Source organism: Physella acuta, unplaced genomic scaffold, assembly GCF_028476545.2.
Source record: "Physella acuta isolate Inbredline_101_S28 unplaced genomic scaffold, ASM2847654v3 ptg000714l, whole genome shotgun sequence".
NCBI classification, from domain to species: domain Eukaryota; kingdom Metazoa; phylum Mollusca; class Gastropoda; family Physidae; genus Physella; species Physella acuta.
In genome coordinates, this window is record NW_026732232.1 from 3366 (window position 1) to 501301 (window position 497936).

The 497936-nt window shown below is 38.8% G+C and overlaps 17 protein-coding genes and 1 non-coding gene across 38 annotated transcripts; 11 read left to right on the forward strand and 7 right to left on the reverse strand.

Annotated features, from left to right (window-relative positions):
• The first annotated feature begins 4776 nt into the window (after window positions 1–4776).
• On the forward strand, window positions 4777–31398 carry LOC131949773 (TRIO and F-actin-binding protein-like). The gene is made up of 4 exons (XM_059311720.1): window positions 4777–4838; window positions 21274–23034; window positions 28256–28422; window positions 31151–31398. Exons 1-4 carry the CDS (start codon window positions 4777–4779, stop codon window positions 31396–31398), a joined length of 2238 nt encoding a protein of 745 aa, XP_059167703.1.
• Window positions 31399–50358: 18960 nt separating this feature from the next.
• On the reverse strand, window positions 50359–50934 carry LOC131949774 (splicing factor 3A subunit 2-like). The gene has a single exon (XM_059311721.1). The coding sequence runs from the start codon at window positions 50932–50934 to the stop codon at window positions 50359–50361; it is 576 nt and encodes a 191-aa protein (XP_059167704.1).
• Window positions 50935–54366: 3432 nt separating this feature from the next.
• Window positions 54367–126833, forward strand: LOC131949812 (uncharacterized). 3 transcript variants are annotated; one of them, XM_059311798.1, is made up of 7 exons: window positions 54367–54411; window positions 97630–97782; window positions 121406–121620; window positions 122773–122985; window positions 123286–123412; window positions 125361–125483; window positions 126398–126833. In XM_059311798.1, the coding sequence occupies exons 2-7, from the start codon at window positions 97777–97779 to the stop codon at window positions 126794–126796; spliced, it is 1083 nt and encodes a 360-aa protein (XP_059167781.1). In that variant the 5' UTR covers window positions 54367–54411; window positions 97630–97776; the 3' UTR covers window positions 126797–126833. The 3 variants fall into 3 exon arrangements, with proteins under 3 accessions (XP_059167781.1, XP_059167780.1, XP_059167779.1); XM_059311797.1 differs by lacking the exon at window positions 54367–54411 and adding an exon at window positions 81115–81185; XM_059311796.1 differs by lacking the exon at window positions 54367–54411 and adding an exon at window positions 94907–94991.
• A 2413-nt stretch (window positions 126834–129246) lies between these two features.
• On the reverse strand, window positions 129247–144093 carry LOC131949809 (outer dynein arm-docking complex subunit 4). 2 transcript variants are annotated; one of them, XM_059311791.1, is made up of 15 exons: window positions 143507–144093; window positions 139938–140069; window positions 139620–139773; window positions 138389–138450; window positions 137152–137314; window positions 136266–136354; window positions 135989–136103; window positions 135363–135570; window positions 134038–134124; window positions 132622–132818; window positions 131961–132029; window positions 130940–131061; window positions 130353–130524; window positions 129571–129598; window positions 129247–129359 (listed from the first exon to the last, which is right to left on the reverse strand). In XM_059311791.1, the coding sequence occupies exons 1-15, from the start codon at window positions 143633–143635 to the stop codon at window positions 129338–129340; spliced, it is 1749 nt and encodes a 582-aa protein (XP_059167774.1). In that variant the 5' UTR covers window positions 143636–144093; the 3' UTR covers window positions 129247–129337. The 2 variants fall into 2 exon arrangements, with proteins under 2 accessions (XP_059167774.1, XP_059167775.1); XM_059311792.1 differs by lacking the exon at window positions 143507–144093 and adding an exon at window positions 140655–141019.
• Window positions 144094–156206: 12113 nt separating this feature from the next.
• Window positions 156207–205704, forward strand: LOC131949788 (protocadherin Fat 4). Its single transcript, XM_059311739.1, has 69 exons — window positions 156207–156508; window positions 157644–157869; window positions 158299–158498; window positions 159527–159640; window positions 160068–160187; window positions 164627–164723; window positions 164998–165139; window positions 165566–165746; window positions 165878–165975; window positions 167000–167146; window positions 168638–168713; window positions 170810–170901; window positions 172747–172866; window positions 173355–173448; window positions 174163–174301; window positions 174601–174715; window positions 174998–175112; window positions 175391–175636; window positions 175726–175871; window positions 176057–176153; window positions 176529–176651; window positions 177483–177674; window positions 177764–177936; window positions 178170–178391; window positions 178567–178732; window positions 179030–179190; window positions 179563–179723; window positions 180083–180189; window positions 180463–180573; window positions 180710–180861; window positions 181115–181289; window positions 181532–181715; window positions 181941–182043; window positions 182796–183024; window positions 183284–183440; window positions 184076–184234; window positions 185029–185248; window positions 185409–185469; window positions 185601–185741; window positions 185892–186056; window positions 186234–186404; window positions 186499–186618; window positions 186861–186997; window positions 187315–187510; window positions 187613–187758; window positions 188195–188407; window positions 188759–188971; window positions 189077–189152; window positions 189273–189476; window positions 189566–189790; window positions 191362–191577; window positions 191715–191945; window positions 194181–194507; window positions 194622–194746; window positions 195771–196010; window positions 196093–196154; window positions 196349–196634; window positions 197824–198201; window positions 198696–198947; window positions 199051–199220; window positions 199332–199492; window positions 199744–199912; window positions 200021–200179; window positions 200332–200480; window positions 200834–201011; window positions 203607–203710; window positions 203963–204033; window positions 204171–204321; window positions 204445–205704. Exons 1-69 carry the CDS (start codon window positions 156439–156441, stop codon window positions 204501–204503), a joined length of 10986 nt encoding a protein of 3661 aa, XP_059167722.1. The 5' UTR covers window positions 156207–156438; the 3' UTR covers window positions 204504–205704.
• A 21768-nt stretch (window positions 205705–227472) lies between these two features.
• Window positions 227473–235963, forward strand: LOC131949775 (protocadherin Fat 1-like). Its single transcript, XM_059311722.1, has 17 exons — window positions 227473–227509; window positions 227796–227990; window positions 228428–228535; window positions 228856–229050; window positions 229488–229595; window positions 229916–230110; window positions 230548–230655; window positions 230976–231170; window positions 231608–231715; window positions 232036–232230; window positions 232668–232775; window positions 233096–233290; window positions 233728–233835; window positions 234156–234350; window positions 234788–234895; window positions 235216–235410; window positions 235848–235963. Exons 1-17 carry the CDS (start codon window positions 227473–227475, stop codon window positions 235961–235963), a joined length of 2469 nt encoding a protein of 822 aa, XP_059167705.1.
• A 1050-nt stretch (window positions 235964–237013) lies between these two features.
• LOC131949776 (protocadherin Fat 1-like) lies at window positions 237014–254944 on the forward strand. Its single transcript, XM_059311724.1, has 12 exons — window positions 237014–237050; window positions 237337–237531; window positions 237930–238073; window positions 238394–238588; window positions 246718–246831; window positions 247052–247171; window positions 248418–248514; window positions 248790–248931; window positions 249299–249479; window positions 249624–249721; window positions 250708–250854; window positions 254822–254944. The coding sequence occupies exons 1-12, from the start codon at window positions 237014–237016 to the stop codon at window positions 254942–254944; spliced, it is 1593 nt and encodes a 530-aa protein (XP_059167707.1).
• Window positions 254945–267828: 12884 nt separating this feature from the next.
• LOC131949777 (cadherin-23-like) lies at window positions 267829–295345 on the forward strand. The gene is made up of 54 exons (XM_059311725.1): window positions 267829–267861; window positions 267980–268094; window positions 268527–268772; window positions 268862–269007; window positions 269191–269287; window positions 269605–269727; window positions 270141–270332; window positions 270422–270594; window positions 270832–271053; window positions 271229–271394; window positions 271692–271852; window positions 272299–272459; window positions 272835–272941; window positions 273211–273321; window positions 273459–273610; window positions 273864–274038; window positions 274290–274473; window positions 274699–274801; window positions 275554–275782; window positions 276042–276198; window positions 276883–277041; window positions 277818–278037; window positions 278201–278261; window positions 278392–278532; window positions 278688–278852; window positions 279029–279199; window positions 279294–279413; window positions 279660–279796; window positions 280115–280310; window positions 280413–280558; window positions 280997–281209; window positions 281564–281776; window positions 282128–282203; window positions 282324–282527; window positions 282617–282841; window positions 284277–284492; window positions 284629–284859; window positions 285064–285390; window positions 285508–285632; window positions 286661–286900; window positions 286982–287043; window positions 287237–287522; window positions 288699–289076; window positions 289632–289883; window positions 289987–290156; window positions 290271–290431; window positions 291714–291882; window positions 291991–292149; window positions 292303–292451; window positions 292749–292926; window positions 293245–293348; window positions 293584–293660; window positions 294509–294659; window positions 295093–295345. The coding sequence occupies exons 1-54, from the start codon at window positions 267829–267831 to the stop codon at window positions 295149–295151; spliced, it is 8994 nt and encodes a 2997-aa protein (XP_059167708.1). The 3' UTR covers window positions 295152–295345.
• A 3191-nt stretch (window positions 295346–298536) lies between these two features.
• On the forward strand, window positions 298537–334467 carry LOC131949789 (protocadherin Fat 1). 2 transcript variants are annotated; one of them, XM_059311740.1, is made up of 29 exons: window positions 298537–298680; window positions 315529–315648; window positions 315890–316026; window positions 316350–316545; window positions 316648–316793; window positions 317231–317443; window positions 317794–318006; window positions 318194–318269; window positions 318390–318593; window positions 318683–318907; window positions 320344–320559; window positions 320697–320927; window positions 321130–321456; window positions 321572–321696; window positions 322243–322482; window positions 322691–322752; window positions 324683–324968; window positions 325092–325469; window positions 329622–329873; window positions 329977–330146; window positions 330261–330421; window positions 330587–330755; window positions 330963–331121; window positions 331274–331422; window positions 331598–331775; window positions 332223–332320; window positions 332616–332665; window positions 333007–333163; window positions 333901–334467. In XM_059311740.1, exons 1-29 carry the CDS (start codon window positions 298599–298601, stop codon window positions 333957–333959), a joined length of 5079 nt encoding a protein of 1692 aa, XP_059167723.1. In that variant the 5' UTR covers window positions 298537–298598; the 3' UTR covers window positions 333960–334467. The 2 variants fall into 2 exon arrangements, 1 of the variants encoding a protein (XP_059167723.1); XR_009388200.1 differs by lacking the exon at window positions 332616–332665.
• A 68-nt stretch (window positions 334468–334535) lies between these two features.
• LOC131949810 (ER membrane protein complex subunit 3-like) lies at window positions 334536–340993 on the reverse strand. Its single transcript, XM_059311794.1, has 6 exons — window positions 340822–340993; window positions 338142–338293; window positions 336978–337082; window positions 336706–336787; window positions 335964–336043; window positions 334536–335150 (listed from the first exon to the last, which is right to left on the reverse strand). The coding sequence occupies exons 1-6, from the start codon at window positions 340968–340970 to the stop codon at window positions 334951–334953; spliced, it is 768 nt and encodes a 255-aa protein (XP_059167777.1). The 5' UTR covers window positions 340971–340993; the 3' UTR covers window positions 334536–334950.
• Window positions 340994–342819: 1826 nt separating this feature from the next.
• LOC131949792 (TBC1 domain family member 22B) lies at window positions 342820–352997 on the forward strand. 2 transcript variants are annotated; one of them, XM_059311746.1, is made up of 11 exons: window positions 342820–343094; window positions 346362–346415; window positions 346562–346794; window positions 347024–347230; window positions 347372–347442; window positions 347574–347702; window positions 349458–349523; window positions 351399–351519; window positions 351681–351863; window positions 352094–352317; window positions 352421–352997. In XM_059311746.1, the coding sequence occupies exons 1-11, from the start codon at window positions 343018–343020 to the stop codon at window positions 352553–352555; spliced, it is 1500 nt and encodes a 499-aa protein (XP_059167729.1). In that variant the 5' UTR covers window positions 342820–343017; the 3' UTR covers window positions 352556–352997. The 2 variants fall into 2 exon arrangements, with proteins under 2 accessions (XP_059167729.1, XP_059167728.1); XM_059311745.1 differs by lacking the exon at window positions 349458–349523 and adding an exon at window positions 350222–350287.
• A 1493-nt stretch (window positions 352998–354490) lies between these two features.
• LOC131949790 (glucose-6-phosphate 1-dehydrogenase) lies at window positions 354491–369214 on the reverse strand. 4 transcript variants are annotated; one of them, XM_059311744.1, is made up of 13 exons: window positions 363902–364019; window positions 363422–363745; window positions 362839–362876; window positions 362306–362414; window positions 361976–362184; window positions 361683–361844; window positions 361269–361394; window positions 361068–361161; window positions 360841–360967; window positions 360661–360750; window positions 360327–360535; window positions 359900–360069; window positions 354491–356164 (listed from the first exon to the last, which is right to left on the reverse strand). In XM_059311744.1, the coding sequence occupies exons 2-13, from the start codon at window positions 363695–363697 to the stop codon at window positions 356071–356073; spliced, it is 1704 nt and encodes a 567-aa protein (XP_059167727.1). In that variant the 5' UTR covers window positions 363698–363745; window positions 363902–364019; the 3' UTR covers window positions 354491–356070. The 4 variants fall into 4 exon arrangements, with proteins under 4 accessions (XP_059167727.1, XP_059167725.1, XP_059167724.1 ...); XM_059311742.1 differs by lacking the exons at window positions 354491–356164; window positions 363902–364019 and adding exons at window positions 357057–358609; window positions 369062–369214; XM_059311741.1 differs by lacking the exon at window positions 354491–356164 and adding an exon at window positions 357057–358609 and having other exon boundaries at window positions 363902–364020.
• Window positions 369215–370983: 1769 nt separating this feature from the next.
• Window positions 370984–384342, reverse strand: LOC131949793 (protein DENND6A). Of its 3 annotated transcripts, XM_059311747.1 has the most exons (21): window positions 384177–384342; window positions 383231–383269; window positions 382967–383009; window positions 382433–382542; window positions 382144–382224; window positions 381855–381960; window positions 381689–381768; window positions 380877–380939; window positions 379776–379831; window positions 379576–379636; window positions 379261–379322; window positions 378754–378849; window positions 378568–378662; window positions 377934–378002; window positions 376791–376855; window positions 376591–376680; window positions 376394–376447; window positions 375104–375213; window positions 374890–374992; window positions 374624–374698; window positions 370984–374525 (listed from the first exon to the last, which is right to left on the reverse strand). In XM_059311747.1, the coding sequence occupies exons 1-21, from the start codon at window positions 384333–384335 to the stop codon at window positions 374406–374408; spliced, it is 1737 nt and encodes a 578-aa protein (XP_059167730.1). In that variant the 5' UTR covers window positions 384336–384342; the 3' UTR covers window positions 370984–374405. The 3 variants fall into 3 exon arrangements, with proteins under 3 accessions (XP_059167730.1, XP_059167731.1, XP_059167732.1); XM_059311748.1 differs by lacking the exon at window positions 380877–380939; XM_059311749.1 differs by lacking the exon at window positions 377934–378002.
• A 201-nt stretch (window positions 384343–384543) lies between these two features.
• Window positions 384544–437383, forward strand: LOC131949769 (sarcolemmal membrane-associated protein). 9 transcript variants are annotated; one of them, XM_059311709.1, is made up of 31 exons: window positions 384544–384605; window positions 387348–387473; window positions 387581–387799; window positions 396702–396858; window positions 400417–400483; window positions 408446–408524; window positions 409261–409356; window positions 415766–415837; window positions 416090–416167; window positions 416297–416497; window positions 418520–418630; window positions 419243–419300; window positions 419431–419490; window positions 419566–419640; window positions 419740–419781; window positions 420569–420631; window positions 420836–420898; window positions 421892–421957; window positions 424678–424740; window positions 426012–426329; window positions 426465–426527; window positions 426642–426767; window positions 426896–426958; window positions 427450–427512; window positions 428458–428520; window positions 428861–428923; window positions 429604–429693; window positions 433485–433557; window positions 433643–434114; window positions 434627–434761; window positions 434843–437383. In XM_059311709.1, exons 3-31 carry the CDS (start codon window positions 387611–387613, stop codon window positions 434939–434941), a joined length of 3168 nt encoding a protein of 1055 aa, XP_059167692.1. In that variant the 5' UTR covers window positions 384544–384605; window positions 387348–387473; window positions 387581–387610; the 3' UTR covers window positions 434942–437383. The 9 variants fall into 9 exon arrangements, with proteins under 9 accessions (XP_059167692.1, XP_059167691.1, XP_059167690.1 ...); XM_059311708.1 differs by having other exon boundaries at window positions 384550–384605; window positions 387353–387473; XM_059311707.1 differs by lacking the exon at window positions 387348–387473 and having other exon boundaries at window positions 384550–384605.
• Window positions 437384–437434: 51 nt separating this feature from the next.
• Window positions 437435–444426, reverse strand: LOC131949771 (splicing factor 45). Of its 3 annotated transcripts, none has more exons than XM_059311718.1 (13): window positions 444346–444426; window positions 440824–440949; window positions 440506–440579; window positions 440263–440355; window positions 439631–439917; window positions 439281–439387; window positions 438991–439053; window positions 438813–438855; window positions 438580–438731; window positions 438074–438132; window positions 437839–437937; window positions 437674–437746; window positions 437435–437568 (listed from the first exon to the last, which is right to left on the reverse strand). In XM_059311718.1, exons 2-13 carry the CDS (start codon window positions 440894–440896, stop codon window positions 437462–437464), a joined length of 1230 nt encoding a protein of 409 aa, XP_059167701.1. In that variant the 5' UTR covers window positions 440897–440949; window positions 444346–444426; the 3' UTR covers window positions 437435–437461. The 3 variants fall into 3 exon arrangements, with proteins under 3 accessions (XP_059167701.1, XP_059167700.1, XP_059167702.1); XM_059311717.1 differs by having other exon boundaries at window positions 444246–444360; XM_059311719.1 differs by lacking the exon at window positions 444346–444426 and adding an exon at window positions 441502–441555.
• A 228-nt stretch (window positions 444427–444654) lies between these two features.
• On the forward strand, window positions 444655–444726 carry Trnae-uuc (transfer RNA glutamic acid (anticodon UUC)). Its single transcript has one exon. It is a non-coding gene; the product is annotated as a tRNA-Glu (tRNA).
• A 2180-nt stretch (window positions 444727–446906) lies between these two features.
• LOC131949778 (uncharacterized) lies at window positions 446907–464377 on the reverse strand. The gene is made up of 17 exons (XM_059311726.1): window positions 464247–464377; window positions 463716–463789; window positions 463067–463265; window positions 462403–462556; window positions 461957–462174; window positions 461063–461212; window positions 460732–460846; window positions 460508–460614; window positions 459901–460093; window positions 459186–459443; window positions 458823–459009; window positions 458389–458515; window positions 455199–455306; window positions 455008–455066; window positions 450949–451117; window positions 450674–450832; window positions 446907–450540 (listed from the first exon to the last, which is right to left on the reverse strand). The coding sequence occupies exons 3-17, from the start codon at window positions 463247–463249 to the stop codon at window positions 447454–447456; spliced, it is 5274 nt and encodes a 1757-aa protein (XP_059167709.1). The 5' UTR covers window positions 463250–463265; window positions 463716–463789; window positions 464247–464377; the 3' UTR covers window positions 446907–447453.
• Window positions 464378–474976: 10599 nt separating this feature from the next.
• LOC131949800 (uncharacterized) lies at window positions 474977–491202 on the forward strand. Its single transcript, XM_059311762.1, has 18 exons — window positions 474977–475030; window positions 475953–476035; window positions 476778–476892; window positions 477261–477335; window positions 477797–477885; window positions 480402–480475; window positions 480849–480925; window positions 481244–481327; window positions 483457–483527; window positions 483837–483923; window positions 484670–484730; window positions 485050–485135; window positions 485258–485399; window positions 486225–486273; window positions 487238–487335; window positions 489741–489815; window positions 490363–490497; window positions 490733–491202. The coding sequence occupies exons 3-18, from the start codon at window positions 476809–476811 to the stop codon at window positions 490868–490870; spliced, it is 1425 nt and encodes a 474-aa protein (XP_059167745.1). The 5' UTR covers window positions 474977–475030; window positions 475953–476035; window positions 476778–476808; the 3' UTR covers window positions 490871–491202.
• The last annotated feature ends 6734 nt before the right edge of the window (window positions 491203–497936 follow it).

The window sequence follows — 497936 nt, forward strand, 5'->3', positions numbered from 1 at the left end:
TAGCCTATATGTCCTTAAAAAAACATAAAAAAACTAACTTAAACAGTTTTGTAAAAATAACACAACATTTTGCTTGTTTACATTTTAAAAATAAAGAAAAAAAAAACCAGAAGCAACTATTTTTTTTTCGATAATTTAATAAAAATAATTTTAAAATTCGAATACATTTTTTATTTTAAACTGCAGTTATTCTCCCTTTCTGTTGGTTCCGTCTGGAGTAGGCTCCCCCTGCGACTTTTACTGATTGGTTATTTCATTTGAAATGTTCAGTCGTGCGTGCATGACGAAGATGTCTTCAAGACACAGTTGTAGCCCTTTGTCCTTGTCGGTCGAAAAAATATTGCACAAAGTAATCTTCCTCTTTTGGATGCGTTGGTTGATTCTTCGGGTGGGGAGGGTTGTGTGTTGGCAGGGAGGGGGTGCTAGAGGAGGGGGGGGGGGGGGCTAATATTGAACTTGTGATTGATCACGTGTCTGCTTTCTATTTTTAACCGGACCAAAAGTGACAGGATTTTTCCCGCCGCACCAAGACGAGGCCGTGACGTCAGCACCCGGCGACTGCGCGGTGTTTTAATTATGGAAATTCTCGTCTGAGGCCGGGCGGGGACAACCCGGGGGGCCCTCACATTACGTCCGATAGTTGTGTCCCCTGGCCCCCACACTCTTTAGTTATAATCGTCACCCTCCGAGAGTCATGTGAAATTATCTCCCTTAAAAGCCATTTATAACAGACTCCTCAGTTTTAATAGTCTCCCATTTTAGTTTTTTTTTTAAATTGTCTCCCCTGTCAAAGCCACTTAACTCACGTGTGTGAGTGTGTGTGTATGTGTGCGTGTGTGTATGAGTGTTCAAGTAGGCCTATATATTAACAAGTAAACCTTTTTTCCTATCAAAAGAAACTCACACGGCATTTTTAAATACAATAAACAAATGTTGGGAACTACTTAAAAAAAACTAGCATTCGGTGTAGAGTTTAAAAATGTAATGTGGTGGTTTCTACAGGGGCGGAACTACAGTGCCGCCAGACCCCGCAATGCGGGGGGGCCCACGCCATTTAGGGGCCCACGGCCGACCATAAAAAAAAAATTGTTATAGTTAAAAAAAAAAAATGTTCTTGCATTTTTGACTTAATGTTTGTTTTGTAAAAAGATTATCGTAGCTGCGGTTGGATTATCTTTATTCTATAGACACCACCCCACGCTCATTTTACCTTCGTTTTTAAACCACTGTGAAAGCCGAGTTCTCTTTCTCCTACAATCGAACTCATCAAAGATAAGCAAACGTTCAAACCACTTCCATGACTTATTTCCCTTTTTTAAATAATCAAATAGTGATGCTCATAGCCTCTTTTTAATAGATTTGTACTAAACAAATTAAAAAGCAATTACTTCTCTTTATTATTATTTGTTTATAAATTACTTACTAAAGAATGACACTGTATAAAAAGAAAATGTATTTAGGATAAATAAAATAAACACAAAAAATCATAAAAATAAACATGACACGAGACACCATTATTTACAGAAAGCTTTCATGTTTTATATTCTTTTGACCGATATGTTGTTAGTGGACATAGGGCAAAGATAATTTAAAACTGATGTTCACAAAACAGACTAATGCACTTACACTCATGACATGATGTTGTAATTTGTTTCAATAATAAAAAAAACCCACGTATTTCTCATAACACGGTCAGGCCAGCATGAATAAGTATCCTATGTTCGTATGTTGTGTTTGAGTATATATATATTATATATATATATATATATATATATATATATATATATATATATATATATATACATATATAGGCCTATATATTTATATGGGGGGGGGGCTAAAAAAATTTTTTGCGGGGTGGCCCCTTTTTTCTAGTTCCGCCACTGGGTTTCTAGCCCCTTCTTAAATATCTCCCCCCCCCCCCCCCCCTTTCTAGTCTTTCCATTTGCACGTGCATCAAGTTGTGTCAAGTGATAGCCCCCCCCCCTCCCCCCCCATTACGTAGACGGTGTTTTGTTTGTGGAGCAAGGGTCGTGACCTCTGGGGCGACCGGTGTGAATGGAAATCTCGCTCTGGTCTCGCGTGATCCTCTGGTCTCGCGTGATCCTCGCCCTGGTCTCGCGTGATCCTCGCTCTGGTCTCGCGTGATCCTCCCTCTGGTCTCGCGTGATCCTCGTTCTGGTCTCGCGTGATCCTCGCTCTGGTCTCGCGTGATCCTCGCTCTGGTCTCGCGTGATCCTCGCTCTGGTCTCGCGTGATCCTCGCTCTGGTCTCGCGTGATCCTCGCTCTGGTCTCGCGTGATCCTTGCTCTGGTCTAACATACTTGACTGCCAACGGTTACACTATATGAGCCGACACTCAAATGGTATGTGGTGGTTTAACTGTTTATCTCTCGGTTTAACTGGGGAACTCTCGGTTTAACTTGTGATATCCTCTTCAAGTAAAAACGCCTGGTTTAACGTATGACATGTTAAACGTTTAGCATGGCTCGTTGTTAAACTTGTCTGCGGGTCATATGTCTTGTTATATATTTATTTAATGCCCCCCCCCCCCCCACTCCTTCTACAGGTAAATTAGACTATTAAATGTGTGTATGTGTTTGTATGTGTTCGTTATAAAATACTAATTATAAAATCTTGTTAGTGACAAAAAACCTAATTTAATTAAGATATTAAGTTTCCTGTAATTAAATCCCCGCTGCTTGCATAGACTAATTAACAACATATTTGGCTTCAAGCTTTGAAACCAAATCATCTGAAAATTTAAAAAAACAAACAGAAAGGTTTGCAATTTTTTTTTTTCTATATTCAATTAAAAAATAAGCAGCGCATTAAAAAGTGATTGAAAAAGTCAGTTCGATCATTTTATTTGTGGGAGGGTGTTGTGACAGTGGGAGGGTGTTGTGACAGTGGGGGTGGGGGTGGGAGGGAGGGTGTTGTGACAGTGGGAGGGTGTTGTGACAGTGGTGGTGGGGGTGGGAGGGTGTTGTGACAGTGGGAGGGTGTTGTGACAGTGGGAGGGTGTTGTGACAGTGGGAGGGTGTTGTGACAGTGGGAGGGTGGGAGGGTGTTGCGACAGTTGGAAGGTGTTGTGACAGTGGGAGGTCGACAGTGGGAGGGTGTTGTGACAGTGGGAGGGTGTTGTGACAGTAGGAGGATGTTGTGACAGTGGGAGGGTGTTGTGACAGTCAGAGGGTGGGAGGGTGTTGTGACAGTGGGTGGGTGTTGTGACAGTGGGAGGGTGACAGTGGGAGGGTGGGAGGGTGTTGTGACAGTGGGAGGGTGTTGTGACAGTGGGAGGGTGTTGTGACAGTGGGAGGGTGGGAGGGTGTTGTGACAGTGGGAGGGTGTTGTGACAGTGGGAGGGTGGGAGGGTGTTGTGACAGTGGGAGGGTGTTGTGACAGTGGGAGGGTGTTGTGACAGTGGGAGGGTGTTGTGACAGTGGAAGGGTGACAGTAGGAGGGTGTTGTGACAGTGGGAGGGTGTTGTGACAGTGGGAGGGTGTTGTGACAGTGGGGGTGGGGGTGGGAATTTGTTGTGACAGTTGGAGGGTGTTCTGACAGTGGGAGGGTGTTGTGACAGTGGGAGGGTGTTGTGACAGTGGGAGGGTGGGAGGGTGTTGTGACAGTGGGAGGGTGGGAGGGTGTTGTGACAGTTGGAGGGTGTTGTGACAGTGGGGGTGGGGGTGGGAGGGAGGGTGTTGTGACAGTGGGTGGGTGTTGTGACAGTGGGAGGGTGTTGTGACAGTGGTGGTGGGGGTGGGAGGGTGTTGTGACAGTGGGAGGGTGTTGTGACAGTGGGAGGGTGTTGTGACAGTGGGAGGGTGTTGTGACAGTGGGAGGGTGACAGTGGGAGGGTGTTGTGACAGTGGGAGGGTGTTGTGACAGTGGGAGGGTGACAGTGGGAGGGTGTTGTGACAGTGGGTGGGTGTTGTGACAGTGGGAGGGTGTTGTGACAGTGGGAGGGTGTTGTGACAGTGGTGGTGGGGGTGGGAGGGTGTTGTGACAGTGGGAGGGTGTTGTGACAGTGGGAGGGTGTTGACAGTGGGAGGGTGTTGTGACAGTGGGAGGGTGACAGTAGGAGGGTGTTGTGAGAGTGGGAGGGTGTTGTGACAGTGGAAGGTGTTGTGACAGTGGGAGGGTGTTGTGACAGTGGGAGGGTGTTTTGACAGTGGTGGTGGGAGGGTGTTGTGACAGTGGGAGGGTGACAGTAGGAGGGTGTTGTGAGAGTGGGAGGGTGTTGTGACAGTGGGAGGGTGTTGTGACAGTGGAAGGTGTTGTGACAGTGGGAAGGTGTTGTGACACTGGGGGGGGGGGTGTTTTTTTTAAAGTTATGTTTTCTCGGTAAGAGTGTTACAAGTTGAATGCCATTTCTTTGCAATGTTTGTTTACATTGGTGAAGAATTGGTTTAAAAATTACAGCATGTTTTGAGAAAGCGGGTCAATAGGTCACCAATATGGCGGCCGATGACCCTTGAAATTCCCAGGACTGCAGTTGTGACAGTGCCAGTGACTGGTGAGTGAAAGCTGAGCGCGCGCACTAAAAGCTCTGAGATTCCAGGTCTGATAGCATGTCTTGTGTGAGCATGTCTTGTGTGAGCATGTCTTGTGTGAGCATGTCTTGTGTGAGCATGTCTTGTGTGAGCAGGTCACGTGGGAGGGTCACGTGGGAGGGTCACGTGGGAGCCTTGACTTGAGTAAACATGCAGCGTGGCACGGCTGATAGAATGTGCGGGCACGTGACGGTAGGCGTGTGCAGCCTGCAAGCAGTTCTCAATGCTAGCCTGCAATAAGGCAGCCTGCAGGCAGGTTGTCAGCAGTGGTCTGCAGGCAGGGATGTCAGTTGAAACCTGCCTGTTTTATTTGGCAGCTTTGCAAAAATTTTGAGGGGAGTTCAACTCCCATGTACACTGTAAAAAAAAAAAAGCAAAAACGAAGACTATCAAAAATAAAATTTGTAAAATTTTACTGTTTAATTATTCTTTCTCCCCCTCCCCCCCCCCCCTCTTACCTTTCTTTCCCCTCTCATTCTCCCATCCCATAATGTCTAATTAACTTTCTGCTGACCACATCAAACATCAGCCACGTCTAATGACGTCACAACACCCCCCACCCACACACACACACAAACACTTCAGACGTAAAACGATACTTATGCACTGACAATTAGTCCAGTAATTACCCAACCCCTCGTACCTATCAATTAATTAATTGATTAATCAAACGAAATTACTTGCTGAAAGACTATCTTTTCCAAGTGTGAGTTTCATGAGCCCACTTTAAAGACCCCGATCCCTTTCCCACGTGGGGTTCAGGGCAGTGAAAATGTTGTGAGTAGATCGTTCACACACTGAGGCTGGGGTTCAGGGCAATGAAAATGTTGTCAGTAGATCGTTCACACACTGAGGCTGGGGTTCAGGGCAATGAAAATGTTGTGAGTAGATCGTTCACACACTGAGGCTGGGGTTCAGGGCAGTGAAAATGTTGTGAGTAGATCGTTCACACACTGAGACTGGGGTTCAGGGCAGTGAAAATGTTGTGAGTAGATCGTTCACACACTGAGACTGGGGTTCAGGGCAATGAAAATGTTGTGAGTAGATCGTTCACACACTGAGGCTGGGGTTCAGGGCAGTGAAAATGTTGTGAGTAGATCGTTCACACACTGAGGCTGGGGTTCAGGGCAGTGAAAATGTTGTGAGTAGATCGTTCACACACTGAGGCTGGGGTTCAGGGCAGTGAAAATGTTGTGAGTAGATCGTTCACACACTGAGACTGGGGTTCAGGTCAGTGAAAATGTTGTGAGTAGATCGTTCACACACTGAGGCTGGGGTTCAGGGCAGTGAAAATGTTGTGAGTAGATCGTTCACACACTGAGGCTGGGGTTCAGGGCAGTGAAAATGTTGTGAGTAGATCGTTCACACACTGAGGCTGGGGTTCAGGGCAATGAAAATGTTGTGAGTAGATCGTTCACACACTGAGGCTGGGGTTCAGGGCAGTGAAAATGTTGTCAGTAGATCGTTCACACACTGAGGCTGGGGTTCAGGGCAATGAAAATGTTGTGAGTAGATCGTTCACACACTGAGGCTGGGGTTCAGGGCAATGAAAATGTTGTGAGTAGATCGTTCACACACTGAGGCTGGGGTTCAGGTCAGTGAAAATGTTGTGAGTAGATCGTTCACACACTGAGGCTGGGGTTCAGGTCAGTGAAAATGTTGTGAGTAGATCGTTCACACACTGAGGCTGGGGTTCAGGGCAATGAAAATGTTGTCAGTTATAAGAAGGTCAATGTCACGGAGCTTACGTCACAAAGCACAACACGGAGCTACTGACATACGTGTATACATCTGTTGACATACAATATGCTTATGCCATACGTGTATACATCTGTTGACATACAATATGCTTATGCCATACGTGTATACATCTGTTGACATACAATATGCTTATGACGTGTATACATCTGTTGACATACAATACCCCCTGACATACGTGTATACACGTGTGTATTCTGAGAACTGTCGTCCACATTAAGAGAACGTGTCATTAGAATATTCTCGGCTCCGGGTAATTAGAGCCATGACGTCATACAGCTTCAGGTTAACACTCACGAGCTAAACAATTAATTAGTGAAATGCAAAACTAATCAAATCTATCTTCTGATTACATCTGAACGGTGCTCACATCAAATCTATCTTCTGATAGCATCTGAACAATGCACACATCAAATCTATCTTCTGATAACGATGCACACATCAAATCTATCTTCTGATAGCATCTGAACAATGCACACATCAAATCTATCTTCTGATAACGATGCACACATCAAATCTATCTTCTGATAGCATCTGAACGATGCACACATCAAATCTATCTTCTGATAACGATGCACACATCAAATTTATCTTCTGATAACGATGCACACATCAAATTTATCTTCTGATAACATCTGAACGATGCACACATCAAATCTATCTTCTGATAACGATGCACACATCAAATTTATCTTCTGATAACATCTGAACGATGCACACATCAAATCTATCTTCTGATAACGATGCACACATCAAATTTATCTTCTGATAACATCTGAACGACGCACACATCAAATCTATCTTCTGATCAATACAATGCAATAATGTACACCACATAGCATAAACATTACCAAATACTTGGTTTGGTCTTTCCCTTCCACCCCACCCCACCGATACCCCACCCCACCCCACCGATACCCCACCCCACCCCACCGATACCCCACCCCACCCCACCGATACCCCACCCCACCCCACCGATACCCCACCCCACCCCACCGATACCCCACCCCACCCCACCGATACCCCACCCCACCCCACCGATACCCCACCCCACCCCACCGATACCCCACCGATACCCCACCCCACCGATACCCCACCCCACCGATACCCCACCGATACCCCACCCCACCGATACCCCACCGATACCCCACCGATACCCCACCGATACCCCACCGATACCCCACCCCCTCCACCCCTCCACTACCCTACCAACTGGAGATATCGGAAATATTTTTCAATCAAACACCAGAGACTAGGACTGAAAATGATGTATGAAAGTTTTTTATGGATGTAAAATATGACATGATAAATGTTTACTTGCTACACACCGACCAATGTCAAGGTTGATTGGCTAGGATGGCTGAGTTGCGTGTAGCAGCACAGTACGATACACATCTGAGAATACAACAACAGCTCACAGTGTCTGTTTGTTTGTTTCTGGCTCGGGGGAGAAATCTTGTCATTCAATTTTGACCCAGTTCTAATGGAGCGATTTCGTTCTAACTTTCTAGGTACGCTATTCTGTTATAAGAATGAAAGGATATCTATTTTTTATCCAATTAGACATTAGGCTCGTCATTAAAAATTAATCAAAGATAACTGTATTAATTATAAAGGGGAGACAACGAGATAAAATACAAACAGTAAACAGTCACGTGATGAGGACTGTCAAGTGTGAACTGTTTTCACGGCTGGCTGGTTTCTCGCACTGACGCCGTCCACTACCTAACTAGGGGCAGGTAACTCATTTGTATTAATCACAAACAACTGGTCGGTTTTAACGCGAAAATGTTAAGTCGTAGCCTTTGTAATGGCAACTTCATTTCGAAGGAATGACTAGATAGTGGGAAAATAATACAAATATAAAAAGCGTTTTAAATAACATGCTTTTTAGTGCACTGAAAATAAGAAAATAAAACTAATTTGCTTTGGTCGCAAAAATATGTAAGAAATCTCATGGGAGATCAAAGCTTTTATTAAAGAAAGCAAATTAGTTTTATTTTCTTAATTTTATTGCATTTTATAGAGATTTTTATATTTGTTTTATATAATACACGATCATAACACAAGTGATCTAAGAGCCTTAATACTTATTAAGTACACAGATCAGTCACGCGTGACCAGCACCCAACGACCAAATGACTGCAAGTAGATGGTCGCCTTCTCCTCTATCAAGTATTTCAGTTCAGCTGGGCGCTGAACACGAGACTTGGGACACATCAACACGAGACTTGGACGAGAGTTGGGACACAAGTATTTTCATCGTGGTGAGTAGATGGTGGTGAGTAGATGGTGGTGAGTAGATAGTGGTGAGTAGATGGTGGTGGTGAGTAGATGGTGGTGAGTAGATGATGGTGGTGAGTAGATGGTGGTGAGTAGATGGTGGTGAGTAGATGGTGGTGGTGAGTAGATGGTGGTGAGTAGATGATGGTGGTGAGTAGATGGTGGTGAGTAGATGGTGGTGAGTAGATGGTGGTGGTGAGTAGATGATGGTGGTGAGTAGATGGTGGTGAGTAGATGGTGGTGAGTAGATGGTGGTGGTGAGTAGATGGTGGTGGTGAGAAGATGGTGGTGGTGAGTAGATGGTGGTGGTGAGTAGATGATGGTGGTGAGTAGATGGTGGTGAGTAGATGGTGGTGAGTAGATGGTGGTGGTGAGTAGATGGTGGTGAGTAGATGATGGTGGTGAGTAGATGGTGGTGAGTAGATGGTGGTGAGTAGATGGTGGTGAGTAGATGGTGGTGAGTAGATGGTGGTGAGTAGATGGTGGTGAGTAGATGGTGGTGAGTAGATGGTGGTGGTGAGTAGATGGTGGTGAGTAGATGGTGGTGAGTAGATGGTGGTGAGTAGATGGTGGTGAGTAGATGGTGGTGGTGAGTAGATGGTGGTGAGTAGATGGTGGTGGTGAGTAGATGGTGGTGAGTAGATGGTGGTGAGTAGATGGTGGTGAGTAGATGGTGGTGGTGAGTAGATGGTGGTGGTGAGTAGATGGTGGTGAGTAGATGGTGGTGGTGAGTAGATGGTGGTGAGTAGATGGTGGTGAGTAGATGGTGGTGGTGAGTAGATGGTGGTGAGTAGATGGTGGTGGTGAGTAGATGGTGGTGAGTAGATGGTGGTGGTGAGTAGATGGTGGTGAGTAGATGGTGGTGAGTAGATGGTGGTGGTGAGTAGATGGTGGTGGTGAGTAGATGGTGGTGAGCAGATGATGGTGGTGAGTAGATGGTGGTGAGTAGATGGTGGTGAGTAGATGGTGGTGAGTAGATGGTGGTGAGTAGATGGTGGTGGTGAGTAGATGGTGGTGGTGAGTAGATGGTGGTGAGTAGATGGTGGTGGTGAGTAGATGGTGGTGAGTAGATGGTGGTGAGTAGATGGTGGTGAGTAGATGGTGGTGAGTAGATGGTGGTGGTGAGTAGATGGTGGTGAGTAGATGGTTGTGAGTAGATGGTGGTGAGTAGATGGTGGTGAGTAGATGGTGGTGAGTAGATGGTGGTGAGTAGATGGTGGTGGTGAGTAGATGGTGGTGAGTAGATGGTGGTGGTGAGTAGATGGTGGTGAGTAGATGGTGGTGGTGAGTAGATGGTGGTGAGTAGATGGTGGTGAGTAGATGGTGGTGAATAGATGGTGGTGAGTAGATGGTGGTGAGTAGATGGTGGTGAGTAGATGGTGGTGAGTAGATGGTGGTGAGTAGATGGTGGTGAGTAGATGGTGGTGGTGAGTAGATGGTGGTGAGTAGATGGTGGTGGTGAGTAGATGGTGGTGAGTAGATGGTGGTGAGTAGATGGTGGTGAGTAGATGGTGGTGAGTAGATGGTGGTGGTGAGTAGATGGTGGTGAGTAGATGGTGGTGGTGAGTAGATGGTGGTGAGTAGATGGTGGTGAGTAGATGGTGGTGGTGAGTAGATGGTGGTGAGTAGATGGTGGTGGTGAGTAGATGGTGGTGAGTAGATGGTGGTGGTGAGTAGATGGTGGTGAGTAGATGGTGGTGGTGAGTAGATGGTGGTGAGTAGATGGTTGTGAGTAGATGGTGGTGAGTACAGCAAGCGATTCTACTTGATTCAAAACATTGAATGTGAGTACATCAACCAATTGTTACTGGGGGGGGGGGGTAGTTAAGTAGATGTCAGTCCGTAACGCCTGTCTCTCGCATGTCGACTTGGATGGGGGGGGGGGGGGCTTTGTTGCCCGGGGTAGGGGAGGAAGGACAGAAGAACGGCATCTGCTTATTGCAGCGACCTTGTCTGCCACGCCCACCTTTTACACTAATGTCGTCTTCATTTCTCCCGTTGTTAATTAATTAAAGTGATGAAATGTGTCAGGATCTCAACAGTTGAGTGTCAAGCCCCTCCCCCACCCGCCCCCTACCTCACCCAAAAATAAATCAAAAGTACAATTTTAAAATACATGACGTGGGTAAAGCCAGGATAACTTGATATGATCATGAGCCTCGTTTTGACTCCATGATTGTCATGTACAGTCACGTGACTGTATGTGGTATGTTAATTACCACTCGTTGGGTCTGTAATGGTGGGCTATTTATAGATGAGGAAAACAGAAGAGTAGCTGGCAGCTAGATGAGTCAATGATGTAGGGGAGCCAGGAACGAAACCCGCCCGCACCTGGGGGTTGCTTAAAAGAATGGACAGATCAGTTGGTTCTACTGGCTAGTTCATACATCATACATCCTTGTGACGCCTGGAGTCAGCTGATGACGCAGGGGGTCGGTAGATGACGGGGGGGGGGGGGGAGTCAGTAGATTTCACACTTTGTTGTGCCTTAGCAGTATATGGGTTCCCCAAGATATTTGTGGTGTATTACGTCGTGTCTGTGTCCTACGTCGTGTCGGGGGACTGCCCTACGTCGTGTCGGTGGATTGCTTTACGTCGTGTCAGTGGACTGCTTTACGTCGTGTCTGTAGTCTGTTCTACGTCGTGTCGGTGGACTGCTTTACGTCGTGTCTGTTTCCTACGTCGTGTCGGTGGACTGCCCTACGTCGTGTCGGTGGACTGCCCTACGTCGTGTCAGTGGACTGCCCTACGTCGTGTCGGTGGACTGCTTTACGTCGTGTCGGTGGACTGCCCTACGTCGTGTCGGTGGACCTCCCCCTCCCCCAACCATGTAAACAAACGACAGGCAAAGAAAATATTTACCCCAGGTCTGAACGCCATTGTTGACTGATGCAGTTTGTCTGCGCTAAGTGCACGCTTTAAAAAAAAACGTCCAGAAATCATTTATTCCCCTCAATATCAACATACTCCATTTAAAAAACTTGCCCAGATTTTAAACTTCTGGCAATTAGTTCCTCTGCTACCCGACTTTAGCATTTAATTTTTTTTTCTCACTGTTTAAACTTGTCTCAAATTTCAAATGTTTTGACTTCAGTGCTCCTTATCTCAGTTGAGTTGAGAATATCTTCCTATAAAATCTGACTCCCGGCTTTAAAAGAAATTTTCTGAGACAAAAAACACAAAATTGAAGGAGGCAAATTGTTTTGGGCATCCAATCACCATTTTGATTTTCATTCAATCACTTCCGTTTTTTTGAGCCCACCTGCCAGATTTTTTTCCTTGTGCGGGTGTAGTTGCCAGATTTATGGGTCTGGTTTACCCATGGCATGCCAGGTTGGGATGGTGATCTCCGATCGTGTCCAGTTCACTGGCAGACCTTAAGGCAACAACAGATGGCTTTCTCGACGGCTTATACAAAGTGGACCGGTAGTTTCCGGCTAACTCGAGGCTCGACCGGCAGATGATAAAACAGTGAGATACTAGAATGTACTAGAACTTATTTAGTGGGGGAGATGGTGGGGTGAGATGGCGTTACGCTCTATTAGATGTTATCGGGATTCTTTTTAAAAAGTTACTTTTACACATTGTTTACGTTATACCAAAGTGACTGACAAGAATAGATCACGTGTTTACATGAGTCACGTGTCACGTGGAAGTGATGGATCACGTTCCCAGATTATCCTACTGTTGTTTATTCACGATATCTGACTTATACTGCAATCAGCTGTCCGACTGTCTTTACTGGCATGTACTGAGCTGTCCGACTGTCTTTACTGACATGTACTGAGCTGTCCGACTGTCTTTACTGACATGTAATTAGCTGTCCGACTGTCTTTATTGACATGTAATTAGCTGTCCGACTGTCTTTACTGACATGTAATTAGCTGTCCGACTGTCTTTACTGACATGTACTGAGCTGTCCGACTGTCTTTACTGACATGTACTGAGCTGTCCGACTGTCTTTACTGACATGTACTGAGCTGTCCGACTGTCTTTACTGACATGTACTGAGCTGTCCGACTGTCTTTACTGGCATGTACTGAGCTGTCCGGCTGTCTTTACTGACATGTACTGAGCTGTCCGACTGTTTTTACTGACATGTACTGAGCTGTCCGACTGTCTTTACTGACATGTACTGAGCTGTCCGACTGTCTTTACTGACATGTACTGAGCTGTCCGACTGTCTTTACTGACATGTACTGAGCTGTCCGACTGTCTTTACTGACATGTAATTAGCTGTCCGACTGTCTTTACTGACATGTACTGAGCTGTCCGACTGTCTTTACTGACATGTACTGAGCTGTCCAGCGTCAGGACAGCCATCGCCTCAGGGAGGATTTCGTTGTATTCCACCTGACCATATGTATATGTATTCCACCTGACCATATGTATATGTATTCCACCTGACCATATGTGTATGTATTCCACCTGATAATATGTGTATGTATTCCACCTGAGAATAACCCTGAGAGACCAGTGATCTGTGTGCAGCCATTTAACAGACTGACCTTTGACCTGTCTCTAGACAACATCTATAAAAACGTGAAAGTCTCCTTCTCGTTGCTGCGTGCTCAGAAAAAAACAACGGCTCTAAACCTGGCTCTAAACCTGGCTCTAAACCTGTCTACAGAAGGCAGTAACTGCCACCACTTCGCGCTGTTGATGGTAACCCAATCCCTAACCTCCCCCGCCCCCCCCCCCACCCTCCTCTTTTAGCCACTCAACTATTGATACCCCACCCTCCTCATTTAGCCACTCAACTATTGATACCCCACCCTCCTCATTTAGCCACTCAACTATTGATACCCCACCCTCCTCATTTAGCCACTCAACTATTGATACCCCACCCTCCTCATTTAGCCACTCAACTATTGATACCCCACCCTCCTCATTTAGCCACTCAACTATTGATACCCCATCCTCCTCATTTAGCCACTCAACTATTGATACCCCACCCTCCTCATTTAGCCACTCAACTATTGATACCCCACCCTCCTCATTTAGCCACTCACCTATTGATACCCCACCCTCCTCATTTAGCCACTCAACTATTGATACCCCACCCTCCTCATTTAGCCACTCAACTATTGATACCCCACCCTCCTCATTTAGCCACTCAACTATTGATACCCCACCCTCCTCATTTAGCCACTCAACTATTGATACCCCACCCTCCTCATTTAGCCACTCAACTATTGATACCCCACCCTCCTCATTTAGCCACTCAACTATTGATACCCCACCCTCCTCATTTAGCCACTCAACTATTGATACCCCACCCTCCTCATTTAGCCACTCAACTATTGATACCCCACCCTCCTCATTTAGCCACTCAACTATTGATACCCCACCCTCCTCTTTTAGCCACTCAACTATTGATACCCCACCCTCCTCATTTAGCCACTCAACTATTGATACCCCACCCTCGTCATTTAGCCACTCAACTATTGATACCCCACCCTCCTCATTTAGCCACTCAACTATTGATACCCCACCCTCCCCATTTAGCCACTCAACTATTGATACCCCACCCTCCTCATTTAGCCACTCAACTATTGATACCCCACCCTCCTCATTTAGCCACTCAACTATTGATACCCCACCCTCCTCATTTAGCCACTCAACTATTGATACCCCACCCTCCTCATTTAGCCACTCAACTATTGATACCCCTCCCTCCTCATTTAGCCACTCAACTATTGATACCCCACCCTCCTCATTTAGCCACTCAACTATTGATACCCCACCCTCCTCATTTAGCCACTCAACTATTGATACCCCACCCTCCTCATTTAGCCACTCAACTATTGATACCCCACCCTCCTCATTTAGCAACTCAACTATTGATACCCCACCCTCCTCATTTAGCCACTCAACTATTGATACCCCACCCTCCTCATTTAGCCACTCAACTATTGATACCCCACCCTCCTCATTTAGCCACTCAACTATTGATACCCCACCCTCCTCATTTAGCCACTCAACTATTGATACCCCACCCTCCTCATTTAGCCACTCAACTACTGATACCCCACCCTCCTTATTTAGCCACTCAACTATTGATACCCCACCCTCCTCTTTTAGCCACTCACCTATTGATACCACACCCTCCTCATTTAGCCACTCTACTATTGATACCCCACCCTCCTCATTTAGCCACTCAACTATTGATACCCCACCCTCCTCATTTAGCCACTCAACTATTGATACCCCACCCTCCTCATTTAGCCACTCAACTATTGATACCCCACCCTCCTCATTTAGCCACTCAACTATTGATACCCCACCCTCCTCATTTAGCCACTCAACTATTGATACCCCACCCTCCTCATTTAGCCACTCAACTATTGATACCCCACCCTCCTCATTTAGCCACTCAACTATTGATACCCCACCCTCCTCATTTAGCCACTCAACTATTGATACCCCACCCTCCTCATTTAGCCACTCAACTATTGATACCCCACCCTCCTCATTTAGCCACTCAACTATTGATACCCCACCCTCCTCATTTAGCCACTCAACTATTGATACCCCACCCTCCTCATTTAGCCACTCAACTATTGATACCCCACCCTCCTCATTTAGCCACTCAACTATTGATACCCCACCCTCCTCATTTAGCCACTCAACTATTGATACCCCACCCTCCTCATTTAGCCACTCAACTATTGATACCCCACCCTCCTCATTTAGCCACTCACCTATTGATACCCCACCCTCCTCATTTAGCCACTCAACTATTGATACCCCACCCTCCTCATTTAGCCACTCAACTATTGATACCCCACCCTCCTCATTTAGCCACTCAACTATTGATACCCCACCCTCCTCATTTAGCCACTCAACTATTGATACCCCACCCTCCTCTTTTAGCCACTCACCTATTGATACCACACCCTCCTCATTTAGCCACTCTACTATTGATACCCCACCCTCCTCATTTAGCCACTCAACTATTGATACCCCACCCTCCTCATTTAGCCACTCAACTATTGATACCCCACCCTCCTCATTTAGCCACTCAACTATTGATACCCCACCCTCCTCATTTAGCCACTCAACTATTGATACCCCACCCTCCTCATTTAGCCACTCAACTATTGATACCCCACCCTCCTCATTTAGCCACTCAACTATTGATACCCCACCCTCCTCATTTAGCCACTCAACTATTGATACCCCACCCTCCTCATTTAGCCACTCAACTATTGATACCCCACCCTCCTCATTTAGCCACTCAACTATTGATACCCCACCCTCCTCTTTTAGCCACTCAACTATTGATACCCCACCCTCCTCATTTAGCCACTCAACTATTGATACCCCACCCTCGTCATTTAGCCACTCAACTATTGATACCCCACCCTCCTCATTTAGCAACTCAACTATTGATACCCCACCCTCCTCATTTAGCCACTCAACTATTGATACCCCACCCTCCTCATTTAGCCACTCAACTATTGATACCCCACCCTCCTCATTTAGCCACTCAACTATTGATACCCCACCCTCCTCATTTAGCCACTCAACTATTGATACCCCACCCTCCTTATTTAGCCACTCAACTATTGATACCCCACCCTCCTCTTTTAGCCACTCACCTATTGATACCACACCCTCCTCATTTAGCCACTCTACTATTGATACCCCACCCTCCTCATTTAGCCACTCAACTATTGATACCCCACCCTCCTCATTTAGCCACTCAACTATTGATACCCCACCCTCCTCATTTAGCCACTCAACTATTGATACCCCACCCTCCTCATTTAGCCACTCAACTATTGATACCCCACCCTCCTCATTTAGCCACTCAACTATTGATACCCCACCCTCCTCATTTAGCCACTCAACTATTGATACCCCACCCTCCTCATTTAGCCACTCAACTATTGATACCCCACCCTCCTCATTTAGCCACTCAACTATTGATACCCCACCCTCCTCATTTAGCCACTCAACTATTGATACCCCACCCTCCTCATTTAGCCACTCAACTATTGATACCCCACCCTCCTCATTTAGCCACTCAACTATTGATACCCCACCCTCCTCATTTAGCCACTCAACTATTGATACCCCACCCTCCTCATTTAGCCACTCAACTATTGATACCCCACCCTCCTCATTTAGCCACTCAACTATTGATACCCCACCCTCCTCATTTAGCCACTCAACTATTGATACCCCACCCTCCTCATTTAGCCACTCAACTATTGATACCCCACCCTCCTCATTTAGCCACTCAACTATTGATACCCCACCCTCCTCATTTAGCCACTCAACTATTGATACCCCACCCTCCTCATTTAGCCACTCAACTATTGATACCCCATCCTCCTCATTTAGCCACTCAACTATTGATACCCCACCCTCCTCATTTAGCCACTCAACTATTGATACCCCACCCTCCTCATTTAGCCACTCAACTATTGATACCCCACCCTCCTCATTTAGCCACTCAACTATTGATACCCCACCCTCCTCATTTAGCCACTCAACTATTGATACCCCACCCTCCTCATTTAGCCACTCAACTATTGATACCCCACCCTCCTCATTTAGCCACTCAACTATTGATACCCCATCCTCCTCATTTAGCCACTCAACTATTGATACCCCACCCTCCTCATTTAGCCACTCAACTATTGATACCCCACCCTCCTCATTTAGCCACTCAACTATTGATACCCCACCCTCCTCATTTAGCCACTCAACTATTGATACCCCACCCTCCTCATTTAGCCACTCAACTATTGATACCCCACCCTCCTCATTTAGCCACTCAACTATTGATACCCCACCCTCCTCATTTAGCCACTCAACTATTGATACCCCACCCTCCTCATTTAGCCACTCAACTATTGATACCCCACCCTCCTCATTTAGCCACTCAACTATTGATACCCCACCCTCCTCATTTAGCCACTCAACTATTGATACCCCATCCTCCTCATTTAGCCACTCAACTATTGATACCCCACCCTCCTCATTTAGCCACTCAACTATTGATACCCCACCCTCCTCATTTAGCCACTCAACTATTGATACCCCACCCTCCTCATTTAGCCACTCAACTATTGATACCCCACCCTCCTCATTTAGCCAATGACTCTATGGGAGTCACGTGACTCGTTGTGTCACCGGTGATGTATGGGGCTGCTGCAATGGTGACACGAGCAAGTGGTGAGACCTATGGATCTATTTGGTGACTTGATCTATTTGGTGATCTATTCGGTAACTTGTTGCCTACCTAGAATTCAATGGTTGGCAAATGCATGTGCATGTCTTTGATCTTTGAAGATCAATTGTTCCAAGATCAATTGTGTATTCCTAAAAGTTCATTGTGTATGATATATGTGATCGCAGTATCCTATTAGCCGTACACGATGATCCATCATGAGAAATGTGACTTCCGGTGGCGCATTATGTGAGACAAGCAATTCAATCCAGGGCGCGAGTAATTCCCCTCATGGCGCCCTAATTGCCATCACAGGGGCGCCTAATTGCCATCACTGGGGCGCCGGCTCCCTTAGATATATGAAGCCCTGCTTCACAAGATATGCTCCCCGCACTCGTCGTTACAAAACTGGACGGTCTCAATTTGATGAGTTAACTCAGAGAATTTGTGACAGTCTCTACCTGTGACAGTGTTACCTGTGACAGTGTTACCTGTGACAGTGTTACCTGTGACAGTGTTACCTGTGACAGTGCTACCTGTGACAGTGCTACCTGCCCCAACCAGCCTGCACGGGTAGCTACATCAACCACTGGTCTTGTCGGATATGAAGGTCAAGGTCATAGTGAAATATGACTTTCTGTGGCGGGGCAATATTTCTGTGATATCCATTAATTGTCAGGGAGTCGTGGTTTGCGGGGGAGGGGAGGGGAAGGGGTAAGGATGGGGAGGGACCCGGTTCCAATACGATAGTGACGTCACGGTGAGTCACTGGCAAGGTGCTCGTAAATTAGGACAATTCCAATACTGTCGGATGGGGTGGGGGGGGGGGGCGAGCTCAATATTCTTTTAGCGACAGTTGGGCTGGGGTCAAGTTGTAGGCCGCACCGTGCCAGGCATATGGGCCTCGGTGGAATTTGATCGAGGGGGGGGGGGGAGGGGCGGGGCGGGGGAAAATGAAGAAAAAACATCAGGGGTGTGGGGATCATAACTGGAAAACAGTGAATGTGTGTGTGGGGAAGGGGTCATAACTGAAACATGGATAGCACCGTGTTAGTGGAACCAGAAGAGGCGACAGCACAGAGTTGTTCCGCTCTACATTTCAATTTTCCAGTTCTGTTGATGGTTCTCTAACAAGGTAGTTCATACTTCTAACGTCTAATCTTCACGTAACACGATGCTCGCAGAAGGCCAGAATTCATTCAACTGTAAACATTTGTTTACACTGTCTCAAATATAACTGTAAAATCACCTTTATGTGTGTATGCGTGTGAGTATTTGTGTGTTTTTATATGCGTGTGAGAGAGAATCTGAGGATAGAGACACTCCCCGCCCCCCCCCCCCTCCGCTACCCACTTCCAATTTTCTACAGTATTTGGCTAGTGACGACCATGTCGCCTATTGTCCACTCTTGTCCAGTCTACTACAATATGCTTCCCCCCCCCCCCCCCCCCACGGACACACTAATCGTGACATGTTTATGTGTCACGTGTAAATCACGTGACGATCACGTCAGTTGACGGCCGTGTCTCTAAATGGCCCACGAGTTATTGGCCTTGGCCGTCTTCTCGTGGTAACATATGGCCGTTTGATTACATATGGCAGATGTAATGACGATGGATGTAATTGTAATGGCACATGCGTGAATGATATATGTAACTGTAACGGGACATGTAAGAGTGATGTACTGGCACATGTTTGAGGAACATGTATGTATACATTATGGGCAGGCGAAGACATACATCTGTTACTGACAACATACATTCTGATTTGAGGGGGGGGGGGGAGCCATTATGTTTGTCTGTAGCTGCTGGCTTGGTGGTTCTATCTCCCCTCATGTCTGTATGGCGTGTATTGTAGGTTCTATCTCCCCTCATGTCTGTATAGCGCGTATGGCAGATTCTTGAAAGTGTTCATTTGGCAGGTGGATTCAACTGATTTTTAATGAAGTGAATATGTGGTAAATTTTATGACAATATGTGATACATTTTATGACAATATGCGATACATTTTATGACAATAACTACACACAAACCATTACATCACCCTCCCAGTTACATCAGCAGTCTTACAACTGAACAATGACGTCACAGTCACCCAGTTTACCGAGTTGGTTAATGACAATTATTAAACGTCACATGCTAATGAGAGCAATTAAACTGTTTGCTAGAATTAACTTAATGTCTAGCCAGGAGCAGACAACTATCGATCACATTGCAAACTATTTCATATGTATAGAAGACACGTCATTTCTTTATACCAAGGTGTGCTGTTCTCAAGGTCCCAGGACTAAATGTTCTAGACAAAATATCTTCCATAAAAAAATTATTTTAGACAAAATAATTTCCAAAAATATTTTTGACAAAATATCTTAGACAAAATAATTTCGACAAATATTTTTGACATAATATCTTAAAAAATATCTTACACGAAATATCTTAAACAAAGTATGTTGAATCTTAGACAAAATATCTTCTTTTGACATAATATCTTGTAGGGAGTGCATATAAGTGAGTTGGGTTGAGGGTGGGGTAGTGGTGAGTGCAAATGAGGGCTCGATATGTATCATGTTAGGGACGGGGGGGGGGGGGGGGGACGGAGGAGAATGGGGAATTATCACGGTTTTGTAATCATAATCATCCCTAACACACACCACACACCACACACCACACACCACACACCACACACCACACACCACACACTAAGACACTTATACGTCATCCATTTTTTGAGGTAGATCCCCTCACATTAACCGCCCCCCCCCCCCCCACAAACACACACCACGATCACATTCTATGCTACATGCAGTAACATATACACATTGCGTCATCTCACACACCCCACACATTGAGACCCACTCATTATGCCACCCACAGATACCGCTACTCCTCACAATATGAGACACACTGGAAACTTACACCCCCACACTATGACCCCCCCCCCCCCCCCACACACACACCCACAGGACTCAAGTGGTCAAGACAAACGGCCAGAGTGCCACCCCCCCCCCCTCTCCTAACACCCCTTAAAATCACCCGGCCCGCGGTGATGGCCGATTAGCTGGTCAGCCGTTCGATGAATCGATCCCTGAGCAGACGTGGCCGTCAAGGGGGGTAAAGCCAGGTGCGAGACCCGAGGAAATAATGGCCGTCTGTGTCACGTGATCGCCAATTGTCTCCCCTTGACTCGCCAAACAAACAGCTCACGTCGATTTATTTGTCTTGTGTAACTGATTGCCGTTCTATTGGAAGGTCACTTGAAGGTCATCTAAAGGTCAAGTACATTCCAGACGTCGACTTACGGTACTTAGTTCTGTTGAGGAAAAAGATCATTGTTTAATGGAACGGGTTCGAATCCGAACCAGAAGACCATTTTTTTTTGGACAATAAATCAGAAAAGCGGCTACGGTAAAAATGAAAACAGATTCTAAATTAATTAATTGCTTGATTGGTGGACGGCGTTAACTAACGAACCTAGAATAATTTTGACACGCACTAGGAAAGATGAACTTAGAAGATCTTTGACACGCACTAAGAAAGATGAACCTAGATATTTGACACGCACTAAGAAAGATGAACCTAGAAGATCTTTGACACGCATTAAGAAAGATGAACCTAGAAGATCTTTGACACGCATTAAGAAAGATGAACCTAGAAGATCTTTGACACGCATTAAGAAAGATGAACCTAGAAGATCTTTGACACGCTCTAGGAAAGATGAACCTAGAAGATCTTTGACACGCTCTAGGAAAGATGAACCTAGAAGATCTTTGACACGCTCTAGGAAAGATGAACCTAGATCTTTGACACGCACTAGGAAAGATGAACTTAGAAGATCTTTGACACGCACTAAGAAAGATGAACATAGAAGATCTTTGACACGCACTAAGAAAGATGAACCTAGAAGATCTTTGACACGCATTAAGAAAGATGAACCTAGAAGATCTTTGACACGCATTAAGAAAGATGAACCTAGAAGATCTTTGACACGCATTAAGAAAGATGAACCTAGAAGATCTTTGACACGCTCTAGGAAAGATGAAACTAGAAGATCTTTGACACGCACTAGGAAAGATGAACCTAGAAGATCTTTGAAACGCACTAGGAAAGATGAACCTAGAAGATCTTTGACACGCTCTAGGAAAGATGAACCTAGAAGATCTTTGACACGCTCTAGGAAAGATGAACCTAGAAGATCTTTGACACGCACTAGGAAAGATGAACCTAGAAGATCTTTGACACGCACTAGGAAAGATGAAGCTAGAAGATCTTTGACACGCATTAAGAAAGATGAACCTAGAAGATCTTTGACACGCTCTAGGAAAGATGAACCTAGAAGATCTTTGACACGCACTAGGAAAGATGAACCTAGAAGATCTTTGACACGCACTAGGAAAGATGAACCTAGAAGATCTTTGACACGCTCTAGGAAAGATGAACCTAGAAGATCTTTGACACGCTCTAGGAAAGATGAACCTAGAAGATCTTTGACACGCTCTAGGAAAGATGAACCTAGAAGATCTTGGACACGCACTAGGACAGATGAACCTAGATATTTAACACGCACTAAGAAAGATGAACCTAGAAGATCTTTGATACGCTCTAGGAAAGATGAACCTAGAAGATCTTTGACACGCACTAGGAAAGATGAACCTAGAAGATCTTTGACACGCTCTAGGAAAGATGAACCTAGAAGATCTTGGACACGCACTAGGACAGATGAACCTAGAAGATCTTTGACACGCATTAAGAAAGATGAACCTAGAAGATCTTTGACACGCTCTAGGAAAGATGAACCTAGAAGATCTTTGACACGCACTAGGAAAGATGAACCTAGAAGATCTTTGACACGCACTAGGAAAGATGAACCTAGAAGATCTTTGACACGCTCTAAGAAAGATGAACCTAGAAGATCTTTGACACGCACTAGGAAAGATGAACCTAGAAGATCTTTGACACGCTCTAGGAAAGATGAACCTAGAAGATCTTGGACACGCACTAGGACAGATGAACCTAGATATTTAACACGCACTAAGAAAGATGAACCTAGAAGATCTTTGATACGCTCTAGGAAAGATGAACCTAGAAGATCTTTGACACGCACTAGGAAAGATGAACCTAGAAGATCTTTGACACGCTCTAGGAAAGATGAACCTAGAAGATCTTGGACACGCACTAGGACAGATGAACCTTCATCTTTGACACGCACTAGGAAAGATAAACCTAGAAAAGTAATAACAATTAAGCTGAGTTGGTGGAGGTATGGCATTTTGATAGGGCCAAAATATTTAGGGCCTTCAAACCAGGTAGTTGTCCGCTGTGAATCTTTGGGTGATAGCACTAGTAGCACCAGATTGTGACAGTAGCACCAGTAGCACTACATTGTGACACTAGCACCAGTAGCACCAGATTGTGACACTAGCATCAGTAGCACCAGATTGTGACACTAGGATATCACCAGTAGCACCAGATTGTGACACTAGCACCAGTAGCACCAGATTGTGACACTAGCACTAGTAGCACAAGATTGTGACACTAGCACCAGTAGCACCAGATTGTGACACTAGCACCAGTAGCACCAGATTGTGACACTAGCACCAGTAGCACCAGATTGTGACACCAGCACCAGTAGCACCAGATTGTGACACTAGCACCAGTAGCACCAGATTGTAACAATAGCACCAGTAGCACCAGATTGTGACACTAGGATAGCACTAGTAGCACCAGATTGTGACACTAGGATAGCACCAGTAGCACCAGATTGTGACACTAGGATAGCACCAGTAGCACCAGATTCTGACACTAGGATATCACCAGTAGCACCAGATTGTGACACTAGCACCAGTAGCACCAGATTGTGACACTAGGATAGCACCAGTAGCACCAGATTGTGACACTAGCACTAGTAGCACCAGATTGTGACACTAGGATAGCACTAGTAGCACCAGATTGTGACACTAGGATAGCACCAGTAGCACCAGATTGTGACACTAGGATAGCACTAGTAGCACCAGAATTCGACGAAGTCAGTTTTACTGCTGTGGTGTCGGCCACGTTAATCACGTGATATTTTGTTCAAACGTTGTATGTGTTTGTATATATGTGTGTGTGTGTGTATGTGGTATTTTACCACAAGTTATAGAGGAAAACAGATCGTGATATACGCCAATGTTTTAAAACCACCTAACATGTGGCGAATAAATTCTTCCATTTTTATTGCAATTAGCGAGGATTATCTTTCCCTGGGAATATTTTTATCCCAGTGAGGAATTCAATTTGTCGTCTGCGGGCGGCCTACTGAGGGCACAGTTAAATAAACAAGGTCTGGATGTGTGGGGATTAACGGCCCACGACCAACTGGCCATGATGGCCCGCGACCAACTGGCCATGATGGCCCATAAAGCAGTGGACGAAGCGCGCGAGTTTACGAGCCATCAAACGGCCAACAGAAACCGTTACGTCTGCCGGGTCTCCTGCGTCATTCAAGGCCGGCACCTTGCCGGTCGTAAAGTTGCCGGCAACGGTCAGTTAGTGCTTCTATGCCGGTATAAATCATGGGGAGATGACCGGGAGATCATAGAACTGTCCTGACAGTTACGTGCTGTAAACCGGACGGACAGGCCCGTATGTCCGTCCCCCACCTGGTGTGGAGAATCCCAGTTTTGTCCGCCTGTGACGTCATTTCCGTGGTTGAATGATCGCGTCCGTCGGTTACTGAAAGTGACCATTAATCCGGCTGGGAGAGGCAATTAAAGAGACCAACACGGGGAACATACGGGCAGCGAGGTCCCCCCCCCCCCACACACACACACGGGGAACATACGGGCAGCGAGGTCCCCCCCCCCCTCCCCCCTCACACACACACACACACAACGGGAAACATTGGGGCAACAAGGTGAGTTATGTCCCTTGACAGCCACTACAAGGTGAAGGTCACAAGTGACATGTTTAAAACATTCCCACGTGTACAGCTCTGGTCATTTAATGTCCAAGCCACGTCACATGTCTGAGTGACGTATTGCAAGATTTAATGAGAGCCTGGCCAACAGTTTAACCATTATAGGACTAGAACTTACAACATTCCGTACATGCAAAGGCCGGTAACTCTAGGTTTAAATGCCAGTGTGTGAAAGGGGAGGCAGTCACAGACTTGAAGGTTCATGAACAGATGCATTCTAATGGCATTTTGTTTAAGAAAAGCTTGGGATTGTTATCGAGAAATATTAATTTGCAACTGATACAGATCTAAACATTATCAAGCAAATGAAGCACATTCTTTTAACTGGGGCTTATATAATAAATATAAAGCTAATTACATTTGTTATTGACGTGTTTTGTACTACATTAACAGTCAGTAGTCACGTGTTTAGCAGACATTTGGTACCTAGTTGAATGTCCAGTATTAGTGAATGCCGCCGACAAGTTGAGGGGTGTACATGGAGAATATCAATTGGAAGAGATTGTTTAAAAATGTATCGGACCATGTTTCTTGATCAACTTGTGGCCATCCAGTAGCTGGCCTGTTCTGGGCCATCTTGTACAAGGCCAACCGATTGCCCAGTTTGACCAAGCACCTAATTTTTCTAGCTAATTTTTTTCTAGTTTTGTTCTATGTTTGTTCTACTTTTGTTCTAGCTTTGTTCTAGTTGTATTCTAGATGTCTTCTATCTGTGCTCTAAGTGTTCTATGTTTGTTCTATGTTTGTTCTAATTGTATTATAAATGTCTTCTATCTGTTCTCTAAGTGTTCTATGTTTATTCCATGTTTGTTCTAGTTGTATTCTAAATGTCTTCTATCTGTGCCCTAAGTGTTCTATGTTTGTTCTAGACCATGTACCCGATAAGACTCAGCCCCACCCCACGCGACCCCAGAGATTACTTTGGTTCCAGTCAAATAAAAAACTACCTCAGACGTTTAGCAAAAGTATTATCTCGATGTAGACAAAGGAGGCAACTCTGTAGTAGAGTACAGGCCCTTTGTTTGATCCAACTTATAAACGAAACCAATTCTTGTTTCCGGTTACAGTCACTTCCGCATTAGGAACCCGGCGAGGATAAACTGGAAATAAATGTTTATTTTTCCTCCCGCGTATTTGGGCTTATCAATCTCTCCAGGACAAACACCTCGCTCGCCGGATGGTTTGTTCTTTCATTCAACCGTTTGTAATCTAGACCATCTCCCCACACACCACTCACACCCACTCACACCCACACACACACCCACACTCACACCCACACACACCACACACCGTCATGTAAACCTCGGCTGCTTATTTCTCTAGGTCCCCGCGACTTGAAATAACTTCTGTGTGTGTGTGTGTGTGTCTGTGTGTGTCTGTGTGTGTGTGTGTGTGTGTGTGTGTGTCTGTGTGTGTGTGTGTGTGTGTGCCTAACCTTTCCGCCCGGTCCCGGGGGACGGGCCGGCCATGTTTCTGGGACCCCCATCGATTCCAGCAGTGTGGCTCTACCCTGGCGAGAAACGCCGAGACTTGCGGCCGTTCAACAACGTAACAGCCGCCGGTTTAAGGGGTATAATGACGTCATTATGTAACCGTGACTGTTTGGTTTAGAGAGTAGCCAGAAATAGCCAGGATGTATCAAGTGGGAGAAACACAAAGACTGGATTTGTTTGTGTTCAAATAGAAAGGAAACAATGGTGGCCAGGTACACAGTACACAAAGGGTACACATTATGACCAGGTACACAGTACACAAAGGGTATACATTATGGCCAGGTACACAGTACACAAAGGGTATACATTATGGCCAGGTACACAGTACACAAAGGGTATACATTATGGCCAGGTACACAGTACACAAAGGGTATACATTATGGCCAGGTACACAGTACACACAGGGTATACATTATGGCCAGGTACACAGTACACAAAGGGTATACATTATGGCCAGGTACACAGTACACAAAGGGTATACATTATGGCCAGGTACACAGTACACAAAGGGTATACATTATGGCCAGGTACACAGTACACAAAGGGTATACATTATGGCCAGGTACTCAGTACACAAAGGGTATACATTATGGCCAGGTACACAGTACACAAAGGGTATACATTATGGCCAGGTACTCAGTACACAAAGGGTATACATTATGGCCAGGTACACAGTACACAAGGGGTATACATTATGGCCAGGTACACAGTACACAAAGGGTATACATTATGGCCAGGTACACAGTACACAAAGGGTATACATTATGGCCAGGTACACAGTACACACAGGGTATACATTATGGCAAGGTACACAGTACACACAAGAGATAAGCCAACAAGATGGAAGGTGGGGTTGGTTGGTGGGTGAGGGGATGATTTCATCTACCGGAAAGAATATAGGATTGTGGGATTGTGAGTATATGTGTTGTGTGTACAATGACTCACCCAACACTTAAAACCACGACGTTAAAGCCACTATAAAGCTATCGACCCCACCACTATAACCCATGTTTGTTTACACAGAACATTTGAAGGCGGAAGTCTTGTGCTTGTTCAGAAAATTCTAAAACAATTGGACGGAGTTGAGATTTATTTATTGGTGTATTTGAGGCTTTAATCAAAGCTTTTCGGGTTGACTAAAAGTTGGTGGGCCGCTTACTTGGTGGGCCGCTTACTTGGTGGGCCGCTTACTTGGTGGGCCGCTTACTTGGTGGGCCACTTACTTGGTTGGCCACTGAGTGGGCTAGCCAGTTGGTGGTTGACTAAGTTGTCCACCATATTTGTGAGCATCTCACGTCATGTCCCCCCCCCCCCCCCACACACACCTTAACTTCCTGCAGCCCTCCCCATGTTGATGTAGAAACCAGGTTCACAAAGTGTTATTTTAAATGTAAGCCAAACTATTTCACACATATCTGAATCAAAGCTTTGATGATAAACAAAGATAGTCAATGTAAGAGACGTGTGTAGGGTACCACGTGATATAATGTAAGCCTACGTGATGTAAGGAAGGTGTAAGATAAAAAAAAACAGGAGATGACGTAGTTTGTAGCATCTCAGTTCCCCATCACATTCATATCTTTACAGACAATGTAATGTTTGTGTACAGAAATATTTTGGGTGCTGTAACATTAATGTATCTGGTAGAGATCTGGGTCATTATCTGGTAGAAAGCTGGGTCATTATCTGGTAGAGATCTGGGTCATTATCTGGGTCATTAATATATCTTGGGTCATAATGTACCTGGTAGATATATGTGCCATTAATGTATCTGGACATCTAAAGCCATGGCTCAGAAATTACATAACCCACACGAACGCTGCCAGCGATAATCTCTAAGACTAAAGGTCAAGGTGAGTAAAAAGCATCGGGTAAACAATAGTTATAGGTTGTAGCAGACGGCACACGAGAATCTGCCGGCATATCCGATAAGCCGGCAGGCCGGCATACACGGCAAGCCGGCAAACAGGCGTAACTTTTATCCTGTGACTTCTATCCTGTGACTTTTATCCTGTGACTTTTATCCTAAGACTCGAGACTGTGGGCACAACGTCACAGCTGAAGGTGCTATTGAGATCTGCTGATGCTGTTGTGACGCCCTGTGACTCGATCAACTGTGACTCTCTCTTTCCTGACTCCGCTGCCCCCACCACTGGACAGACCAAGACTGTGGCCAATCTATTATCACCTGTCACAGGTGTTATCTGCCTGATGTTATTTAGACCTGTCACAGGTCTAATCTGACTGATATAATTTTGACCTGTTTGACTTTAAAAAAACGTGTCAAATCTGACTTATGTAATTTTGACCTGCTTGACTTATAAGACAAGTCTGATCTGACTGATGTAATTTGTGATAGGAACGATTTATTTCCAAACTTATAATTCCCCGTGTGATGGACGGAGCAATCGATACACACATTCAATCAAACAAGGTTCGATTATGGAGCAGATTTCAAATGTAAATCTTTTATTAAATACAAAAAAAAGGAGGCGGTATATAATTAAATTGGGGGTGTTTTTATGTTTTAATTTTAAGTTGGATTCCCGCGATATGGAGGGGTGGGGGTGAGGGGGGTGTCCTCCATCCTACATCTCATTAAATCCAACTCATCCGCACTTCTTAAAACTCGATCCTGTCTCTCCCAGGGGACGCTACCCTGCCAATAGTTGGGGGAGGGGAGGGTGGGGTGATTTATTCTAGCATCGTCTCTTTTGCCTTCCCTTTCTCAAGAATAATTTCTCCATCAATACAAGACATGGGGTGAAGGAGCCGCCCTAACCCCCCCCCCCCCCCACACACACACACTAGCTAGAGCCTGGGCCATGTACATAAACAGGAGTGGCTAGCCATTTTGTGACGTTTACGAGAAAATATACCCTCGTAATTTCATCTTCTTCCTCGCTTAGCGTGGGTATACAGCCGGCCTGGTCAGGGGCATTAATCCAGACAGATGTAATTGGGATATTTCTGCTTGGTGCTAGACGCGAGTCATCATTAAATAGACGCAAGTCATCATTAACTAGACGCAAGTCATTATTAAATAGACGCAAGTCATCATTAACTAGACGCAAGTCATTATTAAATAGACGCAAGTCATCATTAACTAGACGCAAGTCATTATTAAATAGACGCAAGTCATCATTAAATAGACGCAAGTCATCATTAACTAGACGCAAGTCATCATTAACTAGACGCAAGTCATCATTAACTAGACGCAAGTCATCATTAAATAGACGCAAGTCATCATTAACTAGACGCAAGTCATTATTAAATAGACGCAAGTCATCATTAACTAGACGCAAGTCATTATTAAATAGACGCAAGTCATCATTAAATAGACGCAAGTCATCATTAACTAGACGCAAGTCATCATTAACTAGACGCAAGTCATCATTAACTAGACGCAAGTCATCATTAACTAGACGCAAGTCATCATTAAATAGACGCAAGTCATCATTAAATAGACGCAAGTCATCATTAAATAGACGCAAGTCATCATTAACTAAATCCGAGAAAATATTAATTAGGCGTTAATCTAAATTAACATGAATGAGGTCATTAAAAACTAGACGCAAATCATTATTATCTAGACGCGAGTCATTATTATTTAGATGCGAGTCATTATGACTTAGATGAGAGTCATTATCAAAACGACCAGATTTATTTGTGAGACTGTTGTTTCTCTACTCTCGAACAAACTTACTGCAACAAACCATTGATGACGTCATATAACCGGAAGCGGAGAGTTCTATCGTCGTCCCCCCCCCCCCCAGTGAAATTGGAATTGTCAGAAAGCTGGAATATTTGTTTGCGTCCCGACTTTCTTCATGCTGTGGCTAGATCTAAAACGGCTGACCTTTGAACCCCAATCATTTATAAGACCCGGGCAGAGTTATCTAAACTAGCAGGGGAAATGGAGAATTTACAGGGAGGTAAGAAAAACGGGGAATCATTTGATTTTTAATCTCGTTTTATTGATGGGATTTACGATAGGCGATAGATATCACTTTACTCACGATAATGATATTAGATGCGCCAAGAACACTCGACTGACTGGAGGGGTAAATGCATCCAATATATATGTATTTTATTCTCTACGGTACCGCTGGTTACATCTACTTCAACACTTAACCTTTGCCCTAACCCTTACGGTTCAAAGTTCATCAAGGTGGAATTTGCTATTTAATGGTGAGGTGTTTGATATAAGTTCGTGTCATAATTACATTTGTTGAGTGATCCGTCTGATAATACATTTGTTGAGTGATCCGTCTGATAATACATTTGTTGAGTGATCCGTCTGATAATACATTTGTTGAGTGATCCGTCTGATAATACATTTGTTGAGTGATCCGTCTGATAATACATTTGTTGAGTGACCCGTCTGATTATACAGTAGTTGAGTGACCCGTCTGATAATACATTCGTTGAGTGATCCGTGCCATAATTACAGTTTTGGTGCCCCGAAAGCTTCTAGCTCCATTATCAGGCCGAATCAAAAGGACGTCCCTGAGTTCATCCAGCTCTAATTGGTACCTGACTCAGGTCGGGAGAACTTAAGTCGCATAAAAACTAACCGTACAATCCATGCATATGTGTAGATCAGGTAACAGGCAAACTCTACTTCATCTGCCGTTTGGATCGTAATGGCAAAGGTCAAGATAATTTTAAACCCAATAGCAATTAATCTAAATGTGATGTCTTTGTTCTGAAGCTTGAGAGACTGATGCTGTAATCGGTTCAAGTGTTTGTGTTGGCGATATGCCCTAAACACCCAATGAACCCGTCTATTCGTAAGTCTAAATGTGTTTATCTTTACTGTTATCTAACTCTAGAGATCAGAGTTAAAAATATCTCGGCTCTACATACACAAGATGTTGACGAATGTTCTAAAAACAATTTGAAAAAATCCCATTTGTCCACAGAGAAAGCTCTGCTGGGTGTAACAGTGCCTGTCTTGTGTGGGCTATCTCGGCGATTATTTGACGGAGGAACACTGGTTCCTTTCTGTGCCAGCCTCTCCCAGGCCAGGGTTCCCCGCTGCAGACACTGGCACTGGTTTGACGAGCTTGTGCCTATCAGATCCGTATCAGCACGGGGAGGTCGAGGTCTGCTTGCTATTTTAAGGCGGGCGGCCCGGCCAGGGAACAGGGCTTTTATTAAGTTGCTTTGACGAAAGTGATACATCTGTGGCGGGTATCTGGGGGACAACTCACGCTCAATGATAGGGGCTTGCAGCTTAGCTGCTGCAGAATAGTGGTCGTATTGTTTTCCTCACCCTGCGTCCCACGGAGGTGCTGGGGCGGGGTGGGGGAGGGGGAGGGGGTAGGCAGACAGGAAATCAATTCCAGAAAAATTTTAAGTTGTGTGAATGCGTGTGGGGTGTGTGAGTGTATATGTATATGTGTGTGTTTGTGATCTAAATTCAAGTTTAAACGTGTGAGAAAGTTTCAGATGAAGCCAAATCTAGGTCAGGGGTTGGGGAGGGGGGGGGGGGGCGTAGAGAGAAGGCGTGGTTGTTGTGACGCATTATTTTGATAATTTTTCTGTTTTGCAAATTATGTTTAAATTTTATCTTTATATTCAACATGTTTTTTTTTTTGTATTACCGTTGTGTAGGGAGGTTAAGGGGGGTTAAGGCTGCTCCAAAAATCTGGAATGTCAGATTTTTAACTCGTGACTCAGGACTGTATTAATTTTTTTAACTCGTGACTCATGACCCGAGTGACCAATGCACGTGATGGTCAGATAGAAAACATGGCTGAGAGTGAGCAGCTCAATGGGCCATTTGACCCGAGAAAACGGAGCAGATTGGCACACGATACGGACTCCAACAAGCCGTAGATAAACTCAGGGCTCAAGATAGGCTCACTAAAGATGGCTCAAGATGGCTCACTAAAGATGGCTCAAGATGGCCCTGAAATGATGGGTTGCGCGTGTCCGCAGTGACTGACCACGTGACCTGAGACTTTATGAATATTTGATGTGAAAGGCATATGAGCGTGATGGGCATTGGATGAAATGGCACCAGGATGTACTCGGCAGATTGTAGGACATTTCGATGCTAATCAGGACATAGGTTTATGCTGGTAGGACCATTGGCGACACTAGAGGGGGGGGGGCTTATAGAGGGGGAGGGGAGTTGTATGACTTCATTAGAGGGGGAGGGGGGGTGTATGAATTCATAATACGGGGGTAGTTTGTGTTGTATGACTTCATTAAAAATCACGTTTGATTATTGACTTTACAAAAGTGACTCTTAAGTTGGGCTGATTAGGTGGGCTGATTAGGTGGGCTGGTTAGGGGGGCTGGTTAGGTAGGCTGGTTAGGTGGGCTGATTAGTTGGGCTGATTAGGTGGGCTGATTAGGTTTTCAGATTGACTTAATTATTTATACTTGCTCTTGACTTAAGTACTTATATTGAAACTTGACTTAATCAACGCACTTGGAAATAAATACGTTTGCAAACAAACATAAAACAAGTTTAGCTCATCAATTCTCCTGATATTCATGTCAATCTAGCTTTAATAAAAGGCCAAACTCCCTCCCCCCTCCTGTAATGAGATGAAGATGCAGCACTTCCTGTTTACCTCGCTGTATCTCTCCACATGATTGGGTGGGGGGGGGGGATCACTCTGAGAATGATGAAAATGACTTATGTCCCCGAGTGTCAGCCCGAGGGTGGGGCGGCCCCTATCTTAATTAAATCTACATCCTCCTTACGTCATCATTCCCGACCTGTGTCCATAAACCCCGCGTCTGTCATGTTGCCGGCTGGGTAATCTTGTCGCGGCTGGGGGCAGCTTGACCAGCGGTCAGTGCGCTAGCAGGACGGCTCAACGGGCCGCACACGTCTCTCACTCCTGATCGAACTGCGGCTCATTGGGCCGCACACACCCCTCAAACTCTAGCACAACGTGCGGCTCAAAGGGCCGCACACATCGTTCGCCGTGGCTCGTAATTAAACGTTGGAAAATCCACTTCTCGATGTAATTGCCTTCAAGAATATTCTCTTTGCATAGCAATTTCTCACATAGCTTTTAGACGGGCCAGTATAATTAGAAGCAATGAATGGAAAGAGCCGCCCGCCCCTCCCGTAAAGAGGTAGTGGCACCCCCCCCCCCCTCCCCCCCTCCCCACCCCTAGCTTGTTTGCTCCTGGGCACAAAAACCACGAATTGCAAGAAAATTGGCGCGAAACCGTTTTAAAATCACTTTATTTTGCGTGAGTGTTACCCAGGCTCGATAGCCACCGCCCCACCCCCAGCCACCGCTCCCCCCACCCTTAGCTTTTCCCACCCCACCCTTCTCAGAGCCCCCAAGGGATAAATATAGAAAATGACAAGAACGGGAGGATTCGTCAAATTAGAGATGAGCATTTGGGCCCGTCTAATTGTTTCAAGAGAAATGTTCTCATTAGCATAAGGGCGGTGCCACCGTCAGGTCGCTGTCTGACTGTCTGTGACAGATAAAACATAACTGACTAAAACATGGAGCTGACTGTGACAGATAAAACATAACTGACTAAAACATGGAGCTGACTGTGACAGATAAAACATAACTGACTAAAACATGGAGCTGACTGTGACAAATGGAACATGACTGACTAAAACATGGAGCTGACTGTGACAGATGGAACATGACTGACTAAAACATGGAGCTGACTGTGACAAATGGAACATGACTGACTAAATCATGGAACTGACTGACCGTCTAAGACAGATCAAATCTGACTGACAACAACATGAAGTTTGAATGTATAGTATAATATGTTGTGTGGGTGGTGTTGGTGTGTGTTTATGTGGGTGTTGGTGTGTGTTTATGTGGGTGTTGGTGTGTGTTTATGTGGGTGTTGGTGTGTGTTTATGTGGGTGTTGGTGTGTGTTTATGTGGGTGTTGGTGTGTGTTTATGTGGATGTTGGTGTGTGTTTATGTGGGTGTTGGTGTGTGTTTATGTGGGTGTTGGTGTGTGTTTATGTGGATGTTGGTGTGTGTTTATGTGGGTGTTGGTGTGTGTTTATGTGGGTGTTGGTGTGTGTTTATGTGGATGTTGGTGTGTGTTTATGTGGGTGTCGGTGTGTGTGTTTATGTGGGTGTCGATGTGTATTTATGTTGATGTTGTGTGTGTTTATGTGGGTGTTGGTGTGTGTTTATGTGGATGTTAGTGTGTGTTTATATGGGTGTTGGTGTATGTTTATGTGGGTGTCGGTGTGTATTTATGTTGATGTTGTGTGTGTTTATGTGGGTGTTGGTGTGTGTTTATGTGGGTGTCGATGTGTATTTATGTTGATGTTGTGTGTGTTTATGTGGGTGTTGGTGTGTGTTTATGTGGATGTTAGTGTGTGTTTATATGGGTGTTGGTGTATGTTTATGTGGGTGTCGGTGTGTGTTTATGTGGGTGTCGGTGTGTGTTTATGTGGGTGATGGTGTGTGTTTATGTGGGTGTTGGTGTGTGTTTATGTGGGTGTTGGTGTGTGTTTATGTGTGTGTTGCTGTGTGTTTATGTGGGTGTCGGTGTGTGTTTATGTGGGTGATGGTGTGTGTTTATGTGGATGTTGATGTGTGTTTATGTGGATGTCGGTGTGTGTTTATGTGGGTGATGGTGTGTGTATATGTGGGTGTTAGTGTGTGTATATGTGCACGTGTGTCTTTCGCCCACTGGTGTATGTGAGTGTCTGAAACACATCAACAAAATTATTGTTTTGTATGACTGCACCATGTTATATATGACTGCACCAGTTTATATGACTGCACCGGTTTCTGCACCGTTCACATTTGCGCGTCAAGTTAACCCCATTACCGCCCAGCGAGCGCCATTATTCTTACTTTAACACTCCAACTCCCGACGCTGTCGATGTTTTATTACTTACATCTTAACCCTCTACTGGCATTACACAGTGTTTTATTACCTACAGCTAATCAGCTCAATCGTTTAAGCTCACAGCTCAGGGGCCGCCATCAAAAGATGAAGCGACCTAACAAGACCTACGTCTGACACGGGTGTGTCCAACACAGCCCTTAACCCCTGGACACCCGGCATTAGCTGCGGTTGGTGTCATGGGTACCATAAGCCCAGAAAACGATCATATTTTATAATCACGTGACAGAAACGCTTTGGGACACTGTAGTTTCGTACCTCTAGGCGAGCTCAAATATGAAATTAATTTTATCAACTGGAGGGGGGGGGGGGGGGGGACACGACTCAATGGCAAAAAGCTGCCAGTGGCGCGGCACGCTTATCGGAGTTTCCCGTTCAACTTTGCGCGCTGATTCGATTTTCCCGAAACAGTTTGGTACTATTTGTGACATCGCTTTCAAACATTGCCATATTTGCATTTTAATGGATTGATGCGGCGTTTAGGACGTGACTGAGATGTCAAACTCGGGACAAAAATTTGCTGGAAATCTTTTAATGGAAAACTCCAGAAATCAAACGGCTTTCTTGTCATTATTCAATCAGTCCTTGGTGGTTTTACGTGTAACTTAATCAGGTGTGGGGAGGGTGTGGCTTAGGGCGCGGTCTATTACTGGTCAAATATTTGTCTCAATATTGATAACTATAATATGTATGGGATGGGTGGGGGAGGGATAAATAGTGCTTTGTGGGTAGGGGTGAGTTGGTACAACGCAGAGTTGAACACGATGTTGTTAACATATATACACATATGACGCTAACGTTAAAACGTTTCTTTGAAATATTGACTGCTCTGGTTCGAAACCACCTAAAGTAAATGATAAAGTGCCACCCCCACCCCCCGCCCCCCACCCCGGAAAGATGCCAGAATGAAACACTGCATGTATGGGGTACATATGGGGGGTGGTGGGGTGTGGTACACGAGGGGAGTGGGGTGGTGTACAGGGGGGGGAGCGGTGTCTTCCCGTCTTGCTTGTTTTATTTCCTGTTGTCCCTTATCGCCTATGATTTATTTCTGTCTGAGCGAGGTGCGGGGAGACTTTCAGAGCTCAAGCTCCGGAGCTGAAATTTATTGGCGTCCACGAGTCCAGGAAATGGTAGTGGACATTAGTCTAGTGGTGTCCACTCGCAATTTCCTCCTGCAAACACAGCAGAAACAGCGGCTCATTAAGGCGGTGACAGCATGATGTACTCGCGCCCCCTAGCGGCCGCCGGCAGCCTAGCGCCCCCTAGCGGTGGCCACACCAACAGACAAAGGCCCGACTCAGGCCGGGGAGAGACGAGTGTTTGTCCTCAATATTTTGACCAGCGCTAAAAGATGCTTACAAGAGCGCTTAGAATTATTCCTTTGTCAGGAGCCCATTATTTCTTTAGAGACAAAGAGAAGACGATCGGACGTTTGGGGAAGGGGGGTGGGGGAGGGGGGGGGAGCTCACAGACCCACTGATATGACAACCGGCATACCGGGACGTATAAGAACCGGTTAGGTGGGGGTCTCGAGAGCCGGCAGCCGGAGTATATCTACCTGCAGCCTAAAGCTGTAGTGATTGGCCACAGCTTGGGGGGGAGGGGGGGGGGGGCAAACATTGTTAGTACCGGGTCAGAGGAGCAGACGATTTCACCTCAAGGGCCGGGTGCTCTCCCTTGATGGGGCTCACCCTGCGTCCACACACCCCACACACCCATAGACTGTCACCTCATCATGTGACCATACCACCCACACACCGTCACCCCACAGACCCCACACACCCATAGACTGTCACCTCAGCATGTGACCATACCATCCACACACCGTCACCCCACACAGACCACCATCCCACACCCATACCGCCACCCCACACACATAAAACCCACACACACAAACACATGACACACATATACCACCGCCCACCACATAGACAGAACTAATTATGATCTAATTAATTTCAAAATTTCTAATTAAAAGGCTAATGACAGATAATTACATTCGGACATTGGTGTCATTAGGAGTGTTTGTGTTGGCGGGGTGAAGTGGACAGGGTAGTGTAGGCAGGGTGTCAGTAGTCATGGTGTCATGGTGTCAGTAGGCAGTGTGTCAGTATGTCAGCACGCAGTGTGTCAGCATGCAGGGTGTCAGTACCTGATCAACATATCGGCTGTCTGACCACCATGTCTGACGGCCACCCCCCCCCCCTCTAAAAAATCTGCAGCGCGATGAATCAACATGGCGCCGTGAAATTATGCCAGTCCTGACACAATAGCAGGACACAATCAAAGAAAAAAAATGGCGGCATTAATAACAAAAGGCCCCCACGTGACTGTAATAAAGCACGCGGATAAAAATCTGGAATTCTCTGACATAAAACAACGAGATCTCCCCACACTATGCGGTATAAAACAACGAGATCTCCCCACACTATGCGGTATAAAAACAATGATCACTCCCTGCTACGGCGCGCTAAGGAAACATAAACTGGACGTTCTTGAATAAATTAAACAACTCACCCTTTTTCTGACGTCATTTTACACAGGAGGGTATGTGGGGGTGTAACTGGGAGCACCCCAGTACACTCCAGGGGTGTGTAGATGTAGTTTACAGCGCCCCATAGAGGGGTGGGTAGATGTAGTTTAATGCGATTGTAGGAAAAAAAGTCACAGGAAAAAATAAACCGGGAGTGATCTCCCCTAAACTTTCTCGAATATTCTTATATAAAATAACAGGGGATGGGAACTCGGGCTATAGACATGATTTTAATCCATTTTAAATACTTAAAGTTTTAAAAATAGAATAAAATCTCGTAGACAAATTAATTGCACACCAAGTGAACGTGAAATAAAAAAGCGCTTAATAGTGCGCAATATTATTATTACTTTTAAAATTTACATTAGTTTTTTGAGAAATCGGAAGTAGCGTAAAGTACTACTTCCAGTCAACGGAAATGACTCAAAATTTGACAGAAGGTAGAGAATTAGATCTTTTACTTACGTATGAAATTTCATTTATCTATCTGAAATAGTACTCAAGTTATAGGCTTTTGAAAAATTCAAAGTAGGAAAAGTACCACTTCCGGTTATCGGAAATCGCTCAAAAGTTGATACGGATCTACGATTTTGATTAAATACTTATATATGAAATTTCATCAACCTAGCTGTAACGGTACTCAAGTTATCGTGTTTACACACTGACACACACACACACAGACACACAGACATACGGACAAGATTGCAAAATTATGTTTTTCCGTATCAGTGAGATGCAAAACGTCGAGATTTGCAAAAATCTCGATTTTTTTTTTTTGCACGATTACAAGACTTTCTCTATACTTCGTATATACGAGAAAGTAAAAACACAGGAAAAAAAAACACAGAAAAAAAGTCACAGGAAAAAAAGTCACAGGAAAAAAAGTCACAAATATATATTTGCATGATATTTGTTAATACTTGTATGTATTAAATATTTAGAGAGTGCAACTTAGCTTAGGATTAATTAAATGTGATGTAAATTTAGAGAGTGCAAATTAGCTTAGGATTAATTAAATGTGATGTAATGTGTCTAGGCTGTATAGGAATTTTTATAATTCATCTAAAAATATTTATTATGAAGTATGTAGATTGTAATTATTTTAAACTTAAGATTAGTAGCATTTAATAGAATGCTCCAAAGTCCACGTTTTCATCGTGTTTTTTTTAAATACCAATATTAAATTACCGTGAAATGGTAAGTTCATCTGACTTGCTGCCCTCAACTCATGGCAACAATAGTTATGATTAGTTCAACCACCTTTACTACCCACATTTATCACGCTCATGACATAACAAAACTTAAGATCAAAACAGAAAGCCGACAAGGTTCAAAGGCTGTCGATGACGCATAACGTCAACAACACAAAATATGTTCGGACAATGCCTACTGCGGAGAGGCCGACCAAAGAATAGCCTACGGAAAATGTGCCTAAATGTCTTTTATAATTAACTTTTCTACCGCGTATTTAACTAAATACATAACAAATGTTGAGATTGATGTGTTAATTATCTTAGAGTATTTTTACTTACAATTGTTATAAATCATAATGCTTTTAACCTCCATAAATAATTTATGCTATCAAAAAATACAACCCACAACAATGAACATACAAAATTTTACAATTCTTAACAAATTAATAAAAATATTTCTAAAAAGATTTTTGTGACTTTTTTTCTGTGACTTTATTTCTGTGACTTTTTTTCCGATAAAATTTTTCCACTGTGACTTTTTTTCTGTGACTTTTTTTCCTAGCAAAAACTGTGACTTTTTTCTGTGTTTTTTTTTTCCTGTGACTTTTTTTCCGTTTACCTTTAATGCGCCCCTAGAGGGGTGGGTAGATGTAGTTTACAGCGCCCCTAGAGGGGTGGGTAGATGTAGTTTACAGCGCCCCATACAGGGGTGGGTAGATGTAGTTTACAGCGCCCCATACAGGGGTGGGTAGATGTAGTTTACAGCGCCCCATACAGGGGTGTGTAGATGTGGTTTACAGCGCCCCATAGAGGTTGCAGAGCGAGGTGTAGGGTTAAGCACGGATGCTGCATATGTGACACCAGTTTCATGTTTTAGTGATAGCCACGTCGGAAAGTTTCCTACAGCTGAACTGTCGGAAAGTTTGTGTTTCTCGTTACTAATGGGCTTTACTAAATGACAGGGGGGGGGGGGGGCGGGAGGCGTGAATCATTGGTGCGGGCCCTAAGTAGGGGGAGGGGGGGGGGGCTCACGGTCTGGAAAGACAAAAGAAAGTTCGTGTGATCGTTGAATGATCACGTGACAAGCATCTGACAGCCGGATATTACGTGACAAGATACGCCCCGATGATGTAAACAAGCACGTGATGTGTGGCCGGACCACGTGACCGGCTCAAATAATGGACCAACACTTCCCGGGAGGGGCGCGTCCGGCAGACGACTGGGGAGAATTCCGGAAATAGTGCCGGCACTGCAAGTCTTGTGGCAGTGTGGGTTGTGTGAGAGCTACGTCATTGACAGACTTTTAGGCGGTGTGGGCCAGATTGTGTGACGTCATTGACAGACTTTTAGGCGGTGTGGGCCAGATTGTGTGACGTCATTGACAGACTTTTAGGCGGTGTGGGCCAGATTGTGTGACGTCATTGACAGACTTTTAGGCGGTGTGGGCCAGATTGTGTGACGTCATTGACAGACTTTTAGGCGGTGTGGGCCAGATTGTGTGACGTCATTGACAGACTTTTAGGCGGTGTGGGCCAGATTGTGTGACGTCATTGACAGACTTTTAGGCGCTGTGGGCCAGATTGTGTGACGTCATTGACAGACTTTTAGGCGGTGTGGGCCAGATTGTGTGACGTCATTGACAGAATTTTAGGCGGTGTGGGCCAGATTGTGTGACGTCATTGACAGACTTTTAGGCGGTGTGGGCCAGATTGTGTGACGTCATTGACAGAATTTTAGGCGGTGTGGGCCAGATTGTGTGACGTCATTGACAGACTTTTAGGCGGTGTGGGCCAGATTGTGTGACGTCATTGACAGACTTTTAGGCGGTGTGGGCCAGATTGTGTGACGTCATTGACAGACTTTTAGGCGGTGGGGGTTGTGTGAGAGCTACGTCATTGACAGACTTTTAGGCGCTCTGGGTCAGATTGTGTGACGTCATTGACAGACTTTTAGGCGATGTGGGCCAGATTTAGTTGCAGTGCATCACGTGACCAAGTACTTATCTGGCCACGTGATTGGTCCAATTACTGCCAACCCCCCCTCCCCCCTCATGTCAGCTCAACTTAGGCAGACGTCAGTAGAACAGTACTCGATTCCTAGAATAGTACTCGATTCTTATCTCTTTAAATAACGAACACGACCACACACAGAAATATCCATAGCTTCCAACTAGCGCATGTTTGTTGGAGTCATTTGTTGGATACATTTGTTGGATACATTTGTTGGATACATTTGTTAGATACATTTGTTCTAAACATGTGTTCGATACATGCAATTAAACCAATCTCTTTAATGTGCTCATTAATTAAGTCATACTTGATGATTTTGCCTTAACTATGAACAAAAACGGCATTTGAAGCAACTGGGATGGAATTTAGACGTATTGATACAACAATCCTCCAACTATTATAATAATATTTTAAAGCAATGAAATAAGTAAAAAAAAACAAAAAAACTACGAACATTTTCAGAAAGCGTTGGTCGCTAAACTGTTTCAAACCTTCCAAGTTTAGCCCAACGATTGTTTCTATTTTTAGCTAAAAACTGTGCAACATCCCAGCGCATGTAATTAGTATGATTATAAAAGTTTGAGTATTTGTTTAATTAATGAACGAATGGCCTGACACCCAGGCGCCAGACTTTCGTAGAAACCTAATCCTGCTTGGCCACAGGGTCATCACGCATAAATTAATTACCGGCCACCAATCACAGCTCTGAGTTCCATCATCATTAAGGTCTGGACCAAACTCTGGCACCAAGTTCTTGTCCCGACATTTGCATATTTGGTCACTCGTCTCTCACCGCCCCACCCCCGGGGAGGGTTGCTCATACAGCCCGCCATTTGTCCACGTCCACGGCCTTGACAGCATATCATAGCACGGCCTTGACACCATATCATAGCACGGCCTTTACACCATATCATAGCACGGCCTTGACACCATATCATAGCACGGCCTTTACACCATATCATAGCACACATGCACGCGCCATTTGTATGCTCGCGACATTTGTATTCTCGCGACATTTGTATGCTAATACACGAGGGTAGGCTGTGGACGGGGGGACGGGGGGGGGGGCTCTTGAGTACCGCCCGTATCACCCAAGACATTGGGGATAGTTCTAGGGATAAAAATATTATCCTAGTGGTTTGGTGATCTAGGGATAAAAATATCCTAGTGGTCTGTGGTCTAGGGATAAAAATATTATCCTGGTGGCTTGATGGTCGAGTGATAAAAATATTATCCTAAAAGATTAATCAGTTAAAATCTGTTTGAACCTATGTGCTATAAATAGAGCTTGTAAGTAGGTCACTACCTTCTCGTCTTCTTACTTGCCAGCTAGTATTATAAAACCAAATTTAATATTTTTTTATTAAATTGGGAAAAAATATAATAGAAAAGTTACTTCCGCTATTGATAAGTTATTTAAAAATCGTAAACAAATATCACAATTTAAAGTAGGCTATATTTTTCTTTAAGCTAGCCTACATATTGTAGTATATCACTTTAAATTGTGATATTTTTAAAAAGAAGCCTACAGTTTGTTCTCACTTATTTGATAATTGTTGCACGTGGGTACCCTTGGTATTTTAAAATTTTAAAGCAAGGCCTAGAAACCAATAGCCGCCATGTTGTTTTTTGTTTTGTTAATTATCGATGTGAATCATGTTTAGAACAATTAATTTAGTTCGAAAATCAATCTCTCCCTGGCTAACGAGATTTCGAATTTCAAATAAGAAAGAACGACACTTACAAGTCCTACCAAAATCGCATTTCGAACCTGCCAAACATGAAATTTAAATAATAAAGTTTGCCCTGCCTACAATATGCAGTTTCAGACATCTGCAACAAACAAAAGGTCAACAAAATAACTTAAAATTCTTCTCCGTGCAATTTGAAATAACGTTGCCAAAATGTGCGTCAAACAAACGCCTCTACCAAAATGTGCGTCATTCAAACGCCTCTACCAAAATGTGCGTCAAACAAACGCCTCTACCAAAATGTGCGTCATTCAAACGCCTCTACCAAAATGTGCGTCAAACAAACGCCTCTACCAAAATGTGCATCATACAAACGTCTCTACCAAAATGTGCGTCATGCAAACGCCGCTACCAAATTGTGCGTCATACAAACGCCTCTAACAAAATGTGCGTCATTCAAACGCCGCTACCAAAATGTGCGTCATACAAACGCCGCTACCAAAAACTTTCAGATTAAAAGCAATCAATAACAAGCCTACCCATCTCCTAGAAATATAAATGTTATTTTTAGAGTTGACATGTGACATCCCACGTGATAAATCTATTAATATCTCAGCTTCCCGCCCTCACCCCTCACCCCCCGAGGCGGACAGATGCGAGATATTAAAGAATCGTTCTACAATAAAGTAACAGTTACTCAAGTATCGATACTACTATGGTCAGTTTCATGTTGCGTTAAATCGACATGAAAATATCGAACCATAGATTGTTCGATACTCAACTCATTTATCTAGAACAAACAGCTACTGGACCTCAAAGTTTTTAAAACCTGCGACTTGCAAACGTTTCTACAAGCTACCAACTTTTAATAGTCTGCTTCTTGTTTGAGATCTATAGCACCAATGATTTTATGTCGCACTCTTTGTTTTGTTTAATAAAACAGTCAATATTTGTTTCGATTTATGATTGCAATGTTTTGGGTGTACCCGCAGATATAAATAAAACGGTTGCAATGTTTTGGGTGTACCCGCAGATATAAATAAAACGGTTGCAATGTTTTGGGTGTACCCGCAGATATAAATAAAACGGTTGCAATGTTTTGGGTGTACCCGCAGATATAAATAAAACGGTTGCAATGTTTTGGGTTTACCCGCAGATATAAATAAAGCGATTGCAATGTTTTGGGTTTACCCGCAGATATAAATAAAACGGTTCTATGATGGAGATGAAATGTGTTGGAAAGATGTGGATAGTATTGGGTCAAAGAGTCAACGTCCGTCAATCGGACACAGTGATATTAGGTCAACTTGATTGGTCAACTTGACTGATCAACAAACAGCCTGCATAATTTGTTAGACCAGATACACCCCCCCCCCCCACGTAGAACCAAGTGTAGAGATGTTGTGTACTGGGTCTGTAGACGCTGTCTGCTGTCACGTGACTAGCACTTGAGCCCGTTAATTAGTTCACTCATTAATTACTATTGGCCATTCAATGCATCTAGTAACTCATCACGTGTGTCTAGCAAGCATGTGTACATAGTTCTTTAACACAGCGTTCACACTTGCGACAAGTACACATGTTGCAACAAGTATCCTATACATGTTGCGACATGTACACTATACATGTTGCGACAACTATACTATACATGTTGCGAAATATACACTGTACATGTTGCGACAAGTATACTATACATGTTGCGACAAGTATACTATACATGTTGCGACATGTATACTATACATGTTGCGACAAGTATACTATACATGTTGCGACAAGTATACTATACATGTTGCGACAAGTATACTATACATATCTAGAAAAAAACACTTCGCCATAGGTTAATTTTATCAGAACATGTATAAGGGATGGGGGGGGGGGGGCTTCTCGCTTATGCAAATAGTATACATATATAATATACATCACTCCTACATAGCTGACCTGCAATATAGCCTGATCCAGCAACACAATCGTTGTGTCCTACAGCCATACCCTTACAGCAGAATGTTACCCTACAGCCATACCCTTACAGCAGAATGTTACCCTTAAGCCATACCCTTACAGCAGAACGTTACCCTACAGCCATACCCTTACAGCAGAATGTTACCCTACAGCCATACCCTTACAGCAGAATGTTACCCTTAAGCCATACCCTTACAGCAGAACGTTACCCTACAGCCATACCCTTACAGCAGAATGTTACCCTACAGCCATACCCTACAGCAGAATGTTACCCTACAGCCATACCCTACAGCAGAATGTTACCCTACAGCCATACCCTTACAGCAGAATGTTACCCTACAGCCATACCCTACAGCAGAATGTTACCCTACAGCCATACCCTACAGCAGAATGTTACCCTACAGCCATACCCTTACAGCAGAATGTTACCCTACAGCCATACCCTTACAGCAGAATGTTACCCTACAGCCATACCCTTACAGCAGAATGTTACCCTACAGCCATACCCTACAGCCATACCCTACAGCCATACCCTACAGCCATACCCTACAGCCATACCCTACAGCCATACCCTACAGCCATACCCTTACAGAAGAATGTTACCCTACAGCCATACCCTTACAGCAGAATGTTACCCTACAGCCATACCCTACAGCCATACCCTATAGCCATACCCTACAGCCATACCCTTACAGCAGAATGTTACCCCGAGGGTTTGGTTTATTGTTCGGATGAGGGCTAAGATGGTGATGAGGGGTGATGTGATGGTGATGAGGGCTAAGATGGTGATGAGGGCTAAGATGGCGATGAGGGCTAAGATGGTGATGAGGGGTGATGTGACGGTGATGAGGGCTAAGATTGCGATGAGGGATGATGCTCATAAAAACAGTTCAAAAGGGCGCCAGTTGTGTCAGGCTCCCCAAACTTTACAAAACATTGAATCGCACCCCCCCCCCCCCCCCACCCAAGGCAGAAAGACGGTTCAAATCCTGTCAGATTAAATCATATTCAACAAACACGTCTCTGCACGCGCATGTTTGTTCATCAAATTGGCCGGCCACCCTCCACATTGGCCGGCCACCCTCCACATTGGCCCCTGGTCAGTAATTAAACAGAGAAACAAAGGTTGTCCATTAGGCGTGCTATCCATTACAGCCTCCCCCCCCCCAATCTAGCATTCAGTGTCCCCCCCCCCCCCCCACTAACTTTTAGCCCCCCCGCATGAGCGTAGTGAACACGCACTCTCTCATTCCCCAATTTGCTTAACAATTAAACGTCATTAGCAGGCCGGCAGTGGTCTAGTTTTTACTAATTTGAAATCATGAAAGAAAAACAAGAGGTCTGGGTTGGTCCAGGGGCGGGGGCAGGAAGGAAGTGGATCCAGGGGCCGCTACCCTGCTGGAGACAGGGGAGGTGACTGCGGGAAGACAACTAATTGGGGTCTTAATGACAGATGAAATTTGAAAGAATCAATGCTTTATGAAACTAGGACACGGTGGTTGGATGGAGTGGGCTGCTTTTTTAGCTGAGCCTGGGGCGAAAGTATGGGTGGGGTTGGGCTGGGGGGGGGGGGGGGGAGGGGTGGACATGACATGATATTTACATCTAACACACCGTTGGTGGGAGAACATGCATCATCACGTGGGCTGTTTACTGTGCATTTGGATTTATGTTGGTTTGGTGCTAATCACAGTACAAACAAGTCCCAGGAGCTAAAAGTACGAAACAAGTCACGGGAGCTAAAAGTACGAAACAAGTCCCAGGAGCTAAACAAATCCCGTTATACAACTCGACTTTACTGTAAGGCAGGCAGGCGGAGCCTGTAGAAAGAGGGCGGGGGGGGGGGGTAATTGGTACCTAAGCTGGTGCCCAGTGTTTCTTCCAGACTTTTTTCTCCGGGGGTGCACTTGAAATTTTCGGGGGGGGGGGGGGGGGGCGGACACTGTCAAAAGTATATATTTCCTATATACATTCCATTTCGTTCGGGGGGCGGTAGACTTTCTTCGCCCACCCCCCCCCCCCCCGAAGAGATGCGTGGAAGAAACTCTGCAGGTGCCTGGGTTGTCCGGTGGCTTTGTAAGACCTTAATCATAGCTCTTTGACAGGAGATGAACTCTACTTTACCTGCTTCCAAGACTTGAATATTACAAATTAAATTTTAAAAAAAACATGTTGAATAAAATACAATGGAATTGGAGAATGAGGGGATGAGGGGGGGGGAGTGGGGGGTGAGGGGGTGGGGTGACCTTATTGTATATTTCATCCCAGACTGATCTCAAACAGAACAAAAGCTTTTTTATCGACGGTGATAAACGTTTGTTGTAGGTCGATGTATTTATTGACCAATCACAAGTCTTGTTACATTACAACAAAGGCCATGTTTTCAAATATAGGAAGCCTTTCAAGTGGCTTTTGTTCTTATGTCTGTCTGTGTGTCGGTGTCATCTATGTGTGTGCCATGACGCATGTGTTTTATGTGTTGGTGACCTTCATATGTGACAATAAAACATTTCTTTCAGTGACGTCACGTATCTGGGTGGTCAGGTATTGCCCACCTGTGTGTTCACGTGACGGCTATATTTAGAACAACAGGACCGAATAATCTTGTTCACTTAAGCTATCAGAATATACACCATGTCGAGATGTGTACAGGTCAACACACTGACCAGATGTGTAAAGGTCAACACACTGACCAGATGTGTACAGGTCAACACACTGACCAGATGTTTACAGGTCAACACACTGACCAGATGTGTACAGGTCAACACACTGACCAGATGTGTAAAGGTCAACACACTGACCAGATGTTTACAGGTCAACACACTGACCAGATGTGTAAAGGTCAACACACTGACCAGATGTTTACAGGTCAACACACTGACCAGATGTGTAAAGGTCAACACACTGACCAGATGTGTACAGGTCAACACACTGACCAGATGTGTAAAGGTCAACACACTGACCAGATGTGTACAGGTCAACACACTGACCAGATGTGTAAAGGTCAACACACTGACCAGATGTTTACAGGTCAACACACTGACCAGATGTTTACAGGTCAACACACTGACCAGATGAGTAAAGGTCAACACACTGACCAGATGTTTACAGGTCAACACACTGACCAGATGTGTACAGGTCAACACACTGACCAGATGTGTAAAGGTCAACACACTGACCAGATGTTTACAGATCAACACACTGACCAGATGTGTAAAGGTCAACACACTGACCAGATGTGTACAGGTCAACAAAATATATGTGTACGTGACAACGAACGAAAACAAGAAACAGATATGTGTACATATCGACCAATGTATTCGCCCTGACCTCTTACAGCATGTAATTGAAATGTAAGATTCTCTGCTTCTAATCGCTTCTAGAATCGTGTAAAAATTGGGAGGTTTTTCTAAAGTAAATTGCCCAAAGGAATTTCAACATTGGCGTGTAAATTAATGCAATCGAACTGCGGCTCAAATATTTTTGGGGCGTCATTTGGTGCAAAATAATAAAATGTTTTTTTTTATTTACCACAAGATGGCTATTAACTGACACAAACGAATGTTTTCTATTTTTTGTTCATTTACAGCGGACACATATGTATTCTGTATGTTATCTTTTTAAAGCTAGATTTCTGTATACTGACATATTCTACTGACTGCATCACTGCTGGACATATATATATGTATGCTATTTGGTTCTGTATTTATCGGTTTCAGTAATTAGATTTAGGAACGACGCACCCCTACAATAATGTTGATGGAATTATTGTCAGGCCAACAACTGTACCAGCTGACTGGCTCTGTTTTACGGGCCATGTGAGCCGAGGGCCATAAAACGGGCATCCAAAAAGGGGAGTGAAGCATGTTTGAATGTAAACAAGGCCCCAGTGAGTGACTTCTCCTGACGGTAATGTGGCCCGGGGGAGCGGCCTGATGGCGGGTGATCCCCCCCTTAACGCCGCCTGTAATGAGCGAGGTTATTTAGTACACGTCTGCAGGCCCCCCGCACAAAGGCCTGCACTTTTATTTCAGGCGCCATAAAAACTAACACGTCATCGTATGTCATCGTCTGCTCAACAATGATAATTGGATGATGATTAAATATGATCTTATGACCTGCAGTTGCTGACCAATGGTTCTTCCCTTTTTAACTTCTACTTCTTTTAGAAATTGTGCGTGTGTGTGTGTGGGGGGGGGGGGTGATTTTTTATTGAATTTGTTTAAGCCTGCCTACGATAATTATCCTTGGCCTTGTGATGTCAATGCTATGGTCAATATTTGTTTAGCCAAACATTTCTAATATAAAAAACCCCACTGGACGCTTGATGTCAAGTCTAGTGGACAATGGTCAGCTGACAGCATAGCACGTATCTAATTTATGGTGCCAAATGTCACACTTCTGTCTTAACGTGGACAAAATTATAGGAGAACATAAGTGACACAACACAAAATACACGGTACACAAGTTTAAACAAGTGTACATTAGTGTACACAAACCCAGTGCACCAGAGTACGTACACGAGAGAAAGTGGCCAACAAAATGTATCCAGACCCTCTTCTCTCGGCCATCATTTTGTTGGCCACAAGTCGCTCAACATAGCGTCAGCATCTGGGGGAAGACGGTAGATAATTTATCTGAGAAGAAAGGGCAGATAACACGAGACAAAGAGCAGATAATTTAGCGCGAGAAATGCCGTGTGGCCGAGTGCAATAAACACGTGGACCTCTGAGAGAGCCACGCTTGACTGATTGTTTGGGTAAACACGTCACGCTCTGTTTGTGTGCCGGACACGGGGACCAGGGGGGGGGGGGCTGTACCCTCAACACGGGGTCAGTCCTGATTCATTTGGGGGGGGGGGTCAGACCTGATTCATGGGGGGGGGGGGCATGAAGTCCTTTTTATATTAATTCATTTGCACTAATGTGGTAGACATCACTAAACTGTAAGACATCACCAACGTTCACACATCATACGCTGCTTGACTTCAAATAAAAGACGGACACACCGACGGACACACAGACTGGCTGACAGCACATCAGACATTTACCCCCCCCCCCCCCCCACCCAACACAGCATGAGACGCAGGTCGGACACAATTGAAATCACCGGTTGTATAATCTCCGGGGTCGATGACCTCGAGGGCTGATAAAAACTGCACGGACCGAACCAAATGTGGACATCAAACATCCAGGTCAGCTGGTGCTCATGTTTTTAAAATGGCGGGGTTCAGCTCGCTTCCTGTCACGTGTGCTTTATGGGCAGGTGAAATTCTAATTCTTTTAATGGAATTGTTTCAGGGTTTTTAACGTGCATTTTTTAGTTGCTCGAATTAATGTGTGTCATTAGATTGTACTCACAGTAACTGCACGATCATCAACTTACTTCCTCATTCCTGCCTCCTACCCCATTAGGTGGTCCATCATGCCTACCCTATTCTTTGGCATCCCATGCCCTTCTCCCTTATTCTCTGGTCACTCCTGCCTCCCGCCCCTCAATCTGTGGTCACTCCTGCCCCCCTACCCACCCCCATACATCAGGTAAACATCGGGTCAGTTGTGTTAGGTCTCCTGTCTGCTACAGATAAACAATGGAGAGTGACATGGTCAACACGCATGCGCGGTGAACCGCTATGTACTTTGGGTTTGTGGGTAGTGTTAGCCTGTAGTAGGCTGTTTCAAACACATTAGCTCCGTTTACACGAGTGTAAATCATCACTTGTTGGCACAGTTTACGCTGGTGTAAATTGTGACCCGTCGGATTCGAACCCAGACCTCGTCTGTCAGTGTACTGTAAACGTGTGGTGATCTGTTAGGTGACTGGTCGAGTCGCTTGACCAGTGCCATCGCTAGTACAGGGTTGGTGTACTTACATGTAGGCCACAGGGGGCAGTGGGTGGCCACAGGGGGGCAGTGGGTGACCACAGGGGGCAGTGGGTGACCACAGGGGGCAGTGGGTGGCCACAGGGGGCAGTGGGTGACCACTGGGGGCAGTGGGTGACCACAGGGTGCAGTGGGTGACCACAGGGGGCAGTGGGTGACCACAGGGGGCAGTGGGTGACCACAGGGGGCAGTGGGTGACCACAGGGGGCAGTGGGTGGCCACAGGGGGCAGTGGGTGACCACAGGGGGCAGTGGGTGACCACAGGGGGCAGTGGGTGACCACAGGGGGCAGTGGGTGACCACAGGGGGCAGTGGGTGACCACAGGGGGCAGTGGGTGACCACAGGGGGCAGTGGGTGGCCACAGGGGGCAGTGGGTGACCACAGGGGGCAGTGGGTGACCACAGGGGGCAGTGGGTGACCACAGGGGGCAGTGGGTGGCCACAGGGGGCAGTGGGTGACCACAGGGGGCAGTGGGTGACCACAGGGGGCAGTGGGTGACCACAGGGGGCAGTGGGTGGCCACTGGGGGCGGTGGGTGGCCACAGTTCTGAAGATGATTGCATCCCTATTTATCGAGCGTTTAATGTCATCGGCCACATTCAGGGACACAGTAAGGTGTATTTTTTTGTGAGGGAGTGTGGGGGTTGTGTGGGCACTGCATGTTCGGTAGGTGTGAGTGTTGGGAGATCCCCTTCCCCCCCCCCCCTTCCCCCGCCCGTGGGGTGTGTGAGATGTGTAAGACATTTTTTGAGCTGAGTAAACTAGCATTAGTTCCCTGACGGGGAAATACTCTGAGATTGTGTGCAACTATGGCTAATCAAATTCGGATGTTCATTTTTTAAAATAATTGGAATGCCCGGTAGCAACCTAAAAAACATGACGCCCGAGGTTTGACGGGAATGGTCGGCCTCACCGTGGCTGGCACTGAGGACACCCGCACATAATTACACGGCTAACCTCATCCTGGGCCGGCAGATTCCGGCCATAGATCATGCCGGGCCCTCCCACGCCCGGGGGTGTGTATTACAGCGGATTATTCCAACGGCGACGAGGGATTAGCAAGGCGTGGCACCGAGACCTGTACGGGCCCTGTAATCACGTGACGTCGACTTTGTTATGAAGTACCGCGTCACGCCCCGACAGCTTTGTTGTCGGACTCCGACAGTGTCGCATAACAAATCACGTGACGATGCCTTGAGACACATCAGCTTGTCAGGCTGTTGTTTAGGGCTGGGCATCGACAGGGCATCGACAGGGCATTGACTGGCTGGGTCAATGACCTCATGTCCAAGCTAGGATACGTGACGCCATAGCCTTGATACGTCACTAGCCACGCCGTTTGATGACATCACACAGACACGCCGACAAGACACGAGGACCGCTACACCAACGACTGAAGTGAAGGGGGAGGGTGTGTGACGTCACTTCCTGTAAACTGTCGCTGTGATTTTGGTCTAACAAATGTCCGACAAGATCGAGGCAGACACAGGGTCAAGCGATCAGTTGGGCCGTGGTGCCAGAAGTCTGGCAGCAACGATGAGAGATGGACTTGCATTTTCTGGGGGGGGGGGGGGGTGTAAATGTAGTCACTGAGAGGTTCGTCATGTCACGTGACTCCCCCCGATAATGACGTAACGGTTCTGATTAAATTTCCAGCGGGTCAGGCCGTGATTTAAAAGGTCTCGTACTAATCCAGCGGCCGAGAGTTGAACGAGAAAAATGTGATACATTGCCGTGATTGCGTGTACACAAGGCGGAAGTGACGTAAAAAATGGCCGGCGATTGTTAAAATAATCGACTTTAATCTGTAATGTCATCTTTATTAATGGTCGGCAAAAATGGTCGGCAAAAATGGTCGTTTATTATGTCAGGCTGGTGCCATCTCGATTGTAGGAAAAAAAAGTCACAGGAAAAAAAACAGGAAAAAAATCACAGAAAAAAAGTCACAGGAAAAAAAGTCACAGGAAAAAAGTCACAGGAATAAAAGTCACAAATATAAATTTGCATGTAATTTGTTAATACTTGTATGTATTAATTAAATATTCAGAGAGTGCAATTTAACTTAGGATTAATAAAATGTAATGTAATGTGTGTAGGTTGTATACGCACAGTAACTTTTATAATTCATCCAAAAATATTTAGTATGTAGATTGATTATGTTAAGCATAATATAAATAACATTTAATAGAATGCTCCAAAGTCCACGGTTTTCATCGTTCTGGTGTCTGTTACTGTGATGGGTAAAGTTTGATGTTTGTCTGATGTTTGTCTGATGTTAGTCTGATGTTTGTCTGATGTTTGTCTGATGTTAGTCTGATGTTTGTCTGATGTTTGTCTGATGTTTGTCTGATGTTTGTCTGATGTTTGTCTGATGTTTGTCTGATGTTTGTCTGATGTTTGTCTGATGTTTGTCTGATGTTTGTCTGATGTTTGTCTGATGTTTGTCTGATGTTTGTCTGATGTTTGTCTGATGTTTGTCTGATGTTTGTCTGATGTTTGTCTAATGTTTGTCTGATGTTTGTCTGATGTTTGTCTGATGTTTGTCTGATGTTTGTCTAATGTTTGTCTGATGTCTGATGTTTGTATGATGTTTGTCTGATGTTTGTCTGATGTTTGTCTGATGTTTGTCTGATGTTTATTGTATGATGGGTGTCGAGTTGAGGTCACTACCAGATAAGTCTCACATCACCGCGACTACCAACATCCTCACCCTACCAAGACTAGCTACCAACATCCTCACCCTACCAAGACTAGCTACCAACATCATCAACCTACCATGACTAACGACCAACATCCGCTGGACTAAATTTAGCCGACTTAATACTTGCGGTATGACGACATTACCGCCATCATTCTCGTCACTTGTGACGTCACGTCCAAAATCTGATGACCTTTCTCAAAATGTAAGAAGCTCTCAATAAGAAACACGGCGAGCTATGATCTCCCCCCTCCCCTCGCCACCCCCCTCTTCCTGTCTGAGTAGCCGACTCTGTCAGCTACGCCCGCAGCAAGTGAGGGACCTTATTAGGGGCGGCCCTGTGTTCAAGGGCTCTCGTCTTGTTCTCCGGGGTGTCGCTTTGTCTGTTGGAGGGCTCCATTGTTCGGGGTAGTAACGAGCCGCACTAATGGCCCAGTCGGCTCTTGTATTCTAATGACTGGCTCATGGCCCAGTTGGCTCTTCTTTTCTAATGACTGGCTCATGGCCCAGTTGACTCTTCTTTTCTAATGACTGGCTCATGGCCCAGCTAATGACTGGCTCATGGCCCATCTAGTCAGTGGCTCATGGCCCAGTTGGCTCTTGTATTCTAATGACTGGCTCATGGCCCAGTCGGCTCTTGTATTCTAATGACTGGCTCATGGCCCAGTCGGCTCTTGTATTCTAATGACTGGCTCATGGCCCAGTCGGCTCTTGTATTCTAATGACTGGCTCATGGCCCAGTCGGCTCTTGTGTTCTAATGACTGGCTCATGGCCCAGTTAATGACTGGCTCATGGCCCAGTTAATGACTGGCTCATGGCCCAGTTAATGACTGGCTCATGGCCCAGTTAATGACTGGCTCATGGCCCAGTTAATGACTGGCTCATGGCCCAGTCGGCTCTTGTGTTCTAATGAGTGGCTCGTGGCTCTCCATGTAGGACCCAGACTTACTTCAGCCATCGGCGTCTCCCAAGTCCGGAGGCTGTGGGGCACGACGTCAGGTCACCTACTGGTCGATAGAAATGGGGGGTGGGGGGTGCTGGTGGGGGGGGGCTGTAGATGACACACTGTTTTTTTTTTTTTGTTTACAAATACGAGCCTTGTATTTCACAGTGAACTGTCGTCTGCCTACAAGTTGGTGCTAAAATATCTTAACTCAATCATAACAATTGTTGATACATCGACATCCTTCAACTTGTTCGATTAGTGCACCTTAACCCACACTGCAAACTTATCATTATCAACCTAATTATATTAAACTAGTTACTAGATACATAGGTAATCATTGCTGAATGACTGCGATGGGATAGGCTTTAGGGTGAAGCGATCACTCGATCAGTCAGGTGAGATGATGTTAACATAAGTAAATCAGTCAGGTGAGGTGATGTTAACATAAGTAAATCAGTCAGGTGAGATAGATCTAGTGTTAACATAAGTTTACAAATCTCACACGGGATAATATACGTATGTTAGCGACATAGAGTCGGCTCAATATTTATCGTACACTTTTTTTGTTAATGTATTGTTTCTTAAAACTTAAGTATCCATTTGTATTTTATATTAACCCTATCTAAAATGTTTAAATCTAGAGGTAAATTTTCTAAGTCACTATAGTAATAAAATAACATGACCGTCGACCGGATGGTAGTTCATGAAATATCTTGAATACACCCTAACGACCCGCGCTGTTGAGATTCTGTCCAGAGAGAAGATGTTGTCTTTTTCTTGCCTGAACTACATTTAATTACCAAACATTTGTTTTTCTAAAGGCTTTTATGCTCGTGCTGTTTTAGAATTCCATGTTTTTCGTCTATCACTAGTAACTAGGTCAACTAGTAACTAGGTCAGCTAAACAAATTCACGTGACCTCCTTTTTTTTGGAATTATTTGTAAAAGCATTGTCAAAGTCATCAGATACGTCTTTGGCAAGGTCAAGGTGAGCGATAGTGGAAAGTGTAAGACAGAGGACAGGTCTATGATTTGATTTTTTTAAAACTAAAAAAAAATTATTTGGTGATGTTAAGTAAAGGTTAATCCATGCTGCATCTATTGACCGAAGGTCCTGAATGGCGTAATATTGGTGGGTGGGTGGGTGGGGGGGGGGGGGGGAGACGACGACACAGGTGCTTGGTTGAAGTAATGTATGTGGAAGAGTAGTGGCGTGAGGTGGGGGTGGTAGAATGCTCTAGATATGCTCAGCTGATGACATGGTGCAAACCATATTTTCCCCCATCTTGTCCCTAAATTCAGAACTTGCATGTAACCTATCTTTAACTTTAGAAAAGTGACAGCCCAAAAGTTGTCACCATTCAGTCACAGATTGTAACCTTTCCATCCGGGTCACCACGTGACAGAGCCTCAGCAACACCAAACGCTGGCGTCGGACTTGTAGGTTTTTTACAACATTCAATTCAATCTAAATAAACCCATCATTTACTGACATTCTATTTCGCTCTACAAAAAAACGGCCAATATATTTTGTGAATATTTTTCCTCTACCAAGGGAAATAAATGCAGCGGAGACACCAGTTACATATAGTGGTCCAGTTATTTTTATCGCATACATTTCTAAAGGCAGAAAATTCAATTTCAGGGGATGTAATCGTGTGGCAGTCTTCAAGGGGAGATAATTGCGACGATTGCGCAGGGTCACGGGGTCAAATTAGGTGTGTTGTGAGCGAGACATTCGCTGGGCAGAGTTCGAGGGGAGAAAACCCAGTGAATAGATGTCGTGGACATTGATCCAGAGTTATCGCTCGCTGCTCGCCGTGATGGGGCCGGCTAGGTCAGGTTGACCGTCTTATTAGCGGCATTAGTTGGTCGTAGTGTCCAGTCACTTAAATATGACCTAACACTGACATATTCCTCCACTTGACCAGTCCCTGACATATCTAAATCTGACCAGTCCCTGACATTTCTAAACCTGACCAGTCCCTGACATATCTAAATCTGACCAGTCCCTGACATTTCTAAACCTGACCAGTCCCTGACATATCTAAATCTGACCAGTCCCTGACATTTCTAAACCTGACCAGTCCCTGACATATCTAAATCTGACCAGTCCCTGACATTTCTAAGACTGACCAGTCCCTGACATATCTCTACCGTCTCACCTGACGGATGCCGGCCATCTCAAGATGCGCCCCCTGCTCTCCCCGCCCGTCTCAAATAGCGCGAGATTTCTCGTGTTTGTCTCCAAGTTTGCACCGGACGTCCTAACCTGTCGGTATTTGTCGGCCCGTGGAGGGGAGGGCGAGGTGGGCACGATCCTGTGTTTGTGCCGTGTGTTTGTGTTTGGGTGTTTGTTTGTGTACAGAGCGAGGCCGCCCGGTCTGTGTGTGGACATGCCGGGGTTAATTAGAGAAATATTTGACATCGGAATGCTTTGAGCCTCTGTGACCACTGGGCAATAACATTTTTTAAACCGATTCAGATGCCTTTGTAGTCTTTTGTACCGTTTTCTGTTGTACTGGCACTTTTGTATCGTGTTCTCTTGTACTGGGACTTTTGTACCGTGTTCTGTTGTACTGGGACTTTTGTACCGTGTTCTGTTGTACTGGCACTTTTGTACCGTGCTCTCTAGTACTGGCACTTTTGTACCGTGTTCTCTTGTACTGGGACTTTTGTACCGTGTTCTCTTGTAATGGGACTTTTGTACCGTGCTCTCTTGTACTGGTAATTTTGTACCGTGTTCTCTTGTACTGGGACTTTTGTACCGTGTTCTCTTGTACTAGAAGTTGAAGAACGTAAACTGAAATTAACTTTAGAATACAAAATCTGCCAGGTTTAATGGTTTGAACATTACGGATTTAAAAAAAAAACTCGTACATTGCCGGGAAAACAATTACTTTTGATTTTAAAATAGTTTTAGTTTTTGTAAAGAGAAATGTTTTTTCGGCGTTAAACATGGCTTAGTTTGAAAAAAAAAAGTGGATTGGCTAAAGTTTTCGCCAGAAGAAACAGTGTGTCAGTGAACCAATAAACGGCGGGGACATCAAGGCAACTATGACATCAATTATTCACCTAATCAAGGCCGTCAACTCTTCTCAGAGAACACTATTTTATGGTCATTACGATCTTCTAATTCCCGAGTCCCCCCCCCTCCCCACCCCTTTATTCCCCCTCCTCAGTCTTATCGGAATGGTCTTTTAAATGACTTTAAGGATCAAACTACCGACCTAAAAAGGTTTTTGTAATTGAGCCAGATCATGCTACCCACCCCCTTTACCCAATCATGTATCCCACAATCTTATAGTTTATGTTTGTCAAAAAAAAAACGGATACAATATGAAACAAATTAATTTGTTCTGTCCAAATATTTTTTTTCTTCTTAGAAACAAATTTGAAAAATGAGACCCGCTGTAATGTTAGCGAAATTGTTTTTTATCTTTATAAATTTGGTCTTAAAAAATCTAATTATCTGGCCAGTTTAGTAGGAGATAGGAAATCTAAGAGGAGTTATCGTTGCTGTTATAGGAAAATGGCGGCTACCGATCAAGTCAAAGATGGGGTAGGGTGTACGTTTATGTGACGTCTAGAATTGATAGAAGGCTTGGCGTTTCTTTGGATTGTCTAGAATTCTGAATAGGGTCCGCGTTTATTTGAAATGTAAATAGAAAGTGATCATTATTTAAACGGTTTTATGTAAATTAGCGGCGAGGTGGAAGAGGGGTGGGGGGGGGGGGGGGTCGACCTGACGTGCCGGCCTTCAGTTAACCTCCCCGGTCATATATTCACGGCTAAGTCTCATTTTGTTCCGTTTCCCTGCCGGCTTCATTACCGGCTCTAATTTAAGCTATTATTTACGCGCGCCGTAAAGCCAGCGGGAAATTGATTTTTAAAACCTCATTCCATAACGTGACCAATTTTCTTCCTAACTGAAGGAAAAAATCTTTTCTTCCTACTTCCGCAATATATAACCACGCCCCGTCCGTCATGCGCACCGCGGGGAAGCAATAAAACTCCGTGGGGCGGTCTCAGTAATATAGGGCTGGGTCAGTTACACTGGTCCATCTACAACATCCGTATGTTCATCTACTTCTACTACAACTGTATGTCCATTTACGACAATCATATATCCATTTACTATATACGTATGTCCATTTACATTATATATATGTTAATTTACACCATACATATGTCCATTTACTACATCCGTATGTCCATTTACGGCAGTCGTATATCCATTTACGGCATCCGTATGTCCATTTACACCATACATATATCCATTTACACCATACATATATCCATTTACACGATACATATCACTCTTTACACCATTCCTATGTTCTTTTATAGCAGTATTACACACACACAAACACTTAACATAAACACATCTATATTAACAATAGATGGCACGTTTTAAACATTCGTAAATTTAAAAAAAATAGATGTTCATTTCAATTAGTTACAAACATTTCTTCCGTCTAGTATATGGTCATCAAATCCAGACCCTTCCCATCAGTCCTTAGTAGGTATGTGACGTCATCAAGGAAAGACCCCCCCCCTCCCCACCGTTTGGCCAGGTCACAAGAATTAGAGCAGCAGTTTTTACATTTAACCTTAAAGTGGGTCAGGCTATAGGATCAATCAGTGAGTCCAGTTTCATCAGGGCAGACGACAAAGTAAGTAGTTACTTCACTTACTGTAGACCCCGACTAAAGTAGCGCATAACATTGTATTTGGCAGTCTCTGTCTGAACCCCCCCTCCCTCTCCCCACCATCACAAAACATTGTCATTGGCAGTCTATATTATACAATACACAAGAGCAGACAATCGCGTAGCGAACCCACCCAACATGTCCGCCTTTGTTGTAGTCCAACAACCCAAACATCACCATTAAAGGGAGGTTAAGACAGCGAGTTTTCACAATCTACAATCTTGTGGCCATGTCAACACACACACACACACACACACATCTACCATCTTGTGGCCATGTCAACACACACACACACACATCTACCATCCTGTGGCCATGTCAACATACACATACACACACACACAATACCACTCGGCACCTCATCAACAACCTGCCCCACCCGCCACCAAGACGTGAAACCAGCATTAAGCTAACAATCGGCAGACGAGAGGGGAATTGCGGGATGTCTCGTAAATCTGCACGAGCAGACGACATCAAAGGCAGCAGAAGTGGGGTTAAGAATGTCGGGATCCGACACCGACGGTACTGCCTCTGACTTCTGCCGCCTTTCATCTCCCACCCCGCCCTCCCCTAGGTAGGCAATACGAGAAAGTCACCGTTTAATGTTTCTAATTATAGACCAGGACAAATCAATGGCCGCTTGTTGGGCTGATACTTGTGGGATAATGATGTGCTATTAATAGCCTGGATTTATGACGCCGTGTCACGTGACGCTGTGAGTAAATCACGTGATCAAAAGACGGGCGTGACTAGCGGTTCTCAACACATCGTGGTCATCCTACCCCAGGTCACGTGTTTATTGCCTCGTTCTCGCGTGGTGTCTCCACATCAGCCTCGATTTCGCAACTTTCTATTAAAACCGCACGTCGACATTTTTTTCCTCTTAGCATTTTAATTTCAAATTTATATTTCAAGCTGGCGCGGTGGATGATGCAGGTAATGGATCGGCTAAACCTGCCCAGCTAGGATAAACCTGACCAACTAGGCTAAACCTGACCAAATAGGCTAACCTGCCCAGCTAGGCTAAACCTGTCCAGCTAGGCTAAACCTGCCCGGCTAGGCTAAACCTGACCAACTAGGCTAAACCTGCCCGGCTACGCTAAACCTGTCCAGCTAGGCTAAACCTGCCCGGCTAGGCTAAACCTACCCAGCTAGGCTAAACCTACCCAGCTAGGCTAAACCTGTCCAGCTAGGCTAAACCTGCCCGGCTAGGCTAAACCTGTCCAGCTAGGCTAAACCTGCCCGGCTAGGCTAAACCTGCCCGGCTAGGCTAAACCTGCCCAGCTAGGCTAAACCTGCCCAGCTAGGCTAAACCTACCCAGCTAGGCTAAACCTACCCAGCTAGGAAAACTAAACTGTTTATCCAGTCTCTTGTTTATATTTGTACCCACACATTTCTACCCACACAATTGTACCCACACATTTGTACCCACACATTTGTACCCACACATTTGTTGTATCTGGGGATCATCAGCAAACTCACCACATATACACACACACCATGCTAACACACACCACACACACGTAACTTCCGTAAAATACCAACTTCCTGTACAGGGAATGCTGTCCACAAAGTAGCTAAAATACTAATCATTTTTTTTTATTTATTTAATTACACCATATATTCACTAACACACAGCGTCGATAGACAATACACATTTGGCTCTCACACACCTACACACCTACCCACCCACCCACACGCCTTGACTCACATCTCGTCTAGCGTCTCGCCCACGTGACCACGCCAACTTTATCCGCTGTTGGGGGGATGGGGTGGGGTAGGGGGTGAGCCGGATGTCGTCCCCCCCCACCCCAACCAGTGGAATCCGCTATTTGGTTACATTAAAGACAACATTCCGTGTTTTGTTACTGCCGGACAGAGAGGAAATCAATCAACGCGTCACTTCCGGTGTAAAATTAGAAACGGAAATAAAGGCAACAGTCAACAATGGCAGAAGTTCTGGGCCGCGCGTGGGTCTAAAAATAATCCGATTGTTTGGTGCCGCAATGCAATCAAATAAACCGGGGGGGGGGGGGGGACAGGAAATGCTAACTAGTGAGGTGACATTGGCAGGACACTGGCGCGCATGCGCATCTGATCTGCCCTCCCGTGGGTCAAGTAGAATGTACACATTGTTTGTTTACCACGTGCTTGCTCAATGAATTAGACACGAGGCCTCGAATTATCGCCCCTTTGTCAAGTTCAGTCGAGGATTTGTTCTTTCCACGGCCACGCTGCTGACCATTGTCCCTTTGTCGCTACATTCATGTCGGGTTGTCGCTACATTTATGTCGGGTTGTCACAACAGTTATGTCGGGTTGTCGCTGCATGGCCAACTTTGACCGATGGCCAAGATGAATATGAAGGCCACTAAACAACGTTCTCACAGTGACGTCATATAGACACAGTACACACTGACGGACACACAATCACACAATGGATACCCACTGTAAATAACACGTGACCAATCAGGTGTTGACCTACACAATTTTAGACACGCTGTAACAAATGTGATTGCATGAAACATGGAGTGTTGTGGATGTGGGGGTTGGAGAGTGTGGGGGTTGGGGAGTGTGTGGGTTCGGTGTGGGTTGGGTATCGTACTCGACATGTTGTGCACATCAGTTAACTAACATAAAGTGCCCCCCCCCCCCCACACACACACAAGGCTCTTGACTTGACGAAATTAACAATTTACCAAATAACAAAATCAAATACCCCGTCCCCCCTCCCCTCCCCCTTGAGTTGCCGGCCCTGGACAGAAGGGAGTTAATAAGCAGATTGGATTACACGACAAGGGAGGCGACACCAGATTTCTAAGACAGGTTCAATCCAATTAAGTTTACACCACACACTTTTTAATCAAGGCGGCGCTTCATTATTTCACCAACTTCCTGTCCGATGGGCGGGGGGGGGGCTCACAGCCTGTCCGGTGGGGGCCCCTCACAGATATTCAAGGAAAAATACAATCCGCTTTGATTTGATTTATTTAATTACTCAACCCCGAACTGATTGGCGAAATACTTTCTTAAACTTGAATTTGATTGGCCAATTTAATAAAGGCACTGGCCACTCATTGACGCTGTCTCTTGTTGGACCTTTTCACGGGTCAGTGATTTCTTCAAATCTCATCCTAGCGTCGCTAGATCGATCAATTCCTTTACACGGCCCCAAGATGGACACTATGGGGCATCTTCCCATTTTATTGAGTCATCCAAAATTTGACGAAAATTTTTTTTGGCCTAAAGATGGATTGAGCTCAAGATGGCCGGGGCCACCATAAAGATGGCCGGGTTCTCACGATAGGCTTGTCTCCCCCTGATGGGGGCGGGCATTGGAACAGCTCATGCGCACATTTTTAATTGCGATTTAAGGAATCTGTAACAAAGGCTGGGGGGGGGGGGGGGGTGTGAGCCGCATTAAGTCGTGAGCCGCATTAAGTCGTGAGCCGCATTACACCATTAAGTCGTGTTAGAGCCCTGAGCCGCGGGCCAGCAAGAGCCACTTGACACTGAGACACGAGATTCTAGCGGCTCCACGCGCTGCAAGATATAAACAACACAGGCTATAATCATCCCATTCTAATTAGCCGGGGTCAGCTTAATTACGGTGGGCTCACTAACAAGATTTTTAATTAAAACTGATTTGCGCGGGGTGATCAAGGGTTTATAAAGCTGTCAAAAATGTTTTCATGCAATAAAAACTTTCACGCAGACGACGGGAAATTACGGTGAAGAGGGCAGCGAGGAAAGATAATGGCAGGGTGTACGGACCATGGGAGGTGTACGGACCATGGGAGGTGTACGGACCATGGGAGGTGTACGGTCCGTGGGAGGTGTACGGACCGTGGGAGGTGTACGGTCCGTGGGAGGTGTACGGACCAAGGGAGGTGTACGGTCCGTGGGAGGTGTACGGACCGTGGGAGGTGTACGGACCATGGGAGGTGTACGGACCGTGGGAGGTGTAGGGACCATGGGAGGTGTACGGACCATGGGAGGTGTACGGACCATGGGAGGTGTACGGACCGTGGGAGGTGTAGGGACCATGGGAGGTGTACGGACCATGGGAGGTGTACGGACCGTGGGAGGTGAAGGGACCATGGGAGGTGTACGGACCATGGGAGGTGTACGGACTATGGGAGGTGTACGGACCATGGGAGGTGTACGGACTATGGGAGGTGTACGGACTGTGGGAGGTGTACGGACCGTGGGAGGTGTACGGTCCGTGGGAGGGACCCTATAATAGCCGCGACGATCATGGGCATATTTACAATGCTCATTATACCCCTCTAATAACAAACACCCCCCCCCCCCCCTCCATACTGTCACGTCAAAATCTTGAGATTTACTGTCTTGTCTCAGTTACTTACACATAGCTTGTGGCTGGTCACTCTATCAAAGTCTGGTGTCTAGAATAAAATAGGTCTGTTAGGTCAAGGTCAGCCGAATAGGGAGAGGTGGGGGGGGGGGGGGAACAAAAGCTTTGAGCGGACGTCAACAGCAGAGCCAATAAACTTTGGCCAAAGTGACGTCAGGGTCAGCTTGACGGTTTCGTTTAATTAATTATGGCCGTCCACTTCATCGGGCCTTGGGGCTGTCTACAGCCGGCTGTCCACACACACGTGGTCAACAGCCGGCTGTCCACTGACCACACTATCTCCTCATATGCCGCGGTCATTGAAACTACTTCCTCTGCCCCTGTGACTTGGACACGAAAGGGAAAAGATGATGACGATGAAGGTTAACATATAGACCGGATATCAAAGGCCGATGACGTCTACATATAGACCACATTTAAACGGTCAATGACGTCATATAGATCACACATATCGAGTCTGCCCAGAGATTCACATAGCTTTCACTCATCGCCCCAATAGCCGTCCCATCCATAGACCCAATAGCCGTTCCATCCATAGACCCAATAGCCGTCCCATCCATAGACCCAATAGCCGTTCCATCCATAGACCCAATAGCCGTCCCATCCATAGACCCAATAGCCGTCCCATCCATAGACCCAATAGCCGTTCCATCCATAGACTGGTGCAATAGCCGTCCCATCCATAGACCCAATAGCCGTACCATCCATAGACCCAATAGCCGTCCCATCCATAGACTGGTGCAATAGCCGTCCCACCATGCTCAGCTCGCTACCCTACATCAACGTCCTATCTTGTAGTTCTGATCAGATCAAACGTTGTGTGCCCTAGTACAAACACGGAACAAAATTCTCTGAACTTTTTGTTTTAAAATCCTGGCACGACCTCGTCGAATTCATCCACTTCCGCTTCCTGTCCGTCTGTCGTCTGCTCGTCGTCTGGTCAACACTCGGGGCAGTAATTAAAAAAGGGATTGGATGAAGACGTCATCGTATCACGTGACTTGTCTGGGGGTATGACTGGCCAGTCTGCTAATAAAGATAATGGCTAGAGGGGTGACGTCAGACGCTGACCAGTTGACCCATGGCAGTGACCCGTGTCAGGGACCCGTGTCAGACGCTGACCAGTTGACCCATGGCAGTGACCCGTGTCAGGCAGTGATCATCTGACCCATGGCAATGACCCGTGTCAGGCAGAGATCATCTGACCCATGGCAATGACCCGTGTCAGGCAGTGACCAGCTGACCCGCGTCAGGTTTCTGTACTGTACTAAAACAACCAACTGACATGACACCCAACTGTTAAAACCTGACATGACACCCAACTGTTAAAACCTGACATGACATCAAACACCAACAGACTTTCAGGTCTGAATCTGGAACTTTCTGTAGCAGCCCCCCGGAAGTGACGCAATGACCCCGCATTTCCCGTCTTATTGACTGTGAATTATGACGCCATTACCGACGACGTCATCCAAAGCTTGTGCTTGCTGAGGAATTATTTACACGCAATAACCCAGAAACTATAAATAAATCATCGTCATGGCGGACGGGCGGGGCTACCTCCCAACACCTGCTACCGGGTAGCCTTAGGGGCGGGACTTGACTATTCTGGTTTTGATTAAACGCACGTGGGAACGACAGGCCGTCACGCTATCATTAGAGGACGCCATCTTTTGTCTTCTATAGACGCCATCTTTTGTCTGCTATAGACGCCATCTTTTGTCTGCTATAGACGCCATCTTTTGTCTGCTATAGACACCATCTTTTGTCTGCTATAGACACCATCTTTTGTCTGCTGTAGACGCCATCTTTTGTCTGCTATAGGCGCCATCTTTTGTCTGCTATAGGCGCCATCTTTTGTCTGCTATAGACACCATCTTTTGTCTGCTATAGACACCATCTTTTGTCTGCTGTAGACGCCATCTTTTGTCTGCTATAGACCGCATCTTTTGTCTGCTATAGGCGCCATCTTTTGTCTGCTATAGACACCATCTTTTGTCTGCTATAGACCCCATCTTGTGTCTGCTATAGGCACCATCTTTTGTCTGCTATAGACACAATCTTTTGTGTGCTATAGGCGCCATCTTGTTTTATTTGATGCTGATGAAAGTTGTAACAATATAAACATTTTTTTTGCAAACAAAAATATAAATATCCGTGTTAAATTTTGTTTTTACAGCCGGTTTCTTTTTCTAATCAACAAAAATTTTATTTTAAAAATACCGGCAGTCCAAACTTATTGAAAAAAATGTCTATATCTATATACGCTTCCATCATCTCAATCAAATGTATGCACATTTTTGTTTTGTATTTAAGGGGTTAGGCTCCGGATTAAAAAAAAAAAACTTTAATAATAACACTAAAGAGTAAAAAAAAAAAATTCTCTACAACTTTTAAAAAATCGTGGGAAAATCTAGGTAACTATGACAATTGCGGCCATCTTGAAACAAGTTAATAAAAAGTCTAGTGACAATTTAAGCGCAATTTCCTTAATTAATTTTTTTGTGACCGAACAAAAGGTTATTTTTGAAAACTTTCTTCGGCAATATTGTTCTAAATTATGGCAGGAATCGATTGGTAAATGTTTCAAGTCGCTAAGTGGTCTGGTTGCCGAGATATGGAGCAAAAACAGCATTTTTTCGAGGTTTTTTGGCTTTTCCGGGAAATCCAGGAAGGAATTCCGGGAATTTTTTTGGCCCACAATCATCCTCGGAACTTGCTTAACATATTTGCTTTGGAACTAGTCCTCGATATTGCTTCGTTGAGGAGGAGATACGACTTAAAGCTGCGGACACACATCCATCAAGAATGAATTAACAATCGCAATTGTCAGTATGGAAATTGCGCTAAAAAGAACCTCTTCGTAGGATTTCCAATATTCATAAAGTATTATATATAAAGCCCAACAAAGAATGAATTCGTTAGCTTCTACCACATTTTGGGGTACTCAGCTAGAAATTTAAGTGTATATCTTCAAAAGTAATTTATTATAAATTTTCAATTTGTGGGTCCGATAAAATCACTAAATTAAATGCCCAGAAATTCCCCCAAATTCATGTGTATGTACCTTAAAAAAAGATGTGGAGAAAAAACGGTTTCCTAACGAGTATTAAAATTTTTTTTTTACCGGAGCCTACCTGCCTACCCTCTTCATGGTAGTTCTCTCAAAAGATGTTCTCGAACTGTTTTATTTATCCTAAAGAACTGAAGATTTGGTTACTTCCGCCTCAACTAGCGAAATCGGTCATTCAAAGGGACACAATCGAATACATTAATTAACAGGAGTTACTCATATGAAATGCCCATGTTGAAAGAAGTGCACAATATATGTAGCTATGATGTACAGCTATACTGTACCCACACTGTACCCACACTGTACCCACACTATACCCACACTGTACCCACACTGTACCCACACTGTACCCACACTGTACCCACACTGTACCCACACTGTACCCACACTGTACCCACACTGTACCCACACTGTACCCATACTGTACCCAAACTGTACCCACACTGTACCCACACTGTACCCACACTATACTCACACTGTACCCACACTGTACCCACACTGTACCCACACTACTCACACTGTACCCACACTGTACCCACACTGTACCCACACTGTACCCACACTGTACACACACTGTACCCACACTGTACTTGTACCCACACTGTACCCACACTATACTTGTACCCACACTGTACCCACACTGTACCCACACTGTACCCACACTATACTCACATTGTACTCACACTGTACCTACACCGTACCCACACTGTACCCACACTGTACCCACACTGTACCCACACTGTACCCTCACTGTACTCACACTGTACCCACACTGTACCCACACTGTACCCACACTGTAACCACACTGTACCCACACTGTACCCACACTGTACCCACACTACCCACACTGTACCCACACTGTACCCACACTGTACCCACACTACCCACACTGTTCCCACACTGTACTCACACTGTACCCACACTGTACCCACACTGTACTCACACTGTACCCACACTGTACCCACACTACCCACACTGTACCCACACTGTACCCACACTGTACCCACACTGTAGCCACATTGTACTCACACTGTACCCACACCGTACACACACTACCCACACTGTACCCACACTGTACCCACACTGTACCCACACTGTACCCACACTACCCACACTGTACCCACACTGTACTCACACTGTACCCACACTACCCACACTGTTCCCGCACTGTACCCACACTGTACCCACACTACCCACACTGTTCCCACACTGTACTCACACTGTACCCACACTGTACCCACACTGTACTCACACTGTACCAACACTGTACCCACACTGTACCCACACCGTACCAATACTGTACCCACACTGTACTCACACTGTACCCACACTGTACCCACACTACCCACACTGTACCCACACTGTACCCACACTGTACCCACACTGTACCCACACTGTACCCACACTGTACCCACACTGTACCCACACTGTACCCACACTGTACCCACACTGTACCCACACTGTACCCACACTACCCACACTGTACCCACACTGTCCCCACACTACCCACACTGTACCCACACTGTACCCACACTGTACTCACACTGTACTCACACTGTACTCACTCTGTACTCACAACTCAGACTGTACCCACACTGTACCCACACCGTACCCACACTACCCACACTGTACCCACACTGTACCCACACTGTACCCACACTACCCACACTGTACCCACACTGTACCCACACTGTACCCACACTGTACCTACACTGTACCCACACTACCCACACTGTACCCACACTGTACCCACACTGTACCCACACTGTACCCACACTACCCACACTGTACCCACACTGTACCCACACTACCCACACTGTACCCACACTGTACCCACACTGTACCCACACTGTACCCACACTGTACTCACACTGTACCCACACTGTACCCACACTGTACCCACACTGTACCCACACTGTACCCACACTGTACTCACACTGTACCCACACTGTACCCACACTGTACCCACACTGTACCCACACTGTACCCACACTGTACCCACACTGTACCCACACTGTACCCACACTGTACCCACACTGTACCCACACTGTACCCACACTGTACCCACACTGTACCCACACTGTACCCACACTGTACCCACACTATACCCACACTGTAACCACACTGTACCCACACTGTACCCACACTGTACCCACACTGTACCCACACCGTACCCACACTACCCACACTGTACCCACACTGTACCCACACTGTACCCACACTGTACCCACACTGTAACCACACTGTACCCACACTGTACCCACACTGCACCCACACTGCACCCACACTGTACCCACACTGTACCCACACTGTACCCACACTGTACCCACACTGTACCCACACTGTACCCACACTGTACCCACACTGTACCCACACTGTACCCACACTGTACCCACACTGTACCCACACTGTACCCACACTGTACCCACACTGTACCCACACTGTACCCACACTGTACCCACACCGTACCCACACTACCCACACTGTACCCACACTGTACCCACACTGTACCCACACTGTACCCACACTGTACCCACACTGTACCCACACTGTACCCACACTGTACCCACACTGTACCCACACTGTACCCACACTGTACCCACACTGTACCCACACTGTACCCACACTGTACCCACACTGTACCCACACTGTACCCACACTGTACCCACACTGTACCCACACTGTACCCACACTGTACCCACACTGTACCCACACTGTACCCACACTGTACCCACACTGTACCCACACTGTACCCACACTGTACCCACACTGTACCCACACTGTACCCACACTGTACTCACACTGTACTCACAACTCAGACTGTACCCACACTGTACCCACACCGTACCCACACTACCCACACTGTACTCACACTGTACTCACACTGTACCCACACTGTACCCACACTGTACCCACACTGTACACACACTGTACCCACACTGTACTCACACTGTACCCACACTGTACCCACAGTGTACCCACACTGTACCCACACTGTACTCACACTGTACTCACACTGTACTTACAACTCAGACTGTACCCACACTGTACCCACACCGTACCCACACTACCCACACTGTACTCACACTGTACTCACACTGTACCCACACTGTACCCACACTGTACTCACACTGTACTCACACTTACTCACACTGTACCCACACTGTACCCACACTGTACTCACACTGTACTCACACTTACTCAGACTGTACCCACACTGTACTCACACTGTACCTACACTTACTCACACTGTACCCACACTGTACCCACACTGTACCCACACTGTACTCACACTGTACTCACACTTACTCACACTGTACCCACACTGTACTCACACAAACAGTGGACATGTCTGGAGTCCCTTGAGAGAAAATCATTTGTTAAATCAATATCATAAATGTTGGCCCAGCAGGGCTGTGTCAGGGGTGGACTGGCCCGCCGGCCCACCATGAAAAAACTGGTGGCCAACCAGTCCAGTACAGCTAACATCGACCTCTCAAAACATTCCAGACATTACATCAAGTGGACATCTTAGTGAGAGTTATGTATCAATTCTCAAAGCATGTTTTAAATAAACGCTTACACAATTTGGTACTGTTTGACTTGTGATTTGCTTCTTAACTGCTTGAGTGTTCTGCGATTTACTACTCCATCCATTTTATAAGCTAACAAAAAACCTTGGTCAAATACAGTCACTAAATGAACGTGTAACAGTTATTGCCGCTGGTAATTCAAGGGAACCAATTTAAGTGGTCAAGGGGAAACAACCGGATCAAAATGATCGTTAGTGCAAAAACGCAGTACCGTCCCTTGTATTTTCGAGTATTAAAATGTCTCACGCGTAAAGCCATCTTATTTAATCTCCTACCAGACTTATTTCCTCAAATTACTTCATAAAATTAAAAAAAAATCATTTGTAAAAATTTTTCGTCTCAGATTATCGGCAAGTGAGAACTGATATAGATTTACAAAAATTATATTGATTTCTGAAGTATACTTTAAATCAGAATCCATTAGATTGTGTAGACTATCGTCCCCACTTAACTTTTAAAAAGATTACTTCATAAAATATTTGGTAATTTTTTTTTAAACGTGCTTGCCCCGAAGTTTTCCAATATTGTATTACTATGTTCCTAAACAATCAAAACAAAAATGTGTGCATATACAAATAATTCGAACAATTAAAAAACCCTGCTCTTATATTTTATAACCATGCACATTGGATAACGAATTGATGTGCTATTTTGTTTACACGAGTAGGGGAGGAGAATCATACCCGCTTGAATTACATGATATTTCCGCGGTTGTTTCCCTTTGACTGTAAGTGCAACGAAGATATTTGGGAGGCGAAAAAAATTATCTTTTAGTTAACATCACAATTTAATGCCAGACAATAAAAGTTGTCTTCCAAAATTTTATTGCAAATCGAAGAAAGTCTACAACTGTATTAAAACAATGCATAGAATTTTTAAAACCATTTTAAAAATAAACACAAACGGGAGGTAATAAATGAGTAAACAGCACGCCATCAAATATTTGGCTATTTATAATTATTTTTTAAAATGTTTTTACTTTATTCTCTCTTAACTCTCTCCCCCCCCCCTCTCTCTCTCTTTGTGTGTGTGTGTGTGTCTGTGTGTCTGTGTAAATTTGTAAATTTGAACGACCTTTTCTAACATAAATTCGTCTTACTGTTTCTTAAAAAAAAACAAAAAACGATCACTTGATCACCGTTTCAGTTAGGTGGACTGAGTTCCTACAAAAATATTAGTTCGATACGTATTGTTCAACTTTCAACTTTTTGGCTATTTCCATTTTTTAAATTTCTGTTTTCTCTAAAGCCCTCTAAAGCCCTCAGATTTTGAGTTTATATCATGTTCTAAAAAAACTTTAGAGAAAACTTTCTCTCAAACTGACCATTTCCATAGCCCCATTCCACTGAAAGTACCATCCCAACACTGATGTACCATCCCGACCCTTACTATGATGTACAAATACACAAGAACGTTTAGGGGAGCTCACTCTCACATTTAATTTAAATTAAAATGTTTTTAAATGTGAAAGTTTGTTTACACACACACCTACAACATGCCACAGGCAACAAACTGGGCAACAAACTGGGCAACAAACTGGGCAACATGACATAATATAGATCTCACAGCTTCTACAGATGACCCTGACTGAAGGTCAAGGTCTTATGGTAACGTTTCTGGCCATATGTTGGGTTAGTGCTGGACATTATCTGATCATGTTGGGTTAGTGCTGGACATTGTCTGGGACATTATCTGACCATGTCGGGTTAGTGCTGGACATTATCTGACCATGTTGGGTTAGTGCTGGACATTATCTGACCATGTCGGGTTAGTGCTGGACATTATCTGGGACATTATCTGATCATGTTGGGTTAGTGCTGGACATTATCTGACCATGTCGGGTTAGTGCTGGACATTATCTGGGACAATATCTGATCATGTTGGGTTAGTGCTGGACATTATCTGACCATGTCGGGTTAGTGCTGGACATTATCTGGGACATTATCTGATCATGTTGGGTTAGTGCTGGACATTATCTGACCATGTCGGGTTAGTGCTGGACATTATCTGGGACAATATCTGATCATGTTGGGTTAGTGCTGGACATTATCTGACCATGTCGGGTTAGTGCTGGACATTATCTGGGACAATATCTGATCATGTTGGGTTAGTGCTGGACATTATCTGACCATGTCGGGTTAGTGCTGGACATTATCTGGGACAATATCTGATCATGTCGGGTTAGTGCTGGACATTATCTGGGACATTATCTGACCATGTCGGGTTAGTGCTGGACATTATCTGGGACATTATCTGATCATGTTGGGTTAGTGCTGGACATTATCTGACCATGTCGGGTTAGTGCTGGACATTATCTGGGACATTATCTGATCATGTTGGGTTAGTGCTGGACATTATCTGACCATGTCGGGTTAGTGCTGGACATTATCTGGGACAATATCTGATCATGTTGGGTTAGTGCTGGACATTATCTGATCATGTTGGGTTAGTGCTGGACATTAGCTGATCATTTCGTAACTGTATTGAGCGAGTCATAAAAGTTGCTGGCCCTGGGTTTGGTGGCCCTGTGTTTGGTGGCCCTGTGTTTGGTGGCCCTGTGTTTGGTGGCCCTGTGTTTGGTGGCCCTGTGTTTGGTGGCCCTGTGTTTGGTGGCCCAGTGTTTGGTGACCCTGTGTTTACTGGCCCAGTGTTTGGTGGCCCTGTGTTTGGTGGCCCTGTGTTTGGTGGCCCAGTGTTTGGTGGCCCTGTGTTTGGTGGCCCTGTGTTTGGTGGCCCTGTGTTTGGTGGCCCTGTGTTTGGTGGCCCAGTGTTTGGTGACCCTGTGTTTACTGGCCCAGTGTTTGGTGGCCCTGTGTTTGGTGGCCCTGTGTTTGGTGGCCCAGTGTTTGGTGGCCCTGTGTTTGGTGGCCCTGTGTTTGGTGGCCCTGTGTTTGGTGGCCCTGTGTTTGGTGGCCCTGTGTTTGGTGGCCCTGTGTTTGGTGGCCCTGTGTTTGGTGGCCCTATGGTGGCCTTGTGTTTGGTGGCCCTGTGTTTGGTGGCCCTGCCTCAGCTCCAAGTAGTGACGTCACCAAGGATTATGGACTTGTTGCAGTTGATAATGGGGTGGGATGAGGGGGTTAAAGAGATTGTGGACATTTTGTAGAGTGATTGTCGGTGCAATTGTCATTTTTTTGTCGGTGTAATTGTCGTTTTTTTGTCGGTGTAATTGTCATTTTTTTGTCGGTGTAATTGTCATTTTTTTTAATATAATGTTTAATAGGGTGTGGTGTAGAAAAATCTGAGCACCCACTGCCTTATAACAGAAATCATTAACCGTTTAGCAGAAGTTTGGCAGACATTTGGCAGACGTTTGGCAGACGTTTGGCAGACGTTTGACCAAGGCACCGTGGCATGTGCCACCAAACGGATTAGCTGCACCAGACGATGTATCGCCTGCAAACACCGGCAGTACCCAGGCAGGTCTGGCATCGATTTTTTCTTTCTGCCTTGGTCAACATGGCGTCGCGTCCGTCAGATAATCGATTACACAAAAGTATACCCACTAGAATCGATACGGGCGGAAGTTTTGGCGTTTCGGGCGACAAAACGTTGAGTGATATACAAGTATCACGTGATCTTCTATGTGATATACACGTATCATGTGATCTCTTGTGTGATGTTCATCACGTGATGCCCGTATGTGATGCATACAGCGCTGATTGTCTTCTTATCTCCGGTGTACGACATCAACATCATGATGACATCTGGATGTTGAGTGATGTCACTAAATCTTCACATCACTCTCAATTTCCGCGACGTGAGGAAAAATGTCTGCCCCAACACCCATGCTGTCTGCCCCAACACCCATGCTGTCTGCCCCAACCAACACCCATGCTGTCTGCCCCAACAATCACCCATGCTGTCTGCCCCAACCAACACCCATGCTGTCTGCCCCAACACCCATGCTGTCTGCCCCAACCAACACCCATGCTGTCTGCCCGAACCAACACCCATGCTGTCTGACCCAACACCCATGCTGTCTGCCCCAACCAACACCCATGATGTCTGCCCCAACAATCACCCATGCTGTCTGCCCCAACCAACACCCATGCTGTCTGCCCCAACACCCATGCTGTCTGCCCCAACCAACACCCATGCTGTCTGCCCGAACCAACACCCATGCTGTCTGACCCAACACCCATGCTGTCTGCCCCAACCAACACCCATGATGTCTGCCCCAACCAACACCCACGCTGTCTGCCCCAACCAACACCCAAGCTGTCTGCCCCAACCTACACCCATACTGTCTGCCCCAACACCCATGCTGTCTGCCCCAACCTACACCCATCCTGTCTGCCCCAACCAAAACCCATGCTGTCTGCCCCAACACCCATGCTGTCTGCCCCAACCAACACCCATGCTGTCTGCCCCAACCAACACCCATGCTGTCTGCCCCAACACCCATGCTGTCTGCCCCAACACCCATGCTGTCTGCCCCAACCAACACCCATGCTGTCTGCCCCAACCAACACCCATGCTGTCTGCCCCAACACCCATGCTGTCTGCCCCAACCAACACCCATGCTGTCTGACCCAACACCCATGCTGTCTGCCCCAACCAACACCCATGCTGTCTGCCCCAACACCCATGCTGTCTGCCCCAACACCCATGCTGTCTGCCCCAACCTACACCCATGCTGTCTGCCCCAACCAACACCCATGCTGTCTGCCCCAAAACCCATGCTGTCTGCCCCAACCAACACCCATGCTGTCTGCCCCAACACCCATGCTGTCTGCCCCAACCTACACCCATGCTGTCTGCCCCAACCAACACCCATACTGTCTGCCCCAACCTACACCCATGCTGTCTGCCGCAACACCCATGCTATCTGCCCCAACCAACACCCATGCTGTCTGCCCCAACCAACACCCATGCTGTCTGCCCCAACCAACACCCATGCTGTCTGCCCCAACCAACACCCATGCTGTCTGCCCCAACACCCATGCTGTCTGCCCCAACCAACACCCATGCTGTCTGTCCCAACCAACACCCATGCTGTCTGTCCCAACCAACACACATGCTGTCTGCCCCCAACACACATGCTGTCTGCCCCCAACACACATGTTGTCTGCCCCAACCAACACCCATGCTGTCTGCCCCCAACACACATGCTGTCTGCCCCCAACACACATGTTAGGTCCATTTAGCCACAAATTGAAAACCTCTTTTATTAACTTAATTACCAGCTAATCAATAAACACAAGTCATTACCGGCACGACAACCCAACCATGATGGTAAAATCATGGCAAATTACATCCTTTGATTACATTCATTGATTACATTTATTGATTACATCAAATCAAACACATGAAAATCGTATATCATTAAACTTTGAGTTAACAATAGACTAAATGGGTTCAACAAAATGTCCTCTAACGGAATATATAAGCAGGACAGCGATAGCCACTGCTGCTGTCTAAGGCTATGTGTAGCATTAGCTAGGTTTTTGGCAACAGGTAGCACTGTTTGTTGACGTTGGAAAATGTACAGCTCTTGTCTTTTGCTTTAAATCTAGCGCCATCTTTGTCTGTTCGACGCCCGAGAGCACTGCGCGTGTTTAATGTGTGTGAACGTTCCTGTTGGAACTTTTGATTTAATGTGTGAACGTTCCTGTTGGAACTTTTGATTTAATGTGTGTGAACGTTCCTGTTCTAACTTTTGATTTAATGTGTGTGAACTTCCCTGTTCTAACTTTTGATTTAATGTGTGTGAACGTTCCTGTTCGAACTTTTGATTTAATGTGTGTGAACGTTCATGTTTGACACATTTGATTTAATGTGTGTGAACGTTCCTGTTGGAACTTTTGATTTAATGTGTGTGAAGGTTCCTGTTGGAACTTTTGATTTAATGTGTGTGAACGTTCATGTTTGACACATTTGATTTAATGTGTGTGAACGTTCCTGTTGGAACTTTTGATTTAATGTGTGTGAAGGTTCCTGTTGGAACTTTTGATTTAATGTGTGTGAACTTTCCTGTTGGAACTTTTGATTTAATGTGTGTGAACGTTCCTGTTCTAACTTTTGATTTAATGTGTGTGAACTTCCCTGTTCTAACTTTTGATTTAATGTGTGTGAACGTTCCTGTTCGAACTTTTGATTTAATGTGTGTGAACTTTCCTGTTGGAACTTTTGATTTAATGTGTGTGAACGTTCATGTTTGACACATTTGATTTAATGTGTGTGAACGTTCCTGTTGGAACTTTTGATTTAATGTGTGTGAAGGTTCCTGTTGGAACTTTTGATTTAATGTGTGTGAACGTTCCTGTTGGAACTTTTGATTTAATGTGTGTGAAGGTTCCTGTTGGAACTTTTGATTTAATGTGTGTGAACTTTCCTGTTGGAACTTTTGATCAAATTTAAAACAAAGGCATCACAGGCATGCAGCACGTTGTAGCACCTGTTACTGTATGTCTGTATGTCTGTCGAGATACTTCAGGTGTGCTACAGGTACATCAAAACTCAGGTATTTATTTGTATTTTCAGTGCTTCATTGTAGCCGGGCTTTGATTGGGGGGGGGGGGGGCACGATTGTGGTGTTCTGTTGTAGTCTGTTGTGGTCTGTTGTGGTCTGTTGTGGTCTGTCATTTTATCACTAAGCGTTTGTCAAACAAGTAGAGCGCTCGACTTGTAACCCGAAAGTCTTGAGTTTGGATCTCGTCCCTGAGTTCAACCAGCTAATGTGGATGCCTGGCTCACGTAACGGCGGCTGGGCATAGTCCTGACCACACCATTCCTTCAAATCACCGTGGTCAAGATACAGTTGAACTCTACTCCATCTGCTCCATGGACTAGCAGCTCCGGAAAGTGAACTCGATGTTTAGTGGCCGCAGGTTTTAAAAGACTCGTGCTGTAGGCAGCAGAATGTTCTAGTCACACAAGGGGCCAACGTACAGGGGCCACCGTACAGGGGCCAACGTACAGGGGCCAACGTACAGGGGCCAACGTACAGGGGCCAACGTACAGGGGCCAACGTACAGGGGCCAACGTACAGGGGCCAACGTACAGGGGCCAACATACAGGGGCCAAAGATTAGGGGCCAACATACAGGGGCCAACGTACAGGGGCCAACATCTAAGGGCCAACGATTAGGGGCCAACGATTTAGGGCCAATATTTAAGGGCCAACGATTAGCGGCCAACGATTTAGGGCCAACATCAAAGGGCCAACGATCAGCGGCCAACGATTTAGGGCCAACATCAAAGGGCCAACGATTTAGGGCCAACATCTAAGGGCCAACGATCAGCGGCCAACGATTTAGGGCCAACATCTAAGAGCCAACGATCAGCGGCCAAGGATCACTAGAGCCATCTTTGATGAACTAATTGTGTCTGTCTTGGAAGGAAGTCCTACAGGACAATGGCTGCTATAATCAGCTCAGTGCAGGACACAAAGGCCTCGCGCATTCAGAAATTAATGAGCTCCTTGATGACGTCACAGATATGAGAAAAAAATCTCCTTGGACGAAATTCTTTTTCATCGGAGAAAACTTTTTTTTTTATGTTTACCTTGTGTGATCCCACTCGAAAAGAAAAAAAAACTGAAATTATTTTCGATTTTTGTAAATCTCTGATGATATTCTTATGACATTTTGATGACATTCTGAGTTAACTTGAGATATTCCCCAGGGTTGGCATCCATCCCCGCCCCACCTGTAGTCACAGGGTAGATATTTAAATGGCGGGGGGGGGGGAGGTTTTAGAGCAAGCGATGTCTTATGGCACCTCTCCCACTGACCACCCCCCCCACTTCACTCACCTAACGGCTGGGTACTGAATACAGCTGAGGCCCATCCTCTTGACTGAAGAATGTTATATTTGCGTCTGTTCTGTATTTTGTATGTGATTGTGTATTATGGATGTATTTTGTATGTGATTGTGTATTGTGGATGTATTTTGTATGTGATTGTGTATTGTGGATGTATTTTGTATGTGATTGTGTATTGTGAATGTATTTTGTATGTGATTGTGTATTGTGGATGTATTTTGTATGTGATTGTGTATTATGGATGTATTTTGTATGTGATTGTGTATTATGGATGTATTTTGTATGTGATTGTGTATTGTGGATGTATTTTGTATGTGATTGTGTATTATGGATGTATTTTGTATGTGATTGTGTATTATGGATGTATTTTGTATGTGATTGTGTATTATGGATGTATTTTGTATGTGATTGTGTATTATGGATGTATTTTGTATGTGATTGTGTATTATGGATGTATTTTGTATGTGATTGTGTATTATGGATGTATTTTGTATGTGATTGTGTATTATGGATGTATTTTGTATGTGATTGTGTATTATGGATGTATTTTGTATGTGATTGTGTATTATGGATGTATTTTGTATGTGATTGTGTAATATGGATGTATTTTGTGATTGTATTCTGCTAAGCATCTATCACTTGCCACCTTCCAGCCATTAGTTGAAGAAAGCCAGCCAATCAAATTGTTTCTCTCTCCTAATTAGCATGACCGCGAGGAGTGAAGAAATTATTGCATTCCATTAACAAATGGATGAGAGACGGTCGATGAAGATTGATTAAAAAATGAATTTGTTTTAATTCAAACTTTCGATCAACAGGTGTTGGGGGTTGGGGGGGGGGGGCAAAACAAGGGAGGTCAGTAAGCAATTTGTTTAATTCATCTCCCCTGTAAAAGTGGATTGAGTTATCTCCCTTGTAAAAATATTTGAGTTACCTCCCCGCCTTTGTTTGCCCCGTTAATGAGCGGTGAGCGGAGATTAGCAAAAAGAAAAAAAGAAATTAAATAACAAAGGGCAGATTATCAAAACCTACAAACAAGAAGTTCATGTCGACATTTGTAATAGATTTTTTTAAAGACATGCAACTCTTACTTTAAAGCAATGCTCAATGTATCCACTATACGTAATCTAAAGGGAAATAATTCGTAACCAACACAATCAGTCGTGCAATTATTACACTTTATACTACAGACAGACTTAACGTAGTTGACAGACTTCACACCACAGACTCTACACTGCAGACAAAACTACAGACAGACTTTTTACCACAGGCAAACTTTACACTTGCAGACAGATTTATAATTCAATATAGCACAAATGACAGACTTACACTACAGACTTTAGACTACAGACATTTGGCTGAAGCCAAATTTACAGATCTACACGTTAGACAGACTTACTGGCCCCTAGACGATGTGACCCGCCATGTTTAAATGACCACCAGCATGTCCCGCCCGTGTACCACGTGACTACATGAATCGTTTATCTCATCTAAATCTCATTGACGTTTGTAATAAATTGTATTTTTGTCCTGGCTCCGATTGTCCGAGTTATGTCCGGCTCCAATTGTCCGAGTTATGTCCGGCTCCAATTGTCCGAGTTTTGTCCGGCTCCAATTGTCCGAGTTATGTCCGGCTCCAATTGTCCGAGTTTTGTCCGGCTCCAATTGTCCGAGTTATGTCCGGCTCCAATTGTCCGAGTTATGTCCGGCTCCAATTGTCCGAGTTATGTCCGGCTCCAATTGTCCGAGTTATGTCCGGCTCCGATTGTCCGAGTTATGTCCGGCTCCAATTGTCCGAGTTATGTCCGGCTCCAATTGTCCGAGTTATGTCCGGCTCCAATTGTCCGAGTTTTGTCCGGCTCCAATTGTCCGAGTTATGTCCGGCTCCAATTGTCCGAGTTATGTCCGGCTCCAATTGTCCGAGTTATGTCCGGCTCCAATTGTCCGAGTTATGTCCGGCTCCAATTGTCCGAGTTTTGTCCGTCTCCAATTGTCCGAGTTATGTCCGGCTCCAATTGTCCGAGTTATGTCCGGCTCCAATTGTCCGAGTTATGTCCGGCTCCAATTGTCCGAGTTATGTCCGGCTCCAATTGTCCGAGTTATGTCCGGCTCCAATTGTCCGAGTTATGTCCGGCTCCAATTGTCCGAGTTATGTCCGGCTCCAATTGTCCGAGTTATGTCCGGCTCCAATTGTCCGAGTTATGTCTGGCTTCAATTGTCCGAGTTATGTCCGGCTCCAATTGTCCGAGTTCTGTTTTCTATCGATCTCCACAATTATTTGTAGCGGGAATTCCAGCGATGGCGCAATACAAAGATGGCGACTGGGTATTGTGTTGTTGTCACGGTAATACACGATGGAGATAGGTATCGTCTTTCTGTGTGTGCAGATGGATTACATCGCACTGGCTATTTCGACTTGAAATGTTTCAGTTATATTTGAAAACTTTCATGTGACCTTTTTCCTGTGATTTTTTTTCTACGATCCACGGTGCCACGCCTAGCTGCACCCATGGTGTCACGTTTGTATGTTTTAATACACCACTGTCACGTCTAGGTGCACCCTGTGTGTCACGTAGCTGTGTCACGTGAACCTACTCTGTTGTGTCACTTCGTATGGCTGCATTTAGTGTGACCTACTAGCCAGGAGTCTGTGACTATATATATATATATATATATATATATATATATATATATATATATATATATATATATATATATATATATATATATATATATATATATATATATATATATATATATAAAGAGAGAGAGAGAGAAAGAAAGAGAAAGATAGAGATCTGTACACAAACTTTTAGACAAATTAGTTGGAGGCGAACTTGTGATAAATGAAAGCAACATTGACAAACTGGCACTTTTAGACAAATCAGAAAATCGTAGGAAAACTGGCCACAGCAATAGTTCATAGACCGGGGAACTTTGACCGTGTCTAGATCCGGTCTTCGATTGATGGCGCCGGCCCTTGACAGACGTCCCCACTAATACAAGCCGGCACTAGAGAGAATCGCGGAGCTACGGACAGTAATGGCCGGCCTAAGGCGCTCCATCAGGCCTAATCACTGGGCTAGTCATTAGTTTTTAGTTATCGTCCGGGCCGGCAGCCGTGCCCTTATCGTCCGGCGGCCGTGCCCTTATCGTCCGGCGGCCGTGCCCTTATCGTCCGGCGGCCGTGCCCTTATCGTCCGGCGGCCGGTGCCCTTATCGTCCGGCGGCCGTGCCCTTATCGTCCGGCGGCCGGTGCCCTTATCGTCCGGCGGCCGTGCCCTTATCGTCCGGCGGCCGGTGCCCTTATCGTCCGGCGGCCGGTGCCCTTATCGTCCGGCGGCCGTGCCCTTATCGTCCGGCGGCCGGTGCCCTTATCGTCCGGCGGCCGGTGCCCTTATCGTCCGGCGGCCGTGCCCTTATCGTCCGGCGGCCGGTGCCCTTATCGTCCGGCGGCCGTGCCCTTATCGTCCGGCGGCCGGTGCCCTTATCTCCAGGCCACGCGTCTGGCGGCGTCGCTGACCGGCAGGATTCTGGAACCAGGCGCAGACAACTCATTTGCACTTCTGATTTGTTCAGCGCGGTCTGTGGCCAGTGTTGAGCGCTCGCGGGATTAGGTGATTGTTTTCTGTTTACCTCAGGCCACTTGGTGAGTACTTAGTTGTATCTAGTCATTTTGTGTGTTCACTTGTATCTAGTCATTTTGTGTGGGTAGTTGTATCTAGTCTTTTTGTGTGGGTAGTTGTATCTAGTCATTTTGTGTGTTCACTTGTATCTAGTCTTTTTGTGTGGGTAGTTGTATCTAGTCTTTTTGTGTGGGTAGTTGTATCTAGTCATTTTGTGTGGGTAGTTGTATCTAGTCATTTTGTGTGGGTAGTTGTATCTAGTCATTTTGTGTGGGTAGTTGTATCTAGTCATTTTGTGTGGGTAGTCGAATCTAGTCATACCTGCTCAAATATTTGTCATGTTTGTCCGGTTCTCATGTCACATTGTATGTGTGCTAGATTGTGTTTGTTCTCCCTTGTCACATTGATGACTAAAAGCCATCGTTTCATCCTACCTGAGCTTCTAAGCTCTTTTGTTGATGCTGTAGTTGTTGTAGTGTTGAAGATGTAGAGTGCAGTCAGTGACTTGATACAGCAGCCACGTCTAGACCTCTGTCTGCACATTTAACTCGCCTATTGACCAACTGTCTGCACATTTAACTCGCCTATTGACCAACTGTCTGCACATTTAACTCGCCTATTGGCCAACTGTCTGCACATTTAACTCGCCTATTGACCAACTGTCTGCACATTTAACTCGCCTATTGACCAACTGTCTGCACATTTAACTCGCCTATTGGCCAACTGTCTGCACATTTAACTCGCCTATTGGCCAACTGTCTGCACATTTAACTCCCCTATTAACCACAGCCCCATCCGTCCCCCCCCCCCTTATATTTTATGTGATGTAACCAGCCCTTATATTTTCTGTGATGTAACCAGCACTTATATTTTCTGTGATGTAACCAGCACTTATATTTTCTGTGATGTAACCAGCACTTATATTTTCTGTGATGTAACCAGCACTTATATTTTCTGTGATGTAACCAGCACTTATATTTTCTGTGATGTAACCAGCCCTTATATTTTCTGTGATGTAACCAGCACTTATATTTTCTGTGATGTAACCAGCCCTTATATTTTCTGTGATGTAACCAGCCCTTATATTTTCTGTGATGTAACCAGCACTTATATTTTCTGTGATGTAACCAGCCCTTATATTTTCTGTGATGTAACCAGCACTTATATTTTCTGTGATGTAACCAGCCCTTATATTTTCTGTGATGTAACCAGCACTTATATTTTCTGTGATGTAACCAGCCCTTATATTTTCTGTGATGTAACCAGCACTTATATTTTCTGTGATGTAACCAGCCCTTATATTTTCTGTGATGTAACCAGCCCTTATATTTTCTGTGATGTAACCAGCCCTTATATTTTCTGTGATGTAACAAGCACTTATATTTTCTGTGATGTAACCAGCACTTATATTTTCTGTGATGTAACCAGCACTTATATTTTCTGTGATGTAACCAGCACTTATATTTTCTGTGATGTAACCAGCCCTTATATTTTCTGTGATGTAACCAGCCCTTATATTTTCTGTGATGTAACCAGCCCTTATATTTTCTGTGATGTAACCAGCACTTATATTTTCTGTGATGTAACCAGCACTTATATTTTCTGTGATGTAACCAGCACTTATATTTTCTGTGATGTAACCAGCCCTTATATTTTCTGTGATGTAACCAGCACTTATATTTTCTGTGATGTAACCAGCACTTATATTTTCTGTGATGTAACCAGCACTTATATTTTCTGTGATGTAACCAGCACTTATATTTTCTGTGATGTAACCAGCCCTTATATTTTCTGTGATGTAACCAGCACTTATATTTTCTGTGATGTAACCAGCACTTATATTTTCTGTGATGTAACCAGCCCTTATATTTTCTGTGATGTAACCAGCACTTATATTTTCTGTGATGTAACCAGCACTTATATTTTCTGTGATGTAACCAGCACTTATATTTTCTGTGATGTAACCAGCACTTATATTTTCTGTGATGTAACCAGCACTTATATTTTCTGTGATGTAACCAGCCCTTATATTTTCTGTGATGTAACCAGCACTTATATTTTCTGTGATGTAACCAGCACTTATGCAGCGATGTAAAACCACATTTCTCCGCCCAGCTGGGGCGAAGACTTGCCGGTCCATTCAATTATAGCAGACAACTGGCCAGGCAATGGATGATTCTCTCCGCCCTTCAGCCTGCGTCGGCCAAGCTGACAATCATTTCTATACGTACCGAAAGTTCCACCCAAACAATTTTTAAAACTCTTTAAGATCGATGCCAAAACGTCCCTTCGCTTCCCCCCCCCCCCCCACCCCATCGGAAATCACCGCGGGTGCGGCCCAGTCCTGCGTCAATCGACTGTCAGGCAGCGACCCGCTTCTGCCCACCCCTGCGCCTATAGACTGGGTCTTTGAGCTTCCGTTTAGTGTTCTAGTGTGTTGAAATGTGAACTTTGTCCCGTCAAGTGGACATTACCTGAGTGGACATTACCTTAGTGGACATTACCTGAGTGGACATTACCTGGGTGGACATTACCTGAGTGGACATCACATGAGTGGACATTACCTGAGTGGACATTACCTGAGTGGACATTACCTGGGTGGACATTACCTGAGTGGACATCACCTGAGTGGCCATTACCTGAGTGGACATTACCTGAGTGGACATCACCTGAGTGGACATTACCTGAGTGGACATCACCTGAGTCGCCTTCACGACACCAGAGTCATCTTTCCATAAGGCGTTAGCTGACATTTTATAAATAATTGCCGGGAATGTGAGGTTAATGTCGCATCAGCTCATCTCATATTTTCCCTGTTATTTCCCTGGCAGGCTAATCAATGTAATTGTTGAAATCTCAGATTTTTTACATTCGCAGTAGTGGGAAGTGTGAAGGGAAATGTTGAGATGAACAGACACACCTCAGACTAAATCACACAGACACACATCCGGCTAAATCACACAGACACACGCCCGACATAACCACACAGACACAAGGCGACTAAATCACGACACACAGACACACGACCGACTAAATCACACAGACACACGACCGACTAAATCACGACACACAGACACGCGACCGACTAAATCACACAGACACACGACCGACTAAATCACACAGACACACGACCGACTAAATCACGACACACAGACACACGACCGACTAAATCACACAGACACACGGACACACGACCGACTAAATCACACAGACACACGACCGACTAAATCACGACACACAGACACACGATTGACTAAATCACACAGACACACAGACACACGACCGACTAAATCACGACACACAGAAACACGACCGACTAAACCACGACACACAGACACACGATCGACTAAATCACACAGACACACAGACACACGACCGACTAAATCACGACACACAGACACACGACCGACTAAACCACGACACACAGACACACGACCGACTAAATCACACAGACACACGATCGACTAAATCACACAGACACACGACCGACTAAATCACGACACACAGACACACGATTGACTAAATCACACAGACACACAGACACACGTCCGACTAAATCACACAGACACATGACCGACTAAATCACGACACACAGACACACGACCGACTAAATCACGACACACAGACACACGTCCGACTAAATCACACAGACACATGACCGACTAAATCACGACACACAGACACACGACCGACTAAATCACGACACACAGACACACGTCCGACTAAATCACACAGACACACGACCGACTAAATCACACAGACACACAGACACACGTCCGACTAAATCACACAGACACACAGACACACGACCGACTAAATCACACAGACACACAGACACACGTCCGACTAAATCACACAGACACACAGACACACGTCCGACTAAATCACACAGACACACGGACACACGTCCGACTAAATCACACAGACACACAGACACACGACCGACTAAATCACACAGACACACAGACACACGTCCGACTAAATCACACAGACTCACAGACACACGACCGACTAAATCACACAGACACACGGACACACGTCCGACTAAATCACACAGACACACGACCGACTAAATCACGACACACAGACACACGTCCGACTAAATCACACAGACACACGACCGACTAAATCACACAGACACACAGACACACGTCCGAGTAAATCACACAGACACACAGACACACGATCGACTAAATCACACAGACACACGGACACACGTCCGACTAAATCACACAGACACACGACCGACTAAATCACGACACACAGACACACGACCGACTAAATCACGCAGACACACAGACACACGATCGACTAAATCACACAGACACACGGACACACGACCGACTAAATCACACAGACACACGACCGACTAAATCACACAGACACACGACCGACTAAATCACACAGACACACGGACACACGTCCGACTAAATCACACAGACACACGACCGACTAAATCACGACACACAGACACACGACCGACTAAATCACGACACACAGACACACGTCCGAGTAAATCACACAGACACACAGACACACGTCCGACTAAATCACATAGACACACAGACACACGTCCGACTAAATCACACAGACACACAGACACACGACCGACTAAATCACACGGACGCACGACCGACTAAAGCACACAGACACACGACCGACTAAATCACACAGACACACGACCGACTAAATCACACGGACGCACGACCGACTAAAGCACACAGACACACGACCGACTAAATCACACAGACACACAGACACACGTCCGAGTAAATCACACAGACACACAGACACACGTCCGACTAAATCACATAGACACACAGACACACGTCCGACTAAATCACACAGACACACAGACACACGACCGACTAAATCACACGGACGCACGACCGACTAAAGCACACAGACACACGACCGACTAAATCACACAGACACACAGACACACGTCCGACTAAATCACACAGACACACAGACACACGTCCGACTAAATCACACAGACAGACACACGTCCGACTAAATCACGACACACAGACACACGTCCGACTACATCATACCGAAACACGACACTCCGACTCTCAACAAACAGGTTCACAATAGAAAAAAAAATCACAACAGAATTAGACAGACACCACAATGACGACAGACAGACAGATGATAGAAGTTGTCACGTCCACAAAGATAACACTTATAACCGGTCCAAACGACAATATCGCGTAGTTTTTTTCTGCAGATATCTCATCTGTGCTAGTCACGACTCGGCTTTGTCTCAATGTTAGACCTAGGGTTAGGGTTATGGTTAGGGTTAGAGATAACGTTAAGATGTCGATACAGCCTAGACGTTTTATCAAGTGACAACGTTTGTTACATCACCAGGTCAAGGACATTTGTTCCATCTACTTCAATCATTTGCCCCACCCGTGAGTTGAGATGTGAATTTGTTTCGTGACTCTGGAAAGTTCCATTTAAAAAAACTGCAACTATGACGTTTTGTTGTAAAGGTCAAAGCTTCAATGTTCTCCGTCTCGCACGGTCATTGGCGATCAGTTTGATTGAAGATCGATATCAATAAGCTGACAGGATTGATTGGAGAATCAAACCAACTAGCTGAGGAAATATCTTGGTGGTACTCACGCTCGTGTTGACTCCACGCGTTCATTGACTCCACGCGGTAATTGACTCCTTCGGTCATTGACTCCATCGGTCATTGACTCCTTCGGTCATTGACTCCATCGGTCATTGACTCCATCGGTCATTGACTCCATCGGTCATTGACTCCTTCGGTCATTGACTCCATCGGCCATTGAGTCCATCGGCCATTGACTCCATCGGTCATTGACTCCATCGGTCATTGACTCCTTCGGTCATTGACTCCATCGGCCATTGAGTCCATCGGCCATTGACTCCATCGGTCATTGACTCCATCGGCCATTGACTCCATCGGCCATTGAGTCCATCGGCCATTGACTCCATCGGTCATTGACTCCACGCGGTCATTGACTCCTTCGGTCATTGACTCCATCGGCCATTGAGTCCATCGGCCATTGACTCCATCGGTCATTGACTCCATCGGCCATTGAGTCCATCGGCCATTGACTCCACGCGGTCATTGACTCCTTCGGTCATTGACTCCATCGGCCATTGACTCCATCGGTCATTGACTCCATCGGCCATTGAGTCCATCGGCCATTGAGTCCATCGGCCATTGACTCCATCGGTCATTGACTCCAGGTGGTCATTGACTCCATCGGTCATTGACTCCAGGTGGTCATTGACTCCAGGTGGTCATTGACTCCATCGGTCATTGACTCCATCGGTCATTGACTCCACGCGGTCATTGACTCCATCGGTCATTGACTCCATCGGTCATTGACTCCATCGGTCATTAACTCCAGGTGGTCATAGCGCGGTCATTGACCTGGTCAGACACCCGGATGTCTTGTGGTCCACTACATCTGACGTCAGACGGTGAAGTGGACCAACGGCCCACAGTTCTGTGGTCTGACATGACGTAAGCGAACGTCTGCTACATCCCGCCATTAACTGTCGACAACACACCCAGACGTCTCTAGGGAAGCCGTGGTCACGTGGTACAACACAATGTGCAGATCTCTTGTAGTTGAGAGATCTCGTTCCTTAATGTCTGTCTAATGGAACTAACGACAGCACGTTTTGTCTCATGGGGCTGTCTGTCTTGTGGGACTGTCTTGTGGGACTGTCTTGTGGGACTGTCTTATGGGACTGTCTTGTGGGACTGTCTTGTGGGACTGTCTTGTAGGACTGTCTTGTAGGACTGTATGTCTAGTGGGAATGTCTGTCTCTTTGTGGTGTTTTGTGAGTCTGTCTCTGGTCTGTATTTGCAGTCTAAAAGACAGCTAACCCCAGCGATTAATACGTAAGATGTGAGATGTATGTAGACGACAGTTTGCACGATGTTGAAACTAACAAAGCCGCTACACCGACTGAAATGTTGAGGTTTTGTGTGATAGTATACTTGTCAGCTTCTTCATACGCGAGGGGTCGGTGACCTCTCACATTGGTTCAAATATTCAGGGTTCGGTGACCTTTTTCATTGGTTCAAATATTCGTTAACACTGAGATCAGATAAGAATGAGATAAAAATGAGGTAACTGAGATAATAACATTGATATAACTATGAGATAATACTGAGATAACTATGAGATCACACTCAGATAGCTATGAGACAGTGGCGGAACTAGAAAAAAAGGGCCACCCCGCAATAAAAAATGTTGGGCCTCATATATATATATATATATATATATATATATATATATATATATATATATATATATATATATATATATATATATATATATAAACTAAATACGAAAATATCAACATGTAGTACTCAATATGGGCTTGTTCGAAATTTTACAAAATTAAAATTCTTATTTTTTAATTTTTAATTAAAATATATTACAACAACACATCATTTGTGTGAGTGCTATTAGTCTGTTTTGAATTTTTTTTTTTTTTTTTTTTTTTTTTTTGAAAGAATAAGTAATTTTAATATTTTATGTTCTATAAATGTATTAAATATTTAATAAAGTTAGTCATATACGTATTTCACTAAATATACCTTATTATTTTCTTTCTAGGTTCAGCCAGTTTATTAACTTAATAGCTGTTTTAAACTGTAAATATAGTTACATAAAATTAATATTATTTTTAATATAACTTATTATACACTGAGTATACAAATATAAAAGACAGAAAGCAAATGTTCTATAAACCACAAACATTAAAATCATAGCTGAATTTTTTTTGTTTACATTGTTACTTATGAAAACTGCCATTTGCTTTGTGAAGAAATTTTGTTTGAAAATATATTAAAATGTGAACAGTAAAAAAATGTACAAAAAAAGACAACACAAAATAAACACAGATTCTGGTGACAGCATGAGACTTACAAGCATAAAATATGAATAAAATATTTTGGTAACATATCATTCTTTACACTTAAGGAAAGCATATTAGGAAAATGAATTGGCACAGTAAATCAAGTTGAACAGAAAAATAACTGTTTGCTTTAAAAAAAAAAAATTATGGGTACTATTAATGAAGAAGCTGTTTTGTTTCTTCCATCATTTGAGTAATACGTGTAACTCTATCAAGTGTTGATGTATCTAAGTTTAACTGAGTAGGTGTGCTTGATCTTCTCTTTTCATTATTATCCATATTATAAGGTGAATATGGAGGGGCAAAAGATGAGTCATCTTGTTGTTGCCTGTAGTCTTGGTTTTCCTTGTAAGCTTGAATGGGAGAGAAGAGTTCAACAAACTGTAATACTGAGCTGGGTTTGCCTGATCTTACTGATGAAGCTGAAGGTTTCAATGGTGTATTCTCACAGTTACTTTTATCTTCAACCTTTGAATTTGATCCTTTGACATCAATATCACAATCAGGATCAGAAGCCAATGTGCCTACTAAAGATTTGATTAACCCAGGAATAATTTTTGGATCCTTCTCTATGTGACTTTCCCTAACCACTTTAAAGTTTACATCTTCAACTTTGCCTTCAACACAACTGTTTTCAACTTCATCTTCAGAATCTTGTTCATCTTTGTCTTCACTTCTAATCTTAACACTGTTGGTACAATCAAATTTAAGAGCAGTCTTTTCTTTATTATGTCCCACTAAATGTTTGTGTGAAAGTTGAGAGTTTGAATTGAAACCAAACTTTTGCTGAGAACTTTGATCATTTTCAACTTTTGATTCAAGTATAGTTAGTCTGTTTTCAATAAAGACAACTCTGGATGTAAGTGTGTCAAGTTTAAATATTACATCATTCATTTGCTTAGCTATTCCAGCTGTAAGAGCTGTAGATGATTGTGGTTCTTCTGTTGGTTTTGGTGTCTGCTTCAGTTCTAAATTCTTCAAAGAAATGCTTAACTTTCCAATCTGTTCATTAATCTTTAAAAGTGCTGGTGATATCAAGTCTACTACTTTCCGTCTTACTTCTGCATTTAGCAATTCAGGATCTATTACTTGCTTACTCTGAATAATAACATCTTTTCCTGCTTGCTTAGCAGCTGTATCTTTTATTTCACTAAAACTAATTTCATCAGTTGGATACACCCTTCTAGCTTGTTTGTTATTGTTTTTTGTTATTTCAATTTCTTCATCATCAAAGCCTGCTCCCTCAGAAATTCTGAGATCAGCATATGCAGACTTTGGAACTTTCAAAAATCCACTAGACATTCTGACAGGCAAAATGACAGCCCCAGCAATGCTTGTAGATGATTTGCTTGCAATTTTACGGTGTGCTCATGGGGCTCTTGCAGGATCTTTTCAGATTTTGGGGTGCTTTCATCTTTAATACTTGCAACTTTAAAAGTTGAGCTTTTGACTGGTTTATAACGGTTTTTGATTAGTTTTAGAATATCAATGGCCATTATAATCTTTCGCTCAGCAAAAACAGGAGAAAAAAATTGTTCACGGTGAATCTGAGGCTTGTTATCAAACATATCTCTTAAGATCTTGTAAACTGCTTCCATAAATCTCATGTCTGATTTCCCATACAGCTCATTGTTGGAGTTGGCAATGTCTTTATTAAATTTAGTACTGTAAGATGTGAACAGGTAATGGTATATACTCAAGTATGTTTTTGGTGAGCCGCTTACCAACCCATCTACATCAAGATTTTCAGAAAATTTTGAAGCTTTAAGCTCATGTTGTAACTGTTTAATATTATTTTTTATATCACCAGTAGCCAATACAGGTTAAACAATGTTGGACTCCGCAAGACCAGAATGACAATTGACATAGACATAAGTATAAGAATAACTAAGTGAATATGTTTGAACTTATACCGGAAGTCTGTTTTGAATTTTTTCTCTATTTTAATGTCTAACATGGTGCTTCCTAATTTACAAGGCGGTCAATTGAATATGAAGCATGAAAGCTTTTTATGTGTAATGGTTTCTCGTCTTATGTTTTAAATTTAAGTATTTTTGTATTTATATTATTAGTTTTTAATACATTTCCTTTTATACTATGTCATTCTTCATTAATTATTTTTTATAAATAATAATTAAGAGAAGTAATTGCTTTTTAATTTGTTTAGTGCAAAAACAAAGTTTCTTAATTGAGAGCACACGTATTTCACTATTTAAAAAAGGGAAATAAGTCATGGAAGTTGTTTGAACCTGTGCCTATCTATCACACTACAACTCATGTAGCTACATATGTTTTTCCTTTATGAAACAGCGTGTGTTAGCTACTGTAGAACATCACTACTGTAGTAGATCTGTTGTTGTTTTTTTTTTGTGGTAAAAAAAAATTTTTTTAACTATAAAAAAGTTGATTCAGGTCGGCTTTGGGCCCCTAAATGGCCTGCCCCCCCCCCCCCCCCCCCCGCATTGCAGGGTCTGGCGGCACTGTAGTTCCGCCCCTGCTATGAGATAACACTGAGATAGCTATGAGATAACACTGAGATAATACTGAGATAACACTGAGATAATACTGAGATAACACTGAGATAACACTGAGATAGCTATGAGATAACACTGAGATAATACTGAGATAACACTGAGATAACACTGAGATAGCTATGAGATAACACTGAGATAATACTGAGATAACACTGAGATAACACTGAGATAATACTGAGATAACACTGAGATAATACTGAGATAATACTGAGATAACACTGAGATAGCTATGAGATAACACTGAGATAATACTGAGATAACACTGAGATAACACTGAGATAATACTGAGATAACACTGAGATAATACTGAGATAACACTGAGATAATACTGAGATAGCTATGAGATAACACTGAGATAACACTGAGATAATACTGAGATAATACTGAGATAACTATGAGATAATACTGAGATAATACTGAGATAGCTATGAGATAACACTGAGATAACACTGAGATAATACTGAGATAACACTGAGATAACACTGAGATAACATTGAGACAACTATGAGATAATACTGAGATAATACTGAGATAATACTGAGATAACACTGAGATAATACTGAGATAGCTACGAGATAACACTGAGATAATACTGAGATAACTATGAGATAATACTGAGATAATACTGAGATAGCTATGAGATAACACCGAACCTGTGGCTTGACATCCCACGCACAAGGTACCACTGGCAATATCTGAGATAGAAGAAGTCACGTGATCTTGAGACGCCCTCACGTGCTGGGTCAGGCGTGACACGACACGGTTGGCCAAGTTTATTAGTGCCACTGGTTGTCGGAGGATAAAAATGTCCAGTCGTTTTTATGGTGATGACGACATTTCGTTTTACGACCGTTGGGAAATTTTTCAGGCGGGCACGGTGGCTGTAAAACTGATTTCACTGGGTATCTTCACCAGGGGTTCGATGAGGGTTCAGTGGAGGGGGGGGGGAGGGGTTCGTCTCATGTTTCCTTTTGTTTACTTGAGTCAGGATTGTGGCTGGTGCTTTGATGGTGTCTGGACAAATTTTGTTTCTAATCTAATCTGGACAAATTTTGTTTCAAATCTTATGGATGAGGAAATAAAAGAAACCACTTCCATATTTGACTAAAATACTTCTAAAAACTTCACTGTATGACTAAAATACTTCTAAAAACTTCACTGTATGACTAAAATACTTCTAAAAACGTCACTGTATGACTAAAATACTTCTAAAAACGTCACTGTATGACTAAAATACTTCTAAAAACTTCACTGTATGACTAAAATACTTCTAAAAACTTCACTGTATGACTAAAATACTTCTAAAAACTTCACTGTATGACTAAAATACTTCTAAAAACTTCACTGTATGACCAAAATACTTCTAAAACTTCACTGTATGACTAAAATACTTCTAAAAACTCCCCTGTATGACTAAACTGAGTCTTAAGCCCGGCTTAGTAAAATCGAATCGACTTTATTTTTTACCTCGTCAGTTTTTAAAGTGACACATAAATTATCTGACAGACGGTGTGATGTATCTGTGTCCGTCAGTTTTTCTGTCCGCGAATTGATTTTCTGATGATATTTCAGTCGTGAGAGATTGATGAACGTCTAATGGAACTTGTTTTACGGCTGGTGCCTGGGTCACCTTTGTTTTACGGCTGGTGCCTGGGTCACCTTTGTTTTACGGCTGGTGCCTGGGTCACCTTTGTTTTACGGCTGGTGCCTGGGTCACCTTTGTTTTACGGCTGGTGCCTGGGTCACCTTTGTTTTACGGCTGGTGCCTGGGTCACCTTTGTTTTACGGCTGGTGCCTGGGTCACCTTTGTTTTACGGCTGGTGGCTGGGTCACCTTTGTTTTACGGCTGGTGCCTGGGTCACCTTTGTTTTACGGCTGGTGCCTGGGTCACCTTTGTTTTACGGCTGGTGCCTGGGTCACCTTTGTTTTACGGCTGGTGCCTGGGTCACCTTTGTTTTACGGCTGGTGCCTGGGTCACCTTTGTTTTACGGCTGGTGCCTGGGTCACCTTTGTTGCTGGCAGGGTCACCTTTGAAACGGACAAACTGTTAAACGTCTGCTGTTCGATACAAAAAATGTTTCACGTCTGCTATTGTTTGAAACTGCTTCATGTTTGATAAAACGAATGTAAACCAGTTTGACGTCTGATGTTGTTAGGTCACCCTTGAACGAAATGTTTTTTGTGCCAGTTGTTTCTAAAAAAATATCAGTTTGTACAAAAATATCAGTGTGTACAAAAATGTCAGTGTGTAGAAAAATGTCAACCAAATGTCAGTGTGTACAAAAATGTCAGTGTGTACAAATATGTCAGTGTGTTCAAAAACGTCAGTGTGTACAAAAATGTCAGTGTGTACAAAAATGTCAGTGTGTACAAAATATCAGTATGTACAAAAATGTCAGTTTGTACAAAATATCAGTATGTACAAAAATGTCAGTGTGTACAAAAATGTCAGCCAAATGTCAGGATTTACACAAATGTCAGGGTGTACATAGAGTATATGCCGAGGCCACAAAAACAAGTGAACTCTACTTCACTTGCCCCATAGACCGTCAAGTTTGAAAGGGAAACTTACTTACATAGAGTACTTTCACCAATAACTTGACTAAACAAAACATATCTAGTCATTACACTCACAAAAAGCCATCAAATCCTTAACCAATAAAAAGCCATCTTATTCTTACACAAACAAAAAGCCATCAAATCCTTAACCAATAAAAAGTCGTCTTATCCTTACACAAACAAAAAGCAATCAAATCATTAACCAATAGAAAGTCGTCTTATTCTTACACAAACAAAAAGCCATCAAATCCTTAACCAATAGAAAGTCGTCTTATCCTTACACAAACAAAAAGCCATCAAATCCTTAACCAATAGAAAGTCGTCTTATCCTTACACAAACAAAAAGCCATCAAATCCTTAACCAATAGAAAGTCGTCTTATCCTTACACAAACAAAAAGCCATCAAATCCTTAACCAATCAAAAGTCGTCTTATCCTTACACAAACAAAAAGCCATCTTATCCTTACACAAACAAAAAGCCATCTTATCCTTACACAAACAAAAAGCCATCTTATCCTTACACAAACAAAAAGCCATCTTGTACTCTAAAAAAACCAGTCTTCCTCACCCGACGAACCACGAATTAAGAGATGTCCCAAATCCAGGGCTTTAATGGCTCTGTTGATGGATTCATCAATTTCTCTGACGTCATTTCCTGTTTAAACTAGTCTGATCAGCACTTAGTGGCTGCAAGATGAGACAACCCCAAGATGGTTGACACAAACCTGGTTGACGCGTGAAACACCTGGATCATGACAGGTTACTGCTAGAGCAGATCACGTGATAACCACGCCACATGCACCACGTGATCGTGGTCAGGTACACAAATATCTTCATCACAAACTGACCACGCGACCTAATACTTACGATTTCTTTTAATGTTTTTTTTTTCTTGTACTGCACCGTGCAAATAGATCTTGTGTTAAAATGTTTGCCATTGCGCAAGTCAATATTTGAATGTTGCAAGTCTTAGACTGGACCAGGCGTATCTTAGATCGTGTACCTCTGTCTGTACAAGCACTTTATACTCATCTAGAGATGTTGTAATTTCGTTTTTGTATGTTTTGTAGTGCAGTGGCGTAGCCAGGATCGTTTCTGGTGGGGGGGGGGGGGGAAGAAATTCACATTTTTTTCCATATAGGTTTGACTATCTTAACACTCCAACTGATATAGTTGTTTTTTTTTGTCCATGCAATAATTTGTGTTACTGTAAACCAGGGGTTCCCAACCTTTTTTTTTACTCTAGAGCACATTCTAAAATATCGGTAAGGTGGCGGGCACCACCTATGTAAAATCGACAAACTCCTTCCAGAGGCGTAGCGACCCTTCCCGTCACCCGGGGACAAAACTTTCGATTTGCACCCCCCCCCCCCTCAAACTTTCGATTTGCACCCCCCCCCCTCAAACTTTTGATTTCCATCCCCTTCAACCTTTCAATAATGTTTATGAAAAAAATTGTCTCTGTCAATATTGTGAGAGGCGGGCACATACGAATCGTTCGGCGGGCGCCATAGCGCCCGCGGGCACGGGGTTGGGAACCCCTGCTGTAGACTGTAGAACAATCTCTCCTGTAGTAGATCTTTTTTTTTTTTAACTACATGAGTCTATCAAGTGAATATTTTTTTTGTTATTGTTTTTGGTCGTATTTTGGGAATGGCAATGTCTGGCGGGATGGTAGTTTTCCCCCTGCGTTGGGTGCCTCATTACTTAACAGATCAGTACAGGGGTGGGGGGGGGGGAGGGGGGGTTAACTTCATTCACCACTGTCCGGTCACTTTATGTCTATTATCTTACCCAGAGTATACCTTGGTGTGACATTAATGTTGTTATACACAATTACCGCCTGTCCCGTTTAGGCGGTGAGGTGGGGGGGGGGGGGGGGAATAACCAACTCAGTGTGAACATAGCGTCGGTTTTAGATGACCTTTCTAAACGTACATAACCATATATACAGATTAAGAAATAGATATAAACAAGTATGACAAAATTTTTTTTACAGAGGGGTCAATGGTGGTGGTGGTGTGGGGGGGGGGGGAGAATTATAACCCCCTCCCTTACGCCACTGTGTTGTAGTAATGGTGTATTTCTATATGTTGCTGTTATGTCGTATTTGTATATGTGTGGTTTTGTTGAAAATGTCATTATCAAATATTAACTGTATGTGTTGGTTGTATGCTTCGTGTTTGTATGTCTAAAAGCGTGAAACAGGCATGTGACCATGTTATATGTGTATGTTCTCCATGTGACCATGTTATATGTGTATGTTCTCCATGTGACCATGTTATATGTGTATGTTCTCCATGTGACCATGTTATATGTGTATGTTCTCCATGTGACCATGTTATATGTGTATGTTCTCCATGTGGCCATGTTATATGTGTATGTTCTCCATGTGGCCATGTTATATGTGTATGTTCTCCATGTGACCATGTTATATGTGTATGTTCTCCATGTGGCCATGTTATATGTGTATGTTCTCTATGTAACCATGTTATATGTGTATGTTCTCCATGTGACCATGTTATATGTGTATGTTCTCCATGTGACCATGTTATATGTGTATGTTCTCCATGTGACCATGTTATATGTGTATGTTCTCCATGTGACCATGTTATATGTGTATGTTCTCCATGTGACCATGTTATATGTGTATGTTCTCCATGTGACCATGTTATATGTGTATGTTCTCCATGTGACCATGTTATATGTGTATGTTCTCCATGTGGCCATGTTATATGTGTATGTTCTCCATGTGACCATGTTATATGTGTATGTTCTCCATGTGAACATGTTATATGTGTATGTTCTCCATGTGACAATGTTATATGTGTATGTTCTCCATGTGACCATGTTATATGTGTATGTTCTCTATGTGGCCATGTTATATGTGTATGTTCTCCATGTGGCCATGTTATATGTGTATGTTCTCCATGTGACCATGTTATATGTGTATGTTCTCCATGTGACCATGTTATATGTGTATGTTCTCCATGTGACCATGTTATATGTGTATGTTCTCCATGTGACCATGTTATATGTGTATGTTCTCCATGTGACCATGTTATATGTGTATGTTCTCCATGTGGCCATGTTATATGTGTATGTTCTCCATGTGGCCATGTTATATGTGTATGTTCTCCATGTGACCATGTTATATGTGTATGTTCTCTATGTAACCATGTTATATGTGTATGTTCTCGTGAGGTCCACTCTGTATGTCCCTGCGTGCATGCTTAAGATGGAAATGTCAACACTTGATGACATCTAATGTCAACACTTGATGACATCTAATGTCAACACTTGATGACTTCTAATGTCAACACTTGATGACATCAAATGTCAACACTTGATGACATCTAATGTCAACACTTGATGACATCAAATGTCAACACTTGATGACATCTAATGTCAACACTTGATGACATCTAATGTCAACACTTGATGCCATCTATTCCAGACGGCAACAGCTTTCAACAGTTTGTAATCCCGTGGGGGACATGGAACATCACGTTAAGGGAGGGGCCTGGCAGTCTGTAGAGTGCCAGAAGTTTTCTCGTGGTTGAAGCTATCTAACGGACGTGACGTCATTGTTGGAACAGACAAGATGGAGGTGAGTACAAGGTTGCACGTGTTTTATTTGCATACCATCATTATATTTACTTCCTCACCCACCATCATACCATCATTATATTTACATCCTCATTCACCATCATACCATCATTATATTTACTTTCTCACTCACCATCATACCATCATTATATTTACTTCCTCACCCACCATTATACCATCATTATATTTACATCCTCATTCACCATCATACCATCATTATATTTACTTCCTCACACACCATCAAAACATCATACACTTTCTACAACCACTAATAGGACATAATGTAACATAGCCCTACCCATCCAACTAGAAGAAAAACTAGCAACTACCTTCAAACGATCTTACCAGTTCTGTTTTTATCGATGGTATTTTTATGTGTTTGGTGGTAATCTCACGTTGTTGGAGGGGGGGGGGGATCAGCTACCTACCTATCTTTTGTTTTAGGCAACTCCCAGATACCTCTGCCACAGAACCCTTAAATAGAACCCCCACTACCACCAGCTCACTGAACCCCTCAATAAAACCCCCACTACCACCAGCTTACTCAACCCTTGAATAAAAACCCCACAACCACCAGCTCACTGAACCCTTGAATAAAACCCCCACTACCACCAGCTTGCTGAGTTTTGATTCGAACCTCCCCCTCCCCACTACCTCTACGAAGGTATTTGTACACCAGCGCGTGCGTCAAGATCACGTGATACAAGAAATCTGTTTTCCCTTCCCTGTCTGCTCAAGTAGTCTCAAAGTGACGAGTTCAAGGGTCACGTGAGCCCCAAGTGCCGAACACGGTGCGCCCCAGTACCCATCGTCTGCTAATGCACTCGATCAAAGGGAGAAAAATCCAAAGCACCGCTTGAAATGTCAGCCCAATACAGGGAAAATGAAAGTCTGTAGGCTGTAACATTTGTCTGGTCAAAGTCTGTAGACTGTAACATTTGTCTGGTCAAAGTCTGTAGGCTGTAACATTTGTCGGGTCAAAGTCTGTAGGGTAATTCACACAGATATCTCTGATCAGACTATCTGATGCAGATAGATATCCCTCACCTACACAAACATACTTAGTGCGAGTAACTAGTATATGTAAATGCACTGACCTAATTGAGCACGACTTCTCCAGTGAATCTTAATTAGGTTAATTAACATTGACCCACGGTGATTGTGAAGTTACTTTAACTATGACGTCACCTAAGGGACCTTTAACAACCTCCATGCCTGACTCCATTGGGGTTGATCTTAGATAGACTATCAGCAAATGTTCACATTTTGGTACCATACACCTAAATCATCAAATGTTCATGTTTTGGTACCATACACCTAAATCAGCAAATGTTCATGTTTTGGTACCATACACCTAAATCAGCAATGTTCATGTTTTGGTACCATACACCTAAATCATCAAATGTTCATGTTTTGGTACCATACACCTAAATCAGCAATGTTCATGTTTTGGTACCATACACCTAAATCATCAAATGTTCATGTTTTGGTACCATACACCTAAATCATCAAATGTTCATGTTTTGGTACCATACACCTAAATCAGCAAATGTTCATGTTTTGGTACCATACTACTTAATCATCAAATGTTCATGTTTTGGGACCATACACCTAAATCAGCAAATGTTCATGTTTTGGTGTCACACACTGTTCATGTTTTACCCTTACACTAGAACATAAGCTCCATCTGAGCTCCATCTGAGCTTCACACAGTCCCTCTGGAGCATGAATAATTAACTAGCTAATTACACGTGGTGTCTCTCCACTCATTACAAATCTCCCTTGTGGCTAGGACAAGATCAAATTTAAAAATTCAATTTTCGTCCCAGGAGCCAAGTTTTTCATCTTTCTACAGCCGTGTGATGCTGTTGTGGGGGTGGGGTATGCGTGGGGTGGGGGTAGGCGTGGGGGTGGGGGTAGGCGTGGAATAGGGGTAGGCGTGGGTGTGGGGTAGCGTTGCATAAGAACTTTATAGAGGGGATGTAACTACATGAGCACCATGTACTGGTAACATCACAAAATTAACACACAATTCTCGATGGTCAAAATATCAGAAAATAAACACCCCATTTTTATATCACAAGCGCAACTAAAAAATGCGCAAAGGAAAAAAGGTAAAAAAAAATGCGCAACGAAAAAAGTGCAAACGGAAAAAGTGCAAACAGAAAATTGCGCACACAGAAAAATGCGCATGCAGAAAAAAGCGCTCACAGAAAAAAGCGCAAATAGAAATTTTATATAGAATATATATATATATATATATATATATATATATATATATATATATATATATATATATATATATATATATATATATATATATATATATATGTACGACCGACCCTCCCCCCCCCCCGGAAATTTTTGTCCGCCCCCCAAAAAATTGAATGTCACGATTCAATACAAGGATTAAATTTCTTTTCTGAAATTGTAGTTTTAATTTTTGTACCGTAAGGCCACCCAAAAACCGAAAAGACATAATGGAGAAAACACATTTTTGGTCCACGTCAAAAATATTGAACTGGTCCCAGGGCCAACTCATTTGATGCCGTCATAACTGGGTTAAAATATTTACTCAACATCCCTTGAAAGGGTAAGACCTGGTGCGACGAAAACAAATCAAAACGAGGCTAAGCATTCTGTGTAAGCTGTTTATTTATTCATCTCAGTGATCAAAATTAATTTTACCGCTGACGTCATCTACTTTAGTTTTAATTTCCTTTTGTTTACTTTTTCCTCGTCTAAGTGACGTCAGAGCAAGAGGAAATTAAAAACCTAGTCACCGGCAAAACAATAGCGACTCAAATAAACTTGATCTTCTAGAACTTGAAATGTTTTGAAATCCCTATTTAAAAGGGCAGGAATGTTTTTTTTAAATGTTTTATTTCGTTTTTGTAATGCAACTGTTCAATTTTTAAAAATTAATCTTTCCCATTTATTATGCATTTATCGCATTTTAAACTATCGCATTTGTTATAATCCTATCCCATTTGTTATAAACCTATCCCATTTGTTATAAACTTATCCCATTTGTTATAAACCTATCCCATTTGTTATAAACCTATCCCATTTGTTATAAACCTATCCCATTTGTTATAAACTTATCCCATTTGTTATAAACCTATCCCATGACTGCGGACAAATATTGGCCAGGTTTTGAAGCTGTGCAGCAGCTAGATCTAGTCGTGAATGACCACAAGTGGTGACTTGGGTTGAGCACAAGTGGCGACGAGGGGTGACCAGCCGACTCCCCGACTGACGGATGGTGACTGTTACGTCCCTTACATGTAGTGTCCACTGTGGTGTGGTCTAACCACAGGTACCCTCTTCTGGTGTATAGGTGTGACCCTTGGTTGAGTGTGTTTACATGGAGGGAGAGGTGTTCACGTGAGGTGTGTCAGGTGACAGTGTGTGTGTGTGACAGTTGACGGGTGACAGAGTATGCTAGGGTGTGCGTACAGCGAGAGGACCTGTTATGTGCTGTAGTGTTAAGTATTCCTGTACTCGTATTTTTTTTTATTATCTATCTCTTGTATTAAATTCTTAATTGTATTTACTATCAGCGTTAATATTGTCACGTCGGTTGTCTTGTGATGTACGCTGTGTGGTCCTGTACTGTTGTAGTAGACAGAAGAACCAGACAGTGACCACTAATTGACCAACGGACTCAAAGTTGACCACTAGACTGACACCTCTGGCTAGAATGTCTTCTGATCAAACTATTCCCGCCGTGTTCCCTAGAAGTTCCCAATACTTCCCCCTCCCTCCCCCAATAGTTTTTTTTCCGTGCAATTAACCCAATCACTGATTGGTCACGTGATCATGATGGATCACGGGTCAATATGGCTGGAACAAAGCACGTGAGGAATTGACCGCAACCCTGTCTAGATAATTGAAACCTGATCTGGAGCTTTACGTCTGCCTGTTTAACCTTCTCTCTAGTTTTTTCTCTCTCTGTCTTCTGTGTCTCATTTGTGTTTTTCTCTCTGTCTTTTGTGTCTCATTCGTGCTTTTCTCTCGTGTGTCTGTCTTGTGTGACCTTTGCGTGTGTCTTGTAGGCCTACGTGTGCCTGCCTGACGTGTGTGTCTGATACGTGTGTCTCTTGTGTCTCCAAGTGTATCTGTCTCGTGTGTCTCCTAGGGTATGTCTTGTGTCTACTACGTATACTCACTGTCTCAGCATGCTCCAACAAAACTGAACCAAACCTCACTTTTTATCACCCCCACCCCCACCCACCCCACCCATGGCCGGGTGCCAGAGAGTTATTTGTCTCTGTCACGCACCACGTGGTGTCTATTTACATATGAAAAGTCCGCGGGTCCGGGCGGCTAGGAAAAAACTGTTGGAGATTGACCAGTGGGTGACCTTGATGTCCTGGGGTCATCTGGTCCCCGTCTGTCATTAGTTCCTATTGAAGGACCAGGCCAGGGGGGTGGGTGGAGCTTGGTCCAACAAGCAACTGGTCGTACCTCGACTGTTGGACCCGTGGGATGGACGCAACAATCCTCCCCTCCCCCCCCCCCCCACACACACTTCTAACGTCACGAACTCGGCCCCCGCCCACACACACCCCAGACTTCAATCGTCATGAACAACCCCCCCCCACACACACACACACCCCACACTTCTAACGTAATGAACTCAGCCTAGAAACATTGGGCACAAGTTACCCTCGCGTGTAGCGGGTACATTTGTCTCATGTTGCACAACTTTGTTGCCAAACACTTCACAATGATTCACCTCAATGTTCCGATGTGGTACAATATGTGAAGTGTGGGTACAGTATGTGAAATGTGGGTACAATATGTGAAGTGTGGGTACAATATGTGAAGTGTGGGTACAGGATGTGAAATGTGGGTACAGTATGTGAAGTGTGGGTACAATATGTGAAGTGTGGGTACAGGATGTAAATATGTGGGTACAATATGTGAAGTGTGGGTACAGGATGTGAAATGTGGGTACAGGATGTGAAATGTGGGTACAATATGTGAAATGTGGGTACAATATGTGAAGTGTGGGTACAATATGTGAAGTGTGGGTACAATATGTGAAGTGTGGGTACAGTATGTGAAGTGTGGGTACAATATGTGAAGTGTGGGTACAGTATGTGAAGTGTGGGTACAATATGTGAAGTGTGGGTACAGTATGTGAAGTGTGGGTACAATATGTGAAGTGTGGGTACAGGATGTGAAATGTGGGTACAATATGTGAAGTGTGGGTACAATATGTTAAGTGCAGGTACAATATGTAAAGTGTGGGTACAATATGTGAAGCGTGGGAACGGGATGTGAAGTGTGGTTTCTGAACATACACATTTATCTGGTCCAAATTAAAAGATGTGAAATGTGTCATCAGAACTTACACAATTATATGATCACGTGTATTTGAGAGGATGATTGTCGTCACATATGTATGTGTGTATGTATGTATGTATGTACGTATGCCGATACATTGCAACCACATAACGAACGATACCCCAAATCCATCCCTTGTTATTTGACCTTTCAACTCATGAACCGGAAACAGATTATATCGAATGAAAACATGGCAGCCGCATGCCCACTTTCTAATCGTGTTCTTTATCTTTCATCACAAGCGCCATTACATTGCTGGAACTGCGGCTAAAAATAGATTCAATTAGCTAATAGATATTGATTATCCCGGTAGGGCTGGTAGACCAATCACCGACAGCTTGAGGGCCGCTTCATGATTGTTATTTTCTTCATTGGGGCTGGGGAGACACCCGGAAACGGCTGACCAGCTTATGTAAGCGCGGCTTGTACAAACTTCCTATTACATTATGTAATTACATTTGTGGTTTGCTTGCAGCTGTTTTCGTGACTGTTAATTTACGTTCAAACAGTCCTCGGTGATTGTGTACAGTTGGACGTGCTAAAGATTGTGTACACGATGTAAAAACGCCATATTTGTGTACACAAGGTGTCAGAAGTTTTGTACACGTTTTACTGAGGCCATATTTGTGTACACAAGGTGTCAGAAGTTGTGTACACGTTTTACTGAGGCCATATTTGTGTACAAAAGAAGGTGTCAGTGAGTTGACCACACCACCAATTGATGGTGGGTCACACTCACGACAACCACCGAGACTGCGGCAATTGGAGCTCAAGAGATATTTTATAAGCTCCAGTTGTTATAAGTTTAGCTCCGTCACAAATGGCGATATTAATTGAAACATTTTGCACATAGAACACGAACAAGACACCACAAAATAGACCAAGACACTACTAGATAGACCAGGACACAACACAACCACACCACACTGCCACACGCCACAACACAACCACACCACACCACCACAAGACACAACACAACCACACCACACTGCCACAGGCCACACCAGCCTATAAATCCATTTAGCGCCGCCCCAGCCTCTGAGAGAACTTGGCTATTAGCGCGGCCCGGTGGACTAATGCTAATGGCCAAGTGGCGACACCATTATGGGAGGCCATTCGATGATCACGTTTACATCGCCTTGATAATCTTTTGAAAACAGACTTCGTTCTAATCTCCTTAACATATTAATGAATAGAATATTTTTTTCATTCGAGAAATGTAAACATGTTTGTTGTTAGCACTCTTGTTCCGTTTGTAAAATGGTCATCAAAAGCCTATCTGGAGAGGCGTGTTACAATAGGGATTAAACTCAAGCCATTAGACTTAGGCGGGGAAATCATGATTGAACTAAGCCTATCTAGCCATCAATGTTTAAATATAGGTTTAACCTTGGCTTATGTAAGAGGTTACAGCTTGTGTAGGGGTGCAGGGGTGTGGGGGTGCGGGGGTGTGGGTTGGGCAGGTCGAGGGCGAGTGGCACATTTAAACCCTCAGGACTTATATGAAAACACGCCTCACAACACGACCGAGTAAAGTACCTTGTGAAGTACAGTATGAAGTACCATGTGAAGTACAGTATCAAGTGCCGTGTGAAGTGCCGTGTGAAGTACCGAGCACTGCGGTACTGTTGAAGTGTGTGTTGACAGCTTGACAAGATTTAGCTGAAGGTGCTGCTGTCATATGGTCAATCATAAAATAAAGAAATCACTTGCCCTCCCCTACACCAGCTCAATGTGTCCTTGACCTTTTGAACTAAACAAAAACTGGTGAAACACAAAGTTCTCACATTTTCTCTTCCCTTCTCTCCCCGCCACCTCTCTCCCCGCCGCCTCTCTCCCCGCCGCCTCTCTCCCCGCCGCCTTTCTCCCCGCCGCCTTTCTCCCCGCCGCCTCTCTCCCCGCCGCCTCTCTCCCTAACCTCCCTCTTCTCGCCCATCATAATCTTCCCCCTCATACTATCCACCATCATCCTACACCCTACCATCTTACCTTCCATCATCCTACTCTCCACCAACCTACTCTCCACCATCCTACTCTCCACCATCCTACTCTCCACCATCCTACACCCTACCATCTTACCTTCCACCATCCTACTCTCCACCATCCTACACCCTACCATCTTACCTTCCACCATCCTACTCTCCACCATCCTACTCTCCACCATCCTACACCCTACCATCTTACCTTCCACCATCCTACTCTCCACCATCCTACACCCTACCATCTTACCTTCCACCATTCTACTCTCCACCATCCTACTCTCCACCATCCTACTCTCCACCATCCTACTCTCCACCATCCTACACCCTACCATCTTACCTTCCACCATCCTACACCCTACCATCTTACCTTCCACCATCCTACTCTCCATCATCCTACTCTCCACCATCCTACTCTCCACCATCCTACACCCTACCATCTTACCTTCCACCATCCTACTCTCCACCATCCTACACCCTACCATCTTACCTTCCACCATCCTACTCTCCACCATCCTACACCCTACCATCTTACCTTCCACCATCCTACTCTCCACCATCCTACACCCTACCATCTTACCTTCCACCATTCTACTCTCCACCATCCTACTCTCCACCATCCTACTCTCCACCATCCTACTCTCCACCATCCTACTCTCCACCATCCTACTCTCCACCATCCTACACCCTACCATCTTACCTTCCACCATCCTACTCTCCACCATCCTACACCCTACCATCTTATCTTCCACCATCCTACTCTCCACCATCCTACACCCTACCATCTTACCTTCCACCATCTTACTCTCCACCATCCTACACCCTACCATCTTACCTTCCACCATTCTACTCTCCACCATCCTACTCTCCACCATCCTTCTCTCCACCATCCTACTCTCCACCATCCTACTCTCCACCATCCTACTCTCCACCATCCTACACCCTACCATCTTACCTTTCACCATCCTACACCCTACCATCTTACCTTCCACCATCCTACTCTCCATCATCCTACTCTCCACCATCCTACTCTCCACCATCCTACTCTCCACCATCCTACACCCTACCATCTTACCTTCCACCATCCTACTCTCCGCCATCCTACACCCTACCATCTTACCTTCTACCATCATACTCTCCACCATCCTACTCTCCACCATCCTACTCTCCACCATCCTACACCCTACCATCTTAGCTTCCACCATCCTACTCTCCACCATCCTACTCTCCACCATCCTACTCTCCACCATCCTACACCCTACCATCTTACCTTCCACCATCCTACTCTCCACCATCCTACACCCTACCATCTTACCTTCCACTATCCTACTCTCCACCATCCTACACCCTACCATCTTACCTTCCACCATCCTACTCTCCACCATCCTACTCTCCACCATCCTACTCTCCACCATCCTACACCCTACCATCTTAACTTCCACCATCCTACTCTCCACCATCCTACTCTCCACCATCCTACTCTCCACCATCCTACACCCTACCATCTTACCTTCCACCATCCTACTCTCCACCATCCTACTCTCCACCATCCTACTCTCCACCATCATACTCTCCACCATCATACTCTCCACCATCCTACACCCTACCATCTTACCTTCCACCATCCTACTCTCCACCATCCTACTAGCCTACTACTGCTCCCACCCACTCATTCTCCCACCCCTCCCTACACCCCCCCCCATACAGTTTCTTCCAGGCATCTCTTCGGTATTCTACCCCCCCCCCCCGAACGAAATGGAATTTATATAGAGAATACATACTTTTAACAGTGTCCCCCCCCCCTTCCCGAGAATTTCAAGTGCCGCCCCCCCCCCCCCCCCCCGAAGAAAAAAGTCGGAAAGAAACACTGCCTCCCTCCCCCACCCACCAGCCTGCACTGGTTGTGTAATCCGACTTCCTTGTGTAGACTATGACTATGTTCGCCTGATGTGTAGACTATGACTATGTTCGCCTGATGTGTAGACTATGACTATGTTCGCCTGATGTGTAGACTATGACTATGTTCGCCTGATGTGTAGACTATGACTATGTTCGCCTGATGTGTAGACTATGCCTATGTTCGCCTGATGTGTAGACTATGACTATGTTCGCCTGATGTGTAGACTATGACTATGTTCGCCTGATGTGTAGACTATGACTAAGTTCGCCTGATGTGTAGACTATGCCTATGTTCGCCTGATGTGTAGACTATGACTATGTTCGCCTGATGTGTAGACTATGACTATGTTCGCCTGATGTGTAGACTATGACTATGTTCGCCTGATGTGTAGACTATGACTATGTTCGCCTGATGTGTAGACTATGACTATGTTCGCCTGATGTGTAGACTATGCCTATGTTCGCCTGATGTGTAGACTATGACTATGTTCGCCTGATGTGTAGACTATGACTATGTTCGCCTGATGTGTAGACTATGACTATGTTCGCCTGATGTGTAGACTATGACTATGTTCGCCTGATATGTAGACTATGACTATGTTCGCCTGATGTGTAGACTATGCCTATGTTCGCCTGATGTGTAGACTATGCCTATGTTCGCCTGATGTGTAGACTATGCCTATGTTCGCCTGATGTGTAGACTATGACTATGTTCGCCTGATGTGTAGACTATGACTATGTTCGCCTGATGTGTAGACTATGACTATGTTCGCCTGATGTGTAGACTATGACTATGTTCGCCTGATGTGTAGACTATGACTATGTTCGCCTGATGTGTAGACTATGCCTATGTTCGCCTGATGTGTAGACTATGACTATGTTCGCCTGATGTGCAGACTATGACTATGTTCGCCTGATGTATAGACTATGACTATGTTCGCCTGATGTGTAGACTATGACTATGTTCGCCTGATGTATAGACTATGACTATGTTCGCCTGATGTGTAGACTATGACTATGTTCGCCTGATGTGTAGACTATGACTATGTTCGCCTGATGTGTAGACTATGACTATGTTCGCCTGATGTGTAGACTATGACTATGTTCGCCTGATGTGTAGACTATGACTATGTTCGCCTGATGTGTAGACTATGACTATGTTCGCCTGATGTGTAGACTATGACTATGTTCGCCTGATGTGTAGACTATGACTATGTTCGCCTGATGTGTAGACTATGCCTATGTTCGCCTGATGTGTAGACTATGACTATGTTCGCCTGATGTGTAGACTATGACTATGTTCGCCTGATGTGTAGACTATGCCTATGTTCGCCTGATGTGTAGACTATGCCTATGTTCGCCTGATGTGTAGACTATGACTATGTTCGCCTGATGTGTAGACTATGACTATGTTCGCCTGATGTGTAGACTATGCCTATGTTCGCCTGATGTGTAGACTATGACTATGTTCGCCTGATGTGTAGACTATGACTATGTTCGCCTGATGTGTAGACTATGACTATGTTCGCCTGATGTGTAGACTATGACTATGTTCGCCTGATGTGTAGACTATGACTATGTTCGCCTGATGTGTAGACTATGACTATGTTCGCCTGATGTGTAGACTATGACTATGTTCGCCTGATGTGTAGACTATGACTATGTTCGCCTGATGTGTAGACTATGACTATGTTCGCCTGATGTGTAGACTATGACTATGTTCGCCTGATGTGTAGACTATGACTATGTTCGCCTGATGTGTAGACTATGACTATGTTCGCCTGATGTGTAGACTATGACTATGTTCGCCTGATGTGTAGACTATGACTATGTTCGCCTGATGTGTAGACTATGACTATGTTCGCCTGATGTGTAGACTATGACTATGTTCGCCTGATGTGTAGACTATGACTATGTTCGCCTGATGTGTAGACTATGACTATGTTCGCCTGATGTGTAGACTATGGCTATGTTCGCCTTATACAACCAACTAGTCATTGATTTCAACCTATTTTAACCCTCTCTCTGTCATCTTTAGGATCAGAACTTTGCTTCGTTTTTAAATGTGTAGTATGACAAAAACGGTATTTGAAATATTAAACAGTACATTTAGAAACTTCATACACAATACATACCTGTTGTCTTAATCATACAACAAATACAACATACACCCAAGACACCTACTTACACCACAAGACAACTTACACATCAAGACAACATACACCCTAAACATAGAATAACCGCCCCCCCCCCCCCCAACCAAACCGCACCCTCCAAAGAAAAATGAAAAGAGACAAAATAAACAATTTGCTGAGCAATAATACGAAGGCCAGTTTATTTGATTAAACCTCGATGTCTGATAGTAACCATGGCAACCAGAAGACCATAAACAAGCGATTTCGTCCATAATCTCCAACCTCAATCAAATATGGCCACTCGTAGTGACGTCAAACAGTAAACATTAGGATATGTTGCTAGGCTAAAGGTTAGGATATGTTGCTAGGCTAAACATTAGGATATGTTGCTAGGCTAAACATTAGGATATGTTGCTAGGCTAAACATTAGGATATGTTGCTAGGCTAAACATTAGGATATGTTGCTAGGCTAAACATTAGGATATGTTGCTAGGCTAAACATTAGGATGTGTTGCTAGGCTAAACATTAGGATATGTTGCTAGGCTAAACATTAGGATATGTTGCTAGGCTAAACATTAGGATGTGTTGCTAGGCTAAACATTAGGATGTGTTGCTAGGCTAAACATTAGGATATGTTGCTAGGCTAAACATTAGGATATGTTGCTAGGCTAAACATTAGGATATGTTGCTAGGCTAAACATTAGTATATGTTGCTAGGCTAAACGTTAGGATATATTGCTAGGCTAAACATTAGGATATGTTGCTAGGCTATACGTTAGGATATGTTGCTAGGCTAAACATTAGGATATGGTGCTAGGCTAAACATTAGGATATGTTGCTAGACCAAACATTAGTATATGTTGCTAGGCTAAACGTTAGGATATGTTGCTAGGCTAAACATTAGGATATGTTGCTAGGCTAAACACTAGGATATGTTGTTAGGCGAAACATTAGGATATGTTGCTAGGCTAACATTAGGATATGGTGCTAGGCTAAAGGTTAGGATATATTGCTAGGCGAAACGTTAGGATATGTTGCTAGGCGAAACGTTAGGATATGTTGCTAGGCTAAACATTAGGATAAATTTAGACTAAGTTTTAAAATAAATTGCTGTACAAAACAATGGAATAATTAACACAAAAAATTCTATTAAAAATCTGATTTAATTGGTGGTTACGTGCATTCAAACAACTGAATGTAATTTTAGAAAATAATTTGTTGAACCATTTTTAACAAACAAAATTCTAAGTGTACTCCGCAATCTGCACCTGTTCCATCTAACACAATCTTCCTGACTAAATCTTTCCATCTAACACAATCTTCCTTCCTGACCAAATCTTTCCATCTAACAAAATCTTCCTTCCTGACCAAATCTTTCCATCTAACACAATCTTCCTTCTCTCCTGACCAAATCTTTCCATCTAACACAATCTTCCTTCTTGTCCAAATATGTGTATAAAAATGTCCATTCACAGAAAAATTTGTTGACATCTCTTCCACTAACCAAACAATTTGGAAGATTTTATCTTATTCCATCTTCACGCTGCCAACGTCTAAAAATAAACTCTGTTTCATTTTTCCCCCACTGTTTTTTTAGCCCCCCCCCCCCCCTCCCACACGTGTGGATAGCACCCTTCAAGTGCCGTCATTGGTTTTGTTTCACCACTGTAATCTATTGAATGGAAATCATTTAATTTTTGTTGGCTCGGACAAATATTTTTAAAGCGATCATTTTACTTTTTTTTTTTAATAAGTCTTTGAAATCCAAGGAATGGGCTGTTTATTCCCGCCTTCAATTCTCTCCCTTTAACTAGGATGTTGTCTGAGTGTCGGCAATTGAAATCAGCCCTACAATTGGCGACATCTAGAAATTTCTAGAACATCTAGATGGCGACATCTAGAAATTACTCTGACGTTTTTGATGGTTCCCCAACAAACTTTTCTGTTATTTCATCCAGTGAGGAACCCTCACATAGACCTCCCCCTCCCCCCGCCCCCCCTGCACGAGATACACTTAACACACCCTCACGTCTGTCATAACTCATTTCTCCGCCGCTCTACCGCCCTCAACCACCTCCCTATATTCAATCTCCCCCTCCCCCCAACTCTCCCTAAATCACACATGAAGCCACCCCACACATTCATCATTTAGCCACCCACACCCTAACCATAACAACACTCCATTTTTCAACCTCTCCCCCCCCCCCCAGGACACCCCCAACCCCAATCATTTTGCCACCTCCCCTCCCCACCTCCCACTAACCCCTGACTTCCACCCCTGGAGGGAGATCTAACTCCCGTGATGAAACTCCCGGCGTCTCATACCGCTGGCTAATACAATAATCTTGTTTTTCTCGGGGCTTCAAATGAAATTTTTCTAAACAGAATAGAAGATCAATAACTAGTAGATTGTGGCCGGGCTACCTCGAGGCTTCAACGGCCAGGGCCATCTAGCGGTCTCAACACGGACAGGGCCATCTCGTGGCCTCAACACGGGCCATCTAGCGACCTCAACACGAGCCATCTCGCGGCCTCAACACGGGCCATCTCGTGGCATCTACACGGCCATCTTGCGGCCTCAACACGGGCCATCTCGCGGCCTTAACACGGGCCATCTCGCGGCGGGCCATCTCGGGGCCTCAACACAGACAGGGCAATCTTGTGGCCTCAACACGAACCCTCCCATGGCCTCAACATGGACAGGGCCATCTTGTGGCCTTAACACGAACCTGGACTGAAGTGCTGGCACTTTCACCACGAGGTCTCCCAGTACCATGTACCCCGGGGCGGGGGAGGGGAGATGTCGCTTCACGCTGAGTCAACATGTGGAGGGTCGGGCAACAAAAGACGGACGGGGCGCCGGAGAGGAGCGCAAACAGGGCGTGGCTCCCGGTGCCGCCAATACAACTAATGGCTGCTTGAGCAGACAGCACAGTTAACACCGGAAATGGGAGGTATTCAGTCCTGAGGGGTGGGGGGGGGGGCAAACAGAACAGCCACATGCACGTGCTTTCACTGAGGGCCAACGTCGTGAGCTACGTGAGGAGCCACTGGAAGATTTTATAAATACACTGGTAAAAAATCAATTCATTTAATCAGCGTTTTTACCAGCACTTTCATTTACCAATTTTAGCTCATTTTTGTCCCACTGATTTGAGAGCGGGCATCAAAGAAGCGCTTTAGTTGGACAAAGATTTTTTTTAACTGAGGGACAACATTATCAAGTTTTTTTTTAACTGAGGGACAATATTATCAAGTTTTTTTAACTGAGGGACAATATTATCAAGTTTTTTTTTAAAACGATGGTGCAGTTTATCCGGTCTATGACACGTCTCTTTCATTTCAAGCCTTTTTTTGTCTGTCTGGTATGGTCATGTTTTATGGCCGGTATGGTCATGTTTTCTGTCTAGCCGGTATGGTCATGTTTTCTGTCTAGCCGGTATGGTCATGTTTTCTGTCTAGCCGGTATGGTCATGTTTTCTGTCTAGCCGGTATGGTCATGTTTTCTGTCTAGCCGGTATGGTCATGTTTTCTGTCTAGCCGGTATGGTCATGTTTTCTGTCTAGCCGGTATGGTCATGTTTTCTACCCTACTCAACCTTTGAAATAGATCTTTAGGCCATCTTAAGACGTGACTTTGGCCCTAATTTTTTTACTCATGTTAAGGCCATCTAGAACACATATCGTTGACTTGAAAATGTGATGCACCCTTTAATGCCGACCACTGACTTAAATACATGGCGGATAATTATTGTTTAATTACTAATTGGGAAATGTTCGTGTGGGGTGTCGATTATCAGAAACGAACTGAAATAAAAATATAATCTTACATGCTGTACACGCGTACAGAGTGTACTGGCGTCACATCTTACATGGTGTACAAGCGTACACAGCTGACGTGAAACTTGTACAAGCTGAACGGCTAACAAAACACGAGGCGGGAGCTGATTGGCTGGGATCACTCAGGGCTCCGTGATTGTGTGGATCGTGATCTCTGTCACGTCCTGGGTGAGCTCCATTCAAGCCGCTCACGTCTGAGATTATGCCCCGATCTTCGGCCGTGAGAACTGGTGCCCTTCTATGGCCAACAAACACCAGTCACCTCAACTGGAGAATGTTTAGCTCCACACCCCTTCACTACTTGTCTTGTTGCTACATAGCCCTTCATTACTTGTCTTGTTGCTACATAGCCCTTCATTACTTGTCTTGTAGCTATATAGCCCTTCATTACTTGTCTTGTTGCTACATAGCCCTTCATTACTTGTCTTGTAGCTATATAGCCCTTCATTACTTGTCTTGTTGCTACATAGCCCTTCATTACTTGTCTTGTAGCTATATAGCCCTTCATTACTTGTCTTGTTGCTACATAGCCCTTTATTACTTGTCTTGTTGCTACATAGCCCTTCATTACTTGTCTTGTTGCTACATAGCCCTTTATTACTTGTCTTGTTGCTACATAGCCCTTCATTACTTGTCTTGTTGCTACATAGCCCTTCATTACTTGTCTTGTTGCTACATAGCCCTTCATTACTTGTCTTGTTGCTACATAGCCCTTCATTACTTGTTTCTACATAGCCCTTCATTACTTGTCTTGTTGCTACATAGCCCTTCATTACTTGTTTCTACATAGCCCTTCATTACTTGTCTTGTTGCTACATAGCCCTTCATTACTTGTCTTGTTGCTACATAGCCCTTCATTACTTGTTTCTACATAGCCCTTCATTACTTGTCTTGTTGCTACATAGCCCTTCATTACTTGTCTTGTTGCTACATAGCCCTTCATTACTTGTTGCTACATAGCCCTTCATTACTTGTCTTGTTGCTACATAGCCCTTCATTACTTGTCTTGTTGCTACATAGCCCTTCATTACTTGTCTTGTTGCTACATAGCCCTTCATTACTTATCTTGTTGCTACATAGCCTTTCGTTAGCCCAGTCCTTGCCCCCCAAATTCAATTCACGCCCTATTCATCTGAATTATGTGCGGGTCAAGATATGAATATCACATGACCTGGGAGGCGGTGCCGCCATAATGGCCGACGTGGCGAGGTGTAATGGATGGCAGGCAAAGATAAACATTTTAATGAGAGCTCGCTGTAGCCACGGCGCTCATATCGATTGGCTCAAAGTCTATTGTCTCATCATAGCTTTCTCATTAGGGCAAATAGATTCGCTGACACAATCTATTGTCTCATCATAGCTTTCTCATTAGGGCAAATAGATTCGCTGACATAATCTATTGTCTGATTGTAGCTTTCTCATTGGGGTAAATAGATTCGTATACACATGTAACAGAACTAGACTCTCAGATGTAACAGGCAGAACTAGATCATCAGATGTAACAGAACTAGACCGTCAGATGTAACAGAACTAGACCATCAGATGTAACAGAACTAGACCGTCAGATGTAACAGAACTAGACCGTCAGATGTAACAGAACTAGACCATTAGATGTAACAGAACTAGACCATCAGATGTAACAGAACTAGACCGTCAGATGTAACAGAACTAGACCGTTAGATGTAACAGAACTAGACCATCAGATGTAACAGAACTAGACCATCAGATGTAACAGAACTAGACCATTAGATGTAACAGAACTAGACCATCAGATGTAACAGAACTAGACCATCAGATGTAACAGGCAGAACTAGACCATCAGATGTAACAGAACTAGACCATCAGGTGTAACAGAACTAGACCGTCAGATGTAACAGAACTAGACTATCAGATGTAACAGAACTAGACCGTCAGATGTAACAGAACTAGACCATTAGATGTAACAGAACTAGACCATCAGATGTAACAGAACTAGACTATCAGATGTAACAGAACTAGACCGTCAGATGTAACAGAACTAGACCGTCAGATGTAACAGAACTAGACCGTCAGATGTAACAGAACTAGACCATTAGATGTAACAGAACTAGACCATTAGATGTAACAGAACTAGACCATCAGATGTAACAGAACTAGACCGTCAGATGTAACAGAACTAGACCGTCAGATGTAACAGAACTAGACCGTCAGATGTAACAGAACTAGACCATTAGATGTAACAGAACTAGACCATCAGATGTAACAGAACTAGACTATCAGATGTAACAGAACTAGACCGTCAGATGTAACAGAACTAGACCGTCAGATGTAACAGAACTAGACCGTCAGATGTAACAGAACTAGACCATTAGATGTAACAGAACTAGACCATTAGATGTAACAGAACTAGACCATCAGATGTAACAGAACTAGACCGTCAGATGTAACAGAACTAGACCATCAGATGTAACAAAACTAGACCGTCAGACCGTCAGATGTAACAAAACTAGACCATTAGATGTAACAGAACTAGACCGTCAGATGTAACAGAACTAGACCATTAGATGTAACAGAACTAGACCGTCAGATGTAACAAAACTAGACCATCAGATGTAACAAAACTAGACCATCAGATGTAACAAAACTAGACCATTAGATGTAACAGAACTAGACCGTCAGATGTAACAAAACTAGACCATCAGATGTAACAAAACTAGACCATCAGATGTAACAAAACTAGACCATTAGATGTAACAGAACTAGACCGTCAGATGTAACAGAACTAGACCATTAGATGTAACAGAACTAGACCATTAGATGTAACAGAACTAGACCATTAGAATGACTATGAACCCAAGTTTTGGCGGAAGTGAAACAGAACACGATGATGCGCGAGACAACCAAACGGCCAGCCAGCACGCTATGACGCTAGATCTGCTTGATCAACGCTAGCAGCATGCTGGGGACTTTGAGCGGGAAATATGAGAAGGTTTGAAATAAACACATCTAGGGGAAAAACAAGTCACAATTCTATCAAATGTTGACGAACGAACGTTAAACAAGTCACAATTCTATCAAATGTTGACGAACGAACGTTAAAATATTGATTGGGAATTGTCCCGGAAGTTGATTGCGTGTGCGCGCATCCAGTTTCCGGTCAAAGAATGACGCGAAGATATGGCGGCTCTAATTAAAGTCGTGTTTGTGCAACTGCACTCCTGGAGGAGCTGGTGCAAATAAAACTGGTCACGTGGATAGTACAGGGATGTCCAGGCGGCCATCAAATGATTTCTGTAGGCGGCCAACTAAGGCGTCTCAAGACGTTTTTTTGTGTGACTCACAAGTAATCTCAAGACGTATTTGTGGCAACTGATACCATCATACGGTAGCACTACTTGTACCATCATACGGTAGCACTACTTGTACCATCATACGGTAGCACTACTTGTACCATCATACGGTAGCAGACGACTACTTGTACCATCATACGGTAGCACACGACTACTTGTACCATCATATGGTAGCACTACTTCTACCATCATACGGTAGCAGACGATAGGATCGTCCGGCTGATTTCTCATCCCGTGGGGCCGGGGCCATAAATCAAACATGGCGGCCACATCTCGGCGGCTTTTATTGGATTGTGAAGACCAGACGATTTCTCCACATGGGGTTTCTAGTCCCCTGGGTGGGTGCTAGACGATTTCTCCACATGGGGTCCCCTGGGTGGGTGCTAGACGATTTCTCCACATGGGGTCCCCTGGGTGGGTGCTAGACGATTTCTCCACATGGGGTCCCCTGGGTGGGTGCTAGACAATTTCTCCACATGGGGTCCCCTGGGTGGGTGCTAGACGATTTCTCCACATGTGGTCCCCTGGGTGGGTGCTTGTGTTGGATATGTGGTGTGTGGCTGTGTGGTAAGGATATGCCGATTTCGCTAAGTGGTTGTGTTGAATGTGTGGGGGTGGGGGAATTGATCTAATCAACACCAAGTAAGAAATCATTTACGTGTGGTGTATTAATTTTTGATAAAATAGGACATTGTCTTAAAATGTAACAAAATTGTTTATATATATATATATATATATATATATATATATATATATATATATATATATATATATATATATATATATATATATATATATATATATATATATATATATATATATATATATATATATATATATATACATATGTAGAGAGCATCACATTTCTGTACTACAAGAGATGAGTTTGTGCAGCGACCAGCACAACGCATGGACAGGGGAGGGAGGGAGGGGAGGGGGAGGAAGCTGTAGGGGAAAATTTAATCATGGTAAAACTGGCGGCCATCTTCCCCCATCTCTAACACGGGATGGACGGCACAGAATGGACGGCACAGAATGGACGGCACATAATGGACGGCAATAAATTCCCGCGCCAATGTGAGGAGGCCGGATAACAAGGGGAACTAATTTCAGAGCTTAAGCCCTTTCCATTACTGCGGTTACACGATGTTAAAGGAAATAACGTCGGAGCTTAAGTGGGTTTTCATCAATGCGTTTATTTTAAAGGGAAATAATTACAGAGCTTACCTATTTTTTTTACAAGCTTTTATTTAACTCACTTCCTCGTCAGTCGACAGTCTGTCTGTCTAGACGGAAACGCAGGAGTGAAAATTAGGACAGTTCTACTTGACCGACACGATTCACAGTTGGCACATGGGTCAAGACATGAAGACAATGCAATCTGAAACTAAATTTGACTTAATTGGATGCCTAATTGATTTTTTATGAATTAATTAAAATTTGGACCGAATTAGTAGGCATGTCTAGCCAACCACACCACACGCGTCATCAATAGCTGCGCCATCACGACCACGTAATGGCTGCGTTCAAAAACCATTGCGCGCCTACTGAACGTGATATTCAGAAGGCGCGCAATGGTTTTTAGTCATGTAACTCTATTGTAGATAAAACATGTAAAGTACTGAAAAAAAAATTCATAAAAAACGTTTTAATAACAAGCTTTTATGTAATGATGCACTAAAAAGTAGAAAATAAATTATAGACTACTATTTAAATAACTATAAAGAAAAGCGTGGGTGTCTTCCTTAACATTAGTAAAGGTATCCAATAGATACTAAAGTGACCCACGCTTTTCTTTATAGTTATTTAAATAGTAGTCTATAATTTATTTTCTACTCTTTAGTGCATCATTACATAAAAGCTTGTTATTAAAACGTTTTTTATGAATTTTTTACAAGCTTTTATTTAACTCACTTCCTCGTCAGTCTGTCGTCAGTCGTCAGTCTAGACGGAAACGCAGGAGTGAAAATTCGGACAGTTCTACTTGACCGATACGATTCAAAGTTAGCACGTGGGTCAAGACATGAAGACAATGCAATCTGAAACTAAATTTGACTTAATTGGATGCCTAATTAACTTTTTATGAATTAATTAAAATTTGGACCGAATTAGTAGGCATGTCTAGCCAAACACACCACACGCGTCATCACCTTCAATAGCTTCAATGGCTGCGTTCAAAAACCATTGCGCGCCTACTGAACGTGATGTTCAGTAGGCGCGCAATGGTTTTTAGTCATGTAACTCTATTGTAAATAAAACATGTAAAGTACTGAAAAAAAATTCATAAAAAACGTTTTAATAACAAGCTTTTATGTAATGATGCACTAAAAAGTAGAAAATAAATTATAGACTACTATTTAAATAACTATAAAGAAAAGCGTGGGTGTCTTCCTTAACATTAGTAAAGGTATCCAATAGATACTAAAGTGACCCACGCTTTTCTTTATAGTTATTTAAATAGTAGTCTATAATTTATTTTCTACTTTTTAGTGCATCATTACATAAAAGCTTGTTATTAAAACGTTTTTTATGAATTTTTTCTGATCAGTGTTAATGTATTGTCAAGGGGAATAACTTCAGGGCTTCTTGTTCGTTCCTGAGGTTAAGTAATTTTTAGGGGAAATTTTTAGGGTTAAGTTTCCCATTGAGCTCATGTTTTACTAAGACTAAACGAAATAATTTTTTCATACCAATATAAAACGAGAAGCATGTTTCCTCCTGCATAGATCAGGGAGGTCAGTCACATAGGGGTCTCAGCTTTGTACTTCACACCTCACAGCTAACGTTGGGACTACTCACGCTAAATCAATTCTATTTTTAGACCAGCTTTAGCCGCCGAGGCGTATCGGCTTTAGATGTGTTTAATTACACGGCTCATTAGCCACGCTGGTATCGCGTAGCTCTAATCACGTGTTGACCCCGTGATTGCCACGTCATATCCGGCGATCTCTGGCTGACCAGGGGTGAGTAATGCACGTGTAGCTGCCCGCTGATAGTGCAGCGCCCCCGTGACACATTAATTAAACATCGACGGTCGGGGTCTAGACCCCTGGCCAGACCCCTCCACAGTTAGCGATCCCCCCCAACCCCCACCGTAGACATCAATGTCTGATCGCGGCTCCCGAGGGAGCAGTTATTCCCAGCTTTGCCGGCTCCATTTGTAAGCCGGGAATGAGCTGAGCTCTAAGGGAAATTGATTTTTTTTTCCTGCCTCGTGACAATGATGGTGTTGTTGGATTTTCGTCTTTCAGGGTTGGTGGAGGGGGTTGGTAGAGGGGGTTGGTGGAGGGGGTTGATGGAGGAGGTTGGTGGAGGAGGTTGGTAGAGTGGGTTGGTGGAGGGGGTTGGTGGAGGGGGTTGGTGGAGGGGGTTGGTGGAGGGGGTTGGTGGAGGGGGTTGGTGGAGGGGGTTGGTGGAGGGGGTTGGTGGAGGAGGTTGGTGGATAGGGGTTGGTGGAGGGGGTTGGTAGAGGGGGTTGGTGGAGGGGGTTGGTGGAGGGGGTTGGTGGAGGGGGTTGGTGGAGGGGGTTGGTAGAGTGGGTTGGTGGAGGGGGTTGGTAGAGGGGGTTGGTAGAGGGGGTTGGTAGAGGGGGTTGGTAGAGGGGGTTGGTGGAGGGGGTTGGTGGAGGGGGTTGGTGGAGGGGGTTGGTAGAGTGGGTTGGTGGAGAGGGTTGGTGGAGGGGGTTGGTGGAGAGGGTTGGTGGAGGGGGTTGGTGGATGGGGTTGGTAGAGTGGGTTGGTGGATAGGGGTTGGTGGAGGGGGTTGGTAGAGGGGGTTGGTGGAGGGGGTTGGTGGAGGGGGTTGGTAGAGTGGGTTGGTAGTGAGGGTTGGTGGAGAGGGTTGGTGGAGGGGGTTGGTGGAGGGGGTTGGTAGCAGTGTTTGGTAGCAGAGGTTGGTGGCAGGGTTTGCTGTAGAAGTTGGTGTCAGACTTGTGTGGTTGGGGTTGGTATCAGGGGTTGAAAGTGTATGACGCCAGTGGGTGGTATAAAAGTATGACGCCAGTGGGTGGTATAAAAGTATGACGCCAGTGGGTGGTATAAAAGTATGACGCCAGTGGGTGGTATAAAAGTATGACGCCAGTGGGTGGTATAAAAGTATGACGCCAGTGGGTGGTATAAAAGTATGACGCCAGTGGGTGGTATAAAAGTATGACGCCAGTGGGTGGTATAAAAGTATGACGCCAGTGGGTGGTATAAAAGTATGACGCCAGTGGGTGGTATAAAAGTATGACGCCAGTGGGTGGTATAAAAGTATGACGCCAGTGGGTGGTATAAAAGTATGACGCCAGTGGGTGGTATAAAAGTATGACGCCAGTGGGTGGTATAAAAGTATGACGCCAGTGGGTGGTATAAAAGTATGACGCCAGTGGGTGGTATAAAAGTATGACGCCAGTGTGTGGTATAAAAGTATGACGCCAGTGGGTGGTATAAAAGTATGACGCCAGTGGGTGGTATAAAAGTATGACGCCAGTGGGTGGTATAAAAGTATGACGCCAGTGGGTGGTATAAAAGTATGACGCCAGTGGGTGGTATAAAAGTATGACGCCAGTGGGTGGTATAAAAGTATGACGCCAGTGGGTCTAGTTGTATAGTCCGATTTCACCTGAAACTTAATTAATTAGTCGGGCCATCTGATTATCTTATAAAAAAACTTGTCAGCTGCTACACTGTCAAGTATGTGAAATGTTAGCTCAGTTTGTTTGTTCTTAGCACGGTGGGTGTTGGGGGGGGGGGGGCGGGGTGGTAGCGGAATAGTTGTCAAACTATTGACGTCACTATTACAGTCACCCGTACAAACGTGAGTATTAAAATATACCTAGATTAACGTGACAATAAAAGTGAACCTTTATTAGCGTGGCTAAATCCCCATACCTTTACTTTTGTCAACAGTATACTTTACTAACGTGTATATACCAATACATCTTTACTTTTGTGACAACGGTAGAAATTCACACCACAAATATAAAACCACAAATGTAAAACCACAAACCACTAATGTAAAACCAAAAATATAAAACCACAAAAGTAAAACCACCATACTAACCCCCACCCTCTCCCCCCACCCTCACCCCCCTCTCCCCCACCCAGGAGCGAGTCCACACGGAGGAGTGGACGGGCACCCTACAGGAAGACTTCAGCCTCTCCTCCCACCGGATGATCAACTTCTCCACGGCGCTCTACCACCCCTGGGGGAGCCAGACCGGAAGTGCCGTGGCCGCCATCTTGTACACAGCCTGGATATCCGGCGCCAACCTGTTTTTAATTTTTCTTCTCATGACCAACGTCAAGCTCCTCAACAGCCGGTAAGTTAGGAAACAGCCGGTAAGTTAGGAAACAGCCGGTAAGTTAGGAAACAGCCGGTAAGTTAGGAAACAGCCGGTAAGTTAGGAAACAGCCGGTAAGTTAGGAAACAGCCTGTAAGTTAGGAAACAGCCGGTAAGTTAGGAAACAGCCGGTAAGTTAGGAAACAGCCGGTAAGTTAGGAAACAGCCGGTAAGTTGGGAAACAGCCGGTAAGTTAGGAAACAGCCGGTAAGTTAGGGAACAGCCGGTAAGTTAGGAAACAGCCGGTAAGTTGGGAAACAGCCGGTAAGTTAGGAAACAGCCGGTAAGTTGGGAAACAGCCGGTAAGTTAGGGAACAGCCGGTAAGTTAGGAAACAGCCGGTAAGTTGGGAAACCGCCGGTAAGTTAGGAAACAGCCGGTAAGTTAGGAAATAGGCATTAAGTTAGGAAACAGCCGGTAAGTTAGGAAACAGCCGGTAAGTTAGGAAATAGGCATTAAGTTAGGAAACAGCCGGTAAGTTAGGAAATAGGCATTAAGTTAGGAAACAGCCGGTAAGTTAGGAAACAGCCGGTAAGTTAGGAAATAGGCATTAAGTTAGGAAACAGCCGGTAAGTTAGGAAATAGGCATTAAGTTAGGAAACAGCCGGTAAGTTAGGAAATAGGCATTAAGTTAGGAAACAGCCGGTAAGTTAGGAAACAGCCGGTAAGTTAGGAAATAGGCATTAAGTTAGGAAACAGCCGGTAAGTTAGGAAATAGGCATTAAGTTAGGAAACAGCCGGTAAGTTAGGAAATAGGCATTAAGTTAGGAAACAGCCGGTAAGTTAGGAAACAGCCGGTAAGTTAGGAAACAGCCGGTAAGTTAGGAAACAGCCGGTAAGTTAGGAAATAGGCATTAAGTTAGGAAACAGCCGGTAAGTTAGGAAATAGGCATTAAGTTAGGAAACAGCCGGTAAGTTAGGAAACAGCCGGTAAGTTAGGAAACAGCCGGTAAGTTAGGAAACAGCCGGAAGTTTAGAACAAGCCAGTCAGCTGGTCACTCTGCCATGCTTTGTATCCCCACCAACACCACTGATTGCTAGTGACGTGATGACATTGATCTGGACTACTAATTGTTGTGACCTTGACCGCATTAACCTGTTGCCCTTGACATTTCCCGCCATTTTGTTTCAGGCAGAACATCGTGCTGCTCCACTACGCCGTGTCCGACCTGACCGTGGGGGTCTTCTACTGCCCCCTGACGGCCGACTTCTTCCTGAGGGGTCACTGGGCGCATGGCTGCAGTAGTTTCTTCGTCTGGTTCACCTTCGTCTTCCCCTTGACCTTCCTGACCTCGCACTCGGTGCTGCTCATCCTCACCATGAGAATCCTGCCGCCATGTTTCAGGTCAGCCGGCTAAACTGGTTAAACGTACCCTCGTCTTTAATCAACGATCAATTGTTTATTAATTAACAGTAAATCATTCACCATAAAAAATTAAAATTTTGGTACAGCAAATAGTGATGCTATCTTAAGAGTGCTTGGTACAGTAAATAGTGATGCTATCTTAAGAGTGCTTGGTACAGTAAATAGTGATGCTATCTTAAGAGTGCTTGGTACAGTAAATAGTGATGCTATCTTAAGAGTGCTTGGTACAGTAAATAGTGATGCTATCTTAAGAGTGCTTAACCTCATGTTTTCCCACAGACGATACGGCCTGGTGGTGAAGACGGTGGCGCGAAACTGTGTGTTTGCCGCGTCGTTTGTCGTGCTGTGGGCCTACCTGGTGGCCATTGGGGCGGCACTTAGTGCAGGCAGACACGACAGTGTGCATGTAGGTAGTTCACTCACGTCACGTAATGCATGTAGGTAGTTCACTCACGTCAGGTAGTTCACTCACGTCACTTCCTGCATGTAGGTAGTTCACTCACGTCAGGTAGTTCACTCACGTCACTTTCTGCATGTAGGTAGTTCACTCACGTCAGGTAGTTCACTCACGTCACTTTCTGCATGTAGGTAGTTCACTTATGTCAGGTAGTTCACTCACGTCACTTCCTATAGGTAGTTCAAATTCCTCACCCTCACTACCTACTAAGATCTCCTAGTCTAAACCACAGTTACCTTTTACAGTATCAACTTACGTTACAAAAGTAAAAAATACATTTTAAAAACCAAATCATGTAATTTTTAATACACTCAGGTACAAAGTTGGCCAGCAAGCTATTGCCCCACACTTTATCTCTTAACACAATAATTCTGCAGATAGTCATTGCCCCATAAATTATCTGTTAACACAATAATTCTGCCGATAGCCATTGCCCAACAAATTATCTGTTAACACAATAATTCTGCCGATAGCCATTGCCCAACAAATTATCTGTTAACACAATAATTCTGCAGATAGCCATTGCCCCACAAATTATCTGTTAACACAATAATTCTGCAGATAGCCTTTACCCCCAAGTGATCTGTTAACACAATAATTCTGCAGATAGCCATTGCCCCACAAGTGATCTGTTAACACAATAATTATTCTGCAGATAGCTATAGCCCCACAAGTGATCTGTTAACACAATAATTTTGCAGATAGCCATTGCCCAACAAGTGATCTGTTAACACACTAATTCTGCAGATAGCCATAGCCCCGCAAGTGATCTGTTAACACAATAATTCTGCAGATAGCCATTGCCCCGCAAGTGTTTTGTTAACACAATAATTCTGCAGATAGCCATTGCCCCACAAGTGATCTGTTAACACAATAATTCTGCAGATAGCCATTGCCCCACAAGTGATCTGTTAACACAATAATTCTGCAGATAGCCATTGCCCCACAAGTGATCTGTTAACACAATAATTCTGCAGATAGCCATTGCCCCACAAGTGATCTGTTAACACAATAATTCTGCAGATAGCCATCGCCCCACAAGTGATCTGTTAACACAATAATTCTGCAGATAGCCATTGCCCCACAAGTGATCTGTTAACACAATAATTCTGCAGAAAGCCATCGCCCCACAAGTGATCTGTTAACACAATAATTCTGCAGATAGCCATTGCCCCACAAGTGATCTGTTAACACAATAATTCTGCAGATAGCCATTGCCCCACAAGTGATCTGTTAACACAATAATTCTGCAGATAGCCATCGCCCCACAAGTGATCTGTTAACACAATAATTCTGCAGATAGCCATTGCCCCACAAGTGATCTGTTAACACAATAATTCTGCAGAAAGCCATCGCCCCACAAGTGATCTGTTAACACAATAATTCTGCAGATAGCCATTGCCCCACAAGTGATCTGTTAATACAATAAGTCTGCAGATAGTCATTGCCCCACAAGTGATCTATTAACACAATAATTCTGCAGATAGCCATTGCCCCACAAGTGATCTGTTAACACAATAATTCTGCAGATAGCCATTGCCCCACAAGTGATCTGTTAACACAATAATTCTGCAGATAGCCATTGCCCCACAAGTGATCTGTTAACACAATAATTCTGCAGAAAGCCATCGCCCCACAAGTGATCTGTTAACACAATAATTCTGCAGATAGCCATTGCCCCACAAGTGATCTGTTAATACAATAAGTCTGCAGATAGTCATTGCCCCACAAGTGATCTATTAACACAATAATTGTGCAGATAGCCATTGCCCCACAAGTGATCTGTTAACACAATAATTCTGCAGATAGCCATTGCCCCACAAGTGATCTGTTAACACAATAATTCTGCAGATAGCCATTGCCCCACAAGTGATCTGTTAACACAATAATTCTGCAGATAGCCATTGCCCCACAAGTGATCTGTAAGGCGTTGGTGGCCACGAAAGGGGCGGTAATCATCAATGTCCTGGTCTACTTCCTGCCTGCCGGGCTCAGCTTGCTGCTGCTGCTGGCTGTTGCTGTAAGTGGTGGCGTTGGTGTAAGTGGTGGCGTTGGTGTAAGTGGTGGTGTTGGTGTTAGTGGTGGCATTGGTGTAAGTGGTGGCGTTGGTGTAAGTGGTGGCGTTGATGTAAGTTGTGGCGTTGGTGGTGGGAGTTGGCTGGTAGAGAGTTGGGAGTTGGCTGGGGGCGAGACAAATGTGTGGGTGGGTGGGGAGAGGACGTTTGTGTGGATGGGAAGAAACTATATTTGGGTGTATAGGTTGAGGGACGATTGTGTGGGTGGTTGGGGGTGGAACGTTTGTGTGTAATGGGCCCCTCTTTTAGGTATATGTTCAGTAGTGTGGCTGGTGTCCAGTTGTGTGGCTGATGTCATGTTGTGCGGCTGATGTCATGTTGTGCGGCTGATGTCATGTTGTGCGGCTGATGTCATGTTGTGCGGCTGATGTCATGTTGTGCGGCTGATGTCATGTTGTGCGGCTGATGTCATGTTGTGTGGCTGATGTCATGTTGTGTGGCTGATGTCATGTTGTGTGGCTGATGTCATGTTGTGTGGCTGATGTCATGTTGTGTGGCTGATGTCATGTTGTGTGGCTGATGTACTGTGGCTGATGTCATGTTGTGTGGCTGATGTCATGTTGTGTGGCTGATGTCATGTTGTGTGGCTGATGTCATGTTGTGTGGCTGATGTCATGTTGTGTGGCTGATGTCATGTTGTGTGGCTGATGTCATGTTGTGTGGCTGATGTCATGTTGTGTGGCTGATGTCATGTTGTGTGGCTGATGTCATGTTGTGTGGCTGATGTCATGTTGTGTGGCTGATGTCATGTTGTGTGGCTGATGTCATGTTGTGCGGCTGATGTACTGTGGCTGATGTCATGTTGTGTGGCTGTTGTCTTGTGTAGCTTGTCTCTAACCGTCTGCTCCAACTGCTGCAGATACGCGAGAAGACGATGATGACCACGCCCACTGTACAGCTGCACCTGGAGGTCAACACGGAGCAATGCACGGACCTCCCCCTGCACGTGCTGACACTGATCACAGTACTCACCACCATCCTCCCCCTCCCGGCGTTCCTCATCTCCACCGTCATGGCCCGGGGCGCGTGCTCGTCTGTCGACTGTATTGCCTGGCTGCTGCCCCTGGGTACCGTCTCAGACTGGCTGCTCTTCGCAAAGTCCGGCGTCGTCCCCGTCGCCATCTTCATGGCTCCCGACTTCCGGTCTGCAGTCATTGGCGCATTGCATCACTTCCGGCGCGTGCCGACTTCCGACACTAGGGATCTGGTGTCCAACATTGAGGACCCTGAGGATGACACGCCCTTCTCCAACATTTGAGTCACACGACATGCCCTTCTCCAACATATAAGTCAGATAGCAGGCACTTCAACATATGAGTCGCATGACACGCCCTTCTCCAACATATAAGTCAGATAGCAGGCACTTCAACATATGAGTCGCATGACACGCCCTTCTCCAACATTTGAGTCACATGACACGCCCTTCTCCAACACATGAATCGCATGACACGCCCTGCTCCAACATATAAGTCAGATAACACGCCCTTCTCCAACATATGTTGGGCCGATATGTCGCTCTTAGACGTGCCCAAGATTGCTCGAAAAGTTCGCGATTAATCTGAGACTTCAGCGAAATTGTACGAGATTTCAGAGATATTGTACGAGACTTCAAAGATATTGTACGAGACTATGTGGAGATTCACCGGTTGAGTGTCGTCCAGCTCAAGATACAAGTTATCATCAATTGGACAATAATAAATAAAGCTTGTCATTATCTCATTAATTGACCATAAAGAGATAACAAATAGCTCAACACAAAACCGTCTGCACCGCTCCCACCCAACTCCCAACTTTTAATTGTAAATGTCTAATGAGTAACCTTGGCTGATACAGTTATATGACTGCTACAAAGAAATGAATGATACAATTATATGACTGCTACAGTTATATGACTGCTACAATTACTTGGCTGCTACAATTATATGACTGCTACAATTATATGACTGCTACAATCACCTAGTTGATGTGTGTACATTACGAAGTAAAACATCACCTGATGTGTGTACACCACCAAGTAAAACATCACCTGATGTGTGTACACCACCAAGTAAAACATCACCTGATGTGTGTACACCACCAAATAGAACATCACCTGATGTGTGTACACCACCAAGTAGAACATCACCTGATGTGTGTACACCACCAAATAGAACATCACCTGATGTGTGTACACCACAAAGTAAAACATCACCTGATGTGTGTACACCACCAAGTTGAACATCACCCAATGTGTGTACACCACCAAGTAGAACATCACCTGACCGATGTGTGTACAAGGGGAGATAACAAAGACAATCCAAACATGTGAATAAGGCTTGGGTGTGTCTACATGAAGGGGGATTGGGTGTGTCTATAAGAAGGGGGGTTGGGTGTGTCTATAAGAAGGGGGGTTGGGTGTGTCTATAAGAAGGGGGGTTGGGTGTGTCTACATGAAGGGGGGTTGGGTGTGTCTACACGAAGGGGGGTTGGGTGTGTCTACACGAAGGGGGGTTGGGTGTGTCTACACGAAGGGGGGTTGGGTGTGTCTACACGAAGGGGGGTTGGGTGTGTCTACATGAAGGGGGGTTGGGTGTGTCTATAAGAAGGGGGGTTGGGTGTGTCTATAAGAAGGGGGGTTGGGTGTGTCTAAAGACTTTATGGGACTAATTCTGTTGGCTGCCATGGTGACTGGTCTCGTGAGCTGCATGGGATCATAGGTCAAGGTGAAGGTCGGCAAACTTATAAACTTTTAACTCTGAGACTGATGGTTACACTTGTGTTATCAACCTTTACCATCATCCCATCAGTTTATCCAATGCTACCTTCATCTCATCAGTTTATCCAATGCTACCATCTTCCATCAGTTTTATAATGCTACCACCATCACATAATTTTATCTAATGCTACCATCTTCCATCAGTTTTATAATGCTACCATCTTCCATCAGTTTTATAATGCTACCATCTTCCATCAGTTTTATAATGCGACCATCATCCCATCATTTTATCAAATGCCATTAGAGATGTACACCCTCATCAATTCCCGCTTTTTCTCCTAGCATTTAAAAATTTTTTGTAACATTCAAAAATCGAATTTGTGCCTGCTTGTCATTATATCTGTCTTGTATGTTCTTGTACGTCAATTTGTGTACAGATTGGCTAGACGTCAACACATAGGTGGGGTGTAGCACCTAGACGTCAACACACAGGTGGGGTGTAGCACCTAGACGTCAACACACAGGTGGGATGTAGCACCTAGACGTCAACACACAGGTGGGGTGTAGCCTCTAGACGTCAACACACAGGTGGGGTGTAGCCTCTAGACGTCAACACACAGGTGGGGTGTAGCCTCTAGACGTCAACACACAGGTGGGGTGTAGCACCTAGACGTCAACACACAGGTGGGATGTAGCACCTAGACGTCAACACACAGGTGGGGTGTAGCACCTAGACGTCAACACACAGGTGGGGTGTAGCACATAGTGAGGTCACCTCTAGACGTCAACACACAGGTGGGGTGTAGCACCTAGACGTCAACACACAGTTGAGGTGTAGCACATAGTGAGGTCACCTCTAGACGTCAACACACAGGTGGGGTGTGGCACATAGTGAGGTCATCTCTGTGTACAAATCGACACTCTGCTAACAACCTCTGCCAACAATCATACAGCCACCATTCAAGTGTCGTGTTAACAATAAAATGACCCAAACAATTTTTTTTTAATTTGTAATTTTTTTTTAATCATCTTGAAAATTAAATGTCCAGAAAATAAAATGTTTCCCTTTATTTGCTGTTGTCTTGTTGTGACATGTCTAGTCCATCATTCTGTGTCTTTTGTTTCACTGGTCAAAATAAAATGTGGTTTAAGGATTTCTTGTCAATGGTCAGATTAAAATGTCGTCCAGAAATCATGCCGTTAAATAGCGGAGATTTCAGGACACATGAGACAAATTAGTTCTTAGTTAATTAATTAATTGTCTTCTTTAAATTGGATTGTAGCAAGGTAGGTCATAATCTGCTCAGGTCACCAAGATAAACCAAAGGTCGACCTACCTTTCTACTTCTTGATCGGTCGATAGAACTGTGGACACAGAAGTATGTCAGTTAGCAGACTAGACAGAAATATGTCAGTTAGCAGACTAGACAGAAATATGTCAGTTAGAAGACTAGACAGAAATATGTCAGTTATCAGACATACGTAGACACAGAAATATGTCAGTTAGCAGACTAGACAGAAATATGTCAGTTATCAGACAAACGTAGACACAGAAATATGTCAGTTAGCAGACTAGACAGAAATATGTCAGTTAGCAGACTAGACAGAAATATGTCAATTATCAGACAAACGTAGACACAGAAATATGTCAGTTAGCAGACTAGACAGAAATATGTCAGTTATCAGACTAGACAGAAATATGTCAGTTAGCAGACTAGACAGAAGTATGTCAGTTATCAGACAAACGTAGACACAGAAATATGTCAGTTAGCAGACTAGACAGAAATATGTCAGCAGACTAGACAGAAATATGTCAGTTATCAGACATACGTAGACACAGAAATATGTCAGTTATCAGACTAGACAGAAATATGTCAGTAATCAGACAAACGTAGACAGAAATATGTCAGTTATCAGACAAACGTAGACAGAAATATGTCAGTTATCAGACACACATAGACACAGAAGGTGTCATCAGAGACACTCGCTGAAACAGCACGACCCACCTTGTGTGGGCAGCCACACATTCGCTCACTTGTGTGGGCAAACACATACACCTAATTTTTGTGAACAGCCACACATATACCTATCTTGTGTGGGGAGCCACACATACACTAACCTTGTGTTGGGAGCTCTTCTGACGTCATATCCTGCGGCTCCTCTTGTATGTGTTCTGATGTCTCGGTGGCCGGTGGTTCTGTGAGGTCAGGCGACGTGGCGCCCTGTTCATGCTCCCCTTCTACACCCTCGCGCCCCTCAGACGTCCCGGGATGTTCTTCAGCCTGGGACCCCTTCGACAGGAAGCACAGGTGTTGACAAAATATTGGGCCACAAAAACACAGGTGTCGACAAAATATTGGGCCACAAAACACAGGTGTTGACAAAATATTGGGGCACAAAAACACAGATGTTGACAAAATATTGGCCACAAAAACACAGGTGTTGACAAAATATTGGGCCACAAAAACACAGGTGTTGACAAAATATTGGGCCACAAAAACACAGGTGTCGACAAAATATTTGGCACAAAACACAGGTGTTGACAAAATATTGGGGCACAAAAACACAGGTGTTGACAAAATATTGGGTCACAAAAACACAGGTGTTGACAAAATATTGGGTCACAAAAACACAGGTGTTGACAAAATATTGGGCCACAAAAACACAGGTGTTGACAAAATATTGGGGCACGTTATAATTTCTGACCTCTCTGTTTTCCGTGACCTCTTGGGTGACGTCATTTTCTCCGTTGTCCTGCTCACGAAGGTCAATCTTTCGGTTGACGTCATCCATCGCTTTTTTTATGGCCAACTGCGCTTCCACGTCCACTGTTGACAACATATATTCTTGTTATATATCATTGATTACAGCATACAACATACTTGTTATATATCATTAATTACAGCATACAACATACTTGTTATATATCATTGATTACAGCATACAACATACTTGTTATATATCATTGATTACAGCATACAACATTCTTGTTATATATCATTGATTACAGCATACAACATACTTGTTATATATCATTGATTACAACATACTTGTTATATATCATTGATTACAGCATACAACATACTTGTTATATATCATTGATTACAGCATACAACATTCTTGTTATATATCGATTACAGCATACGACATACTTGTTATATATCATTGATTACAGCATACGACATACTTGTTATACATCATTGATTACAGCATACAACATACTTGTTATATATCATTGATTACAGATTACAACATACTTGTTATATATCATTGATTACAGCATACAACATACTTGTTATATATCATTGATTACAGCATACAACATTCTTGTTATATATCATTGATTACAACATACTTGTTATATATCATTGATTACAGCATACGACATACGTATACCCACTTAGTTATGACGTCACATAACCACCACATTTACACCCATTTAGCAATAACGTCACACAAACACATGTACACCCACTGAGTAATGACGTCACACAACCACACGTATACCCACTGAGTAATGACGTCACACAACCACATGTATACCCACTTAGTTATGACGTCACACAACCACACGTATACCCTCTGAGTAATGACGTCACGCAACCACACGTATACCCACTGAGTAATGACGTCACACAACCACACGTATACCCACTGAGTAATGACGTCACACAACCACACGTATACCCACTGAGTAATGACGTCACACAACCACACGTATACCCACTGAGTAATGCAGCCATCTGGTAAGCTTTCTCAAAGCTAATTAGCGACGAAGCCAGTCTGCCCGCCTTCACTGAGGGAAAATAAACAAAAGTCAACCAAAAGTCAGATTCAGGATTTGCAAGTAAACAAATGTCGATTTAAGGTTTTGTAAGTTAAAACAAGTCAAAATGCATGGAAAATGTGTGGGATAGCTTCATCCTGGGATATGAGTGGGATACCTTCAGCATGGGATATGAGTGGGATACCTTCGGCCTGGGATATGAGTGGGATACCTTCAGCATGGGATATGAGTGGGATACCTTCGGCCTGGGATATGAGTGGGATACCTTCGGCCTGGGATATGAGTGGGATATGAGTGGGATACCTTCAGCCTGAGATATGAGTGGGATATGAGTGGGATACCTTCGGCCTGGGATATGAGTGGGATACCTTCGGCCTGGGATATGAGTGGGATACCTTCGGCCTGGGATATGAGTGGGATACCTTCGGCCTGGGATATGAGTGGGATACCTTCGGCCTGGGATATGAGTGGGATACCTTCGGCCTGGGATATGAGTGGGATATGAGTGGGATACCTTCGGCCTGGGATATGAGTGGGATATGAGTGGGATACCTTCGGCCTGGGATATGAGTGGGATATGAGTGGGATATGAGTGGGATACCTTCAGCCTGGGATATGAGCACCAGTGCATGAAGTTGCCAGCGGTCGTCTGCCGCCTCTTCAGCTGCGGCCAGTGACCTCTCGCCGTATTCTTTGGCAAATTTGGATTGGTCAAGTTCTAGGTAGCACCGCCCAATCTCGTGACAGAGCCACGTGGTCTCCAATATCCCTTTACTCCGTGGCAGCTTTCTCTCCCATCTGGAAAACAAACTGGCCTGTTTCATTGTTTGCTGGATTTTTTACATTTGTAAAAATGTTAATTTGACCCTGATTAAATATCCGAATAAACCATTGTAAACAAAATAGTGCTTCAAAGTGAACATTACAACAATGTACCAAGTGTTTACAAAACAAAAATGTCGGCCAATTTTGTGGCTAAACAAACTACAAGGAAGGCACATAAAAAGCAGAGTTTCTTCCAGGCATCTCTTCGGGGGGGCAAAGCCCCCCCGAAAATTTTTTACCGCCCCCCCCCCCCGAACGAAATGAAATTTATATAATTTATATAGAAAATATATACTTTTAACAGTGTCCGCCCCCCCGAAGAAAGTCTACCGCCCCCCCGAAAATTTCATGTGCCCCCCCCCCGGAGAAAAAAGTCTGGAAGAAACACTGATAAAAAGTAAGTCAATTGAAAATATTACCAATGGGCTAGTTACAAATACACATCTATCACTAGTTACATTTACACGTACATACACGTACACATCTATATTACACGTACACATCTCTTACACTTACACATATATATTACACTTACACATCTATCTTACACGTATATACACATACACATCTATATTACACTTACACATCTATCTTACACCTATACATCTATCTTACACATACACATCTCTTCCACTTACACATCTATCTTACACTTACACATCTCTTACACTTACACGTCTATCTTACACTTACACATATATCTTACACTTACACATCTATCTTACACTTACACATCTCTTACACTTACACATCTATCTTACACTTACACAACTATCTTATACTTACACATCTGTCTTACACGTATATGCACATACACATCTATCTTACACTTTCATACACTTACACATACACATATCTTACAATAACACATCTTACACACTCACATCAATATTACACTTATACATCTCTTACACTTAAACATATATCTTACACATACACATCAATCTCACACTGACACATCTATCTTACACTTACACATCTATCTTATACATACACATCTCTTACACTTACACATCTATCTTACACTTACACATATGTTTTACACTTACACAGCTGTCTTACACTTACACATCTTTCTTACACTTACACATCTTTCTTACACTTACACATCTATCTTACACGTATATACACTTACACATCTTTCTTACACTTACACATCTATCTTACACTTACACATATGTCTTACACTTACACATCTATCGCCTTCTTGAATTTGCCGCTCCTGGCAAATACCCGTCCTAAGTTGTCCAGCGCCCTGCACTCGGCCTCCTCAATGTCACTGCAGGTAAACAACAGGTAATGTTGTAGGTAAACAACAGGTAGTGGAGGAGGTAAACAACAGGTAATGGTGGAGGTAAACAACAGGTAATGTTGTAGGTAAACAACAGGTAATGTTGTAGGTAAACAACAGGTAATGTTGCAGGTAAACAACAGGTAATGTTGCAGGTAAACAACAGGTAATGTTGTAGGTAAACAACAGGTAATGTTGTAGGTAAACAACAGGTAATGTTGTAGGTAAACAACAGGTAATGTTGCAGGTAAACAACAGGTAATGTTGCAGGTAACAACAGGTAATGTTGCAGGTAAACAACAGGTAATGTTGTAGGTAAACAACAGGTAATGTTGTAGGTAAACAACAGGTAATGTTGTAGGTAAACAACAGGTAATGTTGCAGGTAACAACAGGTAATGTTGCAGGTAAACAACAGGTAATGTTGTAGGTAAACAACAGGTAATGTTGTAGGTAAACAACAGGTAATGTTGCAGGTAAACAACAGGTAATGTTGCAGGTAACAACAGATAATGTTGCAGGTAAACAACAGGTAATGTTGCAGGTAACAACAGGTAATGTTGCAGGTAAACAACAGGTAATGTTGCAGGTAAACAACAGGTAATGTTGCAGGTAACAACAGATAATGTTGCAGGTAAACAACAGGTAATGGTGGAGGTAAACAACAGGTAATGTTGCAGGTAAACAACAGGTAATGTTGCAGGTAAACAACAGGTAATGTTGCAGGTAAACAACAGGTAATGATGTAGGTAAACAACAGGTTATGATGTAGGTAAACAGCAGGTAATGCTGCAGGTAAACATCAGGTAATGGTGGAGGTAAACAAAAGGTAATGTTTGTGGCACACAACAGATAATGTTGGAGGTAACAACAGGTAATGTTGCAGGTAAACATCAGGTAATGGTGGAGGTAAGCAAAAGATAATGTTGGAGGTAACAACAGGTAATGTTGCTGGTAAATAAATGTTGGAGGTAAAAAGAAATGACAACTTGCTAAGTAAACAACAGGTAATGTTGGGGGAAAACGACGGTTAATGTTGGAGGTTAACAAATATGACAACTTGCTAAGTAAATAACACGTAAATGTACAAGTGTGATACAAGATGTGGGTACGAGAAAATGTGTACAAGTTTGGTACAAGACGTGTGTACACGTGTAGTACAAGACGTGTGTACACGTGTGGTACAAGAAAATGTGTAAACGTGTGGTACAAGGTGTGTGTTCTGACTTCTCCTCTCCCAGAGCCAGGTCCAGCTGATGTTGCTGGGCAGCGTTCTCGTAGTCCTTGAGCTCGAGGTAGGCGTTGCCCTGGATACTGTGGAGGTTGGCCTTGAAGGTCATCCTGTTGGCCAGTTGCGCCTCGGTCATGGTGTCCAGCGTGTTCATCACCTTGTTGGACTTCTTCAGGGCGGCCTCGTAGTTCTCTTCAGCCATGACTGGGGGGGGGGGGGGGGGGCAGGGATAAGGGGGGGGGATAGACGAGGTCAAGTACAGTGGGGGCTAGAAAATCTATTATGGCGTGTCGAACAATCACTCTAATTTGATTACAGGTAAATTATTTAAGTCATTTACGTGTTCATTGTTCCATATCTCGAAGAACTTCAGCTTGGTAATGGCTGGGGTATGGTTGGGATATGGCTGGGGTATGGCTGGGGTATGGCTGGGATATTGCTGGGATAACTTCAGCTTGGGATATGGCTGGGATAACTTCAGCTTGGGATATGGCTGGGATAACTTCAGCTTGGGATATGGCTGGGATAACTTCAGCTTGGGATATGGCTGGGATAACTTCAGCTTGGGACATAGCAAGGATTTAAGTAGGATACCTTAAGTCTTTTATCTATAGAGCCTTACATTTTTCTATCTTCTCTATTTCACTGATGATGTGATCGTAGGGCGAGGTCTTGACGGCCCTGCCACGGTTCAGTGCTAGACGGGCTTCGTATTTCCTGGCGTACATGGGCTTCAGCTAGAAGCACATCGGTACATGGGCAGGTTATAGCAGACGATGTATGTATATATATATATATATATATATATATATATATATATATATATATATATATATATATATATATATATATATATATATATATATATATATATATATATATATATAACCGTGACTTGCCTGTTGCCAGAACTCTGTCTTGGTGTTGAGATAAGACAAACTGTCCTGTACTATACGAATAATTCGTTTCCCAGTAATTGTCTGATTGTCTGAAAATACACGAAGATGAGAATATAGGTGAAGGTTTTATTTCTTCGAGATAATATCCAGTAATCTTTGAACAGAAATACACATGACACAGTGTCCACACAAAATTCCATTAGCTTAATGAAAGTGCGAAGTCTACTGAAATCTAGTCACCTCAATTTCTTTGTCACTGGTACACCCACCCTCACACTTACACCCACACATACAACCACACCCCCACACACATGTCCAGCCAGCTGACCAGTGTCCTGCGGCAGTCTCTCCAGGTAGCGCCGGTCACCGTAGAGCTCCCCACCCCCACACACACCACACCCCACACACCACACACCCCACACACCACACACCCCACACACCCCACACACCCCACACCCCACACACCACACACCCCACACACACCCCACACAAATGTCCAGCCAGCTGACCAGTGTCCTGTAGTAGCCTCTCCAGGTACCGCCGGTCACCGTAGAGCTCCCCCCCCACACCCCACACACCCCACACACCCCACACACAAATGTCCAGCCAGCTGACCAATGTCCTGTAGTAGCCTCTCCAGGTACCGCCGGTCACCGTAGAGCTCCCCCCACACCCCGCCCCACACACACCCCACACACACCACACACACACCCCACACACCCCACACACATGTCCAGCCAGCTGACCAGTGTCCTGTAGTAGCCTCTCCAGGTACCGCCGGTCACCGTAGAGCTCCCCCCATACCCCGCCCCACACACACCCCACACACCCCACACACCCCACACACACCCCACACACCCCCCACACAAATCCCCAGCCAGCTGACCAGTGTCCTGTAGTAGCCTCTCCAGGTACCGCCGGTCACCGTAGAGCTCCCCCAACATCTGCTTGATGGTCGTCTCGTTGCCAGCTTTCTCTTTCTTCTTCTTGGTCACCACCTGGGGGCGCTTGAAGCACGGCTGGGAGGCGCCCTTCCCTTTCTTGGATTTCTGAAACATCAAACGTGACATCAGCACTGAAACATCATACAGACGTGACATCAGCACTGAAACATCATACAGACGTGACATCAGCACGGAAACATCATACAGACGTGACATCAGCACTGAAACATCATACAGACGTGACATCAGCACGGAAACATCAGACGTGACATCAGCACTGAAACATCAGACTCGACATCAGCACTGAAACATCAGACGTGACATCAGCACTGAAACATCAGACGTGACATCAGCACTGAAACATCATACAGACGTGACATCAGCACTGAAACATCATACAGACGTGACATCAGCACTGAAACATCATACAGACGTGACATCAGCACGGAAACATCAGACGTGACATCAGCACTGAAACATCAGACGTGACATCAGTACTGAAACATCATACAGACGTGACATCAGCACTGAAACATCATACAGACGTGACATCAGCACTGAAACATCATACAGACGTGACATCAGCACTGAAACATCATACAGACGTGACATCAGCACTGAAACATCATACAGACGTGACATCAGCACTGAAACATCATACAGACGTGACATCAGCACTGAAACATCAGACGTGACATCAGCACGGAAACATCAGACGTGACATCAGCACGGAAACATCAGACGTGACATCAGCACGGAAACATCAGACGTGACATCAGCACGGAAACATCAGACGTGACATCAGCACGGAAACATCAGACGTGACATCAGCACTGAAACATCAGGCGTGACATCAGCACTGAAACATCAGGCGTGACATCAGCACTGAAACATCAGACTCGACATCAGCACTGAAACATCAGACGTGACATCAGTACTGAAACATCTGAGATTACAAAAGCCAGCCTGTTAGGAAAAGGACCTCGGCAGGCAGTTGTCTTGATGACAATCATTTGCTGACGTCATTAGCGAGCAGAGTGAACACACAAGTTGAAGTACGTTTTACGTAGTTTCCCAGATAGCCGGATATTCAAAGTTACTCCCCTTACCACAGGATGTTAACGGTTATTGCCCTTGCAAAAATAAGTTAACAGTTGTTGCCCTTGCAACAGATCTTACCTCTTCTTGAGCCGCAAAAAATGAGAGATCACCAGTTGTGTTTAACTTCACGCGATCAGGAGCTAGACAGTAGAAAAATACATTAGATTCACACATCAAACAACTTTGTTATGTGTGATAGACATTAGAAAAATACATTAGATTCACACATCACACAACTTTGTTATGTGTGATAGACAGTAGAAAAATACATTAGATTCACACATCACACAACTTAATTATGTGTGATAGACAGTAGAAAAATACATTAGATTCACACATCACACAACTTGGTTCTGTGTGCTAGACAGTAGAAAAATACATTAGATTCACACATCACACAACTTGGTTATGTGTGATAGACAGTAGAAAAATACATTAGATTCACACATCACACAACTTGGTTATGTGTGATAGACAGTAGAAAAATACATTAGATTCACACATCACACAACTTAGGTATGTGTGATAGACAGTGGAAAAATACATTAGATTCACACATCACACAACTTAGGTATGTGTGATAGACAGTAGAAAAATACATTAGATTCACACATCACACAACTTAGGTATGTGTGATAGACAGTAGAAAAATACATTAGATTCACACATCACACAACTTAGTTATGTGTGCTAGACAGTAGAAACATACATTAGATTCACACATCACACAACTTAGGTATGTGTGATAGACAGTAGAAAAATACATTAGATTCACACATCACACAACTTAGTTATGTGTGCTAGACAGTAGAAACATACATTAGATTCACACATCACACAACTTAGGTATGTGTGATAGACAGTAGAAAAATACATTAGATTCACACATCACACAACTTAGTTATGTGTGCTAGACAGTAGAAACATACATTAGATTCACACATCACACAACTTAGGTATGTGTGATAGACAGTAGAAAAATACATTAGATTCACACATCACACAACTTAGTTATGTGTGCTAGACAGTAGAAACATACATTAGACTCACACATCACTCAACTTTTTCAAACCGAAATCACCGGATGACTAAAGCTTTCTCTCTTGTTTGTATCTAATTAATTATCCGCTTTACAGTACTTGAAAGAACCCCCCCCCCCTTCCCACAAAGCCTGACAGATGATCTCTACAAAAACCTAGTGCTGGCACATTTGACCCCACTGACCCCTACTGTCACATTTGACCCCAGTGACCCCTACAAAAACATAGAGCTGGCACATTTGACCCCAGTGACCCCTACAAAAACTCACTGCCGACGCAGTTGATGATAGCTTCCCGCGCCTTCTGAATCCCCAGGCGGAAGTCCAAGAGCTCGGGGCGGAGACGGTTCCCACGATGGTAGTAGACAAGTGCCATTTCAAAGTCTCCCATGCTGTAGAGTACCTCGGCTTTCTGGAACATTCCCTGATGGAGGAACAAGGTACTTAGGTAGTTACAGTCTTTAATATGACGGCTGAAATTTGGCGTGTGTGTGCGTATATTTAGGTATATATATATATATATATATATATATATATATATATATATATATATATATATATATATATATATATATATATGTAGCCTACTTTGTGGTAGTTCTTGTCCTCCACCAAAGAACTCTCGGCGTCTTGTAGAGCTTTGGCGTTGTTGCCCGTCATCAAGTAACATTTGGACCGATAGACTAGACAGATGCGGTCGTCTGGACGTAGGCGTAAGGCCTGAGGGATAAAATTTAGCCTTTTAGACAGGTGCGGTCGTCTGGACGTAGGCGTAAGGCCTGAGGGATAAAATTTAACCTTTTAGACAGATGCGGTCGTCTGGACGTAGGCGTAAGGCCTGAGGGATAAAATTTAACCTTTTAGACAGGTGCGGTCGTCTGGACGTAGGCGTAAGGCCTGAGGGATAAAATTTAACCTTTTAGACAGATGCGGTCGTCTGGACGTAGGCGTAAGGCCTGAGGGATAAAATTTAACCTTTTAGACAGATGCGGTCGTCTGGACGTAGGCGTAAGGCCTGAGGGATAAAATTTAACCTTTTAGACAGGTGCGGTCGTCTGGACCTAAGGCCTGAGGGATAAAATTTAACCTTTTAGACAGGTGCGGTCGTCTGGACCTAAGGCCTGAGGGATAAAATTTAACCTTTTAGACATGTGACTTACAGTGGAGAAGACCCAGTCATGTGACTTACAGTGGAGAAGACCCAGCCATGTGACTTACAGTGGAGAAGACCCAGTCATGTGACTTACAGTGGAGAAGACCCAGCCATGTGACTTACAGTGGAGAAGACCCAGTCATGTGACTTACAGTAGAATAATATTCAAGAGCGAGGTTGTAATGGCCATTCCTGTAGTAGCTGTCAGCCTCAGACTTGTAGAGATCGTAACTCCCTGGGGCGGGGAGCTGTTCGGCTTCCACTGGGATCATGGTGGGGGTGTTAGCATAGGGTCGGCTGCTGCTGTAGTTGGGTGCTCTCTCTTATGGCAGTCTTGCCGGGATCTTCATGTCGGAAACTCAACGTGATCTAGCTTTGATTATCGTGTGTTGGAAAGTTGATGTCGGCAAACGAACGTCATCAAACTCAGCCGTTTCGTCAGTAAAATATAAGACGGCGCGTGATAGTGTCGTTTCAGTTCAAGTTCGTTCAAACTTCAGTTTTATTCAAACAGCTGATCAAGTCGTTCAATGGGGGTGCTAGACAGTGTAGCACTTGTTGCGCTTAGGCTGGTGCGCAACAATACCAAGATGGACTTGACAGAATTATTTCTGTGTTTTTAACCATTTTCACATACCATAATCAATGATTGTAGGAAAAAAAGTAACGAATAGTGTATTTGTTTGGAATATTTTTTAATACTTTTATGTATTAAATATTCAGAAAAGGCAAATCAACTTACGATTCAAATAGAATGTAAAGATTTTAGATATGTGTGCGTATGTTGTAGGTTTTCATTGTGTTTTTAAATACTAAATTTAAATTAGCATGAAATGGCGTAGAGGTGTAGTTAATGTGACTTGCTGTGCTCAAATCATAGCAACAATATTTCAACCACCTTTCGTGTCTACATTTAACATGTTCATTACATAACAAAACATGGGATCAAAACAGAAAACCGACACGGTTCAATGGCTGTCATTGACGCGAAACGTCAACAACACACAATATGGACGGACAAGGCCGACTGATCAGAAGCCAACTATGGAAAGGCCTTCGGCTGAAAAATGCAAAACAAAATGATGTGCCTACATTTCTTTTCTAATAAATTTTTCTACCGCGTATTCAACTAAATACGTAACAAAAGATTGTTGTGCAAAATACGTTATAGTATTTTTATTCATTGTTATAAACCACAATGCTTTTAAAGTTTAGGATTATGCTACCAAAAAAAACAAAACACCCACAGTAATATATACCCAAAATTTTACAATTGTCTACAGTTAAAATCAAAATATTTCTTACAAGGTTTGTGTTACTTTTTTGTGTGACTTTTTCCTAGCAAAAACTGACATTTGTTCTGTGTTTTTCTTTCCTGTAACTTTTTTCCGTTAACCAAATCAATAACAGGGGCTGAAGTGATTACTTTCTTCCTGTTATCGTTATGATGTTATACTTCAACTATAACTTTTATAGCAGATCATGAGTAAAAAATGTATTCTTTCTCCAAAAAATGTGTTTTAAACTATGTATTTAACAGACACACCATGCGATTAATTTAGTAAAATCTTAATTGACCTCCGGATCCGTTCTATCACGTAACACCAACAAATGCAATGTTTCTCCCAGCCAACTCTTTTGGGGGGGGGGGGGTGCGCATCTGCCCCCCCCCTCCCCACCTCCCACCTCCCAAACGAAATGGAATTTATGTAGAAAATATAATACTCCCACCCCCCCCCACCCCCCGGAGAAATTTAAGTCCGCCCGAAATTTCTAGAGCCCCTCTTCCCCCCCCCCCCCCCCCCCCACGGAGAAAAAAGTTTGGAAGAAAAACTGAACACATGGCAGTCTAGACTAGCGACATAACAACATGGCTGTCTAGACTAGCGACATAACAACTTGGCTGTCTAGACTAGCGACATAACAACATGGCTGTCTAGACTAGCGACATAACAACATGGCTGTCTAGACTAGCGACATAACATGGCTGTCTAGACTAGCGACATAACAACAAGGCTGTCTAGACTAGCGACATAACAACATGGCTGTCTAGACTAGCGACATAACAACATGGCTGTCTAGACTAGCGACATAACAACTACACAAGACTGTCTAGACTAGCGACATAACAACAATGCTGTCTAGACTAGCGACATAACAACAAGGCTGTCTAGACTAGCGACATAACAACATGGCTGTCTAGACTAGCGACATAACAACATGGCTGTCTAGACTAGCGACATAACAACAAGGCTGTGTAGACTAGCGACATAACAACATGGCTGTCTAGACTAGCGACATAACAACAAGGCTGTCTATACTAGCGACATAACAACAAGGCTGTCTAGACTAGCGACATAACAACAAGGCTGTCTAGACTAGCGACATAACAACATGGCTGTCTAGACTAGCGACATAACAACAAGGCTGTCTAGACTAGCGACATAACAACAAGGCTGTCTAGACTAGCGACACAACAACTACACATGGCTGTCTAGACTAGCGACATAACAACAAGGCTGTCTAGGCTAGCGACATAACAACATGGCTGTCTAGACTAGCGACATAACAACATGGCTGTCTAGACTAGCGACATAACAACAAGGCTGTCTAGACTAGCGACATAACAACAAGGCTGTCTAGACTAGCGACATAACAACATGGCTGTCTAGACTAGCAACATAACAACATGGCTGTCTAGATAAGCGACATAACAACATGGCTGTCTAGACTAGCGACACAACTACACATGGCTGTCTAGGATGACGCCAGACATCGGACACTACACGTCATTAACTGACATGACACACATTTGAGACCCTGACCCGACAAACGGAAGAACGGTATGCCTGGCCGGGGTCTAACCCTGGCCCTGACCTTACCCTGACCTGACCCCGACCTAAACCTAACCTAACCTAACCATGACCTGACCTAACCCTGACCTGACCTAATCATGACCTGACCTAACCATGACCTGACCTAACCCTGACCTGACCAGACTGACCTGATTAAAGTTGGCCAGGGCTTCGTGGTACTTCCCCTGCCTGTAGGTCAAGCTACCCAACGAGCTGAAGACGTCAAAGTGCCCAATCTTTTCTTCCTCGTCCGGGTCGCCGAAAAACATGCCCATCATGGTGCTGCTTCAAGATGACTTGGCTACAGTCAGACCTGACCTTTCACAAGATGACTTATGACGTATCTAGAGTCAGACCTGACTTTTTACAAGATGACTTATGATTTATCTGGAGTCAGACTTGACTTTTTACAAGATGACTTTTGACTTGGTTAGAATCTGACCTGACCTTTCAGAAGATGACTTATGACTATTCTAGATTCAGACCTGACTTTTTACAAGATGACTTATGATTTATCTAGAGTCAGACCTGACTTTTTACAAGATGACTTATGACTTATCCAGTCAGACCTGACCTTTCACGAGATGGACTTAGAATCAGACCTGACCTTTCAGAAGATGACCGATGACTGAAAGGATAGTTGATTCCGACTGTGCAAGATGACTGAAGCCCCAGACTTGACTGCAGTAGTTGATGTTGTAAGCGTCAAGCAAGGACAACTAAGATGGATGACATCGATGTGTCTGCGCCTTCCACTGAACCTTGCAGCACCTTATGGTGCGCAATTCGTCATGTGTTTATTTACATCGATAAAAATACATCCAATACGCTTTTCTTTATAGTTATTTATATAGTAGTGTATAATTTATTTTGTACTTGTTAGTGCATTATTTCATAAAACCTTGTTATTAAAACGATTTTTAAGATTTTTAGCGCAATTTCCATACGGACAATTGCGATTATTAACTCGTCATTTCTGGATGGATGAATGAATGAATGGATGTGTGTCCGCAGCTTTAAGTCGTATCTCCTCCTCAACGAAGCAATATCGAGGACTAGTTCCAAAGCAAATATGTTAAGCAAGTTCCGAGGATGATTGTGGGCCAAAAATATTCCCGGAATTCCTTCCTGGATTTCCCGGAAAAGCCAAAAAACCTCGAAAAAAATGCAGTTTTTGTCCCATATCTCGGCAACCAGACCACTTAGCGACTTGAAACATTTACCAATCGATTCCTGCTATAATTTTAAACAATATTGCCGAAAAAAGTTTTCAAAAATATCCTTTCGTTCGGTCACAAAAAATTAATTACTACTTTTCTAAACTGAGCATCGTGTAGGCCTAGGATGATTTTTTTTTAAACTGAGCATCGTGTTATTCGTGTAGGCCTACTCGTTAAAATAAAACTATTTCCGTTGATATAGGTTAATATAGTTGTCTTTTTTTTTCTATTTTGTTTTGAATTATTAAAACTACTTGTGTTGCATTATTTATTTGCTGAATATATGATTTATCTCCATTTAAAATTGTTATAAATAACATAAGGAAATTGCGCTTAAATTGTCACTTGACTTTTTATTAACTTGTTTTTTCACTTCATTTTGTGATTTTTCCATTTTGCTTCTTTTTTTTTCTTCTTCGTCCTTAATTTTAGTCTTGGAAGGGATCCCCTCCAGCACAATTAAGTATACGCGTTAACTTGTTATGTGCAATTTTAGGCCATTGACTCCGTTTTCAGCCTGCTTTTCTTTTTGGATTTGCTTCCAAGAACACAATACAAGGCAGCAGTTGTTTGATTTTGGAGTTGTCTCTCCTAGAGGAGTCCCCAGCAAACGAGCTTTATCTGCGCGAGGGTCCGAACTCGAGACCACTCCGACCCCTTCATTTTGTCCATTTTGCTTCATTTTTACTTTCTCGTATATACGAAGTATAGAGAAAGTCTTGTAAACGTGCACAAAAATCACATTAAATTTGGACAGTTTTCACCGTTTTACTCCTCAGTCCTTCATCACATCCGGGATATAGAAGACTTATTTTAATCGGGCAAAAATTATAAACACAGATATATAAAAATATTGGCGTTTTATGCGTAATGGAGTTGGAAAAACTGGATTATCCAATTCTGTCCGTGTGTGTGTCCGTGTGTAAACACGATAACTTGAGCACCGTTACAGCTAGGTTGATGAAATTTCATATATAAGTATTATATCAAAATCGTAGATCCGTATCAACTTTTGAGCGATTTCCAATAACCGGAAGTGGTACTTTTTCTACTTTGAATTTTTCAAAAGCCTATAACTTGAGTACTAATTAAGATAGATAAATGAAATTTCACATGTAAGTAAAAGATCTAATTCTCTACCATCTGTCAAATTTTGAGTAATTTCCGTTGATCAAAAGTACTAATTTACGCTATTTCCGATTTCTCAAAAAACGCATGTAAATTTATAAAGTACTAATAATATTGCGCACTATTACGCACATTTGGTTTTGGTGCTCGCTTGGTGCGCATTTTTTTTCTACTAGATTTTATTCTATTTTTAAAAGTTTAAGTAAACAAAAATCATGTCTATATTCCGAGTTGACATCCCACGTAGTGTTATATTAGAATATTCGAGAAAGTTTAGGGAAGATCACTCCCGGTTTATTTTCTCCCATTTGCTTCACAGTGGTTTTCAAAACATTCAACTGTAAAAACATTTAAAAAAAACATTGTCTTTAGATTAATGGTGTATAAATATTATTATTTATACACCACTATACATATTATGTAGATTATAAATACATATAATAATGGGGTGTTTTTAGAAAATCGACAAATATCCAAAAGACACTAATGTCCGAATGCCTTTTTCTATTTAGCATGCGAGTTTCTCTCTGGCAAAAGTGTTTGGTGGCGTGTAAGGCAGTGTAAGGGGTGAGGGGGTTATAACATACGTTATATTAGTGTGGGTAGCAGTCATTAATGTTAATGTATGTGTTGTGTGGGGGGGGGGGGGGAGGTTCTAGTTTAAATCTGTGTTGTGTGTGTGGGGGGAGGTTCTAGTTTAAATCTGTGTTGTGTGTGTGTTGGGGGGAGGTTCTAGTTTAAATCTGTGTTGTGTGTGTGGGGGGGGGGGGGGGGGGGTGTGGTTCCAGTGGCGTAGGCAGGGGGGGTTAGGGGGGGGGGGGTCATAACCCCCCCATAGACCCCTCGGTATATAGAAAAAGTATGAGGGGGGGTGCAAATCGAAAGTTTGTCCCCGAGTAAAAATTGGAACCCCCCCCCCCCTTGAGACGATCCTGGCTACGCCACTGGGTGGTTCTAGTTGAAATCTGTGTTGTGCGTGTGGGGGGGGTGGTTCTAGTTTAAATCTGTGCCGTGGGGGGGGGTAGTTTACATATGTGTTGTGTGTGTGTGAGGGGGGTTCTAGTTTACATATGTGTTGTGTATGGGGGGGGGGGGGTTCTAGTGTACATATGTGCTGTGTGTGTGTGTGTGGGGGGGGGGGTTCTAGTTGAAATCTGTGTTGTGTGTGTGTGGGGGGGGGGGTTCAAGTTTACATATTTGCTGTGTGTGTGTGGGGGGGGGGGGGGGGTTCTAGTTGAAATCTGTGTTGTGTGTGTTTGGGGGGGGGGGGGGGTTCAAGTTTACATATTTGGTGTGTGTGGGAGGTTCTAGTGTACATATGTGGTGTGTGTGGGGGAGGTTCTAGTTTAAATCTGTGTTGTGTATGGGGGGGATTCTAGTTTACATTTGTGTTGTGTGTGTGTTTGTTTGGGGGGGGGGGGAAGGTTCTAGTTTTAAAACATCTCTAACCTCTACGTTTGTTCTGACCATTTTAAACTGCAACAGTAGGCCTGTATAGAAAATAATTTTTGTAAACCGAATGTTTATTTAAACTGCATTAGTAGGCCTGTATAGAAAATAATTTTTGTAAACCGAATGTTTATTTAAACTGCATTAGTAGGCCTGTATAGAAAATAATTTTTGTAAACCGAATGTTTATTTAAACTGCATTAGTAGGCCTGTATAGAAAATAATTTTTGTAAACCGAATGTTTATTTAAACTGCATTAGTAGGCCTGTATAGAAAATAATTTTTGTAAACCGAATGTTTATTTAAACTGCACTAGTAGGCCTGTATAGAAAATAATTTTTGTAAACCGAATGTTTATTTAAACTGCATTAGTAGGCCTGTATAGAAAATAATTTTTGTAAACCAAATGTTTATTTAAACTGCACTAGTAGGCCTGTATAGAAAATAATTTTTGTAAACCGAATGTTTATTTAAACTGCATTAGTAGGCCTGTATAGAAAATAATTTTTGTAAACCGAATGTTTATTTAAACTGCATTAGTAGGCCTGTATAGAAAATAATTTTTGTAAACCGAATGTTTATTTAAACTGCATTAGTAGGCCTGTATAGAAAATAATTTTTGTAAACCGAATGTTTATTTAAACTGCATTAGTAGGACTGTATAGAAAATAATTTTTGTAAACCGAATGTTTATTTAAACTGCATTAGTAGGCCTGTATAGAAAATAATTTTTGTAAACCGAATGTTTATTTAAACTGCAACAGTAGGCCTGTATAGAAAATAATTTTTGTAAACCGAATGTTTATTTAAACTGAAATAGTAGGTCTGTATAGAAAATAATTTTTTTTTGTAATCGGAATTTGTATTTAAACTGCAACAGTAGGCCTGTATAGAAAATATTTTTTTTTGTAAACGGAATGTTTATTTAAACTGAGGGCTGTATTAAGACGGTTTATTCAATATGAGATTTTTAAATACCGATTACGATTGTTAACTATGTTTGACTATATATTTCTATACAAGAAAAACTCAATGAGCAAAGACTATATGTCAAGACGCTAATCTGGTTTCAGCAGCAGACCAATACACACACTGGCAGAGTAGAAGACTGGGCTAGTGTTGGTCGCCTCTATAAGGTTGGTCGGGCCCTGGGGGGGGGGGGGAAGTTCAAAGGTTCTGTAGTGGCAGATTTGTGTTCTTCCGACAGGCAATCACGGCTGGACGTCTATCACCTAATCAGTTCGAGATCGATATCAATCAATGATTCGCATTCATTAGCCAATATGTGGACTAAAGAAATGTGACGTCTTAGGCGCATTTTGTAAGGTTCTATAAGGATTCAGAGGCCCCAGAACCTGATACACTCAAGGAATATTTGAATACCCCAGAAATCATACATGTTATTAAACATGACGTGTTGTATAGCTAATGGCTCATGTGGCTCTCCATGTTGTCAAGTTGGTGGCTCCTATTTCACTTACCGTACAATGGCTCATATGACTCAACAGAACATGGGGGTTTCTTGAGTACGTCATGTTTAATAACATGTATGATCTCTAGGCCATTATCTAGACAATACGGAGAGCCAAATGGGCCATTAGCTAGACAACATGGAGAGCCAAATGGTTCATTATCTAGACAATACTGAGAGCCAAATGGGCCATTAGCTAGACAATACGGAGAGCCAAATGGGTCATTATCTATACAATACTGAGAGCCAAATGGGCCATTAGCTAGACAACATGGAGAGCCAAATGGGCCATTATCTAGACTTTAGGGAGAGCCACATTAACCATTAGCTAGACAACATAGAGAGCCACATGGGCTATTAGCTAGTCAACTAAAGGGGCTGCAGGATTTGTTAGCGAGACTCCCCTCCCCAACCTCCTCCCTTTTCAGCCGTGAGCTTCAATTAGTGACTAAGTAGCCGATATCTGTTTTTATTTGATCCATTGAATAGAAAAGTAAACATTGAAAACTAAACGACAGAGTCAAAAGGCAGGCTATTGCCAAGAGTCAGGCCAACAAATATTGACTCCACTAGATCTAATTACCGTTGGGGCCGTCAGACGTTTTAAACTTGCAGCCATTGCTACATTGTTGTTTGATTATGTTGCGTATTTGCACCGTCATACGGTCAGGTCAGTGGAGCAGTCGTATGACAACATGGGGTTGCCGCCCCTGGAAACGGCTGTCGACTACACCTCCGCCATTCCGTTAGCCGTTTCCATTACGTCAGCGGGTAAGACCAAGAGGTGTAACACATGTCTTCCCTCCCCTCTCACCTGATTGTGTTTTAATTAACTTCAAGCCGATCACTTTCTGCCATATGGGTGAAAGCCGTTTGTCAGTGTGGCATTCAGCTGCGTCAGTATTCAATGACAACTGTCACCGAATCACTGACAAACAGTTTAGTGACCTGTGAACCGAGTGTTAGCTGCAGCTATAGCTAGCTTTCAGCAATGAACGACGCCGGCCAGCGGATCAATGCTCTCTCTTACAAGTCAATAGTACCGCGAGCAACCGAAAGCCATTCAATCGTTCTGGGTTGATCATTTTTTGTGTGCGTGTTTCCAACAGTAATAATATACTGGAGTTTTCATTAAGAAGGTATATAAAACCTATTGAATTATGTTAATTTTTGTATTCCCACCACTCCCAGTAGTCAACAATTGAAGTCAATAACAGCGGGGGTTACCGAGCCCCGGGGGGTCCCACCATTGACTTCAGAGGGACTTCAATTGCTGGGGAATTTCTTACTTTCTGTGTGTGGAGGGGGGGGTGATTTCTTACTTTCTGTGTGTGGAGGGGGGGGGGGTGATTTCTTACTTTCTGTGTGGAGACCGCACGGCTGGGGACTTTGACAATCGATAGCTGTCAAACATCTGAAGGTGTGGAGGTCGTTTAATCAAATCAAACGTCATCGATGGGCGGCTATTTATCTGCTGCGCAGTTAGTCGAATGGTTAGGTAATGAGACTTTTAAATCTTGACACCGTTAAGGAACTTTTAAATTTTGACACATTTAGGGAACTGATAAAGTTTGACTCGTTTAGGACCTTTTAAATTTAAATTCCATTAGGTAACGTTTAATCTTAACACTTTTGACTTTTGAATCTTGACGCTTTTGACTTTTGAATCTTGACGTAACTTTTGAATCTTGACGTGACTTCTAAATCTTGACACTTTTGACTTAGAATCTTGACACTTTTGACTTTGAATCTTGACGTGACTTTTGAATCTTGACACTTTTGACTTAGAATCTACACCGGCTTGATATTGGTTTCAACAGGGATGTGTGGTGATCTATCGTACCGGCTCAGTACAGGTCAAATCTCATCATAAGGGTGGTTTTGTTATAGGACTAGCCTCATCATAGAAATAGTTTTGTCTTTGGTCTAGTCTTGTCATTGGGCTAGTCTTGTCATTGGGCTAGTCTTGTCATCGGGATAGTTTTGTCATAGGGCTAGTCTTACCATAGGGCTAGTCTTGTCAGTATAAAAAATGGCCACAAAGTTAGACAAACTTGACAGACTAAAGCTGTCACCCAACAAAACAGACCGCAAGAAGAGCAACAGTTAACAGCGGATGTCTATAGAAACGTCTGTACAAAACTGGCCTGCTAATCCCTGCCCCAGAGTGCCTCGCCATGCCCTCCACGGGGCACTGTGTTCACCCGGCACCTGATTATACAGCCAGCCATTCAGCGGCCGTCCGCCCCGGGGTGGGAACTGCCGCCAGCCCTCAATACAAGCCTTTGTCTCAGGGAGAAGACGGTCAGCACTAAGCTTAGGTTGACGTACATGACAAATGTATAGCGTAGAGCCCCAATGAAGTTACTGAAGCATGAATGAAAGCACTGTGATAGATTCAGCTTTAATCCCAACGGTTTTTATCCGTCGTCAAAATGTTTATAAAAACCTGCCGAATCAGTTTGAGCGTGAAATATTAAGTCTAAAAAAAGCAATATTATGAGGTGAGAGCTCACGACGGTGTAAGCGTGTTTCAATGGGTTTAGACTTTGTTGTGTCGTTTGTTGGAGCTGTATGAAGACACCCATGACATGAGATAAGGTTGATCAAAAATTCACCCCGATTTGCTGCTGACTTCTTGGCCATAACCCATATGACACGTTCGATCGAAGCTAAAAATTAATATTATGCTTGAAAAGGGTATTTGCTAATGTTAGTTATCAGTGTTTCTTTAAGATTTTTTTCTCCAGTTGAGAGGAGGGGGGAGGGGCTATATTTTCCGGGGATGCGGACACAAGTAAAAGTATGTAAAAGTATATATTTTGTAATATAAATTATATTTTCATTGTGGTGGTTGAGGTAGGGGGGACACTAGTTTGGCTCAGATGGCCAAGTTATGACCACGTTTGTCTAGCACTAGTGCCTCCCCCCCCCCCCCGGCCGAAGAAATGCCTAAACAAAACACTTTGTCATTTGTTGAACCTAGAAATCAAACGGCCCACTGCTTCCAGTGCTAAAAAATAAATTTTACCCTAAGGATCTGAAAGAATGGGAAGATAACAGCAATAAAAGTATACCACATTTTTTCAGCAACAGATGGCCAAGTTATGGCCACGTTTGTTCAGCAACTGATGGCCAAGTTATGGCCACATGTTTTAGCAACAGATGGCCAACTTATGACCACGTTTGCTTAATTACAGGTACTTTGTTGGTAGTCTAAATTTGTTATTGTCTAGACAGTAAAACGACGACGTGTGTTCATACTTTGTTGGTAGTCTAAATTTGTTATGGTCTAGAGAGTAAAACGACGACCTGTGTTCATACTTTGTTGGTAGTCTAAATTTGTTATTGTCTAGAGAGTAAAACGACGACGTGTGCTCATACTTTGTTGGTAGTCTAAATTTGTTATTGTCTAGAGAGTAAAACGACGACGTGTGCTCATACTTTGTTGGTAGTCTAAATTTGTTATGGTCTAGAGAGTAAAACGACGACGTGTGCTCATACTTTGTTGGTAGTCTAAATTTGTTATGGTCTAGAGAGTAAAACGACGACGTGTGTTCATTCTTTGTTGGTAGTCTAAATTTGTTATGGTCTAGAGAGTAAAACGACGACGTGTGCTCATACTTTGTTGGTAGTCTAAATTTGCTATGGTCTAGAGAGTAAAACGACGACGTGTGTTCATACTTTGTTGGTAGTCTAAATTTGTTATGGTCTAGAGAGTAAAACGACGACGTGTGTTCATACTTTGTTGGTAGTCTAAATTTGTTATGGTCTAGAGAGTAAAATGACGACGTGTGTTCATACTTTGTTGGTAATCTAAATTTGTTATGGTTTAGAGAGTAAAACGACGACGTGTGCTCATACTTTGTTGGTAGTCTGGATTTGTTATGGTCTAGAGAGTAAAACGACGACGTGTGCTCATACTTTGTTGGTAGTCTAAATTTGTTATGGTCTAGAGAGTAAAACGACGACGTGTGTTCATACTTTGTTGGTAGTCTGGATTTGTTATGGTCTAGAGAGTAAAACGACGACGTGTGCTCATACTTTGTTGGTAGTCTAAATTTGTTATGGTCTAGAGAGTAAAACGACGACGTGTGCTCATACTTTGTTGGTGGTCTGGATTTGTTATGGTCTAGAGAGTAAAACGACGACGTGTGCTCATACTTTGTTGGTAGTCTAGATTTGTTATGGTCTAGAGAGTAAAACGACGACGTGTGCTCATACTTTGTTGGTAGTCTAAATTTGTTATGGTCTAGAGAGTAAAACGACGACGTGTGCTCATACTTTGTTGGTAGTCTAGATTTGTTATGTTCCAGACATGGACGAGATCTAAATGAAAAAAAAGTGCTTTCTATCGGGGCTTCTGTTTATGATATGCAACTTTTGTTGTTGCTGATGTTTTTGTTGTTGGTAATGTTGGTGCTTTATGAAAAAAGAAACACCCAGAACCCGGAATTCTTGCAGAAGTCTGTTTTCATTCGTCAGACGGCGGATTATCCTGTTTACATACAGCCACATGGTTCACATAAAAGTACTTTTTTAGTACAACAATGGTCTTGTTACTATTAATACATCGTATCTGGGTCGAAAATATTTCATCTTCAACCTTTTTGTATCTTCGGGATAAATATATAGGTTACATTGTGTGGAACTATTCCACAAAGACAGAAATATTTAAGCTGGTCTGAAAGAGAGCAATCAATGGTGTGATTGATATAAACACGTCTTATGTGGTTGGTAAAATAAGTTTGATGGGTGCCTCAAGTAATAGTTTAATGGGGTTGGGGGAGGCAAATGTGCAATGTGTTTTTTTAAGATGGCTGATATTTTGATGGTAGATTGTCATTGAGACTGTCCGTGGGATGGTTTGTCTGTGTCAGCTGACTATAGGATGGTATGTCTGTTGGACGTTTTGCTAGTGGGGTGGTTTATACTCCTATAATGGCTTGTCTATAATGCGAGGTGAGAGTATATTTGTTTATCTTTAAAATGGATTGCCCGTCATCTTAAGGTTGTTTTGTGTAACTTGTTAAACTTGCACTGTATGTCTAGATAGCCAAGTGCTCTAACAAGGTAAATTTAGTACAGCTGCATCAACCTAAATTTTTTAATATGTTGACTTACACCATCAAACATTACGTTTGTAATTTTTAAGAGTCACATTTTTCGTCAAACTATGACGCAGCGATGCGAGTCAGTGACTGTTGTGATCGTGTTTGTGTGATAAATGTTTGGCAAGTATAAATTGTAATTACGTCATAGACAGCCCGGCTGTTGTAGACAGGTGTATAGACAGTTATAGACAGGTGTACAGACAGTTGTAGACAGGTGTACAGACAGTTTTAGTCAGGTGTACAGACAGTTGTAGACAGGTGTACAGACAGTTGTAGACAGGTGTACCGACAGTTGTAGACAGGTGTACAGATAGTTGTAGACAGGTGTACAGACAGTTGTAGACAGGTGTACTGACAGTTGTAGACAGGTGTACAGACAGCCAGACAGTTGTAGACAGGTGTACAGACAGTTGTAGACAGGTGTACAGACAGTTGTAGACAGGTGTACAGACAGCAAGACAGTTGTAGACAGGTGTACAGACAGTTGTAGACAGGTGTACCGAACAATCAATCGATCGAATATGGGCGTGATTAGATGCGATCGATGGATTATGGAGACCACATTTTGTTTATTGAAATACCGAAATATTGATTGAAATAAATTAAAAGGTGGCTGCCTCCATAACCACTTCAGTTGTCGTCAATGTAGGTAATCTCTTTAAGCTTGCTGGGTTCTTAAACTCATAATTATGTCACCACTCAGCATGAAGGACGTTTTTTTTTTCGAATACAACTTGGTCTATAAATAAACATTGGCTGTGACAACGGTCAAATTTGTTTAGGTCCACGTTATCGACTAGCTTCTATAGACATGTATGTCATGTTATCGACTAGCTTCTATAGACATGTATGTCATGTTATCGACTAGCTTCTATAGACATGTATGTCAGTGATCGTTTCTGTGTTAATTACATGCACTACAGGTCGTTTTTTTGTCACAACTATAAATACTTTTTGGGTTGCATAATTAAAGATGGGTTTCTATATTCGAATACGCCTTTTATTTTTATTTTCCGTCTTTAAATAAAATTTAGTTTATACTTTTAATACATCCAACATATTATTTTCAACAAAAGTCCGTATCTTTCAGTTCTCCATATATTGCTGAAGATACTGATCTAATAGCCTTGGAAAATATGTGACGGAAATAGAGAGAGAGAGAAGTGCGCACATCGGATTTTATATATTAGGATAATATATATATATTATATATATATATATATATATATATATATATATATATATATATATAATTTTGCACACCTAACTTAAACGGTTTACAAGCTATCAAATTCTTAAGGAAGTTATGTAAAGTACTATTTCGGGTTATTGGAAATTACTCAAAAGTTGACAGAATCTTGTGAATACGATCAAATATGTGAAATTTCGTCGAGCGAACTAAAACGGTGCTCAAGTTATCGGTATTGAAAAAAAGTCTGAACCTCTTCCATTTCCGGAAACAGCTCAAAAGTTGATAGAAACCTTTTAATAGGACCTAATACATAGATATGAAATGTCGTCCACCAAATTAAAACGGTTATCGTTTTCACACACATACACACGCACAAAACTACACACACACACTTACAGACAGAGACACACATACTTGATTGCAAAACTGGGTTTTCCGTCTCTGGAAGCAAAGGCGTAGTGACGAATTCGCCCGGGGCGAGCTAGCGACTTTGCGCCCCCATCCCCATTTATACATCTTTATTCACGTTGGTGAAAAAGCGCCCCCACCCGCCCATCTCCAATTGGAAAGTCCGGGGGGGGGCGCTTTTAAACAGTCATAATCTCTAATTACTTTTTATTTTGGCGTCACACAATGTATGTAAAAATAACTAAGTAATTGGTAAGTAATCCGTAAAGCCAAGTAACTTTTATTGTGTATAATTCAGTAATTGAGCTCAGAATAAGCTTTTCTTTTCAAAGTCCGTTTGGCACCCCCTTAGGTTTGGCGCCCTGGTCGACCGCTCCACCCGCCCTCCCCAAGCTACGCTTCTGTCTGAAAGGTATACATTTACTTTTTTTTCAACGGTTACAATACTTCCATTATTCTCAAAGTCAAAATAAACACATTCAAACATTACACTTCTTTCTACTACAATAATTAGCAATGTTATGTAAGAATGTAGTCAGTTGAAGAGTGTTACATTTTCCACCACGCTACACGCTCGTTTGATGCGGCCGTATTACGTCTGCTAATACCACACCCAGCAATGTAAGATTCTAATCAAATAGGCTTACAGCATGCCATAGAAAACAATGTCCATTGAATGAGCTATTAATAGCTTGTATGAAATTAGTTTAAAAAACTGAGTAAAGTCGAGGCTAGGGCTCTAGTGTAACCTATCCCAGACCCAGGCAGCCTGGACCTGGCACGACCGTCTGACGGCCCGATGTGGCCAACAGTACCGCCCCTTGACGTAAGGCGTGCAGTCATGCGAGACGCGGCTATGTCGATTGAACATAAAGTTCCCAAACTTGATTTTACGGCTAGAAATCTGCTGGAACTGAGACAAAGCTGACACAAGTTCATTGACACGGGATTAGTTACTGACTGTGTTGCCTCCCTTGGAAACTGTTGCGGCGCTTGGATTTCTTATACCAGAGAGTTCATCTAGATAATTGTGTGGAATACATTTTGGTAGATTACAAATTTCTGACTTGTGGCCATGTCAAGGAATTGACGTGCAAGGATGAAAGCTTCTAGCAGCTTCTTGACAACCAGGGTTTTCGTCCTGTCATTACTCGCAGTTTTGGCCGAAGGTAAGACATTCTTTAGACTAATTGATCAATTAGAAGCATGGTAGAATTTAGCTCTAAACAAGGGTGGAGTTGGAATTTAACAGTAAAATCACACTTTCATCGGCTTTGGTCATGACTACGTCCAACTTTTAGCAAACATTTGGAAAATTCACTTACTTAATAGATAATTGTTCGAAGTATCACGAAAACCACTATTCAATGTGTTTCTTTCCCATGTTCCAATATGATGAAATCTAACTTACCTAAGGATTTAGATACATGTTAGTGTTCGAATAACCATCCATCGATTTTGCGCCGAAATATTTTGACTCATGCAACCTTGAAATCTCATCTACTGATTGAACTAATTAAACCACACCAACCTAAGATAAAGATAATTCCATAGATACTTTAATTCCACCGAGGGGGGGGGGGGGGTGAGATCCGGCAACAATCCCAAAATCCCGGCATTGGGACTTTCATTGTTCTAGCCAGCTCTGAGGAAGTAAGGCGATATAGATTTAGATTAAAAAATTACACCGACATAATCCGTCCAGCTACAACTTCTCCTAAACTATAAAGGCGATATAGATTTAGATTTACACCGACATAATCCGTTCAGCTACAACTTCTCCTAAACTATAAAGGCGATATAGGTTTAGATTTACACCGACATAATCCGTTCAGCTACAACTTCTCCTAAACTATAAAGGCGATATAGATTTAGATTTACACCGACATAATCCGTTCAGCTACAACTTCTCCTAAACTATAAAGGCGATATAGATTTAGATTTACACCGACATAATCCATTCAGATATACAGACATTTAGCTGTACAGCTAGTGTACTGACAGCTGTACTGAAAGTTAACTGAACAGACAGCTGTACTGAAAGTTAACTGTCCTGACAGCTGTACTGAAAGTTAACTTTACTGACAGACAGCTGTATTGAAAGTTAACTATATTGACAGACAGCTGTATTGAAAGTTAACTGTAATGAAAGTTGTACTGAAAGTTAACTGTCCTGAAAGTTGTACTGAAAGTTAACTTTACTGACAGACAGCTGTATTGCAAGTCAACTGTACTGACAGCTGTTCTGAAAGTTAACTGTACTGACAACTATACTGGAGGTGTCTAATGTTTATTCCACCCCAGGCGCCACCCCAACCATCGACGCCAGCAGCACCCCCACCGTGGACGAGAACAGTCCAGTGGATACGTATGTTTTCCAGGTGTCTGCTACAGACGCTGATGGTCACGTCCTGACCTACAGTCTGACCACGGCCGCCATCTTTAAGATCGACTCAAGTGACGGTAAAGTCAGGGTCAGCACCGCATCTTTGGACTATGAAACAACAAAGTTTTATATTATTGTGGTCCAGTAAGTTCTTTTAAAAAAAAAAATTAAAACTTAAAAATTGTCTGAGTTGCAGTTCTCAGACTATAACTCATAACATTGTAAATGTCACGTGACTCCTGCGATGCCAGTCTGTGAACTAGTCTAACAGTTTGACAGAAAATTGGCTAGAAAATTTCCTCTTGATGCTAAAAGATTTGATGAAAGAATCACACGAACTAACTTAAATTTTAGACTACTTGATGCTAAAAGATTTGATGAAAGAATCACACGAACTAACTTAAATGTTAGACTACTTGATGCTAAAAGATTTGATAAAAGAATCACACGAACTAACTTAAATGTTAGACTACTTGATGCTAAAAGATTTGATGAAAGAATCACACGAACTAACTAAAATTTTAGACTAGAAATTTAGGAGAAGGTCTTGATTTACCGATGTTATTTTGGCAGAGTTGTCGACACAGCATCAAACACAGCCAGTGCCACCTTCACGGTCAGCGTGAACGACCTGAACGACAACATCCCAGTCATCACTGCCACTGACGTGGACAACACCATCGACGAGGAGAAGCCATCCGGCACCAACGCTGGCTTTTTGTTTTCCGCCTCTGATGCTGATGCTGGCACAACACTAGTGTACACCCTCACAGGTCAGTTATTTTACTTCAATGGTCAGCTGTTTGTCGTTGAATGGACTGTCATTTTACTTGAATGGGGTGTCGTTATTCCTTGAATGGGCATTCATCTTACTTGAACGTGCATTCATCTTACTTGAATGGACAGCCGAATTCCTAGACCGTTATGGACAGTCCTAGCTTTTTCTATTATGTCACAGATACATTAGCAAGTGGACAGTATGAGAATATGTAAAGGTTTCATGTTGTATAAGCAAGTAAAAAGTGTGAACTTTCAATGGGTCTAAGAAAATATTAGAATGTTGAACTTGTAATGTGGTTTAGTCTAGGTTGGCTAGTATGATGATGTGAGTTTGTAGTGTGGTCAAGTCTAGATTAACTAGTATAAATGTATTCACGCTTGTGATTCAAATAGAAAGTATATTGTCCTCAACATCAAAAGTGGTTGGTTAATGAATGATAACTATCTTAAATGAATTATAAAAGAGAAGTGGGTCATCTATTTATGACGTCCACACGGAGGGGTAGGAAGGGGGGGGGGGGTACACAAATCTACGTCTGTTGGTGTGTGGGGACTGGGTTCACGTAGACTACTACAGGTAGAGTTCGACGTCCAAGTGCTTACAAGTTTAAAACAAACACAAAACTCGTTCCTGCATGTAAACAGTAACATTAAGAGGACAGTACCCTCCCGACGTGTAAATAAAACTTTATTTATACCTACCCTAGAGTTTAGGTGAGGTCACAATTTTAACGATTTTTATACTCCCCCCCCCCCCTTACTTCAAAGTGCAGCAACGGTTTAAATTCAGTTTCTAACATGACTGAAAAAGTTTGTCGTCACCCAGTCTGAAAACCCCATCCCGCCCCTCAGGATTGTGACGTCATTTATGGACGACCCCCTAATAAAAAAAACACCAGGAGTGGAGGGGGGGGGGGGGTTCGTCGAAGGTGGATGCGTGTGGACGGTGGGAGGAAGTGGTTCTAAAAAAATTTGGTCGTCATAAATGGATGACTCGTATGTGTCGTTTCTCTAAAACCAGGCTCTGACTCAGCCTACTTCGTCATTGACCAATCAAACGGCGACATCACACTCAACTCTAAAATTGATGTGGATCCTGCACGGGCGAACATTGTCTATCGTCCAGTGCTCCGTGGTGAGTAGCACACATGTTAAGTACTACATGGTGAGTAGCACACATGTTAAGTACTACATGCTGAGTAGCATACATGTTAAGTACTACATGGTGAGTAGCACACTTGTTAAGTACTACATGGTGAGTAGCTAACATGTTAAGTACTACATGCTGAGTAGCATACATGTTAAGTACTTCATGCTGAGTAGCACACATGTTAAGTACTACATGGTGAGTAGCACACATGTTAAGTACTACATATGAGTAGCACACATGTTAAGCACTACATGGTAAATGGTGAATAGCAAGCAAGTAGAAAGTACTATTTATTAGTTGCGCTTTTGCGAACTTAGCTTCATCTGTCGGTTATTGTACTGTATCTTTTTTATGAAAACAAATTTATTTTAATTGGTTTCAAATTAAAGATAGCTTTATAAATATATTATAGTCTCTGATGGCACAAAATCAGCCACTATGACCTTGACCCTTACGGTACAAGATATCAATGACAACACCCCTTCATGTTCACCAGCGATTGTTTACAAGTCTCTTCAAGAGGGCGCCACTAGTAAGTAGAACATTTAACTAAGAAGCCACTAGAAAACTTTAAAACCGCCTACATGCATCAGGGACTCTTCTGAAAGTATGGTCCCAAGTTTTAAAAACTAACATAAATATTGATCATATAACTCTATTAGAGTTACCTGGCTAGTTTTTGTAAAAGAAAACATTTTAGAAATATTGTTTTTAAATTTAAACAATTTAAAAAAGTCTAGTGACAATTTTAGCGCAATTTCCTTGTGTTATCTAAAAATAGCTCTGTCGTAGCGTAAATCAAGAGCAGGGTTAGTAAAACCATTGGTTAGTTATTAAAACGTTTTTTATTTTTAAAAAATTCAGTATTTTACATGTTTTATTTACAATAGAGTAACATGACTAAAAACCATTGCGCGCCCAGCTACCGAACGTGACGTCGCAGCCATTGAACGTGATGGCGCAGCTATTGAACGTGATGACGCGTGTGGTGTGGTTGCATAAAATGCCTACTAATTCGGTCCAAATTTTAATTAATTCAAAAAAAAAGGTTGTAACCGAACGAAAGGATATTTTTGAAAACTTTCTTCGGCAATATTGTTCTAAATTATGGCAGGAATCGATTGGTACATATTTCAAGTCGCTAAGGGGTCTGGTTGCCGAGATATGGGCCAAAAACGGCATTTTTCGAGGTTTTTTGGCTTTTCCGGGAAATCCATGAAAGAAACCCGGAATTTTTATGGCCTATGTTAATCCTCGTAACTTGCTTAACATAACTGCTTTTGGAACTAGTCCTCGATATTGCTTCGTTGAGGAGGAGATACGACTTAAAGCTGCGGACACACATCCATCCATCTATTCATCCATTCCCAGAAAAGACGATTTAATAAACGCAATTCTCCAGAATGGAAATTGCGCTAAAAAATTTTTATGCTAAATATTATGGTATTTTACCATACATATTTTGAAAAATATCTTACTCTATTTAAGTTAGTTTAGAGGTTTAGAGTTATACTCTCTCGTTTATTTATCTCTCCAAGTACATGCCTTTATACTCTCTCACCTATTTATCTCTCCAAGTACATGCCTTTATACTCTCTCGTCTATTTATCTCTCCAGGTACCGGCCCTTATACTCTCTCGTCTATTTATCTCTCCAGGTACCGGCCTTTATATACTCTCGTCTATTTATCTCTCCAGGTACCGGCCTTTATATCCTCTCGTCTATTTATCTCTCCAGGTACCGGCCTTTATATCCTCTCGTCTATTTATCTCTCCAGGTACCGGCCTTTATATCCTCTCGTCTATTTATCTCTCCAGGTACCGGCCTTTATATACTCTCGTCTATTTATCTCTTCAGGTACCGGCCTTTATATCCTCTCGTCTATTTATCTCTCCAGGTACCGGCCTTTATACTCTCTCGTCTATTTATCTCTCCAGGTACCGGCCTTTATACCCTCTCGTCTATTTATCTCTCCAGGTACCGGCCTTTATACCCTCTCGTCTATTTATCTCTCCAGGTACCGGCCTTTATATACTCTCGTCTATTTATCTCTCCAGGTACCGGCCTTTATATCCTCTCGTCTATTTATCTCTCCAGGTACCGGCCTTTATACCCTCTCGTCTATTTATCTCTCCAGGTACCGGCCTTTATACCCTCTCGTCTATTTATCTCTCCAGGTACCGGCCTTTATACCCTCTCGTCTATTTATCTCTCCAGGTACCGGCCTTTATATCCTCTCGTCTATTTATCTCTCCAGGTACCGGCCTTTATATCCTCTCGTCTATTTATCTCTCCAGGTACCGGCCTTTATACTCTCTCGTCTATTTATCTCTCCAGGTACCGGCCTTTATACCCTCTCGTCTATTTATCTCTCCAGGTACCGGCCTTTATATCCTCTCGTCTATTTATCTCTCCAGGTACCGGCCTTTATATCCTCTCGTCTATTTATCTCTCCAGGTACCGGCCTTTATACTCTCTCGTCTATTTATCTCTCCAGGTACCGGCCTTTATATCCTCTCGTCTATTTATCTCTCCAGGTACCGGCCTTTATACTCTCTCGTCTATTTATCTCTCAAGGTACCGGCCTTTATACCCTCTCGTCTATTTATCTCTCCAGGTACCGGCCTTTATATCCTCTCGTCTATTTATCTCTCCAGGTACCGGCCTTTATATCCTCTCGTCTATTTATCTCTCCAGGTACCGGCCTTTATATCCTCTCGTCTATTTATCTCTCCAGGTACCGGCCTTTATATCCTCTCGTCTATTTATCTGTCCAGGTACCGGCCTTTATATCCTCTCGTCTATTTATCTCTCCAGGTACCGGCCTTTATATCCTCTCGTCTATTTATCTCTCCAGGTACCGGCCTTTATACCCTCTCGTCTATTTATCTCTCCAGGTACCGGCCTTTATATCCTCTCGTCTATTTATCTCTCCAGGTACCGGCCTTTATATCCTCTCGTCTATTTATCTCTCCAGGTACCGGCCTTTATACCCTCTCGTCTATTTATCTCTCCAGGTACCGGCCCTTATACTCTCTCGTCTATTTATCTCTCCAGGTACCGGCCTTTATATACTCTCGTCTATTTATCTCTCCAGGTACCGGCCTTTATATCCTCTCGTCTATTTATCTCTCCAGGTACCGGCCTTTATATACTCTCGTCTATTTATCTCTCCAGGTACCGGCCTTTATACTCTCTCGTCTATTTATTTGTCCAGGTACCGGCCTTTATACCCTCTCGTCTATTTATCTCTCCAGGTACCGGCCTTTATACTCTCGTCTATTTATCTCTCCAGGTACCGGCCTTTATACTCTCTCGTCTATTTATCTCTCCAGGTACCGGCCTTTATATCCTCTCGTCTATTTATCTCTCCAGGTACCGGCCTTAATATCCTCTCGTCTATTTATCTCTCCAGGTACCGGCCTTTATATCCTCTCGTCTATTTATCTGTCCAGGTACCGGCCTTTATACCCTCTCGTCTATTTATCTCTCCAGGTACCGGCCTTTATACCCTCTCGTCTATTTATCTCTCCAGGTACCGGCCTTTATATACTCTCGTCTATTTATCTCTCCAGGTACCGGCCCTTATACTCTCTCGTCTATTTATTTGTCCAGGTACCGGCCTTTATACCCTCTCGTCTATTTATCTCTCCAGGTACCGGCCTTTATATCCTCTCGTCTATTTATCTCTCCAGGTACCGGCCTTTATATCCTCTCGTCTATTTATCTCTCCAGGTACCGGCCCTTATACTCTCTCGTCTATTTATCTCTCCAGGTACCGGCCTTTATACCCTCTCGTCTATTTATCTCTCCAGGTACCGGCCTTTATACCCTCTCGTCTATTTATCTCTCCAGGTACCGGCCCTTATACTCTCTCGTCTATTTATTTGTCCAGGTACCGGCCTTTATACCCTCTCGTCTATTTATCTCTCCAGGTACCGGCCTTTATATCCTCTCGTCTATTTATCTCTCCAGGTACCGGCCCTTATACTCTCTCGTCTATTTATCTCTCCAGGTACCGGCCTTTATACCCTCTCGTCTATTTATCTCTCCAGGTACCGGCCCTTATACTCTCTCGTCTATTTATCTCTCCAGGTACCGGCCTTTATACCCTCTCGTCTATTTATCTGTCCAGGTACCGGCCTTTATATCCTCTCGTCTATGTATCTGTCCAGGTACCGGCCTTTATACCCTCTCGTCTATTTATCTCTCCAGGTACCGGCCTTTATATCCTCTCGTCTATTTATCTATCCAGGTACCGGCCTTTATACTCTCGTCTATTTATCTCTCCAGGTACCGGCCTTTATATCCTCTCGTCTATTTATCTATCCAGGTACCGGCCTTTATACTCTCGTCTATTTATCTCTCCAGGTACCGGCCTTTATATCCTCTCGTCTATTTATCTCTCCAGGTACCGGCCTTTATACCATCTCGTCTATTTATCTCTCCAGGTACCGGCCTTTATATCCTCTCGTCTATTTATCTCTCCAGGTACCGGCCTTTATACCATCTCGTCTATTTATCTGTCCAGGTACCGGCCTTTATACCCTCTCGTCTATTTATCTCTCCAGGTACCGGCCTTTATATCCTCTCGTCTATTTATCTCTCCAGGTACCGGCCTTTATATCCTCTCGTCTATTTATCTCTCCAGGTACCGGCCTTTATACCCTCTCGTCTATTTATCTGTCCAGGTACCGGCCTTTATATCCTCTCGTCTATTTATCTCTCCAGGTACCGGCCTTTATATCCTCTCGTCTATTTATCTCTCCAGGTACCGGCCTTTATATCCTCTCGTCTATTTATCTCTCCAGGTACCGGCCTTTATATCCTCTCGTCTATTTATCTCTCCAGGTACCGGCCTTTATATCCTCTCGTCTATTTATCTCTCCAGGTACCGGCCTTTATATCCTCTCGTCTATTTATCTCTCCAGGTACCGGTCTTTATATCCTCTCGTCTATTTATCTCTCCAGGTACCGGCCTCTACACCTTAACCTGCTCCGATAGAGATGCTGGGGCCAACAGCAACCTGGTCTACTCCATCCAGTCAGGGGACACCAGCAAATTTAGGTTGGTTTATAGGCTTATATAAACCTTCGTTTAGATTATCTCAACCTCGATTGTGGTAACTGATTAAGATCTGTTAAAGTAAGGTTATACATCAACATTAAATTATTTTAAATTTCAAGAATCTGAAAAGCAGTTTGTTTGTTCATTTGTTCTTGTTTTTTAAATATTAACATTAGCTAAATTGAAATTCGGCTCAAGTGAATTTTATGTTTTTAAATTAGTTGAATAGATTTAATCTAAATTTCGAATTCATTCAAAATTGATATTTTTCCAGCGTGGACATTTCTGGTAAGATCAAGGTGGACAACGCCGTGGACTATGAGACTGTGACGTCAGAGACGCTAGAGATCAAAGTGTCTGACTCACCTACAGATACGTCACTCACCAGATCAACCACAGTCACTGTCATCGTGTCGGTTAGTAGGACACAGACTTTCTTTCAAACATCTCCTGGGGGGGGGGGAGAGATTGCTTATAATTTATATAGAAAATAAATACTCTAACCAATCCCCCCTTGAAAGTTTCAAGTGCACTCCCCCCCCCCTTCTATACAATAAATATTATGTTCTGTTTGTTTAATTATACCATTTTAAATAGCTATTAAGTATAATGAAAGCCTAGGTTTCTATAACAACTAAATATAATGAAAGCTTAGGTTTCTATAAGAACTAAATATAATGAAAGCCTAGGTTTCTATAACAACTAAGTATAATGAAAGCCTAGGTTTCTATAACAACTAAGTATAATGAAAGCCTAGGTTTCTATAACAACTAAATATAATGAAAGCCTATGTTTCTGTAACAATTAAGTAGGCCTATAACTGAGTTGTATATCTGCTGCAGATAACTCCAGTGAATGACAACACTCCACAATGGGCGACATGGTCACCTGCCCTCACCTCCAACACCTACCACGTGTCAGAGAATGTCGCCGTAGGGACGACTTTATTCGTCATGTCGGCTAAAGACGCTGACAAAGACGTTGGTGGAACTCTGACTTACAGCATCAAGATTTCGTCTGATCGTAAGTCAACTCTTAGCGTCACGCAAGAATTTTAATGTTTACAAACTCTCAAATAATAAATTGTTGTGTTTTAAATTACTAGAGTAAAATAACTACTTCTTTGCCTTGAAGTTTTTCCCACACTTTTCCAGCTAGCAAGTTTGCCATGGACTCGACCACAGGTGCGGTCACTTTAAAGAGTGGACTTGACCGTGAGAATGGCGTCGTTTCCTACACCCTTGAACTTGCGGTAAGAAAATTATATCCAAGTTTGTTACTAGTCAAGTGGTATGTTGTTTTGTTTATAAGCGAACATCCTTATAACCCACGGGTCAAAACACCTCAATGGTAGCCATGACGCTAGGCTGGTGGACTGTGGTGAAGTGGGAGGGGGGGGGGAGTTGTGAATAGATCAATCTTAATGGTCCCGTGCTAATGTTGCTTGTTGGTGGCACATCGTCCTAATATAGCACCCGTAGTGTTCCTACGTTTATTTCACTCATCAATCACACAACAGGTCGCTTAGTGAAAGATTTATCGTGCGTTCCTTTGGAGTTGAAAAATTAAAGCTGGACCCAGTCGCGTCACAAGGCGGGGTGTGGGGGATGTCCGGACTGCACCGTGTGATACTATCCGGGATAGGGGCGATAACTTGCCTATATTTTAGTTTATCATCACCGGATGGTAGAGCGGGCTACTGCTAATCCGAAAGTCTCGAGTTCGGATCTCCAGCTGAGCTTTGTTGGGTCTCTGACTCACGTTGGGGAAACAAAGCGGCAGGGCATAGTGTTGACCACACTATCCCTTCATATGCCGTGGTCGCAGGAACATAGGATAACTGTTAGTATACCACACATAGTGTAACTTTTGTTGGGGTGGGTGGGGGGGGGGGGGGACGCCCTGGATTACCACACCGGGTTGCACCCGACCTAGTAACGCCACTGCTCAGTTTTAAAGGCTAGCTTAAAATCAAACATTGTGGAGCTAGACACGTAGAATCAGGCAGTGGGCGTGGCATGGTCTAGATCAAATCATGACTGAAAATGTGGTTCACCGAATATGTACTTCGGATTCCGGCCCGACATTTTCAGAGATTCGCAGTAGGCCGTTTTTTTTTCTTTTGAGTGCCAGCTAGGCGGTCAATTAAGATTGTATTAAAATAAATCGAACTGTTAATTAAAATATACTCCCAGTTATTTAATTAAAAATTAGTTTCAATAGATGTATGAAACAAATTACTTTAATTAATTGTGTTTATGTTCATCACATCCCAGGTGACTGATGGAACCACAGCACTCTCTGCCACAGTGACACTTAGCGTTGATGGATACAATGACAATGTTCCCGTGTTTTCTTCTACACCTTTCTCTATCAAGTTGATAGGTGAAGCCGCTGCAAAAACAGGCTCAGTTTGTACTACGGTGGGTTGATCGTTGATAAACTAGATTGTTGATAACTATATAGGAGCCCACTAGATATGTTACAGTAAGTTGAAAATTGATTAACTAGATAATTGATAAACTAGATGGTTGATAACTAGAGGTGACCATCATATTGACTGTATAGGGGCGTACTTGATGTGTCAGTGAGTAGGACATTGATTAAATAGAGGTGACTACGGTCTGTTGATACCTCATTTCTTACTGCAGTTCCAAACATTAGCTCTTACGCATTTTTTGGGTGGTATTTCTGTCACAATTAAGTAAAACCTATGCAACAACTGGCAACTTGTTATTTTCTTGTATACAGAGCACAAAAATGTACACAAAAATCAAATGAAATTTTGAGTTTTCGCCGTTTTACACTTCCATACTTTATCGTATATAGATCTACGGAGTATAGAAGACTCTAATACGCGACAAAAAAGCAAAAGCAAGATTTTATTAACTAGATCTAGTCCCTGATTAGGAAAAACATTGTTTTGCATTTTATCAGCGTGCATGTGTGTCTGTAAATTTGGTTACTTGAGTTCCGTGCAAGTAATGTCGACAAAATTTCATACATAGGTAATGTATCACATGTTTAGTTTTATTTCAACATTCAAGCTAATTCCATCACGCGAAAATTGCACTTATTTTACTTACGGTTTGTCAATAACTTGGGTACCTTTTAGTTAGACTAATTGGTTTGTATTGCATTGTATGCGCAGGTTTCTAACAACTTTTGAAAGATTTTTGGTAACCGGAAGTATAATTTAATCTATTTCAATGGGAACACAATAACTTGAGTATACTCCATTATTTATTTCTGTATAAGCTGATAATTTTACTTTATGAATATCCCGCTTAAGCTAAACTTTGATCCTACAAATCCTGATTTTCGCTAGCCACTGTGTCTTGTAGGATTGAAACTACCGCGAGAGGAGGTGAAAATATATATTTTCTATTTGAGTTCTCATTTCCTCTTTTTTTTTTAATTTACGATGTGGAGGGCGGAGGGAGGCAAAAAAAAATCGGATGTCTGAAAAAAAAAAACAGTTGTTCATCACGTTCCAGAGAAATACTGGTATCGTTTGTTATAATCCCCTATAGAAGTTGTGTGGTAGTGGATCACTTTGTCCTATAGAAATCCAGATACAGTTTGTCATTATGCCCTATAGAAATATTGTTGTAGTGGATCACTTTGTCCTATAGAAATCCAGATACAGTTTGTCATTATGCCCTATAGAAATATTGTGGTAGTGGATCACTTTGTCCTATAGAAATCCAGATACAGTTTGTCATTATGCCCTATAGAAATATTGTTGTAGTGGATCACTTTGTCCTATAGAAATCCAGATACAGTTTGTCATTATGCCCTATAGAAATATTGTGGTAGTGGATCACTTTGTCCTATAGAAATCCAGATACAGTTTGTCATTATGCCCTATAGAAGTATTGTTGTAGTTATCACCTTTGTGTATTGTTGCTCAGGTTGCCGCCACTGATGCTGATATAGATCCTTCATCAACTTTAACCTTCAGTGTTGACGGCGTGTCTCCAGGCTCTGGTAAGTCTTGTCCACTTGACCGTCCCATCCTGAACATAACACTATGACTTACTCGTCTCAGACTAAACCTAGCACCAAAACTTACCCATCCCATACTAAACATATCACTAAGACTTACCTTTCATGCTAAACCTAGCACCAAAACTTACCCATCCCAGACTAAACCTAGCACCAAAACCTACCCATCCCATACTAAACCTAGCACCAAAACTTACCCATCCCATACTAAACCTAGCACCAAAACTTACCCATCCCAGACTAAACCTAGCACCAAAACTTATCCATCCCATACTAAACATATCACTAAGACTTACCTGTCATGCTAAACCTAGCACCAAAACTTACCCATCCCTCCCATAATAAACCTAGAACTAAAATTAACTGTCCTAGCCTTAAGACCACCATGACGGACGAACGAGCAGATATCTACCACCCAGAGGCGGGGCGGGAGCGGGGCGGGGGGTGCGGACCGCACCGAGTGACACCCTTTAGGGGGGTGACACCAAGGCAAAAAATTGCAAAATGTCCAGACTATAGTTTAACATCGTTACTATTAAGTCTGCAGTGATTATAGCTTACACACATACATGTACCCGTATGTGGCTTATATTTAAGTTATAGTTCTATGCAGAGGCGTAGCGACCCTTCCCGGCGCCCGGGGACAAACTTTCGATTTGCACCCCCCCCCCTCAAAATTTCGCTTTGCACCCCCCTCAAACTTTCGATTTGCACATCCCCCCCCCCCTCTCAAGCTTTCAATTTATTTTTCCATATAAGTCCCCACCGCCCCCCCCCCTCGCTACGCCTCTGGTTCTATGTAGGCCGACACACACACACACACATATATATAAATAAATAAATAAATAAATAAATATATATATATATATATATATATATATATATATATATATATATATATATATAATATATATATAAATATATAAATATATATATATATACATATATATATATATATATATATATATATATATATATATATATATATATATATATATATATATATATATATATATATATATATATATATATATATATATATATATATATATACTTTGTTTCTTGGGGGTGGGGTGGGGGGAGACACCACGAAGTACCGTACCGGGAGACACCGACCTAGCGACGCCACTGCTACCACCAACTATCCAAACTAGCTGTACCACTACCAGATTTATGCTTCTAATGTTTGTTTTTATAACTTTCCCCTCAAACGATATTAAGAAAAAATTACTGTCTTTGTACTGTTAGTAGGCCCATTTCGCACTCACATACACCATACTAACACATTTCACACATACGCACACAACCATACATACACACTTTCCCAATTATTTTATTATTTTAAACTGTGGACACTTTAGTTTCTCCAATATAAATAAGACCAAGTATATTTTTAAAAAAATAATAATAACTTAACGGATTGGGGAAAACAACAATATTTATAACCTGAATGAAGAATTAAAACGTTAAACTTAAAGATAAATAACTCTCAAAATGCTATTATATTTAGCATGCAGGGGCGTAGCGAGGGGGGGGGGGGCGGGGGGTGCGGACCGCACCGGGTGTCACCATTTAGGGGGGTGACACCAAGGCAAAAAATAGCAAAATATATAAAGAAAAACTTGAAAGTTTGTCCCCGGGAAGGGTCGCAACGTCTCTGGGGGGGGGGGGGGGGGTGACACCATTAAGTGCCGCACCGGGTGACACCCGACCTCGCTACGCCACTGTTAGCATGTGATGTTTCTCTATAAGCCATTGTCACAATATATTACGTTATTTTAATGGCAAAAGTTTACAAATAGTAGTAGGTTATCTGCCTTCTAATACATTAGTTGGAAAAATCGTAAGCTTTGGTCTTTAGTACGTCCAAACGTTAAACAATGTTATAGATTTTAAAAGCGCATTTGCATAATTATAATCAAACATATTTGCGAGTATGGCTAGATTTATTTCTTTTCAATCGATTTCTTGCATAACATCTCTGGACAAATGACAGTATGTAAATTTCACAAAACAGTGTCAAAAACTACTCAACATATAGGCTAACCGTGTAATAATAAAGTTTTTGCTCTGGTCAGTCGGTGACTGGCTGTTTGCAGGGCCTGTACTTCAGTTCAACACTGACTTTGACCTGGATGTTGTGGGAACATCAGCTCTTCAAGTTCTACGGGTAGGTTATATATATATATATATATATATATATATATATATATATATATATATATATATATATATATATATATGTATATATATATATATATATATATATATATATATATATATATATATATATATATATATATATATATATATATGCTTCTTGGGAAGGGGGTGGGTGTCCCCCCCCCTATACCCGAAGAGATGCCTGAAAGAAACTTTTCCCCTATTTGGATATTCAAACGGGAACAACGTGGGTCTCGTAAATATTAGTAAAGGTATCCAATAGATAATAAAGTGGCCCATGCTTTTCTTTATTGTTATTTAAATGGTAGTCTATTACTAAATATTTAAAGAAACTCATTTATTTTCTACTTTTTAGCGCATTAGTATATAAAAGCTTGTTATTAAAACGTTTTTTATGATTTTTTTTATTGCACAATTGATGATTCCTGGTTGTGAGTTAAGGAATTGTTGCGCAGCATGACCAATAAAAGAAGTATGAGTGACACTTTTTACAAACCTTGTCGTTGATCACGAATTGAACAATCGGAAAATACACGTAAATTAGGGATTGCGCAATAAGGATTGATGAGCGGTGGAAGATTTCATCCACTTTTATACTTTGAGCTGCAAAAAAAAAAAAAAATGGAAATTTATGTGATGATCCATCTGTTCTTCTTCTTCTTCGTTCTTAATTATTAGTGTTGAAGGGGATCGAGATATATGTGCCAGTGGGTTTGATCTCGAGTCTTTTTCGAATTTATCAACCATGAGCTTTTTGCCGACTCGACCACGCCTCCGACGCAATTAAGGATACGTGTCAACTGGTTAAGCGCTATTGAGGCCATTGACTCCGATTTCAGCCTGCTTTTCTTTTTGGATTTGCTTCCATAGCCTTTGTCCAATCAAGAACAAGCTACAAGGCAGCAGTTGTTTTATTTTGGAGTTGTCTCTCCTAGAAGAGTGGCTGTCCCCAGCAGCTAACGAGTCTCATCTGCCCGAGGGTTCGAACTCGGGACTTTTCGGTTCAGCAACCATGAGCTTTATCGACTTAACCACGCCGACCCTAATCCATCTGTTGAACGTCCATGCCCACAGCTTGTTTTAGCGACTGGTATGGGGGAGGAAGAAATCTATCTGTTATTAAGCTGAAATCCGAGCTTCTTGGTTTTGAACAACATTTACCATCGTGTATTTTACAATCTGAGTCAAATAGTGGCTAGTTCTCACATGAATATCGTGCAAACTCTGGTCATTTCAGAGCGGAGAATTTTCTAACAGTTCTGACGCTTCTTTTCTGTGTGCGCTTTTTTCTCTTTGCGCTTTTTTCTCTTTGCGCTTTTTTCTGTGTGCCTTTTTTTTTTCTTTGCGCTTTTTTTCGTGTGCGCTTTTTTCTCTTTGCGCTTTTTTCCGTTTGCGCTTTTTTCTGTTTGCACTTTTTTCTGTGTGCGCTTTTTTCTGTTTGCGCTTTTTTCTCTTTGCGCTTTTTTCTGTGTGCGCTTTTTTCTCTTAGTGCTTTTTTCCGTGTGCGCTTTTTTCCGTTGCGCTTTTTGTTTTACGCTTTTTTTCCGTTGCGCATTTTTCCGTTGCGGTTTTTTCTGGGAACCCGAAAATATAGCCCTTTTCATTTTCCTCCACTTGTCAACGACTTCTTTTTGGAAAATCTTTTTACTCTTTTATGATCTGCCAGTACGTAGGACGTAGGCATAAAAATACACTGGAGCATTTTATTTCTATCCATGATTAACCAAAACAACTTTAGTGACTGTTGAATATAAAGATAGTTCAACCAAAACGAATATGGCAAAGATAGATCTACGGCTAAAATAAAATTTTGAAGTTAATTTTATTTCAGCTGATTGTAAAAGACGGCGGCTCACCGGAACTGACAGGGACAGCAACTCTGACAGTCAGCATTGTAGCAGACAACGAATTTGCTCCAACCATTCAATCCCAGACTGCTGGAGATGTAACGGTCAGCCTAACAATTAGTTTTACATGAATCTAGATCTAGGCTAGATCTAGATAATCTTTTTTTATCTAGATCTAGATCTAGTCTAGATCTAGAAATCTAGTCTAGATCTAGATCTAGATGGTCTAGCTCACTAGCAAGTAGCTAGACTAGTCTAGATCTAATATCAGTATCTAGATCTAGATCATCTAGATCTAGATCTAGATCTAGATGTAGATAAAAAAAGATTATATATAGTCTAGAATTCTAGATCTATACTATTACTATAATAATACTAATTATATTATATAATATATAGAATCTAGATCTAGATCTAGATCTAGTATTTATTTAGAATTCTAGATCTAGACTATTCTAGATCTAGATCTAGATTCTATCTTAGATATAATATAATAATTAATATTCTATCTATCATCACTATAAGACTATAAGTAAGAGTATAACACTAGAAATCTAAGTCTTACATTTTTTTTTACACAAAAATCTACCAGGTACCTGAGAATGAGGCTATTGGCACATCTGTGGCTGAAGTTGTTGGACAGGACAAAGATTTGGGAACAGAGGGACAACTTGTCTATAGATTCTGTGAGTCATGATTAATGGATTCATTGAGATTTTTATTTTTGCTACCATTGTTCTTAACCAGAAAATAGAAAAAATTATATTATAAGGTAGGTTAGTAGTAAGTTAGTAGAAGGGTTGTTTTTATAAGGGCAGAAGATATCTCAAGGTAGTCTTTGCTAGTGTGCTCTCCAACTCCAGTTTTTGTTCCAACCCAATCATATCCCTATCTTTACCCTCAGCCTTATTCTAAACCTGACCATAGTGATCCTGATAGTAAGTAAAAATAACATCATACAATTGTATGATCTTATCACCATTTTTATAAGAACAAAAACAATCTAAGAATGTTACTTATGCAAGTCATTTTTCTAAAATCAGTTTGATCAGATTTTTAAACTTTGACCTACAATTAGGATTGATGAATTAGGTGTTTAAGTTGTTACTCTAAGGATTTAAAATATGCACCAATATAGGCCCTAATGTATGCTGAAAGTTTTCTGAGCATAGAGTTTCATTTTATTCAGTGTCAGTCTATATTATTCTTTACTGTTCATTTTATTACCTCCTAGTGAAATATTGACAGCTTATATCGAGTTGACAGTCTTTTGTTGATATCTTGAGTGATTTTACAAAACAATTGTCATGTAATCATACATAATATTCTATGTTTTTCTGAAACTATATGTAATGTAGTGAATTGCATCTTACAATGTTTCATATAATTTTTATTTCTAGCATCAGGGAATATAAATGATGCCTTCACAATAGATTCCAGTGGAATTATAAAAACTCAACAAACATTGGATTATGACACTGGTACAAAAACATATACACTTGTAGTTGAAATCAAGGACTCTGGAAATGCTCCCATACAGTAAGATAATATTTCTTAATGGATTTGTACTTTGTGATACTAAGAAGCATTTTATCTTATAGTTTAAATATATCTGCTATCTACATCATATACTAAATGAATTTAAAGCTTTAATAGTTTGTATTTAATTAAATACTTTAAAAATCCTATTTAGAATTTACTTTTCTCACAGTTCAATTTTGTTTCAGTGAGCTTGGTCCTTTTAAAGTGATGGATGCTTATAGGAAATTTATTCAATTTACGTCTCTTTTTTTTCAAACTACAGGCCCGTATGAACTTCTCATTTTTTAATTCCTCAGTTCAGTTTCTGCCACAGTGACCATTAAAGTGACAGATGTCAATGACAACCAGCCAACATGTCCAAGCTACTTTAAATATGTGACATTGCTTGAAACATCTCCAGCTGACAGCGAGGTATGGTTTTAGTGCGAAGCAATTGATCCCTTATATATCACATTCAATTGGCTAGATTAGCATCTATGATGAATCATATGATATATAATATATTGCTTAAATAAAGTAGAATAGTAGAAATAAAAGGACAAATTATGGTACAGATATGTTATGTTTTTACAGCAAAGTAATTCAAATTTATGAATAATTTTTAAAAATTTTATTTCCTTAATTTAAAACAAAAAAAAGTTGTTCTATACAAGAGATATAATACAAAAATGTTTAATTGTTTTATTTGTCTAGGTGTTGACCATGTCCTGCACTGATGCTGACTCAACAGACACACTCACTTACAGTGTTACTACACCATTTTATTTCCCTGCTTCACCAAACCAAAACAAAATGGAATTACAATCAGGTAAACAATATTTCAACTCTGATGACATACTGTTTATTTACAAAAGATAATTATATTCAAAGGTGCAACAATCTTACAGTTAGTTAGACTGGAGGGTTCAAACAAATTTTTCTCTCTTAGCATCTGTCATTTTACTGATATAATTTTCTCTCTCTCACTGTCTTCTGATATAAATTTCTAGAACTATTGTTGACTGATATAATTCCCCCCCACTTGTTGTCTACTGATAGAATTTTCTCTCTCCCCACCTGTTAACTGATAGAATTTTCTCTCTTCAGTTGTTGACTATGACTCAGGCACTACATCCTATGATGTGGACGTGACAGTCTCTGATGGAACCCACACACAGACTGTCAAAGTCCATGTCCAGCTGCTGCCAGTGAATGAGTTTACCCCAGCTTTCCCTGCAACACCACTATCTGTGTCAGTGGCAGAAGGAACTGTGTCAAACCCAATCACAACTTACACAGCTACAGACAGTGATGCAAGTCCACACAACATTGTGTCCTATAGCATAGTGTCAGGTAAATATAGGATTTAAGGTATCCCTGTATGTCCCATATAAAGAAACCAGATTAAATACTTATGCTAAATTAAACTTTTGTTTCTCTAGTGACCAACTCAGGAACTTCCTTATTTGCTGTTGACTCTGCAACAGGGGAGATAAATCTAAAGTCAGCTCTGGATTATGAATCTTTACCAACTGGTGATAAGCAATATGTGCTGGTTATTGTTGCTACTGATGGTGGAGGTCTGGCGGTATGTTGATGCTCTACGTAGGACTAAATGCTTACATTTTTTTACATGTCACAAGTGAAAGAAATAGTAAAACACTAAACTTGTGATATTAATTAGCCTACAAAAAACATTATTCACTATTATTATTGGCTTTTGTTATGTAAGTTTAAAATCACAGCATGCTGTTTTGTTATTAATTTTACTAGGGTACTGGCACAGTGACAGTGGTAGTGACAGATGTAAATGACAAAGCCCCTGTATGCACACAGTACACTTACTCATTTAATATCAATGAGGGAACAGGTAGGCTTTTATGGTGTTTTTTTTAAACGTGTGTTAATGAGTAGAATTGAATAATACAAGTTACAGAAAATGTTAGGGAATGTTATAAAAGATTAAATTTAAAGTTTTTAAAAACAGTTTTGATATTTTTTAAATTACCTAGTATTACTTAATATCAATGTATTAGGTTTTATGTCAAACGTTGATTTATTATTTATCAGGACCTTCAGAAAATGTACTTAATATATTAAATTTTGCGACTAATAAAAGAATATATAGTTTTCTTTTGTTTATTCAGCATGTAAGCAATGGTAAGTCTCAACTGTATATCAACAATTCCTAACTTGATTTGTGTAATTGATATCAAAATGAATAAGCCTCAAATGTTTTGTTTAGCCTCCCAAACACTGATCAACAACTTGGGCTGTACTGATGAAGATACCCAAACTCCAGTCTACACACTCAACCAAGCTCCAAGTACACAGTTCTCCCTGGCATCTGGCAAACTAACATTAAACAGTAAGTTCTTTGCTTCAATGGCAAACTGACATTAGACAGTAAGTTATTTGCTTCAATGGCAAACTGACATTAGATAGTAAGTTATTTCCTTCAATGGCAAACTGACATTAGACAGTAAGTTATTTACTTCAATGGCAAACTGACATTAGACAGTAAGTTATTTCCTTCAATGGCAAGCTGACATTAGACAGTAAGTTATTTACTTCAATGGCAAACTGACATTAGGCAGTAAGTTATTTACTTCAACTTCAATGGCAAACTAACATTAGGCAGTAAGTTATTTCCTTCAATGGCAAACTAACATTAGGCAGTAAGTTATTTACTTCAACTTCAATGGCAAACTAACATTAGGCAGTAAGTTATTTGCTTCAACTTTAATGGCAAACTAACATTAGACAGTAAGTTATTTCCTTCAATGGCAAACTAACATTAGGCAGTAAGTTATTTACTTCAACTTCAATGGCAAACTAACATTAGGCAGTAAGTTATTTGCTTCAACTTTAATGGCAAACTAACATTAGACAGTAAGTTATTTCCTTCAATGGCAAACTAACATTAGGCAGTAAGTTATTTACTTCAACTTCCATGGCAAACTAACATTAGGCAGTAAGTTATTTACTTCAATGGCAAACTAACATTAGACAGTAAGTTATTTACTTCCCTTGAAAACTGACATGATAGTAAGTTGTTCACTTCACTTGGAAACTAGCATTAGACAGTGTGTCATTTTATTTTTCATGGATACTTACAATATTTTCCATAAGGCCCAAAATTTAATTATTTTAATGCTAGGAAAAGTATCTCTTTAACTGAAGCTGTTTCTATCCATAGCTGCCCTGGACTATGAGAGTGGCACATCCCACACTTTGACCATCACAGTAGAAGATCATGGCACTCCTGTAAAAACTTCAACTGTCTCTGTGTTTATCACTGTTGTCAATATCAATGATGGAGGTCCTACATTTTCAGCTGTATCCACTGTCACAGTTGATGAGACAGATGCCATTGGGTCTCTTATTACAGGTACCTCCCTGAAACTTTGAGCAATTTTATTACTTTCTTGAAAAAATGATCTTAATCAATGTGTTAGTAAAACATCAAATGTTCCCCAGTTGTCACAGCTACAGACCCTGATGGCACAGATCCCATCTTTGGAGATCCACAGTACAGCATCATTGGTGGGGACACCAACCAGCAATTTACTATTGATGTCAGCAATGGCCAGATCACTACTAGAAAACTTTTGGACTATGAACTCATCCAGTCATACAGTTTGACCATTCAGGTAAGACAGACATTTCACTATTCCCTTCCTGCCACAAAACTTTTTTGTACATCTATCTCTCTTTCTCTCACACTGTACCGTAATCTAATATTGATTCTATATTATTTCTAAGCTAGTCTTTGCTTTACTACTTAGAAACAAACAAAAAAATTATTTAATGCTAATTAGAACAAATGTGCAGTGGGGTTTTATTTGCACAAATTCATAAAATTGAATTTATTATTTTCTAACAGGCCAAAGAAAGAGGGGGAGCTAACTCTGCAACAGTAACTGTATCTGTCCAACTAAATGATATCAACGATGAGAAGCCAACATGCAGCCCCAATCCATTTTTAATAACTGTTATGGAAAACAAGCCAGCAGGTTTTTCAGTCCAGACTTTTGCTTGTTCAGACAGGGATGCCAGTACTATCTTAACATACAGCTTAACAACAGGGGACAGCACTCTTTTTAAAGTGAACTTTTTCACATATTTACTTTGTAGAGATTTATTATATAAAAAAGAAAATATTTAAACAGCTATATACTATTATTAACTTTCTTATACTTAGATGGTGATTTACTTAAATACATAAAACTGTTTAGAAATGTGTGTTCACCACTTTAACTATAGCTGTATAAAACTTTCAGATGAACTCCAACACTTTAGAACTTCAGTCTAAGCTTGACTTTAGTGCAGCACAGAGCTATAACCTAATCATCACTGCATCTGACTCAGTTGCCTCCCATGATTTACAAATTACTGGAACTATTATTGTAGGCAGTGTTAATGATGGGCCTCCTGTATTTCAAAATGGTTAGCTTTCTTTTCACTAATATCTATTTAACTATTAATTTTAATTAAAATTTATTTACTTATGATTGGAGATATGCTTTAGTCAAGCAATACTTCTGATCTTTTGGGTTAAGTGAAACATGAATTAATTTAGTTACGGTAAGTAACAAATGGGAAAGGATCCATATGTTGTATCATGGGCTTACATTAAAAACAGTCTAACTAATAACCATTAAAATTATCTTAACTTTCATTTAATTGTTTCATTAATTAATTACTTTCTTTAGTTAACTAATCAGTTTTTTCCACCATCATTAGTTCCCTACCAGGTGAGTACCAGTGAAGCCACCTCTCTGTCAACTGTCATCCTGCAAGTTACAGCAATAGATCCAGACCCTAACACAGATCTCTATGGTCAAGTGAAGTACTCATTCCAACTGACATACCCACAGTTTTTTATTGATCAGGACAATGGAAAGGTAAAGAAATTATGTGAACTTAATGGCATAACTATGACTAGAGTAGACTGTTACATTGAATTTGTTACTCTCTTGTACTAATTAAAATCCTACATAAAATAATAATCCTTTATTGATACTGAAAAACTAAAGAACTTATATTCTAAAAACTTTAATCTGTTTCAAAAATTAGTTACTACTTTTGTGCAATTAGGCCCTAGACATGTGGGCTAAAACTAAGTAGCAATTATTGATTGTGTACTTTATTAACTGTGTTAGGTATTCACTTTTTCCCATAAAATAGATTAAAATTGTAATGAAAACAACAGTTTAATTAGTAAAAACATTTGAAAGTAAATCAGATTACATAAATTGTGACAAAATATCTTTCAGATTTCTGTAGTTGAACAGCTGGACAGAGAAACCACTGCCCTATACACTCTTGTGGTCATTGCTTCTGATGGTGACACATCAAGTTCTGACACATCAACAGTGACTGTTACTGTCACTGACAGTAATGACAACACACCCAAGTTTTCTCAGAGCACATACAGGTAACTTTGGTATATCATAATACCTGTGAGAAAAGCTAAGATCAGTAAATAGACTAATGGACAAGATCTCTGAAGCTGTAAAACTTTCCTTAGTTTTTTCCTCTGTTTGATTTTTTTCTGTTGATCAATTATAATAAGGTATGGTATGATATGTCCAGCAAAAGAATTAATATAAAAATGGCACATTTTTTTTCAACTTTAAGCCCTTATTTCTGTTGAATCTTTCCAACATGTCCAAAAGTTGCGTACCTGTTAAGCTGTTTGCAATCTATTGTTTTCATTATTTAAAGATGAGCTTATTTAAAAAATCTAATATATGATATATTTTGATTGGTACCTAAAAATAATTGTATTGATAGTGTATCTCTACCTGAGACCATCACAACTGGAACCACAGTTCAGACAGTGTCAGCAACAGATGCTGATGATCCTGCCACAGATTATGGGAAGTTTTCATTTGCTTTATGTATGTTTACATTGATTTATTTTACATACTGCATAGTTCTTTAAGATATTCAATGCTTAAATTGTTTAATGAAAGGAAACGGATCTGTTAATAAAATAATATTTAATCAATGGATCTGTTAGTTAAGCTTTTTAAAAGGTGCTTTTGTATTTAGAAATACAACTTCTTTTTTCCAATTTTTCACTTTAAGTATTTTTTTTTATTTTAGAATAGAAAAAAAATTGATTATGTTTTTATAACTTTGTACAGTATTCAACCAATTCTCTCCCCTAGCTGGCAGTTCAAAGTTTACAATAGACTCAACAACTGGAGTTATTACAAACAATGTGGATCTGACAGCGGACTCTGGGACAACAAAATACACTCTTCTGGTCACAGCTACAGGTAAAGTAGCATACATTATGGGCCTCTTTATCAGTTTTAGGGAGTAGATGGGGATGATAAAGTTTACAGTTTTAAAAATTCATTTTGCAATGTTATATTTGTTTGGTGTTAACTAAAAAAAAATTGAAATCATCAGACAACAAAGGCTTGGCTGGTGCCCTAACTGGCTCAGCTGTTGTCATAGTTACTGTTACTGCAGTCAACCAGTATGACCCAACCTTTGCTTCATCCACTGTTACACAAGTTGTTAATGAAAACCAGTATGCAATAGGAGATGTCATTGTGTTGGTATGGCTGAGTTTTTTTGTTTGAATTAATTTTACTTAAATCTTTTTAAAATAACTTATTAGCGTGATTATATGTTTCAGGTATTTTTAAAAATTGAAATTCTATAACACCTATAAAAACTATAAGACTACTGTTTTAAGGGCATAAAATTCTTTCATGATTATTTTGTATGTATTCTTGTTAAGTTATTTTTTAAAATTAGTTTCATAACATTTTTAAAATTTCTGCCCTGATATTGTTTCCTCTCCTACAGCTGACAGCAACTGATGCTGATATAGGACAAGATGGGCAAGTAACTCTCACATTTGTAAGTCCCCAAACCAAATTCTACCTGACACAAAATGGCAATGTGGCTGAAGTACGTCTGTCACAAAATTTAGACTTTGACCAAGGGGATACATCATTTGTGTTTTATGTCAAGGCCACAGGTGAAAACAGTGTCAACAATGTGTTGTTTTTTTAATTTAATATTTCTAACTGTATCTTAATGATACATTTTAAACAACTGACTACATGTTTTTTTTTTTTATTATATTTTCAGCTGTAATATTATGATACAATTTTAATAATTAACTACATTTTTGGTTTAACTTAAAATTATAGAATGTGATAAGAAACAATGTTGAAAAAAACATCAAAAATGACTAATGAGATAATTATCTGTCTACAGATTCTGGTAGTCCAGCTAGGTCAGCAACATGTACTGTGACCATCACTGTTAATGATGTGAATGACAATGCCCCACTGTGTACCAGCACAATGGTTGTGCATGTAACAGAAGGACAGACCAACATTGCAACACTCAACTGTCAGGATGCAGATGCTGGTACAACTCTTGCTTACCAACACATCAGGTGAGGCCCCGGTTATTTACCAATAAAATGTTTATAATATCCAGAATTCTGATTATTGCATTTGAATTTTAGCTGTTTGTTAGGATGTCTTCAACTTTAACATTTTCCTAAAAAGTACTGGGTACTTTAACATTTTTTATCTTTATTAATAAATGAATTAAGTCACAACTAGTTTATTAAACTGTTTATAATAGTTATCTCTTAATAATTATAAATGAAATACAGCACCACTCCAAGCACAATATCCCCTACTGTGTCAGCGGGTTTGGTCACAGTGTCAACAGCATTAGATTATGAAACTGGAACACAGTACACAATATTAATAAAGGTAACTTTTTAGCCCTAAACTCATCTATCTTACCCATTTGTGGTCCTCCTTCACTCTTCTGGAAGAATTCGCCTTAGTGTCCACTTCACTCTGATTTAGAATGTAAAGCATTCAACCCCATACCATTGTGCTTAAGTTAAACCTGTTTTGTTTACTCTCTGCACATTTGCTTTGGTCAGTAAAATGTAGTGGACAGTTTTACAATGTAGGTGTTGGTTATTTGATTTACCCACCTTATCAATAGTAAGAGAGTTGCTGCACCACTACTGCCATTTAAATATAAATACTATGTAGAACTTGAACCACTTAGGTCACCACAGTTATAGATGCAATTCAATTGAGGCAAAGGCTCAACAGTCTTTTCTTATTTGTTTAGATCATATGATGATCAAATCTCCAAAATACGAAAGGCTACTAGACAAGATTATTTTTCATCTATAATCTTACTTTTTCACAACCAAGACAAGACTGACTAACTTTTCAATTTTTACACTAACAACCCTATATCACCATGGTTCATGCTCTGTCACAGTCATTCTTTAATTTAAAATTCCCAAAATAATACACTACCTGCACGCTATAACACAGACTGATGTAATCCAGAAATATTTAGATGTCATTATGGCACCAAGCAAACAGGACAGAATTTGAAAACAATTTAACCTTTTCATTTCATGTTTTACTTAAGGTTAAACATGCACTCATTAATTCAGAAAAAGTAGGTTTAAATTGTTTTTATAAATATTTATTAGGTGTCTGATAATGGAAGTCCAGTAAAGAGTACAACAGTGACCATAATTTTATATGTCACTGACCTGAATGACAATGACCCAACAATAAATGGACCATTCACATTCACTGTGGCTGAAAACCAAGTAGCCAGCAGCAGTGTCTTGTACACTGTTGATGCCAAAAGTAATGATGGACCAACAGATGTACTCACCTACTTGCTCTCAGATACAACTTATTTCCAGGTTTCTTGTAAGTCAACGTGTTAATTAATGCAAATTTTGTACTATTAACTAAATTTGTTTCTTTTAAAATTTTCTTTGAATTCTTAATTTTACCTTGGATCACCATCAATATAGAATATATTTAAACTATATTTGATAAAAGGTTTGTTTAAATGTTGATTTGTACTGTTTAGCTATTGCTAAATATAATATTTATGGTAAAATAAAAAATATATATTACATTTCAGTTAATTTAATACATAATTTAATACATATTACAAACACAGCATCTGGTGAAATATCACTGAAGACAAATGCTCCTGATTATGAAACTGTTGGTGCCACTTACAACATGATCATCTATGTCAAAGATTCAGCCAATCCTACTGTACGCACAGCATCTCAGACTCTCACAGTCACCGTAACGGATGTCAATGACATGTGGTATATTTTGGGGTTTTTAAAACTTATAATAGTCCTATAAAAGTAGATTTTATGACAGAAGACAATGTAAGAGAAGTTGTATATTTTTTGGTTTTAAAACTTATAATAGTCCTATAAAAGTAGATTTTATGACAGAAGACATTTTAAGTGAAATCACATAGGTGCATGGGGTGGTGAGGTAGTTTTTTAGAACATAAAATTACTCACTGAAAAGTTTCATATTTTCTTATTGAATTCAAGCCTGTAGAATATGCATCTAGCTATTTATGTCCATTCATATATATATATATATATATATATATATATATATATATATATATATATATATATATATATATATATATATATGTTTAAATATATATTTTTTATATATTTTTTTTATAAATATAGTATATATATATATGTAATATTAATGCTATATTTATATATATTATATAAAATATATTTATTTTATGTATTTATATTTATCTTATATATATTTATAAATATAATATTTATTTATTTTATATATACATATATAAAATAAAAACAGTATGTATATATATATATATATATATATATATATGTATATATATATATATGTATGAATTTTTCTCATCAGTTCAGGATAATTTCCTTAAACATTTCTATCACAGGCCAGTTTTCAACCCAAGGACTTATTCAGCCTCACTGGCTGAGAGTGTCTCAACAGGAACAGCAGTGACACCTGTAACTGCTACAGATGGAGACACCACTGCAGCATACCACACCATAACATACACAATCACCAGTGGTAACACAGGCGGTGTATGGAGGTAATTTGACCATTTTATACTTGGTTTTCTAATTATTGCATTTATTTTTTTAAGGGCCTCATAATATTTTAATCTTGAAATCAGTCTTTTTAAAAAAAATTTAAACATCTTAATCAGACATCATATATATAATAAGCAAATATCACCTGTATTTGTAGTAATCTTAATTTGTATTCAATCTTAATGTTTAAGCTTCCAATATCGTGTTTAAGGTACTATGAGTAAAGCCACTAGTGAATCCAACGTCTCTTTTTGTAAATTGTTCACCATTATTCCTCCTCAACTTTTGTCTCTGTTTCAATGAACAAGCAAAATAATTAAATTAATATTTAGAGAACTTTACTTTAAAAAATAGATTCATCAATGAATATTTATATAATCATGATTGTTCAAATATGCATTATTGTGTTTTTCCAATACACAAATTATACTTATTACACAATTTATACAGTTATATAGTTATGAGGTGACAAGATGTTCATCCACATTAGGGATTGTAATTGTATGTTGAAACCACCATTTGAAAATAGTTTATAAAATAAAACAGTTTTTTTTTTTAAATTTTACTCCAGTACTTTGCCAAGTCAAGTAATTTGTATTTTTTTTTAGTTCTTTAAGTTGTCTTAAAAATATAGTGAATATCTTGTTGGATTCCATTGAAAAAGTCTGTGATAGATACATATATTTTAGAACAGAGCCAATACAATGTGACGTATACATTCTGAAGATAAAGCAGATGAAACTAAAGATGTAAAAGTTATCTATATTATATTTTTTTCCTAATCTGAAACCAGCATTGACAACACAGGAGCTGTAAAAACTACAGCAACCTTGGATTATGAAACTGTGACCTCATACAACCTGGTAATCCAAGCTAGTGATGGGACACATTCTGCTACAGCCAACTATGTTATCAGTGTCACACCTGTTAATGAATATGATCCAGTTTTTTCACCTGCCTCAGATACAAAGTCAATCAATGAAAATGTGGCCTTAGGAACCACTCTTGCTACAGTCAGTAATTGTTTAACTCTTTTACATTTTAATTCTTTGAAAGGTATTTTAAAGATAGCACTTGTCATTACAAATAGTTATATTTCAATCTTTGTAAAGACTGTTTTTAATTGACCATAACTTTATGTCAGCTAAAACAGCAAGTATTAAATATATCCAGGTCTCAGCTACAGACAGTGATAAAGGGAATGATGGTGTTGTTGTTTACAGCATAGATACAGGTTTGTTTTTGTTTTTTCGTATGTTCAGTTTTTAATAGGGGTGGGACATGTTTATTAACTACCCATAAGTCATGATTTATATTTTGAAGTACAAAATGTTAATTTACTTGAACTAAAAAAAATATTTTCAGGACCCTTTACCATTGATTCCTCCACCGGTGTTATTACTGTGTCTGGTGACTTAAACAGAGAACTACATACTTCATATACTCTCACTGTACAGGCTGTAGACAAGGGGACACCATCCAAATCTGGCTCACTCATACTTACAGGTTTCTTTCCCTTTAGCCAAAATTTTTGTTTTGTTTTACAAATTAATTTGATACTTTAATTCTTTTAAATTTGTTTTAATTTTAAAAGTTTTTATGCTTACTGTTTTATACTAACCATTGTAAGTGACTTTTTTAAAATAAACTTTTCAGTTAATATAAATGATGTGAATGACAATACACCATACTGCTCTGCCAGTTTGTACTCTGCTTCTATCCTGGAATCTTCCACTTCTGGAACATCTGTGGCCACCTTGGTTTGTCATGATGATGATTTTGATCCAGCTTACCTAAACAATGCTTTAACTTACACAATTAGTAAGTGGTCACAGTTCATATTCAAGGAAAAATAGAAAAATATGTTGTTTTTTTTTTACAGTAAAACAAAAATAAAAGAGGTGTTTTAGCTAAAACTAATTATGTTTTTAGTTTACACACTATGAAATAAAACAATGTAATACTTTATAAAATAATTTTTTAAAATTTTGATCCCAGTATCAGGCTCAAGCTTGTTTGTTGTGGATTCTGCTGGAGCCATCACAGTAAAATCAGGAGCCACATTTGACAAAGAAACATCAGCATCAGAAACAATAATTGTTCATGTCATTGACAAGTCTACTTTGTCTAAACTCACTTTCACTGCCACAGGGCTTGTCACTATTTTAGGTAAATACTGGAATAATTTCAGACTGTAGTTATCTCATTTGTTAAATTTTATGGTAAAATGCAATTTGAATCCTTAACTCTTGAATATCCTCAGATGTTAATGACAATGCTCCAACATTTACATCTTTGACAAGTGCAAGTGTGCCAGAAAACTCAGCTATTGGAACAACTGTACAAACTGTTGTGGCTACAGACCAAGATAGTGGTGTTAATAGTAAATTAACTTTTTTCTTATTTCTATTCAGTCAAATTACATTTTGGATATAATCAAATAAAATATAGTTTTCACTGTGTAAACCTTCATTAGTATATAATAAATATAACTTTATTGTAATAACAAATATTCATGAAATAAAATTACAAAACAAGTTATCATATCTACATCATGGAACACCACATTGTTAAGAGTTTTTAAAACCCTAAATTTGTTCTTAATGGCTAACACTGTTTATCTAGAGGAACTGGTGTATGATATAACAAGTGGCAACACAGGCAACAAGTTTTACATTGACCCAGTAAATGGCTATGTTGTTCTTCAGGACAAGCTGGACTATGAGACAACTAACTTGTATACTCTTGTCATCACTGTTAAAGTAGGACATTTTTATTACATTTTTTAGATACTTGATTCCAGTTAGATTCAATCATATATTGTAAAACTGGCTTTTAATTTCTCTTACACCACATTAACACTTGCATCATATATTCTATATATGCCTAGAAAAAAACTTGCAGCAAGTAAGTTTACAAATTCTGTGACATAACTTGTTGCGAATTTCTTTTTCTAGATGTGTATATAATACATGTCACACCTGTAAATGTGGTGTTACATTATATACATTTAAATAAATTGACAAAGTCATTAAAAAGTACACAAGACATATGAAAACCTACTTTTCATAAACATTAGGATAAAGGTACCCCATCACTAAGTGTGACTGGCACACTGACAGTGTCAGTGACAGATGTCAATGACAAGCCTCCAGTGTGTGCATCATCCCTGTACACATCTACCATAGCAGAAAATTCTATCAGCACATCAGTGACTACAATCTCATGCACAGACACAGAAACTGTTGGAACTGTTTCCTACAGCATTACATCAGGTACTGGATCAATTATTTTTGCTGCCATAACATACTGACCTGCTGAATTTTTCCTTTGTTTCTCTACTGTTGTACAAACTCTGTGGTCAATTTATTTACCAGGTGATACCAACAGCTACTTTACAATAGATACAGCAGGGGTTGTCTCAACATCAGCTAGTGCTAACATTGATTATGAAACAACTAGGTCTTATGTTCTGGTCATCACTGCATCAGATGGCATTCAGTCAGCAGTTACTAGAGTTCAGGTGAGAAATTCTTCTTTAGATATTACCACTGTACCTTATTTTCTTGACTTTTGTTCCTGCCTTTTTAGTATAAAAGTAAATCTGCCACTATACCAGTTACTTAATTTTCATTATTCAACCTGGATTGTAGAAAAAATGCATCACAAACTGAAAAAAACCCAGTAATTAATAGGCTAAACACCTTACAGAGTCATCCGCTATTCAAGAATTTTTTAAAACAAAATTTATAGTTTTTTTTGTTCTTTTAGATTACAGAATGCCTGATTGTTAGTTATAAAACTTAAACTATGACACATGTTTAAGATACTAATATTATAGTCTGTTGCCTAGGAATTTTTGTGCACTTGTTACAACCATGTACCATGTAATATTTCAACTATAAAAACCATGTCTGGTAACAATTTTTTCCAAATATCTGTTAATGTCCCACCCCCAGGTTACAGTTACAGATGTAAATGAAGCTGACCCACAGTTTAGTCCAGCTGGTCCATACACTGTGACAATGTCTGAATCCTCATCAATAGGAGACTCTGTTAAAACTCTTGCTGCCACTGATGCTGATACTTATGACTCTATCAGAGTTTTTTCCATCACTGCAGGAAATTCTGCTGCCAAATTTATGATAGATGCATCTTCTGGATTGATAAAGGTTTGATAGACCCCTAATAACAAATACACATTAAGATTTTTTTCACAGCCAAAGAAAGGAATTAATTAATTACAATTTTCAAGCAAAATATAATTAACAGAGAAAAAAAGGCATGCCAATTATTGTGCATTACATTTCGTTACCGTGCAATAAATGTTTTTATTTTCAAAAAGCAGCATCAAACATTATAGTGAAAAAGTGAGATAGACAGATCAGGCGTTTTTGGGTATATGGCACTATCACACAAGAAAAATTTCAGGAGCTTTTTGTCATAATAAACTGTAAAGGGTTAAGATTTTATGAAAGTCTAAAACTCAACAAAGTAACCAGCTTTTTTATTCTTGTCTTCAGCTACAAGGATTATTGGATCATGAAACTACAAGCTCTTATTCTCTAACTCTTAAAGTTGAAGATTCAGGAGGGAGATCATCCACTACAACATTAACTGTTAGTGTTGGTGATGTAAATGACAACAGTCCTGTGTGCAGTGACCAAACAGCAGCTGTCAGTGTAAATGAGGGAGTTAGCTCAGGAATATTGTACACACCAACCTGTTCTGATCTTGTAAGTTAATGAACAACTACTTAGTTTTTGTATACTTGTGTGTAGGTCCATATGGGATGTATGAGAAAATTTAGATTTACCAGAAAACTTTTTTTAATCTACCAGGATACAGTGGCCACTCCTACTCTTCTCTACTCCATGTCTACCAGTGATTCATCAATATCAATAGATACTAGCACAGGTATTTTCTTGTAGATTACTTACTGGTTACTTTCTTTTTCTACCTAAACAAAATATATTAACCTAACATATACACTCAGTTGTTTTCAATACCAGCATTGATCATCACTTTATTCCTCAGGAAAACTATCACTCAGTTCAGCTATGGACTATGAAACTCAAACAGTTCATGACATTGTGATCATTGTCAGTGACCAAGGGTCACCAGCAAAGACAACAACAATCAGTGTAAGAGTAAATGTCCAGCCTGTGAATGAATTTCCACCAGTGTTCACCTCCTCAGCCACCTATGGACCCTACAGTATTGCTGAGGACACAGCTCTTGGTAAACAACTAAGCAAGTAAAAAATATGGAATAAAAGCTTATGGAACAAAACATGTCTAATATGAGATGAATTCAATTTGCTTTCATAGGTACATCAATAGGCAAAGTCTCAGCCACTGATTCAGACATGGGCTTGAAACAAGGGACAGTCATATACAGCATTGTTGCTGGAGACACACAACAACAATTTGCTGTTGATGAGTCCACTGGTGTTATCAAGGTGGTCAGTTCATTGGACAGAGAGGCTAAAGCTACATATACCCTCACTCTAAGGGCAAAAGATGATGAATCGGGTTCAGGAAATGAAAAAAGTGGTAAGTATATATTATGCTATTGTCTGTCAAATGGAGTATTTAAACAGTGTAGGCCCAATTGTCTGTCTAATCGTCATTTTAATCTGAATAATTCAACTTTTCCATATATTGAGTTTTTGCCTCAAAACATCATTTTTATAAATTCCTTTATATGAATTTACTACTACTTAACCTTACACAATTAATGAGAAAAATTAAATTTATCAAGCGCTTTATCATTGATGGGATCCAAACTACGGCCCGCGGGCCGGATGCGGCCCGTGATGTCCTCTCATCCGGCCTGCGGAGATCTTTTTGTCCAAGGAAAAATCGTTTGTTGGTGATGGCTCATGCCTGGAAGAAACTGGCCCCCAATCTGAAATTTGATAGTTAATGCGGCCCTCCGATTGAAAAGTTTGGAGACCCCTGCATTAGACAGTTAATTATTTGACATTTCAATGTATTATTGTTATGGCTCCTTTTGGCTTGTGAGACAATGGGTGTGTGCCCAGAGATTATGATGTTATCATTGTCTTTTGGTGCTGGCTCTGATGTAACTGATCATGCCAAATCTGAATATTTTCCTTTTTGTCCCCTCAGTGGCAACCTCTGCCCTTTTTCCTTTAGCGATGAGGATGCCAGTCCACATAGTATGCCTCCACAATGCTATGTCTTGTTCTGCTCCCACATGTGTTTAATTTTGTCAGCTTGCCCTAGGTTCTGTTTGCAGACACCTCTGTTATTTAGTAGGGGTCTTCCCCTGGGTCTTGTACCATTGGTAATTCCCAACAGAGGATGTGTTTTGGGATTTGGCTATCAGCCATATGACAGATTTGACCCAGCCAACACAGTCTTCTCTGGGTTATCATTTCTTGAGCACTAAGAGGGTTGGCTTGCATCAAGATGTCTTGATTGGAGAATCAGTTTTCCCATGTGAAAACCATGGTGTATCATCGGTAGCACAAATAAAACTATTTCATGGTGCTTAAAATCTGCTTGTTGATTTTTATCTAAGCTCTAAGCACCTATTAGAGTAGTCAGCACTTTACTTTCTGTAGGTTACCCAGATTGAGAATGGATGGTAGCTGATCAGTGAAGTGAAAGTTCTCTCCCTGAGATGTAATCTCTGGCCTCCTACTTTAAGCCAATCAAGTTGGACTTAAAACCCATGATATTTCTCTTCCCGTATCAAATGAAGAGGTCATGGGTAGCCGATTTGTCATGATTTGTACCTCGACCTTGCCAGTATAGTCCAATGGAATGAAAAACAATACATTTGGTACCAATTCAGTTTGTAAGCTTTTAGCTGAGTTGTGTTAATTGGACAATCAAGTGTCTTTTGTGTTTATCTCTACCACCCTAGTGAATGTGTTATGCAGATATCCAATGGTGTTCAATTATTGTCTCTTGACTATGCATCATTCTTTATATTTTGGACAGTTTTAGCTGATTGACTTCGTATCATCAGAACATGCAGTTGTACTGTAGCTTGCCTGTTCCTCTCCTGTTTAGGAATATTACTGTCTATATTTTAAAATGTTTTATAATTCAGCTTTTGTGTGTTATTCATCATTTTTTTTTTAATTCCTCAGCTGATGCTACAGTGTATTTAACAATAACAGATGTGAATGACAACAGCCCCTTGTTTAACCCATCTGTGTACACAATAAATGTTTTAGAGTCAGCTCCCTTTAGTCCAGCAGCTGTATTGAAAACTTTAACAGTTCATGATGATGATGCAGGAACAAATGCTGCCACAACTATAACAATAATCTCAGGCAACAGTGAAAACAAGTTTTCCATTTCTGGTTGGTGCATTTTTTTATTAAATGATGTAAAGCTAATAATGTTATATTTTTGATTGATATCATGAAAATATCTTTAGTGCTTGCTACCATAACTAACATTTCTCTGACAGTAAAAAAACACTTTATCATTATTACAGGCAATGATGTAACATTAGTTGACCAGCTGGACTATGAAACAACAACTTCCTACGAACTGATTGTTCAAGTGGCTGATGGTGGAAGCCTTTCTCTTAAATCTACTGGACGTGTCTTGATTAATGTTCTGCCAGCTAATGACCAGGCACCTCTAATGACCACAGCTGATGAAGTAAAAAATATCCCAGAAGACACTTCAGTTGGGACATTAGTCTTTAAAGCAGTTGCAACTGGTAGATACAATACATTTTCTTTGTTTCTTATTTTGTGATCTGTTTTAACCCCTTAACGCCGACAGTCGCGTTTTCGCGACATACCGATTTAGCGCATAGCATTTGCGCATATGTACATTTATCCTACTGCTGTCGGTCGTTGTGTATTGGGTACATCCAGACGGTTGTATTGGTACCAGCGGTCACGTTGTCAAGTCGAAATTTATGACGTCACACTCTCTTGACTCACGCGCATCGTAATTTTTTTGACTTCGTGAATTCAGCCTACTTACATTGATTATTATTACTAAATAGGTGATCCGCTTCTGCTACAAAAAATACTAATAGCTTTATTATTCATTCTTTTATGTATATAAACAATATAAATCACATATGAGAATAATTTTGGAAGTTATCTGCTAATTACGGTTTGTCGTGTTTTCGCGACATCCGGCAATAAGACATAAAATGGAACTTGGGTGCCAAGCAGATATAACGAAATACGATGCATCGCCAAGCTGTCATTCATTCAAGTATGATTATAAATAAGTAAAGGATTTACAATATGGTCTTCGCCTATATATAAAACTGCACTTTAGAACGTTACGGACCATGTGGTAGGTGAAGTAGAGTTCACCTGTTTCATTGATATTAGCATATGGAGAGAGAGTGATGCTTGAATAGTGTGATCATGTTGCTGGGTACAATATAACGAATTTAGCTTTGAAATAGTATTGTATAATATTAGGAGAACATAAAAAACAAAATAGACAACAGGAAGTGAGGTGGTGGACCACTATCCTGGATACCACCAAATAAAGGTCTTCACAGTGACCTTGACAATAATTACATTGAGCATAGACCTACACCTCGTAATAAATACAGTAAGGTTGAGTGCTGACACACATACCCTTTGCAGTGCTATTGAATAACCACATTAGTGGCATTATACTGGCATTTAGTACCTACAGCAGTGTTATTGAGTACCCACATCTTCAGCACTGAGTACCAACATCAGTGACACTGAGCAACCACAGTTTGAGCAATAAGCACTCACAGCAGTGCTACTAAGTACCCACTGCTAAGGCTGAGTACCTATGTCAACGTTATCGATAACCAACAGCTCCAGCGCTGAGTACCCACAGCAGTGACACCAAGAACCTACTACAGTAACACTGAGTACCCACAGCTTCAAGAGTGAGTACCCACAGCTTCAGCACTAAGTACACATGGCTTCAACACTCAGTACCCACTGTTTCAGCACTGAGTACCCATAGCAGTGGCAATATGTAGCTACAGCACTGTGTTTGGTAATCAATATCAGAATCAGTTGAGAACAATAGCCGTAGCACGAATTGGAAACATAGGGTACCATCAACAATAGCAGTGAGTACCCACACCGGTGGCACTGAGTACCCACAGCAGTAACACTAAGTACCCACAGCAGCTGCATTGAGCATGGACGAATATACAATGGCTGAACACTGTCATTTAGGACATTATTTGTTCATGTGATTTGTGTGTATAGCAAATATAGGTCAAATGAGAAATATGCGTCTTTATTAGTTGACCTTGAATAAGAGTTCACGAAAATTACGTAACCGGGGACAACTAAGGCTCTACACATTGAAGGAAGTCCTTTCATATGTAGTGTGTTACTATAGTGTAGTAGAATTACGACAGCAAGACATTAAAATACCTATTCATAAGAGTTAGTCAGTGAGCAGGTGCAGCAGAGTTATGTAACTCTATGCCTGAGCTAATAAAATATAGTTTTCATGAGTTTTGCAAGTGATTCTACATCTCCTTGCATGTCCGTATGTTTAGTTTGTGATATTTTATTGTTTGTGCATGGATATTTAGAGAAACATGTGACAGTAAAAATAGTAAAATGACCCGGACTAAAAAAAAATTAAATTACTGTTTGGTCCATAAGTGCCTGATGTCGCGTTTTCGCGACATACCGTAATTATCATCAAAAATAAGTCAAAATTCAAAAACAACTATATACCTCAAATTCAGTGTCAGTATGATGAGAGAAAATCAGCACAAATAATTTTTTACACGCTTGGAACATAATTCAGGCATTAAGGGGTTAAATAAATTTAGGTTAAAGGAATCTTGTAATGAGAAAAAGTTACAAAATTTTGTTCAGGATGAAGCTGTTAGGAATTCATTAGTTCAGTTTATTTAAAATACTCATTTAAAATTTTGGCAAACCTTTTTAAAATATTTGTTCTCTTTAAAACTCACCAGATCTAGATGCAGGTGTGGATGGTATAATCACTTACAGTATAGCAAGTGGTGTGACTAACAATGAGTTTGTTATTGATGCCAACTCTGGTGAGGTCTTTGTTGGATCCCAGCTGGACTATGATACAACACCCAACACCTATGCAATGGTCATCAGAGCTACAGATGGTGCTGGGGCATCTGCTGCTACATCCACTGTGTCACTGAGCATTGTGCTGACAGACATCAATGACCATGTCCCACAGTTTAGTCTGACCATGTTTATTTTCAGCATCAAGGAAAATGTTGCCTCTGGCACATCTGTTGGAAAAGTTGTTGCCACAGACAAAGGTGATAATTAGTTTGGCAGTTCAAATGTTATTTTAATTATTATGCTTTATTTAATAAGGTAGTTAGATTACTTAATTACTAACTTTTTCTATGGTATATGTTATATTTGATCAGATTCTGGAGTAAATGGGGCCATCAGTTTTACCAAACTTGGAGGCAGTGGCCTGACTTACTTCAACATTGACAGCTCTACTGGAGTGGTCTCTACTGCTGCTACCATAGACTATGAAGCTTTTAAGGTATGTTGGCCTCAAAATTAGTCAATAGCCCCATTAAATATTTTTTAAATAATGTCAGTGTTATTAAAATAAATATGTTATAAAAACATGTTTAGTTTTTGTCTGATTTACTGAAGATTTATTGTATTTAAAAATTTTAGTATTTTCAGTAACTAAACAAGAATTTTTAAATTAAAAACTTTGCATGTCATTGTTTTGGGTATAAAGTGGGATTTTCAGAAGAGTACCATATCAAAGATTTTAAGTACAGCCATTCAATATTTGTAATACAAAAGCAAAACTTGAGTTCATAATTTATACTACATGAAAATTAAAAGAAAAATAGCATGGAACAGAAAAAAATATTGCAAATTTATTTCATTGATTTATAAATATTAAATTTTTTAAAATTTCTAGCTTCAATTTTTATTTTTTTATGGCCGATATGAAGCAAAATGGACAAAAACATGACTTTTTTCCATGTCAACCATAATGATGAAAGGATTTTTGTTAACTCATCGATATCCACCGGATGTTTAATTAATTTTTTAAAGAACTAATTCAAATTCTTTAATATTAAGTACTAATTTTCTGCACTATTTTATGCATATTATTTGTGTTCAGTTGGTTTGCAATCCTTAATAGTAGTAGGCCTATTAAACATTTAAATAGGGGAAAATATAGTAATTAAAAATGTATTATTAACAAGTTTTTATATAACTAAAAAGTAGAAAATAAATAATTTTTGTTTAATGTAAAAAAAAATGAACCACTATTTAAATAACAAAAATGAAAGTCTGGATATATATTGAATATCTTTATTAAATACTAAAATGTTATGAGTGGCCAACACTTTTCTTTTCAGTTACTTAAATAGTGGTTCATTATTATATATTTAAAGAATTTCATTTATTTTCTACCTTTTAGTGCATAATAATGTAATAACTTGTTAATAAAATTAAAGTTGTTTTTTTATTTCTTAATAAAGACAAAGTATTTGTATCTGCTATCATATTTAGAGTGACAAAAATCACGTCTATTTTAGGTATTTTTCCTGAGTGTGACAGCAACTGATGGTGGGAGTCCATCTTTTACATCCACTGGTCTAGTGAAAATCTTGGTGGAAAACATGAATGACAACAAACCAAGCATTGTGCCAGCAGACTTTGCTGTTATCATGTCAGAAAACAGTTTAGTTGGAGCCAGTGTACTGTCTTATTATGCTAGTGACATTGACACTGCCATTGGCAGCTTTAGTCTAGCAACAGCCAATTCTTACTTTCAGGTAGAATTTATTTTTTATAAACCTTTCTCTTGCACCACTCTAAAACAGTTTTATTAAATAATTTTTTGGCAAATAATTTCAGGTGAATTCAGCCAATGGAGATGTAACAACTAAGGCAACACTAGACAGAGAAACATTATCAAGGTTGGTTCAGTAACTAATAGCTTTACAGTTTAAGCATCAAAATACAAATATTTAATTTAAAAATGTTTCACTAAGAAAAATATTGTAAGAAAGTCAGAAACTTTAAAATGAATACCATAAACCCAACATGGCATGAGACTTTATCACTAACAATTATTCTTTTTTTTTTATAACTAACATAATCTTATTTCCAGCCATGTGATTTACATCCAAGTCATTGACCAAAGTACTTCAAGTGATCCCATTATTCAAACGTCTACAGCTACCCTGACTATTATAGTTGATGACATAAATGATAACCCCCCTGTCATCACTGGCACTTATTCTGTCTCTGTCCTTGAAAACTCTGTCATCAACACCTTGGTGCTGACCGTAACTGCCACTGACCTAGATGCTAATCAAAATGGACAATTGACCTACTCCATCACAGCAGGCAATACAGGCTCAGCTTTTAAAATTGATTCTACTGGAAGAGTTCAGGTGAGTCACTATAGAATATAAGTGAGAGTTTTAACCTCGCTTGTGTCATTGTAGATTATAGGTGAGATATTTGACCTCAGGCAGAGGCGTAGCGAGGGCGGGAGGTGCGGACCGCACCATTTGGAGGGGGGGGGGGGGGCACCAAGGCAAAAAATAGCAAAATATATAGAGAAAAATGAGAGTGTTTTAAGAGGTGCAAATCGAAAGTTTGAGGGGGGGGAGTGGAAATCGAAAGTTTGACGGGGGGGGGGGTGCATTTTGAAAATTGAAAGTTTGTCCCCGGGAAGTGTTGCTACGCCTCTGGGGGTGACACCATTAAGTGCCGCACCAGGTGACACCCGCCACTGACCTCAGGTGAGTCCGTTTAGAATAGTGGCATATTCATGGGGGTGCAGGAAGAGCAGTCGCTCCCCCTGCAAGCATTTTTAGAAGAGCGGCACCCTTTTTCAGAAAATAATTTATGGTTCGGCCAGGAGTCATATAAGCATGTGTAATTGATTGGCTAATGACACAAACTACATAAAAAGTGAGAGGCATCAGATGAACACTAACAACTATCCTAGAGGACCCAGATTTTGCAGCTGACATAACTCTCAGTTCTCAAAAAATCTGCAAGAAAATTTTAGAAATATTTAAAAGATTTATTTATTTTACAAATGGAGTTGGACTGAAACTATACATTAACCAAACCAAAGTTATGCAGCAAAATACATCTAGTCAAGGACCTATTAAAATAAACAACACATGAGTAGAGGAAGTAAAAGATTTCACATATCTAGGCAGTATAGTCAATTATGAAGGAGACTGCACTGCTGAAATTTAAACACGCATATCTAAAGCCAAACAAGGCTTTGCAAAAAACATGGCGATTGAAGAAAATCTCCTCCAAGACCTAATGCAGACTTTTCAATAGTAATGTCCTTAGCCTGCTTCTGTATGGCAGCAAATGCTGGAAAGTAACAACTGCTACCAGCAGATCACTGGACTATTTCCAAACTAAGTACTTGCAAAGGATAAAAGGTGTGCACTGGCCCAACACTATCTCCAACACTACTAGGAGAGATGGAAATGAAAGCAGTTTCCGAAATAATAAAAAAAAACAAGATGGCACTGGATGGGGCACAACCTAAGAATAAATTCAGTTTTTACTTTTATTGCTTTTATTAAATGCATATTTTTCTTTTCTCAGGTAGCAGCTGCTTTAGACAGAGAAACCACAGCAACTTACACGATAACAATTCGTGTCAGTGACAAGGGGACACCATCTTTGTCTGATCAAATAGATGCTGTCATTACAATAACAGATGTGAATGACAATGACCCAGTATTCTCCCTTGCTGCTTACACTTTTAATGTGAATGAAAACTCCAACACAGGCACAGCAGTTGGAACAGTCACAGCAACAGATGCTGACTCAGGTGTTAATGGAGCCTTGACCTACAGTTTTGACACCTTCACACTGGGGACATCTTCTCATTTTGCCATCAGTGGCTCTACAGGAGCCATAACTGTGGCCACAGCTGCTTTAGACAGGGAAACAATGTCTACTTATAGCATTTCGGTCAAGGTAAAAGATAATTTACTTTCAAAAAATGTTTATTTCAAAGATTCACGTCCATGTAATTGACTATTTAAAGCTAAGCTTTCCTTATCCAAAATCCATTCTGTTTTTATTGAAGCTATTTTGAAAATACTCTTACTAAACCTATATACATGATTTTTTTTCCCAAACTTTTATATTCAAAATAATCTTTTTATATTTGACCGTTTGTAAATTCCCATCCTATGAGTCAATTAATTTTTCCTTGCTCTCCTAGTTTGATTTTCTAACTCATTTGGACATTGGTTTAAAAAAATTAAATTCTATATAGCTTGTATAAAGCATTTAGATAAATACTATTTGACTAAAGTAAGTTAAAAAAAAGTGTCAGTTGCAGTGAATGGTGTAGTATCAGTCTGAGTAACTTCTCTGGCAAATTTTCATCTAGCCTAAATATAAAAATCACTACTTCAAGTATACCTTGTACATTTATGTACAAATACTGCATGCTGTTTTTGCAGGTGGTAGATTCAGGGACACCACTGTCCAGAACATCCTACACTGTTGTTACTGTCTACATTGATGACCTGAATGATAATGCCCCCATCTTCACCAAGACATCTTACAGTGGTAGTGTTAATGAGAACAGTGCCACATCAACTTCTATACTCAAGGTGTCAGCCACTGATGCTGATATCAACACCAATGCTGCCATCACTTACAGCATCAATACAGTTCTGTTGGATGGGGCTAATGCTAACACTTATCTTCAGGTTGGTCAAACTACACAATTTATTGCTTCTGTTAATATGGTTAAAATTATAAATCAGACCTTTGGGTCTCCACCACATTTAACAACTTTGTTTTTGTTCTCAGATTTCTTCATCAACTGGTGTGATCACACCAAAAACTTCCATTGACTATGAGACTATACAAAAAATAACATGCGTTGTGGTAGCAACAGATGGTGGGACCCCATCTTTAACTGGGACAACAACTGTAACAATAACAATACTAGACACCAATGATAATAGCCCTGTCTTTAGGTCAGTAAAATTATATAATATTTTTTTTGTCTTCTATTTAAAACCATTAGCCGACACAAAAGTAGAACATCACTTTAATAACACCAGGGCTTATGTTTATTTCTTCTCCAGTCCAACATTTTACAACACTGAAGTAGCCTACAGTGGTGACTGTGAGAGCACCATCACAACAGTAACAGCCACAGATGCTGACTCTGGCAATAATGGATTGATCTCTTACTCCCTACAGACCTCACTTTACAACTATTTGTTTACTGTTGATTCCAGCACAGGTAGTTTCAATAAAATAGTTTGAGCAATGCTGCTGTCTTTTTCAAATTGTAAAACATAATTTTAAATTTAAACATGATATTGTTTGGAGGTCAATACTGAATAAACTTATTTTATATATTGAAATTATGTAGCTTTTAATTTTTATCCTCTTGTTATGAGATAATATTTTGTTTTTGACTGATACTAATACTGAATAATATTAATATTGCTGAAAAATCAACCAACTAGTAACTATTGCCTTTTTATACAGGTAAAGTGAGTCTGTCCAGTATAGCTGAGGCAGACACCACTTACTCACTGGACATTCAGGCCAGTGATGCAGGAAATCCTATCAAAACAGCAACATCACCTGCTAAAGTTAGGGTAGATTCTTATGTGCCAAATAACCATGTTGTTACTTTTAGGCTCAAGATAAGCAGGTAAATATTTTCATCTACAGCTGGTTTCAATAATTTTATTATGCCATTGTCAAAATTCTCTAGTATAAACCTAAGTATTTATGTTAAAACCTAGCTATCTCTATACAGGGCAAGTTTCTTGGCCCAACTGAGCACATTTCTGACCAACCTTCAGACTGTGGTCAGAAACACCTATCCCACTGCCCTGGTGCGACTGTGGTGTGTACAAGAGTATGATGGTGTGGCACAGCTTCCTCCCAGTGGAAGACGAAGGCTTTTGGCAACTCAGTAATATTAACGTTTTTAGATAAATGAAAATTTACTTTTTTAATTACACCAATGTTTGGGAATTTACCAATCAATTCACATATTAATTTTTTTAAAAGTAGATGTTTCTGTGTTGCAGTTGACTTTCATTTGATTTGACCTCCTTTCTACAGGCCTGTAGATGCCTTCTTGTATGTGGTCAAAGATGATACCACCAACAGCTTGAGCAACATCAACACAGAAAAACAATTTCTCACCCAAGATGAATTTTTATCTCTGGTGGCTGCAAACCCTGAGGGGGACCCTGGCACTAGTATACAAGGTTCAGATGATTTAATTATGTTGTAAACTGGTAAACTACTTATCAAACAGTTCTTGAAATAAATAAAAATCCATTGCATTAGACATAGAACAAGACTTCCATGCAATTGCTTTTCATTATAAATTAATAAATATCTTCTTCTTTGTGCTACTAATAATGTTTTCACAATAATTCTTGAATATGACAAGAAATGATCACTTCTTTAAATTTTTAAAAAATGAGATTTCATGATTACCTGTTTGTATATTCATGGTTGATAGCATCTGACCTCAAGAATCTGCAGTAAAATATTTTTTTCTGGACAAATTAACTGTTTGTTGCATTTATTATTATTAACTCTTTGGAATATTTAGGTACTGCATGGAATTATTACAGAATAGAAAGTGTAAATCCTTACTACCAGGCCTCAGAGAGTTGGTGGGACACTGACTATGGAAAGATAATTACAGCAATTGCTTGTCTACTTGGATTGTGTATGCTGGGTCTCCTAATTTACTTCATTGTCCGTTGCTGTTGCTATGGAAGATTCAGGTAATAGCTAAGAGTTGCTATGTGAGGTTCAGATTACAGCTCACTGTTTAAGAGCAAATTACATCCCACACTATTAGTTTTAGATTTCTCTTGTAATTATTAGTTTTGTCACATTTCCAATGGTTTAAATTACATATAACAATCTTAAAATAAAACATGCACCCATCTCTTACACCAAGCCTATAAGCTTGAATGCAAAAAAAACAATTTCCATTAACATTAATCTTGCGTCTCTGTGCTCCCTAAAAAAACTCAAGGCACCAAGATAGTGTTCCCTTTACTGAGGGCTGATCCGCGCTACTAGTCCTGTCGGCCTGTCATCCGGAAGGGCAAGGGGGAGGGTCAGGCTAGACCCGCCCGCTACTAATGGCACACGTTGCCTGTCCATCCCGTCCACCTGGGTCCACCACACACCGTGTTCTGGTCTTGCGTCACCGTAGGCACACCGGTGGAGCGTCCGCTTGGTTGGTCCGGAGATGACGCATCCGCCTTTCACCACTGGCTCTCCGACTGTTACCCGCCTCCAATGATCGTGTGCCCGACTCGACACACCTGTGGGGCGGGTGTCCAGTAGCCCTCTTTGTGGGTCAAGGGGTGTTCGCTGTAGGCCTGTCGCTGTTCACCGGTCTGCCGTACACACCAGATCCGCGCCACGCCCGTGTGTGTTGTCCAGTCTAGACCACACGAGGCCGCCATCTTCATCACACGCCAGGTCCAGTGCCACACACCGTGCTTTGTCCAGCCACGCACACTGAAGGCTCGTCGAGGCACGTCTCTCCGCCAACCTGACTGGGTGTTTAAACAACAAACAATTCCTACACTAAACAAAAACTAAACACATATGGTTCCAAAAAGGGCCTATCAAAACAAAAAAATTTAACTAAGCTGCACTTAGTCCTAACAAAAAAACAAAAATTTAACTAGACTAAAGCACTGACCCCACTCGTGCTACCAATTTGTAAGCCCTGCTAGGGGGGGATACCTAATATCTACCCTTCTAGGCTTATCTAACTTTTTACTGTCCGGTCAGTGCAAGTCCGGTAACCCAGACTGGTTAATAACCTAACCTTAGTCTAAATTAAAAACAAAAAAAAGCTTTAACAATAATATAAAATTTATTGCATGGAACCAAAATTATATAGATTCTAAATAAAAAATAGATTAACAAAACAGAACTTTAACGTAACAAAACACTGTAACAAAACTAACTTTTTACAGCAAAGAAAACATTACGTTTGACCATTTGCTGGTGTTGCACCGACTTATGATGTCTAGGATGGTCCAGGCCCTGACACACAGAAACCTCCCTTCATCCATTCTCGACATCCAAAAGTCCACACCAAACAAAACACAACGTAGAACCACTACGTACAATACATTACGTAGAAAACAATACGTACACAACAAACTTTTTACACCAAACAAAACAATTCATATATAACAAAACACCCAGCCAAGTTGCCCAAGCAACCTCACTGGAAGGGGGGGGGGGGAAGAGAAAAAGAAAAGGAAAACATAAGAAAAATGCATGGTAATGGCAGATATATACATAAATATATACACAAGTTCAAAATGCTACCTACTACTTCTATCTAGCTAAAGCCTCGAGTAAAACTAATCCTTACTATACAATTCTAAAAGCAATTCTCAAAAACAACTAACCACTGTCTAAAGAAGAACTAGCAACTTAAAAATAACGTGTAAACAAATTCATTGTAGAACCAATCTTTCCTACACAAGGAGCAGCCCGAAGCCATTGGTCTACATAAACAATACCCATATTGATAACATTAAAGTTAACACACTCCGCTAAGGCCCCAATGAAGGCAGACACAAAGCAAGCGATACTCAACATGACGTTGCACGAAACAGCACACACATTAATTTTAAACAACCTAAAAACTCGAGGCAACTAAAATATACTAATCTAATTACTGTCTAAAACAACCGACTATTGACTAAGCCAATCCTAGTCAATAACACATCATAAAACAATCAAGTAAATGCACACACGCATTCACACCAGTTTAGGAAACACTCCTAAACACACTGGCCTAAACCACGTGGTCCGAAACACACGCCACGGGTTTAGAAAACACCAAAAATACATTTTAATTCAAAATAACACACCACGTGCATACCAGACATGCCGATGCTCACTATCTCGTTTTAGACGAAAATGAAAGAAAACGAGAAACATCGACAGTCGCATTCATACAAATCACATAAAGATAAAGTATAAAAAAACAAATACCTCCAACGCACAAAGCGCGACCACAGAAGCTGACCTGACCTACATTCTGGCGGTCAAAAAAAGGAAGAAATTATCCGAGTGGTCAGTTTATATACTGACCACTTCGGACGGAAGGGGGACCCCGTGGCCTGTTCCCCATTGGACCGATTTGGACCACCATGCACTCCCAAATTCGCAACAAATAAAATTAATACAAAATAAATAATCCATTCACCCGCTCACATTTATGAATCTTTATAACACAAAATATATTTCTGTCCCATTTTCTGACAGCAACTATTTTAATTTAAAAATCAGCTTTAATTAAATATAACTTCAATTACTTACATAATTGATTGCAGACCAGCTAAGAAGAATAATAGAAAGCATCGTATCATGGAAATTGAACCTATCAAAGAACCTCCAAAACGGCCATATGAAGCCTTTGGTTTGGAACCTAAACGAGGTATAATGCAAATACAATTGTTTCAGGGAAACTGCACTTTGTTTTCAATGCATATTCGGATTCTCATTTCTTCCCAAGTATTTTAATTATGTAAAGAATTGTTAGCAGTTTTTATTTATAACCACCAGAATTAAACCAAAAAGTATGTATGAAATGAACTTATTTTCTTACACTCAACAACATGAAATACATTCACTTATATTGTGTGCTTTTAAATCATCAATCAAAATTTTTTTTTTAAATTTCTTGTAGCTCCTGATGACTTTGGTGGTCAGCCTTACAGAGCTGCTTTCCCACCCATGTTGATTACAGACCCTGCAGATGTAAGTGTTTAGTTACTCATGGTTCATTGAATTTTAATCTTTAAAATTCAAGCCGTCTTACGGAGTATGTCACTATTAATGAGCTATATTTTTTTTTAATATGCAGATTAAATAGTGATTGTTTTAAATCTATTCAGGACTTCAAGCCTCGGCTAACAACATCTCATCACACAGTCTCCACACGCTCATCTAAAACCCCTCGATCACTGCTTATTACAACAAATGATGAATTATTACCCCCTAATATAGTAAATAATAGAGACTTTGATGGAAGAGCAATGGACCATGGTAAGCTATAAAACTATATCAATAATTGATGGAACATGGTAAAAACCTATTGTTAGTAACAGATTAACTTGATTAACTGAATAACTTTTAAAGCACATTTAACATGATGACTAATTGTTTCAGTGACTGGTAAGATGTATGAATACAACACAAAGACTAATGAACGCAGGTGGATTGAATAAACATCCTAAACACAACTTACATAATACCTCATTACCTGTACATAATCTATCAGCATAATTGATGCTTCCTTGTTATTTTTAAATGTTATCAATAACATATATAATGTAACTTTTTTCTTTTTGAATAATTTCTTTTTAGGTAAAGCAAAATTGATGTTTTTATTCACATTTAACCATTTTTCAGAGATTTTTCAGAATACCTTCCACCACCTCCCCCCCCCCCCCCCTCCTAAAGATGCCTGAAAGAAATTTTGTTAACCATTCTTGTTTACTACGATACTTAGAAAAATTACTAGTTAAACTTATCATACTTGTTTAAAGATTTAAAATGATTATAGAAAATTTTTTACTAAATTTTTATTTGTTATCAATTTTTTGAAATGAGATATGCCTATTTGAGATAATTTTTAAACATAAATCAATTAAAACATTTTGATACTAATTTATTTTTTAAAACTGCTATGACTGTGATAAAGAAATACTCATTGTTTTGTTATTTCTTGCATAAATGTCTAATAGCACCAAAAATAAATTAAAACTCTGGTGTTTCTTTAGAGTTCCCATAACATTTGATTAAAAAAATTTTTTTAACTTTGAACAAAAATTTGATTGCACACATTAACTTTGTTTATATATTATAAAACCTTGTTGTACACTAGTTTGTTTATTTTCCGTTTTTTTACTTAAGCAAACTAATTCAATATCAGAGAAATATGCATTATTTTTCCTAAATTATAAACTTATTTCTATTTGTTTAGATGCTGTGTTGAGAAAATAAATACTAGGTAATTGTGCTAGTATTTTACATTTATACATCATTGGTTTTTATTTTTACATTTGTATTTGGCATTTTGTTATTGTTTTAACATTTGGTTTTTGTTATTATTTTGACATTTATTTATTATCATGCGACGATAGTGTCAGTGCACTTGACGGTAAATTTTATTGTTTTTCCTCTGGCGCTTTACCTGTAAGAAAGGTATTTAAATCTGTACACAAGTATTTTATAAAACTTTCGTGTTACATACATAATTTCTGTCTGCTGGAAGTAAACATGCATCCATGACATTACAGTATTACTAACTGATGTTTATTGTTTAGAAGTTTTTATCATTATTTTGTTTTCAAATTAATTTTTTATGAAGTGTAAATATTTCTATAAACTTAATGAACTATATATTTTTTTTTCCAATTAATAAACTATTAGAACTAATGCGTATTGTAGTTATTATTCATACTAGAATAACATGTTTAGTGTAGTATAAATTTGATGTAGGCCCGCTCAGATTTACAATCTCATGGTTCACACATTTTAATGTTTAAACATATCAATTATTTTGTCCGAATAACTGATCTTAACATCCTTATTTTTTATTGCTTACAAGGTTTCTGCTTACACTATATTGGTTTTTTGTCATATGTCTATTAGGATCTGATTGTCTTTAGGGAAGTTGTAGTATATTGCAACAATTTCTGAGGCACTTAGAAAAGACATTGAAGGTAAATAGCGCACTTCTCTCTCTCTCTGTCCACACAATTTTTGAGGCTATGATATCAGCATCTTCAGGGATATATGGAGAACTTAATGATATGGATTTTTGTTGAAAATAATATGTTGGATGCATTAAATGTATAAGCTAAATTTTATTTAAAGAATAAATATAAAATAAAGGCATATTCGATTTGGCGCACCCTGCTACCCTGTGAGCTCTATGGTACATACGTTCGCTTTAAAGTGTGTGATAGACTGTGAATAAAAAGGGTTACTATAGTCATTCACTAAATCGATTCCAGGGCGTCCTCCGGACCCCGGACAGTGCGATATTGAGCGCCTGGACTTTTTCATGAGCGCTTCGGCGTCAGTTTCGTTTTAAACAGTGCGATAGTCTATGGATAAGAAGAAGGGTTACTATAGTCCTTCACTAAATCGAATCCAGGGCGTCCTGAAGGGGTGCCATTTGGAGCCCCGGGCCTACGTTCGTTTTATTAAGTACAATACACTATGGCTTACATGGAGTATTATAATCGTTTACTAAGCCGAATCAGGCGTGTCCGTCGGCAGGATGCAATTTGGCGCCCTGGCTATACTATGAGCACTATGCGTTTATGTTTGCGTTTAAGTTTGCATTTATGTTTGCATTAATTTCCGCGTTATTGTCTGCGATTATGTTTGTATTTTCGTTATGTTTGTGTTTGCTTTTATATTTGGGTTTTAGTTGGTTGTGGTTATGGTTAAGTTTTAAAGTTAGGTTTAGGGGTATGTGTTATTTTTTTTCAAATGTCCGTATCTGCATATTATAGACATTTAATTGAAAAAGTAAAATATTTCCTAAACCCGTACTATGCCGGGTAAATACGCAAGTCACGGTCCTTTACAGATAGGTTTTTCACAGAGGCAATAGCTAGGCCTGGCCAGGACGGCTAGTATAATATTATTTTGTCATATTCTGAAAAATGTTATAGAAATTAGTAAAAAGGGTTAAGTACCCCTTCCGATTAGGGAAAATCGTCTTAAAGTTGTTAAAAACCAACATAAAAGATCTAATAATTATAGGCTTTATGCAAGTTTGTCAACCTAAGTAAAAGTTTACAAGTTCTTGATTGGATTAAAATACCACTTCCGTGTACCGGAAATCAATCACAAGTTGATAGAAACCAACGTATGAGATCGTATTTTTATAGACTGTTGGAAATCCTTCTGGTGACAGCAACGCAGTTTGGGTAAAATACGAGAAATGCGAAATGTAAAATTACAAGGCGGTAAAATGTGAGGAGGCTGCGAAAAAAATATTGCTTTCCTTAACAAAAGCATAGATCGCTAGAATATGTGTAAGCCCTGCTAGTGGGGTGGGGACTGTTCTACTATACCTTGCCTAGGCTTAACTAAATTAACTGTCCGGTCAGTGCAACCGTGGAAGACCCACACTGGTTAAACCCCAACCTTAGTCTAGATAAAAACACAAAAAAGCTTTAACAATTTAATAAAATTTATTACATCAAAAATGGAACCAGCAATAAAAACGTAAACATGAAGTCAAATTCAAAACATCCTAATCCAACACTAAACAAACAAAACACAACGTTCGATGGGATATTATGTACCTTCGATGCCTCGGATAGTCAAGGCTCTGAACACAGACAACCTTCCTATCCACTACGGCAACCGAAACGCTGTCTAATATCCACACCAAACAATACATACAAAACAATAGTAAAAAACAATACGTACAAAACACTACATACAAAACAATATATACAAAACAATAGTACAAAACAATACTTACAAAATAATACTTACAAAATAATACGTACAAAACACCCAGCCAAGTTACATAAGCCAGGGGGGAGAAAAAAAATAAAGAAAACATAAATAAAATGCATGTAAAAATATATACATTAATATATACACATGTTTAAAATACTACTACTACTAGATACCTAGCTAAAGCCTCGAGTAAAATACGTAAAAATAAATTCTTAAAGCACATCTAATCACTGTCTAACCAAGAACTAGCAGATTAAAAATAACGTGTAAAACTAATTCATTGTAGAACCAATCTATTCTACACAAGGAGCAGCACTAAGCCATTGGTCTACCTACACACATACACATTGATAACAATAAAGTTAACCCCCCCCCCCCTCCCCCCCGCTAAGGCCCCAATAAAGGCAGACGACTCAACATGACGTTGCAAGAAACATACAGATTAACTTTAAAGCAAACTAAAACCGAGGCAAACTAAAATATACTAAATACTGTCTAAGACAAACAGAACAAAATTACTTGTGACTAAGTCCAATTTAGTCATCGTGGGGAACCCACAATAACAATACATTAAAATATTTAAGTAAAATACACACACGCATTAAAACCAGTTTAGGAAAACTCCTAAACATATTGCCCTAAACCACGTGGTCCAAAACACACGCCAAGTCGCTTTCATACAAATCACAAATATACATATAAAATATTATTAAAAAACAAATACGCACGAGGTGCACCAAGCGCCCACACAGAAACTGACCCCACCTACATTCTCGACTCGGGTCAAAAGAGAGAAAAATCCGAGCGGTCAGTTTAAATACCCGCCTCGGGCGGAAGGGGAAACCCCGTAGCCGCTGACCAGTAGATCATTCACGCACAGATTCGCATACAATAAAATAATACAAAATAAATAATCCATTCACCCGCTCACATATGTAAGAGATAGGTCTCATCCTAAGTGACCATCGCTCAGACTAAACTAGAAAAACCCTAAGCTCACTCCACTAATTCCACAATCCAACACCCAATCATTTATCCCCCGTCACACACACGACCCATACTCCACACCACATACATACATAACGCAGAGAAGACCGAAACCCACACCATCTCGCTGCATACCCTAAAGCACCTCACCCTGCACGTCATCATGAATAACACAACGAATCGAACCCCACACAGCCCCGCCACACGTCACTATATGTCCGAACACCACTCAACAACACGAAACACAACTTCACACACTCCACTCCGCAAATAAATCTACATCATACAACATAAAACATAATATTAAAACCACACTCTACGACGCGCATCCCACGCACCACAATACATTAATCACTCCACTAAAACTTAGTTTAATGGTCTCAAAACCCACGTCACACCCAACTTTCACGACCTAGGAACCACACTCCGAGCGAAACTCTACACGAACCCGCGATACACCCTATCCCCAACATCGAACCACCTTACACCCCCATACTCCACACCACCCCAACCCTAAAGCAACACAACACTTACTAACACCACTATGCACACGCAGTCATACACACCACTTCCCATTATGCACACGCTGAGTATATTAAAGCACATACTACCCCTCTCCACGGTGAACGGAAAAAAAGTCACAGGAAAAAATAAACCGGGAGTGATCTCCCCTAAACTTTCTCGAATATTCTTATATAACTTGGAATATAGACATGATTTTTAATTACTTAAACTTTTAAAAATAGAATAGAATCTCATAGAAAAAAGAATTGCGAACCAAGCGAACGCCAAAACAAAATATGCATAATAGTGCGCAGTATTATTAGTACTTTATAAATTTACATGCGTTTTTTGAGAAATCGGAAATAGCGTAAATTAGTACTTCCGGTCAACGGAAATTACTCAAAATTTGACGCAAGGTAGAGAATTAGATCTTTTACTTACAAGTGAAATTTTATCTATCTGCAATAGTACTCAAGTTATAGGCTTTTGAAAAATTCAAAGTAGAAAAAGTACCACTTCCGGTAATGGGAAATCACTCAAAAGTTGATCAGGATCTACGATTTTGATAAAATACTTACATATGAAATTTCATCAACCTAGCTGGAATGTAGGTTTCAAACATCATTAAAAGTGCATAAAGCTGTGGACTATGCGACTGTGACTCAGAAGTACTGGACATCAAAGTACCTGACTCACCTACAGATATTTCACTCACCGTCATCGTCATAGTGTCGGTAAGAGGTCTAAGACTGCTATCCCGAAAGTCTCGAGTTCGGACCCCGGGCTTGAGTCCGTAGGACATTGCTAGATCCACCCAGCTCTGATTGATACCTGGCTAAGGTTATGTGAAGTAAAGGCAGCTGGGCCTAGTGCTGGCCACCCTATCATTCGTTATGCCGAGGTCATAGAAACAGATGGACTTTGTTTCATCCGCTCCATTGACCACCATGTTCGAAAGGGTAACTGGCGGTTACCTTAAGGCTGTTTGTGTAACTTAAATGTGCAGTACATGTCAAGATAGTGAGGTGCTTTAACATGGACAATTTACACATCTGCATCCATCTAAAAGGGTAAAATGTTACAAGAGCCACACTTTACCATTTCTGAATACGACGTCATATTTTCAAACTACGGCCCAATAACTCGAGTCAGTGACTGTTATAGAGTTTGTTGTCCATGCGTGACCCGGCATAGAGCTAAGAATTGAATAGCTGTTTCATTGCGCCAGAATGATACAAAGACCGGTTTATGATTGCTCAGATTTGTTGAGCATGTAGCCTAGAGACCGCTTGCCGCGGACGAAAATCAATAGACCTACCACTTCTGATTTATTCAATCATTTCCTCTAATCAGTAAAATATGTTCACCTCTGACAAAACCCTGTTGTTGTAGACAGGTGTACAGAAAAATCGTTCGATCAATTGACGGGGTTCTTTGATGCAATCGATGGGTTATTGAAATCACGGTTGTTTAATTGAAATGTAGATTTTAATAAAAATAAAACTTACTATACTGTACGTGTTTTGTTTCCAACATTAGTGATTGGTTTTAAATTTTAAGTAGGTTAGTGTCAAAGCTAGCTGGCCAAACTAAATTAAATTTAGAGTCATGTAGCCATTTTGCTTGCCAGTTGTTTTTTTTTTAGAATGCACTGTGGTCTTCAACGATAGCCGTTACAACATTAAGCCTGTTTTAGCTCATGTTAGTTATGTAATCCATAGTTTTAAACAACTTGTAACCAATTGTTTGAAAAGAATTTTAAAAATACATGATAATCTTTATAAATCATTTAATGAAATATTGACAAAATATGCAATAATACAGTTGATAAACTTGCCAATGATGATAAAAGGCAAAATATATAGTTTAATAAATCATTCAAATGACACAGTTCGGCTAAACAGGCCAAGGAGAAAGCTTGATGAAAATGAAACAGGAAAAAAGTCAGGCTTATTGATTAAGCAGGCATGTTAGGGGTCGTCCATAAATGAAGTCACACTCGTAGGGGGTAGGGGGGGGGGTGTCCGTAATTTTGTGACGGTGTGTGACGAGGGGGGGGGGGGGGGTTAGATGGTGCGACGTCACACCTTTTCATTATAGAAAAGCAATGTTAGAAAACGAATTTTAGACGTCATTTTGCGTTTTAGAAAACTGTTTTAATAAATTGCAATAGGAATTGATTAAAATACTCTATTTTGACAGAGTTCAGACAATATTTTGGAAAAATATCAATATTTTAAGAACATTTCAACTGCAATTTTGAGGGGGGGGGGGGTGTAGGCTGAGCTGTGACGCCATTTTAGGGGTGGGTCTGGCTTTTTGTGATGATGTGTGACGAAAAGAAGGGGGGGGGGGGTAAAAATCGTCAAAAAAGCGTGACGTCATTTAAGGATGACCCCTTATACAGCTTGATGAAACAGGCAAATCGTACAGTTAAATAAAACAGACATATGATACATATTTTACGTTCTAGCACACAGAGTATAGAGGAAGTATTGTAATTGTGCTGAAGAAATAAAAGATACGAGCCGGCCCGCGGCATAACTTACTCCGCTATATAGTTGTTTTATTTTCTACTTTTCAGTAATTCATAATTTGTGAATTCCACAGTACCAACGCTGCCACTGAAAATATTTCTTTAAAACATTATAAGTAGCTCGTTAAGGACCATAACCCCCCCCCCCCCCTTCCCCCCCTCTCCCCCCCCCCCCCTTACGTTTAAAATCGTTGGCTCTGCTTGTAAACATTTAGAGTGAACACAGCTCACTAAGACCATGTAGGGGTGGGGAGTAGGGAGCGCGTTTACAGCTTGTTTTCTAGCGGCTCCCAGAAGAGAATTATATATATACGAGCCGACTTGCTGCGTATCATACGCCGCTATTTAGTTGTTTTTTTTTCTACTTTTCAGTAATTTATAATTTGTGAATTCGACAGTACCAATCCTGCCATTGAAAATATTTGCTTAAAAAACACTAACCCCCCCCCCCCCCCCCCACGTGAAAGCAGCCTCCTCTTAGTTACCTCCTCTAAGTTTAAAATCGTTTCAAACTAAATTATCTGCCCCTAATAGCCGTCACCAAACCCGTCTCTATGTTTGTAAAATGTAAACAGAGTGAACACCGCTCACCAAATCATGTGGGGGTGGGACGGGGGTGGTAGTGATAGAGAGGAAGAGAGGGGACTGCAAAGGCGCACTTGCAGCTTGTTTTCTAACTGATCCCAGAAGAGAATTATATATAGAGATAGATTTTAACAGTTTTCGTTGTTTTACACCTTTCTACTTTATCGAATACGGAATATAAAAGATTTATTGTAATCGTGCGAAATACCTTAATCAAGATTTCGACAAACTTTGACAATTACGACCTTCCGTTTTTGCATGTGCATGAAATTTAATGTAAAACAGTATAACTTGAGTACTCTTTCAGTTAGGTTGACGACATTTTAGTTATTAATGAGTATGCTTCGGGTCACGCAATCACCGGGGCGCCAGCGGCTGGGGTTATTGCAGTTTTACCGCTGAATATAATAGTACCCCTTACCATCTATGCAGGATGTCCAATTCACGGATTAGTGCTAAGATAGCAGCTCTGGACGCTAAATTGTATATTGATAAAAATCGCACCCTCCCGCGCGCCACCCATAAGACTTTTTTTTTGCAGAAACCTTCTCGGGAGTATTCTCATCAGCTCCCCAATTTTTTTTGGCACTCGGATCGTCGGCGTTAAACCGCATTAGACTTTTATGTATACCGTATAAAGAGAAAAATTGCACCTTCCCGGGGCGCCGCCCTTGCGAAATTAAAAAAGATTATTATTTTTTTGCAAAAACTCCCTTGGACTATTCTCATCAACTCCCGAACGTTTTATGACGATCGGATGGACGGTGTCAAACCGCAATCTACTTTTATATACCGTTTATAGAGAAGAATTGAAACGCGCCCTGCTGGGGCACTACCCCTGCGAATTTGAATTTTTTTTCGCAGATGCCTCCCAAGGAGTATTCTCAAAAAATTCCCAAAGGACAAACCCACAAACAAATATAGTTTCCTTTTTATATAAATAGAAGTATAAGATCTAATACTTGGATTATTTCAAATTTTTAGTGACGACCTATATCAAGAAGTAAATACCAATAACATAAGTACCTTTTCGGTGATACCGATAATACCACTGTTACTGAATCAGTATATATGGATAATTGTTTATGTATGTTTAGAACAGTCGTCTAAAAACTGATGCTGTGTTCACTCTGAGTTGGTTATTTCCCCCCCCCCCCCACCTCACCACTACAATTGTGTAGAGCGACATTAATGTTACACCTATGTATACGCTGGGTAGGATAATTCATCTAAAGTGGCTGGACAGTGGTGAATGAAGTTGAACCCCCCCTCCCCCAACCCACCCTGAACTGATCTATTAAGTACATGTGGGGAAAACGCGTAATGAGTAATGAGGTACCAAAGTACCATGCCGCCAGAATCATAGCTTTTGAAACAGATAAAACTCTGTAAATATTGTTTTTGCAATTACCAGTAAAGAGGTGTGTGATCAGTGCAGTGATCTAACCCATACCATATCTGTATGTTAAAAAATTATCTTTAAAGAACACAAAAAAAACAGTAGCTATTTAAAAAATGAGTGATCGGAACTGCAAGGATTACAAATCAGATTATGTTGCGTTAATTGTTTTTGGCTGTATTGTGTGTATATATATTTTTTTTTTTTTTTGTTTAGAGTGATAAATTGTTTTGTTTTGTCGGCCTACATTGTGTGTTTTGTTTTTTCTTATTTCTTCAGAGTGCAACTTTCAATTTATTTTACATCATAGCGAAGCAATGACATACAGCGAGTATATATATATATATATATATATATATATATATATATATATATATATATATATATATATATATATATATATATATATATATATATATATATATATATATATATAGGCCTATATATATATATATATATATATATATATATATATATATATATATATATATATTTATATTTCTGGAAAAAATGCGAACCCCCCCCCCCCCCAATGAAACGATCCTGGCTACGCCACTGCATACAACATACCACTAAAAAAAGTTAATTAAAGTTAATCAAAAGAACTATTAATAACTAGAATAAAAATAGTTTAAAACATCAATAATTTGGTGGTATTAGCTTTTGTACAATTCGTTCCAGGCAGTGGGGGGGGGGGGGGTGGTTGGCATACACCGTCAACTTCTAACGGCCCACGGCAGTTACATACAAAACCGCTCCTTCACAAGGCGTGCAACCATACGAGACGCAGTTATGCCGATCGAAAGTTTTAAAGTTGTTCTGCACCACTTCTTTGTATCCTAGATATTTGTGTGGTTCGGTGTGGGGTATATATTAAAATAAATTGGACGAAAAAAGCGACTGTTGTGGCCATGTCAATTAATTGAGTTGCAGCGATGAAATCTACTAGCAGGTACTTGACTGTCAAGGTTCTTGTGCTGTCATGGCTAACATTCTTAGTTGTCGGTAAGAACAAATTTAATCCTGACAAATTTCAGACTACTGTAACTAAAGAAAGAATTTAAAAAACGGAAGATTAACATATTTAGTTGTTTGTAGTTGGTAGTCAGAGGCGTATACAGGTTTTCGTGTTGGTGTTAAGGGGAGCGGCGAGACGAGAAAAAGGGCGCCAAATGTATATATATATATATATATATATATATATATATATATATATATATATATATATATATATACTAAGACTGTTCTACAGTATGACATCACCTTTAACACAACAAGAACAAGAGTACTTTTTAACTTCTTTCCCCGACAACAACGAACTAAAACGTCACATTGGAACTATTCAATGCGTCATTAACTTTCGCACTAATATTTGTTCACACCAATCCTCCTTAATTAAACACACATCACATGAACATGGTAGTGGTATGCTTAAAATGGTAGTAGATCACGTGATCAAACACGACACTCTCACAGCAGCCCTAACAGTCATGTGTAAATGTCTCATCTAGTACATATAGGTGTTTGTGCTAAAATTTATCTTGGCTTATTTTTCTTTGTGCTTTTTTCTGGTTGCGCTTTTTTCTGTTCGCGCTTTTTCCTGTTTGCGTATTTTTCGGGTTGCGCTTTTTTCTGTTTGCGCTTTTTCTGTGTGCGCTTTTTTCTGTTTGCGCTTTTGCTGTTTGCGCTTTTATTCCGTTGTGCTTTTTTTTGAGCTTTTTTTATGTTGCGCTTTTTTCCGTTGCGCATTTTTCTGGTCACCATATATATATATATATATATATATATATATATATATATATATATATATATATATATATATATATATATATATATATATATATATTATACTCATGTATATACATCGCTAAGGGTAAAAATACATCCAAACATTACTCTGTAAGAAACAAAAGAACAAAATACCATGCAGACCGACAACACGAAACAATTTATCACACAAAACAAAAAACAACACAAAGTATACACACAACCAAAAAACAAGAAACTCAACATAATCTGTTTTGTAGTCCTTAAGAAGTAAAATTGACATAAATTTTGATATTAAATAAGACAAGAGAACTACAGTATGTGACCTAATCACTCTCTTTATATAGATATACTAGCTGCATACCCGTGCTCCGCCACGGTAAATCTTTTTAAATATACCAACTTGGGAACAGAACAACACAAAACTACAAAACACAAACCCAAAAGAAATAAACCGGGAGTGATCTCCCCTAAACTTTATCGAATATTCTTATATAAAAAAACAGTGGATGGGAGCTCGGGATATAGACATAAATTTTAATCCATTTTAATCCACTTAAACTTTTTAAAATAGAATAGAATCTCGTAGAAAAAAGAATTGCACACCAGTGAATGACAAATAAAAAAGTGCATAATAGTGCAGAATATTATTAGTACTTTATAAATTTAGATTAGTTTTTGAGAAATCGGAAATAGCGTAAATTAGTACTTCCGTTCAACGGAAATAACTCAATGCTGTCGGGTCGCAATATCGGCTCAAAAGTGTTCTTTTTTTAAATTACAAGCTTTTATTTACTTCGCAATGTCTAATAGCACCAAAAATAAATTAAAACTCTGGTGTTTCTTTAGAGTTCCCATAACATTTGATTAAAAAAAAATTTTTAACTTTGAACAAAAATTTGATTGCACACATTAACTTTGTTTATATATTATAAAACCTTGTTGTACACTAGTTTGTTTATTTTCCGTTTTTTTACTTAAGCAAACTAATTCAATATCAGAGAAATATGCATTATTTTTCCTAAATTATAAACTTATTTCTATTTGTTTAGATGCTGTGTTGAGAAAATAAATACTAGGTAATTGTGCTAGTATTTTACATTTATACATCATTGGTTTTTATTTTTACATTTGTATTTGGCATTTTGTTATTGTTTTAACATTTGGTTTTTGTTATTATTTTGACATTTATTTATTATCATGCGACGATAGTGTCAGTGCACTTGACGGTAAATTTTATTGTTTTTCCTCTGGCGCTTTACCTGTAAGAAAGGTATTTAAATCTGTACACAAGTATTTTATAAAACTTTCGTGTTACATACATAATTTCTGTCTGCTGGAAGTAAACATGCATCCATGACATTACAGTATTACTAACTGATGTTTATTGTTTAGAAGTTTTTATCATTATTTTGTTTTCAAATTAATTTTTTATGAAGTGTAAATATTTCTATAAACTTAATGAACTATATATTTTTTTTTCCAATTAATAAACTATTAGAACTAATGCGTATTGTAGTTATTATTCATACTAGAATAACATGTTTAGTGTAGTATAAATTTGATGTAGGCCCGCTCAGATTTACAATCTCATGGTTCACACATTTTAATGTTTAAACATATCAATTATTTTGTCCGAATAACTGATCTTAACATCCTTATTTTTTATTGCTTACAAGGTTTCTGCTTACACTATATTGGTTTTTTGTCATATGTCTATTAGGATCTGATTGTCTTTAGGGAAGTTGTAGTATATTGCAACAATTTCTGAGGCACTTAGAAAAGACATTGAAGGTAAATAGCGCACTTCTCTCTCTCTCTGTCCACACAATTTTTGAGGCTATGATATCAGCATCTTCAGGGATATATGGAGAACTTAATGATATGGATTTTTGTTGAAAATAATATGTTGGATGCATTAAATGTATAAGCTAAATTTTATTTAAAGAATAAATATAAAATAAAGGCATATTCGATTTGGCGCACCCTGCTACCCTGTGAGCTCTATGGTACATACGTTCGCTTTAAAGTGTGTGATAGACTGTGAATAAAAAGGGTTACTATAGTCATTCACTAAATCGATTCCAGGGCGTCCTCCGGACCCCGGACAGTGCGATATTGAGCGCCTGGACTTTTTCATGAGCGCTTCGGCGTCAGTTTCGTTTTAAACAGTGCGATAGTCTATGGATAAGAAGAAGGGTTACTATAGTCCTTCACTAAATCGAATCCAGGGCGTCCTGAAGGGGTGCCATTTGGAGCCCCGGGCCTACGTTCGTTTTATTAAGTACAATACACTATGGCTTACATGGAGTATTATAATCGTTTACTAAGCCGAATCAGGCGTGTCCGTCGGCAGGATGCAATTTGGCGCCCTGGCTATACTATGAGCACTATGCGTTTATGTTTGCGTTTAAGTTTGCATTTATGTTTGCATTAATTTCCGCGTTATTGTCTGCGATTATGTTTGTATTTTCGTTATGTTTGTGTTTGCTTTTATATTTGGGTTTTAGTTGGTTGTGGTTATGGTTAAGTTTTAAAGTTAGGTTTAGGGGTATGTGTTATTTTTTTTCAAATGTCCGTATCTGCATATTATAGACATTTAATTGAAAAAGTAAAATATTTCCTAAACCCGTACTATGCCGGGTAAATACGCAAGTCACGGTCCTTTACAGATAGGTTTTTCACAGAGGCCATAGCTAGGCCTGGCCAGGACGGCTAGTATAATATTATTTTGTCATATTCTGAAAAATGTTATAGAAATTAGTAAAAAGGGTTAAGTACCCCTTCCGATTAGGGAAAATCGTCTTAAAGTTGTTAAAAACCAACATAAAAGATCTAATAATTATAGGCTTTATGCAAGTTTGTCAACCTAAGTAAAAGTTTACAAGTTCTTGATTGGATTAAAATACCACTTCCGTGTACCGGAAATCAATCACAAGTTGATAGAAACCAACGTATGAGATCGTATTTTTATAGACTGTTGGAAATCCTTCTGGTGACAGCAACGCAGTTTGGGTAAAATACGAGAAATGCGAAATGTAAAATTACAAGGCGGTAAAATGTGAGGAGGCTGCGAAAAAAATATTGCTTTCCTTAACAAAAGCATAGATCGCTAGAATATGTGTAAGCCCTGCTAGTGGGGTGGGGACTGTTCTACTATACCTTGCCTAGGCTTAACTAAATTAACTGTCCGGTCAGTGCAACCGTGGAAGACCCACACTGGTTAAACCCCAACCTTAGTCTAGATAAAAACACAAAAAAGCTTTAACAATTTAATAAAATTTATTACATCAAAAATGGAACCAGCAATAAAAACGTAAACATGAAGTCAAATTCAAAACATCCTAATCCAACACTAAACAAACAAAACACAACGTTCGATGGGATATTATGTACCTTCGATGCCTCGGATAGTCAAGGCTCTGAACACAGACAACCTTCCTATCCACTACGGCAACCGAAACGCTGTCTAATATCCACACCAAACAATACATACAAAACAATAGTAAAAAACAATACGTACAAAACACTACATACAAAACAATATATACAAAACAATAGTACAAAACAATACTTACAAAATAATACTTACAAAATAATACGTACAAAACACCCAGCCAAGTTACATAAGCCAGGGGGGAGAAAAAAATAAAGAAAACATAAATAAAATGCATGTAAAAATATATACATTAATATATACACATGTTTAAAATACTACTACTACTAGATACCTAGCTAAAGCCTCGAGTAAAATACGTAAAAATAAATTCTTAAAGCACATCTAATCACTGTCTAACCAAGAACTAGCAGATTAAAAATAACGTGTAAAACTAATTCATTGTAGAACCAATCTATTCTACACAGGGAGCAGCACTAAGCCATTGGTCTACCTACACACATACACATTGATAACAATAAAGTTAACCCCCCCCCCCTCCCCCCCGCTAAGGCCCCAATAAAGGCAGACACAAAGTAAGTGACTCAACATGACGTTGCAAGAAACATACAGATTAACTTTAAAGCAAACTAAAACCGAGGCAAACTAAAATATACTAAATACTGTCTAAGACAAACAGAACAAAATTACTTGTGACTAAGTCCAATTTAGTCATCGTGGGGAACCCACAATAACAATACATTAAAATATTTAAGTAAAATACACACACGCATTAAAACCAGTTTAGGAAAACTCCTAAACATATTGCCCTAAACCACGTGGTCCAAAACACACGCCAAGTCGCTTTCATACAAATCACAAATATACATATAAAATATTATTAAAAAACAAATACGCACGAGGTGCACCAAGCGCCCACACAGAAACTGACCCCACCTACATTCTCGACTCGGGTCAAAAGAGAGAAAAATCCGAGCGGTCAGTTTAAATACCCGCCTCGGGCGGAAGGGGAAACCCCGTAGCCGCTGTCCAGTAGATCATTCACGCACAGATAAATAAATAAGGTAAGTAGGTGGGTAGGTAGCTAGCAAGGTAGCTAGCTAGGTAAGTATGTAGCTAGGTAGGTAGGTAGGTGCGTCATGATGAAATAATATTAAATACATCATTGTTATGATGTGCGTTTCATCAGAGTATTTTGGTGCGAATGAATGTTGGTGCGAGAGATATGAAGAATGCATGTTTGATGACGCGGATGATAGTTTAATGTTTATATATACGAGAATAGTAGTTGAATAAATATTGACCAAGAAAATAATAGGCATTGTGTAAAGCGATTAAAGCCTGTATCGTGGTGATGGGAATGAACATGGTAGTGGTATGCTTAAAATGGTAGTAGATCACGTGATCAAATACGACACTCTCACAGCAGCCCTAACAGTCATGTGTAAATGTCTCATCTAGTACATATAGGTGTTTGTGCTAAAATTTATCTTGGCTTATTTTTCTTTGTGCTTTTTTCTGGTTGCGCTTTTTTCTGTTCGCGCTTTTTCCTGTTTGCGTATTTTTCGGGTTGCGCTTTTTTCTGTGTGCGCTTTTTTCTGTTTGCGCTTTTGCTGTTTGCGCTTTTATATATATATATATTATACTCATGTATATACATCGCTAAGGGTAAAAATACATCCAAACATTACTCTGTAAGAAACAAAAGAACAAAATACCATGCAGACCGACAACACGAAACAATTTATCACACAAAACAAAAAACAACACAAAGTATACACACAACCAAAAGACAAGAAACTCAACATAATCTGTTTTGTAGTCCTTAAGAAGTAAAATTGACATAAATTTTGATATTAAATAAGACAAGAGAACTACAGTATGTGACCTAATCACTCTCTTTATATAGATATACTAGCTGCATACCCGTGCTCCGCCACGGTAAATCTTTTTAAATATACCAACTTGGGAACAGAACAACACAAAACTACAAAACACAAACCCAAAAGAAATAAACCGGGAGTGATCTCCCCTAAACTTTATCGAATATTCTTATATAAAAAAACAGTGGATGGGAGCTCGGGATATAGACATAAATTTTAATCCATTTTAATCCACTTAAACTTTTTAAAATAGAATAGAATCTCGTAGAAAAAAGAATTGCACACCAGTGAATGACAAATAAAAAAGTGCATAATAGTGCAGAATATTATTAGTACTTTATAAATTTAGATTAGTTTTTGAGAAATCGGAAATAGCGTAAATTAGTACTTCCGTTCAACGGAAATAACTCAATGCTGTCGGGTCGCAATATCGGCTCAAAAGTGTTCTTTTTTTAAATTACAAGCTTTTATTTACTTCGCAATGTCTGTTTATTTCCATGTTTGTGGATTTGTGTCAAATCTTTTAACTCCATTTCGACCCATTTCTTATAAAGCGATTTTGTTCAAACATTCCAAATATGTTCCGCTTCAATGACAATAAAATTCTATCTTTTTAAAAATTTAATTAGATGTTTAATTTGTCATTAAATATTAATTAAACGGTTTCGAAACTAACTAAGGGGAGATAACTAAATTAAATAATTTTATATATTACTACATTCAATAACAGAACGGGAGATAACTAACTATACGCAATCATTATGTCAGTCTGGTGAGCAAAGGTTCACGTGAATGTTTACAATCGTAGAGCTGGTCAATCTAGCAATGGCTATTAAGGGCAGATAATAAAGTTTTTAAATGATTTGAAGCTAAGGCGAGGTAACAAACTTAAGACCTTTCTGTTTTCTGTATAATTTTTATCATTAATGGCTGCTTTTACGGGGCAGATAATCATCTTTCAGATATCGCGAGCTACTGTTGGTGTTTTAAAGCAAATATTTTTAGTTCTGTCGACTTCATAAATTACGAATCACTAAAAAATAGAAAATAAAACAAACATTAAAAAACTTTATAGAGACAAGCTTTTAAATGCGTTGAAAATACCAAAATAAAACTAATTTGTTTTTTTTTTTCATAAAAGCCTTGGGTGCTCATGACATTTTTACATATTTTAGCGACAAACAATTTTATGAAAGAGAGCTACTTCGTTTTATTTTATTTTCAGTACATTTAAAAGCGTATTGCTATAAAGTTATTTTTTTTTTTTAATTTGTTTAATTAAAGGGTTTTTATAATAGTTAAAAATACCATAAAGGATAAGCGATTACGTTATATTTTAAAATCTCTCCGTTGTTTATTGCACTACATCATTTTAACATAATGACTTTGTATCCCCTGCCTCCATGGATTTTAATCCAGTTAAGTGTTTTTTATCTTATTCATTATTGTAAAACTGTCTGACGTGCAGATAGAAACTTGGCAATTTCTCAAGTGACAAACAGGTCGCTAGACAAACTGTCTGGTAACTGGTAGATATACAAACAGTTAGAGAAAAGGGTAGATAAACATAGAAGGGGCAAACAATTAGTTAGACTAACAGGTAGGTAATCAAACAAACTGTTAGGCCTGTGGCTAGACATCTCTGATGTTTATGGGTCATCTATTCATGATGCGCACACAGAGTTGGGGTTATTAGACATTTATTGACACGTGTGGAAAATGTTGAAATAAAACAGGAAGCTCATCATAAATTTCAATATTTTATTTATTTGACACAAAACATTTGAGATTCTACTGGTATCATTTAATGACATATATTAATAATAGGCATTATTATGTATTATATTATGTAAATATTGAATACAAAACACGTTGCAAGTGAATAAATACAATGAAAAGAGATATTCAGAAAATTATTACAATTTTTTTAAAGAGCGAGGCGATGAAGGGTTTTAAATTGTCTTTTTTATGGACGTCGCAAACGGATACCGATACCGACTTTATCTACCCAGGCGCCACCATAACCATCGACACCACCAGCAACCCCTCTGTGAATGAGAACAGCCCTGTCGATACCCTTATCTTCCAAGTTTCTGCTACAGGCGTGGGAACTTTGACCTACAGCCTAACCACCGCCGCCGGGTTTAAGATCGATTCAAGTGATGGTGAAGTCAGGGTGGATACTGCAAGCTTAGACTATGAAACAATTACGTCTTATCTCATTGTTGTGCAGTAAGTTGTTTTACATTTGGTTTTCTTTTAGTAAATCTTTTTGTTTCTAAATTTAATTGTGACTAGACTACCCGTTATCATTAGATAACTGTGGGTTTCGGGGGTTATCCATAAATGACATCACGTCCGTCACATATCATCGCAAAATGACCAGACCCCACATTTAAAAAGACGCCACACCTCAGACATGTTTTTGTCTTTTAAAAATTTCGGCTGAGCGTGGGTCAGACCACACTATCCCTTCATATGCAAACAACAAAAACTGACCACATTACATCTACTGTTGCTGTCTCATTGGCCAGACAACAAACACTGATAACATTATTTAAAAATAAGTTTGCCTATCTTTTGATACATATCTCGCATCATATGCATCATATTCTTCATAAGCTTTTCAGAATTGTTTCGACTTCCGTGGTTGTACCAAATCATATTTAAAAAATCATTTTTATTGTCTTATATAACTATGTACTTTTATTTTCGCAGAGTTGTCGATAGTGATACAACACCAACAACAGCTAGCGCGCAATTTACTCTCATCGTTAATAACCTAAACGACAACACCCCAGTCATCACTGTCACTGACGTGGACAACACCATCGACGAGGAGAAGCCATCCGGCACAAGCGCTGGCTTTGTGTTTTCCGCCTCTGATGCTGATGCTGGCACAACACTAGTGTACACCCTCACAGGTCAGTTATTTTACTTCAATGGTCAGCGGTACAGATTTGGTACAACTTGAACAATGGAATTGTAACAGATTGCAATGTCATCTGTGGAATTTCATTGGCTGTAATCGTGTCATGTTGTCTTTGCGAATATGACATTCGTGCGAATATCATTGTGTGTAGGCATAAGATGTATTGGCGACTATGTTGTTCAGAGGAATGTAATTGTATCTAATCATGTATTGTTGTCTTGGTGAATATGACTTTCTGTAATCTTGTAATGGAGTTCAGTCTCGACTGGCATTAATTAGTAACTGTGCACAATAGAGTGATGACAAAGTACAAAGTTACACTAACCGACACTCAGGTTCTGATAGCTCTCAGATGAATGATTGATTTTAACTAACATAAGTGATGTATAATAGAGACGTACACAGTCGTTTCTCTAACTTCATGTACAGACGCGACCAATTTCAACATTGATTCCACAAACGGTGCCATCACACTCAACACTAAAATTGATGTGGATCCTGCAATGGCAAATGTAGTCTATCATCCAGTGCTTCATGGTGAGTAGCAAACATATTCGTTCCTCAGCAGTGGGTAGTTAACATACAGGAGCTCAACACTGAGTAGCTAACATACCGGTGCTCAACAGTGGGTAGTGAACAAGCCTGTCCTTAACAGTGAGTGGTAAAAATATACGGTCCTTCGCGGTGAGTACCTCACATATTCAGTCATCAAAGTTGATTGGTGGTTAATTACAAACCATTCAAACTTATCGACATGTTTTAATCTCTGCATTCGATCATTCTTTAATTTACATGGCAAAACCTAACTAACATTTCAATATTTTAAAAGATCTTGCTATGATGTTTTTATATTTTAGTATCTGACGGCACCAACTCGGCATCCGTGACCTTGACCCTAACAGTAACAAATATCAACGACAACACCCCAGTCATCACTGTCACTGACGTGGACATCACCATCGACGAGGAGAAGCCATCCGGCACAAGCGCTGGCTTTGTGTTTTCCGCCTCTGATGCTGATGCTGGCACAACACTAGTGTACACCCTCACAGGTCAGTTATTTTACTTCAATGGTCAGCGGTACAGATTTGGTACAACTTGAACAATGGAATTGTAACAGATTGCAATGTCATCTGTGGAATTTCATTGGCTGTAATCGTGTCATGTTGTCTTTGCGAATATGACATTCGTGCGAATATCATTGTGTGTAGGCATAAGATGTATTGGCGACTATGTTTTTCAGAGGAATGTAATTGTATCTAATCATGTATTGTTGTCTTGGTGAATATGACTTTCTGTAATCTTGTAATGGAGTTCAGTCTCGACTGGCATTAATTAGTAACTGTGCACAATAGAGTGATGACAAAGTACAAAGTTACACTAACCGACACTCAGGTTCTGATAGCTCTCAGATGAATGATTGATTTTAACTAACATAAGTGATGTATAATAGAGACGTACACAGTCGTTTCTCTAACTTCATGTACAGACGCGACCAATTTCAACATTGATTCCACAAACGGTGCCATCACACTCAACACTAAAATTGATGTGGATCCTGCAATGGCAAATGTAGTCTATCATCCAGTGCTTCATGGTGAGTAGCAAACATATTCGTTCCTCAGCAGTGGGTAGTTAACATACAGGAGCTCAACATTGAGTAGCTAACATACCGGTGCTCAACAGTGGGTAGTGAACAAGCCTGTCCTTAACAGTGAGTGGTAAAAATATACGGTCCTTCGCGGTGAGTACCTCACATATTCAGTCATCAAAGTTGATTGGTGGTTAATTACAAACCATTCAAACTTATCGACATGTTTTAATCTCTGCATTCGATCATTCTTTAATTTACATGGCAAAACCTAACTAACATTTCAATATTTTAAAAGATCTTGCTATGATGTTTTTATATTTTAGTATCTGACGGCACCAACTCGGCATCCGTGACCTTGACCCTAACAGTAACAAATATCAACGACAACACCCCAGTCATCACTGTCACTGACGTGGACATCACCATCGACGAGGAGAAGCCATCCGGCACAAGCGCTGGCTTTGTGTTTTCCGCCTCTGATGCTGATGCTGGCACAACACTAGTGTACACCCTCACAGGTCAGTTATTTTACTTCAATGGTCAGCGGTACAGATTTGGTACAACTTGAACAATGGAATTGTAACAGATTGCAATGTCATCTGTGGAATTTCATTGGCTGTAATCGTGTCATGTTGTCTTTGCGAATATGACATTCGTGCGAATATCATTGTGTGTAGGCATAAGATGTATTGGCGACTATGTTGTTCAGAGGAATGTAATTGTATCTAATCATGTATTGTTGTCTTGGTGAATATGACTTTCTGTAATCTTGTAATGGAGTTCAGTCTCGACTGGCATTAATTAGTAACTGTGCACAATAGAGTGATGACAAAGTACAAAGTTACACTAACCGACACTCAGGTTCTGATAGCTCTCAGATGAATGATTGATTTTAACTAACATAAGTGATGTATAATAGAGACGTACACAGTCGTTTCTCTAACTTCATGTACAGACGCGACCAATTTCAACATTGATTCCACAAACGGTGCCATCACACTCAACACTAAAATTGATGTGGATCCTGCAATGGCAAATGTAGTCTATCATCCAGTGCTTCATGGTGAGTAGCAAACATATTCGTTCCTCAGCAGTGGGTAGTTAACATACAGGAGCTCAACACTGAGTAGCTAACATACCGGTGCTCAACAGTGGGTAGTGAACAAGCCTGTCCTTAACAGTGAGTGGTAAAAATATACGGTCCTTCGCGGTGAGTATCTCACATATTCAGTCATCAAAGTTGATTGGTGGTTAATTACAAACCATTCAAACTTATCGACATGTTTTAATCTCTGCATTCGATCATTCTTTAATTTACATGGCAAAACCTAACTAACATTTCAATATTTTAAAAGATCTTGCTATGATGTTTTTATATTTTAGTATCTGACGGCACCAACTCGGCATCCGTGACCTTGACCCTAACAGTAACAAATATCAACGACAACACCCCAGTCATCACTGTCACTGACGTGGACATCACCATCGACGAGGAGAAGCCATCCGGCACAAGCGCTGGCTTTGTGTTTTCCGCCTCTGATGCTGATGCTGGCACAACACTAGTGTACACCCTCACAGGTCAGTTATTTTACTTCAATGGTCAGCGGTACAGATTTGGTACAACTTGAACAATGGAATTGTAACAGATTGCAATGTCATCTGTGGAATTTCATTGGCTGTAATCGTGTCATGTTGTCTTTGCGAATATGACATTCGTGCGAATATCATTGTGTGTAGGCATAAGATGTATTGGCGACTATGTTTTTCAGAGGAATGTAATTGTATCTAATCATGTATTGTTGTCTTGGTGAATATGACTTTCTGTAATCTTGTAATGGAGTTCAGTCTCGACTGGCATTAATTAGTAACTGTGCACAATAGAGTGATGACAAAGTACAAAGTTACACTAACCGACACTCAGGTTCTGATAGCTCTCAGATGAATGATTGATTTTAACTAACATAAGTGATGTATAATAGAGACGTACACAGTCGTTTCTCTAACTTCATGTACAGACGCGACCAATTTCAACATTGATTCCACAAACGGTGCCATCACACTCAACACTAAAATTGATGTGGATCCTGCAATGGCAAATGTAGTCTATCATCCAGTGCTTCATGGTGAGTAGCAAACATATTCGTTCCTCAGCAGTGGGTAGTTAACATACAGGAGCTCAACACTGAGTAGCTAACATACCGGTGCTCAACAGTGGGTAGTGAACAAGCCTGTCCTTAACAGTGAGTGGTAAAAATATACGGTCCTTCGCGGTGAGTACCTCACATATTCAGTCATCAAAGTTGATTGGTGGTTAATTACAAACCATTCAAACTTATCGACATGTTTTAATCTCTGCATTCGATCATTCTTTAATTTACATGGCAAAACCTAACTAACATTTCAATATTTTAAAAGATCTTGCTATGATGTTTTTATATTTTAGTATCTGACGGCACCAACTCGGCATCTGTGACCTTGACCCTAACAGTAACAAATATCAACGACAACACCCCAGTCATCACTGTCACTGACGTGGACATCACCATCGACGAGGAGAAGCCATCCGGCACAAGCGCTGGCTTTGTGTTTTCCGCCTCTGATGCTGATGCTGGCACAACACTAGTGTACACCCTCACAGGTCAGTTATTTTACTTCAATGGTCAGCGGTACAGATTTGGTACAACTTGAACAATGGAATTGTAACAGATTGCAATGTCATCTGTGGAATTTCATTGGCTGTAATCGTGTCATGTTGTCTTTGCGAATATGACATTCGTGCGAATATCATTGTGTGTAGGCATAAGATGTATTGGCGACTATGTTGTTCAGAGGAATGTAATTGTATCTAATCATGTATTGTTGTCTTGGTGAATATGACTTTCTGTAATCTTGTAATGGAGTTCAGTCTCGACTGGCATTAATTAGTAACTGTGCACAATAGAGTGATGACAAAGTACAAAGTTACACTAACCGACACTCAGGTTCTGATAGCTCTCAGATGAATGATTGATTTTAACTAACATAAGTGATGTATAATAGAGACGTACACAGTCGTTTCTCTAACTTCATGTACAGACGCGACCAATTTCAACATTGATTCCACAAACGGTGCCATCACACTCAACACTAAAATTGATGTGGATCCTGCAATGGCAAATGTAGTCTATCATCCAGTGCTTCATGGTGAGTAGCAAACATATTCGTTCCTCAGCAGTGGGTAGTTAACATACAGGAGCTCAACACTGAGTAGCTAACATACCGGTGCTCAACAGTGGGTAGTGAACAAGCCTGTCCTTAACAGTGAGTGGTAAAAATATACGGTCCTTCGCGGTGAGTACCTCACATATTCAGTCATCAAAGTTGATTGGTGGTTAATTACAAACCATTCAAACTTATCGACATGTTTTAATCTCTGCATTCGATCATTCTTTAATTTACATGGCAAAACCTAACTAACATTTCAATATTTTAAAAGATCTTGCTATGATGTTTTTATATTTTAGTATCTGACGGCACCAACTCGGCATCCGTGACCTTGACCCTAACAGTAACAAATATCAACGACAACACCCCAGTCATCACTGTCACTGACGTGGACATCACCATCGACGAGGAGAAGCCATCCGGCACAAGCGCTGGCTTTGTGTTTTCCGCCTCTGATGCTGATGCTGGCACAACACTAGTGTACACCCTCACAGGTCAGTTATTTTACTTCAATGGTCAGCGGTACAGATTTGGTACAACTTGAACAATGGAATTGTAACAGATTGCAATGTCATCTGTGGAATTTCATTGGCTGTAATCGTGTCATGTTGTCTTTGCGAATATGACATTCGTGCGAATATCATTGTGTGTAGGCATAAGATGTATTGGCGACTATGTTTTTCAGAGGAATGTAATTGTATCTAATCATGTATTGTTGTCTTGGTGAATATGACTTTCTGTAATCTTGTAATGGAGTTCAGTCTCGACTGGCATTAATTAGTAACTGTGCACAATAGAGTGATGACAAAGTACAAAGTTACACTAACCGACACTCAGGTTCTGATAGCTCTCAGATGAATGATTGATTTTAACTAACATAAGTGATGTATAATAGAGACGTACACAGTCGTTTCTCTAACTTCATGTACAGACGCGACCAATTTCAACATTGATTCCACAAACGGTGCCATCACACTCAACACTAAAATTGATGTGGATCCTGCAATGGCAAATGTAGTCTATCATCCAGTGCTTCATGGTGAGTAGCAAACATATTCGTTCCTCAGCAGTGGGTAGTTAACATACAGGAGCTCAACACTGAGTAGCTAACATACCGGTGCTCAACAGTGGGTAGTGAACAAGCCTGTCCTTAACAGTGAGTGGTAAAAATATACGGTCCTTCGCGGTGAGTACCTCACATATTCAGTCATCAAAGTTGATTGGTGGTTAATTACAAACCATTCAAACTTATCGACATGTTTTAATCTCTGCATTCGATCATTCTTTAATTTACATGGCAAAACCTAACTAACATTTCAATATTTTAAAAGATCTTGCTATGATGTTTTTATATTTTAGTATCTGACGGCACCAACTCGGCATCCGTGACCTTGACCCTAACAGTAACAAATATCAACGACAACACCCCAGTCATCACTGTCACTGACGTGGACATCACCATCGACGAGGAGAAGCCATCCGGCACAAGCGCTGGCTTTGTGTTTTCCGCCTCTGATGCTGATGCTGGCACAACACTAGTGTACACCCTCACAGGTCAGTTATTTTACTTCAATGGTCAGCGGTACAGATTTGGTACAACTTGAACAATGGAATTGTAACAGATTGCAATGTCATCTGTGGAATTTCATTGGCTGTAATCGTGTCATGTTGTCTTTGCGAATATGACATTCGTGCGAATATCATTGTGTGTAGGCATAAGATGTATTGGCGACTATGTTGTTCAGAGGAATGTAATTGTATCTAATCAGGTATTGTTGTCTTGGTGAATATGACTTTCTGTAATCTTGTAATGGAGTTCAGTCTCGACTGGCATTAATTAGTAACTGTGCACAATAGAGTGATGACAAAGTACAAAGTTACACTAACCGACACTCAGGTTCTGATAGCTCTCAGATGAATGATTGATTTTAACTAACATAAGTGATGTATAATAGAGACGTACACAGTCGTTTCTCTAACTTCATGTACAGACGCGACCAATTTCAACATTGATTCCACAAACGGTGCCATCACACTCAACACTAAAATTGATGTGGATCCTGCAATGGCAAATGTAGTCTATCATCCAGTGCTTCATGGTGAGTAGCAAACATATTCGTTCCTCAGCAGTGGGTAGTTAACATACAGGAGCTCAACACTGAGTAGCTAACATACCGGTGCTCAACAGTGGGTAGTGAACAAGCCTGTCCTTAACAGTGAGTGGTAAAAATATACGGTCCTTCGCGGTGAGTACCTCACATATTCAGTCATCAAAGTTGATTGGTGGTTAATTACAAACCATTCAAACTTATCGACATGTTTTAATCTCTGCATTCGATCATTCTTTAATTTACATGGCAAAACCTAACTAACATTTCAATATTTTAAAAGATCTTGCTATGATGTTTTTATATTTTAGTATCTGACGGCACCAACTCGGCATCCGTGACCTTGACCCTAACAGTAACAAATATCAACGACAACACCCCAGTCATCACTGTCACTGACGTGGACATCACCATCGACGAGGAGAAGCCATCCGGCACAAGCGCTGGCTTTGTGTTTTCCGCCTCTGATGCTGATGCTGGCACAACACTAGTGTACACCCTCACAGGTCAGTTATTTTACTTCATTGGTCAGCGGTACAGATTTGGTACAACTTGAACAATGGAATTGTAACAGATTGCAATGTCATCTGTGGAATTTCATTGGCTGTAATCGTGTCATGTTGTCTTTGCGAATATGACATTCGTGCGAATATCATTGTGTGTAGGCATAAGATGTATTGGCGACTATGTTGTTCAGAGGAATGTAATTGTATCTAATCATGTATTGTTGTCTTGGTGAATATGACTTTCTGTAATCTTGTAATGGAGTTCAGTCTCGACTGGCATTAATTAGTAACTGTGCACAATAGAGTGATGACAAAGTACAAAGTTACACTAACCGACACTCAGGTTCTGATAGCTCTCAGATGAATGATTGATTTTAACTAACATAAGTGATGTATAATAGAGACGTACACAGTCGTTTCTCTAACTTCATGTACAGACGCGACCAATTTCAACATTGATTCCACAAACGGTGCCATCACACTCAACACTAAAATTGATGTGGATCCTGCAATGGCAAATGTAGTCTATCATCCAGTGCTTCATGGTGAGTAGCAAACATATTCGTTCCTCAGCAGTGGGTAGTTAACATACAGGAGCTCAACACTGAGTAGCTAACATACCGGTGCTCAACAGTGGGTAGTGAACAAGCCTGTCCTTAACAGTGAGTGGTAAAAATATACGGTCCTTCGCGGTGAGTACCTCACATATTCAGTCATCAAAGTTGATTGGTGGTTAATTACAAACCATTCAAACTTATCGACATGTTTTAATCTCTGCATTCGATCATTCTTTAATTTACATGGCAAAACCTAACTAACATTTCAATATTTTAAAAGATCTTGCTATGATGTTTTTATATTTTAGTATCTGACGGCACCAACTCGGCATCCGTGACCTTGACCCTAACAGTAACAAATATCAACGACAACACCCCAGTCATCACTGTCACTGACGTGGACATCACCATCGACGAGGAGAAGCCATCCGGCACAAGCGCTGGCTTTGTGTTTTCCGCCTCTGATGCTGATGCTGGCACAACACTAGTGTACACCCTCACAGGTCAGTTATTTTACTTCAATGGTCAGCGGTACAGATTTGGTACAACTTGAACAATGGAATTGTAACAGATTGCAATGTCATCTGTGGAATTTCATTGGCTGTAATCGTGTCATGTTGTCTTTGCGAATATGACATTCGTGCGAATATCATTGTGTGTAGGCATAAGATGTATTGGCGACTATGTTGTTCAGAGGAATGTAATTGTATCTAATCAGGTATTGTTGTCTTGGTGAATATGACTTTCTGTAATCTTGTAATGGAGTTCAGTCTCGACTGGCATTAATTAGTAACTGTGCACAATAGAGTGATGACAAAGTACAAAGTTACACTAACCGACACTCAGGTTCTGATAGCTCTCAGATGAATGATTGATTTTAACTAACATAAGTGATGTATAATAGAGACGTACACAGTCGTTTCTCTAACTTCATGTACAGACGCGACCAATTTCAACATTGATTCCACAAACGGTGCCATCACACTCAACACTAAAATTGATGTGGATCCTGCAATGGCAAATGTAGTCTATCATCCAGTGCTTCATGGTGAGTAGCAAACATATTCGTTCCTCAGCAGTGGGTAGTTAACATACAGGAGCTCAACACTGAGTAGCTAACATACCGGTGCTCAACAGTGGGTAGTGAACAAGCCTGTCCTTAACAGTGAGTGGTAAAAATATACGGTCCTTCGCGGTGAGTACCTCACATATTCAGTCATCAAAGTTGATTGGTGGTTAATTACAAACCATTCAAACTTATCGACATGTTTTAATCTCTGCATTCGATCATTCTTTAATTTACATGGCAAAACCTAACTAACATTTCAATATTTTAAAAGATCTTGCTATGATGTTTTTATATTTTAGTATCTGACGGCACCAACTCGGCATCCGTGACCTTGACCCTAACAGTAACAAATATCAACGACAACACCCCAGTCATCACTGTCACTGACGTGGACATCACCATCGACGAGGAGAAGCCATCCGGCACAAGCGCTGGCTTTGTGTTTTCCGCCTCTGATGCTGATGCTGGCACAACACTAGTGTACACCCTCACAGGTCAGTTATTTTACTTCATTGGTCAGCGGTACAGATTTGGTACAACTTGAACAATGGAATTGTAACAGATTGCAATGTCATCTGTGGAATTTCATTGGCTGTAATCGTGTCATGTTGTCTTTGCGAATATGACATTCGTGCGAATATCATTGTGTGTAGGCATAAGATGTATTGGCGACTATGTTGTTCAGAGGAATGTAATTGTATCTAATCATGTATTGTTGTCTTGGTGAATATGACTTTCTGTAATCTTGTAATGGAGTTCAGTCTCGACTGGCATTAATTAGTAACTGTGCACAATAGAGTGATGACAAAGTACAAAGTTACACTAACCGACACTCAGGTTCTGATAGCTCTCAGATGAATGATTGATTTTAACTAACATAAGTGATGTATAATAGAGACGTACACAGTCGTTTCTCTAACTTCATGTACAGACGCGACCAATTTCAACATTGATTCCACAAACGGTGCCATCACACTCAACACTAAAATTGATGTGGATCCTGCAATGGCAAATGTAGTCTATCATCCAGTGCTTCATGGTGAGTAGCAAACATATTCGTTCCTCAGCAGTGGGTAGTTAACATACAGGAGCTCAACACTGAGTAGCTAACATACCGGTGCTCAACAGTGGGTAGTGAACAAGCCTGTCCTTAACAGTGAGTGGTAAAAATATACGGTCCTTCGCGGTGAGTACCTCACATATTCAGTCATCAAAGTTGATTGGTGGTTAATTACAAACCATTCAAACTTATCGACATGTTTTAATCTCTGCATTCGATCATTCTTTAATTTACATGGCAAAACCTAACTAACATTTCAATATTTTAAAAGATCTTGCTATGATGTTTTTATATTTTAGTATCTGACGGCACCAACTCGGCATCCGTGACCTTGACCCTAACAGTAACAAATATCAACGACAACACCCCAGTCATCACTGTCACTGACGTGGACATCACCATCGACGAGGAGAAGCCATCCGGCACAAGCGCTGGCTTTGTGTTTTCCGCCTCTGATGCTGATGCTGGCACAACACTAGTGTACACCCTCACAGGTCAGTTATTTTACTTCAATGGTCAGCGGTACAGATTTGGTACAACTTGAACAATGGAATTGTAACAGATTGCAATGTCATCTGTGGAATTTCATTGGCTGTAATCGTGTCATGTTGTCTTTGCGAATATGACATTCGTGCGAATATCATTGTGTGTAGGCATAAGATGTATTGGCGACTATGTTGTTCAGAGGAATGTAATTGTATCTAATCAGGTATTGTTGTCTTGGTGAATATGACTTTCTGTAATCTTGTAATGGAGTTCAGTCTCGACTGGCATTAATTAGTAACTGTGCACAATAGAGTGATGACAAAGTACAAAGTTACACTAACCGACACTCAGGTTCTGATAGCTCTCAGATGAATGATTGATTTTAACTAACATAAGTGATGTATAATAGAGACGTACACAGTCGTTTCTCTAACTTCATGTACAGACGCGACCAATTTCAACATTGATTCCACAAACGGTGCCATCACACTCAACACTAAAATTGATGTGGATCCTGCAATGGCAAATGTAGTCTATCATCCAGTGCTTCATGGTGAGTAGCAAACATATTCGTTCCTCAGCAGTGGGTAGTTAACATACAGGAGCTCAACACTGAGTAGCTAACATACCGGTGCTCAACAGTGGGTAGTGAACAAGCCTGTCCTTAACAGTGAGTGGTAAAAATATACGGTCCTTCGCGGTGAGTACCTCACATATTCAGTCATCAAAGTTGATTGGTGGTTAATTACAAACCATTCAAACTTATCGACATGTTTTAATCTCTGCATTCGATCATTCTTTAATTTACATGGCAAAACCTAACTAACATTTCAATATTTTAAAAGATCTTGCTATGATGTTTTTATATTTTAGTATCTGACGGCACCAACTCGGCATCCGTGACCTTGACCCTAACAGTAACAAATATCAACGACAACACCCCAGTCATCACTGTCACTGACGTAGACATCACCATCGACGAGGAGAAGCCATCCGGCACAAGCGCTGGCTTTGTGTTTTCCGCCTCTGATGCTGATGCTGGCACAACACTAGTGTACACCCTCACAGGTCAGTTATTTTACTTCAATGGTCAGCGGTACAGATTTGGTACAACTTGAACAATGGAATTGTAACAGATTGCAATGTCATCTGTGGAATTTCATTGGCTGTAATCGTGTCATGTTGTCTTTGCGAATATGACATTCGTGCGAATATCATTGTGTGTAGGCATAAGATGTATTGGCGACTATGTTGTTCAGAGGAATGTAATTGTATCTAATCATGTATTGTTGTCTTGGTGAATATGACTTTCTGTAATCTTGTAATGGAGTTCAGTCTCGACTGGCATTAATTAGTAACTGTGCACAATAGAGTGATGACAAAGTACAAAGTTACACTAACCGACACTCAGGTTCTGATAGCTCTCAGATGAATGATTGATTTTAACTAACATAAGTGATGTATAATAGAGACGTACACAGTCGTTTCTCTAACTTCATGTACAGACGCGACCAATTTCAACATTGATTCCACAAACGGTGCCATCACACTCAACACTAAAATTGATGTGGATCCTGCAATGGCAAATGTAGTCTATCATCCAGTGCTTCATGGTGAGTAGCAAACATATTCGTTCCTCAGCAGTGGGTAGTTAACATACAGGAACTCAACACTGAGTAGCTAACATACCGGTGCTCAACAGTGGGTAGTGAACAAGCCTGTCCTTAACAGTGAGTGGTAAAAATATACGGTCCTTCGCGGTGAGTATCTCACATATTCAGTCATCAAAGTTGATTGGTGGTTAATTACAAACCATTCAAACTTATCGACATGTTTTAATCTCTGCATTCGATCATTCTTTAATTTACATGGCAAAACCTAACTAACATTTCAATATTTTAAAAGATCTTGCTATGATGTTTTTATATTTTAGTATCTGACGGCACCAACACGGCATCCGTGACCTTGACCCTAACAGTAACAAATATCAACGACAACACCCCAGTCATCACTGTCACTGACGTGGACATCACCATCGACGAGGAGAAGCCATCCGGCACAAGCGCTGGCTTTGTGTTTTCCGCCTCTGATGCTGATGCTGGCACAACACTAGTGTACACCCTCACAGGTCAGTTATTTTACTTCAATGGTCAGCGGTACAGATTTGGTACAACTTGAACAATGGAATTGTAACAGATTGCAATGTCATCTGTGGAATTTCATTGGCTGTAATCGTGTCATGTTGTCTTTGCGAATATGACATTCGTGCGAATATCATTGTGTGTAGGCATAAGATGTATTGGCGACTATGTTGTTCAGAGGAATGTAATTGTATCTAATCATGTATTGTTGTCTTTGTGAATATGACTTTCTGTAATCTTGTAATGGAGTTCAGTCTCGACTGGCATTAATTAGTAACTGTGCACAATAGAGTGATGCACAAAGTACAAAGTTACACTAACCGACACTCAGGTTCTGATAGCTCTCAGATGAATGATTGATTTTAACTAACATAAGTGATGTATAATAGAGACGTACACAGTCGTTTCTCTAACTTCATGTACAGACGCGACCAATTTCAACATTGATTCCACAAACGGTGCCATCACACTCAACACTAAAATTGATGTGGATCCTGCAATGGCAAATGTAGTCTATCATCCAGTGCTTCATGGTGAGTAGCAAACATATTCGTTCCTCAACAGTGGGTAGTTAACATACAGGAGCTCAACACTGAGTAGCTAACATACCGGTGCTCAACAGTGGGTAGTGAACAAGCCTGTCCTTAACAGTGAGTGGTAAAAATATAAGGTCCTTCGCGGTGAGTATCTCACATATTCAGTCATCAAAGTTGATTGGTGGTTAATTACAAACCATTCAAACTTATCGACATGTTTTATTCTCTGCATTCGATCATTCTTTAATTTACATGGCAAAACCTAACTAACATTTCAATATTTTAAAAGATCTTGCTATGATGTTTTTATATTTTAGTATCTGACGGCACCAACACGGCATCCGTGACCTTGACCCTAACAGTAACAAATATCAACGACAACACACCAGTCATCACTGTCATTGACGTGGACATCACCATCGACGAGGAGAAGCCATCCGGCACAAGCGCTGGCTTTGTGTTTTCCGCCTCTGATGCTGATGCTGGCACAGCACTAGTGTACACCCTCACAGGTCAGTTATTTTACTTCAATGGTCAGCGGTACAGATTTGGTAAAACTTGAACAATGGAATTGTAACAGATTGCAATGTCATCTGTGGAATTTCATTGGCTGTAATCGTGTCATGTTGTCTTTGCGAATATGACATTCGTGCGAATATCATTGTGTGTAGGCATAAGATGTATTTGCGACTATGTTGTTCAGAGGAATGTAATTGTATCTAATCATGTATTGTTGTCTTGGTGAATATGACTTTCTGTAATCTTGTAATGGAGTTCAGTCTCGACTGGCATTAATTAGTAACTGTGCACAATAGAGTGATGCACAAAGTACAAAGTTACACTAACCGACACTCAGGTTCTGATAGCTCTCAGATGAATGATTTTAACTAACATAAGTAATGTATAATAGAGACGTACACAGTCGTTTCTCTAACTTCATGTACAGACGCGACCAATTTCAACATTGATTCCACAAACGGTGCCATCACACTCAACACTAAAATTGATGTGGATCCTGCAACGGCAAATGTAGTCTATCATCCAGTGCTTCATGGTGAGTAGCAAACATATTCGTTCCTCAACAGTGGGTAGTTAACATACAGGAGCTCAACACTGAGTAGCTAACATACCGGTGCTCAACAGTGGGTAGTGAACAAGCCTGTCCTTAACAGTGAGTGGTAAAAATATACGGTCCTATGCGGTGAGTATCTCACATATTCAGTCATCAAAGTTGATTGGTGGTTAATTACAAACCATTCAAACTTATCGACATGTTTTAATCTCTGCATTCGATCATTCTTTAATTTACATGGCAAAACCTAACTAACATTTCAATATTTTAAAAGATCTTGCTATGATGTTTTTATATTTTAGTATCTGACGGCACCAACACGGCATCCGTGACCTTGACCCTAACAGTAACAAATATCAACGACAACACCCCAGTCATCACTGCCACTGACGTGGACAACACCATCGACGAGGAGAAGCCATCCGGCACAAGCGTTGGCTTTGTGTTTTCCGCCTCTGATGCTGATGCTGGCACAGCACTAGTGTACACCCTCACAGGTCAGTTATTTTACTTCAATGGTCAGCGGTACAGATTTGGTACAACTTGAACAATGGAATTGTAACAGATTGCAATGTCATCTGTGGAATTTCATTGGCTGTAATCGTGTCATGTTGTCTTTGCGAATAAGACATTCGCGCGAATATCATTGTGTGTAGGCATAAGATGTATTGGCGACTATGTTGCTCAGAGGAATGTAATTGTATCTAATCATGTATTGTTGTCTTGGTGAATATGACTTTCTGTAATCTTGTAATGGAGTTCAGTCTCGACTGGCATTAATAACTGTGTACAAGCCTGTGACGCACACACGTTGCATATCTATACACATACTTTTGGTCTTAATGCTCACAGAGTAAGTGTGTTTAACCAGCAAATGAAGTGAAAATATCAGTACACATAAAACACTTTTTCCTAACCCCCCCCCCCACACACACACACACACAAACCCATCGGACACACTCCCTCCCCGTTCACTGGTTTTGTTTTATATAAGGAAATAATAGCATTAACGAGAACTATTCTTAGCAATTTGTATATATACATTTAAGTTACGTGTTATATTTAAAATAATTAATTAAAATCTTAAGTTTTAACAAATTAGTCACAACCTTAACAATTGCTATTCAGCTGTCAAGGGGTGACCTTAGTTGCACTTTTTCGAAGAGTGTGCACCGATAACACCTTAGATCTAGGTCACTAAATTATTGGAGCCGTATGGATCAATGATAATTATTTAAACAATACAGCAGATGTGAGAGATTCTCTGCTAAAAGTGCTCACTATCCACGCAGAAGCATGTTATCAATAAGACATCAAATTTATTTTTCCACAAATCTTATTATAATTTCTGGCATGGAATTCGTTCAGTTTAACAAAGGCAATCTAATGAAAGCCCTGCTATGTGGGGGGATACCTTAAAATCTATTCCTCTACCCTTTCCTAGGCTTATCTATCTACTGTCCGGTCAGTGCAAGTCCGGCTAAACCCAGACTGGTTAATAACCTAACCTTAGTCTAAAAAATAAAAACAAAAAAACTATAACAATAAATTAAATTTATTTCATGGAACCAATCAAAATAAGAAAGATGATAAACTACAGAATACACAAAACCCGACTAAACATACAAACTTTTTACACCAAACAAAACACCCAATTTCGGACTACGTCACAAAATAATACGAGCTAGATGATGTACTTTATACTTGATGGAAAGAGGAACGCCTTCGCCCTCACCTCATCGCTTCAGCACACACACAAAACATTACGTAGAAAACATTACGTACAAAACAATATATACCAAACAAACTTTTTACACTAAACAAAACACCAAGCCAAGTTGCCCAAGCAACCTCACTGGAAGGGGGGGGGGTAAGAAAAAAAGAAAAGGAAAACATAAGAAAAATGCATGGAAAAATATATACATCAATATATACATGTTTAAATACTAATCACTTCTGCTTGAGATATCTAAAGCCTCGAGTAAAACTAATCCCTACTATTACAATTATAAAAGGAATTGTCAAAAGCACAACTAAGCACTGCCTAACCAAGAAATAGCAACTTAAAAATAACGAGTAAAACAAATTCATTGTAGAACCAATCTTTCCTACACAAGGAGCAGCCCGAAGCCATTGGTCTACCTATACAACATCCATATTGATAACATTGTATTTAACACACTCCGCTAGGGCCCCAGTGAAGGCAGACACCAAGCAAGCAATACTCAACATGACGTTGCACGAAACAGCACACACATTAATTTTAAACAACCTAAAACTCGTCCGCTGGACGGCTGTCCGTATCACACATAGTCCATTAAACACACGCTGTGGCAACGTCTCATCTGTATACACGCATCTGGTCTTGCGTCACACCGTTTGCTCACTGGGGTAGCGTCCGCTTGGTTGGTCCGGAGATTACGCAACCGCCTTTCACCACTGGCTCTCCAACTGTTACCCGCCCCCAATGATCGTGCCTCCGCTTCGACACACCTGTGGGGCGGGTGTCCAGTAGCCCTCTTTGTGGGTCAAGGAATTGACGCCGTAGGCCTTTCGTTGGTAGGGAGCGTCCGCTTGGTTGGGCCAGGTGGTGACGCAACCGCCTTGCCCCACTGGCTCTCGTGCTGTTGCCCGCCTCCAATGATCGTGTGTCCGACTCGACACGTCTGTGTGGCGGGTGTCCAGTAGCCCTCTTTGTGGATCAAGGGGTGTTCGCTGTAGGCCTTTCTGTCTCACACACCAGATCACGCACCACACACCGCGCCTTGTCCCGCCTAGCACACCGGAGGCTCACCAAGGGACGTTTCTCCGCCAACCTGACTGGGTGTTTAAACAACAAACAATCCCTACACTACACACTAACTACACAAATATGGTTCCAAAAGGGCCTATCAAAAACAAAAAAATTTAACTAAGCTACACTAGCCCTAGTAAAAAACAAAAATTTAACTAGACTAAAGCACTGACCCCACTCGTGCTACCAATTTGTAAGCCCTGCTAGGGGGGGGGGATACCTTAAAATATATTCCTCTACCCTTCCCTAGGCTTATCTATCTACTGTCCGGTCAGTGCAAGTCCGGCTAAACCCAGACTGGTTAATAACCTAACCTTAGTCTAAATAATAAAAACAAAAAAACTATAACAATAAATTAAATTTATTTCATGGAACCAATCAAAATAAGAAAGATGATAAACTACAGAATACGCAAAACCCGACTAAACATACAAACTTTTTACACCAAACAAAACACCCAATTTCGGACTACGTCACAAAATAATACGAGCTAGATGATGTACTTTATACTTGATGGAAAGAGGAACGCCTTCGCCCTCACCTCATCGCTTCAGCACACACACAAAACATTACGTAGAAAACATTACGTACAAAACAATATATACCAAACAAACTTTTTACACTAAACAAAACACCCAGCCAAGTTGCCCAAGCAACCTCACTGGAAGGGGGGGGGGGGGGGGTAAGAAAAAAAGAAAAGGAAAACATAAGAAAAATGCATGGAAAAATATATACATCAATATATACATGTTTAAATACTAATCACTTCTGCTTGAGATATCTAAAGCCTCGAGTAAAACTAATCCCTACTATTACAATTATAAAAGGAATTGTCAAAAGCACAACTAAGCACTGCCTAACCAAGAAATAGCAACTTAAAAATAACGAGTAAAACAAATTCATTGTAGAACCAATCTTTCCTACACAAGGAGCAGCCCGAAGCCATTGGTCTACCTATACAACATCCATATTGATAACATTGTATTTAACACACTCCGCTAGGGCCCCAACGAAGGCAGACACCAAACAAGCGATACTCAACATGACGCTGCACGAAACAGCACACACATTAATTTTAAACAACCTAAAACTCGAGGCAACTAAAATATACTCATTACTGTCTAAAACAACCGACTATTGACTAAGCCACTCCTAGTCATCGTGGGGACCCACAATAACGAATGTAGGAAAAAAAGTCACAGGAAAAAAAAAACACAGGAAAAAAAAACACAGAAAAAAAGTCACAGGAAAAAAAGTCAAAAATATATATTTGCATGATATTTGTTAATACTTTTATGTATTAAATATATAGAGAGTGCTAATTAACTTAGGATTAATTAAATGTAATGTAATGTGTGTAGGCTGTATACGCATATGAATTTTTATAATTCATCTAAAAATATTTATTATGAATATGTAGATTGTGATTATTTTAAACTTAAGATTAGTAGCATCCTAATATATAAAACGCCATGTGCGCTCTTCTCTCTCTCTCTCTCTCTCTGTCTGTCCGCAAAATATTTTCGCCGGACATCACGTCAGAAACGGCAGCGATATATGGAGAACTTTATACGGACTTTTGTTGAAAATAATATGTTAGATGTTTTAAATGTATAACCACAATTTTATTTAAAGAAGAAAAATAAAAATTAAAGGCGTATTCGAATGTAGAGAAACAGTATTATTTATGCAACCGGAAAAGCATTAATAAATGTGAAAAAGAACGCATAAAACTGTGACGTCACTATTGCTTATACATTAACCAATGACGTCATCTGCCGTGTTTAGAATGAACTATTTCATTCAAATTTGATTTAGATCTACGTACACTATGAAATGTATACAATACAATTTTTCCGGCCTAAACTCATAAAATTTATTTTATGTATTTGGATTCTAGATCTAGAGATTCTAGATCTAGACTAAATCTAAATCTACGCAATAACTAGATCTAGACGTAGACGCTAAGATCTAGATTTAGACTCTAACTTCTCTAAAATCAATTCCAAAAATAAATTTCTATATTAGGACTAAACTATTTCAAGACTTATTTATTTTATACAAAATCTTTGTTTGGAACTGGCTAATTTGGGATAAAAAAATTAATTTGAAAGAATAGGCATATTCGCGTAAGTTAAGATTTTAAAATAGGTGTTTCATTCTCCGTATTTTATAAGGTGCCTAAATAGCGAAGATGTTAGTGTACATTAAACCATGCAGGTGGTGCGGGTTCGAGACACACCAAGTCAACTTGGTTAATGTATTTTTTTTTATTATTCTCGGGCTAAACCGATAGAGCACTTCCCGGCGCCGCAGGCGCTTCAAATTTGGCAGGATCTTGCCTTGGGGCGACAGAACACGGTTGGCCGAAAAGTCTACGATGAGGGGGTCAAAACTGACCTCGACTGACCGGTACCTTATATGAGCTATAAATCGAAAAAAAATGTCCACGGAGGAACCTCTTTATAACTCTTGAGGTCGTAGACCGACCCTCGGGCGAATTAATTAAGCATTCAAATTCTCAATGTTTTCGAAAGCCTAAGCGAAGCTGGGCAGCATGCCTAGTTTAATAGAATGCTCCAAAGTCCACGTTTTTCATCGTGTTTTTTTTTCAATACCATTATTAAATTACCGTGAAATGGTAAGTTCATCTGACTTTCTGCCCTCAACTCATGGCAACAATAGGTATGTTTAGTTCAACCACCTTTACTGCCCACATTTATCACGCTCATTACATAACAAAACTTAGGATCAAAACAGAAAGCCGACAAGGTTCAAAGGCTGTCATTGACGCATGACGACAACAACACAAATTATGTTCGGACAATGCCTACTGAGGAGAGGCCGACCAGAGAATAGCCTACGGCAAAATTTGCCTAAATTTCATTTATAATTAAATTTTCTACCGCGTTTTTAACTAAATACGTAACAAATGTTGAGATTGTTGTGTAAATTATATTACAATATTTTTACTTACAATTGTTATAAACCATAATGCTTTTAACGTCTATAAATAATTTATGCTATAAAAAATACAACCCACAACAATAAACATACAAAATTTTACAATTCTAAACAAATAATTAAAAATATTTCTAAAAATACTTTTGTGACTTTTTTCTGTGACTTTATTTCTGTGACTTTTTTTCCGATAAAATTTTTCCACTGTGACTTTTTTTCTGTGACTTTTTTTCCTAGCAAAAACTGTGACTTTTTTCTGTGTTTTTTTTCCTGTGACTTTTTTTTTCGTTTACCACAATAACAACACATCATAATAAAGTAAAACAAGTAAATGCACACACGCATTCGCACCAGTTTAGGAAAACTCCTAAACACACTGACCTAAACAACGTGGTCCGAAAACACACGCCAAGGCTTTAGAAAATACAAAAATACATTTTAAATCTTTCAAAATAACACACCACGTACATACCAGACATGCCGATGCTCACTATCTCGTTTTAGACGAAAATTATAGAAAACGAGAAACATCGGCAGTCGCATTCATACAAATCACTCATATAAAAGTTAAATAAAAACAAATACCTTCCCGCGTGAGGTGCGCCACGCGCCCACGCAGAAACCGACCCTATCTATATCTTGCCTCGGGTCAAAAAAAAAAGAAAATTATCCGAGCGGTCAATTTATATACTGACCGCTTCGGGCGGAAGGGGAACCCCGTCCGCTCCCCATTGGATCATCCACTCGCAGATTCGCACCAAATAAAACAATACAAAATAAATAATCCATTCACCCGCTCACACTAAAGGCGATTTTTAAGGCTACTACTTTTATGTTAAACAAAATAATTAGGCAAACGGTGTTGTGTCATTTGAGTGTGCGAAAAGTTGGAACAAGACAGAATGCAAAGCTGAGACAAAGATTCATGGTGAACAGCTTGTTGGGCGTTGTAATTTACTTTAACATGGACCAGATCAATCTCAACTAGAAATGTCAAAGTAGTGCAGTAGATGGAAAGCCCGGCAGAAGAATCTGAATCGACACCCCTTCAGAGAATCATTCTGCTAAAGCCAAGCTGTCCTCAGCTCCGCACATACATTGTAACAGCAGGCAAGCTAACGTTTAAGCATCCCCGGTCCGACCTAAGAAATGTTGCTGCCATTATTATTCCTGATCATTATAAAGAGACACAAGATCGACGACAATCTATTTTGTTGATTCTGGTGCCAAGTCACAAAGTAGAATTTTTTTATTTGGAACTAAGAACAACCTAATGTCATTAGAGGTTAATCAGAACTGGTTTATAGATGGTACATTCAAAACATCTCTTGCTTTATTTTTACAACTGTACAGTCCATGATATTGTCAGTGGACGGACTACTCCATGCGTTTAAGCTTTACTTCTAAATAAAACATAAAGAAAAAAATATACAGCACTCTTGAACACAAACCTGCAACCGATGTCTATCACAAGTGACTTTAAAATAGCTGTTACAAAAAGTATTGAAAGGATATTTTCAGACTGTGGGGCAAAAAGATGCTTTTACCATTAATAAGCAAAAACACATTCAGAATAAACCGGGAGTGATCTCCCCTAAACTTTCTCGAATACTCTTACACTACCGGGGGAGTGGGGATTGCAACTCGGGAAATAGACATGATTTTAATCAATTTTTTAATTACTTAAACTTTTTAAAATATAATAGAATCTCGTAGAAAAAAAAAGAATTGCGCACCAAGTGAATGGCAAACAATATGTGTATAATAGTGCGAAATATTATTAGTACTTTATAAATTCATATACTTTTTTTTATAAATCGGAAATAGCGTAAATTACTACTTTCGGTCAACGGAGATTACTCTAAATTTTACAGAAGGCAGGGGATTAGATCTTTTAATTGCATGTGAAATTTCTTTTATCTGTCTGAAACAGTATTTAAGTTATAGGCTTTTGAACAACTGAAAGTAAAATAAGTTCCACTTCAGGTTACCGTAAATCGCTGAAAAGTTGATACAGAACTACAAATTTGATAATATACTTATATATGAAATTTCATCAACCTAGCTGTAACGGTACTCACGTTATCGTGTTCATAGACACACACACACACACACATATATACACACAGACATACAGACAAAATTGCAAAACTATGTTCTTCCGACTCATGGAGGTGTAAAGCGTCGAGATTTGAAACAACCGATTTGTGAAAATCTCGATTTCGATTTTGTGCACGATTACAATACTTCCTCTATACTTCGTATACGACAAAGTAAAAATACAGGACTAACAACAACGTTACCAACTAAATTGAATTTGCTCTCGTTTTAAGAAAGCTGCCTGCGTTGGCTTTAGTGCAAACTGACAACATTAGTAATGCCTTTGACAAGCAGCAATGCCGATAGCAGACTATTTCGAGGGTAACTATATATACTGACAGACCACAGCGTCAAGGCCGTAGACAGCATAATTATGTTTCCACTTAATATGTGTAACATGCATTTGCGTGCAAAAGACAATATGCCAAAAACGAAAAATTCAACGGAAGGCTCGCACAGATGTTTCCAGTTTAAACTTTTAACCAGCGCATCATATTTGAGTATTTGCGATCCCTCGCTCAAAACCTCTTTTTGTTGTTGTTTTTTTTAATTAATTAGAATTATTAATTTATAATATAACGTTTTTTTTCTTTTGTTTGTTTTGTTTTTATGATTTTTGGTACTTATCCTCAATAGTGTTTCCTTATAAATATCTTTATCGGTGGTTACTGTCCAGGGGGTGGGGTTATGTCGCGGTTCTATTGTGTTTTTTGTCAAGGCGGTATTTGTCCAGTGAGTTTATGACAATATACGTCGTTTTTCTATAATTAGGCATCGGCTCAAACAAGTTTATCATTGATCGTCAAACTGGTGACATCACACTTAACGCTAAAATTGATGTAGACCCTGGATCAGCTAACATTGTCTACAATCCAGTCTTACATGGTTAGTATCAAATATGTCTGGCACTACAGGCTTAGCATGCCCTTTACTCAATGGTGAGTATGTGACATGCTAAGTTCTACATATTTATTGGCTGCTATTAACAATTCAGGCTGTCCAGGCTTGCTCCTTAAAGCTGTCGGTCTAATTGTGTTCTTGTTATTTGAATGAAAATAAATTTTCAAATATTTGAAATTCAAATACTTTATACAATATATTTCAGTCTCTGATGGAATCAATTCAGCCACTGTGACCTTGACACTTACAGTATTTGATATAAATGACAATGCTCCCTACTGTACACCCATGGTTGTTTATAAATCTCTTCAAGAGGGCGCCACTAGTAAGTAAAATAAATTTTAAAGTAGAATTTTTTTTTTAAAATAGAGTCAGTACTTTATTGTATAATGCCACACATTTTTTTGCCACATTAACTCCAAAGGTCTTAGAATAATCTATCCTAATATATAAAAGCCTTTCGGTTTAGCAACCATTAGCTTTATCGACTCGACCACATCGACCCCTTTTCAACACATTTAAGTATACGTGTCAATCGGTTATGCGTCAATGGGGCCAATGACTCCGATTTCAGCCTGCATTTTCTCTCTCGTCTATTTATCTCTCCAGGTACCGGCCTTTATACCCTCTCGTCTATTTATCTCTCCAGGTACATGCCTTTATACTCTCTCTCGTCTATTTATCTCTCCAGGTACCGGCCTTTATACTCTCTCGTCTATTTATCTCTCCAGGTACCGGCCCTTATACTCTCTCTTCTATTTATCTCTCCAGGTACTGGCCTTTATACTCTCTCGTCTATTTATCCCTCCAGGTACCGGCCTTTATACTCTCTCGTCTATTTATCTCTCCAGGTACCGGCCTTTATACTCTCTCGTCTATTTATCTCTCCAGGTACCGGCCTTTATACTCTCTCGTCTATTTATATCTCCAGGTACCGGCCTTTATACTCTCTCGTCTATTTATCTCTCCAGGTACCGGCCTTTATACTCTCTCGTCTATTTATCTCTCCAGGTACCGGCCTTTATACTCTCTCGTCTATTTATCTCTCCAGGTACCGGCCTTTATACTCTCTCGTCTATTTATCTCTCCAGGTACCGGCCTTTATACTCTCTCGTCTATTTATCTCTCCAGGTACCGGCCTTTATATCCTCTCGTCTATTTATCTCTCCAGGTACCGGCCTTTATACCCTCTCGTCTATTTATCTCTCCAGGTACCGGCCTTTATACCCTCTCGTCTATTTATCTCTCCAGGTACCGGCCTTTATATCCTCTCGTCTATTTATCTCTCCAGGTACCGGCCTTTATATCCTCTCGTCTATTTATCTCTCCAGGTACCGGCCTTTATACTCTCTCGTCTATTTATCTCTCCAGGTACCGGCCTTTATACTCTCTCGTCTATTTATCTCTCCAGGTACCGGCCTTTATACTCTCTCGTCTATTTATCTCTCCAGGTACCGGCCTTTATACCCTCTCGTCTATTTATCTCTCCAGGTACCGGCCTTTATATCCTCTCGTCTATTTATCTCTCCAGGTACCGGCCTTTATATCCTCTCGTCTATTTATCTGTCCAGGTACCGGCCTCTACACCTTAACCTGCTCCGATAGAGATGCTGGGGCCAACAGCAACCTGACCTACTCCATCCAGTTAGGGGACACCAGCAAATTTAGGTTGGTTTGTTGGCTTATATAAACCTTCGTTTAGATTATCTCAACCTCGATTGTGGTAACTGATTAAGATCTGTTAAAGTAAGGTTATACATCAACATTAAATTATTTTAAATTTCAAGAATCTGAAAAGCAGTTTGTTTGTTCATTTGTTGTTGTTTTTTTAAATATTAACATTAGCTAAATTGAAATTCGGCTCAAGTGAATTTTATGTTTTTAAATTAGTTGAATAGATTTAATCTAAATTTCGAATTCATTCAAAATTGATATTTTTCCAGCGTGGACATTTCTGGTAAGATCAAGGTGGACAACGCCGTGGACTATGAGACCGTGACGTCAGAGACGCTAGAGATCAAAGTGTCTGACTCACCTACAGATACGTCACTCATCAGATCAACCACAGTCACTGTCATCGTGTCGGTTAGTAGGACACAGACTTTCTTTCAAACACCTCCTGGGGGGGGGGGAGACATTGCTTATAATTTATACAGAAAATAAATTCTCTAAACAATTCCCCCCTTGAAAGTTTCAAGTGCACTCCCCCCCCCCCCTCCCCCTTCTATACAATAAATATTATGTTCTGTTTGTTTAATTATACCATTTTAAATAGCTATTAAGTATAATGAAAACCTAGGTTTCTATAACAACTAAATATAATGAAAGCTTAGGTTTCTATAAGAACTAAATGTAATGAAAGCCTAGGTTTCTATAACAACTAAGTATAATGAAAGCCTATGTTTCTATAACAATTAAGTAGGCCTATAACTGAGTTGTATATCTGCTGCAGATAACTCCAGTGAATGACAACACTCCACAATGGGCGACATGGTCACCTGCCCTCACCTCCAACACCTACCACGTGTCAGAGAATGACACTGTAGGGAAGACTTTATTCATCATGGCGGCTACAGACGCTGACAAAGACGTTGGTGGAACTCTGACTTACAGCATCAAGATTTCGTCTGATCGTAAGACAACTCTTAGCGTCACGCAAGAATTTTAATGTTTACAACTATCAAACTCTTAAGTAGTATGCTACCACTGTTGTGTTTTAAATTACCAGAGTAACATAATTATTTCTTTGCCTTGAAGCTTTTCCCACACTTTTTCAGCTAGCAAGTTTGCCATGGACTCGACCACAGGTGCGGTCACTTTAAAGAGTGGACTTGACCGTGAGAATGGCGTCGTTTCCTACACCCTTGAACTTGCGGTAAGAAAATTATATCCAAGTTTGTTACTAGTCAAGTGGTATGTTGTTTTGTTTGTAAGCGAACATCCTTCTAACCCACGAGTCAAAACACCTCAATGGTAGCCATGACGCTAGGCTGGTGGACTGTGGTGAAGTGGGAGGGGGGGAGTTGTGAATAGATCAATCTTAATGGTCCTGCACTAATGTTGCTTGTTGGTGGCACATCGTCCTAATATAGCACCCGTAGTGTTCCTACATTTATTTCACTCACCAATCACACAACAGGTCGCTTAGTGAAAGATTTCTCGTGCGTTCATTTGGAGTTGAACAATTAAAGCTGGACCCAGTCGCGTCACAAGGCGGGGTGTGGGGGATGTCCGGACTGCACCGTGTGATACTATCCGGGATAGGGGCGATAACTGGCCTATATTTTAGTTTATCATCCGAAAGTCTCGAGTTCGGATCTCCAGCTGAGCTTTGTTGGGTCTCAGACTCACGTTGGGGAAACAAAGCGGCAGGGCATAGTGTTGACCACACTATCCCTTCATATGCCGTGGTCGCAGGAACATAAGGATAACTGTTAGTATACCACACATAGTGTACCTTTTGTTGGGGTGGGTGGGGGGGGACGCCCTGGATTACCACACCGGGTTGCACCCGACCTAGTAACGCCACTGCTCAGTTTTAAAGGCTAGTTTAAAATCAAACATTGTGGAGCTAGACACGTAGAATCAGGCAGTGGGCGTGGCATGGTCTAGATCAAATCATGACTGAAAATGTGGTTCACCGAATATGTACTTCGGATTCCGGCCCGACATTTTCAGAGATTCGCCGTAGGCCGTTTTTTTTTCTTTTGAGTGCCAGCTAGGCGGTCAATTAAGATTGTATTAAAATAAATCGAACTGTTAATTAAAATGTACTCCCAGTTATTTAATTAAAAATTAGTTTCAATAGATGTAGGAAACAAATTACTTTAATTTCTTTTGTTTATGTTAATCACATCCCAGGTGACTGATGGAACCACGGCACTCTCTGCCACAGTGACACTTAGCGTTGATGGATACAATGACAATGTTCCCGTGTTTTCTTCTACACCTTTCTCTATCAAGTTGATAGGTGAAGCCGCTGCAAAAACAGGCTCAGTTTGTACTACGGTGGGTTGATCGTTGATAAACTAGATTGTTGATAAATTAGATACTTGATAAACTAGATGGTTGATAACTAGAGATGACCACCATATTGACTGTATAGGGGCATACTTTATGTGTAAGTGAGTAGAACCAGTAGCGTACGCAGGGGGGGGGGGGAGCAGGGGGAGCAGCCGCTCCCCCTCTGGTCATTTTCAGCAAAGTGGCGCCTTTTTGGAAACTTTTTAAACTCTAATTTTTAAACAATGATATTTGTTAAAAAATATTTTTGGTCGGCACATCTATGTAAATCACAATATTTCTTTTCATGCAGCAATTAAGCATTATTGTACTAGTCTAGTAGTGTCTACGTTTACAACACGTATTAACAGCTGCATCAGTTTGCCATTCTAAAAATAACCATTACGATGCATTGCAATGTTTAAAAACCTCTACGGTAGTACCACTTGGCAAGAGTGGTGTTAAGTTTAAGGCAACTGTATAATGTATTTGCTTACGAATAATTGAATTAGAAAATGTTATACATAAAACTTCACACATAATTACTTTATATATACAGTTTGAATCGTGTGATTAATTTTAAAAAAAATTACAATACAGAAACAAATACAACTGATGTGGCACCTCTATTTAAATTTACTTATGAGCAAACTGCGTAGTGGTGGAGAAATTTTGACAAGGTTAACAACGTCATCACGATGAAGTAGTAGTATTCTTACACTTTGGGCGATAGTGGTTACGATTACAAATTATATGAAACAGTTACATCCCCCCTCCCCCATGGACCCTTCTGTAAAAACAAATATTGTCATAATACCACTGCTACTTATTTAAATCTATTTCTGTAATATATCTTTGTGTAATATATATGTATGTTAAGAACAGTCGTCTAAAAACTGACGATATGTTCACTCTGAGTTGGTTATCTCCCCCCCCCCCCCCCCCCCCACACACACACCTCACCACGACAATTGTGCTGAGCGACATAATGTCACACCTAGGTATACACTGGGTTGGATAATTGACCTACAGTGAACGGACAGTGGTGACTGAGGTTGACCCCCCCCCCCCAACCCACTCCGAATTGATCTGTTAAGTACATGTAGAAAAACGCGTAATGGTGTACCAAAGTGCCATGCCGCCAGAAAATTAGTTTTTTAAACGTAAAGTTGTGAATATTGTTTTTGCAATTACCAGTAAAAAGGTGTGTGATCAATACAGTGATCTAACCCATACCTATCACTATGTTAAAAATAATCTTTAAAGAACACTATGAAGCAGTAGTTAATTAAAATGTAGGATCTGAACTAAAACACCGATATTTAATAAAATGTAAGCTGTTATTCCGAATGTTTTCTATTATATCGAAAAGCGTGGTTTTATACCAACTCTGATTTTAAAAACTTTCATTATGCTGTAATACTTTAGCATTTATGATGACGATATATTAAATTCTGATTATAGACAAAAACATTTTGTAAACACGAATAGTGTTAAACAATTTCATTATATTCTAAAGTAGTTATTTATTTGTTTTGACATTTATAATTAAATGTGTAGATATATACATATTTATATTAAGAGAGTGATTATTTCCCCTATTTCACTTGGCTTAAATAATTTCCCAGGAATTATTATGTAAGAAATTTTTTTTACAAGAATTACAAAACATATTGTGTTACGTTCATTGGTTTTGGTTGTAGTGTGTGTATATATATATTTTTGTTTAGATTGATACAATTTTTGTTTTGTCGGCCTACATTGTGTTTTTACTTTCTCGTATATACGAAGTATAGAGAAAGTATTGTAATCGTGCGCAAAAATCACTTGAAATTTTAACAATTTTCACCGTATTACACCTCAGTCCTTCATCACATCCGAAGTATAGAGGACTTGTTTTAATCGGGCAAAAATTATCAATCCAGATGTATCAAAATTAAGAGGTTTTATGCGTAATCCAGTCTGAAAAACTGGGCTTTGCAATTCTGTCCGTATGTCTGTGTGTCTGTCTGTCTGTCCGTGTGTAAACACGATAACTTGAGTACCGTTACAGCTAGGTTGATGAAATTTCATATATAAGTATTTTATCAAAATCGTAGATCCGTATCAACTTTTGGGCGATTTCCAATAACCGGAAGTGGTACTTTTTCTACTTTGAATTTTTCAAAAGCCTATAACTTGAGTACTATTTCAGATCGATAAATGAAATTTCACATATAAGTAAAAGATCTAATTCTCTACCTTCTGTTAAATTTTGAGTAATTTCCATTGACCGGAAGTAGTAATTTACGCTACTTCCGATTTCTCAAAAAACTAATGTAAATTTTTAAAGTACTAATAATATTGCGCACTATTATGCACTTTTTTATTTGGCGTTCACATGGTGTGCAATTTTTTTGTCTACGAGATTTTATTCTATTTTTAAAACTTTAAGTATTTAAAATGGATTAAAAATCATGTCTATCGCCCGAGTTCCCATCCCCTGTTGTTTTATACAAGAATATTCGAGAAAGTTTAGGGGAGATCACTCCCGGTTTATTTTTCTTATTTCTTCAGAGTGCTACTTTCAATTTATTTTACATCGTAGCGAAGTAATGACATACAGCTAGTAATTATATATATATATATATATATATATATATATATATATATATATATATATATATATATATATATATATATATATATATATATATATATAATACACGTATATAGAACTTGTTACAAATTCGGCGCCTTTTTTTGCTCTTTTCGCTCCCCCTACAATGAAAACCTGGATACGCCTCTGAGTAGGACATTGATTAAATAGAGGTGACTACGGTCTGTTGATACCTCATTTCTTACTGCAGTTCCAAACATTAGCTCTTACGCATTTTTTGGGTGATATTTCTGTTACAATTAAGTAAAACCTATGCAACAACTGGCAACTTGTTAATTTCTCGTATACAGAGCATAAAAATGTACACAAAAATCAAATGAAATTTTGAGTTTTCGCCGTTTTACACTTCCATACTTTATCGTATATAGATCTACGGAGTATAGAAGACTCTAGTACGCGACAAAAAAGCAAAAGCAAGATTTTATTAACTAGTCCCTGATTAGGAAAAACATTGTTTTGCATTTTATCAGCGTGCATGTGTGTCTGTAAATTTGGTTACTTGAGTTCCGTGCAAGTAATGTCGACAAAATTTCATACATAGGTAATGTATCACATGTTTAGTTTTATTTCAACATTCAAGCTAATTCCATCACGCGAAAATTGCACTTATTTTACTTACGGTTTGTCAATAACTTGGGTACCTTTTGGTTAGACTAATTGGTTTGTATTGCATTGTATGCGCAGGTTTCTAACAACTTTTGAAAGATTTTTGGTAACCGGAAGTGTAATTTTAATCTATTTCAATGGGAACACAATAACTTGAGTATACTCCATTATTTATTTATGTTTAAGCTGATAATTTTACTTTATGAATATCCCGCTTAAGCTAAACTTTGATCCTACAAATCCTGATTTTCGCTAGTCACTGTGTCTTGTAGAATTGAAACTACCGCGAGAGGAGGTGAAAATATATATTTTCTATTTGAGTTCTCATTTCCTCTTTTTTTTTTTTTTTTAAATTTACGATGTGGAGGGCGGAGGGAGGCAAAAAATCGGATGTCTGAAAAAAAAACAGTTGTTCATCACGTTCCAGAGAAATACTGGTATCGTTTGTTATAATCCCCTATAGAAGTCGTGTGGTAGTGGATCACTTTGTCCTATAGAAATCCAGATACAGTTTGTCATTATGCCCTATAGAAATATTGTTGTAGTGGATCACTTTGTCCTATAGAAATCCAGATAAAGTTTGTCATTATGCCCTATAGAAATATTGTGGTAGTGGATCACTTTGTCCTATAGAAATCCAGATACAGTTTGCCACTATGCCCTATAGAAGTATTGTTGTAGTTATCACCTTTGTGTATTGTTGCTCAGGTTGCCGCCACTGATGCTGATATAGATCCCTCATCAACTTTAACCTTCAGTGTTGACGGCGTATCTCCAGGCTCTGGTAAGTTTTGTCCACTTGACCGTCCCATCCTGAACATAACACTATGACTTACTCGTCTCAGACTAAACCTAGCACTAAGACTTAACCATCCTATACTAAACCTAGCACAAAAACTTACCCATCCCATACTAAACATATCACTAAGATTTACCTGTCATGCTAAACCTAGCACCAAAACTTACCCATCCCATACTAAACCTAGCACCAAAACTTACCCATCCCATACTAAACCTAGCACCAAAACTTACCCATCCCATACTAAACCTAGCACCAAAACTTACCCATCCCATACTAAACCTAGCACCAAAACTTACCCATCCCATACTAAACATAGCACTAAGACTTACCTGTCATGCTAAACCTAGCACCAAAACTTACCCATCCCATACTAAACCTAGCACCAAAACTTACCCATCCCATACTAAACCTAGCACCAAAACTTACCCATCCCTCCCATAATAAACCTAGAACTAAAATTAACTGTCCTAGCCTTAAGACCACCATGACGGACGAACGAGCAGATATCTACCACCCAGGGGCGGGAGCGGGGCGGGGGGTGCGGACCGCACCGAGTGACACCCTTTAGGGGGGTGACACCAAGGCAAAAAATTGCAAAATGTCCAGACTATAGTTTAACATCGTTACTATTAAGTCTGCAGTGATTATAGCTTACACACATACATGTACCCGTATGTGGCTTATATTTAAGTTATAGTTCTATGCAGAGGCGTAGCAACCCTTCCCGGCGCCCGGGGACAAACTTTCGATTTGCACCCTTCCCTCAAAATTTCGCTTTGCACCCCCCTAAAACTTTCGATTTGCCCCCCCCCCCCCCCCACAAGCTTTTAATTTATTTTTCCATATATGTTCCCCCCGCCCCCCCCCCTCGATACGCCTCTGGTTCTATGTAGGCCGACACACACACACACACACACACACATATATATATATATATATATATATATATATATATATATATATATATATATATATATATATATATATATATATATATATATGCTTTGTTTCTTGGGGGTGGGGTGGGGGGGGAGACACCACGAAGTACCGTACCGGGAGACACCGACCTAGCGACGCCACTGCCACTGCTACCACCAACTATCCAAAACTAGCTGTACCACTACCAGATTTATGCTTCTAATGTTTGTTTTTATAACTTTACCCCTCAAACGATATTAAGAAAAAATTACTGTCTTCGTACTGTTAGTAGGCCCATTTCGCACTCACATACACCATACTAACACACTTCACACATACGCACACAACCATACATACACACTTTCCCAATTATTTTATTATTTTAAACTGTGAACACTTTAGTTTCTCCAATATAAATAAGACCAAGGATATTACAAAATAATAATAATAACTTAACAAAAATTGGGGAAAACAACAATATATATAACCTGAATGAAGAATTAAAACGTTTAACTTAAAGATAAATAACTCTCAATATGCTATTATATTTAGCATGTGAGGTTTCACTTTCTCTGCAGTTATCTCTATAAGTCAATGTCACAATATATTACGTTGTTTTAATGGCAAAAGTTTACAAATAGTAGTAGGTCATCTGCATTCTAATACATTAGTTAGAAAAATCGTAAGGTTTGGTTTTTAGTACGTCCAAACGTTAAACGTTAAACAATGTTATAGGTTTTAAAAGCGCATTTGCATAATTATAATCAAACATATTTGCGAGTAGGGCTAGATTTATTTCTTTTCAATCGTTTTCTTGCATAACATCTCTGGACAAATGACAGTATGTAAATTTCACAAAACAGTGACAATAACAATTCCAAATATAGGCTAACCGTGTAATAATAAAGTTTTTGCTCTGGTCAGTCGGTGACTGGCTGTTTGCAGGGCCTGTACTTCAGTTCAACACTGACTTTGACCTGGATGTTGTGGGAACATCAGCTCTTCAAGTTCTACGGGTAGGTTATATATATATATACTAGGCATGCTGCCCAGCTTCGCTTAGGCTTTCGAAAACATTGAGAATTTGAATGCTTAATTAATTCGCCCGAAGGTCGGTCTACGACCTCAAGAGTTATGAAGAGGTTCCTCCGTGGACATTTTTTTTCGATTTATAGCTCATATAAGGTACCGGTCAGTCGAGGTCAGTTTTGACCCCCACATCGTAGACTTTTCGGCCAACCGGCCCCCGTGTTCTGTCGCACCAAGGCAAGATCATGCCAAATTTGAAGCGCCTGCGGCGCCGGGAAGTGCCCTATCGGACACCCGACAATCTAGATCTAGATCTAGATTCCTAAAAGAATTTTTTTTTTAAGTTTAGCCCGAGCATAATAAAAAAGAATACATTAACCAAGTAGACTTGCTGTGTCTCGAACCCGCACCACCTGCGTGGTTTAATGTACACTAACATCTCCGCTATTTAGGCACCTTATAAAATACGGAGAATGAAACACGTATTTTAAAATCTTAACTTACGCGAATATGCCTATTCTTTCAAATTAATTTTTTATCCCAAATTAGCCAGTTCCAAACAAAGATTTTGTATAAAATAAATAAGTCTTGAAATAGTTTAGTCCTAATATAGAAATTTATTTTTGGAATTGATTTTAGAGAAGTTAGAGTCTAAATCTAGATCTTAGCGTCTACGTCTAGATCTAGTTATTGCGTAGATTTAGATTTAGATTTAGTCTAGATCTAGAATCTCTAGATCTAGAATCCAAATACATAAAATAAATTTTATGAGTTTAGGCCGGAAAAATTGTATTGTATACATTTCATAGTGTACGTAGATCTAAATCAAATTTGAATGAAATAGTTCATTTCTTTTCATTCTTAACACGGCAGATGACGTCATTAGTTAATGTATAAGCAATAGTGACGTCACAGTTTTATGCGTTCTTTTTCACATATATTAATGCTTTTCCGGTTGCATAAATAATACTGTTTCTCTACATTCGAATACGCCTTTAATTTTTATTTTTCTTCTTTAAGTAAAATTGTGGTTATACATTTAAAACATCTAACATATTATTTTCAACAAAAGTCCGTAAAAAGTTCTCCATATACCGCTGCCGATTCTGACGTGATGTCCGGCGAAAATTTTTTGCGGACAGAGAAAGAGAGAGAGAGAGAGAGAGATGTGCGCACATTGGGCTTTTATAAATTAGGATATATATATATATATATATATATATATATATATATATATATATATATATATATATATATATATATATAATATAGGTACCCTTATTTCTGTATTATTATATTTATAATTTAATTCGCATTAAAAGTGAAACAAAGTAGACTCTGTGTAGACCTCATGAAGTGAACAATTACTTCTTGTGAAGTGGGTGGGTGTGCAGAGGCAGTTCCCACCACAATCCCCCCCCCCCCCCTACCTGAAGAGATGCCTGAAAGAAACTCTTCCCCTATTTGGCTATTTAAACGAGAACAAAGTGATTTAAATTTTAAAATTTTGCCAATATTTTACGCTAGTGGTCGTCCATAAATTACGTCCCGCTTTTTTTCTGCCATTAACATGTTTCTCACACAGGGACGAAATGGCTTTTTTGTAATATGGAATGGGAATTCCCTTTACGTCAAGGTCTTCCTCTTCTATCAAATCTACAGTCTCACCAGTAGCGTACGCAGGGGGGAGCAGGGGGAGCGGCCGCTCCCCCTCTGGCCATTTTCAGCAAAGTTTCGCCTTTTTGGAAACTTTTTAAACTCAAAGTTTTAAACAATGATTTTTGTTAAAAAATTATTTTTTTGGTCGGCACATCTATGTAAATCACAAAATTTCTTTTCAAGCAGCAATTAAGCAGAAATGTACTAGTCTAGTAGCGTCTACGTTTACAAAACGTATTAACAGCTGTATCAAGTTACTCATTATAAAAATAACCATTACGATGCATTGCAATTTTTAAAAAACCTCTACGGGTAGTACCACTTGTCAAGAGGGGTGTTAAGTGTAAGGCAACTGTATAATATATTTGCTCAAGAAAAATTTATCTAGAAAATATTATACATAAATCTTCACACATAATTACTTTATATATACAGTTTTAATCGGGGTAATTAATTTTTTAAAAATTACAATACAGACACAAATACAACTGATATGGCACCTCTATTTAAATTTACTTATGGGCAAACTGCGTAGCGGTGGGGAAATTTTGACAAGGTCAACAACGTTATCACGATGATGTAGTAGCATTATGAGTGTTTGGGCGATAGTGATTACGATTACAAATTATATGAAACAGTTACAACCCCCTCCCCCCCCCCCCATTGACCCCTCTGTAAAAAAATATTGTCATAATACCACTGCTACTTATTTAAATATATTTATGAATCAGTATATATGTGTAATTGAATATGTATATTTAGAACAGTCATCTAAAAACTGACGCTATGTTCACTCTGAGTTGGTTATCCCACCCACCCCACCCCACCCCCACCCCACACACACCTCACCATTAATGTCACACCTAGGTATAGACTGGGTTGGATAATTGACCTAAAGTGACCGGATAGTGGTGAATGAAGTTGTACCCCCCCCCCCCCAACCCACCCCGAACTGATCTGTTAAGTATATTTGGGAAAATGAGTAACGATGTACCAATTTACCATGCCGCCAGAATCATAGCTTTTGAAACAGGTACAACTCTATGAATATTGTTTTTGCAATTACCAGTAAAAAGGTATGTGATCAATACAGTGATCTGACCCATACCTGATCACTATGTTAAAAAATGATCTTTAAAGAACACAAAAAGCAGTAGTTAATTAAAAGATGTATGATATGAACTCAATGACCGAAATTATAGTTAAATGTAAGCTATTATTCCGAATGTTTTTCTATTATACTTTAATAGCGTGTTTTTATACCAACTCTCATTTTAAAAACTTTCATTATGCTGTAATATTTTAGCATTTATGATGACGATATATTTAATTCTGATTATAGACACACAAAAAAATGTGTAAACACGAATATTGTTAAACAATTTTATTACATTCTAAAGTAATTATTGATTTGTTTTGATATTTATAATTAAATATGTAGATATATATTCATATTTATATTAAGAGAGTGATTATTTCCCCTATTTCGCATGTCTTAATTAATGTCCCAGGATTTATTATGTAAAAAATTTTTTTTAAAGAATTACAAAACAGGTTGTGTTGCGTTTTTTGTTTTTGGTTGTAGTATATATATATATATATATATATATATATATATATATATATATATATATATATATATATATATATATATATATATATATTTTTATTGTTTAGATTGATACATTTTTTGTTTTGTCGGCTTACATTGTGTGTTTTTTCTTATTTCTTCAAGTGCTACTTACAATTTATTTTACATCATAGCGAAGTAATGACATGCAGCTAGTAATTGTATATATATATATATATATATATATATATATATATATATATATATATATATATATATATATAATACACGTATATCGAACGTGTTAAAAATTCGGCGCCTTTTTTTGCTCATTTCGCTCCCCCTACAACGAAAACCTGGATACGCCTCGGAGTCTCACCATTAATGTCATTGGCGATTATCACCATCAGTTCCCATTGGCGACGTGCAGCAACTCTCTGAGGCCTGAGGCGCTTTTTAGTTGCATATTTGATGATTCCTGTTTGTGAGTTAAGGAATGGTTGCACAGCATAACCAATGAAGAGAAGTGTGAGTGACACTTTTTACAAACCCTGTCGCTGATCACGGATTGAACAGACGGACGATACACATAAATAAGGGATTGTGCAATAAGGTTTTGATGAGCGGTGGAGGATTTCATCCACTTTTATACTTTGAGCTACAAAAAAAGAGATGGAAATTTATGTGATGATTCATCCGTTGAACGCCCAGGTCCACAGCTTGTTTTGGTGACTGGTATAGGGAAGGAAGAAATCTATCTGTTATTAAGCTGAAATCCGAGCTTCTTGGCTTTGAGCAACATTTACCATCCGTGTATTTTACAATCTGAGTCAAATAGTGGCTAGTTCTCACATGAATATCGTGCAAACTCTGATCATTTCAGAGCGGAGAATTTTCGAAGAGTTCTGACGCTTCTGTGTCGATGTATGCTGCCGCTTTAGGCCTTGTACCCACCGTCAAGTGTGACCATATTTCTGCCAAAGTTTTTCCGGCAAATTGAAAATTCTTCTTCTCAAAATGTGTTTCTATTGTAACTCGTCTTTCATCCTGCGAGCTCTTGCCATTTTACTGTCAACTCTATTAAACACACTTCTTCCTGTTGCATTGGCAGCAATGAACAAACCTAGTTGCGACTGAAAAAGTGGTGTGTTGCAACTTTAATGAACTTTTTGGTACCTAGAGTTTTCGTCTGAACCACCGTCAACCGTCAAAATAATATTAATGTAACAATACAATTTATACCACTCTTTGTGATTTCAACACATTCATGTAAAGTAATTTCTCAAACTCAAGTCCATGACTAAGTGCAGACAAGCTCACCCTGTATTCCATGTGCATGAGCGGAACGCCGGCCTTATCATCTTGACTTCTAAAGCATACCTCGTTCGGTCCAAGTATGGACGCTAACTCTTCTAAATGTTGCAGTTGAAAACAAGAGATCAATGTGATTTGCATGGGTATCGTTTTGCATTTCGGCAACAGTCGAAAATATAGCCCTTGTCATTTTACTCCACTTTTCAATGACTTCTTTTTGGTAAATCTTTTTACTCTTTTTATGATCTGCTAGCACGTAAGCATCAAAAATACACTGGGACATTTTATTTCTATCCATGATTAACCAAAACAACTTTCGTGACTGTTGAATATAAAGATAGTTCAACCAAAACAAATATGGCAAAGATAGATCTACGCGAAAATAAAATTTTGAAGTTAATTTTATTTAATAATGCCCCCCCCCCCTCCCCCTCCAATTAACCTGATGGTATGAAAGTTCGGTCACTAATTGTTTTCTAGATTTGTAGATCTATACTCTAACTCTAGACTTATATAAAAGATCTAGGCCTTCTTTGTTCTAAGTGTAACGCGGTCAAGATCTATCATCAATGATGGCTAATGTTTTTATAGTAAGTAGATCTAGATCTAGATCTACGTTTTTTTTAGCGCAATTTCCATACTGGCAAAAATTGCGTTTAATAACTCGTCATTTCTGGATGGATGGATGTGTGTCCGCAGCATTTAAGTCGTATCTCCTCCTCAACGAAGCAATATCGAGGACTAGTTCCAAAGCAAATATGTTAAGCAAGTTCCAAGGATGATTATGGGCCAAAAAAAATTCCGGAATTCCTTCCTGCATTTCCCGGAAAAGCCAAAAACCTCGAACAAATGCAGTTTTTGCTCCATGTCTCGGCAACCAGACCACTTAGCGACTTGAAACATTTACCAATTGATTCCTGCTATAATTTAGACCAATTCAATATTGCCGAAGAAAGTTTTCAAAAATATCCTTTCGTTCGGTCACAAAAAATTAATTAAGAACATTTAAACTGATCATCTTGTAGGCCTAGGATGATTTAAACAGAGCATCGTGTAGGAGTTTATATTTATAGGATGATATTTACAAAAAATTAAAAATTGTTATGGATAACATAAAGAAATTGCGCTTAAATTGTCACTAGACTTTTTATTAACCGACTTAATTAAAGTTTCGTATTTCAGCTGATTGTAAAAGACGGCGGCTCACCGGAACTGACAGGGACAGCAACTCTGACAGTCAGCATTGTAGCAGACAACGAATTTGCTCCAACCATTCAATCCCAGCCTGTTGGAGATGAAACGGTCAGCCTTTTATTTAACATTTAGTTTTACATGAATCTAGACATAGATCTAGATCAAGATACTGATATATTAGATCTAGACTAGTCTAGATAGGCCCTATAGGTCTAGATTAGACTTAGAGAATATATAATATATAATTTAATAATTAGGTAATCTATCGTTTTGGGTACGTAAAATCGCCCGCGACTTGTAATGTGAAAAACAGGTGACTCCTTACATTTTAATAATTATTTAACATTTTGAGGAGGATTTATGTTTTGAAAAATACAAAAATGTTTCCTGTCCTTGTTTCATTTATGTACCTGTTTTTAAACAATTGAATTAAAACTTTTCAGTAATAAATGAACACCAGCGATGTTTCCAACAGATGCAACCATGCTCATTTACTATAGCAGCCATCTTGTTAAAGTTTTATTTTTATAGACTTATAGCGCAAGATTCAGGCGGAAGTCACTCTATTTTACAAATGGCCGCTGTTTATATAGCAAATCTTGCTTGCAGGCACTGCTGTTTAAAGTTAATTTCTGGCCTATATTGATAATTTAATAGCCGCAGGCGATTTTACGTACCCAAAACGATAGATTACCAATAATTATTATATAGAATCTAAATCTAGAATCTAGATCTACAAATCTAGATCTGTTATATAGATTAGTATATTCTATATTATTAATTTTTTTTTTATTATTATTAGTGTTATTTAATATTTAGTAGTCTAGCTACTAGCTAGATCAGTGGTTCCCAAACTTTTTCAAGTGGCGACCCTCTTTTATAAAAAGTAAGTGAACCGCGACTCCCATAGAATTAAAAAGCTGAAATTCGTATGGAAATAAGCACTAAAATAAGATTTTCTAGTAGACTTTCAATATGAACTACCCTTGATATCTGTTTTAATACCATGAGTAAAATTTCATGCTATTTACTAAACATTCGCGGTTAAGTTTTTGTTAACGCCAACCTATGTCATCATCAACATTCAATTTATTTCTTTTTTTTATCGGAGAATAGTGTTGAAAATATATTCTCGAAAAGTCAATCAATTTTACGTTTGGGTATGAATGGTGAATACTACACCAAAACTGTGTGTGCAGTTTTTCACCTTACGCAAAATCATTCTGCAAATCAAAGAATTCATCTTGTAATTCATCGGGAACGCTGGCAACATCAAAGGAAGAAGAGAATGGGTAATGCGTCAATGCAGATTCTTCTTTTATCAGCTCAGAGAAATAGCAATGCAGTTTGTTTACAAGAGATTCAAGATGCCCAGAAATTGCTTCTTTCAAAATTTCAATTATCTCACAATCAGATTCATCTACCACACTGCAGAGTTTCTCAAATTTACAATATTTCCAAGATTCATTTTTTTCGCCAATTTTGCAGCTTTGATAAAAATGCCCCGAGATGATCATTGAAAGTGATAATATTTGTTCAATTTCCCTGAAGCTTCAGGTTAAGCTTATGTTGATGTTCGAATATATCTGCTAGGTACGATATTCTCTCTAACCACTCTATGTCATTTTAAGTATACCAAAAGGTCTTGTTTCCCTTGCACTTCCAAGAACAGTTTGATTTCAGATTTCAATTCAAGAACACGATTCACAACATTTCGTTTGACAGCCAGCGTACTGTAGTGTAGAAAAGCAGAACCTCGTGATTTTTATTTATGTCTTTGCTCAGTTCTTTGAAGGCTCCAGATTTAATATAATTTACGACTTTTACTAGCAATGGAGTCTTGATGGCGAAGGCAGTGGTTAGGGAGCTAAATCTTTTCTGTTTTCTCAAAGCCCGATTTTGACCTAAACATAGATGGCACACCATACGTACAAACCACCACAGCCGTTTTAACCCACTTTAATCATCCAGTTTTATAAAACGTATTTATTTTCTCCATGCTATCTTCACAAAATAGCAACTCTTCTTTGCTAACATATGAATGAATATATGACTAGCAACTGCAAACACGAACTCAAGTCTGTTGATTTATCAACTTGAAAAGCAAACAATGGTGAAAGCTTGATTTCATTAAAACATTTTTATTTAAAATCTACGGACATGTCTGCTATAAGCAGCTGAATAGTATTTTTAGGCAGAGATATTTGTTGCATCTTTACTGCACTGGAATCCCCAAGAATTAACTTCACCATCTTCAACATGCAGCGTTTGATGAGATTTTCTCCTATTGTGTTTTTTTTTTTTTTTTTGGTTGGCATTTTCTATCCCGACTCCATTTGATGCTTGCACTAATGCTGTGTTTCCTTGGTGAAAACTGCCTGTTTGATCAAGTCTCTGACGTTTGCAGCTAGCTTCATGCCAACGAAAGAACTCCATATCTTTTTTGGTGTGTTCCGAATGACTCGTCTCAATGACGTCTAAGTTTTGGAGATTTCATAAACTCGTGACTGAGAACAACTTTGTACAGTACACTTGGCCTCTTCCCTATTCCATTTCCAGTGATGTTAGTAAAGCCGAATTTCAGATATTCTTCTAAATATTTATGTTTAGTATACCAGTTAGCGACCCCCAGAAAGGCCTTCGCGACCCCCAGTTTGGGAACCCGTGAGCTAGATCATCTAGATCTAGATCATAGATCTAGACTAGATCTAGATATCTAGAATTCTATATCTAAATTTCTAGATCTAGAATCTATTTAGAATTCTAGATCTAGACTAGATCTAGATTCTATCTTAGATATAATATTCTATCTATCATCACTATAAGAGTATAACGCTAAGTCTTACATTTTTTTTTACTCTAACAGGTCCCTGAGAATGCGGCTATTGGGACATCTGTGACTGAAGTTGTTGGACAGGACAAAGATTTGGGAACAGAGGGACAACTTGTCTATAGATTCTGTGAGTCATGATTAATGGATTCATTAGATTTTTGCTACCATTGTTCATAACCAGAAAATAGAAAAATGTATATTATAAGGTAGGTTAGTAGAAGGGTTGTTTTTATAAGGGCAGAAGATATTTCAAGGTAGTCTTTGCTAGTGTGCTCACCAACTCCAGTTTTTGTTCCAACCCAATCATATCCCTCTTTACCCTCGCCCTTATTCTAAACCTGACCATAGTGATCCTGATAGTAAGTAAAAGTAACATCATGCAATTGTATAGTCTTATCACCATTTTTATAAGAACAAAAGCAATCTAATAAGGTTACTTATATAAGTCATTTTTCTAAAATCAGTATGGTCAGGTTTTTAAACTTTGAACTACAATTAGGGCTGATGAATTGGGTGTTTAAGTTGTTACTCTAAGGCAGGGGTCTCCAAACTTTTCAGACCGAGGGCCGCATTGACCATCAAATATCAGTTCGGGGGCCAGAGTTTCTTCAAGGCATATCTTCGGTGTTATGGACCCCCCACCCCCACCCCCGACAATTTTCAAGTGCCGCCACCCCCACTCCCACCCCCCCCCCCCCCCCAGAGAAAAAATCTGAAAGAAACACTGTTGGGGACCGACAACACACTCAAGGTCCAAGTTTGCTCTCAAATTATTCTTCACGTATTCGATATATATGGTTGAGCCCATGTGTCCTTATTAAATTCGCCATCTTCACCAAAGGGATTCAGTACATCGCTAATGTCCATATATTTAGCACTCAAAGCTTGCATATGAATAATAGAGTGCAGGAACATTGGTTGTAGAATATTTTTCTCATTCGCTTGTCCAACCAAGCCTTTCTTTATGACACTCATGTTCTTTCCTCCGTCAACAGTCGGGTAACTGAGGTTAGTCCAGTCTGTTGTAATAAGCAAATGTTTTCTTTAACTCATTGAATATGTCCTCTCCGGTATCAGTGCCATACACATTATGTAGGGAAGCCAGCTCTTGTGTTATGTTTATGTCTTCATACACACCTCTAATGAACATAAGCAGTTGAGAGGTGGAACAGCTGTCCAGCGACTCATCCATTGCAATTAAAAAATAGTGAAACGTGCTTTCATTTTTCGCTATTTAAGTAACGATGTTTTCACCAATGTCTGCAACACGGTTGGCAAAGGTATTTGCACTACATTTTCAAATTATTTTTAATTTTCTGGACAAAGCTACTCAGCCACCTCCAACAGACATTTTTTTCGTGGACAAAAAGATCTCCGCGGGCCGGATGAGAGGACCTTGCGGGCCGCATTCGGCCCGTGGGCCGTAGTTTGGAGAACCCTGCTCTAAGGATTTAAAATATGCACCAGAATAGGCCCTAATGTATGCTGAAAGTTTTCTGAGCATAGAGTTTCATTTTATTCAGTGTCAGTCTATATTATTCTTTACTTTTCATTTTATTACCTCCTAGTGAAATATTGACAGCTTATTTCAAGTTGACATTCTTTTATTGATATCGAATGATTTTACAAAACAATTGTCATGTAATTGTACACTACATTCTATGTTTTTCTGAAGCTATTTTATAATGTTTCATATGACTTTTAATTCTAGCATCAGGTAATGTAAAAGATGCCTTCACAATAGATTCCAGTGGAATTATAAAAACTCAACAAACATTGGATTATGACACTGGTACACAAACATATACACTTGTAGTTGAAATCAAGGACTCTGGAAATGCTCCCATACAGTAAGATAATATTTCTTAATGGATTTGTACTTTGTGATACTAAGAAGCATTTTACCTGATAGTTTGAATATGGCTGCTATAAATCTCTCTACCATATACCAAATGAATTTAATAGCTTAAAAGGTTTGTATTTAATTAAATGCTTTAAAAATCCTTTTAAAATTTACTTTTCACACTGTTCAATTTTGTTTCAGTGAGCTTGGTCCTTTTAAAGTGATGGATGCTTAAAGGAAATTTATTCAATTTACGTCTCTTTTTTTTCAAACTACAGTCCTATATGAACTTCTCATTTTTTAATTCCTCAGTTCAGTTTCTGCCACAGTGACCATTAAAGTGACAGATGTCAATGACAACCAGCCAACATGTCCAAGCTACTTTAAATATGTGACATTGCTTGAAACATCTCCATCTAACAGCGAGGTATGGTTTTAGTGCGGAGCAAAGGATCCCTCATATATCACATTCAATTGGCTAGATTAGCATCTATGATGAATCATATTATATCTAATATATTGCTTAAATAAAGTAGACATAAAAGCACAAATTATGGTACAAGATATGTTATGTTTGTACAGCAAAGTAATTCAAATTTGTGAATAAATTTTTAAATTTTTTATTTCTTTAATTAAAACAAAAAACTTGTTGTATATAAGAGATATAATTCAAAATGTTTATTTGTTTTCTATTATTTGTTTAGGTGTTGAACATGTCCTGCACTGATGCTGACTCAACAGACACACTCACTTACAGTGTTAGTACACCATTCTATTTCCCTGCTTCACCAAACCAAAACAAAATGGAATTACAATCAGGTAAACAATATTTCAACTCTGTTGACATACGGTTTATTTACATACAGATAATTATATTCAAGGTGCAACAATCTCTCATTTAGTTAGACTAATGTGTTCAAACAAATTTTTCTCTCTCACCATCTGTTGTTTACTGATACAATTTTCTCTCTCTCACTGTCTTCTGATATAATTTCCTACAACTATTGTTGACTGATATAATTTCCCCCCACTTGTTGTCTACTGATAGAATTTCCTCTCTCCCCACCTGTTTACTGATATACTTTTCTCTCCCCATATATATATATAATTTTCTCTCTCTCACTGTCTTCTGATATAATTTCCTACAACTAAGGTTGACTGATATAATTCCCCCCCCCCCCCCCACTTGTTGTCTACTGATAGAATTTCCTCTCTCCCCACCTGTTTACTGATAAAATTTTCTCTCTTCAGTTGTTGACTATGACTCAGGCACTACATCCTATGATGTGGACGTGACAGTCTCTGATGGAACCCACACACAGACGGTCAAAGTCCATGTCCAGCTGCTGCCAGTGAATGAGTTTACCCCAGCTTTCCCTGCAACACCACTATCTGTGTCAGTGGCAGAAGGAACTGTGTCAAACCCAATCACAACTTACACAGCTACAGACAGTGATGCAAGTCCACACAACATTGTGTCCTATAGCATAGTGTCAGGTAAATATAGGATTTAAGGTATCCCTGTATGTCCCATATAAAGAAACCAGATTAAATACTTATGCTAAATTAAACTTTTGTTTCTCTAGTGACCAACTCAGGAACTTCCTTATTTGCTGTTGACTCTGCAACAGGGAAGATAAATCTAAAGTCAGCTCTGGATTATGAATCTTTACCAACTGGTGATAAGCAATATGTGCTGGTTATTGTTGCTACTGATGGTGGAGGTCTGGCGGTATGTTGATGCTCTACATAGGACTAAATGCTTACATTTTTTTACATGTCACAAGTGAAAGAAATAGTAAAACACTAAACTTGTGATATTAAGAAGCCTACAAAAAACATTATTCACTTTGTATTGGCTGTCGTTATGTAAGTTTAAAATCACTGCATGCTGTTTTGTTATTAATTTTACTAGGGTACTGGCACAGTGACAGTGGTAGTGACAGATGCAAATGACAAAGCCCCTGTATGCACACAGTACACCTACTCATTTAATATCAATGAGGGAATAGGTAGGCTTTTATGTTGTTGTTTTTAAACATGTGTTCATGAGTAGAATAGAATAACACAAGTTACAGAAAATCTGTTAGACAATGTTATAAAAGATTAAATTTAAAGTTTTTAAAAACTGTTTTGATATTTTAAAATTAACTAGTATACTTAATATCAATGTGTTAGGTTTTTAATGACTAACTGTTAAAAGAATATATAGTTTTCTCTTGTTTATTCAGCAAGTAAGCAGTGGTAAGTCTCAACTATATAACAACAATTCCTAACTTTATTTGTGTAATTGATATCAAAATGAATAAGCCTCAAATGTTTTGTTTAGCCTCCCAAACACTGATCAACAACTTGGGCTGTACTGATGAAGATACCCAAACTCCAGTCTACACACTCAACCAAGCTCCAAGTACACAATTCTCCCTGGCATCTGGCAAACTAACATTAGACAGTAAGTTCTTTGCTTCATTGGCAAACTGACATTAGACAGTTAGTTATTTGCTTCATTGGCAAACTGACATTAGACAGTAAGTTCTTTGCTTCAATGGCAAACTAACATTAGACGGTAAGTTATTTCCTTCAATCGCAATCTGACATTAGACAGTTAGTTATTTGCTTCAATGGCAAACTGACATTAGACAGTAAGTTATTTACTTCAATGGCAAACTAACATTAGACTGTAAGTTATTTACTTCAATGGAAAACTGACATTAGACAGTTGTTCACTTCACTTAGAAACTACCATTATACAGTATGTCATTCTATTTTTCATGGATAATTACAATATATATATTTAACTCCAAAATTTAATTATTTTAATGTTAGGAAAAGTATCTCTTTAACTGAAGCTGTTTCTATCCATAGCTGCCCTGGACTATGAGAGTGTCACATCCCACACTTTGACCATCACAGTAGAAGATCATGGCACCCCTGTAAAAACTTCAACTGTCTCTGTGTTTATCACTGTTGTCAATATCAATGATGGAGGTCCCACATTTTCAGCTGTATCCACTGTCACAGTTAATGAGACAGTTGCCATTGGGTCTCTTATTATAGGTACTTCCCTGAAACTTTGAGCAATTTTATTACTTTCTTGAAAAAATGATCTTAATCAATGTGTTAGTAAAACATCAAATGTTCCCCAGCTGTCACAGCTACAGACCCTGATGGCACAGATCCCATCTTTGGAGATCCACAGTACAGCATCATTGGTGGGGACACCAACCAGCAATTTACTATTGATGTCAGCAATGGCCGGATCACTACTAGAAAACTTTTGGACTATGAACTCATCCAGTCATACAGTTTGACCATTCAGGTAAGACAGACATTTCACTATTCCCTTCCTATCACGAAACTTTTTTGTACATCTCTCTCTCTCTCTCTCTCTCACACTGTACCTTAATCTAATATTGATTCTATATTATTTCTAAGCTAGTCTTTGCTTTACTACATAGAAACAAACAAAAAAATTATTTAATGCTAATTAGAACAAATGTGCAGTGGGGTTTTATTTGCACAAATTCATAAAATTGAATTTATTATTTTCTAACAGGCCAAAGAAAGAGGGGGAGCTAACTCTGCAACAGTAACTGTATCTGTCCAACTAAATGATATCAACGATGAGAAGCCAACATGCAGCCCCAATCCATTTTTAATAACTGTTATGGAAAACAAGCCAGCAGGTTTTTCAGTCCAGACTTTTGCTTGTTCAGACAGGGATGCCAGTACTATCTTAACATACAGCTTAACAACAGGGGACAGCACTCTTTTTAAAGTGAACTTTTTCACATATTTACTTTGTAGAGATTTATTATATAAAAAAGAAAATATTTAAACAGCTATATACTATTATTAACTTTCTTATACTTAGATGGTGATTTACTTAAATACATAAAACTGTTTAGAAATGTGTGTTCACCACTTTAACTATAGCTGTATAAAACTTTCAGATGAACTCCAACACTTTAGAACTTAAGTCTAAGCTGGACTTTAGTGCAGCACAGAGCTATAACCTAGTCATCACTGCATCTGACTCAGTTGCCTCCCATGATTTACAAATTACTGGAACTATTATTGTAGGCAGTGTTAATGATGGGCCTCCTGTATTTCAAAATGGTTAGCTTTTCTCTCATTAATATCTATTTAACTATTAATTTAAGATTTATTTACTTATGATTGAAGATATGCTTTAGTCAAGCAATACTTCTGATCTGATCTTTTGGGTTAAGTGAAACATGATTAAATTTAGTTACGGTAAGTAACAAATGGGAAAGGATCCATATGTTGTATCAGGGGCTTACATTAAAAACAGTCTAACTAATAACCATTAAAATTATCTTAACTTTCATTTAATTGTTTCATTAATTAATTACTTTCTTTAGTTAACTAATGAGTTTTTTCCACCATCATTAGTTCCCTACCAGGTGAGTACCAGTGAAGCCACCTCTCTGTCAACTGTCATCCTGCAAGTTACAGCAATAGATCCAGACCCTAACACAGATCTCTATGGTCAAGTGAAGTACTCATTCCAACTGACATACCCACAGTTTTTTATTGATCAGGACAATGGAAAGGTAAAGAAATTCTGTGAACTTAATGGCATAACTATGATTAGAGTAGACTGTTTTCCATGTCTTACTCTCACTTAAGTTTCCCTGCATTCCAGGTGTAATGTCTATTGTTTCTTATTAGACTTTGATTCTTACATTCAATTTGTTACTCTCTTGTACTAATTACAATCCTACATGAAATAAAACTTTTTTGATGCTAAAAAACTAAATAACTTATATTCTAAAAACTTTAATCTGTTTCAAAAATTAGTTACTACTTTTGTGCAATTAGGCCCTAGACATGTGGGCTAAAACTAAGTAGCAATTATTGATTGAGTACTTTATTAACTATGTTAGGTATTCATTTTTCCCATAAAATAGATTAAAATTGTAATGAAAACAACAGTTTAATTAGTAAAAACATTTGAAAGTAAATCAGATTACATAAATTGTGACAAAATATCTTTCAGATTTCTGTAGTTGAGCAGCTGGACAGAGAAACCACTGCCCTATACACTCTTGTGGTCATTGCTTCTGATGGTGGCACATCAAGTTCTGGCACATCAACAGTGATTGTTACTGTCACTGACAGTAATGACAACACACCTAAGTTTTCTCAGAGCACGTACAGGTAACTTTGGTATATCATAATACCTGTGTGAAAAGCTAAGATCAGTGAATAGACAAATGGACAAGAGCTCTGAAGCTGTAAAACTTTCCTTAGTTTTTTACTCTGTTTGATTTTTTTCTGTTGATCAATTATAATAAGGTATGGTATGATCCTTATATTTATGTTTGTCCAGCAAAAGAATTAATATAAAAATGGGCAAATTTTTTTTTAATGTTTAGCCCTTATTTCTGTTGAATCTTTCTAACCTGTCCAAAAGTTGTGTACCTGTAAAGCTGTTTGCAATCTATTGTTTTCATTATTTCAAGATGAGCTTATTTTAAAAAATCTAATATATGATATATTTTGATTGGTACCTAAAAATACTTGTATTGATAGTGTATCTCTACCTGAGACCATCACAACTGGAACCACAGTTCAGACAGTGTCAGCAACAGATGCTGATGATCCTGCCACAGATTATGGGAAGTTTTCATTTGCATTATGTATGTTTACATTGATTTATTTTACATACTGCATAGTTCTTTAAGATATTCAATGATTAAATTGTTTAATGGAAGGAAACGGATCTATTAATAAAATAATATTTAATCAACAGATCTGTTAGTAAAGTTTTTAAACAGATGCTGGTGTGTTTAGATATTCTACTTTTCTTCCAATTTTTCACTTTTAGTATGTTTTTTTTTTAGAATAGAAAAATATTTGATTATGTTTTTATAGCTTTGTACAGTATTCAACCAATTCTCTCCCCTAGCTGGCAGTTCAAAGTTTACAATAGACTCAACAACTGGAGTAATTACAAACAATGTGGATCTGACAGCGGACTCTGGGACAACAAAATACACTCTTCTGGTCACAGCTACAGGTAAAGTAGCATACATTATGGGCCTCTTTATCAGTTTTAGGGAGTAGATGGGGATGATAAAGTTTACAGTTTTAAAAATTCATTTTGCAATGTTATATTTGTTTGGTGTTAACTGAGAAAAAAATTGAAATTATCAGATAACAAAGGCTTGGCTGGTGCCCTAACTGGCTCAGCTGTTGTCATAGTTACTGTTACTGCAGTCAACCAGTATGACCCAACCTTTGCTTCATCCACTGTTACACAAGTTGTTAATGAAAACCAGTATGCAATAGGAGATGTCATTGTGTTGGTATGGCTGAGTTTTTTTGTTTGAATTAATTTTACTTAAATCTTTTTAAAATAACTTATTAGCGTGATTATATGTTTCAGGTATTTTTAAAAATTGAAATTCTATAACACCTATAAAAACTATAAGACTACTGTTTTAAGGGCATAAAATTCTTTCATGATTATTTTGTATGTATTCTTGTTAAGTTATTTTTTAAAATTAGTTTCATAACATTTTTAAAATTTCTGCCCTGATATTGTTTCCTCTCCTACAGCTGACAGCAACTGATGCTGATATAGGACAAGATGGGCAAGTAACTCTCACATTTGTAAGTCCCCAAACCAAATTCTACCTGACACAAAATGGCAATGTGGCTGAAGTACGTCTGTCACAAAATTTAGACTTTGACCAAGGGGATACATCATTTGTGTTTTATGTCAAGGCCACAGGTGAAAACAGTGTCAACAATGTGTTGTTTTTTAATTTAATATTTCTAACTGTATCTTAATAAAACATTTTGAATAATCTAACTAGCTACATGTTTTTTTTTTATTATATTTTCAGCTGTAATATTATGATTAGGATACAATTTTAATAATTAACTACATTTTTGGTTTAACTTAAAATTATAGAATGTGATAAGAAACAATGTTGAAAAACAATATAAAAAATGACTAATGAGATAATTATCTGTCTGCAGATTCTGGTAGTCCAGCTAGGTCAGCAACATGTACTGTGACCATCACTGTTAATGATGTGAATGACAATGCCCCACTGTGTACCAGCACAATGGTTGTGCATGTAACAGAAGGACAGACCAACATTGCAACACTCAACTGTCAGGATGATGATGCTGGTACAACTCTTGCTTACCAACACATCAGGTGAGGCCCCGGTTATTTACCAATAAAATGTTTATAATATCCAGATTTCTGATTATTGCTTTTGAATTTTAGCTGTTTGTTAGGATGTCTTCAACTTTAACATTTTCCTAAAAAGTACTGGGTACTTTTACATTTTTTATCTTTATTAATAAATGAATTAAGTCACAACTAGTTTATTAAACTGTTTATAATAGTTATCTCTTAATAATTATAAATGAAATACAGCACCACTCCAAGCACAATATCCCCTACTGTGTCAGCGGGTTTGGTCACAGTGTCAACAGCATTAGATTATGAAACTGGAACACAGTACACAATATTAATAAAGGTAACTTTTTAGCCCTAAACTCATCTATCTTACCCATTTGTGGTCTTCCTTCACTCTTCTGGAAGAATTCCCCCTAGTGTCCACTTCACTCTGATTTAGAATGTAAAGCATTCAACCCTATACCATTGTGCTTAAGTTAAACCTGTTTTGTTTACTCTCTGCACATTTGCTTTGGTCAGTAAAATGTAGTGGACAGTTTTACAATGTAGGTGTTGGTTATTTGACTTACCCACCTTATCAATAGTAAGAGAGTTGCTGCACCACTACTGCCATTTAAATATAAATACTATGTAGACCTTGAACCACTTAGGTCACCACAGTTATAGATGCAATTTAATTGAGGCAAAGGCTCAACAGTCTTTTCTTATTTGTTTAGATCATATGATGATCAAATCTCCAAAATACGAAAGGCTACTAGACAAGATTATTTTTCATCTATAATCTTACTTTTTCACAACCAAGACAAGACTGACTAACTTTTCAATTTTTACACTTACAACCCTATATCACCATGGTTCATGCTCTGTCACAGTCATTCTTTAATTTAAAATTCCCAAAATAATACACTACCTGCACGCTATAACACAGACTGATGTAATCCAGAAATATTTAGATGTCATTGTGGCACCAAGCAAACAGGACAGAATTTGAAAACAATTTAACCCTTTCATTTCATGTTTTACTTAAGGTTAAACATGCACTCATTAATTTAGAAAAAGTAGGTTTAAATTGTTTTTATAAATATTTATTAGGTGTCTGATAATGGAAGTCCAGTAAAGAGTACAACAGTGACCATAATTTTATATGTCACTGACCTGAATGACAATGACCCAACAATAAATGGACCATTCACATTCACTGTGGCTGAAAACCAAGTAGCCAGCAGCAGTGTCTTGTACACTGTTGATGCCAAAAGTAATGATGGACCAACAGATGTACTCACCTACTTGCTCTCAGATACAACTTATTTCCAGGTTTCTTGTAAGTCAACGTGTTAATTAATGCAAATTTTGTACTATTAACTAAATTTGTTTCTTTTAAAATTTTCTTTGAATTCTTAATTTTACCTTGGATCACCATCAATATAGAATATATTTAAACTATATTTGATAAAAGGTTTGTTTAAATGTTGATTTGTACTGTTTAGCTATTGCTATATATAATATTTATGGTAAAATAAAAAATATATATTACATTTCAGTTAATTTAATACATAATTTAATACATATTACAAACACAGCATCTGGTGAAATATCACTGAAGACAAATGCTCCTGATTATGAAACTGTTGGTGCCACTTACAACATGATCATCTATGTCAAAGATTCAGCCAATCCTACTGTACGCACAGCATCTCAGACTCTCACAGTCACCGTAACGGATGTCAATGACATGTGGTATATTTTGGGGTTTTTAAAACTTATAATAGTCCTATAAAAGTAGATTTTATGACAGAAGACAATGTAAGAGAAGTTGTATATTTTTTGGTTTTAAAACTTATAATAGTCCTATAAAAGTAGATTTTATGACAGAAGACATTTTAAGTGAAATCACATAGGTGCATGGGGTGGTGAGGTAGTTTTTTAGAACATAAAATTACTCACTGAAAAGTTTCATATTTTCTTATTGAATTCAAGCCTGTAGAATATGCATCTAGCTATTTATGTCCATTCATATATATATATATATATATATATATATATATATATATATATATATATATATATATGTTTAAATATATATATTTTATATATTTTTTTATAAATATAGTATATATATATGTAATATTTATGCTATATTTATATATATTATATAAAATATATTTATTTTATGTATTTATATTTATCTTATATATATTTATAAATATAATATTTATTTATTTTATATATACATATATAAAATAAAAACAGTATGTATATATATATATATGTATATATATATGTATATATATATATATATATATATATATATATATATATATATATATATATATATATATATATATATATATATATATATATATATATGTATGAATTTTTCTCATCAGTTCAGGATAATTTCCTTAAACATTTCTATCACAGGCCAGTTTTCAACCCAAGGACTTATTCAGCCTCACCGGCGGAGAGTGTCTCAACAGGAACAGCAGTGACACCTGTAACTGCTACAGATGGAGACACCACTGCAGCATACCACACCATAACATACACAATCACCAGTGGTAACACAGGTGCTGTATGGAGGTAATTTGACCATTTTATACTTGGTTTTCTAATTATTGCATTTATTTTTTTAAGGGCCTCATAATATTTTAATCTTGAAATCAGTCTTTTTAAAAAAAATTTAAACATCTTAATCAGACATCATATATATAATAAGCAAATATCACCTGTATTTGTAGTAATCTTAATTTGTATTTAACCTTAATGTTTAAGCTTCCAATATGAGTAAAGCCACTAGTGAATCCAACGTCTCTTTTTGTAAATTGTTCACCATTATTCCTCCTCAACTTTTGTCTCTGTTTCAATGAACAAGCAAAATAATTAAACTAATATTTAGAGAACTTTACTTTAAAAAATAGATTCATCAATGAATATTTATATAATCATGATTGTTCAAATATGCATTATTGTGTTTTTCCAATACACAAATTATACTTATTACACAATTTATACAGTTATATAGCTATGAGGTGACAAGATGTTCATCCACATTAGGGATTGTAATTGTATGTTGAAACCACCATTTTAAAATAGTTTATAAAATAAAACAGTTTTTTTTTTAAATTTTACTCCAGTACTTTGCCAAGTCAAATAATTTGTATTTTTTTTTTTAGTTCTCTAAGTTGTCTTAAAAATATAGTGAATATCTTGTTGGATTCCATTGAAAAAGTCTGTGATAGAATCATATATTTTAGAACAGAGCCAATACAATGTGACATATACATTTTGAAGATAAAGCAGATGAAACTAAAGATGTAAAAATTATCTAATTTATTTTTTTCCTAATCTGAAACCAGCATTGACAACACAGGAGCTGTAAAAACTACAGCAGCCTTGGATTATGAAACTGTGACCTCATACAACCTGGTAATCCAAGCTAGTGATGGGTCACATTCTGTCACAGCCAACTATGTTATCAGTGTCACACCTGTTAATGAATATGATCCAGTTTTTTCACCTGCCTCAGATACAAAGTCAATCAATGAAAATGTGGACTTAGGAACCACTCTTGCTACAGTCAGTATTTGTTTAACTTTTTAAAATTGTAATTGTTTGAAAGGTACTTTAAAGACTAGCACTTTTCATTACAAATAGTTATATGTCAATCTTTGTAAGGAGTATGTTTTTAATTGACCATAACTTTATGTCAGCTAAAACAGCAAGTATTAAATATATCCAGGTCTCAGCTACAGACAGTGATAAAGGGAATGATGGTGTTGTTGTTTACAGCATAGATACAGGTTTGTTTTTGTTTTTTTGTATGTTCAGTTTTTAATAGGGGTGGGACATGTTTAATAACTACCCATAAGTCATGATTTATATTGTGAAGTACAAAATGTTAATTTACTTGAACTAAAAAAATATTTTCAGGACCCTTTACCATTGATTCCTCCACTGGTGTTATTACTGTGTCTGGTGACTTAAACAGAGAACTACATACTTCATACACTCTCACTGTACAGGCTGTAGACAAGGGGACACCATCCAAATCTGGCTCACTCATTCTTACAGGTTTCTTTCCCTTTAGCCACAATTTTTGTTTGTTTATGTTTTACAAATTAATTTGATACTTTAATTCTTTTGAATTTGTTTTGATTTTAAAAGGTTTTTATGCTTACTGTTATATACTAACCATTGTAAGTAACTTTTTTAAACTAAACTTTCAGTCAATATAAATGATGTGAATGACAATAAACCATACTGCTCTGCCAGTTTGTACTCTACTTCTATCCTGGAATCTTCCACTTCTGGAACATCTGTGGCCACCTTGGTTTGTCATGATGATGATCTTGATCCAGCTAACCTAAACAATGCTTTAACTTACACAATTAGTAAGTGGTCACAGTTCATATTCAAGGAAAAATAGAAAAATATGTTGTTTTTTTTTACAGTAAAACAAAAATAAAAGAGGTGTTTTAGCTAAAACTAATTATGTTTTTAGTTTACACACTATGAAATAAAACAATGTAATACTTTATGAACTAATTTTTTTTAATTTTGATCCCAGTATCAGGCTCAAGCTTGTTTGTTGTGGATTCTGCTGGAGCCATCACAGTAAAATCAGGAGCCACATTTGACAGAGAAACATCAGCATCAGAAACAATAATTGTTCATGTCATTGACAAGTCTACTTTGTCTAAACTCACTTTCACTGCCACGGTGCTTGTCACTATTTTAGGTAAATACTGGAATAATTTCAGACTGTAGTTATCTCATTTGTTAAATATTATGGTAAAATGCAATTTGAATTCTTAACTCTTGAATATCCTCAGATGTTAATGACAATGCTCCAACATTTACATCTTTGACAAGTGCAAGTGTGCCAGAAAACTCAGCTATTGGAACAACTGTACAAACTGTTGTGGCTACAGACCAAGATAGTGGTGTTAATAGTAAATTAACTTTTTTCTTATTTCTATTCAGTCAAATTACATTTTGGATATAATCAAATAAAATATAGTTTTCACTGTGTAAACCTTCATTATTATATAATAAATATAAGTTTACTGTAATAACAAATATTCATGAAATAAAATTACAAAACAAGTTATCATATCTACATCATGGAACACCACATTGTTAAGAGTTTTTAAAACCCTAAATTTGTTCTGAATGGCTAACAGTGTTTGTTTATCTAGAGGAACTGGTGTATGATATAACAAGTGGCAACACAGGCAACAAGTTTTACATTGACCCAGTAAATGGCTATGTTGTTCTTCAGGACAAGCTGGACTATGAGACAACTAACTTGTATACTCTTGTCATCACTGTTAAAGTAGGACATTTTTATTACATTTTTTTAGATACTTGATTCCAGGTAGGTTTAATCATATATTGTAAAACTGGCTTTTAATTTCTCTTACACCACATTAACACTTGCATCATATATTCTATATATGCCTAGAAAAAAACTTGCAGCAAGTAAGTATACAAATTCTGTGACATAACTTGTTGCAAATTTCTTTTTCTAGATGTGTATATAATACATGTCACACCTGTAAATGTGGTGTTACATTATATACATTTAAATAAATTGACAAAGTCATTAAAAAGTACACAAGACATATGGAAACCTACTTTTCATAAACATTAGGATAAAGGTACCCCATCACTAAGTGTGACTGGCACACTGACAGTGTCAGTGACAGATGTCAATGACAAGCCTCCAGTGTGTGCATCATCCCTGTACACATCTACCATAGCAGAAAATTCTATCAGCACATCAGTGACTACAGTCTCATGCACAGACACAGAAACCGTTGGAACTGTTTCCTACAGCATTACATCAGGTACTGGATCAATTATTTTTGCTGCCATAACATACTGACCCGCTGAATTTTTCCTTTGTTTCTCTACTGTTGTACAAACTCTGTGATTAATTTATTTACCAGGTGATACCAACAGCTACTTTACAATAGATACAGCAGGGGTTGTCTCAACATCAGCTAGTGCTAACATTGATTATGAAACAACTAGGTCTTATGTTCTGGTCATCACTGCATCAGATGGCATTCAGTCAGCAATTACTAGAGTTCAGGTGAGAAATTGTTCTTTAGATATTACCACTGTACCTTATTTGCTTGACTTTTGTTCCTGCCTTTATAATAAAAAAAAAGTAAATCTGCCACTATACCAGTTACTTAATTTTCATTATTCAACCTGGATTGTAGAAAAAATGCATCACAAACTGGAAAAAAAACAGTAATTAATAGGCTAAGCACTTTACAGAGTGATCCGCTATTCAAGAATTTTTTAAAACAAAATTTATAGTTTTTTTGTTCTTTTAGATTACAGAATGCCTGATTGTTAGTTATAAAACTTAAACTATGATAGATGTTTAAGATACTAATATTATAGTCTGTTGCCTAGGAATTTTTGTGCACTTGTTACAACCATGTACCATGTAATATTTCAACTATAAAAACCATGTCTGGTAACAATTTTTTCCAAATATCTGTTAATGTCCCACCCCCAGGTTACAGTTACAGATGTAAATGAAGCTGACCCACAGTTTAGTCCAGCTGGTCCATACACTGTGACAATGTCTGAATCCTCATCAATAGGAGACTCTGTTAAAACTCTTGCTACCACTGATGCTGATACTTATGACTCTATCAGAGTTTTTTCCATCACTGCAGGAAATTCTGCTGCCAAATTTATGATAGATGCATCTTCTGGATTGATAAAGGTTTGATAGACCCCTAATAACAAATACACATTCAGATTTTTTTCACAGCCAAAGAAAGGAATTAATTAATTAAAATTTTCAAGCAAAATATAATTAACAGAGAAAAAAAGGCATGCCAATTATTGTGCATTACATTTCGTTACCGTGCAATAAATGTTTTTATTTTCAAAAAGCAGCATCAAACATAATAGTGAAAAAGTGAGATAGACAGGTCAGGCGTTTTTAAGCGTATGGGACTATCACACAAGAAAAAATGCAGGCATGTTTTGCCATAATGGACTGTAAAGGGTTACGATTTTGATGAAGTCTAAAGCTCATAAAAAAAAGTAACCAGTTTTTTATTCTTGTCTTCAGCTACAAGGATTATTGGATCATGAAACTACAAGCTCTTATTCTCTAACTCTTAAAGTTGAAGATTCAGGAGGGAGATCATCCACTACAACATTAACTGTTAGTGTTGGTGATGTAAATGACAACAGTCCTGTGTGCAGTGACCAAACAGCAGCTGTCAGTGTAAATGAGGGAGTTAGCTCAGGAATATTGTACACACCAACCTGTTCTGATCTTGTAAGTTAATAAATTAATATTTGTCAGTGTAAATGAGGGAGCTAGCTCAGGAATATTGTACACACCAACCTGTTCTGATCTTGTAAGTTAATGAATTAATGTTTGTCAGTGTAAATGAGGGAGCTAGCTCAGGAATATTGTACACACCAACCTGTTCTGATCTTGTAAGTTAATAAATTAATATTTGTCAGTGTAAATGAGGGAGTTAGCTCAGGAATATTGTACACACCAACCTGTTCTGATCTTGTAAGTTAATAAATTACTGTATAGTTGTTTTATACTTGTGTGTAGGTCCATATGGGATGTATGAGTAAACCTAGAATTACCAGAAAACTTTTTTTAATCTACCAGGACACAGTGGCCACTCCTACTCTTCTCTACTCCATGTCTACCAGTGATTCATCAATATCAATAGATACTAGCACAGGTATTTTCTTGTAGATTACTTACTGGTTACTTTCTTATTCTACCTAAACAAAATATATTAACCTAACATATACACACAGTTGTTTTCAATACCAGCATTGATCATCACTTTATTCCTCAGGAAAACTATCACTCAGTTCAGCTATGGACTATGAAACTCAAACAGTTCATGACATTGTGATCATTGTCAGTGACCAAGGGTCACCAGCAAAGACAACAACAATCAGTGTAAGAGTAAATGTCCAGCCTGTGAATGAATTTCCACCAGTGTTCACCTCCTCAGCCACCTATGGACCCTACAGTATTGCTGAGGACACAGCTCTTGGTAAACAACTAAGCAAGTAAACAATATGGAATAAAAGCTTATGGAACAAAACATGTCTAATATGAGATTAATTCAATTTGCTTTCATAGGTACATCAATAGGCAAAGTCTCAGCCACTGATTCAGACATGGGCTTGAAACAAGGGACAGTCATATACAGCATTGTTGCTGGAGACACACAACAACAATTTGCTGTTGATGAGTCCACTGGTGTTATCGAGGTGGTCAGTTCACTGGACAGAGAGGCTAAAGCTACATATACCCTCACTCTAAGGGCAAAAGATGATGAATCGGGTTCAGGAAATGAAAAAAGTGGTAAGTATATATTATGCTATTGTCTGTCAAATGGAGTATTTAAACAGTGTAGGCCCAATTGTCTGTCTAATCGTCATTTTAATCTGAATAATTCAACTTTTCCATATATTGAGATTTTGCCTCAAAACATCATTTTTATAAATTCCTTTATATGAATTTACTACTACTTAACCTTACACAATTAATGAGAAAAATTAAATTTTTCAAGCGCTTTATCATTGATGGGATCCATTAGACAATTAATTATTTGACATTTCAATGTATTATTGTTATGGATCCTTTTGGCTTGTGAGACAATGGGTGTGTGCCCAGAGATTATGATGTTATCATTGTCTTTTGGAGCTGGCTCTGATGTAACTGATCATGCCAAATCTGAATATTTTCCTTTTTGTCCCCTCAGTGGCAACTTCTGCCCTTTTTCCTTTAGCGATGAGGATGCCAGTCCACATAGTATGCCTCCACAATGCTATTTCTTGTTCTGCTCCCACATGTGTTTAATTTTGTCAGCTTGCCCTAGGTTCTGTTTGCAGGCACCTCTGTTATTCAGTAGGGGTCGTCCCCTGGGTCTTGTACCATTGGTAATTCCCAACGGAGGATGTGTTTTGGGATTTGGCTATCAGCCATATGACAGATTTGACCCAGCCAACACAGTCTTCTCTGGGTTATCATTTCTTGAGCACTAAGGGGGTTGGCTTGTATCAAGATGTCTTGATTGGAGAATCAGTTTTCCCATGTGAAAACCATGGTGTATCATCGGTAGCACAAATAAAACTATTTCATGGTGCTTAAAATCTGCTTGTTGATTTTTATCTAAGCTCTAAGCACCTATTAGAGTAGTCAGCACCTTACTTTCTGGAGGTTACCCAGATTGAGAATGGATAGTAGCTGATCAGTGAAGTGAAAGTTCTCTCCCTGAGATGTAATCTCTGGTCTCTTACTTTAAGCCAATCAATTTGGACTTAAAACCCATGACTGTTGCCTCCCATGTTGTTTTAGTTTCTTGAAGCAGCACCAGATATTTCTCTTCGCGTATCAAATGAAGAGGTCATGGGTAGCCGATTTGTCATGATTTGTATCTTGACCTTGCCAGTATAGTCCAATGGAATGAAAAACAATACATTTGGTACCAATTCAGTTTGTAAGCTTTTAGCAGAGTTGTGATAATTGGACAATCAAGTGTCTTTTGTGTTTATCACTACCACACTAGTGAATGTGTTATACAGATATCCAATGGTGTTCAATTATTGTCTCTTGACTATGCATCATTCTTTATATTTAGGACAGTATTAGCTGATAGACTTTGTATCATCAGAACATGCAGTTGTAATGTAGATTGCCTATTCCTCTCCTGTTTAGGAATATTACTGTCTATATTTTCAAATGTATTATAATTCAGCTTGTGGGTGTTATTCATCATTTTTTTTAAATTCCTCAGCTGATGCTACAGTGTATTTAACAATAACAGATGTGAATGACAACAGCCCCTTGTTTAACCCATCTGTGTACACAATAAATGTTTTAGAGTCAGCTCCCTTTAGTCCAGCAGCTGTATTGAAAACTTTAACAGTTCATGATGATGATGCAGGAACAAATGCTGCCACAACTATAACAATAATCTCAGGCAACAGTGAAAACAAGTTTTCCATTTCTGGTTGGTGCATTTTTTTATTAAATGATGTAAAGCTAATAATGTTATATTTTTGATTGATATCATGAAAATATCTTTAGTGCTTGCTACCATAACTAACATCTCTCTGACAGTAAAAAACACTTTATCATTATTACAGGCAATGATGTAACATTAGTTGACCAGCTGGACTATGAAACAACAACTTCCTATGAACTGATTGTTCAAGTGGCTGATGGTGGAAGCCCTTCTCTTAAATCTACTGGACGTGTCTTGATTAATGTTCTGCCAGCTAATGACCAGGCACCTCTAATGACCACAGCAGATGCAGTAAAAAATATCCCAGAAGACACTTCAGTTGGGACATTAGTCTTTAAAGCTGTTGCAACTGGTAGATACAATACAATTTCTTTGTTTCTTATTTGTGATCTATTTTAAATAAATTTAGGTTAAAGGAATCTTGTAATGAGAAAAAGATACAAAATCTTGTTCAGGGTGAAGCTGTTAGGAATTCATTAGTTTAATTTATTTAAAATACTCATTTTAAATTTTGGCAAACCTTTTTAAAATGTTTGTTCTCTTTAAAACTCACCAGATCTAGATGCAGGTGTGGATGGTATAATCACTTACAGTATAGCAAGTGGTGTGACTAACAATGAGTTTGTTATTGATGCCAGCTCTGGCGAGGTCTTTGTTGGATCCCAGCTGGACTATGACACAACACCCAACACCTATGCAATGGTCATCAGAGCTACAGATGGTGCTGGGGCATCTGCTGCTACATCCACTGTGTCACTGAGCATTGTGCTGACAGACATCAATGACCATGTCCCACAGTTTAGTCTGACCATGTTTATTTTCAGCATCAAGGAAAATGTTGCCTCTGGCACATCTGTTGGAAAAGTTGTTGCCACAGACAAAGGTAATAATTAGTTTGGCAGTTCAAATGTTATTTTAATTATTATGCTAATTTAAATAATATAGTAAGATTACTTTTTTTACTAACTTTTTTTCTATGGTATATGTTTTGTTTGATCAGATTCTGGAGTAAATGGGGCCATCAGTTTTACCAAACTTGGAGGCAGTGGCCTGACTTACTTCAACATTGACAGCTCTACTGGAGTGGTCTCTACTGCTGCTACCATAGACTATGAAGCTTTTAAGGTATGTTGGCCTCAAAATTAGTCAATAGCCCCATTAAATATTTTTTTAAATAATGTCAGTGTTATTAAAATAAATATGTTATAAAAACATGTTTAGTTTTTGTCTGATTTACTGAAGATTTATTGTATTTAACAATTTTAGTATTTTCAGTAACTAAACAAGAATTTTTAAATTAAAAACTTTGCATGTCATTGTTTTGGGTATAAAGTGGGATTTTCAGAAGAGTACCATATCAAAGATTTTCTGTACAGCCATTAAATATTTGTAATACAAAAGCAAAACTTGAGTTTATAATTTATACTACATGAAAATAAAAAGAAATGTTGCATGGAACAGAAAAAAAATATTGCAAATTTATTTCATTGATTTATAAATATTAAATTTTTAAAAATTTCTAGCTTCAATTTTTTATGGCCGCTATGAAGGAAAATGGACAAAAACATGACTTTTTTCCATGTCAACCATAATGATGGAAGGATTTTTGTTAACTCATTGATATCCACCGGATGTTTAATTAATTTTTTAAAGAACTAATTCAAATTCTTCAATATTAAGTACTAATTTTCGGCAATATTTTATGCACATTATTTGTGTTCAGTTGGTCAGCAATCCTTAATAGTAGTAGGCCTATTAAACATTTAACTAGGGAAAAATATAGTAATTAATTAAAAATGTATTATTAACAAGTTTTTATATAACTAAAAAGTAGAAAATAAATAATTTTTGTTTAATGTAAAAAAAAAAAAATGAACCACTATTTCAATAACAAAAATGAAAGTCTGGATATATATTGAATATCTTTATTAAATACTAAAATGTTATGAGTGGCCAACACTTTTCTTTTCAGTTACTTAAATAGTGGTTCATTATTATATATTTAAAGAATTTCATTTATTTTCTACCTTTTAGTGCATAATAATGTAATAACTTGTTAATAAAATTAAAGTTGTTTTTTTATTTCTTAATAAAGACAAAGTATTTGTATCTGCTATCATATTTAGAGTGACAAAATCACCTGTCTATTTTAGGTATTTTTCCTGAGTGTGACAGCAACTGATGGTGGGAGTCCATCTTTTACATCCACTGGTCTAGTGAAAATCTTGGTGGAAAACATGAATGACAATAAACCAAGCATTGTGCCAGCAGACTTTGCTGTTATCTTGTCAGAAAACAGTTTAGTTGGAGCCAGTGTACTGTCTTATTATGCTAGTGACATTGACACTGCCATTGGCAGCTTTAGTCTAGCAACAGCCAATTCTTACTTTCAGGTAGAATTTCTTTTTTATAAACCTTTCTCTTGCACCACTCTAAAACAGTTTTATTAAATAATTTTTGTCAAATAATTTCAGGTGAATTCAGCCAATGGAGATGTAACAACTAAGGCAACACTAGACAGAGAAACATTATCAAGGTTGGTTCAGTAACTAATAGCTTTACTGTTTAAGCATCAAAATACAAATATATAATTTAAAAATGTTTCACTAAGATAAATAGTGTAAGAAAGTCAGAAACTTTAAAATGAATAACATAAACCCAACATGGCATGAGACTTTATCACTAACAATTATTCTTTTTTTTTATAACTAACATAATCTTATTTCCAGCCATGTGATTTACATCCAAGTCATTGACCAAAGTACTTCAAGTGATCCCATTATTCAAACGTCTACAGCTACCCTGACTATTATAGTTGATGACATAAATGATAACCCCCCTGTCATCACTGGCACTTATTCTGTCTCTGTCCTTGAAAACTCTGTCATCAACACCTTGGTGCTGACCGTCACTGCCACTGACCTAGATGCTAATCAAAATGGACAATTGACCTACTCCATCACAGCAGGCAATACAGGCTCAGCTTTTAAAATTGATTCTACTGGAAGAGTTCAGGTGAGTCACTATAGAATATAGGTGAGAGTTTTAACCTTGCTTGAGTCATTGTAGATTATAGGTGAGTTATTTGACCTCAGGCAGAGGCGTAATGAGGGCGGGGAGTGCAGACCGCACCATTGGGGGGGGGGGGGGGCACCAAGGCAAAAATAGCAAAATATATAGAGAAAAGTGAGTGTTTTAAGAGGTGCAAATCGAAAGTTTGAGGGGGGGGGAGTGGAAATCAAAAGTTTGACAGTGGGGGGGGGTGCAATTCGAAAATTGAAAGTTTGTCCCCGGGAAGTGTTGCTACGGCTCTGGGGGTGACACCATTAATTGCCGCACCGGGTGACACCTGATCTCGCTACGCCACTGACCTCAGGTGAGTCCGTTTAGAATAATGGCATATTCATGGGGGTGCAGAAAGAGCAGTCGCTCCCCCTGCAAGCATTTTTAGAAGAGCTGCACCCTTTTTCAGAAAATAATTTATGGTTCAGACAGGAGTCATATAAGCATGTGTAATTGATTGGCTAATGACAAAAACTACATAAAAAGTGAGAGGCATCAGATGAACACTAACAACTATCCTAGAGGACCCAATTTTTGCAACTGACATAACTCTCAGTTCTCAAAAAATCTGCAAGAAATATTTAAAAGATTTATTTTTTATACAAATGGAGTTGGACTGAAACTATACATTAACCAAACCAAAGTTATGCAGCAAAATACATCTAGTCAAGGACCTATTAAAATAAACAACACACGAGTAGCGGAAGTAAAAGATTTCACATATCTAGGCAGTATAGTCAATTATGAAGGAGACTGCACAGCTGAAATTAAAACACGCATCTCTAAAGCCAAACAAGGCATTGCAAAAAACATGGCGATTGAAGAAAGACCTGCAAGACCTAATTCACACTTTTCAATAGTAATGTCCTTAGCCTCCTTCTGTATGGCAGCAAATGCTGGAAAGTAACAACTGCTACCAGAAGATCACTGGACTATTTCCAAACTAAGTACTTGCAAAGGATAAAAGGTGTGCACTGGCCCAACACTATCTCCAACACTACTAGGAAATGAAAGCAGTTTCCGAAATAATAAAAAAAAAGAAGATGGCACTGGATGGGGCACAACCTAAGAATAAATTCAGTTTTTACTTTTATTGCTTTTATTAAATGCGTATTTTTCTTTTCTCAGGTAGCAGCTGCTTTAGACAGAGAAACCACAGCAACTTACACAATAACAATTCGTGTCAGTGACAAGGGGACACCATCTCTGTCTGATCAAATAGATGCTGTCATTACAATAACAGATGTGAATGATAATGACCCAGTATTCTCCCTTGCTGCTTACACTTTTAATGTGAATGAAAACTCCAACACAGGCACAGCAGTTGGAACAGTCACAGCAACAGATGCTGACTCAGGTGTTAATGGAGCCTTGACCTACAGTTTTGACACCTTCACACTGGGAACATCTTCTCATTTTGCCATCAGTGGCTCTACAGGAGCCATAACTGTGACCACAGCTGCTTTAGATAGGGAAACAATGTCTACTTATAGCATTTCGGTCAAGGTAAAAGATAATTTCATTTCAAAATATGTTTATTTCAAAAATTCACGTCATTGTAGTTGACTATTTAAAGCTAAGCTTTCCTTATCCAAAATCCATTCTGTTTTTATTGAAGCTATTTTTAAATTACTCTTACTAAATTTATATACTAATATTGTTTTAATGTGTTATTTTTATATGATATTCTCAAAAATTGTGGACCCCATGCTACATGATTTTTTCCAAAACTTTTATATTCAAAATATTCTTTTTATATTTGACCGTTTGTAAATCCCCATCCTATGAGTCAATTAATTTTTCTTTGCTCTCCTAGTTTGATTTTCTAACTCATTTGGACATTGCTTTAAAAAAAATTAAATTCTATATAGCTTGTATAAAGCATTTAGATAAATACTATTTCACTAAAGTAAGTTAAAAAAAAGTGTCAGTTGCAGTGAATGGTGTAGTATCAGTCTGAGTAACTTCTCTGGCAAATTTTCATCTAGCCTAAATATAAAAATCACTACTTCAAGTATACCTTGTACATTTATGTACAAATACTGCATGCTGTTTTTGCAGGTGGTAGATTCAGGGACACCACTGTCCAGAACATCCTACACTGTTGTTACTGTCTACATTGATGACCTGAATGATAATGCCCCCATCTTCACCAAGACATCTTACAGTGGTAGTGTTAATGAGAACAGTGCCACATCAACTTCTATACTCAAGGTGTCAGCCACTGATGCTGATATCAACACCAATGCTGCCATCACTTACAGCATCAATACAGTTCTGTTGGATGGGGCTAATGCTAACACTTATCTTCAGGTTGGTCAAACTACACAATTTATTGCTTCTGTTAATATGGTTAAAATTATAAATCAGACCTTTGGGTCTCCACCACATTTAACAACTTTGTTTTTGTTCTCAGATTTCTTCATCAACTGGTGTGATCACACCAAAAACTTCCATTGACTATGAGACTATACAAAAAATAACATGTGTCGTGGTAGCAACAGATGGTGGGACCCCATCTTTAACTGGGACAACAACTGTAACAATAACAATATTAGACACCAATGATAATAGCCCTGTCTTTAGGTCAGTAAAATTATTTTATTTTTTTATCTTTTACTTTTACTTAACATCATTAGCCAACACAAGAGTGGAACATCATTTAAATATCACAGTGACTGATGTTTATTTCTTCTCCAGTCCAACATTTTACAACACTGAAGTAGCCTATAGTGGTGACTGTGAGAGCACCATCACAACAGTAACAGCCACAGATGCTGACTCTGGCAATAATGGCTTGATCTCTTACTCCCTACAGACCTCACTTTACAACTATTTGTTTACTGTAAACTCAAGCACAGGTAGTAAACATTTCAGTCATTGTTAACAATATTTTAAAAAATACTATTCAATCTAATTAAACTATTTTTCTACAGGGTTTACAAAAAGTCTAGAAAAAGTCTGGAATTTAGAAATGTGAATTTCAGACTTTAAAAAGTCTGGAAAATCTCTAGTTTTTGGGCTGGGTTTTTTTTTAACTGCAAAAAGTCTGGATTCAGGTTTTTGAAACAAAACTTTTCCTCAAAGTCCTCCATATTTTCCGACATAAAAAAGGACTATTTTTTAGTTAATTTACTCCTTCCCCCCCCCTCCCCCACCCATGTGACCCTTGCTCAGGGCTACACAAATCACAATGTTATGATACTTTCCACTCAGTTAGTACATCATTGGGAGAGGAGGGGATTGTTATACCACAGGCTTTTTTGTCAGCTGTGAACGTGTAACTGATATTTAAAATTGCTATTTAATAAAAGAAGGATCTCACCTGAAAATGTCGACCTCTTGATTTTACCCTTTATTTTCATTATGTTTGTCTGAGTTTGCAGACAAGCAGTCATAACAAAAATTATGTGGAAGGCGTGTGAGTCGTAGTCTAGGTATAATTTATATACTCTACAATTTTCCTAATGCTTTCCATTTAATTTTGAAACCTCAAATTAATTTGTAACAACAGTCTCTGACATCTACTTGTGTGAACTCACTGTGACCCTAAGTATGTGTTTGATACTTCTTAGCTTGAGGAAAAATTGAAGAACCCTATTATTTCCAAAACACTATTTACTGGATCTAGGTTGAATAAGCCTAGAATATTCACATGAGCAGGCCTAAATTAGTAAACTACTTTATTATTATTCTTTTTAAAGTAATTAACTCTCACTTTTAGGCTCAATTCATAGGACTACTATTTTAGTAATCATTTAATATATATCATTAGTTTAATGTTGGAAACAAAAATAGTTTCATGCTAATCAATTATTTTTAATAACTGTGTGTGTAGGGGGGGGGGAGAAATAAGCAGCATAAGAAAAGTTATTTTCTGGCATTTGGCTGGTGAAAGTTAATTATAAACATTAGCTAAATAGCCTAAAATAAATGTAATTATAAGGAGAGTAGAGATCTTGCAGCATCATATAAAAAATCATCATTATCTAAAAGTCTGGATTTTTTCCAAATTTTCTGGGGAAAATCTGGAATTTCATTTTCAGAAAGCTGTACAAATCCTGTGTCAAATCAGTTATGAGGCCAAGAATATAAACAAATTAAAATAACATAGATGTTTATATGTCCTCTTTGAATTTTCAGGTAAAGTGAGTCTGTCCAGTATAGCTGAGGCAGACACCACTTACTCACTGGACATTCAGGCCAGTGATGCAGGAAATCCTATCAAAACAGCTACATCACCTGCTAAAGTTAGGGTAGATTCTTATGTGCCAAATAACCATGTTGTTACTTTTAGGCTCAAGATAAGCAGGTAAATATTTTCATCTACAGCTGGTTTCAAAAATGTTAATATGCTATTGTCAAAGTTCTCAAGGATAAAAATAAGTATTTGTGTTAAAACCTAGCCATCTTTATACAGAGAAAGCTTCTTGGCTCAACTGAGCACATTTCTGACCAACCTTCAGACTGTGGTCAGAAACACCTATCCCACTGCCCTGGTGCGACTGACGTGTGTACAAGAATATGATGGTGTGGCACAGCTTCCTCCCAGTGGAAGACGAAGGCTTTTGGCAACTCAGTAATTTTAAAGTTTTTAGATAAATGAAAATCGGCTCATTTCATTACACTTTAATGTTTATGAATTTAACTATCAATTCATATCTTAGGTTTAAAAAAATGTATGTCTCTGTGTTGCAGTTGACTTTCATTTGATTTGACTACCTTTCAATAGGCCTGTAGATGCCTTCTTGTATGTGGTCAAAGATGATACTACCAACAACTTGAGCAACATCAACACAGAAAAACAATTTCTCACCCAAGATGAATTTTTATCTCTGGTGGCTGCAAACCCTGAGGGGGACCCTGGCACTAGTATACAAGGTTCAGATGATTTAATTATGTTGTAAACTGGTAAACTAATTCATAAACAAAAAATCCATTGCATTTAGCATAGAACAAGACTTCCATGCAACTGCTTTTCATTATAAACGTATTTTTTAAAAGCATGTCTTCTTCTTTGTGCTACTAATAATGTTTTCACAATAAATATCCAATCTGACAAGAAATTATCACTTCTTTAATTATTTTTTTTTAAATGAGATTTCATGATTTCCAGTTTGTGTATGCATGGTAAATAGCATCTGACCTCAAGAATTATTAACTCTTTGGAATGTTTAGGTACTGCATGGAATAATTACAGAATAGAAAGTGTAAATCCTTACTACCAGGCCTCAGCGAGTTGGTGGGACACAGACTATGGAAAGATAATTACAGCAATTGCTTGTCTACTTGGATTGTGTTTGCTTGGTCTCCTAATTTACTTCATTGCACGTTGCTGTTGCTATGGGAGATTTAGGTAATAGCTGAGGGTTTAAATTTTAAAAATATTGCCTATACTGTATGTTTTAGTTTGTTAGGTAAATGTAGCTTTGTCACTTCTGCCATACTTTTTAAGTTATTTAACTGAACTTAAGTTGTTGTTGTCCGTTTACCATAGGTGGTAGACCTATAATGTGTTTGCTATTTTCATTTACCTTATACAATAGCTATTATTTATGAATTCTTATCACACAAAACTTAGTTCTGTCCCGTTTTACCAACTCAGTTACTCTAATAGCAGATTTTTTTTTTAAAACAGCTTTAGTTAAATAAATCTTCAAATAATTGATTGCAGACCAGCAAAGAAGAACAATAGAAAGCATCGGATCATGGAAATTGAACCTGTCAAAGAACCTCCAAAACGGCCATTTGAAGCCTTTGGTTTTGAATCTAAAAGAGGTATGCTACAAATATAATTCTTTCCAGGGAACTGCACTTGTTTTCAACTGCTTATTTGGATTCTCATTTCATCCCAAGTATTTTAATTATGTAAAGAATTGTGAACAGTTTATATTTATAACCATCAGAATTAAACCAAACATAAAGTGTGAAATTAACTAATTTTCTTACATTTACTTTATTGTGCGCTTGTAATTTGTAAATCATCTGTCAAAAAAAAACTTTTTTCTTGTAGCTCCTGATGACTTTGGTGGTCAGCCTTACAGAGCTGCTTTCCCACCCATGTTGATTTCAGACCCTGCGCCTGCAGATGTAAGTTATTTTTTCAGGACTCATGGTTTATTGAATTTTAATCTTTAAAATTCAAGCTCTTTCAAAAGCATCAGTTTATATTTTTTTATTTATTTTTTATTTTACTTTCTTGAAAACGAAGTAGAGAGTAAGTTAAAAAATCGACATTTTACACATCACTGAGTCATTTTGTATGTGAATGGATGTGTGTCTGTGAACATGATAACTTGAGTACTGTTACAACTAGAATGATGAAATTTCATATATAAGTATTATATTTAATTTATAGTTCTGTATCAACTTTTCAGCAATTTCCGGTAACCAGAAGTGGAACTTATTCTACTTTTTGATTTTTTAAAAGCCTATAACTTGATTACTGTTTCAGATATATAGACGAAATTTCAATTATAAATAACATATCTAATTTTCTGCCTTCTATAAAATTTTGAGCAACTTCCGTTGAACAGAAGTAGTACTTTATGCTTTTCAGATTTCTAAAAATAAGTACATATGCATTTATAAAGTACTTATATACTGCACTATTATATACACACATTGTTTGCTGTTCACTTGGTGCACTTTTTTTTTCTCTAAGATTATATTCTATTTTTAAAAGTTTAAGTAATTAAAAATTGATTAAAAATCATGTCTATATTTTGAGTCGCCATCCCCCCTAGTGTTATATAAGTATATTTGAGAAAGTTTAAGGGAAATCACCCCCACTTTATTTTTACTGTAACAACCAAACTTTTTGCTTCTGTCTTAATATATTTAATGTAACTGGTTAAAATATGTCACTATTAATGAGCAATTAATTTTATATTTCAATATGCAGATTAAATAGTAGTAATTGTTTTAAATTTCTACAGGACTTCAAGCCTCGGCTAACAACATCTCATCACACAGTTTCAATACGCTCATCTAAAACCCCTCGATCACTGCTCATTACAACAAATGAGGAACTATCACCTCCTAACGTAGTCAATTACAGAGACTTTGATGGCAGAGCAATGGACCATGGTATGCTATAAAAATTATCTGCAATAGATGGTGTTTTGAAATACATTAGATTGGCTATTATAGTGTGTGGTGTAAGCAATAGTGTATGCCTTTAAACTATAGTCTGTGTTGTGTCTTGCATGCAACGTAAATAATAGTACACAACTTCTGTAACAGAAACTAAAGAGAGAAGTGACATATTTGGTAGGTTGGGTTTGGAAAGTTTGGGGGCTCATTCTTTGTGAGTCAGATGCTTATTGTTTGATAAGATTAAGAACTATGGTAGCCTCTGAAAATCACTGTTGGTAACGGATGAACCATAGTAAGAACTGATGGGCCATGATAAGCTGTAAAAATTATAGACAGAAACATTGATGGGGAATGAGTGGTTTATGGTTAACTGTATAAAAAATAACTTTTGAAGCATATTAAACACGATGACTAATTGTTTCAGTGACTGGTAAAATGTATGAATACAACACAAAGACTAATGAACGCAGGTGGATCAAATAAACATCCTCAACACAGCTTACATTATACCCCATTACCTGTGCATCTATCATCATATTATACTTCCTTGTTATATTATATGTTACCAACCTCAATTATTATAACATATCTAATGCTTTCCAGAATTAATTACATCGATTCTATGTTTGAGTAAAACAAAAAAAAATTGTAGAAAGAAATTTAACAATTCTTTTATACCAAAGTTTAAAAATGTATTCCTATTTGAATTTATAATAATTTTTTTTTTAATTTTCAATAATGTTAAAATTTTACCAAATATTTTTTAAGTCTGACATTATTTTTGTTGTGAAAAAAAGTCTTGGTTGTTCCTTCAAATTCTGTAAAATTTCACAAATTTTGTTTAGTATGACATTATTTTGGTTGTGAAAAAAAAAGTCTGAGTTGTGCCGTCACATACTGTAAAATTTTAACAAATTTTGTTTAGTTTGACATTATTTTTGTTGTGAAAAAATGTCTGGATTGTCCTTTTACATTTCCTGTAAAATGTTAAGATCAGTTATCAACTTTAATTAAAACAGAAATGTGTTATCACCCAATAACTTTGTTAATTTAAAAAAAAAAAAAACCTGCTGTACGACAGTTTTTATTTTATTTTCCAGATTAGTAGTACAATAAGCATTATTTTCTCTAAAATATAGGAACCACTCATTTATATTTGTTTTTGTAGCTGCATCAGAGAAAGTTCTAGGTAATTGTATTAATTTTTAAAACATTTTTACATTATTGGTTTTTATTTTGACTTTCTGTTATTATTTTGGCTCTTGGTTATAATTTTAAAATCTTTTATTATTTTGACATGAGATTTTTATTTTGTTAATATTTCGACACATGTTAATCATTGTCACATTCTCATATTAATTTGATCTGGGATATTATTTTGACATTTGTTATCGTTTCGGCTTTATTATGTTGCCATTTGGTTATTATTTTGCAATGATAGTATCTCTGCACTTGACTGGAAATTTTACTTTTATAGAATGGTTTTTTTTTTCTGCTGGCACTTAATTGATTGTGGGCACTCAATATAAAGGATATAATAAGTACTTGGTTAGTTAGAAAGGTATCTATATATATAATTCTCTTCTGGGAGACGCTAGAAAACAAGCTGTAAACGCGCTCCCTACCTCCCCACCCCTACATGGTCTTAGTGAGCTGTGTTCACTCCAAATGTTTACAAACAGAGCCGGGTTATGTGACGACTATTAGGGGCAGATAATTTAGTTTAAAACGATTTTAAACGTAGGGGGGGTTATGGTCCTTAACGAGCTACTTAAAGTGTTTTAAAGAAATATTTTCAGTGGCAGCGTTAGTACTGTCGAATTCACAAATTATGAATTACTGAAAAATAAAAAAATAAAAACAACTAAAATAGCGGCGTATGTTATGCCGCGGGCCGGCTCGTTATTTAAATATGCTGTAAGTAAGCAAATATTTACTTTCTTGGTACATAAATAATCTCTGTCTTCAGGCAGTAAACAAGCATCCATGACATTACAGTATAAATCACATTAGGGAAATTAAGGCTTCTGGGCAAAGTACTGACCACACTACCCCCTGCATACCCAGACTATTGAAACAGTTGAACTCTATCTGCCTTATGTGTGTTGGGCATAAACAGAAAAACGTGATGTTAAAAAAACATTCTATAGATTTTATTTTAAAAATTTCCATTTCATAAACTTTAAGAACTTGAGCACATTGTAGTTATTGTTCATATGTTAATACAATGTTTTTAAAAAATAAATTTAATATAAGTCTACACAAATATATGCCTAGCCATTGCAGTGGCATGTGGACTGTCGCTCTATCTATAGACAACATGTAAATGTTTGAACATTTCAACTATTCTGTCCAGACAATAATTATAGGCTTAGTAAATCAGAACTCAGAACATCCCGAATATTATTGCTTACAAAGTTTCTATCTACACTACAGCTGCATTTTACATAACATGTGTCCAGCAGCATCTGATAGTGATAGTCTTTGTGCTGATGAAGTAGAACTCAACAATTTATTTGGCACTTACAAGAGACCCTACGGTGAATTGTGCAATGTAGGCCCTACAATAGCTAACCTAAAAATCCTTGTTGGTTTTTTTTTTTAATTCTTGTGAAGCAGACACTACAACTTATTTTGCTAGATCAAAAGATCTTCACATATCTTATCTTACTACCTAATATTAACGATTTGTCTACCTTGATACTGTTTACAGTTGGATTAAAAAACCAATAACAGAAAACCACCAGCTGTGTGGATTTTCGACCAATTTAAGACTAGCCTACGGCTAAAAGTAGTTTTGTTACAGATTGGTAGAGCATTAGTGGAAACGGAAGACATTTTGAGCTAGGCCTATACAAGATAAACTAAGGGTTAATTTGAGTAACAAAATCAATTGGATTCAATGTGTATTACACAATAAATTAATATAGACCTAATCATTAGACAATAAGCTTACACAAACTTATGAGATCACTGATTCGCTTGATAGTCAATGTTATTACGAACAAAGTATAATTAGGCTGTATTGTTTCCTTTCATCGTGACATATATATCTTGTTAACGGTAAATCGAAAACCTTTTGTAACCGAACGTGTTGGGCATAAATAGGGTCGCCGCTATATATAAGAAAAAACAGGAAATCAGTCATTCATTTGTCGAATAAGGATAAACATATAAAGTTCGACAATAATAAAATATAATCATGTACGTTATCAAGAGAACGGAGAACAGTTTTTAAGAACAACCGGTATAGTCTGGCTGTATTAGACGATTAGTGTAATACGCTACTTTGATTTAATAGTAGCATAGATCTATGTACAACAAACCACTTGTGGGCCCTATTTACTTTTCAAGACAGAGTTTTGTTGTTTGAAACATGCAGTATATTAAGTTACTTTTAAGAGGCCAGGTATGCCAAACAAAAAGTATTATTCTCACTAGTAGCCTATTACCTAAAACCTATTTGAATAAATAGTTTGCATTGAATTAGATATGTATGATAAAATTCAAAGATCTTGTGTAGGCTACCAAAACATCTGCCTGCAACTCGTCTTTTCGCATGTTTCTGGATTCAATTAGTTTTTATGTTGTTTTTCCCCTGACATATCCAATTTTTCTACGCGAATGTCATTAACTTGTCATTCAACGTCAACCTGTTGTAAGGTGACAACTTTTCAGTGTTATTGGGGTTTTAAAAAAACATTTTCGAAAAACAAAAGCTTGCACGCACCTACCGGACACAAATTCCAACGTTTCCGTGCTGAGACGAGGCTCGAATAAGCACCGAGAAAGCCGCCATAGCGTAGCGTGATATGGACGAATAGTAGATTAAAATGGTAAAATTCAAAGCATACTCTTGGTGTTTCTGTAATAAAAATGCAGAGCCATAAAACAAGTAATTGAATCAAACTTGAGTGAGTGATCAAAGCCATGCGACAGTGTAGCTACATTCTCGTCATCTGTCACCTGTTGTTGATCGCTTCTGGGCCATGCGCATCATTGACTGCTCCAGGTAATAATTTAACTGTTTCAATGTAGGCCTACTTGTTTAACGGTGGCAGAGGCGGATGGTGCGGACCGCACCGGATTGACACTATGTCACTATTTAGGGGGTGACACCATGTCGAAAAATTACAAAATATATATATAAGAAATATGCTTTTGCTAATCCAATTAATGAATAATTAGAGTGAATCCACCTGTATTAAAAAATGACGATATTACTGTAAATGACTTAACTGTGCACACTTTACAACTATCACCCTTGGGTGGGGGCATCTGCAAAATTTACAGAGAAAAAAGTTTTGTTGAGTATTTTGAAATCATCGACCGGGAATGGGGTGATTCATAATCTAATAATTTGCAATGAAAACGATACTTTTTCCACATGCATTAATAGGTGGATTAAAATAATATGTGCACTAATTGTAATTATATATAGGGGTTGTCCATAAATGATGTCACACTCGTAGGGGGGAGGGGGATCCGTAATTGTGTGACGGTGTGTGATGAAGGAGAAGAGGGGTTCAGATGGTGCGACATCACACTTTGCAATATAAAAAAGATGTTAGAAAACGAATTTTAGACGTTATTTCGCGTTTTAGAAAACTGTTTTAATAAAGTGTAATAGGAATTTATTAAAATACTCTATTTTGACAGAGTTCAGATAAAAAAAAAATTAAAATATTGATGTTTTGAAAATGAAATTCAACTGCAATTTTGAGGGGGGGGGGGGTTGTAGGCTGAGTAGAAAATAAACTATACACTACTATTTAAATAACTATAAAGAAAAGCGCGGGTCTCTTCTCAAATATTAGTAAAGGTATCCAATAAATGCTAAAGTGACCCACGCTTTTCTTTATAGTTATTTAAATAGTAGTGTATAATTTATTTTCTACTTTTTAGTGCATTATTACATAAAAGCTTGTTATTAAAACGTTTTTTTTATGAATTTGTTTTTCTAATAAAAGACTCATATAGGCCTATAACTAATTGACGTGGATTGTAATGACTGACGAGAAGCCGCGTTGGTTGTTAACAGTCTTTATTATGTACAGACGCCATGTTGCAAAGAGAGGAAGAGAGAGAGCAAGTGGCCAGAGACCACTATATATAGATAACAACATGTAAGGGACATCACTCAAGATAACAATATAAATATAATACTAATACAGAGAGTGAGTTCCCTTGACCTCACAATTATTTCAATCTATTACATCCCTTTACCCTTAGAACACAATAACACATCTCTCAATAGAACAATTGATAGTATCCTAAAATCACCAATTATATTGTAACATGAACACTATGGTAGATTACATCCTTACAAACAATGCACAATATGCTACAACATAATCAAAATACAAAACAATAATGTCAAAGTCCTTTTGACCTTTAGAATCATAGGTCTAACTTATTTGGGACTTTGATTGTCCTGCTTGACCTTCTCAGTGGCTTCTGATTTGGTGACTCAAGATTCTGACCATCTGGATTCTCTATCTCAGGAGGTCTAGGATTTAAATCATTAACTCCAGAATTTACATTTTCTGACTCCAGACAACTTGGTTCACTCATATCAACAGAACCTGGTTGTGGAACAAACTGAGTTGGTGTGAACTGTTCAGATTTGGTGGGATTGACAGATTCGCACTTATTATCTGCACAAGTTATTTTTAACTTTATAAGGCACAGGTCCTGTACATTGAACAATTTGACCTGGTATCCATTTTTCCTTTCTCCCATAATTTCTTAGATACACATTCTTATTAACACCAAATTCTCTTTCAATGAATGTCTTGTCATGATTTAATGGAACTATTTTTGAATTGGCATCTGAAAGTATTATGCTGTTATTCAGATCCTTAATTGACATAGATTTCTTTGATTGATCAATTTTCTCAGGTAATCTGATAGTGCTTTCCTGGTAACCAAAAATACTGTTTAAAAGTAATATTCTGGACCATATCACTTTGCAACTGTGATCCAGTATTTGAAATGGGTGTATTAAATGGCAAAAATCTTTTTCTTCTTTTGATGTTACCCTTTTAGTTTCTGTAAGTGCTAATGATGTTAGCAAAGTTGTTTGATGATCACATTCCTTCTTACTAATGTATTTTCTTTAAAAGCATTTGAAATTGCCATATCACCATAATCATTTATTAAGTTACGGATACTTTGTTTAGGCAACTCTGACTGATAATGGACTGCATCTTCTCCATCCTTTATATTATCTTCACAAAGGTTTTTATTTCTTATTTAATATGGCCTTAAGTCATCATTCACAGACTCTTCAGGCCAACCATTCTTACAGTACTCATATACTTTTATTAAGCACTCATCTTTTTGTGTTTCTCTTTTAATCATTCACATTTATATTGGAGTTATCCATGATAGTGAAGAGAACAAATACATCTTCTGGTACATAGCTCAGGCTTTGGTTTTTTAAAAGGTAATCTACTAAGACTATCTGCACTATTCTCAGATCCAGGTTTGTATTTCAATTCATAATTGTATGCAGTTAGTGTGATAGCCCATCTTTGAATTCTTGGTGAGGCATGCTCAGGTAGGGTTTTGTTTTCTCCAAATAAACCTAGCAATGGTTTATGATCTGTAAAGATAGTGAACTTCCTACCAAATAGAAACTTATGAAATTTCTTAACACCAAAAATGATGCCTAAGCCTTCCCTATCTAACTGAGAATAATTTTTCTCAGCCTGGTTCAAAGATCTACTGGCAAAAGCAATGGGTCTGTCACCCTTCTCATCCATGTGGGACAAGACTGCTCCTACACCATCTGGTGAAGCATCACATGTTAATATAAGTCTTTTCCCTGGGTCATAGTGAGTTAGTAAGGTGTCAGCAGACAAAGCCTCTTTTGCTGTATTAAAAGCAGCTTCCTGTTGTTTACCCCAGTGCCAAGTTGCATTTTTCTGTAGCAGCTTGTACAGTGGTGATAGTTTACCAGACAGATTCCCTATGAACTTTGCATAGTAATTTATCAAGCCCAAAAAAGCTCTTAGTTGTTGGGTATTTTCAGGTTTGGGTGCTTCTTTAATGGCTTTTGTTTTCTCAGGTTGAGGTCTGATGCCTTGTTTGCTTAATATATAACCAAGAAAACTAATTTCTGTCAGCATGAATTGACATTTATCTTTGTTTATCTTTAAACCTTTTTCACCAACAATTTTCAAGACTTTATCTAGTGTTTTAAGATGTTCAGTGTCATTCTTACCAGTTATGTACACATTGTCAAAGTACACACAAACATTTGGAATGTCCTTAAAAATACTGTCCATGACAGCTTGGAAAATTCCAGGGCTAGATGATATGCCAAAACATAGTCTTTCATATTGGTAGAGTCCTTTATGTGTGTTTATTGTCGTATAGACTTTTGAATCTGGATGCAGTTCTAGTTGAGTGTAAGCATGACTAAAGTCTAATTCAGTGAATTTGTCTCCTCCTGCCAAATTCAAAGAAATTTCCTCAATGTTAGGTATAGGGTACCTATTTAGCTCTATTTGCTTATTCAGTGTAGTTTTATAATCTCCACAAATTCTTATAGAACCATCCTTCTTTAACACTGGCACAATGGGTGTCGCCCAATCGGAATAGTCTACCTTCTTTATGATGCCATTAGATTCCAATCTACTTAGCTCATTTTCAATTTTATTCCTCATTGCATAAGGTGGAACTCTAGCTTTGCAGTATCTTGGATTTGTATCTTTAATGCTTAACTTCACTGTTCTATCATTTAGTAATCCAGAGTTACCAAAAACACATTTATTTTCAGATATTACTTTATCTATTGAAGTAAGACTAGATTCTTTTACATTCTTCAATGAACAAATACTCTCCCAATTTAACTTAAGATCACTTAACCAGTTCCTACCTAGTAATGGCGGTCCATTTCCTTCAACCACAAGAAGAGGAAGTTTAACACTTTGACCATTATAACTTACATGAACCATACACTCTCCTATTACCGGAACATTGTCACCAGTGTATGTTGTTAGACACTTGTGACACGGCTGTAGAGGCACTGATCCTCCTGTGACAGCGTCAAAATCTTTCTTTGTTATGACTGTTAGAGATGCTCCAGTGTCAAGTTGGAAGCTGATGCTCTTACCGTTGATATTAACTTGTACATTGATGGGAGCATGACTTATTGATTTAACAGAGAACAGGTTGAAATCCGGCTGCGAATCAGTTTGAGCATTTTCACAGGTAGAGTGGTTCATTGGTTGGGTTAGGTAGTCTTGGTGAGAGTTAACATAGTGCTGCTTTTGGTTGCGGTACTGTCTTGACTGGCTAGATTTAGCAACAGACGAAGACTTTGCAAAGCAGGCCTTGGCAATGTGACCTTGCTTACTGCACTTATAACAAGTTGCAGACTTGAACTTGCACCGATGAGATGCATGGGGACCTTTGCATCGATGACATTTTTGATAATTATTACTAGATTTAGATCTAGGATTTGAACGAGCAGGCTGTTTAGCATAAGTTGGAATGCTCTGATGGGGTTGATGTTTATTGACTAACCTGCTGTTTACTGCATGGATCTCTGAAGGTGCTAAAGATCTCACCGCATCTGATGACTGCTGGATTGAAGTTGCGAGTTGTATTGCTTTTTCTAATTTTAGATCTGACTCGAGCAGCAACCTTCTTTGAATATCAGGGCTGTTTACACCTGTCACAAACTTTTCACATAGTCTGTCAGACAGCGTATCGCCGAATTCACAAAATTCACTTAAATGACGTAAAGCAGCAACATATTCTGTTATTGACTCGTTTGGTTGACGAGTCCTACTGTCAAATCTAGCTCTACATAAAAACTTTGATGGGGTAGGCGCATGGTGGTCTGTTAGCAATTTGCTCAGCTCGTTAAAGCTCTTGGTATCTGGACTAGCTGGTGCGCATAAGTCCTTTAGTAGCCTAAATTGTTGAGGCCCTATGACTGTTAACAAAATAGCTCTCTTTTTGGCTTCTATCGTCACGTTGTTTGCTTCTAGGTAAAAGCTTAACCTCTCTAGGTAATCTTGAATGATTTCATCATTCGCATCAAATTCTTTTATTTGGCCATACAGCGCCATGATTCTAGAAATAATTAGCTAATAAGCTCTAGCAAACCTCTTTTTTGCGTAAGTAGGTGCTCTTTCTAGTAGATGTTTATCCTTCGTCGCCAAATGACGTGGATTGTAATGACTGACGAGAAGCCGCGTTGGTTGTTAACAGTCTTTATTATGTACAGACGCCATGTTGCAAAGAGAGGAAGAGAGAGAGCAAGTGGCCAGAGACCACTATATATAGATAACAACATGTAAGGGACATCACTCAAGATAACAATATAAATATAATACTAATACAGAGAGTGAGTTCCCTTGACCTCACAATTATTTCAATCTATTACACTAATTAAATTGAACAAATTGAGAAATAAATTGAATAAATTTCCTATAAGCATCCATCACTTTAAAAGGACCAAGCTCACTGAAACAAAATTGAACAGTGTGAAAAGTAAATTTTAAAAGGATTTTTAAAGTATTTAATTAAATACAAACCTTTAAAGCTATTAAATTCATTTCCTCTATATAGAGATAAATTGCAGCCATATTCAATGACAGAGGAATAATATTTTATTTTCAATTTTATTAGGTTGTAAATTAGTAATTAAACTCTAATTTAACTTAGTAATTAAACTCTAATTTAAGTAGCAGAGTTCTATTTTATTACTATTATTTTCTATTTTCTCTATTTTCTTATTGTAGTGGCTTTAAAAGCTTTTTATAAAGATTTTATTTTATTTTTAAATCAGTAATCCACACCAGGCCTAGGAATCACATAGTTTCTTCTCTTTTGTATTGGTTGTTGTCCAACATTCAAAGCCATACCTGAGCACACTAAGCACATTTATGTTAAATTGTTCACTCCTCTTAAATACCCACATTTGATCAAGGATGTAAAATACAATAAACTTGGAAAACCCATAAAATCACTTCTCCAGTAGTCCTAAACTATTCACCCTTAAAATGACAAGCAACAACTATTTTTTATAAATAAATTTCAGATAATGGAGGCTTGACTGGAGCTCTGGCTTCTAATGCTGTTGTCACAGTAACAGTAAATCCAACCAATCAACATGACCCACTGTTTGCAATATCAACCATAAATAGATCAATAAAAGAAAATGAATATGCTATTGGAGATGTTATTGTCATTGTAGGTATTCATTTCAGTGAGGTCTTTTTTTTCTTATGATTTACAAATAACTTTTCTTTATTTTGCTATTTGTACCTTTCACACAACATGTGCCTGGGTTTGTTTGTTGTTTTTTTTTTAAATATTAATTATTTTATCTATAAAACTGTCACTATGAAAAAGCATCAAGAATCATATAATTTAAACTTTCAATAAGTTGAATTATAATTTTACAATTAGCTTAAGATTAAATACTTTTTAATACATTTAAGGTTAACCTACTTTAACACTTTGTTTCATTAAAAGCTGACAGCAACTGATGCTGATATAGGACAAGATGGGCAAGTAACTCTCACATTTGTAAGTCCCCAAACCAAATTCTACCTGACACAAAATGGCAATGTGGCTGAAGTACGTCTGTCACAAAATTTAGACTTTGACCAAGGGGATACATCATTTGTGTTTTATGTCAAGGCCACAGGTGAAAACAGTGTCAACAATGTGTTGTTTTTTAATTTAATATTTCTAACTGTATCTTAATGATACATTTTAAACAACTGACTACATGTTTGTTTTTTAAATCATATATTCAGCTGTAATATTAATTATGATACAATTTTAATAATTAACTGCATCTTTGGTTTAACTTAAAAATATAGAATGTGATAAGAAACCATGTTGAAAAAAACCCATCAAAAATGACTAATGAGATAATTATCTGTCTGCAGATTCTGGTAGTCCAGCTAGGTCAGCAACATGTACTGTGACCATCACTGTTAATGATGTGAATGACAATGCCCCACTGTGTACCAGCACAATGGTTGTGCATGTAACAGAAGGACAGACCAACATTGCAACACTTAACTGTCAGGATGCAGATGCTGGTACAACTCTTGCATATGAAATTCTCAGGTATTTTATAGTTTATTTTACAGATATCTATCTATCTATATATATATATATATATATATATATATATATATACCATATTTCATGAAGTTTCTTTATCATTATATTTTCTTGCTAAGCCTTTTTTCAAACTACTCTGTTTAAAATTGGTAAAAACATTTATTAGCACTAAGAAATAAGGAGGCCTATGAGATTGAATATGCTTGCTAATGATCTATTTTTCTTTAATGCATTTAGCACTACTCCCAGTTCTATATCCCCCACTGTAGCAGGAAATGTGGTGACAGCCAACACAAACTTAGATTATGAAACTAATCATCAGTACAATATATTGGTCAAGGTAAATTGCATTGATTAATAATTGTTTAATAGTAAAACAATATCGCTGCTTACTTTAATTATTTAAATAGTAAGTGTTCTTACAAACTCAAATCTGAGTTGCTGTGTTATTTCCTTATGTGTTTGATTTTGTTCTAGTGTAATAGCAGTAGTTTAAGGTTAATATAGCTGTAGATTTCAGTGAATGATGTGGTGTTTTTATAAAGTAGTATGGTTGTATTATTGGGCCAAACTTTGTTTTAGTGGTAACTCTAATTACGTGATGTTTTACTATGTTGAGCATCAGGGTAAATTTTTTAGTATTGTCCTGAGTATTGTTCTGTATTTTATTTGGATTTTTTTCCCTGATATTGTTTCATTGGCTGTAGTGTGAAATTAGGGAACACTTGGGTCAAAAGTGCAGGATATTAAATTCTTTGGGGGTCGTCCATAAATGACGTCACACTCGTAGGGGGGGGAGGGGAGGTCCGTAATTTTGTGACGGTGAGTGATGAGGGGGAGGAGGGTCAGATGGTGCGACGTCACACTTTTTCATTATAAAGAAGCAATGTTAGAAAATGAATTTTAGACGTTATTTCGCGTTTTAGAAAACTGTTTTAATAAATTCTAATAGGAATTAATTAAATTATTCTATTTTGACAGAGTTCAGACAAGATTTCGGAAAAATATCGATGTTTAAAAAAAAATTCAACTGCAATTTCGAGGGGGGGGGGGTTTAGGCTGAGGTGTGACGTCATTTTAGGGGTGGGGGTCTGGCTTTTTGTGACGATGTGTGACGGAGGGGAGGGGGGGAGGTAAAAATCGTCCAAAAAGCGTGACGTCATTTATGGATGACCTCTTTCTACTCTTTGCGACAAGGTAAGGTAAAAAGCGTCAGGAAAGTTGCTTTTAGCTATGTTATGGGATTATGTTTACTTTAGGTTGTGTTTTGCTATGTTAAGAGAATGTTTAGACTAATGACCAAGAATAATTAATAAATCGATAAACTTTTTTTTATTGCATCTGGCTCTTTTTTTTTCATTTAATAAATTTATATGATAACTTTATTCCCTTTTTATATGTTTTATCTATTTTGTGGTTTTAGATGTGTTGCGTTGAAACCTGGAGGAATATTGTCCCTGGATGTATATTACATTAGGGCTACCTGCCTGTTGGTGCTTACACAAGCGACATTATAAATTTAGACTACTCACAAGCACTATTATTTATCTATATTTTCTTAGGTGTCTGATAATGGAAGTCCAGTGAAGAGTACAACAGTGACCATAATTTTATATGTCACTGACCTGAATGACAATGATCCAACAATAAATGGACCATTCACATTCACTGTGGCTGAAAACCAAGTAGCCAGCAGCAGTGTCTTGTACACGGTTGGTGCCAAAAGTAATGATGGACCAACAGATGTACTCACCTACTTGCTCTCAGATACAACTTATTTCCAGGTTTCTTGTAAGTCAACGTGTTAATTAATGCAAATGTTGTACTATTAACAAAAATTGTTTCTTTTAAAATTTTCTTTGAATTCTTAATTTTACCTTGGATCACCATCAATATAGAATATATTTAAACTATATTTGATAAAAGGTTTGTTTAAATGTTGATTTGTACTGTTTAGCTATTGCTAAATATAATATTTATGGTAAAATAAAAAATATATATTACATTTCAGTTAATTTAAAACATAATTTAATACATATTACAAACACAGCATCTGGTGAAATATCACTGAAGACAAATGCTCCTGATTATGAAACTGTTGGTGCCACTTACAACATGATCATCTATGTCAAAGATTCAGCCAATCCTACTGAACGCACAGCATCTCAGACTCTCACAGTCACAGTAACTGATGTCAATGATTTACTGTGAGCTTAGAATTTATTTATTTAAATAGGCCTATCATGGTTTTTTAACAAATACACTTATGATATCTAGGTTGTTGTTTTTTTTTTTTGCTCTGGATAAATAAACAGCCTAATCACAACTTCAGTAAATCTATGATAAAACGATCAGACATTTCTATTATAATAGATTGACGACAGAAGCCTGTGGTTGTATATAACAGTCTTTATTATGTACAGACGCCATGTTGCAAAGAGAGAGAGGAAGTGAGAAGTGGCGAGAGACTTATATACATAACAACATGTAAGGGACATCACTCAAGATAACAATATAAATATAATACTAATACAGAAGAGTGAGTTCCCTTGACCTCACAATTATTTCAATCTATTACATCCCTTTACCCTTAGAACACAATAACACATCTCTCAATAGAACAATTGATAGTATCCTAAAATCACCAATTATATTGTAACATGAACACTATGGTAGATTACATCCTTACAAACAATGCACAATATGCTACAACATAATTAAAATACAAAACAATAATGTCAAAGTCCTTTTGACCTTTAAAATCATAGGTCTAACTTATTTGGGACTTTGATTGTCCTGCTTGACCTTCTCAGTGGCTTTTGATTTGGTGACTCAAGATTCTGACCATCTGGATTCTCTATCTCAGGAGGTCTAGGATTTAAATCATTAACTCCAGAATTTACATTTTCTGACTCTAGACAACTTGGTTCACTCATATCAACAGAACTTGGTTGTGGAACAAACTGAGTTTGTGTGAACTGTTCATATTTGGTGGGATTGACAGATTCACACTTATTATCTGCACAAGTTATTTTTAACTTTATAAGGCACAGGTCCTGTACCTTGAACAATTTGACCTGGTATCCATTTTTCCTTTCTCCCATAATTTCTTAGATACACATTCTCATCAACACCAAATTCTCTTTCAATGCATGAGTTGTCATGATTTAATGGAACTATTTTTGAATTGGCATCTGGAAGTATTAAATGGCAAAAATCTTTTTTTTTTTTCTTTTGATGTTACCCTTTTAGTTTCTGTAAGTGCTAATGAAGTTAGCAAAGTTGTTTGATGATCACATTCCTTCTTACTAATGTATTTTCTTTAAACATTTGAAATTGCCATATCACCATAATCATTTATTAAGTTACAAATACTTTGTTTAGGTAGCTCTGACTGATAATGGACTGTATCTTCTCCATCTTTTATATTATCTTCACAAAGGTTTTTATTTCTTATTTAATATGGCCTTAAGTCATCATTCACAGACTCTTCAGGCCAACCATTCTTACAGTACTCATATACTTTTATTAAGCACTCATCTTTTTGTGTTTCTCTTTTAATATCATTCACATTTATATTGGAGTTATCCATGATAGTGAAGAGAACAAATACTTCTTCTGGTACATAGTTCAGGCTTTGGTTTTTTTAAAGGTAATCTACTAAGACTATCTGCACTATTCTCAGATCCAGGTTTGTATCTCAATTCATAATTGTATGCAGTTAGTGTGATAGCCCATCTTTGAATTCTTGGTGAGGCATGCTCAGGTAGGGTTTTGTTTTCTCCAAATAAACCTAGCAATGGTTTATGATCTGTAAAGATGGTGAACTTCCTACCAAACAGAAACTTATGAAATTTCTTAACACCAAAAATGATGCCTAAGCCTTCCCTATCTAACTGAGAATAATTTTTCTCAGCCTGGTTCAAAGATCTACTGGCAAAAGCAATGGGTCTGTCACCCTTCTCATCCATGTGGGACAAGATTGCTCCTACACCATCTGGTGAAGCATCACATGTTAATATAAGTCTTTTTCCTGGGTCATAGTGAGTTAGTAAGGTGTCAGCAGACAAAGCCTCTTTTGCTGTATCAAAAGCAGTTTCTTGTTGTTTACCCCAGTGCCAAGTTGCATTTTTCTGTAGCAGCTTGTACAGTGGTGATAGTTTACCAGACAGATTCCCTATGAACTTTGCATAGTAATTTATCAAGCCCAAAAAAGCTCTTAGTTGTTGGGTATTTTCAGGTTTGGGTGCTTCTTTAATGGCTTTAGTTTTCTCAGGTTGAGGTCTGATGCCTTGCTTGCTTAATATATAATCAAGAAAACTAATTTCTGTCAACATGAATTGACATTTATCTTTGTTTATCTTTAAACCTTTTTCACCAACAATTTTTAATACTTTATCAAGTGTTTTAAGATGTTCAGTGTCATTCTTACCAGTTATGTACACATTGTCAAAGTACACACAAACATTTGGAATATCCTTAAAAATACTGTCCATGACAGCCTGGAAAATTCCAGGGCTAGATGATATGCCAAAACATAGTCTTTCATATTGGTAGAGTCCTTTATGTGTGTTTATTGTCGTATAGACTTTTGAATCTGGATGCAGTTCTAGTTGAGTGTAAGCATGACTAAAGTCTAATTCAGTGAATTTGTCTCCTCCTGCCAAATTCAAAGAAATTTCCTCAATGTTAGGTATAGGGTACCTATTTGGCTCTATTTGCTTATTCAGTGTAGTTTTATAATCTCCACAAATTCTTATAGAACCATCCTTCTTTAACACTGGCACAATGGGCGTTGCCCAATCGGAATAGTCTACCTTCTTTATGATGCCATTAGATTCCAATCTACTTAGCTCATTTTCAATTTTATTCCTCATTGCATAAGGTGGAACTCTAGCTTTGCAGTATCTTGGATTTGTGTCTTCAATGCTTAACTTCACTGTTCTATCATTTAGTAATCCAGAGTTACCAAAAACACTTTTATTTTCAGATATAACTTTATCTAGTGAAGTAAGACTAGATTCTTTTACATTCTTCAATGAACAAATACTCTCCCAATTTAACTTAAGATCACTTAACCAGTTCCTGCCTAGTAATGGCGGTCCATTTCCTTCAACCACAAGAAGAGGAAGTTTAACACTTTGACCATTATAACTTACATGAACCATACACTCTCCTATTACCGGAACATTGTCACCAGTGTATGTTGTTAGACACTTGTGACACGGCTGTAGAGGCACTGATCCTCCAGTGATAGCGTCAAAATCTTTCTTTGTTATGACTGTTAGAGATGCTCCAGTGTCAAGTTGGAAGCTGATGCTCTTACCGTTGATATTAACTTGTACATTGATGGGAGCATGACTTATTGATTTAACAGAGAACAAGTTGAAATCCGGCTGCAAATCAATTTGAGCATTTTCACAGGTAGAGTGGTTCATTGGTTGGGTTAGGTAGTCTTGGTGAGAGTTAACATAGTGCTGCTTTTGGTTGCGGTACTGTCTTGACTGGCTAGATTTAGCAACAGACGAAGACTTTGTGAAGCAGGCCTTGGCAATGTGACCTTGCTTACCGCACTTATAACAAGTTGCTAACTTGAACTTGCACCGATGAGATGCATGGGGACCTTTGCATCGATGACATTTTTGATAATTATTACTAGATTTAGATCTAGGATTTGAACGAGCAGGCTGTTTAGCATAAGTTGGAATGCTCTGATGGGGTTGATGTTTATTGACTAACCTGCTGTTTACTGCATGGATCTCTGAAGGTGCTAAAGATCTCGCCGCATCTGATGACTGCTGGAATGACATTGCAAGTTGTATTGCTTTTTCCAATTTTAGATCTGACTCGAGCAGCAACTTTCTTTGAATATCAGGGCTGTTTACACCTGTCACAAACTTTTCACATAGTCTGTCAGACAGCGCTTCTCCGAATTCACAAAATTCACTTAAATGACGTAAAGCAGCAACATATTCTGATATTGACTCGTTTGGTTGACGAGTCCTACTGTCAAATCTAGCTCGACATAGAAACTTTGATGGGGTAGGCGCATGGTGGTCTGTTAGCAATTTGCTCAGCTCGTTAAAGCTCTTGGTAGTTAGATTAGCTGGTGCGCATAAGTCCTTTAGTAGCCTAAATTGTTGAGGCCCTATGACTGTTAACAAAATAGCTCTCTTTTTGGCTTCTATCGTCACGTCGTTAGCTTCTAGGTAAAAGCTTAACCTCTCTAGGTAATCTTGAATGATTTCATCATTCGCATCAAATTCTTTTATTTGGCCATACAGCGCCATAATTCTAGAAATAATTAGCTAATAAGCTCTAGCAAACCTCTTTTTTGCGTAAATAGGTGCTCTTTCTAGTCGATGTTTATCCTTCGTCGCCAGTTATAATAGATTGACGACAGAAGCCTGTGGTTGTATATAACAGTCTTTATTATGTACAGACGCCATGTTGCAAAGAGAGAGAGGAAGTGAGAAGTGGCGAGAGACTTATATACATAACAACATGTAAGGGACATCACTCAAGATAACAATATTATAAATATAACTAATACAGAAGAGTGAGTTCCCTTGACCTCACAATTATTTCAATCTATTACATCTATCCCCTTCTATTACCAGTTAATGAGAATTCACTCACATTTTTAATACCAGCTTATGACAATACCCTTAAACATTTCTATCACAGGCCAGATTTCAACCCTAGGACTTATTCAGCCTCACTGGCTGAGAGTGTCTCAACAGGAACAGCAGTGACACCAGTAACTGCTACAGATGGAGACACCACTGCAGCATATCACACCATAACATACACAATCACCAGTGGTAACACAGGTGGTGTATGGAGGTAATTTGACCATTTTATATTTGGTCTTCTAATTATTGCATTTATTTATTTTTATGGCCTCATAATATTTTAATCTTGAAAACAGTCTTTTATCAGATTTTAAAACATGTTCTAATCAGACATCATATATATAATAAGCAAAAATCACCTGTATTTGTAGTAATCTTAAATTTTGTATTTCAACTTTATTGTTTAAGCTTCCATTATCGTGTTTAAGGTACTACGAGTAAACCTACTAGTGAATCCAATATCTCTTTTTGTAAATTGTTCACCATTATTCCTCCTCAACTTATGTCTCAATCTGTTTCAATGAACTAGCAAAATTAATTCAATTAATATTTAGAGAACTTTACTTTAGAAAAAACAGATTCATCAATGAATATTTATATAATGATGATTGTTGAAACATGCAATATTGTGTTTTTCCAATACACAAATTACCTTTATACACAATTAATACAGTTTTCTACTCATGAGGTGACAAGCTCATCATCATATTTGGGATTATAATTTTATGATGAAACCACCATTTTAAAATAGTTTATAAAATAAAACAGTTTTTATTTTAAATTTTACTCCAGTACTTTGCCAAGTCAAATAATTTGTATTTTTTAGTTCTCTGTTGTCTTAAAAAATATAGTGAATATCTTGTTGGACTCCATTGAAAAAGTCTGTGATAGAACCATATATTTTAGAATAGAGCCAATACAATGTGACATATACATTTTGAAGATAAAGCAGATGAAACTAAAGATGTAAAAATTATCTATTTTATATTTTTCTTAATCTGAAACCAGCATTGACAACACAGGAGCTGTAAAAACTACAGCTGCCTTGGATTATGAAAGTGTGACCTCATACAACCTGGTAATCCAAGCTAGTGATGGGACACATTCTGTCACAGCCAACTATGTTATCAGTGTCACACCTGTGAATGAATATGATCCAGTTTTTTCACCTGCCTCAGATACAAAGTCAATCAATGAAAATGTGGCCTTAGGAACCACTCTTTCTACAGTCAGTATTTGTTTATTTTTTTTTACATTTTAATTCTTTGAAAGGTATTTTAAAGACTAGCACTTGTCACTACAAATAGTTATATGTCAATCTTTGTAAGGACTATGTTTTAATTGACCATAACTTTATGTCAGCTAAAACAGCAAGTATTAAATATATCCAGGTCTCAGCTACAGACAGTGATAAAGGGAATGATGGTGTTGTTGTCTACAGCATAGATACAGGTTTGTTTTTTCATATGTTCAGTTTTTAATAGGGTTGGGGTTGTTTATTAACTACCTATCAGCCATTATTTATATTGTGAATTACAAAAAATTTAATTTACTTTAACTAATGTGAGCGGGTGAATGGATTATTTATTTTGTATTAATTTACTTGGTGCGAATCTGCGAGTGGATGATCCAATGGGGAGCGGCCACGGGGTTCCCCTTTCTGCCCAAAGCGGGTCAGTATATAAATTGACCGCTCGGATAATTTTCTTTCTTTTGACCCGAGGCGAGATATAGATAGGGTCGGTTTCTGCGTGGGCGCGTGGCGCACCTCACGCGTGAAGTGAGGTTGCTTGGGCAACTTGGCTGGGTGTTTTGTTTGGTGTAAAAAATTTATTTGGTATATATTGTTTTGTACGTACTGTTTTCTACGTAATGTCTTTTGTGTGTGCTGAAGTGATGAGGTGAGGGCGAAGGCGTTCCTCTTTCCATCAAGTATAAATCTGTTTTGTTTTGTTTAGTCGTGTTTTGTCCCGTTGAGTTTTTTGTCGTGTTTTGTGTATTCTGTAGTTTATCATCTTTCTTATTTTGATTGGTTCCATGAAATAAATTTAATTAATTGTTAAAAGCTTTTTTTTTAATTCTTTAGACTAAGGTTAAGGTATTAACCAGTCTGGGTTTAGCCGGGCTTGCACTGACCGGACGGATAAGCCTAGGGAAGGGTAGATAGATTTTAAAGTATCCCCCCCCCCCCCTAGCAGGGCTTACACTAAACAAATATTTTCAGGGCCCTTTACCATTGATTCCTCCACTGGTGTTATTACTGTGTCTGGTGACTTAAACAGAGAACTACATACTTCATATACTCTCACTGTACAGGCTGTAGACAAGGGGACACCATCCAAATCTGGCTCACTCATTCTATCAGGTTTCTTTCCCTTTAGCTACAATATTTGTTTTACAAATTAATTTGATACTTTAATTCTTTTGAATTTGTTTTGATTTTAAAAGGTTTTTATGCTTACTGTTTTATACTAACCATTGTAAGTAACTTTTTTAAACTAAACTTTTCAGTCAATATAAATGATGTGAATGACAATACACCATACTGCTCTGCCAGTTTGTACTCTGCTTCTATCCTGGAATCTTCCACTTCTGGAACATCTGTGGCCACCTTGGTTTGTCATGATGATGATCTTGATCCAGCTAACCTAAACAATGCTTTAACTTACACAATTAGTAAGTGCTCACAGTTCATATTCAAGAAAAAATAGAAAACTCTGTTGTTGTTGTTTTTTTTTTTTAAATTAAACAAAACTAAATAAGATGTTTTTACTAAAACTAATTATGTTTTTAGTTTACACACTATGAAATAAAACAATGTAATACTTTATGAAATAATTTTTTAAAATTTTGATCCCAGTATCAGGCTCAAGCTTGTTTGTTGTGGATTCTGCTGGAACCATCACAGTAAAATCAGGAGCCACATTTGACAGAGAAACATCAGCATCAGAAACAATAATTGTTCATGTCATTGACAAGTCTACTTTGTCTAAACTCACTTTCACTGCCACGGTGCTTGTCACTATTTTAGGTAAATACTGGAATAATTTCAGACTGTAGTTATCTCATTTGTTAAATATTATGGTAAAATGCAGTTTGAATTCTTAACTCTTGAATATCCTCAGATGTTAATGACAATGCTCCAACATTTACACCTTTGACAAGTGCAAGTGTGCCAGAAAACTCAGCTATTGGAACAACTGTACAAACTGTTGTGGCTACAGACCAAGATAGTGGTGTTAATAGTAAATTAACTTTTTTCTTATTTCTATTCAGTCAAATTACATTTTGGATATAATCAAATAAAATATAGTTTTCACTGTGTAAACCTTCATTAGTATATAATAAATATAACTTTATTGTAATAACAAATATTCAAGTATAAAATTACAAAACAAGTCACCACATTTACATCATGGAACACCAGATTGTTAAGAGTTTTTAAAACCCTAAATTTGTTCTCAATGGCTAACACTGTTTATATAGAGGAACTGGTGTATGATATAACAAGTGGCAACACAGGCAACAAGTTTTACATTGACCCAGTAAATGGCTATGTTGTTCTTCAGGACAAGCTGGACTATGAGACAACTAACTTGTATACTCTTGTCATCACTGTTAAAGTAGGACATTTTTATTACATTTTTTTAGATACTTGATTCCAGTTAGATTCAATCATATATTGTAAAACTGGCTTTTAATTTCTCTTACACCACATTAACACTTGCATCATATATTCTATATATGCCTAGAAAAAAACTTGCAGCAAGTAAGTATACAAGTTCTGTGGAAAAATCTTTTAACTTGTTGAGAATTTTTTTTAGATGTGTATATAATACATGTAACACCTGTAAATGTCATGTTACATTATATACATTTAAATAAATTGACAAAGTCATCAAAAAGTACACAAGACATATGGAAACCTACTTTTCATAAACATTAGGATAAAGGTACCCCATCACTAAGTGTGACTGGCACACTGACAGTGTCAGTGACAGATGTCAATGACAAGCCTCCAGTGTGTGCATCATCCCTGTACACATCTACCATAGCAGAAAATTCTATCAGCACATCAGTGACTACAGTCTCATGCACAGACACAGAAACTGTTGGAACTGTTTCCTACAGCATTACGTCAGGTACTGGATCAATTCTTTTTGCTGCCATAACATACTGACCTGCTCAATTTTTCCTTTGTTTCTCTACGGTTGTACAAACTCTGTGATTAATTTATTTACCAGGTGATACCAACAGCTACTTTACAATAGATACAGCAGGGGTTGTCTCAACATCAGCTAGTGCTAACATTGATTATGAAACAACTAGGTCTTATGTTCTGGTCATCACTGCATCAGATGGCATTCAGTCAGCAGTTACTAGAGTTCAGGTGAGAAATTTTTCTTTAGATATTACCACTGTACCTTATTTTCTTGACTTTTGTTCCTACCTTTATAATAAAAAAAAGTAAATCTGCCACTATACCAGTTACTTAATTTTCCATTCTTCAACCTGGATTGTAGAAAAAATCATCACAAACTGGAAAAAAAAGTAATTAATAGGCTAAGCACCTTACAGAGTGATCCGCTATTCAAGAATTTTTTTAAACAAAATTTATAAAGTTTTTTTGTTCTTTTAGATTACAGAATGCCTCATTGTTAGTTAAAACACTTAAACTATGATAGATGTTTAAGATACTTATATTATAGTCTGTTGCCTAGGAATGTTTGTGCACTTGTTACAACCATGTACCATGTAATATTTCAACTATAAAAACCATGTCTGGTAACAATTTTTTCCAAATATCTGTTAATGTCCCACCCCCAGGTTACAGTTACAGATGTAAATGAAGCTGACCCACAGTTTAGTCCAGCTGGTCCATACACTGTGACAATGTCTGAATCCTCATCAATAGGAGACTCTGTTAAAACTCTTGCTGCCACTGATGCTGATACTTATGACTCTATCAGAGTTTTTTCCATCACTGCAGGAAATTCTGCTGCCAAATTTATGATAGATGCATCTTCTGGATTGATAAAGGTTTGGTAGGCTCCTAATAACATATACACATTAAGATTTTGTTCACAAGCAAAGGAAATAACTTATTTAAATTTTCAATCAAAATGTAATTAACAGAGAAAAAATGCATGCCGATTATTGTTCATTACATTCTGTTACCATGCAATAAATAATTTTATTTTTAAAAAGCAGCATATAACATAATAGTGTAAAAGTGAGATAGACAGGTCAGGCGTTTTTGAGCATATGGGACTATCACACAAGAAAAATTGCAGGCACTTTTTGCCGTCATGGACTGTAAAGGGTTGCGATTTTGATGAAGTCTAAAGCTCATAAAAAAGTAACCAGTTGTTTTTTATTCTTGTCTTCAGCTACAAGGATTATTGGATCATGAAACTACAAGCTCTTATTCTCTAACTCTTAAAGTTGAAGATTCAGGAGGGAGATCATCCACTACAACATTAACTGTTAGTGTTGGTGATGTAAATGACAACAGTCCTGTGTGCAGTGACCAAACAGCAGCTGTCAGTGTAAATGAGGGAGTTAGCTCAGGAATATTGTACACACCAACCTGTTCTGATCTTGTAAGTTAATGAATTAATATTTGTCAGTGTAAATGAGGGAGTTAGCTCAGGAATATTGTACACACCAACCTGTTCTGATCTTGTAAGTTAATGAATTACTTTATAGTTGTTTTATACTTGTGTGTAGGTCCATATGGGATGTATGAGAAAATTTAGAATTACCAGAAAACTTTTTTTAATCTACCAGGACACAGTGGCCACTCCTACTCTTCTCTACTCCATGTCTACCAGTGATTCATCAATATCAATAGATACTAGCACGGGTATTTTCTTGTAGATTACTTACTGGTTACTTTCTTATTCTACCTAAACAAAATATATTAACCTAAAATATACATACAGTTGTTTTCAATACCAGCATTGATCATCACTTTATTCCTCAGGAAAACTATCACTCAGTTCAGCTATGGACTATGAAACTCAAACAATTCATGACATTGTGATCATTGTTAGTGACCAAGGGTCACCAGCAAAGACAACAACAATCAGTGTAAGAGTAAATGTCCAGCCTGTGAATGAATTTCCACCAGTGTTCACCTCCTCAGCCACCTATGGACCCTACAGTATTGCTGAGGACACAGCTCTTGGTAAACAACTAAGCAAGTAAAAAATATGGAATAAAAGCTTATGGAACAAAACATGTCTAATATGAGATGAATTCAATTTGCTTTCATAGGTACATCAATAGGCAAAGTCTCAGCCACTGATTCAGACATGGGCTTGAAACAAGGGACAGTCAGATACAGCATTGTTGCTGGAGACACACAACAACAATTTGCTGTTGATGAGTCCACTGGTGTTATCAAGGTGGTCAGTTCATTGGACAGAGAGGCTAAAGCTACATATACCCTCACTCTAAGGGCAAAAGATGATGAATCGGGTTCAGGAAATGAAAAAAGTGGTAAGTATATATTATGCTATTGTCTGTCAAATGGAGTATTTAAACAGTGTAGGCCCAATTGTCTGTCTAATCGTCATTTTAATCTGAATAATTCAACTTTTCCATATATTGAGTTTTTGCCTCAAAACATCATTTTTATAAATTCCTTTATATGAATTTACTACTACTTAACCTTACACAATTAATGAGAAAAATTAAATTTATCAAGCGCTTTATCATTGATGGGATCCATTAGATAGTTAGTTATTTGACATTTCAATGTATTATTGTTATGGCTCCTTTTGGCTTGTGAGACAATGAGTGTGTGCCCAGAGATTATGATGTTATCATTGTCTTTTGGTGCTGGCTCTGATGTAACTGATCATGCCAAATCTGAATATTTTCCTTTTTGTCCCCTCGGTGGTAACCTCTGCCCTTTTTCCTTTAGCGATGAGGATGCCAGTCCACATAGTATGCCTCCACAATGCTATGTCTTGTTCTGCTCCCACTTGTGTTTAATTTTGTCAGCTTGCCCTAGGTTCTGTTTGCAGGCACCTCTGTTATTCAGTAGGGGTCATCCCCTGGGTCTTGTGCCATTGGTAATTCCCAACGGAGGATGTGTTTTGGGATTTGGCTATCAGCCATATGACAGATTTGACCCAGCCAACACAGTCTTCTCTGGGTTATCATTTCTTGAGCACTAAGGGGGTTGGCTTGTATCAAGATGTCTTGATTGGAGAATCAGTTTTCCCATGTGAAAACCATGGTGTATCATCGGTAGCACAAATAAAACTATTTCATGGTGCTTTATGTCTGCTTGTTGATTTTTATCTAAGCTCTAAGCACCTATTAGAGTAGTCAGCACCTTACTTTCTGTAGGTTACCCAGATTGAGAATGGGTGGTAGCTGATCAGTGAAGTGAAAGTTCTCTCCCTGAGATGTAATCTCTGGCCTCCTACTTTAAGCCAATCAAGTTGGACTTAAAACCCATGACTGTTGCCTCCCATGTTGTTTTAGTTTCTTGAAGCAGCACCAGATATTTCTCTTCGCGTATCAAATGAAGAGGTCATGGGTAGCCGATTTGTCATGATTTGTATCTCGACCTTGCCAGTATAGTCCAATGGAATGAAAAACAATACATTTGGTACCAATTCAGTTTGTAAGCTTTTAGCAGAGTTGTGATGATTGGACAATCAAGTGTCTTTTGTGTTTATCACTACCACACTAGTGAATGTGTTATACAGATATCCAATGGTGTTCAATTATTGTCTCTTGACTATGCATCATTCTTTATATTTAGGACAGTATTAGCTGATAGACTTCGTATCATCAGAACATGCAGTTGTAATGTAGATTGCCTATTCCTCTCCTGTTTAGGAATATTACTGTCTATATTTTAAAATGTATTATAATTCAGCTTTTGTGTGTTATTCATCATTTTTTTTTAAATTTCTCAGCTGATGCTACAGTGTATTTAACAATAACAGATGTGAATGACAACAGCCCCTTGTTTAACCCATCTGTGTACACAATAAATGTATTAGAGTCAGCTCCCTTTAGTCCAGCAGCTGTATTGAAAACTTTAACAGTTCATGATGATGATGCAGGAACAAATGCTGCCACAACTATAACTATAATCTCAGGCAACAGTGAAAACAAGTTTTCCATTTCTGGTTGGTGCATTTTTTTTATTAAATGATGTAAAGCTAATAATGTTATATTTTTGATTGATATCATGAAAATATCTTTAGTGCTTGCTACCATAATTAACATTTCTCTGACAGTAAAAAACACTTAATCATTATTACAGGCAATGATGTAACATTAGTTGACCAGCTGGACTATGAAACAACAACTTCCTATGAACTGATTGTTCAAGTGGCTGATGGTGGAAGCCCTTCTCTTAAATCTACTGGACGTGTCTTGATTAATGTTCTGCCAGCTAATGACCAGGCACCTCTAATGACCACAGCAGATGCAGTAAAAAATATCCCAGAAGACACTTCAGTTGGGACTTTAGTCTTTAAAGCTGTTGCAACTGGTAGATACAATACATTTTCTTTGTTTCTTATTTGTGATCTATTTTAAATAAATTTAGGTTAAAAGCATCTTGTAATGAGAAAAAGTTACAAAATCTTGTTCAGGGTGAAGCTGTTAGGAATTCATTAGTTTAATTTATTTAAAATACTCATTTTAAATTTTGGCAAACCTTTTTAAAAAAATTTCTCTTTAAAATTCACCAGATCTAGATGCAGGTGTGGATGGTATAATCACTTACAGTATAGCAAGTGGTGTGGCTAACAATGAGTTTGTTATTGATGCCAGCTCTGGTGAGGTCTTTGTTGGATCCCAGCTGGACTATGATACAACACCCAACACCTATGCAATGGTCATCAGAGCTACAGATGGTGCTGGGGCATCTGCTGCTACATCCACTGTGTCACTGAGCATTGTGCTGACAGACATCAATGACCATGTCCCACAGTTTAGTCTGACCATGTTTATTTTCAGCATCAAGGAAAATGTTGCCTCTGGCACATCTGTTGGAAAAGTTGTTGCCACAGACAAAGGTAATAATTAGTTTGGAAGTTCAATGTTATTTTAACTATAATGCTAATTTAAATAATGTAGTAAGATTACTTTTTTTACTAACTTTTTTCTATGGTATATGTTTTGTTTGATCAGATTCTGGAGTAGATGGGGCCATCAGTTTTACCAAACTTGGAGGCAGTGGCCTGACTTACTTCAACATTGACAGCTCTACTGGAGTGGTCTCTACTGCTGCTACCATTGACTATGAAGCTTTTAAGGTATGTTGGCCTCAAACTAAGAAATAAACAGGAGAAATTAAATGACATTTAAATATGCTACAATTCTTTTTTTTTTTTAATGGCATCTTTAAATTATAAAATGGATACCAAACCCCTCAAAAAATGGTATTCCTGGTGTTTTAACCAATTACACACAACATTCTTATATTAAAGTCCAACCACTTGTAAACCTGCTCAGGGTTTTTTTCAAACATCATATGTTTACTCTGTGTGTTGGAAGGGGGGGGGGGGGGGGCAGACACTCATTAGAGATTATATTGTCTATATAAGTTCAATATTTTCTTTTTAATCTGATGGGAATAGGGGTGGGTACACCAGAGAAATGTCTAAAATAAACACAGAACCTGCTGCCTTATGAAGCTGTAATAGCCAGCTTTGTGAAAATATTGATACAACTTTATTTTTTTATATTACAAGGAGTTTTACATATTTTAAAAATTAATTTTTTGAAAGAATTTAGATCTAGCACAGGTTCTACTAATCCATCCCATTTTAAATAGCTCTGACTAAAACTTCCTATTTCAGGTGTTTTATATGAGTTTAACAGCATCTGATGGTGGGAGTCCATCTTTTACATCCACTAGTCTAGTGAAAATCTTGGTGGAAAACATGAATGACAACAAACCAAGCATCGTGCCAGCAGACTTTGCTGTTATCATGTCAGAAAACAGTTTAGTTGGAGCCAGTGTGCTGTCTTACTATGCTAGTGACAGTGACACTACCATTGGTCGCTTTAGTCTAGCGACAGCCAACTCTTACTTTCAGGTAGAATGTTCTTTAGGTTCACTGCTAGATAAATTTCTTTACAAAAAGACCAGCTGGTCATTGAAATTCTATTTAAAATAAACAGTTGCATTTTATATTAAAATTATATCAACACAAACCACAGATGTAGAATCTTGTGTATCAAGACATATCAAAGATTTTGCTACAAGCTTTCAAATGCACTGGAATAAAAATGTGAATATTTTAGGTGAATTCAGCCAGCGGAGAGGTGACAATTAAAGAAAAACTTGACAGAGAACATATAACTAAGTGAGTGAAGCTAATTATTTCAAGAAGACTAAGTCTTGCTGTGGCCTTGTTCAATTATTTTAGTTTTCTAGATGTAAAAAAAGCTAAATGATCTGTTGAACAAACTTATTGCAACCCTTGTTATAATTGAGATTTTATATGGATAGTGTGCTTATATTTCACACTTCACCATGTAGCATGGGATATGTTAAGGGAGAGTGCATTGCAGGCGCCAGGTTATTTAGCGCCCTAGGCAAAACTTAATAAAACGCACCCCCTCACACACACATTTTTTTCGGACCCCAATATCATATATATATATATATATAATGTATGTATGTATATATATATATATATATATATATATATATATATATATATACATGTGTATATGTGTGTGTATTAGAATATTAATTATCTTTTGGATATTGTGGTGCCAACAATTAGTTTAGTTTGAAACTCTAAATCTCTCTCTAGCTAACGAGATTTCTAATTCAAAGTGAGAGAAAATGAGACTTAACCCTATTTAAAAATCAAACTTGCCCAGGCGCAGATCCAAAGAGGGCGCCAAACACTGCAGATAATTAAATAAAATGCTCATTACTGAATTATATACAGTCCAAATAAAGAATGTTGACTGCAAGTTGGCATTATTTAATTGTTTTCTACATCAATTGCTTGACACCAAAATAAAAATGAAAAGTGACTGGTAAAAAGCACGCCGACATTGCCTAGTGAGGGAGGTGGGGGGACGCATTTTCATCAACGCGAATAACTATATATAGCCTTTATTTGAAGATGGGGCGCAAAATTGCTCGTTCGTCTCTGCATCAAAATAGATCGCAATGCCTTTGTATATTACACTAAAGTTGAAACTTTAAATAATGTAATCAAAGTTATTCATTATTAGGTACTTTTTACTTTCTCGTATATACGAAGTATAGAGAAAGTATTGTAATCGTGCAAAAAAAAAATCGAGATTTTTACAAATCTCGACGTTTTACTGATACGGAAAAACATAATTTTGCAATCTTGTCCGTATGTCTGTGTGTGTGTGTGTCTGTGTGTCTGTCTGTCCGTGTGTAAACACGATAACTTGAGTACCGTTACTGCTAGGTTGATGAAATTTCATATATAAGTATTTTATCAAAATCGTAGATCCGTATCAACTTTTGAGCGATTTCCGATAACCGGAAGTGGTACTTTTTCTACTTTGAATTTTTCAAAAGCCTATAACTTGAGTACTATTTCAGATAGATAAATGAAATTTCACATGTAAGTAAAAGATCTAATTCTCTACCTTCTGTTAAATTTTGAGTAATTTCCGTTGACTGGAAGTAGTAATTTACGCTACTTCCGATTTCTCAAAAAACTAATGTAAATTTTAAAAGTACTAATAATATTGCGCACTATTATGCGCTTTTTTATTTCGCGTTCACTTGGTGTGCAATTAATTTGTCTACGAGATTTTATTCTATTTTTAAAACTTTAAGTATTTAAAATGGATTAAAAATCATGTCTATAGCCCGAGTTCCCATCCCCTGTTATTTTATATAAGAATATTCGAGAAAGTTTAGGGGAGATCACTCCCGGTTTATTTACTATTGGAGATTAGACATTTGCACCCCCCTATGGATAGCGCCCGAGGCGACCGCCTAGTTCGTCTTATATATAGCGCCGGCCCTGGAAGAGTAAGATTGAGAGATCTTATACACGAATCTGACCTGATGATTTACTCTATATAATCTGTAAACAAATTTCTTGAATGACCACAACAATTCAACTCTGGTTATCCAGCACTTTGTTCTGAAAGTGCTAACCAATGATCATACTCACAGCACTGCTTTGAATAGTTGGTGTTCAACAAAGCATTCAACAACAGCAAACATCTTATACTTTCACTATATCTTTACTTAATAGTAAAACATGATTACTGTTTCTTGCTTTCAAGCCATGTGATTCGCATCAGAGTAACCGACAAAGGCACCTCAAGTGATCCCATTACTCGAACGTCTACAGCTACCCTGACTATTATAGTTGATGACATAAATGATAACCCCCCTGTCATCACTGGCACTTATTCTGTCTCTGTCCTTGAAAACTCTGTCATCAACACCTTGGTGCTGACCGTCACTGCCACTGACCTAGATGCTAATCAGAATGGACAATTGACCTACTCCATCACAGCAGGCAATACAGGCTCAGCTTTTAAAATTGATTCTACTGGAAGAGTTCAGGTGAGTCACTATAGAAGATAGGTGAGAGTTTTAACCTCGCTTGAGTCATTGTAGATTATAGGTGAGATATTTGACCTCAAGTAGTCTATAATTTAAATACATAATTTTTTTCTCTTTTCTCAGGTAGCAGCTGCTTTAGACAGAGAAACCACAGCAACTTACACGATAACAATTCGTGTCAGTGACAAGGGGACACCATCTTTGTCTGATCAAATAGATGCTGTCATTACAATAACAGATGTGAATGATAATGACCCAGTATTCTCCCTTGCTGCTTACACTTTTAATGTGAATGAAAACTCCAACACAGGCACAGCAGTTGGAACAGTCACAGCAACAGATGCTGACTCAGGTGTTAATGGAGCCTTGACCTACAGTTTTGACACCTTCACACTGGGGACATCTTCTCATTTTGCCATCAGTGGCTCTACGGGAGCCATAACTGTGGCCACAGCTGCTTTAGATAGGGAAACAATGTCTACTTATAGCATTTCGGTCAAGGTAAAAGATAATTTACTTTCAAAATATGTTTATTTCAAAAATTCACGTCATTGTAGTTGACTACTTAAAGCTAAGCTTTCCTTATCCAAAATCCATTCTGTTTTTATTGAAGCTGTTATAGATTGACGATAGAAGCATGTGGTTGTATATAACACGTTTATTGGGTCTAACTACATGATGGTACCAGAGAGAGGAAGGAAGTACAATGCACAAGGGACATCACTCATAATAATATAAATATAATACTAATACAGAAGAGTGAGTTCCCTTGACCTCACAATTATCTCAATCTATTACATCCCTTTACCCTTAGAACACAATAACACATCTCTCAATAGAACAATTGATGGTATCCTAAAATCACCAATTATATTGTAACATGAACACTATGGTAGATTACATCCTTACAAACAATGCACAATATGCTACAACATAATCAAGATACAAAACAATGATGTCAAAGTCCTTTTGACCTTTAAAATCATAGGTCTAACTTATTGGGAACTTTGATTGTCCTGTTTGACCTTCTCAGTGGCTTTTGATTTGGTGACTCAATATTCTGACCATTTGGATTCTCTATCTCAGGAGGTCTAGGATTTAAATCATTAACTCCAGAATTTACATTTTCTGACTCCAGACAACTTGGTTCACTCATATCAACAGAACTTGGTTGTGGAACAAACTGAGTTGGTGTGAACTGTTCAGATTTGGTGGGATTGACAGATTCACACTTATTATCTGCACAAGTTATTTTTAACTGGTCTGCATGTCTACGGACAATAAGTCCATCATTTGTTTTTACTTTATAAGACACAGGTCCTGTACATTGAACAATTTGACCTGGTATCCATTTTTCCCTTCTCCCATAATTTCTTAGATACACATTATCATTACATCCAAATTCTCTTCAATGGATGTTTGTCATGATTTACTTTTTGTGTATGTTGATGTTGGGAAACAGACCTTTGAACAGTTGGATGTAGTAGATCAAGGTGGGTTTTAATTTTCCTACCACATAGCAATTCACATGGTGCAACATCTGTTGTTATATGAGGAGTTGTGCGGTATTTGGCTAATAACCTGTTTACTCTTTCATTGTCACATTTAGCTTCTTCTGTTTGGTATTTACTTTTGATGTTACCCTTTTAGTTTCTTTTAGTTCCTGTAAGTGCTAATGATGTTAGCAAAGTTGTTTGATGATCACATTCCTTCTTACTTAAAGCATTTGAAATTGCCATATCACCATAATCATTTATTAAGTTACAAATACTTTGTTTAGGCAACTCTGACTGATAATGGACTGCATCTTCTCCATCTTTTATATTATCTTCACAAAGGTTTTTATTTCTTATTTTATATGGCATTAAGTCATCATTCACAGACTCTTCAGGCCAACCATTCTTACAGTACTCATATACTTTTATTAAGCACTCATGTTTTTGTGTTTCTCTTTTAATGGCTTTTGTTTTCTCAGGTTGAGGTCTGATACCTTGCTTGCTCAATATATAACCAAGAAAACTAATTTCTGTCAGCATGAATTGACATTTATCTTTGTTTATCTTTAAACCTTTTTCACCAACTATTTTCAAGACTTTATCAAGTGTTTTAAGATGTTCAGTGTCATTCTTACCAGTTATGTACACATTGTCAAAGTACACACAAACATTTGGAATATCCTTAAAAATACTGTCCATGACAGCTTGGAAAATTCCAGGGCTGGATGATATGCCAAAACATAGTCTTTCAAATTGGTAGAGTCCTTTATGTGTGTTTATTGTCGTATAGACTTTTGAATCTGGATGCAGTTCTAGTTGAGTGTAAGCATGACTAAAGTCTAATTCAGTGAATTTGTCTCCTCCTGCCAAATTCAAAGAAATTTCCTCAATGTTAGGTATAGGGTACCTATTTAGCTCTATTTGCTTATTCAGTGTAGTTTTATAATCTCCACAAATTCTTATAGAACCATCCTTCTTTAACACTGGCACAATGGGCGTTGCCCAATCGGAATAGTCTACCTTCTTTATGATGCCATTAGATTCCAATCTACTTAGCTCATTTTCAATTTTATTCCTCATTGCATAAGGTGGAACTCTAGCTTTGCAGTATCTTGGATTTGTGTCTTTAATGCTTAACTTCACTGTTCTATCATTTAGTAAACCTGAATTGCCAAAAACACTTTTATTTTCAGATATTACTTTATCTAGTGAAGTAAGACTAGATTCTTTTCCATTGTTCAATGAACAAATACTCTCCCAATTTAACTTAAGATTACTTAACCAGTTCCTACCTAGTAATGGTGGTCCATTTCCTTCAACCACAAGAAGAGGAAGTTTAACACTTTGACCATTATAACTTACATGAACCATACACTCTCCTATTACCGGAACATTGTCACCAGTGTATGTTGTTAGGCACTTGTGACATGGCTGTAGAGGCACTGATCCTCCTGTGACAGCGTCAAAATCTTTCTTTGTTATGACTGTTAGAGATGCTCCAGTGTCAAGTTGGAAGCTTATGCTCTTACCGTTGATATTAACTAGTACATTGATGGGAGCATGACTTATTGATTTCACAGAGAACAGGCTGAAATCCGGCTGCGAATCAGTTTGAGCATTTTCACTGGTAGAGTGGTTCATTGGTTGGGTTAGGTAGTCTTGGTGAGAGTTAACATAGTGCTGCCTTTGGTTGCGGTACTGTCTTGACTGGCTAGATTTAGCAACAGACGAAGACTTTGCAAAGCAGGCCTTGGCAATGTGACCTTGCTTACTGCACTTATAACAAGTTGCTAACTTGAACTTGCACCGATGAGATGCATGGGGACCTTTGCATCGATGACATTTTTTATAATTATTACTAGATTTAGATCTAGGATTTGAACGAGCAGGCTGTTTAGCATAAGTTGGAATGCTCTGATAGGGTTGATGTTTGTTGACTAACCTGCTGTTTACTGCATGGATCTCTGAAGGTGCTAGAGATTTCGCCGCCTCGGATGACTGCTGGAATGAAGTTGCTAGTTGTATTGCTTTTTCTAATGTTAGATCTGACTCGAGCAGCAACTTTCTTTGAATATCAGGGCTGTTTACACCTGTCACAAACTTTTCACATAGTCTGTCAGACAGCGTATCGCCGAATTCACAAAATTTACTTAGATGACGTAAAGCAGCAACATATTCTGATATTGACTCGTTTGGTTGACGAGTCCTACTGTCAAATCTAGCTCGACATAGAAACTTTGATGGGGTAGGCGCATGGTGGTCTGTTAGCAATTTGCTCAGCTCGTTAAAGCTCTTGGTAGTTAGACTAGCTGGTGCGCATAAGTCCTTTAGTAGCCTAAATTGTTGAGGCCCTATGACTGTTAACAAAACAGCTCTCTTTTTGGCTTCTATCGTCACGTCGTTTGCTTCAAGGTAAAAGCTTAACCTATCTAGGTAATCTTGAATGATTTCATTATTCGAATCAAATTCTTTTATTTGGCCATACAGCGCCATTATTCTAGAAATACTTAGCTAATAAGCTCTAGCAAACCTCTTTTTTGCGTAAGTAGGTGCTCTTTCTAGTAGATTTTTATCCTCGTCGCCAAAATGTGATGGATTGACGATAGAAGCATGTGGTTGTATATAACACGTTTATTGGGTCTAACTACATGATGGTACCAGAGAGAGGAAGGAAGTACAATGCACAAGGGACATCACTCATAATAATATAAATATAATACTAATACAGAAGAGTGAGTTCCCTTGACCTCACAATTATCTCAATCTATTACAGAAGCTATTTTGAAAATACTCTTACTAAACCTATATACATGATTTATTTTCCCAAACTTTTATATTCAAAATATTCTTTTTATATTTGACCGTTTGTAAATCCCCATCCTATGAGTCAATTAATTTTTCTTTGCTCTCTTAGTTTGATTTTCTAACTCATTTGGACATTGGTTTAAAAAAATTAAATTCTATATAGCTTGTATAAAGCATTTAGATAAATACTATTTCACTAAAGTAAGTTAAAAAAAGTGTCAGTTGCAGTGAATGGTGTAGTATCAGTCTGAGTAACTTCTCTGGCAAATTTTCATCTAGCCTAAATATAAAAATCACTACTTCAAGTATACCTTGTACATTTATGTACAAATACTGCATGCTGTTTTTGCAGGTGGTAGATTCAGGGACACCACTGTCCAGAACATCCTACACTGTTGTTACTGTCTACATTGATGACCTGAATGATAATGCCCCCATCTTTACCAAGACATCTTACAGTGGTAGTGTTAATGAGAACAGTGCCACATCAACTTCTATACTCAAGGTGTCAGCCACTGATGCTGATATCAACACCAATGCTGCCATCACTTACAGCATCAATACAGTTCTGTTGGATGGGGCTAATGCTAACACTTATCTTCAGGTTGGTCAAACTACACAATTTATTGCTTCTGTTAATATGGTTAAAATTATAAATCAGACCTTTGGGTCTCCACCACATTTAACAACTTTGTTTTTGTTCTCAGATTTCTTCATCAACTGGTGTGATCACACCAAAAACTTCCATTGACTATGAGACTATACAAAAAATAACATGCGTTGTGGTAGCAACAGATGGTGGGACCCCATCTTTAACTGGGACAACAACTGTAACAATAACAATAATAGACACCAATGATAATAGCCCTGTCTTTAGGTCAGTAAAATTATTTTATTTTTTTGTCTTTTACTTTTACTTAACATCATTAGCCAACACAAGAGTGGAACATCATTTAAATATCACAGTGACTGATGTTTTTTTCTTCTCCAGTCCAACATTTTACAACACTGAAGTAGCCTACAGTGGTGACTGTGAGAGCACCATCACAACAGTAACAGCCACAGATGCTGACTCTGGCAATAATGGCTTGATCTCTTACTCCCTACAGACCTCACTTTACAACTATTTGTTTACTGTAAACTCAAGCACAGGTAGTAAACATTTCAGTCATTATTAACATTTTAAAAAAAAATAATAAATCTAATTTGATTATTAATATTTGTCAAAACAGTTGTGAGACCATGAACAGAAACAAATTAAATAACACAGTGCTGAGTAATTCATTAGATGTTTATATGTCCTCTTTGATTTTTCAGGTAAAGTGAGTCTGTCCAGTATAGCTGAGGCAGACACCACTTACTCACTGGACATTCAGGCCAGTGATGCAGGAAATCCTATCAAAACAGCAACATCACCTGCTAAAGTTAGGGTAGATTCTTATGTGCCAAATAACCATGTTGTTACTTTTAGGCTCAAGATAAGCAGGTAAATATTTTCATCTACAGCTGGTTTTAAGAACAGTTCAAAAGATATACTATTTAAAATATTTAACCGACTTGTTGTTTAACAACGTATTTTTGAAAGTCTAATTATGCATCAGTAAGCATAGGAGTGCATTGCCTTTGGTCTATTTGTTTGGTGTTGTTTGTTTGTAGGTAAAACATTTCAATCTGTACTGTACTTCTTGTACAGGTCAAGTTTCTTGGGTCAGCACAACACATTTCTGACCAACCTTCAGACTGTTGTCAGAAACACCTATCCCACTGCCCTGGTGCGACTGACGTGTGTACAAGAGTATGATGGTGTGGCACAACTTCCTCCCAGTGGAAGACGAAGGCTTTTGGCAACTCAGTAATTTTAAAGTTTTTAGATAAATGAAAATTGGCTCATTTCATTACAGTTTAATGTTTATGAATTTAACTATCAATTCATATCTTAGGTTTAAAAAATGTATGTCTCTGTGTTGCAGTTGACTTTCATTTGATTGGATCTCCTTTCTACAGGCCTGTAGATGCTTTCTTGTATGTGGTCAAAGATGATACCACCAACAGCTTGAGCAACATCAACACAGAAAAACAATTTCTCACCCAAGATGAATTTTTATCTCTGGTGGCTGCAAACCCTGAGGGGGACCCTGGCACTAGTATACAAGGTTCAAATATTTTTTGACCATTTAAAATTTTCAAGGATCAAGTTTAAAATTCTGGAGTTTAAATTTCTTGATTTAAAATAATTATTTAGTTGGTAGGTTAAGAGTGGTGTAACAGAAAATGAAATTATTTCACACACTTTGACCTTACAACATTTATAATTGCATTCTTTCTTAGGCCCTGCATGGGATTATTACAGAATAGAAAGTGTAAATCCCTACTACCAGACCTCAGAGAGTTGGTGGGACACGGACTATGGAAAGATAATTACAGCAATTGCTTGTCTACTTGGGTTGTGTTTGTTTGCCCTGTTCTCCTACCTTGTTGCACCTTACTGTTGCTACAAGCAAGTTAGGTAACTTACTGTTGCTACAAGCAAGTCAGGTAACTTACTGTTGCTACAATCAAGTCAGGTAACTTACTGTTGCTACAAGCAAGTCAGGTAACTTACTGTTGCTACAAGCAAGTCAGGTAACTTACTGTTGCTACAAGCAAGTCAGGTAACTTACTGTTGCTACAATCAAGTCAGGTAACTTACTGTTGCTACAAGCAAGTCAGGTAACTAAATAAATATAACAAATATATAATAATAAATCATTATGTTTAAATAATTTGAAAACCTTTACTAAAATTTAAGTAGTGACCCCCCCCCCCCTCCCACCCCTTTTGTTTTTAGTTATATAAATTGTAATTCATATTAAATATATTTAAAGAAAATCATTTAATTTCTACTTTTTAGTATTGTATAAAATCATGTTATTAAAAGATATGTATTACTTACATATGGTATTTTTGATTGCAGATCTTTAAAAAAGTCAGTAAAGGAGTTAGACATGGATTCATCAAGAAAAAAAAAAGTAGAAAGGTCAACATGGGCATTTTGTTTCAAGTCCAAAGGAGGTAAATCAAGGGCAGTAATTGTTTGTCTACGTGAAATATTTTCATTTAATTTCCCAGTTTTCAGGCTGCACTGGCCATCAAGATGGTAATGTACAATCATTATGCTAAATTTACAGAGTTCAGCTTGCCACAGGGATAAACTGTACCTCTATTGTATTTCTTAGAGCACTACTACTTGTTTGTATGTAGCTTTGAACTTTAAAGCACACAGATATCTAGTACATTTGTATGTAGCTTTGAACTTGAAAGGACACAGATATCTAATTAACTATCAAATTGATTCCTTCACTTTCAGGTCACTCTGGAGGTCATCCTAAGCAACTTTTACACCTTCAAAATCCAACAGTTAGTCATTTAAAAAATTAGTTCTTTCATTTATGTTTTCCAAATCATCTTTATATAATATCGGCCATGTAAAGAGAAAAGTACTTTAAAGCTTCAAGAAATAGTTTTACAATTATAAACAAGGTTGAAACAGAATGCACAATTTTTTATTTCTTAAACACAAACTTAGCAGACCTGCATTTAAATCAAAACTCTAACAGTGTAGTGTAACTAGTCCTAGTGATTTCAATATGGAGAATGCAATCTTGTTGATGATAAAATGTTTAATTGACATTCATTAAAAATATATTTAGTTCAAAGATTTTTTTTGCTTTTTATTTTTTTTATTTTTAAAATCCTAGATTTTCAACCCCCCATGGACAGCCAGTACCAGTAGCAGTACAGGGTCTACTTTAGAATTTAAAGCTGCACCGCCATTTATTCTAGAGACAAATGACGATGTCCTGTCTGGGTACAAAATTAACAACAGATACTTTGATGGCAAAGCAATGGAACACGGTACACATTTGGGGTTTAAGGAATTGCTTTTACAAGCTTTTATTTAACTTGCTTCCTCTATCTATCTGTTGTTGTAGATCTAAATGGGCAAATAAAATTTCAGGCACTTCTGACAGATTTGTTCAAAGTTGGCATGTGGGTCAAGACTTGAAGACCATGCAACATGACATTAAATTTTACTTAATTGGATGCCTAATGAATTAATTAAAGTTTTTGAAATTAGTAGGCAGTCTTGTACTACTTTTTTTGCACTATTTTACAGGCATTTTCATGTTCATTTGGTGCGCAAAAGTTTTTAGTCATGCAACTCTATTGTCAATAAATATTTTAAAGTACTGAACACAAATTGCATAAAAATTTTTTCATAAAAACCGTTTTAATAACAAGCTTTAATGTAATAATGCACTAAAAAGGAGGAAATAAATAATTTTTTAAAAATATTTAATAATACACTGCTATTTAAATTACTATAAAGAAAAGCATGGGTCGCTTCCTAAATATTAGTAATAGTATCCAATACATATTATAGCGACCCATGCTGTTATTTATTAAAACACTGTTCTTTATAGTAATTTAAATAGTAGTGTATTAAATATTTAAACAAAGTTATTTAATTCTCTCCTTTTAAGTGCATTATTAAATAAAAGCTTGTTATAAAAACGGTTTTTCTGCAATTTTTTATATTTATATTTACATTGTCTTTTTTTTTTAATTTTCAATGTATTTGTCTGTTACAGCAACTGGCAAGGTATTTGAATACAACACAAAGACCAATCTGCACAACTGGGTCAACTAGAATGGCATCTGTTATCTCAAGCCATTAGAAAGATTTGCTTTATATGGTGACATGATTTCCTGTGAAATAATTAAAATTAACAGTTCACTTTATAACTTATTCAAGCTTGTTTTAAATTTTAATATCATGTTGTACAAGTTGTTTTATGAGACCTATGGTGGTATGATTTCTAAAGTTATATGCTAGATATTTCCTAATTTTCCTTATTTGACAATTTATTCCTTCAAAAATGTCTTAGCGCTATGATTTAATATTTTCTGTACTATTTGATGACTTAGAAGAAAAATAAGGTATAACAATTCATTAAGTTTATCACCACACAGCTGGTTCAGATATTCTGTTTACAATACAAAGCCTAGATTTATTAACAGCACTATGTTGATCTTGAAGCTTGTTAGTACACCATCAGGCTAGTGTATAAAGACACTTTTAGTAGTAGTGACTATTGTGGCAGTTGCTTGGCCTTTTTTTAAAATTAAAACATGAAACGTAATCTTGTGGTAGTATACTATTATTATTAACACCTTGTAAAAATGTGTTAATGTTAGTTAACAAATAAAGAAAACTAGAGCAAAATAGTAGAAGTTACTTTTAATAATAGTCCTTGCAAAATATGTTGGGATGAATTAAACATTGAAATTGAATATAATCATAGAAACTTCAACATCAAAACTTCTATACTGTGACTCTCACATCTTCAATGTTACTCAGGCACATCATAATCAATCATTCAATGCTTCACACTAATTACTAACAGAAACCTCCAAAGAAATGGCTTGAATAAGTAAGGAACATATTTAATTTGACCAGTGAGAAAAGAGGGCAGTAGCTACATCACAGTCACCTACAGCTGGGTGATGAGAACTGACTAGCTCTGGCCTGGTTTGCTAAACAGATGGTCAGGGAATGTCCACTGACACACATACACAACTACTCTCTTTTTACCAGTTGTTACTACATATAAACAAAAAATGATAAATTAGGATAAAACTCAATTTTTTGGCCTCAAATAAATAGTTTCAGGCTGCACCACTCCCCCTGTGAGTTCCTCCTCTACCCCCTCCAGAGCCCAGTCATGGGTGGCCACTTCCAGCGCCTCCCATTCAGCTTTAAATGCCTTCATGGGGTCAGGTGGAGCCATCATAGCAGAGCCAGACATCTGATCTTGCATGGCCCTTGTTTGATCTGCAGCTGTAGATGTAATGTAAGGATTTCAATTGCCAATATTTCATCTCTTCAATGCTATCATTACTGTTAAATTAAAAACTACAATTTCTTTTAATTTTAAGAAGTTAAAACTAATGGTTACATTATTGCAAAAATGCATGTGTATAATTTTTAAATTATATTTATGGGTAATGTTAAGATGACTGAATTTTCTTGGGCCAGTAAAAGTCTTAAATATTTTATAAAATGGATAGAATCTAAACACAATTGTCTACAGCATTTCAATATCAAGGGTAGGAGTAGATATAATAAAAATCAAGGGTAGGAGTAGGTGTAATAAAATCAAGGGTAGGAGTAGATATAATAAAAATCAAGGGTAGGAGTAGGTGTAATAAAATCAAGGGTAGGAGTAGGTGTAATAAAATCAAGAGTAGGAGTAGGTGTAATAAAATCAAGGGTAGGAGTAGGTGTAATAAAATCAAGGGTAGGAGTAGGTGTAATAAAATCAAGGGTAGGAGTAGGTGTAATAAAATCAAGGGTAGGAGTAGGTGTAATAAAATCAAGGGTAGGAGTAGGTGTAATAAAATCAAGGGTAGGAGTAGGTGTAATAAAATCAAGGATAGGAGTAGGTGTAATAAAATCAAGGGTAGGAGTAGGTGTAATAAAATCAAAGGTAGGAGTAGGTGTAATAAAATCAAGGGTAGGAGTAGGTGTAATAAAATCAAGGGTAGGAGTAGGTGTAATAAAATCAAGGGTAGGAGTAGGTGTAATAAAATCAAGGGTAGGAGTAGGTGTAATAAAATCAAGGGTAGGAGTAGGTGTAATAAAAACATTTACCATTGTCTTGACCCAGTATCAAAGTGTACATACTACGCAGACCAAAGACATTAAGAAAATACCAGGATGCAGAGCTAACCCTGGTAAATTAGAAATTTGAGAAAGGATTAATTAGGATTTAGTTATCCACAACATAATGAACCTTCTTCTTCAATCTTAATTTTAGTGTTGGAAAGGGATCCCCTCCAATACAATTAAGTATACGTGTCAACTTGTTATGTGCCATTGAGGCCATTGACTCCGATTTAAGCCAGCTTTTCTTTTTGGATTTGCTTCCATAGCCTTTGTCCAACCAAGAACAAACTACAAGGCAACAGTTGTTTGATTTTGGAGTTGTCTCTACTAGAAGAGTGGCTGTCCCCAGTTTACGAGCCTCATCTGCCTGAGGGTTCGAACTCGAGACTTTTTGGTTTAGCAACCAAAAAAACCAATAATTAACATAGCCCAGATGATGATAATATTTACAAAACAGAAACTCTAACTACTTTCATGTGTATCATTTTCAAATAAAAATTACCTGATGCATAAAACATTACTTATATTGGTATAATAAGAACAGGTTTCATGCTCACATCCCATTAAAACATTGCTCCAGTACCCACTAAATATGGACCAATAATTGCATATTTGCTTGCAAAATCATCCAAGGTGCCAACATTAGGACTAAACTGTGTGGTGTATTATTAATATTATCAAGAAAACAGTAAAAATATAACTATAAATAATAAAGACAGGTTTTTACCAAGAAGCATCTAATGTAATGAGTTCCACACCTCTCTGAAGCATTGGCTTGAATCGAAATGTCAAAGGAAATGGAACTTTGGCTGAAAAATTATATCAAGATAGAGAGGACCACACAAACCAATAACAAATCATATTAGAATCAAGTTTAGGGCCTTAGATCTATGACTTAATTTCAAATCAACCTACTGGTTAAGGCCTTATATCAATGAGTAATTTTTATTTAAATCAACCTACTGGTTAGATCTATGACTTAATTTCAAATCAACCTACTGGTTAAGAATCCAGAAAATGCCCAGTTAATCCAGCCACCAATTATGATCATAGGCAGGACATTAGTAACATTGCCCTTCATCATGTCAGTCATCATTGAGGGATCTAAAGAGAGAACATAATTTAACAGTACAAAGGAAGTAAAACAATACTGATTGAAACTGTAGGCCAATTCTATAACTATGATATTAACAATATTAAAGGCTGCGGCTATTAGTAGTTCACTACAAATAGCCATCAGGCTATTCATACTCTTAGTGAGGCATTTTAATGTGATTATTTAATTCCAATATTTGTGCAATATGTACTGTTGTGTAGAACTACTGCTTTTAGATCTAACTTTATAACTAACCCTGAACCCTAACCCCTATTCTTAACCCTAAACCAACCCTAATGCCTAACACTAAAACCAAATGCTAAACCCCTAACCCTAAAGTAAAATAGAAAAAAAGAAAAATAAAAACTCCAAGCCAAAGGAATAGATCCCACACAGCAAAAACAAACTGACTGATACACAATCAATTCGACCACCCGAACGGATATCAAATGGTTGGAAAGTCATACAAAAATAATATGCACACATGCAAAGGACAATAAATTTTAAAATAAAAGAGCCGATCCGCGGCATATCATATGTCGCTATTTAGTTGTTTTATTTTCTACTTTTCAGTAATTCATAATTTGTGAATTAGACAGTACCAATGCTGCCACTGAAAATATTTGCTTTAAAACACTATCAGTAGGTCGTTAAAGATAATACTACCCCCACCCTCCTTTCCCCCAACCACTACCCTACACCCCCCCCCCCCCCCGTGAAAGCAGCCTCCCCTTAGTTACCTCCCCTAAGTTTAAAATTGTTTCAAACTAAATTATCTGCCCCTAATAGCCGTCACTAAACCCGGCTCTATGATTGTAAACATTTAGCGTGAACCACATCTCACCAGACCATTTAGGGGTGGGGTGGTAGGGAGCGCGCTTACAACTTGGTGTTTTCTAGCGTCTCCAAGAAGAGAATTATATATATAGATTTGATTGGTCGGCTAAAAATAGCAAACTGCGAATAACCTTCGGAGAGCTATTTGTAGTTAACTACGAATAGACACTCTCAGTCTCATTTTAAACTACACTCCATTTTAAATTTTTTACTCAACTTAGTCTTTTTACCTGTCATTGGATTTTTAGCTTGAGATTCTCTTTTTTCCACCTTGAAAAATCCCCTCTCTTCATTATTGAAGTAACTTTTTCTTACTAAAAAAGAGGGTTTGGGTATGTATTTTCCATTTTCCCGCAATATACGGCTGCGAATCAAGGCATGGCTGAAAATATAAATTATAAAATTAAAAAAAAAAAGAATTATTTTTTATGTAGCCGAGGCCTAACTAACTAAATTTAATGTTATTTTTAAGTTGGATCTAGATCTAGATCTAAATCTACTACAATCTAGTAGGCAGTTTGATGAAAAATTAATTTTTTTTTATTTTATTTTAAAAGTATCAGTAATAGCTAGGACAATGGTAAACTAAGTCAATTTAGCATATATAAACTTTCTGTGCAAAGTCATTATGACTGAAAAAAAATTCCAAAGTCATGGGTCTGTGTGGCATAGCTAATGAAGAAAAAACTCCTAGACCTGTGACCTGATTTCATGAGTGGATATCTGGATTATTTTTTAACATTTTTCAATGAAACTTAACAGAAGCATATTAAAATAGCTTAGAAATGAATGTAGATAGCTAAAAGTAACCAAGATTGATTAATAACTTTAAAAAAAAATATTAATGAATAAGGTTGGCAGATATTGGTAACACAAAAAAATGGTCTTATAGTTCCAATTTTAAAATCATCCATATTTATTATTTTAATTACTTAGACTGTGCACACTTATTATTTAGGCAGTTTACAATGGGAGTCAGTATTTGAAGATCTAAAGTAGGATCTATTTTATGAAATTATGTGGGACATTTAATGGGAGTTTCCTTTCTATAGAAACTAAAAATCTTAAATGAAGCTATGTTCTAAAGCACACTAAATTGACTACATATTTTTTAGGTACAGAACAGTCTGCCTAAAGATAAGACATACTATATCAGATTAGATTTAAGCAATTGTGACTGTCCTCTTCTCTTTTTTCATCCTTGATTTGGGACCAGGCTATGCCGGTGTTACACAACACAATACATACAGGCATAATAACAAACTAGTTTTACAATCATCAAATAAGGCTATGTAATATGTATGTACATATTTACACAAACAAGACAATAAATTGTAATTAATGTACCTGTCATTGAAGTTGAAAAATTGAAAATAAAAAAATATACATGACCCACCAGTTTTGTGTTTTTTTAACAGTGTACAAATATTTTATTGTATTGCAATACCAAACATACATCTCACTTAATATTTTTTAAACTCCTGATGGTTTTAGCCAGACAAATTACTTCTGACAATGTAACATGTCAGTGGTGTATTGACAAATTCTGACTATGATGTTCAGAATCAATGTAATATAGAATAGAACATAATTAACATTTTGTGAGAAAAAAGGATTGACAAAATTTAATAATACTGAATATTATCTATAAAAGACATCATAATTACACTCACCAACCACTAATAATGTCACAAAACCACCACCAAAAACCTCACAAAGTCCCACCCCACGACAAAAAACACAATTTCCCAAAAGAATGACAAAATAACGTACTATGTGACATTTTTTAAGCCCCCACCCTCCCCACCCCCTTCCAGAAGACGGCCCGTGCCATGATCATATTGGCTCAGAAACAATTAGCAAATTATTAATTAAGGTATGAATTACTCAAGTAATAATAATATAAGAACTGTTTGAAGTGGTATTTAATTAACTACCTAAGAGTTATGATCACTATTATGAGTTCTTGGCATCTAACTAAGCCATCGGCATCTGCATTCCTAACTAGAACAGCACTTGAAGGTCAAGGACACACTCAGTCACACACCATAAACAAAAAAAAACTGTCGATATCTTAACAATCCAGTTTTTAAATAAGTAAATAAAACATATCTGTCTCTTAATGGCTAAGTTATCAAAACTTTATTTCAAATTGTAAGCACGAATAAAGTTTTTTCATTCAAGTTAAGTGTTTTTCACTCTAACAGTCCGTCAATGCCAACCCCACCCCTTCACCTCTTCCGGAATTGGTGATTAGATTATTATAAAATGGCGTCTTGAGAGGTTTTTAGTATGGTCATTTATTCTTAAAAATGTACTGTTCGGATGATAAAATTATTACACAATTCTATTTTTATTTGATAGTGAAGATATTATAGAAAGGGAAAATAATAATAAAGTTAGGGAAATACGCTCCTGCTTTAGTTTATTCAACTTGAAACACACGCTAAATAAGCGTGACTTTCTCTCGACGGCCTCGTTAAAGACAAAGAACGAAATTAGGTCAAGCTGCCATTATTAAAATGTTAATTATTCGCCCCGTAAATACATGGGCAGTTTCGAGTACAAATGTTTCCGATTACAATATAATCCTTATTTTTAACTATTGTGTACTTCATGAGAAAGAAATGATTCGATATTTTATATGTCCGCCCAAAACACGGTAGCCACGAAACCGCGAGAACGAGACTTGACGAATCGAAAAGCCTAAATCATACTAGTTAGTACAACTAGAATAGATTGGATCTAGATCTAGATTTCTAGATCTTCTAGACATCACCTAATGAATCTAATCTAATTTTCTAAGATTCTAAATAGTAGGCCTAAATAGTACTAAATAGTAAATATTGTAGTGTGCGTGTAGTCACGGTTTAGAGTTTAGTGTAGTCAGTGGAGAGTAGTGGATCTTACCTATCTGAAACTTGTCTTAATTCTGATTTCTTCTCTGAAGATAATAGTATTGTTACATAATGTCTCAATATTCCTATAAGAAATGTTATTAAGACAATTGGTAAGAAAACCCACACACGAATGTTCGAATCGAGTAGTAGTTCTGCCATAGTTAATTTTTATTACCTGAAATTACCTTGCCAGATAAAACATAAAGAATTTGCCAAATATCTTTGGCAAATCTAAAAATTAGTGTGCTGCAAATTGATCGCGATAAAAATGTGCGACCCTTTATTTTTACATCTCACGTGTAAAACATTGTTAGATGCGGAAACGTTTTTTTTACATTATAAGCAATGGTTTGTGTGCTTATAGTATAGATCTAGAATCTACTTCTGGTGGTGTATATTTAATTAATCACAAAAGCATTTGGTCTAAGGGACATAAACATGTTAATATTTTTTTTAATGAGTATGAAAATAGTTATTTCTCCTGTTAATATTTTAAATTGTATTGTTCTCATTAAAATTGTTTTTTGTTTTTTTTTTCAATATAAAAATGGTTTTTTAAACATAAGTAAAGAAATGTACACAATGATTTCGCAGAATTGTGCTTTAAAAAAAAAACCATTGATATCTGCAAAAAATCAAGTGTGCATTAATTTTTGGATGTTTACACTTGTGGTCTAAGGGAAATAAATATGTAAACGTTTATTTATTCTAGCATGGTAAGAGTTGTATTTCTTGTAGGTAAGTGTAAATTATTGTTGTTTTTTTTTTACATTTTATCTCACTGAAAATGAAATTGTTTTTTGCTTTTGCTTGCTCCTACCCCTTTTACATGTATAGAAAAATAGTTTTTAAAAAATTGACGGTTCTTAAATTCTTAAAACATGTATACTTTATATAAATAAAATATTATGATTTCTTAGCTTTTCGAATTTTTTTTCTTCTTTTTTTAAAAAGTTAACTATGGAAAAATACAAATACAAGTAACTGATAAGTGACAGATCTATAATAATCTATATATAATAAAATGCTTATTCTAAGGGATGTAACAATGTGATTATTTACGTCGTTTTAATTAATTTAGAGTTTATCCCTCTTAATTTGTATTCTTAACTTTTAATATTTAATAGTTTATAATTTTTAACGCTTGGTTTTGAAAACAAATACATTTATTTAGGCAGAGGCGTAACGACCTATTCTGAGGCTCAGTGCGAACTATCGGTTTTTCGACCCCCCCCCCCCCCCCCCCCTTATTAATATATAGCTATTCAAATTGCTGAAAAAGCATTTGTTCTGGACAACTCGGTATTTTATTATACTTCCCTTCAATTAACTGAATACTTTTATTTTTACAAGCTTTTATTTAACTTGCTTCTTCTGTCTGTCTTAATTCTGTCTGTCTAGATCGAAATGGGATAGCGAAATTGCGGGCACTTCTAGCCGATCAATTTCTTTGAAATTCTGCATGTGGGTCATGAAATTAAATTTTACTTACTTCATTGAATGCCTTATTACTGTTTCAGTGTTTCTTTCAGACTTTTTTCTCGGGGGGGGGGGGGGCTTGAAATTTTAGTGGGGCGGACAAAAATTTCTGGGGGAGGGGGGGGGGGGGAGGAAAATGTTAAAAGTATATATTTACTATATACATTCAATTTTGTTCGGGGGGGGGGGGGCGGTAGACTTTCTTCGTGGGGGGGGGGGGGGGGGGGCTCCGTCCCCCAAACGAAATGCCTGCAAGAACCACTTAATTTTTTATGAATTAATTACAAATTTCTGAAGTTAGTAGACAGTCTTATCCAACTATTCTGCACGCTTTTCTTTTTAGTTATTTAAATAGCAGTGTATTATTATATATCTAAAGAAAATCATTTCTTTTCTCCTTTTCAAATGCATTATTACATAAAAGCTTGTTATTAGAATGTTTTTGTGCATTTTTAGTATATCTAGATCTACATCTAGGTTAGGCCTAGGCATACCTGCCTAACTTTCATGGGTAGAAGATTTATTTAGACCTTCTTTGAGTTCACAAGTCATGCGCAGTCAACTGCCGGCCATGTTGTCAACAAAATGTTAAAGTACGTTGCAATGTAAAATTAAAGGAACATTTACTCGAATTTATTTCTTTTATAATCATAAGTATCAAAAATGGATCTGTCTTATCGTATATAGAGTCTAAACTTCAGATCTATTACTATCGTTTAGCCTTGAAATGGCATCTTTGAGCTCAGGGTCATCCAGAGAAAATAAGGCAGGATTTTGGAAAAAGAGCTCAAGTGTACCCGGAAGGTGAGTTTTTAATTTTTAAAATATTTTTATATTGAGGCCCTTATTTGATCTGTAGGCCTATTGAGATTCTGTATGTTTAAATAAGGTCTAGACTATATAGTAGTAGAGTAAAGTTCCACCTGTGGTCACACATAGCGAAAAATTCCGAACTCCCGATTTTCATCGGGCGCTATTTTTAGTATTTTATAACCGTTTCACACAGAAACAAACCAAAAGTACTTTATTACTCCACTGCCATTCTACTCTAATATGCATGAGTTATTTTGTATTCATACGCATAGTATTTGAGATATTCATGTTTTAGTGACGAACCTCCTTGTGATCTATTTTTCCCCCCTTTTTTTTTGCCTGTGGTCACCTGTCCCTGCTTGTGATCACTAGCGTATTTTTACATTTTGATCCAATTTTAATAATTGAAATAAACATTTTACTCATTTAAACATGTTGATGATTGTATAATTAATTAATAGATTTGCAAAACCAAATAATAACACGTTAATTAAATTTATTAACTACAAATTACGGATGACCCAGTGATGACTCAAGGGACGCAACCATAATAATCATATCAAAGGGACGTAACAATCACTAACAAGACAAAACGTAACATTTGCTTCGATTGGATTGTATGTAGAGACACAAACTAGTTTTAGAAGAAGTAGATGATTGAAATAATTTAAAACAACAGAAAAAATCAGAAATTATACAGGTTCTAGACTTAGCTTGAAATATAGAGCATCTAGATCTAGGCTAGTCTAGCTCAAGTCGTTGGTGACCACAGCGAGGGTAAAACACAAAAATCGTTACCCCAGCTGTGGTCACCCCCATTTCACCACTAAGATTCTTTTAATAGCCTTAACTACAGTATTTTCAGTGTCCCGCACATACATAGAAGCTATTTATAGTTAACCTAGTTATAAAAAGCTTTGATTGGTTGGTTTTATTCATCTCATCCGGGACCTAGTGCTTTTCATACGGGGGAACTAGAGTCGCCTACGACGTCATACCTCGAAACTTGAAAATTTAAAAACTCATCTTTCAGAAGGAGGGAAACAAAAGAATTTGACCTGGATATATTTAGAAATGGACATGTTTACAGCAGATATTGGTAGTTTCGTATAAAACATCCAAACAAATATTATATGAAGCCATAAACAGGAATGTGACCACACCGTGGTTTTGACCACACGAGGAACTTTACTCTATATAGGTCTAGATTCTAGACTACATTTAAGTCGGAGATATCTTACTGAACAGTTGGCCTATCTAAACCTTTTGTCGTTAACTTAAAGTTAAACTTTTAAAGTTTTAAAGTCACACTCACAGATGTGTTATGCAGGGCCTGGGTCTGATCAGTGATCAAACTACCAGCTCTCTTTTCTGTGTGTTGGGGTCCAGGTAGGCTAGCTCTAGATCTAGATCAAGACCAGTGGTTCTTCTTAAATTCTTAACCATTTTGGAGGTACCAAACCTCACCCGCTTCTTATGCACATTATCAAACCTTTATATTATTATTAACGAGCCGACCCGCGGCATATCATACGCCGCTATTTAGTTGTTTTATTTTCTACTTTTCAGTAATTCATAATTTGTGGATTCGACAGTACCAATGCTGCCACTGAAAATATTTGCTTTAAAACACCATCAGTAGGTCGTTAAGGACGATACTACCCCCACCCTCCTTTCCCCCGACCCTACACCCCCCCCCCCCCCGTGAAAGCAGCCTACTCTTAGTTACCTCCCCTAAGTTTAAAATCGTTTCAAACTAAATTATCTGCCCCTAATAGCCGTCACTAAACCTGGCTCTACGAATGTAAACATTTAGCGTGAACCACAGCTCACCAGACCATGTAGGGGTGGGGTGGTAGGGAGCGCGCTTACAGCTTGTTTTATAGTGTCTCCCAGAAGAGAATTATATATATAGATAAGAAAGTAAAAAAATATGATTTTTCAAATTCAGAACATAGGTATTTATTAATTTAAGGTATGGTATAGCACTGTAGCTAGTAGGTAGGCCTAGGCTAAAGGCCCTATATTTTTAATTATTTTTGAAGTGACTACTCCAGTTGCTAGTCTGGCAGACAGAAGATTCACAAAACAATGACCGTAGCCTAATTATTTTTAGTAGCTGTGCATTGGGCTCAAATTACCCGTAATACTATTAAAATAACTGTGCATTGGGCTCAAATTACCCGTAATACTATTAAAATAGCTGTGCATTGGGCTCAAATTACCCGTAATACTATTAAAATAGCTGTGCAATGGGCTCAAAATACTCAAATTACCCTTAATTTTATTAAAATTTAAAATTGCTCTGCGATAGGACCAAATCATCCTCTTACAGTTGCGCTTGGCAATGGGATAAAATACACTTTTAGCCATATTCTTCATACAAAACTATCTGTACGGTGTGGTCAAGCGGTTGCGCTTTAGTGGGTCATCAAGGGTTGAAGGTTCATAATATAGTTATAGTTTATCTAGTAAAGAGATCAAGTCTATAAGTTGAATTTAACTATTTATTTTTTAAAATTTATTGTTATAGGCTATTTAAATCTACTATTTAAGTATTAATCCCTGCCCCATCAAGAAAACACATGTGCCTAAATAAAGAACATTTAGATAAGAAAAACCAGGTCCTTGTAGCGCTATGCGCATCTTCTTCTGGGTAGAATCAGCCATATACTGGTGTTCAAAATGAACTGTGAATCAACACCACTGAGTTCAAAGAACAAATCCAATCAAATATGATTTCCATACCAAAACTTAATATGGAATATTTACTGAAAATCAGTGTGACTTCTGCTGTTGCCTTTCAGAAATGTACGGCTTTACCTTGAATTCAGCAAGTGTTGTGTTCTTGTATTTTCCATCTTAATGCAGCTTAAGAAAGTTTTAGTGTACTTTTAGTTTTGCTGGTGCAAAGTTGCTCACCTTGGCATCGCAAATCATGCAGTGAGGACACTGACTCCAATAAGTTCTGCTGTACTTTCAATCCATTATGTACATATTTGTCTGTAGGGATTAAAACATTAATTGAGAATGAAATCGTACAAGGTACCATCATGACAGTCACAAGTTGACTTCTGGTCCACAATAAAGATGTAAAAAGTATGTTTGACACAACACATAAATACAAAATCAACGCATGCATGCCTAGGTTGCATTGACACAATTTATGACATCAGTGTTACTTTTAAATTTGGAAAAAATAATATTTAATCTTAGCATATTGTAATAGTTTTTTACTCTTTTTATTCAATTCAACAGTATTAAGCCAGTCTATGGAGCACAGCATCCTCCACCTCAATCAAATGTCAATTTGTGAGTTCATTTTTTTTTTTATAACTCTAATTAGGCATTTAAAGCTCCTTTTGATTCTTTAGAGGTTTTTTGTTTGTTTGTTTTTGGCAATAAAAAAGCTTTATAAAAATCAAAAGTTTTTTTTTTTTAATGTTTAAAATATACAGGCCAGGTTGGCCTCAGAAAAAAGAAGATAAGGGCAAGAACAACAAAAGAGATGCATTCCATGAATTTGAAAACAAAACTTCTGACGCCTGGGATGATGGGGATGATGATCTCATCCATATGGCCAACCTGAAGCTGTCTCTCAAAGATGTGCAGACATCAGCCAAGCTTGTGCTAGACAATCATAGTAAAAAAGCTTTACAGAAACAACAAGATAATCAGCCTAATCTCAAAAGTAAATATCACAGATCTATTAACTATTACATATTTATTACATATTAAATTTAAAAATAACAAATTTCATTAAACGTTGCAACTCTGTAATTGAAAAGATCATAATTGTAAATGTATCATCTGTTTATATAATAAAACCAAACAGGAAAAATAGGAATATAAACATTATTAGCAATTTGATTTTTACGGTAATGGTAGTAAGTTTTATGAAGTTTGATGTTTCCTTGAAGGTTCCTCACCACCTCAGTCATACCAGCCTCAACACTCTCATCATTATCATCAAGGTGGGCCTGGTCTGGGGGTCAGGCTTAACAGTGGAGGCTATCAGCCACCAAAGATGACTTCTATCAGATATGTAAGAAACACAGTCCCAGATAGGGAGGCAGCACGCAATGAGAAGTTTCAAGCCCTTTTTTCTGTGTCATCTTTAGATCTCAGTAGGTAGTGCTGCGTAGTACATTACATGCCATACATTCTCTTTCTATCATAAATATGTTTTAAGTGTCAGTTTTACCTCAGGTTAACATGCTGTTTATTAATTTTTGTGATAGTAAAACAAATTCTTTATTTCAAATTAGATGAACTCCGTACACTTTGTTGGTCAGGGATTCCTAAGGCTGTCCGCCCGACAGCTTGGAAGATTTTGTCTGTGAGTAAACATTTGAAGCATCTTTTAAGTTCAATCTTTTTAAAGTAAAATAAGATGAGTTTTATCCAATTCTTAATTACAATTTCAACCTGGTTAAAGTATATGATAAGATAAGTTGATACAATTTTCAGGGATATCTACCCACTGCAGCAGATAGACGTCAGGAGACATTAGAGAGAAAGCGCAAGGAGTATTTTGGTTACATTGATCAATACTATGAAACCAGATACCAAGATCTCCATGAGGAAACATTTAGACAGGTAAGATGTTATCTCTAAGAGCTCAGTGCTCCAGGTTACACTGGTGGGGGGGGGGGGTGTAGAGATCAGTTTATTTTTCCATCATTCATTGCCCCATACAACAGTTCACTTTTTAAAATTAAAATGTTTACTTTTTCTTGTCCAGAATTTCCAATGAGAAAAAGCTTTTTTGATGTACAGATAACCCATTTTTCAGGCTGCAATATACTTGCCTGAACATGGTCATTTCTTTATTTTTGAAGAACATCCAAATACAATTCTAAGCATTTTTTGTGAGAGTAAAATTATGATGTAGCCAATTTTGTGTGTAATCTTATTGATGCTATAAACTGTTGCATACATAGCATTTGTTGAATTAGATCTGAAATAAAGTTCAATGGGTTCCTCAACACTAACCCAACCAAGTTATATCTCAAACCAACATGGTTTCATTCTGTTACTTATTATATAATCTCAGTTCATTCAATTATACAGCCGTATCTGTCTAAATGATGAACAGATGTTCAGATCATTCCTTTCCCAAACATTTGGTTTTTCTCATGATTTTATGAGCGTTTTTATATGGAATTATAAGAACACTTTCATAAAAATAATTTTGTCTCTTTAGTACAGGATCACATTTGAACATGTGAATAGCAATAGACAACTTCAATTGAATCAAGGCATATGATGGCCATAAAGAAAATTGAATGAATGTTGATGAAATTGTAGACCATCAAGTACAGGAAGAACACTAAATTTTTTATAGTGTTCATCTGCCATAGATTTTGGTCTGCTGTAATCACTGTATTCTTGCTCTATTGGTTATTAAACCAAGTTTCAGTGATTGACCTAGGGGGTTTCTTTGTGTTGTATATGGTACATGCCTATTTTGTGCACACATTGTTTAATATTTGTGGACAGCCAAATATTTTTTTTTATGAGCTGCCATTTCAAGTTGTGCTTACTTATTGCAGTTTTTTAAAATAGTTAAATATAGTGTCTCTTAGAAATTATTTTGTGATAAGTACTAGCTAAACTGCATTTATTTAAGTAACAATGCAAAACTCCATTTATTTAAGTAACATTACAAAACTGCATTTATTTAAGTAACATTACAAAACTGCATTTATTTAAGTAACATTACAAAACTGCATTTATTTAAGTAACATTACAAAACTGCATTTATTTAAGTAACATTACAAAACTGCATTTATTTAAGTAACATTACAAAACTGCATTTATTTAAGTAACATTACAAAACTGCATTTATTTAAGTAACATTACAAAACTGCATTCAGCTGCCTGGCCTAAACCGTCACATTGGTTCATTAAATAGATAATGTACAAAATATCTATGATAGTCCTGATCTAGTAGCCTGTTACACAATCCTTGATTTGAGTTTTGTTTTCTAAGAATAAACAATTATTTTGATTTTTCTTTTTCCACTCTAAAGTATTTTTTAAATATTGCAAATTTTTTCATTATTTTTCTTTGTCGTCTAGAAATCAAAGTATATTTCCCTTTTTTTTCAATTAAAAAATCATTACTTAAAATGATGTTGAGCATTCAATTTGCTATTATTTTATATATATATATAGTGTGTAGGTATTAAATAAACAGGTAAAATAATCATGGGATGGTTATTCTGTGAAGCCATGGACAGGAAACTGAATAATCCAATTTAACAGCTTTAACCCTTTTGGTTCAGTTTCCAGTTGCAGGATGAGGCCATAGTTTACCTTCTGATTATGACTTTGACTTGGCTATTTCAGATTCACATCGACATCCCTCGCATGAACCCACTAATCCCAATCTTTCAGCAGCTAATAGTGCAGGAAGTGAGTAGTTACTGCCCTACATGCAGTTTTTACTAGGGTCAAGGTTACCCCCACCTTCTGTGCTTTTGTTTAGTTCTCTGCTGTTCACTCTCAAACCCTTTAACCACTTGTTGAAGCAGTCATTATTGTAACTTTTTTTTTTTTAAATATAATAGTCCAAAACGTTTTATACTTTTGGAATCCGCAAGTTATTCTGCATGTATGTATGGACAAGCCTTTGTGCTTGTTGTCATGTTTTTGTTGTTGAGATCAGCATTTGTGCATAGTTTTTAACTGCTCATGTCTGTGCTCAATGTGTTTTTAAGCATGATAATTGACCCATATTTAAAGGGCTAGCGCTATCTACACACATTTTAGGGAAATGGAAAATATATGTGGTTAAGGGCTGTATGGACATTGGTTTCAGGGCTATTTATCATTCCTACTTTTTTCTTCACCAAATAACCAATCTCCAGCTCCTTTCCATCTCCTAGTGCACCTGCTTTATTAACAATCAAATCTTTTGGCTTGACTAAATTGTGTGTCAGCATCATCAGCAGGCTTACGTTGTAGCACTAAAATATTTTCTTTAAGCCAGGTTCATGTCAGCATCACTGGAAGAGCAGAGAGAGACTTCATCTGTATCATTTTGTCTTCTTAAAACCAATTGGAGCACTTTCATTATAGGATTAGTCCCTAAACTTAATGTGTTTCTGCAGATACTAAAAGATATCCCTCGCATGACCTCGTTAGCTCACTTGTTTCAAGAGAAGGCTGTCCAGGAAGTAAGTATACATCCCACCTTGCAGCAAGAAGATACTAACCATCACTAAATCATACTTAGGGGAGTAGCTTGTACACCAACTAAAGCATGCATGTCCTATAGAGGCCTTAGTCTCAAACAACTCCTCACTTCTTTAACAGTAACAAACTAAAAATTCTGTTTGTTTTAAGGCAATCAAGTGCTAAAGTTTATTTGTTTCTTAGCTTGCCAGTGCATGAAATATGTTGTTACCATAGTAGTTGTGAGTAAAACAAATCTATAAAACCGCCTTTTTTGTGTTTCTACATTAAAAATTATTTGAGTTAAATAGCCACAACACTCATTAATCATTTGTTTGGTAAAGTGTTATACATTAAAAATTATTTGAATAAAATAGCCACAACACGTTGAATAATTTCTTTGGTAAAGTGTTACCAGATGTGCAGTTTGACACAAGTTTAAGCCTTGCTTAGTTTGTGTGTTAACTTGTTCCATGTTTAAGATTTGCTGATGTGGTTTAACTCCCCCTAACTGTAACAGGCAATGGGTCTTCTGTTCTCTGGTGCATGTATTTACTTGTGTGCATGATCCAATGCATATCCTGTGTTATGTATTTTTGCTGGTACTTATAAATACAGACCATTAATAAGCTATTTTTTTACAGTAGTTAAATTTTTGCTAATTATATATACAATTAAGGTGTTTTTACAGATTAATTATTACTTATTAAAAATGTAATTCTATTTAATGAAAATGAATAAAGCAATACCATTTAAAGCAACACATAATGAATGAAGCATGTAAATGTCCATAGAACAAAGCTGTCAGACCAAGCTGGTGTGTCTAGTTGCATGACGTGAATTAATGAGAGGCCATATTGTCTTCTTGGCAGCTTTCCATTACCATTACATTTTTTATTCATGCTAGATAGCAACCTGAGTTTAAATTTGCTAAATGCAAAAAATAGCTCTAATATTAACTTAAATATCTGCTCAATTTATTTTGTTCTAGCTATTAAAAAATTAGTTAAAATTATAATTGAGTTCTAACTTGTTAGCTAAAAAATGTTTAAATAAAATTTAACACCCACTGCTACATTTGTTAATGAATTTTCTAATTGCATTATTTGTCAGATATTTGAAAGAATATTGTACATATGGGCAATACGTCACCCAGCTAGTGGCTATGTACAGGGCATCAATGACCTGGTCACTCCATTCTTTGTTGTCTTTCTTTCAGAATATATTGAAAATGGTAAGAGCTTTGTACTACGTACCAGGATGATATTATTGTTCTTATGATTTCCTTTCCTTCAAAATAAGTGTGTATTTGCATCACTTTTTAGATTTAACACCAAAACAAAATTGTGACTGTTATTTTTTGTTCTAAAACACAATTTTTTACCTGTTGAGCAGACATTGAGGTAGAAAACTGTGATCTAACTGAGCTGTCACAAGAAACACGTAACTTGATTGAGGCAGATAGTTTCTGGTGCATGTCTAAATTGTTGGATGGGATCCAGGACAACTACACTTTTGCACAACCAGGCATCCAGATGAAAGTTAATGCACTAAGAGAACTTATTAAAAGAATTGATGGTGAGAAATGTTTGTTATCTAACTCGTAACTGATAGTATTGTGTAAACAATTAATAATGGTCATAAATACTGGGAACAAATTGTTTATAATAACCAGATTCATTAAATGGTAATAAAATATTTAAATGTTAGCCCTTATTAAGGATTTGTTTTTGTAAATGTTAATTTTTGAAAAAACTCACAATTGTTTAGAAAAATTGTGTACTAAAAATGACTAAACTTTTAATCAGCTCCCTTGTTCAACCACCTTGATCGACATGGAGTTGAGTTCCTACAGTTCTCCTTCAGATGGATGAACAACCTGCTGATGCGTGAAATACCTTTAAGGTGTACAATACGACTCTGGGACACCTATCAGTCAGAAATCAATGGTTTTGCTGACTTTCATCTCTATGTTTGTGCTGCCTTCTTGAAGCGTTTTTCAGAAGATGCTCTTAGAGAGCAAGATTTTCAGGTTAGTTCTAGATTATACTATTCCAACAAACCCCTCCACAGTTGAGAGGTAAAATGTTTTTTCCTGACAAATGGTCCTTACCAAAGTGTTTTTGTTTTGGCAGGGAATATTGATGCTACTCCAAAATTTACCCACTCTTCATTGGAAAGACAAAGAAATGAGTGAACTTCTAGCCGAAGCTTACAAACTCAAATATATGTTTGCTGATGCACCGAGGCACCTGCTACTCAAATCTTGACCTTAGTTTTGTTGTTTTTAGTAGAGGCTGTAAATTTGTGAAGTTGTTGGATTACAAAATTTTATAGCATGGATTTAAATGGAATACTTAATCTCTGTATGCAACATTAAATTTGTTCTGTAAATACTTTCAGTACACTTTTTTTATGATTGCTTTTATGTCCTATTTTAAAATCTGGTTTATTTTAGTTGGGCAGTAGTTGAATTTTATAACTTGTGTTTACCTAAGCTTCTTTGAAAAAAAACTGTCAGTGTGTACATTCAAAAGCTGTGCAATAAACTCATCCGATTTTATTGTGTATTGTCCCAAAACTTGAATTTACATATTTATTTGTTAAATTGCTTATTCTTATTGTTTAAATTACATCTACTTGGTAAAATAATTTTTTTACAGGTGTAGGTTTTTTGTTTACTATTTGATTGATTATAAAAACTATCACTTCATTTTTCCAATGGTTGTTTCCTCTTTGTTCAAAACCTATAGATGTAGTGATTTTCAGTGGCCAGTGAATGTAAAATTAGGATATGTGAATGAGCATGCAGCAGTCTAAGCAGTTTGTTGTTTTGGTGCAGCACTAACACTGTTGGTAGAACTAACCAGTTGTCTCCACTTGATGTTCTACAGCCATCACCCATCAACATGCATCTACTCAACAAAGCTAGTTTTATTACCTTGAGATCACATAAGCAAGCCTTAAAGATAGCCAAAATGTGCCCTTATGCCCTCTTTACCTAAACAAAAACAAAACAAAAAAGCAATGTTTCATGTAACTAGTGACCTGACTTTTAATCACCCAACTACTTTTTTTATAGAGTTGTGTGAAAAGTTTTGAAAGTTTGACTCTTTGTTACGCCATGGCTTTAATCAGCATAAGAACTTCTACCTACCAAATCTGAAACAGTCATTTAGATCACTTCTCTTAGCTTTGATGAATTAGGGTAATTGATTGCTACTTTGCTCAATATCTAAGACATGATCTTCTATGTCAGGAATGTTCTTTTTAATATGTAAAGGATTGTTTCATCGAAATTACCCTCATCTGTATTTTAATTTCATATTAGCACATTTGATTACTATTTGAGTATATTACTCAGTATGTTATAATGTTTTTCTTCTAATTGTTGAAACCATTGTTATTTTAGGGCTAATTTGTTTCAATATTAATGCTTCACCTGTTTACATGTATTTGTTGTATTTTAAAAGTAAATACAAGGACTGTTGAGTGATGGTATTGCGACTAAGGCACCAGAGTTGTCAATGTTTTAATATCATGTTAGTTTTAAATTAATTTTTTGTCTTTTCAGTGTTACTAGTCACATGTGCATTAAAAAAAAAAATCAGATTTCTTTCAAATCATAAATGTGAACTGGCTAGATGCACTCAAGTGGATGAACATTCCTGTTTTGTAGGAACGCCCTACAGAATTATGCCCTATAAATTATATGCCAGTATCATTGCTGTTTTTTGTCTGGTTGAATGCTAGTATGTTGTTCTTCACTTTAAAATGATGTTATAAGGGTTCCATGTATGTCAGCCTGTGTACTGTGGGTAAAATGATGTTATAAGGGTTCCATGTATGTCAGCCTGTGTACTGTGGGTGCCGCTACTTGTACAGACCTGTAAATACTTGTTGGGAGACCTGGGTTACTGTGTACATACTAAAGATATAATGAATATTACTAGATGGCTGTGTTTTCTAACATTGTTAGTAGCTATTTATGTGTAAATGCATTAGAGTGTATGGCAATCAAATAAAACAAATTCTTGTGAATGCTCATGGATCAATTCACACAAAAATAAAAATTATTGTTTAGTGTTACATCCAATTTGTTGTAATATATACCATTTGTAATATAATCTTTTTGGGTAAATTTTTTAGTTTTCCTTTTTTTTTTTTCAAATCAAAGGTAGTATAATTTAATCAGTATAATCAACACTATAAATATTGATTATAAAATAATCTGATTTCACAGAAGTGTTTTTATTTACTTAACAAATGTTTTTTAAATTATTTTAATAGGCTATATGCCACTATTCAATCCAAGGCACAAATCATGGCTGTTAGCAATAAAATAAAAATATTGGTTCTTATGAAAATAAAGTGAAACACTTTCTGTTAAAGTAAGACTTTAATTATGCAAATTTTTTTTTACTGTAAAGAAAAATAAATATCTTAACAACACTTTTTTGTTACGTTATCGTAAAAAGTCTCTTATTATAAATACAGTCAACCATACTAGCACCACTGATTCTGCAAAAAATACTGCACTAAACTATGTACAGATGCTTCAAACTAGTTTATAAATTTAACAAAAAGGGGTGGTTGAAAAATACTAGATAGTGCACAGTAAAATATGTTTGGTAAAATGTGTTGATCTACATAGAAAATTTATTTTACCAGAGGTTTGTGGTCAACAGCTTTATGTATATTATAGAAGACTTAGTTTCTGTAGACCATTTGTAATCAAAATGTATGTAGTTATTAGCTATTATGTATTAATAATTTAGATTTCTCAGCACACGAAGTATAAATATACATTTAAAGAATTAGCAATAGAATACTGCAGTCATACAATCTTTATATTTACAACAAAACTTTTTAAAAAATTCATTTTCCCGTCTACCAAGTATTAAAAAGTGCTAAAAAAGTTGTAATGAAGTACAAAATAATAATTAGCAGCTGTTATAACAAGTATAATAAAGTATACGTAACATGGAAGGATGTTTAAAGTATAATAGAAAAATTAAATTTACAAAGATAAAAATAAATATCTGCTTGAAAACCAAGCAGATAAAAATAGGTATAAAGAACTTTGTTGTATGTAAGTTTTGAAATCCTTTTTAAAAAGTGGATGGTAAAAATGATTTAAATTAAAAAATTAACATTGTTAGCAAGTTAGACCAATTTTCTCTTGTTCTATGCATTAGTTTTACAAGTTAGCTTTCTTTGTAAGCTCATAAAAAAAGATTTATATTCACTTATTAATATTCAAACTTTTTGTCAGTTTACTAACAAATTGTTGATTATATTGAAAAACATTATTTTGCTTACTATTACTACATTCAAAATGTAACTAGTTAGTTTGGAAAGTTACAGTTTTTGTCTGAATATATATTTATGAATACATGATTATAAAAATTATAGATGTAAAACTTTGATCTGGAATAAAGATCTCACTTTGTTCTTTGACAGTCATGATACAGATAAGCTGCCCCTCACCCCTTAGCAACAGAAACAAAAACATGCACTAGGGGTGTGAGAGTCCCTGATTGAACTGTTAGAATAAATTACATAATCAAACCATTCCACACTTAAAAATGAAAAATCTGATTTTTTTTTCACACATTTAAAACAATTTTGCGCACTAGCACCCAACATCAAAACCATTTTTTTCATACACACTTTCATAAGTTCATATTCTCACAGATTTAAATTAAACCATCCTTTAGTTAGAAATTGTATAAATAATATTTTTGTCTTTACAAATGGTGGTTTGCTGCCTTGGTAATGGTATTTACATTTTAGATTCTTGGTGTGGCCATTTGTAGGTTCCTGTGTAGAGGAAGTCAAAGTCTTGGCACAAACGATCACTTTCTCTTGGCCCTCGACTGGTTCGAATACAAAGAAACAAAAATTTAAATGGGATTTTAAAATTTTTACTGGGAGATACTTACACTAATTGTTAATTTAGTATTGTGTTAGTTATTCAAATTTTTAATAACTGAGTAATATGAACAGTTTCTTTTAATAAATTAAGGAACAGAGTGTATAATTTCTACAATGAATTTTATATTCATTAAATAAAGGTAGGTCAGTAATAGGTTATCATATCATGCTTCCATTACAATCAAACACCAGACATTATTTTGAATGAGTTGCTAAAATTGTTTTTAATTAAACACTTTAAAATACACAGAACAGACCTCAACAGCTCTGAATGAAAATGTGCTAAGTATTTAATACATAATAATTAATGCATAATACCTATAAAAATAACAACAAAAAGCTTTTTAATAAAATCTAAGTTTATTAAAGTACAAGAGATGAGAAACACAGCTGTGCCAACAGAAAACAAGTCCAGCACACCCCACCCCCATCAGTTTCAGTCCAGATTAATAATAGCAAACCATTCTTTTATCACTACCAGTTTTCATATTTGTGACCCACCACAATGGCAACTTAGTTAGTCTTAAAGCATTTTTAAAGTTGATTTCAAAAGTGAAAACTTGAGATTTTGGACCAGGAATCACTGAGTATCGACAGTTTAAATGCTAACTATCCAAAATCAATCTCAGGAAACTGCAAATTTACAATCTGGTAACTTTATACTAAGCATATTAGTTCGCTACTTTAAAGACAATTTGTGCATGTAAATAAATAATTAGAAAAGAATAAAATTTTAAAAATGTATAACCTAACACCCATCCTCCTCCTATTTTTAGATCTAACTTAAACAACTAAAGTGCAAGCTTGCACTTTAGTTGTTTAAGTTAGATCTAAAAATAGGAGGAGGATGGGTGTGGAGCTTAACATTTAAATGTTAAACACAAGAAACTGAGAATAAGCATTTTAGTGATGGAAAACAAAAAGACCGTGATATACTAAAGATGTTATGAGAATATTGGTAAAACAATTCTATGTTTATAAATTATATAAAAAAATAATCGGTTGTGTTAATAATGAGAATATTGGTGATAGGCTACTCAAATTTAAAAGATCTGCTGCTTTTGGGGAACCCAATACAAAAACTTTTGTACAATATATTGTTAGACAAAATGTACAAAACAAAATTAATTACATGAGATACGATTACCATCAATTCACATGTGAATATTGGTCTCAAAGAGGGGGAGTGGAGTACTTTTATGTATGCTTTATATTAACATATTATTCATTTGAGATATAAAACTAAAACAGTTAAAAAATTTTGACATAAAAGGTGATCCCTTAAATAAACAAGATGTGATGTTTGGAGTGCACAAAGCCGAGAGTGGTTAGGGAATGTAAAGGTCATGTAATTTTATATAATAGTACTTTTAAAATGTATTATTTTATTACATTCATTAAGATGATACTTTTCTATTTTTTAAAGTTTAGATCAAAGGTCTTTTTAAAATATTTAACCATCTTTGGCACAACAAAGTAAGTAATAAACACACAAAAAATGTAAAATTATTATTGTTGTTAATGAAACTCCAAAACACTTCTACAATTTTGAATTTGTGTCAATTTTCAAAAACCTTTTGGCTTTTTTTTAAGTTCCAACCATCACATTTAACATATTTACGATCCATGTTGTTTAAAACTTCATAAAAATATAAGTAAAACCCCGTGTTTTTCAGTGATGAAAGCCTATATAAAGTTCAAGTTAGATAGTGAACAGAAGATGCAATAATCTTACATTGGAAAAGCTTTCAAACAATACTAGTTAGTTTTGGATATTGTTATCAGTTGGGGTAATTGCCAAGTATATTGTTATAAATGGTTCAATAAGGTTGATAGGATTAGAGAAAAATTCTTTTACAATTATTTTTTAAGAAAAATATTTAATATTCTTGTATATTTTTCAATCACAGAAATGGTTTAAACATAAAAAATAATTAAATTCAATTATGTTGAAAGTCTGGATTTCCAACCTGTTCTCCAGTACATTTCCCTTTCAGTAGTGTGAAAACAAATAAAACTATTTGCCAATTATTAGCCATGACACATGGCAGCTGGATGCTTTTATACAACATTTTGCAACACTTACACAAAGTTTAAGTGAAATCATGACGAATAGAACTAAATAATATTTGATTCAATTTTTTTGACAACCTTCAATTAGAAGAAAAAAAAATTTTATTTAACAATGAAATATTTTTTTTAAAATTTTGTTTTAAAAGCAATCAATAACTCATGAGTAAAACCACATTGAAACAACTCTGAGGTTTTATACAGACACTATCTATGACGGGCTGTTTAGTGGCATGCTGGTCGATTTCCATATGTAAGATCCAGTATAACGGAAGTCATTTTTTATCATCAGGTCATCTGACTCTTTAGGTCCACGGCTGTTAAAGGGGAGAAAGCAGGGAACAAATAGGAACATGCAAAAAAAAAACCCATGTAAACCTAGGGTTAAGTTAAGCTAAGCTTGTAATCAATATAAAGGTTTCGATTAGAAAATCATGAAGGCATTTATATCTTGTTAAATGATGAAGTGTCAGGAAGTTGCACCTTTATGTCTCAGTACTTTCGTAATCAATCATTTGTACATTTTATAAAATTTAATGTATTGAATGGGCCTAAGGTAATTTATCAAAATTCACTAGCCCAAAAACCCTTTAAAGGCGAGTTGTCTGCAGAAAATCTAAAAGAACATTTTCCAGAAATGTGTTTAATTAAAATACACAGTAATGTGTTTACCTTATATTAAAAAGCCAGAAGATTATTTTTTTATGTTTAGCTATTCATCAGATGGCAAATAAATAGTATTTTATCTCAGATTTAATGAAATCTATTTGAATCCCCCAAATTATTTTGAGAAGCTGCTTAAGAAAATAGAAGGTGCCTATTCATTTAGTTTTAAAACACCCAGAGTAACACTGTGAATGGACACCAAAATAAATTGTCTAGATATTCTGCTTTAAACAAACATTAACATAATGTTTATTAAATTTTTAGAAAGCAATGAATCTTTTCAATGAGAGCTATGGTTTGTGTAAATACGAGTTTAAATTTTTATTGATTACACAATTACGTCATGGCCTTTCAGTCTATGGCTTTCAGTCAATTGGATGTCACCAGTTTTCTATGTTAATGCAAAATTGGATTTTTTTAAAGCCCTTCACAAGAAGCTTATTTAAACAAAAAATTGAACTGCAGTGTTTGACTTCATTCAGCTTGAAAATATTAACAACCTTTCAGCAAAGCTTATTAATTGAGTAAATTATTTATCATCTAGTATAGACAAAAAGAGTTAATTTTAAGATTTTTCTTTTTAACCCTATAACACATGTGTTAATTTTAACTGCAAAAAATGATCAGCTTACATTTTTTCTTTAAAACAAAAAACATGGGAAAATATTTTTAAACATTACTAGTCATTCTAATCATTATCAAATCATTATAGGGTTAAAACATGTATTAGCAAAAACAAAATTTAAATATCTCTCACTGTTATATTATTACAAATTTTTAAAATTCCAATGTATTATGACTGTTAATTGATTAAATTAAAAAGTTAATTGATTTTCAGAATTAATGCTACAAACAAATTAAACAAGTTTTTAAATTGTATGACAGCTGCCTTCTTGCAGAAGGAAAAGCAAGCAATGAGCAATGAAGATGGTGATACTAACCTGCCATATTTATAAGGGATTGGTGTAGGCTTCTCCTTCTCAATGTGGTGCAATAAAGGTGTGAAGATGCGCCACGCTTCATAAAGCTCATCAGATCTGACAAAGTGGATCTGTGAGCCCATGAACACATCCAGTATGAGACGTTCGTAAGCATCAGGCATGTTCACTCCCTGAAAACAAGGTCTCATTATGAAAATTTACCAGTTATATCAGAAGCTACTTAAATCAATTCTCCTCTACTTTAAATTTTATTAACATGTTAAGAAATTTTTGGTCTGTCAATTAGAAGTTATGTACTTTAGTTTTTGCACCATTTAAATTTATATCTTTACAAAAGAAGTTTTAAAACTTTCCTTACATAATTCTACTAGTCTGAAACTTGGATAAAATAATATTAAAGTAGAGTAAATAAGATCCTCAAACTCACTCTATAGCGACTACCATAAGTCAGATCTAGCTCACTCTCTTCACAGCTCAAACTCATCCCAGGTGTCTTAGCCATCATCTTCATATAAATAGCCTCACTGGGCTGAACTCTTATGACCAGCTCATTGCGTTTCACTGCTCCAGGTGCAAAGATGTCCCCTGCCACATCTTTGAACTGGACTCTTACCTCTGCCTTGCGTTCATTTAAAGCTGCATTAAAATAGGAGGGTAAAGTTTTAACAAGGTTCATTTAAAGCTGCATTAAAATAGGAGGGTAAAGTTTTAAAAAGTTAACTCACAAATTGCATTCATTAAAAGAAAAGCATTAGATTTACCTTTTCCACACCTTAGGATGAAGGGTACCCCATCCCATCTTTCATTCTTCACAAAAAGTGCAACTGTAGCAAAAGTTGGTGTCACTGAACCTAGAAATGAAAGTAACAATTGTTTTTCATTTTTGTTACTTAGAAATCTAAGACCATTTTTGAAGATAACTTTTTAAAAATACCTTATACCTTTTGGAACAGTGGGATCATCCAAATAGCCAAGTTTTTCTTCCCCTTTCCCTTCAGGATTACCAACATACTGCCCCAGGACAACATTCTTTAATTCTGGTGGTGGAATGCTCTTTAATACTTTTACCTGAAGGTTATACAAGGATATAGTTATGGCAATTTGATATAAAGGAATCAGGGTAAAGCATCTTAGAGTGCTTTAAAGCAGAAACACAATAAAAGTTCACCTTTTCATTGCGAATATCTTCCGCATGTGTAGATGGTGGTTTTTCCATAGCAACCAGTGTCAAGATTTGAAGTAAATGATTCTGCATTACATCCCTGTCATTTTTTAAAATTACTTTATTAAGAAGGGGACAAATGTTTACATGCACTACTATGTACACTGGTTAAGTTTGAAAATGGTACCAAAAACTAGAAAACAAAACCTTAGGATTCCAAACTCATCAAAATAGCCTCCTCTTCCCTGAGTGCCAAAAGGCTCTTTAAAAGATATAACAATACTAGCTATATTGTCACGATTCCAAATAGGACTGAAGATTCTGTTTCCAAATCTGAAATGAATTACACAAGTGACAAACAAAGTCTCAACAATAAATTTAACATAGCATTATAATTTACACACCATTTGTTTTTAGTACCTTACACCCCAACTCACAGATAGAGGTTACATGTTATACACATCTTATTAAGCATTCTTGTTTTGTAAAAGTTGCATTTTTTTTTTAAAGTTCAGTGAAAAAATATTTGATTTGAATATATTTAATAAATGTAATACTTTTTAGCTTACCTAAATATTTATTTTAAATGTAAACAGCAGCATATGGCATCTATTACCATACCTTAAAACCATGAGATTTTGAACCATTTCTTTGCCCAAATAATGATCTATACGATAAAGTTCTTCCTCTTTGAACAGGGCAGATAAATGGTGAGAGAGCTGGTTGGAACTTTCCAAGTCTTTGCCAAAAGGTTTTTCCACCACAATCCGAGTCCACTTGTCACTGAAAAGCAAATAATACATTTGTATGAAAAAAAAGAAACAATATTTTTTCAGTTTCTTTCAGTATAGGTAATGTAAACTTGTTAAGACTATCAAAAATTAATATAAAATTAATATTGTTAAGAATCTCACCCTTTAGACATGCAGACAGCCTTAATGTTAAGCGTCACTTGCTCAAAGACAGATGGTGGCAAAGCCATGTAAAACAATCTATTTGAGCTTCCTTTTTGCTCTATAGCAGTATTTAAATTTTTAAAATCCTGGGTTTTGTCATAACTGCCAGCCACATAGTCATTTAACTTAAAGAACGCTTTCACTTTTTCTTCTTCACTATCCTTCACCTTTAAAATGAAAATATAAACTGTTTGAAATTTTATTTTCGTACTGTTTCTTTGTAAAGTCAATTGCATCAAAACCTCAATTTAAAATTTCTATTTAATTCCTATAGAAATATATTTATACCTTCATGTAGGGGAGGCAGCTTTTCTGAATGTCTGCCATAGTGAGTTTGCTTCTTGCATATCCAATGAAGTGAGTCTTAGGTGGGATGAGTCCATCTTTAAAAAGCCACCTTTGATAGAGTCAACAAGAGGTCATAAGAATAATATATACACAGCATTCATTTATTACTAGTATCATTAAGTTATAAAAGTGACTTTTTAAAAAGCTTTTCTAAACAAAGTAAAAGTATTAGATTGTAATAAAAGGTCAAAACTAATGTAATCAACTTTTTAAAGAATATATTTAAAAGGTTGTATTCAAATATTCTTTCGAATCTGGGTTCAAGTCAGTAGAGTGTCCCTGAGTCCACCCAACTCTGATGGGTACCTAACTCGTGTTAGCAAAAGTAAAGGCGGCTGGGCATAGTGCTGACCACTTAATACCTTTAAATGCTGAGGTCAAGAAACATATAAACTCTACTTTATCTGCCCAATAGACTGTCAGTCTAAAGAGGAATCTTTTTTTTTTACTTTATTCTTTTATTAAAAGCTTACCATAAAGTAGGATAAATTTTCTTTTTTGCCAGATCACCCTGCAAAACAATTTTTTATACTGTATTATCTCAGAGATCATACACATTTTCAAGTTCACATCAGGTTTAGGGTGCATGTATTTATTTTAGTTAATTTAGTTGGATAATCTACTATTATCTACTAGGTGCACTGTTTAAAACATCAGGACTAAGAGGATAAGTCTTGCATATATCTTTAAATAGAACACAAAATTAATTATACATGATTCCAAGAGACAAGATTAATTTTTAAATCTATTCTATTTTTGTAAAATAAGGTTAGTAATAATTAGAGTATTATTTTCAATCATTTTATTTTAGTTATTTGAACACATTTTGTCATATATGGGAACACTGCATAAATTAATTAAATTTCATTTCGTTTGGTGGGGGGGGGGGGCGGTTCCACCCCCCCCCCCCCCCCCCCCCCAAGAGATGCCTGGAAGAAACTCTGGTTATGAGTTTCAGTTATGAGTCAAAAGCTGCAGCAATGGTCAATGAGCAGGATGGGGGGGGGGAGAACTTATCATTGACAATGTAAAACCAGTTAATTAATGTAAACTTACGGAAGCCCCTAGAATTACAAAAACATGTGAAGCTCCATGTCCTTCGTGTTCGACTTCGTCTCGAATTTTTGCTAAGACTTCATCCACAGAAACAGTTTGATGTTGTGTAGAATCGTCTTGATGTGATGCCATTTTGCTGTTTGAGATAACTTGCCCCGGAAATGACCTCAAATCGAAAGGTGGGTGTTGCCCTACAAAAATTGCAGTGTCACCCTTGCCTTTTGTAGAAATTGTCCCTCTTTCAGTTTCAAATATTTTTAAATACTTTTTGTACATGAAACCAAGTAGACTGTATGAACCTCTTTCTAGTTATTTCTCAGTGATCTGGAAATAAAAAATTGTACAGATAAACACAATGTTCATGCTGGCTATGCTAAATAAATATTAGAATAAGGCCTATGTGATTTTAGCCTATGCCAATGCATTGGCATTTGCCATTTAGACTAGGTCTTAAAATTTTTAGACTACAAATTCCCTTACTGTGTGTATGTAAGCAAACTGAAAAATGCTTGATTGAACAGGGCATAAACGTACTGCGCGTATTAAGTCCAGAGTGTCTACAGTCTACACTAGTCTACAGTGTGTCAAGTGCAGGCTACGCACTGTGGCGGATATGTGCGTTAACGCAGATTAAAAAAAAAAGTCAACCGCAGTCTACAGTCGTGCCCCAAGTACGCGGATTTGTGATGGTGGTTTATTTGTACCACTTTAAAGCAAAACATCCGTATAACATCCTGTATTTTGCGTCGATTTTAGTACATAAAGCTTGGAGAAACATTGATGTTTTAAATTCTAAGTATAAAAAGGCTCAGGCTTAGCCTAAAACAGCTTACTTATAGATGCTACATGCAGTGTTTCTTCCAGGCATCTCTTCGGGAGGGGGGATGGGGGGGGGGGGGGGGGGGCAGCCGGAAACTTTAGTCCGCCCCCCCCCCCAGAAAATTTTAAGTGCCCCCCCCCCCCTCCCAGAGAAAAAAAGTCTGGAAGAAACACTGGCCATAGTCTTCGCTACACTGAATCAGATCCGTTCTACTGATGATGTCACCCCAAACTTTGTGTATGTATGTGTGTGGTGGTCCACAACTGACGTCACACTCCCAATGGGGGGGGGGTGGGATTCGGACGATTGTACCCGGGGCGCGGCTCAGACAGTGTGACATAAAAAATCGGTTTTTAAAAATTAACATTTGTTTCGCTGTTTCAAAGACATAATTTTTAATCGAAAGTATTATCACACCATCTCAGTTAATATTACTAGAGAAAAAAAGTGCTGGTGACAGCAACTCTTCTAGGAGAGACAACTCCAAAATCAAACAACTGCTGCCTTGTAGTTTGTTCTTTGTTGGACAAAGGCTATGGGAGCAAATCCAAAAAGAAAAACAGGCTGAAATCGAAGTCAACGGCTTATTTGCGCATAACAAGTTGACACGAGTGCTGTCATAAGTTGACGGAGGTGGACGCGTAAAGAAAAAGTATGCTATAGATGTAAATTATTGTGAACTGTGGACAAACTACACGCAAACAGACATGTGTGCTTAATAAAGTATAAGCTTAGAGCGACGTAGCAAAAAATGTAAAAGCAAGCCTGTCAAGTTTTAACTGAGATTAGGATGGATGGGTAAAGGCGGCTATAATAGGGGTGTTAAGAAACCAATGTAGGGCAGAGTTTTTTCCAGGCATCTCTTCGGAAGAAAGTCTACCCCCCCCCCCCCCCCGAAAGAAATGGAATTTATTTAGAAAACATACTTTTATCAGTGTCCGCCCCCCCCCCCGGAAAATGTTGTTTCTAACCCCCCCCCCCCCCCCCCCCGAAAATATCAAGCCCCCCCCCCACCCCCCTCCCCCGGAGAAAAAAGTCTGGAAGAAACACTGATGTAGGGAGGGGAAAAGGCGGCGATAATATTAATAAGGATGTTAACAAGCCAATGTAGGGAGGGGTAAAGGCGGTGTGACGTCACACTTTTGCATTATAAAAAAGCAAAGTTAGAAAACTAGTTTTAGCCGTTATTTTGCGTTTTAGAAAACGGTTTTAATAAATTGCAATAGGAATTTATTAAAATACTTTATGTTGACAGAGTTCAGACAAGATTTTGGAAAAATATCGATATTTTAAAAAAATATAACCTTGGGTGATACCCAAGCTAGTGACGCCACTGTCTAATTGTAGGTCTATTAGAGGAGTACGTAATCTTTTAGGTCTAGTACGTGGGGTGCCTGCATAGGACCTTCATTGAGAAGTTGTAGAGAAGACGCTTTAATTCATAGCTTCATAGCTTCAAGAATTATTCAAGATAAGAAGAGTGGTATAGAGTAGTCTAAATATAAACAACAATGACACTGCCATTTCCTTTTGTGGAGTGTAGACAGCCCAGGCTGAATATTACACTCGTAATTTAGCCGGCATGGTAAAACGCTAAGTCATGCTGATCTTGTCAGCTGCTCCCGTGTCATCCTTCACCTTTTAATACACTTTGCTTAACATGGACATTTATCATACCGTAGTTTAAACCAATAGTAGCGTGTAGGATGATTTATATAGGCCTATATATCTAATATATAAAGTTCAATTCTGTATGTTTGTTTGTAAAATGTTTGTAATCGAGGATTACAAAGGAATATATGAAAAAACTATACTTATATGGATTCAAGTGTTAGATTATTAAAGTACTCTTGGTATAAATTGATGAGTTAAAATTTTAAAAAATTTAATATTGAAAGTGTTTTAAAACAATTTTCATTTTACACACTTAAAGTAATAATTTTCAATATGAACATTACATAAAAATTTATAAAAAAAAATATGTATCAACTTTTATAAAAATTTCTAATTGTGTCTGAAAATTATTTGCATTTAGTCCTTTAGCGCTCATTACTTCCCTTGATTAAGAAAACACAGTTACTTCCCTTTAAAAAACACACTACATGGGGGGGGGGATAATTTACTTTTTATTACTTTGTTTTCCGTTGCGGATAAGCTTGGAGTATTATAATTGTTCACTAAATTGAAACAGGCGCGTCCGCTGGCGCCCCGGCAGGGTTCGATTTGGCGCCCTGGGCTATCTTGTGAGCGCTATGGTCCATAATTTCGCTTTAAACAGTGCGATAGACTATGGATAAGAAAGTTTACTATAGTCTTAAGTGAATCGAATCCGGGCGTCCTCCGGCGCCCAGACATGGTGCTATTTGGGGCCCCGGGCCTTCCCGTGTTCGCTTTAGCGCCTACATTCGTTTAAGTGAGTGTAAATGACTATGAATAAGTTGGGGTACTATAGTCGTTAACTAAGCTGAAACAGGAGGTTCCGCCGTCGCCCCAGCATGGTGCGATTTGGCGTCCCGGGATAGACTGTGAGCACTTTGCGTTTATTTTTACGTTTGTGTTTTCTTTGGGTTTGTGTTTGTTTTTGTGTTTGTGGTTGGGTTTGTGTTTTCGTTTGTGTTTCTGTTTGTGGTTGGGTTTGACTTTGCGTTTGTGTTATCGTTTGTATTTGTGTTCACGTTTATGTTATGTTTGCTTTTTTTGTGTTTTGGTTTTGGTTGGTTGTGGTTAGGGTGGGCAATGCCGGGTATATGCTGATTACAAAACACACATGTCATGGTCATTTACAGATAGGTTTTTAACAGAGGCCAGTGCAGGGTCCAGACAAATCGGCCCCGACATAAGAGCCCCGTCAACTCGACCCCGTCAAAAGGGCCAATGACATATGGACTCCGTCATATAGGCTCCCGACAAATAGGCTCCCGTCATTTAGGCTACCGACAAATAGGCTCCCGTTATATAGGCTCCCGACAAAAGGGCTCCGGTCAATAAGGCTCAAGACAAATAGGCTCCCGTAGAGTTTCTGTAGAGACTAAATCTCCCGATAAAACAGTCTCACTGAAAGACCCCTTCATCAATATTCTTTGGAGTTAGCTTATCCAACACTAATGCATCTCTTGTTCGACAGGCCTTATTTTTATAACAAATTATCTATTATAAGAAATAGTATTTTTAATTTAAGGGTCATCTATCTATGACTTCCATAAATGAGTCGGTTATAGACTTTTCCAACTCAGTGTGTGGGGAGAGTGGTCCACGCTGTATATTCCTAACTGCAGTATGTTTGTAGGTTATCAAAACAAAATGCCGTTATTCTGAAAACATCATTTATATCATACAATTACACTTTTGTGCTCGCTTTTAAGCAACAGACCTTTACTGTTGTAAATTAAATATTATCAAAAATTAAGAATTGGTGAAATTTAGCTGTTAAGGGCTAGATTTGTTTGTGAATTGATGTTGGTTCATGAAAAACAATTTCATTCAGGCATTTAAAAGAGGTTATAGTGATATTGGAGGAAGGACAAAATGGTTACTTTTATGTCAATAGTGCCATAGTGGTCATGCCATTCATTTGTCTGGAGCCAATATGTCCTGAGTCAATTTGTCGGAAGCCAATATGTCGCGTGCCCAATTGTCGGGATCCCATTTGTCGGGAGCCAATATGTCCTGAGCCTATTTGTCGGGAGCCAATATATCGGGAGTCCATTTATCGGGAGCCTAAATATCGGGAGCCCATTTGACGGGAGCCTATATGTCGCGAGTCAATATGACGGGAGCCCATATGACGGGAGCCAATAAGTCGGGGCCCTTTAAAGGGGCTATTTTGACTGGGTCGCTTCGTCGGGGGTCGATTTGACGGGGTCGTATTAACGGGGCCAATTTGACGGGGCCGATTTGTACTAGACTACCCGTCATCTAGTTAGATAACTGTGGGTTTCGGGGGTCATCCATAAATCACTTGGTCTGACAGCACTTTTGGTCCATGTCGCATTGCATATAGAATGCCATACAAACAATACGTTACTCACAATGAAACCGCACCCAGAATAATGAAAACGCGATTAAAACTTAGCCTGTGCGCACATTGGTCGACCAATGTAGGAAATACGCTGTCAAGTTTATGGTCTTCGGACTTTGGCCAGTACGTCCCGGACAGTGCGCGCATTGGCCCGCCAATGTACAAAATACACGCTTAGTGCTAAGCTCTTCGGGCTTTGGCCAAGAGAGCCGGCCAATGTGCACATTGGCCGCACTTTGGGCTTTGAACGTAACATATACATTTAATTTCACTCATACGATCAATTGTGTATCGTTAGCTGTAGGTCTAGTACCCAGCTGAAAACAAAACTCTTAATACCTAGCATGACGATTTTGTGTATCAAACATTACATAATTATGGCAGGCTATCAAACACGATATAATCGTGGTAGAATAAAAAGGGTTTTATTAACCATTCCATGACACTTTTTGTTGCTTACAAATAAAGCGAATGAGACGGAAGCTTTTCTAACTCAAGCTAACACACACATGATACTCGCTTATGTAAGTGTATATAATTTGCTTGAAATAAATGCTATTGACAGTATAAGTGTGGACGCCAGAAAATCTAACCACGCTAAGGGCTATACACCATGTCCTACATACAGCGTCCTGTACTACAACAGTGTGTCCTGTACTACACACTGTTGTGTCCTGTACTGCACACCGTGTTTCCTGCACTACCAATGAGTCCTGTAGGCCCTAGTAAACACACTGTACTACAAAAACTGGACCTTGTTGTCCACACAGCCGTAATATCTCATCAAATTATGTCTACTTACCTCCCGTTGGGAGTTGTACAAGTCGGGTGTCGAATACAGTAGACCGCTTCTATGAGCAGGAGGCTTGACACATTATAGGACGGTGAGAAGCAACCGTAGCCTGTCCGTAGCCACCCAAAAGTGACTGTTTCTTAACGTCAATATACACGGTGACACAGCATTACTGACATGATCGATATGGCAGTCGATACGCTCTTCAACTCCATTCAAGTCCGATAACTAGACCTACATACAGGCACAAGCATATATATATATATATATATATATATATATATATATATATATATATATATATATATATATACATACTACTTTACTACATTCACTATGTAGGCCTAACCACACCATATGTCTAACTAATAGGGGACTGACTGCAGTGTTTTACGTGACCCTACTCCGTCTTGTAAGCAAAAACAATATAATGGAATCAATGTTTTGTGTGGATAGAGCAAATACAAGCTTTACATAATTAATAAACCGGGAGTGATCTCCCCTAAACTTTCTCGAATATTCTAATATAACACTACGGGGGATGGCAACTCGGGATATAGACTTCTAGACATGATTTTTAATCCATTTCAAATACTCAAATTTTTTAACATAGAATATAATCTCGTAGAAAAAAGAAATGCACACCAAGTGAACGCTAAATAAAGATGTGCATAATAGTGCGAAATATTATTAGTACTTTATAAATTTACATGCTTTTTTTTTTTAAGAAATCGGAAATAGCGTAAATAAGTACTTCCGGTCAACGGAAATTACTCAAAATTTGACAGAAGGTAGATAATTAGATCTTTTACTTACATATCAAATTTCATTTATCTATATGAAATAGTACTTAAGTTATAGGCTTTTGAAAAATTCAAAGTAGAAAAAGTACCACTTCCGGTTATCGGAAATCGCTCAAAAGTTGATACGGATCTACGATTTTGATAAAATACTTATATATGAAATTTCATCAACCTAGCTGTAACGGTACTCAAGTTATCGTGTTTACACACGGACACACACACAGACAAGATTGCAAAATTATGTTTTTCCGTATCAGTGAGATGTAAAACGTCGAGATTTGCAAAAATCTCGATTTTTTTTGCACGATTACAAGACTTTCTCTATATTTCGTATATACGAGAAAGTAAAAAGCATGAATAATAAATATTGTTGGAAATAGGGAGAGGGTAGACCAGCAAAACTAAGTCCAGCCTAGCATAAACTGTAACAGACAAAGCACAATTACAACTATTGATAATATACTTAATTAAGCCCAGGTCGTGTAATCATTAAGCCTAACACTGGCAGCTTTTATCCGCTTTAATCGACTTAGACAACACATATATTCCTACTTCACATTTTTATTCCGCAATGTTTATTTAAATAAAAAGTGTTTATTAATGAAAGGTCGGATCAACATCATAAAATGTAACTAGTCTATAGGCCTATATATATAAATGAAATTATATTTTTTGGTCCTTTATGCATTACTATGGCGCTTACATTCTTATTTAAGGGCACTTTGCAATAGGGAAACTAATCACACGGCATTAGACGATTAAGGGGTCATCCATAATAACTGATATACGGCTTTAGTATTTTCTATGTTTATTATTAGGCCTAAATATCAAAAGTAGAATCTGGAGGTGTCTTTATTTAACACGAGCAATGTCCAGTGTTTCACAGGCATCTCTCTGGCAGAGCCCCCCAGAAGAAAGTCTACCCCCCCCCCCCCCCCAATGTTATTGTTTGCAGACTGTGACCAAAGGATCTATATTGTATTTGAGGTATGATGTAAGGAGCATAAAGTACAAAGAAACATACAAAATAAAGGGAACATAATAAAACATCTACCAACTCATTAAAGCATAAAGTAAACAAAAAAAAAAGTAAAACACTAGCAAGTACAAGTAGAAGAAAAATCCATATAATAATTTTTAATAGTTTTAAAATTGATATCAACATTGTTTTATTAAAACCAAAAATAATTGTATGTGTACAAAACTGATCAACATATGGCACATCACATTACACATACAACTTTGCTTATATGACACATACCCTATGGGTTCAGGGGTCATCCATACATTACATCACATACCTAGAGGAGAGGGTTGTGGTATAAGTATGGAACCAAGAAATGAGACAAAAACATTTTGTAACAAATAAGAATGGTGAAATCATGCTAATTTCACGAGAATACATGTATTTTAATGTTGTAACATAATTCTGGCGTTTTTGTTATGTGATGATGTGGGTGAGGGTAAATATTGGCTGACATACCATTTACGGACAACCATCCGGACAAATTTTTAAACTATGGAACAGATGTAATGAGGTTAGCACCTTCGAAAGTCATGCCTTAATGATTGCACTTTTACTTCAATAAAATAACATTGAAATTACAGGCTGTTTTATCTTTGGAAGTTTACTATGTCAAACCATATTTAAAAAAATAAAATTAGTCTAGTTTTGATAATTTACAAATTAATAAATTTTTTAAAAATATACAGACGTTGTAACTGTAAAACTATGAACAACCCCTCCCCCCCACCCCAGTTGTATCATCACCTCAACAGAAATCTAATAAGCTGTACCTACAGTAAAGTTAAAGTGCTCTATGCAGATAATAGCTTACTAGTCTAATCTATTATTTTATTAAATGGTAAATCACATGACTAGAAATAATATCAAACCAGAATACGCTGTATACATACAACATCATAGTTATATACACATTTATATTATTTAACAAGGAGCCCTATTCTTACAATAGTTATATATACAGTTAAAGGTAAAAATTTATTTTAAAAAATAGATTTATTAAGACTAAAAAAAAAAGCAATAGAGAATGTTTTATGTTAACTGTGCGAATATTCGTGATACAACAGTAGAAATGTCCTGAATGATTTGATTTCGTTTGTTTTTTTGTTTTAAGAATAGAAACAACAATGTTGTGAGAGGGTTAACTTAGGATTTGGACTATAAACAAATCTTAACTACTGTACAGTGTACTAAACTGGGACACTTCACTCATTAATTTAAATATAATTAATTAAAAGTAAACATTTTAAAGGTGAGATAATGAAACACTGCAGAAACGTTCTTTAACAGTTTAAGTAAATTTTGTGCATTAAAGAGAAACATGTAAAAAGAGGTAAGTAGTTAAAGCTGAAAGAACAAGCATAATACTATGTGGCTAAAAAAATCCAAGCTTACACTCATCACATCCTATACAAGATAGTAACAATATTTAATACAGGAGGGTGGCAACACAAAGTATCAATCAAGCTTATTCTCATCACATCCTACAAGAGAGGAACAATATTTAATACAGGAGGGTGGCAACACAAAGTACCAATCAAGCTTATTCTCATCACATCCTACAAGAGAGTAACAATATTTAATACAGGAGGGTGGCAACACAAAGTACCAATCAAGCTTATTCTCATCACATCCTACAAGAGAGGAACAATATTTAATACAGGAGGGTGGCAACACAAAGTACCAATCAAGCTTATTCTCATCACATCCTACAAGAGAGGAACAATATTCTATAAAGGCGGGTGGCAACACAAGATAATATACATAGTGACAGTTCTCAGCCAAAGGGAATTAGACAACAGACAAGTTCATTCAGATCTCTTTCATGATATGTTATGGAAAGGAATGATTTTTTTGCTTAGACTTACATGATTAGAGTATTAACTGTTTTTCCATTACCTCAAGATAACAGCTAATATAATATAAAAAAACAACCTCTGTTCCATCCAAAATTAATAACAACAAGATAATAACAAGCACTTGAAAAAAAATATTTTTATGGGACATTCACGTTAGTATCATCTTTATTCCCCTTAGACTAAGTCATGTTCTGTTAACTTAGATTACATCCAGCGCTTTTTCCCTAACAGAATTATATATTTTTAACTAATGGTTTGAACTGAGGTAGCCTGCTAAGCCTGAGTATGAACCTAGGTAGCATGTTGAGACAGCATTTCAACCTTGGTAGCATGTTGAGACAGCATTTCAACCTTGGTAGCATGTTGAGACAGCATTTCAACCTAGGTAGCATGTTGAGACAGCATTTCAACCTAGGTAGCATGTTGAGACAGCATTTCAACCTAGGTAGCATGCTGAAGATTTATTCTACAAATGCATAATCAAATGAGCAACAGAACAAAACTACATTTCCATAGGTGGCAAAGGTATTGTTTACGTGATACAGTACAAGGATAAAACTAAACTAGACTACAAAACAAAATATGTCATATTTTTCTTCTAAATTTTAATTACTTAAGCACTAAAACGGACCTGAGGGGAAGACCTTTGGTTACACTAATTAACTACAAGAAAGTAACACATGAATTTGTAGTATGGTGTCAAAAATATTTGAAGCATTAACTATACAAGAGACTAAATGTAAGTTTATAGGCAGATGACTCTATGTGTATGACTGGTCTTCCTTAATTATCAAAGTGAGTGCAATGACAGCTGCAATGAACTATGCCATTTAGTTTGTGAGCTGCACTGTAAGGTTTCTGTTTACTTACTGTAATTTACAATTTAAAACATAAAAACATCATTGTATAAATTCATTTTACAAATGACTGGCAATTAAAAACAAAATATATACATTGTCACAACATCACTAATGTGGGAGCAGGACATTACCAACTGTTCATTTAAAAATCCAGTAGGACATTACCTCACTGTTAATTACAAGTTGACACCAAACCTTATATTTAACATATCTCTAATCAAAAGGTAATGTTAGGGTTAGGAAATGTTTTGAGGGAATAAGATTACTCCACGTTACAAATTACCCTGTTTTGTGTTCTATAGAATTCTTGTGAAAGCACTTAATATAATTTATTTCAGGCAATTTATAGAATGTTGAGTTAACCTATAATGTGTGTAGTATAATATGTATTGTCAAGCTGTAGAATGTTGAGTTTCTCACTTAATCTATAAGTATTGTCAAGCTGTAGAGAAAAGTAGACAGGGAGGTAATGATCTGGCGGGGTGGGGTATGTGTCCCATACTCTACTTATGTACATATTAATGTTCTTTGTGGAAACACATTATTGACTTTGGTAAGTAAAACACTGAATCATCACCAGAAAATGAAATCATTTGAAGGAATAATAATAATGATTTTCACTGTATAGAAGTTCCACATTACTTTGTCTATAAATCCTTAGTTTATGAATGGACAGCTTTTATTTCACATGTGGCAAGAGCCTCAAATACCAGAAGCACCATTCCCAATACTGCAACACATCTCTTCAAACAAGACCTCCTTCCTATACGAAAGAAACATCCCTGAGTGCAGAAAGTGAGAGAACTGCTATGTTTTGATAACACTCTGCAAGTCATCAGGGAGAGTGGAGACAATATCCTCCAACTGTTTTTGTAGGCGAGACACACTCTCCTTGCCAACTATGCCATGGTTACGGTGGGCAAAAGTCTGAAACAAAATCAAAACAAAATTGTTAGGTTTGTTGTAAAGTTATAAATGTGCAACTCACATCAGTTTAAAAAGAAAAAAACTTGTGTTTGTAGTACCAGCTTTTCTTTAATCTTGAGGATCAAATCAACAATTTCTACTTCTTCTTTGTCCACAATCCACTCAGACAGGTTCTGAAAGTATTTGTAAACATTTTTTCTGTTTGACAACACTAAAGTATGTTTGAAGGTTTCCTATGTTGGTTTAATCATTGTTTAAAATTAGTGTCACATATCCATTTTTAAGAGTTTAGTCAATAAAAGAAAAAATGTAAGCCTTCCTTTTTAAAAGAAATATTTTAAATTTGCTTTGCTACAAAACTTACAGCATTACTTAAGGCTTCAAGATGTAGCAACTGCAACTTCTGGTTCATTTCTTTCTGTCTTTGATAATACCATCCTTCAAAGTTTGGTGATCGAAAGAAACGTCTGTAAAAAAAAAAGATTAGTAAAAAGATTTTGTTTTACTCCTGAAATAAAATTTGGCCAACCAAAGTTGGTTACTGTTAAGATTACATATTAAAAAAGAAACAATCTAACCTGTATAATGACTCCCAATCTCCTTTGATACCAGATGTCAACTGAGGTCCTGAATGTTCAACTGTTTCTAAAAACTTATCTGAGTCAAAAGGTCCTAGTCTAGGAGAGCCCTGATTACAAAGAATAGCCAAAATGAAGCGTTTTAAATCTTTTAATTAAGGATGGGTGCAGCACCAAGAGACTTTTTCCTTCCTAGTCAATCAAATATATTGAAACTTTACCCAACTTATAGGTCAAAGACATTTGTAAAAAAGGTAAAAAAACAAACTATACTTATTTGTGGTTGCCATGGATTTTTTTTTATCATTTTCAAAATGTTAAGGCTATATAGCCCCAAGTGCTCAATACACAGAAATGCAAGCTTTAAATGTAGGTCAAAAATAGTAAAATAGTAGCCTAAAACTTTCTAAATTGCATATTTTAGGAAAGCAATGCAAACAACTTTCAAAAAATTTTCACTCGGCTAAAATTTGCTCAAAGTTAGCATATTTTAGGCTACAAAATAAAAATTACAAAAGGTTTCATAAGAAATAAACATAGAAGTTAAGTGTAAAATTTTTATCTGAAGAATAATCAGGTAAAGTTTCATCAAGATTCAAACTAACTGAGGAGTAGCAATTTGAAGAGCAAAATTTATCTTTTTCAGAAAAAAAGGCAAACAAGATACAAAATAATCAAAACATTCATAATAACAGACATCACAATAAAATTATTTTAAAATAGAAAAAAAAAACATTTCTAGCAATAAATAATGTAATTTTATTTCCAGAAATGAGTATATTTTAAAAATTAGGTCAAAACTGAAATTCAACATAGGTCAACCGCAACAACTAAATCCGGTGCTGCACCCAGACTTAAGAGAAATTGTCTTGGAATATGATATGTCCCTTCTGAAAATCTAGCTAAGATTTTTAATTACGCTTTAAAATCTGTATAGGCCTACTTTCCTCTAAAGCCCAAAGCTAACAAAAATGATATTGTTTTCTTTCAAAGTTATTACTGATTTAATTTGCATCTCATAGAAACATGGAAGTATCTTTTATTTTCAACTTTTATATACAATTTTTTAGTATCTGGAATCATCAGAATTAAATAGCCATGTTATTTACAATGCGTAGAAACCACTTTGTCTCTTAGCATTTTTTTAAAAAACAACAAGTGTTTTCATTTTACCATAAAAAAATAATTTAAAGGTTTAAATACTAAATAAAAAGTCATGCCAATTAAACTTTCTTAGTTTAAATTAGTCATAAACCAAAACATGCTAGACAAGAATTAGTTTTACCAAACCTTGTGAGGTGAAATATTTCTTTGCAAAGGCATCAAACTTGCCATGTATCTCTCCTGTGAACATAAAGACAAAAGGTTTCAAAATATGTAGGGTGTGCTTGTGGAAACTGAACTATAAAAAAAAAAATACTAGCTTTAAAGTGGTCATATTTATGTACAATAAACTATTTTCATCACTTGAGTAAATCAGTACTTACCAGAGGAATCATAAAGCTTTGAGTAAGTTCGAGTAAGTGCCTCCTTAATATTGCATTCTGTGCTTCAACTGGTCGTTTTAGTTGAGCTCCCTGTAAAAAAGATTGAAGCTATCAATATATATTAAGCTGCCATCTTTTAACTATGGTTACTAGTAGTACTCACTCTCTGATGTCCAACATACTTAATTTTAAAAATTTACCTTCATCAACCTTTTTAGAATCATTTTGTCTTTGGTAAGAAATGCCTTGAATCGAGTATACACACCTGTGGAGGAACATAGTGTTGGGGTGAACACAAACACCAAATTATGGTCAAACAATTTTTCAAAGTCATATGAAATTCATTTAGGAATATTAAGATAACATTAAATAACTTTAACATTAAGTACTGTTATAAAAATTTGTTCTGAATTTAAAAAAATAAATTACAGATATTATATGGCAAAAAGTAAATATTAGAGCTGTTTATGTAAAGTTATTCTTATTAATATTTTTTCCAATCACTAGTTTGTGACAAGAATGCACTAAAGAAACCAAAATGTTTAAAAAACACAAAATTTAGTAATAATGCAAGACAAACTGCTGGGAAAAACATTAAAATTATCAAGAGGTAACATGATTTTTGGATCACCAAAAGTAAAATAAGAAAATCTAAATTTGAAATTAACAAAACAATGCAAACATTAAACAGTTAGTAACCATTGTAGTGAGAAATATAATAAGCTTGAAGTAATTAAACACTACAACCAAAGGAAATGTTATCATAACATGCAATTAGTTACATGAAAATAATGGTAGAGATAAAAAAAATAGTTAATTACAATTTTAAATTGTAGGTACAATAATTAATTTAATCCTAATTCAAAATTAAATAATGTTTAAAAGAGCGGACTATTAAGAATTTAACTTTAAAATCATTTGAGGTTTATGTAGTTAAAATGTAGTAACATGTTTTTATTGAACAGGTGAAAATTCTGTAACTTTAAAGTCAAGGTTATTGAAAGCATGGGAGATAAGCATGTTTCCCTCTTGTCATTGCCACTTGATATTTTCTCACTTATCTCCAATGCTTTGGGTTGGGTGACACACTATGTATTCTAATGATACTCAAGTAGGTAATACAGTGGTGGAAGGTACAACAGAGAATAACAGTTTGTAAAGGTATTATTACACATCCATTAGTAAACAGTCAAACTATCACAATCTACGGTCTGTAAAAAAATAACCACTGTGCTAGGATTAGCAAAACAGAAATGTGCAATGTCATATCTATTGCTTCAACAACAGCAGACTTGAGTGAGCAATGGTGACAGCACATGCACCATGGAGAGAAAGGGACAAACCTGGGTTTGAATCCAATGTCTTTAGTGCTGTTGCTTTCTTTACTTTGTTGGCAAGCTTAGGTGAGCTTCCTTTAAAATATTTCAATATCAAAACAAACTCTAGTGCAAGTGTGTAGGAAATTCTTACTTAAAAAGCTGGTTTCATTAGCACAGCTACAGCCATTAGATTTAGAAGAAAAGTACAAAAACATTGCAAATAAAAAAGGGCTAAAAATACTAAATGAAAAACAATTTTTATCATTTGCAAATTGGAGAAAAATAAGTGTCAGCAGTCCAATCAGAACATTTTTTAAAAATATTATATTCAAATAAAAGTGAATGAAACAATAGATTGCTGGTAGGAAAAATTTAAGAAGTATGTTTCATAAAAACAAACAAATATGACTACATTAAAGAATAATTTTTGTCAGCGATTATGTAAATTTATTACATTATCTTCTTGATGCATCTGAAACAGCTTTCCCTTTCATTTTTTAAATAAAACTTGGTGTAAAACCAAAGAGGAGTAACCCTAAACCACACCCAAGTTTTTAAAATACAATGGAAAGTTGCAATTTTCTGATGAAAATAAAATAAAACTGTATGGGTTACAATATCACCAAAAACAATGTAACAAAAGTTGTTCTTTGCCTACCTGCAGACCCCATTTCACCAATTCGAATAATGTGTGGCCAGTGTTGCAATGTTTTGGCAAAAAATGGATTGGTCACACCAAGGATGACAGGAGGCCTAAAGGAATATATAGTTTTTTTTTTTATATTTTTATCAAGAGGAGTTTTTACACCTTAAGTTATAAAGACTGTCTTTTAAGTGTACTTACGGTGCTTGAGTTCTTGTGGTATATTCTTTAAATTCACTGTCATGAATTGTAAAATAAGGCCTAAAGTCGCTGCAAAACTTGAGTGGTGCTATCATGCTAAAAAAAAAATTAAAATATTAAGAAGATTATTATTTGTAATTGTCCACATTATGTTATTTATTTTTTAAATTTAATTATTTAATTATAAGTAGCTAAATTAATACTAAAATTTTAAAAAATTCAAGTTGATCCAACAGCAAAACAAAAAATGTGGAAAGTAGAATAGGGAGTGGGCTCTTCTGTTAACTTGAAATGTTTTAGAATATCCTTTTCCTTATAAAAGTATACAAAGAAATTAAATATCACTTGTATAGGTAACTAAATAGTTTAGTTACAGTTTAACTGTTTAGTTATCTGTTTCTTTTATTAAGACTAACCCAAAAATTTACTATTAATTGTAAACCTCTAGACATGAAAATTTACATTAAAAAATTCCCAACAATTGCTATGAAAAATAAAAATCCTTACTTGACTAGAGCTTGGACTGTATTACAAGTAATAGTGGGCGAGGATGCCATGACAACAATTGGCTGTTTGATAAATAATTAGTTTTTTAGCTTGTCATATATTAATATTTAAATAAGTAATGCTATCAACTTCTGCTTTATCTGTTTCTGCAGCCACAACTCAAGACCCATACATCTTTACATTCCTCGACAATCTAAACTACCCATGACCTCACACAGCTCTCTATCATAAATGGGTTAGGTTACCAGTCAGAGATTTAACTGTAACAATCTTAAAAAAACAAATCTAAGACATGATGAGAAAAAAAATACACACCTCTCCTATCAATACAAGTTCCCAGAGAAGCTGCACATGTGGTAAAATACTAAGTACTGAGCTGCAGACAAAACAATTTCTGTACTTAGGAAATAAGTGCAAGTATCTACATGTAATGATGGAACAATGTTAAAATTATGTAGCTGTTTATTGAATGTTCCTTTATTTTTCTAAGCAATGTTTTATGCCTTAATATTTACCTGTATATATCAACTTCATGAAGTGAGGGTAAGATGGTGTGGGCTGGAATGGTATGCTGAGAAGGTTTTGAAATAGAAACTATAGAAAATTGGGCATTGCAAATACAATGATTAAAATGAGCACATTTTACAATAATTACAATATGGCTCTCAATATATTGCATAATTTCTACCAGTTTTTAAAAAACAATATGCTCCCAATCATTTTCTCTTTTATTTAGTAACAAATGCAGATAGCAACTACAGTATCTAAATAACCACAGTTTACAACAGATTGTAGTTTACACACAGGATTTAATTAGCTATAAGACTAAGCTAAAGTGAACCAAAACAATTATCAATTTTATTTGTTAAGTAATTTTAATATCAGAGGCTTTAAAACTAAAATTAAATGTGTGTTACTTTGAATCTCTGTTTAAATTTATTTATGAACTTGAAGATGCACATATAAAGTGCTCATTAAGTAAAATATGTTCCATTAAAAATTCTAAAAACTGACTCTGATGTTTCAATGAAAAGTTAGAAAGCAAAGAGCAATAGTTATTACATAGTGCCTTTTTAAAAAACTAAAGAATTTGATATTTAACTAAATAAAAACAAAGTCTTGCAGTCATGCTTTAAAATACATACAAAATAAACCAATACCCAATATAAAACATAATGACCAAAAGAAAACATAAGAGCTGCACCTTTTGTCTGCATTTATTTCCTTATATTGCTCAGTAATAGACTACACTATTTGCCCTTTTATCAACTACACCTAGGAAATTATCTAGCCTACAGCATATTACCATTTGCCTGTTCTTGATAAAAAGATATTTTGTCTAGCCTACACTATATTACTACTTGCGCTGTTATAGACTAAACTTAGTAAATCTGTCTAGCCTCAAGTATTACTACTTGCATTTTAAACAACTACACCTAGGAAATATATAGCCTACAGCATATTACCATTTGACCTGTTCTCAATAAAACATATTAAATTTGCCTAGCCAATATTTTCTTCCAAATGCCCTCTTCTAGATAATATTTTGTAAACTGTGTAGCTGATATTTCCCTAAAGATTATACCAAGCATATTGTCTAGTCTTTATTTCCTTACCATTTGCCCTGTTCTAGGCTGAGTTACACCTATTAACTTGTCCAACCTACATGGAACACGAACCTGATTCGCCAAAATAAATATGCAAACAAAACAATAATGATAAAAATAATAAACGTCAAGCCCAGTGATGATCATATAAATAAACATGATAGTGATTGTTACTTGTCAGCTTTAGGGTAAATTTGTATATAAAGCGTCAATAGTTTAAGCAGATCACTACATTTAAATTAAAAATGGGGATCACATGTCTTTGATAACTTCTAAATGACAATATTTTCAATGCAGTAACAATCACTAAGAAATGCTAAAACTGCCTTTTCAAAGGGTAAAAAAAAAACTTTGAAAAAAAAAAAAACCAAAAGTAAAAAGACACAAGCTCAAAACAAAGTAAGTCTCCAGCGGCTACTCACTTTAAAAAATGTTTACAATCTGATTGAGAAATAGTCAGACATAATGTTACAACCTTAGATTTTAAGATTACAGAGTGTTGTTTTTTTAAATACTCATGAAAACTGAACATTGGTGTTTAAAAACATCAGTGACATTTTAATTTACATTAATACTAGCACATTGTTTGGAAAAATTGTCTCATATATTTGCTTGAAGAGTAAAAATTAAAAGTTTTAAATTATAACCAAGCACTTTTGAAACTGCTAATATAAATGTTCAAATGAAAGACTGAAGCAGAGAAACCAGAAGAAAAGATGTTTACACCCTGGGTAAGGATGGGGTACTTCAAAAACCAAAATCAAAACATTGTAACGCCATGTAAAGAAACAAATAAGGAAGCATGTGGCAATTCAGCATACCTGCAATACAGTACCCATAATTGGCAGATTTAGAGTGTCTCCTGGTACAGGCATTGGCCATTGATCAATATCATGACAAGCTAAAAAAAAGATTGATCTGGTTATAAGAATATATAACTTTAGTTCTGTAGGGTAAAAGTTAACATTTTGTATGGAAATAACTTGCCTGCTTCAAGACTAGGTTCACCATTATCAAAGTATTCAGGGGCAACAATACTGATGACTTGGTTAAATAAGGCAACAAAAGGTAGCTTAGTGACAAGTACTACAGACTGTGGATGTAGAGAAAAAACATTCAACTCTATACAATGTCTTTTGAACTGGAAAAATAAATACATAACATGTTATTACATAACAACATATTTTAAAAAATACAATAGTATAAAAATTGCATATAATCAAAACACATCTCTTAGAAAAATGTATATAATTTTAAAAAAAAGATAACTGTTTACCTTTTGAAAGTAGCCTCTTCGTATAGACCTGTCTTTTGTCTGTCTAAAATATACAAAACCATAATAGTGTGCATCATCTAGCTGTGAAAAAAAATCTCCATTAAATTACTGTATAACAGTAAGATTTTTTTTTTAAAAAGGTCTAGTACTTAATAAGCAGATTGGAAACAATGAGCATGGGAAAACTAAAAGTGGTACAAAACTACAACTATATAATCGTTAGCTCTTTATTGTATCTATTTTAATATTTTTTAATGTCCAGCCAATGGTAGAGTAAGAAAAAACCTGCCTGCAGAGCAACAGGACAATCTCTGTTGTATTGACTGTGGGCACGGACTAGAGGTTTTCTACCAGGGCATTGACGAATGCGAAAGTGGAACTGAGTGTCACCCATACAGCCTGATTTTTAACAAAAGAAAAATGTCAGGGGTTTTCTCTATGTTGGCATTGCTTATATTTTTTTCAGGTCACCTTATGTTCAATCAGCGAAATAGGCATCTGTTAATGGAAGTCTGTAGTTTGTTATTAGCACAACTGATAAAACAGATTAAATTGTGAATATCAATGACAGAAATGCATATCTATGACAGAACTTTATGGACTTTCTAGTACCAATTATCTGAATCACTAAGACATACCAATTTGCACAGCAAAAACAAGAATAATTAGTAATTATCCAAACTGTTGGTTCACAACGCCTATAACATTGACAGATAAATCTTCAGTATAGGCATAATTTTTTTTAAATTATTTAGTTATATAAAATTGAAGAGAGAACATTACAAATAAAAAGACAAAATACTAATGAGTAAATTATCATTACCTGAATTAGAGTCTGGAAATGAAAGATAGCAGATATTCATTTTCTGATGATTAAAAAATGGTGTTTTTAGTTAAAATATATAGGCATGATTATTTTTAAGAAAATCAACTTCAGATAATTATTCTTATAGTTTCAGCAATTTTAAACTACAAAAATTTACAGATAAATTTGATAGCCTAAATAAATAAATGTATGTTCCAAATAAATAGCATAGATCCTGGATACAAAGAAAGACTTGTCAAAATTCGATCAACAAGTTTTTACCTCTTTATCCGTTAATTTAACATGGCCTGGATAGATAAGCTGCAAAAAATAAAAATAAATAAATTTGTTACTTGGGACTACAGAAGTAAAAAAAAAAAGTTTCCAATCAAACTTAGATCTACCTGATTTAGTTATTATTCTTCAATAAGTGTTGTGAGTAGTCTTAGCTAAGCTAATGCCACTGACGACAAAATCAGACAAATTGCCTTTTCCCTCTACCCCTTGCATGTTCAATACTATTTTTTTTCATGCTTTCATTGTGTTTGTTTATATTTACATGTTATACATCATTTATTCTTAATTGAATATCCTTTTAAACAGTATAGGCCTAAGTTTGACTTCTGTATTATTTCAGACGTTGAAGAAATGTCTGATTGAATCACATAGTATACATTCCACAAAAATGTGCCGATTAGGGGGAGGCTTTTCACATTTTTAAAAGGGGGGTTGTTACTGTTACACTGAGTCTATAGACTCTTCAAGTTTTCATACTAGAATGGTGAAACTTGGTAGAAGAATAGATTAAACGAGCCGACCCGCGGCATATCAAACAACGCTATTTAGTTGTTTTATTTTCTACTTTTTAGTGATTCATAATTTGTGAATTCGACAGTACCACTGCTGTCACTGAAAATATTTGCTTTAAAACACTAGTATAACTAGTAGATCTCTAGACATATGTCGTTACCTAACGGTTAAGGACCATAGTATTTGTAACTGTCTTTAAATGTGAGGTAACGAACACTACTGTATCTGTTTTATTACAGAGTGTACTGTAGAGTGTAGTGAGTGAAAGTGTGTACTAGATCTAGATTTTAGATTCTACTTCTTAAAGTTAAGTTCTTAGGTTAGGGCTTTTGCCAGGCTATGAATTTATGAAATTATGATGTGAATGGTGAATGTCAATGTGATTTGTGACACTAGAAATTTTTTTTTATAATAAAACCTCCATAGCTTGACCAAGTTCCAAATCAAATGTAACAACACATGCACAATGAATCCAGTTGTAAAATCTGTCCCATGGGAGAATTGCAATAGTTTTGCCCATAAGATCATCTTCATTCAGTTGAGGGCTTTCAACAGATTCTGAATGTTTGGTATCCATATTTCTTCGCACTAAAAATAGAATAAGGTTACTCTCTACTCTTCTCTCTGATTTTACATTTTGCTTTATGTGAAGTTAGATCGAAGATACAATAAGTTTTTTTTTAATGGAAAAAACATGGTCTAAATTTATTGTGCTCCTTCATAGATATTATGAAAATAAAATACGAATTGTGAAATCACAAGAATAATATTTTATTAAAGGCTATACGATATTCAACAAGATGGCCGTCTCGTAGAGGAAGAAAATAATGTAGGGCAACATAAAATGGTAAGTTACCACTTGGGCTACTGAATTTCAGCATTATTCAAATAGATTGTGCCATAGATGTACGTTGTATTTAGAATCTAGATCTATTACATTTTAAGAGCTTGTACATACAAGTAGACTTTAATAACCATGACATAGACTCTAGATTCTAGATCTAGATCCAAAATAAAAATATTCAGGGTATTTTTCTAATAATTTTATAACTTCCACTGTTTTTGACTGTTTAGTTTAGTTATTTAGATTCTAGATCTAGATCTAGATCTAGAATCTAGATTCTAGTACAGTAGTTTTAACTTTACAAATGTCAAATTCAAATAGTCAAATACTAGATCTAGTAAAAAATAGGCTAAAATAAATATGAAATAGATCTTTGTCTATGACTGCTTTTTCTTTCTTACTTGACAGTTTTTACTTCATTTTTAAGTTCATTTGACTCAAATTTACACTGATAGAGTATAGAGCTAGACCTAGATCTAGATCTAGATCTATTTGTTGAGTATTATTCCTAATACTGTTGTCAGTTACAGTACTCAATTACTATTTTTTAAATTTGTTTTGAGAACTTAAGCCTACTGGTGCACTTAGAATGTTCAAAGCGTAATTTTATTATAGGGCCTATAGTCCTATAGCCAAGGCGTCTTGCCACCCCTTATCATTTCCCCAGAGTCATAGGAGTCATACCATCACTTGGCATTCAAAATAACACTGGTCACTATGCACTCACGTGTTTCACACCCAATAATTGACCGCTATAGATCTTCTCATTGTCTCTAGTATAACAATCGTGTTATGCGCAGCTCGAGCTTATATATAGCGACTTCAAAATATCACTGGTGACTATGCACTCACGTGTTTCACACCCTTCTTTCTTCTTTTTTCTTCTTCGTTCTTAATTTTTAGTGTTGGGAGGGATCGAGCCTTATCTGCCAGAGGGTTTGAACTCGAGACTTTTTTTTCGAATTTATCAACCATGAGCTTTGCTGACTCGACCATGCTTCCATCACAATTAAGGATTACATGTCAACTGGTTATGCGCCATTGAGGCCATTCACTCCGATTTCAGCCTGCTTTTCTTTTTGGATTTGCTTCCATAGCCTTTGTCCAACCAAGAACAAACTACAAGGCAGCAGTTGTTTCACACCTAATAATTGACCGCTATAGATCTTCTCATTGTCTCTAGTATAACAATCGTGTTATGCGCAGCTCGAGCTTATATATGGCGACTTCAAAATATCACTGGTCACTATGGACTCACGTGTTTCACACCCAATAATTGACCGCTATAGATCTTCTCATTGTCTCTAGTATAACAATCGTGTTATGCGCAGCTCGAGCTTATGTATGGCTACTTGGTACTCCTGACACATATCACACCTGACAACTGACCACTTCTGAAGAGATGTAAAACTAAATACTCTCACTTGAAATCTAGATCTAGACTACACTAGAATAGTAGTATAATAGTAAAATTATACTTTAGTTTATTATTAGATTTAGACTTATAAGAATCTAGGGCTATGGCCAATAATATTCAGGTGAAGTAATTTCATAGGGACATTGACTGATATGAACACTATGAAAATACAAAAGAACCAATCAGATTCTGTCAGGAAAACTGTAACTTAAAATTACTGAATTTTGGCTACTTGATTTGATTGTAAATTTATAATTTAGATTTAAGAATGTAAGAACAATAAATGAGAATTTTTAAAAACTGATCAGTTTAAATGCTTAGGCTTAGATTTTATTGTTTTATAGTTGTGATTATCATGCCTAGTGCAAAATTTGTTTTATCAATTAATATTTGCCAGTAGACAGGAGAAAGACCTCTTATTTCTACCCCCTTCCATTGTCAAAAATAGTCAGACATTCCAACCTAAAATGATGTGAAACCTTGGCCTAGCACTTCTCAACACCCCCCCCCCCCTCTAGGATAGTGATGTTGCTTATGGGTGATTCATAAACTTGATTCACTTTTGCACCATATAATTTTAGATAACTATTGGTGTAGTAATTAATTTGACCTGATTTCTTTGATCAGTACCTACAATTTAATCTGACCTAGCTGACAGCTGACTATGTGTTTGATAATTTAGCTACAATTTATAACATTAATTCAAAATTTTCATTGTAATACATTAGTAGTTCATTTCTTGCTAAAACTGCATATACTTATAGTTATAGACTGAATGTAAGCTCTTGCTTGAATCTCTGTGATAAGGAGGGGAATAGCATTATATTATTTAAAATAAGTAACATCTAATGATGAAATAAGTTAGTAACCGCATTGAAATTGTATCTATATTTTTATTTTATAGTGCTACAACACACTCAGGGGCTAAGGTGCTCTTCTATGATTTTTCTCACAATTTTAAAATTGTTTTCATAATCTAGAGCAGTGGTTTCTTCTCAAACTTTGCGCCCCCCCCCCCCACCCCCCTAATTTATCTGCTTTGTTTTCTACTCCTACAAATTATGAAGTAAAAAATTACAAATAATTTAATGTTAATATTTGTCTGACTAGAAATCTCAACTGACATGTTTATTTTAAACTGAGTTTTTATTGAGATTAAAATCTCAATGTTGGTGCGTTGTTGCATTCAACTGAACAAACTTCATATTCATTGAAACTTTTTTTACAGCTGAACACAAAGCTGAAAACCACTGATCTAGACACATACATGTTCATTTTAAGTAAAGATAGAGACACTGATGAAAGAATATTTTCCCCTAATTTTTAAGAGCAGGTTAGGATCAACCTTGACTAATTAGAATCTGGGTGTTATGTTATGCTAATGATTGAAACAGAATGAATGAACACCAATGAGCTGAAATTGTGCAGTTGTTTGTTAAACAGTTTGATGTGAGGTACGCCACATTCTTTACTTGTGCATTTCATTGTCTGAGTGTTCTTGATTTTCAGTAAATATTCCAGCATGAAAAAGGGCAATACTAATTACCTAAACTTTCTGCAGGTGGAAGGGGAGGAAAAAATTCGTCCAACTATGTCGGCACTGGCAATTTTGTCATGTCGTCCAAACTCACATCCATTCCAAGAGAGGCAGATCTCTCTGCATGAGGCAGTTAAAATTGGTCGTTCTGTAGCAAGGGCTCGGCCATCTGCCAATAATGGAATCTTTGACTGCAAGGTTCTGTCACGGCATCATGCCATGCTTTGGTATGAGACTGGCAAGGTATGTATGCTCAAACTTGGTGTGAAATTACTTAAATACAATGAAAATACACTGTTTCAATGTTCTGCTGGATGAGACATGTTGCTTGTTCTGCTGGCATTGATTGAGAAAACATAATGATTTCTGCCTAAAATTAGCTTCAAATGAAAAATTAGATTACTACTAAAAAAATTGAGTAAGTTACATCTCTGGTAGCGAATGAAAATAATATGATGGGCTTCAACTAAGGCACCCAAAGCTGTTTAGAATGTGGGAAAGGAATGGGATTGAATACAGAAGATAAAAGCATCTTACCTTTACTCTTGGACTAACCACATACTACAGAAGAGTAGCTTTAGTGCAGTATTATGACAACATGTTGAGATGCTTGTACTGTGAGTGGAGCCTGGAATTACTGAGCTAACAGCTTATAGGCTTGCAGTGAATACCAATAAAGTATGGGTAACAACACACACACACACCCACACCCATCTTCATGCTCTATGAAGGCTGTCAAAAATTCCCAGGAATTTGATAGCTTCAATTATTAATTAAACTTTTAAAAGGTTGGTGCTCTAGTAACATTGTTTTGATCAATTTTTGTATAACATTGGTTTTTAAATTAAATCTGCTCTGTTCTGTAAAACCTGCGTTGTATTTAAGGGAAAAGTAGATTCAAAAAGGTTAAATTAGCACCAGTGCAAAACTTAGTGTCAGGTTATAGTATGGGATAGGTTTGGGCCTACCAACTTTAACAAAAGTATATTTGAAGCTAGGAAGTATGTCTAATGTAGGTGAATATGTGTGCATGCATTCCCTACTATCTAGAGCAGGGGTGTGGTAGCGGATTTTTTGTTGTTTAAAATGATTGTATTAAATACTTCATTTTTTAAAATAAAACTAGAAATCAAGTTTTAAAAATTATAATTTCTGTTTACTAGACCATATCCTCTCCCTGACCTTCATTTGTTACAAAACTACCAAAAAGTCTAAAATATCTTTGTGCTGTACGTGAGTAGGAGGGGGGGGGGTGCAGTTTTAGTGTGCTCTTTTGTGGACATGTGCTGTTCTGCAATGTTTTGTTCTGTTTGGTTGAAAAATAAAAACTAGTCTACATTTCAATTTGTAGACATACTGTTTTGCTCTATCTATCTATATATATAATTCTCTTCTTGGAGCGCTAGAAAACACCAAGCTGTAAGCGCGCTCCCAACCACCCCACCCCTACATGGTCTGGTGAGCTGTGGTTCACGCTAAATGTTTACAATCGTAGAGCCGGGTTTAGTGACGGCTATTACACAGTATTAGGGGCAGATAATTTAGTTTAAAACGATTTTAAACTTATGGGAGGTAACTAAGAGGAGGCTACTTTCACGGAAGGGGCGGGGGGGGGGGGGTGTAGGGTAGTAGGGGTTGGGGGAAAGGAGGGTGGGGGTAGTATAGTCCTTAACAACCTACTGATAGTGTTGTAAAGCAAATATTTTCAGTGGCAGCATTGGTACTGTCGAATTCACAAATTATGAATGACTGAAAAGTAGAAAGTAAAACAACTAAATAGCGGCGTATGATATGCCGCGGGTCGGCTCGTATTTTATAAAATTCATCAAAAGAAAGTGTATTCATCTTGTACAAATTTAAAATTCGGTTATTGCCTGCTTTCTGTTTAATTTCTATAAGAATGTTTGAGAAAAAAAAAACAAGTAAGAAATGTAGCGCTTAAGCTTGAAAGGATGGATCAAGCGATATTGATAGGGTCCGTGTATTAGGGAGGGGACACACTACAAGAGGTCCTTTTGTAGTGAGAGGTACTGACTGTAGGCCATTTCTGCAGGTCCTTCCTTTGTGGTTGTATAATACATACTAATATCTTTCTAGCATTATACATAACTGTTAAGTACAGACGCTTGTATACTAGTCTAAAAATACGTATGGGGCTCAAGCACGTGAAATAAAAGTCCGCCCCAAATGTTGGTTTAAAATGACAACAGTTCGGCCTACTGGATGCTCTCTGCCATCTCTAGCTGTTGACTGCTTGGGTGTCGGAATGTGAAGCTCGTCTCTTACTTAACACGTATTTTAATATCAGCAACAATAGTTTTTGTATTTCTGGAATACAATAGTGTCCTCTTTATTGCTAGGCTAGTCAATTTTTTCCCGTCGGTTTTTTGAGGAGGTGGAATGCACATATACAGCTTAATCCCGCTGATATGCTGGTCTGGTTGTACACTGCCGTGTAGCAAATAGAAGCGTTTGTTTACTACAGGATTCTCCATACACTCGTCGTTTTGCTGTCACCCCAGTAGGACGGCTGGTCACTTCACTCAAATTGTTTCTTGACAGAGCCGATGTGTCTTGTGTTAGATCTAAACACCCGTGTGTCTGGCATCTGTTGCTGACAGAGCCGATGTGTCTTTTGTTAGATCTAAACACCAGTGTGTCTGACATCTGTTGTTGACAGAGCCGATGTGTCTTGTGTTAGATCTAAACACCCGTGTGTCTGTAATGGCATCTGTTGTTGACAGAGCCGATGTGTCTTGTGTTAGATCTAAACACCCGTGTGTCTGTAATGGCATCTGTTGTTGACAGAGCCGATGTGTCTTGTGTTAGATCTAAACACCCGTGTGTCTGACATCTGTTGTTGATAGAGCCGATGTGTCTTGTGTTAGATCTAAACACCCGTGTGTCTGTAATGGCATCTGTTGCTGACAGTGGCGATGTGCCTTGTGTTAGATCTAAACACCCGTGTGTCTGACATCTGTTGTTGACAGAGCCGATGTGCCTTGTGTTAGATCTAAACACCCGTGTGTCTGACATCTGTTGCTGACAGAGCCGATGTGTCTTGTGTTAGATCTAAACACCCGTGTGTCTGACATCTGTTGTTGACAGAGCCGATGTGTCTTGTGTTAGATCTAAACACCCGTGTGTCTGTAATGGCATCTGTTGTTGACAGAGCCGATGTGTCTTGTGTTAGATCTAAACACCCGTGTGTCTGTAATGGCATCTGTTGTTGACAGAGCCGATGTGTCTTGTGTTAGATCTAAACACCCGTGTGTCTGTAATGGCATCTGTTGTTGACAGAGCCGATGTGTCTTGTGTTAGATCTAAACACCCGTGTGTCTGTAATGGCACCTGTTGTTGACAGAGCCGATGTGTCTTGTGTTAGATCTAAACACCCGTGTGTCGATGTGTCTTGTGTTAGATCTAAACACCCGTGTGTCTGTAATGGCATCTGTTGCTGACAGAGCCGATGTGTCTTGTGTTAGGTCTAAACACCCGTGTGTCTGACATCTGTTGCTGACAGAGCCGATGTGTCTTGTGTTAGATCTAAACACCCGTGTGTCTGACATCTGTTGCTGACAGAGGCGATGTGTCTTGTGTTAGATCTAAACACCCGTGTGTCTGTAATGACATCTGTTGCTGACAGAGGCGATGTGTCTTTTGTTAGATCTAAACACCCGTGTGTCTGTAATGGCATCTGTTGTTGACAGAGCCGATGTGTCTTTTGTTAGATCTAAACACCCGTGTGTCGATGTGTCTTTTGTTAGATCTAAACACCCGTGTGTCTGTAATGACATCTGTTGTTGACAGAGCCGATGTGTCTTTTGTTAGATCTAAACACCCGTGTGTCTGTAATGGCATCTGTTGCTGACAGAGCCGATGTGTCTTGTGTTAGATCTAAACACCCGTGTGTCTGTAATGGCATCTGTTGCTGACAGAGCCGATGTGTCTTGTGTTAGATCTAAACACCCGTGTGTCTGTAATGGCATCTGTTGCTGACAGAGCCGATGTGTCTTTTGTTAGATCTAAACACCCGAGTGTCTGAAATGACATCTGTTGCTGACAGAGCCGATGTGTCTTGTGTTAGATCTAAACACCCGTGTGTCTGTAATGGCATCTGTTGTTGATAGAGCCGATGTGTCTTGTGTTAGATCTAAACACCCGTGTGTCTGACATCTGTTGTTGATAGAGCCGATGTGTCTTGTGTTAGATCTAAACACCCGTGTGTCTGACATCTGTTGTTGACAGAGCCGATGTGTCTTGTGTTAGATCTAAACACCCGTGTGTCGATGTGTCTTGTGTTAGATCTAAACACTCGTGTGTCTGTAATGACATCTGTTGTTGACAGAGCCGATGTGTCTTGTGTTAGATCTAAACACCCGTGTGTCTGTAATGGCATCTGTTGTTGACAGAGCCGATGTGTCTTGTGTTAGATCTAAACACCCGTGTGTCGATGTGTCTTGTGTTAGATCTAAACACTCGTGTGTCTGTAATGACATCTGTTGTTGACAGAGCCGATGTGTCTTTTGTTAGATCTAAACACCCGTGTGTCTGACATCTGTTGTTGACAGAGCCGATGTGTCTTTTGTTAGATCTAAACTCCCGTGTGTCTGTAATGACATCTGTTGTTGATAGAGCCGATGTGTCTTGTGTTAGATCTAAACACCCGTGTGTCTGACATCTGTTGTTGACAGAGCCGATGTGTCTTTTGTTAGATCTAAACACCCGTGTGTCTGACATCTGTTGTTGACAGAGCCGATGTGTCTTGTGTTAGATCTAAACACCCGTGTGTCTAACATCTGTTGTTGACAGAGCCGATGTGTCTTGTGTTAGATATAAACACCCGTGTGTCTGTAATGGCATCTGTTGCTGACAGAGCCGATGTGTCTTGTGTTAGATCTAAACACCCGTGTGTCTGTAATGGCATCTGTTGCTGACAGAGCCGATGTGTCTTGTGTTAGATCTAAACACCCGTGTGTCTGTAATGGCATCTGTTGCTGACAGAGCCGATGTGTCTTTTGTTAAATCTAAACACCCGTGTGTCTGTAATGGCATCTGTTGCTGACAGAGCCGATGTGTCTTGTGTTAGATCTAAACACCCGTGTGTCTGTAATGGCATCTGTTGCTGACAGAGCCGATGTGTCTTTTGTTAGATCTAAACACCCGTGTGTCTGAAATGACATCTGTTGCTGACAGAGCCGATGTGTCTTGTGTTAGATCTAAACACCCGTGTGTCTGTAATGACATCTGTTGCTGACAGAGCCGATGTGTCTTTTGTTAGATCTAAACACCCGTGTGTCTGACATCTGTTGTTGACAGAGCCGATGTGTCTTTTGTTAGATCTAAACACCCGTGTGTCTGTAATGACATCTGTTGCTGACAGAGCCGATGTGTCTTGTGTTAGATCTAAACACCCGTGTGTCTGACATCTGTTGCCGACAGAGCCGATGTGTCTTGTGTTAGATCTAAACACCCGTGTGTCTGACATCTGTTGCCGACAGAGCCGATGTGTCTTGTGTTAGATCTAAACACCCGTGTGTCTGACATCTGTTGCCGACAGAGCCGATGTGTCTTGTGTTAGATCTAAACACCCGTGTGTCTGTAATGGCATCTGTTGTTGACAGAGCCGATGTGTCTTTTGTTAGATCTAAACTCCCGTGTGTCTGTAATGGCATCTGTTGCTGACAGAGGCGATGTGTCTTTTGTTAGATCTAAACACCCGTGTGTCTGTAATAACATCTGTTGCTGACAGAGCCGATGTGTCTTGTGTTAGATCTAAACACCCGTGTGTCTGACATCTGTTGCCGACAGAGCCGATGTGTCTTGTGTTAGATCTAAACACCCGTGTGTCTGACATCTGTTGCCGACAGAGCCGATGTGTCTTGTGTTAGATCTAAACACCCGTGTGTCTGTAATGGCATCTGTTGTTGACAGAGCCGATGTGTCTTGTGTTAGATCTAAACACCCGTGTGTCTGTAATGGCATCTGTTGTTGACAGAGCCGATGTGTCTTGTGTTAGATCTAAACACCCGTGTGTCTGACATCTGTTGTTGACAGAGCCGATGTGTCTTGTGTTAGATCTAAACACCCGTGTGTCTGTAATGGCATCTGTTGTTGACAGAGCCGATGTGTCTTGTGTTAGATCTAAACACCCGTGTGTCTGACATCTGTTGTTGATAGAGCCGATGTGTCTTGTGTTAGATCTAAACACCCGTGTGTCTGACATCTGTTGTTGACAGAGCCGATGTGTCTTGTGTTAGATCTAAACACCCGTGTGTCTGACATCTGTTGTTGATAGAGCCGATGTGTCTTGTGTTAGATCTAAACACCCGTGTGTCTGACATCTGTTGTTGACAGAGCCGATGTGTCTTTTGTTAGATCTAAACACCCGTGTGTCGATGTGTCTTGTGTTAGATCTAAACACACGTGTGTCTGTAATGACATATGTTGTTGACAGAGCCGATGTGTCTTGTGTTAGATCTAAACACTCGTGTGTCTGTAATGACATCTGTTGTTGACAGAGCCGATGTGTCTTGTGTTAAATCTAAACACCCGTGTGTCTGTAATGGCATCTGTTGCTGACAGAGCCGATGTGTCTTGTGTTAGATCTAAACACCCGTGTGTCTGTAATGACATCTGTTGCCGACAGAGCCGATGTGTCTTTTGTTAGATCTAAACACCCGTGTGTCTGACATCTGTTGTTGATAGAGCCGATGTGTCTTTTGTTAGATCTAAACACCCGTGTGTCTGGCATCTGTTGCCGACAGAGCCGATGTGTCTTGTGTTAGATCTAAACACCCGTGTGTCTGTAATGGCATCTGTTGTTGACAGAGCCGATGTGTCTTTTGTTAGATCTAAACACCCGTGTGTCTGTAATGGCATCTGTTGTTGACAGAGCCGATGTGTCTTTTGTTAGATCTAAACACCCGTGTGTCTGACATCTGTTGCCGACAGAGCCGATGTGTCTTGTGTTAGATCTAAACACCCGTGTGTCTGTAATAACATCCGTTGCTGACAGAGCCGATGTGTCTTGTGTTAGATCTAAACACCCGTGTGTCTGACATCTGTTGTTGATAGAGCCGATGTGTCTTGTGTTAGATCTAAACACCCGTGTGTCTGACATCTGTTGCCGACAGAGCCGATGTGTCTTTTGTTAGATCTAAACACCCGTGTGTCTGTAATAACATCCGTTGCTGACAGAGCCGATGTGTCTTGTGTTAGATCTAAACACCCGTGTGTCTGTAATAACATCCGTTGCTGACAGAGCCGATGTGTCTTGTGTTAGATCTAAACACCCGTGTGTCTGGCATCTGTTGCCGGCTGTGTCCACTAGTCTGGTTGGTATAGACTTGTACCGAGCACACTGCCGGAGAAGTGCCTTGTGTAGAGTGACCCCTGCAGTTGTAGTGTCAATTGATCTAGGGTCATCGATAAACGGCGCCCACTTTTTAAATAATTTTCGCATTATCCCCACATTACTATCGCCACATAAGCCTGACCCCCCCCTATTATCGCCACATTAGCCTGACCCCCCCCCCCCCTCCAAAATGACATTGCACGTCTGCCTCTCACCTTCATCAAAAATACAAATCCATATGCGTCCACAAAAGTCAGTTTTTTTCGGACCTCCCCCCCCCCCCCGCGTGTGGACGTCATAAATGGATGACCCCTTATAACGTTTTTGGACAAACGTTCTGTTCTGTTTTTTACCTTTATTTTTAGTAAAAAAAAAAGTAGTGTAGCCACTGATGGGTCGTGTCTTATACTCGTCACTCACGTAACCTGATATCAGCTTTCTGGATCCTTTTTTGATGGTCCTGATGACGACACGGGTAAAAATACAAGCCCACGTCAAGCGAGTGGATGCTCGCGTGCCCCCAGCTGACGAGAAACCGGAACTGTCGTATTATGTTTGGCTACAAACATTTGCACTGACTGCCGGGTCAAACGTTTTCCAGGTCAACTGAGTCGAGAATGTTACATAAGTGTGGTGGTGGGGGGGGGGGGACGCTTGCTTGGGTTTTAATTAGGTCTAGTTTTGTGGTGTATACATATTGCTCGTTTGATTTGTTGCACGATTACTATGTGCTCCACGTGTATCTATAGTGTATATTCTTCCTTTTTAAGTCGGCTGGTTACAACATCACAGCCCTAGCTTTGGAGTTGGAAATCTAAAATAGAAAGGTCAAAGTTTAAACGTATATTTTTACCTGACTGGCCGTTGAATGAATCTGTAAACGTAAAACAAGCATTCTGAGGCCGATGTCTGACTGGTTCCACCGTCGCTACAGTCTGTTTTAGACCTGGGCCGATATCTGACTAGTTGTATGGTTGCTACAGTCTGTTTTAGACCAGGGCCGATGTCTGACATGTTGCACCGTCGCTACAGTCTGTTTTAGAACAGGGCCGATGTCTGACTAGTTGTACCGTCGCTACAGTCTGTTTTAGACCTGGGCCGATATCTGACTAGTTGTATGGTTGCTACAGTCTGTTTTAGACCAGGGCCGATATCTGACTAGTTGTACCGTCGCTACAGTCTGTTTTAGACCTGGGCCGATATCTGACTAGTTGTATGGTCGCTACAGTCTGTTTTAGACCAGGGCCGATATCTGACTAGTTGTATGGTCGCTACAGTGTTTTAGAACTGGGCCGATGTCTGACTAGTTGTATGGTCGCTACAGTGTTTTAGACCTGGGCCGATGTCTGACTAGTTGTACCGTCGCTACAGTCTGTTTTAGACCTGGGCCGATATCTGACTAGTTGTATGGTCGCTACAGTGTTTTAGACCTGGGCCGATGTCTGACTAGTTGTACCGTCGCTACAGTCTGTTTTAGACCAGGGCCGATATCTGACTAGTTGTATGGTCGCTACAGTCTGTTTTAGACCTGGGCCGATATTTGACATGTTGCATGTTGATTGGGGCTGAAATTTGGTCATGCTGAAGCTTTGACACTCTAATGACAGCATACAGAAATGTCATGTGATGATGTTTTGACATAGTACATAACACATCACGTGATCCAGGTGGAAAGATTGTGTTTAATAACAAACAAGAAGTTGTCAGGTTGTGGTTGTATTGATGTCTTATTACAATGTTTCCTGCTTCATTTAACAAAAATTAGAGCTTTTTTTTTTTCCTTTCTAGTTTTACTTACAAGATACGAAGAGCAGCAATGGCACATTTATCAACAATCAAAGGTTGTGTAAGGGAGGCGAGGAGAGTCCAGCCAGGGAGGTCTTCTCTGGCGATCTTATCCAGTTTGGTGTGGAGGTCATGGAGAACAACAGGCGGGGAGAAAAAAGTAAACACAACATTTTCTTTTCTATTGCTGGTTCTTAGTTTGGTTGGACCCAGTAGTTCATGTTTTTTGGACCCAGTAGTTCATGTTTGGTTGTCACTGTTTTGTTGGACCCAGTAGTTCATGTTTTGTTGGACCCAGTAGTTCATGTTTGGTGGTCACTGTTTTGTTGGACCCAGTAGTTCATGTTTTGTTGGACCCAGTAGTTCATGTTTGGTGGTCACTGTTTTGTTGGACCCAGTAGTTCATGTTTTGTTGGACCCAGTAGCTCATGTTTGGTGGTCACTGTTTTGTTGGACCCAGTAGTTCATGTTTTGTTGGACCCAGTAGTTCATGTTTGGTGGTCACTGTTTTGTTGGACCCAGTAGTTCATGTTTTGTTGGACCCAGTAGTTCATGTTTGGTGGTCACTGTTTTGTTGGACCCAGTAGTTCATGTTTTGTTGGACCCAGTAGCTCATGTTTGGTGGTCACTGTTTTGTTGGACCCAGTAGTTCATGTTTTGTTGGACCCAGTAGTTCATGTTTGGTGGTCACTGTTTTGTTGGACCCCGTAGTTCATGTTTTGTTGGACCTAGTAGTTCATGTTTGGTTGTCACTGTTTTGTTGGACCCAGTAGTTCATGTTTTGTTGGACCCAGTAGTTCATGTTTGGTGGTCACTGTTTTGTTGGACCCAGTAGTTCATGTTTTGTTGGACCCAGTAGTTCATGTTTGGTGGTCACTGTTTTGTTGGACCCAGTAGTTCATGTTTTGTTGGACCTAGTAGTTCATGTTTGGTGCTCACTGTTTTGTTGGACCTAGTAGTTCATGTTTGGTTGGACCTAGTAGTTCATGTTTTGTTGGACCTAGTAGTTCATGTTTTGTTGGACCCAGTAGTTCATGTTTGGTTGTCACTGTTTTGTTGGACCCAGTAGTTCATGTTTGGTGGTCACTGTTTTGTTGGACCTAGTAGTTCATGTTTTGTTGGACCTAGTAGTTCATGTTTTGTTGGACCCAGTAGTTCATGTTTGGTTGTCACTGTTTTGTTGGACCTAGTAGTTCATGTTTTGTTGGACCCAGTAGTTCATGTTTTGTTGGACCTAGTAGTTCATGTTTGGTTGGACCTAGTAGTTCATGTTTTTTTTGGACCTAGTAGTTCATGTTTTGTCATGCTTGTTAGTGACTTTGTACTGTGGTTTTATATGCTGTTAATTTGTATAAGAGTCCAGTCATAAGAGGGACACACCTTTGCATTTGAAAACATAATGTCAGAAACTGAATGTTTACCAGTTTTAATGTTTAAGATGTTTGTAACTTGCAATAAAAATTGATCAACATGCTGGACATGGACAGAGCTCAGCAAATATTTGAGAGAGAAATTGTTTTAAAAAACAAACAAAAGTGCTATTTGGGAAGGGGGGCATTGGAGGCTGTGGGGGTGGGGATGGTCTGAGACATTGGGAGGGAGGGGAGAAAAATTGTTCTAAAAACCCATGAGGTGGTTTAAGGGTGATCCTTGATATGGTGTTTTTAATACTTATCACTTGTAGGAAGGTGTTGTTGATTATGGTGTAGTTTTTTATGACAGTGTTATAGTTTGTATGAAGATGTTGACCTGTAGTTTATATGAAGTTGTTGTTGATTATATTTGTAGTTTTTATGAAGATGTTGATTTTACCTTTAGTTTGTGGTCCCAGTACCTTTCAAACCCCCCCCCCCCCCCCCCACTGAGAAAAAATGTCTGAATGAAACACTGCCCACCACTAGCCACCCAGTATAAAACCTCTCCACTACTAGTCCTACCAGGATAACACCTGAAACTGGACTCGAATATTAACCAAGTCGTCTGTCCTTGGAGATCCATTTTAAATAACCTCCCTTCCCACATCTGTCAGTGGAAATTTAGAGCTACTCACTGACTGACCTAAACACTGCGGCAACCCATTTACTTTCGTTACACAGTTCAGTAACACACGTCCATTTTAACCAGAGTTAAAACAAATAAAACGGCTGCCACCTAGTCCTAGACGTAAGGCTGATGTGTAATGAAAGGAAACCTAGCTGTGACGTCAGTGGGAGGGGCTGCGTGCAGGGGAGGGAATCGCTGGATACCCCGTGGAACACGGCTTGGATTGTTTAGTCCAGGAGGCTGGGCACGTGTTCCACAGAACTCATTTCTGTTTTCATGTTGCTCACACTTGTCATGACATGGTGGCCCACACATGTCATGTCATGGTAGCCCACACATGTCATGTCATGGTAGCCCACACATGTCATGTCATGGTAGCCCACACATGTCATGTCATGGTAGCCCACACATGTCATGTCATGGTAGCCCACACATGTCATGTCATGGTAGCCCACATGCCATGTCATGGTAGCCCACACATGTCATGTCATGGTAGCCCACACATGTCATGTCATGGTAGCCCACATGCCATGTCATGGTAGCCCACACATGTCATGTCATGGTAGCCCACACATGTCATGTCATGGTAGCCCACACATGTCATGTCATGGTAGCCCACACATGTCATGTCATGGTAGCCCACACATGTCATGTCATGGTAGCCCACACATGTCATGTCATGGTAGCCCACACATGTCATGTCATGGTAGCCCACACATGTCATGTCATGGTAGCCCACACATGTCATGTCATGGTAGCCCACATGCCATGTCATGGTAGCCCACACATGTCATGTCATGGTAGCCCACACATGTCATGTCATGGTAGCCCACATGCCATGTCATGGTAGCCCACACATGTCATGTCATGGTAGCCCACACATGTCATGTCATGGTAGCCCACACATGTCATGTCATGGTAGCCCACACATGTCATGGTAGCCCACACATGTCATGGTAGCCCACACATCCCATGTCTTGGCAGCCAACACACCCCATGTTATACTTATTTTACATAAGCCCACACAACTAACGTTACGCAAGCCCACACAACTCATGTCACGTAAGCCCACACAACTCATGTCACGTAAGCCCACACAACTTGTGTCATACAAGCCCACACAACTTGTGTCATACAAGCCCACACAACTCATGTCACGTAAGCCCACACAACTCATGTCACGTAAGCCCACACAACTCATGTCACGTAAGCCCACACAACTCATGTCACGTAAGCCCACACAACTAACGTCACGCAAGCCCACACAACTCATGTCACGTAAGCCCACACAACTCATGTCACGTAAGCCCACACAACTCATGTCACATAAGCCCACACAACTTGTGTCATACAAGCCCACACAACTCATGGCACATAAGCCCACACAACTCATGTCACATAAGCCCACACAACTTGTGTCATACAAGCCCACACAACTCATGGCACGTAAGCCCACACAACTCATATCACGTAAGCCCACACAACTTGTGTCATACAAGCCCACTGTAACCACGGAAGAAACTCTGGCTATTTGTTGGTTATGTGTCGTGTCTTCTAAAGGCTGCCAGTTTAAGGTGCCACTAAAAATGGCACTTGCTTTGTTTGTTTACATTTAGCCACGAACATAACTTTAACACAAACCCTGAATGAAATGATTGCATTGATTGTCTTGCAGTTACACATGGCTGTATCATAGGAACTATAACATTGTATCACCCAGATGGGAGGGAGGCCAAACCTGCGTGAGTACTTCTCTATACGTCCATGTTGTACAATCTCGTTCTTTCTCTCATGCAACTTCGTTGTGTTTTTTTGTGTTGTTAGGGTGTTCTATGTGTTTTGATATAGTCTTTGTCGCATCATTTCTTGTGTCAATAGTTGTGTCACTGACGTCTTTGTCACGTCATTTCTTTTGTGGCTGACATGTCAGGTCACTGGGTGAATGAACCAACCAGTTGCTACCACTACCAGCATAAGTTCACTACAACACTACCCGCTTGGGAGGCTCGTTGTGGCTGTGGGAATCATGCCAGGCTTGAGTATTGAGAAAAAACAAGAACCCACCCAGTAAATTGTCATTAATTAGTGTTGTAACTAATTAGGTGTAGGGTCCAGCATGCTGAGCACTGTGCCGTAGTTAGCCGTGGCGTGCAGTCGTTCTGTTGTTGTGTGCTGGGGGTGCTGGCCTGCTCACACACATGGGCTGTGCTTTCCTCAAGATTTGTCCGTCCGAGTGGACGGGTCAGGGCAGACAGACTCGGTGTCTTCAGACAGACAGGTGAGCTTCAGCCTTAGTTCTGGCCGCTGGTCACCACTTGGACCATTGATTTACTATACGGGCGGCGGAGACAGACCTTAATGAAGGTCTTGATGCTTTCAGGGCCTTGGAGATCGACAAAGGACTGTAACGGGGGGGGGGGGGGGGGGTAGTGACGTATGATAGGGATATCGACAAGGCACTACGGGTGGGGGGGGGGGGGTAGTGACCAATGACCCAGTGGCGTTGCGAGGTCGGGTGTCACCCGGTGCGGCACTTAATGGTGTCACCCCCCCCCCCCCGAGGCATAGAGACCCTTCCCAGGGACAAACTTTTAAATTTTTGATTTGCACCCCTCCCTCAAACTTTCGATTTGCACCCCCCCTCGAGTTTTCGACTTGCACCCCCCTCTCAAACTTTCGATTTGCACCCCCCCCCTCAAGTTTTCGATTTGCACCCCCCTCCCTCAAACTTTCGATTTGCACCCCCCCCCCCTCGAGTTTTTCTCTATATATTTTGCTATTTTTTTGCCTTGGTGTCACCCCCCTAAATGGTGTCACCCGGTGCGGTCCGCACCCCCGCCCCCCCCCTCGCTACGCCCCTGCAATGACCAATATGTGCACGTAGGGTAGGAATATCGACAAGGGACTGTAACGGTGTGTGTGTGGGGGGGGGGGGGGGGGTGACGTATGATAGGGATATCAACCAGGGACTACGGAGGCAATGACGGGTGGCAGAGTATGATCTCTATTAAACACATCTAGATTAGGCTTGTTGTGAGCACGTACCACAAACGCACGTATCTCTTCTAAAATTGGATCCCTTATTTCCTCTTCTCCCCCCCCCCCCCCCGTCACAGTACTGTGATGAATCAAACGTTGTAGCGAATTACTTAGGCTGGAGCCGGCAAACGCCAGCAAGGGAATCTGTTTACTGATTGTCTTTATGGGCATTAGGTATGCCAATCACGTTTCTCCGCTGACACAGCCCCACATATAGCTGTTGCTGGACCTAAATAGACGTTGTGGCCAATAAAAACCTCCCCACGTGGGAACGGTGTTAGTAAATAAATGGTGCCTAGTCTGTGTGACTGGGTGATATGACGTCATGTATCTTCCATTGATGTAGCAATGGAGCTTGTATGTTTGAATCCTTGAGACAGGTAAACACAGAATACCTGGCAAAATACTATAGGCACATCAGTTATGTAACTGTAGGTAGCTGTTTCGTTTGTCAATAATAAACAGTTAAACACGGAATAAATATGAGATACGTTTAGCAACACACCAATGTCGTGTATAGCAGTATCTTTCCTTCTGACGAGGGGTGGGGCACATGTATAGCTGGTGCAATACCCACAGACACAGCTGATACAATACCCACAAACACTCACAGCAAATACAATATACACTGCCTTTGCGTACTTTTATGTCATTCAAATAATTGAAAAAATGTATGTGAAGGCAATTTAAGGTTCTTTTTATTATGATCTACTCCCACTGTAATTTTTGGGTGACTGAATTCGGGATTTACTTTAAAAAATCAGTGAGACTAATGTTTTTAAGCAATTTCAAAAAGCTGTGCTTTGTTTTGTTTTTTTATTTCTTGCCATATCTAATTTTTAGATCGCATTGTCCGAGTACTTTTTAAAGCGTGTCAATATTGGTAAGGTTTATAATACTAGTTTTATTTTCATCTTAGTCAAGGTAGATAAACCAAGCAGTTTGCGTGGATCTGATTATTTTTAAATAAAAGTTTTGTTACCTCCCTTAAGTTGTTGGTCGCGCATTCCCTCTTGATTACGGTCTGTTCTCTGATGTAACAAATATGTGCCATTTATTATGGAACTTTTTGGTTCTATCAAAACTAATGCAAACCATGATCACATAATGCGGTCCATTCATAGCCAGCAATATCTAAGATCATAGATCATCTAGAGTATTCTAGAAATAGATAACATTTGAATCTAATGGTAAAGAAAAAAGCAGTTGCAAAAGACTGTCGTATTTATTAAACTTTTCACAATAGATCACAAAGCACGGACACATTCTAGGGTTTTGTTGAATAACATTTCTAGTATATCTCACTCTGACTGCAAGTCTTTATTTTTAATGGGCCACAGTTTTTCATTCATAAACATGTCTTTACGGAGCCCCGACAAATGAGTTGCATCACATTTTGAAACTATTTTTATACCTGCGAGCTGTAAGTTCTCTAATGATATCCCCGCCCACCTTTCTGCCTACCTATACCCCTGACGTCATCGTAACATCTTGAAGCTCTCCGCCACCCGGGAAATGGTACCGCCCCTATTTAGACCGTTAGAACTCACTTCTCGTAGGGATCCTCCCTGAACGTTACACCCGGTGGCTGCTCCCTCCTTGGGACCTGTCGGATTTGTTATCAGTCATGCTCTACACAAGACACGAGGATGCTAGTCTAAGTCATAAGTCATGTTTTATACCAGGCAGTCCGACTCTGATGGCGATATTTGATCAGCACATTATGTGAGTAGACCATCTTTACCTGTAGTAGGTTTCTGTCTTTTCATTGAGCGCGCTTCATACTAACTCGTGTGTACGCATATATTGTGTGCCGGTGCTAGGCCTGACGCGTATTATTTACAAACATTAAAGCACACGACCACAGCAGGACCTGTCTAAAACCTGGAACCTCACCAGCTGCTAGAATACTATACGGGGAAAACGGCTTATCACAAAGGTCCTTTTCTTAATGTTTACCCCCGTCCCAACCCTCCGATAATAAGGCAGAACAAATTTCTTTTCCAATTCTTGAAAGTCACGGCAAAGTTGAAATAGGTGACATTGTGGAAGTTGCTATTGACCGGCTAACAGCAATTCAAATGTCATTTTTACTAGCCAACAGCTTTACAAATACTGTAGCCAACAACCTTACACATTTAATATTGGGTTTTCCAAGTCTTTAGATAACAAATAATTTGGAATGCCATGTTTTCCGGGTCTCTAGCTAACAGCCATACAAATGCCATGCTCATTAGCATGTAGCCAATAGCCATAGTGTTACGTCTTTATTTGCTGTCGTCTGCGATTTTACCTTTGAACTATTGATTTGTGAAATTTTGTATCGCTTATAAAGTCTTGTATTAGGTCTTCAACCGTCTTTAAGGTAAGATACATTTCTAGTTTTTCTTAACCATTAACGTTAGGTGTAGTATGGTAGATTAAGTATATGAACGATCAACCGTATCTTTAACTTCGGCATTTTTGCTTCAAGTTACTAGATCCTAAACAGGATAGTATACATTATAATCCTTACAAAACACTGCTAGCCTTTACTTACTAGTACGCTGTCCCTAGCTCGATTCTTATATTATTTGAGAGTATCAAAGTGCTTGACTGCGACCCACAGTTGCGAAGAACTATCAGTTTGGTACCCCATAACGGAGTAGAACTGACCCTCGGCGCTATTGTTTCGAAGTCTGACCCTTGTACACTGGCACAATGTCCCATTACGATGTTGCTGTGTTTGTCGTCCTACCCCTGTACACTAGCACAATGTCTCATGTTGCTGTGGTGTCGTCCTACCCCTGTACACTAGCACAATGTCCCATGTTGCTGTGGTGTCGTCCTACCCCTGTACACTGGCACAATGTCCCATGTTGCTGTGGTGTCGTCCTTCCCCTGTATACTGGCACAATGTCCCGAGTTGCTGTGGTGTCGTCCTTCCCCTGTATACTGGCACAATGTCCCATGTTACTGTGGTGTCGTCCTACCCCTGTACACTAGCACAATGTCCCATGTTGCTGTGTCCTACCCCTGTACACTGGCACAATGTCCCATGTTACTGTGGTGTCGTCCTACCCCTGTACACTGGCACAATGTCCCATGTTGCTGTGGTGTCGTCCTACCCCTGTATACTGGCACAATGTCCCATGTTGCTGTGGTGTCGTCCTACCCTTGTACACTAGCACAATGTCCCATGTTACTGTGGTATCGTCCTACCCCTGTACACTAGCACAATGTCCCATGTTACTGTGGTGTCGTCCTACCCCTGTACACTGGCACAATGTCCCATGTTGCTGTGGTATCGTCCTACCCCTGTACACTAGCACAATGTCCCATGTTGCTGTGGTGTCGTCCTTCCCCTGTATACTGGCACAATGTCCCGAGTTGCTGTGGTGTCGTCCTACCCCTGTACACTAGCACAATGTCCCATGTTACTGTGGTGTCGTCCTACCCCTGTACACTAGCACAATGTCCCATGTTACTGTGGTGTCGTCCTACCCCTGTACACTGGCACAATGTCCCATGTGGTGTCGTCCTACCCCTGTACACTAGCACAATGTCCCATGTTACTGTGGTGTCGTCCTACCCCTGTACACTGGCACAATGTCCCATGTTGCTGTGTCCTACCCCTGTACACTAGCACAATGTCCCATGTTGCTGTGGTGTCGTCCTACCCCTGTACACTGGCACAATGTCTCATGTTACTGTGGTGTCGTCCTACCCCTGTACACTAGCACAATGTCCCATGTTACTGTGGTGTCGTCCTACCCCTGTACACTGGCACAATGTCCCATGTTGCTGTGTCCTACCCCTGTACACTAGCACAATGTCCCATGTTGCTGTGTCCTACCCCTGTACACTGGCACAATGTCCCATGTTGCTGTGGTGTCGTCCTACCCCTGTACACTAGCACAATGTCCCATGTTACTGTGGTGTCGTCCTACCCCTGTACACTGGCACAATGTCTCATGTTACTGTGGTGTCGTCCTACCCCTGTACACTAGCACAATGTCCCATGTTGCTGTGTCCTACCCCTGTACACTAGCACAATGTCCCATGTTACTGTGGTATCGTCCTACCCCTGTACACTAGCACAATGTCCCATGTTGCTGTGGTGTCGTCCTACCCCTGTACACTAGCACAATGTCCCATTACGATGTTACTGTGGTGTCCCTGAGTCACACATTTGGGTGGCGGTGGAGAGACATTTCCCCTACTTAACGCCTTGTGTTGCGGCAAGTGTGTACTGGCAAGCTGTTTTTTTTCTTTCTCTTCTCATTTCTCGGGGCTTATAAAGTTGTGAAGGTAGTTAGTGTTGATTCCCTTAGATATAATTAGGTGTGATATTTTTAACGCTATAGCAGACTTGTTATGTAAGCCTTAGCGTCGGTCCGTTGTTGCTGGAGTTGGTAAGTTTATTATAGCTCTGTGAGCCGGTCAGTGTTAGCTGGAGTTGGTAAGTTTATAGGTCATGATTTTCTGTATCTGGGTAAAGTTAGCTCTACTCTTAAGTCCCTCTTAAGCTTTTGAGAAGGGTAGATGTATGTCCTGTTGATATTAGGCTAACTGTTGGATCATCAAACGGTCGCTAGACATTAACACACACACTGTGAGGCCGATCATTTGGATATGAGGAAACGAGATTCTCATAGAAAAGATATCACAAGAAACTGTCCCATAAAATAGATTTGTGAGTCAGTGAACCCAAACAGCTAAGTCGGAGTGTTAAACTGTCTCAGGTTTAGTTTCTTCACTGTTTGTGGGGTTAAAACAAGTGTCAGGATTAGTTTCTTGACACCGTGTGTTCTTGATACCGTGTGTGCATGTTTGTGTGTGCGTGTTTGTGTGTTGTGTGCGTGTTTGTGTATTGTGTGTGCGTGTTTGTGTGTTGTGTGTGCGTGTTTGTGTATTGTGCGTGCGTGTTTGTGTATTGTGCGTGCGTGTTTGTGTGCGTGTTTGTGTGTTGCGTGTTTGTGTGTTGTGTGTGCGTGTGTGTGGTGCGTGTTTGTGTGTTGCGTGTTTGTGTGTGCGTGTTTGTGTGTGCGTGTTTGTGTGTTGTGTGTGCGTGTGTTGTGTGTGCGTGTTTGTGTGTTGTGTGTGCGTGTGTTGTGTGTGCGTGTTTGTGTGTTGTGTGTGCCAGTGGCTGCTGTAGACACACGGCCTCTGGTGGCTAGTACAGCGCCAGCCAGTGACGTATCTCCTCCTCCACAATTAGCCCTAACTCGCCGGCCTATCTTTAGCTATGTAAACACAGCACGTAAACAGCACATTTCTCATTTGACGGGACAGATTTTTTTTACATCTGCTACAATACGTAGGTCTAAGCATTGGGAAGTAGGGCCCCATACAGTACGTCACGGGAAAGTGGACCTTGTGTTTACATGAGGTGTCAGTACATTTGACTGCTGGCGTCAGTGCCAACAACACAAGTGATGAACATGGCACTGACTAGCCTAGTTACACCACACACTCAGTTGTTTTCATGTGCGGGAGTCCCATAAATGCTGTCAAGCAATTTCCGCTTATTCAATCCTACCCCTTTACTCTACATCGTTACATATTGTAAAAAGCCAGGCCCATTAAAAATCATGTTACAATGTTCGCCCCCCCCCCCCCCCCCCCCTTCCTTTAAATTAACAACTTTAAAGTACATTATTTTTGTGATCAAATAAAAAAATAATTGTATTTAACTTCCCTATTTAGCACAAGTAGCAATACAATTGTGACCCCACCCATACCCCTCCTTAGATATGTGAGGTTGTATGGATGGCTCAGTACCTTGTGTTGGTAGTTAATGTCAACAGCATGTCATAGATACCTCTCCTTGGATGTGTGAGATAGTATGAAAGTAGTTAGAGAAGAGACAGCTGATCACCAATAGAAGAATCTGAGGAAAACTACACACACCCTTCAACTATTCTAGCTTAATGATTTAACACTGGTCTAGTAAACCTATGCACATCCATTCCTACTTCCATAAACCTATGCACATCCATTCCTACTTCCATAAACCTATACACACCCATTCCTACTTCCATAAATCTATGCACATCCATTCCTACTTCAATGAGGAATGGGTTATATTTTTAAAAATTCTTTCATCTGTATGTGTATGGGGAGCACCAGCCTGGCATATTGTTGTTATATTCCCACTTTAAATGTTATATGACACAGGCAAAATGTATTGTTGTTATATTCCTACTTTAAATGTTATATGACCCAGACACAATGTATTGTTGTTATATTCCTACTTTAAATGTTATATGACACAGGCAAAATGTATTGTTGTTATATTCCTACTTTAAATGTTATATGACCCAGACACAATGTATTGTTGTTATATTCCCACTTTAAATGTTATATGACACAGGCAAAATGTATTGTTGTTATATTCCCACTTTAAATGTTATATGACACAGACAAAATGTATTGTTGTTATATTCCCACTTTAAATGTTATATGACACAGGCAAAATGTATTGTTGTTATATTCCCACTTTAAATGTTATATGACACAGACACAATGTATTGTTGTTATATTCCCACTTTAAATGTTATATGACACAGAAAAAATGTATTGTTGTTATATTCCCACTTTAAATGTTATATGACACAGGCAAAATGTATTGTTGTTATATTCCCACTTTAAATGTTATATGACACTTTGTTATTCTTCTCTAGCCCCTACTTGTCTGGGGAGAACCAGCCTGGAATATCTTTACAGACACAAGACTTGTACCAGCTGGCTCAATATTTACAGGTTAGTTTCTCATTTCTGTCTGCATGTCTGTCAGTACATTTGTCTGTCATTCTCTGTGTGCTTCTGTCTGTCTAGTACATTCGTCTGTCATTGTCTGTTTGCATCTGTCTGTCTAGTACATTCGTCTGTCATTGTCTGTTTGCATCTGTCTGTCTAGTACATTCGTCTGTCATTCTCTGTGTGCATCTGTCTGTCTAGTACATTCATCTGTCATTGTCTGTGTGCATCTGTCTGTCTAGTACATTCGTCTGTCATTCTCTGTGTGCATATGTCTGTCTAGTACATCTGTCTGTCTAGTACATCTGTCAGGCTAGTACATGTGTGTTTTCTCCATAAAAAGCCAATGAATTAGTAACTCTAATAGATAGCCCATCGAAAATGGGTGTATGGCATTCAAGCACTTGAGTCATTTTTGTATCACTATAACAATGATTTCATACGTGTCAATAAGAGTTTAGAGTTGAATGATGCATGTAATTGAACCAAAAAGCCAGCATCAATTGAGTTTCACTAAGCATTGACAGAGTACCAGGTACTCACATTTTTGTTGTTGATTTACTAGACAGCCAGACTAACAGTGTACATGGTGCAATTTTTCTTACCTAACATTTGACTAGTGCTATAAGCTACTGTTGATAAACTTTTCTTACCTTACAGTAGCTATTACTAATAGTTTGTTACATTAAGACAACTATTTACAACACAAATAACCACTTTCTTGAAAAAACCATTTTAGGAAGCTTTACATCGAGAGAAGATGTTGGAGCAAAAACTTTTAACCCTCCGACAACTGGTTCATAATACTCAGGAAGCATCAGAGAGTGGATGGCAGGTAGAGTAGCTCACCTTAGTTTTGTTTAGAGGGCTAGGGGTTCATGGGAGGTAGCATCAGAGAGTGGATGGCAGGTAGAGTAGCTCACCTTAGTTTTGTTTAGAGGGCTAGGGGTTCATGGGAGGTAGCATCAGAGAGTGGATGGCAGGTAGAGTAGCTCACCTTAGTTTTGTTTAGAGGGCTAGGGGTTCATGGGAGGTAGCATCAGAGAGTGGATGGCAGGTAGAGTAGCTCACCTTAGTTTTGTTTAGAGGGCTAGGGGTTCATGGGAGGTAGCATCAGAGAGTGGATGGCAGGTAGAGTAGCTCACCTTAGTTTTGTTTAGAGGGCTAAGGGTTCATGGGAGGTAGCATCAGAGAGTGGATGGCAGGTAGAGTAGCTCACCTTAGTTTTGTTTAGAGGGCTAGGGGTTCATGGGAGGTAGCATCAGAGAGTGGATGGCAGGTAGAGTAGCTCACCTTAGTTTTGTTTAGAGGGCTAGGGGTTCATGGCAGGTAGCATCAGAGAGTGGATGGCAGGTAGAGTAGCTCACCTTAGTTTTGTTTAGAGGGCTAGGGGTTCATGGGAGGTAGCATCAGAGAGTGGATGGCAGGTAGAGTAGCTCACCTTAGTTTTGTTTAGAGGGCTAGGGGTTCATGGCAGGTAGCATCAGAGAGTGGATGGCAGGTAGAGTAGCTCACCTTAGTTTTGTTTAGAGGGCTAGGGGTTCATGGGAGGTAGCATCAGAGAGTGGATGGCAGGTAGAGTAGCTCACCTTAGTTTTGTTTAGAGGGCTAGGGGTTCATGGGAGGTAGCATCAGAGAGTGGATGGCAGGTAGAGTAGCTCACCTTAGTTTTGTTTAGAGGGCTAGGGGTTCATGGGAGGTAGCATCAGAGAGTGGATGGCAGGTAGAGTAGCTCACCTTAGTTTTGTTTAGAGGGCTAGGGGTTCATGGGAGGTAACATCAGAGAGTGGATGGCAGGTAGAGTAGCTCACCTTAGTTTTGTTTAGAGGGCTAGGGGATCATGGGAGGTAGCATCAGAGAGTGGATGGCAGGTAGAGTAGCTCACCTTAGTTTTGTTTAGAGGGCTAGGGGTTCATGGGAGGTAGCATCAGAGAGTGGATGGCAGGTAAAGTAGCTCACCTTAGTTTTGTTTAGAGGGCTAGGGGTTCATGGGAGGTAGAGTAGCTCACCTTAGTTTTGTTTAGAGGCCTAGGGGTTCATGGGAGGTAGCATCAGAGAGTGGATGGCAGGTAGAGTAGCTCACCTTAGTTTTGTTTAGAGGGCTAAGGGTTCATGGGAGGTAACATCAGAGAGTGGATGGCAGGTAGAGTAGCTCACCTTAGTTTTGTTTAGAGGGCTAGGGGTTCATGGGAGGTAGAGTAGCTCACCTTAGTTTTGTTTAGAGGGCTAGGGGTTCATGGGAGGTAGCATCAGAGAGTGGATGGCAGGTAGAGTAGCTCACCTTAGTTTTGTTTAGAGGGCTAGGGGTTCATGGGAGGTAGCATCAGAGAGTGGATGGCAGGTAGAGTAGCTCACCTTAGTTTTGTTTAGAGGGCTAGGGGTTCATGGGAGGTAGCATCAGAGAGTGGATGGCAGGTAGAGTAGCTCACCTTAGTTTTGTTTAGAGGGCTAGGGGTTCATGGGAGGTAGCATCAGAGAGTGGATGGCAGGTAGAGTAGCTCACCTTAGTTTTGTTTAGAGGGCTAGGGGTTCATGGGAGGTAGCATCAGAGAGTGGATGGCAGGTAGAGTAGCTCACCTTAGTTTTGTTTAGAGGCCTAGGGGTTCATGGGAGGTAGCATCAGAGAGTGGATGGCAGGTAGAGTAGCTCACCTTAGTTTTGTTTAGAGGGCTAGGGGTTCATGGGAGGTAACATCAGTGAGTGGATGGCAGGTAGAGTAGCTCACCTTAGTTTTGTTTAGAGGGCTAGGGGTTCATGGGAGGTAGCATCAGAGAGTGGATGGCAGGTAGAGTAGCTCACCTTAGTTTTGTTTAGAGGGCTAGGGGTTCATGGGAGGTAGCATCAGAGAGTGGATGGCAGGTAGAGTAGCTCACCTTAGTTTTGTTTAGAGGGCTAGGGGTTCATGGGAGGTAACATCAGAGAGTGGATGGCAGGTAGAGTAGCTCACCTTAGTTTTGTTTAGAGGGCTAGGGGTTCATGGGAGGTAGAGTAGCTCACCTTAGTTTTGTTTAGAGGGCTAGGGGTTCATGGGAGGTAGCATCAGAGAGTGGATGGCAGGTAGAGTAGCTCACCTTAGTTTTGTTTAGAGGGCTAGGGGTTCATGGGAGGTAGCATCAGAGAGTGGATGGCAGGTAGAGTAGCTCACCTTAGTTTTGTTTAGAGGGCTAGGGGTTCATGGGAGGTAGCATCAGAGAGTGGATGGCAGGTAGAGTAGCTCACCTTAGTTTTGTTTAGAGGGCTAGGGGTTCATGGGAGGTAACATCAGAGAGTGGATGGCAGGTAGAGTAGCTCACCTTAGTTTTGTTTAGAGGGCTAGGGGTTCATGGGAGGTAGAGTAGCTCACCTTAGTTTTGTTTAGAGGGCTAGGGGTTCATGGGAGGTAGCATCAGAGAGTGGATGGCAGGTAGAGTAGCTCACCTTAGTTTTGTTTAGAGGGCTAGGGGTTCATGGGAGGTAGCATCAGAGAGTGGATGGCAGGTAGAGTAGCTCACCTTAGTTTTGTTTAGAGGGCTAGGGGTTCATGGGAGGTAGAGTAGCTCACCTTAGTTTTGTTTAGAGGGCTAGGGGTTCATGGGAGGTAGCATCAGAGAGTGGATGGCAGGTAGAGTAGCTCACCTTAGTTTTGTTTAGAGGGCTAGGGGTTCATGGGAGGTAGCATCAGAGAGTGGATGGCAGGTAGAGTAGCTCACCTTAGTTTTGTTTAGAGGGCTAGGGGTTCATGGGAGGTAGCATCAGAGAGTGGATGGCAGGTAGAGTAGCTCACCTTAGTTTTGTTTAGAGGGCTAGGGGTTCATGGGAGGTAGCATCAGAGAGTGGATGGCAGGTAGAGTAGCTCACCTTAGTTTTGTTTAGAGGGCTAGGGGTTCATGGGAGGTAACATCTGAGAGTGGATGGCAGGTAGAGTAGCTCACCTTAGTTTTGTTTAGAGGGCTAGGGGTTCATGGGAGGTAGCATCAGAGAGTGGATGGCAGGTAGAGTAGCTCACCTTAGTTTTGTTTAGAGGGCTAGGGGTTCATGGGAGGTAGCATCAGAGAGTGGATGGCAGGTAGAGTAGCTCACCTTAGTTTTGTTTAGAGGGCTAGGGGTTCATGGGAGGTAGCATCAGAGAGTGGATGGCAGGTAGAGTAGCTCACCTTAGTTTTGTTTAGAGGGCTAGGGGTTCATGGGAGGTAGCATCAGAGAGTGGATGGCAGGTAGAGTAGCTCACCTTAGTTTTGTTTAGAGGGCTAGGGGTTCATGGGAGGTAACATCAGAGAGTGGATGGCAGGTAGAGTAGCTCACCTTAGTTTTGTTTAGAGGGCTAGGGGTTCATGGGAGGTAGCATCAGAGAGTGGATGGCAGGTAGAGTAGCTCACCTTAGTTTTGTTTAGAGGGCTAGGGGTTCATGGGAGGTAACATCAGAGAGTGGATGGCAGGTAGAGTAGCTCACCTTAGTTTTGTTTAGAGGGCTAGGGGTTCATGGGAGGTAGCATCAGAGAGTGGATGGCAGGTAGAGTAGCTCACCTTAGTTTTGTTTAGAGGGCTAGGGGTTCATGGGAGGTAGCATCAGAGAGTGGATGGCAGGTAGAGTAGCTCACCTTAGTTTTGTTTAGAGGGCTAGGGGTTCATGGGAGGTAGCATCAGAGAGTGGATGGCAGGTAGAGTAGCTCACCTTAGTTTTGTTTAGAGGGCTAGGGGTTCATGGGAGGTAACATCAGAGAGTGGATGGCAGGTAGAGTAGCTCACCTTAGTTTTGTTTAGAGGGCTAGGGGTTCATGGGAGGTAACATCAGAGAGTGGATGGCAGGTAGAGTAGCTCACCTTAGTTTTGTTTAGAGGGCTAGGGGTTCATGGGAGGTAGAGTAGCTCACCTTAGTTTTGTTTAGAGGGCTAGGGGTTCATGGGAGGTAGCATCAGAGAGTGGATGGCAGGTAGAGTAGCTCACCTTAGTTTTGTTTAGAGGGCTAGGGGTTCATGGGAGGTAGCATCAGAGAGTGGATGGCAGGTAGAGTAGCTCACCTTAGTTTTGTTTAGAGGGCTAGGGGTTCATGGGAGGTAGCATCAGAGAGTGGATGGCAGGTAGAGTAGCTCACCTTAGTTTTGTTTAGAGGGCTAGGGGTTCATGGGAGGTAGCATCAGAGAGTGGATGGCAGGTAGAGTAGCTCACCTTAGTTTTGTTTAGAGGGCTAGGGGTTCATGGGAGGTAGCATCAGAGAGTGGATGGCAGGTAGAGTAGCTCACCTTAGTTTTGTTTAGAGGGCTAGGGGTTCATGGGAGGTAACATCTGAGAGTGGATGGCAGGTAGAGTAGCTCACCTTAGTTTTGTTTAGAGGGCTAGGGGTTCATGGGAGGTAGCATCAGAGAGTGGATGGCAGGTAGAGTAGCTCACCTTAGTTTTGTTTAGAGGGCTAGGGGTTCATGGGAGGTAGCATCAGAGAGTGGATGGCAGGTAGAGTAGCTCACCTTAGTTTTGTTTAGAGGGCTAGGGGTTCATGGGAGGTAGCATCAGAGAGTGGATGGCAGGTAGAGTAGCTCACCTTAGTTTTGTTTAGAGGGCTAGGGGTTCATGGGAGGTAGCATCAGAGAGTGGATGGCAGGTAGAGTAGCTCACCTTAGTTTTGTTTAGAGGGCTAGGGGTTCATGGGAGGTAACATCAGAGAGTGGATGGCAGGTAGAGTAGCTCACCTTAGTTTTGTTTAGAGGGCTAGGGGTTCATGGGAGGTAGCATCAGAGAGTGGATGGCAGGTAGAGTAGCTCACCTTAGTTTTGTTTAGAGGGCTAGGGGTTCATGGGAGGTAACATCAGAGAGTGGATGGCAGGTAGAGTAGCTCACCTTAGTTTTGTTTAGAGGGCTAGGGGTTCATGGGAGGTAGCATCAGAGAGTGGATGGCAGGTAGAGTAGCTCACCTTAGTTTTGTTTAGAGGGCTAGGGGTTCATGGGAGGTAGCATCAGAGAGTGGATGGCAGGTAGAGTAGCTCACCTTAGTTTTGTTTAGAGGGCTAGGGGTTCATGGGAGGTAGCATCAGAGAGTGGATGGCAGGTAGAGTAGCTCACCTTAGTTTTGTTTAGAGGGCTAGGGGTTCATGGGAGGTAGCATCAGAGAGTGGATGGCAGGTAGAGTAGCTCACCTTAGTTTTGTTTAGAGGGCTAGGGGTTCATGGGAGGTAACATCAGAGAGTGGATGGCAGGTAGAGTAGCTCACCTTAGTTTTGTTTAGAGGCCTAGGGGTTCATGGGAGGTAGCATCAGAGAGTGGATGGCAGGTAGAGTAGCTCACCTTAGTTTTGTTTAGAGGGCTAGGGGTTCATGGGAGGTAACATCAGAGAGTGGATGGCAGGTAGAGTAGCTCACCTTAGTTTTATTTAGAGGCCTAGGGGTTCATGGGAGGTAGCATCAGAGAGTGGGTGGCAGGTAGAGTAGCTCACCTTAGTTTTGTTTAGAGGGCTAGGGGTTCATGGGAGGTAACATCAGAGAGTGGATGGCAGGTAGAGTAGCTCACCTTAGTTTTGTTTAGAGGGCTAGGGGTTCATGGGAGGTAGCATCAGAGAGTGGATGGCAGGTAGAGTAGCTCACCTTAGTTTTGTTTAGAGGGCTAGGGGTTCATGGGAGGTAGCATCAGAGAGTGGATGGCAGGTAGAGTAGCTCACCTTAGTTTTGTTTAGAGGCCTAGGGGTTCATGGGAGGTAGCATCAGAGAGTGGATGGCAGGTAGAGTAGCTCACCTTAGTTTTGTTTAGAGGGCTTGGGGTTCATGGGAGGTAACATCAGAGAGTGGATGGCAGGTAGAGTAGCTCACCTTAGTTTTGTTTAGAGGGCTAGGGGTTCATGGGAGGTAGCATCAGAGAGTGGATGGCAGGTAGAGTAGCTCACCTTAGTTTTGTTTAGAGGGCTAGGGGTTCATGGGAGGTAACATCAGAGAGTGGATGGCAGGTAGAGTAGCTCACCTTAGTTTTGTTTAGAGGGCTAGGGGAGGTAATCACCAGCTGCACAGGTTCAGCCACTCCCTAGAGAGCAGGCATGCTGTATCAGCTGACACTGTAACAAGAAGCTCATGCCATTGTTTATGTAAGAAAGCCAGTGTTTACCTTAGAAGGTTATTTAGGACAATGTGCCACAATCTGCCATTGCTATTTCAAGCTAAGAAGGTATTGTCCTATCATTAAAAGACAGTTTTAGATTTCTATACTTGGGTACATAAAGATTTAAGTGCCCTGACTTGTGTTGCTTTCTAGACAAAAAATTATCTCTTTTTTTTTCCTCATACAAGGCACTGATAGATGAAGATAAGCTTCTATCAAGGCTAGAGATGTTAGAGAATCAACTACATATATATTCTAAAGTAGGTTCTTTAAAATATTTTTATATGTAAACTTTATGTTAAGGTGGAAAACATAATTCATAAAACATTAATTACACTTTCTGTTAACAGTATTTTTATTTTTTTAAACCAATACATATTACACATTTCTGCAAAAAGTATTTTCTTTGCATATTAAAAATCTTGCAAAAAAAATTCTTAACAAAATTCACAAATAACTCTGATACTTGTATGAACAATCTGTATTTTATTTCTTTAAATTTGAAATGTAAGAACCATAGTGAAGACACATTACGACAAGAACTACAGGCATTACAAGAAGACAAGAATAAATATGAAACTACTTCCAAAGTAAGTAATGCACCTTTCCAGATTTTTATTTTATTTTATTAAACAGGTAATGTAACTCGAGATTTAAAAAAAAATTCTTTATTAATTTAATTGGAATGATTGAAATGCTGTTCCATTGACATTTTCCAGGAATCTTTACGAAGAGTCCTACAAGAGAAGCTAGAAGCTGTGACAAAACTGTCTGACCTGGAGCAGTCACTGGGCAACATGAAAGAAGAATGTACCCACCTGAAGAGCATGTGTGAGTCCTCTCATGGGGAGCTCAGTCTGCTGGCGGAGAAGTACCAGGAGCAGCTCAAAGAAATTTCTGAGCTTCAAGAAAAGTTACAGGTAACTCTCCAGTCTCTGTCTGTTGTAAGAAAGTTACAGGTAACTCTCCATTCTCTGGCTGTTGTAAGAAAGTTACAGGTAACTCTCCATTCTCTGGCTGTTGTAAGAAAGTTACAGGTAACTCTCCATTCTCTGACTGTTGTAAGAAAGTTACAGGTAACTCTACATTCTCTGGTTGTTGTAAGAAAGTTACAGGTAACTCTCCATTCTCTGTCTGTTGTAAGAAAGTTACAGGTAACTCTCCATTCTCTGGCTGTTGTAAGAAAGTTACAGGTAACTCTCCATTCTCTGTCTGTTGTAAGAAAGTTACAAGTAACTCTCCATTCTCTGGCTGTTGTAAGAAAGTTACAGGTAACTCTCCATTCTCTGGCTGTTGTAAGAAAGTTACAGGTAACTTTCCATTCTCTTGTAAGAAAGTTACAGGTAACTCTCCATTCTCTGGCTGTTGTAAGAAAGTTACAGGTAACTTTCCATTCTCTTGTAAGAAAGTTACAGGTAACTCTACATTCTCTGTCTGTTGTAAGAAAGTTACAGGTAACTCTACACTCTCTGGCTGTTGTAAGAAAGTTACAGGTAACTTTCCATTCTCTTGTAAGAAAGTTACAGGTAACTCTACATTCTCTGTCTGTTGTAAGAAAGTTACAGGTAACTCTACACTCTCTGGCTGTTGTAAGAAAGTTACAGGTAACTTTCCATTCTCTTGTAAGAAAGTTACAGGTAACTCTCCATTCTCTGTCTGTTGTAAGAAAGTTACAGGTAACTCTCCATTCTCTGGCTGTTGTAAGAAAGTTACAGGTAACTCTCCATTCTCTGGCTGTTGTAAGAAAGTTACTGGTAACTCTCCATTCTATGGCTGCTGGCTGTTTGTAGCAGCCTATGCTAGTTAGCTGGTGGGTACATTATGTAACTTGTCGTCTTACATTTGTTCAGAATGTGCCCTATGTAACTTGTCGTCTTACCTTTGTTCAGAATGTGCCCTATGTAACTTGTCATCTTACCTTTGTTCAGAAAGTGCCCTATGTAACTTGTCGTCTTACCTTTGTTCAGAATGTGCCCTATGTAACTTGTCGTCTTACCTTTGTTCAGAATGTGCCCTATGTAACTTGTCGTCTTACCTTTGTTCAGAATGTGCCCTATATAACTTGTCGTCTTACCTTTATTCAGAATGTGCCCTATGTAACTTGTCGTCTTACCTTTGTTCAGAATGTGCCCTATATAACTTGTCGTCTTACCTTTATTCAGAATGTGCCCTATGTAACTTGTTGTCTTACCTTTGTTCAGAATGTGCCCTATGTAACTTGTCGTCTTACCTTTATTCAGAATGTGCCCTATGTAACTTGTCGTCTTACCTTTGTTCAGAATGTGCCCTATATAACTTGTCGTCTTACCTTTATTCAGAATGTGCCCTATGTAACTTGTCGTCTTACCTTTATTCAGAATGTGCCCTTTGTAACTTGTCGTCTTACCTTTGTTCAGAATGTGCCCTATATAACTTGTCGTCTTACCTTTATTCAGAATGTGCCCTATGTAACTTGTCGTCTTACCTTTATTCAGAATGTGCCCTATGTAACTTGTCGTCTTACCTTTGTTCAGAATGTGCCCTATATAACTTGTCGTCTTACCTTTATTCAGAATGTGCCCTATGTAACTTGTTGTCTTACCTTTGTTCAGAATGTGCCCTATGTAACTTGTCGTCTTACCTTTATTCAGAATGTGCCCTATGTAACTTGTCGTCTTACCTTTGTTCAGAATGTGCCCTATATAACTTGTCGTCTTACCTTTATTCAGAATGTGCCCTATGTAACTTGTCGTCTTACCTTTATTCAGAATGTGCCCTATGTAACTTGTCGTCTTACCTTTGTTCAGAATGTGCCCTATATAACTTGTCGTCTTACCTTTATTCAGAATGTGCCCTATGTAACTTGTCGTCTTACCTTTATTCAGAATGTGCCCTATGTAACTTGTCGTCTTACCTTTATTCAGAATGTGCCCTATGTAACTTGTCGTCTTACCCTTGTGCAGGAAGCAGAACAAAGCCACGCGTCAGAGCTTGAGAAGTCCAGGCTGGAAAAGGCTGAGCTGTCCCAGAAGCTGGAGGAGATGGTCCAGCAGGAAACATCTCTGTCTGCTAAAGTGAGGGAAAGCTGGTCCCATCCAACACACAGTGTAGATAGAGATAACATCCAACACACACAGTGTAGATAGAGATAACATCCCACACACACAACCATTGGAGATAGAGATAACATCCCACACACACAGTGTAGATAGAGATAACATCACACACACACAACCATTGTAGATAGAGATAACATCACACACACACAGTGTAGATAGAGATAACATCCAACACACACAGTGTAGATAGAGATAACATCACACACACAGTGTAGATAGAGATAACATCACACAGCACCATTGGAGATAGAGATAACATCCCACACACAGCACCATTGGAGATAGAGATAACATCCCACACACACAACCATTGTAGATAGAGATAACATCCCACACACAGCACCATTGGAGATAGAGATAACATCCCACACACACAACCATTGTAGATAGAGATAACATCCCACACACACAACCAATGTAGATAGAGATAACATCCCACACACACAACCATTGGAGATAGAGATAACATCCCACACACACAACCATTGTAGATAGAGATAACATCCCACACACACAACCATTTAAGATCTTTAACATACCAACTTACAATTCTCTTTGTATCTGCAGATTGAATCTTTAACAGCTGACAATGACTTCACCAAGGAGCAACTAGCATCAATGAAAGGTATTTTTTCCTTGTGTAGTTACTAGATCTTTGTTTTGATTCATCTGTTGATGCTTGTTGTAAATGTCAACAAATTGTTGGCTTTAACTCCATGTTATTTTGGACTGACTCTGTGTTTGTTTGTTGTCAGCAAAACTCGAGTCCATCAAGGAGTTCAATGAAGATGACCAAAAGTTGACAGAAAATAATGGTAAGTTTTTCTCTTGTCAACTTTTCTCTGAGCATCACTTGCATGTACAACTCATTGGCTCTGGTGCAATTTCAGGCTCCTCAACAGAAGTCATTCATATTATACCCCTGGCACCACCCAAAGAAGACGATGTTCCAGAAAATCTTGAAGGTAATAAGAAAGCTTATTATCTTTCTATTCAAGTTATTTTTGTTTGCTAGTTTGTCTGTTCTAGGTGTCTAACAAATATGTCTTTTTGAAATATTTCAGTAAAACTCAAAGATCTACAGAAGTTGATAGAAACTTATAAAAGTAAGTATGCTTGATTATTTTACAAATGTAGAGAAATAAAATAACATACAAGGTCAGAATTGATGAGCTGGGCTCGGTATTTGGGTCATTCTTAGAATTCAGCACTTGTATTTGGAACATAAAAGAAACAATGCCCAGCTATTTCTCCATCCACTTTGCTCTCATGAGAAGTTAAGTGCACCCTCAAAACAGCCAGCCACAATTACCCTTGTAAAATGACCCAGTCAAAAAAGCCCAACAATAGAGGACTCCCAAAGCACCTAGGACAAGGGCTTCCAACAAAAGGGGACACTACCCCCCCCCCCCCCCATCATCTGGTCCACGCAAAAAGACTACAAGCATATTGATGTTATATGTACTGTGTGGACATCTCCCCCACACCCTGTTTACATGCACCCAGTAAAGTTGACCACAGATCCCTTTTTAATGACGTCATAACTGGATGACAATGACTCTTAAATTTCAAAATATTTCATATACAAGATAAAATAATTTTTTATTATGACCAAGGGTCATACACGTTTTTTGTTGAAACATGTTGGCTTAGTTAAATCTGAAGTAAATTGATGTAGGGGTCCTACTGTGAACTAAAATAATGGGAGTCTATTAGCTGGGAGTTGTAATAATGGGGTCCATTTGTCACTGGTCCTAGACAGGGTGGGGCTTGATTAGACAGGGTTGGTTTGTCACTGGCCGTTTTGAGTATTTCATAATAATCAAAACTTGTGTTCTATAATTAAACCTAATTAACTTTGAGGTCAAGTATTTTTTTTCCATTCATTTGCAGGTAAAATTGAAACTTCTGACACAAAATTAGTAGAAAGCAACAACAGAATTGAACAGCTTCAAAGTAAGTCAGATTGTATAGATTAGAAGATTATTGTCAGTTTAAGCAGATTAATGTTATGTTGAAATATTTGGGTCAGTTCATATTGAATCAATTTTATAATTGGGATCATCTAATGTTAATCATTTCGTCATTTGGGTCAACCCATATTGAATCATTACTGTCTTTTGAATAACATGATACCCTTGTCTTTTCCATGATCTACAGAGGATCTTGAGGTTGCTGTGTCCAACTCTAAAGAATATCTCATTAAAATCTCCCATCTAGAAGGTGAGGTTTTTTCTTGCCTAGAGTCAGCTTATAATGTTAAGTTGCTTCAATGAGTTTGATTAAGCAGCTTGTTTTTTTTTCTGTTGATCAAAAAATACTTTGTTTATTTGTGCAATCACTTGTGTGTTTATTTTGTTTAAATAGAAGCATGATTTTTTTTCTTGTCGCAAACATTTATCAACACTTAGGCCGTATATCATGCACATTTTTATATGCAATTGTATAGCCATTTAGTAATAAATAAATTCTGAATCAGTAATAATGTTTTAATAAAGCAAAAAAAAAATTTTTAAGTTTCGGGAGGCAACTAATTTTTTTAAAAAGTGGCCTTTGTTTAAAAAAATGTAAAAGTAATCAATATATTTTATGCATAAATATGTAGATATATTTTTGGTTCTGGTGCTTATATTAGTGTTAGCAGTTAATTGCAGTTTTGTTATATTTCAAGCAAAAAAAAAAAACAGATACATTTTAAATGAAAGCGTAATAATGAGAAACAGATTGTATTTCAACTTGTAGCTTTCTCATGAAATGAATGAGTAATCTGTTATAAAACTTGAAGTGGCACCAGCTGATGTCCCAAGTTGGGGCTACTCACCCACCTTTTGATTTGCTTTGTGTATTGAATGTTCACCAAGCTGCCAGACAGGAACATTTTGGTGTTGTCCCTCACCCCATGTTTGAAGAAAAATTACATAACTGCAGCCACTGAGCACTATACATTTATTGTCACTTTTGGTCTTAGTGTGGGTTATTTTAAGTTGTTTTTGGTGTGAATTAGTTATTTTTGTGTGGGTTGTTTTGTGTGGTTTTAAGTTATTTCAATGAATTTTTTTGATGTGTGATTTAAGTTGTCTTAGTGTGGTTTATTTTGTGTGTTTTTGCTTTTGGTTTGTGTTCTCTTATTTGTAGCACTTGTAATCCTGTCAACCTAAACCATTTTGAACTGGCAGTGTTAAACTTTTGTCCCTATTGTTTCGTATGCACACACAGATAAGGTAAAGCTCTCGGATTTCCACATGAATGAAATGGTTGAGAATGCTCTACATAATTTAAAATGTAAGTTGAAAAACCAATTTTAAATTGGTTTTTAATGCAATTATTGTGTATAAAGTGTTTGCCTTTTTTTTTGTTTCCTACTAAAAGCAACAATTTGAAATCATTACCTAACCCTATTTTTTAGCTGTTTAATTACTTAAAGTTTACATGATCTTCTTTAGATGTAAACGTTATGTGAACTGCATGTTAGTTTCTTGTCTTGAAATTAGGGTGAAATACAGACACCTTGTCTCAGTCAGGGCTGTGCATGAAGTTAAATTTATCAATGGTTGCTATTGTTCATCTTTAATTACATCTAGATAAAAAAAATGTTGTTTGTTTACAAATTGTACATTGTGTAAGTGTGAAACAAGAAGTTGTAATCATTGTCTTTTTTCTATGTTGTGACTTAAATCTTGTCCTAGAGAGTATTTCTAGACACATTTAAATCTTGTCCTAGAGAGTATTTCTAGACACACTTAAATCTTGTCCCAGAGAGTATTTCTAGACACACTTAAATCTTGTCCCAGAGAGTATTTCTAGACACACTTAAATCTTGTCTTAGAGAGTATTTCTAGACACACTTAAATCTTGTCCCAGAGAGTATTTCTAGACACACTTAAATCTTGTCCCTGAGAGTATTTCTAGACACACTTAAATCTTGTCCCTGAGAGTATTTCTAGACACACCTAAATCTTGTCCTAGAGAGTATTTCTAGACACACTTAAATCTTGTCCCAGAGAGTAGTTCTAGACACATTTAAATCTTGTCCCTGAGAGTATTTCTAGACACACTTAAATCTTGTCCTAGAGAGTATTTCTAGACACACCTAAATCTTGTCCTAGAGAGTATTTCTAGACACACTTAAATCTTGTCCCAGAGAGTATTTCTAGACACACTTAAATCTTGTCCTAGAGAGTATTTCTAGACACACCTAAATCTTGTCCTAGAGAGTATTTCTAGACACACTTAAATCTTGTCCCAGAGAGTATTTCTAGACACACTTAAATCTTGTCCCAGAGAGTATTTCTAGACACACTTAAATCTTGTCCCAGAGAGTATTTCTAGACACACTTAAATCTTGTCTTAGAGAGTATTTCTAGACACACTTAAATCTTGTCCCAGAGAGTATTTCTAGACACACTTAAATCTTGTCCCTGAGAGTATTTCTAGACACACTTAAATCTTGTCCCTGAGAGTATTTCTAGACACACCTAAATCTTGTCCTAGAGAGTATTTCTAGACACACTTAAATCTTGTCCCAGAGAGTAGTTCTAGACACATTTAAATCTTGTCCCTGAGAGTATTTCTAGACACACTTAAATCTTGTCCTAGAGAGTATTTCTAGACACACCTAAACCTTGTCCCAGAGAGTATTTCTAGACACACTTAAATCTTGTCCCAGAGAGTATTTCTAGACACACTTAATCTTGTCCTAGAGAGTATTTCTAGACACACCTAAATCTTGTCCTAGAGAGTATTTCTAGACACACTTAAATCTTGTCCCAGAGAGTATTTCTAGACACACTTAAATCTTGTCTTAGAGAGTATTTCTAGACACACTTACATCTTGTCCCAGAGAGTAGTTCTAGACACATTTAAATCTTGTCCCTGAGAGTAGTTCTAGACACACTTAAATCTTGTCCCAGAGAGTATTTCTAGACACACCTAAATCTTGTCCTAGAGAGTATTTCTAGACACACTTAAATCTTGTCCCAGAGAGTATTTCTAGACACACTTAAATCTTGTCCTAGAGAGTATTTCTAGACACACCTAAATCTTGTCCTAGAGAGTATTTCTAGACACACTTAAATCTTGTCCCAGAGAGTATTTCTAGACACACTTAAATCTTGTCTTAGAGAGTATTTCTAGACACACTTAAATCTTGTCCCAGAGAGTAGTTCTAGGCATACTTAAATCTTGTCCCAGAGAGTATTTCTAGACACACTTAAATCTTGTCTTAGAGAGTATTTCTAGACACACTTAAATCTTGTCCCAGAGAGTAGTTCTAGACACATTTAAATCTTGTCCCTGAGAGTAGTTCTAGACACACTTAAATCTTGTCTTAGAGAGTATTTCTAGACACACTTAAATCTTGTCCCAGAGAGTAGTTCTAGACACATTTAAATCTTGTCCCAGAGAGTAGTTCTAGACACATTTAAATCTTGTCCCTGAGAGTAGTTCTAGACACATTTAAATCTTGTCCCTGAGAGTAGTTCTAGACACACTTAAATCTTGTCTTAGAGAGTAGTTCTAGACACACTTAAATCTTGTCCCTGAGAGTAGTTCTAGACACACCTAAATCTTGTCCCTGAGAGTATTTCTAGACACATTTAAATCTTGTCCCTGAGAGTATTTCTAGACACACTTAAATCTTGTCCCTGAGAGTATTTCTAGACACACTTAAATCTTGTCCCAGAGAGTAGTTCTAGACACACTTAAATCTTGTCCCTGAGAGTAGTTCTAGACACATTTAAATCTTGTCCCTGAGAGTAGTTCTAGACACACTTAAATCTTGTCCCATATATTATTTGTATACAAACTGTTTAACTTTGTCTCAGAGAGTATTTCTATACACATTTAAATATACTCAGCAAGCCAATATGTCATTATGAATATAGTTAGGCTATGAGACCATAATATTCCATTATGCTTGAAGCAAGTTGAAAAGTTAAGTAATCAATTAAACAAAAAATTGTTTATTAAGAAAAGTTTTAAAATTTCCCTTCTACCCCTTGTAGTGCAACTGAAGGAGTCAGCAAAGCAAAGTAACAGCAGCAATGATTGGATAGAAGCTATGAAAGGTAACTCATCTTTAATACGTTCTAGCACTTCTTGCCACTTTACCATGGAACAAGAGTGTAAACATTGAGAGTTGTATTGGGCTTTAGCTCTGTTTATAAACGAACACAGGTGTTGAGATCATTTGTTTGTAACTTGGTTTATTAGAACTCTTCAACTCCACTTGTTTTTGTTACAGTGATGGTTGATTAGAACTCTTCAACTCCACTTGTTTTTGTTACAGTGATGGTTGATTAGAACTCTTCAACTCCACTTGTTTTTGTTACAGTGATGGTTGATTAGAACTCTTCAACTCCACTTGTTTTTGTTACAGTGATGGTTGATTAGAACTCTTCAACTCCACTTGTTTTTGTTACAGTGATGGTTGATTAGAACTCTTCAACTCCACTTGTTTTTGTTACAGTGATGGTTGATTAGAACTCTTCAACTCCACTTGTTTTTGTTACAGTGATGGTTTATTAGAACTCTTCAACTCCACTTGTTTTTGTTACCGTGATGGTTGATTAGAACTCTTCAACTCCACTTGTTTTTGTTACAGTGATGGTTGATTAGAACTCTTCAACTCCACTTGTTTTTGTTACAGTGATGGTTGATTAGAACTCTTCAACTCCACTTGTTTTTGTTACAGTGATGGTTGATTAGAACTCTTCAACTCCACTTGTTTTTGTTACAGTGATGGTTGATTAGAACTCTTCAACTCCACTTGTTTTTGTTACAGTGATGGTTGATTAGAACTCTTCAACTCCACTTGTTTTTGTTACAGTGATGGTTGATTAGAACTCTTCAACTCCATTTGTTTTTGTTACAGTGATGGTTGATTAGAACTCTTCAACTCCACTTGTTTTTGTTACAGTGATGGTTTATTAGAACTCTTCAACTCCACTTGTTTTTGTTACAGTGATGGTTGATTAGAACTCTTCAACTCCACTTGTTTTTGTTACAGTGATGGTTGATTAGAACTCTTCAACTCCACTTGTTTTTGTTACAGTGATGGTTGATTAGAACTCTTCAACTCCACTTGTTTTTGTTACAGTGATGGTTGATTAGAACTCTTCAACTCCACTTGTTTTTGTTACAGTGATGGTTGATTAGAACTCTTCAACTCCACTTGTTTTTGTTACAGTGATAGTTGATTAGAACTCTTCAACTCCACTTGTTTTTGTTACAGTGATGGTTGATTAGAACTCTTCAACTCCACTTGTTTTTGTTACAGTGATGGTTGATTAGAACTCCAGCTGTTTTTGTTACAGTGTTGGTATTTTTTTGTCTCCAGACCATATCCACCTGATGGAGAAGGAACTAACCCTCCACACACCAGTCAACTCTGTGGTCAACTCAACTGAAAGCTTGGATGAAATGACCAGCCAGGCTGACTCCTCAATACTCTCCTCCCCTCCCCCACCCTCCTCTAGAGCCAGTTTGTCCAACACAACACTAGTAGGCAGCCCCCCGGACCTCCTGCATGACACTGTGGTCAATGGCAGTAAAGAGGACGGTCAAGAACAAGATGCAGACACAACAGTTATGGAGGTGGTCAAGGCCCCCAGTAACAATGGTTTAACTAATCTTGATGATGATGAAGATTTAAAAGGTGTGTTATCTCCCTTAAGTTAACAATTTTTTTTTTCCCATTAATGACATTGCCTGGATTCCAAGTGTTGCCCTTGAAGCTGGTTGTCTCCCCTCTGTTTAGCTATTGAATGAACTGATCTTTTCTTTCCTACAGCATTACTAGAAGAAGCCAGACAAGCACAAGAAAAGGCTGTAATAGAACTCAGGAAATATAAAGGTACTTGCTGGCCTTTGCTAATCTTACCTGCTTCAGCTAGTCAATTGAACTGAATGAATAAGTGCTTAACTCCTTCTTTTCTAAATATTTTGGTGATCTCTCTTGTCTGTCTAGCTGAAGCCAGCGACTCTGAATTGAAGCTAAAGAAATCATCAGATGAAGTGTTTAGTCTGAGAACCCAGCTAGTCGATGCCCAGCAGCAAGCCAAGGAAAAGTCTGATCTGGTCAAAGATTTACAAGGTAAACTCAATCAGCCATCTTGATCCTCATGTTAAACATTCTTTGGTTCATGAAAAGGTAAAAACTGATTTATTAATAGGAATAATTATGCTGATTAGTCTCATAAAATGTAATTAAAATAATTCCAGAGCAAGTAAAGAAAGCGGAATCTTTCACTCAGGATGTCAAACAACAGATCTTGGACTTGAGAGGTACATTTTCTAGTCTGTTGGTGTGGGCCTCTGTGTACATTTTTCAACATTGTTAATCACACACTTAAGGCCTCATTGGTTACATTGCATGATGGCCACACGTCTCATGTAAGGCCTAGCCATGAGCTGCATGAATTACACACAGACATCATATTCACTGCTTAGTTTTCACTTCCAGCATGTCAACGCATGCTAATCATTCACTGTAACATCTAAAACATTTTTATTCGTAGTTCATTATCAAAGTTAATTCTATGATGATAAAATTCTGATGGTTTAGATGCAAGTCAGATGGCCGTACAATTTGGTTAATGGTGTTAAAAAAAATTTGACTCTTCTACCTGTGCATGTACACAAGGTGCTAGAAGCTAATGACATAATTCTTACTTTCATATTTACCATTGACATTTTGTGTACACATTATATAAGATAGTGAGAGTTTGACGTGTACACATGGTAAGTTACTGACATGACATGATATGTTTTATCAGATCGGATAATTGAGGAGCAGGACAATGCCAGGACAAATCAAGAATCAATTTTACATCTCCACCGTGAGTTCCAGCTCACCTGCTTGTGTTGGGCTGCTGCTTTATAGACTGCTACAGGCTGGCATCATTCTTAGGGAACCTTTTAAACCACTCTCTGGAGGCTTAGTGCTTTGTTCTCTTCATGATAGCCAGTCTGTTGTCTCTTTTTTCTGGTGTTGGATTACGCTTTCTTCTAAGGAAACTGATCATGATAAGCTTTTTGGTTTAACACCTGCTTGCTAACCTTAGCCCTTATGGAACTTATGCTTAGCTAGCATGCCACACGACAAGCCGTCAGTCAGTTTAAAATGCTGTCACTTCAGACTGTTTGAATGCAGTAATTGTTTTAAATATAAATACAATTAATTAAGCCAGTAAAAATTTACTAAGAATATTAAACTTGACAATGTAACATTAACATCTCAATTTGCTTGATTAAAAAATGCTTAGTTCTTTTCTTTTCCAGGCAGTGCTATACATTTAGGTAGTCACAAACTATTTAGTGCATTAGGTTAGATTAGTATTGACAAATATAGAGATGATTATTAGAGACCTAGTCCCTTATGATTGATTTCAAGGGGTTAAAAGAAACTTTTTACTTGCTTAATAATTAGTAAAAAGAATCTTGTGCTTTTGCTAGATCTAACAAAAAATACGAAAAATAATTTTTTAATTTTTTTTATGTTTAGAATGTTATAAAATTATTTTTTATTTGTGGGCTATTGTCACATAAAATACAGTAAAATCTTCATTAGAAAAAAAAAATTGAAATAATTTCGATCTAAACAATCCACGTTTAACACTTTATTAATCTTTAATTGTCAATGTTAATTCCATCCACCTCTAATTTTAATGATGGCATTAGAAGTTGCATTGAAAGGCAAGTGGTTTAATGTGGACATCAAAGTACTAATGAAATGTTTTTGTTGTTGAGATTAGTTTGGTTAAAATGAAATGATTCTTCAACAGAGCAACTGGACAATGAGAGAAGCAAGACAAAAAGTTTGGAGAAAGAACTTGAGGAGGCCAAAAGTAAGATTTTTTGTTGTTTTTTTCTCTGCGGCAAAAAATGTAATCATTTAAAATAATGAGGAAAAAAGGCTCAGTTCTTATTTTTAGAGTTCCATGTAACATAATCATTCCTTGATTTCATATCTTACATCTTTCTGTTCTCTTTTATGAAAGATTTAATTAATTATTTTTATTAATCTTTTCAATTTCTGTTGTTTATTAGTAGTTTTAATGAATTAGTGCTTGCAAGAAAGTTAAACTTTATCTCCTGAAGAAGTTATAATGTGTATTAATTATTCATGGATTATTTGTTGATTTTTTTTTCTTGAGCTTAACATTTTTATCATAACATTTACTTCAGTGCAACTGGCAACCTCTCAACAGAATGCTAAACAAAACCACAATGAAACGGAGCATTTAAAAGGTAATAACTACACTCAAGTATTGCATGTAATTGAAATAACTTTTTTAACAGGTTATAATTGTCACAAAATGTGTATTTATATTAATAAAATACTAAGCATCTATCTTTCATGAAATGTAGACCTTAAGATAGTAAACACCTCACATGTACAAAATAACATTGAAAATGAAGTTTGCTGAGGCAGTTGTTTCCCTTTTATTAACCTCCACTGTTGCTTGCATGCATTTTTATCCTTCAATTCATTTTTCAAACTAAATGTGTTTCTTTGGTTGTTTTTTTTTAATATCCTTTTTTAAATGTTTTTTTTTTTTTGCTTGTTATTTAGTAGTAGTATTAAAAATAATCTTCTTTTTAAAAAATTGCATTTTAACACCTGTTAGATACACTGAGCTGTTTTTGTTTTTTAACTAAGTCTTCATTACTTTAGCTTTTTAATCTTTGTTGCTTTTGTTCTTTTACAATTATTCAAGGCATGAATGTTTTCCATTTTGTGCACTTTCTAAGTTACATTTTTTTATGATTGGTTGGTTGTTGCAAAGTTGACCAGTTGCTGCTAGCAACTGTTTGTGTTAGCTTTTCTTTCCTGCATCTCCTGGCATGGCTTGTTTGGTGCCTTGATGTTGTCGCATGGAGATTCTCATTCCAACTTATTTCAACAAGGGTTTGTCCTTTTTATTCAGACAAGTTGAAGCACTTGCAAGAAGAATTGGATTGTGAGAAAAATCGCAGGGACTCACCAAGGCATGGTGGTCTAACAGCTAAGAGTAAAGGTAAAGCAACAGCGAGTCCATGTCCAGTCTATGAACAGTGTTGAATGCCCGTTTCAATACTTGCCCTAATTGATTTTTAATTGTGTTCTTAATGTGCTGCAGTTTTGAAGCAAATTTGATTTTAATCTCAGTAGAGAAAAAAAACAACCCTTAGTGAAGGTTTGTCAGAAAATCTGCTTCTAACACTTTCAGCTACTGAAATCAATTGTGTGCTACAGTTCTGTTTTTCTATTATTATTTAGTCTGGGAAATTTGTTTTTTTTTCATTTGGTGGATTTGTATTTCTTATATGTCCTTACAATATTTGACACCTATGTGGGGAACATTTAAAAAGTTCTCTTTCATGTGGCAACATTTCAAATTGACTGTTAGTTAATTTTTAATTGAAGTAGATTTAATTTGACATGGTTGTTGTGGGGGATTCTTTCTCTATTATTACTTTCCTTCTTAAATAAGAATAAATTAGCCGTCTCCACACATGTAGCCTACATCTGCTATGAGGACGAGATTTTACGCAATTCCGTGCATACTAATAAAAACTCAAAGATCAGCTTTGGTACACAACATTTAATTATTATACTTATGATGATGGTATATAATGGTATTAACGTCACTACACAATATACTTGTTGCCTACACCTACAGTTCAATGTTCTCTACAACTATTGTCACTACACTACTGTTTTCTGACCCTATGTCTACGTCCTTTCTCTTCAAAGGCTCAACCCACAACTGCTAGCCTCTTTAGTAATCTCTACCAGTCTAGTCTTATTTATATCTATCTACTATATGACAATGGTAATAATTGGCACTGTAAATGTGTACACTGATCTATGTTGCAAATGTATAAGTACTGCTCAGGGATGTGACTTTTCCGAATTTTAGCGGAAATCAGATTTTTCCGTTTCAGTTGCGATTTTCCTCCGCTGATTTAATTTTCGCCGAATTTTTCCGCCGAGTTCCAATTTTTGTCGATTTTTTACGAAGTTTTAAAAATTCGAAAAAAAAAACGGAAATGTCTTACTTCTACGGAAAGAGCCGACTTGCTCATTCCACTTATTCGTATTTAAATCGACAATTACTGTACTTAGGTCAAACGGACACTCGAATATGCGCATTTCTTTTCGATTGGTCGATTGCGCTAGGTCTGACGGTGCTAGATCAAGATTAAATGTAGATTAAGAATAAGATTCGGAATTTCGGCGAAATTTTCAAAGCACACGGGAAAAGGTAATCTATAATAATAGTTTCGCTGTCTGTCAAGAACGCTCTGTCTGACAAGAACGCTCTAGAGAAAACACAAGCAAAATAAAAACATGCACAGTAATTCGAAAAACGAAATATGACGTCGACACATTTAGCGTAGAGTAGAACATAATCTCAAACCAGAGAGTGCACACAGTAATATGACGTCATTGATTATCGCGTAAACATTGAAAAAAAGGAAATGTTGTCTAATCTAAATGGTTTGCGTGAAGAGTTTCTTGCATACAATTCTTCGGGTAGGGGCGAAGCCCCACCCCCCGCGTAAGAACGTCTGAGCCCCCCCCCCCCCCCCCTCCCCAACTCAAAAGAAATTTCCTCATCGATACTCTATAATAAAATTACAGCCTAATTAATGTGTCTAATCTAAAAAGTGGTTTTCTTGCAATGGGAAGGTAGACATGTTTTTTTTGGGGGGGTTGGGGGGGGGAGGGGTGGAGGGGTGGGGGGGGGGGTGGTGTGTGGGGGGGGTGGGGGGTGGTGTGTGGGGGGGGTGGGTTGGTTTCAGTGTTTCTTTCAGACTTTTTCCTCCCCGGAGAGGGGTGGGGGTACTTGAAATTTTCGGGGGCGGGGGTAGAATATTCTGGGAGGGGGCGGACACTGGAAAAAGTATATAATTATATTTCGTTGAATGGGACGGTAGACATGTTTTTTTTGGGGGGGGTGGGGGGTGGGGGGGCGGTGTGTGGAGGGGGTGGTGTGTGGGGGTGAGGGGTTGGGGTGGGGGTGGTGTGTGGTGGGGGGTGGGGGTGGTGTGTGGGGGTGGGGGGTGGGGTGGGGGTGGTGTGTGGGGGTGGGTTGGTTTTAGTTTAGAGAAAAGAGACAGCACTATCAGCCTAGCGCCCGTTGTACCCTTCCTCAACGGGCCATTTATCTAGTCTAAAATAATGCAGTTATTCAAATGAAACTTACATCTCTTAAGCCTGCTAATCTAGCTATCGATATAGCCTAATTTACTTATCGGTATTTTAACCCGCCTAAATCTAGAGTTTCTCTCTGATTTTATTTTATTTCGCAATCTCAAATGAATATTGAAATCCTTGCAAAAGGTGACTATGAGGACTAGACTATTTTTAATAAGGGGTCTTCCATTAATAACGTCACACTGGTAAGATAGTGTAACGTCATATTTTTGTATTTTAAAAAAAGTAATGTTAGAAACAACTGCATTTTAGCCGCTATTAGAAAACTGTTGTAAAATATTGTAATAGAAATTGAATAAAATACCCTATGTTGGTTGACCTCAGTCAATATTTTAGAAAAAATCGATGTTTAAAAAAAAAATTTCGAGGAGGGGGGAGCATTTGTTGGCTGAGGTGTGACGTCATTATAGGGTGGGGGGAGTCTGGCTTTTGTAGGAGAGAGGGGAGGTAAATATCGTCAAAAAAAAACGTGGATGACTCCTAACAATTTACAGCTATTCCAAAATACATAAATATCGATGTGGCTTGGCTATCATAATGATTAACTTTGGTTCACACGTCAGACCCTTTCTAATTTTAGCTAACCTGGTCCATTGCATTTTTGCATCATATGAACCTAAAACTCAACTTGTAACTAATCTTAATCTAGGATCTTTACAGTTGAAGACAAATATTTTTACCAATCCAATCTTTAAAAGAATGGCATTAGGTCCCCTATTTAAAAATTGAAAACAGGAGTACATCTAGAATCTACACTAGATTAGTACAGTTTAAATTAGCTTAATGGTAAAATAAAACTTAATTGCTACTTTAGTTACATTGTAATTTTTATAAGGTAAACATTAAATTGCAATTAGACAAGACTTTCAGTGTTTTTTTAGAGTAACATAAACTTCTTGTATTTAAAATATTAACTTCATTGAACAATTAATTAGTACAGTAACAGCATGAAGCTCCTTAACTGCGATAAAAAGTAGATAAACATATTGAGATATTATCCGAAGAAAATTTCCTAATTTTTTTTCCTGGTCTGGTCACATCCCTGACTGCTGTTTGTTGTCAATACAAGTACATCTGGTTGTTTCACCTCCATTAATTGGTCATGTGGTGTACCAATCATGAATCTAAATAAATCTGAAATCCTCAAATATTCTGGCCCTTACTTAAAAACAGGGAAAGTCATAAATTAGCTCCCTTTGTCCAACAAAATCCTCTAGCAATTGTAGTTTCCCATGTCACAAGGCCCAGCATGAGTGTTAGTTGCCTCATACAGGAAAGTAAACATTTCATTTAGGTGAGCACCATATAAATGCTACCATTTTGTGCAGGATACTAACCAATAGAATTTTTTGTATCAACTCACTTTTTAACATTTGACAAAAATTATATGTTTTGAGTTCTCTCACTTTTTAATATTTGACAAAATTATCTGTGTTTTGAGCTATTTTTCACTTTTTACTGCAGCTTTACTCAGTTCAATGTTACTAAAGATTTGGGTACTTACTGTTGTACACCTTGTGTAGAATTAGTTGAACATTGGTTGACTTTCTATTCTCAGTGCTACACCATTGTACTGTTTGTCAAAGAGATTCTTTACATTCACAGAATACCAAGCACTGAAAGAGGAATGTGCCAATTTACGTAAACGAATCCAAGCTATTGAGGCAGAAATGAAAATGTAAGTTTAATAAAAATTACCCCCCAAGAAAATCATGATGGTTGATAGTTACTGTTGCTCACTGTATATTTATTTTCTCCTGTAGGTCTCGCAAGGAAAACCTTCACCTGTCCTCAGAGTATAACAAGCTCCAAGAATCTTATAAGCACTTGGAGTCCCTGAAACTGAAGCTGGAGACCAGTGAGGTATCTTGGAAGTGTAACCTGACTGATGCACAGAAGGATGCACATAATGTTCGCCAGGAGGTACGGGCTGTATCTTCAACTACGTCAACTGCGTCGACCTCAACGCGAAGTTCAAGCGACTTGGATTCTGGGCTGCCTCTGTCTCCACCCTCCTCCAATCTGTCACTCCTCTCTCCAGGCCAGATTTCATCAAAAGAGACGATGATAGCATCCTCTTCCCTTTCAGACCACACTCAAGTTTCGGATGTTTCATCTTTTCATCAGGGAGAAGCTGGGCCATTTTCTTCCTCAATGGCCTCCTCAGGATCCCTGATGAGAGGTCCCCTAGGCCCTCCCTCTCCCTCAGTCTCCTCCTCTCTTCTCAGCTCTCAGGTAGCTAAGGATTTGGTTTGGCCTTTGTGTTGTTTGATCAGTTCAACTTCTTTTGTTTTGTTCCATTCTTTTCACTTTGAATTATTCTTGAGTTTATGCACTAGATTCAGTACAGAAGTTGCTTTTTTTATGTTATATCTTAATATGTTCATTTCATTACCAAAACATATCTTGCACTGTTGTTTTGATAATCTTTTTCTTTAGAAAAATGTTGGTTTAAACTTTTAAAAATCAGAATAAAATGTTCACTTGTTTTAGCACTGGTTATTATTAAATAACTTAAAGATTCGTATCCAAATCTAATGAAAATTATTAGGAATTTCATTTGTATTAAACTAAAACCTAATTTTTAGTTAACTGATTTATGTGTAGTTTGTTTTAAAATGATTAAATAAATCTCTTAAAGTGCTAGACAGTAATGCTTGAATCATTAAGACTGACATGGGTCTATAGAATTACTATAAAACTACTGGTAGTTGCTTGTGGTTGTTAACATGTATCTATCTGTACAGTTGGAGGATGCTAGACAAGAATTGATACAACTGAGAAGTGCGTGTGAGGAGAAGTCAACTTTAATAGGCAGCTTACAAAAACAGATTACAGATATGACCAGTGAATATCAAGCACTTCAGAATCAAGCGCGGAGGGTAAGTGTGTGTGTTAAAAACTCGTATGCATAAGTTTAAAGATTGGATGTTGTAATGAAGCTCTACATTTTTGTTTTTCAGATTTCCCTTGGGTCAAGTATCCCGCTTCTCATGCTGCTTTTTGCCATCCTGATGATCATTTACCCAACACTGGAGGCCATCACATCTTCTTTATCATAGCACTTTGTTCCCCTTGTAGGTGTACAGTATAACAACTCTTGCTTTGTAATATACATCTGATGGAATGCAACTTTCTCTAGACTTGAGGACTTAGACTGTAAGATGACACAGTGAACTCTGTGGGTGGTCACATCTCCTGCATTTATTCAAAACATTTGTTAACAGAGGAAGCTGTGCTGTATGAGTGGCGGTGGTCAGTGGTGATTTAAGCTTCCTTGTTTTTTTTGTGATAAAATTGTGTATTACTACAATCAGTGGGTTTTTTAAAAGCAGATATCATCTTTTCCGCACGCACCAAAATTGTTAAATGCTTCCATTATTTCCAAACAAAGGATATAGAATTAACAGTCACATGAAATGTTAGCAATAAAAATCTTTTGTTGATGAAAGGGCCTGTATGTATATTTTGATCCTACAAAAACCCGTCTCATGTGTGATAGGACCAGTTATGTACATAATAGCAGCCTGTCAGTGTTGAGAGCTTGGTCATACGTGGAGCATGGTCATATGTACAGCATTATTTGCCGTTGGAATTTGTCTTGGCTTACATTTATTTTCAATATAATGATGAATCACATAAAAGTCATCTTTATAAAACATTAAAAAACCTACCTAGCTGTAGTGATAAAACTTGAATGAGGGGGAGACAGAACAAAAAGCTTAATCTGTCGCCATACATCTAAGAGCTTAGTCAGTCATTCTTTTATAATTTGATGCTGCACTAATTGCTTAGAGTAGAGTGAAATGAGACTAGGTTCATTTTCAGTTTTGGTCGTTTAAAGGATGGAGGGCAATTTTAATAACCTTATTAGTGTTGCTTTTATTTATTCTGTTCATTTATATAAAGACTAAATGGTGTAAAGAGGATATGGAGTGTATGTTAGTGTGGAATGATCGCTATCTTTTATGTCTAAGTTAAACCATTATGTAGTATACACGTATTGCCACATCTGTACATAACACTCCTTGTGTTCTTTTCATCAATTTAAAGCTAAGTGCAAACTAAACGAAAGCTTAGGGACCAACATATTGTCCTACAAAATAAAATAGATCAGACGGAGGCCTCGCATGCTACTAGTGTCTGCAATATTCAATAAACATTTTGATTACTCAAATTATTGTTAAATAAAATTGCTTATTGGATAGATTCTTGCACAATTATTTAACACTACTGCAACTAAAATCATATTGTCTTTAGAATGACCTAGCTTTCATTGTGTTTGACATTTTATTCAATATGCCAGTGATACATTGTCATTTCCCAAAGTTATTTATAAAATATGAAAACTAAAAATGTTTGAAATAAATCTCAAGAAATACAAGATATCTAATACTTCTCCCTTAACTGTGGGGGATTAAAAACAGTCAACACTCATGAGATTGTCTCCTACAAGCATAGTTTTCTTATGTAACATATAGTTTGTATGAGGCTTAGGGCAGCCTAGATTCTCCATGTGTTAAATTTGGTGCTGATTTTAATAAGTGTGCATTTTACCTCTTTTTCTCTGTACTAGTAAGTAAATTTATACAAATTTGAGACAGCAGTAATTGCTGCTTAGAAAAGCTTGTGAATTCAATTAGATTATTTAATCTGATTAAATACTGCCAATGTGTAGTACATGATCAGAACAACTGTTTGTAAAGTTATTGTTTTAACTATCTTGGTTTTATTTTACATCACTTTTGCTTTCATTCACATTTTTTAAAATTATTTGATCCTACTGAAATGCAAAGAATTGTTAGTTTTAACTTTGTCCAGCCAACCTTTCAGCACTGGCTGTTGTGTCACTGAAACATGTGTTTGGACCTGAGATACTGGTTAATAATTGAGAAGTTAAGATGATGAGGGGTTATTTTGTATGTTGATTGTCTTGTAGAAAGAAAATGGATATATCTATCTAGGTTGTCATGCTGCTTCTGGTGAAGAATTTGTAGCTTTTTTGTTTTTTTTCTTTCCAAACTGGCTGTTTGAAATGTTACCAGACTTGATTTGGTAAAAAAACTTATGGCAAAACTACTTAGCTAAATATGCCGTCTTTCCTTAAGTGAACTTTTGACTTTTTCGAATTTCTTTAGCTGTGTAGTAGATAAAATTGTGATCAAGATTCTGCTCACCAGGTAGCATGAAACAAGAGGGTTGCCTTTCGTTATTATCCTTAAGGAAGGACAAGGCAAACGTGTTATATATTTGTCTTAACAGCTTTTCATAAAAGCTTTGATCAGAACTTCAGAATCAAATGCCCATAGTTAAATGAAGTTATGTAGATTACTTGTATCTAGGTAAAAAAAAATGTGTAAATATGGAGAAAATCATGATTCACTATTAAAGTATGAAATGTTTGTATTTAATTCCATTTTATTTAGTTGTGTATAATCATATGTAGATAATCAAATTTTGCCAGTTCATTATCAAGTTGATCTGATTTTGAAAATAAAAACTTTTTGACATACACTACACAGTTTCATTTTTCATACACAATATTTTATTTACACAAATGTTTGATTAATGAAGTGACTATTTTAGTCAACTGGTCCATTATAATCCATTCTTCGAAACTTGTCCAAATTATAAAAACATGCTTTAACCACACGTCCACCAAAGAACCTGCCATTCAAGTCCACTAAAGCTGTTTAGAGCAGAAATTTTTTTAAAATTTATAAATGAATAGATCAAATCTATAGACCACTAAGATAAATAAAATTAATCACAAGAAATATGAAAATGAGAGTACCTTTAATTGCAGACTCCATTCTTTCAAACTCCACAAATATTCTTACACTCTCTTCTTCAGGATTTTCAGGGATCTTCAAAAACAAAGTTTTAACACATGATTCTTAACTTTCTAAGGTTTTCCAAAAAGATTATTTTAAATATTCTTATAGCAGTAAAGGTTTACCTCAAATATTACACATTTATTGACTTTTCCGTATTTAGTACATTCTTCAGCTGTTTCAGGCTCCAGTTCTTCATCTACTTCACCAGGCCCAACCATGTTCTGAAGCAGAGTTATAATACTTATGCTTGCATGTGCATTAACAAAATAAATTCAACACAATAACAATTTAGGTTATTATGTGATCACCCTGTAGCTTAACCAAAAGCATCTAAATTATAATTAACACAAACACTACCTGAAGTAAAATGACCTTTGAGGGATTCTTCATCAAGTTTGTATTTGAAGGTGGGGGCTCTGAAAAATGACAGTTTAAAGATATAATGTTAATTTGCTAACTTTTACATATTATCATATCAAATGTTTAAGTAGTTTAACTCTTTAAGAACTCATAAAAATCAATACTTATCATTAATTTTCCCAAAACAAGCATACCCCCTTCTAAACACTATTATTCTTCTTCAAAACTAACTTAATATTTATCTTCAATAAATAAATAATTAGTTAAAATTGATATCAGTGTTAGGGCAGTAATTATGATCTATGAACAAGATTTTAAATCAACAGTTAAGAAGATTTGTTTTGCAGCATAAGAACAGGAAAAAAATTATTCCGTAAAACATACAATAATTATGGGCTTAAACCGTCAATGAAAATATTCTTCACTAAGTAAATGTATGGTTTAGTTACATTTATAAAACTGGCATTAAACAGAGAAAGCCTTCTTCACTACACCCAACTTACCTTTAGGGATATCTTTCTCATGAATAATTTTTCCACCTCTTTTACTTGTCTTTTCTACATATAAAGCTGTACTCATTCCTTGTTCTGATTTACCCAGACCTTGCCCTTCTTTGTAACCATACTTTGCCATAATTTTTGAGGCTACAGATCCCCTGAAATTAATTCATACAAAATGGCGGTTCAAACATCAAGAAAGTTTGATACATAAAATATAATAGCTGACAGGTACTTACATCATGGCCATGCCCATGTTTGGTGATTTTGGACGTTCAATCACTGAAATTAACAAATAATAAGACAATAAGCAAAAACTGCATAAGTTGAATATTAGATACAGCTAGCAAAAATAGCTAATTTTCTATGCTTAGAACCATTAAGTAGCAGCTATCTCTTAAAGTTTTAGAATCTTACAATCAGGATTAACAGGTGGCTCCTCCAACAATGCGGTTGGTGGCGCTATGGCAGCTCCAGCTCCTAGATACAAAATTTACAGTTAGAATGTGGAAATTAAGTTCCCTGGATAATAGGTACAGCAACTTACAAAAGTAAAGTTCTTAGAGACAGCATGAAAAATCTTAATGCATTAAAAAATATTTTTTAAATGTCACGCACTTTAAAATATTTTGTGTTTTATAAAATAACTACACCAGTACAACAGAAAGTTTATAGAGAATAAAACATCTTTAAAATGAACTATATACGTTTGGAACGATCAATCTCCTCTTCCTCATCTTCAGCAGCTCTTCTTTTTCTCATCTTCTCAAACTCTGTTTCCTCCTCTTCTTCCATGCGTCGCTCTTGCCTTCGTCTATTTTTATAGATAAAAACAATTTATAGAGGAAAAAATTTCAACACCTTATTGTGTTAATGACCATGAAGATAAGAATTTGTTTAGAACAAGTTTGTTTTTAACTAATACATTTGAGTAATAATCTATAATTACAAATACAAAGCAATGAAAAATTTAAATTTAAGATTAAAATTTAATTTAAGATTTAAACCAGAGTTAAAACTGTTTATTAAGCAATCTCATATACTTATGAAATCAAACCTTTCTCTTTCCCTCTCTCTTTCTTCTCGTCTGTCTCTCTCTCGCTCTTGCCTATCTCTCCTATCTTCTCTTCTTCTGTCTTTCTCCCTTTCTTTTTCTTTGTCTTCTTTCATCCTTTTAACAACCTCATCATATTCATTAGGTCGGAATGGGTCATATTCATCAGCAACACCAGTTATAGAAGGTGTTGGTTCCATTTGTATGAATGGGGAAGTTGAGGAAGGGGTAATAGGTGCAACAGCAATGGAAGCTTGTGGCTGAATAGGTGGTGGGTTAACTCTCTCAAGCTTTATCAAAGATAAATTGATAAGTATAAGGATGAAGTATTGTTAATTGTTTTATATTGCTTCTATGAATATGATGCATAATTTATTAGCTTGCTTTAATCAATAGTGTCATGAGGTGGATGGGTGTGGTCTGCACAAAGTGACACCATTTAAGTGGTGTATTAACAAAATAGTTTTATTCAGCTAAAAGGATAAAATGGGAGGAGGGTGACACGAAAGTGAAAGTGCAAAGAATGAAGTGTTGGGGTTGCATAATGCCCAATCTAATGATGCGTTTAATAGTATTTTCATTTTTTGCTGAACTAAAGCTTCAAGGACATAGGAAACATTTTTAATGTTACCCACCTTTCCTGTTTGCATATTGAATTGCATTGGGCTATCAGGGTCAACATGTTTCTTGAGATCAACTACAGGTGCCAGGTGGCTTGTTCTGTTTCTCTAAATGAAGGGAAGAAAAACATTTTTTACAATCTATAATTTACAAAAATTGTTCACTTAGTAAAAGTTGTATTAGCTAGTTTTCACCAAGACAATTAGCTGTTTCTCATTTGTAAAAAATATATGAATGCATGATGAACTTAGCTTTACCTTTGGTTGTAAAGTTGTTGCCTTTTTAGCTTGCAGGGTTGATTGCAACAATTTGTAGCCTGGTGACCAACCAGCTAACAATAAGATAGAGTAATGTTATTAGCAGTTATATATTTAACAAAATGTTAGATAAAATAGAATGTGGAAAATCATGTTTCTCTTTTCTGATCTCCACTTTCTTGCACAATTATTTTTAAAAAATTTCTTGTCTGAATGAATACATTTATTTAGAATTTATTAAGTCTCCCAGTACTAACAAATTATACTGAATTACATAATAATTTTACCACTACAACAAAAGAGTGATTATTTACTCACAAACTACAGAGGATTTGGTAATTTTACCACTCCCAGCATCCTCTTTGATATCCAGATCATCATACAGTGACATGATTTATAGAAATTATTTTTGTTTTAACCAGTCAAAAATATTTTCAACTCATTCTGAAACATGGAAATTGAGTTTTAAGCTTATTAATTCAAAAAAATTATCTTATTTACTTCTAGTAGCTTACACTATATTCTATTCAAACTTTAGCCAACATTAACCATTGGGCAGCTATCACTATAAATATACACATGATAACATTGCTTCCAGGTAACTAGACCCTACTAGAGTGAGTACCTGACTGTTAGAAATAGTTACCAAGATGCTGCCTATGAGAACCTCAAAGTTAAATAAAACAAGTAAAAAAAATATTTATAATCATAAGATTTTAATAAAATACTGTACAGATACACAATATGTAAGCTTAGTATATTTATTACTTAAATTCAGATGATTAATAATTTTAATTGATCTGACTGCTCCACTGATAAACATATTTGCCTTTGAGCCTGATCAGTAAGTTTAAAAACATTTATCTGCCCATAGTGGAGTTAGTAATTGGTCCTCAAGTATAAAACCATCAGAGAATACAGCTAACTCACCCGACAGGTCGAGTATTGTTATTAACAACTTTTGTTATCTCCCCTTTTATTATTGAATATCATCACCTTTTCTCATTGGTGCCCGAGACACCTAAGTATACAGGGGGATTGTATGGTCAGCACTATGCTTAATCGCCTTTGTTTCCCTAATGTGAGTCAGGTACCCATCAGAGCTAGGTGGACACAGGGACATCGTACTAGCACTAAAAATATTAATTAAAAATTTAAATATTTTTATTAATGCTAATGCTAACTGTAGTATATTACTGTATAATGAAATTGTTATTACAATGAAATAGCTTTTGGATGATTATAGAATTTTTTATAGGCTAGATACAGGTGTCCGATAATGGAATCTTCTTTTAAAAAGGGGTGTTGGGTTGTTATTGTTAGTAGTGTAGTATTGTAATCTCGACTAATCTTATTGTTAGAAATTAGGGTTAGGCCTATGGTAGGACCAGGGTTGGGGGTTAGGGACAGGGTTAGCATTGAATAATAATTTAATATTAATAATTTTAATAATTTAATAACATAATTTAGGGTAAAGGAGGGCGTTAAGAGCCGTGTGGTATTAAGCCCCAATCAACACCCCACCCCCACAAAACCCCCAATAACACTGCTAATCTACTTCTGAGGTAACAACCACTGCTGTTCTTTGATAACAGAGAAACAGAGGATTCATTTTATGTAATTTATGACCCACTTGGTCCAATAGGGAGAGGATGAGACAGGATTGAATCCCACTGCTCTTTCCCTAAAATTTCTCATCTCCATAAAACCATTTTGTGAACTTTTTTTCCAAATAGACATATCTTGGGAAACTTCACTTTGTAATAAACCAAATAAGTTTTTCAAGCCCATTCTTTGTTTCTATATTAGAGCATTGGTTGTTGTACATTTTAACACTATTTTTATAGCTATGGCTAGAATAGTTTTATTTTGGTGAATTTTTTTTGCACAGTGATTATTGGTGCCAAAACAAAATGGCAGACATTTGTCCCATTTTACCATGCTATAAAGTTTTTATCATTATCAGAGTAAAACTTGACTGATCATTACCATAATGGTTTTATTTGTTAGATAATAACTAAATCTTCATGAATACATTAATTTTGTTCACTAGCTTGCCTGTTTAGAAAAGTTATAAGAGATACTATTATGTGGCTCTTGAAACCCTATGTGCGAGTTTCTCATTTATTAGACCACTGAATATGACACTGGTATACGAATAGTTAACACAAAATGTATTAATTGTTAAACAGACTTGTGTCTAAATGATAGAAATACAATTCTAACCTGCTAAAAAGTAAAAATTCAGCCATCTGATGTTAGCAATGTAATTTTTAAAATGGTACTTGTACTTATTACCCCTAAGGGGCAATACAGCCGACTCAGCCCCCACCTGTTTCTAACCAACCATAAAACTTCAAATCTCTTTGTAGGTAACAGGAATAAATGTTCTTAGGTCTCAGCCAATCTGGGGTGGTATGTTATGTAATTTATGACCCTCATGGTCCAGCAGGGAAGTAAACAGACACATTAATACCACTGCTCCCCCCTTACAATTTCTTACCCCCATGATACCCAGCCCCCACCAGTTTCTGGCCCACCATTAAACTTCATCTCTTTGTAGGTAACATGGATTACAGTTACAGATCTCAGACAATCTGGGGTGGCATGTTATGTAATATATGACCTTCATGGTCTAGCAGGGTGGAGACCAAAGAGGAATGAGTACCACTGCTCTCCCCTCACAATTTCTCACCTCCATGATAGTCAAACCCCACCTGTATCTAACCCACCATAAAACTTCATCTCTTTGTAGGTAACATGGACTAAGTTCTTAGATCTCAGCCAACCAGAGATAGCATATCCTTAAGTAATGTATGGCCCTCAGGGTCCAGCAAGGAGAAAAAAGGGAAAACCAGTACCACTGCTCTCCCCTCACAATTTCTCACCCCCATGATACCCAGCCCCCACCTGTATCTAACCCACCATAACACTTATCTCTTTGTAGGTAGCATGGACTTAGTTCTTAGATCTCAGCCAACCAGAGATAGCATCTCCTTATGTAATTTATGGCCCTCAGGGTCCAGCAAGGAGAACAAAGGGGAAACCAGTACCACTGCTCTCCCCTCAACATTTCTCACCTCCATGTCATGTTATGTAATGTATAGCACACATGGCTTATCAGGGGAAAGCATTAAGGCAGATTAGTTAGTACCACCCCTTTTTACATACAAGAATGTTAACTCTGGACAGCTACACACTAGTATACTAGCTACACACTAGGCATACTAACGTGCCTACTGTAAACTACTAGACTTTAGGCCCTATGTACACCTGCAATTGTATCAATTGTAGACTGGGCCCATTGGGGTCTAGTGATAGCTAGTATCAGTTAAAGTGTGTGTACACAGCATTAACTATTTTGGGGTTAGAAATTAATTATTTTTATTGCGGAGTTAGTCTAAACTAGGAGATAATACTTATTGCCCCACTGCCCGGCTCCTTTCACCCCAAATGCTGATTTTGGGGGTATGACAATAAATGTTCAATTAAACCCATTTAAAGTATATTTAATAGACTTTGTTATTATTTTTATATTGTGTAAGATATGTTAGAATAATTTTGCCATATTTTCAATACTAAAAAATTCTTAGATTAGTAGAAATCTTTAAAAATGTACAGGTGCTAAAAAGTGTGGCTCTTAACGCCCTCCTTTACCCTATAAATTTTTAACGAACCAATATAAAATCTAATAATTTAAAATATGAGTAGGAAGTGGCTAAAAGGAAAAGGAACTAGACCTAGATCTCGATAGATTGTATCTAGATCTAATTAAACGTTAAGTATCTCCAAATAAATGTGTGATCTATTAAAAAATCTTATATTTTTATACAATCACACCTTTCTGTCTTTTCAATTGTAGTTTTAACTTAATATAAACAGGAAGTTGAATATAGGCTAGATGTAAAACTAGACTAGGTCATTAGCAAAGGGTCTATTAAAATATGGACCTTTTTTTGCTATTATAGATTTTTAAAATTAATGCTAATAATTGACTTATTTTATGTTATTATATACCGATCTACTATTAAACTAAATCGTCTTCAGCAAATACAAAATGAATTCCAGAAAAAGTAAAGATATTTTAATTTTATATCACACTAAAAAAATATATTATATTTTATACAATTCTTTACCCACATTTATGTGTCCCATGTGGTCTAGTGGTTAGGATTCCTGGCTTTCACCCAGGCGGCCCGGGTTCGATTCCCGGCATGGGAACTCTTTTTTTTTATCCCCCCCCCTTATGTATTTAATTTTTATTTTAAATGTTCTACTTCAACTTTAAGGAGACCTGATTTTTAAGAAAAGAAATACTGAACATTTTTAGGGTTACGAAATTATATTGAAGCCACTGATAAACAAGGAGCTGCAGCTACACCATACTGCTATCTTTTTCCAGGAATGCTTAGCCTAAGTTTCTTTTACCCTTTTACTATTTTTTTTTAACCTTAATCAAAATTTGGTGTGTGACTGAAAATATTTTCGTGTGGAGTTACTAATACCATTACTATTTTAGTATTAACACAATATGGTTTTATATATATATATATATATATATATATATATATATATATATATATATATATATATATATATATATATATATATATATATATATATATATACAGGGTTCATGCTCAAAAGTTCAAATAAAATTCCAGGAGTTTTCCAGGACTTTTCCAGGAGTTTAAAAAAAAATTCAAGGAGATTTTAAAAACAAAAAAGAAACCCTATTTGTACATTTTTTTAAAAAGCGTACTTAATAATACATTTAATTAGCTAAGCCAAAGCAAAAATTTAATTTCAGTAAAAGTAAAACAATATATTTGTTACATATTAGGATAGAGGCTATCAATCTGACTACAGACCAGTTTGAATTTTCAAAATCTGACCATAAACAAAAAAGTTATGATTTTTTTTTTGTCATTAAAAAAACAGCAGTTTTTTTAAAGAACCTGGATAGACCCTGAAAGAGGATAAATACTGGGAGGGTATGGACCAAATTTTAAAGAGTTTTTCACTATACAAGTATTAAAAGAGGTATAAATGCAAGCAGACTTCACCAATTAATATCATTTCGTGATATTTTATTGATTTGTGGATGCCAAATCCAATGATGCTAGGCTAGTCGGCCAACCCGATGAACGTGTGAGATGAATATTATGTAATTTCAGAGACAAAAGTCTGGCAAGATTTCTTCATCTATGCCCAAGGATTAGTAACATCAACTCCACAAAGTGAAGGGGGAAGGGAGGTGGGGTATGAAACCACCGTACGAGTGTTACACAACATCAAAGGCGACGATCGTCGGGCTTGTCGCGTCACGGCACGGAGTAGTGGGGGCGGGTTGAGGCTATGGATGTTACGTTGGGTGTTACATACCGTGTAGGATGGTCAGTGTCTTCCCCCACCCACCCCAGCCCGTTTTGGTCGATTTGGCAAGCTAGTATTAAGCGTATTAACATTTTTAGTCAACCGAAAAAAAGAGCCACTGGAAAAATTTAGTTTATTTTCTATAGCCATTTTTACGAAAATTTAATGTATAAAATAAAATAATGAAACGTTACGCGAATCATCATTGTTTGATCGGGTCGCAGCTTTCCGGGTTTTCTAAAGAAGATTAATTTTGACGATTAGTCCTGAGCCGTAAATACTACTACAACTTGTTTTTGCTGTTTCAATAGTTTAAGACAAAGTTATGAAACATGCCTGTCTACTTTAAAAATCCAATAGCCGACAAGTCAAACACGGGAACACATGTAGGCCTATCTATCTTTAGAAATTGTTTATAGTATCATCCAATCTGGTCAATCGCCTAGCGTCACGTGACCACACACTCGGCTGTGCCACACGATGTGTAGATCACGGCAGTGCGATTCATTCGGACGACGGCCGATGCGTTTATTTTTATTTTCGTCCCATTTAAAAACTACTATTCAATTGTTGGCGGAACAAACTCAAATAATTTCGGTCGGGTTTTGCGCCGCGGGTTAATAAAATTTCATGCGATTTCAGGAAAAATTTAAAAATTTCAGGAGAATTCCAGGAGGTTTTTATATTTTTTCAAATTCCAGGAGAATTCCAGGAGATTTTTACGTTTTTTAAGATTCCAGGAGTTTTCCAGGACCTCCTGGAATTTCAGGAGGCCGCACGAACCCTGTATATATATATATATATATATATATATATATATATATACATTTATATAGCCATCTACTATGTTCATTAAGGGATATAATTAAGCATTTATCTGTTGTAAAACATCTTTCCTACAAATGCTTTAACTAATTTAAAACAAATGTCCCAACAAATAGTATTAGACCATCACTACATACTGACATGTTGAAACATTGGTTAGGGGAGGGTTAATCTAAACAGCACTAACAACAAGAAATATATTTTGTCTTTTATTACAAAATAATCAATAGGTAGATCTGCTATGTTCATGAAAGTAAACAATAAACATGCTGCCAGACATATTGATACAAATACAGGGAAATAATCAGAATACAGGGGAGATAAACAATGGATCAGATGCTTTTTAATTATAATATACACAACTTACATTCAAACATGCTCTTTTCTTACAAGAGAAAAATATCTATTTCTAATATACAGAAATTTCTTAAATTTAAAATAGCTTAACTTTAAATTTAAATGAGTAGTATAGTCATATGCTGTGTAGGTCATATAAAACACGTGAGATACTATTTTATTTTCTACTTTATCATGATTATGATGGCCTTTCTATTTTAGACATAGGGAAACTAGACACCAACACAACAGTTTGAAAGCTGATCATCATCAATCAGAATAAACACTTGTCTAACAACATTAGAATATTTCTATTAGAACAGAAATCTTTCTCATGGATATACATCCAGAGGAATATTTACAGCTGATATATAAAATTTCATAGAGAAAATTTAAATGAGAAAAAGTAAATCATTCAAGAAATCGAGATGGTATTTTCTGAACTCTAGCAGGGCGACTGCCACTTCTGGAAGGTGTAAGATTATCTGCTGGTACATTATGTGGCTTATGGGAGACTTTTGGAGTAGACACTTTAGATTTGGTTGAGTTATTCATCTTGGTGTCTTCAGTGATTTTCCTTTTTGATGCAGATTTTGGAGTGGATTTACTCTGTGTCTTAGAACTTGAGACAGGTTTTTCTGTATCATCCATGGAATCTGTATTATCCTGCCTGATGTCCTCCGCTTCCATTTTAACTTCATGATCTTGTGACTTCCCTTGCTCTTGTTTATTTTTAGCATTAGTCTTCTTGGCACTATCTTCAATGTCACCATGTGAGTCTAAATGCTTCATCAGCAGATCAAAGTCAATAAATTTACGCCTACAGGACAGACATGCATAGCCTCCTGCAGTTTTCTTGTATCTTGAATCCTTGACATCTTCAACATTTGCTTCATCATCAAAAATATCATCCTTGCAAACCTCTACCTTTTTCTTCCTTACTGAGGTTGGCTGAAAAATGGTTATAGTTTTTTCTTTCTCTTCTTTATCTGATACATTCTGCACTGGCTGCTTAACATTATCATTCTCTTGTACAAAAGATTCATCAAGAAAGGTTATGCTGCCACTTTTGTCAACAGAGACAATATTGTCGTGCTTACGAATATGGACCATTAGATTGTGCTTCAGGCTTGCCACCTTGTTGCAGATTTTACATTTGTAACCTTTTCCTTCTGGAAGCCGCATCATCACTTTACATTCCTCAGCACATTTCTTTTCATGATTCATTTTGATGACAAGCCTGTCAAATGGAGCCCCACAAATGGAACATGGAAAGTTTTGTACTTCTGAGAAAGAATCGTTGACATCTAATTCAACTTCTTTTTCCTTGTAAGTATGCATTTTTACTTTGTGAACATCCATGAAAATTTTCCTGGTAAAGGTTTCTCCACACTGACTACAAACAAAAGGCTTGACATGGATCTTTTTGTGCTTGAGTAGCATGTACTGGCTGCTGAAGCACTTGTTACATGTTGGGCACTCAAATGGTCTTTTATTTACGTGTGATCTTACGTGGCTCATCATGCGATATTTATTGGGAAGCTTCTTGCTGCAGTGCTTACAGTAGTATGACAACTTGTCTTCAGTCAGCCCATAATCTGTGGTTTCTTCATCTTTTTCACTTTGATAATGTTTCCTTTGGTGTGCGTCCAAGAAAAGTTTGCGTGAAAAAGCTAAAGGACATTTTTCACACTTAAATGGTTTAGTATGTATTTGCAAATGTCTCTTTAATGCAGCAGCACATGAGAACCACCTGTCACAGTCAGCACACTGGTAGGGTTTCTCTTTGGTGTGCACCTTCACATGTTGGTAGACACTGGCCTTCAAAGCAAATGACTTGGAGCAGTAACCACATACAAAGAGTCTACGATTTGAATCATAATAGTATGGGGCTTCTGGTCTCTTGCCAGATTTCAGAAGGTTCACTTTCCTTGCATCATTCCACATTGGTTTCCTATGGCTTATGCTGTGAGTTCTAACATGCTTGATCATGTTGCCCAACCTCTTCATCTCAATACGACAGATGTCGCATTTGTAGGTTTTACCATCTTCCATGATGGTGTAATTTAGAGCATCTGTATTGCCTAAACATGCACTCTGCAAATGTTTCAACAACTGTGCATTGTGTGCAAAAGCTCCATGACACAGCTGGCACCTGTAAGGTTTAGAATGTGTTTTCTTGTGCTTAACTAGTTCTCCTTTATCAACAAACTGCTTGGGGCACTCGTCACATCTAAAAGGCTTGTCTGTTAAGTGGTGGATCAAATGTCGCATCATATTGCCTCGCTGAACTGTCCGCTTGCCACAATGTCCACATTGATAAACCTTGACAAATTCTTCAGGAACATCTGGGATTTTCAAATCTGGCATGTCATCCACTGCTACCTCATCAATAGAGCTAGACTCAGATTTTCTGAACACATTTTCCTGGCTGCTTTCAGGAGCGGAAGGTTGTTCCACAACAGTTTCTTGTAATCCATTCATTGTCACCATGAATATAGTCTTCTGGCTAGATGGTTTTTGATCAGTGTTTTCTTCAGTATTTTCCTCAGACACCACAGTTTCAGTGATTTCTGGCTCTGTGGTTGTACCAGCATCTGCTTGAGCTCTTTTCTCAGCTTCTATTTCTTTCTTTACCTGTCTGTCAATTTCTCCAGGGTCAGCTTTGACTATACGCTGCTTATACTCAAAGGTTTGGCCACCCAAAGCTGCCATGCACATTTCCTCAACTCTAGTTCCATCTTCATCAACAAATGTTCTGATCGTCACCTCTTTCATACTGTTACCAGACTTGACAAGTGTAGTTCGAGCTTCATGACGACGTAAATGAAGAGCTAACAGAGATTTTCGCAAAAAAGATTTTTTGCACAAATAGCATGGGAAAATTCGCTTATGTATCATTGCATGCTTTTTTAAGTTACAGATATCCTTGAAACCCTTGTTACAAATCTCACACACAAAAGGCCTTTCAGCACTGTGATACATTTTATGTCTAATCAGATTTGTGGAGCTGGACAACACTTTTCCGCAAATGTCACAATTGTTTTTGTTTGAAGCTACTACTCGGTTAGCCCCCTTGGCATCATTGCCAAGTTCAAGCATCAAATCACCTGCACCTTCAGACCTGATAATTTGGATATGTTGCATTTCATCATTTGGCCCTTTGAGTGCAAAACTTAAAAAGCCATCATTGTTCTCAGCCATTTCTGACACTTCTGAAGTACTTTCTGCTGCATCTTTTAGTGTGGGCTGCTTTACAACAACTTGAACCTCTGGAGGACTCACAACAGAGGTAAACACATCTTGAATGAGGTCAACTTCAGGCTGTCCCTGCTGTGTTTGAGCAGCATTAGTAACAACACTGCTGCTTCTGGCAATAGGCTGTGTAACTCTTTTTGGTATCATTACTTCGGGCTTGGGCTGCTCAAGTTTGATGACACCTGCTTCTTCTAGTTCTCTCAGTGGGGAAACTTGATTCAGTGTTAGATTATGAGTAGGCTGCAAGAGATGGCATTGATTTTAAAATAGCACATCATTAAAAAGTAATTTATTAACATGCTTAGACAACAAAATTTTTTATTAATAAACCGACCAATAAGTGATGATTAAATGAGGGTTTACTTTCCCTTACCTGAAGTACTTGTTTGATAGAACCATCCTCTCCTAGTTGTAAGATATCTCTTGTCACAGTGACGCCCCCTGGTGTCTCAGGAGGAAGTGTTATGCTCATCACTATCTGAGAACTTGGTCTTTCTTGTTTTATTTGTTCCAGGTGGGAAAACATATGTTTCTAAAACATCAGAGTCAAACTCAAAATCAAATATAAAACTAAAACAAATTAATTCAGATGTAACTATTATCAAAATTAATTCCAGTTGGAGTTGTCATAACTGACACTTCATATACCTTAAACACAGCTTTCTCCAGAAACTCAAGATCACATAAGCCACACTTGTAAGGATTGACTAAATGAATCACAATATCATTGGGACCAACTTCTGGAATTTCCTCCTCAGTCATCATAGTGATTGTTTGCTCCATTTTATTTTTCAATGATAGTATCAACAAAGAAATTCTTTATATTCTCCTTTTTTTTTTTTGCATTCATTCCTGGAAATGTATAAGTACAGTAAGTTGTAAAATCCACTGAAATGTTTAAAAATCTATAACATGAAATAGGAATTAAACTATTAACTGCATATGACAAGTCAGAAACATCACACTCTATATAATAATATATATTTGTAGATTGTTGTATCAATTCTTAAAAGATTAGTGGTTTGTTTTTATATAAAAAGTAAGAGTGGCTGGTGGTAAAAAAAAATTATGGACATAAGACAGTTTTACTGAAGATAAACCTAAAGAGACTGATTAAGGTGTTGTGATTTGTGTAATCTTACATAGTAAAACAAATTAACACATTTATACCTAGTCAAAGTCAAAGTAACTAGGCCTATATTGAAAATAAGATCATTAGGCTTTAGTCTTTCTTTAGACTGAAGGTTTTTTTTATATTGAAAACAATACAATAGGCTGAACCTATATCCTTTAGTTGGGCTTCACACTTCAAGCCTGAAGTTGTGGCTTTTGTGAAATATCCTGGCTTTTCATGTATATACAATTATACAATACTGGAAAAGATATACTTGAACCAAATGTATGTATCTGACATTAGAACACACTGTGGACGTGGTCATACTCGACAACTTTATCTTTAGAACTAAATGTTTTGGGACCTGCAAACTAAAGTTATATAATTACTAAAAACTGTAGGCATAGGGGCCTACTCTTCTTTTTGATAATTAGTAGCCTAAACATTCAAACCATAATTTTTAATCTAGTTTACAATAAAGATAGTACTTAGATGGCTTCTAGGAATCTATGTAAAAATTATTAAATTAAACTTGGAAATTAATAACCCACTTCCCCATAGGTATAGATCTAGTACAATTGAGTGGACTGTAGTAAACTTTAGTAAACTTCAAAGAGGGGTAAGGTAAGGGATATCTGGGTGATATAATATAGGCCCTAAGTAAGTGGGCCTATAATAAATAATAATAGTTTAAGTCTAGGCCTAAGTATTTTATTTTAGGTGTAGGGAGCAGGGTGTTTCGTGGCTAAATACTAAACATTAAAATTTAGGGCTTTAGGACTAGGACACTTTGACTTTAGGTCCTAAGTCCTAACTAAACAAATCATTTTAATGGTAATCTATCGTTTTGGGTACGTAAAATCGCCCGCGACTTGTAATGTGAAAACCAGGTGACTCCTTAAATTTTAATAATTATTTCACATTTTGAGGAGGATTTATATTTTTTAAAATACAAAAATGTTTCCTTGTTTCATTTATGTACCTGTTTTTAAAGAATTGAATTAAAACTTTTCAGTAATAAATGAAGACTAGCGATGTTTCCAACAGATGCAACCATGCTCATTTACTATAGCAGCCATCTTGTTTAAGTTTTATTTTATAAGCTTTTAGCGCGAGATCAGGGGGAAGCCACTCTATTTTACAAATGGCTGCTGTTTATATAGCAAATCTTGCTCGCAAACACTGCTGTTTAAAGTTTATTTCTGGCCTATATCGATATATTTAGCCATTGATTTAGGTTTATTATTCATTTATCTATAATATTTGACACAAACATATGACAATATACTTCTATTAAAGCCTTGACAATGAGGTAACGTTTTCGTACATTAATAGCCGCGGGCGATTTTACGTACCCAAAACGATAGATTACCATTTTAATAGACTAGTGACTAGTCTAGTATAATTAATTAGGCCTAGACAATTCTTGCAATAATCTTTTACTTAGCATATCCAATTTATTTTAAAATTTAATTAATTAGGCCTACTGATATTTAATTTAAAAACAGTTGGCCTAAATAATTAAATTATTAATTTATAATTAGATTCTATAAAAATCAAATAGTCAAATAGCAAAGGGCGAATATTTTATAAGATCACGATCGCGATTCAACGACGTAGTAAATCGGTTTCGCATGCTATCGTTTCTCTGGATAATGATGGCGGCCTCTGCGTAACATTTTCGAACCAAGAAGACGCTACCTGCAAACCTTCGTGTCATTAAAAAAACGAGATTATTCAAAATACTATGCAATATATAAACCCTCACTTACAAAATTTGAATTATAGATATGTTATGAACTTTCCCAATGTAAAATTAAGCAAATGAATTCCATATATAAGACAATTTATAAAATTATAATGAGAATCACAAAAATGCAAATGTAGAAAGGACGCATAATCTTGTTACTTCCCTTTGCCACAAGAGTAGGAGCATAGTAAAAGTATAGACTTTATAAACAGAACAATTTATATTTTTAGGTTTATGGCTACCCTATGACCTATATAAATATTAAATATAGTGTATATTATATAACCTAAGTATTATTTATTTATATTGTATAGCCATAGACCTATACTTTACTACATTAAACATTATGTTACACTAATTATAATGTAATAAGGGTAATAGTAATTAGCCTAAATAAAATTATAAAGCATTCAACTATTCATAGGCTGTCTAATCTAATACTAATACTAATACATAGGGAGTATAGGTGGGACTATAAATACAACTACATAGACTAGATCTAGATATTTGACATTATGTTATTTCACAATGTGTAACTGTAGTCATTGCACAATACTACTAATTCAACGTACTCGCAGTCTTCTCCTCGTAAATTCTTTCGGTGTAGGTCTTGCTTTTTGCTTAAAGCCAACTTGATAAAATGGATGATAACATCCATACTTCCAGGCATCTATCCCCCGCCCCTCCCGAACGAAATGGAATAGAATACATGTACTTTTTCCCATGTCCGCTCACCCCCCCCCCCCCCCCCCGAAAATATCAAGTGCCTCCCCCCTCCCCCGCCCCCGAGAAAAACACTGGTGTCGAGTGCACACAAAAAAGCGCTAGCTTCTATATAACTATACAGATCTCTAGGCCTATAAAATAGAAAGAATGTATGTCTTGTGTATCTATCTGTATGTATGTTGTTAAATATTGTTGAACGCATCTTTGTTGGGGCACGTTGTAGTGAGTGGGGGAAGGCATGGTCGGATATTAGAGGTTTCAACTGCTATCCCGAAAGGCTCGTGTTCGGATACCGGGCTTGAGTCTGTACTATGTTCCCGAGTCCACCCAGCTCTGATGGGTACCTGCGACTCACGTTAGGGAAACCAAGGCGGCTTGGCATGGGGCTGACCACACTATCTCCCTGTATGTCGAGGTCTTTGAAACAGAGGAACTCCACTTCATCCGCTACATGTGTCTTGGGCACAATCAGGACACGATTATGAGTAATGAATCGGAATTCGGCGAAGACAACCAATAATTATGAACCCGACAACAATTTCTAATTGGCTAACAATAGCAGAGACATCTTACACATACGATGTGAAACCCCGCAACATCACACGTGAGCAGATATTGTGGGCCTATATCAATGTTTTCGATTTGTAAAAAAAATGTGTTAATAGCTTAGCCACTGGATGAAAATTCAATAAAATCTGTTTTAAAGTCAGCCTTTTCAAGTTCCAATCACGGTATTTCAAGCATAAAATTATAAAAGTAAATAAAACGTTTTCAGTCTCGGTTACTTTTTTTTCTCGTCTGTCTGGATTTGTCGCAGCAAATTGATTTTTCAGCTCAGTTTCGACGACCTGGATTGAGCTGGTGACACTCACAATTTATAGCCAACAGCATATTAAAAAAATATGGGACAATTTTAATTTTTCTGTCATTCATTGACCAATACACGTCGACTTCAAGATATGCACCTTCGCCCACCAACAGTTTAGGGCAGATGCCGACCTTAAGCAAGGGCAGCTAAAGAACATCTGGGCTTCCAGTCAGCTCTCCCTGACCACCATGGTACAAACAAAAACAGAATGATTCCAGACATTTATAAACGGCTGTCTCAGAAGATTACACAAGATCCGCTGGCCCGACACCATACACAACTATGGCAAACAACAGGACAACTTGCAGCTGAAGAAGAATTAAGGAACAGAAGATGGGGTTGTATAGGACACACTGTGCAGACCACCAGCCAATATCATCTGACAGGCTTTGAGATGGAACCCTCAGGGAAAGCGGAAAAGAGGTCGGTCAAAAAACAACTGGAGACGGGACCTTGAGGCTGAAACCATAAAGATGGGTTGCACCTGGAGTAAGGTTGAAAAAATGGCACAGGACAGAGGACTCTGGACTGGAGACGGGACCTTGAGGCTGAAACCATAAAGATGGGTTACACCCGGAGTAAGGTTGAAAAAATGGCACAGGACAGAGGACTCTGGAGATCTTTGGTTGGCAGCCCATACCCCAGCAGGGGTGACGGTCAGTGATGATGACCTCAAGATAGGCACAGAGCAGTGGTGACGGGCAGTGATGATGACCTCAAGATAGGCACAGAGCAGTGGTGACGGGCAGTGATGATGACCTCAAGATAGGCACAGAGCAGTGGTGACGGGCAGTGATGATGACCTCAAGATAGGCACAGAGCAGTGGTGACGGTCAGTGATGATGACCTCAAGATAGGCACAGAGCAGTGGTGACGGGCAGTGATGATGACCTCAAGATAGGCACAGAGCAGTGGTGACGGTCAGTGATGATGACCTCAAGACAAGCACCTTCGTTAAACAACAGTTGCTACAGACATCGATACCAAAGTAGATGCTTCCATGTAAATTTTATTTTTTTAATTAGGGATCATCCATAGATGACGTCACGCTTTTTGACTATTTTTACCTCCATCCGTCACAAAAAGGTAGACACCCCCTTAAATGACGTCACACCTCAGCCTACAACCCCCCCCCCCCCCCCCCCTCAAAATTGCAGTTGAATTTTTCTTAAAATACGAAATTTTTCCAAAATCTTGTCAACATAGAGTATTTCAATCAATTCCTATTATAATTTATTAAAAGTTTTCTAAAACGCGAAACAAAGGCTAAAATTCGTTTTCTAACATTGCTTTTTTATAAAGCAAAAGTGTGACGTCACACCATCTGAGCGCCCCCCCCCCCCCCCCTTTACGAGAGCGACATCTTTTATGGACGACTCCTTATTCGTCACTGACTGTTCTTGTTCGTTTTAATTAACTTGTATTTCCCAAAAGAGGCACCATTGTTCTTCAAAAATAGCTTGTTATAATTAATTTTTTGTTTCCCTAAAAAGGCACCATTGTCATAAAAATGCCCACGACACTGAACATTACACAATACGCCCATAAAATAAATAGGAGATCCAGTAGTATTATCTGGGCATATAAAATTTAATCTAATAACATAGGAGACCTTAATGTTGGGCATTTTTTATAAATGTTCCATATCCAAACATGAAACCATACTGCTATCTTTTTTTTAAACTGCGTATTTTCTCCCCACAATATAAAATATTGTAAAGAGCCTTGTATGTAAAGAAAGATGTACTTGTTTCATACCAACTAGTCGTGAATTTCCTCTCCCAGTTTTATGGTTTGAACAATTTAATTCAAACAGATCTTGTTACAATACTGATAGAAAACTGTATACAAATACAACGAAGAGTTTTGTAGGACTGACTTGGTCATATAACTAAAAACTGAAGAGCAGTATTGGAATTACATGGTTTATTGTATAGAATGTACATCTATTATTTAAAGAGCAAAGTATTATTATACACATTATAGTATAAAGTGTATTATTTAGTGCAGTACATTTTTTTTTAATCATAAGTATTCATTAGGCACAAGTAGCTTCATTCTTGTTAGCTGTACACAGGAACTTTTTTATTACCATTTTAAAATAATCATTCAAAGTAACATGGAATATTAGCTTACTGCAATCTAGACTAAACCATGAAGTGTAACCATTACAGCACATGTAACAATCATTGAAATGTTACACACTTTAATGCCACTGGTGGCACAGTGGGATGTCACAGTAAAAACAATGTTGCAATGTATGACAAAGGAATCATAAATATGAAACATGAGCACCATGGTATTTTAATATAACTAGATAATCTATACAGGTTTCTATCTAGGTTAGAATTACACCTGGTTAATTTAGGAGAATATGCTTTATTTTTAGAAAAATCGAGTTGGTTAATTCACGGGAAAAAAAACAACAACAAAATCTTTATTTCACATCACAGATATGAGAAAACAACACAGCCATTATTTGATTTTTACTGAAATACAATAACAAGAAGGAATGGTAGGATATGATTCACATTATGGATTTGTGTGAGATCCACAAAACAGCATGCCATGTATGAGATCCATCATTTATCAATAAGGGATTTATTTCAATAGTAAGAAAAAATTGCAACAAGCTGGTTAGTCTATAGTAGCCCACAAGAATGTGACCTAAACTACCAATAAACCAAAGTTGCATTTCCCTTGACTAAACCTACTTCACAAATGTATGTACAATTTTACAGTTTTTTCCTTGAAATAAAAATGATAAATAATACATTTGCAACAAATTATGGATAGTGCAATAATCAATAACAATGTACATGTCAATCAATAAGATTAAGAGACATTAAAACTGCAAATAAAATTTTGGCAAACAATTATAATTTTTAAACTTCTGATTTCTAAATAACGTACAGTAAGTATGATACACAAATTGTTGGTGTCTGTTGTGCATTCATAAATATTTAGGTCTAGAGTTGTCTTACCCTGAATCTTATGTTTATGCACAAGTAATAGTACTTCTCATGTTGTGTATAAAGGTTGCAAGAATGCATTAAAATTTCAAAATGTGAAGTAAATAGGAAGTTATTCCATTAAACATTTTTGTTCCCCATTCATCTTAAAAATGTGACAGTTGCAACAATTGATGTGTATTATTCTAGTTCCTCAAAAAAATACTTAACCACCATTATTTTTAATTATTATTGTCATGTTATTAACAATTTAAGTATGAGGATTCACTACTCATGGGTAAGTGGTAACTAATTTTATGTTTTCTGATCCGATCACAGTGTTTTACAGCGATCTTAGATAAACTAGTTGCTCTTATAAAACTATACACTGAGCAAAGAGAATCATTGGTGTGTTGTGTATGGATGATACAGCTGGTCAAACTCCATTATCTAGTCCACTGGTGATGTATCATAGAATCAATGATACTGTATCTAAACAACTGTCTTCAAATTACACACACAACTATATGTTCAACAAAAAGTCTATTATGAAACAAAAAATGAGATTGATTGCACATAAAAGCACCTGACTAGATTAGAAGAGTGTGAAATACCAACCACATTATTACATAAATCATTATGTGAGGTTAACCAAGGGAAGGAATGTATCTCATCTCTAGACAGATCTGATGACTGTGACACCTGCATCACACCTTGATATGGCCATACTTTTACTCATGTTCTTCCAGGTACTGTGAGAAGGGTCGTAGACCTCAAGAGTGTCCAATAGAGTTTTACCATCATAGCTGAAAGGAAAGAATGAATGCAATGGAGCACTTTTTGGTAAAGTGTATGCTTTGTCTGTGAAGTCCAACAGAATAAAGCCCCTATCAAATATTAACAAATCCAAAAAACAACAGGATGAACAGATGATAGAAAAGTTGTCAACATCAAAAGCTCAGCTCATATTTAGAGACAGTGAAATAAATAAGGTCCTACTGCCTGAATATCATAAAGATAAGCCACACCAGGAAGTATTGATTAAAGTTTCTACTTTATCATTTGACTTGACAGACTACAAAATATATAGAGAGTGTTCTAGTAAAGTCTTACCCTGCTACAACCATCAGTTTTCCTTGGAATACACAAGCTCCTACATAGCAGCGAGGAACCTGCATGTTTGTTATGGAGGCCCAGTAGTTTGCTCTTGTATTAAAACATTCAACACTAGAAAGGTGGTCAGTACCATCATAACCACCACAGACATAAATTACATTGTTCAAAACTGCAACACCTGCACCTAGAAGTATTTTAATCAAAACTATATCAATTGGCTCAAGTGTAAGTGGATATTACCGTAGTGTATTAAAAGATGTAAATATATTTTCAAAAGGATTAAAATGTGATTAAACTTTGTGTTTTAAATATTGTACCCAACATTTGTATTTATTAAGACTTCACAATGGACACCCTTACCAGATCTCTGAGTTGTCATAGGTGGAATATTGCTCCATTGATCCATTTGTGGATCATAGCACTCCGCAGTGGATAATAGATTAGTACCATCATATCCACCTATACAGTAGATCATATCACTGGCCACAACTAGCCCAGCACCTTCTCTGCCTGTTGCCATGGAGCTCAGCATTGTCCACTGCTCAGAGATGGGGTTAAAACGTTCAAGACTGGAGTGCCTAGAATACCCATCAAAGCCGCCACAGACATACAGTTGGTCTGGAAGGTCAAATTTTATTTTAGTGTTGGCCTCTAGATTGTGTCATCAAGTACAGGTACATAGTGTACAACTCAAATCACATTTTTAAAGTCTGGTCTTAAATTCTTATTAAATTAAATGTGAGCATAATGCTATTAACCCTTTTTTCCTGATGTTGCAAACAGTGCTTATACTTATACTGATTAATTGCTGATGTCTCAACACTGTTTTTTTTTTTTTAAATTTATGTCATAGCATTGCTGCTTTCACTTTTGTATAACCATTTATTTCATTTAAAATTCTGGTTTTATCAAATTTTTAGCTATTGGTAACATGTAAGTTAGCTGCATGAGATTTTGAAAAATTGCAATAAGATTCACACTTTTGCCTTAACAGCTACAGCCATTATCATAGATGCTTTTGGCAACGGCACTGTTGAACAGTTGATACCTTGGCACAAGCTATTTATGACCATACCTTTGTAAACACATATGCCAGCCAAACCTCTGCGTTGGTGCATAGAAGTAACAGGCTCCCACTGCAGTTTCTCCTGTGTAAAATCTAGTTTTTCCACTAAACTCAGTCTGGACTGCCCGTCATACCCTCCAACCACATAGAGCTTATTGGCTACCGAAGCTGCTGATACATAGCGCCTCTTTCGAGTTAAATTCTGAAAAACAAATGTTTGCATTTTATTATCTATTCTAGCAAAAATGTTATTTAAGTAGTGAACGTCAAGGGAAACTAGCGACAGTTAAGACCAGTATGAATGTAGTTTGTCCTAATGAGCTGTTGAGAAACAGTTTGTAACCAGCTATTTACATGTATGTATATGCAGGTATGGCTTAGCTTTCTTTAGAAAAATAAAACAGAATTTACATTGTAAAACATTTTTAAAAACAAATCTGTATTAAAATAATTCAGCAGGCCTATCAGTAAACAATAAACACAAGTTTTAAAATTCTTCTCTTGGATTTATAAAAAAAAATTAATTAGCACCATACTATATGGAATTTAAGATCAAATGTATGAAGGCCATACAGTATTAAAGTGTGCACATAGAGTGCAAGGTAGCCTTACTTACAGGAAGTTTGGTCCATGAATCAGTTTTTGAACAAAAACTTTCAACTGTATCGACTAAGTTTTGATGAGAACCAAAGCCTCCAAGAACAACTAAGACACTGTCCGTTCCTTTAAAATAGATATAGAAAATTGTATGCAAGAAAGAGTATTACAGTAGTCTTATAAGATCAAACAGGCAGTATGTATTCATTATGAGAGGTAGAATTTTTAATGAAATGCATGTACCTGCTCTAGGTGTAGTTTTAGGTCCGCTCATTTTATCTCTGAGATCTGGGCGAAGGTGAAAACGCTTTGCTTCATCTACAAGATCTCGACAAGCATGACTTGTTTTTATTAATATCTAAAAAGTTACAAAAAAAAAATGACATCATGAAAATAAATACTGATGTTCTTGACTTCAACTCTATTTAACTTTCATAATGCTGGATAGTTGGTAATATCAAACAGTTTTAAACAGCGAGACAAGAAATGAGCAGATTTACCTCATTGTCCAGAACATCTGTGATAAAATTTACTGAGAGTAAAGGCAAGCGAGACAAGAAATGAGCAGAGTTACCTCATTGTCCAGAACATCTGTGATAAAATTTACTGAGAGTAAAGGCAATCTAACATGGCCTAGCAGCCGTGGCATGTACTTGAGTCTTGCAGGCTCATCACTTTTAACCCAGGTAACCACACCTTGATAAACTGTTTCTTCACTTTTTACCTTAACAAAAATGTGGATCTCATAACTTTTGGTTTATTCAAAAAGGAATTAGACCAGGAAAGAGATTTATCCCTAAACATTCATTTAAAATGAAAATCTACAAATTTAGAAAAAAAAATTTAAACTGTCAACATCAATTAGAAGCTAAGCATCCATAAATAGGTTCAGCTTAATGCTGCTGTTTTTTACATTCTAACTTGTTAGACTTAAAATTATAAAGTGATGTAATCCCAACCTTTAGCTGAGTGGTAATCCATAAAGTTATTAGCCCCCCCCCCCCCCCCCACCCCATTTCACCATTGGCACAAAAAAATCAGATCCAGTCCCCAAATGACCCTAAAACCTCTCCTAAAATGCACTTTTTTTTAAAACAGTAAATTCCTTCTACAATATCAACTGACCTTAGTTATCATTCATTAAATAATAGAGATCCATTTTATTACAATTAGCACCAAAACAGTATCTAAAAATTTTTTAGTATTGAAATTTTTAGGTCACCCTTTCTTAACACCTTTCCCTTCCCCTGGTCACTAAATGGACAACCCTTTTTCAATAGGAGCGCACATTTTTTATTAGATTTCAAAACAGTGTCATTGTCTCCAAATTACCATGAGTGATTTTGTTTTTATTAGCAAGCAAAACAGGATGCAAGAAATAATGTCAACATTATAGATAAAATACACTAGATAACCAAGAGTAAAGATACGCCTACAGTAATTAGATCTCTCCATAAAGCATTTTTACCTGCAAATCCTCACTTGCCACTAATGACTCCACCTCTTCAAAATGCATTATTTTAAATTCTTCATGCTCTATGACAGAATTAAAATGTCTAAGTGCAAATCTTTCTGCAGCATGAAATAATGACTGACAACAGTGATTTTCTGCAAACACCTTAATGCCCAAGCAGTTACTTGCATCAAGCTGACGTTCCAAAAATCTGCAGCAAGCATTCTTCACACCTACTCAACAAGTCAAACATCACATATCATTTCAGTATTTAATTCAAAGCAAAATCATCAATATAATAACTTAAAATGTAGATTAAAGTAAGCCTACTTTTTGTGCTCATGTTTTCTGACAAAGTGCTTTGAAATATTGGTCAGTGTTGTGGAGTGAATGAAGTCAGCTGTGTCAAAACTGAGTTGTACGTTCTTTGTGTTTTTAGATTGTGTCTAGCAGAATCAAACCTGTCAGCTGTAGTAAGCAAGCAGCAGGCAGAAGTTCCTGTACATTTTCTACAGTCACCTCGACTGTCTCTGTGTAAACAAAGTCTAACAGGATTTCCATGACAATGGCGGGTATCTCATGAAGATCTATTACAGATTTGTCTTTTTCCTTCATCTTAAAAAAATAAAAGTTATGAGTATTTCAGAACATAATTAAATATAAAGTAATATTCAGACACATTATTTAAATGTAACAAAAGAAATATCACAACTTTTTGTAAAAGCTAAAAACTAATTATGACATTATTACTCTAATAATCTAATATTTATTAATCAGCTTAAGAATATTAGTACCTGATTATTGAGATGTGAGGTTTATGGAAAATATTCCTTATGTGACATTATGTTTACTTATGAGTAAAGTTATTTTTTATTATTATGGAATTTCAAGTCATTATAAAGTAATAAAGACCAGGCATCCAAATCACATAGGCTTACTTACTACTAACAACAGCTACTCTTAACCAACATTACCATAACTTTTTATAAAATGGTACATGAAAATGAAAGCCAAATTTAAAAAATAGATACTTCTTATAGAAAACAGAAAGTGAACAAAACAATTACCAAATTCAAAACTTTATAAACATTAGGATTAGTACTACATTATTGACAACAAATTTACCTCATTTGTAAACATTGCATTGAAGTAATCGCTACTTGCTGCAAGCACTATACGATGTGCAGGAAAACATTTGTTCTCTACTCTTAGAATAACATCACACAGTTTATTTGCCTTGCGTAAAGCATTCATTGTTGAAAGTATTTCTTTAGAATGGACGTCTGTGAACATCTGACAATCTTCCATCTTGTAAGTTAATATTCTTTTAAAAACAATAGAATTATAAATGAATAAAAAATGCACACGTTAAGGATATAAGAAAATTATCAATCCACAAAGTTTGGACAAATACAATACAATTGTAACTAGGCAGATTATAACCTAATAAACTAAAGAGAATATTGTAATGTATCACATATTGCCTATAATTATAATAAAGACCTACTATACTACAAACAAGCTAATTAGGCTTAGGCCTAAATATTTATAAAGGCAATTAGCCACTGTTGTAAATATAGATCTAGTGGCTAATACATACTTATGCTAAGGCCTGTACGGGCGTATAAATACTATGTAGTAATGCATAGGCCTGTATGTTTTTTTTTATATTTGGCCTTTTTTGGGGATGTTTTAAATTTATGTTGCTACCCATAGTATGACTACTACTGCTAGTATTTAGTACACTAGTACTAGACTCTAGACCTGTACTTACTGCTGCTCTACTGTAAGTAAGTTACTGTAACTCTTACTCTTCTTAGGCTTCTAGTTTTACTTTACTATCAGCACCTGATGACACAATTAAGAGGGTGAAACCAAATGAAAAAATAGTAAATTTTCTGTCAAAACAATCAATTATCCAAAAATGCAAAATTGTAGGGGGAGAGGGGGGGGGGGGGCGTGTGTGTGTGTGGGACACCTGACCATTTGATACCACTGCTGTTTGTGTTTGCCAGCCTATCTCCCTGTGCCCTGTATGTAGGCCTGTAAGTCTTGAATCCAGGTCAAGTCTGTATAAAGTCTCCAATACAGTCCACCCAGACTGATGGATACCTAACTCATGTAATGTTATGATGCAGTGTTGGGGAAAGTAAAGTGTGTGTAAACTTTACTTTTACAGTGTAAAGTAAAAAAAGAAAAGGCAAAGGGCAGAAAGGCGGCTGTGAAAGTGCTGACCGTAAACTAGATCTAATTAATTTTACTGCCTATGCCTAAACTTAATAAAAAAAATTTACATCTTTTTAACCTTTAAAATTTTTGGATCCAAATTTAATTTATTTACGGAATGTAGACTAGATCTAGACTTCTAGATCTAGATCTAGATTTATGAATAAATTCTTAAAAAGAATTCTTAAGAGTTCGCCATTTTGAAAGATCATCAACACTACCAGTACAAACTAATGATAAAATTAATGTATTAGATATAGATCAGTGGTTCTTAACCTTTTGGATGTACCGAACCCCACCTGCTTCATTGTTGCATTCACAGAACCCTTAATAGTTAATACTAGAATCGAATAGGAATGATTGAATGTTGTTTTTTTTTCAAATTTAAAACATAGATAGATCTATATATTTTACTGGTGCACAAAATGAACCGTGCATCAACACCACGCTCAAAGAACACTAGGGGTCATCCATAAATGACGTCACGCTTTTTTTGACGATTTTTACCTCCCCCCCTCCCCTCCGTCACACGTCGTCACAAAAAGCCAGACCCCCCCCTAAAATGACGTCACACCTCAACCTACAACCCCCCTCAAAATTGCAGTTGAATTTTTTTTTAAACATCGATATTTTTCCAAAATCTTGTCTAAACTATTACAGTTTATTAAAACAGTTATCTAAAACGCGAAATAACGTCTAAAATTCGTTTTATAACATTGCTTTTTTAAAATGCAAAAATGTGACGTCGCAACATCTGACCCCCCCCCTCCCCCTCATCACACATCGTCACAAAATTACGGACCCCCCCCCCCCCCCCCCTCCCCCCTACGAGTGTGACGTCATTTATGGATGACCCCCTAGATTAGAATTGCTCAACTTAGTATTGCAAATCATGCAGTTATTATTTTTTTTTCTTGATAGTCTAGTTCGCGTGAAAGAATTATAATAATAAGACAGACATCATACGATAACGTATAATAAAAAGTATGCTCGTCACAGCACGTAAATAAACGCTAAACGCTCGCCTGTATAGGTGGCTTTGACACTATTCGTGACGTCAAGGGCTTCATTATGTAGAAATATCACGAAACCAAAACGTATTATCTCGAGGACGCACTTTATTACTAGATCTGTGTCATGCTGTCGCTTTGGTATTTGGACTCAAATCATAAGCCGCTAGTTTTATCGTTCGCACTGACAAAATTTGATCGTACATCCTATAAAAGTCATGAGTGTGTTGTGACCTCCATCGAACCCCTGAAACAGACTCAGCGAACCCTAGAGGTTCGATCAAACCCAAGTTAGGACTTCAACAAACTACCCTAATACTGGCAATTGTAGGCTGTATTTTTCACGATCACAACATCTCTAAATCTAAACTAATCAGTTAAGTAATTAAATCTAGAGATCTAAGTATAAAGTTTTGGAGATAGCATATTGATAACATGTTACTATAGTTATGAGACTGGATCTTCTAACACGCGGACACGGTTCTTCTTTTTCGATCCAGGTTCGTGCAGTGTAAAGTGGAGGTGGGGTTGCATTGACGCCAAAATCAAAATATAAGGGCGAGTTTGGGGAGGGGGACATTATTAATGTCAAAATAATAATAATAATATCAGCCAAGTATAGCTGGGGAGGGGACGTTGTCAGTGTCATAATATCAGTCCAGTATAGCTGGGGAGGGGACGTTGTCAGTGTCATAATATCAGTCCAGTTTAGCTGGGGAGGGGACGTTGTCAGTGTCATAATATCAGCCAAGTATAGCTGGGGAGGGGACGTTGTCAGTGTCATAATATCAGTCCAGTTTAGCTGGGGAGGGGACGTTGTCAGTGTCATAATATCAGTCCAGTTTAGCTGGGGAGGGGACGTTGTCAGTGTCATAATATCAGTCCAGTTTAGCTGGGGAGGGGACGTTGTCAGTGTCATAATATCAGTCCAGTTTAGCTGGGGAGGGGATGTAGTCAACGTCATAATATCAGCCAAGTATAGCAGCTTTACGTTTGGTTCTTTAATGTAATAGAGGCCTCTCTGTACTTTGATGCAGCCTTTGTTGTAGGAAATAAACATGGTATCAATGTTTCAGCTCTAGTCTAAAAAAATACTTTTTAAAACTTTAAAAAAACCCACGTTTTTCTTGTGGACTAAAAAGTAGAAAATAAATTTTTCTTCCGACCCTAGGGGATCTACCAATGACTGCTCGTAGATTTTGTGCTTCCTCGAGCTGTGCAGGTTCTTGTGATGACTGTTCATACATTTGATGACAAAAAACGTGGGTACGTTTTCGCTTTAATCATAAATCTGCCCGACCCACGTTTTTTGTCATCAAAAAAAAAAGTTGAAATTTAAAAATTAAAGACCACCTTAATATATATATATATTCAAAGCATATACAAGACATAAGTGCCGCCCTTGATCTAACCGAATGGACAACAACAAAAACAAGGGACACGGTCCACTGAACAATGAAGTGAGTTGCCAGTGCGTTGTTTGTGCTCAAACCCTCCCCCGCCCCCCCCCCCCCCTCCCTCAAGTCAAGGGACCACCCTTGAACTCGCCCCACGCATGATACTGTCTCAAGTACATGAATAAATAAATCTTGCCGTCTCAAGCTGTTGTGAGCTTTACCGGGGCAAGCGGTAACGGCCCCAATCAATAGGTCAGAGTTTGATCAGTGTCAGGTTTCCCTCAATTATTTAACCACCTTTCTCACACAGGGTTATATAACCACACAAACATCCACTTTCTGTTTAAATGACAAGTATTTTGAGTTTATTTTATCAATTGTATATCTTGTGGTGGATATCGAAAGATTTTTGCCATCTGTGCCTCACATTTTTCATCTGTCTCATGCCTGGTGCTTGGTACCGCGGGCCTGTTAATGTCATAGCGCTCAGCTAATAACACACACAAACAAACGGACGCCACTGTTGACTTACAATTTTAATGGCTAGCAAGTGGAGAGGGAGATAACTCCCATATAAGGGACACAACCTGCGTGAATGTTCTGACAAGCTCTTCTGGTGCTTGTTCTTCTCTGGTAATTCACGTGAGCGTGCTAAAAATAGTGCTATAATTTCTCGAAGGATGTCTTCACTTTTCTTTTTTCTCTTGTTACAATTAAACGTGTGAGTTGACCGTAGGTATATTGTTTAGTGTCTCGTCAACGGATTCAGGTACCCAAGTCGTGTTGATTTAGTAGGTTAGTTAGGATTGACTTCAGTCATAGTGATTTAGTAGGTTTGTGAGGTTTGACTTCAGTCATATTTATTTAGTAGGTTTGTGAAGTTTGACTTTAGTCAAATTTATTTAGTAGGTTTGTGAGGTTTGACTTTAGTCAAATTTATTTAGTAGGTTTGTGAAGTTTGACTTTAGCCCGATGATTGAGTAGGTTGGTGACACTAACGTCACGTAGATTAAGAAAATTTGTGACACTAACTGAGACATTGCAATAAAAGAAAAAGAAAACAACACTTCATCGGGCATTTGGGAGGGAGCCTTCATTGATGGCACCCCCACTTTTATAACACCCTTCTTTACGGCGCCCTCCTTCATAAAACGAGGCAGCGATGAATACCGCAGTTTTTGATCAGCTCCGTCAAGTAGCAAGCAGACGATCTACCAACAGGTCAGTGATAGAATTTTTAGAACACAATGGTTGACACAAGATGGCGCTTTGTCCAGACTGACCATGAGCCCCAGTAAACATAAGTACCAGTCCGTAATTTACTCACCATCCCAGTAAACACATGCATCCAGGGGCGTAGCGAGGGGGGGGGCGGGGGGTGCGGACCGCACCGGGTGACACCATTTAGGGGGTGACACCAAGGCAAAAAATAGCAAAATATATAGAGAAAAACTTGAGGGGGGGGGGGGGTGCAAATCGAAAGTTCGAGGGGGGGGGGGGTGCAAATCGAAAGTTCGAGGGGGGTGCAAATCGAAAATTTGAAAGTTTGTCCCCGGGAAGGGTCGACACGGCTCTGTGGGGTGGGGGGGGTGGGGGTGACACCATTAAGTGCCGCACCGTCTGACACCCGACCTCGCTACGCCACTGCATGCATCAATCCATAATTAATTATTTACCCCAATCCCAGTACACACATGCATAAGTCTATAATTATCATATGACCCCAGTAAACACATGCACCAGTTCATAATTTACCCACGGCAAAAATCTTTAAATGTAGATATATGAAGGTTGAAAAGATCTACAAGATCATCCTAAAATACTTTTAGTCTATCAATAAATAAACGGTCATAAAAACGTACCTCTCAATCCTCACCACTACCAATAAGGCGTTTGTGCATGTGTGTATGTGAGTGTGTGTGTGGGCGGGAGTGTATGTGCATGTGTGTCTCCTATCTAAAACAAAGTTTTTGTATGTATGTGAGTGTGTGTGTATGTGTGTATGTGTACTTGTCGATTGTAGGAAAAAAGTCACAGGGAAAAAAAAACACAGGAAAAAAAAAAACACAGAAAAAAAGTCACAGGAAAAAAAGTCACAGGAAAAAAGTCACAAATATATATGTGCATGATATTTGTTAATACTTTTATGTATTTTATTAAATATTTAGAGAGTGCAAATTAACTTAGGATTAATTAAATGTAATGTAATGTGTGTAGGCTGTATACGCATAGGAATTTTTATAATTCATCTAAAAATATTTATTATTTAAGTATGTAGATTGTAATTATTTTAAACTTAAGATTAGTAGCATTTAATAGAAAGCTCCAAAGTCCACGGAGCCTAAATTTCTTTTATAATTAACTTTTCTACCGCGTATTTAACTAAATACGTAACAAAGGTTGAGATTGTTGTGTTAATTATCTTAGAGTATTTTTACTTACAATTGTTATAAATCATAATGCTTTTAACGTCTATAAATAATTTATGCTATAAAAAAATACAACCCACAACAATAAACATTACAATTCTTAACAAATTAATAAAAATATTTATAAAAAGATTTTTGTGACTTTTTTTCTGTGAATTTATTTCTGTGACTTTTTTTCCGATAAAATGTTTCCATTGTGACTTTTTTTCTGTGACTTTTTTTCCTAGCAAAAACTTTGACTTTTTTCTGTGTTTTTTTCCCTGTGACTTTTTTTCCGTTCACCGTACTTATCAACCCTCTTTCAGCAGCGTGTATGTTTGTGTATAAGTATGTGTCGCCTCTCTAAAACAAACAGTGTGTATGTGAGTATGTCTGTAAGTGTGTGTGTCTCCACTATAAAACCAACAATATGTATGTGCGTGATTGTGTATGTGTATACATGTGTCACCCCCCTACAACCAACAGTTTGTGTATATGTTACAGGTCTGTTTCCCTAAGTGAGAGCCATTCGAGTTACTCGTGGAAAACATGTGACGTCATGTCCGGCAAGTTGATGACCAGACGCGGCACTGAGTCCTCTGTGACCCGGGTATGTGCTGGCTTCAATTCTTTATTTAAACACCCCCAACCCCCCGCCCCCACCCCCGGGTATGTACTGGCTTCAATTCTTTATTTAAACACCCCCAACCCCCCGCCCCCACCCCCGGGTATGTACTGGCTTCAATTCTTTATTTAAACACCCCCAACCCCCCGCCCCCACCCCCAGGTATGTACTGGCTTCAATTCTTTATTTAAACACCCCCAACCCCCCGCCCCCACCCCCGGGTATGTACTGGCTTCAATTCTTTATTTAAATACCCCCAACCCCCCCGCCCCCACCCCCGGGTATGTACTGGCTTCAATTCTTTATTTAAATACCCCCAACCCCCCCACCCCCACCCCGGTTATGTGCTGGCTTCAATTCAACCCCCCCCCCCCCCCCCGGAGAAAAAAAGTCTTGAAGAAACACTTGGATTGGATAGAAAAGATTGATGTTGGCTTTAAAGGGAGATAATTATATACTACAAATTTAAAACTTAAAATAAGCAGAATTGTTTCCCTTTAGTTAACAAACTGTTCACTGCTAGTGGTATACCAGTATTGCCACACTTCTATTTTAGGGCCTGGCAATTATTTTTTTTAGTTTGCTACTGATTTGATTTAGCAAATAAGATGAATTAAAATAAAATTAACTAATAATTTAACAATAGCACTGATAATGATTTTTATTTTATTTTTATTTTGAAAGAATAAATTGAATCAAGCAGCCAAATCAAGTGACCCACCCAATACGTCAAGTTGCTTTGTCTAGAAATGCAGTTAGCTTAAGACTTTATTAGCTGTTTGGTTCAACCTTAATGTACAGGTGACAAGGAAATTCTTTACACAGCTCCCGATGTGTTTTTCTACAATTATTTGCATTTTAAATTAACCTTTGCCCAGCACAAAGGCTAGGGGAAGTGGTGTGCTATAAATAGATGAACGAAATTAGACTAGGCTTTTGGCTGTCGTGTCGTGTCCCGGCCCTGGTGTCGTGTCGTGTCCCGGCCCTGGTGTCGTGTCGTGCCCCTGGTGTCGTGTCGTGTCCCTGGTGTCGTGTCGTGTCCCGGCCCTGGTGTCGTGTCCCGGCCCTGGTGTCGTGTCGTGCCCCTGGTGTCGTGTCGTGTCCCTGGTGTCGTGTCGTGTCCCGGCCCTGGTGTCGTGTCGTGTCCCGGCCCTGGTGTCGTGTCGTGTCCCTGGTGTCGTGTCGTGTCCCGGCCCTGGTGTCGTGTCGTGTCCCGGCCCTGGTGTCGTGTCGTGTCCCGGCCCTGGTGTCGTGTCGTGTCCCGGCCCTGGTGTCGTGTCCCGGCCCTGGTGTCGTGTCCCTGGTGTCGTGTCGTGTCGTGCCCCTGGTGTCGTGTCCCGGCCCTGGTGTCGTGTCCCTGGTGTCGTGTCGTGTCGTGCCCCTGGTGTCGTGTCCCGGCCCTGGTGTCGTGTCGTGCCCTTGGTGTCGTGTCCCGGCCCTGGTGTCGTGTCCCTGGTGTCGTGTCGTGTCGTGTCCCTGGTGTCGTGTCCCTGGTGTCGTGTCCCGGCCCTGGTGTCGTGTCGTGTCGTGTCCCTGGTTTCGTGTCGTGTCGTGTCCCTGGTGTCGTGTCCCGGCCCTGGTGTCGTGTCGTGTCGTGTCGTGTCCCTGGTTTCGTGTCGTGCCGTGTCCCTGGTGTCGTGTCGTGTCCCTGGTGTCGTGTCCCTGGTGTCGTGTCCCGGCCCTGGTGTCGTGTCGTGTCCCTAGTGTCGTGTCGTGTCGTGTCCCTGGTGTCGTGTCCCGGCCCTGGTGTCGTGTCCCGGCCCTGGTGTCGTGTCGTGTCCCTAGTGTCGTGTCGTGTCGTGTCCCTGGTGTCGTGTCCCGGCCCTGGTGTCGTGTCGTGTCCCTAGTGTCGTGTCGTGTCGTGTCCCTGGTGTCGTGTCCCGGCCCTGGTGTCGTGTCGTGTCCCTGGTGTCGTGTCGTGTCGTGTCCCTGGTGTCGTGTCGTGTCCCGGCCCTGGTGTCGTGTCGTGTCCCGGCCCTGGTGTCGTGTCGTGCCCCTGGTGTCGTGTCCCGGCCCTGGTGTCGTGTCCCTGGTGTCGTGTCGTGTCGTGTCCCAGCCCTGGTGTCCCTGGTGTCGTGTCGTGTCCCGGCCATGGTGTCGTGTCGTGCCCCTGGTGTCGTGTTCCGGCCCTGGTGTCGTGTCGTGCCGTGCCCCTGGTGTCGTGTCCGTGGTGTCGTGTCCCGGCCCTGGTGTCGTGTCCCGGCCCTGGTGTCGTGTCGTGTCGTGCCCTTCGTGTCGTGTCGTGTCGTGTCCCGGCCCTGGTGTCGTGTCGTGTCCCGGCCGTAGTGTCGTGTCGTGTCGTGCCCCTGGTGTCGTGTCCGTGGTGTCGTGTCCCGGCCCCGGTGTCGTGTCGTGTCCCGGCCCTGGTGTCGTGTCGTGTCCCGGCCCTAGTGTCGTGTCGTGTCCCGGCCCTGGTGTCGTGTCCCGGCCCTGGTGTCGTGTCGTGTCCCTGGTGTCGTGTCGTGTCCCTGGTGTCGTGTCGTGTCCCGGCCCTGGTGTCGTGTCGTGTCCCTGGTGTCGTGTCCCGGCCCTGGTGTCGTGTCGTGTCCCTGGTGTCGTGTCGTGTCCCGGCCCTGGTGTCGTGTCGTGTCCCGGCCCTGGTGTCGTGTCGTGTCCCGGCCCTGGTGTCGTGTCGTGTCCCTGGTGTCGTGTCGTGTCCCTGGTGTCGTGTCGTGTCCCGGCCCTGGTGTCGTGTCCCGGCCCTGGTGTCGTGTCGTGTCCCTGGTGTCGTGTCGTGTCCCTGGTGTCGTGTCGTGTCCCTGGTGTCGTGTCGTGTCCCGGCCCTGGTGTCGTGTCCCGGCCCTGGTGTCGTGTCGTGTCCCTGGTGTCGTGTCGTGTCCCTGGTGTCGTGTGGTGTCCCTGGTGTCGTGTGGTGTCCCTGGTGTCGTGTCGTGTCCCTGGTGTCGTGTCGTGTCCCTGGTGTCGTGTCCCGGCCCTGGTGTCGTGTCCCGGCCCTGGTGTCGTGTCGTATCCCAGCCCTGGTGTCGTGTCGTGTCCCTAGTGTCGTGTCGTGTCGTGTCCCTGGTGTCGTGTCCCGGCCCTGGTGTCGTGTCGTGTCCCGGCCCTGGTGTCGTGTCGTGTCCCTGGTGTCGTGTCCCGGCCCTGGTGTCGTGTCGTGTCCCGGCCCTGGTGTCGTGTCCCTGGTGTCGTGTCCCGGCCCTGGTGTCGTGTCCCGGCCCTGGTGTCGTGTCCCGGCCCTGGTGTCGTGTTCCTGGTGTCGTGTCGTGTCCCGGCCCTGGTGTCGTGTCGTGTCCCGGCCATGGTGTCGTGTCCCTGGTGGCGTGTCGTGTCTCGGCCCTGGTGTCGTGTCGTGTCCCGGCCCTGGTGTCGTGTCCCGGCCATGGTGTCGTGTCCCGGCCCTGGTGTCGTGTCGTGTCCCGGCCCTGGTGTCGTGTCGTATCCCAGCCCTGGTGTCCCTGGTGTCGTGTCGTGTCCCGGCCATGGTGTCGTGTCGTGCCCCTGGTGTCGTGTCCGGCCCTAGTGTCGTGTCGTGCCGTGCCCCTGGTGTCGTGTCCGTGGTGTCGTGTCCCGGCCCTGGTGTCGTGTCCCGGCCCTGGTGTCGTGTCGTGTCGTGCCCTTCGTGTCGTGTCGTGTCGTGTCCCGGCCCTGGTGTCGTGTCGTGTCCCGGCCGTAGTGTCGTGTCGTGTCGTGTCCCGGCCGTAGTGTCGTGTCGTGCCGTGCCCCTGGTGTCGTGTCCGTGGTGTCGTGTCCCGGCCCCGGTGTCGTGTCGTGTCCCGGCCCTGGTGTCGTGTCGTGTCCCGGCCCTGGTGTCGTGTCCCTGGTGTCGTGTCGTGTCCCTGGTGTCGTGTCGTGTCCCTGGTGTCGTGTCCCGGCCCTGGTGTCGTGTCGTGTCCCTGGTGTCGTGTCGTGTCCCGGCCCTGGTGTCGTGTCGTGTCCCTGGTGTCGTGTCCCGGCCCTGGTGTCGTGTCGTGTCCCTGGTGTCGTGTCGTGTCCCGGCCCTGGTGTCGTGTCGTGTCCCGGCCCTGGTGTCGTGTCGTGTCCCGGCCCTGGTGTCGTGTCGTGTCCCTGGTGTCGTGTCGTGTCCCTGGTGTCGTGTCGTGTCCCGGCCCTGGTGTCGTGTCCCGGCCCTGGTGTCGTGTCGTGTCCCTGGTGTCGTGTCGTGTCCCTGGTGTCGTGTCGTGTCCCTGGTGTCGTGTCGTGTCCCGGCCCTGGTGTCGTGTCCCGGCCCTGGTGTCGTGTCGTGTCCCTGGTGTCGTGTCGTGTCCCTGGTGTCGTGTGGTGTCCCTGGTGTCGTGTCGTGTCCCTGGTGTCGTGTCCCGGCCCTGGTGTCGTGTCGTATCCCAGCCCTGGTGTCGTGTCGTGTCCCTAGTGTCGTGTCGTGTCGTGTCCCTGGTGTCGTGTCCCGGCCCTGGTGTCGTGTCGTGTCCCGGCCCTGGTGTCGTGTCGTGTCCCTGGTGTCGTGTCGTGTCGTGTCCCTGGTGTCGTGTCCCGGCCCTGGTGTCGTGTCGTGTCCCGGCCCTGGTGTCGTGTCCGGCCCTGGTGTCGTGTCGTGTCCCGGCCCTGGTGTCGTGTCCCTGGTGTCGTGTCCCGGCCCTGGTGTCGTGTCCCGGCCCTGGTGTCGTGTCCCGGCCCTGGTGTCGTGTTCCTGGTGTCGTGTCGTGTCCCGGCCATGGTGTCGTGTCGTGTCCCGGCCATGGTGTCGTGTCCCTGGTGGCGTGTCGTGTCCCGGCCCTGGTGTCGTGTCGTGTCCCGGCCCTGGTGTCGTGTCCCGGCCATGGTGTCGTGTCCCTGGTGGCGTGTCGTGTCCCGGCCCTGGTGTCGTGTCGTATCCCAGCCCTGGTGTCCCTGGTGTCGTGTCGTGTCCCGGCCATGGTGTCGTGTCGTGCCCCTGGTGTCGTGTCCGGCCCTGGTGTCGTGTCGTGCCGTGCCCCTGGTGTCGTGTCCGTGGTGTCGTGTCCCGGCCCTGGTGTCGTGTCCCGGCCCTGGTGTCGTGTCGTGTCGTGCCCTTCGTGTCGTGTCGTGTCGTGTCCCGGCCCTGGTGTCGTGTCGTGTCCCGGCCGTAGTGTCGTGTCGTGCCGTGCCCCTGGTGTCGTGTCCGTGGTGTCGTGTCCCGGCCCCGGTGTCGTGTCGTGTCCCGGCCCTGGTGTCGTGTCGTGTCCCGGCCCTGGTGTCGTGTCCCTGGTGTCGTGTCGTGTCCCTGGTGTCGTGTCGTGTCCCTGGTGTCGTGTCCCGGCCCTGGTGTCGTGCCGTGTCCCTGGTGTCGTGTCGTGTCCCGGCCCTGGTGTCGTGTCGTGTCCCGGCCCTGGTGTCGTGTCGTGTCCCGGCCCTGGTGTCGTGTCGTGTCCCTGGTGTCGTGTCGTGTCCCTGGTGTCGTGTCGTGTCCCGGCCCTGGTGTCGTGTCCCGGCAGTCAACGTCTGAGCAACGAGCAGCTTCAAGCGTCAGGTCATTCGTCAAGCAGACGGTAAACATTCTGTTATCGTGAGAACTCCAGAAATACCGAGATGTTAAATAGGATCAAGGTCGCGGGGGGGGGGGGGGGGGGGTAGCATCTCAAATGTATGACAAAAATATATACACATCTTAAGGTCATATATATATATATATATATATATATATATATATATATATATATATATATATATATATATATATATATATATATATATATATATATATATATATATACATATATATATATATATATATATATATATATATATATATATATATATATATATATATATATATACAGACACGAATAATTTTTATGCTGCATCATATGTATTTGCCAGATGTTCATGTACCAGACGGTTCATTAACAAAAAGTCGCGGTGACCTTACCCGGATATGCCCGCTCGTTTCCCACAAACGTACACCCGAGTGTGCAGTTGTAAAACATGAACAATAATTCCTTGCAGAAGATAGACGTGGCGGGCTATTTATTACTTTTGTTGCCCACGCCTTGCTCCGCCCCTGATCAAGATATCCTCATCTATCTTTATCTAACTCAGCTTTTTTTTAAATTTTATTTCACACTTCTAACATCTCGTGTGCTTCAAGTCTGGAGTCAACTCACCTTTTTTAATTAGCCAATCAGCACTCGCTTTATTTGATTAGCCAATCAACTCTCGCTTTTTTGATTAGCCAATCAACTCTCGCTTTTTTTAATTAACTAATCAGCTCGACAATTTCTTGAGCTTGACATGTTACAAAATGACACAGTCAAACATGTCACAAAATGACACAGCCAAACATGTCACAAAATGACAGTCAAACATGTCACAAAATGACAGTCAAACATGTAATAAGCTAGCTCTGGCAGTAACACACACACTAACAATAACAAAGTAAGCTGTAACACTACCTGATGCCACTTACCGCAGAATTTCTGGAAGAAGCTTCGATTGTTGGTCAACACAAACGCCAAACTGGCAAGGCTACATCGTGACGTCATAAAAAAGGCAGCGTAAGTGATCTCGATTTTTAAAACTTCTTTAATTGTGACAGGTCACTACCTTTATTAAATGACCAAGTATTACAATCAGAGGCGTAGCGACCCTTCCCGGCGCCCGGGGACATACTTTCAATTTGGCGCCCCCCTCGGGAGCAAATTTTCGATTTGCACCCCCCCCCCCTTTAACTTTTCATTTGCACCCCCCCCCCTCAAACTTTCGATTTGCACCCCCCTTTGAACTTTTCATTTGCACCCCCCCCCCTCAAACTTTCGATTTGCACCCCCCCCCCCCCTCGAACTGCACCCCCCCCCCTCAAACTTTCAATTTGGCGCCCCCCCTAAGGTCGGCGCCCGGGGACATATGTCCCCCCGCCCCCCCCCCCCCTCGCTACGCCTCTGATTATAATCGGCAATACTGATTACATAATAAATACCAGATAACTTTCGCTATTTCTGCTTTTAGATCAAACACTGTTTAAAACTATTTTTAATTGTTTGACATTCAAACACTGTCTTTAAAACTGTTTTTAAAATCTTGACATTCAAACACTGTGTTTAAGTGCTTGACATTCAAACACTGTGTTTAAGCGCTTGACATTCAAACACTGAGTTTAAGTGCTTGACATTCAAACACTGTGTTTAAGCGCTTGATATTCAAACACTGTGTTTAAGTGCTTGATATTCAAACACAAATTAAGCGCTTGACATTCAAACACTGTGTTTAAGCGCTTGACATTGATGCTGTGTCTGACAGGAGCGACCCCTCGGGCCCGTTCTACTCCCAGATGAACCCACGCGAGGTGGCGCTGGTCGCAAAGAGCTACAATGGTCTACAGTTTGATCCTCGGGAATTTAAAGCCAACAGACAGGTCAAGGTTATCTTTATTTGGACAGTAGTATCCAGGTCAAGGTTATCTATATTTAGACAGTAACAGACAGGTCAAGGTTACCTTTATTTAGACAGCCACAGACAGGTCAAGGTTACCTTTATGTAGACAGTCACATATAGGTCAAGGTTATCTTTATTTAGACAGTCGCATATAGGTCAAGGTTACCTTTATTTATACAGCACCTGTCTAGAATACCTTTATTTAGAAAACTACCAAAGCAATACCTTCCTCACAAAACGTAGCGGACAGTGTTGTGTTAGTGAATGTTTTTATTTCATTAGTTGCGCAATAAGCGCATTCTATTTTGAAATAAATTAAAGGCAATTGTGCAATTAATATTTTTAAAGATGCGAACAATTGAAGAGGTCAAGCGAATCTTGAGGCTACCACCGGAGGAGCGAACAGACGACGAAATTCATTGTGTAAGTCGTTGACAAAAACATTGTGTAAGTTGTGGCAGTAGACACATGTCAAACGTTGACAAAAACATTGTGTAAGTAGTTGACAGAAACATTGTGTAAGTTGTAGCAGTAGACTAATGTCCACAGTTGACAAAAACATTGTGTAAGTAGTTGACAGAAACATTGTGTAAGTTGTAGCAGTAGACACATGTCAAACGTTGACAAAAACATTGTGTAAGTAGTTGACAGAAACATTGTGTAAGTTGTAGCAGTAGACACATGTCAAACGTTGACAAAAACATTGCGTAAGTAGTTGACAGAAACATTGTGTAAGTTGTAGCAGTAGACACATGTCAAACGTTGACAAAAACATTGTGTAAGTTGTAGCAGTATCCACATGTACACAGTTGACAAAAACACGCTAAAAGCCTTCCTATTTGTATAAATTATAGAAGCCCATACAATTTTACCTCCCCCACTAGGCGATGATAGGACTGAGAGGAATCAACTCAATAGCAGAGTACCCGGTGAGGATGCAGAGGTATTTGGCGCAATACGGAGCTATTGAATGGTTGGTTTCTAACATAAGTATAATACGGAGCTATTGAATGGTTGGTTTCTAACATAAGTATAATACGGAGCTATTGAATGGTTGGTTTCTAACATAAGTATAATACGGAGCTATTGAATGGTTGGTTTCTAACATAAGTATAATACGGAGCTATTGAATGGTTGGTTTCTAACATAAGTATAATACGGAGCTATTGAATGGTTGGTTTCTAACATAAGTATAATACGGAGCTATTGAATAGTTGGTTTCTAACACAACTACTTCATGTGTGCAGTCTTGTTTTAGGGGTGGTGTGTCCTTGGTTATCATGTCTTAGGGTGTGGTATATCCTGGGTTTTAGGGTGTGGTATATCCTGGGTTATCATATCTCCAGAGCTTTATTTTTTTAAACTCAAGACATTGAAAATTTGATTGTGTATTTTTAAATCACTTTTTTTTTTTATAATCTCGCTCTCTTTGATTAAAATAAAAATTAAGTTAACTACACACTACACATAGCTAAGATAACTACGCACTATTTAAAAACAACTGAGGTAACTACGCACTTTTTAAAAACAACTGAGGTAACTACGCACTATTTAAAAACAACTGAGGTAACTACGCACTTTTTAAAAACAACTGAGGTAACTACGTACTATTTAAAAACAACTGAGGTAACTACGCACTATTTAAAAACAATTGAGGTAACTACGCACTATTTAAAAACAACTGAGGTAACTACGCACTATTTAAAAACAACTGAGGTAACTACGCACTATTTAAAAACAATTGAGGTAACTACGCACTATTTAAAAACAACTGAGGTAACTACGCACTATTTAAAAACAATTGAGGTAACTACGCACTATTTAAAAACAACTGAGGTAACTACGCACTATTTAAAAACAACTGAGGCAACTACGCACTATTTAAAAACAACTGAGGTAACTACGCACTATTTAAAAACAACTGAGGTAACTACGCACTATTTAAAAACAACTGAGGTAACTACGCACTATTTGAAACGTAATTAGCCTGCTTGTTTACACGCCAGCAAAAACACGGTTTAAATCAATTTCTAGTTAAGCGCAGTTTAAAAAAAACAGCACACAAACCTGTTGTATTAAAGTTTAATTAAAACCCTACACGCTTTCAAATGTTCCAAACATTTATAATTTCAGAAAGTTTAAAACATTTTTGTTTTTCTAATTTCCGTTTTCAAATGCATTCGGCCTAAGCTGCCAATGAGTATCCGACAGTAATAAGAATTTTGCAACAAAGCAAAATAAAGTTCCCTACATTTGCAAAAATAAAAACGTTTTTTTTCTGCCATGTCAACTTAGATCTAGATCCCTAGAAAAAAAAAAAACAAGATTAAACGTCAACTTTCATTGCAGAAAAATATAAACATCTAATTTCGTAAAGTAAAACAATTTTGAATGCTTGGAGGCTTAGTTAGTTTTCCATCAGTAACGCCACATTTTTGCTTGCACATTCAGAGGCGTAGCGTTCTTTACTGGCGCCCGGGGCGGACTATCAATTTTGTGCCCCCTCCCTCCCATTTCTATATAAAGTTACTCCTGTCTGTGAAAAAGTTGGAAAGGTTTGTGGCGCTTCTTACCAGTTACAAACTATCAACGTTTTTTATTTCGGTGCCACACATTGGATATAGAAAACAGTCAAATCAGTGTGTAAAGCCTTGTTGTCGTCTATTTTCGTCACTTTGACTGTGTATAATTCAATACTTCAGCCTACTAAAAGTAGCTTTTAAAAATTAATTTTTCTACCCCTTTTGGCGCCCCCTTAGGGTTAGCGCCGGGGCTGCCGCCCCATCCTTCCTCCCCTAGCTACGCCACTGTGCACATTGCTAGTGCTAGCTTACATTTGTCGACATCAGCAATACAACATGACAGTGGCGCCACTATGTCGGGTGATTCTTGCTACTGTCTGACAACCCCCCCCCCCCCCCCCGTACCCCCACCGTGAGAAAACATTAAACGTTAAAAAAACATTAGCTCAAATCGATACATAAATGCGCACGACAGACAACTTTCGATGAGCATCATGTAATCTTGTGTCGGTTGTTGCCATTAACGTGAAAGCAAACAAGCTCAAACGTTTTGTCTACTTGATAGACGATCTAATTATCTTAATAATCAACATCTATTCATACACAGGTACCGTAGCTCCCGATATAGACAAATATATGCTATAACCAGTATCCGCCCCCTCCCCCGGAGAAAAAAAAAGTCTGAAAGAAACATTGTTAGTATATCTTACATGGACGTCAATAGTATTGACGGATGCCCTTTAGTCGCAAAAAATATTTAGTAACGCCTACATTTTTATGTTGGGCGAAAATTCGATTAAACAAAAATTGTAGGCTCGTTTAAAAAAACTAAGAATAAATTTAATCGCGGGCTGCTATTTAACCAGTCACATAAAAACTCCCTGCTTTTTCTGGGGATTTTTTGCATGTCACATTGTACTTTCATTGTTCCAATTGTTGTCACATTGTCATTTCATTTGTCTAACAGTTATGATGCCAGGAGGGTAATTATAAAACAAGGAAGAGTTCCTGAAGCCTTTTATTACATTCTGTATGGGCGGGGTAAGTCGATCTATTACATTCTGTATGAGGGGGGGGGGGGTAAGCCGATCTATGACATTCTGTATGTGTGGGGTAAGTCGATCTATTACATTCTGTATGGGCGGGGTAAGTCGATCTATTACATTCTGTATGGGCGGGGTAAGTCGATCTATTACATTCTGTATGGGCGGGGTAAGTCGATCTATTACATTCTGTATGGGCGGGGTAAGTCGATCTATTACATACTGTAGAGGGGGGGGGGTTAAGTTTATAAAGTGTTTACAGTACATTAATTGCTCTTACATCTTGTTGATTGCATAACTATGTAATTTTCACTGCTTTATCCCACATCCGTTGGTCCGTCCAACTTAATGACTGTATTTTCCCCCAATAGTAATAGTAGCGGTCAAGGATGACGTCACAGGCCGGGTTGAGATGAAATGTTACCTTCAGAGAGGTCATTTTTTTGGGGTACGTTACCTTCAGAGAGGTCATTTCTTTGGGGTAAGTTAACTTCAGAGAGGTAATTTTTTTGGGGTCAGTTAACTTCAGAGAGGTCATTTCAATGGGGTAAGTTACCTTCGGAAAGGTCATTTTTTTGGGGTAAGTTACCTTCAGAGAGGTCATTTCTGTGGGTAAGTTAACTTAAGAGAGGTCATTTCAATGGGGTAAGTTACATTCGGAGAGGTCGTTTCTTTGGGGTAAGTTAACTAAAACAATATTGTTTTGGAAATTTTCCATTAAAAAAAAAAAGAATAATTTAATGATTGTTAATCTTCACTGAATTAGGAAATCGCAATCATTCAAGGAAGTTGTAGACAGTCTTCTGTGATGACAGCAAGTTACACTGAATTGTTGAGTTTATCTAAAAACGTGAGTCACCATAGGTTTTATCAAACCAGTCACCAGTAGGTTTTATCAGACCAGTCAACAGTAGGTTTTATCAGACCAGTCACCAGTAGGTTTTATCAGACCAGTCACCAGTAGGTTTTATCAGACCAGTCACCAGTAGGTTTTAACAGACAAGTCACCAGTAGACGTTTCGCTGCCACTGACCTAGGCTTATGGTTGTTGCAGGCTTGTTAAGTGCCACTAATGTTTGTTTCCTCCCCAAGTGTCAACTAATGTTTGTTTCCTCCCCAAGTGCCACTAATGTTTGTTTCCTCCCCAAGTGTCACTAATGTTTGTTTCCTCCCCAAGTGTCACTAATGTTTGTTTCCTCCCCAAGTGTCACTAATGTTTGTTTCCTCCCCAAGTGTCAACTAATGTTTGTTTCCTCCCCAAGTGTCAACTAATGTTTGTTTCCTCCCCAAGTGTCACTAATGTTTGTTTCCTCCCCAAGTGTCAACTAATGTTTGTTTCCTCCCCAAGTGCCACTAATGTTTGTTTCCTCCCCAAGTGCCACTAATGTTTGTTTCCTCCCCAAGTGTCAACTAATGTTTGTTTCCTCCCCAAGTGTCAACTAATGTTTGTTTCCTCCCCAAGTGCCACTAATGTTTGTTTCCTCCCCAAGTGTCAACTAATGTTTGTTTCCTCCCCAAGTGTCAACTAATGTTTGTTTCCTCCCCAAGTGCCACTAATGTTTGTTTCCTCCCCAAGTGTCAACTAATGTTTGTTTCCTCCCCAAGTGTCAACTAATGTTTGTTTCCTCCCCAAGTGTCACTAATGTTTGTTTCCTCCCCAAGTGTCACTAATGTTTGTTTCCTCCCCAAGTGCCACTAATGTTTGTTTCCTCCCCAAGTGCCACTAATGTTTGTTTCCTCCCCAAGTGTCACTAATGTTTGTTTCCTCCCCAAGTGTCAACTAATGTTTGTTTCCTCCCCAAGTGTCAACTAATGTTTGTTTCCTCCCCCAGTGCCACTACTAATGTTTGTTTCCTCCCCAAGTGTCACTAATGTTTGTTTCCTCCCCAAGTGTCAACTAATGTTTGTTTCCTCCCCAAGTGCCACCACTAATGTTTGTTTCCTCCCCAAGTGTCACTAATGTTTGTTTCCTCCCCAAGTGTCAACTAATGTTTGTTTCCTCCCCAAGTGTCACTAATGTTTGTTTCCTCCCCAAGTGTCAACTAATGTTTGTTTCCTCCCCAAGTGTCAACTAATGTTTGTTTCCTCCCCAAGTGTCAACTAATGTTTGTTTCCTCCCCCAGTGCCACTACTAATGTTTGTTTCCTCCCCAAGTGTCACTAATGTTTGTTTCCTCCCCAAGTGTCAACTAATGTTTGTTTCCTCCCCAAGTGCCACCACTAATGTTTGTTTCCTCCCCAAGTGTCACTAATGTTTGTTTCCTCCCCAAGTGTCAACTAATGTTTGTTTCCTCCCCAAGTGTCACTAATGTTTGTTTCCTCCCCAAGTGTCAACTAATGTTTGTTTCCTCCCCAAGTGTCAACTAATGTTTGTTTCCTCCCCAAGTGTCAACTAATGTTTGTTTCCTCCCCAAGTGTCACTAATGTTTGTTTCCTCCCCAAGTGTCACTAATGTTTGTTTCCTCCCCAAGTGCCACTAATGTTTGTTTCCTCCCCAAGTGTCAACTAATGTTTGTTTCCTCCCCAAGTGTCACTAATGTTTGTTTCCTCCCCAAGTGTCAACTAATGTTTGTTTCCTCCCCAAGTGTCACTAATGTTTGTTTCCTCCCCAAGTGCCACTAATGTTTGTTTCCTCCCCAAGTGTCAACTAATGTTTGTTTCCTCCCCAAGTGTCACTAATGTTTGTTTCCTCCCCAAGTGTCACTAATGTTTGTTTCCTCCCCAAGTGTCACTAATGTTTGTTTCCTCCCCAAGTGTCAACTAATGTTTGTTTCCTCCCCAAGTGTCAACTAATGTTTGTTTCCTCCCCAAGTGCCACTAATGTTTGTTTCCTCCCCAAGTGCCACTAATGTTTGTTTCCTCCCCAAGTGTCACTAATGTTTGTTTCCTCCCCAAGTGCCACTAATGTTTGTTTCCTCCCCAAGTGTCACTAATGTTTGTTTCCTCCCCAAGTGCCACTAATGTTTGTTTCCTCCCACAGGAGTTCGAGAAATATTTCATGGTTGGAGGCGTCAAAAACATCAACGACCCGGATCACAATAGCTTTGTTAAGTATGGGCTCAATAGCTTTGTTAAGTATGGGCTCAATAGCTTTGTTCAGAATGGACACAATAGCTTTCTTACGTATGGACTTAATAGCTTTGTTAAGTATGAACTCAATAGCTTTATTAAGTATGGACTTAATAGCTTTGTTAAGTATGAACTCATTAGCTTTATTAAGCATGGACTCAATAGCTCTTCAAATCAAACAAAGTGGATGTAAATTAAAGTTTTTCTATCAGTAATAATTTTTTTAATGGAATTGTTTAAGGAGTGAGAATCTCGGGACAAAAATGATCCACGGGAATTTGTTCTCTGCAGGTCCCTCCACTTCCTCAAGGACTGGCCGCTGGAACTTATTTTATCTGGAACTACAGATCACAAACATGTTGCCTTTGGCTATTTCAAGTAAGTCTTCTGTACAACCATTGCACTATTTCAAGTAAGTCTTCTGTACAACCATTGAACTAATTCAAGTAAGTCTTCTGTACAACCATTGAACTATTTCAATTAAGTCTTTACTCAATTCTGTACAACCATTGAACTATTTCAAGTAAGTCTTCACTCAATTCTGTACAACCATTGAACTATTTCAAGTAAGTCTTTACTCAATTCTGTACAACCATTGAACTATTTCAAGTAAGTCTTCACTCAATTCTGTACAACCATTGAACTATTTCAAGTAAGTCTTTACTCAATTCTGTACAACCATTGAACTATTTCAAGTAAGTCTTCTGTACAACCATTGAACTATTTCAAGTAAGTCTTTACTCAATTCTGTACAACCATTGAACTATTTTGTTTAATAGAGCATCTAAAAGTAATTTTTATTTAACACAATGAGGACAATGACGCTACCTCTCTTAAGTTGTACTTCGTCGACAATAGTGTTGATGCTAGGACTCTTGACTAAGGCAATCTTAAACGTCCCTTTTATTTGCATTGTTTTTAGTTTTCTGTTTAAATCGATGATTATAAAAAGGTCTCTAAATAAAAATAAAAACTACAACAACAAAAAAAAAGGTGAGCTGTGGTATTGATGTGTAACATAGAAATGATGTGTATAGTACTAGTAGGCTATGGGTGTGTAGCACATAGAATTGATGTGTAAATTACTAGTAGGGTGTGTAACATAGTCCCATGTGATTTTGAAGGCGCGGCTCTGTTCTAGTGAAGGACAGCAACTTCTCGGACTGGCTCATCGTTGTCAAATCTGTAAGTTGTCATTGGTGTTGTCTGTCATAGATGTTGTCTGTCATTGATGTTGTCTGTCATTTGTGTTGTCTGTCATTGGTGTTGTCTGTCATTGGTGTCGTCTGATATTGGTGTTGTCTGTCGTAGGTGTTGTCTGTCATTGGTGTTGTCTGTCATAGCTATTGTCTTTCATAGATGTCTGTCATAGATTTGTCTGTCATTTGTGTCGTCTGTCATTGGTGTTGTCTGTCATTGGTGTTGTATGACAGGTCGCACAGGATGTTAAACACCCCTATGTTGTGACCACGTCTGACTGAAAGAAATCAAACCTTTGTCCCAGGGTTCGTTGACCGTGATGAAAAAGTTGCTTCAACCAGCCGTGGGTAGAACAGCTGGGCGGGTCAAGTCACGCATCAATTCATCCAGGTGAGTCACGCATCAATTCATCCAGGTGAGTCACGCATCCATTCATCCAAGTGAATCAAGCTGCTGGTGTGTTCAGGTGAAACCATGGGCAGTTGTAATAACCCCAAGATTTGTGTTGCCAGGGATACACGAGAAGGTCAGCTGGGGTCAAGCTTCGTCTGCAGCAAGTCACGTGCCAGTCGAGAGGATAGACGGGATAGGTGCTCAGCTCAGCCAATCAAAACACTTGTTACTGGACGCTGGTCAAACGAGAAAAGATTGGAGGTCGGAAAGTTTTTGATCATTCGGTGCATCGGACACTTTCATACATCTCAATATCTCTCATACACATACAATCTGGGTAATTAAGTGATGGAGGTCTACTTCACACCTGACACATCATACATACAGTTACAGTGATGTATCGATGTATCTCACACACATACTAGACCTTCATCCACCTCAGTCAAGATTTGATGTCCTGTCCTATATACTCTAAACCTGACTCTCCTAAAACCTGATTGTCCTAAAACCTGACTGTCTAAAACCTGACTCCCCTAAAACCTGACTCTCCTAAAACCTGACTCTCCTAAAACCTGACTCTCCTAAAACCTGACTCTCCTAAAATCTGACTCCTAATAATAATCATTAAAAAAGTTTTTAAAAACCCACGTTTTCTGATTGAACTAAAAAGTAGAAAATAATTGCTATACATCACAATAATGCAAGCGATCACTCTACTATAAGCGATGAAAAACGTGGGGCGCCGAAGTAAAAGTTATATTACTATTGATTAGATAATACTATTGACTTTTATTAGGGAGCTTGTAGAGAGTCAACAGTATTAGAAACTGTAAGAAAATCACGGCGCCCCACGTTTTTGATCGCGCGCTAGCTAACTGGGAAGTGCCCGAAATATCGATCGCAAGATTTGATTGGAGAACCAAACAGACGCGAAAGCAAGTTAAAGAAAACGTGGGAAAATATGACTCTCCCAAAACCTGACTCTCCTAAAACTTGACTCCCCTAAAACCTGACTCTCCTAAAACCTGACAACTTACCAGTCTGCTGGAACATGTCCTAATGAGTTCAACTTTTGTGTCCTGACAGAGCTTACCTGTCAAATCACCTGAAGAAATTTACCTGAAGGCTAAACCAGGTAATGACTGACAGCATTCTGACGAGAGCAACACTGGCACAGTGATAGTACATGACATCGGTACATGACATCAGTACATGACATCAATACATGACATCAGTACATGACATCGGTACATGACATCAGTACATGACATCAGTACATGACATCAGTACATGACATATCAACACTGGATCAGTGACAGTACATGACATCGGTACATGACATCGGTACATGACATCGGTACATGACATCGGTACATGACATCTGTACATGACATCGGTACATGACATCGGTACATGACATCTGTACATGACATCGGTACATGACATCGGTACATGACATCGGTACATGACATCGGTACATGACATCGGTACATGACATCTGTACATAACATCCGTACATGACATCGGTACATGACATCTGTACATGACATCTGTACATGACATCTGTACATGACATCGGTACATGACATCTGTACATGACGTCTGTACATGACATCGGTACATGACATCGGTACATGACATCTGTACATGACATCAGAACATGACATCAGTACATGACATCAGTACATGACATCAGTACATGACATCAGTACATGACATCAGTACATGACATCGGTACATGACATCTGTACATGACATCAGAACATGGCATCAATACATGCCACCAGTACATGACATCTGTACATGACATCAGTACATGGCATCAATACATGACATCAGTACATGACATCTGTACATGACATCAGTACATGGCATCAATACATGACATCAGTACATGACATAAGTACATGACATCAGTACATGACATCAGTACTGGACATATCAACACTAGATCAGTGACAGTACTTGACGGAAGACTTTTTTTTAAAATATAAGTTACATAACTAATACCCTTACCAGATTCTTGTTTGGACTCTAACGTTAAATGTTAGTACTTACACAACCTACATACAACATTACTCTGCTTATAACGCCATCAGATCGTTCCGCTTCATTGGATTTCTCCAACAATGACGTCATCCAGGTGGAAGATAAAATGACATTCCTGGATTACCTCGACTCGGCCTACAACAAAAGGGTAGGTTTCTCCACACGCAACCTTAAACTTGTCACAAGGGTAGGTTTCTCCACTCGCAACCTTAAACCTGTCACAAGGGTAGGTTTCTCCAATCGCAACCCCAAACCTGTCCAACCTGTTAGAAGGGTAGGTTTCTCCACTCGCAACCCTAAACCTGTCGAAAGGGTAGGTTTCTCCACTCGCAACCCTAAACCTGTCGAAAGGGTAGGTTTCTCCACTCGCAACCCTAAACCTGTCGAAAGGGTAGGTTTCTCCACTCGCAACCCTAAGCTGTCCAACCTGTCACAAGGGTAGGTTTCTCCACTCGCAACCCTAAGCTGTCCAACCTGTCAGAAGTGTAGGTTTCTTGTTAACGTATAATTTTGTATTTCAGCCCCCCTTAGCAACCGTTAACGTGTAATTTTGTATTTCAGCCCCCCTTAGCGACCGTTAACGTGTAATTTTGTATTTCAGCCCCACTTAGCGACCGTTAACGTGTAATTTTGTATTTCAGCCCCACTTAGCGACCGTTAACGTGTAATTTTGTATTTCAGCCCCACTTAGCGACCGTTAACGTGTAATTTTGTATTTCAGCCCCACTTAGCGAACGTGTATTTTTGTATTTCAGCCCCACTTAGCGACCGTGTAACTTTGTATTTCAGCCCCACTTAGCGAACGTGTAATTTTTTATTTCAGCCCTTCTTATCGAACGTGTAATTTTGTATTTCAGCCCCACTTAGCGAACGTGTAATTTTGTATTTCAGCCCCACTTAGCGAACGTGTAATTTTGTATTTCAGCCCCACTTAGCGACCGTTAACGTGTAATTTTGTATTTCAGCCCCACTTAGCGACCGTTAACGTATAATTTTGTATTTCAGCCCCACTTAGCGACCGTTAACGTATAATTTTGTATTTCAGCCCCACTTAGCGAACGTGTAATTTTGTATTTCAGCCCCACTTAGCGAACGTGTAATTTTGTATTTCAGCCCCACTTAGCGACCGTTAACGTGTAATTTTGTATTTCAGCCCCACTTAGCGAACGTGTAATTTTGTATTTCAGCCCCACTTAGCGAACGTGTAATTTTGTATTTCAGCCCCACTTAGCGACCGTTAACGTGTAATTTTGTATTTCAGCCCCACTTAGCGACCGTTAACGTGTAATTTTGTATTTCAGCCCCACTTAGCGACCGTTAACGTGTAATTTTGTATTTCAGCCCCACTTAGCGAACGTGTATTTTTGTATTTCAGCCCCACTTAGCGACCGTGTAACTTTGTATTTCAGCCCCACTTAGCGAACGTGTAATTTTGTATTTCAGCCCCACTTAGCGACCGTTAACGTGTAATTTTGTATTTCAGCCCCACTTAGCGACCGTTAACGTATAATTTTGTATTTCAGCCCCACTTAGCGACCGTTAACGTATAATTTTGTATTTCAGCCCCACTTAGCGAACGTGTAATTTTGTATTTCAGCCCCACTTAGCGAACGTGTAATTTTGTATTTCAGCCCCACTTAGCGACCGTTAACGTGTAATTTTGTATTTCAGCCCCACTTAGCGAACGTGTAATTTTGTATTTCAGCCCCACTTAGCGAACGTGTAATTTTGTATTTCAGCCCCACTTAGCGACCGTTAACGTGTAATTTTGTATTTCAGCCCCACTTAGCGACCGTTAACGTGTAATTTTGTATTTCAGCCCCACTTAGCGACCGTTAACGTGTAATTTTGTATTTCAGCCCCACTTAGCGAACGTGTATTTTTGTATTTCAGCCCCACTTAGCGACCGTGTAACTTTGTATTTCAGCCCCACTTAGCGAACGTGTAATTTTGTATTTCAGCCCTTCTTATCGAACGTGTAATTTTGTATTTCAGCCCCACTTAGCGAACGTGTAATTTTGTATTTCAGCCCCACTTAGCGAACGTGTAATTTTGTATTTCAGCCCCACTTAGCGACCGTTAACGTGTAATTTTGTATTTCAGCCCCACTTAGCGACCGTTAACGTATAATTTTGTATTTCAGCCCCACTTAGCGACCGTTAACGTATAATTTTGTATTTCAGCCCCACTTAGCGAACGTGTAATTTTGTATTTCAGCCCCACTTAGCGAACGTGTAATTTTGTATTTCAGCCCCACTTAGCGACCGTTAACGTGTAATTTTGTATTTCAGCCCCACTTAGCGAACGTGTAATTTTGTATTTCAGCCCCACTTAGCGAACGTGTAATTTTGTATTTCAGCCCCACTTAGCGACCGTTAACGTGTAATTTTGTATTTCAGCCCCACTTAGCGACCGTTAACGTGTAATTTTGTATTTCAGCCCCACTTAGCGACCGTTAACGTGTAATTTTGTATTTCAGCCCCACTTAGCGAACGTGTATTTTTGTATTTCAGCCCCACTTAGCGACCGTTAACGTGTAACTTTGTATTTCAGCCCCACTTAGCGACCGAGGCAGACACCAGTCCACAGTTTGTGATTTTACAAACACTTACCAAAGGAGCTGTGTTTGTGAGTTGATAAGCTTAGCTGATGATATCATCATTGTCATCACGTGCTCAGTTATTGACGTCATAGTGTATCACGTGGTCAGATATTACGGTGTATGTGATCAGTGGTATATCACGTAATGAATTGCTGACGTCATGGAGTATCATGTAGTCAGCTATTTTATTGTATCAATGTATCAAACAATTATCCTCACTGTGTCATATTTATCTATTCTCGACTGGTCAGTCAAACAAAATGGGATCAATCCGGAGAACGGAAATATTTAACGGTGTTAAACTTTTTCACTGTTAAACCGGTTGAATTGTGGGCGGGGACTGTTAAACTGGTTAAACGGTGGGCTGAGGCTGTTAAAAAAGGTTGAACGTTGAGCGAGGGTTTAAAGGGGTCATGAGTGTGGTTTAAAGGGGTCATGAGTGTGGTTTAAAGGGGTCATGAGTGTGGTTTAAAGGGGTCATGAGTGTGGTTTAAAGGGGTCATGAGTGTGGTTTAAAGGGGTCATGAGTCTGGTTTACCATGAAGCTGACGACTGACTTCTCCATTGACCCAGGGGCTGGCACAGTGCCTGTTTCCTGAGCAGCCAAGCATGGCGGTGGTCAGCAACGGAGCCGACTGTTTGATGATCAGCAAAAAGTTGTTCCTGAGTCACGCATCGCCGGACATGATGCGCAGATTGCGAGTGGAGGTTAGTGTGACGTGTCTGGTGCTTTATACTGCCCGTATGTGTGCTCTATATTGCCCGTATGTGTGATGATTACTGCCCGTATGTGTGGTCATTACTGCCCTTATGTCTGGTGCTGACTGCCCTTATGTCTGGTGCTGACTGCCCTTATGTCTGGTGCTGACTGCCCGTATGTCTGGTGCTGACTGCCCTTATGTCTGGTGCTGACTGCCCTCTACAACTGAGCTCCCCTCCCCAGGTCTCCCCCTACCCCAGTGCCAGCAAGCTGCAAGAAGACCTGGTGACCCGCGTCCAGTGGGAGACCTACAAGCTCGCGCTGGTCGGACAGCTGGTGGACAAACGTAGGTCCAAAGTCCAAGCCGTGAACTATTTATAGCACAGTGTAACCCTGCTTGCCATAGGCCTAACGCTGAGTGTTGATACAAGTCATAGAATGGGGCTTGTCACATGTTGATAAAGTCATAGAGAGGAGCTTGTCATATGACATTTAGCTCTCATGAGATAGACTAACCGCTTGACCAGCGAGACACTGACCTATGACCTTTAGCTTATGTTTGTCTTTTTACCTACCTCACGACTAGAGAAATGTGACGTCAGTAGCTGAATGCTGAAAATGTGACGTCAGTAGCTGAATGCTGAAAATGTGACGTCAGTAGCTGAATGCTGATAATCTGTGTTTAGCGGTCCTGTTTTCACCTGTGTCAAGACAAATGTATGGCAGAGTTTCTTCCAGGCATCTCTTCGTCCCCCCCCCCCCCCCGGAGAAAAAAGTCTGGAAGAAACACTGGTGTATGGCTAACTCATCTTATATCCCCCCCCCCTTTCTTTATATCACCCTCACCAGCAGGCTAGTTGGGATTCGATCCCGTGCCATTAGTGTTATCACGAGGGAGCTAATCAACAGTGAATAGACACATCACGTGATCATTTCATTCGTAACAGTTCACTGGCCATTGACAACATGTGACAGTGACGTCATAGAGAATCCTTTATACAATGAGATTGTAATGTAAACAGTGTTTCTTCCAGACTTTTTTCTCGGGGGGGGGGCACTTGAAATTTTCGGGGTGGGGGGTGGGCGGACACTTTTAAAAGTATATATTTTCTATATAAATTCCATTTCGTTCGGGGGGGGAGGCGGTAGACTCTCTTCATGGGGGGGGGGGGGGGAGTCTGGAAGAAACACTGAATGTAAACTGTAAAACGTTTTCATCGATCAAGTTAAAGTGGAGCTGGGTAGTTTTATACTGTAGGCCTATACGTGTTTTGTTACATCATTCGTTCCATACCTTTTTATTTTAGCGTGTTTGAAAATATTATTGTTGTTTACATAATAAAACAGAATCGATTATAAGGATTAAAAAACAAATGCAGCAAAGTGTAATGTTGTTTTTTAAATAGCTTCTCTCACCCCTCCCTCTCCACCACCTCTCTCTCTCTCTCTCTCACACACACACACACACACACACACGCGCGCATAATTTATGAAATTGAACGAATGAATGATAAAGAGATTTTTAAAAAAAAAATCACTTCTGCACAGTAAGAAAAATCAACACTCAGACCAGACCATGATGAGCAGATAAAATCGAGTTCTCTTTCCTTTGGTCTGCGTATGGGTTAGGGTGATGTTGGCCTGCGTATGGGTAAGGGTGATGTGGTCTTAGTGTTATCTCCAGCCGCCTTTCTCTCCCCGTCTCAAGTCAGGTACTTATTAAAGCTGAGTGAGCTCAGTGACGTCATACAGGTCAGGTGCCTAACAGAGCTGGGGGAACTCAATGACGTTTGGTAAAAATACCAAACCCAAATGTTTTTTCAGTAAACATTGTAAGAACGGTGTGTATTACAATCCAATAATTGTATGAATGCTTTAAAACAGGGAACAGAGTGGGGGGGGGATAGTTTGACGCACATTGTGTGGTGTTGGGCAGTGATGTTGTATGACGAGACACAACTCTACAGTAATGTTGTATGGTGAGACATAATTCTACAGTAATGTTGTATGGTGAGACATAATTCTACAGTAATGTTGTATGGTGAGACATAATTCTACAGTAATGTTGTAATTGTATGGCGAGACATAATTCTGCAGTAATGTTGTATGGTGAGACACAATTCTACAGTAATGTTGTATGATGAGACACAATTCTACCGTAATGTTTTATGGCGAGACATAATTCTACAGTAATGTTGTATGGTGATTCAAAATTCTACAGTAATGTTGTATGATGAGACACAATTCTACAGTAATGTTGTATGGTGAGACACAATTCTACAGTAATGTTGTATGGTGGAAGATGTGACACAAGTATTTAGTAATGTATGTTGTTGACATTTGACATCTCGCCTACATATCACATATGTAACCTTCCTAACATCACATATTACATAGGTATGTGCCAGAAAGAATACCCATTCCGCTAGTCTACAGAGTGACTCAAGTACCTCCATCTTTTGGGTAGTGCTGGGGTCGATACTGGTGCCTGGGGTGATGCTGAAGGATATAGAACTAGATGTGTGTGATGACAGACAGATTTGTGCTGGATGACAGACACATTTGTACATGATGACAGACAGCTAGATGGCTACCCTGATGGCACAGGGCTAATTGAACTTTGACCTCTCGAGGTTTTAGATGAGATTATTTTTCAGCCATTGGATCTTGAGGCAACTGGATGTTTTATAAGCCGATACAACTTACTAAAAATCCCAGTAAAGTTACCAAAATGTTATGAACTTCCCGATAAAACACAACTAACTCGGTATCTTAAAATACTTCCCCAACAATATTCTTTCCTGGTTAAATTACCTTCGCGGGAATGTTTAGAGATTCTGAGCTTTCAGTTCCTGCTTCAGTTTGCCCAATCTTTCGCTTGACTATGCCCAATTGTTTGCATGAATATGTCGAAAGTTTCGTATTTCGAATGTGTTCGATTGTTCCCATAATTTATTAATGTCTCCCATTGTTCGCACGAATGTGTTCGATTGTTCCCATAATTTATTAATGTCTCCTATTGTCCGCACGAATGTGTTCGATTGTTCCCATAACTTATTAATGTCTCCCATTGTCCGCACGAATGTGTTTGATTGTTCCCATAATTTATTAATGTCTACCATTGTCCGCACGAATGTGTTTGATTGTTCCCATAATTTATTAATGTCTCCCATTGTCTGCACGAATGTGTTCGATTGTTCCCATAATTTATTAATGTCTCCCATTGTCCGCACGAATGTGTTCGATTGTTCCCATAATTTATTAATGTCTCCCATTGTCTGCACGAATGTGTTCGATTGTTCCCATAATTTATTAATGTCTCCCATTGTCCGCACGAATGTGTTTGATTGTTCCCATAATTTATTAATGTCTCCCATTGTTCGCACGAATGTGTTCGATTGTTCCCATAATTTATTAATGTCTCCTATTGTCCGCACGAATGTGTTCGATTGTTCCCATAACTTATTAATGTCTCCCATTGTCCGCACGAATGTGTTTGATTGTTCCCATAATTTATTAATGTCTACCATTGTCCGCACGAATGTGTTTGATTGTTCCCATAATTTATTAATGTCTCCCATTGTCTGCACGAATGTGTTCGATTGTTCCCATAATTTATTAATGTCTCCCATTGTCCGCACGAATGTGTTCGATTGTTCCCATAATTTATTAATGTCTCCCATTGTCTGCACGAATGTGTTCGATTGTTCCCATAATTTATTAATGTCTCCCATTGTCCGCACGAATGTGTTTGATTGTTCCCATAATTTATTAATGTCTACCATTGTCCGCACGAATGTTTTTGATTGTTCCCATAATTTATTAATGTCTCCAATAGTCCGCACGAATGTGTTCGATTGTTCCCATAATTTATTAATGTCTCCCATTGTCTGCACGAATGTGTTCGATTGTTCCCATAATTTATTAATGTCTCCCATTGTCTGCACGAATGTGTTCGATTGTTCCCATAATTTATTCATGTCTCCCATTGTCCGCACGAATGTGTTTGATTGTTCCCATAATTTATTAATGTCTCCCATTGTCCGCACGAATGTGTTCGATTGTTCCCATAATTTAGCAGATAAGTTTTGGACAGCGGTTTATAAGATTTTATCCTGTAATAAGTTATTTAAAATCTAGTTAAGTCATATTTAATATAATGCATTGTTATCTAGTCTTTATCTATGTGATAAGTTTGAAAGAAATATTTTCGGTATAAGTGGTCAAAATTTTGTTCGCAAGTTTCCGCTCATGACAGACGATTGACAGAAGAATCAAGATAAATAAATTCGGAAACAATAGTATTTCGACCACTTCCTGAGCTGTTATCGGTTGTTTAGAAAACAGAAATGAAGGACCACTTTCAGGAAGTCACTCAAAAATTGAAAATAATCTAATTATAAGATCTGATACTTATACATGAAACTTCGTTTACCTAAATGAAACAAAATTCTAAAACAGAGTTAAGTACCACTTCCGGTTACCGGAAATCACTAAAAATTTGAAAGTTACCAGCGCTTACAATGAAATACTTCTTTATGAAATTTCGTCAACTTAACTTAATCGGTTGTCAAGTTATTTGCTTTTGAGAAACCGAAAGTGAGTAAGTTGATAGTGATCTACAAATTTTATATAATACTTATATTATAAAGTGATATATGAACTTTCTTTAACATAACTGAAACGGATCCCCGAGTTATCGTGTTCACAGACACACAGGCAAAATTGCGAAACTAAGTTTTCCGACTCGGGACAAAAAAAACAACAACAAATTGAGTTTTTGACAAATTTTAATCTCAACCCGTCTACTTCATATAAAAATGGCCAAGATGACTAGCTTTGAACCTGCTTATTTTTATAATTATTATCATATGAGTGAACTATCAATTGTTATGGCGCTTTTATGGGGATTGCTAAAAGTATTATTCTCTGATCTCTTTGGATTTATTTTAATAATTAATATTAGCATTTATAAGGCCTCCTTGGGTTCATGACATCTGTTTCTGTTTACTGCATTGCTCGATTACCAAAGATGTGAAATTTATAGGATTCGTCTATCAATGACGTCAGAATTCCGGAGGGGAGGTTCGAACTTGTGCGAAATATGAGGCGACTGTGAGATTTCATAAATTGTGACATGTTTTTTGCTATCGTGTTAGAAATTAAATTCAAGCCGTTGCTCTATTTTGTAAATTTCAGTAAACAGTTAAACAGTCGAGGCCTACTTTACGTTGACCGCGCTCAAAAAATATTTTAGAAAAACTTGCAGCTTTTTAAAAAAAAGAATAGTTTTGAAACGGGTGACGATGTGTGGCATGCGGTGAGGAGGGGGGGGGGGCTAGTAAACATTGTTGAAAATCAAGACTTGCTTACCATGCGGATTTCGTCTTAATTTTACATGTTTAAAATGTGAGCACTTTTATACTGGATTCAACATGGTCGGATGTTAAAGCATATAAATGATAACCTGAAAGTCTGAGGTAAGGGAAAGTAAAGGCGGATGGGAGTAGTGCTGACCGCACTGTCCCTGTATATGCCGAGGTCTTACAAACAGATAAACTCTACTTCACCTACCCAATCAGAGTTTCTTCCAGGCATCTTTTCGGGGGTGGGGGAGGGGCTCTGCCCCCCGGGAGGAAAGTCTCCGTCTCCCCCCCCCCCTACCCGAACGAAATGGAATTTATATAGAAAACATATACTTTTCCAGTGTCCGCCCCCCCCCCCCGGAGAAAAAAGTCTGGAAGAAACACTGATTACTATAGACCACGGGTTCCCAACCTGGGGGTCGCGACCCCCCTGGGGGTCGCGAAGGTCTTTCTGGGGGGTCGCCAAATGGTATACTAAACCTTAGTAATTTGAAACAAAACATAAATATTTAGAAGAATTTTTGAAATTCGGCTTCATTAACATCACTGGAAATGTAATAGAGAAGAAACAAAGCGCACTGTACAAAGCTGTTCTCAGTCACGAATCTATGAAATCTTCAAAACTAAAACGTCATTTGAGATAAGTCATTCGGAACACACCAAAAAATATATGGAGTTCTTTCGTCGGTAAGAAGCTAGTTGCAAACGCCAGAGACTTGATCGAACAGGAAGTTTTCACCAGCATTAGTGCAAGCATCAAATGAAGTCGCGATAGAAGACGCCAAGCAAAAAAAAAAAAAAACAATAGAAGAAAATCTCATCAAACGCTGCATGTACGTAAATGTTAAATAACACATTTTTATTGAAATTAAGCTTTCACCATTGTTTGCTTTTCAAGTTGATAAATCAACTGACGTGAGTTCGTGTTCGCAGTTGCTGGTCTGTGTCTATATTCATGCGGATGATAGCAAAGAAGAGTTGCTCTTTTATGAAGATAGCATGGAGAAAATAAACACCTTTTTGAAACTGAATGATTAAAATGGGTTAGAACGGCTGTGTGGGTTTGTACGGATGGTGCGCCATCTATGTTTAGCTCAAAATCGGGCTTTCAGAAAACAGAAAAGATTTAGCTCCCTAACCATTGCCCTCACCAATCGCCAACAAGACTCCATTGCTGGTATAAGTGGTGAATTATATAAAATCTGGAGCCTTCAAAGCACTGAGCAAAAACATTAATATAGATCACGAGGTTCTGCTCTTCTACACTACAGTACGCTGGCTGTCAAACGAAGTGTTGTAAATTATGTTTTTGAATTGAAATCTGAAATCAAATTGTTCTTGGAAGTGCAAAGGAAACAATACTTTTTGGTATACTTAAAACGACATAGAGTGGTTGGAGAGAGTATCATACCTAGCAGATGTGTTCGAACATCAAGATAAGCGTAACCTGAAGCTTCAGGGAAAATGAGCAAATATTATAACTTTCCATGATAATCTCGGGGCATTTTTATCAAAGCTGCAAAATCGGTAAAGAAGATAAATCTAGGAAATATTGTAAATTTGAGAAACTCTGCCGTGTGGTAGATGAATCTGATTATGAGATGATTGAAATTTTGAAAGAAGCGATTTCTGGGCATCATGAATCTCTTGAAAACGAACTGCATCCCTATTTCTCTGAGCTGAAAAAAGAAGAATCTGCATTTACGCATTACCCATTCTCTTCTTCCCTTGATATTGCCAGCATTCCCGATGAATTACAAAATGAATTCTTTGATTTGCAGAATGATTCCGAGTAAGATAAAAAACTGCAGACACAATTTTGGTGTAGTATTCACCATTCATACCCAAACGTAAAATTGATGGACTTTTTGAGAATATATTTTCAACACTATTTTTCGATTAAAAACAAAATTAAGATAATTATAATGACATAGGTTGGCGTTAACAAAAATTTGTTTTAATTAAAAACTTAACCACGAAGGTTTAGTGAATAGTATGCAATTTTACTCATGCTATTAAAACAGTTATCAAGAGTAGTTCATATTGAAAGTCTACTAGAAAATCTTATTTTAGTGCTTATT

Excerpts from the sequence above, each read along its gene's own strand:
- LOC131949773 (XM_059311720.1), top strand. The coding sequence starts at position 4,777 with ATGCTAGCCTGCAATAAGGCAGCCTGCAGGCAGGTTGTCAGCAGTGGT. Across the intron at positions 4,839-21,273 it reads AGTGGTCTGCAGGCAGGGAT|GAAAGATGAACTTAGAAGAT; the intron begins GTCAGTTGAAAC and ends GACACGCACTAG. Across the intron at positions 23,035-28,255 it reads ATTAAGCTGAGTTGGTGGAG|ACTCGAGACTGTGGGCACAA; the intron begins GTATGGCATTTT and ends TTTTATCCTAAG.
- LOC131949774 (XM_059311721.1), bottom strand. The coding sequence starts at position 50,934 with ATGCAATCATCTTCAGAACTGTGGCCACCCACCGCCCCCAGTGGCCAC.
- LOC131949812 (XM_059311798.1), top strand. Across the intron at positions 122,986-123,285 it reads ATCCTGCCGCCATGTTTCAG|ACGATACGGCCTGGTGGTGA; the intron begins GTCAGCCGGCTA and ends GTTTTCCCACAG. Across the intron at positions 125,484-126,397 it reads TGCTGCTGCTGGCTGTTGCT|ATACGCGAGAAGACGATGAT; the intron begins GTAAGTGGTGGC and ends CAACTGCTGCAG.
- LOC131949809 (XM_059311791.1), bottom strand. The coding sequence starts at position 143,635 with ATGATGGGCATGTTTTTCGGCGACCCGGACGAGGAAGAAAAGATTGGG. Across the intron at positions 138,451-139,619 it reads TATCATCAACTGCGTCGGCA|CTCCTGATCGCGTGAAGTTA; the intron begins GTGAGTTTTTGT and ends TCTACTGTCTAG. Across the intron at positions 137,315-138,388 it reads TTTTTGCGGCTCAAGAAGAG|AAATCCAAGAAAGGGAAGGG; the intron begins GTAAGATCTGTT and ends TTGATGTTTCAG.
- LOC131949788 (XM_059311739.1), top strand. The coding sequence starts at position 156,439 with ATGAAAGCTTCTAGCAGCTTCTTGACAACCAGGGTTTTCGTCCTGTCA. Across the intron at positions 177,937-178,169 it reads CATACAGTTTGACCATTCAG|GCCAAAGAAAGAGGGGGAGC; the intron begins GTAAGACAGACA and ends ATTTTCTAACAG. Across the intron at positions 182,044-182,795 it reads AGTACACAATATTAATAAAG|GTGTCTGATAATGGAAGTCC; the intron begins GTAACTTTTTAG and ends AATATTTATTAG.
- LOC131949775 (XM_059311722.1), top strand. The coding sequence starts at position 227,473 with ATGGTGAGTAGCAAACATATTCGTTCCTCAGCAGTGG. Across the intron at positions 231,171-231,607 it reads ACTAGTGTACACCCTCACAG|ACGCGACCAATTTCAACATT; the intron begins GTCAGTTATTTT and ends CTTCATGTACAG. Across the intron at positions 233,291-233,727 it reads ACTAGTGTACACCCTCACAG|ACGCGACCAATTTCAACATT; the intron begins GTCAGTTATTTT and ends CTTCATGTACAG.
- LOC131949776 (XM_059311724.1), top strand. The coding sequence starts at position 237,014 with ATGGTGAGTAGCAAACATATTCGTTCCTCAACAGTGG. Across the intron at positions 247,172-248,417 it reads TCTTCAAGAGGGCGCCACTA|GTACCGGCCTCTACACCTTA; the intron begins GTAAGTAAAATA and ends TTATCTGTCCAG. Across the intron at positions 248,932-249,298 it reads CAGTCACTGTCATCGTGTCG|ATAACTCCAGTGAATGACAA; the intron begins GTTAGTAGGACA and ends TATCTGCTGCAG.
- LOC131949777 (XM_059311725.1), top strand. The coding sequence starts at position 267,829 with ATGGTACAAGATATGTTATGTTTGTACAGCAAA. Across the intron at positions 279,200-279,293 it reads GGTGCTTGTCACTATTTTAG|ATGTTAATGACAATGCTCCA; the intron begins GTAAATACTGGA and ends GAATATCCTCAG. Across the intron at positions 282,204-282,323 it reads ATCAATAGATACTAGCACAG|GAAAACTATCACTCAGTTCA; the intron begins GTATTTTCTTGT and ends TTTATTCCTCAG.
- LOC131949789 (XM_059311740.1), top strand. The coding sequence starts at position 298,599 with ATGCGACAGTGTAGCTACATTCTCGTCATCTGTCACCTGTTGTTGATC. Across the intron at positions 316,794-317,230 it reads CAGCAGTTACTAGAGTTCAG|GTTACAGTTACAGATGTAAA; the intron begins GTGAGAAATTTT and ends TCCCACCCCCAG. Across the intron at positions 321,457-321,571 it reads AGTTGTTGCCACAGACAAAG|ATTCTGGAGTAGATGGGGCC; the intron begins GTAATAATTAGT and ends TTGTTTGATCAG.
- LOC131949810 (XM_059311794.1), bottom strand. The coding sequence starts at position 340,970 with ATGGCAGAACTACTACTCGATTCGAACATTCGTGTGTGGGTTTTCTTA. Across the intron at positions 337,083-338,141 it reads AGCTAAAAATCCAATGACAG|ATCCCTCAATGATGACTGAC; the intron begins GTAAAAAGACTA and ends TTCTCTCTTTAG. Across the intron at positions 335,151-335,963 it reads GATACTGGGTCAAGACAATG|CTGCAGATCAAACAAGGGCC; the intron begins GTAAATGTTTTT and ends TTACATCTACAG.
- LOC131949792 (XM_059311746.1), top strand. The coding sequence starts at position 343,018 with ATGGCATCTTTGAGCTCAGGGTCATCCAGAGAAAATAAGGCAGGATTT. Across the intron at positions 346,416-346,561 it reads CCTCAATCAAATGTCAATTT|GCCAGGTTGGCCTCAGAAAA; the intron begins GTGAGTTCATTT and ends TAAAATATACAG. Across the intron at positions 349,524-351,398 it reads AGCAGCTAATAGTGCAGGAA|ATATTTGAAAGAATATTGTA; the intron begins GTGAGTAGTTAC and ends ATTATTTGTCAG.
- LOC131949790 (XM_059311742.1), bottom strand. The coding sequence starts at position 363,697 with ATGTACAAAAAGTATTTAAAAATATTTGAAACTGAAAGAGGGACAATT. Across the intron at positions 362,185-362,305 it reads GCTGCCTCCCCTACATGAAG|GTGAAGGATAGTGAAGAAGA; the intron begins GTATAAATATAT and ends TTCATTTTAAAG. Across the intron at positions 361,845-361,975 it reads GCTGTCTGCATGTCTAAAGG|TGACAAGTGGACTCGGATTG; the intron begins GTGAGATTCTTA and ends TTTGCTTTTCAG.
- LOC131949793 (XM_059311747.1), bottom strand. The coding sequence starts at position 384,335 with ATGGATACCAAACATTCAGAATCTGTTGAAAGCCCTCAACTGAATGAA. Across the intron at positions 380,940-381,688 it reads TTATGGGTACTGTATTGCAG|GTTCGTGTTCCATGTAGGTT; the intron begins GTATGCTGAATT and ends TTGGCGAATCAG. Across the intron at positions 376,681-376,790 it reads TTCTAAAAAGGTTGATGAAG|GGAGCTCAACTAAAACGACC; the intron begins GTAAATTTTTAA and ends TCTTTTTTACAG.
- LOC131949769 (XM_059311707.1), top strand. Across the intron at positions 419,491-419,565 it reads AAAGTTGACAGAAAATAATG|GCTCCTCAACAGAAGTCATT; the intron begins GTAAGTTTTTCT and ends GTGCAATTTCAG. Across the intron at positions 421,958-424,677 it reads TGCTCTACATAATTTAAAAT|TGCAACTGAAGGAGTCAGCA; the intron begins GTAAGTTGAAAA and ends TACCCCTTGTAG.
- LOC131949771 (XM_059311718.1), bottom strand. The coding sequence starts at position 440,896 with ATGTCACTGTATGATGATCTGGATATCAAAGAGGATGCTGGGAGTGGT. Across the intron at positions 439,388-439,630 it reads AGAGAGAGGGAAAGAGAAAG|ACGAAGGCAAGAGCGACGCA; the intron begins GTTTGATTTCAT and ends CTATAAAAATAG. Across the intron at positions 437,938-438,073 it reads CAAAGGTCATTTTACTTCAG|AACATGGTTGGGCCTGGTGA; the intron begins GTAGTGTTTGTG and ends ACTCTGCTTCAG.
- LOC131949778 (XM_059311726.1), bottom strand. The coding sequence starts at position 463,249 with ATGGAAGATTGTCAGATGTTCACAGACGTCCATTCTAAAGAAATACTT. Across the intron at positions 458,516-458,822 it reads AAACTGATGGTTGTAGCAGG|CTATGATGGTAAAACTCTAT; the intron begins GTAAGACTTTAC and ends CTTTCCTTTCAG. Across the intron at positions 455,307-458,388 it reads TCACAGTCATCAGATCTGTC|CCTCAAGGTCCCGTCTCCAG; the intron begins TAGAGATGAGAT and ends TTATGGTTTCAG.
- LOC131949800 (XM_059311762.1), top strand. The coding sequence starts at position 476,809 with ATGAACCCACGCGAGGTGGCGCTGGTCGCAAAGAGCTACAATGGTCTA. Across the intron at positions 485,400-486,224 it reads CAAACGAGAAAAGATTGGAG|AGCTTACCTGTCAAATCACC; the intron begins GTCGGAAAGTTT and ends GTGTCCTGACAG. Across the intron at positions 489,816-490,362 it reads TTACCAAAGGAGCTGTGTTT|GGGCTGGCACAGTGCCTGTT; the intron begins GTGAGTTGATAA and ends CCATTGACCCAG.